The sequence below is a fragment of the Schistocerca piceifrons genome, chromosome 8, assembly GCF_021461385.2.
Source record: "Schistocerca piceifrons isolate TAMUIC-IGC-003096 chromosome 8, iqSchPice1.1, whole genome shotgun sequence".
NCBI lineage: Eukaryota > Metazoa > Arthropoda > Insecta > Orthoptera > Acrididae > Schistocerca > Schistocerca piceifrons.
Genome location: NC_060145.1, coordinates 177,403,910 through 177,980,625, shown reverse-complemented (window position 1 = coordinate 177,980,625; position 576,716 = coordinate 177,403,910). Strand labels below are relative to the sequence as shown.

At 40.1% G+C, this 576,716-nt stretch overlaps 3 protein-coding genes and 1 long non-coding RNA gene across 8 annotated transcripts; 2 read left to right on the top strand and 2 right to left on the bottom strand.

The window, feature by feature from the left end:
• Positions 1-102,311: 102,311 nt before the first annotated feature.
• Positions 102,312-265,997, bottom strand: LOC124712020 (LIM domain kinase 1). Its single transcript, XM_047242311.1, has 14 exons — positions 265,951-265,997; positions 255,822-255,939; positions 235,655-235,769; positions 201,257-201,387; positions 197,842-198,048; positions 192,322-192,414; positions 171,471-171,603; positions 148,762-148,976; positions 141,867-142,101; positions 140,374-140,631; positions 131,085-131,330; positions 123,752-123,906; positions 112,006-112,112; positions 102,312-102,601 (listed from the first exon to the last, which is right to left on the bottom strand). The coding sequence occupies exons 1-14, from the start codon at positions 265,970-265,972 to the stop codon at positions 102,447-102,449; spliced, it is 2,190 nt and encodes a 729-aa protein (XP_047098267.1). The 5' UTR covers positions 265,973-265,997; the 3' UTR covers positions 102,312-102,446.
• Positions 192,594-337,026, top strand: LOC124712021. 3 transcript variants are annotated; one of them, XR_007005559.1, is made up of 3 exons: positions 192,594-192,687; positions 325,065-325,172; positions 336,704-337,026. It is a non-coding gene; the product is annotated as an uncharacterized LOC124712021 (long non-coding RNA). The 3 variants fall into 3 exon arrangements; XR_007005558.1 differs by lacking the exons at positions 325,065-325,172; positions 336,704-337,026 and adding exons at positions 215,313-215,414; positions 288,686-289,039 and having other exon boundaries at positions 192,603-192,687; XR_007005560.1 differs by lacking the exons at positions 325,065-325,172; positions 336,704-337,026 and adding exons at positions 215,313-215,418; positions 288,686-289,039 and having other exon boundaries at positions 192,603-192,687.
• Positions 337,027-366,279: 29,253 nt separating this feature from the next.
• Positions 366,280-389,857, bottom strand: LOC124711874 (protein Red). Its single transcript, XM_047242113.1, has 2 exons — positions 388,305-389,857; positions 366,280-366,543 (listed from the first exon to the last, which is right to left on the bottom strand). The coding sequence occupies exons 1-2, from the start codon at positions 389,657-389,659 to the stop codon at positions 366,345-366,347; spliced, it is 1,554 nt and encodes a 517-aa protein (XP_047098069.1). The 5' UTR covers positions 389,660-389,857; the 3' UTR covers positions 366,280-366,344.
• Positions 389,858-405,207: 15,350 nt separating this feature from the next.
• Positions 405,208-575,477, top strand: LOC124711116 (splicing factor, suppressor of white-apricot homolog). 3 transcript variants are annotated; one of them, XM_047240981.1, is made up of 15 exons: positions 405,208-405,564; positions 414,216-414,385; positions 431,965-432,158; positions 448,286-448,502; positions 449,989-450,068; positions 451,350-451,564; positions 464,846-464,970; positions 473,431-473,753; positions 486,604-487,021; positions 516,164-516,832; positions 525,421-525,579; positions 541,561-541,767; positions 550,808-550,934; positions 569,130-569,225; positions 574,768-575,477. In XM_047240981.1, the coding sequence occupies exons 1-15, from the start codon at positions 405,377-405,379 to the stop codon at positions 574,862-574,864; spliced, it is 3,285 nt and encodes a 1,094-aa protein (XP_047096937.1). In that variant the 5' UTR covers positions 405,208-405,376; the 3' UTR covers positions 574,865-575,477. The 3 variants fall into 3 exon arrangements, with proteins under 3 accessions (XP_047096937.1, XP_047096936.1, XP_047096939.1); XM_047240980.1 differs by having other exon boundaries at positions 405,210-405,564; positions 449,986-450,068; XM_047240983.1 differs by having other exon boundaries at positions 405,215-405,564; positions 449,986-450,068; positions 550,811-550,934.
• Positions 575,478-576,716: the final 1,239 nt, after the last annotated feature.

The window sequence follows — 576,716 nt, the reverse complement described above, 5'->3', positions numbered from 1 at the left end:
TGTGTAATGTCCTGAGGTTAGTTAGGTTTAAGTAGTTCTAAGTTCTAGCGGACTGATGACATCAGAAGTTAAGTCCCATAGCGCTCAGAGCCATTTGAACCAGTATTGACAAAAGAAGTTTTCCATCAGAACATCAGGGTGTGAAAAACAGCGCATAACTGTAGTTCTGGCAACCACAGCAGAAGAACGCAGACGTTCCTCTTTGTTAATCTTCCAATGGAAGACAAGCCCCAAACCCCTAAAAAATGAAAAACTTTTCCTTGATGATGTCATTGTTCGAAACCAAGAGAAGGAACGGATGACCGAAACTTTAATTCTTGAGTGGCTTCGAAACGCATGAGAACTCCGCCGTGGTGGGTTTTCCAAAATACCATCGATTCCTTGTCTTGGTGCATTTCGTGGCCATCTCAAAGATGACGTACGCTCAGGAACAATACGAAAAATAGTTTCACGAGCCAAACTGTAAACTGACTCCAACAGGAAACATTAAGAGTGCTGCAGCCCACATTATTACACACTTGGAAACCCAGTTGCCTGGAAAAGCATCGAAGCGCCAGTGATCGTAAAACCACACAATAAATGCTATATTTCAAATACGTTGGTCGACAGTGAAGATGAGCTGCTCTGGAAAGACACTGAGGATGATGGAGAAAGAGGAAATGAATTTGTTTCTGATGTAGACTCAGTGAGGGATGCAGAAAAACCTCAAGGAGAGAGCACTAAAGATATCTATACAGTAACAAAGCGGTTTTAGGAATCTTCTCGAAAGTCACTATTACCGGAGATATACGCATCAATAGTTTCCCATACCTAACTCGTGTTACGTTATTACAGTAGTAAAAAGACTTTTATGAGACTTGTGACAACATTACTATGATTTACTATTATTAATACTTCACAATCAACTGATCACTCTCACACTTGACTAATCTTCACACTTGCGCTTGCTTCAACCAGGACTTTTTACTTATTCATTCTTCAGCCTCAGTATTTCTGCTTCTGAATGTAAACTAGCCTCCTATTCGGCGAATAGCCCGTAGTTATAATGCTACGTATCGAAGGTTCTCTCTACAAGAAAACAGTAGAATACTCGCGACTTCTCTCGAACAAATGCCAGACAGACTAACGTGTCGAGATCGTTAGAATGGCCGCGATTTTTCTCGTAGGTATGTGTTAGCTATCTACGTGTCAGACAGAAACGTGTAAAATACGATGACGTGGACGCACGTACTACATAGGAAAGCACAACTACTCGATAACTCGATTCAGTCGAGTCGATCGACGAAAGAAACGAACGAATAGCTTGCTCGCTGACTGACGGTGGCGGCGCGGGTGGCAATGCGGGCGGCCACACAAGAGGGAGGCGTGCTCCCCCATATGTATCCGCCACTGTGTAGACTTCTCCAAGGATATCAGTAATTATGACATTAGTGAATAATGATGAGTAATACCAGTAATTTACGGTGTCATGTAGGTAATCAAGGTAGGTTTTCTTTTTTAATAATGACTGTGCACTTAACAGTGGGTCATATATCTATTGTTGTGTAAAATAAATTTAGCATGCCAGTGATGTGACAACAAATTCTTCTTTTACGATTTTAATTTCTGTAACTAGGGTGCGCATTACATTCGATGGCGCTTTACAATCATAGGGAGAAGGGCAGTGAGAAATGGACAGAAAAGGGAAGAATATGAGAGATGGTTCAAATGGCTCTGAGCACTATGGGACTTAACTGCTGAGGTCATCAGTCCCCTAGAACTTAGAACTACTTAAACCTAACTAACCTAAGGACATCACACACATCCATGCCCGAGGCAGGATTCGAACCTGCGACCGTAGCGGTCTCGCGGTTCCAAACTGTAGCGCCTAGAACCGCTCGGCCACTTCGGCCAGCGAGTATGAGAGAGACAGAGAGAGAGGAGACGGGGAGATGGACAGAGAAGGGAAGAAGGAGGAGGTGGACAAAGAGAGGGGAGGAAGGCACCGAGAGAAGGGGGAGAAGTAGATGAACAGCGAGAGGGGTAGGAGGAAATCGCCAGAAAAAGGAGAGAGAGAGAGAGAGTGGAAAGAAGTGGAGCTGGTCAGAGAGAGGGGGTGGAGGAGATGAACAGAGGTAGGGAGAAAGAGAAGATGGACAGAGAGAGGCAGGAGAACATAGACTTACAAGGAACCCCTCGAGTGCAATGTCGCAATTTCAGCCATTAGTAAGGCTCATTTCAAAGTGTTACGTTAACAGTCATGACAGGAAAAACATTAGCTGCCAATGACTCGGCATGTGCTTCAGGAGGGACAGAATGAGTGCCCAGGAGATCAAACTTCCATGAGATGTATGTATTACGCTTCACAAAATGGTCATCGACGACATTCAAGAAATGTTCAAACAAACCATTAACTTCCAACGTGAACACCAAATGAAAAATGATGCGCCACAGTGATCACAAAGGTTTGCACCATCAGCCGGCTGCTGTGGCCGAGCGGTTCTAGGCGCTTTAGTCCGAAACCGTGCGCCTCCTACGGTCGCAGGTTTCAATCCTGCCTCGGGCATGGATGTGTGCGATGTCCTTAGCTTAGTTAGGTTTAAGTGGTTCTAAGTCTAGGGGACTCAGATGTTAAGTCCCATAGTGCTTAGAGCCATTTGAACCATTTTTAGTCCACACCATCAAGGACAATCTCAGGTAGCACCTGATGAAGGCAACGAGTTACGTGGCCGAAAAATTGTGCCACAGCGACACGAACATCCGGCAGTAGACCCGATTATTCCACATGTCAAGATCTCGCCGGGAAAGCCTGAAGAGTCACAACGCAATAATATGTTTTAAAGACTCGGAAAAAAACAACTAGAGGCTGAATTTGTTCAGTGGTTCCAGTTGGTGTGAATTGCGATGCCACACACTTCTCATGAGGGATATTTCGCACTGAAGGAGTATGATTTTTATACACAGACCAGGAATCAAGGAAAAGCAAGTTATTTTAACCAGCTGTTGTCCAATAGCAGTGCTCATACCATAGTTGTAGTTCTCTTACGCCAATTTTCTCACTCTTGCCTGCTGTGACGTAAATATCCCCTATTGTCCTTGCAAGATCACGCACACGAGAAAGAATCATAGGGGGCAGAGCACCTCCAACTTTTCGTAGCACAGTAAATAACTTACCAGCCAATTTACCATCCAGACAGACAGCATAATTATGTACGAATGCGTTAAGGCACTGATGTTAGTTGATCTTGACACATTTCTCTTGGTACCTCTGATATCCAGGTCTCATTTTTCAAATGCCGATTGGTTTGAGTTGGAAACAAAGTTCTAATTGAACAATGGGTTCAAATGGCTCTGAGAACTATGGGACTTAACATCTGAGGTCTTCAGTCCCCTAGAACTCAGAACTACTTAAACCTAACTAACCTAGGGACATCACACACATCCATGTCCGAGGCAGAATTCGAACCTGCGACCGTAGCGGTCACGCGGTTCCCGACTGAAGAGCCTAGAACCGCTCGGCCACAATGGCTGGCTGAACAACGGGACAAGTTTGTTTATCTCATCTGCAAATTTGCGGGCCGATTCCCCAGTTTTCTGTGCATCTAAAGTTGAAGCTTTGTTTGAAAATTCATTACGTTATGTCTCCCAATTCTGCAGCAATGTTTGAAGTTATGCAACTATCCATTGCTTCCCCTGAAATGACTGCAATCCATATCACGCGCAATTTGATGTGCATGACGTAGCAGGTCACTATCATGCACAACCTGTAAATTGAATTGAGCATCCTTGAGACGCGCAAACAGCAGTTTTTGTAACAAGTGTGCCTCGTCCTCCCTAGGATATCTGTAGTTTTTCTTATGCACAACACGGTCATATTGCTTTGGACTTATTCCAGATTTGTTCATAATTGTTCTTTTACTATGCTGCAGATGACATTCCGTGTACATATTTATATTTAGTACCTGTTCCTTGGACAACGATTGTCCTTTACGGCGTTTACTGTCGACAGGATTTGTGGATCCCAGTCCGAGCAGGATGATGAACGACATTGTTCGACAACTGTTTCAACATCACTTTCACTTGTTAAGCGCTTATCGTCATCGTTGTACTTCTCATGTACTTCGTCTGCACAGTCGAAAGTATATGGAACCACACATTTAACTAATTAATCTTGCAGAAAGGCTAATATTACATCTGCCACTTCTTACTCACTCTGCGAAATTCCTTGTATTCTTTCTGACGAAATGTCCACTTCAGCGACTGTTGTTGTAGATAGAATGCAATGTATGCCATTGCTCTGCTTTGTATCAATACCACTAGCACTTGTGAAGAAAACGGTTCCTGGAGATTTATTATGACCGTGATTTGTATTCAGAAAATGTTTAAAGAAAAACCGCAAGAAGTAAATTAATGTTGCATAAACCCCCAGAACCCGTTTTACTTGTGGAAACTTCAAAAGCAAGCCTATGTAAGAGAAGTTTCCAATCCTACTAAAATTCTGGTAATAAAATTCTTTGGTAGTGGAAAACAGTAAAACACTCTGAAGCTAATTTGATAAATAAGGACACAGTTTACTGTAATGTTGCTTACAAGTAACAGTTAAACTCAGACAAATTTGCATCTAAACATGAATGACAGGAAATTTTACAGTCCAACAAATAAATGCCGGCCGAAGTGGCCGTGCGGTTAAAGGCGCTGCAGTCTGAAACCGCGAGACCACTACGGTCGCAGGTTCGAATCCTGCCTCGGGCATGGATGTTTGTGATGTCCTTAGGTTAGTTAGGTTTAACTAGTTCTAAGTTCTAGGGGACTAATGACCTCAGCAGTTGAGTCCCATAGTGCTCAGAGCCATTTGAACCATTTGAACAAATAAATTCTCCTGAATAAACTACTGCATATATACATCGAAGCACAACCCTCCAAAAGACACATCGTATAACACATGCAACGACTAGTACAAATACACTGAAAAGCAAAACAAATAAATGATGGCAGTAACTTCTGTTAGTGGGGGGGGGGGACAACAATTACAGAAGGTAAACAATCTTTACAATACACTACATTTATTTACGGAAAGAAATACTAAGAGATAGTCTGTTTCAAATCAAAAATAAATTACATTCCAGAATGAGATTTTCACTCTGCAGCGGAGTGTGCGCTGATATGAAACTTCCTGGCAGATTAAAACTGTGTGCCCGACCGAGACTCGAACTCGGGACCTTTGCCTTTCGCGGGCAAGTGCTCTACCATCTGAGCTACCGAAGCACGACTCAAGCCCGGTACTCACAGCTTTACTTCTGCCAGTACCTCGTCTCCTACCTTCCAAACTTTACAGAAGCTCTCCTGCGAACCTTGCAGAACTAGCACTCCTGAAAGAAAGGATATTGCGGAGACATGGCTTAGCCACAGCCTGGGGGATGTTTCCAGAATGAGATTTTCACTCTGCAGCGGAGTGTGCGTTGATATGAAACTTCCTGGCAGATTAAAACTGTGTGCCCGACCGAGACTCGAACTCGGGACCTTTGCCTTTCGCGGGCAAGTGCTCTACCATCTGAGCTACCGAAGCACGACTCAAGCCCGGTACTCACAGCTTTACTTCTGCCAGTACCTCGTCTCCTACCTTCCAAACTTTACAGAAGCTCTCCTGCGAACCTTGCAGAACTAGCACTCCTGAAAGAAAGGATATTGCGGAGACATGGCTTAGCCACAGCCTGGGGGATGTTTCCAGAATGAGATTTTCACTCTGCAGCGGAGTGTGCGTTTATATGAAACTTCCTGGCAGATTAAAACTGTGTGCCCGACCGAGACTCGAACTCGGGACCTTTGCCTTTCGCGGGCAAGTGCTCTACCATCTGAGCTACCGAAGCACGACTCAAGCCCGGTACTCACAGCTTTACTGTTCTGCAAGGTTCGCAGGAGAGCTTCTGTAAAGTCTGGAAGGTAGGAGACGAGGTACTGGCAGAAGCAAAGCTGTGAGTACCGGGCTTGAGTCGTGCTTCGGTAGCTCAGATGGTAGAGCACTTGCCCGCGAGAGGCAAAGGTCCCGAGTTCGAGTCTCGGACGGGCACACAGTTTTAATCTGCCAGGAAGTTTCATAAATTACATTGTTTACAACTGTGAGTTTCTCAAAGAGAGAAATGGTTTTGAGTCTTATGTGTTCTGGGTCGGCGTTATGTGGCGACTTCGGTAGAAGCAGTTTGAAGATGCTGATATGAGTCCAATAAGTTCATCCAGTTTTGTCCTTGGCATTAATATATCCTATTTCCTTACATCCTGTTTCAGCTGGCGGTGATAATAAGTTGCGTAGCATTCATTTGTCGTAGGCCGGAACAAAGTAACTGTTTATGCAGCACTTGAAGTTCGTACTAGTTCAACAGCAACTTTCACACACGATGTATGGCACAGTCCATACATCATGTTCAAATACACATTAAATTTGCTGTAATTTGCCAATTACGAAGTAAGACAGTCCATCTGGTGTTAATATTAATGGTTACGATAACATTGTTCCCGCGAAAAGTCACGTAGCAACACAGTTCACAGTTTCCACATTGGCGGGTAGTGCTTTATTATGCGTCATACATCGTAGTCAAGAAAATGAGCAAAATTAAACTCACAGTTTATGTAATGCAGTTCAGTCCTAAACCGACGACAATACTGTCTGTTCACGAGTGCATTGTCACTGCCACAAGCATCATTCTGCAAAAACCAACAGCGTTCGAGTAATACAACGTCCGTTTAGAATGTCCATCACAAAGTCAAATTTCAAACTGTGTCTAACAAGCGATAGTCCGGTATTAATATCGCGTTAAACGCACACCATTACTACACACAATACTCGCTTTCATACCACCACGATTACGCGCCATCCGCGGCTGTCCGCCACACTCTGTTCGACCCGACAACTATCGATACCTCTCTCGCTCCACGGCTCTTACAACACTTCTGCCTGTTGCATTCCGTTTCACACAAAACATTTAATAAAACTATTTGAAAGATGATCAGAAAAAATGTAAGTCTTTACACAAGGAACTCATGTAGAAAACAGCAAAATAAACACAGTCACATTTCATGTTCTACACTATATAAGTAAATGAAAAATATTTACGTCATCAGAAATATATCTATGAAGTACAATGTAGTAAAAGAAAGAAAAATATTATATCTCGTTATTAGTCACACACTGTAGCTCTGTTGTGAGTTATTCGTCTACTAAGCAGTTCAGCGACGCTCTGTAGCCTCTTGCTGCGCTCTTCATTGGATACCTCAGTTCCGTCCCCTGTTGCATTAGCAGCCAATATTGTGGTGGTAGTAGTAGTAGTAGTAGTAGTAGTAGTGCATGGTACACAATACATGGGGCGTCGATTGCCGTAAACATCATTGCCTTTTGGAAAAAAATTGTTCAAATGGCTCTAAGCACTATGCGACTTAACTTCTATAAAGTCATCAGTCGCCTAGAACTTGGAACTAATTAAACCTAACTAACCTAAGGACATCACACACATCCATGACCGAGGCAGGATTCGAACCTGCGACCGTAGCGGTCGCTCGGTTCCAGACTGTAACGCGTAGAACCGCACGGCCACTCCGGCAGGCGGCCTTTCGCAACCTCGCGCTCAAAGGGTTCATTCTTAGAGCTGTGATGTACATACAGGGCAGAGAAAAATATTGGTTTGGAGTGTCAGGAAGAAATGGACAGAGGGGGAAGAACAGATGTGCAGAGGGAGTAGGAGCAAATGGACAGAGAAAGGAAAGAGGGGGAGATGGAAAGAAATAGGATAAGGAAGAAATAGAGAGTGACAGGAGGAGGAGAAAATGGAGAGAGAGAGGGAAGAGGAGGATATGTAAAGAGAGAGGGGACAGGAAGAGATGCATAGAGTAAGGAAGAAGGAGGAGATGGAGAGTGAGAAGAGAAAGGAGGAAATGGATAGCGGGAGAAGGGAGGAAGAGATGGACGGAGACAGGGGAAGGGGGAGAGGGACAGAGAGAGGGGAGAGGAACAGGTGTGAGAGGGTCGAGGAGCAAATGGACAGAGGGAGAGGAAATGATGAAATGAACTAACAAAAGATTACAATAAATACACATCTGGGCAATGCTCGGAACCCAGCCAGTAAACTACTTTTTTTTTCCCTGACTGAAATGAGTGACAGTGAAATGAGTAGGAGAAAAGTAGGGAAACACTGCGAGAAATGCATTCTTGAACATAAATGCAGATCCCAGCCAATGTCCTCAATACCTTTTAAGTGTTATTCATGGCCAGAACACAGTTCTATTACGTGTAAGTCCACTGAACCAGGACAAAGTGAGTTCGAATGTGGGCAAATTGTTGGTGCTCGTATGATGGGTATTTCTGAAACGGAGATAGAGATGGACAGAGAGAAGAGAAAGGAGGAAATTGATAGCGGGAGGGGGGAGGAGGAGATGGAAGGAGACAAGGGAAGGGGGAGTGTTTCCGTGTTTCATGAGGCACAGTATCGACCATTTCAACAGCATGCAGGGAATGTGGAAAAACTTCATCCTCTAGGTCACAGAGTGGACGATACTGTGTTCTGAGTGATTGTGACAGACGGTCTTTCAAGATGATTTTGACGGAAAATAAGAGGACGACAACTGCAAAAGTCACAACAGAACTGAACGTTTCGCTCGCAAAACGTGTCAGCACCAAAACAACACGCTGACAGCTTCATAAGCAGGGAACTGCAGCGCGAGCTGAAATCCCAGGACCATTTCAAATTCCCATAACAGGACAACATGGTGCCGAAGCCATAAAACCTCGACTATGGATCAATGGAAGAAAGTCATTTGGCCGGATGAGTATTGTTTCACACTGTTTCCTTACTTCTGGCCGAGTTTGCGTCCCAAGAGTGAAACCCTGCGGGAGTTCGGTGATGATTTAGGCCATAATTCCATGGGCCCTATGGTAACTCTGCAAGGTCGCATTACTACCGAGGATTATGTGACCATTTCGGCTGATCAGGTCCATCCCTTGGTACAATGTTTGTTCCCCATGGTGACGCTGTGTTACGAGACAGTGACCCTGTTGACACAGCTCTCATCGTCCAGGAGTGATTTTGTGAGTACGAGGATTAACTGTTGCTTCTCCCCTGGTCATCGCAGTCACCAAATCTCAATGTTATTGAGCCTCTGTGATCTACTTAGGAGAGAAGGGTGAGTAATCGCTATTCACCTCCACCTTCGTTCCCTGAGTTGTCATTATTTCGCGAGGAGAATGGCATAAAATTCCCTTGACAACCGTACAGGAACTGTTTTACACGTTCCCAGATAACTGGAAGCTGTTTTGAGTACTAACGGCTTTCGTGTTAGGCATGGTAATGCATTGAGGTTTGGGTGTTTCCATATTTTCGTCTACGCACTACATCTACTAATTTTGGTGCAAGAGGTGTGGAAGGGGGGGGGGGGGAGGCGGATGGAGGTGTAGGGTCAAGCAAACATATTGACTTATTGTTAGAGGAAGGACAAGAAAACACGTTCACTTTTCGTTTAATTTGAATGAGATATTGACCATTCAGCACATCTGTTAAGCAAATGCCAGGATGGTTCTTTAATTAAGACTCTGGCCAACCACCTGTCCTATCGCCTTAGACTACCTGTCCTATCTTCTTAAGACATGTTAAGTATGCTGTGCGTTATATTTTAGCCTACTGATTGGCACCACATTACTTTGATAAGTCCTATCTAGTGTGAAATGATGCTTGGATGAATAATGATAAATAAATAAAATAAAAATGTATATAGATAGTGCGTAACGTTCTTTATAATTTCTGAAATATTTAACTGAGTGCCTGAGCTGGGAGTGCATGCAAAACTGGAGTTACCACATAGCGTGTTGTAACTGCAAGTAGTGTGCTTACTCTGTGTTACTGTTAGCAAAACTTTATACCAACTGATTGGGCAAAGCAGCTCCCAGTACCAATAAAGAAATATAGTCACTGCAAAATACATTCAGGTCCTTGGGTACTGAATCTTCTGGCCCTGTTCAAAACTAATAACTTTGGTCCGTGTGCACATAACAAATAAATTAAATTGCCTTACTTCTAAAGCAGCAACAGTGGATCATGTTACATTCTGTTCCCTCATGAAGAAGATAAAATGTTCCAGCTACAGACTCAGCGGTGTGCAATGCTGCCCGCATTGAAACTGTTACATACTTTAACACTTTTCTGATTCTGGCACATCAATACTTTTCGGATTCTGATCGAAAAAAGGTTTGTTTCAGAAAAATATTCATTGGATTAAAGTAAACACGACATGGAAGAGGATGAGATACACTGATAAGGGGATATGCTCAGACTGAATGTTTCAGTTTGAAAATTGTATTCAAAATGAAGTTTCACCTTCACAAAATCTGATACGAAACATTTTACATTAACTTCAAAATGAGTGAACTTCTCAATTGTTCTATAATTTTCACGTACTGTCTTAATTAAAAAAACCTTGGACTGTTACATCAGGAAAACGTCTGACATCGGTTGACAAAACAGACTCCAAAAATTAAATTCTTTACATCAGGATTGCAAAACACACAAAATACTACAAATCGGATGTACCGAATCAACCTATACATTACATCTGATGGAAAATACTTGGTTCCTACATTCAAGAGTCAGTATTGTAGAATTCAGCCAAATCCACATATCGTGTTGTTGCATACTTAAAACTAAATATACAACATTTCATTACCTTACAAATTTATTCCAGTTGCTTTCCCTTAGAGTTACAGTGTAAATTCATTACTCCTCTATAACTGCCATGGACAATCGTCAATCTTTGTTAACAATTAGTATAACTTCAATTCTTAATAACCTTATGGCCTCACACATTAATAATACACACTTTATACTTTTATAGAAATAACTATGACGTAACATTTACTGGCTATGTGTGAGCTTAAACAACGTCATTCATCACTTCATTTAATAAAAACTGTATTATGCTACGTCCATAGACCAACAACTAAATTCTTACAGCTAGCCATTAGCTTTAAGTTTACATCCTACCTGTAACAGAGCGCAACGGCAGCTACGACTGTAATCTGTGTGGTGTCATCGCCAGACACCACACTTGCTAGGTGGTAGCTTTAAATCGGCCGCGGTCCATTAGTACATGTCGGACCCGCGTGTCGCCGCTGTCAGTGATCGCAGACCGAGCGCCACCACACGGCAGGTCTCGAGAGACTTAATAGCACTCGCCCCAGTTGTACGGACGACTTTGCTAGCGACTACACTGACGAAGCCACGCTCCTTTGCAGAGCAGATGGTTAGAATAGCCTTCAGCTAAGTCAATGGCTACGACCTAGCAAGGCGCCATAGCAATTGATAGTTATCGTATGAAGCATGTCTCATCAAGAACGATGTATACAAATGATGGATTAAAGTTAAGTATTCCAGAAGCTACGTACTTTTCTTTATAGCATTCATTACGTATCCTGTTTCAGAGCTCACGCCAATCTGCGTGAGCTTAACGCGTGCCTTTCGGCTACTTTCGAGTGGCGTGGCTGTCTTGCTACGCCACTACAGTCTGCAAGCTCCTACTTACAATCGATTCTGCCACTCAGGCAACATCTTTTTTTCAGTGGTATCAAAGATACAATCTCTTCTACATACGACAACCGTTTCAAGTTATTTTTCGTTAATTTTATCTCAAAACCGGGCTCCATGTACAAGCGGACCCTTCACAAGTGTGGGAAGGAGTTAGGTAGCCAGTGTTACCGTATTTTGCTCTACAAAGAGAGACAATTCATTAACATCAGAAGTTGTGAATATGAACCCAGCATCATACGTCCTGCTTCTTGAAAACAGTTCTGTTCCTTTAATTTTCAAAAACTACATCACCTAGCTGGAAAGACATAATTCTACTTTTCTCTGAGAATGGGACCACTTACAAACAGACCACAATAATCATCGACCATTCATAAAACTCTTACCGTCGTTATTATTATTTATTTATTGAGGTTTTCCTTTATACAAAGGTTTTCCCCAACACAACATATACATGGAAATTATTAAATTGGTTACATAAGATCTTAACTTATCTCCTCTGGATGTCTCCTAGCTGTTTCGATCTTGTGTATATCCTTCTTCTGCGCCATGTCTTTTCATTGTTAACTGTACATTTCGGAGCCAGGTGGTCATAGGGCGCCTCCTTCTCTTCTTTCCCTCCGGTTCCCATCCCAGGTTCATTTTCGGTATTCTGGATTCCTCCATTCTTTTTGCATGCCTGTACCATTGTAATTTCTATTCAGCAAGTCATCTATTCCTTCTTGCTGATCTTCTCCAGAAGCCCATTTTTACTGCTTGCAGCTATTTTATGTGTTTCAGATTAGTAACCCATCTCTCCACTCAATACATAATTATGCTCTCTAGTATCGATTTATGTATGATTCTTTTGGTTCGGTTTATTACATTTCTGCCCCATGAGATTCAGTTGAACATACCGATGACCTTCTTTCCACTGCTAATTCCTTTATTAACTTCTACCTCTGATTTTCCTAGATCTCTGAAATGGAGTCAAAGTAACAGGAAGTATTCTTTCCTTCTATGTATAAGTCATCTGGATCATTAATGAGGTAATCTGCTTTCTGATAATTAATCTTCAATACCAAGTTTCTGTATTCCATTGCTATCTCATTATATTTATATAATTTGCATTATCTCCATCTCGCACTATATCTACTTGATCATCAGCAGATAGTAAGAAATGTAAATAAACTCCGTGATTAATTTCCAGCCCCATCTCATTGCATTTATGGGACCATGTCTTAGGACTAATATTTATATAGATTTTAAATAATATTAATGACATGGGGCAGCCTTGTAACAGACCCTTGCTTGTTCTAAATTTCTGTGAAAGTGTATTACCAATATTCACTTGACATAGGTTACCTTTATATATTTCTTGTATTATTTTGATTAAAGGACCCTTATGTTCGCTGCATGTAATGCTCTTCAAAGTACTTTTCTCGGATTGGTAACACGTGCTTCTTCTAAATCTATGAAAATCAATTCTATGCTTTTTGATTTTTCCCAATGTTTCTCTAAGATCTGTCATAATGTAAAAATACAGTCTACGCATGATCTGCCAGCTGTGAAGCCATAATGTTCTTCTTGGGTTTTAAAATTTATTTCCAGCTTGCTTTTAATTCTTTTTCTAAAACTAATCATTAATATACTTATACCATAAATTCCTTGTTAGTTCCAGCAGCTTCAGCGATCCCCATTCTTCAATGTAGCATTAGTATATTCTAGCTTTATTTCTTTGGGTACTGAATCTCCACGTAACATTTTATTGAATAATCATGTTATTAGTGTCACAATTTCGTCACCACTATACTTCAAGAACTCGAGACTGATACTGCCTGGTCCAAATTGTTTACCATTCTTCCCTGTTCTTAATACCCTACTCACCTCACTTTCTAAAATTTGGATCTCCTTCCCTTACCGTTCCTTTCCTATCACTGCTCCTCCCTCCAGATATTCTTCTCTATATTTATTTAATAATTTCTGGAAAGAGTCTTCCCATTCCTTTGATTTTATCAGGAAGTTCAAATTTTAGGGGTGTAACCTCCCCACCGTAATTTTAAAAGAAAAAAAACACGACAATATTATTTGGAAATCCTAATGGACATTGCTCTGAGCGTAACCTGCCCACAATGAAATGTACTGACAATGGCAACAAAAATGTGAAATTCGCAATCTGACTCAAATATAAGTTTTTCATAAAAAAATTAAAGTCCGTTCAGTGACAAGAAAGTACAATTAAACCGAAATATCGGTCTTTGGCCCTGTGCAAAACAATCAGAATTAAAGTCTTACCTCAGAATAAATGGAGGTCACATTTCTGCTCTTTTTTGTGCGCACGGCTTGGAGGAACTGCATTGCAAATAATAATATTTCTTTTTTTGGTGATTTTACTGAAATTTTTTTTTTTAAAAAATGGAGTGAAATGGGAAGTGCAACGAAATCTTTAGTTCAATAAAAAATTAAATTTTTGAAAAAATGCTTTTGAAATAAAAATTATTATTGGGGGACTTGTTGGAGAATAATTACAATAAATAAAAATTTTTCATTATTAATGATTATATTAATTAACAGTATACCTTATTCACCATCTTGACCAGTGTTGCCGACCGCTCTCCATGACGACTATTGGCGTACTGCACGCGACGACTACTCACAGAGTACTGCTCTCAACTAGACAGAGCTACAGACTCGCAACGACTACTGACCGACTCGCAACGACTGACTCACAGACTGAGAACCGCTCGCAACACTCGCGCGGTCAAGCGCAAACTCTCTGGTCACAGATGCTACAATGCCTCGCCATCGCTGCTATGTTACATACGTGTTTCATAACCCTCCACTGGGGGGGCAAAAATTTGGCAGCGATGGTGAGTCATTTGGACTTGCCAATCGCGGCAAAATTTTTAATTAACTAATAAACTTCTACAATTTACAGAATAATTAGATGTAGTACATAAAGTAAATGTTGTGCACACGCACTAAGTACAAGATATATCAGACAAAGACAAAATGTGAGTACAAAACATAGTAACAAATCAGAAAAATGTATATACAAATTATTTGACAGATAACAAAGTGCACAGGCACTGAAAAAATTCTTTAGCATATTCAGAACAAATGAACAGACTGGCAAAAAATATTATGTTGAAAAGTGACATGAGTGCACATGCACTGCAGTTGAGAACGTATCAGTAAATGATGAAATGTATATACAATTAATAACAAATGACATAAGTGTATATGCATTGAACATACAGAATGAGTACAAATCATATTGAAAAATGAGAAAAGTGTACAGGCACTGAAGTTCAGTAGAAAACATATTAACACCTAACCTAAGTGCACATGCACTGTAGATCAGAACATATCATAAAAATAAAAATGTATATACAATATAAAAGACAAGAGTGTACATATACTGTACTTCAGAACAAATCGAAAAAAATGTCTTTAGCATTTTCGCAATAAATAAACATAATGGCAAAAAAAATCATGTCCAAAGTGCACACGCACTGGAGAAATGTCTTTAGCATTTTCACAACAAATAAACATAATGGCAAAAAAATCATGTCGACCAGTGCCACAAGTGTACTCGCACTGGAATTCAACAAATCGAAAAATGTATAACCTACGAACATAAATGATGTTACCAAAAAAAAAAAAAAATTTTTTTTTTTTTTTATGTGACAAGAATCAGGATAGGAAAGGGAAGGATTGCATCATGGCTGTAGCACTTTAGATTGCACACAGCTGTTCTGAAAGTCCATATCTTTCCACAGTAGTACAACACCAAGTGACACAACTTGAAGTTCTTTTCCCATCAGAATTTATCAGCGTAGCCAACACACTGAACTGTCGTAGTAATGTTCCATATTTTCATTTTGGCAGTACATTAGGTACACCAAACAGTGGGACCATAATAACGTCTTCATTGCTCACGGTAGTGGACAGCATGTCGTGTCAACACCACGCTCTTACAAGGCACACCAACGTAGAATTAGTGCAAAACCAAATAGTGCTCCATGATCACTAGGATAAACAGGACAAATGGACATTGCAATAATTCAGGGTAGTCAGCTTATGAGGTGAAGGACATCAAGTCACATAATATTGACAATTAGAGACTTAATTAGTTTGTGGCATTCATAGCCCAGTTATTGAACATTTCTGTACAAAGTATGTAGTATTACAGAAAAATGTTCATTAATTGTTTTACATAGAATCAGTAGCCTTCTTTTCCTGGTTACAAAGCATTATTAAATAATCGCATTCTTTTCAGTTACAGAGTGTAATTAAGAATCATTAACCTTCTCCTAATTACAGTTAATTAATCATTTGTCATTCCAATAATAATCATTAGCCTTTTCCTAATTACAGTTAATTAATCATTTGTCGTTAATTAATAATTTGTCTAATTACAGTTAATTAATCATTTGCCGTTAATTAATCATTTGTCATTCCAATAGTAAGAATTATTAGTCTTCTCCTAATTACAAAGCATTATTAAACAGTACCATAGTTAATTAATCATGTGTCATTCCAATCTATTAAGAATCACTAGCTGGCATCATGGGTAATCGTATTACAATAAACAGTGGCGGTCCTTGGCCAGTTACAAAGTATATTTAGTATGACAGAATAATGTTCATCAGAAGTCTTAGTTGAAAAGGAGAGTCAATTATTGGCCTAGCATTAACATAATACATTGAGTGATACAAATTATTGGCACTCATTGGCCATTAACCAAAACATGAAAACTCAACATGGGAAAAAAAGGGCTAATTAATGGCATAATTAATAACATTCTTCAAGTGACATTAATTATTGGCACTCAGTGGCCAGCAAGTATTGAATAGAATCATCATTCAGTATTATTCAGATTATTACGAAGTCATTATTAAAAACAGTTAATTACAGTCATAGCATTAATAATCGTGGGCATTGTAAGTAGTCTCATTACAATAAACAGTGTTTCTCCTTCAATAGTATTCAGATCATTATGAAGTCATTATTAAAATCAGTTAATTACAGTCAAAGTATTAATAATCACAGGCATTATAAGTAGTCTCATTACGATAAACAGTGTTTCTCCTTCAGTAGTATTCAGATCATTACAAAGTCATTATTAAAATCAGTTAATTACAGTCATAGCATTAATAATCACAGGCATTATAAGTAGTCTCATTACAATAAACAGTGGCAGTTATTAACTAGTGACAAAGCATTATTTTAAATATATACTCTTTTTTTTTTGTCTCATTAAGAAGTCATTACTCAAGTGACATACTATTCAGAGCTAATCAGTATTATTCAGAATTATCATAAACTAGTGACATTATGTGGGACTGGTAATACATTTTTTTTTTTTTTTGTTAGCAATGCATTGCGTTGGGATCGATAATTGATTGCTGAGGCATAACACTATTTGCTTTTGACCTATTGCTGCAAATGAGGATAGGTAACGTCATTTGTCATGAGTCAGCTGTAGCAAGGTTATGCAACAAGGCAGTATATGTGATCACATTTATAAATGATAAACACAAATGGGTAAAAAATAAAAATGCAAGTACTAGAACAGGTATAATAACTAACAGGTTTAGTAAGTATCATGAAAAGCTTCTCCTGGAAAAAAAAATACAAAAACGGATTATTGACCTGAAAGAAGAAACGCATTAGTATGCTGAAAAGTAGTGAACCTCGAATTAACAGGTAGTGAAATGTGTATAAAAATGTGTTCCATAGCTGTCCTTTCCAAAACTTTCTGTCATCCTACTATGCAATGTAACACCTGCTGTCAAAACAAACTGCAACAAATACTTAAATAACTACGTAGCATAAATACATAACTTCAACATTATCCTCATCTGTAAAGAAAAAACTTCATTATCAATACCATCATAACTTCATTATCATCATCACCTGTAAAGAAAAACTTCATTATTCATAATAGCATATTCTTCATCATTATTCACCAGTATTCATTATCATCTGCAAAAAATCACTTCATTACTCATTATACAACTATTCGTTATCTCTAGCATATTTCATCACTAAAACTAAGATGTGTAGTTCAGTCTGACAGCCTGCATCAATCACCTTGTATTCTGAAAGAAAAAATTAGTTAAGACTGCTATTCTACGATGAGTATAGTATAGTCTTGTTAATGCCTGTTAATCCTGATCCATTTACTCTTCCTCATAAAGTTATTGCATCTCCTTTCGTTTATTCCGTAGGTGAAATTCCCATTTCTGTTGAATTTATTTCTTACATGCATCATTTCTTTCTGAAATTCATGAACAAAGATTAATGTCTTGCATTCAAATCATATACCCACTAAATAATAACTGGTTTATGGTAACATACTTAAGCATACAGCATAACATGACAGAAAACGTAATATGTCAAAGACATTGACAGTGTTCAGATGCAAAAATGTACACAGAATAATACGATGCAGCAGCAAAAATGTAAAACCGTCACGATCTTGAGATGTCATAAAGCAAAAAATGTCAAAGTCACTGGTGTGTTATATCTTAACTATTTCACAGTGCATATAAACAAAACTGGAATACAATCATACATAAAAAGACAAAATGTGACGTTCGTTGTGTTCAGCTTGTATAGAGTGTAGTTAATAGAGGCGAGAATTAAAGCCTTTAATGGAAAAAAAATGTAATGAAATTAACATGTCATTAGCTAACATTGCATAATTAGTCATAAAATACGTAAGTTCGTCTGGAAAAGTATGCACGGTCTGATGTGTAACGACAAGAAAAGCGACCTGCTAACCTTACCTTGTCGGGCACTTGCCAAAAAAAAAAAATACGATAATAATCAGTAATTAGTCAGGTGAAATAATTGCGTTAGTAAATGGCATCATAGTGTGTTGAATCATACAGTGGTTTCACTCAATAAACGGTTTAATGTTTGAGATATGGTGATTGCCTTTCGATTTTCTAGTTCTCAAAGTTTCGACATGTACAACATTGGGGTGAGGAATGCTGCGAATCCGATATGGACCTGCGTATAGAAGTTCAAATTTACTGCACTTACCTTTTAATTTGCTGGATAAATAGTGTGTACGTATTAGTATCTTCTGTCCAACGTGAAAGTCGCGGCGTGTACAAACCTGTTTTTGCTGTCTTCTCCGGCGCTCTGCGGCACGTTTGATGTTGTTCAGCGCAATGTTAGTTATTTCGTGGTGTCGTAATCGACGAGATGTAGGAAATGTTATTAATTCTTTAATTTTGTTAGGTGGTTCAGCATTTTTCAGTATAACAGACGGAGATAGCATAGTGGATTCATTTGGAATGGAATTAATTACATCTTGGAATGAGAGTATGTATGTATCCCAATCAATATGTCTTTTGTGGCAGTATATTCGGCACAGCTTACCAATTTCTTTCATTAATCTTTCACAGGGGTTCGAAGAAGCGTGGTACTTGGATATATAGATCGGAGAAATGTTTCTGGCTCGTAACATGCGTGTCCATACGCTACTACGAAATTGTGATCCATTGTCAGAAATTACTTTCATCACATGCCCTACATGAGATAGAAAATGTTTTACAAATGCTTTCGAAACAGTTTTAGCAGTAGCTTTGCGTAACGGAGTGAAAGTAACAAATTTTGAAGTGAGTTCAACAGCGACAAAAATGTAGCAAAAACCTCTGTTAGTTCTCGGAATCGGACCAAAAATATCTACAGCGGCCATATGTCTTAATTTAACGGGTATAATGGGATATAAAGGAGGAATATGTGAAGTGGTGTCTGATTTAGCTTTCTGGCAAATTTTACAAGACGCTAAAACTCGTCGTATACGTTTCTCCATGTTGGTAAAATAACAGTTCTGTCTCAGTATAAGAAAACATTTTCTTGCTCCGTAATGTGCGTAACTTAAATGAGTGTACCAAATTAATTTGTTAACCAGTTCGTCAGGAATGCATAATAACCAATTGTTGCTGTCAGGATGAGCGCGGCGAAACAGAATGTCATTGCGCACTGTGTAATGGTTTCTAATCGTAACATTATTCTTATCTTGCCAAAGGTGTTTAATTTCTTTCCACACATTGTCTTTATTTTGTTCTTGTGCTATGTCCTGTAATGACGATGAAATAAAATTTTCAAATGCAACTTGCTGAATGTACATGACACTGAAATTTGTTTTGCAGAAGTTGGTTGCTACGTCTTGCTGATTGTTGCCGAGAGAACGCGATAGTGCATCTGCTATAACATTTTGCGTGCCGGGAATGTGGACTATCGTAAAATTAAATTCTTGTAAATAAAGTTTCCATCTACTTAATCTGTCGTGAGTGAATTTAGCCGAAAGTAAAAATTGTATAGCTCTATGGTCTGTGTAAACGGTGGTATGTCTGCCATAAAGAAAGTGCCTAAATCTCGTAAAAGCCCATACAACACATAATGTTTCAAGTTCTGTAACAGAATAATTTCGTTCAGCAGGTGACAAAATGCGGCTTGCAAATGCGATGTTTTTAATTACTGTAGAACCATCTTCTTCGATTTCCTGGAAAATGTGTACGCCTAAAGCGGTGTTGGAACTGTCGGTAGCAATGGAAAAATTTCTAGTAAGATCTGGGTGCGATAAAAGTGGAGCATTCAACAGAGCATTTTTCAAATATCATTCTCGTGAGCAAAATTCTGCGTGTCAAAAGTAATGTTTGCGTTACTGTAATATGCAATCTGTGCTGTATCTGGTTAAAATCTATCGTACGTGTTATTATTTACGGGAGAATGTTGTGGCATATCCACTATATGAACTGTTCTGTTATTTCTTACTGACGTGTTACGCTATGGATGACACCTATTGTCTGTTTCATTCATGATTATTCGTTGTTGCTGATGTTTTTGCTGCTCATAAGATCGACTGTTATTAAATGTACGCTGAAAATTGTGCTCATCATTTTTACGTCTGTCATGACAGTAATTTCTATACGGCGCATTGCGATACGAGTTGAAATAGTGTGTTGTCTGTACGTAGTTGTTTCTTTGCTGCCATGCGTCACTATTTGTTGGAGCTGGGACTATACGTGCACGCGGCGAAACATTAAAGTTTGGTTGACCTTGTAGACTGCATTGTTGGTTAGGTATGCTAAGCGGTTAACTTTCATGCTATTGTAGTGAAAAACATCTATTGTTACAAAACTGTGGTTCCGATTGCTCAAAATTTTATACATACTGATGATTACGATTTTTATCTGTTATTAAAATTACGCTGGTTTTGGAGTGCCTAAAGAATGTTGTCACTTTCAGTAAAAATTTGTCACATCGGGTTTTCTTTAGTTATTTTTCTTAATTCTAGGTAGAGCAATAGTTAAAGAGCAGTTTTGATAGATATATAGGATAGTAGAAGAGAAGGCAGCAGTGCAGAAAACTAAAAATGAAACAGCACTACTACAGCTCGGGGCCCTATGCTCGCTACGGCACATATTCATTAAAGCGTAATGAATCCCCTGAGGTCATTTACGCACTGCAAATAAATTTTGGCTTTTGCGTTACAGGCAATTGCGGTATAAATTTAAAAGCAAATAGTTGTATCCAAGTTAATTCTAGTTTCTTCATTATAGGCAATGCTGTTGTAAATACAAAAATAAATTGTCGCATCTGGTTCAAAGCTAGCTTCTGCATTACAGGCAATAGCGGTGAATGTACAAAGGTAAATTGTCGTATACAGTGCAAAGCGTGAACCTGTACGCTGTCATTATTAAATTCCTTAGATTTTCTTACAAATGCAAATTGCTTGAAATCTACGTTCTCGTCACTCGGTTTGATAACACGTTCGGGTTTGTGAGTGAATCTGTTCGTCTGTGTCATTTCGGATTTCAAGTTGCATAGCTTTTCAGATTTTAAGTCGCGTGGCTTTTCGGATCTTAAGTCGCGTAGTTGCTGTAAATTGTTCACATTACACACGCTGCGTGAGTCAGACAAATGTTCGCAAAGTGGCGGATTCTGTGACGTGTTGATGACTGAAATAGTTTTCAACTCTGTTACTGTAATACTTTCGTCAATTTGGTTGATCTGTCGTGCAAATTTCTCGTCAGCCTCCGTATTCGGAGTGAGTGAAACTTCCACTGACTCCAAATCAACTTCGTCGCGAATCTGTACTACGTTTTTAGGGCATTCTTCAGTGACTGCATTAATTTCGTGTATCAATGTTGCGTTTGCCGAACATTGTTCGGTGACTGCAATAATCTCGTCTTTATGTGATTCTGTTGTGTCTACACCTGTGCTACTTAATTCTTGTGCAACAGTGCCAACTTCTTCATTACTGTTATTAGCACAAGTCTTAGTATCCACATGTAATTGTACTTTATTGTCCTGACATTGCACGGTAACAGCTGTAATCTGTTCACTAACTTGTTTCTTCTGTTCATTAACGTTGTCGTGTTTTTCGTTCCGCTGTTTCCATTCTATAAATTCTTTGTGCTGCTCATCTAATTTTTCACACATTTGGTCAATTCGTTGCAACACTAGTGCCAAAAATCGATCAAGGCCAAAATTAGCGTTTATACTCTCTGTGCTGTTTAGTGGTGGATCTGGAATTCTCTCGCTTTCTGTAACCATTTGGTTATTCTGAGATTTACAAAAAGGTTTGCCAGACGAATGTACACTGTCGGTCATTATTTCTGAATTAAATGGATCCGTCGTACTTTCAGAACACTGTCCATTTTCATTAGACAAATTTGTCTGTACGTTACTTGAGTTTTCCAAATCGGCTGTGTTAAGCTCGGCAGCGCTCATTACTATAGACCGCTCCGCGTCATCAATTGTCGTCAAGTTAACACACGAGACAATTGAGTTCGTTTGTTCATCATTAAGGTAAAAGTCATCATTAGTGGTTGGGATGCACTGATTGTTAGTGAACGCAGGATTGTCATCGTTACACTGCGTATCACAATTACTATCGGTCAGGTTGTTTAAGTCGGTAATTTCATTCACAATACTTCGCGATACACTATTCACAGTCTTTCGCGGCATTTTTGCAATAGTCACAATTATTCACAAAACAAATAAGCACAATGCAAAAACAACACACAAATACAACAGAGCAAACGAATTGTCGTTGATCTGTGGAAAGAAAGTCACAAGTTAATAAAAGCGTAGCGCCAAATCCTAATTATATCTAAGCAAATAAGAGCAGATATCTGACTGTTGTTCAAAAGACTCTCAACGAAATTCGATCCTGGACTGGGTGTCGCCTAGTATAACCTCCCCACAATGAAATTTAAAAAAAGACAATACTTAATAGAAATGGGAGCCGAGTGTAACCTCCCCACAAAAAAAATTGAAAGAAAGAAATATGACAATATTTAATTATGAATGCTAATGGACATTGCACTAATTGTAACCTCGCCCACAATGAGAGGTATTGAAAATGGCAACAAAAATGTGAAATTCGCAATCTGACTCAAATATAAATTCTTCACAAAATTTAAAGTCCATTCAGTGATAAGAAAATTCAATTGAACCGAAATATCGGTCTTTGGCCCTGTGCAAAACAATCAGAATTAAAGTCTTACCTTAGAATAAATGCATGTCACATTTCTGCTCTTATCTTTCTGCACGGCTTGGAGGGACTGCATTGCAAATGATAATATTCCTTTTTTTTTGTAATTTTACTGAAAATTTTCTTTAAAAGAAGTGGAATGAAATGGGAAGTGCAATTAAATCTTTAGTTCAATAAAAAATAAAATTTTGAAAAATGCTTTTCAAATCAAAATTATTATTGGGGGATTTGTTGGAGATTAATTACAATAAATAAATTTTACATTATCTAATGATTATATTAATTAACAGTATACCTCATTCAGCATCTTGACCAGAGTTGCCGACCGCCTACATCACACAATCGACTGGGCTGCTACTACTGACCGACCGCTCTGCATGACGACTATTAGCGTACTGCACTGCACGACTACTACTAGAGTACTGCTCTCAACTAGACAGAGCTACAGACTCGCAACGACTGACTGACCGACTCGCAACGACTGACTGACAGACTGAGAACCGCTCGCAACACTCGCGCGGTCAAGCGCATACTCTCTGGTCACAGATGCTACAATGCCTCGCCATCGCTGCTATGTTACATACGTGTTTCAGGGGGGAAATAGGTCAGTTGGACTACCTCCACTAACCTAACCCCCTCCCCTCTCCCCTCCCCACTCCATTCCTCCACACAACCAGAAAATAGCGGGAAGTTCAAATTTTTCTGGGAAAAACGTCCTTGGGTTACCTCCACTAACCTAAGAAAATGGCGGGGAAAAAAAGGTCACTTGGGCTATCTCCACTAACCTAAGTCATCCAACCACCACTCTTCCCTGGAATTGTAGAGAAAACGACTCAACCAGTGCTGGGCTGCTGAATAGGATGGACGTAAGTCTTTGTTTTGCATGCAGTGTTTATTTAAACAATTTGAGTTGTCGTAGGCAGTAGATCCATCCAGTGTGTTCACCATGAGGTCTAGAGTCCAACAAACCTTGTATGCAGTACTGCCACCAGAGGGCGCTGTCGTCCCATGGCGGTCTGCGGAAAAAATGGTGGGAAAAGGACTCAGTCTGTGTCTAGCTGCTGGGGCGAGGGAAGAGTGTACTTTATTTATATTCAGTGGAAAGTTGCAAGAGTTTATAAGGGAAGGATTTCATGTAGTTTATTTGTAATGCTGACACAAAACACTCACCCTGACGTGCTTGGTATCAAAATAAATAGCCTACAGACCTGTAAACTACTCATATATTACTCAAACAATGCAGTACACTGAACTACAGACTCGAAAACAAATCGTACATTATCAAAATAATGCGTGTAGAGCGCTCTGCACACACATTCTCTAATTGTAAACTGTCTAAATAACGCATTTCACAGCAAACAGACTTGCAAACTGCTCGTAAGTTACTGAAATAATACAGTACACTGATGAACAGACACGACACTACACGTCAAATTGACATGCATGTATTACGCTATGCAAACACGCTCACGAAGATTAAACAGCCTAAAGAATGGTGTGCACAAACACTCATTGCACGTAAAAACGCTTTCGAAATATCGTTAAGAAATTCGACTGCAACGTATCAGCAAACGGTTCCCTACAGAGTTCCAAGACGAAATGATGACTGGATGCATTCTTCCTAGCGATCCTAATGGGACAGCCTGTCCCACATGCGAGACCCATCTGGCAGCGCACGTATTTACCTCAGGTCCAGCGCCGAGCGAGATGTTTGCATAGTGGCTCACCCTCGCAGACGCACCTAAAAGGTTGTCAGTGTTATACTGAAATCACATGTGTATGTAAATAAGAGGCAAGTCTCCCTCTCCAAAAATCGTTAAGTAATGCAGAAATAGTTAACAGTCGCTTTTGTTGTTGTAGGATCTTTTGTGATGTCTCAGCTTGTCTGCATGGAAATTCTTATCCTAAGAGGACCTGTTCACGAAAATAGCCCAGGATAACACCGAATGCATTCTTCATGATGCTCCTAACGAGGCACCCCATCCATCATGTGTTACCCTTCCTGGAAATCGTGACATCATGCTTTCAACAAACATCTCCGAAGCAGTAAGCGTCCTCAAAGCCATACAGACGCCCCTATCTCCCAGCACAAAGGACGTCTTGCGAATGAATGGAGCATTCTGACTGGCTCTTACTGAATTTACCCGTCAAATTACTGATGCTACTGATATGGGAGCACTGTCCGCCTTTTCTTTCTGTAGACGATACTTTCAGTGGCAAAACTCTTTTGTACAGATCGCTGTATTGCGCTGACAGTTACACCTTGCAAAAATGGTCTACACATCATGAAATACGGGAAGACACTTCCTCAATTACACTGTTCTGCCACTGACGACGGAAGCCACAAAACTTCAGCATGAAACTGAGCTCCAAACCCAGCTATATATCACCACATATCTTCTCGATGTAATAAACACACAATTCGTATCCTACACCAAATAAAACCAATACTTCTGCATCCTGCATGTAGCTAGCGACCACCAGACACTTGTACATATATCACAAAGACAGATAAGAATAGAACATTTGCAGCACTAGGTATTCCCCAAGAGGTTGGTAGGTCATTCACTGTAGTCGACTGTCACAAGTCATCTGCCCCGCACACACGTGACCAGAGCACCCTCAGCGGACCAAGGTCACTCTCTGAACTGTTGTGCAAAGGCTAGGCCGGTTCCCCTCAGCACAGAGGGGTTACTGTTTCTGGTTCCGACCTGCTTTCTTGCTTTCTACACCCATCTGCAGGCTCTGCACAAGATTTCTCCAGATGCGTGCATGTTGATGAGGTTAGCACCCCTTATCGGTGTACAGTAGTAGATTTGAAAGTGTTGTGATGTAATAACAGATGGTTAAGAAGAACAAGAAACGGGTAGTTTTTATGCTAGATGGAGCTCCAAACAGATGGAGTTCGAAGCATTTTACGTAAATCAACTACGCTATTAATTCTAAAGTATTGTTCTTGTGTCTGGGGTCAGTACCAGGAGATACTGTACGAGGAGTACATAAACCCAAGCACTCGTAAGGCTACAAGGTTCTGCACTTAAAACAAGCTATAATGTTAGACTGCAACGACCTATTAGTCATATGAATATAGCTTTCTCTGACTTCTACTCAGTTCCTATTTAAATTGGAATGATCACATGGGCAAAGTTGCAGGGATGGCAGCGCCGAGTCTGAGACACAGTTGTAAGATACATAGGGACTATCTAAATTTTACTGTAGCAGATAGATTCGATAACGGTGACTCATTCGAGATATGAGAGTGCCATAAATATGAATCACTAGTCGCTGCAGTCATTAAAAGACTTCTCCATAGGATCCAACGCAGGTATGTGGTTGAATGCAAAGACTTGATTCCAAATCGCAGACAGCATTTCTACCAGACCTCAATCAGCACACCAATTTCTGTTTGTGATCCTTCTCAATCAACCATAGCCTATAACCCAGTGGACATATCGCAGAACCTCTGACATAGCATTAAGACAGAATGCATTAGAAATACTGGAGAAATATCTAGCGGTGGCATGAGGGAATTTCAAATACCAGCTTCATACTGCGTTTCTTACCCGAATCACTTCCTAAATTCAGTGATTTTATTAGGAGCTTAAACCTATTGGCGACGTGTAGCCGCACTGGTGGTTTGATTATATACACTAAAGCGATCACTGTCTATATTCAGTGTCGTGGTATTTGTCTGGAAAAACCACTTCATTCGGAGGTAATGCAATACCAGGATTTTTAACGCCGGTATAGCTTTTTACATGGATACCTAGGTGCGCTGGTAGAGCCAAGAGCGATTGTGACAGTAACATGGTCGTGGCGATCGTGTTCTTAACATCTGGAAGCTTATAAGACGAATACACTTCTCTTTCTAAGACACGGTCGTACAATTCGCAGGAAAAACGTATGAGACATGTCCACCCATCGCTGATTTTCGCTCAGTATTGTTTCGTATCGCCAGCAATCAGTTATTGCCAAAGAATTATACTTGCTAGTAGGCGATGCGTGATATGTCTGCCTTGAGCAACAGGCTTATAAAGTATGTGTGTGCGTGTGTGTGTTCCGACATGTGCAAAGAAAATGACCATGTCCAGTCGTAAGGAAGGTATGGATTTGACGTGGAATACTGCGATAGCAAAGGGAATGGAAGATTTTTTTTTTACTTCGGAAAGTACATCAAGTCATAAGAAAGGATCTCTGTTTCCAGAGCCACCGCCGTCAGCGGAGGTATTGCCAATACTTCGCTCATTGTCGAATGTCGTCCAATTGAGTACAGTGATAAAATATACATGTAGCCGGTTATATAGGACGATTCTGCCTGATGTGTGAGGAGTACGTGGCGGTGGTGGCCTGTGGCGGGAATGATTCATGTTTCCAGCTAACGGCAGGAGCCGTCCAAATGGAGACTGGCTGGGATACGGGAATATAACTGACTTAACCATGTCGCCCTCTAGATCATTGAATAGTGAACTAATACTCACTATGTGTGAACAGCCTTCGTGAATGGTTATGTTTTCCGTGGAAATTTGAGAAGATTCAATATGGAGGCGTGTTTGTGCTGGACCATTGTTCCCTCCCATGTAATTGTCTCATTGACTGCTTATGCACATTTCCCACCTTTATTTGATTGAGGGAACATCGATTGTGGTGTGCGCATCTAGCAGGTGAAAGACAGGTGGAAGACACGTCGGCTTGTTCTCTAGACATGAGAAACACCTTAGTTGACTTTGTAATTTTTTAAGGATGATTTGGAATCTGTTATATCACCGACATCGGTATTCGCGAGCGGAAATATCATTTTACTCTTTATTTTTTTCAAGTTTTCACGTAGTATATCCACAGACAGGAGAAGTTTCTAGTTACTCAGTGGTTTACAGCACGCTGCAGCTCGCTAAATTATTGGGTTTCTAGGGAAATAATTTCCAGTTTATATCTTAGGAATTACACTGTGCAAGCGATCGGTTGCGTACTGCTATGTGCTTGAAATCGAGAAGTATCGCAAAAATGGCATGATATTCTGGCAAACCATGTGAAAATAGATATGTTCTTGTAATCCCAGAGCCTGCAGATGGGTGTAGAAAGCAAGCAAGCAGGTCGGGATCAGAAACAGTAACGCCTTTGTGCCAAGGGGAACTGGTCTTGCGTTTGTGTAACACTTTAGAGAGTGACCTGAGTCACTAAGGGTGCTCTGGTCACGTGTCAGTCCAGTATGTGTATGGGGGCAAATGACTTGTGACCGTGGACTACAGTGGATGACCTACTGACCTTGTGGGAAATACCTAGTACTGCAAGAACTATATACACTCTATGTGCTATTCCTATCTGTCTTCGTAGTATATGTACAAGTGTCTGGTGGTCGCTAGCTACATGCAGAATTCAGAAGTATTGGTTTTGTTTGGTGTAGGATATGAATGGTGTGTTTACTGCATTGAGACGATATGTGGTGATATATAGCTGGGTTGGAGATCGGTTTCACACTGAAATGTTCAGGCTTCCGTTGCCAGTGGCAGAACAGTGTAACTGAGGAAGCTGCTTCCTGTATTTCATGATTTATAGCCCACTTTTGCAAGGTTTAACTGTCAGTGCAATATGGCGATCTGCACAAAACAGTTTCGCCACTGAAAGTATTGTCTACAGAAAGGCGGACACTGCTCCCACACCAGTAGCATCAGTAATTTGGCGGGTAAACTCAGTAACAGCCAGTCAGAATGCTCCATTCATTCACAAGATATCCTTTGAGCTGTGAGATAGGGGCGTCTGCATAGTTGTGAGGACGTTTACCGTTTCGGGGATGTTTGTAGAAAGCATGATATCATGATTTCCATGAAGGGTAACACTTGATGGATGGGGTGCCTCAATAGAACCATCATGGAGAATGCATTCGGTGTTGTCCTGGGCTATTTTCCCGAACAGGTCCTGTTAGAACAAGAATTTCCATGCAGACAAGCTGAGACATCACAAAAGCTCCTACAACAACAAAAACGACGGTTAACTATTTCTGCAACACTTCACGATTTTGGAGAGGGATACTTGGCTCTTATTAATGCGATGTCAGTATAACACTGACAACCATCATTCTACCCTGGAACTCTGTAGGGAACAGTATGCTGATACGTCGCAGTCGAATCTCTTGATGACATTCTGAAAGCGTTTTTACATGCAATGAGTGTTTGTGCACAGCATTATTTCGGTTGTTTATGCTTTGTGAGCGTGTTTGCATAGTGTAACACATGCATTATTTCGCCAATTTTACACATAGTGAACATGACTGTGCATCGGTGAACTGTATTATTTCGGTAATTTACGAGCAGTTTGCAGGTCTATGGGCTGTGCAATGCGTTTTTTAGACAGTTTATAATTAGTGAGCATGTTTGCTGAGCATTATACACGCATTATTATTACAATTTACGAGTTCAAAATGTTTCAAATGGCTCTGAGCACTATGGGACTTAACATCTATGGTCATCAGTCCCCTAGAACTTAGAACTACTTAAACCTAACTAAGCTAAGGACAGCACACAACACCCAGCCATCACGAGGCAGAGAAAATCCCTGACCCCGCCGGGAATCGAACCCAGGAACAATTTACGAGTTGTTTATGTGTTTGTACATCAGTGTACTGCATTGTTTCGGTAATATATGATTAGCTTGCAGGTCTGTAGGCTATTTAGTGTGACGCAAAGTATGTCAGGGAGAGTGTTTCGTGTCAGCGTAACAAATAAACTGCATGAAATCGTTCCCTAAATAAACTCTTCTAACTTGCCACTGAAAATATATAAAGTACACTCCATCCCCCCCCTCCCGCCCGCAGCTGGACACAGACTGAGTCCTTTTCCCGCCATTTTTCGCCAGACCGCTGTGGGATGACAGCACCCTCTGGTGGCAGTACTGTGTATTAGGTCAGTTGGACTCCAGACATCATGGTGAACACACTGGATGGAGCTACTGACAACTCAAATTTAAATAAACACTGCATACAAAATAAAGACTTACACCCATCCTAACAAGCAGCCCAGTATAGGCTGAGTCGTTTTCCTGCCAATTCCAGGGAAGAGGTGGTGGTTGGATGACTTAGGTTAGTGGAAGTGCCCCAAGTGCCCTTTTCCCCCATTTTCTTAGGTTATTGGTGGTAGCCCAGTTGACCTATTTTCGCATCAAAATTTGAACTTCCTGCCATGACGTCATTGCAACATTGCCACATCTATTGCCGCCATCTATGGTCCACCGTCCTGAATAAATTTGGCAACAGTGCATAATGCAGTGACACACAGGCTGCCCTACTACTTATTTGTATGTGGTACAATGATATATTTGTGTAGTTACATTCAGCGGCATATGGAAACTGTCTGCAAAATATATTGTGAACAGAATTAGTACCAAAGAATTAATGAATATAAATGTCATGCACAATGTGGTAGTTTTTCACACACCTTATTGTTTATTATGTCATATCTCCTGAACTATGCTTGGCACCATGATGTAATACTACAGGTGTGTTTAACGGTATATGTGGATACAGTCTGCCAAATTTATTGTGAATAGAGTTCATAGCAAAGAAGTAATAAATTTAAACACCATGCACTTTGCGGCAGTTTTTCATGTACTCTCAGTGTTTTTGACATCGTATGTCCTGAACCATTAGTTGTACCATAATATAATTTTATCGGTGCCTTTAAAGGCGTATGTTGACATTGTCTGCAAAATTTATTGCGAATACACTTATTAGCCCAGAAATAAAATTTAAACATTCTGCATGATACAGCACTTTTTCACACATCTCATTATGACGTTATATCTCCTGAAATATGATAGCTAGGTTCCTCTTATCCTCACAATGATTGTTACTCATCTATAAGGGTCATGTGTACCAAGTTTGGTCAAAATCGATCTAGTGGTTTAGCAAAAAATGTGGAACGCACACACACACACACACACACACACACACACACACACACATAAACATATATACATACACATGTGTAAGCATATGTGACCATTTTTATAAAAAACTAAAACTGAACTCTGTCTGAACAAGCCTTGGACGAGCCAATGGTACCGACTGAGCCCATGTCATACTCAGCCCACAGCCATTACTGGTTGCAGATATGGAAGGGTATGTGGTCAGTACAAGGCTCTCCCAGCCATCGTCAGTTTGCAAGACTGGAGCCACTACTCCTCAGTCAAGTAGCTGATCAATTGGCCCCACAACGGCTGAGTGCACCCCACCTGCCAACGCCACTCAGCAGATCAGGCAGTCACCCATCCAAGTGTTAACCATGCCCTACAGCACTTAACTTTAGTGATCTCATGGGAACAAATGTTACCGTGGTGGCAAGTCCATTTGCCCATTTCTGTAATATGTATGGTTTATTATCACCATTTCAGAAACATTGTGCATCACGTATTAATGGAAACAGAGAATAATAATTTCTTTAATGAAAAAGAAGGTACTTTTGGTCCTCAAAAATAAGTTTATGGACTATACAGATCCATTGTGGAGCCAATTACAAGTTATAGGAGTGCATATTGGGAACTCACAGAGCGTTAGATATAGTCAGAACATAAACAGAACTCTATCTACACCCCTGGTGGTCATTCGTTACACAAACAAACACAAATTTTTCGACATAATTGTTGATGAACACCTGTCAGGGAAAGAACATATAGACCGTATTTATAAGAAAATCAGTACAAATGTGTATCTACTGAAAAGGATCTCAGCATTCCTGGGCCATGATAGCTTGAGATAAACATACTTCACATTAACATATTGATGTCTTCAGAATGGTATTCAGATATGGGTTGGGTCATCAGCTGTCTATACAGAAAGACTCTTTAGACTACAAAAAAAGGAGTAAGAGTGGAAGCCAAGGTAAACAGGAGAGAGCTTTGTAGAGAAATCTTCAGAAAATATAAAATACTAACCATCTACTCTATGTACATCCTGCAGGTAATAATGTTTGTGAAACAAAATCCAGAATATAATGTACATAGGTACAATACACTGGGAATGGAAAATTTTCAAAAAATTGCAAGTAAAAAAAAGGCTGCAAGCAGAACAGACCTCCGTCTGACCTCAAGACAGATAATTTAAACACTTTAAAGAAAAAAGTTAAGTATCTATTAATAGAGAAAAACTGTTATTCGGTAGAAGATTTCAGTGCGTAATATCCCTTTGTGAAACAAAGTATATAGCATGAGTTTGTTTTTGCAACACGAAAATGACAAGTCCTGATCTTCATACACTATATCAGTCCATGCATTTATATTCCAACTTGTAAGGTAACTCTCTAAAACAGTGTACATAGCATAAGTTTGTTTTTACAACAAGAAATAATAATTTCTAACCTTCACTGTCTACCTCAATGTGTGTACTTACGTATGTTAACAAAATCTTTGGACATGTGAACTAAAATCTATGACAATGTCCGAAAACGGATTGTTATATGCACAGCAAACAAACAAATAAACGAATAAACAGAAATAAAAAGATTCTTAGAGCTTTAGAAACGGACCCCTTGAGATGGAACATGTAGGATTTTCCCAACTTCATCGAGTAAGAAATGAGGAAATAAGAGAAAGGATACAAAATCATTATAGTATTATGGAAGAGAAATTTGTTAACATCGAGTATAGATTTAAGTGTCAGGAAGTCGTTTCTGAAAGTATTTGTATGGAGTGTAGCCATGTATGGAAGTGAAACATGGACGATAAATCGTTTGGACAAGAAGAGAATAGAAGCTTTTGAAATGTGGTGCTACAGGAGAACGCTGAAGATTAGATGGGTAGATCACATAACTAATGAGGAGGTATTGAATAGGATTGGGGAGAAGAGAAATTTGTGGCACAACTTGACTAGAAGAAGGGATCGGTAGGTAGGACATGTTCTGCAGCATCAAGGGATCACCAATTTAGTATTGGAGGGCAGCATGGAGGGTAAAAATCATATAGGGAGACCAAGAGATGAATACACTAAGCAGATTCAGAAGGATGTAGGTTGCAGTAGTTACTGGGGGATGAAGAAGCTCGCACAGGATAGAGTGTCATGGAGAGCTGCGTCAAACCAGTCTGAGAACTGAAGACCACAACAAACAAAAAAATAGTATTATGGATAGAACAGAAGAAAGACTGGCTTGGGCATGTCAAAAGGATGGAAGAAGACAGATGGCTTAAGAGAGCACTTTCATGGCAACATCCTGAAAAGAGACGGTGAAGAGCACCATGAAAAGGGTGGCTAACGGCTGTCCAAGAAGCGATGGAGAGAAGAGGAATATGAGAGGATGAGGAAGAATACCGACAGAGATGGAGGATGCGGCACAGTGAGAAGAAGAAAAAGGTATGTCTTTTATTTTTTAGACTTCAAAAAATTTGCTTGAACGTAGGTTTCCTTTCTTCATTTCGCAAATAATTTGTTTCGTGATTTACATAACATTAATTTTTCCTCCTCTCTCTTGACGAACATGAAAGGAGAAGTACATGCGCAAGCCTCGCCTGTGTCATTGTTGCGCTGAGGCAAGTTTAAAGTCGTCATAACGTGTTGAATGACCTCGAAGAGTATGCTGACGATAGTGTAACTGTTATAATCAGAATGGTCGATCAAATAACTTCCCAAAAAAGTTCTTTCACCCTACCACGTTCAGGCATGGGTTAACTTCCAATAGAGGCCGCATTACATGATGTTACACCTGTCGTAATGGTTCGCAGTATTTTAAACCATTCAAGAAGGCTGAAAAGCTTAAACTCTGCTCGGTTTAGGAGGACTAAAGAAATATCTATATAAGATTGGTTGGTCGCTTTGGGTCCTCTTGGTTGAAACTTCTATCAGTCTCACTCAGAAATGTATCAAGTATTTCAAACACACCTTTCTTAAATCATTTTTCATGAAACAAATCTTCAGGATCAGATGATGTTTCTATGTGTTTCAACCTCGCTGGTATTTTTCTTGGCCATGAGACATTTGGGTCTTTCAGATTTAGGTTCTTTGAATCCTTGTCTTTCTGTAAACACATATTAAACCCTTCTGCACTCCAAAGATTCGCTAGAGCTGCTTTTAGAAAGTCTACACAACGTTTCATTCCAGCTGCTTTAAAATTTAGATAATGCCCAGATCTGGACAGATCTCTGCGTAGTCCAAACACTTTAATAGCAACTGTCATATAAAAAAATCTCAAACCACTTTTTACAGTCCAATAGAACTAACTATTTTTATCTCTGATTGAGCTCTTTGCACTGTATTCAGGATCAGGTCATAGTTTTCTCTTAAATGTTTCAAAGATTTTACACTTAACAGCTTTTCAGAGCGGACACACTGATATCAGCCATTGTACTTCCGGATTTTGATTCATCTTGTCGACACCAGATGGTAGCACAACATCTTTGTACATATTTTTTGATTTTCTTCGAGTCTGGAATTATATTTCAGATGTCTTTCACAGTTACCAAGACAAGGCGCAAGTCGTAGGGTAATGACAATACTGGTACTATTTTGATATGATATTGATGTGTAAATTAATTAAATTGTACCTCATGATTGATTTATGACCTTAACCTATTGTTTTGCTAAGTGTATTGTCACACCCTGAGGGTTGATCTATGAACCCCTGGACATAACTTATAGTTCTTAGAAATTCTCCACACCACTGCGTTTCCTAACACCACTTTTTAATATATCCAACCCCTCTCCCCTACGTGCTTCCCTTTCCCCACACTGATAGTCTTTCTATAGAAATCGAATAGACATCAAATTAATTATGTAAATTACTTAATTGATCGATTAATGCCCCCCACCCCCTGATGACGTCATAGGATTTACCAGCTGGCATGTGTCCCTATCCCCCACCATTCTGCAAAACCCCTGCTCTGTGCTCCTCTCCCCTGCCCCTTCATCCCACCCAGAATAGCGGGAAATTCAAATTCTAGCATGAAAATAGGGAAACTTGGCTTCCTCCACTAACTCCCCACACCTGTGACGTCACCTACCCCAAACCCACCGCCTTCACCACTGGAAGAGCATGAAAAGACGCTCAGTCAGAGTTGAACTGCTGGACGGCTAGGCTCGCATGAGAGTAGGCTAATACATCGACCATCACATTGCATTAACAATTTCAGGCATTAGAATACCGTTTAAACAATTTCTGAGGATATTGTTTATGTAAACAATTTGCACGGGCCGAGGCAATGCGGAATTTTATTTATTTAAACTATTCGCAGCGATGAATTTCAAACAGTTTATTTATTTCTAAAATCACAATACAACTCGTAATTGATGATGTCACACAAGTCGTTTTATCCTGCAGGCAAAAAATTCACAGTGTCACTCGAAGCTAGTAGTAGGCAGATTGAAAATCAAACTCTTCACCTACAACTCGAAATAATAAATAAATATCTCTATAACGCTATATAGAGGGCTTGCCACTTTTCGAGTTTTAGCTGCTTGTTTGAAGGTAGGCTTATTGTTAGAGAGCAAACGAGTCTGAGTCCTGCAGCTGGTGTGATATTCATCACTTTTCTGAAACTCTGAGTGGATTAGTTTATATTTGCTGCTAAAGTCAGGGACGTTAAGACATTTATTTTTTTATTTTCTTCGCTTTCTGAAGTACAATGGTGCCTAACCACAGGTGGGAAAATCAGAACAATTACACATCTAAAGATCATGACATATACACAGATCCACAACAGAGTGCGTAAAAAATACAGATATCTAAAAGATTCTACTAGAATTAGAAGCACTGTCCTACAGACGAGAAGAATGGCTGGAATTTTCGATGAATTTTCGATGTCCTACAGCTGCTGGTATGGAGGTACTCCAAAGCCACAGTGACAGATTGGGGACAGCATCCTACCTGTCTGAACCAGAGGCGGCTCGTCTGACTGGGCTTGTTTCTGAACACTCGAACAAAGAAGACATCACATGACTCTCTGATGTCACAGAAATTTCTGTAGCTACCTTGTTCTGCCCCTGTCTTGTTCGAACCAGTCTGTGGAGACTCCTATGCCCCTACAAAGGATGACATGTGACTGTCTGACATCATGCAACTTCCTGTGAATGGAGAATTCTGATTGGTTCTTACTGCATTTCCCCTCCAAATTGCTGCTACTGGTTTGGGAGCACTGTCCACCACTTTCTACGGACAGACAAATTACAATAATTTCAGCGGAAAACTATTTTATACAGATCGAGAAATATACAGTAGTCATATTCCACTGACAGTTAAACCCTGCACCGCGTGACCGCTAAGGTCGCAGGTTCGAGTCCTGCCTCAGGCATGGATGTTTGTGACGTCCTTAGGTTAGTTAGGTTTAAGTAGTTCTAAGTTCTAGGGGACTGATGACCTCAGATGTTAAGTCCCATAGTGCTCAGAGCCATTAAACCCTGCAAAAGTGGTCTACAGTTCAGAAAATATGGACACTATCGCCAAAGACACTTCATTAAAAATTGTTTAAACAGTATTCCAGTTTCTTAAATTGTTTAATGCAATGTGTTGACGATATATTAGCCTCCCCTCATGTGAGCCTAGAAGTCCAACACTGACTGAGCATTTTTCCCCACCACTCCCAGTGGCGAGAGGAGTGAAAGGAAGTTGCATGATAGGTGATGTCGCAAGAGTGGGACAGGGAATTAGGTTAGTGGAGGTAGCCAAATTGCTCTATTTTCCCACTAAAATTTGAATTTCCCGCCGTTTTATCTTGGGGTGAGGGAGGGGGATCAGTATGGAAGGGGTGGGGAGAGGCAGTGAAGGGATTTCCCATAGGTGTGATGGGGAATGGAACACATGCTGGCTGGAGAAAATCTATGACATCATCAATGTGTGGGGGTAATAAATTGATCAATTAATTCATATATATAATTAATTTGATGTCTAATTGTTATCAAAGGTGCATTTGTATCTTCAATGGGGAGGAATTGGGTATTTTATAGAAGGCTGCAGGAGGAGAAGGGTGAGAGGGATTGTGCAGACATTTCTCAGAAGGACAGATTATTCCCAGGTGGTCATAAATCAACTCTAAAGAAGTCATAAACCACTTAACAGAACAATGGGTCAAGGCCATAAATCAATCAACTATACAATTTAATTAATTTGCATATCAATTTGATATAAAAATGGTGCGAATACTGATGAATTTAGTGGATGTAACTGTCCTTTGTCTGGTCTTGAAGAGGAATTTGCTTCACACCATTGTTCCATCCAGACACAAACAATGTATGAATAGAAACTCAGTTCATAGCTATAATTTTAGAAGAATGTATACGTTGGTAGGGTTTGTAGTCTGAACTCTGGAGGATGATATAAGCCCAGAAATAATTCTTTTACTTTGAGTGTCTCAGGGTTGAGACAATGTACTTTAAAATAGGGTGAGTAGAGATAATGAGGTGAATAGGAATCAAACTTCCAAAAAAAAGTACTTTTTTATATCAGAAGACAAACAAGAATAAGATTCAAAGAGTTGCTTGTCTAGGTTGTTAGTGAACCATTCTAACAAGCAAATTATTTATTTCAGTGTTGGGGACACTGTTAGTTGAGGTTTTGTTCACTCTATGACCAGCATCAGATGTGGTATTAAATTACCCAAATTTGAACTTTTTCTCTAAATATCAGACTAAATTCTGTTTTATCAGTCTAAGTTGGCAACATGGTAACCAAATATGCATTTCCATTTCATTAACTGAAAATTCAGTTTGAAAGTACACTTTAATCAGACTTATCTTTTGGCTAATTAAAAATGCAGGGTTGCATTTTCATAATTTGTGGGGTGAATAGAAACAGTAATTGTCAGTGTTTTTTCAGAGGGAAACCAAAAATTTGATGGAAATGAAGAAACATTTGTCACTATTATCAACCTAGGAGACTATGCTGTGATTAAAGTATATGAAGAACATAAGCAGTAATTTAGATTGTATGTCTGTAAAATTCGTTATTTAGAAGGCGAATGTTGTGTTAATGTTTTATTGAAAAAATATGGTCGTTTTAACACATTTATTTCAACATAAGAGTAGTCACGTTTTAGTCAAGAAGTTGTTTGAAGGCTCTTCGTTACTTCTGGGGGTAAACTTGCAGAAACATGATGTCAGTGACTTAATGTGTCAACAAACCAACCAAGTTCATCACTTTAACGTTACAATAAAATAATCAGAGATGTAACAATTTTTTTGGACAATGGCATGAAAAACAGCAATTCATGTAATGTTTTTAGTTTTTATATCGAACATAACTTTTTCGGACTAGATAAATTTTGTTTCTGATTCTCCTGGATACAAAACAAATTTTGGTATATCCTATGCAGCCAAAAGACCAATAAATAGAAAAAAGTAATGAAATTAACACTGTTCTTTCTATTCACACTTCTTGTGGGGTTTCGTTTTTTTTATGTTACAAAAGCGGAAGCCAGATCCCAAATCAAATTATAAGTTTAAAGCTATGCACAAGACCTTTAATCCCATAGAAGTTTAATTTTCCTTTTTCTTTTTGAAATTATCAATTTTTCTTTTAAAATTGAAATTAATTCTATTTACTCGTTTTTATGGTACACAAAGAGCAAGCTGCCCTTGGCCAGCCACATATGTCATTGAATTTGCGATAGTTCTGTAAAATGGAGAATTTTCTATTTGGTATTCAGTGTCTGATGTGAGCCATTATTTCCAGTATTTCGTTGATGAGACACAGACCATTTCGATTTACAAGTTCTTCCATTCCTTCACGGAAAAAGGACAGAATTTAGATGGAGACATAACGTTTAATACTAACTAGCAGACAGTGGTAGCTTTAAGTACACAACAGTTTGGTTCCATTATAACCAAAAACAGCTGTCCACCAAAATACTAATCCCATATTGGCTATGATAAAACTTAATTTTTATCCCTGGCTCTGCCTGTAGACGAAGTGCAACTCGAAGTGCATTTAGGAGGGGCAGGCAGAAATCATGTCTCACCCCTTCCCCTTGTGGTCTATGGAGTGGGGAGCGAAATACCGAGTGTTTCCTCCCCCCCGAATTCCTCCCACTTACTCACCCCCACCCATGGTTGCCACTCTGTTGGGATTGTCCTCCAGGTTTGGGAACGATTTAGATATGTTCACCACATTTCATACACAGCAAAACATGACCTAAACATAGAGCTGCTGTGTCTAGTTGCCCCATGCATGTCATAGTTTTGAGGACATTGTGGAGGTGGGGTTATACGGCAATCAATGATAAACCCATGCCATCTTCTTCTCCCAAGGAATTCGATTGATTGGAAAGAAATAGACTTTAAAATATAAGTGAATATTCATTAAATGAGGACTGGTATGTAGATAGTTTCGTTCGTTTTATATTAAAAAGCCATTCAGACATATGCTTAGACAGTCTCCTACACATATATTTTCCATACTTTATTCAGAACAATGAGACGCTGCCAACAATCGACAATCGCATGCACTGAACGCCGCCCTGCCCACCAAACAGTTTTCGACAGGTAAATCAATTGCACACATATCCATTCCACTCCACATGTCTGTGCTGCAAACATATCTCATAACTTCAGTGCCCCTATTTATGTAAGTTTGTATCATTTATATTTGTTAAGATTTTTTAATTCATCTTGGTTTTATTTTTATTGACCAAATTATCGTCAGGTGTTCAAAAATGGCTCTGAGCACTATGGGACTTAACATCTGTGGTCATCAGTCCCCTAGAACTTAGAACTACTCAAACCTAACTAACGTAAGGGCATCACACACATCCATGCCCGAGGCAGGATTCGAACCTGCGACCGTAGCGATTGCGCGGTTCCAGACTGTAGCGCCTAGAACTGCTCGGCCACACCGGCCGGCTATCGTCAGGTGTGTTCAGAAAAATAATCAAATTGGACGAAGATGTCTGGGGTTCTCCAAGTTTTTGTCCAGGAACAACGATTTAAGTGATGCAGGCCTACCTAAAGCTCACTGAATGTAAAGTACCCAGAAACAAAATTTTTCACTGCAAATGCTCCTAATTAAATTGGGAGGTTATATAAATGGCTCAGAGGTAAAGTGCTGGAATATAGATTTAAAAACTTTGTGTTCAGTTCCTGGTAATCCTATGATCTTTCTTCTTCCATTTCTTGCCATATCCATTAGTGTAAAAAATGTTGAGCTGCACAGTTATTCAGAGTGCACATTGAAGTATAGATATCTTTATAGCTGGCAGGCTACATCAGTTCAAGGGGTAGAGGTAGGCAACAGCATGCACAGTGGTAGGGCAGGTGAGCTCTTGTTCAAAAATCGCTGATGTCAACACTTTTCGAAGTTGGCATTCCAGGAATTGCGCTGATGTCAGCGCTTTTCAGTATGAGTGATCCAGGAGCTGGCTATGTCAGCACATCCTGGTGTCATCATTTCTGGTGCTGCACACAATTGTGCTTGTTACATAAAGGTCACTGACCTCCCCCGTGTCCTCAACCCCCATTTGCACTCAGCCACTTGCAAAATATTGATGTCTTCTTGCTCCCAGTTAGTTGCCTAGGAGCCGCATTGCTCTCAGATAATTTATTCTCCATTCTAGGTCTGTGCTCTCTGGTGAGAGGACCATAATTAATCTGGCCAGTTGTTTCTAAAATTGACAGGTTAGGCCAAAAATGCAAATTCAGCAGTCCAAAGATTGAAGACTTTGTGCATATATACGTTTCACCAATGTTATACCAATGTTGCATGCATATCACATGTCACCTCATGACATTTTATGCGGATGTCAATCTCTCTGAAGTGTAAACATGTAGAAAAAATTGCATGCAATACAAATATAACTACACATTGTAAGTAATTAGCTGCCTGACATTAAATATAGGTCTTCATGTTACAAAACTTGCAATTTGTTATAGTAAATTATTAATTTGCGAATTTATGTAGGTGGCTCAGAAGAAAAGAGCTGGACTACACATCTAAAAATTTCGGTATCAATCCCAGGTCAGCCCTATGATTTTTGTGTGTCATTAATTACTCCTTTCATTTATGGCAATACCTGCTAATGTGAAAAATGTCGAATTGCACAGTTATTCAGAATGTATGTTGAAGTGTAGGTAACCAGAGGAGTATATGACTTCAAAGGTCATAGGAAGGCAACAGCACACCACAGTAGTAGGGCAGGGTAAGTTCTGGTTCAAAAATCACTGATGTCAGCACTTTTTGGAGTTGGCATTCCAGGAATTGCGCTGATGTCTGCACTTTACGGTGTCAATGTTCCAGGAAATGCCAATCTCAGAACATTCTGGTGTCAGCATTTCTGGTGCTGCTGAGCAGCTGTGCTTATTACATTCAAGGTCACTGACCTCCCCTGCGTCCTCACTCTCCCATTTGCACTCAGGCAATTGTGAAATATCGATGACTGCTTGCTCCCAGATAATCGCCTCAGGACTGTATTGCTTCCAAGCAGTTTGTTCTCCATTCTAGATCTGTGCTCTCTAGTGAGAGGATCATAATTAATCTAGCAAATTGTTTGTAAAATTGGCAGGTTATGCCAAAAATGCAGATGTAGAAGTCCAAAAATTGAACACTTTATGCAGTTGTACAGTGCACCAATATCATAGTAATGCTGTATGCATGTTGCATGTCACCTCACAACATTTTATGTGTGTGTGTATCTGCCTGAAGTGTAGATGTGTCCCTTCTTGTAGAAAAAAATGTCTGTGATGTAGATGGAACTGCACAGTGTAAGTAATAAGCTACCTGGCATTAAGTCTAAGTCTCTGAGTTTCAACACTTGTGGTACATAATAATAAATTCAAGCTCTTTCTTTTGAGCAATTACATGAGCCTAATAATCTGTAGTGATCAGTTCTTTTGCAGACAATAACAATGATGTAACTAAATAACTAATGGTTTATTACAAATACAAATTTTTTATGAGGAGTATTTTTTCTGTACTTTAAAAGATTACTTATCTAGACGTATACACATATAATCACAATTTTCAGTATTATGTTTTTTTATTCTTTTTAAAGATGTTTTATATAAATTTATACAACAGTGAAATAGAATCTATTTTGTAACAATAATGTTTTGTACATTTAAGATAACTTTTTACATTTTTGTTAAACTAATACTATTAGGTATGGAGATACAATTTATTTACACTACAATTAATAAAGAATATATTCCAAGTTTCCCACAAAATCATTATACAATTCAGTTCTTTTCTCTATATACAGTTTACACTCTACATACAATATTAACAATTCATGGGTAACAGGTTGGACTAGAAGCAGCAAGTGAAGAAAAACCACACACACACACACACACACACACACACACACACACACACACAATGTGCAACAACATATCTCCACACATAGCGTGCAATCATTCAAACATTCACACGTATGACAAACAGCTCATCCAACTCTCCGAATACACTTGCACACAAAACTGCTGCATATCCACATGCTCAATGACTCAAGTATGAGAAAGGGTACGTCCTGATGTCATCTGCACAGATGAACTCTTCATTTTTCAGCATAGATGAACTGTTTGTTGTCATGGTGCAACAGGCTGACTTTCAGCTGCAGTGTGGTATGTACCACATGTCATCACAATTGAAAGACTACTCAGTGTACCACATTTGCAGCACTGGCCATGTCCTTAAATGGGCACTTCCTGTAGTCTTCACTCAAGAGAGCCTTTGAAGCTACACAGTGCCCACCCTCAGCCTGTCATTGGGTAGCACAGGCATCTGTATGGTATGCATACATTTTAGATATGAGCCCTACAAACTCCACAATCCATGAACCATTCATCTTGCCTTTCATCAAACCAATGACCGATGACTGGGTGTTGTGTGCTGTCCTTAGGTTAGTTAGGCTTAAGTAGTTCTAAGTTCTAGGGGACTGATGACCATAGATGTTAAGTCCCATAGTGCTCAGAGCCATTTGATTTGAACCAATGACCTACTTTTTCTGAGGTGTTATGCAATAAGGAGTATCAGGTACATATCCAGATATGTCAAATGTGTCAGGATTGTACCTAATTACTTCAAATGGGTAACGTCCTTTCACCCAGTAGATGAAACTGTCTGTATCTATATAAAGTCACTTTGGATTAGCGAAGTTTGGCTCAGCAACTTCTAGTACAATCGGTACATATGGAGTTTGGAGAGGTCGAGAATACACGTACTGATATAGACAGATTTTATGAACTTCACTGAAATCTTAGTCATCTCTACAGTGACTAGTCCTTCAGTGAAGACGATGGCCCACTTAAAATTTGGCCTAACAATGTTAAATCTTGTAGAATTATGTATTTATAAAAATCCTTTTCAAAACCAGATGTCACGAGAAGTCTCTTTTCGGAATTTACATCAATGTACTCCTTCAACCACGGATGCTGCTTGAAGGAGATGCCACAGGTAATTCCAATAAATTTCATCCCCAAACTGAGACACTACTAGATTCATACAGTACATAATGTGCCTCTTCTTATTCCCAAGCATTGTTGCCAGCTTGTAGATTGAACCATTGCACAAGTCTGCGTACTCTGGACACAGTAGCAAGTCGCTGTGTGCATTACGCAAATGAGTAAGATAGGCCAGGTCTGTCTCCAAGACATATCATTTACCAGATTTCGTGGTAACATGTTGGATCTTTCCCTCCAATCTGATGATCTCCTTCATGGACAGCCATCAGAAAGCTCCAAATGTCAGAGAGTCTTGGGTAGCATGCCCATAGACGCAGTTTATATCCTAGTAAAAGATTTAACTCAAATTATCAGATGGTCTGTACTCTTCATCGCTCATTCACAGGTTATTCGTCTTGAGGTATTTGTGTACACGCTGGCAAAGCCCCCTAGGAATCCCAAATTGTAAAAAGACCAACACGTCAACATCAGTCAACAGTTTCAAGTCGACATATGTCCTTTTTAACATTGTGTCCAACAAAAGCCCTGGTGTAGCACAATAGAAGGCAGGATTCAGCATTCATGTGTCCATGCGTACACTCCAGGATTTCTGAGACATGTTTGCGAGCAAGATTATGTCAGTGTTCACGTACACTGTGAGTTTACTGGTAAATTCCTTTATATTGGGCAATGCAGTTTCGTTGAGTCTCGCCTTCAAATCGAGGTATTTGTAAGGGAAGACCTCCTTCATTGTCACAACCTGAACCTTTCCATCACTGGGATATGCAGCTCTGGTGATGTCCATATCCTCCAGACACACTGTCTTGGTAGTTTTTGAAGAGGCGTGTGCATAAAATGTAACGAATACAGGAAGTAGAGCATTAATCTTGGCGTGATTCGCTTGGAAAATGAAATGTAGTTTTCTACACTGCCATTTATGACGCTGTCCTTGTTATCTTTCAAGCCAAAATCACCCAAGTGCTCAACAAGAAAGTGAGCATCATACCTCGACAAATTATGGAAGATGGCAGATATGTGTCATGGCAATGATATTTCAAGTCGCATGTATTGTGAGGTGCACTGCAGAATTTTTCCATTAGATGACTGGTTTCTGCTTTTCTGTTCAATGGCAGCCCACATATAAGATAGTCAACTACCTGCTCAAACAAGGCATCATTCTCCTGCGATTTGCTCATGGAAATGTTTTCGCTATAAACAGCATCAAAATGCCACGCAAGTTTCTCGAGCCCACAGAGCAACCATCTTGCATCATTATCCATTATATATGGTACTAATTGACTGAGATTAGAACTATACAACCAAACAAGTTGATATGCTGTGGAATACGGTACATGTCATTCTGTGGAGGTGGTATGAGAGACAGTACGATCACCTTCATAGTGTGCCACAGGAGCTAGTAAACACTCAAAGTCAGTGAATATGATGATAAAGCAGCGATCCTGGTGGTGGGCACTTTTAAGCTTTAAGATCTTTTTGTTCTCAGTAGGCGTTTCCACATTTACTAGTTCCTGGCTCAAGCAATCTATCGGATGACTTTCCAGATACTTGCAGTTAGTGAAATAGTTTAAGCATCTATCGAATAAATATTGTGGACATTTTTTGTACTCAGCTGGATGGAAAGTGGGTGCAATATGCCTATCATTCAGACATAGTAGTGTTTCGCATCCTTGGCAAACAGCAACAAATCTACATGTCTGGGATGCTTACCTGCTACTCTGGAAAAGTAAACAGGTCAAAACACTTTCTTTTTTTGCACAGTGTGCTCTTCAACATCATCTGGCTTGCCTTTATGTACATCCATGCTGTAAACATGAACTGAATAAGCTGGATTCTGCCTCTCAAATTTTTCATACGTACTGGAGTTTGATGTGGAGTGAAATGCCACTGAAGTTATTAATGCCTGCAGAGAGTAGATATCAGATATCTGGTATGTCTTGGTATGCACTTCATTTTTTTGGTGGTTTCTGTCACAAGCCGTAAGAGATCATGAAAAGCAACATTCATCCCCTTCAGCTGTATTTTGGACATTAATACACGCACTTTAGCAACAATATCTTTTGGAAGACGGATGAAACTGGACCACCTCCCTCCCCTCCTCTTCACTGGGTCAAAAATATGCAAGTGCACATCAAGGTGGAGTACAAAGCTGAGTGCCTTATTAGATCCTCTTTCCTGCATTTTGGAAAAATTATCCAGTATGAGACTCCTCTTAAAAGCTGTGAACCACTCTGCCATTGACGCTCCACATGATGTCACGCCATTACCCCCTCCCCCAAAGATTGACAACGCTCTTCTCCTCAGGACCTTCCTTAGGGAGTAGCATCAGCTAAAATACAGAACTGCCTTGCACCTAATGGTGGGATTCTGTGGGTCGTTGACGATTTTCGTGACCAGCCTTTCCAAAACGGCCTGAGAGCCATTGAGGAAAGTAGCAGGATCTTCGTAACCTGCATTAGTGTTTTCAGTGCAAGCTAGCAAGAACCTATCGCTAAAAGTGCTGGCAACCTGAGACTATTTCAATGGGGCTGCATGATTTACTTGGTGATCCATAACAGAACAGGCTGTGTGGCTGCTGTTGCTAGGTACAGATTATTGTCGATGCTGGTATCATCCATGGTGCAATGGACTGGGCTGGGTGGAAAGCACCATTAGTGACGAACCACACTGCAGTGACGAGTGCATCATAGTTGATGGAACTGTGCGAAATGTCTCATCACTGATGACGGACTGGGCAGAGGTGATGAACATGTCATGTAAGTAGGCTGTTTAGGTTTTCTTATTGGTAACGCCACGTAGCGCTCTGTATGAAAATCACTGCTGTGCTGTGTGCAATCTGTGGCTAGTTTGCATTGTTGTCTGCCATTGTAGTGTTGGGCAGCTGGATGTGAACAGCGCGTAGCGTTGTGCAGTTGGAGTTGAGCCGCCAGCTGTGGTGGATGTGGGGAGAGAAATGGCGGAGTTTTGAAATTTGTAAGACTGGATGTCATGAACTGCTATGTATGTTATGATTTTTCAACACTGTTAAGGTAAATACATCATTTGTTCTCTATCAAAATCTTTCATTTGCTAACTATGCCTATCAGTAGTTAGTGCCTTCAGTAGTTTGAATCTTTTATTTAGCTGGCAGTAGTGGCGCTCGCTGTACTGCAGTAGTTCGAGTAATGAAGATTTTTGTGAGGTAAGTGATTTGTGAAAGGTATAGGTTAATGTTAGTCAGGGCCATTCTTTTGTAGGGATTATTGAAAGTCAGATTGCGTTGCGCTAAAAATATTGTGTGACAGTTTAAGCACAGTCTCGTATAATTGTTCTAAGGGGACGTTTCAGTCATACTCGGTTTGGTTGTTATGTTGTTGTTACAGGCATAAGTCTGCCTCCAGAATGATCCAGCATATCTGTAGCAGGCGAAAAAACGACATTGATAAGTATCCTGTATGTGTAAAACACGCAATAGAGATTTGCATCCATCAACAACAGTTTCTAATACTTACATTGAAGTTCATCAGCATTGCTGTAGCCAGCCTATAGGTGATCTTAATCACACATCATTATCATTTGGCATATTATTCCTGAATTCTGAGTTTTTTTTTAAATTCAGCATCCATAACGTTTGTTATACTGTCGTAAAGTTAATCTAAAAAACGGAAAGACAAGAACATGGATTATCTGCAAAAGAAGAAGAAGTAACACTACTTACATATCCAATTCTCCACAAGACATTTGGAATGAGAAGATTAATGTTTGGAGTGGAATAATTTCATCTAACACGCTGCTATTCTATCTACAAGGAGTATTCACTTGACACACAAAAAAAGACAGGATCTTACAAGCATTTTCTGCAAACACAAAACCATTATTTATACAAATACACATACACACTTATAGATATAAATATGTATACTTACATTTGCCTTCCTGTGAATCATTCATCATGAAAAACATGGTTACATCATCAAGAGCACTTATAGTATGCCTGCAGCCTGCACACACACACACACACACACACACACACACACACACACACACACAAAATCACCATTAGGCCACATAGATAGATATGCATGTAATATGAGGGAAGTTTTTGATGACTAAAATTCAATATACACATCTACAGTTCCAGTTTTCACTGCCTCATATTACTTTGAACAATATATCACTACTAATGGTGCTAATTCTTCAAACATCTACAGACTGAGTGTGTATCTGAATCCATAATCAGTCTCATAGTAAGAAGGGTAATTCTCACATACATGTCATACAATAAGTCACACACGTTTTTATCCCAGTCAATCTGCAAGGCATCATATGAAAAAAACTAAGAATTTAGGAACATTTTGCATTCGTTAGTTTACAGTAATAAGATGCACTCGAATCCTTTTTTTTTTTTTAATTCCCCTTCCTGTCTGGTTTCAGAGCCAGAATCATAAATAAATACAGGTGTTTCTAGTTGAACTGATGTCTTCATCACCCATGCTTGTCCAAATCCCATTAGTAGAACTGGATATTAATAAAGTTCCCCTGAACAGAAAGTTAATGGGAGCTGAATATCAGCATTCAATACATGTAAAAGTTTCAGACGTTCATCTGATACACTTCCCACACCAATTTATCGAACACAGTTTTATCCTCATCTTGTGTCACTCCTTGAATAAACGAGTTATTATCTGTAGCACTTCTAATCAGAATCAGCTCCTGTTTGGCATTCATAATGACACACTTATTATCTTCAAAGAACCCTGATAATATTTTGAGCCTACACAGCACTAAAGTGGCTACCATCCTGCATTTTGTAAAACATTCAGATCCGAACCCAATGCGAAGATGTCTGTTTTGTGGATTGCTGTGATTCCAACGTTTCTTGTGCAGTCAACATCAATGTCATTAAGTTCATATCTTATTTCTTGAAACGAAAAACAAATGCGTTATGTGTAAGTTGTGATGATGCTGGAGAGTTTACATCCTTCTTGGTTACTATACAAGTTTTGTTCCCATACACAGGAAGCTCTTGGTTAGGAGTGTTAGATCATCTTTATGTTGAGTGGGAATCTTATCTCGTCATTATTATTAAACATAAATGAAGTAAAACGTTTGTGAGAGAAATATTGCTGAGGAATGATCTCATCATCATATGGAACTGTTGTTTTTATATCAAGTGACGCAGTCCTATCGATTTTAGGAAGATGTACTTCTCATGTGTTATAAAGTTCAACTTCTTCTACATAATGGTGTTACTACTGCGAAAATCGACTAGATTCCGATCTTGGTTCACAGTGTTCAACTCAAGATGGTCTAATGTCTGAACAGTCAGTGGGAGGTAGTTGTATCAAAGGATACGTAATCCCAATAGCAGCTTATCGAGATTAATACTGTCAACTCTGTTGATGCATTGCCTAACACCTACGTCATACTAATGCATGGTTTGAGGTTTGTGTGTCCCGTTTATATGTCACATCATGAACATTCATACAACTGTTGTGTTTTGATGAGAAGCTGAGCCACTTAACTAAGGTCTTGCTACTTCAACATCTTATAACACACTCTACAAGAAATATGTCAAGTTCAGAGCTCTCTGTAAATCCTCTCTGTAAAAACTTTCCAGGCGTTTCATCATCTTCACTATCCATTAGGACATACGTTTTCGAATTTATGTGTTTCTTTGGAAACTGTAAATATCTCTGTTGACCAGTTCGGTAAGTAAGACTTCTCATACGTAGTTTTGTGTTTTGAAATATGCACCAAATTATCTACATTGATTTTCTGCTTGCATTAATCTTACTATGTTTGTGTACTGTATTTAAAAGCTCATTAACACACATATCAACTATTCTCATTTTATTACGCTGTCTACAGTCAAGTTACAGTGCTCAATTACTTGTGAGAGAATGTCTAGCAAGTCGTATGATATCATCAACATACGGTTTTTATCATCCTTTCCAAATGTTCCACAATACTCACTTCCACGCGAGAGAAGGTCGAGTAGTGGTGAATACCTATTGTAAAATTAGCCTCCTTGGTCAGTTTGCAGCTTGCCAGGACACCAGCCCTGCAGCCAGGCGACTAACGCGAGTTTTGGTGTTCTCGTAAAGATAAGTCATTTTAGATTATAAAAACATATAGTTTAGTACTGATTACGTGGTAAATAGGTGTATTAGTGTGCCTTTTAAGCGTACCATTAAAGGTTTCAATTTTATTTACGTAATATAGCAGAAACCCGAAAAGATAGTACAGTCGTATTTTCTGTTCACATTTTGCCGCAGCAAATCTATATAATTTCGTTTAGTTGTTCTTTGCTCTCTCCAGCAATTTAACTGTAGCGTACCTCTTCATTATTTAACTCATATCTCCGGAAAGTAGCGTAAAGTTTAAGTTGTTGTTTCGGAAACTCTGCACTGTTGCTTTTGTTTACATACAGTTGCGTATAGGCCAAATTTGTGTAACCATATTTTCGTGTTTATCTGTTATTTAACTGACTTATTCTTAATAAACTATTACGTTTATCATGAGTGAAAAGAGCTTGACTTGCCGTAAAATTGTTAGGTCGGGGTTTTGGTGTGACAGGTGCTGTAGTTTTTTCCGTGTGGGTGACTGTAGTAGCGTGAGAATAGGGGAAATAAATGAGATTCATCAGTGTTTTGTAAGATATGTAGTAGAGATAGGAAGATACTAGAACAGGAGGGGAAAATTGCCACCCTTCAGGATGAGTTAGACAAGGCCAGGGGAGTTCTTGACAGGTTAAGGAGGGAGAAGGGTAAACAGAGGTAGGAAGCCCATGGAAGAGGTGTTGGCCAACTTCTGCAGGATGAACTAGTATCAGAATACCAGGTAACCAATTTTTTTAAACCTAGTGCTGGTCTGGAGCAGGTGACAGAGGATTTAGGATCACTTTGCAAAGATTTCACTAAGGAAGACACCGTGGTTATAGTGGGTGGGGCAGGTAAAAGTACTGACAGAGATCCTGGGTACAGTATAGAGTGTGACCTGGCAAAGATTGCATCAGCATTGAAGCATACTAGTGTTGAGTTTGTATCTGTCCTTGGGCGCCATGACTGACCTCATTTAAACTCTCCTGTCAAGAGAGTTAATTTTAAGTTGGAATGGCTGCTTATATTGGGTGCAGGGTCACACATTGGTGTGGTTCCTGTTGATTCTCTCAATAGGTGGGATTATACTAGCCATGGGCTTCACCTCAACAGGAAAGGGTAGCGTAAACCGGCTGGGAAAATAGCAGGAAAGTTAAAGGGGGGAGGCACTGTCATGAGTGATAAAATACCAGTGGTTATAGGATTCAGAAAAGACCCTTTTTTAGGGTAGGTAGGGCAGAAAGAAACCAAATTTTAAGAGAGGTTAGAACTGAAACAAACCTTCAGTTTGAGAAAGAAAAACATAATTCTGGCTTATTACACGGCATAAATAGCTATTGGCTAAGAATTTTCAACAGTCACCATATATTTCAGCTCTAATCAACTTTAACTCAGTCAATGTGAAATGTCAGGTATCTTTATTGCATCAAAATATTCGAGGACTGAGAAATAAAATTAATTCATTAATTATCTGCATAGCTGAATTAGAGTCCTCAAACCCAGCTGACATAATCTGCCTCTCTGAACATCATATGACCACTGGTATAGAACTTTTAAGTGTTACACGGTTTAGGTTAGCATCTCACCTTTGTAGAGCAGAAATGGAGAAAGGAGGAGTTGCCACATTCATCAGGAGCTATCATAAATTTAAGAACAGAGACATTCATAAATTTTGCCTAGAACAGCATATGGAAGCATGTACAACAGAAGTAGAATTTCACAAAAAATCCTTCATAATATTAAGTGTATATCGAGCACCTGCAGGTAACTTAATCTACTCATAAACCGCCTTGACACTGTACTGGCCCATTTAACAAACAAAAACAAAGAAATAGTGGTTGCTGGTGATTTCAATGTAGATTTCCTTAAAGACTCTCCCAATAAGAACCTATTTGAGTTAGTAACACTATCATTCAACTTAGTTCTCACTGCAAAGTTCCCCACTAGGGTAGCCAATTGCTCAAAAACAGCCATTGATTATATCTTCTATGAAGTCCAATGAACAAAATTATGTTACAAAACCAATAGTGAATGGCCTCTCAGACCATGACATGCAGTTCCTTCTGTTAAATGTTAATACTGAACAGGATATACAATCTGTTATATCTGAGCTCAAGGGGTAATCAATAAGCCAAAAATTGATTATTTTAGGACACTTCTCAGAGACATTCACCTGACTGATGTTTACAGTGCTCATGGCATGAATGAAAAGTATAACACATTTGCTAAGAAAGTGCTTACCTTATTTGAAAGAGCAAAGTCTACAAAGAAGCCATGGATTACTCAAGGAATAGAGGTATCTTGTAAAACAAAAAGAAAACTATATCTGTCAATCCGAAACAGTTCTGATGTTGATGCTACAGCACATTACAAGAAAAACTGCAAAATATTAAAGACTGTAATATGGACATCAAAGGAAATGAATTACAAGGAAAAAATAGTCATATCAGATAACAAAATAAAGACAATATGGGATATAGTGAAGGAGGAGACTGGTAGAACCAAACATGAAGAGGGACAAATAGTATTATGAGTAAATGATACATTGGTGACAGATGTGTGTAATGTTGCAGAACTTTTTAACAAACATTTTATAACTGTTACTGAAAAGATGGGGTTGTCAGGATCTTTAGATGCTGCTATGGAATACCTCAGACCAGACATTTCAAGTAACTTCCATAATATGAATTTGACCCTAACTACCCCAGCAGAAAAACATCTAGTGGGTATGATGAAATATCAAGAAAGTTAATTAAAAAATGCGATTCTGAGTTAAGTAACATATTAAGCTATCTGTGTAACCAGTCGTTTATCAGTGGAATATTTCCTGAACAGTTGAAATATGCTGAAGTTACGCCACTGTTTAAGAAGGGAGATAAAGAAACAGCATCAAATTTCCGTATAATTTCACTTTTGCCAGCTTTCTCATAAATTTTAGAAAAAGTAATGTGCAATCGGCTTTATAACCATCTTATCTCAAATAACATACTGTCAAAGTTGCATTTTGGATTTCTAAAGGGTTCTGATATTGAGAAGGATATCTACACTTACAGCGAAAATGCGCTTAATTCATTAGACAAAAAATTGTAGGAAACTGGTATATTTTGTGATCTGTCAAGGGCATTTGACTGTGTAAATCACAATATCCTTTTAAGTAAATTAGAATATTATAGTGTAACAGGAAATGCTGCAAAATGGTTCAAAGGGTGTTATTAGGAAAGAGACATGTATTAAGCTATCAGGCATCATCCAACTGGGAACTAATTACATGTGGGGTCCCACAAGGTTCCATTTTAGGGCTCTTACTTCTTCTTGTGTATCTCAATGACCTTTCATCACTAACATTGCCAGATGCTAAGTTCGTCTTGTTTGCCGATGATACAAACATGGCAATAAATAGCAAATCAAGTGTAGTCCTAGAACGGTCAGCTAATAAAATATTTGTGGACATTAATCACTGGTTCCTAGCCAATTCTTTGTCACTAAATTTTGAAAAAACACACTAAGTGCAGTTCAGAACTTGCAAGCGGTGTCCGACGAGTATATGTCTAACATACAATGACAAGCAGATAGAAGTGGACAGTGTTAAATTCTTGGGATTACAGCTTGATAATAAATTCAACTGGGAGGAGCCCACCACAGAACTGCTGAAGTGTCTTAACAAATCTCTATTTGCAATGCAAATTGTGTCAGACATAGGGGATATAAAAATGAAAAAGTTGGCATACTATGCCTACTTTCATTCCATAATGTCATATGTGATTATTTTTTGGGGTAATTCAGCAAGTGAAGCTAAAGTTTCTGGGCACAAAAACGTGCAGTACGAGTTATATGTGGTGTGAACTCAAGAACATCCTGCAGAAGGCTGTTTAGGGAACTAGGGATACAGCTTCCCAATATATTTATTCCTTAATGAAAATTATCATTAAAAATATATCACTTTTTCTAACCAACAGCTCAATTCATGGAATCAATACTAGAAATAAGAATAATCTTCACAAAAATTTAAAATCACTTACTCTTGTACAAAAAGGTGTGCATTATTCAGGAACACACATTTTCAATAACTTGCCAGCAGCCATAAAACGCTTAACAACCAATGAAATTCAGTTTCAGAGAAGCCTAAAGGATTTATTGGTGGGCAACTCCTTCTACTCCATTGGTGAATTTCTCAGCAGAACCAACTGATTTGTGTGTGTGTGTGTGTGTGTGTGTGTGTGTATAAGTACAATATAACTTCTGCACCATTTCAGTGCAGTAATGAGTTCATTGTAAATACATATTATAGTATTTCTATTACATGATTATTACCTTACAAATAAAAGACTTTTTTATTTTAAATTCAGTGCATTAGTGATTGTAAAATGATTCTTTCGTATCGTGTTTATTAAAAAAATGACGATCATTCCACTTGGAACCTGTGGAAGGTACATTAGCTTATTTGTTTCAGTTGTAAATATTGGTCATGTATTATTGTTTTTCTGACATGTTCTACATCCTGGAGTACCTCCTCACTATGGATCAATTGGAATGAAAGTAAATCTATTCTAATCTAACCTAAACCAGTTTGTACCTGTTTGAAGCAATTGTTCAAACTCCTGTATAACTTCCTTCCCAGTTTTTGCTTTCACAGGCAGGACACACGCAAATTTGGATACATATTCATGACGATTAAAATATATTTGATACCTTTATTTGTATATGAATATTGTTTTATATCGGTGAGATTGGCCTGCATAAATCATCCAAACCTCGTAGTGTGAACATCTATGTGGGAATGTTTTGCACACAGGTTTGTGGAGTTCATGAACAACTGTCTCCCTAATTTCTCACTAATGTGTCTCTCTCGAAGCTCTGAAATGATTGATACAATTTTGTATGTAAGCTGTATTCCCTGAGGCAGCTGAAGCTGTGAGTAGTCATAGATATTATGTAATTTCGCCAAGATCATCACAGCATATGTACTCCAGAGGTCATGTGCAGTCCTGTGCTGATTGTCAACGCCTTCAACCGCACTATGCGCTGCAGTTAACACTGTCTAATAATATTCTTGTATTTCCTACTGTTTGAGTCTTACAGTCGTTCGTCTGGGATGTTGTTTTGCCTATTAAATTAGTCAAATGTAGTATTTCAGCATATGTTTCTATGTTTTTCGGCAAATATTTGCTTGGATCCGAAATTTTTAAGAATATCAGATTCATTAAAGCTGACGTTCTTTCAAATTCCTTATTCCCAACCTGTACTATAATCAGTAATAGTGCATCCTCCATCTTCTTCTTCCCTTCCTCTGCCTCCATTCATAGTGTGTAAGAACCATCCCAGGGTTTAAGTCACTGGTTTAAATGTTTCTAGGAGAGAAAAATCTCGTTGCAGCTGTCCTGATTTGAACAGTCAGTAGTTTATGGCAAATAGCCTTCTGCACCTCAATAATTTTACTTTTTTCGACGTGCTGTCGTATACTAAGCTGGTTCTGAGGCAGTGAACAAGTGTACAGCTTACATATAATCTGAGACTAACTACTAGTGGTGATGAGACAAGGCGTTCATACCTATTGCCCTGATAAAACTAAACATATCCGTTAGTGTTGCACTGACTTCTTCAGTTTTTCCACTGGCATATACACTGAAGAGCCAAAGAAACTAGTACACCTGCCCAACATCGTGTAGGGCCCCCGAGAGCATGCAGAAGTGCCACAATACGACATGGCGTGGACTCGACCAATGTCTGATGTAGTGCTGGAGGGAAGTGACACCATGAATCCTGCAGGGCCATCCATAAATCAGTAAGAGTACGAGGGGTTGGAGATCTATTCTGAACAGCACGTTGCAAGGCATCCCAGATATGCCAAACAATAGTCATGTTTAGGGAGTTTGGTGGCCAGCGGAAGCGTTTAAACTTAGAATATTGTTCCTGGAGCCACTCTGCAGCAATTCTGGACATGTGGGGTGTTGCATTGATCTGCTGGAATTGCCCAAGTCCGTCGGAATGCACAGTGTACATGAATGGATGCAGGTGATCGGACAGGCTGCTTACATACGTGTCACCTGTCAGAGTGGTATCTAGACTGTGATGTCATAAAATAAACGTGATGTTGTTATTCAATGGGAAAGTTGGAATTTGAGATGTCGTTTACTTATCACAATTGGCGTAAGAATCATGGATTGACCTTTGTCACAATATATTGCATTATGAAATGTGAATAGTCTTTACTTGCACTTTCGCGTGGCGTGAGACAGTCACAGCTAGCGTGCTACTGATTAAGAAATTCTATTATCGTCTTTCTAATTACTTCATGATCGTAGATACGATCACACACGGCTGTGATGTTATTGTTATGACAAAACAGTTTCCTAAGGGATCAGTAAGTTCTTAAGGGCGCAATAAGAACTGTAACATCACAGCTTAACAATTAATACATGAGTGTGTGTTTATTTTCACTAAACTAGAATGGACAATGTTCGAGCCTCTGTTGACTCATTGTGGTTCAATTACAATTTAATAACATAGCACTGCACTTGGTGATGCTTTCGCTTTCTTTGTTAGTTCTCTACGGCGTTCACCATGCAGTACATATGTCATTTCCATTGTAGTGCCAGGAATTCGAATGGTTTCCCTGGTTTTTATTTACAATATGAAACAGAAAAGGTGAAAAATTATTAGTATAACTTACAACCTATTGGATACATTGGTTAATGATCGGGACTGGTCTGGAGTTCGGAGTCTTCCTATAGTGCTCATTCATTTTCTTTGTCCATCAAGAGACAGGATTATAATTCATTTGAGCAGTGTTCAGGAGTGCCGGTATTAATTAATGGCTTTAAGGTCTGAGTAATCTGACAATCTAATTCTCATTCATCTTAACTTCAAGAAAATTGCTTAATTTACGTATGAAAATGTAGTCACACAAGTGCGCAAGTGTCTTTCCTCTAGTATGTACAAGTTTGGATTGTTCGTCACCCACACATCAGCCACTCACAGCGGCTGCACAGTGTTGCGTCAGCTCCAATACTCAGTATCCGAAGCTGCCAGCACACTCCCTTGTCAACTGCATCCCATGAAGCTCACAGGTAAGCGACGATGTATATTTTAGCTGTCGCTGCACAAACAACACTGAACTTTGTGTTGAACATATTTTCTTAGCCTTGACTTATTTTTACATTTGCAATATAACACTGCCACTAACACACAATGAACAGTTATTCTTATTATGCACGTCGCACTGTAGTGTGCACCTTCACACAGCATTCGAACTTACTACCTTCGTCAATAGCGTTCATTTACAAATCAGTCAAATTTGCAGGTTTCCTCCATTGGCACAGAAAGACTTATATTCTACTACTTACGAAAGATCACTTACAAGCTAATATTTACAATTAATGGTCACTCCTTTGGTTACGTCCAGTGAACAACTATTTTATGAATGGACTCCTATTCTTTAGTGCACCCAAGATCATTTTCTACTGCCACGTAGCATATCTACTACTTAACGAGTACGCATTTAACGCTGAACCTTTTCTTTTGTGCTTTCCTTTGTGCTTGCTAAAATTTTTATATTTGAGGGCAGACTGGATAACAATAGGTCTCCCTCTTCGCTTCATGTACTCAGCAATCGTTCTCTGTAAAAAAAAAAAATAAATAAATAAATAAAATAAACTAAAATAAAAAATAAAGTAAAATGAAAAATAAAAAAAATTAAGGTATCGTGTCTATCATTTTTCGCATGAATGGAATTATCCACATTTCACTGGGTTTACGCAACCTGTCCATAACAAACATTACCAAAGCTAGCGAAGTTCATCGCACTACGTGTCTCATTTCTCATAAGCACTCCTGCGTGCCTTTTACAGGTCGACCCTTGGTCTGGTTTAATGAATCAGGTTCAAAAGGAACGGGCACAGGGAAAATGGACTTTATAAGAGGAGTGTCTTAGGAGAGAGTTTTACAATAAAATCTGCATGTACATACAATTATCATTATAAACATAGACACATATATACATTTTAACCTCTTTCATTGCAGCATGCTTTGATACGTCTTACTCTCGTTATAGTCAATATTAAATTTAAACATCACTGCATTGCTTGTTCTTTAGATTAGCCTTCAACTAGGGTATTGAATGGTCGCTAGATTACACTACAAAGCATCTGAACATCTTTACTTGGACTTATGATACAGGGGGCTTGCTGTGTGTTTAATTAGTACCTTGATTCTATTGAAATCAATTCATCAGCTAACATTCCTCATATACTCTTTAGATTGGGCTCAGATCACAGGGAAACAGATTACGTTCATGACAATTAATGGTCTCGGGCTGTACTTACGCTACATTATTCACGCTTCATGGTTTGTCTCTCTCTGTACTGTATTTCAGCTAACTTAGTTTACTACAGCTTGTTGTCTCCTTGCGTGAACACATGTGGGTTACCACTTGTTTTCTCATTTAACAGCACGCTTTAACTGAACTTTAAGCTAACATATTTCCTCCACTCCTGTCCACTGTCTGGACGTTTTGAACATGTCTTTTTTAGGCAGGTAATTTTGGTGTTTACAACAGAACTTCAAGTACTTACATTACTAAATATAAATCTATAAATGTTCTTCTACCTTGAGAGTAGTGCTTATTTACGCACTCTTCTCCATTTCTCACCTTTACATATTTATATAGCTCCGGGCAATCACGTAGCAAGTACTTTTTTGTACACTAACTTAAAGTTAAATTGAAATTCTTTCTGCAACTTTAATTTCGTGCTTCAGCTTGTTGCAGAAATGTCAGTTCATGTCCATCACTATAAACAATTTTTCCGTACTTAATATTTAATACTTAAAGTTTCCATGTAGTCCGGGAGCCGTTCAACACAATCCTTATCATTAACAGTTCACGCAATGAAATTTCCAGTACGCAAGAATTCATTTCGACGACAGTACTTAACAGTTACCATTATAGAATTTCTTTAAGTCTTGGTGGTGAAATAAGCCTTTTACTCTCCCCGTAGCCGGGTCAGTTAATAAATACCTCCCTATGTGTGGTTTCCTTAAAATAAGGTAAGGACCTTGATACAAATGTTGCCACTTGCGATTTTTCTTACTTATTAAGGATGGCTTGAAATGAATCTTAAGTAACACCTTTTCACCTACATGGTAATTTACAACTTTGTTTACTTTTTTATCATACCCTTTCTTCCTTAATTGAGTACTGGTGGTAATGGAACTTAAAGTTTCTCGAGTTTTGACATCTAGATCTATCAAGGCTAGGTATCTTGGGAAGAGGGTCAACCCACTCATTCTGTAATTTCCTTCGAGATACCAACTCGGGTGGAGTAAAACCTGTGGAAGTGTGTGGCAAGAAACCAAAACAGATTCTATCTGCAGCTGAAGCTGCTTCTGTAAACTAACTCTCTGTTTCAATGAACCAATCGCTCCCGATATGGAGCAACCCTGAATCGGCAATGATAAAACTTTTGAAACAGAAGACATCTGTTTGAAGACACATGATGACATGACACTGATGTTTGCTCCTGTATCAACAATGGCTGTGACAGGAATGTTAGAAACAGAAATCTTAATCGAAGCCTGAACCTGTTCATCATAAATGTCATTAATGTCTTGAGCTTCTTCGTCAGGTGCAAGGTCATCTCATAAGTCGATCTCATGGACATACCGAATCGCATTAATATATTAAGAACCAGAGGGTTCGTTAGTGCCCCCACTCAAACCTGCAGCGACTTCTAGGAGGCTGAAAGGGGCTGCCTCTAATTTTCCGCAAGATGTTTAGTCTGTTTGTCATTCATGGCCTTAAGAGTTTGTTCCGTTTCATATCGGTGCTGGTTATGTGGTACAAATGCAGGTGTAAAGGGGTCAAATTCACTGGGTACATTCACTTGCGAATAGAATAGTTGAGACGGCTGCTGTCGCCCCATCTTTTGGTTGCCGGCAAAACCATTTCTTTGTGACGGAAAGTTCGCATTTGGTGCCGTTTGAAAATTGTTCCGCGGCCCTCTATCCTGTGAAAAGTTGTTCTGATGTTGTGCTGGGTGGCATCCGCCTTGCCCATGCTACTTGCTATTTTTCCACCTATAACTTTGATTGTACACTGGCCCATTTGAAACATTACCACTCGTTTGTGGAGAATTTCCATACTGCTCAGGCGCAGAATTAAATGGCCGGTTTCCATACTGATGTTGAACGTGGTGGTTATAAATTGGGTTGTGTCTCTGCTGATTACTGTAATTGGTTTTCTGCTTCCGTTGAAAGCTATTGCTATTTGTGTTTTCATAACGTCTGGCAGGTTGGTACCAGCGATCGCGGTAACGCGCTCTCTCCTTCAGCGCATTGTTGTCCGCGTGCGATGCGTTCTGCTGGCTGCCAGGGAAGAATTTGCCGCTGCCAACCTTGGAGCCCACATCCTCGCTAATTAAATCTAAGAAATCCAGCACAGAAAGGAATGCATCCGTGTATTCTTCGGACACATTTACAAGTTTCTCTCTGATAGACACTGGGAGTTTGCTTTTGAGAATCATAATTACTTTCTTGAAAGTAATTGGAGAAACACAGAACTTAATTTTTGCTAGATACTTCTCAAGGTATCGCCGGAGACTTCCATGCTTCTCACTGAAAATTTCCGCATAATACACTTCCTTCCTTAATCTCTGCTGTACTCCATTACTCCAAAATGTTGCCAAGAACATTTTCTCAAACTCTTTATAATTCCTACATGTGTCTACCATTTCCATTCCCCATAATGCTGCATCATCGGAAATAAATCCAGTGACGAACTGAATACGCTGTCTGTCTGTCCAGCTCCTGGGAAATACAGGTTGGCGCACGAAATTGTTTCTTTCACAATTTACGACGCACATTAGATATCCCACTGGGATCTCTACAGAAGTACCAGCAGAGCTTGGAAAAACAAATGAGTTACGAAATAACGAGTAATTCACGATACTGCCGCTAGGAGACTAGTAAGCAGCAATGGCTACAATGGAAGCCGGACGACACAGCAACGATCGGCAATTGTGTTACTTTTTCATGAAACGAAAAGCCTTGTTGTGACTCACAGGCGTTTTCGACAACAGTTTAACACACGATGGGTCTCTTGCAAGAAGACCATCCACAAGTTGTACGATAAATTTGTACAGGAAGGAACAGTATTGGAAGCGAAGCCTAAGCTAAGCCTGTTTGTTCGCCGGAGAATATTGAAGCAGTACGAGATGCTGTACAGAGAAGTCCTGGGAAATCGTGTAGAAAGGCAGCAGTGCAACTGGGAATACCCAGACGCTCCGTTCAACGCATTCTTAAAAGTGACCTCCATATGTACCCATACACGATGACTTGTGCACAGAAGCTCACTGAAGACCACAAGCAGCAGAGGATAGGGAAGAAACTCTGAACAACGTTTGGTTTTCAGACGAGGCGCATTTTCATTTAGACGGTTGGGCCACTGAAAACCCACAAGTGCTTCATGAACGGCAATATTATGCTCCGAGGGTTACAGCGTGGGCAGCAATTTCCAGTCACAGACTTATTGGACACTTTTTCTTTGAAGAAACTGTGTACAGCGAACGTTAGTTGAGCATGCTTCGCAATAGCTTCATTACACAGCTTCTTGCTACTGCCTTGCCCTTCAACACGCAGTGATTCATGCAAGATGGAGCAAGGCCACGTACTGCAAACACTCTGTTGGAGTTTTTACATGAGCATTTCGACATGCGGATCATTTGACCACTCAGGTTTCCAGGTCGCTTCAATGACGGACAAAATTGGCCCCTCAATAGTCCAGACCTCCATCCATGTGGCTTTTTTCTTTGGGGGTACCTAAAGGGAAAAATTTTCCCGAAACGTCCACGTGATTTAATGGAGCTCAGAAGACTTATTCTTCAAGCTTGCAGTGAAATTACGGAAGACGTGTGCCGTAGGGTAATCACTAACTTCAGTGTTCGTTTGAAGGAAGTTAGGAAACGAAATGGTGGACATATTGAGCATGTGCTGAGTTAGAACAAATCTCCATGGATGGCTCTTCATTGTAGTATATGTTCCCTTCAGATTGTATTGACAATAAAGATTATATTCAAAAACAAAATGGTGACACATTTCGTGCGCCACCCTATATATCGGAAAAATTCTTCAGGAACACCATCGGATTTATTTCTCGTTTCTGTGGATGAAAAACAGGAAAAGTGCTATGCTTAATCTCACTTTCCTCTTGCATTAAACTCACAATTGTGGGCGGATCATTTATTTTCCCCACTCGGGGCTCAACAGGACTGTTGTTTTGCATGTAATCAGGCGGTGAACCGTAAGGAGTTGACTGACATTCGTCACCGTCTCTAAGAGTTGTTCCCTATAGTTTGCGTATACGTGTGCGGATTTTCTAGCCAGTTTCTTAGCATTCTGACTTCGTCCACTACTTGCTGCTTCAACTCAAGAAGATCCCGTGTAAGTGTCCTCCGAATCTGTCCCAATTCAGATACCACTATGTCTCCAGACTTACCAGGAGCAGCTAAGTTTTAATATGTTACATCCTTGACAGTCTCCCTAAGCTCGTTCCTGACCTTCTTTTCGATAAAAATATCTTTACCCTTCATCCATTCACCGTAGTGTTCCGACAATGCCTCCGCATGTGCTTTCACGGCGTTCTTAACCTGTTCTTCAATATTGATTGATTCTATCTACCTCGACAGATCCTCTACTACACTTTCAATGTCAGTTACCGCATTTCTAACTGAGTTTATTTCTTTGGTGTTTAATGTTCCACATACTTCAGCTATTTCACCTTTCACCAGTTTCTGCATTTTCTGAATTTGATCGTTGATCTTAGTTTGCGCCTCACCCAACCGGGTATTTAATTCAGCTGTAATTTCTTTATGCAGATCTGTTTTGGTTGTGCCTAGCTGTGTTTTTACTGATTCGCTTACAGGATCTAATCGGGTGTTAACAGTCTCAATTTGTGTTTTTATAGTCTTATTTACTGCGTCAAACTGTTGTTTCAGCATTTCCATTAACTCACCGAAGTCATTTGTAGCTGCAGCGGGAAGAGTTTGGACTTTAGGGTCACTTTCCCCTTACAGACATAGTTCAGTTTCCACACGGGAACCTACCGCTCGCTATCGTAAAGGGTATGGAATACTGTTAACGTCTTCACTCCCTCTCCCGTGGTCCCCTGTCTCTGTTTACTATCCGCCACGAAGAATTTTACTTTGAAAGATAAAATAAACCAGGTTTTCAATAGCGGGAAGGAGATAGAAAGGATATGAATCGACTTGGAAAAGCAACGTCGCTACTGAAGCACTACGCTGCGTATGCAAAATTCTGACTTACCTTTTGAGGCTTGATTACCGCTATGTTGCCTCAGCAAATTCGCGTCTCTTTTTCTTTTCCTTCCTCTCGGTAATTAAACTACGTTATCGATCAGCATATTTTCTGTCTTTCTCTCAGAGGGATGATGTGTACATGAAACGACAGAACATTTATTAACACAAGCATATAGAAAATTTCCCAAGTATTTGAACTAATTTTTGGTCAATTCCCTGTTCAGACGCCAAGTGCGATGTAATAAAGTTAAAGTGATGTTGTTATTCAATAGAAAAGTTGGAATTTGAGATTTCGTTTACAGTTTTATCAATCACAATTGATGCAAGAATCATGGATTGACCATTGTCATAAGATATTGCATTATGAAATGTGAGTACTCTTTACTTGCACTTTCGCGTGGCTTGAAGCAGTCACAGCTAGCGTGCTATTGATTAAGAAATTGCATTATCGTCTTTCTAACTACTTCATGATCGTAGATACGATCATACCCGGTTGTGCAGTTATTGTTATGACAAAACGATTTCCTAAAGGACCAGAAAGTTCTTAAGGACGCAAAAACAACTGTAACATCACACGAAAAGGGAATTCAATATTAAAGCTGATGCAAGAAGACAATAAAAGTTTTTTTTTTTTCAATGTAACACGCGCATTTGACTGCTGATCTTGGTGTCTGTAATGTTAGCAAAATGCACAATCAAAATGAAAATAATACTGAGAAGATGATAGGAATGAGCACTGCTAAATGATTCAGTATTTATTATAACTAAATCATATATCGTACCTTATGGTTAGTACAACAATGACGGTAGATTTTTATGTCCGTTTCAAGTCCATTGAGCGCTCTTTTATACACGATACGTTAAAACAGTTCTTTTTACGCTTCACTCAAACTTAGACGGAACACGTTTTTATACATTTAGTAACAATTAGATGAGACCGCCACAAATCTGCGTCCGTCTTACTTAAGAATTACAATACAAGGGTTTAGCGCTCAAGGCTGCATTTGTTCTCCAGCGAACAAAATAGTGAAGAATCGCATATCGATCCGTATTCTTCTCAGTTTATATTGCCGCTCAAAGACGACGAATTACATTATGTAGGAAATTCCAGCGTCGCTATGCGACGACGTGTTATAAATTAATCATTCTGTGGATGTTGGAGAAAACAATTCCTTTACTCCCACATACATTTAACAATAACTGAACACTACACACATGAATGAATTGTGTAGACATGAACAGCACGGAATAACTAACAAAAGCTAAGTCAAAGAATAACTATATCACTGCTCATAAATTAACACTTCACGGAATGTTTATGAAGCACTGTACACTTGTAGGGATCGATTGTCAGAAATAGGTCACTACAATTCTTTATAAACAAGTATTCGCCTTCTGGCTGAAAGTGTTAACTATTTGCTGTTTTAATGAAGCCAAAAATAGTGAATATTACAAGACTTATCAGGGGTTTCATATCACCCCAACTGCAGACGTCCTACACTATTACAGAGCCTCCATCAGCTTCAACAGTCCACTGATAACATGCAGGGTTCACGGATTCATGAAGTTGTCTCCATAGCCGTACACATACAACTGCTCGAAACAACTTGAAAAGAGACTCATCTGACCGGGCAACATATTTGCAGTCATCAACAGTCCACTGTTAGTGTCGACGGGTCCAGGCTTTGTGTCGTGCAGTCATCAAGGGTACACGATTGGGACTTGGGCTCCAAAAGCCCATATCGATGATGTTTCGCTGAATGGTTCGCACGCTGACACTTGTCGATCGCCGAGCACTGAAATCTGCAGCAATTTGCGGAAGGGTTGCACTTCTGTCACGTTGAACGATTCTCTTCAGTCATCATTGATCCCGTTCTTGCAGGATCTTTTTCCGGCTGTAGCGATGTCGGAGATTTGATATTTTACCGGATTCCTGATATTCACAGTACACTCGCGAAATGGTTGTATGGGAAAATCTCCACTTCATCAGTACCTCAGAGATGCTGTGTCCCATCGCCCTCGCGCCGACCACAACACCACATTCAAACTCACTTAAATCTCGATAACGTGCCATTGCATCAGCAGTAACCAATCCAGTAACTGTGCCAGACACTTGTCTTATATAGGCGTTGCCTACTGCAGCGCCGTATTCTACCTGTTTATATATCTGTGTATTTGAATAAGCGTGCCTATAGCAGTTTCTTTGGCGCTTCAGTGTAGTTCAAGTAGTTGGATTCTGTTATTCAACATCTCGCCTTTTTCAGCCATAGCTATGACTTTCCAGTTCCAGTAATTGCCTTGATTTTCTTATCAGTATAGGGACATGTGTTCGACATTTTCACACCCTCAGGATGAGTGTATGACATATATACAAATTTGCCCATAGTCAACACTGTATTGAACAGTTACATGTTGGTACATTGCCTTTTAAGAAGAAACTCTAAGCTTTGTCTGTTTTGACCATCATTCAATTACCTCCTTTTATCTACAACCAGAAAACCATACTGAATCTGATTCCAGCAATTCCTGCATATGTTAACAAATTCATGTAGTGTCATTCAGTCCCTACATGCCCTTGGCAAATATGTTTCAAATTCTTATTGTCCTGTTTGAAAATGGTAATGAGGTTCCCATTATCACTCACCAACTGCTTTGGAATCTTGGAAAGTATGGCTCAAATAAAATGCATTGGCTTTCATGTGATAGCCAAAACACAGATACTTGCATATCTGATCCTAATATTTCACAACATCGTCAAATATGAATAAACTGTTCAACATCTCAGGTAGCGAAATGTAGCTTGCTTTGCTGAATGTTTGTACATTACTTCATCAGTGCCATGAAAAAATCTCTTGCATTAACTGGTATTTGTGCTGAAATAGAGTTTTTGAAAACATATATACATGGTCGAAGCGGGTCGGCTCAGTGACGCAACAAGATTAGTCTTTCTGCAATCTGATGGTCCAATTATCAAAACACGTATATTATCACAAAGTAGCAAACCATTCTTCTTCTTCAGGTTTCTGTTATCATTGCATGACCAGTCGGTTACTATAAGATTAGTCAGTCACAGTGACAGCTGTGCATTTACATTAGCATACAGAGGCTTTATAGAAAAAAATGGAAAATGTGCATTACTCTTCTTTGTTTTATTTATTTATAAAATCCCACATTTAGCAAGGAACGTGCAGATACTTGAGTAAGATCATAGTTCTGTGCCTACATCTGGTTCATATGTTTCTATTTGTATTGTTGCACAGCATGAATTGTAAAATTGAGCAATGGCTTTTTCTGACACATGAAGAGTATTGCGAGCCATCTCCTACAGATTGCTCCACATTCTCTCATAGAATTAATAGAAATATGGTTGCCAGCCTTTTCAACAATCTACAGTGTGCTGGATTGCATAACTGAAATATATTAGATTTTTAAAAGTGTATTCCTTTAGATCTCTCGTTAAATAGTTTAACTGTTTGCAGAAAGTCCCCTATTGTGATCATATGATCGTCAAGAGTGAGTGTTTCCATGGAATAAAGCAGAAATCTGCAGTGCAATGATACATCGACTCATCCAGAGATTATATTACTACAGTCTCACTAATCTGAGACTTTTTGAATACTGGCACAGGCTAGAACTCAAGATCCGATTCAATTGGATGCTGACGCATTTACAGGCAGTGTTGTTTAAACTGTATCTGACGCTGAATAGCATTATTTGCACGACAGGCAGCCGCTGCTGCCACCGCACTGAGTTCACCACATCTCTAAGAAAATAGAAGAAAATAATTATCACTTAAGTTTATGTTTTTTCCAACTACATTCCTATTTATGATCAGCAGCGCTAATACTTACATGGCAGGTGTCTTGTAGAGAGGTGTTTAGCTGTACAGGGTGTTTTCATAAGAGCATGCAAAAATTTAATATAGAGGATGCTCCACTGAACAATTTGAGGGAGGGAACCTGGGGTCGGAGAAGCCAGATTAAGGAGATCATAGGAATAAAATCACATCACTGTATACGTTTTTATTTACATTAGTTACAGTTAACTGCAAATACCAGTGGATGTACCATTTGTACTGCATCTTACAGAATGTGCTGAAATTGACAGCCATCAACCTCAGTGCAAGCATGACATTGGCGAACAAGATTCTGATGTACCCTGATACATATCCCTGGTGTGTTTCGAATCACACCACGGGACCATTCTATGAACTAATTCCATCTCCGTGTCTACTGGGGTCTCATACATAAGTGACTTTAGGTATCCCTGTAGGAAATAATCAAGGGGATTTAGGTCAGATGACCTCGCAGGCCATTGGAATAGGACCTCCCCTTCCAATTCAGTGTCCAGGAAATACCGTATGGTATTGCTCCATCGTATTGTACTGTACATCTCTGAATAGCACTGTGTAACGAATGAATGGGTCTGTCATTGATTCACGGCACGTTGTGTCATTGAGCAATGTAAATACAATACAACAGATCCACTTTATGGACAAGTAAAGTAAACAAAACCTGCATCATGACTTTATGGTAATCAGGCTCATCCATCTTGTTTCCTCGCAGGAAATAAAGAAGTTACATGTAAATAAACAGCACAGTACATGTATAAACTTGTACGCATGTTAGCTATAAATAAGTTGGAAAACAGTAGAGCTAGATGAACTGGTAGACTACTTTACTTCCATATCTCCTTAAGCTGGCTTCTTTGACCCTAGGTTCCCCATCTCAAATTGTTCAATGGAACATTCTCTGCCTTCTCTTACATTTTTACACACTCTTACAGAAACACCCTATGATTTCCGTTTGAGAGCTCCCACATGACTATGTGAATTGTTCACCAAGAGCCATTAATAAAAACAATTTTTGGTAGCTGTGTATGCAACTTTTAAAAAACTAATTTATATCATTGTGGGTTTTTTGTATAAGAGAATAACTGCTCTGAGCTCTATAGTCAGTTCATCACTGCTACTCATAAAAAATGAACAAGATTATAATCCTTGACATGAAACTGAAAAAATGCAGTGTGACTTCTTGTTTACGAGCTTGGGTGAGGGTAGTAAAGTTGTGCCTACTGATGCATCTGTTCGTTCTTTGAATAGAGCCATTAACTCACTCTTAATAGAAAATAGTGACTGCACAACTTTATGTATTCAAAGAAACCTGTGTAGCCCAGGCATTCTAGATATTCTGGACAATAGTTCGATGAAAATGAACATATTACTGCTTATTACATGTCTTGCTGAAATCAAAAAATGTGTGTTAAGTGCTTTTAGACATTTATAGGAAATTTACAGAAAGTTTACACCACTACTGACTATCATACTTTTCCCTGCGCAACTTATATCTTTGTAATATTTTGCGCAGATTTAACAGGCTACCTTAAGAGTTTAAAAGTGGTGCATTTCTTTCTAAGCATGAGCACTGCTATAAATGTTATGATATGAATCCACAATGCCAGACTCAAGGTCCTCTCGTTGTTAACCTGGACTGAGCGGTTGCAAAAAAGGAGAATAAATAAATAAATGACTTATTCACAGTGCATTACTTCTTTCTTAGATATAATAATACGTGTAGCCATCGCAGCTTAGTATGTTCATTGCTGTTTAGGAACCAAACACATAACTCAGTAAGTCATGGCTGCATCATTTTCTTTACTCTATATTCGCACTTGAATACTGAAGATGCCGATGGAGTGGAGAAATAAGAACAGTTTTGTAAAAAATATTTTGTTTTTTTACATGCTCGGTTGGTTCATAGGTTCATAGTGTTCCTCCACAGTTTTAGTAAACACAATACACACACATAACAGAGACTTTAGTGATTAATAATATATTCTCTTTCACTATTTACTACAGTCTGCCAATGCTGAGGCCAACTTTTCTATTCTGTGACTGTAGAAATCAAATCATGTTCAGATTGCATTTTCATCCAGAGAGTAAGTTCCTTGAAGGCTGTTTGATAGGGAACAGAAAAGGTGAACGTCTAAGGGCGCAAAATCACATGAATAAGCCCAACTCCTGTATAGAGTTTTTTGTCAGTATAGCAGAATGTGGGCAGGCATTATCATGGAGTAGCATCACTTCACTCAGCCTTCCTGGTCGTTGTTCATGGACTGTGTCTGCGAGACCTCTCAGTTGTTGACAATAAATGTCAGCAGTGCTGGTTACACCTCATAGAAGCATTTCATAGCACACCACATCGTCGCTGTTCCAGCAGACATACAACATTATCTCTTTATTGTGTGTGCAGGTCTGTATACGTGGAGTTGCTGCTTTTTGTTTGGACTTCACCATTCCTTTTTTTCCTTATGTCGGCATCAACACACCATTTCTCACCAACAGTAATAATACAGGATAGGAACAGCCAGCGAGCCAACTGATGATGAGCAAGTAGAAATGCACATATGGACTTACTGACTTGACTTAGTTCCTGCTGTTCCCTCTGAAACACAGTGCCATGACGAAATACCTCCACCTGGTACAATTTCTAGCGAGTCTCTTCACTTCACTCCAGGTTTTTCCATCCTCTGCTGCTGCTTCTCTCTCAATCGTCCTTTTCCAGGTCTGTTTAGGACGACCACGTTTTCTGACTCCTTGAGGGTTCCAGTCCAACGCGATCCTTTCAACAGCTCCATCTTGTTTCCTTTATGTATGCCCAATCCAGTTCCACTTTCTTTCCTTGATTTGTATATTGATTAGTTGTTGATTCGTCTCCCTCCATAGATCTTCATTTGTCATTATATCTGGACATCTCACATTTAAAATACGCTGGAGACAATGGCTGATAAAAACTTGGAGCTGGTTTTTGATGTGGTTAGTCACCTTCCAAGTTTCAAAACCATACAACAGACAGCCTTCACACTGCTATTGAAAAGCTGGAGTTTGGTCTTCTTTGAGATGTTCTCATTTCTAGAAACAGGGTACCATGGTACAAACGCACCATTTGCTTTGTGGATGCAACTACGGACATCCTGCTCAGCACCTCCTGTAGTCGTGACTATACTACCGAGATAGAGGAAATTTGGACCTGTTCTACGTCCTCTCCATTAATGGCCGACCTATTCGTGATGGTCGAATTTATCCGCACTTCTTTGGTTTTGCGAACCTTTATCTTGAGGCCTGCAACTTTTGCCTCTCTCTGTAACCTGGCCAGTTTCTCTTCGATGTCTCGATATCGTTGTGCCATTAAGCAGATGTCGTCTGCGAAATGTAGTTCCTTGAGCCTATTCCGCATCCCCCATTGCACCACCTCTCTTCTGTCCCCCCACCACTCTCATCATCACGTGGTCCAACACCAAAAGAAACAGTGTTGGTGAAAGATACACCCATGTCATACTCCCAAGTTAACTTGGTAATGCCCTATTAGTTCTCCATTATGTAGTACTTGGCATTCGCCGTCTTCATACATTTCCTTGATGATGTTGATAATCTTCATTGGAATGCCATATTTTTGCAAGTGTATCCCACATGACTCTTTGACTGACAGAGTCGAAAGCCTTTTCAAAGTCCATGAAGGTAAGGTAGATGGTGTGTTGCCACTCCACACATTGTTCCAGAAGAATTCTGAGAGTATTGATAAGATTCACGCAGCTTTGATGTTTTCTAAAGCCCGCCTGCTCTCTTCCCCCGCCAATTGTTGCAGTTCATAACATCTCCTTTTTTGGGTATTTTCACTATAACACCTCGTTTCCAATCTGTTGCCAGTTTTTCCTCTCTCCATATCTTCTCTAAGAGGATGCACAATAACTCGACAGTGGTGTCCAAGTCTGTTTTCAGCACTTAAGATATTATATTATCTGGTCCTGGTGCCTACCCATTCTTGATCTGTTTAAGCACTATCCGAATTTCTGCTTTCGTGGGTGCATTTACACCAATGCTGGGACTACGATCATTGTATTCCATTTGTTCTTTTCTTCTACCTTACCACCAAGGTCTCTATTTAGAACTTTGTTAAAGTGTTCCTTACCTATGTGATTGTTCTTCATTTGTGGTTAGTATCTCCCCTTTCTTATTCCTTACTGTTTGGTTCCTCTGGAAGCTTTTCTTTGAGAGTATCTTAGTGATATCATATAGTACTTTCACTTCCCCCCTCCACACTGCCTGTTCTGCTCTATCAGCCTATTCATCTATCCATCTCCTGTGACCTCTTCTCACACTACTTTTCACTTCCTTATCTGCTGCTCTATAATCAGCTTGTGGCTGCACTTTTTGTTGCCTGGTCCTGCTCTGGTTTACTCTCCCCTTGGCCTCCTTTCTATGGGTGATCTTCCTCCAGGTATGTTCAGGCATCCAGTCGCTCCGCAGAAGATTTTTAAATCCAGATTGTCTCTCATTCACTTGCACAAAAGTATTCTTAACTCCTGTCCACATTTCCTCCATTTCCTTATCCTCAGTTATCTCCAGTTCCAGCACCTGGAAACTATTCCAGAGTTCTAGCTGGAACCCCTCAGCTATCTGTGGATCTTTCAGTTTACCTATGTCGAATCTTCTATTCCTTGGCTCAAATTTCTTTCTGGAAGCCACAATCTTCATTCGGTTGGTTGGTTGGTTGGTTTTTGGGGGAAGAGACCAAACAGCGAGGTCATCGGTCTCATCGGATTAGGGAAGGAAGTCGGCCGTGCCCTTTCAGAGGAACCATCCCGGCCTTTGCCTGGAGCGATTTAGGGAAATCACGGTAAACCTAAATCAGGATGGCCGGATGCGGGATTGAACCGTCATCCTCCCAAATGCGAGTCCAGTGTGCTAATCTTCATTCGGAAACTGGCAGTGAAAAGATGGTGGTCACTACTTTTGTCTGCTCCTTTTCTATTCCACACATCTTCCAGGCACCTCCTAAACTTCCTAGATACTGTGATGTGGTCAATTTGATTTTCTGTAATATGATCTGGGGATACCAATGTCATCTTATGGCATCTCCAATGAGGAACAAGGTCCCTCCTATTGCAAGGTCATGGCTTGCACAGAAGTCACTAAATCTTCCCCATTATCATTCATTTAACCCAAGCCATGTACCCCAATCATCTGTTCCAACCCATCATTGTTCTCTCCCACCTTGGCATGTATGTCTTCCATAACAATGAGGATATCTTTCTTGCTCACTTCCTTTAGTCTCTCGTAACAGGTAATAGCACTCCTGCTTCTTTCCAATCTCTGTTGTCTCTGTGGGTGCATAGCATTGGATGAGCATCACATTTTGGACCTTCGTCTTAAACCTGGCAGTCATAATCCTACTGGACACAGGTCTCCATTCTATAAAACTCTTCTTTGCTGGCTTGGTCAACAATAGCCCAACTCCATCCTAATGTTCCTCTTCCTCTTCACATCCTGAGTGTAAAAATGTAATTCCATCCAATGTCTGCATTTCACCAAACTCTCACCACCTCACTTCATTCAATCCCAGGATATCAAGCTTATAGTTATTCATTTCCCTAGTCACTTGTTTCAGCTTGCTATTCTCCTTCAATGTTCTTATATTCCAAAAGCCAATTTTCGTTTTCCTTTTCATGCCAAAGGTCGTCACCAGTTCATCCATCTGGTTTTGTATTCTCACCTCGGTTTCCCTCCCGAGGAGGGAACATATGGTCACGCACATATTTTTGTGATTTTGGCTTAGAGCATGCAGTGCCCATACACCCGATTTTTGAACCTTCTGCTGCTGGTTGTAATTAGTCTAAGCCTGTCTTCATGATCCCTATGGGAGCAATACATAGGAAACTACAGATTCCTCACCTGGAGATTGTTCTTGAATATTTGTAAGCAAGCTTTCATGGGATAATTTGTGTTTGCTCGTTTAGTTTTTTCAGAACCTCCGTGAAGCTCCCCCATGTGTACGACAAACCTGACCATTTGTGCTGCTCTGCTTTATATGCATCCAATATCCCCCGAGCCCTATTTAGTATGGGTCTCGAACATTGGAGCAGTGTACTAGGATGGGCCACACAAGTACTTCCATTTGGCGTTTTCCAGATGTAAACCCGGCCCAGTGTTGGAAATAACAAAAACGTTGACTCATCGGATGATATGGCGTGTTTTCACTGATCAGCCGTCCAGGATCTATGCTCCTGACACCATGTTTTACACTTGTGTTGGTTGTCGTCACTATTGGTTTCGGTATGACAGCTCGTCCACGAATAATCGCTTTATGGAGTTCTCGGTGGGCGGTGTTAATAGATACGGTATCTCGAAGATGGCTGTTGAGCTCTGCTGTCACTTTAGCCGTCGTAGTTTTGTGTTGTTTTGACACAGTCAGCGTTAGCGTACGACGATCTCTTGTCATTTAGTTTTGATTTGCGCCGATTATTAAGTTTACACGATATCTTACCATGTTCTGTGCAGCCTATCATGACTGTTGAAACAGTTGCCCTTGAAACTTTCAATAAGTTGGCTGTCTTGGTTACTGATGCTCCAGCTAGTCGGTCCCCCACAATCTGTCCTCTTTGAAACTGTCAGGTCTTTCATTTCACATTGACCTCGACTTCTGAATACAAATACGTGTGTGCACTGACGCCTAATCCGTACGGGACGTGCACAGTCCAATGTGACACGTGCATTACCTGAGTTGTTGACCGTCAGACACAACCATTCCATTACAACGATTGTTCACATTATTTTGCCTACCCCCTGTATGTCTCATTGTGTGCTGTCATTTGCAAAAAAACCTGGTTTCGATATCTTGAAGTGTTTATGAGATACGACGATTTTTATGACCACGATTCATGAATCCCAAGCACGTGAATTGCCACGTCGTACGGGACAGTCCTTCAGATATGAAACCAAATAACTCGAGAACGAAATGAGGTATCATTCTGCTCTACATTTTAAATACAGTTTCGATATCTTACCTACATTTTATTCCCTGCAATGTAAGAGGTGAAATTAACCATGAGCAAAGTTTACACAATGCGTTTTTACCTCTGCAGACTCTCTAACGTTTCATTCAATGCTTAACTTGATGCAGCACAGTAAATATGACGGATAGCGAAAAGAAATTCAGTTTTTTATCGAGTGAAGATATCAGATTGTATGATGTGCAAATATCACATTTTTGTACCAAATATTTTTTCAAAAAATCGGATGATAATTATTTCCTTTAGGCAGGAATGCCGTCTCTCAGCATAGGTACCAGCATTTCGCGAGCGGTACAGCCACAGCAAAAGTCGCGTCCGCATGGAATGCAGACAGCCCCTCTGTAGCAGCGAAAGGGTTAATATACAACACGAACATCAAGAGTCCCAGCACAATTGCCTGGGGCACACATGCACAACTACATTCGTCGATGTAGTGTCCTCGCTACCAAGTAGAACTTCTATCTGGTCACAAATTTCACTTTATTCTCCATGCGATCCTACTTGCCATAATAACTGTGGTTATGGTACTGAGCAGGGGTGTAACTGGTCTAGAGCAACTGGGGAAATGCCATTGGGGCCCCTGAAGATAAGGTTCCCTGGCTCTCAAAAGAAATGGAAAAATTAAAGTGGAAAACAAGCAGAAACAAATGAAAATTTAGTAAAATCGATCAGTCGCATGAAGCCTTCCACGTTAAAATAATCGAAGTTGGTTTTTGAAAATCCTCCAGAGGTACTGACATGAAAATCATTTACTTCAGGTCAAAGATCAGTTTGCAATAGAACTCGAACATAAATTAATTATATCTGTAGAATGAATGGGGCTATACGCATTTGTCAGTCATATTTATGCGTGTAATACTTTGCAAAATATAGACCTTTGAAAACGAATTAATCATTTATATTAGCTGTGCACTGTTTTTCTGTTTCAGCCTAGGCTATTATGGAATTTAAGACTTCAAGATGTATTTGTGATATGCATGCTGGGAAGATCTACACGACACATAGAACAGTATCTATACTGAAACTTCGTGGCAGATTAAAACTGTGTGCCCGACCGAGACTCGACCTCGGGACCTTTGCCTTTCGCGGGCAAGTGCTCTACCATCTGAGCTACCGAAGCACGACTCACGCCTGGTACTCACAGCTTTACTTCTGCCAGTATCTCGTCTCCTACCTTCCAAACTTTACAGAAGCTCTTCTGCGAACCTTGGGGAACTAGCACTCCTGAAAGAAAGAATACTGCGGAGACATGGCTTAGCCACAGCCTGGGGGATGTTTCCAGAATGAGATTTTCACTCTGCAGCGGAGTGTGCGCTGATATGAAACTTCCTGGCAGATTAAAACTGTGTGCCCGACCGAGACTCGAACTCGGCACCTTTGCCTTTCGCAGGCAAGTGCTCTACCAACTGAGCTACCGAAGCACGACTCACGCCCGGTACTCACAGCTTTACTTCTGCCAGTATCTCGTCTCCTACCTTCCAAACTTTACAGAAGCTCTTCTGCGAACCTTGCAGAACTAGCACTCCACAAGCTCTGTTCAGTAGATGTGCTGCTTATTTCTTAAATCTTTGTGGAGCTCATGCATTCTCGTGTGTTCTTTCTAACATCACCTGTTCTGGAACTGTGGAGAAGTTATATTCATTCTTCTCATCTTCTACATGTAGATGGGAAATACTTGTAGAGGGAGGGGGGAACTCCATATTGATTGTCTTATACTCTCTGAAGAGCACTATTGAAGTCGTGAAAGAAAGCATCAAAATAATAAGCGCTTTGGAAGACATGTAAGATCCATATAAGGCAAACCTTGATACTACGAGGGCATGCAGAAAAGTAATGCCTTTAGATCTATGTAAAAGCTCTTAAGCTTTTTTAAATAAACAGTTAGTATTAGCATTCTACATCTTTATTCTTCAAGTTTACATATTTATTTCTCTACACATCACCCTTGCGATGAATGCATTTCTCCCAGTGACCAGTTTGTCGATACTATCATATCGAGTTTGTTGCTGGACCCTCTTCTTGCATCACCTCACTACTATACTCTAAAGTGTTTTTTTTTTTTTTTTTTTTTTTAAAAAAAAAAGTTCTGGAAATAGTTGAAAATTGGATGGAGCCAAGTCGGAACTGCATGGAGGATGATTGATGACAGCATACCCGAGGTGTCGGTTTATTGCAGATCTCACTCATGTGATCTGGTGCTGTCAAGCTGAAGGAGTGTGCTCGGACGAACTCTTTGAATTCGTAAGCACGAATTCAACTACAGCGCACTGTTTCTCATGCAGCGACAATTATATTACACACCACCATGTTACATGCTACAATTCGCAGTCCTCTAGTGGCAGAGGACTAGAGATATAAATATGTAGACATATAGCATAAAGATGTAAATATTAATAACATTTGTTTCACTTAAAAAACTTTATGAGTTTTCATATAAAAATTTTGGAGGCATTACTTCTCAGCACGTCCTAGATGATCCGCAGTAAGCTTGCTCAATCCAGTTCCCATAAGCGAGTTTACCTTCCTGACCTACACCAGCTCTTAGCGCACAGTACTTGCAGAAGTAAATTTAGTCCAACAGTATCTACAGTCTCCAAAAATGATTTAGGATTAACGACTTGTCAAATTAAAAATCCTGAATGAGTTTTTAGTGGTGGAATTAACTATAACTATAGGCACGGCTGTTACTTTTGGCATTAAAAAAGTAATGATACGGACATTAACACTTAACGAGGAAGGATGAGGGTAAATAAGCAATGCAGGTGAACCAGCTAATGATGATGGATGATGATGTCGTTAGACGGACAACCAAAGGAATCCTTCAGTTTATAATTAAATGGGACTTCCATTAATCATTACTCTGTACATCACTCATAATCCAACACTTCTTGACCATTAGTGTCTCAGTCACATCAGGCAAGAGAAGTTTTTATAAACTGGAACTAATAAAAAAAATTGTTTCACTCTATGATGAATCAAGAAAGAGTAGCCACTTTACCCATTTTATCATCTGAAAGAAATAAGTAGATTTGAACGTTATTGAGAATTTCAGTAAAATCAAGGCAAGAAAACATGTACTGTAATAATATTACTAATAACCAATTTCTTGTACTAAGATTACAACACTAACTCATTGTACAAGCTTTGTTTCCCGGCATACACAATCTTATCATGTTCATTATTTCTTTGCACTCTACCCAATGGTTACTGTGCCAAATGCTGATTTACATTCTAAGTTTCCCACCTACATCTTCAAGTATGAGGGTATGCTAAAAAGCAATGCCTCCAAATTTATGTGAAAACTCTTAAAGCTTTTTAAACAAAACAAATTCTTTAATTTTCTACATCTTTATTCTTCACGTCTACATATCTGCAGTTCTCCAACACCAGAGGGCTCCAAATTATAGCAGGTAACATGGTGGTGTGTAATGTAACTGTGTCGGTGTATAAGAAACAGCATGCTGTAACCAAAAAAGCACAAATTCTAAGAGTTCATCCACACATGGAGCATTATTATCTCCTGCTGCATGATAATGCCAGACTACGCAAGAGCATGTGACATCTGCAACAATCCAGTGTCTCAGGTTCACTGTCATCGGTTATCCTCCACAGAGTCCCCACTTTGACCCACCTGATTTTCATGTATTTCAAAAATTTAAGTAGCATGTTCGAGAACTTCACTTTGATAGTGATGAAGTGGGGCAAGAAGAGGCTCCATCAACAAAGTCGAACATTCTGCACTGATGGCACCAAAAAATGGTCCCTCATTAGGAGAGATTTGTTCATTGCAGGTTGAGAAATTAATACATATACGTGAAGAAAAAAGATGTAGGATGTTAAAAGTTTTTTTTTATTATTTAAAAAGGTTTAAGAGTTTTCACACAAATTTGGAGGCATTACTTGTCAACATGTTGTCATATGGATATTACAATTACTAGAGTGTAGAACACACACTTAATATATATTTGACTTTTTTTGTCAGTCAGCAGCTCTTTCTAATTCTTTTTTAATGTACACTAAAAATACATCAGTTTCGAAGCAGACCGGGGCCCTCATTTAGTTTCACCACCCCAGTCTTCCTATTGCCTTAGTCTGTCACAATGGAGAAGTAGTGCTTGCAGACTAATTTTGGTCAAATCTATGACAGAGCAACATTCATTTACAGTGAAATCATGGCCAAGAGTCTCCATAATGAATTCAATTTCATTACAATAACTGTATCACGTCCTTTGGAGATATATCCAAAAAACCAAGTACGGCAGTCATGATAAACACTCACTATCATGTTGCAAAGAAGATTTCACCCATTTAATCATGAAGCTAAAAGCTCACTCTGTTGCTATGACAAATTTAAATCACAAATAAGGTCACTTCCGAGTTTAGGTCATTGTATTCATGTTCACTCACTGTCACTTTCTCGTGGTGCACTTGTATTGGCAACTCTTCACTGCAACATACAGGTCTTATTTCAGATGTTATAATAGGATATTGTACAGCTTTCCTTGTTTTCACCATGATTCAATCTAATTCTATCAGACAAAAGTAAGTCTCTTGTGGGATTCGTTGATTCTGTCTAAATCATGGGAACAGCAAAGGCCATGTGAAGTAATCCTTTTAACTTGCATTTCTTTACAAGAGGATTAAGCTTCCCCCTTTTTAATTTCAGAGTTAACTGCCGACATATAAATGAAAATGTTTGGTCCTATTTACACAAGTGTGTGGCATTTCTTCTTCTGGATTAACACAAAACAAAAGCGACAAATTTTCACAAACTTTGAAAAGCAAGCAATCACTTGCAACAAGTGTTACAACTCTAAATGCCAAGATGTAAGAGGCAAAAAAGACAATGTGTTTCCATGTATTGAAAGATGACTCAGTGACAGTGCTGCCAAATCAACATTTCCTGGAATTAGATTTCTAAACCGAGGGACATCTGTCACAGTTCATTGTCAAGTATTTCAATAATTTTTGAACAATTAATCATGAAGAATATTTTATTAAAATCACAGAAGAATAACTGTTGTCCAGCATTTTCAAGTATTTTGATACATAAAGGGTGTGTCACCAAAAAACTTAGGCCAATAGTCAAAAACTGGTTTTGTTTTTGAATTCTATGTAATACGCATGTTGTTCATCAGTGTTACCTACCTTCAAACTCTGAACTACTGATGCTACTATTGTGTCTACTGTCTGAAGACTGGTCAGATCCAGCTCTCCATAGTACTCTATACTGTGCAAGCCTTTTCCACCTCCAAACAACCACTACAACGTACACCCTTCTGAATCTACTTACTGTATTCATCTCTTGGTCTCCCCCTACGATATTTACCACCCTCCACACTTCCCTCCAATACTAAATAGGTGATCCCTTGATGTCACGGAATGCACCCTATCAACTGATCCTTTCTTTTAGCCAAGTTGTGGCACAAATTTCTTTTTTCCCAAATTCTATTCAGTGCCTCTTCGTTAGTTACGCAATCTACCCATCTAATCCTAAACATTATTCTGTAGCATTACATTTCAAAAGCCCCAATTCTCTTCTTGTCTAAACTGTCTATCATCCAAGTTTCACTTCCATGCAAGGCTACACTCCATACAAAAACTTGCTAATACTTAAGACTACATTCAATGTTTAGTCTACATTTTATTTCCACACTACTTCGGCCATAAATTATTTTGTGCCTGAATAGCAAGACTCCATCTGCTACTTTTACTGTTTTGTTTCCTATACTAATTCCCTCAGCATCATCTGATTTAATTCAGTTACATTCCATTATCTTTAATTTTTCTTTTGATGATGATCATATTTCATCCTCCTTTCAAGACATTGTACATTCCAAATTCTTTACTGCCTCTTACAGAACTACAATGTCATCAGCAAACCTCAAAGTTTTTATTTCTACTCCTCAAACTTTAAATTCCAACTCAAAATTTGTCTTTGCTTTCCTTTACTGCTTCCTCAATTTACAGATGGAATAACACTGGAGATAGGTTACAATCCTCTCTCACTCCATTCACAATCACTGACTCCCTTTCATGCCCCTCGACTCTTACAGCTGCTGTCTGGTTTCTGTACAAGTTGTAAATAGCCTTCCAATCCCTGTGTTTTACCCTTCCTACCTTCAGTATTTCAAAGAGAGTATTCTAGTCAACACTGCCAAAAGCTTTCTCCCAAGTCTACAAATGCAGGTTTGTCTTTCTTTAGCATCATCTAAGGTAAGTTGTGCACTCAATACTGCCTCATGTATTCCTACATTTATTCAGAATCCATACTGATCTCCCCTGAGGTCAGCTTCTATCAGTTTTTCCGTTCTTCTGAAGAGAGTGTGTGTATTTTGCAGGTATGGTTTACTGAAATGATAGTTCAGTAATATTCACTGCTGTCAGAACCTGCTTTTTTTAAAACTGCAATTAGTACATTCTTCCTTCAGTCTGAGGATATTTTACCTGCCCTGTACATCTTTCACATCAGATATAATGGTTTTGTCACAGCTGGCTCTCCTAAGGGTATCAGTAGTTCTGACATCGCCTACTCCAGAAGTCTTGTTTTGACAGTATATCTCCCACCTTATCTTCACCTAAATGGTTTTTCCTTTCTACAATATGCCTTCAAGTTCATCTTCCTTGCATAGATCCCCCGTATCATCCTTCCACCTATTAACTTTCCCTTCCTTTTTTAGTCTGAGCTTTTCAAATTCATTTGCTCCTCCTTTCCCCAAAGGCCTTTTAATATTCCCGTAGATTAGATTAGATTTACTTTCATTCCAATTGATCCGTAGTGAGGTGGTCCTCCAGGATGTAGAACATGTCAGAAAAACAACAATACATGACAAAGATTTACAACTCAAACAAATAAGCTAATGTACCTTCCACAGGTTCCAAGTGGAATGATCGTCTTTTTTTAATGAACGTTATATGAAAGAATTATTTTACAATTTATTAGGTAATAAATGTGTAATACAACTACTAAATACTTATTTACAATGAACACATTACTGCACTGAACTGGGCACTGAACCGGTGCAGAAGTTAGATTGTACTTACACACACACACACACACACACACACACACACACACACACACATCCATCCGCGCGTAGATAGACACAAGCAGACACGTGTAAAGGTAAAGAGTTTGGGCAGAGATGTCAGTCAAGGCGGAAGTACAGAGGCAAAGATGTCGTTGAGTGACAAGTGATGTACGATGGGCGGCAACTTGTAAATAGCGGAGGTTGAGGCCAGATGGGCAACGGGAAGAGAGGATATATTGAAGGGCAAGTTCCCATCTCCGGAGTTCTGATAGGTTGGTGTCAGTGGGTGTAACACTGTGCCAAGATGCGCTGGCCGTGCACCAAGGCATGTTTAGCCACAGGGTGATCCTCATTACCAACAAACACTGTCTGCCTGTGTCCGTTCATGCGAATGGACAGTTTTGTTGCTGGTCTTTCCCACATAGAAGGCTTCACAGTGTAGGCAGGTCAGTTGGTAAATCATGTGGGTGCTTTCACACGTGGCTCTGCTCTGATTGTGTACACCTTCTGGGTTACAGGACTGGAGTAGGTGGTGGTGGGACGGTGCCTGGGACGCGTCTTACACCGGGGGTGGTTGCATGGGTAGGAGCCAGAGGGTAGGGAAGGTGGTTTGGGGATTTCATAGGGATGAACCAAGAGGTTACGAAGGTTAGGTGGATGGCGGAAAGACACTCTTGGTGGAGTGGGGAGGATTTCATGAAGGATGGATCTCATTTCAGGGCAGGATTTGAGGAAGTCGTATCCCTGCTGTAGAGCCACATTCAGAGTCTGATCCAGTCCCAGAAAGTCCCTGAGGGACTGCGTCAGCTTTCAGACAACACTACATACAAAGTTTGCCAAGGTAATCCCATTCCTGATGTCCAGGCAGAGCTTCAAGGAATCCTCAGAACCTTAGGCCCCCTACAAAACCTTTCACCTAACTCCATCAACCTCCTGACCTCACCGACACCCGGCACCCCTACCTTCTACCTACTTCCTAAAATTCACAAACCCAAACATCCCAGCCGCCCCATTGTAGCTGGTTACGAAGCCCCCACAGAACGTATCTCTGCCTACATAGATTAACACCTTCAACCCATTACATGCAGTCTCCCATCCTTCATCAAAGACACCAACCACTTTCTCGAATGCCTGGAATCCTTACCCAATCTGTTACCCCCAGAAATCATCCTTGTAACCATTCATGCCACTTCCTTATACACAAATATCCCGCATGTCCAGGGCCTCACTGCAATGGAGCACTTCCTTTCACGCCGATCACCTGCTACCCTACCTAAAACCTCTTTCCTCATTGCCTCAGCCAGCTTCATCCTAACCCACAACTTCTTCACTTTTGAAGGCCAGACATACCAACAATCAAAGAGAACAGCCATGGGTACCAGGATGGCCCCCTCGTATGCCAAACTATTTATGGGTCGCTTAGAGGAAGCCTTCTTGGTTATCCAGGCCTGCCAACCCAAAGTTTGGTACAGATTTATTGATGACATCTTCATGATCTGTACTCACAGTGAAGAAGAACTCCAGAATTTCCTCTCCAACCTCAACTCCTTTGGTTCCATCAGATTCACCTGGTCCTACTCCAAATCCCATGCCACTTTCCTCAACGTTGACCTCCATCTGTCCATGGCCAGCTTCACACATCCGTCCACATCAAACCCACTAACAAGCAACAGAACCTCCATTTTGACAACTGCCACCCATTCCATATCAAACGCTCGGTTCCCCACAGCTTACGTCTTCGTGGTAAACGAATCTGCTCCAGTCCTGAATCCCTGAACCATTACACCAATAACCTGAAAACAGCTTTCGCATCTTGCAACTACCTTCCTGACTTGGTACAGAAGCAAATAGCTAGAGCCACTTCCTCATCCCCTCAAACCCAGAACCTCCCACAGAAGAACACCAAAAGTGCCCCACTTGTGACAGGATACTTTCCGGGACTGGATCAGACTCTGAATGTGGCTCTACAGCAGGGATACGACTTCCTCAAATCCTGCCCTGAAATGAGATCCATCCTTCATGAAATCCTCCCCACTCCACCAAGAGTGCCTTTCCGCCGTCCACCTAACCTTCGTAACCTCTTGGGTCATCCCTATAAAATCCCCAAACCACCTTCACTACCCTCTGGCTCCTACCCTTGTAACCGCCCCCAGTGTAAGACCTGTCCCAGGCACCGTCCCACCACCACCTACTCCAGTCCTGTAACCTGGAAGGTGTACACGATCAAAGGCAGAGCCACATGTGAAACCACCCACATGATATACCAACTGACATGCCTACACTGTGAAGTCTTCTATGTGGGAATGACCAGCAACAAACTGTCCATTCTCATGAACGGACACAGGCAGACAGTGTTTGTTGGTAATGAGGATCACCCTGTGGCTAAACATGCCTTGGTGCACGGCCAGCACATCTTGGCACAGTGTTACACTGTCCGGGTTATCTGGATACTTCCCACTGACACCAACCTATCAGAACTCCGGAGATGGGAACTTGCCCTTCAATATATTCTCTCTTCCCGTTACCCACCAGGCCTCAACCTCCGCTAATTTCAAGTTGCCGCTGCTCGTACCTCACTTGTCATTCAACAACATCTTTGCCTCTGTGCTTACGCCTTGACTGACATCTCTGCCCAACCTCTTTGCATTTACACATGTCTGCCTGTGTCTGTATATGCGCGGATGTGTGTGTGTGTGTGTGTGTGTGTGTGTGTGTGTGTGTGTGTGTGTGTGTGTGTGTGTGTGTGTTTTTTTTCGTCTTTCCGTCTCCTTCCCTCTTTCCCCATGAAGCAACCTTGGGTTGCAAAAGCTTGAAATTTGTGTGTGTGTTTTTATTGTCTCTATCAACATACCAACGCTTTTGTTTGGTAAGTTACAGCATTTTTGTTTTTTACACACACACACACACACACACACACACAAAATCAGTTGGTTCTACTGAGAAATTCATCAATGGAGTAGGAGGAGTTTGCCACCAATAAATCCTTTAGGCTTCTTGTAAACTGCATTTCATTGGTTGTTAAGCTTTTTATAACTGCTGGCGAGTTCTTGAAAATGTGTGTTCCTGAATAATGCACAGCTTTTTGTACAAAACTAAGTGACTTTTGTTTGAAAAAGTGATATATTTTTAATGACAAACTTCATTAAGGAATATATATATTGGGAAGCAGTAGTTAGTATCCCTAGTTCCCTGAACAGGCTTTTGCAGGATGTTCTTGAGTTCACACCACGTAAGCACAGTGTGCCAGCTTTTTCATTTTTATATCCCCTACGTCTGACACAATTCGCATTGCAAATAGAGATTTGTTAAGACGCTTCAGCAGTTCTGAGGTGTGCTCCTCCCAGTTGAACTTATTATTAAGCTGTAATCCCAAGAATTTAACACTGTCTACTTCTTCTATCTGCTTGTCATCGTATGTTAGGCATATACTCGTTGGACACCCCTTGCAAGTTCTGAACTGCATGTAGTGTGTTTTTTCAAAGTTTAGTGACAAAGAATTGGCTAGGAACCAGTGATTAATGTCCACAACTATTTTATTAGCTGACCTTTCTAAGACTACACTTGATTTGCTATTTATTGCAATGTTTGTATCATCGGCAAACAAAATGAACTTGGCTTCTGGTAATGTTACTGATGAAAGGTCATTGATATACACAAGACAACACCTATCTTTCCCATGGTCATATACGCTTCTAAAACTGTACATTTGCACTCTAGCCATTCCTGGTTGACCATTTTGCACCTTTCAATCTAATTTTTTTGCACTTCGTTTCAATCTAACTTTTTAGATGTTTGTATTCTTTTGCCTGTTCCATTTGCTACATGGTTATATTTTCTCCCTTCATCAATTAAATTCAGTATCTCCTGTGATATCCAAGGATTTCTAGTAGGTCTTCCCTTTTCACCTATTTGATCCTATGCTGCCTTTATTTCTCAAAGCTATCCATTTGCCTTCTACTGTGTTCCTTTTCTCTGTTCTAGTGAATTGTTGCCTAATGCTCCCTCTGAAATTCTGAACAAGCTCTCATTCTTTCAACTTATTCAGGTCCAGTTTCCTTCATTTCCTGCCTTTTTACCATTTCTTCAGACTTAATCTACAGTTCATAACCAACGAATTGCAGTCCAAATCTGCCACTGGAACTGCCTTACATTTTAAAATCTGTCAATCTGAAACCTTTTGGTGTCTCCAGGTCTCTTCCACAAATACAGTCTTCTTACAGGATTCTTAAACCAAATGTTAGCAATGATTAATTTATGCTCTGCGCAAAATTCTACCAGGCCACATCCTCTTTCATTCATTTCCCCAGTCCATGTTCACCTATTTTTCCTTCTCTTCATTTTCCTACTATCTAATTCCAGTCTACTATCATAAATTTTGTCTCCATTAACTATCTGAATAAATTGTTTTATCTCCGCATATATTTCTTCAATCTCTTCATCATATGGGAGCTAGTTGGCATACAAACTTGTACAGGGTAGCTAAAGAAGAATGCGTGGATTTCAAACTAGTACGATTGGCTCTATTTTGATCACATACAGAATGTAATCGCATCAATATATTTGGTAATGTATCCAATCTATGAAATGTCATGTTTTTCTCGTTTTCAAGATAACGTCAGGTAAATAGAGGCCTTCTTCATGAATACACTTTAAAACTCTTTCTTCAAAGTTCGCCATCAGTTTCATCAACATTTCATGAAAAACAGCAGCAATTTCTTGACACATTGCAACTTTCAGATCATTGAGTTTGCGAGGTTTGTTGCAGTACCCTTTAATTTTTGGCAAGCCCAAAAGAAGTCGCAAAGACAAATCTGTTGAGTGAGCTGCACAGTGGACATCACCGAAACGTGAGATCACATGCTGGGGAAACATTTCTCAAGCAACTGCCACTGAAGCATTAGCCATGTGAGCTGTGGCTCCATCTTGTTGGAAGCACATCTCTGCGATGTTTATCCCTACAATGTTCAGTTGTGGCTGCACAAAATTGCGTAGCACTGCAACATAACGTGCAGCATTCACTCCTACACTAATACCGCCTCCTTAAAAAAAAGTTAATGATTCCATACCACACTCACTTTTGCACTGTGCAGTGGTTTTTTATGAACTTCTTGTGGGTTGCCTGCTGCCCAATAACGACAGTTTTGTTTGTTTATATAATCATGTGAGTGAACGTGTGCTTCATCGCCCATCATCAACACATCAGCAGCAGCAGCAGCAGCAAGAACATCAAACATTCTCTCACAAAACTGTCTCCGTTTACCATAATCTGGATTGTGAATCTTCTGTGTGGTCATAATTTTGTAAGAATGAAAACGCAATTCACCCTTCAGGAAGTGCTGCAGTGAGCGATGAGACAAGCCCAGAGTTGGATCACGCAACCTAGTGGAGAGGCGAGGACTTTAAAGAACAAATGCTCTTATTGTATCAACATTTTCCTGCATTCACACCATGCGAGAACGACCAGGCAATGTCTGCCTCATGACTGATCCAGTTGTACGAAGAGAGAGAACCCAATGCAATACTGTGTTGCAGTCAGGCATCAAACCATTTCACGGAACTTTGAAGAGTGTACAGAAAAGCCATTGGACTGTGATCACAGGGTCATTATGTTTGAAGAAATTTCCAACAGCAAAACTGCAATGATGATGGTCCACTGTGCCACTGCAAGAAACTGGCATCCCACTCCCGCCACTGATATTATGCAAGTCAAATCCATGTGTTCTGTACTACTATTGTAGATGTGGGCTACAATAATGTGTTCACTATGTTGTTGATAGTAGCTTACCCAAATACCTATTTTCTTATTCATTATTAAACCTGTTCCTGCCTTACCCCTATTTGATTTTGTATTTATAACCCTATATTCACCTGACCACAAGTCCTTTTCCTCCTGCCACCAAACTTCACTAATTCCCACTAGATCTAACTTTAACCTACCACTTCCCTGTTTAAATTTTCTAACCTACCTGCCTGATTAGGTGACTAACCATTCCACACCCAATCTGTAGCATGCCAATTTTGTTTCTCCTGATGACATCATCCTCCCAAACAGTACCTGCCTGGAGATCTGAATGGGGGCTATTTTACCTATGGAATATTTTACCCAAGAGCTGCATGTCCTTAGAAAAAATTATGGCTGTAGTTTCCTCTTGCTTTCAGCCATTCACAGTACCAGCACAACTAGGTCGTTTTAGCTGATGTTACAAGGCCTGATCACTCAGTCAACTTGACTGTTACTCCTACACAACTACTGAAAAGATATCCACAAAATATCTTTGTATCACCGATACATGGCTGCAGGACAAGATCAATAGTGCAGGTACATACTGGCATCTAGTTATGTGGGTATCCAGAGAAATTTAGAATGATATGATACAGATTTCTGCATTTATCACAGTCCTCAGATTCAACAGTTATTTGTATGCCAGGAAAAGAGCGCACTCAACTTGATGTCACAAAATGTATTACCCTGATTGATATGAGGGAGGAGCTGAACAAATCCTCCATATTAATAGAAGATGATCAGAAAAGTTTAACATCTAACCCACAATCCTTCACACTCATCCCAAAATGGTATTCTGCCACTCACCCAGTCTATGGAACATTTTGTTCCATCCTAAGGTCACACGTACGCCTAACCCAATGCTATATGGATCTTATCACTATGAAAGGTCTGTCATCTACACCCTCAGAGCACACCATATTCCAGTCTCGTCACAGGCACAGGCATATCCTACTGCGTCCCATCAAAACCAGATCCACCTGTGAAAGCAGTCATATCATGCAGCAGCCCTACTGCAATTTTTCCACAGCCTTTTATGTGGGCATGACTAACAACCAGGTATTCCACCAGAATAAATGATCAATCCAAATTATGAACAAAAGCCAGTGACAGCAAACAATGTCAAGTACAACACATTCAACTTCAATGCCTGCTTCACAACCTGTGTCGTATGGATGCTCCTCACTCGACACAAGCTTCTCGGAACTGTGTGGATGACAACTGTCTTTACAACACATCCTCTGATCCCACATTCCTCCTGTCCCACATCCACCTCAACTCCTCTCTCTCTCTCTCTCTCTCTCTCTCTCTCTCTCTCTCTCTCTCTCTCTCACCCCCCCCCCCCCACCTCCTTCCAAATACCACCCCCTCCGCTGCCTATTACAGAGAGCTCACTGACACCAGATTCCAATCCTGTTCACTTGCTGCCTATCCTTTAATAAGCCTCCGATTCATGAGAGAAATTGTGCAGTATAATTACTAGAAGAAGGGATCGGTTGGTAGGACATGTTTTGAGGCATCAAGGGATCTTAAATTTAGCATTGGAGGGCAACGTGGAGGGTAAAAATCGTAGAGGGAGACCAAGAGATGAATACACTAAGCAGATTCAGAAGGATGTAGGTTGCAGTAGGTACTGGGAGATGAAGAAGCTTGCACAGGATAGAGTAGCATGGAGAGCTGCATCAAACCAGTCTCAGGACTGAAGACCACAACAACAACAACAACAACAATTACTTTATTGTCCCCTTTGCACTGATGTACTGGACTGCCACTTTTCCAGGTAAACACCTAATTCACTTACTTTAGAATACTAAATTGGCCATTTGACTATTTCATTCCCAAGTTAGCTACAGATTTTGCACTTAGCCTTGCACTACTAACAGGGTGAAAAGATATCTTTCAATAGCCTCAGAACTGATGAACTGTCTCACGACAAAAGGACTGATGGCCACAAAGTTGAGTACTAAGAAACTAATCGCCACCACACATCATATACGCATGGGGAATTCTAACTAGAGCATTATGAGTACCAATTTTAGACACTAGTCACATGACTCTGCAGGATCTCCAGACACTTGAGTTATCCCTTCATACTTGATAAGGATATCAACCACAATCACATCTGAAACGCCACAATGTGAAATAAGCAAGCCACTGTAAAAACGTATTGGTATATGGGTCATTCCACGTCAAATCAACAAATGAAACCATCGTTTTCAACCTTACCCTCTTGGATTTAAATGAAATTAAGTATGCCTATAGTACTCATAAATAGTACCACAAATTAATTTTTTCACATTTTTCTGATAAAAAGTTACCGAATAATGGACTTTCAAAAACTGAAAAAAATGACAATTTTTTGACTCGCGGAACAGTGTTGTTTTCCTTATAACTCGTGTTCTAATTAAGCTAGAACAATAAAATTTACCTCATTGGAAAGCTCTTTTAAAGAGCTTTTATATAATACCAAACATCATTAGTTTTATATATATATATATATATATATATATATATATATATATATATATATATATATATATATATATATATATATAACACACACACACACACACACACACACACATTGTTTATAAAAACAACATTCTTGATTTTATCGAATTTTGAAAAATTGCATTTTTAAAATTCTAAGAAAAATATATGTGTGAAAGATACACTTTACATCTACATATTCTGAAAGTTTCAACTTGGGATGAGCATGAATCACTATCAAAAGTAATTTTATGTTTACCACGATTCTCCAAAATCACAGTCAGATGGGTGAATTTCTATTATTTTGCTACATATGGAAATATTACAGTGTTAGATTTTGTTACATGGTCTACAAATTGTACTTTTGAAACGAATAACTGCTTATTAAACTTTAGTGCTAACTGTTTATATATACCGGGAAAAAAAAAAAAAAAAAAAGGAAGCTATCTCTCATTTTAAAGATTATATATAAAATGATTCTTTGGTGTTACTACCTGCAATCTATTCAGTATTTTATCTCTGGTTAATATTGTCAGCAATTTTCACCCATTGTTGAAAGTGACTGACACATTCTTTTGTTGAGAGGCAGCTGTAATGAAATTATGTGATTAACTCTGAAATGTGTTTCGAATCTAGCTTAAAGGTACTTTTGTACAAACCTCACAAGAGCCTGCAAGTTTGTATGCCTACAACCAGTTAATGTTTGCATACTATTAACATAATGAAATATTTTTTTTACAGGAAGTGAAAGAATAGAGAAGTAATATTGTGTAGCATTGAATAAAGAAATTGGGAAATTCAACTTAAAAAACTTTTTTAAATTAGTTTGTTCACTTGAGAAATATAAAATGCCTCAAATTTCAGCTTTGTGCTGTAATCCATTTAATGAAAAGGGCCACAATAACCACAAGAAAAACTTACAGCCTGTTTCACAATGGATGATAGCAAGAAAACCTTTCTTAACTTTAAATCAAAAAGTGTGTGACAACTGCCGTAGCAAAACGTCTAGCACAGACAATGATGATGATCTACTGCATTCTGTGGTGAAACAAGAAAGTGAAAATGTTTTATGTGATAGTGACGTACAAGACATTGCAGCAAGTGAGGCCTTAGAAAGGTTGAATGCTTCTTTGCAGTCCGTTGGTGAATTGCCAATTAAGAAGAAACATCTGTGTGAAGTAAAATATCCTAAGGAAAAACTAATTAAATTAACTTCAACAATTCAAACAAAGGTATTATTGCTTCCTTCCAAAAAAGAAGAAGAGGCACATGATCATGCAGCATCTGAGATGATCAGTCAGCTAAAAGATAAATTTCTTACATGTACATCTCAAAGATGGAAATTCTTAGCATTTTACCTAAAAGCTGGAGTGTTAAGAAACTTCAAGACAAATTTAACGTAACAAATTACATGGCTCGATGAGTAAAAGATTTGGTGAAGGTCAAGGGAATTTTGTCTTCACCAAACCCAAAACCTGGCAAGACTCTTTATCAAATAACTGCTGATTTTGTTAGAAACTTTTATTGTTCTGATGAGATAAGCAGGGACATGCCTGGGAAAAAAGATTTTGTGCTTGTGAGAGATAACTGCAAGTACAAAAACAGCTTGTTTTAAGTAATTTGAAAGTAATTTACGCGAACTTTAAAGACAACCATCCAGAGCTCCACATTTGATTTTTGAAGTTTGCAGACCTACATCCAAAAAATTGTGTTTTAGCTGAAAGTAGTGGTACGCATAGAGTGTGTGTGTGTGTGTGTGTGTGTGTGTGTGTGTGTGTGTGTGTGTGTGTGTGTGTGTACTACCCATCAAAACTTCAAACTCATGCTGACTGGATGTAACATTCCTCAGCTGACAAAGGATGAAGATAATTCAATAACAACTTACAAAGACTGCATGGCAAGAGTTGTATGTAATCCGTCATTACCTGCTTGTCATTTTGGTGAACGTAAATTCTGCCCTGGCTCAGAAACATTTAAGACATATTTGTTGAATACTAATGATTTTGATAATATAACTTATCAGCAATGGGTTTCTGTTGATCACACATCTCTAGAAACAATCATAAAACCATCTGAGAACTTTATTGTTTTTTGTTTGATAAATTAAAATTGCTTACACAGCATTCATTTGTTGCTAGTCAACAATCAATCTTCCAAAAAGAGACTGAGAAATGAACTTAAAGAAGGCGAGGTCTTAGCGATCTGTGACTTCTGAGAATTACTCCTTTGTCATCCAGGACGAAATTCAAGGCTATCACTGGACAAACACGCAAGCAACAATTCATCCCATTGTTGCTTGTTACAAGGATGGGAACAAACTCGAGCACACAAGTCTTGTAATCATATCAGAATGCCTAACACACGACACTGCTGCTGTGCATTCGTTCCAATCGTACTTGATGGACTTCCTAACTGTTAAATTCGGTAGAAAACCAATAAAAATATATTATTTCTCTGATGGAGCAGCAGCTCATTATAAAAATAGGAAGAACTTTATCAACCTGTGCCATCATGAAGCTGATTTCCAACCTGAAGCTGAATGGCATTTTTCAGCCATCTCGCATGGGAAGAGAGCAAGTCTGCAATGGCAATACAGTGATCAAATAAAGACACCAAAACAACTTTATATGTTTATCAAGGATAACATAGAAGGAATGAACTTAAAGTATGCTACTAAAGAAGATCACAAAAACGAAGAAATGAAACTTATGGAGAGATTTGAGAAATACTGGAAAATTGAAGGACACAAAAACTTCACACTTTTATTCCTTTTAGCAAGGACAAAATAATAGCAAAAGTGTATTCAAACTCTGATGACAGTAAAATTGAACTGGTGACAGTTTCTGACAGTGATACAATGCCGTTCAAAGACATAAAAGGGTACGTTGCTTGTGATTATAATGGACACTGGTGGTTAACCTGTGTACTTGAAAAAAAAAATCAGGAGAAGGATGAAATCACAGTTAGTTTCTTACATCCACATGGACCGTCACCATCTTTTACATTTCCGAGTCATCCAGACATTCTTTCCATAAGCAGTAGGGAAGTAGTGGCAATCGTGAACCCTCAAACTGCTACAAGGCGAACATATAAGTTATTCAGTGCAGAAATGTTGATGTGCAACAGACTGATTAGTTCGAAGTATGAAGAAGTGCACTAATAGGACACTTATTTGTAAATAATAGTAATTACTAACTGAATTTAGGTCTGATCTGAGGTATTCATCTTTCTGTGTTTATTTATTTATTTTAAGTTTTCTTTTTGTATTTATTAATTACAAAAGCATAAAACATATTCTTTTGTCAATAAGTTATTTTTAATTTCCACATTTTACAACAACATACAGCTGCTAAGAAGTAGGCCTAATATCTAAAGTAAAGTAGTTTTTACAAACTTTTAAAGCACCACCCTTAACGTAAAATTGCTTTTGATAGTGATCCCACGCTCATCCCAAGTTGAAACTTTCAGAATATGTAGATGTAAAGTGACTATTTCACATATATTTTTTTGATAATTTTAAAAATACAGTTTTTCAAAATTCGATAAATTCAACAATGTTGTTTTTTTTAACAATTTGTGTATATATATTAAATTAATGATGTTTGGTATCATATAAAAGCTCTTTAAAAGAGCTTTCCAGTGAAGTAAATTTTATTGTTCTAGTTTAATTAGAACACGAGTTGCAAAGAAAACCAAATTGTTCCGCGAGTCAAAAATTTGTCATCTTATCAATTTTTGAAGGTCCATTACTCTGTAACTTTTTGTCACAAAAATGTGAAAAAATTAATTTGTGTCATGATTTATGAGTAATATATGCATACTTAATTTCAAAAAAATCTGAGAGGGTCAGGTTGTAGTGCTTGTTGGTTTGACATGGAATTGCCCATATATTCAATTCACCAGCCTATGATACATCTTAATGAGGAAAGCTAACAATACCGATATACAATCCCCGACTAAACACACACATATAACAGACTTTAATATTATAATATAACCAATACCTCTGGTGACTACTTAACATGTTTCAGGGATGACTTAATCTCACTGCTTCAGACCTGCAGAAATTGTACAAGGTTTAAAACAACAATAACTGACTGGACACTCTTACCACTTTTTTGTAACTTTTTCCCTTACGCTTTTTCAGTCACTTTATCTACTGTTTCCATGGGGGAACACTGAGTTGTCAACATTGCAGACCCATCTTCTGTGGTTCCAAGAATAGCTTACTAACTCTGTGCATTATTGGTTTAACACTACACCTGTGGACTGGTCACAATGCAGGTGTAGGAAACAAGATTTTTCACTCTAAAAAAGAGAGACAATACCTTCAGTTCATGCCATAAATTCTATATATCTGACAGATATTAACTGTCAACAACACAACAGGCTACTGACACTTGTCAGCTAAAGTAATATCTTTTTCCTTCTCTCTAATCTTTACATTCACTGTACTATTGCAGTATCTACCAAGAAGTGAATGGAAAACAAATTCGAATACCAGCATAGTAAGGTGTGGAAAAGGGAAAGCATATTGGGCTCTGTTCGTACTGAGCACACACTGGGATATGTTAACATTAGAAATGAATGGTAATTCACTGAACAGTCATCAGCAAAAAAATTAATAATAATAATATCTGTACACATCTCACATTTACTTTGATTTCCCATGCAATGAAAGTGGCAAGTTCACACTGACTCCCCTCACTACATGAGAATTAATGAGAATTAATTTAAAAGCAGAGAAAATTATATGAAACCAAAATTTATTTCATATTATTATTCACAATTTTTAAACAAAGGTACTTAGATAGTATATATATGATGGTCAAATATTATGGAATGTATTTCAAATTCCTCCTTCAACTGACAAAAGCATATGATTGTAGTACTGTCTTCCAGCAAAGGAATATACAGAAAAATTAATTATAAAATATTAAATTGCACATTGTAAATTGCACTAAAACCTTGGCACAGCTGAATATATTAACATGTAGAACTATAGACTACATTGCCAATAAGCTGTTGTTGATGCCTATTTCACAACAGACAAGACTATAAATTCAATACATCATTTTATCTTAAAAATAACCTGTTTATTACCTGATTTAGAACATACTTCAGTAACTCCTCAAAATGATCAGAATTATAAAATATCTTTACCTTTGGTAATTTTTAATTAATATGAAAGAAAGAAATTAAAAAAAAATATTAACAAACTTTCTTCACAGCTTTCAGTTTGAGCATTTATAACACTCAGATTGTCAAAATATAATATAGTTTCTAGCCTGAATTTTTCTAAGTTTAAAGTAAGAGCTATGCTTTTTAAGGATTATGTGATACGCTAATGACGCCAAGAATCACTTTTACTTTTCAGTACATGTTCTCTTTTAAACAATATAAAATAAAGTACTGAAGCATGTACAAACATCAAAACTTACACATCATCCTTCCATTTAATGAGACTGAACTGAGATTCTACATGTGCACAGAATGAAAACAAAAATAATAATCAGATCAATATATGACAGTACTGAACACTACAGCAACATGCATATGACATGGCAGCTCAAAGACATGGCCTTTGTAATACAGAACAGACAATATATCATCAATCTCACTTATTTTAACAAAATAGTAGTACTCATTTTCAAGCACAATGCTTCTTACATTAAGGAACTGTAGTGAGTCACATTTCGTGATATTATCTAGGTCTTGGTTTATCAGTTTTACAGTTATACCATAACACGATTTTGGCTCTTGACTTTATGGTAATACTCATACTTTACAGACAGAAAGGATTATTTTGCATAAAATTTGCTTTGAATGGCTGTTTATTTACAACAACATCCAAGGAAGCAACATATTGCCTTCTATTTCTTTGATAACTGCATACTCCAAAACTGCAAGCAGGATATAACGGAGGGGACAGAGGGATGGTTGAATTTTCATCTACTCATTTATAAGTAAAATCTGAATTTTATAGTTTTTTAGGCAGTCAAAGACCTTTGTATAAAAGAAATGATTCCCTCTCCACCTTTAACATACATTTTGCATATCTCGTTTTCACGTATGACAAAACTAACATTTTCAGTGACGCAAATATATTTGGGATTGCTACTGCTATAATTATTATCTTCTTCAGAAAATGTGTGCATAATTTCAGTATCAGAACTACAATGCTTATTTATGTGTAAGGAACTCTTCAAATAATGTCACTCTGATTACTGTACTACTTAAAATGTCAGCTACCTTTCAGACACGAAAGTTTTTATTCAAATTTGCAGGCATGACACTTAATGAGCATCATCACTGCATGTACACACTACAATAACACAATAGCTTATTTTCTCTCTTACAATACAGAGCACTGTGGGTTATGGTACTGGCAAGAAAGGCATACATACACCGCACCACATATTACACTTTTCTAAAAATTCACAGCTATTACTTTTGCCTCTTTGTTAAGTACAGTATTTCAATCTTATCTAACTAGCACGAAAAAGAAATTAATTCCTTTTGTTTGCAAATATTTTACATTTATAAGCAGGTGACAATGTTAAAATTACAAGACAAAAGTCAGCAACATCCCAAAGACTATAGAGTAATGAAGTTGTCACCTTACAAGATAAGCAAATTTGGAACACTGCCAAGTCACAATGATCAATGACTGGGCCAATGGTGATGGAATCATTTCTTAACAAGTTAAAGGTATCTCACAATATAACCGTTATTAAGTGTTTCATTTTCTAGAATTTTGCAAACACGTGTACCATGCTTGCTGAAATATATTTACAATCTCACTAGACATAACAAAACACTATTTTCAAACAACATAATTTTCTCCTTTAGGAAAATTTGTTTTGTCTAGTATTACAGATAATATTGATGAGAGTATGTTAAAATTGTCATCACCAAACAACAAAATGCATCATAACTGCAATACCTTACATAGCACAACACACACACACACACACACACACACACACACACACACACACGTCACATTATGTACAAATATATACAGTGAATATTCACAAAAAAAACATCACAATATGTTCCACCTATCATTTTCTGAAAATAATAATGGCAAATTACCTGCTGGTACTAGAAAACACTGAGTATTCACAAAATTCTAGACCTGTAACTGGTTATAGGTCTTCACAGTCCCTAAATGAAAATCACGAAACAGGTCATGGCTACTGTCCACTGTAATGAATTGAAACTCACTGTAATGAATTGAAACTGTTACCGAAGTAAGCATATTATATAGAAAACAAACATAGGAACTTATGTTACTTTCAAGGAAGTTGCACCAACTGTTATTAACAACACAGCATCAGAGTTTGATGTTCACACATTGAGATTCCTTACAGATGCAAAAGAGACATTTTCATTCCTCTGGAAAAAAAATACTGTGCTTGGCAGTGTATGTGATACAATTTATCATTACAGCCTACTTCCCTATTTCAAGTTTGTTGAATTTTTTTACCACCTATTCGCTGCTAAATGACCCAACAATTACGTTATAACAATATTTGGCTGTATTCATATATACCATCTAAAATATGAAAGTCACAATAGTTTTAAGCCTCATAAAATAGTTTTAGGCAACAGCAGACGAAGGAGAAAAGATAAATGTTATTCTAGACTTTCTGTTTGTAGATAGTATTCAACAGAGCTCATTACAAGTTTTCTGTTTCTATCAAAGACGGGCCAGCTGTTAAACACGTTTAATGGCAGAGCGGCAAAAGGTTAATGTTCTCACACTACTAACTCTCAATAAAAGAAGCATTTCCAATAGCTTTACCAAGGCAGATATCCATACGGGAGTTCTGTCACAGAGAAACAGAACATATAGCATTCTAACAATTTCCACACACTGGTACTTTTCATGTTTATTGATCCCTATGATCAATTTCTTTTATTCAGTTTATACAAGATTCTAAACATATACCAAATAATATACCACACTAATATTTAAGTGAAATTAATTTACGTAAGTTTTTGTAAATTTATTATGTATTATTCCAATTTTATATTCTTGACTTATCTTACCCTCAGTGAACAGAATGCCATCAGTGAGGAACTCAAAACATTTTATTGGCTGGCATGGAGTAGGTCACTAAGAGTGGGAGGAGGATTGTGTGTTCTAGGAGCACAAGAAGTTTTAAATAAGTTGAGTCAGTTATCTGAAGTCATTGTCAGAACAGACATGGTAGCTACTGTAGTGAAACGAGATATACACAGTGTCATCATATTTTGCACTTCTCAGAAGTGGAAATTTCCAGAGAACAAGTCAGAGATCCAGGTAAATAGTTACCTACAGCTAAGCCCATAATTCTCAATCAATGTAGCACAGTGCGTGCAATTATTGTCATGTGTAGCCAAGAGACAAATAGCACTTGCTATCTAACGTATGATTCGAATATTCAATATACGTTAATGTTAGATTTTATGTTACTTTCCAAACTAACATTAAAACAAGTGATAGAAGTAGCATTCAAAATACAGGACTTAGTGAATACTCTGATCTGATCAAAATTTATGGCATTAGTTATGGTGCCCCATAAACTGCCTCATGACATTTCCAGCACCACAAATCATTAAATTATCAAACGAGCCTAGTTTCAAATGACCAATGAAACTTACTGCCACCTCGTCCCATGTCACGTCATTTATTGATATCTGAATCTGATAATAGCGAGACCTAAGTGGAATGCAAATAACTTAAATCGTAAAAGTAATCACTAGCTTTATAGCTGAGGTGTTGAATGGTGTGGTATTACATATCACGCGGGAAAAGTAAAGTGCAATCCTACATCTACCTTGCTGACAAAAGTTTCTGATCCTATGTATATCTCTCAAAAAACCAATGAAGATAAAATGAGGGAGATTTGAGCTTACAAGGAGGCAATTGTTCTCATGAACCACACACGACTGAAACAGGAAAATGGAAAGCGACAGTGGTACAAAAAATACCCTCTGCCACACACTAGAAGCGTGGCTTGCTGAGTATAGACGTAGATACAGACATATACAACACAACAATTTTGGGGAAGGGGTTGATTGCTATTCACCATAAAGATGACATGTTAAGTTGCAGACAGGCACAACAAAAAGCTCTCGGCAGTAAGTCGTTTTGTTCTGTCTGTTTACAACTCAAAGTTCCATCTTTACAGTGAGTAGCAATCTCTCCTTTTCCTAATATTGTTGACATTCCAAAATGAAACTTCCACTGGTGGATATAATAATTTGATATTTACGAGAGCACAACGTTTGTACAGTTTCATTACGTATTTAGTACGCAGCGAGTATACCGAGGGACGCTGCAAGTCTTCAAGGTGGGGCAGCAATGCTGGAGATGAAGACCTGTGTGGGTGTTTATGCACACTCCATGCATCATTGTACCAGTTTTGAGTAGCGCACCAAATTTGGAGTACACGTTCCCAGAGTAACAACAATGGGAATGGTTTGTGGAGAAATGGCACAAGATCAAATTTGATTCAAGCTGGCCTCTTGTCAGATCTGGAGAAAATATGATAAGTGACATTCCTGTCTTAAGAAACACTCATACAGAAAAATTTACTATATTTTTATAAAACAGTCTATGGAGATCACTTGGAAATCTAAAGTATGAAAGTAGACACACTCAACAAAAGAATATTGAAATGCTCAACAAGAGTGAAAATTTTCCTAAACTTTTGGACACTCTTCTCCTCCTGAGCTAACTAATACTGATAAATAACACACACACACACACACACACACACACACACACACACACACACACACGTTACATTACATTATTCTGGCCAACCGCATTTTACCAACACAGCCTGGTCGAGTCACAGCTCGGGTACAATCAAGTCGGCTGGGTAATAGCCAAAGTGAATGAATGATTGAATGAATGAATGAATGAATGAATGAAGTGTGAGTGTCGGTTCTGTATTTATTAGCTCTGAGAAAGGTTGCTGTCAAACAGTTTAGCAACATTTGTGATTTTTGTATGTATCTAATGACTACTCAACACTTCAACTGTAAGGCGAACTTCAATATTTTAAAATCTAGTTCTCTTGTGATGCTACATATTCACTTTCTGGTTCAAATATGTAATTTTAAAAAATAGAATTGCCTACAGAACACGTTAAAGGAAATTTTTTTGTTAATTTCATGGATGATCTCAGAAGTAGGAAATAAAATTCAGATTATGGACAACAGAAAGATACAACAGTTCTACATGAAATCGTTCATGTGTACAAGGTACAATTTACATACAATTACATCACATTTTGAAATAAGTAATTTTCTGGTGTTTTAAGAAATAATGAGAGTCTTCAATACTCCCTTCAATTCTTCACTCACAGATTGGCTATCAGAAGCTTTGTTGGGATAGCATTTAACAGACACATCTTGTGCCACAGTGGCATGTAAATACTTATATAGCAATAGAAACAGGAAGAGGAAAACAATACACAGTTCCTATCAGAAATCAGTCTGAATACAGGAAACAGACTAATGAATGCCATTTTTTGATCATATAGCACAGATGAAAAAAAGCAATCTAGAAAACAGGTGCACTTTCAGGATGTTGGAAATAAACAGGACGGGCACAGAAAGTTCGAAATGCTTTTGTAAACAGAATATTATGTAACTGGAAAATGGACGCTATTGTACCACAATACATTTACGTCTATTATATTACAAAGGTTGTAATTAATTTGACACTGAGGAGAATTTGAATGAAAATTGAGGAACATACTGGGTAAGACCAGTTTGGGTTAATAAAGGGCAAAGGAACAAGAGATGCCACATGTTGTCTGAGGATAATTGGAGAAAGAATGAGAGGGACATATTTGTTTTATCGACCAGGAGAAGGCGTCTGACGGAGTGAATTGTAGCATACTCCTGAGAACTTTAAAAGATGTTGGTGCAGACTGAAAAGATAGGTTAACAAAGGAGATGTGCTCAATGCAAGAAGTGAGAGTAAGGAGGGAGGAGACAGAATATTGATCACTGGGGGAGAGGGAGGGAAAGGGGGGAGAGGGGGAGGGGGATGGAGAGTGCTGACAGGTAAGGCCATATAGGACTGTGCTCCATAAGCATCTTAACACAACGTGTAAAGTAATAATTTGCAATGCATCAGTTTCCTACAACTACAGAAAGCTACTGCTCTATTGGAGACAATACACTACTCACATGCACAATACTCAAGCTAGTAAACCAGCTGTAGCCCTGAATGAAGCTTGCAATTTGTTTCAAGATATTTGAGAACCCTTTTCACATACTGCTGTTTACTGTAAGATAGGTACAAAGAAAGGGGAAAAAGGAGGGGAAGAAAACCTATTGTTACTCAGACAGCACAAATTTTTAAAATTCCATTACTGTTTTTATTAGCTCATAACAAAAAACCTCAAGAAACTGCAACCTTCTGTAAATAATGTCATGAAAATTGTCTTCCTGTCAATGAACACAGATGGTTTGAATGAACTCCCTGTGATTGTATGAGGTCTCATTTTCATATGATATTGTTTCTGAATAAAGAGGACCCAAAAGCCACCCAAAAAACGCATGGTTTGGAGAACTGTCAAAGAATCTGCTGCTATCTGGCAGACCCAATATGTGATTCGATTCTGGACAGTTGCTATTTAAATTTTATATACTACTTAATTTTTTAATCACTACAGACCATCAATAATACTCTCGTGTAAATGTAAATGAAGTATAAATGCCGTAAGATCTTCAAGGAGTTTCCTTAGAAATTTACGTGTCTAATTATATAGAAGCATTTAGTATAATAGTACTTCAAGTATAAATGATAATTAAATCTTGATGTTGGATCATTACCTATTTCTTTTCAAAATGATCTGTTCTACCACACTTTCTTTTTTGTAATCACATACATATCCTTTTTTTATCCAGGATTAATTTATCTACACATCAGTTTCCTTTAATATACAAGTGTTATTGTACAAAGAAATAACCATCATCCCCTCCTCTGAATTACAGTTTCCAATTGAAGTATATAGCTGCTAGAGAAATACTGAAGTGTATGTAGGCATTTACTAAACTAGCAAAACCAAAATGACATTTCAAAGCAACAGTCTTCATCTGATAGTTGAAATCACCATCTTGCACCTTATACAGAAATTCAGAAGGACCACAATGGTTGCCTAACACAGGAGATTGAGCTATTATACAATGAAAGACAACATGAAATTATTTTTTGGACAAGAGCAGCAGACAGCTGGCTTCATGAAGTAGTGTAAAAAAAATGTGTAAGTAGGAGACAAAATTCAAAATAATCCCCATACACGTAATGATTAACCTGGCATTTTTAAAAAAACACCCACACACATCTGCAGGACACAAACATTTAGACACCATATAAGTTCTGAAAATAAAACTAATGTTGGCTAAGAATGAAGTGCAAAGAACTCAATGAAAATAAGTTAACTTGGGGCATGTCACATGACCTCCTTATAGAGCACAAAATAAAATTTGCATTGGTGCCTCAATGGCACAAGAAATTAAAGGATCAGTAAAAAGCTTTAAACAGCACAAGGAGTTATGTAATCTAATGCAGAAGACTAGTAAGAACAACAAACATATCAGAACAGTATAAACTACAAAAATATCTGCTGTACAATTACATTATAAAGAAAGAATTCTTCAGACTGACAAAAATGACCCAACTTTGGCTAACAGTTCATATGAGAGGCTGTTGTTGCATGTATTAATTCATCCATTATTTTATTAACTTTATCACAGAACCGAAACGATGAAATGCTTTAAAATGTACTCTAGCACAGACAAACATGCTAGCTATTATAGTTATAATCAGATCACTTAAACATTCAAATGTTCCAGAAACAGGGATCATTTTTTAAACATCCTAAAAGTAGCCATGACCTGTTATGGATCAACACACAACATGTTATGTTGGGAGAAGGATATTACCCATGCTGGTAATAGTAGTAATAACAGTAGTAGAAAAGCCATAAAATTTTGTCTTCTAAAAAAAAAATTTTGGAATGATATATATAAAAATGCCATTCTACAATGAATTATGCCTACATAGAAAATTATTCCTCTCAACATTTTATATTGTTGTCAAAACCAGCTACAAAAAGACATAGCAAATGTCATTCTAAAACTGCTTGCAGGTAAAAATAGCAAATCAGTCTTATTGCTTTTCAGAATATTTCAAAAGGCAAGGAAATTATGGAAGTACCATCCAAAAAGAGGAATCTCTTACTTGTAAGGATAATACAAGTATGATTTAACAAGTACAGCCAAATGCCAGGCTGCAATTCTGAAACAGTTAACTAACAGTTTATAGATTCTATATGAGATGCAACAAGAATCTACGTCATAAGAATTTAATATTATACTTTAAAGCTTTCATGACTTTGCTGAGAAACAGCAGCCACTTTACGGCAGGGAAAAAATGCACCACTTAAACACAGAGTTAGAATACTGTATCGGATTCAGGCAATAGAGAACTGCCCCTCACAATGCTGTACTCTCAACAGGTGAAGGTGAGCGCACTGGTGTTGGAAGCGGTATCTGGCAACGGCCCTCCTCTATAGGTTGAAGTGGAGGCTGATTTGCTGATGGGGTCAGTGCTTCCGGTGTTGTTGACTCAGATGAGCTAGGACTCCGACCTAATAAAAATTTAATTGGCAAAACTGTAGTGCTTACAGGTATGCTTGTTGTCATAAAATATAATTTACAAATTACATTAAAGGTATAATGGCACAGTACAAATACACAAGGCAACTCATCTTTGCAAATCACAGAATCAGGGTTGATTTTTCAGTGGAGTTGGAAATGAAATGAGCGCATGGAATTGTTGGCCAGGAGGCGTATCCAAGGAAGTTCGACCGCCAAGTGCAAGTCTAATTTCAGTCAATGCCACATTGGGCAATTTGCATGCTGGTGGTGATGAAATTATGATGAGGACAACACAACACCCAGTCCAAGAGCAGAGAAAATCTCAAACCCAGCTGGGAATCAAACCCGGGCCCGCTTGCACGTGAAGCAAGCACCCGCTTACGCACACAGGTGTTCAGTGGGATTTAACACGAATATAAAGTAAGATGAATTATTGTGCTGGGAGATCACCTTTGAAACTCGAGTTATTATAATAACAAGAAACTTAAGAATCACACAGTCCAATGCAATTTTTGTGAAAAGTCACCTCTGGCATCTTGCACTAGATATATGTAGTTTTTACGAGATAAAATGGCGTATTGGGTACCTTCGTGATCAACTTTTCCATCACAACTACAACTTTACTGGCACATACATATTCATGAAAATACTGTATACAAACTTTAAAGACATGTGAAAAAGCAGTCAATACAACGTGTACCGAATGGTGCCAACTTTTACTGATCGGTACTTGGGTGCTGGCATCAAGCTTATAGTATATTATTATAGCTACCACCTCTATTGGTGCCTCACAACATGCTAATTTACATAGGTTACCAATTAATAATAATATTGGTATGGATGCAGCTCCACAGTGTCAGTATTGGCTCTCGAGGAAAAAAATTTGGCAACCACTTGTCCAGATATTCAAAGCCTGTGCTTCAGCTTCTTTCAAAGCTTATCACTGCCTCCTTCAAACTTGCAGGACTTTGTTTACATTTTCATAGTGGCATAATTCTGTATTAATGATTATGAATTTTCTGGGGAAACTAACTATTCACAATTAACAACAGAAGACTTTAAAATGTTATGTCCAAATCCTTTTGACATGCAATTATGTTTTCATCTTTTACCACCCATTGATTCTGTCGTGCTGTGGAACAAATGCTGAATCTCATGTACCCTTATGTCACTGACATGATCAGTTATCTTGCATGCTGCCAACTTTATTGTACAAAAACTTTGTCAAAACACTTTAGTGACACTGCATAGTGAAGCAGAGAGTACATCAACAGAAAGAGAGCAAGATACTTCAAACTCCTTAATTTCTTCTCCTCAGAATAGAAGTAGTACACTAACTGAGACAATCTGAGAATTATAATGAAGAGTAATGGCTTCAGAAGTCTTTAAATGGCATGGGGACATAAGGAGTTCAATACACCATACTAAGTCCAGCCATTCCGTATCAATCTCATGGTCCTGCCACTATGGTTATTCACCATTTCTCACGTCCCACAGACCTCTCTCCATGGAAGCCATGTAATGCAACTAATTTAACATAAAACTAACTTATTCGGCTCATCCTCCGGGATTGTCTTAGATGCAAAATTTACCTAGGCACACTACCAACAACAACATAATTTAATCCATATTGAAAAAGTTAAACACTGAAAGGACAAGTCTCCTCCAACACCACTCCCACTGGACAAGTCTCCTACAACAGCACCTCCCCCCCCCCCCCCCCCGCCCACCACCACTTCTATCACAAACAAATATTTTATATCATACTAAGTCTCCTACACTGAAATGACAACAACAAAACTTATTTTTGCTACTTCCTCTCAACATTAGTCTTCAGAATATTTTAGTTAGGAACTACTTATACATTATTCAAATTTTCTTGTGACATTTTTGATCCTAATCCATCTTAATCTCTTACTGCTTCCTGTCCTATGCACCTGTAACTTTATTTTTTTTCCCCCAGTTTTATTTCCCCTATGGTCTATTCTACTTGTGGAGAATACTTAGATGCAGAGATGATATGCACACTCTGCTGAAGTAGAAATTTAGACAAGGAGGATATCCTGTACAAAGGGGAAATGTTGAGAATTGGTTTAATAAATGTCAAAAGACTTTGACAGATGAACAATAACCGGCAAAAAGGGAAATATACTGAGCATATTACATACGTAGTTAAAGGTAGATGTCCAATAATTCTTATGTCAATGCAAATACTTAAAAATTCAATATGAATGTGAAGAAGAAAACGTGTGAGGTAATAGCCGATATCAAGTACGTTCAATTGCTGATTCTGTCATGAGGCTTTTATAAGTACTTTAGGTGTGGTTATGTCATTAGAATGAATACTGAACATGCTCCAGTCAAGGAACCATCTCAGGATTTGCCTTAACCAATTAAGGTGAAGTATAGGAAGCTGGTATCCTGGGGGTCATACAGGAATATGAAGAAAGGTAGGAAATATAGTTTGGTTCCACATGGGGACAAGAAACAAACTGCATAGTGTCCGAGTAGTCAACATCAAATATTCAGCACAAATTGATAAATTTCCAAAGCATTGAATACCGTATTACACTTTAGACCAGTATGTGTTGGGCAAAGTTGTGAGGGTTGGAAAAGACCCACTGCAGCGCAATAGTCATGGTAGACAGTTGCTGTGAAAACAAAGAAAGCTGTATCATAGATTTAAAGAAAGTCAAAGTCTAGCTGACCAGCAACAGCTGCCTAAAGCCAAAATGAACATTAGATGAACTATGTGAGAGGCGTTCAATGAATTTTAAAGTAAAATTTTATCAATCAATCAGACAAAACACCCTAAGCAGTTTTGGTTCTATGTCGCAAGTAAGTGGCTCAAAATAATCTCTTTAGTCATTCAGTAACCATATTGGAACTCACTCAGAAAAAAGGGGGAGAGCAGCAAAATGTTGATTTTGATCTTTCAAAATTGTTTTATCACAGAAGATCACAATATGTATCTTCCTTTCAATGATCACATTATGTCAAACAGGAAGACATTGAGATAAGTGATTACTGAACAGAAACACAGTTAAAAATCACTTAAATGTGGATGGCATCTGAACTGGATGAGATACTTTTAAGAGTCTACATTGATTATCTGAAATAACTTGCTAATCTACTAGCAGCAGTTTACTGTAATTCATGGGAACAACAAAGAGTACCAAACAATCACGAATTAGTTCTGGCAATTCCGATTTTCAAGGAGGATTATGAAACAGAACCACAATTATAGAACTACACTGCAGTGACAAAAGTCGTCGGATACCTCCTAACAACATGTCAGACCACTTTTTGCCTGGTGCAGTGCAGCAACTCGACATGGCATGGACTCAACAAGTCGTCAGAAGTCCGCTACAGCAATACTAAACCATGCTGCCTCTATTGCAAAAGTGTTGCTGGTGCAGGACTTTATGCACAAACCGACCACTTGATTATGTCAGACGATCTCATTAGCCAAGTCATTCACTCAAATTGTCCAGAATGTTCTTCAAACCAATCACGAACAATTGTGGCCCTGTAACACTGTACACTGTCATCCATAATAATTCTGTCATTGTTTGGGAACAACAAATAGTCTCCGAGAAGCCAAACATAAGCATTTCCAGTCAATGATCGATGCAGTAGGACCAGAGGACCCAGTCCATTCCCTGTAAACATGGCCCACACCATTACGCAGCCACCACCAGCTTGTGCAGTGTCTTGTTGACAACTTGGGTCCATGGCTTCGTGGGGTCTGTGGCATACACTAATCCTACCATCAGCTCTCTCTCTCTCTCTCTCTCTCTCTCTCTCTCTCTCTCTCTCTCTCTCTCTCTCTCTCTCCCCCCCCCCCCCTTTTTTTTGTGTCATCGGTCTTCTGGCTGGCTGGTTTACGGCGGCTCGCCACGAATTCCTCTCCTGTGTCTATCTCTTCAATGTAGAACTTGCAACCTACGTCCTCAATTATTTGGTGGATGTGTTTCAATCTCTGTCTTCCTCTACAATTTTTGTCCTCTACAGCTCCCTCTAGTACCATGGATGTCATTTCCTGATGTCTTAACAGATGCCTTATCATCCAGTCCCTTCTCCTGGTCAATGTTTTCCACATATTCCTTTCAGATTCTGCGCAGAACGTCCTCATTCCTTACCTTATCAGTCCACCTAATTTTCAACATTCATCTGTAGCACCACATCTAATGCTTTGATTCTCTTCTGTTCTGGTTTTCCCCCAGTCCATGTTTCTCCACCATAAAGTGCTGTGTTCCAGACATACAGACTCAGAAATTTCTTGCTCAAATTAAGGCCTATGTTTGATACATGCAGACTTCTCTTGGCCAGGAATGTCCTTTTTCCCAGTGCTAGTCTTGCTTTTGATGTCCTCCTTGCTCCGCCCCTCATTGGTTATTTTGCTGCCTAGGTAGTAGAATTCCTTAACTTCATCTACTTTGTGACCATCAATCCTGATGTTAATTTTCTAACTGTTCTCATTTCTCATTCAGCAGATCATTTAAATCTTCTTCATTTTCACTCAGGATAGCAATGTCATCAGAAAATCTTATCATTGATATTCTTTAACCTTGCATTTTAATTCCACTCTTGAACCTTTCTTTTATTTCCATCATTGCTTCTTCGATGTACAGATTGAACAGTATGAGGCATCAGCTCTTACCAACTGAAATCAGGACTCCACTGACCTGGCCATCGTTTTCCAGTCGTCTATGGTCCAACCAATATGGTCAAAAGCCCAGGAGAGGCACTGCAGATGGTGTCATGCTGTTAACGAAGGCGCTCGGTCAGTCATCTGCTGCCATTGCTCGTAAGCACCAAATTTCATTGCAGTGTAGTAACGGATCTGTTCATGATACATCCCTCATTAATTTCTGCCGTTATTTCACAATGTCACTTGTCTGTCAGCACTGACAACTCTATGCAAACACTGCTGCTCTCAGTTGTTAACTGCCTAACGATTTTCAAAATAAAATGTCCCATTCATCTAGCTCCAGCTATCATTCTGCATACAAAGTCTGTGAATTCCCATTGTTAGGGCATAATCACATCGGAAACCTGTTCACATGAGTACAAATGAAAGCTCTGCCGATTCACTGCCCTTTTATACCTTGCGTACACAAGACCAAATCATCTGTATATACGCATATCGCTGTCCCACGACTTGTCACCTCACTGCATGTCATGAGCGTCAATCTATTGTAGAAATATGGAACTTACTTTATTCTTTCTCACGTTTGGAGACTAAGGATCTCCTCTACAAATATCAACAGTGTTTGTGAAACTCTGAGCAATGTAGTCAAAGTGTCCAGGTTGGTGTCATGCTCCTTGATTTACAAAAGGCATTCAGTACAGTTCTGCACCACTGTATTGTGAACAAAATATGACCTTATGAAGTATACGATAATATTTGTGACTGGATTCAGGTCGTCTTTGCAGACCGAACTGACTGACTGTAACAGGGTGAAACCAACACAAGTAAAAGCAAATTTTGGGAGCAGCTCAAGAGTGTTTATTTTTATTCTGTTATTTTACATGTCTAGTTCTGTATGACCAAATTGAGGAGCAAATCTAAATGGCCATGGAATGTGTCAGTACGTGAAATTGCAACAAGAAAGTAGTAACAGATAAAATAAAATGTTTCTGAATCCTAAAAAGACAATCTATAATGTTATATAAACACAAACAACAATGTGACATAGGAAGCAGCTTAATCAAGGAACTCCAATAGAATAGAAGGAGTGACTCATGATGAAACTCTTCATTTTACATTTGAAATGCATGGATTACCGCTAAGATTTTTGAATTCTTGTGCTAGCTTATTGAAAATGGATGCAGCAGAATATTGTATGTCTTTCTGTATGAGAGCCAGGGAGGTACAACCCTAATAAAGACTGGATTTCTACCTCTTATTAACTGAGTGAAAGCTGCTAATTTAGGTGTGTGTACATGTATGGGCCAATGTCAAAAGACCCAGATTAATGAACAGGAGTCAACAAGAGGCCCGAATTCACAGCACTTATTGCCCAAACCACCCGTTTCTGAGCCAAAAATATATTTTGGGAATGGGAATTTACCCCAAAATATAGTATCATACATCATAAGCAAACGAAAATAAGCAAAGTACAATTCTTTTCTTGTCAAACTACCACTTACTTCAGATAGCATTCTAATAGCAAATATGGCAGCATAAAGTCTTTGAACAAGGTTCTGAATGTAGGCTTTCCATGATAGTTTACTATCTATCTGAACAAACAGAAATTTTAACTGTTCAGTTTCACTAATCATATGCCCATTCAGCAACACCAAAATGTCAGGTTTTGTTGAATTGTATGTTAGAAACTGTAAAAACTGAGATTTACTGTGATTTAGTGTGAGTTTATTTTCAACAAGACATGAACTTTTATCTTGAACTGAACTATTTTAAACAGTGCCAACATCGCACACAACACCCTTTACTACCAAGCTAGCGTCATCAGCAAACAGAAATATTTTAGAATAACCTGTAATACTATGAGGCTCATCATTTATATAAATAAAGAACAGGAGTGGCCCCTGCAACGACCCCTGAAGCACCCCCATTTAACCATGCACCACTCGGACCCCCACCCCATAGCCACTCTCAACACTGTGGAGAATGACCTTTTGCTGTCTGTCCTTAAAGTAAGAGGTGAACCAATTGTGAGCTACTCCCCATATTCCATAATGGTCCAACTTCTGAGCAATATTCTGTGTTTAACAAAATGAAACATCCTAATTACATAAAAAAAGGATGCCTAGTGTTTGAAATATTTTGTTTAATCCACCGAATACCTCACTGAGAAAACAGAATATACGCAGCCATTTCTGAAAGGTTGTTCAGAGACGATGCTGCAGTCTATATAGAGGCTGCAAAGCCTGAAGACTTTTGCAAAACGTAAGATGATTGGGGCAAGGACTGACAGTTGACCATGAACATAAATACTGCACCAAAAAAGATGAAGATATTCAATACTGTTCAATTACTCGAGTTGTGATAACTCACAGGAAACAGCAACAACTATAAAATACCTTGAAGTAACCATCCAGATCAATCTAACTTTTTCTTTAGAAGAATTTTAGGGAAATTTAATTCATTCATGAAAGAAGTGGCTTACATAACACTTTTAAGACCAATAATTCAGCATTGTTCCTAAGGTTGGGACATTTACCAGGTCGGATTAACACAGAGTTATCCGTAAGTAGCGCTGGGGTTACAGAAGATGGTGTGGAAACTACAAGACATACAGAAAATAAACACTACCAGTGGACAGAGATTCGTTCCAAGTTTTAGCGCTTTATGGGCACCATTTGTGACATGGTAAATGTCAATATGTGCAGGCAATTCACTGAAGTCACTGCTGCTGTGGCAGGAAGGTCCAACACCAGCAGTGCACTTTGAAAATTTGTTCACAGATGGTCCATCTACAGGCACTAACTAATCTGATGTAACAATACAGAGCGGATAATTTTTCAAAACGTTCCAATACGCCTGCCCCCTAGTGGCGCACTCTGCAACAAAGGCACGACATGTATTACGAATCAATACGTTATGATATGTTCTATCCATGGATCTGCTTCCATTTTTCTGTAAGTTATAGTTTTTGCACAGTCATCTTCTGAAGCCTGGGAGATACTTATGAATAGCCCCATAAAGAAGAGAAGATCAGGGCCACATTTTGTCATGGGATTGTTTAGCAAATACGAGAGCATTACAGAGATTCTCTTTTACAGAGATTCTCAACAAACTTCAGCAAGAAACACTCTTGAGAGAGGTGATTTAAATCGCCACAATAAGAAGAGTCAAGCAACGTATTACTTCCTGCTTAATGTGCAATGCAAAATGGCCACAATGAGAAAATCAGTAATTAGAGGTCATATAGAGATTTATTATGTGTTGTTCTTCCATGCCCCATTCTAGAATGGAATTTCTGATTTATTCACTAGACCAGCAGCGGAGTGTGCTGATTTTTTGAAGGTATCATGTAAGTACGCCCACTAACCTATGATCACACGAGAAGAAACAAAAAATTGAGTTTGACAGGACAGAGAACTAACTGCAATACTTTACTGACATACAAATTATGATGTAGACTGTTTCAAATCGGTACGTAAAAACATAACTGTATTTCATATTACATCCTCAGAAGTTGCCTTTAAAATTTGAAACATGTATGAAAACTAAATATTACAAATATTACAGTGCAGCAAGAAAAAGACAGTTTGATATTAACAAAGAAATGTATGTTGGTGAGAGACAGTCTGAAAAAGTTTGTAAGACTGTTGCTGGATAGGTTGCACTGAAAAATAATTGTTAAGAAAAGAATTTTATACTCTGTGCCATTTCAGAGATAATTGGCATTGAAGATAGCCAATGAGGACATTGTGTGTGCAAATTCAAGTGTTCTTTGTCTGGCTTTCTAAAACAAAACAAGAGAGAGATACAAAATTTGGACAGATAAAGGTTGAGCAGTCTCGTGTGCAATCATCTACACCAAGATAACAACTGACTCAAACTGTACCTGGTGGGTCTCTTGAATTGGTGCACATAATTGTCCGATAGCTTAACTTTAATGCTAATTAACTCAGAAATGGCACAACATACTGAACTTTTTTCTGAACAGTTATTTCTCAACACAACCTATCCTGCAACACCCTTACAAGTTTTCAGGTTGTTTATAGCTACTTTGCATAAATAATAATAATAGACTACTACTATACACAAACACATGTGCACTATAACCTCTTCCAATACAATATGTCATTAAAATAATATTTGTGTTTACCACCATGGTACTCCATATCAGTAGTATTTTTCTCTGTATTAAGATGCACATTCAATTAAGAATCAACTCATTATGTTATATGCACAATACTTAGGCTTTCATAAATTTGCCTGATTAGTCAGCTACCTTTAATGAATGAACTATTAATAGTTATTTCAGCATCCACAGTTATTAGCTCTTGCCAGAAATAATAATTCATTTGTAACTTGAGAAAATTAATCACTATTCTCTGACGAGAAGAAGAGGCATTGAGGCCAGACAGGCACGTAGGAAGACCAAATGTTGGCTTAACTAAGTTTATGGACAATGCTGCAAAAATTTTGGTGAACTCAGATTATTTAGTTAGTTTTTTGCCTGTTCTGCAATCACAACTGCAACCTCTCACTATGGTGTGGAATGAGTCAGTTCATATCGTCTCACACTCACATTCCAATAACATTCAGCAAAAGCTATTTCAAGGATGCCGATCACTGTTTACAACAAGAAATACTTTGTTTACTTCAGTCTAGCAGAGAAAAATAATGTTAAATGTTACTGTAATTGGCAAAACATTACAATACAACTTAGCACATAAATCATGAAACACTTACCCGTATAATTAAATATATCGAACTCAAGATCCTTTGGCAGTGGTTTATCTACTGAAAGGTGCATTGCTAGTCCTTCCAACCAAACCTCCATAACCTCAAATGGAGGCCTGTATAAAAAAAAGAAAAGTCAGTCTCATAATACATTCAAAACTCCAACTAATACTATCAGAGTATGAAGACATTAAGAAGCAATATTTCCATAGATGTTTCTACAACTATTTCCATCAAAGGAAGTTTTTTCCTTCAAGAAACATTACTGTGGGTAAATTTAGATACACGACTGCCACTTCACTTACAAGTCAGACAGGTAGAGTAGTGTTTTATTACAAAATATGTGTTGAATATACTTTGGATTTGCCAAAATTAAATATATCAAACACCTTGTTCAATATGAGATGAATTCTTAATTTCAGTCATGTTTTACAAAAACAGCAATGGGGAACGTATTTTTCCTTTTCATTAACAAGTTGTCTGATCACATTGGAAAAGTTTTCATCAAGTATGGGATTTAAATAATTTTGGAACTACCGAGAAAATATGTGAATTCCTTGCAGCTGCAAAACATTTGTATTCAATATGGAGAGCACTAAAGAAAATTTTGTGGCACTAATGTTTTAGCCTAGAGAATCATGAAAACATGTCTACAGCACCAATAGAAATTTATAACCACAATAATTGTAACAGGAAAGAAGGGGGAATTTAATAAAATAAAATATGGATTCCAACTTTGTAGCAATACAGTAATTCTGACGATTCGCTACTTGTAATTGAGAACTATGTTATTTGTCAGATATGATCAAATGCTTTTGTCATCACATGACAAATTGTGGTGCTCTGTAGCTCATACTACGACTATTAATTTGAGGGCCCCTCAGCTTTCAACACAGTTGCCAGTTAATACAAACTAAAACTGGAAATACTGCCCACAGAAGAGAATAAAACGTAAGTAGATAGTGTCATATGTTACCATCGCAATGAAGTTTCTTGCAAAACAACAAAATCCTTATGATGAAGCTGTGACTTTAAAATTTAAATTGGGACTGTAAAAATACTGTATAGGTAGTAGGCCAAATTTACTATTACATGTTCCATATATTTCATTGTCTTGGTTTGGGAAGAATAGCCACTATAGCTAACACTAAATACACACATCAAAAAAAGTTTTGCATCACCTCATTTCTGAGAGTTCCAGAACCTGTACAGAAAACTGGAATAGAGATCAACATAAACATCATTTCTGCCCTTTTTACTGCTCATGAACACCATACATTGCGTGCTGTACCACCATACAGCGAGACCTTCAAAGGTGGTGGTTCAGATTGCTGCACACATTGGTACCTCTGATGTCTAGTAGCACGTCCTCTTGCATTGATGCATGCCTGTATTCGCTGTGGCAGTGCATCCACAAGTTCATCAAGGCACTGTTGTTCCAGATTGTTCCACTTCTCAATGGTGATTCGGCATACATCTCTCAGAGAGACTGGTGGGTCATACCATCCATAAACAGCCCTTTTCAATCTATCACAGGCACATTCTATGGAGTTCATGTCTGGAGAACATGCTGGCCACTCTAGTCAAGCGATGTCGTTATCTTGGGAAGTCCTTCACAAGATGTGCATGATGGGGGCACGAATTATTGCCCACGCAGACAAATTTCTTGCCAATATGCTGCTGATATGGTTGCACCATCAGTCGGAGTATGGCATTCACATATCGTACAGCCATTACGGCCCCTCCCATAACCACCAGCGGCATACATCGGCCCCACGTAATGCCACCCCAAAAAAGCAGGAAACCTCCATCTTGCTGCACTTGCTGGACAGTGTGTCTAAGGAGGTCAGCCTGACTGTGTTGCCTCCAAACACATCTCTGACGATTGTCTGGTTGAAGGCATGTGCGACACTCATCAGTGAAGAGAATGTGATGTCAATCCTCAGCAGTCCATCTGGCACGTTGTTGGGTCTATCTGTACCACGTTGCATGGTCTCATGGTGCAAAGATGGACCTCGCCATGGCCGTTGGGAGTGAAGCTGCGCATCATGCAGCCTATTGCGCACAGCTTAAGTCTTAACATCCTGTGGCTGCACGAAAAGCATTATTCAACATAATGGCACTGCTGTCAGGATTCCTTCGAGCCATAATATGTCGGTAGTGGTCATCCACTGCAATAGCAGCCCTTGGGCGGCCTGAGCAAGGCATGTCATCGACAGTTCCTGTCTCTCTGTATCTCCTCCATGTCCGAACAACATCGCTTTGGTTCACTCCGAGATGCCTGGATGCTTCCCTTGTTGAGAGCCCTTCCTGGTGCCCAGTAACAATGCTGACAAGATCGAACCGCGGTACTGACCGTCTAAGCATGGTTGAACAACAGATAACACAAGTCGTGTACCTCCTTCCTGATGGAATGACTGGAACTGATCGACTGTCTGACCTCCTCTGTCTAAGACACTGCTCATGCATGGTTGTTTATATCTTTGGGCAGGTTTAGTGACATCTCTGAACAGTCAAAGGGACTGTGACTGTGATACAATATCAATAGTCAACTTCTATCTTAAGGAGTTCTGGGAATCGGGGCGATGTGAAACTTTTTTTGAATTGTGTAGTTTTATACACTGACCACAGCCTCTCAGCCTAGCTGTTTTAACAAAGGAATTGCATCTTGCATCCAGTACAGTAAATGTAGATACTGCAGAATCAGCACTAACACAAAAAGCATTTTTGTCAATATTAACTGTTAGTGGGCACTGAGCCCTACCACAGTCTCAACGACAATTTTTTGACGTTCCATTTCATGACACCAATGTAGTCTCATGGCCTTGGGAGAAAGATCACTTCTAAACCTCGGATGAAATTGCTCAAGACACTAATTCTCATTCACTGATAGAATTCAAGTACCTCAAGCAGAGGATGATTTCAAAGAGCCTCTGATCACTTCCAACTGTTGCTATAATAAGTGTCTCTTGGGACTGTGATAACCATCAGAATACAATCATTCTCACGACTTTCACAATGAAACCTTTAGAGGCTGTTAAAGCTAATTCTTAACACATCTACAATTCCCACACACAGACTGCTACTCACTGTAAAGATGACATGCTGAGTTGTAGACAAGCAGAACAAAAAGACCACTACGCAATCACATTTCGGCCAAAACAACCCAAACTGCTGTCCACCAGGATGAACAGCCACCACCAAACAGGACCACCTGCTAGCACAACATGAAGCTGAACATAACAGGCTTTATTTCAGTGGCTGCATCAGACTTCCTCCTACTTCACATGCCCACATCCCCTCACTGTCATTGTGTGTTGCCCTCTGCCAATACACCTGCCCATAATTTCCCCTTTCCTGCTACTCACTCTCCCCCCCACCCCACCCCCACCCCCACCCCCACCCCAACTGCACCTGGAAGCCTTCTCTGGCTGCCACTTAGTCCCAGAATGCTCTACTAGACAGCGCTATTCTATCCATCCTCACCCATACCCAGCTGTGTCTCCCCACCCCTCCCCGTCCCCTTTCACTGGCCTCCACTCCAGACTGCTGCTTTCTTTCAGTGCAACACTTACAATCCAGCATCAGATAGTGGTCATGTATGCGTGAGGTGTGCTTGCTTGCTTGCTCGTTCGTGTGTGTGTGTGTGTGTGTGTGTGTGTGTGTGTGTGTGTTTTTTTTTCTTTTCTGAAGATAACTTTGGCTTGAAGCTAAATGTGCTACTGTCTTTGCATCATGCCCGCCCGCAACTCAACATGTCACCTTTACAGTGTATTTATCCTTTTCATAATACTGTGGATATTCCAACATCTAAAACTTCTTTATTCATAGATAACATGCTAAAATCTGTCCTTTTAAGCGTCTTTTCAAACAATTTTTTAAATGTGTTTCACATACAAATTAAGTATTCAGCAGAAACACATCATAATTTAACCCAAACCTCACTGAGCATAGTTTGCTCCTAATTTAATGGACATGCTTTGCATGATCAGAGTGCTACTTTGGATTAATTTTGCCTTTTACTTCATACCAAAGATGATTATGTACATACTGTATACTTAATTATGATGATATATAACAATGTTTCATGTCATGAACAAGCCTCATTAAAATTCTCCCTTTGCTTCTGATTATGCATGTTCTTAGTAAGCTGAATGAAGATTTGTATATGAACATTAGGTGTTTTATGTCTCCAGTGCTTTTAGTGTTTGACAACGTATGAGTCAATGTTTAATTGCATAATGGGTAGCTTAAATGCTGTATACTGATTTGGCTTCACATCATACGTAATATGCTTTTTCTTTCCGGTTTCATATTCTTTATCATTCTTTATAATCATTACCATCCTAGGTTTGTTTGCAGGACCAGAGAAGTGTAGGAAGACAATCCAATCAACTGGACAAGTTTGGCCACAGAACAGGAGAAAAAAAACATTTAAGGAAACCGACAGGAGAGTAACTACAGTGAAGGAAACATTAACAGGAACATAACTACAAGAATCTTTCATATACTTTTAACACCACTGATGTGTGTCAAACTGCCATGACACTTATTAATGACACCTAAGCCCTGCAAACTACTTTTAGTGTCTCCCATTCCAGACTGTGAATGGAAAATCTGTTATTAAGTTCTCTGTTATGTCTCTCTCTACACTATAATGCCTAAGTGTTTACCACCCAACCACATTCCTGATTACAGATGAAATGGTTCTTTTTTAATGTTCCTGTCTTGTCTCTCAACTGCTCACTGCCCAAGCCCTAACTTGCTTACCACTTCTCCAGTGCCTTCATTCCCTGTCTGAGTCCATCTCTCCTCTTATGAGGCTCTTCAACAGTCCTTAAGCCATCATCTACTTCCTACACACTACTGTAAAACCACCCAACTGGCTGTCTTGGAATTTTTCATAATAACCTTCTCAGATTGGTCCACACATTCCCATCCTCTCTGCAAAACTTTAAGTTTACCATTCCTACGCCACACCCCCATCCCCCATAAACCTTGTTGTTGATGGGGAGGTTTGCGTGCTTCAGTGATACACATAGCTGTACCGTAGGTGCAGCTACAACAGAGGGATATCTGTTGAGAGGCCAGACAAACATGTGGTTCCTGAAGAGGAGCAAGCAGCCTTTTCAGTAGATGCAGAGCAACAGTCTGTATGATTGACTGATCTGGCATTGTAACATTAACCAAAACGACCTTGCCGTGCTGGTACTGTGAACGGGTGAAAGCAAGGGGAAACTACAGCCATAATTCTTCCCAAGGGCGTGCAACTCTACTGTATGGTTAAATGATGATAGCACCATCTTGGGTGAAGGTAAAATAGTCCCCCACTCGGATCTCTGGGTGGGGTCTACTCAGAACGACGACGTTTTCAGGGGAAACAAAACTGGTGCTCTATAGATCTGTGCATGGAATGTCAGATCCCTTAATCGGGCAGACAGATTTTAGAAAATTTAAGAAAGGAAATGGATGGGTTGAAGTTAGAAATAGTGGGAATTAGTGAAGTTTGGTGGCAGGAGGAACAGGACTTCTAGCCAGATGAATGCAGGGTTTTAAACACAGGATCAAACAGGGGTAACGCAGGAGTGAGTTGAATAACGAGGGAAAAAAATAGGAATGCAGATAAACTACTATGAACAGCATAGTAAACACATTATTGTAGCCGAGATAGACAGAAAGTCCACAGCAGTACAAGTTTATATGCCAATAGCTCCGCAGATGAGGAGAAGACTGAAGAAATGTATGATGAGATAAAAGGAATTATTCAGATGGTGAATGGAGCCGAAAATTTAACAGTCATGAGGGAATGGAAATTGATAGTAGGAAAAGAAAGAGAAGGACTGGGGGAAAGGAATGACAGAGGAAGCCACCTAGTAGAATTTTGCACAGAGCATAATTTAATCATAGGTAACACCAGCAAGGGTCTATACAAGGGCAACGTACTTGAGGGCAATATTATGAAAGTGGAAGAGGACATAGATGAAGACGAAATGGGAGATACGATACTGCATGAAGAATTTGTCAGAGCACTGAAAGACCTAAGTTGAAACAAGGCTCCGGGAGTAGACTAAATTCCATTAGAACTACTGATAGCCTTGGGAGAGGCAGCCACGACAAAACTCTTACCATCTGATGAGCAAGATGTATGAGACACGCGAAATACTCGCCGACTTCAAGGAGAACATAATAATTCAAATTCCAAAGAAAGCACATGTTGACAGGTGTGAAAATTACTGAACTATCAGTTTAATAAGTCATGGTAGCAAAATACTAACACGAATTCTTTACAGACAAATGGAAATTTAGACTGGCTATGGCAAGGAAAGCGTTTCTGGAGAAGAGAAATTTGATAACATCGAGTATAGATGCAGTGTGTTAGGAAGTCTTTTCTATAAGTATTTTTATGGAGTGTAGCCATGTACGAAAGTGAAACATCGAACGATAAATAGTTTAGACAGAAAGAGAATAGAAGCTTTCAAACTGTGGTGCTACAGAAGAATGCTGAAGATTAGATGGATAGATCACATAACTAATGAGGAGGTACTGAACAGAATTGGGCAGAAGAGGAATTTGTGACACAACTTGACTAGAAGGAGGGGTCAGTTGGCAAGACATTCTGAGTCATCAAGGTGTCATCAATTTAGTATTCAACGGAAGTGTGGCAGGTAACAATCATAGATGGAGACCACGAGAAGGATACACTAAGCAGATTCATAAGGATGTAGGTTGCAATAGTTTTTTGGAGATGAAGCTTGCAGAGGGCAGAGTACCATGGAGAGCTGCGTCAAAGCAGACTCTGGACTGAAAACAACAACAACACGCCATGCCATGCCGTATCTCCCCCCCCCCCCCCCTTTCTTTGCAGTGGTTGTAAAATTCACAACCTCCAGTATGTGTGTTATCCCAGCTACCTGTCATCATGTGAGAGCTCTTAGAACTTGCTAAGCTGCTACAAATAGCGAACTGCAACATCTGCACATCTTCTTACTCAGCTTCAGAAATGGGAGTGCTACTTAATTTTTCTTTTGCTGTTCACTACCAGACATAAATTTTCCTAAGAACTTATGATTATTTAAAAGGAATTATTGTTTCTTGAATCTCATTGTATGCAGCCGAAAACTTTAAGTTAATTGTTGCAATCCACATCAAAATCAGACCAACAGTTTGGGCCCTTATCAATTTTCAAACTAGTGAAGCAGTAACAATCAGAGACTCACATGGGAGCCATGTTTCCCATGCTTCAAAAGGGATGCAAGGAGGAACACACTGGTGAGCAAAGATGATGGCAGACTGAGTGGCATAAGTCACTGATTTGATCCTTAGAGGTTCCATGTGGAAATGCCACTGTGGCTCCTTGAATTTTCCAGAAGGCTGGCATACGTCCATACATTTTAAAGAGAAGTAAAACACCATTAAGTGAAGGGTTGGGAGAAGTGGATTCATCAGTTTACTGAAGTGGGAAGGATATTAAACTGTACATCAAAAACTGCAATACAAGCTAGATAAGCAGACACAATAAAATTTTTGTAATTACTTATTAAAGTGGTAATAAGCATTTGTTACATTTTGTAATTTGAAGACCATTCAGATTGAACCTAAGAAAACTAATGAAAATGAAGTCACAGACAGTAGAAATTTTATTTGCAGCTGTAACAGTCTCTTGTTGTAGGTAAACTGTGACAGTGTTCGACAGACTAGGTGGTGTCAAGTAACTTGTGATACAGTTTGACTGCCTTTGTCAAGCAAAATGTCAAATTACGAACGCAGTGACCTGGTACTGTGAACACTTGTTTGACCTTTACAATGGCATAACTTCAGGCTTGAAACAGGATTAGACAATTATTAATACAGTTTAGAGTCAAGTCCCTGAGTCTTTTCTCATTTCCGTGATGATAATCTGGGCTATGCTCAATAGCCTGCCATGTGATTTTCTCAATGCTGTAAAGATATTCAGTGACAGCTGTCTGGTAGCAATGCATGTGTAAAAGGTGGGTGCTAAAGTACAACTATTTTAACAGCCACCTGTAGAAGCAAGTACCTAACTTTCACTTGTCCATTTAATTTTCCATGGGTTATGTGAATTCTTAGCGAAAACATTGGGAAGAAGATTACTTTTCATTAAATGAATTTGGGAAAGTTTCTGGGATCGTGGTGTGGGGCACAAGTTATCTCAAGCAATACGTCAAAATTTTTGTATACTACTTTAATTGGAGGGACACAGCCTCAATATGTAGTCTGATTTTTCTAGTCTAGTAAGGTACTTATTTATGGGCTAACCAGCTTCTTCCATTGTGTATAATTTATGCTGAAAATAAACAGATGTGCTACCAGGAGCAGCACTGTGTCCGATGAACTTGGCACTGTGACTGGCACGTGAGAATTATAGGTTGCTTTGTCACTGAGCTCTTAGACACTTCTAGCTAGCCAGGTGAGTGCAAGCCATATTCTTGGGCATGCCTGAAGCTATGATAGCCACCCCTACAGCAAGACCCTGTTTTGGAGAGAGACTGAAATTTTAATTTCCCACAGCTTGTAGAAACTGAAAGGTAATATTACAAGCTGCTCCAACATCTACAAACACTTGCTACTGGCAGACGTGGTTATAAGCTTATCTGTGAACCCCTGTGAATAGACACAACTGTGACCACCTGCGGAAAAATGCATTTCGTTTTCTTGTCAACTCTGTGATGGCCTTGGTTGCAGATTTCTACACCTGCATTATTATGTGGGGATTTGTAGGACTCCTCTTGATAGGTCAGTGGTGCACTACACAAAGGAAGCATCTACTCGGGTAGTAGAGTACTTGTAGGGTGCACATGAAGCTTTTTTAGGGCAGACGGTAGTTTGAGGTGCTCTGATGAACACTCGTCAACTGAATCCTCCACCGGAAAAGACATCTGGTGTGTCATGTATTAGGAATCTCTTACCGACGCACCTAACTTGTACACCTGGCAAGAGAGTGAGCTATGCCTCTGCCCAGTTTAGATATTTGTATGAATGTGAACACAATTACTCCCACGGAAATGATGAAAACGTAATAGTTTGTCAGCTAAGATGCAACAAATGAACGCAACAGTTTCACCATCGCACACTTTCTCTGTGCTCTGTCAAAACATACATTTTTAACACCTGAAGTTGCATTCTGTTTTTGAAGTCTTGACTCTTGAATTCCTTTGTTGTAATGGAGTTCACAACCGTTTGTTGTTTCCATTTCTGTGAGATGTCTATGTAGTATCTTATCTGCTCTCACTATTCATGCTTGCTTGTGACAGTAACGTATTCTTACCACGTGACTGATATTGCATAACCATTGTGTAGCATGCCAAGACTACAGAACGTGAATAAATATTTCAATAATCGGACAAACAGTTCATAATACTGTGGGGGGGGGGGGAATTATATATATATATATATATATATATATATATATATATATATATATATATATATATATATATATATATATATAATAGAGGGAAACATTCCACGTGGGAAAAATATATCTAAAAAGAAAGATGATGAAACTTACCAAACAAAAGCGCTGGCAGGTCGATAGACACACAAACAAACAAACACAAACATACACACAAAATTCTAGCTTTCGCAACCAATGGTTGCCTCGTCAGGAAAGAGGGAAGGAGAAGGAAAGACAAAAGGATATGGGTTTTAAGGGAGAGGGTAAGGAGTCATTCCAATCCCGGGAGCGGAAAGACTTACCTTAGGGGGAAAAAAGGACAGGTATACACTCGCGCACACACACACATATCCATCCACACATACACAGACACAAGCAGACATTTGTAAAGGCAAAGAGTTTGGGCAGAGGTGTCAGTCGGGGCGGATGTACAGAGGCAAAGATGAAGTTGAAAGACAGGTGGGGTATGAGCGGCGGCAAATTGAAATTAGAAATTAGCGGAGATTGAGGCCTGGCGGATAGCGAGAAGAAAGGATATGCGAGAAGAAAGGATATGCTGAAGGGCAAGTTCCCATCTCCGGAGTTCTGACAGGTTGGTGTTAGTGGGAAGTATCCAGATAACCCGGACGGTGTAACACTGTGCCAAGATGTGCTGGCCGTGCACCAAGGCATGTTTAGCCACAGGGTGATCCTCATTACCAACAAACACTGTCTGCCTGTGTCCATTCATGCGAATGGACAGTTTGTTGCTGGTCATTCCCACATAGAACGCTTCACAGTGTAGGCAGGTCAGTTGGTAAATCACGTGGGTGCTTTCACACGTGGCTCTGCCTTTGATCGTGTACACCTTCCGGGTTACAGGACTGGAATAGGTGGTGGTGGGAGGGTGCATGGGACAGGTTTTACACCGGGGGCGGTTACAGGGGTAGGAGCCAGAGGGTAGGGAAGGTGGTTTGGGGATTTCATAGAGATGAACTAAGAGGTTGCGAAGGTTAGGTGGACGGCGGAAAGACACTCTTGGTGGAGTGGGGAGGATTTCATGAAGGATGGATCTCATTTCAGGGCAGGATTTGAGGAAGTCGTATCCCTGCTGGAGAGCCACATTCAGAATCTGATCCAGTCCCGGAAAGTATCCTGTCACAAGTGGGGCACTTTTGGGGTTCTTCTGTGGAAGGTTCCGGGTTTGAGGAGATGAGGATGTGGCTCTGGTTATTTGCTTCTGTACCAGGTCGGGAGGGTAGTTACGGGACGCAAAAGCTCCTTTTATATATATAAATGGCAAAAGGGAGTTTTGCTTTATAGTCCAACACTGTGACCACGTAACGATGACACCGCTGTGCTTTGATGTACCTCTGTGTTGCACTTCTCGTCCTTGGACCATTCACTGTTGCTATTTTGCTTTTTTTTCCACAGTTCAGTACACCTTCTTCCCGTTTTCATGCTTGATCTGTGTTCAGCTGTTGAGAAGCTATCCACTGGGCCATCTTAATGTTAAGTCTGGTAACACCCTTACAAACTTTTCAGGCAGTTCCTGACCATATAAATGATTTTTTCTGTTAAGGAGCAACACCTTTTACACATCTTGGCATTATTTTTCTTTTCCCAGCAGATTTGATGATAACAAAATCTAGAGATTACTGATTTAGGCTTCCTGTGGGCATTCACAGCTGTGCCATCCGTACCTGGAAATAACTTTTTGCAAGTTAGGAGAAGACTTTCTGGTTGCTGGAAATAAGGTAACAGGTTTTGCTTTCCAGTCATGCTATAGTGCAGAGTGGGACATATAAAATGCCAGTCAACTACAAGTATAAACAAACTAGAACTGATGTTCACTAATTTGAGACATAAATTAAAATATGTATATTATCTCAAACTATATCTAATGAAATAGTTCATCTGAGTACAATTCAAAAATAGTTCAAATGGTTCTGAGCACTATGCGACTTAACTTCTGAGGTCATCAGTCGCCTACAACTTAGAACTAATTAAACCTAACTAACCTAAGGACATCACACACATCCATGCCCGAGGCAGGATTCGAACCTGCGACCGTAGCGATCACGCGGTTCCAGACAGAAGCGCCTTTAACCGCACGGCCACACCGGCCGGCTGAGTACAATTCACTGTGAAATAGTATTTATTACGAAATTTCGCGTTTCTGCATTCTGAAGCAGAATTTTAATCTACATTTGCATTTATTGCAGTGACTTCATCCCCCCCCTCTTTTCTTCTCTCTCTCTCTCTCTCTCTCTCTCTCTCTCTCTCTCTCTCTCTAATATTTTATATTTATAACAAGCACATTGCCACTCTAATACCCAACATCATAAGAATGACAGGTACCTTTTATCTGGGTTGAGATCACAGCAAAGGAAGGCTACCCGATAGAAAGGCTCAGGGCAACTGCAGCAGAACTTCTCACGGAACACCTTTTGATTCAGGCCAAAGTCTGATGAGCGTGGCAAGTAGTCTGGATCAGCATGAACTCTACCAATTATCTGGAATAAAAACAAACAGGCTACTGAGTTCATAGAATGACACTCATTTAACACCTGAACAGAGCTTACACACTGAATGTGATTCTTATAATTTAACACTGAAGTCTACACAGGAAAATAGTTATATAGAGTACAACGCGTTGAACATAATTCCTTGGTGACACACTAGACTGGTCCTATTTGAGATGGAATGTCCTTGCCTTCCACCGACCGAAGAAGTTTTTGACCCAGCCAATCCTCTCTTCAGATTAACATGGACTACAGATCACAGTATGACTTCATCTTCCCACATTCTTAAAGGCAAAAGTAACAGCCAGGAGAGTGGGGGGGGGGGGGGGGGGGGGGGGGAAAGAGAGATCAATTCTAGACTAACATTTGAAAGATGAACTAATGCCGACACAAACATTACAGAAATACCTAATCCTAACGTAAACATTACTAAACAAAGGCACTCTGCATGCTACAGCTTTGGAATTTACTCCAAAAAATGCCTGATGTCTCACAAGTTATTAGCAAGGAAACATTTTTACATCTTAAAATCTCAATAACAATGCAATTTATCTTCATATGTATGTTTTATTATTTGAGGCACCTAAGCATATATAAAGCAATGTATTAAGAAAAGGAATTTGCCTTGGCCAGATGAAAATAATACCTTTACTTTTCACGGAGCATGACATGAACATAAAAGAAAGCTTCTTCACTAAAACGTAGTCATGAGGACAGCCATGACCAGCATGTGCTAATAGGAGAGATGATCACAAATTTTCATGCTACCATTTCATATTTTAGTAATCAATGAAGGAAGAAAAAGTAAGTGAAAATGAAGTTACCATTCTGAAACATGTTAAACCATCCAAGTATGGTATAGCAACATGAGCATAATTTTCCAATCACAATTAGATATTTCCTTAAGGCACTCATTTCTTGTAGCCTCTCCACAAATGTGCTTGGCACTTTCATTTATGACAACATGACAATACTAAAAGCTCTTTTATGAATTTTAAAAGTTGGTGCAGCATGTGAAAAAGACGTGAAAAAATTACAATGCCTTTATAGTTAAAACTCAGTAGGATTAAAAAATGATCCTGTAATACTATACCAAGACAGTTATAAAAGCAAAACTTACAGCTTGTCACCACTGAGATGTACAGAAGGGCTGTCCACTTTCAATTCTCTGGACGATGCTTTAATTAAAGTGAAACAAAAGTCTTAAAATTAATGGCAAAAAATACACTGCCCATAATGTCTGCAGACAATATAGTAACCTGCACAGATTACTTCATAAATAAGAACAGGATGCTCTAGATCATCTCTTGAATCCTGTTGTGCACAAATGATGAATATGAATGTATGATAGGCTCTGAAGATGACAAGGTGTCAAGACAGACTTCAGGACTTATGTGAAAAGATCTTTCTTGGTAGTGTCATTTCAAAAGACCAAGCAACAGAGAAATTCCCTAGCAAGGAATGCTAGGTGAAGAGAAAAACCTATTTAGAAATAACCACATGAACGTCGACAAAAATCTTGTTGCTGGAACATTTATCTGGGGGCACACTATTATATGACAGTGAATGATGGACAGCAGTTTAAGTTAGGAAAATACAAACCAGTGGCAATGGCAGCATAGCGGTGGAGAAAAGTTACAACAACAATGTGGGCTACATAAACGGCGTGAAGCTGTAATGAATTAGTAAAGACTCATCTCTACCTAGAAAAAAGGACAAAAGAAATTTTCAAATTCTTTCACTTCCTTAACATAACAACATTCAGAAAAACCCAATGGAGGGGAATAGTGTTATGGTGGGAGGGATGAAGGAAGGAAGGAAAATTAGGGTTTAATAACCCATCACTATGGAGATCACCTGAGACAGGGCACAGACTCAGACTGATTCAAGTATGAGGAAGGAAACCTGCTGTGCCCTTTCAAAGGAACTATCCTATGGCTAGTGTGATTTAGTGAAATTATGGAAGACCTACATCTGGATGATTGGATGCGGATTTGAACCATCATCTTCCCAAATCCCAGTCCAGTGAGCTAATCACTGTATCACCTCACTTGGTGGTTAGACTGAGGGAATTAGATTAGGACTCGAGACACAGAAAGTAGTAGATGAGTTTTGCTACTTGGGCAGTAAAATAACTGAAGCTGGATAAAGCAGAGAGGATATAAAATGTAGACTGGCAACACCAAGGAAAGCATTTCTGAAAAAGAGGAATTTGTTGACATACAATGCAAATTTTAATGTTAGGAAGTATTTTTTGAAGCAGGGCTTCACAGCAAAGGCGCTCCAGGAGCAGACAGCAAGTGCAGGTCTGTGAGAGGCGAGTACTGTAGCCCCCTCTATCACCACAAAAAATAGGACAGGGAGCCACACTGACACAAATGTAAACGATAAAGTTGATCATGAATGAAATGCTTAGAAAAATCTAGATGCTTTTACATTCCTTGTCAATTTACACATTAATTACTTCAAGCAGCTGATCAGCACAAATTGAGTATGGAAAGCTTTTTTTTATTTTCCAATTCAGTTAACTGCAAATCCTAATTTCTTTCTCCTACATGACTGACGCCCATCTCTAGACATGGAAACTAATAAATTCCATGACAAACCTATATTTTCTACACTTCCTTCAAAGCTGTCAAGAATGCTACATCCAGACATGTGCTTGCAGCTTCTACAATTTCATAGTGTGTTACAGAACAGGCAACACACACTTTACGAGGATTATCCAAACTGGCTCTGAATATCGTCTATCATAACCGGTGGGGAATGCACAATTGTCATGTTTGATAACATCACAACGTGGAACTATTCTACCTGAAGTGGACAAATACCACATATTCTAGCGTACCTACGAAGCATATTTTTATTAAATCACCACCTGAGAAAGGGCAAACAGATTATGCTAAAAGCTGTGCAGTTTTGCAACTCATCAAAACAGCACACTTAACTTGATTTTCCTTCCGGTTCTTCTTCTTCTTCTTCTTCTTTTTATTTTTCTTCCTCATCATCATCATTTTGTGTTTCTGTATACTCCAACACGGTAACACATGTACAGCCCTTGTAAATTGAACATCCTGAAAGTATTTGATGCAGGAGACATGGTCTTTACCAAGGGTTTTTGAGGACGGTGGTATCATTCTAAAAAAGATGTCAGCAAAGTTGACATCACATTCTGTAGAACCATGTCGAGCCGCGACGTGCCGACACCCATCACACTCTTGGTCATGAATGAATAGACAAGATGTGACCATCATTTGCAGATTAAGGCCACTAGTTCTACTTAAGTAATATATCTACTCCGTTGTAAACCCTATCACAGAGGTTTGAATGTATGTCACATCATGATCTCATTTGTATTTTTCTTTGGGCAGAGGGCGTGGCTGGGGGCCTCCTGATATGCCATGCTGGCAGGGGGCTCGCTCTCTTAATGTTCAGCTGTGTGGCAATGAAGTTTGCCAAGAAGCAGAGCTGGGAGTCGGGCCGCAATTTTGCTCAGTGTTGACTTAATGGTCTCATATGCTAAAACTTTTGCAAAGCAATCTTTTTGCATAAAATGTTAAGATTTCTCACACTGCTGAGTGAAGTGTGAAGACACTGTCAGTGTTACAGAATACTGCTATTATCTGGCACCACTGTTGAAACTGACTATCCCCTATTTCACAGCTAGCACTTCTCCCGTGTTGTCAAGACCACATAATGCTTGCGCATTTCCTTCACTTTCCACTACGCTGCAGCTGCTCTGCTTGCTCACGAGTAGGTGCAAATGCTCATTCTCAACTTCAATGAGTTGTTATACTCTGTTCTGAAGGTATTTGTAAGGAGTGTAGCCTTGTACTGAAGTGAAACAGAGGTGATAACCAGTTCAGATAAGAAGGGAATAGAAGCTTTTCAAACATGATGTTATAGAAGAATGCTGAAGGTTAGAAGGGTAAATTGAGTAACTAAGGAGGAGATATTGAATCGAAATGGTGAGAAAAGAAATTTATCGTACAGTTTAACAAAAAGAAGGGATTAATGGACTGGACACATTTTGAGGCATCAAGGAAGAGTAAAATTGATAATGCAGAGAAGTATGAGGGTAAAAACTATAGACCTAGACACAGATATAGTAAGCAGGTCAAATGAATGTAGGCTGTAGCAGTTATGCGGGGATAAAGAACCTTGTACCAGATCGACCAGTATGCAGAGCTGCATTAAACCAGTCTCCAGACTAAATGGTGACAGACACCAGTGGTTTGTAAAATGTTCTGTTTTCACGATGCACCAATTCAGTAAAAATTCTCTATTTGTCTCCACCTTAGCAGTCTCGAATAAAAGGTAATGACTGCTGGGATTGGTGTTTTCAAGCTTATATAGACACAGTAACAGCACTTGGAATCTTTCAGAAAGGAGGGAAAGTGACAAGTGAAACACTGTCTGCTCCAACAGTCAGTACTTTTTACTCATGTTAATGATTATGGGAAAGAGAGCTCTCAAAATCTCCAGGTTTTGTACAAAATAACATGACTTGACAACCAAGCATATTGTATTCACAAATGTCACTAAAAGAAGACTCCAAGGATTTTAATAGTTTGTGTCATACCAGCAGTGATGAATAACTCAACTTGCACAAATCTGGTAGTGCAGTTATTTGAAAAACTATGATATGCAACCTATTGTTATCAGAACCATTCTTAGAAAAATTTGCTAGTTTCTGACAAGGAATATACCCGACCTTTTACTGTCTTGTAATCCATTCAATCAGTTTGTGCCAGCCCATGAAAATCAGCAATTATCAAAATGTAAGTTTGACAAAACTCATTGGAAAGGGGAAGTCCTCAGTAATTCAAGAAGATTACAAGTAGTTAGAAGCTTCTCTTTCAGTTCTTCAAATGTTCTTTCACAACTTTATATTTTGTTTTGTTGATTTCTATCCAGTTTCTAATACTGGAGTCTTGTTCTAGACTGTAGTATATCAGTTGAAATGTCTGGATCAACACTGAAGTACCACACATTTAAGCTATTCTCACTAGCTATATGTAGAAGATGCACACACTAGTGGTGGAGTGTTATTTGGTGTAGCATAAGAAAGGAACTTAAGTAAAACTGTTTAAAGAACTATGGCCTCATGCAGTACTTCTGGTCATTTGTAGCATGTACGAAGTGTGTGAGAAACGTAATGAGACTGACAACACTGAACAATCTGCCAACACTGTGTTGTTCTAGTTGTGTAGACCAGGGTGTTCATCCCTTCAAGATGCTCAGTACAAGTTTCAGTTCCATACAGTCACACATGATTTGAGAGACCGCAATCAGTGAAGTTGTGTTTTTTGTTGTGTGTTACAAAAATAGAACAGTGCAATTTAGAGCAATGTTATGCCATCAAGTTTTGAGTTAAACTTTGAGAATCTGTGAGTGTGACCTTTGAAAAGTTGAAACAGGCCAATGAGAAACGTTCCTTATCAAGAGAACAAGTTCTTTTCTGGTGCAAATTACTTTTGGAAGGCCGAGAACAGGTTGAATATGAACCTCACTCAGGGAGATCAATTTCAAGAACCAACAAAAGTTTCGAATGTGTGCATGCTCTTGAGAGTTCAAACCAATGTTTAACAATACAGATGATGGAGAACCTGTTAAACATGTCTGACCGAAGATCTGCACATACGAAAAGTTTGTGCCAAAGATGGTGCTGAAAAACCTCACAACTGAGCAGGACAATTGAAGGAATGTGTGCTCTGATCATCTTGAGAGTATTTCCAAATTACCACAAATGGTTGAGTCATGTGATCACTGGTGACGAATCCTGTATTTCTGAGTATGATCCTGAGAGAGCAGCAAATTGAGGACTGGCCACTTTGACATCTCCTCAACCGAAAAAAGCTCGAATGAGCAAATCAAAGATCAAAACAATGCTGATTTGATTTTTTGACAGTAGGGGTATGGTGCATAAAGAATCTGTTCTTCCAGAACAAACAGCCAACCAAGTGTTATATGAAGATGTCTTTAAAAGGGTCAGGAAATGTGTGGATTAAGTGAGACCAAACACTGTAGACTAGTTGGTGCAACATCATTACAATGCCCCACGTCATATCGCCACTTTCATCATGGAATTTTGTTCCACAGCCCCCCCCCCCCCTTTCACCTGATCTGTGTTCCTGTGACCTTTTCTTTTACCTAAATTGAAAAATGTGATAAAAGAATGTCATTTTGGGACTCTGGAGAACATGCAAAAGAACATGACTGACACGCTGAAGGCCCTACCATCTGAAGCCTTTCAGCACACTGGGAACAACGTCCCAGCCTTAGGGAACTACTCTGAAGGGAACAATATTGTTGTTTGAAAAAATAAAAACTTTGGTAGATAAAAAAAATCAGTCTCATTACTTTTCTCACACACCTTGTAGTCTCAGGTGAAAGCAGTTGGAATGCTTGTGGAATAAAATACCATTGCTGACTTAATTTCAACCAACAATATGGAAGCACACGGGGAATACATGGGTCATGGGACCTTGTTTATGTACAAGTCTCGCTTCAATAAGGTTAAGGTAATAGATTCACATGTCTATGAATCTATCAGAGCTTGTGTGAAACTGAGGCATTTATGATGCCAGTCTACATTTTCTCAATAAAATACTGCAATACTGAATTACTGCCCTACAGTGGTGACAAGTCAGCACAGGAAAATTCATATTGTGGTCCAACAGAGTTTGCTCTTGAGAAGGTGAGATTTACTGGAAATGAAATAGCTAGATGCGAAAAGCAGCAAGAAATGCAATAGGTACAGTATGATGGTGACTGGACAACTACTGTACTAGTTCCATGGTTCTGAGTGCTTCAATCATTCTACAGTGCACCGAAATTTTTACATCAACATTATAAACGTGATTACACTGTCAACACTAATCCTAACTTGTTTTTTACAAAGTGTACTTTATTTTTTGACTACATGCAGCCATACATATGTAAATTCAAACAATTAGAATACTGATGGGGTCCCTATATTAAGCTATCCTATCTAAGGGGTACATCAACAAAGTCACAATACAGAATAAGTTATGTGTAAAGAGACGTAATAACTGCAGTCATTGATTTGTTAGCAAGTAACAACTTATATTCTGGATAATTTTAAAACAGTGGCTTTGCTGTAGTCTGGGATATGTATGCTAGATTATGGTAAACTGTTTCATTACCTCACATAGCACAATCCCAAAGGAAAATATATCAACTTTTTCATCATATTTGTTGCCCTTCATCATTTCTGGTGCCATCCAGTAAGGGTTTCCTACAACTGTGTAACGTTTTTTCCTTTCACAGCGTCTGCTTCCTGGACCAGTTCCTCGTTTTCCATAACGCCTTCGATCTGCAGCACTCACACCCACAGGATTCTGGGAGATTATACGTGCTAGCCCAAAATCAGCCACAACAACCGTCTTGTCCTAAAACAAAATGCAACAACTACCATTTCACAATTTCAAAAATTCCCACTGAGTTACAATCTACAAAATTACATGCAGAACTGCAAACGTGCTAGTACACAAAAAATTTACACTTTCCTGGGGTAATTCCACTTTTCCACCTATTATTTAAAAATTTAGAAATAATCATCATTCCTTTCTCACACATTTTCAAACTTCAATGTTCTTATACAATAATATGTGAAAATTGCATGTTATGTACAATTACAGCAGTTCCATGGAACAAATTTTGAACTTCTACACACTGTCGAAGTATTTATACTTAAACACTGCTTTATACAGGGCTAAAATTTTATTATGTGCTCTATTACATTTACCACTGATCTTGAGTCTCTGAAATGGCTGCAGTATAAAACATTCTAGGGAATATGCTATTCTATCAAGAAAGTCATGGAGGGCAATGTTAAAAAGTTAAAAAAGAACAATTGCTTATTTATCAGTATGCAGGTAGATAGTTTCTTGTTCCATGGATCTTTTGTATGATTTATTGCAATGATGTGGAATGAGTCATTTTACATTCACATTACCCATTCGTATGTAAATATGGCTACATGCTAATCTACAATTTTTAAGTACTATTTCGATTCTTAAAATCACCTTTGACACATTACAAAATTAAAAATTTTGCTGTGGAATAGAAGTTGTCAAGGAGAAACTTTTTCAGTTTATTCTCAAATTTTACTTTTCTGTGCTCCAGGGATTTTACATCATGGGGTAAGTGATCAAACGTATTGGTTGTAGCATTGTGGAACCTTTTTTGTGATAAATACAACAACATTAATGTGGAGTAACTTATGTCATTTTGTGTCCTCTTGTACTGTAGTAATGTACATCATTGTTCCTTTTGAACTGCAGTAAATTAATTACAATGATCTTCGTGAGGGAATAAACCATAACAGATGTCTACACCATTAATGTAGGTGAGCACCATATATTATTTCTACAGCACATTTTTAAGCATTGAACATTAATTTTCTGAAAACTGCACTACCCTAGAATATTATTGCAGTATTGAATAAAAATACGCAAAATATGTTAGCTTACTCATTTGTCTCTCCCAAGATTTACAAGGATTTGCAGTGAAAATTTGAGTTAAGTGAAATGCTTTAGGAGTTTCATAATGTATTTTTCGAGTTTAAATTTTATCAATATTGACACCTACAAATTTTCCATTTTCTACTCTAGTTATTATTTCCTCACCATGTGTTACATTTATTATTGGTGCAATACCTCTAGATGTGCGGAAATAAACCTCTTGAAACAGAGACCATTCACAGAAAACCATAAAGTAATACTTTTAAGAACATTATTAACCATTTCTTCTGTTGTTGTATGTATGTTTGGACTGATTACATACTAGTGTCATCAGCAAAAAGAACTATTTCTCTTGTCAAATGTGCATTCTCGATAGGGTGCAGCCATCAACAAGTACACAAGATGTATCCCATTCCACTGATATCCCCTAGCCATCTGTCTGGTGCATTGCACATGACAAGGGACTGCATGTGTTTCATTACCAATGCATCCTGGCATTGCAACCTGCAGACAACAACAAGCACATGGGACCTGCACAATGCTTTCAGCAGGAATCCATTGCAGACCAAAGCTTCACAGTGTTCTCTTCGCCAATAAAGCTGCGTTCTCCGTCGAGGGTGTGATGAATGTTCAAAACCTGCATACATGAGCACATGTGAAACCACATGCTACATATACGCTTGCCTCAGAAAACAAATTTACCCTTAACGTGTGGGCTGGTATCACTGGAGATCCCTTCAAGACATGCTGAAGGATGTTCCCATGGCTATTCGTCACCACATTCAATGTCAGCATTATGGAGCTTCCGCATGTTTCAGCAGACAAATGATTTCCCAGCCACTGGACTGGTCGCAGTCAGCCAGTCACATGGCCACCACAATCACCCAATCTGTCTCCAATTGATTGTTTCCTGTTAGGGTTATCTGAAGGGCCTTGTGTATGAAACATCTCTTACATCGTCAGAGGGCCTAGCGTGTATCATTGTTGCACTAGCAGGATGCCTTCGAGAAACCCAGGTATGTTTGACAAGGCACTTTGTTCAACGCAGAACATGATGTCAGGCTTCTCTCGATGCATCTAGACAAAAACTCTCCCACTTGTAGTGGGTGCCCATTTATAGAATGCGACTAAATAACTGCAATGCCAGTTAGTAGCACCAGAAGCCATTTGCGACCCCCAGTTCCTATGGGATTAATGATTCTTCTCGAACGCCCAACATGCCATGGCAGTTTGTAACCTCTTTTTGAATCACTCTATATTATCCATTGGTTTACCATACGATCAGTTCCATAAATCCTCAGTTTATCCAAGAGAATATGTGATTAACAGTCAAATGCCTCAGATAGGTCACAGAAAATATCACCTAGAACTACACTGAAGTGCCAAAGAAACTGGTATAGGCACACACATTCAAATACAGAGATATGTAAACGAGCAGAATCTGGCACTGAGGTCGGCATGCCTATATACAAGACAACAAGCGTCTGGCACAGTTATTAGATCGTTTAATCCTTCTACAATGGCAGGTTATCAAGATTTAAGTGTGTTTGAATCTAGTGTTACAGTGGGTGCACGAGCGATGGGACACATCATCTCTGAGGTAGCGATGAAGTGGGGATTTTCCCGTACGACCATTTCACGAGTGTACTGTGAATATCAGGAATCCGGTAAAACATCAAATATCTGATATCGCTGCAGCCGGAAAAAGATCCTGCAAGAACGGGACCAATGGTGGCCGAAGAGAACACTCAACATGCAACCATTCTGCAAATTCCTGCAGATTTCAATGCTGGGCCATCAGCAAGTGTCAGCATGCAAACCATTCAATGAAACATAATTGATATGGGCTTTTGGAGCCAAAGGCCCTCTCGTGTACCCTTGATGACTGCACGACACAAAGCTTTACGCCTTGCCTGTGCCAATCTACACAGACAATGGACTGTTGATGACTGCAAACATGTTGCCTGGTCGAATGAGTCTTGTTTCAAATTGTATCGAGCGGATGGATGTGTATGGGTGTGGAGTCAACCTCATGAATCCATGGATCCTGCATGTCAGCAGGGGACTGTTCAAGCTGGTGGAAGCTCTGTAATGGTGTGGGGCGTGTGCAGTTGGAATGATATGGGACCCCTGAAAGGTGTAGATATAACTCGGACAGGTGACACATTAAGCATCCTGTCTGATTACCTATATTCATTCATGTACATTGTGCATTTCGACAGTCTTGGGCGATTTCAGCAGGCAATGCAACACCCCACATGTCCAAAACTGCTACAGAGTGGCTCCAGGAACACTCTACTAAGTTTAAACACTTCCTTCCACAACTGCATCCACTTCTTGTGGAGTGCAGAAATGACAGACTGCAAGGGAATAGGACACTGTGCCACATCCTGCCCTTAGCAGCCCAATCGGCCCGTTCATTGCCCCACATTCAGACATGACCTAGCACCCACCAGAATGGCAGCTGCTTACCCCGTCATTGGAGCTAGTACAGTTGGTCATATATCAGCTGGATCAACTCCTCAGCTGGGTACAGATCCTGATTCTGCAGCATTTGTAAGGCACTAAGGGAATCTGAGCAGATGAGAAACTGAGTGCTCCGAATATGATTCATCTTCTCCAGTGCTTTCAGGATTGCATGGAGCTCCGCTGTGAAAATGGTATATTCATCAGGCAGGTGAATCCTGATGACATGATCAGGGAAAACTGCGGAACAGCCAAGGAAATTCCCTTGTTTGGAACCATCAGTGTAAACGACGTTAAAACTGTGATGCACATCTAAAATGTTAAAAAAAAAGAGATTGGAATGTAAAATCTGGCATATTATCTTTCTTAAAATCAGTCAAATCTAAAATAAGTCTGGGTCTCTGGAGGAGCCAAGGTGGAAATCTGCTCCAACCTCAACGTAAAACATTAAGACCAGCCATATCAATCTCAGAAAGGTAATCCTGTGTGCGAATCCCATAGCGCCTCGTTGCTCATTGCCAGTTATGAAAAAGCCATGCCAGAGGAAGCTGAGCAACGGTACGGTATGCAGGTGTGGACATAGTTTTATATGCCTGGCATATGAAGTGGCAGTTCACCAGCCTCTGCACGGAGGCTCTGTATGGGGCTAGTTCTGAATGTCCCAGCAGCCAACCTAATCCCTTAATGGTGCACAACATCCAACATCTTTAAATAAGGTGGTCTTGCAGACAAATACACCATGCACCCATAATCGAGCCGAGATAGCACAAATGCCCTGTAAAATAGGAGCAGACAAGTCCTGTCTGCTCCCCACGTACTGTGGCTAAGACATTTTAAAATACTTAAAGCCTTAAGTGACCATTGTTTCAGGTCTTTAAGATGAGTTAACAACGAAAGCTTCGAGTAAAAAATGAGCCCCAGAAATCTCACCGCATTTTTAAAAGTAAGGACAGTGTCCCCCATCCTCAATTCAGGAAAGGTTAAAAATCGAACGAGAATAGTGAAAAAGAACACACACGGACGTCTTGGTGGAAAACAAAGTCACTGTTCTGCGCCCATTCATCCAAACGTCTAAGAGCAAGTTGCAACTGACGCGTTGTTGTTGCGAGACTTTTAGAAGAGCAAAACAGAGAAATCATCCACAAACATGGAACACTGGACAGGACTTTTCACTATGGACGTAATGTTATTAATAGCTATGGCAAAGACAGTCACACTTAAAACGCTACCTTGAGGGACACCATTCTCCTGCTCAAAGTGATCAGACAGGACGTCACCACCTTGGTATCTAAAATATCGTGGCGCAAGGAAAGACAGAATAAAAATGGGAAGACAACCACGAAAAACCCATTCATGAAGTTGCTTCAGGTAGAGACGCCTCTAAGTACTATCGTAGGCCTTCTCGCTGTCAAAAAATACACCTAGAAGATGGCGACGGCCTAGGAAAGCTTGTTGTATAGCCACCTCCAGGAGGGCAAGGTTATCAAAGGAGGAACAAAACCACCTGAACCCACACAGAAAACGACTAAGATGTTGCCAGGATTCTACGATCCAGACAAGGTGGCAGCTGACCATCCACTCCAAGGTCTTTCCCATGCAATTAGTGAGGGCAAATTACAGTAACTACTTGGTCATGTGCGGTCTTTCCCAGGTTTTTAAAGAGTAATTAAAACTGCCTCCCGCCACGAGTCAGGAAAGCGACCTGAAGCCCAAATATCATTAAAAAGTGTGAGGAGGGAATCTTTGTTGCGCCTTGTGAGGTGCCATAGCATACTGTAAAGGATCCTGTCATGACCAGGGGATGTGCCACAAGCCGCAGACAATGCAGAATCCAGATCCCATATGGAGAATGGGCATTTTTAAACTGCATTAGAGGTGGACTGGAAGTCAAAACTATACCTCTCAGCAACCGCTCTATGGCACTGGAAACCCGGATCCTGACTGGCTGTTGCAGTAACTGTGGCAAAATACACCGCCATAGTCTGGGCAATGTCTCACAGATCTGTGTGGAGAGTGCAGTTATTCATTACAGCAGTCATGGGGCACCTCCCTCCTCTCCCAGAAATTCTCCTGATTGTCTCCCACGCAATGAAACTTTTGGTGGAACGATTAATGGTATTCAAGAACTGTTGCCACAACCTCCTCTTGCTCTCTCGAATAATTCGGTGACGTTTACCCTCACCACCCGAAAGTCTGCAACATTCTCAGCAGTTGGCTGACAGAACCTACACAGAGCCGCATGACTGGTCCTGATTGCAGAGTGGCATTTGGCACTCCACCAAGGGACAGGATGCCTCTTTTGGTGGCTTGTGGACTGTGGAATGGATGCTGCAGTTGCAAGGAGGGTAATATGATCCACCCATGCCTTGACATTTGCACAGTGTTCGAACTGGGCCAACTGGTTCTAGAGTCTCCATTCGGCTCTACTGAGCACCCATCACGGCAGTTTTCTTTCGGGGCCCACGCCATCTGGCAGGAGAATCCGGATCGGGAAGTGATCACTTCTGTGGAAGTCATCGACCACTTCCCTTTGAGCACTGTGGGCAAGAGCTGGAGAGCAAAGCGAGAGATCAATGGCAGAGAATGACCCAGTCGCTGTGGAGAAGCCTCTCAATTGCTCTACCCCTGGGACAAGTAATTGCAGAGCCCCAAAGCACATTGTGGGCATTAAAATCACCACAGATGATGAACGGCTGAGGGCACTGTGTAACAAAGTCGGTGAGGCCTCTTTATCAAGTGCATCATGTGTGGACAAGTAAAGGGAACATATAGTGAATGGATGATGCACGTGCACGGACACAGCATGGTTTCTGAAGTTGTCTTAAGTGAGAGGGGTGAGGAATGGTAGTCTGTCCTGACGAAAATGCTTACGCTTCCTCTAGCTCTCTCTCCACCCAGGTCGTCTGTTTTGTGAAGTGTATAGCCTCATAGCCCAGGGGAGTGTGACGGGTGGAAGTAAGTCTCCTGGAGAGACAGACACAGCAGTCTACCCTGAGAGAGTAGACGAAGTTCCTCCACATGCATTCTGCTGCCCTGCAAGTTCCATTGAAATCTGGGAGCCATCTATGGCGGGGGTAGCACCTTCATCCTGTCTTTCCGACAGGGTGGAGGGACTGCAGCAAGTGGAGGGGCAGTTGTGGGACGAGATCATTCCCCCACACATATGTCATACTCCATCAGCTCTGGGGATGAGTCACATGAAGCATCATGTAAAATGAAATCAACACAGTCAGACGGTTTACCACATGATTTGAGCTGCTGTTGCTGCTTTATAGGAGCTTTTTGCGGTTTGGTGGGCTTTGGTGGAGCCGACGTGGGAGTGGTAATGGCTGTACTGGGCTTCTGAACAGCATCAGCTGTTGGAGGTGCCAGGGGCTGGTCCAAGTCGGCCACTGTACCTTTCTTCTGTCATTGGAGTAGAGGCTACATGCTCTGAAACACTTGCTGCCTTGCAAGTGCACTGACATCTGCAGGTGTTAGTGCCAACACTTGCCACCTCCGTCAGCATCTGCTTTTGGAGTAGGCTTCTGAACCATTGACGCAAAAGATGTAGCAAATGTGGGAGGTTGAACCGACTTGTAGATCTTTTTTGCCTCACCATAGGGGATACATTTGGTTGTTTTTATTTCCTGGATTTTCCCTTCCTCTAAAAAGATTCAGCAGTCCCTACTCCAAACAGGTTGGTTTCCAGAGTAATTGATACAATTGATTTGGTTGGAGACGAGCAACCAGCTCCTTCATGAACGGCCTTGTCGCAGTTGCCTCAAGTCGCTTCACCTGTACAACCTAATGTGGTATGCCCAAAACGCTGGCATTTGAAACAGCACATTGGAGTCGGGAAATAAGGCCTCACACTAAGGTGAAGGAAGCCAGCCTTAACGTGCTCAGGAAGTTTCATGCTACTGAAGGTCAGAATAAAGTAGTCGGATTTGGTAAGATTGCCATCAACCCCCTTCATGATATGTTGCACGTTGACTATACCTTCCGGAGCCCACTCACGTTGCAGTTCCTCCTTGGGAATTTCGACTAGATCCTGGCATGTCACAACACCTTTGCAAAAATTCAAGGTGCTGTGCAGTTGAGTGTCTATGGCATTTTCCCAAGGGCATTTAGCAGTTTGGAGGTTAGCTGCCTGTTGGGAATTGGAAGTTTCCACCATTGCACAAGCACTTCACCGATTTTAAGGAGCCACAGATTCCCTCCAAATCCTTTTGTATGTAGAAGGATGAAACCCTTTCAAAACTACCCTTCTTCCATTTCACTATGAGAAACACATTCTGAGGACCAGAATGCAAGACTGGACTTGTCATAGAGGTGCCGGAGTCAGGGGGACTGACTACACGAGCCCTCTTGATAGACTGGGTGTTACAACCTTCCAGTGGTCCACCCTCTCTGCTGGAAGGAGGAAAAGAGGATTTCGGAGCATCCATTTCGGTCCCACGAGCAGCTAGGGAAGTAAGGGTCCACTCAGACAGAGCCCCGCATGCCTGAGTAAGCCTTATACAACTGAGGTACGGCAAGTTCCCCAGAGGTTGCCAGCTAATAACTGTTCTACCTCAACAGCCATGCATCTCATCAGCGAACAACACACCTTCAGATTGAGGTTTTTTTTGTACAGGTTTATTCCATCCTCGCGATCCGGGCAGTTAAGCCAAGATCCCTATTTCCTGAGACACACGATGTTCCACCCCGACGCCGCTCGGTGGCACTAAAGCATGCCCAGTGCTTATGGTGACGGGGGACTGGCAGCGCTTACCAGTTCCCAGCTCAGGAACCCTGGGGTCGCCAAGCCCATACCCAGGCAATGAATGCCGAGCCCCTGGAGGCTCTAGTGATCCAGTTTTTACAAGACTGTTCAATGTCCTTTCTGATTAGCGTATATCGAAAGTTAATTTTGAATAATGGTATGAATTTATCAAAGAATAGATTGAATTTTATGTCAGTATTGGGTTCGTTACAGATTTAATCCCAGGGCTTCTCTTGCAAGTATTCTTAGACATGTTTATCCTGGAATCATTAATTAATTGGTTTCCACTGAGGAGTATCTGTACCATAAGGCACTATCTGATTTACCTAACTAGGCAGCATTATCAGAAAGACCATGTGTTACTGGGTATACAGTTGATTTTCTTGTTCTGATCATCAAAGAAAACATTATCAATTAGGGTCCTACTGCCTTTATCCACTTCTATTGGAAAGTTAATTGAAAACTAACTGTATGATCCAAATAAGGTTTCCAGATCATTTTTCCTATAATTTATACTATAACTTATATTGCAGTAATGTGTGTAGAATAACAAAAACTCTCTCTCTCTCTCTCTCTCTCTCTCTCTCTCTCTCTCTCTCTCTCTTTCTCTCTCTCTCTCTCTCTCACACACACACACACACACACACACACACACACACACACACACACACACACACACAGTTCCCAGGCATGGTTATATGAAATAACAGCATTGTAATTTATTTCCTCACTAAATGTATGATGTATGTAACTAACCTCTCTAACAAGGCAGTTGTGAGAGTTTAAATCACGGTGGATGATGTTCATGGAATGCAAGTACGCCATGCCAGCAGCAATGTCCTTTGCAAATGATGCTCTCTGTTCCCATGGTAATGGTTCAGATATGTCATGCAATAGCTCTCGTAGCGTGCCCCCCGAGATGAATTCAGTGACCAGGTGCAAACGCTTGTCTTTGTACAACACTCCAATGAAGCGCAGCACATTATGATGATGCAGACTACGAAGTACCGCCACCTGAAGCAAAAATATAACAATATCAATGCTAACCCATAGATGTGTTTCTTACCCTTACATAAAAATGAAAGATGTAATATGAAAGCCTCTCACGGAAGAGTGTAACATTAAGAAACGGGAGGGGGAAATGCCATGGTAATTTCCTTTCGTCCATGTCATAAGACTGAAGGCTCTTTGGGTACACACATATGGAGTACTGAGATGAAGCTGCAGCCATCTTAAAATGCCACTAAAGGAAAGAGAAGAAACAATGAAGTTAAATATATCCTTCAGAATTATGTATTTGACAGCAGGTATAAACTACAATTTGTAAATTTTAGTTGTAAGAAAGATTAGTGACATAATGAAGCAGTTGTTGATCTCTTCACAATCTGCAACATAAAATAAAGTTAAATTGCTTCAATTTATTAAGCTATGGCAGGTTGACAAAATTATAACTGCCAGATAACTTGTAGTAGCACCAATTTCTTTGGTTAGAACAGAGGAAAGTGTTGAAAAAACAGAAGTAGTCAAATATCGTAACGGTCTGTGTTTAAGAAGAGGTAACATGAAATAAACGTAATCATATATTTCAAAATAATGTCATTCAGATGTGCACACAAGCACAAGAAAATTTTTATCAACTTTTGCATACAAGGCTAATTCTGCCAATTAACTTATTACTGAAACTGCTGATATGGACCACGAATCAACTACCTTTTCAAAACTGGATTTTAAAACAGCATTTGCTAGTACATTTAAATCTGAAACTGAACAATTATGGTGAACATTTCATATGGAATTGTTATCTTCAAATACTACCACCATCAATATTGTTTATAGTAAAATTGTGTACATTTGTAATTCAGAATGAGTCAATAATTGTCTCTGCTCCATTTGTTTTGCAAACTCTAACAATATAAAACCCACGATTGATTCGCAACAATATGAAAAGGATGATTACTTACTATTCACCACATTGAGGTGCCGAGTGGCACACAAGTGCAGTAAGAAGAAGACTGCAACATATTATTAGCTATCAGACTAGCCTGAATGCCACTCACTGACTCCTTGAGGTGATGAGTAGTAATCTATCCTTTTCATATTGTTATTATACCATTGGTTACTCTTTTGTTTTGAAATTATCAGGGGCATTTTGCAAGAAAAATACTAAACTAGTATCCCTCTGTACACATTATTGCCATGCAGAGCTAAACTTATCCAAAGTATTTCTTACAAATGAATATTCAGTTTACCTCTTTGAGAAAATTCTTCTGTGCATCTTCATCCACTCTGTATAATTCTTTCAGTACCATGACTTCATTTGTTGCGCGGTGGGTAACTTTGTACACTTGGCCAAAGAATCCTTTCCCCAATAATTCACCCTTCACTAAGTCAGAGGCACGGAAAATGCGCTGACTTTTGGGTTCCACACGAAATGATCGAGTTCGTGACAGATCACAGCTTTCACGGCCAGATGGTGGTGAACTGCTGAAAATGTAAAAACAGTATACAATGAAAAATATGTAAGCCATTTTGAGATACAGAGCTTAAATCATAAGACTTATTCTATTTTAGGAACTGGAAACCTGATTAGAAAATGTAAAGCTACTGTATGATTTATAAAAAGAAATGACAATACTGTCCACTCAGTAGTCCATGTTGTTTTTCTGATCAATCACAAGGTTGAACTGATTCAGTTCACTCTTGCAGCTTGCCATTTACCACCTTTCCTACCTATAGCATCCAACACAATCTACAAGGGTAATCCAAAAAGTAAGGTCTCCTATTTTTTATATGTACATAGTCCTGTTTATTTCTACAATGGTTTACATCAGTTTACAGCTTGAACATTCAGCTATTTTTCGACATAATCACCATTTCTGTCGATGTATTTTTGTAAACGCTGTGGCAGTTTTTGCATGCCCATGCCATACCAGCTCGCCGCCAAGCTGTTCAGAAAGTTATGAACCTCTCCTTTCACCTCGTCGTCAGAGTTGAATCGCTGGGATCACAATTAACGCTGACAGATACTGTGAGACACTCAAAAAAACTCAAACGGCAATTCAGAACCGGAGAAGAGGAATATTGAGCAAGGTCGTACACATTCTCCATGACAACGCTCGCCCACACAACGCTCGGCAAACCGTTGCTCTCCTGCAACAGTTTCAGTGGAAGTCAGAGAGAAGTCCCTGAAGACAGTGCAGGAACAGAACCTGAGACTATTCTTGGGGTTCTCGCAGGTTGCCGTCAGGGTAATCAAAGACACCAGAAGCGACAATGGTGGCAAGATGGAGACTGAATATGTTGCAGATAAATATGCAACACAGTAAAAGGGCCACTGCTGCCCTGAGTCGTCTTCTGGGAAGACGAGAAGTGGATGTGGCCGATTCAAGAACCCTATTTATATAAAGCGAGTGTATCGGGCCTTGGCGACACTGGAGGTAAGCTGGCTTATGCTAGAAATATAAGAAACTCCAAAATGTGCATTTATGTAAAAAATGGAATCCCCTTCATGTCGATGGCGGACTTTTGTTCTAGGGACTTAATGACCATCAGGATGCAACAACGTGACGAAGGTATCACGAGGGAGTTTGTAATGGCTTCAGCATACCTTCCTTATGAAGACAGTGCTCCTCCTCAGGAGGTGAGGAGACTGATGGAAAACTGTGCACAGCAGTGTGACGAACTGTTGGTTGGATGTGATGCTAATGCCCACAACTTGATGTGGGGCAGTGACAACACTGACAGTAGAAGTGAGAAACTCCTAGAATTTCTTCTAGCTAATAACTTAGAGATCCTCAATAGGGGCAAGGAACCTACTTAGAAATGTAAGAGGGGGAAGAGGTAATTGACATAACCTATGGTTCCACTTTGATGGTTAGTTATGTCAAACAATGGCATGAGGCTTCAGAGCCATCCTCATTAGGCCACATGTATATTAAGTTCGAGGTTGAAATGGGCCTTAGATAGACCATATCCTATAGGAATCCCAGGAAAACTGACTGGGAGGCATATAGGGGGACCTCCACTCAAGCCTATCGGAAGTCAGTACTTCGATAAGGAAACCAGTAGAGTTTGAGGAGGTAGCAGAGGTACTGCCATGGTGACCTCATACCATGACAACTGCTCTATCACCAAGAAGTGCACGAATAGAAATTTATCTTGGTGGAACAACAACCTGGAATCACAGAGGAAACAGATACAAAGACTGTTTAACCTTGCAAGAAGGAAAGGACAATGGGCAGAATATCGGGAGGCCCTTGTCGAATACAATCTTATAATTAAGCAAGAAAAGCAGGCGCCCTGGAAGGTATTCTGTGAAAAGGTAGAGGGTACCGCTGTTCAGGCCAGACTTCACAAAATCCTCACTAGGGTACCAACTAATTCTGGAGGAACTTTAAGGAAAGAGGATGGGAATATACAAGGACAGCACATGAAACACTGGAACTACTCCTTAAGACATTTTCCTCAATGTACTCAGAGACAACATAGGCCAGGATGAGATCCCTGTGCGATATCTGTTTTCAGGCATTTGAAGGGAGAACTGGAAATCTGCCAGAGAATGTGTTGGCCACAATAAAATCCAATGGGCGGGAACATTCCAACTGTTCAAGTCACCTGGTCCAGACGGAACTTTCCCAGTGCTCCTGCAACCAGCAGGAGCAAACTTAATAAGATTCCTATGCAGGTTACTTAGGGTTAACCTAGCAGCAGGGATCATTCTTAATGTCTGGAGGGCAGTGAAGGTCGTCTTCATTCCAAAGCCAGGGAGAATTGATCGTACCAAGACCACAGATGTGAGACCAGCCAGTCTGTCCTCCTTTGTTCTTAAAACATTAGAAAAACTGATCAATGTGCATGTTAGGGAGAGGAGGTTAACTAGGGTCCCTCTACACATAAACCAAAATGCATACCAACCAGGAAAATCATGTGAAACTGCATTCCACCAACTTGTTGGGAAGGTGGAGAAAGCACACTTTCAGGAAATAGCCCTCTGCATCTTCTTGGACCTTCAAAATCCATGGTTAAGGCAGCAAAGGTGCATGGCTTTGAGACCACCATTTGCAGGTGGATTAGAGCCATAGAGCCATGGGTTAGTGGTAGAAACGTAAGAGCCACCATGATGCAAGAAAAAACAGTAATCAACACCTCCAGAGGCTGTCCACAAGAATGGGTCCTGTCCCCTCTACTCTGGAACCTTGTGGTGAATGAACTCATTGTTGAATAAAACTCTAGACAGTAGACAGTACACGGATATGCAGATGATCTTATCATAGTAATACTTGACAAATTTTCAACAAAAGTCAGAGCTATAGCACAAGGAGAATTGAACATTATGCAAAATTTGTGCAGGAAACAGGATCTAAGGGTCAGTTCTAAGAAGACTGTTGCAGTAACAGTTACAAGGAAGCAGATCCAACACACATATTGCAATCCCAAGCTTCTCGGTGAAACTCTATCAGTGAAGGGGATAGTGAAATATCTAGGGGTAACCCTGGATGAGAAACTATCATGGACCTCTCAGATAAGGAGCACCCGTTCCATGGAGAAAGGAGAACTGTTTTTATTGGTTAAAAGGAAAGATTGAAGCTTTGGCAAAGATTTCACTTTCTTGCATTGAAAGGGGCTTAGAGAGGATTGCAGGTACATTAAAATCCGTTAAGTAGTTGCAAAATGGGACACTGTTGGTGGAACTCTCAAGTTCCCAACAAGTGACAAACTGCAGAAAGCCAAAGCCATGGGGAATGAGCTATTGAGACTGCTCCGTACCACATTAAACAACAATAAGGGTGTTGTGACATTCAGGAACCTGGTGGACAGAACTGAAAGTTGAGTGGGCCCAAGAAGGCATTGTAGATGTGCAAAATGTTATGCAATGGGTGGAAGGCAGTTTGATTAAATCTGACATGCTCAACTTCACTTTTAATATCACAGAACTCCCAGAACATATAAAGGCAAGTTTTCTTCGCTTTATCATGTGGTATCAAGCAAGGTGGTGCAATGGTTAGCACACTGGACTCTCATACAGGACGACGATGGTTTAAACCCACATCAGGCGATCCTGATTTAAGATTTCCGTGATTTTCCTAAATCGCTTCAGGCAAATGCCAGGATGGTTCCTTTGAAAGGGCATGGCCGACTTCCTCGACTTCCTTCCCTGTCCTTCCCTAATCCAATGGGAGTGATGACCTCGCTGTTCCGTCCCTTCCCCCAAATCAACAAACCTTACCATGTGGACCTATGTCCCCAACCCAATGTGCTGTTTTAAATGCCAGTGCTTTGGCCACACCACTCTTGCATGTAAGGGAGAAGCCACCTGTGGCAATTGTGGTAAGGCTGCCCATGAAGGAGTCATATGTTCATCTCCTACAAAATGTGTGAATTGCTCTAAGGCTCACCCTCTCTAGAGAATGTACTGCTGTGTCTTCCTTGAATGGTTGATAATCCCCAAGAGTATGTACTGGATCTACACCACGGTAGTAAGACCTATGATCACTTATTAGACTATAATATGCTGGAAAAATGAAAAACAGCGGGTAGCTGCTAAGGAGCTTGCTAAGGTGCGAAGATTGGCCTGCTTAGCCATTACAGGCGGAATTAGCAGCACACCCACTGCTGGGATAAATAAATGTCGTGTGACAAGGGCCTCCAGTCGGGTAGACCGTTCGCCGGGTGCAAGTCTTTCGATTTGATGCCACTTGGGCGACTTGCGTGTCGATGGGGATGAAATGATGATGATTAGGACAACACAACAACCAGTCCCTGAGGGGAGAAAATCTCCAACCCGGCAGGGAATCGAACCCGGGCCCTTAGGATTGAAATTCTGTCACGCTGGCCACTCAGCTACCGAGGGCGGACACTGCTGGGATGGGAACCATGCTGGACATGTCCCCATTACACCTGTGGGTAAAGATGGTGGCAGCAGCTGAAGCAGACAGGTTAAAGACTGGCAAAACCTGGAACTCACTGGGGTATTCCTGATCTCACACTAAAATACTGAGTTAGACATAGGTATGGTTGGGGAAATGCCAGCCAACTATATAACAACTTCCAGCTGCTACAACAAGTCTTTCAATGTAGTAATTACAAGTAGAGAGTTCTGGGAGAACAAATTTTGACATCGTACTGGGGACGTAGTTTGGGTCACTGATGGTTGGAAAACAGACCAAGGTGCTGGGGTCGGGGTATACAGAGTGCAGTCAAGACTGGAGAGTGAAATCTCTCTAGAGGAGATGGCCATTGTGTTTCAAGCAGAAATATCTGCTACCAGGGTGTGCGTGGAGGAGAATTTGCGGAAGTCTTACAGAGGTCGCAGAATTTTCATTTATTCAGACAACCAAGCAGACCTGAAAGCACTGGTGGCCTCTGCAACAAGATCAAAGATCATAACAGAATGCCACAAAGTCCTTGAGGAGCTAGGGGAAAGCAATAGGGTAAACCTATTGTGGGTCCCCGGTCACACAGGGATTAGTGGTAATGAGCAAGCTGATACGTTGGCCAGGATAGGGGCGATGACCCCATTTATTGGACCGTAACCTGACCTGACAATCACCAAGGCGATAATCAAAATAAAACTACGAGACTGGAAAAGGAGACAGCATGTAGAATATTGTGCTAAGGTCCAAAAGCAAAAACATGGCAAGGTATTGATGCCAAAGCCATGTTTTAAGAGAAGTCTCTCAATCCTGGGCTTGAACAGGAGAGAAATGAAACTCATGGTTGGACTATTGACAGGCCGCGGGAATTTCAAAGAACACCTACATACAATGGGGATAATAGGAGAAGACCCCATGTAGGATGTGATGTGTGGTGTTGCCGAGCTACATTTTCATACTTAACCTAGATTACAATGTGACAGTGCAACAATATCAAATAGTCAGTATATGTCATCACTATATAATACGGGGATCTCAGCTATTAGGAACCAGTTTGCAGGTATGCGTCCTCTTCAATTAGAGACACGGCCATGCCTGTGTCCACCTGAGAATCCACTGTTGCTCTTCTACTATCTAGTTGTAACATGAGACACTGTATCACATCTGCTTCTGCTGCCAAGGTCACTGGCAAGTTAGTTTGCAGTGAGCTAGCGGCCAATGCTGCTGCCACATGCCAGCCTTGACAGGCACTCGCTAGATGCCCCAGTTTGCAGCGTGCAAAGCAGACGATGTCACAAAAAGGGCAGTGACACTGTTGATGCCACAAGCTGCAATCTACTTTTGTGCTGTTTTGTACGGTTTATTACGAGAAGACAGTAAGAGTTCGCACTGACGTTTTGGGTTTGTTACTTGACTTGCCTTGCCAGGTTGCAATGGGGAACAAAACAATGTAAACAGACCTCCCAACTTTCATTTGACTCATCAAAGCAAGTAAATAACAGAGGGCGAGATGAGGATAGTGCAGCTGCCGAATGTTGCTAATTTTTGCAGCAGTTTTTAACAACAATTACTCTTATAGCTCCTGGGTTCCCAATGCTGTTCGTGCTGCTGCAGTTCCCCCCCTCCAAGCTGTTGCTGCAGCTCCTGTTGATATTGCTGTTGCAACTGCTGCTGCCACAACTTTAGAAACTCTGGATCCATGTTGCACTGGAACAGTGAGAAACTTTGAATCCCCACTTTTCTATCCTACTCTGCACAGGTAGAATACAGTTTATCATCACTCGCACTGGAGTAACAAGGAGAACAATGGAACAAAAGGGGGTCCCGAGGTTGACGACAATGGAGTTCACAAAGTGGATGGCTAACCAAATGCCACTCCAGAGTGCAGCAAAGTCATCATAAGCAAATACCAACAGCCGAGGGAGCAATCTTAATCAACAAAATACAGTCGAGGTCGATAGTCTACTGATCAATAGTGCATATTTAATGCTGAAGCAACAAGACTACTGACCAGTGCCAGTCCATAGCATTTACAGGTCGTATCACACCAGGGGGTGGCTCCAAGTGACAGGCTTGCAGCTGTGCACAATGTTTCAATAATGTAACAAAGTAGTGCATTTTATAAACATCCTGCATATTTTATGCTTTTTGTGCTTTAAGTGTTATTTTTCAGATTCAGGTACTACTCCTTCCTCATGAAAAATGACGGCCTGAACATTTATCCTCTATCTAAAATGCAAATTCAAAGTGTAAAAGTACTTCTTTTGCTTACCCTTCAAGCAGTCTTGACATTGATGAGGATCGTTCCTTGCTACTGCTACTACCACTCCCCCGGCTACGCCGCAGTGCACGAGATCTGGATCCACTCATGTAACCCTCATCTTTACGTCTGTAAAGGCGTCCATCTGGAGGCCGCGAAGAAGGTGGTGAGGCAGCTACACTTGGACGGCGTCGGCAAGAAGCATCTGGGTCATGTTCTATTGTCAGCTGTATGGACAGTAATGTTAACTTTCAATTAAATGCCTAGTTTTCAAGTAAATAACACACCTCAAAATATAATGCAATTATTGCTTCATCGAATGCTTCTTGATTTTTCCTGTGTAAGTTATATCTCTACCAAAGCCAAAAGCTCCTTTACCATCTGAGTACCAGATCAGTTCTATTAACTGTGCTGCAGAAACAGGAAAATCCTAGCAATATGCAGGTAAATGCTGCTGTGTCGTTTGTTGACATATTTTGACAAATTAGCCACTATTTTACAACTTCTTTCTGCTACTTTTTATTCTGTTGAAATCTTAATAAAATTCAGTAAATATGAAGTTGGTTCAAATATACACAAGATTGTGCTTTGAGCACGTGTTGTTGAAAAGAGTAGGCATGTGTTGTTGAAAGAGTAGGCAGCGACAGATGAGGATGTCAACAGTGTGGATGGCAGGCAGAAGTATTTATAGTCCCCTACAGTATTATTCATGAATGGCAGCTTCATTTATGATACAGCAACACTTCATCAAATTTCTTACTCATGAAGATATGAATATGGCACAAATTTTGCAGAGTGTGAAAGCACAGTTTAACACTTTCAAGACATTGTATGTACGCTTCGAAGAAAGCCATAAATCGGTTGAAAATTAGAGGCAAGAAGCCTATGCAGAAACGTTTACAGATGAGAAACTCAGTGCATTTTATCATCTCATAAAAGGCACCCAACATTTGATGGTATCCAAAAGTGATGGGGGCTATTACAACACATCCACTGCAATGTGCACTCCTGGCAAGTCCCCCAATTTTTCCCTTAAGAATATAAACTGAAATGTTGGTAAGTTAGTGAAAGCCACTCAACAATATTTGTAGATCAACGGAGTGCATTCTTGAATTGCATTTTCACTTGTGATGAAACATGCGTACAGCACTACATGGCCAGGTCAGAAAATGCCAGTAAGGAGTGGAAAAGCAAAGGTGAAAATACTCCAGTTAAAGCCAATACTTTTCTGTCACCTGGCAAGATGATTGTGACCTTTGTTACTATTGGGGTATTTGACATGTCTATTACCGACAAGTCTCATACCAATCTAGCATACTGTAGTGAACTTTTGAGTAAGGTTACACTAGCTTACCACACCACACAAATCAACCAATCAACACATCATCATACTGCTGCTGTTAGCAGAAAGTGGGCGAAATTAGACAGATACGCTACAACCAGCCTGCTAACAGCCCAAATCCATCACCTTGCAATTTTCAGCTCCTAACAGAGCTGTGGAAGACTTTGTGCACAACTGGCTGTTGAAAGAGTCTTACAGTTTTCACAGGTGAGGGCAACATGATGCTGTCATGGGATGTGTGGATTTTAAGAGCAGGAGAGTGCATACAAAAGTGATGTACACCTTCTATGTTTTAACAGAAAAGGAAAAAAATTAAAAGTGAAAGTCTTTATGATTTATCAACTCTCATATTTTGGGAATACTGAAATAATCCACAATACCGTTTCTAGTGACCTGAAAATTTAAATTATGGGACAAAATTACAGGTAGTATACTTTCAACACATTTTTTGTTATTTCTACACACCTAAGTGTGTTTTATCAGTTCTTCCACTGAATCACTTTTTTTTAATTTTTGTGATGAATTTTGAATTTCACACACAACGTTAACATCACATACCTCACCTTGACACCATGACATTTTTCAGTATCAAGTTGTCCTCAGCTTATTTCCCACAACATCAGATATTTGTCAGTGAAGTCAACTACAGCCTTGTCCAAATTGATGTAAATTTAACTTGTTCTTTCATGATACTGCCAACATCTTTCTGATCTTCTTGTATAGATACAATTTCTGCATTCTGCAATCTAGTGGTATGTAAATCCTTAGGCACTGAACATAATTATTTGTTCACACTTAACACTAGCACCAGTTTCTTCCTGAACCAACTGCACAAAGAAACAGGATGGAACAAAAATCAATCGAAGGAAACAGTATGGTCTTTGTTCAGCCGATAACTGTTTGACAGCAGCATCATGCCAACTGTGAAGAAGAGTTGTTGAGAGCCTGCTTTCCAGCATAAATCTTAAAATTTACTACACAGTGCACAATTTCAAGTCACATTTCTATTGTTTATTCTACATAGTGACCCAGAATTAACAAATTTCATACTTTTAAAGTTTTTCAGATGGTCATTTCATAAACTAGAGTCAGGCCAACAGTATGTCATGCACTTAATGGTAAGTGTGAAAATATCTTTTCGAAAATTCACAATATGAGGCCTTTTTTATGCTAACTGTGAACATGCACTTTAACTAACACTGCAGGAAGCTAATATAGTTGCCCCAAGATTACTAAAAACATGGGGGAAGTAATACTTGAAGCCAAATGCTTCAAATTGTATTTTCTACAGGTTTGGTTTGGTGCAGAGAGCGTTAAAATTCTGGAACAATCTGTCTGTCAACTGACTTCTCATTCTCAGGGATAGAATGACTAAACAGATCAGTAAACACAATTCTTCCCATATTACTGTGTCCTGTGTGTGATGTACATTCCATGTCATATGCACTGTCTTACAGTTTTCTGATGTGTCTAATCTCATTGCAGAAAATTTATTTCCTCTAGGAAATGGAATTATTCGACAAACACAGTGGCGAGTTCCAACTGATGTGCTGGGCCCCCAACTCACCAGATCTGAACCCAATCAAATACATCTGGCATGTGATTGAATATAGTGTCAGAGCTCATAACCTCACTCCCCAGAAGTTATGGAAATTAGGTGTCTTGTGTGTGCAGATCTAGTGCCAACTAACTCCAGTGACCAATCAAGGCCTCATTGCTTCCATGCCATGATGTATCACCACTGTTATCCATGCCAAAGGTGGACATAGCGGCTATTAGGTAGGTGGTCATAATGTTCTGGCTGATCAGTGTGTGTATGTATGTATGTATGTATGTACCACATCTCCTCCTAAACCAATGGACAAATTTCAATGAAATTCTGTACTCACATCCTTTACTGTTAGGTAACCACCTACCAATCACAGTTCAAGAGATGTGATGTCATAAACAATGAGATGCATGAAAACTGCTACATTGTGCATTAAGTTTTAATACATATGTCCTTTACTACCAACAAACTTCTACAGTCGAGTCAACTTAAGGAAATCCCTGACACCTGCCAGCACTTTTGACAGTTTTCGACTGTGAAGTATGAACGGCTGTAAGCAAAAACATAGCTATCACACCACCTTTTACTGAAAGTGGAATCATCAATTACTTTACTACAAAACATAAATTCACCAAAATTTTGCAATACCACAAGGCTGCGCGTTAGAGAGGTTTTGGGTAACGTACTTGAGGCTATCATCTTAATAGGAAAGGGTGAGAATTAAATTGTGTACAACCCAGTGATACCCCTTACTACAACAGATATCCCCTCTCACTTCACGAGACTAAAGTTTCCAGTGAGGCTTGCATTTGCCATTACAGTTAACACTTAGGCGCTGATGCCCGTAAAAATACGGGCGTGCGCGGCCTGCCCGAAAGTCCGGCGCCCGTAATTTTACGGGCGCGGTTTCTCGTTCTTCCCCTTCCTTCCTTTGTGTGTTCTTACGGCTCCCGCTTGTCTGGGAGGCACTGCATGGACTGTAGTTCGAGTATTGGTCACTAGATGGTGCGGGCATGCTGTGGAAGGGTGTGTTTCCCTTTTCATTTGTAGTGTTTTGTGAGTGGCGTTTTTTTCCCGCGCGGTCTCAGTAGCGTCGACATGGCGAAGCGTGGCTTGATGGACGAAGAAATTGCTCGCGAGTTACATCATGATTTAGAAGAAAGTGACGTTGATTTGTCAGAGGAAGATATTGTAGATGACTCTGATGATGATGTGGACTATGTTCAAGAAGAAGTTTCTGGCAGTTCAGGTAAAGAATTCTGACAACAAAACATGTATAATTTTTGTTCAGATTTTCACTGAATAAGCTCTCAGTACATAATTATGATTTTATTTGCAAATACTACTCTTCTGATAGATTCAGAAGAGGAGAGCAGGTGTTCAAGCACTTCAGCAGCAAGTAATCCCGTCGATATTGTGTCTGAAGAACGAGCGAGACTGACGGCGAGGGGGAAGCCGAGACCTGCGCGCCGCACCGATTCTGGGGAAGGTTGGACGACTACTGATCGTGCACCAGATATTGATCTATTCTCAGGACAATCCGGAATATGTAATGTTGTCAGTTTAGACCAGAACAGTGCACCTCTAGAATGTTTCTCATATTTCCTGACACACAGTATGATGATACATATAAAGGAACAAACTAATCTGTATGCTCAACAATGCATCAGGAAATTACAAAGCACAAATTCCCTTTCACCCACCTGCTCATTATAAAAGTGGAAAGGAGTTACACTTATGGAAATAAGGAAGTTTCTGGCAATTGTTGTCCATATGTGTGTAAATGTGAGGCCACGTATACGAGAACACTGGTCGAAGAATCCTGTTGTGTCGTGTAATTTCTGTCCAAACATCTTGAGCCGTTACAGATTTCTTTCTATTTTGAGAAACTTCCACATTAGTGATAATTCCTTAGCTAAGAGGAAAGGAGAAACGGGCTATGACCCACTGCACAAGGTGAGACCCCTCCTAGATAATGTGTGTGCTAATTTCCAGTGTGCATATACACCATCTCAAAAAATTACAATAGATGAAGGCATGTGTAAATTTCGAGGTCGTGTGTATTTCAAACAGTACATGCCACAAAAACCAAATAAATATGGTATCAAACTGTACATGTTATCTGAATCTGACACAGGTTACATCTGGAATTTCTCTGTTTACGCGGGTGAAAGTTCTGACACAGTGACTCTGGTAAAGACATTGCTTGCAAATCTGTCAGGAAAAGGCTACACTTTGTTTATGGACAGAGTCTACAGAAGTCCAATACTTGCTTCAGAACTGGAAGCTGCAAAAACTGCTCTTGTGGGAACAACAAGAAAATCTCGGCAGGGATTGCCTTGTGCTATAAAAGATCCGAACCTTCAGCGAGGTGAACTTATTTTCAGGCGTAAAGGAAATATGTTAGCACTGTGTTGGAAGGACAAAAGAAATGTGCATATGATAAGTACAAGGCACACTGCTGAGATGGTCACTTTCACTGATCAGAGAGGAAGAGAGAAGTCAAAGCCAGCCTGTGTAGTGGACTACAATAAAAACAAGTTTGGTGTTGACTTATCAGATCAGCGATTGTCATATGGCGCATTTGAACATCGAACTGTGAAGTGGTGGAGAGAATTGGCATTCCATGTTATACTAATGTTGATTGTAAATTCCTGCATATTATATAATAAGGTTACTGGAAAACACCTCACAACATCTCACTTCATGACAGTTATCTGTGCAGATCTCGCACAAAGCAAAGATCTTGAACCCCGACCTGGTCCATCTGGACTCTCAAGACTATCAACTGGAAATCATTTCCCGGAAAAGATTGAGACAGAAGTAGGTAAGAAACAGAAACAAAAACAGTGTGTAGTCTGTTCTCTGAGAGGAAAAAACTGACTGGAAAAGTGTGGCGAAAAGACACAAGCTACCAGTGTAGTGAATGTAAAGTAGCATTGTGCAAAATGCCGTGCTTCAAAATTTACCACACAAAGAGCAAAATCGCATCCTAAAATAGTTACAGGAAGTTACTGTAGATAAGACATACTGTATCCATCATAATCACCATTTTTGTGTAAAATAAAACAAATTCCTTCTAGAAAATACAGTGAATAAACCTTTGAACAATTTTTCCTTGTTTCAAAAACAATGTTATAATAATAACGCTTGTCAAAAGTATGTATTAATTCAAGAGAAAGGTATTATATATGGTTTTAAACAAGAAAGTCTAGGTCTTTCAATAAGAGTAATTTTATTGATATAACTGAAACCTTTCATGAGTTGTTGTAGTTTAAAATACGTTAAAATCAGCCAGGCTTTATGGTAGACACCCGCGCACAATGGCTCAGGACCCAAAGTGTTAACAAGTCACAGGGACAATCTATTAAATACTGCAGAGTGGGTTTCACATCTCCACGTTTTTCTCACAGACAACTTCTTAACGCTTGCTCAAAGGTGGAGTCACCCAAGAATTTATTCGTCATAGTTCCTGGCCATGTAACTAGTAATGCTGATTATATACAAGTTCAGAGTGAAATAAACATTACAGAGAATTTGTATTTTGCGTACTATGTCTCTTAATATGCAATTATATATATGTGCATTATCCACTTTTCTTTGTACAACTGTTTCATAATTTCAAAAAAGGGTCTTCACAAATACATGGAAATGTAATTTTTTTTTATATTACACTACAAACATGGTTCATTTTCTGTTTTTGTTTCTAATAGAAAATCGCAAATTCAGTACCTGTGCAACGCTGTGTTAGTAAGTCATTTATACAAAGAACTGGGCTGTCTTCGAGTAGTCTTTTCCATTGGTTTCAATATTGGTGGAGCAAATGATTTTGCAAGTGTGAAGCATAGATTGTACCTGTTTCTGAACAGTGCAGCAAACTCTGGACTTTTACACTGACATACATGGAATATGTGTTGAGCAAATTTTTTTTTATCTTTTGGACGTGGGACATTCAGCAGCACTGTCATCACCACCCTTATGAAGGGCCAGCATGTAATTCACTTGGGAGAGGGGGGCCGAAGGCTGCCCCAAGAGGCAGAGTAGCTTATAATGGCTGGAAGCCAACCATTAATTATAAAAGAATCATCATTAAGATGCACTAAACTGTAACACAGAAAACAGGGCATTAAAAATGACAATCTGCCTGGACAAGCTATCCATTCAGAGCACATTAACCTCCCTACCCAGCCATTTAGGGATGAGACTGACAATTCACCAAATTTCAAAACCCATGTTACATTGGTGTCTGCATCAGCGAGAATGGTGGGCAGATCTCCAGCCAAATCTATAATTTTCCAACAAATTGCCTATAAAACTTCAGGAGGCATACCCTGCAAGTTCCTCCCATATCTTTCTGCTTAGACATTTCAAAATATTCCATGATTTGATGCTCTCTGTTCACAGGTCTGGGAACCAGGGTAAGTTGGTTGGTTGGTTTAAAAAAGGGGCGGGGGGAGCACATGACCATGGCTCATGGCTGGCCGACCACGAGAAAAAAAGGAAAAAGAGGAAAATCCAGCAAATCTGTGAAACATTAAAACATCCACAACTAAAAGCATTAGAGTGGAGAACACGGAGGAACAAAGGACATGCACTAAAACTTAGATCAAATGATAAAACCCACCATCACGTGTAAAACATAAAACTAAATTAGCCGATGAGGCATCAGTTAAAATTAATGGCAACAAGTCTGGTAACTGAAGAGTCTGTTGCAGGGCAGCCAAAGAAGGACAGCTAACCAAGATATGGGCCACTGTCAGACAGGCGCCACACCAACACTGAGGTGGGTCATCACAGCATAGGAGTAGGCCATGTGTCACCCAAGCATGGCCAATGCGGAGCCGGCAAGAGAACCACGCAGTCCGTGCGAGAGGCCTGCATGGAGGACTGCCACACATTCATAGTCTCCTTAATGGCACATAGTTTGTTGTGCATGCTGAGGTTGTGCCATATCATCTCCCAAAGCCACAAAACCTTGCGGCATAGTACTGAACACAGGTCAGTTGCAGAGAAGCTGATCTCCGGAGTGTTTTCCGCTTAGCCTGTTGGGCCAGCCTGTCTGCAAGTTTGTTGCCTTGGATTCTGACGTGACCTGGGGTCCAGACAAACACCACTGAATGACCAGGCCGTTCGAGGGCATAGATGGACTCCTGGACCCCACTCGTATAATGTGGCAAGGATAAGATGTCGCCAGGTCATGTCATAAGCTTTTCGTAAATCAAAAAGATGGCAACAAGGTGTTGGTGTCTGGAAAAGGCTGTTCGGATGGCAGACTCAAGGGCACAAAATTATCAGTGGTAGAGTGACCCTGGCAGAAGCCAGTAGGCCACGTGACTCCAGGACCCGACCTAACCCAACTTCCGACATATCACAGTTCCAGCAGCTTACTAAGAACATTGGTGAGGCTGATGGGCCAACAGCTATCAATATCAAGCAGGTTTTTACCAGGTTTGAGCACTGGAATGATGGTGCTCTCCCGTCATTGCGATGGAAAGATGCCATTGCACCAGATCTGGTTGTAGATAATGAGGAGATATCACTTGTAGCCAGATGAGAGATGTTTAATCATCTGACAGTGGATCTGATCTGGCCCAGGAGCTGTGTCAGGGCAATGTGCAAGGCCACTGAGGAGCTCCCACTCTGTAATGGGGCATTATGGGATTCACTGTGGCATGTAGCGAACGATAGGATTTTCCCTTCCAGCTGCCGTTTGAGAGTGCAAAAGGCTGTGACGTAATTCTCCGACGCAGAGGCTCAACCAGTGCTCACCAAAGTGCTCGGCAATCACATTTGCGTCAGTAGATAACATGCCATTTATGTTAACACCAGAAACACCTGTTGGGGTCTGGTACCCGAAAACACATTTTATCTTTGTTCAGACTTGGGAAGGTAACGTATGACACCCAATGGTCAAGACGTATCTCTCCCAACACTCCTGTTTCCGTCGTTTGGTAAGTTGGCGAACGCGGACACGGAGCCATTTAAAGACTATGAGGTGCTCCAGGGAAAAGTGCCGCTTATGCCGCTGTTGGGCTCGCCGATACTCCTTAATTGCTTTAGCAACTTCCAGCAACCACCAAGGGACTGCCTTTCGCCGGGGCACCCTAAAGAGTGAGAGATCATATTTTCTGCCACAGAAACGACTCTTGTAGTCACCTGCTCAACCATCACATCGATGTTACCATGTGGGGGAGATTCAACGGTAACAGCAGAGGTGAAAGTTTCTCAGTCCTCCTTGTTTAAAGCCCATCTGGGCAGGTGTCCATGGGCCTGATGCCGGGGCAGTGACAGGAAGATGGGGAAGTGGTCACTACCACACAGGTCATCATGTGCTCTCCAGTGAATAGATGGGAGAAGTCCTGGGCTGCAAACTGATAAATCAATGGCCGAGTAACTACCATGAGCCACACCGAAATGTGTGGCGGCCCCAGTATTTTAAGAGGCAGAGGTCAAACTGCGACAATAAATTTTCGACATCTCTGCCTCGGCCAGTAAGCACGATGCCACCCCACAAGGGGTTATGGGCATTAAAATCTCCCAGAAGTAGGAAAGGTATAGAGAGCTGGTCAATCAGTGCAGTTAATACATTCAGGGATACTGCACCATCTGGAGGAAGATATACATTGCAGACAGTTATTTCCTGTGTCGTTCTTATTCTGACAGCCACAGCTTCAAGGGGGGTTTGAAGGGGCTGAGTTTAGGACATAAACACAAACTCCACCTGACACACTATTATAGTCACTACAGTTCCTGTAGTATCCCTTATAGCCGCGGAGGGCAGGGGTCCGCATTGCCGGGAACCGGGTTTCCTGGAGGGCAATTCAGAAAGCACATGTAAAGCTTAACAGTTGCCGTAGCTCAGCCAGGAAGTGGAAAAAACTGCCGCAATTCCACTGAAGGATGACTTCATCATGACACTGGGAACGCATGGAACATTCAATGAGGCAGTTTACGCCTCAGGGTCACCTGCTGCCACCGACTTTTTGCCTCAACAGTCTATAGCCATTGTGTCTGAGGGTCCAGCGAGGTCTAGATCCTCGGCAGACGCTAGAATCTCCACCTCATCCACAGACACAGAGCTTGTAGGTAGCAGTGGTGTGGGTGCCACTGCAATTCACTTGGTCTTGGGGACATTCTTTTTGGATTTCTCTCGCTGCTCCTTGGGTTTCCCTGGCTGGGAGGACTTCACTGATTCAGTCTCCACGACTGAGGATGAGCGTGAAGCCCTACAACGTGCTGCTTTTGGGCTCTTCAGCCACTGGTGGTTGTCATCTTTCCCACTAGCAGGAATCTGGGAAGGGAGTAAGTAACCCAAGGGACCTCTTCCTAGCGAGAGGAGCCAAAGAAGACTTACGCTTCTCCGGCTCAGAAGTGGGGACTGATATCCCCGATGGTTGGGGGGAGGGGGGGGGGGGGGGGTGTTGCTCCAAAGTAGATGGTGCGGGAGCAACAGGGAGGGAAGTGCCCCCACCATCAAGTGGGCAGGTGTAGTCTTCTGGTTCTGAGAGGTGACAGGAATGCAAGGAACTGATTGGCGAGACAACTGTTCTCGTAGCAGCGGTGCAAGAGGTGGTCATAGCCGCAGGATGTAGGCACTCAAATTTCCTCTTAGCCTCAGTGTAGGTCAGTCGGTCCAGGGTTTTATATTCCACGATTTTCCGCTCTTTCTGTAAAATCCTGCAGTCTGGCAAGCAATGTAAATGATGCTGTCCACAGATGACATGGATGGGAGGTGAGGCACATGGAGTATTGGGATGTGATAGACGTCCACAATCTCGACATGTGACGCTGGAAGTACAGCGGGAAGACATATAGCCAAACTTCCAGCACTTAAAGCACCGCAATGGGGGAGGGATATATGGCTTGACGTCACAATGGTAGACCATCACCTTGACCTTCTCGAGCAAAGTGTCACCCTCAAAGGCCAAGATGAAGGCACCGGTGGCAACCTGATTATCCCCCTGACCCCGATGGACGCGCCAGACGAAATGAACATCTCGCTGGTCTAAATTGACATGCAGCTCGTCGTCAGACTGCAAAGGAAGGTCCCTGTGGAATATAATACCCTGGACCATATTTACGCTCTTATGGGGCATGATGGTAACATAAATCCTCCAACTTGTCACAAGCGAGTAATGCCTGTGAATGGACAGTGCATGCTGTTTTTATCAAGACTGACCCAGAGCGCATTTTGGACAAGCCCTCCACCTCCCCAAGCTTGTCCTCCAAATGATCCACAAAAATCTGAGGCTTCATGGACATGGAAGATTCCCCATCTAGTCTTGTACATACAAGGTACCAGGGCGAATAAGCTTCACTGCCATCCTTAGCCTGGCATGCCTCCCATGGTGTGGCCAGGGAGGGGAACGATTTGGGGTCGTATTTCTTAGCACTGTAGCTAGGCTTCGCCTGCTTAGAGACTGCTGGCGGCAGACCACCAGCAAATGATGACGTACTACGCTTCATGGTGCGTCATCCGCCCTGATGCCACCCACTCCGACCAGGGCACCACCCAGCCTCAGCAAGGGCCACCTGGCAGGATGGCCATTGCCGGGAGTCCCGATGCCCCAGGGAGACGGGCATCTACTCCATGGCATACGTGGGGAGTTAACGGCACATGCATTCCCTGTGTTGTCTGGGGGCTACAACCAACAGGGTACATGGGGGCCCCACCATAATGGACTGGTTACCGTACTGGATAGGAGGTGCTAAGAAGTCCATGGTCATCGTCAGCGCAGAAAGTGACACTGCATAGTGCATGGTGGAAAACGCACCCAGGAAGGTGTCCTTGCCCAAGAGATGGAGATTGAGCGGGACCGCAATGCAACAATGAGAAAGTTGGCTAAAGATCTCAATGCACAATGGACACGATGCACCATGTAAGGCACCCTTCCCCAATTGGCTCGCTCTTCGGGAAAATTTAAAAAGATGGAGGCCAAACCCGACAGGCAACCAACACAAAGGCCGAAACATGTGAGACTCCTTTTAGTCACCTCTGTGACAGGCAGGAATACCTTTCAGGCCTATTTTAATCCCCAGACCCGCAGGGGGTGAACCAGGGTAACTTTATGTCAAATTTTAAAGCCAGAAAGTGCAGTTTGTCCAGAAAATTTAAAATATTGTTCCCCATCATCAGCTCTGATTGGTTAAAGCTTTGACGAGCATGGTTAAAATTAACAAGTAATCCACTCTGGTGAGAGCCTAAAACCAGTTTTATTGGCCTAAATTTCCAGCCTCCTAATGGTCAACTGTACCTGCTACATCAGTGTAAAATCCAAGTAATAGGAGAAGATTGTGAAGTCACAAAAAAAAAACTTGACAGTGCTCCTGCATAGGGGGAGGGGGGGGGGGGGGGATTCCACTGATAGTAAGTGAAAATGGCATCACACAAAGTATAGTGCACTAGGGACCTCATTCTCTTGAACACAGCAGTCAGACCTCAAAAGCACCAGTCCCCATGTAAGGATTGGATAAGAAGCAGCTGACATCCACAGTCCCCATTCATGAAGATGGCGAACAATCTTTTTACCTCCAAGTGGTGTTTTACACCTCTTCAAGTTCAAAAAACACACTGACCAAAAGTTATAGTGTAAGGAGAACTCCTGTATCACCATCTCAAATAGAAGTAATATGTCAAGGGTGGAACAGTACCATCTGAAACCACACTGGAAGCAGCTATGGCGAACTCGTGATTTGAGGAGCCAGAGGAGGAGGTGGTGGTGGTGGTGGTTGACAATATGCTCTTCAGTTTTACCCATGGAACTGGTAACAGCTACACTCCAGTAACTGTTAGGTTTGGCATGATCCTTGCCTGGTTTCGTAATGAAATTGATACTTCCTCCTTCCAAGTGGCGGGGTACTTCCATCAAATCAAATTTGACAAACAAAAGATAAAATCTTGTCTTTGGCTGTAGAAACAGATAACGGAGCATGGCATAATGAATCTGACCTGGTCCTGAACCACAGTCTCTGGCTGTGGACAGAGCTGATGCCCACATGGTGCACAGATGATTATAGATCACTTCATTACATGGAGCCTCCAAAGTCTTATGGACCATCTGGAACTAAGGAATTTGTCTGGATGATGCAGTGTCAGTAAAGGAGTGTTCAGCTAAGACCAGAATCATGTCTTTAAACATGCCAGCAAGACCATTTCCCAACAAGGCCATAAGGGGAGGTGTACCGCCTTTGCCTGTAATATGCCTCGTTGTTTCCAAAATTTCCTGGAGTCCAATTCGTTTACCACTTGCCTTGCTTGGATTCTCACAAACCTGAAGGTACGAAGATTTCCCATAGTCTGACATGTTTGAATTTCCACAAAGCAGCACATCCAGCTGACTGCCAAGCAACATTCATCATTCCACCAGGGACAGGGCTTAGTATGAAGTGGCTGCTAGAATGGGCAATGGAATCAGCAGCAGCTCAGTGGATCACACGGGTGATGGGTCCACCACCTCCTGGGCATATTCCTGTTGTTCAATTACACCCTGTTGACTGTATCTAAAAGCATCCATCTATTACTGCCCAAGTCAGCCGATGGATTCACACCAGAGTGTGGTCACTGTGTCTGCAAGAGCTGTAGAGCAAAAGCAAAGGTCAATCAAGGAAGATGATGTAGTAGTTTTAGAAAAGTGTGTCATCTGACCAGAGTTCAAAAGGCACACACACTTTAAATGGATGAGGCACTCAATAATACGACACATGGGAAATACGGTAACTAAGGCCCACAGCACACTGTGTGCATTAATGTCACCCACATGAGGAATGGGTGGGAGAGTGTACAGAAGAGATCTGTCAGCGCATCTGCACCCAACAGTTTGTGAGGTAGAAGATACAAAGAACACACAGTGATATTTATGTGGGAACTTCCACGGCAACTGCTTGTGTGGCCATGGAAAGAGGGGCAGGAGAAGAGTTGAATATGTCATCTATGAAAACAGCCACGCCACCCTTAGCTCCATCTCCAACAGGACTGTTATTCCTGTAGGAGTGGTAGTCCTTTAATGCAAGTGTGTCAGTAACTTTACATGAATTTTTTGTAAGCAGATGCAGAATGGTTTTCCCGTGCCAGGACCTGCAATTCTTCCAAATGTGATCAGTATCCATTTACATTCCACTGCAATGTAGACTTTCCTGTGAGAGCCATTGATTAGCAAAATTGACCGCCTCCTCCTCCTCCCCCTATCCCCTGATGCAGTGACTTGACTCACCTGAGACGTCAGGGTGAACATTAGACAATATCCAGCTCCCCAGTTCCTCCATGTGGATATCAATATCCTTGACAACACACCAGAAAGGGAGAGTGTTCATCAATCAGGTAGCTAAGCAACCACTGTCTTCAATTTCAAATGACTTTTTGTGTAACTTTTCCTTACTTATGGGAGGTGATGGTTGCACGGGGGTAGAGGGACTGGCACTCTGATGATGTGCAGCAGTGTGTGACTGAGATTTCAAGTCCACTGTTGACAATCTCCAAAAGGTATCATGATCAAGTTAAGCTTTTCCCCCACAGGTACACTGAAACGTGCACGTACTCTTACTTGAATCTGTTGTCTGTGTTTGTGTGGAGGCATCACTCCTAGCTCCTTAAGGGCCAATGCAAAAGAGATGGCGAACACTGGAGGTTGCACAACTCTGAAAGCTTTTTTAGTTTCACTTTTCAGTATGTGTGTCTTAACTTTCAGCTCCATGTCAGTAATCCACACTTCCTGTTCAACAATCAGTGTTCCCTGGAGCAATTTATACATTTCAGAGGTAGTGTACAAGAATCACAAAATTTATGCACTGGGCCTCCAGAATTTCCACTTGTAACCCTCCTGTTACATGCCATTGCAGTATGACAATCTTTGGCTTTTAAAACATTACATTGGGCTGGAACAAACAGAGGAACCTTAAGCCAGATATAGCCTGCAAGAATACATCCAGGTAATTCCAGAATGTTGAATATTAAAATAAATGATGTTTTTCCTCATGTGCCACTGACCCTCATATAGTTCTGCACTTCCGTGACACCCATTCTCCATGTAATTCCTCAGGTATATCTCCATTACAACAGAGCAGGTAACCACACCTTTCCAAAGTTAATGGCATTATGCAATTTAGCCAGAACAGGCTGGCCACCTAAGATCTTGCATCCCGGAAGCTTAAGTTTCAACTGGAAGTGTTTCATTACAAAATTTGTTAAACACTGTTTGCGGACTCAGGAATACCCTCCAACCCAATGTGGAAATAGGAAAGGGAGATCTTTGCAAGTGTTCCCTCTGCTCTCTTGTTTATGATGAAAGTGTTACGACAGATTAGTATGCAGTTACAGTAATTCTGCGAGTTCTTTTCAAGTGAACAGACCACCCAAGCTCTCTCTATTGGATGGGTGTAGGTACTGCCTGACAGTACACCAGTCCCATCAGGAATAGATTTGAGTTAAGCTGCTCCATAGAGATCCCACGAGCCACTACAGAAACAAATGTAGACCCTGAGAAAGCCTTATACGATTGGATGGCAATAGGCACCCCAGAAGTTTCCCACGAGAGACTGTTTTACCTTACCAGCCATTCTCTCCATCAGCAAGCAGTGTATCTTTCTTTCTTTTGAGGTGTTTACCTCCCTCATGATGCAGGCAGTGACGCCAAGGCCCACATTCTCCAAAAATTACTACATTCCACTGCCACACCTAATGATGGTCCCTGAAGTATGCCCAGAGTGTATGGGGGAAAAGATCTGGTGGTGCTGCATGTCTCCAGCTCAGGAAACCTGGGCTCACCATGCCCGTAACCATCCACTGCTGGCAGAGTTCCCTGGTGATAGGAAACAACCCTGCCTTGCCAAAGTTGTGGGACACACTCTGTCAGGCCCCTCTGCTGAGGCCTGTCCGGATGGAGTGGCCCTGTCAGTAGCTATGCTACCATCAGCATAGTCCTCACCATCACTGAGGCACGCAAACCCTTCCACCCAGCATCCAGTGCCGAAGGCACCTACAACAAGGCAGTACACCCCCCACCCCCACCCACCAACACCCATACCGAGATGGTCAACAGACGGGCGCCAGAACAAAATGCCACAGCCCACCTCCACTTGATCTACAGGAAGCACCATTCTGTTCCAGTTCCTCAAGCTGCATGCTATCATACTGTGGTGTCACTACGTACCCGAACTGAAAACATGTACTGCAAACAAATACAAAACTAATTATGTAACTTTTTTCTCACCATTCTAATTCAAACTTTATGACTACGGATACGCAAGTTTTCTTTGTAAACAGACTGCAGCTGTTCTGGAAACTTTATCAAACATTAATAGGTTTAGAAAATGAAAAGATGTCACTAATGTTACGTGGCCTATGTAAAGTACTGACTGAATACCTTTTGACATCTTATTAAAATCTTTAATATAAACAAATCCACGTGAGACATACTTTCTTCTTCTTTACGTAGGAGATAACAATTTGCCTGTAAGAAAAATACTATCCATTAGTAGAAATTAGTACATATATTCCACTCTTCTTCTTTACGTAGGAGATAACAATTTGCCTGTAAGAAATATACTATCCACTAGTAGAAATTAGTACATATATTCCACAGGACTTTATCCTCGGTCCCTTTTCTTTAAATCCACCATATTGAACCTCAGAGACTTACTCGTTATGCTGATGACAACTTTGCTTGGCTCACAACACATCTTAGTTCTACACAATTAATGCCGGAATCACATGACTCAGCGTTGAACTTTTGCTGACTTTTTTTAATCCACATGAAATGTAGCAGCTTGTGCTAGGTTTGAATAAGGATAAATAAATCATATCCAATTAGGAAACAACTAGTGGCCCATCAGTTAATACATCCACAGAGCTTTATCAAGAATGGGGTTGACTGCCATCAAAACTTTTGAATCTGCTTACACTGAGGTGACCAAATTCATGGAATAGCGGCATGCACATAAACGGATGGCGGAAGTATCGCGCACACAAGGTATAAAAGGGGGCAGTGCACTGGCAGAGCCATCATTTATACTTATGTGATTCACGTGAAAAGGTTTCCGATGGGATTATGGCTACCTTACTGGTACTAACCGACTTTGAATGTGGAATGGTAGTTGGAGCTAGATGCATGGGACATACCATTTCGGAAATCGTTAGGGAAATCAATATACCAAGATCCAAAGTGCCAAGAGTGTGCTGAGAATATCAAATTCAGGCATTACCTCACACCATGGACAACACAGTGGCCGATAGCCTTCATTTAACCACCGAGGTCAGTGACATTAGCACCGGGTTGTGCACACTAACAGCCAAGCAATGCTGCAGTAAATAACAACAGAAATCACTGTGTGGTGAAATTTGGCATTAATTAACTATGGTAGCAGAAGTGTGATGTGAATGCCTTCACTAACAGCATGACATCACATGCAGCACCTCTCCTAGTCTCGTGACCATATCTGTTGGAACACAAGGCCTGGAAAAACGTTGCCTTGTCAGATGAGTCGCCAATTCCAGTTGGTAAGAGCTGACGCTAGGGTTTGAGTGTGGTGTGGACCCAATTAAGCCATGGACCTGAGTTGTCAACAAGGCACTGGGCAAACTGGCGGTGGCTCCATAATGGTGTGTAGATTGGGTCCTCTGGTCCAAATGAACAGATCATTGACTGGAAAAGTTTGTTGGCTTGCTGAGTACATGCCACGTCAAGTTGCTGCAATGCATGAGGCAAAAGGATGTCTAACACAATACCTCAGTGTAGAACAAGCACTGATGCCACTATGAAACATGTGGCAACCAGATAGAACCATTTCCCCTATTAAGTGATGCTTTGTTGTGGAAGAAATATTACATTTCATTGTTACATTTTAAAAATATGTATCTTCAGTTTCAGAACTGTTCTAATCACAAGCTTTTTAACATTGTTTTACTTTTTCACTTCTTTCTGAAATTTTGTTGTAGTTTCTTGGTTATGCTTAAATTTTGTACACTACAGCATTAAGGCTTTCAGCAGACTACGGACTACACAAACAAAAATTATTGTTATTCGTTTTATGATAACTATTATTATTTTGTTAGTTTATTCAATCTTTTCAAACCACTGTGATCAGAAACCCATTACAACATTTGCCAACTTTTTGCCTTCTTTGGAGCTTCTCTCATGGATATCATTGACTAGACTTGGTCCTCTCCTGTAAATTTCTGAAGTCAACTGCTGCAATAAATTACTTGATAAATTATAACTCTTTCCAATTCTTCCTTTTTTACCAGTCTCTGGACAAAGAACTGCAGGTTACTGTGAACATGAAGTGTCATTACTAGATGGCCTTTAGCTAAATTTTTAAGGATAGATAACAATTTTCAACCATTCAAACTAAATGGTAATTTCTCTTTCTCCTTCTGTTCATCACTGCTAACCCTTTCGTGTATCTTGCCTCTCAGTGTGTTACCTTATACATCTTTATTTAAAGATATCCATACACAAGAGGACCCTCTCGAAAGAATGATATACGCTTAAATCATATCAGATAAAGGAAATCTCATACAACAATAAAGAAGATAAATTCTATCTAATAAAAACAATGAATTAATCAATGGCAAATCCAGGATGGAATGTCACAACATTATGAGAAGGAAAGTTGCTACTCACCATATAGCGGAGATGATGAGCCGCAGATAGGCACAACAGAAAGACTCTTACAATTATAGCTTTCGGCCGCTAATGGCTTCGTCAACAACTCACACACGCACGCACGCAATGACCGCAATCTCAGGCAACTGAAACCATACTGTGAGCAGCTGCACCAGTGTAGGATGAGATTGGTGACTGGGTGGGGGTAAGGAGAAAGCTGGAGTGGGGAGGGGGAGGGGGAGGGATAGTATGGTGGGGTTGGCAGACAGTGAAGTGCTGCAGGTTAGACTGAGCGTAGGGGTTATGTGGGGAGAGGGTGGTGGAGTAGTGGAAAAGGAGAAAAATAAAAAGACTGGGTGTGATGGTGGAATGACGGCTGTGTAGTGCTGGAATGGGAACAGGGAAGGGGCTGGATGGGTGAGGGCAGTGACTAACAAAGATTGAGGCCAGGAGGGTTATGGAAATGTACGATATATTGCAGAGAAAGTTCCCACCTGCGCAAGTCAGAAAAGCTGGTATTGATGGGAAGGATCCATGTGGCACAGGCTGTGAAGCAGTAATTGAAATGAAAGGTATCATGTTTGGCAGCGTGTTCAGCAACAGGGTGGTCAATTTGTTTCTTGGCCACAGTTTGTCGGTGGCCATTCATGTGGACAGACTGCTTGTTTGTTATCATGCCTACATTAATGCACCACAGTGGTTGCAAATTAGCTTGTAGACCACATAACAGGTTTCACAGGTATCCCTGCTTTTGATGGAACAGGTGATGTTAGTGACCAGACCGGAGTAGGTGGTGGTGGGACGATGTATGGGACAGGTCTTGCATCTAAGTCTATTACAGGAGTATGAGCCATGAGGTAAGGGATTGGGAGCAAGGCTTGTGTATGAATGGACGAGTATGCTGTATAGGTTCAGGGGACGGTGGAAAACCACTGTGGGAGGGGTGAGAAGGGTGGAAAGCATAGGGGGCAGGACATTTCTAATTGCAGAGCACGACGAGAGGTAATCTAAACCCTGGCGGAGAATGTAATCCAGTTGCTCCAGTCCTGGGTGGTACTGAGTTACGAGATGAATGTTCCTCTGTGGTTAGATGGTGGGACTTTGTGAAGTGGTGGGAGACTGGAAAGATACGGCACAGGAGATTTGTTTTAGTAAACTGTTGGGAGGATAATTACGGTCAGTGAAGGCTTCAGCGAGATCCTCGTATTTCGAGGAGGAATGCTCGTCACTGGAGATTCGATGACCGCAGGTGGCTAGTCTGTACGGAAGGGACTAATTGGTATGGAACTGGTGACAGCTGTCAAAGTGGAGGTATTGGTGGTGGTTAGTACGTTTGATATGAACAGAGGTATTGATGTAGCCATCTCTGAGATGGAGGTCAACATCTGGGAAGTTGGCTTGTTGGGTTGAGTAGGACCAGGTAAAGCAAATGGAGGAGAAGTTGAGGTTTCTGGAGGAATGTGGAAAGTGTGTCTTCACCTTTGATCCAGATAGCAAAGATGTCATTAATGAATCTGAACCAGGTGAGGGGTTTGGGATTTTGGGTTGGAAGGATTCCTCTAGATGGCCCATGAATAGGTTGGTATAGGATGGTGCCATGTGAGTGCCCATAGCTCTACCCCGGATTTGTGTGTATGTAATGCCTTCAAAGGAGAAGTGATTGTGGGTGAGGATATAGTTGGTCATGGCGACTAGGAATGAGGTGGTTGGTTTGAAATCCGTTGGGCGTTGAAACAGGTAATGTTAAGGCCATGGGCATTAGGGATGTTAGTGTACAGGGAGGTGCCATCAATAGTGACGAGCAAGGCACAATGTGGTAAAGGTACAGGAACTGTTGAGTCGGTGGAGGAAGTGGTTGGTATCTTTTATATAGGAGGGTAGGCTCTGGGTAAGAGGTTCAAGGTGTTGGTTTACGAGAGCAGAGATTTTCTCAGTGGGGGCACAGTAACCGGCCACAATGGTGTGTACTAGGTGATTAGTTTTATGGGCTTTAAGAAGCATGTAGAAGGTAGGAGTGCAGGTAGTGATAGGGGTGAGCAGAGATATGGACTCCAGGGAGAGGTTCTGGAATAGACCTAAGGATTTGAGTAGTGACTGGATATTCTGCTGGATTACTGGAAAGGGCTATCTGGAGGAATCCTTCCTAAAAACCCAGAATCCCAAACACCTCATCTGGTTCAGATTCATTGATGACATTTTGCTATATGGATCAAAAATGAGAAGTGAGGGCACCCTATCCACATTCCTCCAGAAACTAAACAACTTCTCCCCCATTTGCGTCACCTAGTCCTACTCAACCCAACAAGCCACCTTCCTAGATGTTGAACTCCACCTCAAAGATTGCTACATCATTACCTCCATGCACATCGAACCTACAAACCATCAGCAATACCTCCACTTTGACAGCTGCCACCCATTCCATACCAAGAAGTCCGTTCCACACTGCCACACACCCGCAGTCATGCACTCTGCGGTGATGAGTGGTCCCTCTCTAAACATACCGAGGGTCTCACTGAAGCCTTCACCAACTGTAATTATCCTCCCAACCTAGTACAAAAACAATTCTCCCATGCATTATCTTTCCAGTCTCCCACCACCTCCCAAAGTTCCACTGTCCGGCCACAGAGGAGCATTCCCTTCAAAACTTAGTACCACCCACGACTGGAGCAACTGAATTACATTCTCCACCAGGTTTTCGATTACCTCTCATCGTGCCCTGAAATGAGAAATGCCCACTATTCTTCCCACCCCTCCCACAGTGTTTTCCACCGTCCATTGACCCTATACAACATACTCTTCCATTCTTACACAACCCCCACTCCCAATCACTTACCTCATGGCTCATACCTCTGTAACAGCCCTAGATGCAAGACCTGTCCCATACATCCTCCCACCACCACCTACTCCGTTCCGGTCATTAACATCACCTGTACCATCAAAAGCAGGACTACTTGAGAAACCAGTTATGTGGTCTACAAGCTAAGTTACAACCACTGTGGTGCATTGTGTGTAGGTATGATAACCAACAAGCTGTCTGTCTGCATGAATGGCCACCGACAAACTGTGGCCAAGAAACAAATTGACCACCCTGTTGCTGAACATGCTGTCAAACATGATATCCTTCATTTCAATGACTGCTTCACAGCCTGTGCCATATGGATCCTTCCCACCAACACCAGCTTTTCTCAACTGCACAGTTGGGAACTTTCCTTGTTCCCATTTCAGCATTACACAGCCGTCATTCCACCACCACACCCAGTCGTTTTATTTCTCTTCTTTTGCACTACTTTCCCACCCCCTCCCCACCTCTCCCCTGCCCTCAGTCTAACCTGCAACACTTCGCTGTCTGCCACCCCTACCATACTACCCCTCCCACTCACTGCTCCCACCTCCTAGTTACCCCACCCAGTCACCACTCCCATCATGCACTGGTGCAGCTGCTCGCAGTGTGGTTTCAGTTGCCTGAGACTGCAGTCGTGTGTTTGAGTTGTAGTTCGCGTGTACGTGCGTGTTGTTGACGAAGCCCTTAATGGCCAAAAGCTATAATTGTGAGAGTCTTTTTGTCATGCCTATCTGCGACTCAGCATCTCCGCTATATAGTGAGTAGCAACTTTCCTTCTCGTAATATAAAAACAATGAATTCTCTGAAACTAAATGTTTCAGAATGGTATAATATGAATGGATTTTCCGGCCACTGTTTAGTAGAACAATTTCATACTTACTAACCAGAAGGCTGTCAATGACCTATAAATGTTTACTGTATCTTACATGTACTGCAGAAGATTAGCAGTCCATTCATGATTGTGAACGTAATGTTAACATATCTTGTTGCAGCTTGAAAATGAATAGAAATGTCAATATCTCACAGTAAGAAAAGTATTAACACGTAGCTGTAAAAACAGAATAATTTATGTCACACTAAATGCTTCTCCCCATTCACATTAAGCAACCAATTTTTTTTTTATTTTTTTATTTATTTTTTAGATGAATGGTAAGAATCGACCCCCCCCCCAACCCCACACACACACACACACACACACACACACACACACACACACACACACACACAGAGAGAGAGAGAGAGAGAGAGAGAGAGAGAGAGAGAGAGAGAGAGAGAGAGAGAGAGAGATTAAAATAATTGGCACAGTTTAATCTTCACCACTTCATAGTATGTTGAATTATTTTTTAAAAAAATAATGATAATGAAATCAGCAAATATTCTTCATATTACCTGGAGCACAGTGTCTGAATAACGAATCAGGTTTTCTATATTTTCAATTGGCTGGTCCTTCACTGGAGTTCCATTTACTTCCAATATTCTATCTCCAATGTGAAGGGACATCAAATCACTGCTCATGTCCAGCCTGCAATAATGATTTTGATTGTTTATTATGAAAGATTTGGGGAAACAGTGCTGAAGTAGTTACAGTTCTATTTCACACATGAAACAGGATAGCTTACAGGTAACGCACTCTGTTCAGTACGTCATGAGGAATGACATTTCAAATGTGACATTTAATAAAACATGATAAATCATTGCAGCTTGCATTCATCAAGGTTTGAGGACGTCACAGCACAAATTTTCCACTTGTTAATGTATGTTGACGTTAGTAAGGAACTAAATTTGTTATCTATTATAGACTAATCTTAGAGCTGAACACTCCTTAAAAGAAAGGAGCACCTCAGTTCAGGTATCATTCTCAGTAAACCAGTTCTACCCTGCCATTAAGGTTAATGTTAATGTGAACTTTACTGATGAAGTATTCAATTCATTCAGAAATAAACCTCAGGCTTTGTTCAACCCACCAAACAGTTTCCTGTAAAGTTGCCAGTGCTGCAGATTATAGAGGAAGAGAACAGTATGGTGTTTGGAACAGCAGAAAAAGAGGTTTCTAAAACGAACTGACGAACAAATTTTCTCAAAGGCAGGAGTCAAAGTCCTTCAACAGCACACAGTTGTATGTGCTCTTTAACATCTACAACCATTCTAACAGTCAAAAAATTTCAAAGCATACCTTGTGATGTGGCCCACATATGGATAATACAACACACAATTCAATCATTTTGGATATATGAACAAATGACATACATCAGGTATTAGACTATCCCCTCTATCACCTTTACTTACTTCACACAGCTGCCACCAACACTATTTGAATATAAACATTTGCACCAACCTAATAAGTCTGCTTATCTAATTCTGGGAACAACCAACCGGGCACCTCGCTTGACAATATATCATGGATCCTTTAGCCAGAAAAATTTACAAACAACAGAAATACGATTCACAAACTTCCCTACATAGCTAAAAAAGTGGAAAGATGACCTGCATTTGGAAAAGCAATCACTTAGTATCCAAAAAAACAAATATATAAAGGACATTATTGTAAAAAAAAAGGAACTACGAATGATCACACAAGACATTGCTCATACTCTCCTCTTATCAATACTTCTCAAAGTGCTAGTAAATACCCTTACGAGTTAGTCTGCACAATCTGAGAAAATCTATGATGCAGAAAAGGCCAGATTTTTGAAAGAATGTTGATGAATTATGTGACGGATGTGAAACTCTGATGCTCTCCTATATGGAACCTACTCACACCCAAAATAACACCAGAACAGAGTATACCTCTTTTTGTCATATTCCTGTAATTGTATAGGTTACTGTCTTCACTTCAGGTGAATGTGCAATTATAATAATTCTGCAATATTGAAGCAAGGTTTGTCTATGAAAACTACATCCCTCCATTCACTTACAGTATGGCCCCAATGTTGTCAAGTCATAAGAAACATGTCCATCTTTGCACTACTGCGAGTGGGACACACACTGCTAGCCATTCGGTCTGTATACCACTGTTGTCTTGCACACAGTGTATGATTTGATCTTGTATTTCAGGCCAGAAACTAGTCCTGCTCGAAGTGCTCTCTCTTGTCAACTTTGTGTTAGTCTATGATGAACATTTGTTATGTCTAATAATCACCATTATAGCCTAAAAATGACACACTGTAGCACATTCTATGCTGAAAATATGGAGTATCTCTGAGCTGCATAAAGGTGTCACATTTCTACTCAGCAAGACAGTGTCTCTAGCATGTGTGCGTCATATTATGTAGTAAACCTTGTCCACAGACTACATTTCCCTTACAATTAAAATGGAAATGTGCCTATCCACAGCAAAAAGCATGCCTTCCCTACAAAGCATTGTTTCCACGAAACCCCAGGGGAGTTCACCAAATATTTCAAGGGGTTCACCAAATTTTTTTTTTTTTCATAATGGTGGATTTTGAGGATCGGATATTATTGTTTCCTTATTTTTGTTGCATTATCACAACATAAATTAATATTTACTGCAAATGCCTGATTTACAGTTATGTAACGAAGTTAGAAATGCACTTAAATTCACTAGAACAAAAATTTAGTCTGCCAGCTTTTTGAGTATTCTAACAATACTAACAACTGTACCATGACCCCATTAAGGAATGATTATATGGCAGTCAGGCCTTCGATTTTCAACAATAGCCTACTACTTCTTTCCTTGCGGCACATGCAATAAGTTGTCAGTTATGTATCAGAATCTTTTCTGTTTACATCAAAGTGGATAACTGGTTGTAAAGAGAAACAGGGTTCAACAAAATTACAAGTTAGTGTTGTATCAATAGGTCATTAGCTTCTAGTGATGTATGTCAATCTGAAAAAGTGAAGCATGTATAAAGAAAAGAAAGTATAACAACAATTACATCAGGTTTGTATTTTCATATATAGGCGACGGACCATCCAAGATCGAAGTGTGTTGTTTGTAGTGAGACTCTTGCTAACAGTAGTCTAACACCTTCCCTACCTAAATACCATTTAGGAACTAAACACATCACCCACATCAACAAATGTGCCTGTGGTGTCGATAGTTCCCATGCCACAGCGTAGGTGCACGCTCGTACAGTGGATGAACTACACCGACTACAGTGCCCTCTCGTCGATGCTGCTTTCAACCCCAACTTGGCTTCTACTTCATAGAGAGGATAGCCATTACACACTTTGCCTTTGTTAATTCAATGATAGTTTGTCCAACTACTAGTAACTGTTAGCTTTGATACACGGACAACGGCTTCACAACTACGTGCTCATCTTTACCAGAAGTTACGTATATGTCACTGACTAATGTTCTCTATTAAATGTGCTTTTACTTTACATGCAGTACTTAAGTGCTTTAACTCTCCTGCTCCTACTCGCTTCCTTCATTCGGCCTATTTTGCAGATCACAGGAGCAGACAACCTTGCTGCCTTCCAGGCGTGATACATAAGTGCCATTCTTTTTTTACATGAAAAGCTAATGAGTGGAAAAACCATTTAACTACTTTTGTATCAGCTGCAAAAAGTGACAATCAGAATGCTCTTCAAACGTCTTATCGCTTTAGCAACAGGATGCCTAAAACTGCAAAACCTCATTCAATAGCTGAAGATCTAGTGCAATTATGTATACATTATTTAGTGCAGTGCATGCTTGGAGAATCTTGCACAAAAAAGTCAATATAGTACCACTGTGAAACAATATAGTCAACCACCGAATTAAAGTTGTGCCAAATTATATCAAAAATTTGGAAAAAGTTTGGAAAGAGTATGTGCCAGCCCTTTAGTGATTCAATTTGACAAATCAACTGATGTTGCCAATTCAGCCATTTTGTTGCTTTTCATTTGTTATATGAAAGGGGAGCCTGTAAAACGACGAGTTACAACTGCATACCATTAAGAGAGAGAACTAGGAGGAGGAGATATATTTCAGTTAACTAATTAATACTTTGCGAGAATTCAGTTGACTGGACTCACTGTGTAGCCATTTGCTCAGATAGTGTGAATCTATGACAGGATGGGTTTGTTGCCAAAGAGATATCAGTAGTGCTGAATGCTTCTTGGGCACACTTCTGCATTCACAGACAGGCTCTTGCTCCTAAACACATGCCTGATGGATTGGAATCCATGCTGGTGGATGCAGTGAAAATAATTTAGGCTTGCCCTATAAATTCCGGCATCTCTGCAGAGTTTTGAGAGGAAATGGGAAGCATTTACAAGCTTTTATTGTCTCACACTGAAGTTAGGTGGCTATCTCATGGCAAAACTATTTCCACACTACTTGAGCTTAAAGAAGTAGTCAACGTTTTTCTCACCAGCTGTGCCTTTCACAAAGCAAATTGCATGGAAGACGAAGTCTGGCTTCAGGTTTGAGATTATTTGGTAGAAATTTTCTCAAAAATTAACAGCTTAATCTTGTCTCGCCATGGGTCTAATATAAATGATTGTATTGTGCAAAATCATATCAGATCACTCATTGAAAAACTTAATTTTTGGGAAATGTGTTGCAATAGGAATCTAACAGGGTGCTTTGACACCCATCACAACTTCCTAGTGGAAAATCAATGTCAAGAACACGGTTGCAGAGTATTTGCAGAGATTTGGAAAAAATCTTACAGAATATTTCCCTGCTATACCCAATAATAACAACTGAGTCCAAATCACTTTGAAGAGTCAACAATTTTAGAATCCACATTAAGCATAAATGAAAAAGAGCAGCTTCTTCAAATTTTCATTAATTTTCAATTACAAAAAAGTTATAAATCATTGTCATTAATTGAAGAATGGAAAATCAATGATGGAATGTAACAATATCGTGAAAAGGAAAGTTGCCACTCACCATATAGGAGAGATGCTGAGTCGCAGATAGGCACAACAAAAAGACTATCACAAATGTATCTTTCTGCCAATAAGGCCTTCGTCAAAATTAGAACCCCCCCCCTCCCCCCCGCCACACACACACACACACACACACACACACACACACACACACACACACACACACAAAAGTGCAACCCGCACATGCACGAATGCAGTCTCAGCCAACTGCGGCCACGTTGCGAGCGGCAGCACCAGTGGCAACTTGGTGGGGGTAGGAGGAGGCTGGGGCGGGGAAGGTGAGGGATAGCAGGGCAGGGGTGGCGGACAGTGACATGCTGTGGACAGCACGAGGTGGAAAGACGATAGGGCAGCTATGTACAGTCGGGAGGTCAGATGGAGGACAATGGAGAGGTATGAAGGGGGGGAGGGGGGGTAGGAGCAATAAAGGAAAAGGAGAGAAGTAAAAAGAATGGGTGCGATGGAGGACTGAGGGCTGTATAATGCTGGAATGGGAGAGGACAATGACTAAAAAAGGTTGAGGCCAAGAGCATTATTAAGTTCCCACCTGCGCAGTTCAGAAAATCTGGTGCTGGTGGGAAGGATCCACATGGTACAGACTGTGAAGCAGTGATTGAAAGTGAAGGATGTCATGTTTGGCTCAGCAACAGTGGGGTCCACTTGCTTCTTGGCCAAGACAGTTTGTTGGTTGTATTGCCTACATAGAATGCAGCACAGTGGTTGCAGCTTAGCTTGTACATCACATGACTGGTTTCACAGGTAGCCCTGCCTTTGATGGGTTTGGTGATGTTTGTGACGAGATTGAAGTAGGTTGTGGTGGAAGGATGTAAAGGACAGGTCTTGCATGTACGTGTATTACAGTGGTATGAGCCATGAGGTAAGGGGTTGGGAGCAGGTGTTGTGTAGCGATCAACAATAATTGCGTAGGTTCAGTAGATGGTGGAATACCACTGTGGGAGGGGTGGGAAGGATAGGGGCAGAACATTTCCCATTTCATTTCAGGACACAAAAAGAGGTAGTTGAAACCCTGGTGGAGAATGTAATTCAGTTGCTCCAGTCCTGGGTGATACTAAGTTATGAGGGAAATGCTCCTTTGTGGCCAGACGGCGGGTCTTTCTGGAGTGGTGGTCAGTCACTCCTCAAATCCTTAGGCCCATCACAGAACCCCTCCCTGGAGTCCATCTCGCTGCTCACCTCTACCACTCCCTGCACTCTTCACCTTCTACATGCTTCCGAAAGTCCATAAACCAAACCGCCCAGGACGCCCCACTGTGGCCCCCACTGAAAGAGTCTCTGCTTTCATAAGCAACACCTTCAACCTATTACCCGGAATCTAACCTCCTATATTAAAGATACCAACTATTTCCTCCATCACTCTCCACAGTTCCTGTCCTTTTACCAAATGGTGCCCTCCTCATCACTATTGATGCCACCTCCCTTTACACTAATACCCACTACCTATGAAACCAGTCATGTGACCTACACGCTAAGCTGCAACCACTGTGCTGCATTCTACGTGGGCATGACACAACCAACAAGCTGTCTGTCCGCATGAATGGCCAGCGACAAACTGTGGCCAAGAAACAAATTGACCACACTGTTGCTGAATACACTGCGAAACATGATATCTTTACTGCTTCATGGCCTGAGCCATATGGTCCTTCCCATTAACACCACCTTTTCGGAATTGCCCAGGTGGGAACTTTTCGTGCAATATACCCCCCGTTCCCGTAACCCTCCTGGTCTCAACCTTCGTCAGTCACTGCCCTCACCCATCCAGCCCCTTCCCTATTCCCATTCTAGCACTACGCAGCCCTCATTCCTCCATCACACCCCATCTTTTTACTTTTATTCTTTTCTGCTATTGCCGCCCCCACCCCTCACCACCTATCTGCTACCCTCCTCCTAACCTCCTGACTGGGCATGGCTGCCCTACCCTCTTTCCACCTCATCCCTGCTGACTCCCCAACAGCATGTCACTATCTGCCACCCTTACCCTGCTGTCCCTCCCACTCCCCACTCCAGCCTCCTCCTCCCCCACCCAGCTGCCACTCCAATCATGCACTGATGCTGCTGCTCGCAGTGTGATCTCAGATGCCTGAGACTGCACTCGTGTGTGCGAGTTGCATTTGTGTGTGTATACGTGTGTGTTTTGTCGAATTTTGATGAAGGCCTTATTGGCCAAAAGCTATATTTGCGACAGTCTTTTCGTTGTGGTATCTGCGACTCAGCATCTCTGCTACATGGTTTGTCATTAATTGGTTTTTGGTTAACTTTAAGAGAGTTCCCAATGTTAGTGAATACAGCCATAATGGCTTTATTACCCTTTTTATCCACCCATTTGTGCAAAAAGTCATTTTCTTCCTATGCCTGTTTAAAAGGTAAATACAGATACAGGCTTTGTACTGAAAGTAATTTCATACTTTATTTATCTTCAGTGATTCGTGACTTCAAAACTCTGTGCCATAGAAAGCAGGTGCAACCTTCTCACTGAATTCCAAGGAAGAGATGAGTAATTACAACAGAAACATGTATTTATTATTGCAACTAGGCCTACACATTGTGTAACTTTTAAGCAGTAACGGTCAATTATCACCTGTTGAGGAATCTTTATGACTAATCACGGCACTATTCTCATTTCTGCTACTTTTGATCACTAGTGTATCTGACAAAGTTCTGACAGCTTCTCTGTGTGGTGTCTTATAGGCATTAGTAGTGTAGAAGATTAAGACTAATGCAAGTGTAGTCTGGTGACTTACTACATCATCACTGTTATTATTTTATTACATTATCACACACATTACAGGCCTTTTATCAGACCACGAGAAACACTCTTGACTACTTGTTCTTCCTGTTCTTCCAGTACTCCTTCAACCGTTCACTAAAACGCCTTCTTCCTTTCACTTCGGCCTTTGGGCTTTAGGTGCTGTTTTCTCTGACATCACTTCCCACTTGTGCACCTTGTGTCTATAGACGTCTAGGTCCATGACGTCCGCTGAAGCTATCTGAGCTCTTTCCAGATCAATTCTGACTTGTGTCATCCAGGGTGTAGTGGTCTTGAGTGTCTGTATGTACTGAGGATTCTGTTGGTGAGTCTGGTCTGTGGGAGTCTGTTTGTGTGTCCATAAAATTTTAGTCGCCTCTTTCTAATGTCCGCTGCAATGTTGGAGAACTTCTCTGAGGTGCCCCTCGAGTGAAGCCTGTATCCATTGTCCATGAGTTTTGGCCCAATAATTTTTCTAATGATTTTTCTTTCCTGTGTGAGAATGTTCTCAAGGTCGACCTTTGTGTGTAACATCAGTCTCTCACTGGTGTATTCTCACTGGTGTATAGCACCTCAGGTTTGATTACAATGTTGTAGTGACAAGTTTTGGTGCAGATGGGCAGACATTTCTGGTTGTAAATACCCTGTGTTTTGTATAAGGCTCTCTTCATTTTCAATAACCTAGTGTTCTGGGCAATTTTCACCTTTCCTGTCGGTTCGAACTCTTCACCTAGGTACTTAAGGTGTGTGACCCTGCTGATCATGCCATACTTTGTATTCAAATTTGGAATGTTTAATTTCATGCAGAAGAACTCCATTTTCTGAAAGGAAATCTGTAGCTCTACCTTTTTCTGCACACACTGAGTGCTTCTACCTGTCTGATTGCTGTAGTTTCGTTATCCGTGAGTAGTGCCAGATGGTCTGCGAAGGCTAGACAGCCGACCTCCAGCTTGTCCATGGGTCTTCCAAGTCGCACAGGCTTCCAATGGCCTTGTATTTGCAACTCTTTCTCCCATTCCTTGATGACTTTATCCAGCACTAAGTTGAAGAGGACCGGTAAGAGTCTGTCACCTTGGCGAATGCCTGTCTTGATCTCAAAGGGTTTGGAGATTTCCCCCTTGAACTTCACCTTAGATGTCGTGTCTGTCAGTGTCTGTCTGATCCGTCGCAGTGTCTTGCTGTCCAAACCCTGTTCATGTAGAATGTTTAACAATGACTGGTGGTTGATGGAGTCCTATGCCTTCTTGAAGTCAATGAAGGTGCATGTGACTTGACTATTCCTGAGGGCTTTGATTTTCAGAGTAGTCTTCAGAGCGAAGATTTGTTCTGTGCAGGAGTGATCAGGGAAGAAGCCTGCTTGGTACTTGCCGATCTTATGTTCCAGTTGGTTCCATGTTCTTTGGAGTAGGCAAGCTGAAGTACCTTGTATGTGACTTGTATTAGTGAGGTGCTCCTGTAATTGTTCACATCTGTAGGCTCACCCTTTTTGGGCAGAGGATGGATCAGTGTGCATTTCCAGTCGTCTGGCAACCTTTGTGATGTCCATATGTCTCTGATGATCTGTGCGAGTTCTCTGAGAGTTTGGTCCGAGGCTTTTCAGTAGTTCGGCCACTATACCATCTTCACCAGATGTCCTGTTGTTTTTGAGGCTGAGGATGTGCCTGTGGACTTCCTCTTGTGTCGGGGGTAGTGAGCCTGTGTGTCTGTCTGTAGGTTCTTCATCTGGGAATCTCTCTCTGAGTTCTGGGCAGAAGAGAAGTACTGTGTCAGTACCTTACAATTCTCTTTATCCGTCAGTGACAATTTTCTGCCACTATTTCTAAAGCAGAGGTTCGGTGGCGTGTATCCTCAGATGTGCCCTGCGAACATCCTGTAGAAGTCCCTTGTGTTGTAGTTGCGGAAGTTGTCCTCTACAAAGTCTAGCTGTTCCTTCAGGTATTTCCTCTTTGATTGTCTAATAATTTTTACTGTTGTCTTTCATGTTTCGTTGAACACCTGTAAATTTTCTGGGGACTTGTTACTGTTGTATTTCTGGTATGGCAATTTCCTGGTGACGAGTGCATTCTCACAATCAGTGTCCCACCAAGGGTGCTTTGTATTCTTCTTCAGAGGAATGAGGGCTTGTGCTGAGGCCTTACTGTGTAGTGTTTTTCCTTAAGTTTAATCAACACAATACATACACAACAGACTTTAGTCACCAATAATATATTCTCCTTCACTATTTAAAACAGCTTGCCAATGCTGTGGTAACTTCTCAATTCCACAACTGTAGAAATTATGTGGTTCTGAGGTGAAGAACTCATTGAGCCATGTTCAGAATGCATTTTCAGCCAGAAAGGAAGGTCCTTGAAGGTTGTTCAACACAGTGAAAATGGTGAAAACCTGAGATTGCAAGATCAGGTGAATAAAGTGGGTGCAGAATGACTTCCTAACCCAACTCCTTTATAGTGTTTTTTGTCAGTCTAGCAGAATATGGGAAGGGATTACTGTTGAGTAGCATCACTTTACGCAGTCTTCCTGGTCGCTGTTCTTGCATTGCATCCACAAGGCATCTCAGTTGCTGACAATAAATGTCAGGGGAGGTGCTTCTTTGTTTGAGCTCAACTATGCCTTTCTTTTCCTGATGTTAGCATAAAAACACCATTTCTCATCATCAGTAATAATACAGGATAGAAATGTCGGTGTTGTTCACGAGACAACTGATGACGAGCAAGCAGGTGCACATATGTCCACCTGCTAATATTTGTGATTTTGGCTCAGAGCATGCAGTACCCATACACCCGATATTTGAATCTTCCCCAATGCATACAAATGTCGCATGGTGGTGGAATGATCAGAGTTGATAACACTTGCCAATTTGCCGGTTTTCGAGTAAACTGACTTGGATCATTGTTGATTAACGCATTTAAATGATCTCTTTCAAAGCCAGAATGTCAAAACAATCCTCCCTAAAATAAGAAAACAATTTTCTTGCCAGGCTTTGTGCAATGGAATTATCCTCATACACGGCGTAAATGTTTCTGACCATCTTTGCTGCTGTCACCTATCTATGGAACTCAAACAGAAGAATGTGTCAGAAATGTTATGATTTCTCCAATTTGCACACCATTTTCCACAGCTCCACTCACCCTCTCCAAATGATAAAATGACAATATGCAAGCTTAAGGCAACAGTGAACTACAAATAAAAAATGACAATTAAAAAAAAAAAAAAAAAAAAAAAAAAAAAAAAAAAAAACACACAGTAATATGAATTCTACATGCAGAACAAACACAGTAACTTATGCATCAATCTATCATCATCATCATCATCATCATCATCATCATCATCAATACTATTATGACACAGTAATTGTTTCAAAAGGAAGTAGAACAGTAAAAATACATATTTATGTAACAACCTTCCTTACCAAGCTCAGCTAACTGAATGAGCTGTTAAATGAGAGAAACCATTTGCTTTTAATATGTAATAAGCAAAATAGCTAATAAATTATTTGTTTTATAATTATTCAAAGCACTATATGTGAAAGACAAAGCATTAGCACCTGTTCTCCATCGACTATCAAATTTTCTGTCCTTTCTTTTCAAATCAGTGTAATGCTTCACAAATGATGACTTATTAGTATACTGTTGGTCATTTTAAGTCTGGCTCCTAGCTTCACTGTGCTGCTTGTGCACTCTTATTCTTAATTAATCACGTAAACCCCCTCAGACCATTATTAAATCCTTGTCCTGCCTGTGCCCAATCATAGTCTTCCTCATTAGATGTGGTCTGATCTCAAAATGGATTCCTTTAAACTGATAGTTCACTCTTGGGATCAAATAGGGAATTAACTTTACAGACTAAATGTTCGCCAGCCGAATAATTCCTTCGGATTCTGAAGGATAAAATAGTAATGATATGAAAAAGACTAAGTTAATTATTGAAAAAGAAGGTAAGTATTACCTTTTAGGAGCACATGTAGCTCCTTCTCTGACAGACAAGGATTTTCATTCATTGTGTACCATGTGATTACTTTTTTCAAATAAAAACACTGATTCAACCTTATGTAAAACTTGAGAAAGTCAGTGTTTCTACTTGATAACATTTTATAGAGCAGTTACATGGTGACAATAATAATTATGATAGGACTACATTGTTATCAGGAGAAACGAAACTGGTGTTCTACGGATCGGAGCACGGAATGTCAAATCCCTTAATAGGGCAGGTAGGTTAGAAAATTAAAAGAGGGAAATGGATAGGTTAAAGTTAGATATAGTGGGGATTAGGGAAGTTCGGTGGTAGGAGGAACAGGACTTCTGGTCAGGTGAACACACAGTTATAAATACAAAATCAAATAAGGATAATGCAGGAGTAGTTTTAATAATAATAATAATAATAATAATAATAATAATAATAATAAAATAGGAAGCGGACAAGCTACTATGAACAGCATAGTGAACGCATTACTGTAGCCAAGATAGATATGAAGCCCACATCTACCACAGTGGTAGAAGTTTATATGCCAACTGGGGAGGCAGATGATGATAAGATTGAAGAGATGTATGATGTGATCAAAGAAATTACTCAGATAAGGGAGATAAAAATTTAATAGTCATGGGGGATGGAATTCAATAGCAGGAAAAGGAAGAGAAGGAAAAGTATTAAGTGAATATGGACTGAAGGTAAGGAATGAAAGAGGAAGCTGCATGGTAGAATTTTGCACAGAGTACAACTTTATCATAGCTAACACTTGATTTAAGGATCATGAAAGAAGTTTGTATACATGGAAGAGGCCTGGAGAAACTGGAAGGTTTAAGACTGATTTATATAATGGCAAGAAAGAGATTGAGGAACCAGGTTTTAAATTATAAGACATTTCCAGGGGCAGATGTGGACACTCACCACAATTTATTGGTTATGAACTGTAGATTAAAACTGAAGGAACTGCAAAAAGGAAGGAATTTATGGAGATGAGACCTGGATAGACTGAAAGAACTGGAGGTTGTGGAGAGAGCATTTGGGAACAACTGACAAGAACAGGGGAAAGAAATACAATAGAAGAAGAATGGGTAGCTTTGAGAGATGAAATAGTGAAGACAATCAAGTAGGTAAAAAGATGAGAACTAGTAGATATCCTTTGGTAACAAAAGAGATATGGAATTTAACTGATGAAAGGATAAAATATAAAAATGCAGTAAATGAAGAAGGTAAAAAGGAACACAAACGTCTCAAAAATGAGATAGCCAGGAAGTGCAAAATGGCTAAGCAGGGACAACTAGAGGACAAATTTAACAATGTAGAAGCATATATCCCTAGGGATAAGGTACATACTGTCTACGGGAAAATTAAACAGACCTTTGGAGAACAGGGAATCCAAATATCAGGAGCTCGGATAGAAAACCAGTCATAAGCCAAGAAGGGAAAGCAGAAAGGTGGAAGGAGTACATAGAGGGTCTGTAGATAGGCAATGTACTTGAGAGCAATATTGTGGAAATGGAAGAATACTTAGATGAAGATGAAATGGGAGATGTGATACTGCGTGAAGAATTTGGCAGAGCACTGAAAGACCTTAAGTCAAAACAAGACCCCAGGAGTAGGCAAGAGTATGCCATGACAAAACTCTTCCATCGGCACCAGCTGGATGCACAATGCCGGTGCTGCAGTTCAGCAGGTGGACTAGGTTGAGGTAGGGGTTATGTTGGGTGGAGTAGGAAAGGGGGGGGGGGGGGGGCAGAGGAGGCAGAAAGAGGGGTTGGGGTTGGTAGTTAGCAGCACACACAAAGTGATGAGGATGTTAACTAGGAGGGGTGACAGGAAGGAGGAAAGGTAAACAGTTAGGTGGGGTGTGTAGGGACAATGTGTTACCAGCCATTGAAGCCAGAACTATTACCAGAGCGAATCTGTATTGCAAGGATAGCTCCCATCTGTATAGTTTGCAGAAGGTGATGATGGGATAAGGATATAGATGTCCCGAGTTTTGAAGCAATCATGAAAATTGAGCAATGCTATGCTCAGCTGCATGTTGTGTCACTAGTTGGTCAATTTTATTCTTGGCCACAGTTTGACAGTTATCATTCATCCTGGTAGACAACTGATTGGTAGTCATACCAATATACAAAGCTGTGCACAGTGTTAGCAGCAGAGATGGTTTACGAATGGCTACTTTCACTTATGGCCCTGCCTCTGATGGGTTAGGGTAAGCCTGCGACAAGACGAGCATGAAGTGTTGAGTGGGTGGATTAGGCAGGTTTTGCAACTCACTTTTCCACATGGATATGATACCTGTGGCAAGATGTTTGGAATGGAAGAATATGAAAACTTATGTTGAGGAGATGGTACAGTAACAACAGTCCGAGTATTTTTGTAAACGTTGTATAATTAAAGAAATTAATTAGAAACAGACAGTAAGTAAAGAAAATAATGACATTCCTGCAGTAACAAGATGAACCATATAACGAAATTCCAGGTACTGTAGGAGGAGGAGAAGTATGTCAAAGATTATAGCATTTCAACTTCAACATACACTATATGGTCAAAACCATGGAGAAATAAAGGGATCTAGAACAAAAATTACAGTGTCTTCGAGAGAAGAAAGTTCTCCAATACTAGAATATTTCTGTAATTTTTCTGCTTCTAAAAAAAAAGGGGGAGAAAGAAAGAAACGCTGTAGACCTATAGACCTAACAGCCTTCTCCCCTTTCTACAATGTATATAATTTTCACTACAATTACAGCCAACTTCAATGAAATATCATTGAATTTCAAACATGCCAAGGAACAAGCTGGTTTTAAAAGTGGATACAGCAAAATCATGTAGTTATTAGAAAAGCTTTTGACAGAGTTTCAATAAATTTTATACTAGCAGACTACAGGAAACACAGCACTGATACAGTGTAGAATATATACATCAGTGTTACAGCTTCTATAACATTTCATCAGGACTGTAGGAAATTCAGAATCTAAAGAGTTTGGCAAGGATTTCTTTCCTTCCAATACTATTCTCAGCACTCCTTCAGGAATTCATACATTCCTAAACTTGGTATCTAAAATATTACCTGGTAGTAGAACATGTATGAACCACCATCTTTTTGCTGCTTTCATTGTACCACATGCCTTTATTGCAAGTGAACTTTGACAATAAACATTAAAACTTAATATACCTACTTTTGAAGTAGGTCTGAAAAATTATTACAGAACTAAAATAACACACACAAAATAAAATAGTAGAAATTAATGAGTAGGTAACAGAATCAGTTTAATGAGATTCTGTACTAAGGGTAGTTGGAACTGACTGCCTGGAGAAAAAAAAAATAATTAAAAAAAAATACAGACAAAATGGCCTGGCATACTTCATAAACTAAAACAATGTTCCATAACAAGTTTTCCAAGGTGTCTGATACAAAATTTGCAATAATTGTGGGCTACTAGTTTTGACTTATGATAGTGAGTCAATCGATTCATGGACTTTGAATTCAACTATTTAAAACAGCGGGTTGCTCAGCAAACAATAGAGACATGTACTGGCATTACTAGCAGAGGAAAAAAATGTATTGCTGAACACAATGGAATGTAAACAGGGAGGGAAAGGAAATGGAGGTGTGCACGAAATGTACCCAGATGAACGATAGTATATACACAAGATTTTGGCTTGATTCAACAAGATAAGAAAAAACCAAGTTAAAGACCTAAAGAAGATGGATAAATGCATTTGAAAACATACAGGAGCAATATGGATGAGAGACACTAAAGACAACCATAGGCATCTTTGCTTAGCAAATACAAAGCATGATCACAAAACTGTTACATTACTTGATGCGAACTCTGAATTTCTTCTGATTGTGGTTTCATGTTTCTTTATACTGCTTATCACTAATGTCATAACTATCATTCTCTTAGTTCAATCTCTTGCACTCTACAATAAATCAATGTCTGTCATTCCACAAGCTACTTAGACAAGTTAGAACAATGGCTACAAACATGATTTTATAAAAATGAAATGTGGTGCATAACTGGCTACAAGTTAATTTTATTTCAGCCTCTTATTTTTGGTCTAACCAAAAAGCAAAATAAAATCACCTGCAAAAAAAATTAATGATCTCAAAGCATTGCAAATTATCTTCTTATAGAACATATCAGTTACTCATGGAACTATTGATTATAAATTACCACAATGATGTAATCTTGAATGTTCCCCCAGATGTGGTGAAATAGATTGCAGGCTAAATTGCCTTTAAGTGCCAAAACATTGATAAGTTGTTAGGGTTTTTGCAGTAGCAAGTAGTAGGAGAGCCTAATGCAGACTGAATATTTTTTATACCTTGAGGTGGTATTTTCCCTCAGACATGAACAAAGTCGAACTAAGTGTTAGAGCCTGAAGAAGAATTTGCTGCTTTTCATGGAAATGGAGTGTCCAAACAAAAAATTGTCTTACAGTCTCTGTGCTCTATTTTCAAACAAATGTTTCCCCGAGGTAAGGACAAGAACATTTGTAAGGATTAGGTATCTGAATCAAGAAGCAAAACTGGAAGCAATGAAGAAAAGTGCCACAAGGAATAAGCAGCAATGAGTTGTATCTACATCTGGTCAAAGGGAACAGAAATCTGGAACAGGATACATTAACATCTGCTTCTTCATCAAATGAGTGCGTTATTTTTCATCTTAAACATCATTTATTTAGTCCTAAAGTGTGATAGATCTGTCATGTCACTTGATTTGAAATGTCCACCTGTGTACTGAACCAAACCGGATGTATAATGAAAGAGTAACACACCATAGCATCTGTGGTGCAGCGTATTTGTCATATAATTACACTCCTGTGCTACGCTCCACTATTCTGAGCAGCCTCACAGTAACACCACGGGGCTCCACCTAATAGCAAGTGTTTCTGCCCAGAATGGCCCCCTAGGTTCTCCTTAAATGAGGGTTTCACCAGAGTGCATGGAAGGAGTGACCCAGAATCATAGTTCAAGCATGTTTAGGTGATATAAGCATATTCAATTACAAAACTACTGTCAATACCTGTGCTACAAATTTAAATACAGTAAATGTATAATTATTACACTTTCCACAAACAGGTTATTTTTTAAAAATCAAGTTTTTTTTGCCCTTAAAGCAAATTGTAGTGAAAGTTGTGTACTGTGATTGAAGTAGTTAATCACAGAATACAGCTTATAAAAGGTGATAGTTTCATCAGCTTTGAAAATGTACCTGGCACATAAAACCTTTATCAATCATGGCAATGTATTGTTCTTCCAATAGTTTATACTTTCTATGACCGGAGCCTCACTTTCTCATTTAAACTTTGAAATAATTGATTATGATGTTTTTAAAACAATTCAATGCACTGAAATTTTCAATACCAATCTTAAAGAGTTATTTTATGAGTCCTCTCTTGCAGTATGATTCAGCTTATAGGAATGTTTCCACTCCTCAGTCCTTGAAGCTAATTTAGAAGAATATTTCCCACATCAGTGAATGCAGAAATATGAATGTTCTTCCTTTTTGGATCCACATGCACCATTATATACCCTGAGCATTTAAGAACATTTCCTAATTTTGTAACAGGTGGCACTAAACCATATTTCTTCGCCATGTCAGAGGGATTTTTGTTAAGAGTGTCATCGACATTGCAGATGAGCAGCAAGCTTTCTTTATTTTTAGGCCATAACTCTACAAAAGTAAAATTCACAATTTCAACACTTCGTTAACCAAACAACTACATATTTTACACTTTGGAGACTCAGTGACTGTGACATCAGATCACATGACCTAAGCCAATGGAAATATATTTCAGATTCTTTCAACGCGTCTGCCAGTACCGTTACAAGGAAAGTAGAGTTATTGAGTACAGTTGAAAGCCGATTAGTTAATTTGGGGTTTTACTGAAACTAACTACATAACTTACAGAGTGTGTTGCATTTCATAGAAGAGAAATGACCTACTGATAACAGGAGGATCCTTCGTTTATATCCAAACTGTGAACAGGTCTTATGGATGAAACTTCCTGGCAGATTAAAACTGTGTGCCAGACCGAGACTCGAACTCGGGACCTTTGCCTTTCGCGGGCAAGTGCTCTACCAACTGAGCTACCCAAGCACGACTCACACCCCGTCCTCGCAGCTTTACTTCTGCCAGTACCTCGTCTCCTACCTTCCAACCTTTACAGAAGCTCTCCTGCGAACCTTATGGATGCTTAGAGTTCATGTATTTTGAAGCAGTCTGAGATGAGGTGGTGAGATGTGAACATGAGGGAGCTATAAACACATATGGCCATACCTGTTGATAGATGGATGCTGTCTCTTGTTGAGATGATTTATCTGTGGCTGTATTGAACATCCATCATTTATGCCTTAAGATGAAGCCTTGTGACTTTGAAATTGATTGGAATTGAAGTGAATAGGAAAAAATGCAGCTATTGAACGCAAAAATATGAAAGTAATAACGTATCCTTATTTACCACTGAGGAGAGTTTGTAAGTCGGACAACTGACTTTATTTCAGCAAAACTACTCCCTGCAACAATGGGAAATTTTTTCCTTTATCATGAGACTCATGAAAGAGTATATATAACCTACTTTTTCCTACACCACATTAAATTTGTGGTTGAGATCTGTTTTGTTCTCCTCAAATGAACTAGTGTAATAAAGAATGATTGAAGTAGCTGGAGTACGTGCGAGAGTTGTACTGAAAACGCACTGTAGTAACACAATAACGATACACAGTAGTGTACAAGGAAGACCATAATGAGTAGTAATGAGAATTGCTGAATGAGCTGACAGTATTACAGAACTAAAATTTTTGTCGAGTTCATTTAGGGAAATTCAGTGTCATATTTAAAAATAAATTTCCAACATATCTTGAATGGATGGTTTATGGCTAGATTGTATTAGCAGTTTGAGACATATAGCATTTGGAAGAGGTATTTATCCAACAGTGAATCAGAAACACCCGATATACACCCTTCCTTTGTAAAACCTACAGAAGGAAGGAAGGAAGATTAGAATTTATACACTTTTGACAGTGAGGTCACAAGGAGCAGAAAAATTTGCTCAGTTGGATAGTTAAGGAGGAGAAAAACATTACTTTTACTGGATGAACCTTTGCAGTATTGAATATGCAGTTAATATGAAGCACTTTTTCCAACTCGAGCCATAACTGTCCTAATTTCTGAATTGTTTTGATTATGTTTGGTTTTGAAGTGTTAAATATTGTATCTAGTTCATCTCCTAACTACTGCATCCACTAATTTTAGCTACACTAATTACCTACCTCTAACTTACTCACAACAGCAAATTCCACCTATGTTGTGCAGCTTCATTTAATTAATATTAATAGTGGATGCACAAAAGGAACATTTTATTTTGAAAACTGAATGTGTAAAGAGTCAAAACGAAACTCAAGAAAATAAGAACAGTATACTAAACATTCACAGAACACTACAGGCAACGGGCATGTAATGCTTATCAGTCTCAAACAGTAAGAAAAAGATTCACGCGTTAGACTGCACTTAACCCTTGAGGTTTAAAGAAGTTCCTAAAGTAAAGTAAAAGGAAAGAAGTAGGGTTTTCTAATAATGAAAGACAAATTTAAAATCGAATGTGATGTTTAACTAATCCTGTTTTTCAATGCAAATTATCATTTTACTGATTTTTATCTAACTTTGAAGCTCATACATTATCTGTGGTAAATCTGAGTTGAATTCAAATAGGACACAGTTTTTAACCATTAGAACAGTCTTACTTTACAAACTGCATTTTGTGCATCAGACATTCACATGTTTGCAAGTCTGGCTTATAACATGGAACTTTAAAGACATAAAATTGAATTTACATAATAAAATTATTTAACTGGTTGGATAAAAAATCTAACCAAGTGGCGGCAGAACACACACAAGACACTGTTGTGACTGGCAAACTTTCGGAGCTCCGATAGCTTGCTAATCACAACAGTCTTTTATATGTGTGTTCTGCCACTGCTTCATGAGTAGATTTTTTTATCTACCCAATTGAGTACTACTATCAATAACTGATTGTTGCCATTATTAATTTACATAACAAGGAACACAAATCAGCACCTAAAGTTTCTCCACTGACTTATCTGCAGTATGCATACAGTGTGATTCTGGAAACTTAATACTTTGACAACATAACTGTGTCTACTACCTCATAAAATCTGACTACAAGAAATTGATCAAACTTAGAGAAAAGATGTTTGACACTAACTTCACTCAAACTTCTGAACACAAATTACCGATTATAATTATTGTCACAAGAATTATTTAGTTCAACTTCTATTTCCTTCAACAACTTTAACATTGAGAGACATGGGCTTCAATGGGCTTCTACCTTGATATTTTATTGATAATTTCTTCACTAGTGAAAAGAAGACCTGGATTTTTCAGTTAACAAGTGGAACTCATTAGTTTTTTTATCTCATTACTAACAAATTTCAGCAAAATAACAAACTCATCTTATGTTCTTGCTGACAACATGGAAAGTTACAATGAAATTTAAAGAAAAAGAGAAATTTCTGTTAAATACTGTTAAAACAATTTTTGTCTTTTGCAGTTTTCATCTTATAAAAATCATAGAAATATCCTATTCTGTTCTTGCTATCAATCTGAGCTACACAACTTCAACGGTTACTGTAATTCCCCAGGGGTCATTCACACATCAGTTTTACAAATACTGTGCATAAGACAAGAAAGGAAACTCTTAAGTATATAACTTTCATAACATGCAGTCTGTAGTTTACAAATTTCATTAAATGTACATCATAAGGTGTCATTAGAAGCAGGACACATTATTTTACAACATGTGTTTGGTTTTCCCACCAATATATGTGCTTATGGATAATATCAATAATTTAAAGAATTAAATAAGATAAACATCTTAGTAAAGGACAAATCATCAGACCCCCAAACACATGCAAAGGCATGCACAAAAGGGTAAAATACATTATTGTGCAAACACTAAGAAGTAAATACTTGCTCAATATGCCACCAAAGTGCAACGATATCAGAATAATGAACATGCAAATTTTCTGGTGCAATGAACAATTGAACTCTTGTGCAGCCATTTGTTCTCAGAGAAGGATATGAGAAAAACTGTTCACAGTAAACTATATTCTTTAGTCAGAATATTTGTATCATCATTTGCTGAGCATGACCCTCCAAAGCAGACAAAGGACCTGTTCTAAAATGGCAGCCTATCTAATCTTTAAAAATTATCATTAAATCACTTAAAAAGTTTTCTTTATTATTAAACATGCAATATGTCCAGTCCATTTAGTCATTTGTTCATAATCCTTTTCATGCTGTTACTGATTCAGCATTTTATTTCATTTTTTAACAAAATCTTTAAAGTCTATTATTGCTGTTGGTAATTTGTCTATTTTTAAGGTTTTTCCTGTGATAAAGCTGCTGCTATATGACACACATACCACAAGCAATGGCTTAAAGATATTATGCTCCCAATTATTCCTTGTATCATGAGATACTTAACTTCAATATAGAATTAACTAACTGTACCTTCAAGAGCAGTATTACTATGCAATTTGTGACAACTAAATTCCCAATGCAAAGACATGACACTATTGGCATTCAACTAGATCAAAGCAGGAACATGCATCACACATTTGTATATGAACAACAGTACCTATAACGTGATAGATGGCAGCATAATCTAAAGGCTGCCTCAAGAAGTGATACAGCCAACTTGCCAACTTTGCCATGAACTATACTCAGTATCCTGCAAAACACAAGTTCACACTGCTGTACACTGAATGACCACAAGATAGTCCTTATCTGAGAACATGAGTCATACTGTTCTGACCTCTGGTCATCACCTTTCACTCATACCTTCAAAAAACAAACAAATCCTTATCTCAGACAACACCTTTATCAAAGCAGGCGCTACTGTTGTTGCTGTCAGTCTTCAACAGCAGACCTTGAGAATGCCTTCTTCCATTTGTAGACACACAGTTACTACGATAAATATTAATGTAAGAGAAGCCATAGTAAGGTAATGTTCTAAGAGTGACTCAGTTCTATATTTACTACCTTATATTTTGAAACATATTTAAACTAATATAAAGGGGATATTTATGAAACTGAACACTAAAACATGGGTAAATTCTTACCATAGTATTTACACTAATAATACAAATATTATACATCTGATCTGAATAGCACAAAAAGCTATTTCAACATACTTTTAATAAGAACAGCAGACAACAACCAATGTTGTAAAATTCACTAAAATAACAATAATAATAATAATAACAACAACAATGATAAAATAATACAGACTCATATTCATATAATGTTGCAGCATGTCTGATTTTTTACTGAAAAATTTTGCTATAAAATCATTATTGCTAAAGTTATTCCGGAGTTAAAAAAAAGGGGGGGGGGGGGAGGGACATAAGGTATTAACAATTATGAACCCATCTCCGTTCTGTCTGTCATATCAAAGATTCTAAAAAAAAGTAATGTATTGTTGCGTAATTTCATTCCTTGATAAGTACTGTCTGCTCACAAATATCAGTTTAGTTTTTGCAAAAAGAGGTTTCTTAAATAAAGCTTTATTTTCTTTTACTGAAAAAGTTCTGCATGCTTTTAATGATAAATATTGTGTCCGATCATTTCGTACAACTGACTAAAGCATTTGACTTCATCACTTTTGGCTGCTTGAAAAACTGGAGCACTTGCAATATGTGGTTTCAGTCATACCTCACTAATAGCAGGCGGGTGGTTGATTCTCCAACAAACAATGTACAAAGTTATATACAACGAAATTATCATCAGTTTTGGTGCCCCTCAACGTTCAGTTCTTGGGCCCTTACTTTTCCTCTTATTTATCAATGACCTGTCTTACCTGTATTGTTTGTAGATGACACAAATCTCCTCCAAAATCCATCTCTTCAGATCGTAAAGGAAGTAATATCAGGATCTATCAACAGGCTAATTTTCTGGATGCACAAGCCAAAATAATATTTAAAAAAATCAAAACTGCTCATATGCTTTTCAGTGCCTCCAAAAATCGTCCTACCTACGTGAAGCCCATACTAATTGATGATGAAACAACAGAGCAAGTTAATGAGATCAAATGTCTTCGGTCTTTGATACACAATAACTTACAATGCAATAATCACAGAGAAATGCTAGTAAAGAAATAGTGCTCACTCAATCCTAAAAACAGTTTATTTTGCTTTACTTTACTCAGGGTTTTCTCCATACGGGATCCTATTTGTGAGAGCTGGTTGGTAAAATTTTTGTGATAGAAAGAAAGCTCTCAAGGATGAAGCATATGTCTCCACGTACCTCCACTAACCCAATTTTCAGGGAACTGAAAATACTGCCTGTTCCCTGCATTTACGTCTTAGAAACTGTGACTTTTGTTAATAAGAATATGCATTTGCTGGAAATCAATAAGTCTATTCTGATCATAATACTCATTCTAGTTTAGACATTCACCTGAATAGTAAAAGATCCACCAAAAGTTTACTCAATGCAAGAAATAAAGGAAGTGTGCTTTTACAATTAATTACCCCTAACAGTTTTGGAAAGTAGAAATGCATTTAGGAATAAAGGAAAAAAAATGTCATTCTTGCACACACTTTTCTGTTGTTGACTGCTTAGAACCCAAATTTTTCAAACATTTCTTGTACTTTTAGTTTTCAGTGTGACTGTACTACAGTATGTCTGAATGTAAGTATAATGGAACGGTACATAACTGGTCCGAGTTATGCTATTATGATTGTGTGTTTCAAATTTTTAACTGCAAATCTCGTCTTATGCACAGTGCAGTGTTCAGTTATTAGTGTGTTATCGCACATAAGCCAAGAAATTTAACAATACTGTACAACTCACAGTTTCAAATTTGTATCTCACATTGTTGTACAGGGTCTGTCCCAAAAGTTCATGGTAAGATTTTTGATAGGTGACAACACTGTGTGGCCAGCTAGAGCTTCTGGGGAGAAGTTGGTGGGGATCGAAGCTTCAAAACGAGAGAAGTGTCAGTCACCTGTGGGCAGTTGTTGAGGTCGGGTCATGCTACACTCATAAATATCTACTGCACTCTTGTCGAGCAAAAAATGGACCAGATTTTGGAGCACCTTTATGCAATCAAGTCCTGTGTGAAACTGGGGAAAAAATGGGGCAGAGATGCTTGAAATGCTTCGGAAAGCCTACAGTGATGAGGCACTGAAACAAAACCAAACTTTCATGTGGCACAAAAGGTTCCGGGAAGGCTGGGTGTCCATAAACAATGACCACTCGGTATGCCAGGCAACATCACTAGAAGGGTGACCCTGTCCAAAACTTGCAAGTTGTGGACAAGGACCAACTATTAATGGTTCAGATGATTGCAGAGGAGTGTGGAATACCCAAATCAATCTTTCACCACGTCTTAACTAGAATCTTCAAACAAGGAAACTCTACATGAAAACGGAACCAAAATCCTGATGAGTGAGAGGTGCAGCATTTATTGAAGTGCCAGGAATTGCTCAAGTCCTATGAAACAGACTCCTAATATTTGGATAGTGTAACCACAGGGGATGAGATGTGGATTTTTCAGTACAATCCTGAAACAAAGCATTATAGTATCAAGAGGCACACCAAGGAGTCTCCTTACCTGAAAAATACAAGGATGAGCAAATCACAAAACAAGGCAATGCTCACTGTGTTTTTTGACAGAAAATGTGAGATTCACTGTGAAATCATGCCGCAAGGACAAACAGTCAACAAGGAGTTTTACTGTGAAGCGCTCTAACTATTGCACAACAAGGATCGAAGTGGCTGAAAAGAAATTCTTGACAACTGGATCTACACCATGACAACACATCCAGTCACAGCATGCTCACTGCCTCCGAGCTACTGGCCAAAATGTGTGTGGCAGCACTGCTCCAGCCTCCGTAAAGCCCCGATCTGGCATCAGCAGACTTCTTTTTATTCCCAAAGGTCAAAAGAATCCTGGAGATCGTAAAAGCAGCTTCAACAATTGCACTGAAGGAGGTTCTCATTGACAACTTTCAGGACGACTTCAAAGAATGGGTGAAGCACTGGCAACAGTGCATCACAGTACGGGGAGAATACTCTGGAAAGACTGAACCAATACTGAATAAATGATTTTTAAAAATTCATTCCAGGAACTTTTGGGACAGACTCTGTATATCTCGGACATGTAGGATAAATAAATAAATAATAATAATTTGGTGTAAAACTTCTGCCAGAGCAGGATACACAAGATGAACTATTTACATTTATTCAAAAGAAAAATACACAAGCCACAATGTACCTTCTCCTGGTCTTGCAAGCAACACGGCAACCAAATCCCATATTGACACTAGAACTTTGACCCATTGAGAACACAGTGCTGTCTGCAGTATTCCTCCAACTGCACCATTTATTTATAACTGAAGATCTTTACAGCAATGTCATGTCAGTACTGTTTAACTTTGCTACCTGTGTTCCAGTACAACAAATCTTTCAAGGTGGCACAGTTTGCTCACGGATAATGGTAGACACTTGTATTTGAAAACGACATTCAATAGTACTGAGGCCTCAAATGGCAATAAACTTCCCATTTTCAACAAAAATAATTAGTACTTTAAAAAAAAAAAAAAAAATCAGCTTTATTGATATTTACAGCAAATCATTTTGTCATGAGCATGCAATGAACATTATTGCATCTAATATTTCACAAAAAGAAATCAATTCAATGCCAATATTCTACTTTCAAACTAGGAGACAGTAGCACCATGGTAAAGTTCAATTAACCGAAGTGCTAAAAATGATTTCATTAAGAGCTGCAAGTTTCACCTCTGTTTAATCAGTACAGAAATGTAACACCACAGCTCATTACGGTGTAGGTAAGATATAACAACAAAGGAGTTGTACATTGTGAGTGCTGTACACAGTATGGCGGTTTGCAGAGTGCCGATGCAGATGAAGATGCTATACATAAATTACCGTAACAAAGAGAGATAATGCAAATAAAAGGTGCATGGCCAGCATTAGGAATCTGAGTCTCATGTAGATGGCAGCATGTTGTGAACAATACCCCACAGCTTCAGAGGAAAACGTACTATCGATGACTAGGTCAACAGCAATGGGGCACACGCTATGAATGGCTAAGGAAAGTCTGCTGTCATTTTTCTAAGAAACCATCTCAGTATTTGCCTTACATTGTTTAAGAAAACCATCAAAAATTAAAGTCTGCGTGGGCAGACAGGGTTTTAACCTGCCATCCTCCAAACTGACGTTTCTACCACCTTAACTACTATCCCACATCAATTTGTCTACTTGGTTGGAGTCTGAATGTTACACACATCAGACACCGACAGCAACAGCTGATTACCAAACCAGTTACCTAAATATTATGCCGACAAATGGCATTAATAATTTAAATGGAATCACGACTATCTTCTATCAACAGCACCACAAAATTTCAGTGAACTTACTTTTGAATTCAGACATCTGACAAAATATAAATGTAAAAATGTACAAAATCAAATTAAAGTGTTCAAAACCAACTAAGAATTACATTACATTCTGGTAAAGAAAGAAACTTTGTTTCAAAAATTGTTCTAAAAAATTTGATCACATTAAAGGACCTTTCAACATTTAAGAGCAACAGCTTTTTGTCCCTTATTACTGTATTTGATCCTTACTGCATAGCTTCAATAAAAATAAACACTTAGCCACAGTTTCCCTGCAAAGCTATGACTCAATCGCAAATCAAAGTGTCACATGTCACCACATATTGCAACTGTATAATTTCCCATGGGAAACATGGTCGTAACAGCAAGTAATAGCCACTATACAAACAACCTACAGGAATGCAGCCAGGTGCAAATCCACTGATTTTCTCACAAGTTATTTTAACATTTTTTTCATTGAAAGAAATTCAATTTTTACAACCTCTAAACATATTTACAACATTGAATTCTGCTCCAAATATAAATGGCATCAAGGCACTTCACGAAACAGCATATTAAGAAACAATGATTACCACGAATCTTAGCATGCACAAGCTGGACTAAACTTTTAATGTTAGCTTATAATTCATTCATTTTTATTTGCAATCACAAAAGAGATGGAAATATTGAAATGTGTGGTACATATTTACATACATGAACACTACTAAACAAAGACAAAGTTAAAAGATTCTTACTCTGAGATCCGTAATCCACGGCATCCATATGGTTCAGAGTGAACAACTGGAATACCACGACCTCCTTCAGCACTAAGTTTAATACTTCGCTGTCCATCATTCAAAGGTGGTATCTCTACCAGGCGTATCGAATGCGGTTTTCGTGTATTTGACATACCACCAACAGTCTTTGTAAGAGGTTGCATCTGGCGTTTGTAGCACTGACCACTGAAAATAGAAATATAAAAATGGAAACCACAATTCAAGCAAAAACGAAAAGTTAATGATGTGTCCTGACAAATTTATACTATACACCACACGCTCTCACCCCATAATTAGCTTAATTTGTTTTTGATATGGTTTATTGTTTTTTATTAGGCAATGATGGCTCTGAGCACTATGGGACTTAACATCTGAGGTCATCAGTCCCCTAGAACTTAGAACTACTTAAACCTAACTAACCTAAGGACATCACACACAGCCATGCCCGAGGCAGGATTCGAACCTGCGACCGTAGCGGTCGCGCAGCTCCAGACAGTAGCGCCTAGAACCGCTCAGCCACTACGGCCGGCAATTAGGCAATGATGAAAGCATATTAATGACTTACCTAACACAGATTTTACCATTATTTTATGAAATAGGTCACTTATTAATTATGCAGGACAGTCACAGAGGTAAACAGAACATCCTATATGGTTTGAAAAAACCGTGGTAAATCAAAATGGCTTGTTTAGAAATGTTGTTGTTGTTGTGGTCTTCAGTCCTGAGACTGGTTTGATGCAGCTCTCCATGCTAATCTATCCTGTGCAAGCTTCTTCATCTCCCAGTACCTACTGCAACCTACATCCTTCTGAATCTGCTTAGTGTATTCATCTCTTGGTCTCCCTCTACGATTTTTACCCTCCACGCTGCCCTCCAATACTAAATTGGTGATCCCTTGATGCTTCAGGACATGTCCTACCAACCGATCCCTTCTTCTAGTCAAGTTGTGCCACAAACTTCTCTTCTCCCCAATCCTATTCAATACCTCCTCATTAGTTACGTGATCAACCCACCTAATCTTCAACATTCTTCTGTAGCACCACATTTTGAAAGCTTCTATTCTCTTCTTGTCCAAACTATTTATTCTCCATGTTTCACTTCCATACATGGCTACACTCCATACAAACACTTTCAAAAATGACTTCCTGACACTTAAATCTATACTCGATGTTAACAAATTTCTCTTCTTCAGAAACACTTTCCTTGCCATTGCCAGTCTACATTTTATATCCTCTCTACTTCGACCATCATCAGTTATTTTGCTCCCCAAATAGCAAAACTCCTTTACTACTTTAAGTGTCTCATTTCCTAATCTAATTCCCTCAGCATCACCCGACTTAATTAGACTACATTCCATTATCCTCGTTTTGCTTTTGTTGATGTTCATCTTATACCCTCCTTTCAAGACACTGTCCATTCCGTTCAACTGCTGTTCCAAGCCCTTTGCTGTCTCTGACAGAATTACAATGTCATCGGCGAACCTCAAAGTTTTTATTTCTTCTCCCTGGATTTTAATACCTACTCCAAATTTTTCTTTTGTTTCCTTTACTGCTTGCTCAATATACAGATTGAATAACATCGGGGATAGGCTACAACCCTGTCTCACTCCCTTCCCAACCACTGCTTCCCTATCATGCCCCTCGACTCTTATAACTGCCACTTGGTTTCTGTACAAATTGTAAATAGCCTTTCGATCCCTGTATTTTACCCCTGCCACCTTTAGAATTTGAAAGGGAGTATTCCAGTCAACATTGTCAAAAGTTTTCTCTAAGTCTGCAAATGCTAGAAACGTAGGTTTGCCTTTCCTTAATCTTTCTTCTAAGATAAGTCGTAAGGTCAGTATTGCCTCACGTCTTCCAACATTTCTACGGAATCCAAACTGATCTTCCCCGAGGTCGGTTTCTACCAGTTTTTTCATTCGTCTGTAAAGAATTCACGTTAGTATTTTGCAGCCGTGACTTATTAAACTGATAGTTCGGTAATTTTCACATCTGTCAATACCTGCTTTCTTTGGGATTGGAATTATTATATTCTTCTTAAAGTCTGAGGGTATTTCGCCGGTCTCTTACATCTTGCTCACCAGATGGTGGAGTTTTGTCAGGACTGGCTCTCCCAAGGCCGTCAGTAGTTCTAATGGAATGTTGTTTACTCCCGGGGCCTTGTTTCGACTCAGGTCTTTCAGCGCTCTGTCAAACTCTTCACGCAGTAACGTATCTCCCATTTCATCTTCATCTACATCCTCTTCCATTTCCATAATATTGTCCTCAAGTACTTCGCCCTTGTATAGACCCTCTATATACTCCTTCCATCTTTCTGCTTTCCCCTCTTTGCTTAGAACTGGGTTTCCATCTGAGCTCTTTATATTCATACAAGTGGCTCTCTTTTCTCCAAAGGTCTCTTTAATTTTCCTGTAGGCGGTATCTATCTTACCCCTAGTGAGATAAGCCTCTACATCCTTACATTTGTCCTCGAGCCATCCCTGCTTAGCCATTTTGCACTTCCTGTCGATCTCATTTTTGAGACGTTTGTATTCCTTTTTGCCTGCTTCAAGGATTTCTAATAGCCCTCGTCTTTTTACCTACTTGATCCTCTGCTGCCTTCACTACTTCATCCCTGAGAGCTACCCATTCGTCTTCTACTGTATTTCTTTCCCCCATTCCTGTCAATTGTTCCCTTATGCTATCCCTGAAACTCTGTTCAACCTCTGGTTTAGTCAGTTTATCCAGGTCCCATCTCCTTAAATTCCCACCTTTTTGCAATTTCTTCAGTTTTAATCTACAGTTCATAACCAATAGATTGCGGTCGGAGTCCACATCTGCCCCTGGAAATGTCCTACAATTTAAAACCTGGTTCCTAAATCTCTGTCTTACCATTATATAATCTATCTGATACCTTTTAGTATCTCCAGGATTATTCCACGTATACAACCTTCTTTTTAGAAATAGAGAACATATATTTAACAAGCTTTAAGAAAATCTATAAACAAAACCAAAATAACAATGAATTTAAAATAAAGTTCTCCTACTCTTCTGGTGGCACATCTGAGGAAAACAGGTGCCTAGGTTTTAGTGGGAATGTTAGCCCAAGAGCAAACTGACTAGCAAAATGAGCTTTCATGACTACACTAATTAATCCATAAATAGTATACTTTTGTCAAACTGATACGGTGTGTGTGTGTGTGTGTGTGTGTGTGTGTGTGTGTGTGTGTGTGTGTGTGTGTGTGTGTGTGAGTGTGTGAGAGAGAGAGAGAGAGACAGAGAGACAGAGAGAGAGAGACAGAGACAGAGACAGAGACAGAGAGAGAGAGAGAGAGAGACAGAAAGGGGGGGGGGGAGGATGTCGCAAGTGTCCATTGTATTAGCTATAATAAAGTCTAGCTCACAGAACGACTCACCAATAGAGCTTGGAGCGCTCCACAAGTGCATATGACTCTCCATCGCCAATGAAACTTCCACATGATGTACAGCAAAAGCATTCTGGGTGAAATTTGTGATCACCAGCAACCATTACAGGTCCAGTAATCACCTAAAACATACAATAAAATAGAAAACACAATTATTGCCACAAATATAACTAGGCCTATATCTGAGTGGCAGCATATTCTTATTAGATACAGGGATGATCAGCAAGAAAAAGCAATTAACTTTTTTTCCAATGGCTTTTTGGCCACTAAAGTAAATAAGTTGCATACAATGAAGACAAAAGAGATTTAAAAAATGCGAAAGAAGAAATGAAAGACAGAAGGATGCAGCAATATAGAATGAAAAAGGGACAACAAACTAACAAAGGGAAGAGAGGGAAGTAGATGTTAACAGAAAAATTCAGTCTCCGCAATTAGTTGTCTTGAATTACACCAAGTTTAATAATACCTGTTCTCAACATGAATATCTTTCTAGTACTACCATTTATCACTCGAGTTTTAACATAGCCCTGAGGAACTGTAGGCAGTGTTATTGTTTTGTATGGTGATTATCTGCGAAAACTTGGAATATACAGTCACTCCACAAGAAAGATATACGTTACTTCGAAACATATATGCCATTTTATGTGTAAAAAATATTATTAGATTGCAATCCACTGTAAATTTCAAGGTAGAATCTTGCCATATAACCTCACTGTCACAAACAATAATACAATATCTTACACTTGCTGCATATGCACAAACCTTACGAGATAATGTACAATAGTTGTAATCTGGTGATCCCATCATGCTGCTGAAAAGCATCTTGTTGAAACAAATTTTGCTACTATGCATAACTGAAGCAGCAAATTCTGTTATTTCTAAAATTCATAAGGCAATTACAGATTTCACCCTTATCCATATACAACTGATCCATTTTAGTAAAGGTAACAGTTATGATATAACTGAGGCATGCACACGTCATCCATTCCATATTGCAGAAACTTCAAGAAAAATGAGGGCACAATATAAAGTGCACACACAATGTAGTTGCTACAAAATGACCCATATTTTAGGGTGGCAACAAAAAGACAGACAAGTTACACTGCAAACAAAACATTTCACTTCAACATTTACTCTAATTATTTACTTTGCTACAAATTCCGATTAACTACTTTAAATATTCAAGCCAGACGTGGCACTGATTTGATGAGAATATCTGCAGCTTGCTTATTCCCTCATACATTCTCAATAGCTAGCTGGCCCTCTTGAATTTTCCCACAGATGTAGTGCATGCTTGTTAAATTCAGGATTTTTGCCCAGTGTAATTACACTTGCATTATTAACAAGACGACAGGAACACTTTCCAGTAATGAAATTTCTTCATGGAGCTTAGATAGCCATCTCCCTCCTCTTGCCCTTCCCTGGCAGCCATATGTTGCTGGCAGTAATATGCACTGTTGCACTTACTAGCCCAGCTAACCACTTCCCCATACAATATTGCAGTCACTTCATTAATCAAGCGTAAAGTTGCTGGATCACAGGCATAATCAGCATCAATACATATATCCAGTATTCTGCTTGCATGGCTAACCCTACGACACTAAATCTTTTATATACTTTAGAATCCTTTTTACCAAAGACCAGTGATTTTCTTGAGGATTCTCTAAAAAATCTTACACACAGCTCACTACAAATGCTACATCAGACCATGTATCAATACCTAAATGTATAAGACAGCTAACTGCTTCTTAATATGGAGCATTAGTTGATTTATTACTGACCAACTCATCTGGTAGCAGATATTGCTCAAAACTTCAATCACCAACTTTCTCTTCCGAATGTGAAAATATTTTGTCGACAGCCACCTATGTACAGAGAAATGACCATCATAATAAAATAAGAGAAATCAGAGCTCGAACGGTAAGACTTAGGTGTTCCTTTTTCCCATGCACCATTCAAGTTTGGAATGGTAGAGAAGTAGTGTGATAATGGTTCGATGAACCCTGTACCAGGCACTTAAGTGTGAATTGCAGAGTAACCATGTAGATGCAGATGTAGTTATTATTATTCAAGAAGTATCACATTGCCCCAACAGTAATCTTAAATTCCTCTTCAATTTCCCTTAGGGAAACGTCAATGTCCATCTCCTTACTTGCAGATATAGATCCATCAACAATTTACATAACTACCGCCAACTTCTTGTTGTAATAATCTCCATAGAACAGGCATGAATCAGCCTTACTTTCCCCAAGCCCGTGATTTGTTAGGACGTCTCTGAACTGTTGGTTCCAGCACCTTTGAGATCGTTTTAGCCCACAAACTTTTCTGAATCCTGTAAACCCAATCAGCCATATCACTAAATCCCTCGAGGTGCTCCACGTTTATTTTATTTCATTTACATGTCAAATTTTGTGGGACTAAATTGAGGAGCGAATCTCCAAGGTCATGGAATGTGTCACTACATGAAATTACAACATAAAAGTAATAACATATAAAAATAAAAGGTTTATGAACCCAAAAAAAGTCAATCAACGAGTTTAAGTAAAACCAATCAACAATACAACAAGAATCAGCTTACTTTTTCAAGGAACTCCTCGACAGAATAGAAGGAGTGACCCATGAGGAAACTATTCAGTTTCAATTTGAAAGCACATTACTGCTAACATTTTTGAATTCGAGTGGTAGCTTACTGAAAATGGATGCAGCAGTATACTGCAGACCTTTCTGCACAAGAGTTAAGAAATTCTGATCCCAGTGCAGGTTTGATTTCTGTCAATTATTAACAGAGTGAAAGCTGCCTATTCTTGGGAATAAGCTAATATTGCTAACAAGAAATGTCAGTAAGGAATATATGTATTGAGAGGCCAATGTCAAAATACCCAGACTCGTGAACAGGGGCCGACAAGAGGTTCATGGAATTGCACCACTTACTGCCCGAACCACCCATTTCCGAGCCAAAAATATCCTTTTAGAATGGGAAGATTTACCCCAGAATATAATACCATACGACATAAGCGAATGAAAATAAGCAAAGTAGACTCACTCCAGATACCGTTCAAATAACAAAAATGGCAGCATTAAGTCTTTGAAGAAGATCCTGAACATGGGCTTCCCACAACAGTTTACCATCTATCTGAACACCTAGAAATTTGAACTGTTCCATTTCACTAATCTTATGCCCATTCTGTGAAATTAAAATGTCAGGTTTTGTTGAATTGCGTTAAAAACTGTAAAAACTGAGTCTTACTGTGATTTAGCATTAGTTTATTTTCTACAAGCCATGAACATATGTCAGGGACTGCACTATTTGAAACTGAGCCAACATTGCATACAACATGCTTTAGGGGAGAGTGGGGCACATTGAACCATAAAAAATATTTCTCCGTGTTACTCATCCAATAATTTTATTACAGAGTTGTGATTTACAGATGTTACAGTTTAATCATTCAAGTATCAAATGGCCTTATATGATTACATTGTCATTAATTGTTTTTTAGCTGCACGCCTTTGAAGAAAATTTGGTAAATGGTTCATTGTGCCCCACATGTGGGGTACAGTGAACCACTTTAAACATGTTCACTGAAAAAACCTATTTAGCATACAAAGTAAGTGTAAATGTACTTTAAACATAATGTTTACATATATTCCATGTGTGAATCATATAATTAAATCTGTAGGCACACAATAATGTAACTTATTTTGGAATTACCAAACATCAATGAACTCGAAGCTGATTCCAAATTTGAAATATGATTTTTGTCACACCATCATTAGCAGGTATGTTGCTAGCTGGAACGAAAGCTTCATCCTTTACCTGAGGAAAATAAAACTTCCCTCCCAGTTTTTCCCTTTTTCTCAAAAATGATACCTGATATTCTGCTGCATCATCCTTCAGTTTTAAAATCTTCCCCACATAGTAAACCGGTGTTTTGGTCAAAACGAAATCATCTGTTTCTGGTAATTTGTCCAAGTCTTCAAAGTTGTACTCAGACACACCAGACACATCCACATTGGCATCGCTCTCTTCATAATGCACCTCACTAATGTCGTCATCTGATTCCTGCTCATAAAGCTTCTGGTTGACCTTTCCATTGGGATGTTTCGTGGTTTGCAACAAATCTTTCTCCAGTGTATCAGTTGCAATTAAACTTCATCCTTCATAAGAGAACGAAGCCAATGAACCATGGCTCATTGTGCCCCGGGAGCACTTGGTTCAATGTGCCCCAACAGTACATGTTTCAAACGAAGCTCATGTGAGGTTATGTATTAACATTGTTAATATTTGAAGATCTCTATCATTAAAATACAGTACTGATATTGTTATAACGACTTACTTTCTCTAAAATTTGGTGACAAAGGATTGAATAAAATTCAGTCTATCTATGTCTCAAAAAATTACTTCACTACAGCGAAACTAACATATCGCCAATATAAGACTGATGGTGGAAACTAGATCCTGCAGGAAACAAATGGCAGTCAATAGAGCAGTACTGACAACATATGCACAGAGGAAAAAATAATTTACCACTTTATACTGAAATTATGCTACCTGATTCATTGTGCCCCGTGGTTCAGAGTGCCCCACTCTCCCCTACTACCAAGCTAGTGTCATCAGCCAACAGAAATATTATAGAGTTACCCGTAATACTAGAGGGTATATCATTTATATAAATAAGGAACAGGAGTTGCCCCAACATTGATCCCTGAGGCACCCCCCCCCCCCCCCCCCCACATGACCATACCCCACTCAGACCCCACATCACAGCCATTCTCAACATTGTGAATAAAGACCTTTTGTTGCCTGTTGCTAAAGTAAGAGATGAATCAATAGTGAGCTACTCCCTGTATTCTATAATGGTCCAGCTTCTGGAGCAATATTTTGTGATCAACACAATCAAACACCTTAGTAAAATCAAAAAATATGCCCAGCATTTGAAACCTTTCATTTAACCTATCCAGTACCTCACAGAGAAAAGAGAATATAGCATTCTCAGTTGTTAAATGACTTATAAAGCCGAACTGTACATTAGGTAGCAAATTGTGTGATATAAAGTGATCAGTTATCCTTACATAAACAGCCTTTTCAATAACTTTATCAAACACTGAGGGCATAGAAATAGGTCTAAAATTGTCTACATTATCCCTTTCTCTCTTTTTATAAAGCATTTTAGTGCTGAGTACTTAAATCGTTCAGGGAAGTGACCAAGACTTAAGAAAAAAATTACAAATATGGCCAAGAACAGGGCTAAAATGTGCAGCACAGTATTTTAATATTCTGCTACATACTCCCATCATGCCTTCAGTGATTTAGTTATTGACTCAATTTCGCCCTTGTAAGTATCACAGAGGAGTATTTCGGAAATCAGTCTTGGAAAGACATTTTCAAAGAGAGTTATATGATTCCCTGTAGAAACTAAGTTTTTATTTAATTCACCAGCAACAATCAGAAAGTGACTGTTAAATACTATACATACATCCGACTTATCAGTAACAAAAATATTTTTACTGAAAACTGACTTTAAATCATCAGCCTTGTGATGCTGACTAGACACTTCCTTCATAACTGACCATATGGTTTTAATGTTATCCTGTGAATTAGCTTTCTATTTGCATACCACATACTCTTTGCCTTTCTAACAACATTTTTAAGCACCTTACAATACTGTTTGTAATGAGCTACTGTAGCTTGATTGTGACAACTTCTAACATTTTGATATAATACATGCTTTGTTCTACATGATAACCTTATCCCACTAGTCAGCCACCCAGGCAGCCTATTACTGCTAGTACCCCGTTCAGAATGTTCTAAAGGAAAGCAACTCTCAAAGAGCATGAGAAACGTGTTAAGAAAAGCATTATATTTATCATCTATGTTATCGGCACTATAAACATCCTGCCACTCTTGTTCCTTGACAAAGTTTGAAAAACTCTCTACTGCTGTTGGATTAACTTTCCTATGTAGTTTGTAATTACATGTGACATTTGTTTGAGTACAAATGCCTTTTAGTGTTAAAATTTGTGCATCATGGTCTGAAAGGCCATTCACACTTTTACTAACGGAATGCCCATCTAGTAATGAAGAACAAATAAAAATATTGTCGATGGCTGTGCTAATGTTCCCCTGACCCTAGTTGGAAAAAATGCAGTCTGCATCAGATCATTTGAGTTTAGGAGTTTTTCCAGCATCCTTTATCTTGCACCATCATACACAAAATTTATATTAAAGTCACCAGATTTCTGGTACTTCCTACAAAGTGAATCAAGAATCCACTCTAGCTTGAGCAGAAACACCCTGAAGTCAGAGTTAGGGGATGTATGAACAGCAACAATTAGAAGTTTAGTTTCACTAAATTCAACTGCCCCTGCACAGCATTCAAATGTATGTTCAGTGCAGTGCCATGATAGGTCTATGGACTCAAATGGAATACTATTTTTTATGTACATAGCCATCCCCCCCCCCCCCCCCCCACACACACACACACACACACACACACACACACAAGGAACTCCTTGAAAAGCAGCCAGCCAATCTGAGTCCTGGTAAAAGAAACCTCTGAACTGTCAAATTATTTATATATCTCTTCTTTTAACAAGCCTTTCAGAGAAGCAGATTTTACATCGAACTGTGCTGCAACACTCAGAATTGCTCTAATTGTATTGTATCAACAGGAATAAATGTTTTATTATAGTCAATACCTACTTGTTGACAAATCCACAAACAATTAGCCTTGCTTTACAGTGATCAATTTTACTATCAGCTTTGTACTAAATTCTATAAACCCAACAGTTTGTAACAAGCTTACGATCTGGTGGCATAGGTTCCAGAGTCCATACAGCACTTTCCTCTAATGCTGTCACTTCTTCCTCCGTTTCTCTTCTCCAGTGTTCATGGTCTACAGAATGTTCACGCTCTGTATAACTCTTAGGTTAATTTATTTCAGCCAGCATCATTTCAATAAGACGCTCTGGTTGTTGCCTATTGCCTAATCCTTATCCACTGGAACTTGCTTCTGCAGGTTCTTTAAACACACTTGCAGCCTCTTCGAAGTTGACATTTGAACTGAATAATTGTTCACAGCCTATTTCATGTTGGATTAATACCATAGTCATTCCAGTTTTCTCAGGTTCAAAAACAACATTATTAATCTGAATAATCATTTTTCTGAGTCAGTCTACAATCTAAATTCATCAGTGCCAACAGAATAACAAAAAAAGATTCCTCACTTTCCTTTTGAGTCCCACAGATTTCGCTTTTCCTTTGGAATATGAACAAAACACTTTGCCCTGAAAATATGTAGTTTATTTAGCTAAGCATCTTTCCAGTGAATGGCTCACAAGGTGTTCTGCCATTCACATGATTTGTACCAGTGTTTATCACTTCTGCCCACAAAAGCTTAAGCACACCAGGGCTAGCAGCATGGTTGAAGCTAGTTCCTCAACAGTTACTTTGCTATGCTCAGCACATCTGTTCTGGAATCTAAGGATTTGTGATGAGTCGTATTCCCTTTAATTTCATCAAATCTTTAACTTCGACTTTATTACATTTTTGTCCACCTTCACACTGAAATGCTTTTGGTAGATGACCACAAAAATTCTTCACAATGCCCACCATTTCTGCAATATTTTCTATAGATGCAGGCTTCTGCTTGAGAAAATATACTGTATTTACCTGACTGTAAGATGAGGTTTTTTTCCCAGATTTGTCATTCGAAAAATACAGGCTCGTCTTCTATTCGCAGATTACGAAGTTGCTACTGAGGTCAAAATTTTTACATTGCTTACTAGTTTAATATAGGATTGTCTTGCATTTACAGGTGAAGATTTGGCTGTTGAGGTCAAATTTATTTTGAACAATCCCAAAGGGTAGGGCATAGCAAACAATGCTGAAGTTCAAATAGGCTCAAGATTTCCCAATACGCCGAAGTGCACGATACAGTATCGACCTTCCTCGACCAATCACGTAACATTTGACTTGCGGCACTAGCACAAGGGACATATGAGAAACTATGCACTTGTGACTACAAAAATCTAATGCTCTGCTTAAAAATTGACAGTTTTGTGAAACACCAGAGGAAGTAACATTAAATTCTATCAATTTACAAACTTTAACAGGTTTGTAATAAAAGTTCTCATACATATGGATATTGTATACACACATTAATGCTGCTTTTCAGGTAAAGGCAACATTCAAAGGCCAAATACATCTCCTTCAAAAGCCATTACTTGATTCAGAACACAAGTAAATATTTTATTTGTTTATGAGCAACTGTACTGATTTTCCACCTGGGTTGCAAATGAGGAACTCTGTCACTGTTCACGTGTTAGAATACCACAGAAAAAAGTTACAAGCTTTTCATCACCTTTGGAGAAAGCTGATGACATTCAGACAAACTGAGAAAATTAATGCACAATTAAATGACTTGTTTCTTATTATTTTCTTTGGCAATGATCCTGGCAAATAATTTGTCTCATTTCACCCTCCAATAAGCACAACAGATATTAGCACATCCATTATATGTTTTAGGGTCTCTTAATCTTCGGATCTTGCTCATCACAACTGTCTTAGACTTTCTTAACTGCCAGGCAGTGTGGTAAGTAGTCGCACTACTAATAATGATTCATATACATCTACATCATACTCCACAGGCCACCAAATAGTGTGTGGAGGGAGGGGGTACTTCTGGTACCACTAACTGATCCCCCACACCCTGTCCCACTAGTGAATGGCATGTGTGAAGAAAGATTGTTAGTAAGCCTCTGTATTGGCTCTAATTTCTCGAATTTTCTCTTGACATCCTTAGAAGCGATGTATGTGGGAGGAAGTAATGCATTGTTTGACTCTTCGAGTTGCCATTTCCCATTTAGCGGAGATGCTGCGTTGCAGATAAGCATGACAAAAAGACTGTCACAAATAAAGTTTTCGGCCAGCAAGGCCTTCGTCAAAAACAGACCACACACACACACACACACACACACACACACACACACACACACACACAAATAAACACACACGACTGCAATCTCAGACAAATGTAGCCACAGTTGACAGACTGCAGTCTGTGTTTATGAGTTGAGAGAGAGAGAGAGAGAGAGAGAGAGAGAGAGAGAGAGAGAGAGAGAGAGTGTGTTCTCTGCTATATGGTGGGTGGCAACTTTTGTTTTCATAATATTGTTACAATAGTACCCTCTCTGAGATGCAGAATGCCTCTTGTAATGACTTCCAATGGAGTTTGTCCAGTGTCTTGGTACAGCTCTCACCCCAACTAAATGATCTGATGACTAAACACACTCATCTTTGTTGGGTCTTCTCTCTATCTTCTATCAGTCCTACCTGGTAACGATCCCTTAGCAATTAACAACACTCCAGAATTGGTCAAACAAGTGCCCCTGCAGGTCATTCTGCAAAGTGTCACCTATTCTGACATTACTATTTTATTACAGACAACAGCATCATCTGCAAACAGTCTTAAAGAGCACCAGATGCCTTCTACTAGATCATTCATATAAATTGTGAACAATAAAAGCACTACCACACTTCCTTGGAATACTCCAGAAATTACCTTTACACAAGTTGATTTTGTTTTGTTGAGAGCGACGTGCTGAATTCTGTCTGTAAGGGAGTCTTGAACCCAGTCAAAAATCTGGTCCGATGCTTGATGAGTTTTTTTTAACTAAACAGCAGTGCTGGACAGTGTCAAAAGCCTTCCTGAAGTCATGGAACATGGCATCAACCTGACTGCCATTGTCTACAGTGCTATGGATCTCTCTGTCTGCTGAATACATCTGGATTTTTACAGAGAAGATTACTCGTTCTCCAAAAATGTCGTAATTATTGAGCATGAAACATGCTCCAGAATGCTACAACATATTTACATCAACAATATAGATCTGTAATTGTGTGCATCTGTCCTGGTGTCCTTCTTGAAAGCAGGAATGACCTTTGTTTTTTTCCTTAGTTATCAGGTACCCTTTGTTGCTCCAGCGACCTACAATAAACTGATACTAGAAAGTGACAGAGTTCCTTCACATAATCTTATCAGAATCTTACAGGTATATCATCTGGTCCTGATGCCTTTCCACTACTAAGAGACCGTAGCTGCTTTCTATTCCGTATTTGGTTGTCTCAATATCTGCCATTTCAATGATTATACAATGACAAAGTAGGGACTGTGTTCCCATCTTCCATGGTGAAACAATTTCAGAAGACCAAATTCAGTATTTTAGCGTTCTCTCTTATCTTTAGTTTTGGTCCCAGTATGGTCATTGAGTGAAGAAATAATAAATGTCGAACAGCTTACTGATTTTACGTAAGACCAAAAATCCTCTTAGGGTTTTTACTCACAGCGGTTGACAAAATTTTACTTTCAAAATCACTGAACACTTGTCTCATTGCTCTCCTTATGTTCATTTTCACTTCATTCAGATTTTGTTTGTCAGCTAGGTTTTGACTCCTCTTGAATCTGAGATGAAGATCTCTTTGTTTACGAAACAGTTTTCTAGCATGGCTATTAAGCTGCTGTGAGTCTTTCCCATCCCTTACGACCCTGCTCACAACATACTTGTATAAGGGATACTGAAGACTGCTATCGAATTTTTTCCATTTGTGCTCGACATCTTCGTCCTCATCACTAAATATTTGGCACTAACTACTTGGTTATTCTGCTATTTGTACCCTGACACTGTTCCTAAGAAAAAATATCTTCCTCCCTTTCTTAATATTCCTTATAAATCCCACAGTCATGGTTGCTACCACAGCCATAAGATCACCAATTTGTTAAGTTCAGGTCTGTTTGTTGCTAGGTGGTCTAAGATCTTACCTTCATGAGTTGGTTCATTAACTATCTGCTGAAAGGATTTTTTGGGGGAGACATTCAGAATAATGTCACATAAATCCCTGTCTCTGGTGACAGTTTTGACAGCAAGATTCTCCCAACCTATACATGGCCAGTTCAACTCACCCCCCACCCCCGTTACAACACCATGATCAGGAAAATGATCAACAATATTCTATAAGTTCTCTACGAGGCATTCTATCACTGCAGCTCCTGATCAACATGGTCTATAAACCATCAGACTACCAGTTTCGACCAACCTTTGATGCTTAACTTCACCCAGATTAATTCACATTTGAGATTCATGACAACCTCCTAGATATTTTTGAGTTCTTTCTTGTAGTAAATATGCTGCCACAATTGGTGACAAACCTATCCATATGGTAAATACAGGGTTATTACAAATGATTGAAGCGATTTCATAGCTCTACAATAACTTTATTATTTGAGATATTTTCACAATGCTTTGCACACACATACAAAAACTCAAAAAGTTTTTTTAGGCATTCACAAATGTTCGATATGTGCCCCTTTAGTGATTCGGCAGACATCAAGCCAATAATCAAGTTCCTCCCACACTCGGCGCAGCATGTCCCCATCAATCAGTTCGAAAGCATCGTTGATGCGAGCTCGCAGTTCTGGCACGTTTCTTGGTAGAGGAGGTTTAAACACTGAATCTTTCACATAACCCCACAGAAAGAAATCGCATGGAGTTAAGTCGGGAGAGCATGGAGGCCATGACATGAATTGCTGATCATGATCTGCACCACGACCGATCCATCGGTTTTCCAATCTCCTGTTTAAGAAATGCCGAACATCATAACGGAAGTGCGGTGGAGCACCATCCTGTTGAAAGATGAAGTCGGCGCTGTCGGTCTCCAGTTGTGGCATGAGCCAATTTTGCAGCATGTCCAGATACATGTGTCCTGTAACGTTTTTTTCGCAGAAGAAAAAGGGGCCGTAAACTTTAAACCGTGAGATTGCATAAAACACGTTAACTTTTGGTGAATTGCGAATTTGCTGCACGAATGCGTGAGGATTCTCTACCGCCCAGATTCGCACATTGTGTCTGGTCACTTCACCATTAAGAAAAAATGTTGCTTCATCACTGAAAACAAGATTCACACTGAACGCATCCTCTTCCATGAGCTGTCGCAACCGCGCCGAAAATTCAAAGCATTTGACTTTGTCATCGGGTGTCAGGGCTTGTAGCAATTGTGAACTGTAAGGCTTCTGCTTTAACCTTTTCCGTAAGATTTTCCAAACCGTCGGCTGTGGTACGTTTAGCTCCCTGCTTGCTTTATTCGTTGACTTCTGCGGGCTACGCGTGAAACTTGCCCGCATGCGTTCAACCGTTTCTTCGCTCACTGCAGGCCGACCCGTTGATTTCCCCTTACAGAGGCATCCAGAAGCTTTAAACTGCGCATACTATCGCCGAATGGAGTTAGCAGTTGGTGGATCTTTGTTGAACTTCGTCCTGAAGTGTCGTTGCACTGTTATGACTGACTGATGTGAGTGCATTTCAAGCATGACATACGTTTTCTCGGCTCCTGTCGCCATTTTGTCTCACTGCGCTCTCGAGCGCTCTGGCGGCAGAAACCTGAAGTGCGGCTTCAGCCGAACAAAACTTTATGAGTTTTTCTACATATCTGTAGTGTGTCGTGACCATATGTCAATGAATGGAGCTACAATGAATTTATGAAATCGCTTCAATCATTTGTAATAGCCCTGTACTCCGCTTCACATTCGAAGAACTTAGTTTTCAAAATGTGCGCATGTGTCACCAAGCCATTGCATGAACTTGTGTGAAAACTGAAGAATTCTGACTGAACAGAATGTGCAGCTTGCTTTGTTTTCTGTTCAAACATGGCATGTAGCTTGCCCCACAAATCACTTGCATACTCGCCTGCCAGTCATGGAAATCCAGTGCATCCCCATAAAATAGACCAGACTTACAGATCCAAAAATTCCAGTAACAAACGTGCTGTAATTTTTCACATATACACACAATACTAACCACAAGTATTGCACAACAAATGCTAACGCATTTCTGGTATTACGAAATGCAAAATTACAGTAGTTAATTTCTTTCTTGAACTACAGACAGGACCCAGAACCTACTGCAGACACTTCAAGAAATAGATGGCATAAAACAAAGCAAATGCACAACAACACACATTTTAGGACAGCAACAAAAGACAGATAAGCTACTGCAGAGAGTAACATAAATATTTCACTTTACCATATTCAACACTTCAACAAAATGGTGGGTGCTTATTCATAACCACAGTGCCTTTCTCTCTCTAACATTATTAAATTTTAAATAACTATGGGTCACCAAATAAAGCAAAGGTTGCCATGGCTAGAAACAGGTCACAAACAATATTTGTCAACATCTTCTAGAAGAAAAGTCTTTGCAATAATTGCAAAGGACCTCAATGGTTACATATGGTAATCAAAAAGTTGCTCTAGGGATAGTTGAGCAACAGCATAGTACTCAAGGCTTGTGATAGAATGTATCACACCATGAAGAGTTACTGTCTTATATAAAGTGACATTTCCCCTGGCTCAGGACAAAGGTTTCATATGGTATTGGTCCTTAACGCCACTTTAGTCAGCATTATTCATGTGTGGAACACCAAATCCAGGCTCTCTTCAGGTGCAGTCATTGAGCAGATCTGCACACTGTACAATCATAACAGAGCTAGGATTGCAGGAAACCACTATAAAATTGGAACAGGGGCGTTTGTAATGCAGCAAATTATTACTAGTTGTCATCTTGCACTGAAAGCATGTCATGGAGCTAGGAGGGAGCACATTTTGGTTCTCTCACTGGTACAGCTGAGGCTGCCAATTGGGCCAAGTAAACTGTGTACTAGCTTAATGCTGCATGCAATACATTACACATGATGATGATGATGTCCCATACTCACATATACACTATAAATTTGAAGAAGTACTATTAAATATTAATTGATTTCTTTCATACCTACATACCAAATTTTGTGGATAGCTAACCATATTGTTAAAATTTCAAACAAATAATTTCAGTACTTTTAGAGACATAAATTTTTCCCTAAAACACACAATAACTGTGCTGGCATTGTGAAACTGAATTAGGGGCTGTAATTATTAATCTATAGTATCAATTGAAACTACAACCAAGAGAACAGATTCACATAATCTAATTTTCTGGAATTTCTTCTTTACCACAGATTTCTGAAGCAATTCGAAGTACTTACGAAAATTATTATTTCATCGTGTTTCGGTTGTGCGAGTGTTTTGGAGAGACAGAGTGAATGGATCGCATATGTTAAGTGAGTATGTTCTATTTTATTGAAACTATGGATATGTACGCGTGAGAGAGTTGCTGCGCAATAGGGGAATTTCCGAGCAAGCTTGTTTTTGAAAAGGCAACCAGAAGGAGCACTGAGTATTAAATTTATTAGTAAATTATTTTGTGGAAAAGAATCTTACTTTGTTTTCATTAAATTTTACTTAGTTACAGAATTACAAGACGTCTAATCCAAATTACTTGTGGTAATTGATTGGCTGACATTAGAAATACCGTGGGTACATAAGTGCTCCAGATTATTTGATTAGCTGCTTAACATACTAGCCAACAGGAATTCAGCATTTCCCATGCTTTTGAGCAGGGCTTTGTGCCTATCTCTAGTCGAGACGTCTTCTGGTAAACACCTATGTTAATCCGTGCTGAACAAATTTGTACCAAAATGAAGAAATTTGCACGTTTGATCAGTTCTCATGTTGTCGATGAAAAATGACTATAGAGTATTGAGACTTTGTGAAAGTTTGAGCTTTGTGAGTGGTTTATTTTAGGAGACATTTGCGTGTGAACATTTCATGTTGTACATGAACTCCACAGGGCAAGTTTCGCGCATGTTACAAGACGTTATGGCAAGCACTTCTTTACAAGAAGCCTATTGAACAACTGAATGTGTTAACCTGCAAGCAGTCGTGGGTCAGTGACTGTTTAGGACATTCAAATTAACAGGTTGGACTAAGTATCTTCTGGATGCCTTTGAGTGTGAACTTTTGACAATCAGTCAGTAACACTGCATAATTGATGTCGGGATATTAAATATGGACTTGATGGCCATTTTCTGTGTTTTAAAGACAGTAAACAACTTAAAGAAAATTTTAGACATTTTTTCAAACAAGTCATGTATGAATACCTAATACTCGATAGTTTCAGCTATAGCCCATGACCTGAAGTTGTGGCCTTTCCACGGCAGGGACTTCATCGAATTTTTGTCAACGCTGCTGTCAAAAGCTAAACCAGTATCTACCATCGCAGAATGCAGGGGCAGACAATCTGAAACCTATCCAGGTGGTGGACAGATTGTTTAAAGGATAGTGAGAGAGCAACTGACCCCACCGCAAGTTCTGTCCATCCCCATGTCTTATGCCTGCTCCTCCACCTCCAAATTTGTCTGTGATGTTAATAAATTTCACTTTTTCAGAAAAGCTTTTCCTGCTGCTGCCAATCTGTATTTTATATCCTCTCCACTTCAGCCATCCATCATAGCTATTTTGCTGTTCAAATAGCAAACCTCAATTACCACTTCTTAGTATCTCATTTTCAAACCAAATTCCCTGGGCACCACCTCAGTTAATTCCATGGTGGTTGGCTCTATAGCATAATTATCTACAGTATTGAGACACACAAGCTACCTCACCTCGAGAAAGGCCACAGCTCAAGGGGAGAGGGGCATCTTTCAGCTTACGAATTTTAAAATACTGAACTCTTGACATATGAGCCTTTCAGACCATTCACATTAAAGCAACCAGGTAACATTTTCGTAACATGTGAAATGCAGGAAACTCACTGAAAGTTAAAAATTTTAAATGGTGGCTGAAGAGTTGTCTGGATTGTAATATCCACACAACATGGTGGTTGATGAACTCCAAGGTCTTTCCCACACTGCTAGTGAGAGTAATACTATGTCAGCTACTTCAGGATGTACAATCCTCCCCAAGTTTGAGGAAAAGAATTTCAAAATCTTCCTCTTTCACTCTCAAAATTGAACTTATTTAGGAGGATTCCATTAGTATTTCCACTGATGTGCTGCAACATGCTTAAATAGATTTTATAATGACCTCATGATGTACAAAATGTCACATCCAATAACAACTGCAGCTCCTGCAATTGAGAAAGGACAGGTGTAAACTTCAACACTGGCAGAACAGTAGTCAAAACTGGCCCTCTGAGCAATCATTCAATGTTGATGGAAAGTTCAATTCTGGCAAACAGTAAAAGTTAATTGGGCAAAAAGCTTCATCATAGTTTGAGCAATGTCTGTTGGTCTGGCGAATAACATTCCTCATTACAGAAGTAATGAAATGATCCTGATATCTCAAATACAACAATTTATGGAGTTCAAGACTGTTTCAAAAACAACCACTACATCTTTCTCATAAAACAATGACATTCTGCCATAGGAAGCAAAAAGTCTGCAAGATTCTTAACTGATGGTACACATTTGAACAACTGCAGTGTAATGTGCCTCTCCTCAATTGTCAAGTACCTCTCTTCACTCTGCCGAGTAACAACAGTCTTGTAAGTTGTCCTGAAGACTGGCATTCTGACTGCCGTGTATGAGAATCAAGCCTTGAGACTCTACTAGGCCTGCTACAGGAATAACATGTACACCATATCATCTTCAAGAAAATAACAGAAATTTATTTCATTGTAGAATGCGGAACACAGAACTCACAAGGATGAACGGTAAATATCTGGCTCACGAGACCAAGAATGGGAGAACGGATCAACTGTGCTTGAGTGAGCTCTTTGTTTGCTTGCATTTACTAGGTGCGTTCTACATAGGAACCCATAAAACACTAAATGTAAAAGACACAGAATAAACCACACACAAAAAGAACCAAAACAAGGAATAAAAGCTCAACGCATCGTGAGAACAAAACACAGTGCCCCCAGTGGAATGCGCAGAATTACAAAGCACACGCGCAAAAACTGACAACTGCACTCAGGCTGACACTCGCACACTACCACAACACACACCAGATGATAGCTGCAGTTGCAACAACAGCCTTTTGGCAGGGGCAGAGCACCATCTAGAAAGCACACTAGGAGTGCACATGACAGCCAGATCTCATGGTGTAGTGTGGTCAAAAGCTGCTGGCAAAGGCGGTGCAGTTGTCCGGGTCGCTTCTGGAGCACAGGTGCACACTGGACAAGACGGCAGAGGGGGCAGTGGTTATGAAGATAATGTTGATAGTGTGGTCTCCCCTGTTGACAAACTGGTGTGGACCAGTGTCGGGCAACTGGAAAGCCATTCTGATGCCATCACTATGTAGCATCACACATGAGCATGAGCTGAGGTCCTTGTGTGCAAACATTGGAATGCTACTGTGTCTCTATGGCTGTGGGGTGCTTATCTTCTCCATGTGCTCTCTGGGCTACCCAAAGAGCATGATGGGTTGATCTCATTGCAGGATGGGTTCTACAAAATTGCAGGATAGTCTCAGTGTTTCCTCCTACTAGCTCTGCTGAGGAACCACCCAGGTCTGGTCTGTAGGTGTTGTGAAGCCAGAGGACGACTACTGGCAGAGCCTAAGTCCATCTGGCTGTAGTGCACATCAGGCCACATTTAGGGGGTGGTGCTATCTTCAACATTCCTTTGCTGACCGGGTGGTAGTTGCTCATCCAATGGTGCTCAAATTGCTAAGAGCTGCCAGTTCTGTGAACAACTGACTCAAATTGTCTGCCTGTATCGGTTGTGAAATGAAGAGGATAACCAAACCGAGATATCTGATGCGTTACAAGACCTGTGCCAAGGTTTCAGCTGAGATATTGCCAACTGGAATTGCTTCAGGCCAACAAGGGAATCTGCTGACAATAATGAGGTGGTAACACTGACCGTTCGAGGGTGGCAGTGGCTCGAAGACATCAACATGGACAGTGTAAAGCGCACCGTGATGTCTGGGAAATTACTTACTGGCAAATGAATGTGCCTGCTAACCTTGCTGCACTGGCACTGTAGACAGCACTTAATTCACTCTCTGCAATCCTCCTCCTCCCGTCGCCGTATGAAGTTAGCTAGAACTACACCGAGTGTAGACCTCTTACCTGGGTGACTCAGGTTGTGCACGGATTCAAACGCTTCCCAACAGAAGTTCAATGGCAGGTACAGATGTGACTTGGCTGTGCACACATCGCAATACAGTTTTTCACCAGTGCCAGAAATGTTCATAAGTTGTGGTTGTAATGATGACCCCATGTCTCAGCAAGTCTTGAAGCTCTTGATCCAACCTCTATGCTTCTGTGAGTGCCGTGTAGTCCATTTTTGAGATGGTTCCGATGCAAGAGAGGCAGTCCATCATGATGTTGTCCATACCCGAGATGTGTTGGATGTCCGTGGTAAATTGGGCTGCTACAGCAGCTGACTTTGTTGTCTCAGCAAACAGCTCAGGTTATTTTGCCGGAAGGCAAATGTCTGTGGTTTGTGGTCAGTAAATATTGTGAAGGCAGAAGCTTGGACATGAGAGTGGAATTAACTGATGGCTCTGTACATCACCAATAATTCTCTGTGATACATGCTCATTTCTTCTGTGAGGTGGTCAGCTTTTTAGAAAGAAAGCTAGCGGCTGCCAGATCTTGTTAAGATATTGTTGAAGCAAACCGCCTATTGCCATCTAACTTGCATATACTGCTACAGCCAACAGTGCATTCGGCTCAGGGTGTGCCAAAAATGCCGTATTCGCTATCGCTTGTTTAGACTTCTCAAAAGTCACGTTCATATAATCAGTCCAGGTAATAACTAAGTTGCCTTTAGCCTTTGGGCTCACCAGAGCAGCTGTCAGCAGCTCTTTAACTTCATCTGCATGCAGCAGGTACCACTGATAAAAGTTTAACAAGCCTAATAGTGCCTAAATAGTGTCTCAATTCTTTGTATGTGGCTGGCCCTGGCAGCTGGCAGATAGCGTCAACCTTGTCCAGCAATGGTAGCAAGCCTGAGAGGGGTAATGCAGTTGTCTAGAAAGGGGATCTGCAGCTGTCCGAAGACCCACGTTGCTACGTTCAGCACAATTCCATGTTCACTGTGTCATTGGAAAAGCTGAATGAGACGCTGGCAGTGTTCTTTTGGTGAAGTGGAGAATTTTAAGCTGTTGTCCAGGCACGCAAAACAAAATGACAGACCACGCAGCACTGAATCGCCCAACCTTCGTCCCGTCTGTGCAGCATTCTGGAGGCCGAAAGTCATGAACTTGCCCTCAAAAAAGCCGAATGGCTCAATAATGGCTGGCTCAAGATGTCCGAGTGTGCCACTGGAAACTGTGTGTAGGCCCTGGTGCAATCTAATTCACTGTATACAGCACCGCTCAATACATAGTTGTAGTCATGGAGCAGAGGTACCAAGTATCTGTCTGGAATCGTGTGGGTGTTCAAAGCCCTGTAGTCTCCACAAGGTCGCTACATACCACACTTCTTAGAAATGCGGTGCATGGGTGGAGACCAGGGGCTATCAGACAAATGCACAATGCCGTATTTGATCATACACTCCTGGAAATTGAAATAAGAACACCGTGAATTCATTGTCCCAGGAAGGGGAAACTTTATTGACACATTCCTGGGGTCAGACACATCACATGATCACACTGACAGAACCACAGGCACATAGACACAGGCAACAGAGCATGCACAATGTCGGCACTAGTACAGTGTATATCCACCTTTCGCAGCAATGCAGGCTGCTATTCTCCCATGGAGACGATCGTAGAGATGCTGGATGTAGTCCTGTGGAACGGCTTGCCATGCCATTTCCACCTGGCGCCTCAGTTGGACCAGCGTTCGTGCTGGACGTGCAGACCGCGTGAGACGACGCTTCATCCAGTCCCAAACATGCTCAATGGGGGACAGATCCGGAGATCTTGCTGACCAGGGTAGTTGACTTACACCTTCTAGAGCACGTTGGGTGGCACGGGATACATGCGGACGTGCATTGTCCTGTTGGAACAGCAAGTTCCCTTGCCGGTCTAGGAATGGTAGAACGATGGGTTCGATGACGGTTTGGATGTACCGTGCACTATTCAGTGTCCCCTCGACGATCACCAGTGGTGTACGGCCAGTGTAGGAGATCGCTCCCCACACCATGATGCCGGGTGTTGGCCCTGTGTGCCTCGGTCGTATGCAGTCCTGATTGTGGCGCTCACCTGCACGGCGCCAAACACGCATACGACCATCATTGGCACCAAGGCAGAAGCGACTCTCATCGCTGAAGACAACACGTCTCCATTCGTCCCTCCATTCACGCCTGTCGCGACACCACTGGAGGCGGGCTGCACGATGTTGGGGCGTGAGCGGAAGACGGCCTAACGGTGTGCGGGACCGTAGCCCAGCTTCATGGAGACGGTTGCGAATGGTCCTCGCCGATACCCCAGGAGCAACAGTGTCCCTAATTTGCTGGGAAGTGGCGGTGCGGTCCCCTACGGCACTGCGTAGGATCCTACGGTCTTGGCGTGCATCCGTGCGTCGCTGCGGTCCGGTCCCAGGTCGACGGGCACGTGCACCTTCCGCCGACCACTGGCGACAACATCGATGTACTGTGGAGACCTCACGCCCCACGTGTTGAGCAATTCGGCGGTACGTCCACCCGGCCTCCCGCATGCCCACTATACGCCCTCGCTCAAAGTCCGTCAACTGCACATACGGTTCACGTCCACGCTGTCGCGGCATGCTACCAGTGTTAAAGACTGCGATGGAGCTCCGTATGCCACGGCAAACTGGCTGACACTGACGGCGGTGGTGCACAAATGCTGCGCAGCTAGCGCCATTCGACGGCCAACACCGCGGTTCCTGGTGTGTCCGCTGTGCCGTGCGTGTGATCATCGCTTGTACAGCCCTCTCGCAGTGTCCGGAGCAAGTATGGTGGGTCTGACACACCGGTGTCAATGTGTTCTTTTTTCCATTTCCAGGAGTGTATTATTGAACTCAGCTTTCACTATCTTCAACTGATGCACCACTAGTCTTCAATGTCGACAGGAGATTGGTGGTCCCACCATTGTCTTGATGTGATGAACAGTATTGTGTCGGTTGTCTTTCAGTATGCCTGGTAGCTTCGTCAACACCAGAAAGTCTTCTCAGTAACACAACATGTTCGTCAACCACTGTTGTTATTGGCCGGGCAAATTGGATGGGTTTCTTACTGGAAGCCTGCAGCCATCAGCCCACTCATCTGGTCTACAATGCAGGCATTGGATACGTCTCACAAAAGATTATATTACACCAAGAAATCCACACCTATAAACAGTTCACCCACATCTGCCACAGGGAAATTCCATAGGAAGATGTGGCAGAGACCAAAATCCAGTCTATTCTGTGCAGACCATACGTGGAAATAGGCAAGTTATTTGTGGCCACCAGGCAAAATGTTGTATGCGATCAGCACTGATGTAGCAACTTGCATGGGTGGATGCATAAATCAGAGCCAGTGTCTATCAGACATTTACAGCCAGTGCATCGGTCACTGATGAATAGCTGCTGTGTCATTGGACAGGAATCTAAAAGAGCACCTACAGTCGATTGCCTCTGGCATTTAGATATATGCACGGCTTGGTGCAGCAACACATACATTCGCCAAAAAGCCACTGGTATCAGATGTCCTTCTGCACCTCAGGTGTCAGTGCAGGTGAACTAAATGTGGCTTTGCTGCAAGAGCACATTCTATCCCTCTGCCAGCTGCAATAGCCGACGCTGCAACATGATACCAGCTGCATTAACTCTTACGTCAGCTGATAGACTCACCCCACTAATGCCTCGTACTTGGCACGTGCTACAATGGTGGTTGTATTCACGCACTGCACAGTTGATACCATAATGTCCACAGGCGATATGGCATCCAGTACTTTGTTGGCCAATTCTACCATGACATCTAGTGACATCTGTGACTGCATCACAATAATTGCCTTGATAGAGGGAGGCAAGTGACCACCAGATCGTACACAACAGCTGATCGTATGCGGTACCAGCGTAGATTTTTCTTCTAAGATGCTGCAGGTACTGTGATGCTCTTCAGTCGCAGATATCCTCTGGGGTCCATACCAGTCTAACACACTCCACTTGATATCCGGAAACACTGTGGACCAGTTCCGACTTCAACATGTTGTATGCATTCCTTTAAGGTGGTGGAACAGTGATGTCCCAAACTTCTGCCATGTACTGGTTCACCACCAATGCAAATTTAGAAGCATCTACACTCACATCAGAATAGAAAAAAATTGCCTCTACCTGGGCAAACCACACGGCGGGGTTGTTCAGCCAGAACAGCGGTAGCCACAAGGCTAGTCTGGACACAATCATGTTCACAGTCTCAAGACTTTCATCCATTGTGTTGTTTACTTGTGTTATAAACATGCAGGCACCATATCATGTTGGGGTCACTGGTTTGGCAGCTGTGTATTAACATCAGGCCTTGAGACTCCACTATGCCTGCTATAGGAATAACACACAGAATGCTAAACACAGAGCTCATGAGGATGACAGCTGTATATCAGGCTCATGATATCAGAAACACAAGAATACATCTACTGCGTCTGAGCATTCTACATAGGAACCCGTATAAGACTGAGGGTAAAAACGCAGAATAAACAAACTACAAAAAGCTCTGCAAATCGCAAGAACAAAGTACAGCGCCCCTAGCGGAATTGGCCAGATTGTGGCTGTGGTCGCTATAGCACGAATCCATCAGCAATGTATTGGACTGTCCTGGTGACATGATTCATCAATTCCTGAACACTATCCACTTTGAAACACAGTCAGCTGACAGCACAGTCTCTCACTTTACCTTGCTGAGCACCCATATTGGTAACTTTCTTTAAGACGTTGGTGATCACTGGAGTGGAAATAATCAACTGTTTCCCACAGAGCAGTGTGTGAGTAGGATGGAGGACATAGAAGTCATTGGCAGAGAGAGGCTATGTAGCAATGCTGAAAAGTTTGCTCTGACCCACCAGAAGAAGAACTAAATTCTCTGTTACAAAGGATTCAACAACTCGACCCAGGAATAGTAGAGAGCAGGATGTTGCCACGAAGAGGCGAGGAGTGGTGTACCTCGTCTACAAAGATAGTTACTAATACCATATTTTTCTTTTTGGTGAAGTATTTTCTCTGTATGCTACTATCCCTTGGAATGGAGGCACTAGATAATTTAAAATATGTTTTTAGTAAATACAAGCCCAAAGATCTGCCCTACAGTACCATTTTCCTTTTCTTTAGATGTAGCCACAACCCATACATGCTCCAATATGAAATGAGAGTGATCTTATAAGTGAGGTTTGAATTTTCTTTACACCTATCATTCTGCAAAAGAAGTTACATTGGGACAAAGCTGTTGGAGGAGATTGCTGGTTGTGTCTGGCAGATTTCAATCTCATATCGTCTTTACTATCATCTTCAAAGCAATATTGAAATTACTGCATCGAACAACATGTAAAATAAGAGAAATGCAACCACTTACCTATAGCAGTCTGGTGTGTAGAGTACAAGCACACTGAACAGCAAACACTATTCACACTAGCTTTCAAGCTCTTGCTCTCTTTCTACTGTGAAGTACACACATTTGCACACACAACTACACAGACACCCAAATGTATATTCCTGTGACCACAATGAGTTGCAAGTTTAATGGTTTCTGAGCTACAATTTTTTTTTTTTCCTTCTCTGCCCGATATAGGATATTCTACTTGTGACATATCTCCTGAATTTTCTTTATCTCAATAAATACTTGACATTCATGGAACCAAGCAGCATGGTTGCCTTTCTAGTTTCCTCAAATTAGAGGAACTGACACCTTTTCAAAACTCCAATCCTACCTGTTAACAATCAAGACCACATTCTTAAACACCTTAAAGGTCAATCCAAATGAAGTGGTCCAATAAAAACTAAGTTGGTTGTTTAACCATTTTTAAATGTTTTAATTTTTTGTGTGATTACCCTATAATTCAGAAGTTCAAAACAGTTTTTTTTTTTTTTTTAATTTTACCTTTCACCTTTACTGAATGGCAGCCATTTTTGTTTGTAAGTGCGCCACAATGTTTCAGTTTAGAGACGTTAGCAAAAATATGAATATCTCTGCACTGGGTTAAGTTACAACATTGCAATTGACATGACTGTTTTTTCTAAGTGTCCTCTACAACAATATCTATTACATAAAATACCCTAAATTCAAAAATAACCAGTCAAAATTACCTCCAAAGTTTGGTATCCAAATTTCCAAAAATCCACTTTTTAGGCCCAAAAATAACAAACAAGGAGTGATTTATGAGAGTACTTTTTTCCTATAGTTAGATCTCTGAGCACTATGGCACTTAACATCTGAGGTCATCAGTCCCCTAGAACTTGGAACTGCTTAAACCTAACTAACCTAAGGACATCACACACATCCATGCCCGAGGCAGGATTCGAACCTGCGACTGTAGCAGTCGCGCGGTTCCAGACTATAGCGCCTAGAACCGCTTGGCCATCCCGGCCGGTCAATACTGATATCTGACTGTGAACAAAGATACAAATTTTTGAAAATGAGGATATAATTCACATTACTCTACAACTAATCTTATGGATGTTGCCTATTCATGTGTGATATTGGCAGGATATAATCAATTATTATTGAAGTACGGTACTGAATTATATACAAGGAGTGGAAAAACTGACATTAACATTTATATTATTTTGACATACTTAAAATAAATATTTTCAATCATCATCCTTAGAGATGTGACTGTTCCTAAACCTGGTGGTGAATGTTAAGGACACTTATTTCTTCAAATAGCTTCTGTGATATAAAATAAGACCTCCCAGTTACTGTGGTACGTTCAAGCACAAAGCTTCCTTAAAACATTTTTCACTGGTATCCAAACTTTGTCACTAGTAGATTTCTTGAATGATGTTCTTGGCCAGCAGGGTGGTAAAAATGCACAAAAACATCATTTTTTCCAAACTTATTCTTTCAACCTCTGCAAGCCACCACTGTCCATCATACACACATACCACTATGTCATTCAACATTAAAGACAGAGATGTAATTTTACTGACACAATGATCCTCATAAATTTCAGTTTCTGGTGTTACAAAGCATCAAACTAAGTGTTCTACAATGCCAAGGAATTTGTGGAAATGCCTTGTTCCTTTTATTGCTATACAGTCTTCAAATCTGGTTGTTGTTTTCATATGCAGAACCACTTCTTTCTTGATCATAAAATAGGTATGCCTTTAATATTATCCTTGCAAAATACATACATGTCATGTACTGTGAGAATTTGGTCTGTGGTTGGTCTTTGTAGGCCGGCTTTACTTACTTCACATTTTGTTGTACCTCCTACTCCATCACATGCATTTTTACCGTGGCAAGATACAAAAAAGTGCTATTCAGCCTCCAACCCAAGTCTACTTTGCGGTTGCACAAATTTCAAAAATTCTTTTTGTTTTATACTGACTACCACTTCCATCTGAAAATTATATCATCTTCTCAACCTTGGGAAAATTTTCTTTTATGTAATTTATTACATACTTTTGAAACACATGTACCGCCAAAGTGTTGTGCTCCAAGTAGTCGCATGGAGTGCAAATTGAAGAACTGCAAACTTCGTCTCTCTCATTTTTAAAGTAGAGAATAAATGGATGCACTGTTGCCTGGTCATTGGCCCAGTGGTACCCTTGTATTGCATCCTGAATCACAAATGTAAAATTTTCTGCAAAATCAGCCAGCACTATGCATTCAGTTTCATGAAGTTATGCTTTTTTGTCCTTCAAAAACTTACTTTGGATTTTAGAAACGTAGTGGTGACTTGAGTTTTTGTAAGTTATCAACTGAAGATTCCAAGTACTCTTCCAAGGTTTTACCACTGTTGTTATTTCTGCCCTGTCAGTTGTGAACCACTGTTGTGAAGGTAATACTGTCTGTAATTTCCTCATCATATTCATGAAACAATTCAATAACGGTCTCCTTACCAGGGCATTTATTGCACAAACTCATCATGCAGTCATAACTGTTAGTGTCACAGACTACTAAATCTAGTAAATCTTTGTAGTTAAGATCACCGAGTTTTGCACCCACAATCATCAGTTTGACATCTTGATGATATAGACAAACACATACAAAGTGTGTCCCTGAGGATCCAGGAAAAATTCACCATACAGAGCAGAAGTCACAACCTTCCAACTCTGCATTCAAGATGAGAATTTTTGAAAGCTACATAAAGTTCATTTAAATTTGACAGCACTAGTCATTCCTGCTTTGTTACTTCAACTCCAGCGATAACAACTCTTTTGCTATCTTTGCATCCTGGGCACATTCTACTGTTTTCAATCATCTTCAAAAAACTGCTGGATCTTTTTAATTGTTTCTTCACTTATACCGACTCCTTTCTTCTTTCCTAAAACTAGAAGAAAGCCTTGCTCTTTCACTAATTTTCGGGTTACTTTTAATCACATGATGAGAAACATTGAATTCATGAACTATTTTTCCTCTTGACCACGAGTCAGGGAGCAAACTTAAAATTTTAACTTTTTCCTCTTTAGATGTCACTGAACATTTAATTTTTAATTTCTCGATTAAGCTCAAATATTCAGTGTCAGATGATGCAGATGGTAGATTTTCTTCTTCTTTAGAAATAATGTTGGTATCTGTATTATTAAAGCATGATTCCAAGTCTTTTAATTTTAGAATGAGATTTTCACTCTGCAGCGGAGTGTGCGCTGATATGAAACTTCCTGGCAGATTAAAACTGTGTGCTGGACCAAGACTCGAGCTCGGGACCTTTGCCACTCGCAGGCAAGTGCGCTACCAACTGAGCTACCCAAGCACAACTCACACCCCCGTCCTCACAGCTTTACTTTTGCCAGTACCTCGTCTCCGAGTTCGAGTCTCGGTCTGGCACACAGTTTTAATCTGCCAGAAAGTTTCATATCAGCGCACACTCCGCTGCAGAGTGAAAATCTCATTCTGGAAACATCCCCCAGGCTGTGGCTAAGCCATGTCTCCACAATATCCTTTCTTTCAGGAGTGCTAGTTCTGCAAGGTTCGCACAAGAGCTTCTGTAAAGTTTGGAAGGTAGGAGATGAGGTACTGGCAGAAGTAAAGCTTTGAGGATGGGGCATGAGTTGTGCTTGGGTAGCTCAGTTGGTAGAGCACTTGCCCGCGAAAGGCAAATGTCCCAAGTTCGAGTCTCAGTCCGGCACACAGTTTTAATCTGCCAGGAAGTTTCTTTTAATTTTGTCGGAAATTTGTTGTACCTTATTTTCAATAGCTGATTTTCTTTTTCTGCTACTTAATTTTATTATTTTCAAAGCAAGAGATACATCTAACTTAGAACAAGCAAAATCCAATATGTTAACAGCTTCCTCACTAGGAATATAAATATCATTAACAAAGTTACATGATTCTGGTTCTGGATTGAGTAACAATTTAGGCACAGGGAATTTCCAGGAATCACATTACGTATCACTTTGGAAGCTGTTTCACTCTCACATAACAAGGACAAATGATCAAGTTTTATTTCCCTCAAACCTTTAGTAATAGGCTTTTTAGGAACTTTAAGTGAATCACAGCACTTTCTTCCAAAAATGTGGTTGTACTTCAGAATATATTTCTTCTGATGATACTCACACTGATGTTACAGAAGAACTTGCTCGGAATGTAAACAAAGTTGTCTAACTTCATCAAAATCATTGACATTTTTCAAGTTTTTTGAAACCAAACTGTAAATTGTTTTGTGACACTTCACTTGCTATCTGTCCAACAGAGCACTGTTCGCCCATGTTATTGCATCCAGTTAATCTCTCAAAATTAATAACAAATTACACACAGAACAAAGCACATAACACATTCTACACTCTCTAAGTATGTACTTCCACACAGAGGTCAAGAACGGAGTGCCTGCAACAATGCCTACGGACTGGCTACAACAATGCCACACCCAGCAATACTGTACTCATTTATTGACAATAAACCTAAACTTAAATGGGCACTCTTACTATCATAGAACAAAAGCTAACAATAAACCTAAACTTAAATGGGCACTTTTATTACCATAGAACAATAGCTAAAGCTCCTATTGTTTAATATTGCATTATTAAAAATAAATAAACTAAATTAATATTGGGTGATAGTGTTAACTAAATATATGTCAATTAAATTTTATTACAATGAAGCAATAAACCATTTAAATAGGCAACAGGCATAAGATCAGTTGTAGACTAATGTCAATTATTTCCTCATTTTCAAAAATTTGTATCTTTGTTCACAGTCAGATATCAATGTTGAAATTTTCCAGTACGTTGTTATCATATAGGTGTACAAACTGTGCAAAAATCATATTTTTATATTCAGTCCCACCTAAGATAACTAATCCCAAACTTAACAAAAAATGAAAATTTTCAAATTTCAAAAATTCATAAAAAATTAAGGAAACATTTGTAATAGTTCTTGTTCCATATGAGGCTAGTAGTGTATGATATCTAACTAAAGCAAAAAAAAAAAAAAAAATAGACTAATAAATCACTCCTTGTTTGTTATTTTCGGGCCTAAAAAGTGGATTTTTGAAAATTTGGATACCAAACTTTGGAGGCAATTTTGACTGGTTATTTTTGAATTTAGGGTATTTTGTGTAATAGACAATATTGTAGAGGACACTTCTCTAAAAAACAATCATGTCAATTGCAATGTTGTAACTTAAACCAGTGCAGAAACATTCAAATTTTCGCTAATGTCTCCAGACTGAAAAATCATTGTGTGCCTACAAATAAAAATGACCACCATTCAGTAAAGGTGCAAGATAAATTATTTTAAAAAACTGTTTTGAACTTCTCAAATATAGGGCAATCACAAAAAAAATATTTAATATATTAAAAATGGTCAAGCAACCATCACTGGACCACTTCATATGGATTGCCCTTAAGTATCCTATTAATCTTTTGTACATATAGGATCTACATGAGTGTTCAGCTAATTTATAAACAATTACATGAATAATTTATTATGAAAAGGATAGATTACCACTCACCATAGAGCAATGTTGAGTCACAGACAGGCACAACAGAAAGACTATCAAACATGTAAGCTTTCGGCCAGAAGGCCTTCTTCCAGAATAGGAAACATACTCCCACGCATACGACCACTATCTCTTTGTGTGTGTGTGTGTGTGTGTGTGTGTGTGTGTGTGTGTGAGAGCTGCATTTGTGTGAATGTATTTCGGAAGAGGACTTTCTGGCCATAATCTTACAAATTTGGTAGTATTTTTATTGCTCCTGTCTGCGACTTAACATCGCTATACGGTGAGTAGCAATCTATCCTTTTCATAACATAGCCGTGCCCGCCTCAATAGCTGAATGGTCAGCACGGAAGACTGCCAGGCAAAAGGGGCCCGGGTTCAATTCCTGGCTAGGTTGGAGATTTTCTCCACTCAGGGTCTGGTTGTTGTGTTGTCTTCATCATCATATCATCCCATCAACACGTCAGTCGCCGAAGTGGCGTCACATAAAAAGACTTGCACCAAGTGGCTGGTCTACCTGACAAGAGGACCTAGCAGCACGACATTTCATAATATAGCCATTATTCCTTCCTGAATTTTTCATTGTTACATTAAAGAATTTATACTCCTAAAAAAATGGAAACTCCAGTTTGGGGTTCAAGTTCGAGCTGCAGGAGATGCCGGTCACGTGTGAATGACAGAGAGAGAGAGAGAGAGAGAGAGAGAGAGAGAGAGAGAGAGAGAGAGTGTGTTTGTGTGTGTGTGTGTGTGTGTCCTTCTGAAGCAGGCTTTGGCCAAAAGCTAATGTGTGTGTTTTCATTGTGCCTGTCTACAACTTAACATGTCATCCCTACGATGAGTAGCAATCTATGTTCTCCTTGTATCATCAAATTATTGATGTCTTTGAATCAAATTGGTTACTTTAATTTCCTTCACTACTATAAGCCTGAATTCAGAGTTAACCCTAAAGCTAAGTCAAATACAACACCAACAAATAAAGTGATTTGTCTTATGGTGGTGGTGGTGGTGGTGGTGGTGGCGGCAGCACCACCCTTACATTTTCTTCTAACTGAGCTGATAAATTGTCTAATACCCCGCTTGTTCAATTGCAGACCAGGAAAAGTCCAAGGTCTGATAAGGAAATGAAATGGGACTACTCATCCAATGACAAAGGAGAGCTGTACTAATATGTTAATTACAGAAATAATATCTAAAGGGCAAGTTTTTTTTTCCCTTGTATGTCACCATCATTATTGATGCCAGTATTATCACTGAGTTACTTCACACCTGACTGAACCCTTACCTATCTAGGGCCAAAGCTTTCTTAGAACTTTTGGGCAGATCTGTCAGCAGTACTTTACTTTTGAATTCACAGAATGTTTCCAACATCATTCTCCCTATGTTGCTTTTGGTTTCACTTAGGTTTTGTTTGTAGACAAGGCATTATCATTCTGTTTTTGTAGAAACAATGGAAAATACAGGATGGAGTAACATCAATATTATGAAAGGGATAGTTACCCACCATATAGACGAGACATTGAATCACAGACAGTCGAGACACTTCGTCACAGTCACAAAACACACACACACACACACACACACACACACACACACACACCACACACACACACACACACACTAAAAGCACAACTCATAACACGACCACCCAAGTGGCCACAGAGTGTGTTCATGTGTGTGTGTGTGTGTGTGTGTGGGGGGGGCACATTTATTTTCTACTTTAGAAGCAATCTGTCCTTTTAATAATACTGTTGTTAATTTCGAGAAACTTTTGACATGGCTACTGAACCATGGTGGGTTTGTCACATTACCTACCACATTCCTTGCCGTGTCTAAAGAGAACTGTACAAAACTATTGTGAATTTAATCCATTGATACCTCTTTATAACGTTCCTCCATATAACGTTTTCCTCTATGCTACGTCAGGGTTCCCCCAGTCCCGACTAAAAGCCCATACAAACGATGTTAAATTTTCCTCTTTACTGTGTTTCCTCTATATTACAATTTCCTCCATGTAATGCTCATATTTTTGGAACCCTGGTCAATTATTTACCTCTTTATAACGTTTAAGTGACTGGATGTAGACGCATCGTTTTCCATTCTGTGGATTCACATTTCGCACCGGTTCGGAAAGGCCGCGCTTAGCATGTTTCATATGTCAGCGGCAGAACCCAGTCACATGACATGTGATGCCCATTCTGCTTGCGATCTTTTTGATGCCACTTCAGTCAATGCTTTGTATTCTTAGTGTGTTGTGTGAGCTGAGCAGCAAACAGTTCGTATGTCTAGTGAGAGTGTGTTTTCGATATAACGTTGTTTTAAGCTGTCATCAGTGGACATGAGTGAAAAGCGGAAGAACATTTCTCTGGAAGAGAAGGTTTCTGTTATTAAAAAAGTGGAGGCATCTCCTGGTGTGAGTCGCGTTTAGCTAGTGAAGCAATTTGAACTGGCCCCCTCAACACTATTATGAAAAACAGATAGTCGATAATGGAAGGGTTTGAGAATTGTGGAAATGCGAAACCATCGACTTATGACAAAATGGAGGAAATTTTATTAACTTTGTTACAGCAAGCACTTGCTGCAAACATTCCTATAAATGGAACTATTTTGAAGGAGAAGGTGCTTCAAATATCACTGCAGTTAGGAATGGAAAATTTTAAGGCGTCCAATTGATGGAGTGATAAATTTCGACAGTGTCATGGTTTTGTATACAAAGTGGAATGTGGAGAAAGCAAAAGTGTGGACGAACCAACTGTAGCTCAGTGGATGCAGACTCTCCCTAATCTTGATACATGGCTACAAATTGCGTGACATTTATAACGCTGACGAAACTGGTATGTTTTTCAATTTAATGCTGGATAAGACATTTACTTTTTGTGGGGAAAATTGCCATGGCGGTAAGAAGAGCAAGGAACGTATTACCGTTTTGTTGTGTACAAATGCCGATGGCAGTGAAAAACAAACTTTTGGTTATCAGGAAGCCAAAAAATCCAAGGTGCTTCAAAAACATTTCCACGTTTCCGTGCAAATATACAAACAATGCCAAGGCATGGATGATGAGTGATATATTTTAACGTTTTCTCAGAGAATTTGATGCCAAAATGGGGAGTGCTGCAAGAAAAGTGCTGCTGTTTGTGGATAGATGTACGGCACATCCACCAGACAAACCCTTTCTGAGAAATGTGAAAGTGATTTTCCTGCCACCCAACTGCACCAGCCATCTGCAACCTTTGGACATGGGACTAATACACGCCCTTAAGGTTAAATATAGGACACCCCTTGAAAAAAAAATACCTTGAATTTGATGGACCAAAGAAAACCGGGAAGCCAGCAGAGGATCACAACTGAAGCTGAATATTTTACGGGCAATGAATTTAATTATGTTCTCGCGGAGGGAAGTCAGTGCTGAAACTCTTAAAAACTGTTTCACAAAAGCAGGATTCTGTGAGAATGAGAGCTCCTGTGGAAGATGTTGCAAGTGATTTGCAAGAATTTCAGGAATTAATAGGCAGTGATTCTGTCACTTTTGAGGACTTTGTGGCTGTGAATGACAATGTGGCAACCACAGGAGTACAAAGTACTGAGGAGCTGACTGCAGAGAGAAGCTTGGAGAATAATAGCAGTCGTGAAAGTGACAGTGACAAAGAAGATGACCCTGTGCCCTCATATACTAACACAGCTGAAGCCTTTGAAACATTCAGGACATACATGATGGCCCATAGACGTGAGGACAGAACAGTAGTTCAACTTGCTCATTTGGAGCAAGAAATGATTGCCATAGAGTCTAGGAGAAATAGAAAACAAACATGCTTGCTTGAATATTTTAAAAACTCATAGGTATGTGATTTTCAGATTGCATAGGTTCCTAGAGTTTTGTGCAAATTTAAGTTCTATTTCATAATTTAATTATTAAAGTAATTTTTTGCAACTAATTCTTTTTTAATCTGTACCATTTACTGTGTTTTTATGTTATATGTTCAGTATATCATAAACAAAATTTGGCTCATATTCTATAACTGGGTCAACTGAAGAACGGGATACCACCTGTCAGCTTTGGACAATGATGTCATATCTTAAGAATCTGTTATAACTTTTTACAGTACAAACTGATCCATTTACTTTCACCCATCCACCCACTGGGCCCCATGTTTTTATTACAAAAAAACTAATAATTTGATACATTGATCATTTGCAATGAATATCATATTACAGTGTTGTGAAAATTTAAAATGTCATCTATGGCACCATTTGTCAAAGCTGATTAGTGGTATCCCAATCTTCAGTAATGCCCTATAGTTATTATTTGGAAGCCTTCCTCTTTATAGTGTTTTCCTCTATACAGTGTTCAGAATTTGTGGTCCCTTGAAAAACGTTATATAGAGGTTTCACTGTAATGTTGTTAAGTGCTCAGTTAGCTCAGCTGCAATGAACAACAAGACTATTACAAACGTTTTACCATCTATGTACAAGATAAAATTAAAATCTGATGATGCAAGTTTGCCTACTTATACATATATTCAATTCGTGGTTGCAATCTTCCAAATAGGCAGAATACATATAAGACCATTCAAGTCTGTGTGTGTTATTGCCAATTTGATACATTGATCATTTGCAATGAATATCATATTACAGTGTTGTGAAAATTTAAAATGTCATCCATGGCACCATTTGTCAAAGCTGATTAGTGGTATCCCAATCTTCAGTAATGCCCTATAGTTATTATTTGGAAGCCTTCCTCTTTATAGCGTTTTCCTCTATACAGTGTTCAGAATTTGTGGTCCCTTGAAAAACGTTATATAGAGGTTTCACTGTAATGTTGTTAAGTGCTCAGTTAGCTCAGCTGCAATGAACAACAAGATTATTACAAACGTTTTGCCATCTATGTACAAGATAAAATTAAAATCTGATGATGCAAGTTTGCCTACTTATACATATATTCAATTCGTGGTTGCAATCTTCCAAATAGGCAGAATACATATAAGACCATTCAAGTCTGTGTGTGTTATTGCCAACAACACGTATTTACTGTGTAAAGCTGCACAGGAGCTCTGCTGTTTTTGACTTCCAGTGGAGCATATTACGTATACAGCATAAATGCCAAGACTGAGAAACAGATGTACACTAATACACCACATCAGTAGTTTTTCTCTGTAATGAGAGTAGTCTTTTTGTCCAACCCCATCTGCCCATGGCATTATATATTTAGAAGCCCATTCAGTTGTGTGTTTACCTACTTCACAGTATAATTAGTCCAAGAGTGGTTATGGTGCTACCCACAAAACCTATATTTGTACATTTAGATCGGATCCAATTTTGACATGGACACAACTAAAAATACACCTTCATTAAATCTAACTTAAAATTTGATGTTTAAATCTGCAGTTTCTTTTGATAGAGGATATACTGAAAAGTACAGTGTGCCTGGCATTTTATTTATCTAAAGTCTCTAGTGAAAAAACAGGCACAATTGGTACAATGAGTGAATTTCATAGTTAAAATATAGCTAACTGCACTCCTTATATCACTCACTCACCTGTCCACAATCCTGACATGACTCCACATATTTTGCATAGTAGTCATCCTTGCAAAATAGCAGCCCATCTTTCTCAAAATACCAACTGGAGAGTGCTGCATCACATGCTGAACAGCTGTTGATAAAACGAAAAACAATTCAGCAATACATATTGGATATGAATCACAGAATTGTATTATGTTGAAGCCAGGTGATACTAGAGTGAGATATGTTAATTCTCTTCCCCCCCCCCCAAGCGGAGAGGGGAGACTTTTAAATATTATGCAAAGTATTATATGACCTGAGATGGTTATGCAAAAGCCAAGTATAGATACACTGCATCAATGCAGTTGCCTATATGTTACAGTAGTCAGAAAATTCTCAAACACTGTGACAACAGCTAATATTGTCATTTCTATACTTTCATATACACAACAGACTTCAGTTATTCACATCCTTACTATTCCATTCTCTTACATCATTCACATACCTTCCATTACGTCACCTTGCTACATATCCTACCAACTTGCATTTTATACAGTCAGAATGATATCTACTGCTACAATTTGTCCACTGATTCATTGTGTCTTTCCCTGTATCTTCTAGGAATAGGAATTCCCAAGATATTGAGCAACTCTCATACTTGAAAGGCGAAAATGTCGAAAATGCATGTCCCACTTCTATAAATAAACACTAATAATGTGTATATCTTTGTTTCCTTTTTAGCAATTTGATTCTACAGTACTTTAATCTTACCATTGTTTTCAGGTCTACTTTCACACTTCCTCTATTAAATGCTTCCATCAGGTGCAGTGTATCTGCACTAAATGTAAACCATGTAATGTACCAAAGCAGATGGTGATTCAGCTGTGTTCCATCATCATCCACATCATCCTCATCCAATCTTTGTACTACCTGTTTACATACCAGAAAACATTTCAGGTACCTAAGAATAACTTCATTAACATGGAAACTAATCCACACATCCTCTTTGAATTTTTATTTTTCTTGTATCCTGCTGAAGTGTAACAGAATCTGTAGCATTGATGTTTATATTCTTCAGTATGCTTCCACAGATGGAATCAACAGGTTTTTTCTCAATGGATATTGAGATTTATTTGGCTGAAATTGAGGAAAGATCTTTTCCACAATCTATGAATCAGAGACGAAGTAGAAATTCATATCTATTGCTCCATTCTATAATTCTGTACACAGCTTGTAACTGGATCACAGTTCTCCAAACAATTATAAAGGCAGATTTTTCCTTTGTCTGATTGAAATCTATTGCTACGCTCACTTTTGTGAAGCTGATAATTTAAGTAAATATCTTACACACTGTAAAGAGGAGCCTAACACATTTTCTTGTGAAGTAGAGTAACTGAAAAATGTCTCCAGGTTGTTAGTCCCCCCGCCCCCCTCTCGTTCAGAAATTCTGTAAACAATTTTGAATGTCTTGGCTTTATTACCCACTCCAGTTTTAACCATTTTTATTGTATATCATTATCTACTAGAGCCTTTCCTTGCTTTGCTCTTAGAATGGCTTAGGACAACTCATCTGGAGTGGTTCCTGGCTGTCATCACTGCCATTTTTAACAATCTGTGATCCTACTCCATCTCTCTGACTAAATGAACACATAAGGAAATCTTTGAACACTCGTACAATTTTCTTGCAGTTAGCATGCCACCTGTAATTTGGTGTTCATTCAACATTCATGACTGTTTCTTCATAGCCTTTCTGTTTTGACTAGTTTGTCTTACTTTTACCAACTATTGATTGTATGTTCTCAAGTGCTCTCAAAGACATTTACAAACAGTTTTGTTTCATGTAGAACAATGAATTAGGTTTCCATTACTGCTGCTTGACACTTTCATGTTCTCTTTAATAGCTGCCATGTTTTATTTTAATTTTACTTCCTTTCCTTGTAATAACCACAACAATTTCCTTCTGTTTGTGTAAGAATTTTTTTTTTTTTTTTTACATAATTGCCCCTTTTGTCATTGTCGGCACATACCCCACAAACCAAGACACTCAAAATTTTGTATAATTCATCTGGTTAAATCTCCTCATTCTGGATAATTCCTGTCATCAAAATTTCTTACTTTCTGCCTGGAGAGTGCTTTGGTTGATGCATCTCTATTTACTCTTCAACTAGAGAGCCTATGAACATTCTATTTCTTAAATTTGTTTAGGACTATAAAATCAAGCAAAATCTAAGAGCAATCTGTAGCAAATCGGAGTTTGTGATTTATCTACAGTAGCAAATTTTTAACCCTGTATATTATCTGCATTTATCGTAAATTAACTGTTTTTGAATTTACTAACAACTGTAATCAACATCAAAACATTTTATGAAACTAGTAGTTTCTACCACAGGTTCTTGTGTTGCCTTGATAGAAATCTCATTGTGTGTATCTGCTTCAATTCTCATACGGAATAAGCAACTTTTAGCTCAACAGATTAAAAGATAATCAACAGGCTTAATTTAAAGTTATTTGTTCACTGCCTTGTAATACACTGAAGCGCACAAAAACTGGTATAGGCATGCATATTCCAGAGATATATAAACAGGCAGAAGACGATACTGCAGTCGGCAACACCTATATAAGACAACAAATGTCTGGTGCAGTTGTTAAATCGATTACTGCTGCTACAATGGCAGGTTATCAAGATTTAAGTGAGTTTGAATGTGGTGTTATAGTCGGTGCACAAGCGATGGGACACACCACCTCCGTGGTAGCAATGAAGTGGGGATTTTCCCGTACGACCATTTCAACACGAGTGTCAGGAATACGGTAAAATATCAAATCTTCACCATCACTGTGGCCGGAAAATGATCCTGCAAGAACGGGACCGACGACAACTGAAAAGAATTGTTCAATGTGACAGAAGTGCAACTCTTTCACAAACTGCTGCAGATTTCAATGCTGGGCCATCAACAAGTGTCAGCATGTGAACCATTCAACGTAACATCATCGATATGGACTATCGGAGCCGAAGGTCCACTCGCATATCCTTGATGACTGCATGACAATGCTATATGCCTCACCTGAGCCTGTCAACACTGACATTGGACTGTTGATGACTGGAAACTTGTTGCCTGGTTGGATGAGTCTCGCTACAAATTGTACTGAGCAGGTGGATGTGTACAGGTATGGAGACAACCTCATGAGCCCATGGACGCTGCATGTCAGCAGGGGACTCTTCAAGCTGGTGAAGGCTCTGTAATGGTAGGGGGCGTGTGCAGTTGGAGTGATATGGGACCCCTGATATGTCTAGACACGACTGTGATGGGTGACAAGTACATAAGCATCCTGTCTGATCACCTGCAGCCATTCATGTCCACTGTGTATTGTCTAACTTCAGCAATTCCAGCAGGACAATGCGACAACCCACACTTCCAGAATTGCTAGACTGGCTCCAAGAACACTTTTCCGAATTTAAACACTTCTGTTGGCCACCGAACTCCCCAGAAATGAACATTATTGCCTTGCAATGTGCTGTTCAGAAGAGATCCACCCCCCATACTCCTACGAATTTATAGGCAGCCCTGCAGGATTCATGGTATCAATTCCCTTCAGCACTACTTCAGACATTAGTCGAGTCCATGCCACGTCGTGTTGCGACACTTCTGCGTGCTCGCGGGGGCCATACACGATATTAGGCAGGTGTACTATTTTCTTTGGCTCTTCAGTGTACATTAGATCTAACGGCAACAAACAGACCTGATCTCTTTGAGGTTATCCACATCGAAACTGGTATCAGTGACCACGACAAAGTTGTGGCAACAGGAATTATCAAAGAACAAAGGACAACGGAAACAAGTAAAAAGATATATATGTCCAGTAAACTAGATAAAAAAAATCATTAGTGTCATATCCCAATAAGGAACTTTAAACGTTCAGCACAGGGTAGGAGCATGTAGAAGAACTCTGGCTTAAATTTAAAAGAATAATTGACCATGCACTGATTAGACATATACCCAGTCCAACATTTCATAATGGGAGGGGACCTCCATGGTATACAGTCACTCCAAAGAAGCTCCTAAAGAAACAGAGATTACTGCATCATAGGTGTAAAACAAAGCATAGGGCTATAGACAGGGAGATGCTGAATGATACACATTTAGCTGTGATGCCTTCAATGGCTGCTTTATCAATTGATCTTTCACAGAACCCAAAGAAATGCTACTTATATGTGAAAGCTGTTAGTGGGACCAAAGTTAGTGTCCAGTCCCTAGTGAATGGGACAGGATCTGAAATTGAAGGTAGCAGAGCAAAAGCTGATATGATTCACTCCATGTTCATATATTCCTTTCCAAAGGAAAACCCAGGGGAACTGCCCTAATTTAATCCTCATACCACTAAAAAGATGAATGAAATAAGTAAAGTGTTAGAGGTGTTGAGAAACAGCTGAAATCCTTAAAATTGAACAAAGCTCCAGGGACCGATGGAATCCCTGTTATGTTTCACACTGAATTTGCAGCCGAGTTACCCCCTCATGAAACTATAATCTATCATAGATGCCTTAAACATAAAACCATGGCTAGTTTTTGGAAAAAGGCACAGGTCACACCCACCTACAAGAAGGGTAGTAGAAGTGATCCACAAAACTACTGTCCAATATCCTTGACATGAATTTGTTGAACACTCTTGGAAGATATTCTGAGCTCAAACATAATGAGGTTTTGGAACAGAATGACCCCCTCAGTGCCAACCAGCATGGATTTTGAAAACATAAATTATGTGAAAGCCAACTTGGAATTTTCTCATGACATACTGAAAGCTTTGGATCAAGGGAATCGGGTAGATGCTGTATTTCTTGATTTCCAAAAAGCATTTGATGCAATATCATGCCAAGGGTACAATCATGTGGGTTATCGAGAGAAATTTATACCTGGATTGAGGACTTTTAAGTAGGGAGGACACAGCATGTTAACTTGGATGGAACGTCATCATCACATGTGCACTATGTGATCAAAAGTATCCGGATACCTGGTTGAAAATGAATTACAAGTTCATGTCATTCTCCATCGGAAATGCTGGAATTCAGTACGATGTTAGCCCACCCTTAGCCTTGGTGACAGCTTCCACTCTTGCAAGCATATGTTCAATCAGGTGCTGGAAGGTTTCTTGGGGAATGGCAGCCCATTCTTCACAGAGTGCTGCACTGAGAAGAGGTAGCGATGTCAATCAGTGAGGCCTGGCACGAAGTCGGTGTTCCAAAACATTTTCAAAGGTGTTCTATAGGATACAGATCAGGACTCTCTGCAGGCCAGTCCATTACAGGGATGTTATTGTCTTGTAACCACTCTGCTACAAGCCATGCTTTATGAACAGGTGCTCAGTTGTGTTGAAAGATGCAATCGCCATCCCCGAATTGCTCTTCAGCGGTGGGAAGCAAGAAGGTGATTAAAACATCAATGTAGGCCTGTGCTGTGATAGTACCACACAAAACAACAATGGGTGCAAGAACCCTCCATGAAATAAACAACCACACCACAGCACCACCACCTCCAAATTTTACTATTGGCACTAAACAGGCTGGCAGATGACGTTCACCGGGCATTCGCCATACCCACACCCTGCCATCTGATCACCACATTGTTTATCATGATTTGTCATTCCACACAACGTTTCTCCACTGTTCAATCATCCAATTTTTATGCTCCTTACACCAAGTGAGGCATCATTTGGTATTTACCGGTGTGATGTGTGGCTTATGAGCAGCCGCTCGACCATGAAATCCAAGTTTTCTCACATCTCACCCAACTGCCATATTACTAGTAGTGGATCCTTATGCAGATTGGAATTCCTGTTTGATGGTCTGGATAGGTGTCTGCATATTACACATTACGACCCTCTTCAACTGTCAGCGGTCTATCAGTCAACAGACAAGGTCGGCCTGTACACGCTTCTGTGCTGTACATGTCCCTTCATGTTTCCACTTCACTACCGCATCGCAAACAGTGGACATAGGGATGTTTAGAAGTACGGAAATCTCGCATACAGACGTATGACACACGTGACACCTAATTACCTGACTACGTTCGAAGTCTGGGAGTTCCACGGAGTGCTCCATTCTGCTCTCTCACAATGTATAATGATTACTGAGGTTGCTGATATGGAGTACCTGGCAGCACAATGCACATAATATGAGATGCATGTGTTTTTGGGTGTGTCCAGATACTTTTGACCACATAATGTAGAAAAAACTTGGGTGTGCCACGGGGAAGTCTATTGCTGTTCATGTTGTATATTAAAGACCTAGCAGACAATATTAACAGTAAAATCAGGCTCTTTGCAGATTATGCAGTTATCTATATTGAAGTACTATCTGAAAGAAGCTGCATAAGTATACAGTAAGATCTTGATAAGTGGTGCTGAGATTGGCAACTTGCTTTAAATGTTCAGAAATGGAAATTTTTCTACTTTACCAAAAAAAAGGAGGGGGGAGGGGAAAAAAAGGATGGGGGGAAAAAAAGGAGAGGGGGGGAAAAAAAGAGAGGGGGGGGAAAAAAGATAGAGGGGGGGGAAAAAAGGAGAGGGGGGGAAAAAAAGGAGAGAGGGGGGAAAAAAAGGAGAGAGGGGGAAAAAAAGGAGAGAGGGGGGAAAAAAGGAGAGAGGGGGGAAAAAAAGGAGAGAGGGGGGAAAAAAAGGAGAGAGGGGGGAAAAAAAGGAGAGAGGGGGGAAAAAAAGGAGAGAGGGGGGAAAAAAAGGAGAGAGGGGGGAAAAAAAGGAGAGAGGGGGGAAAAAAAGGAGAGAGGGGGGAAAAAAAGGAGAGAGGGGGGAAAAAAAGGAGAGAGGGGGGAAAAAAGGAGAGAGGGGGGAAAAAAAGGAGAGAGGGGGGAAAAAAAGGAGAGAGGGGGGAAAAAAAGGAGAGAGGGGGGAAAAAAAGGAGAGAGGGGGGAAAAAAAGGAGAGAGGGGGGAAAAAAAGGAGAGAGGGGGAAAAAAAGGAGAGGGGGGAAAAAAAGGAGAGGGGGGAAAAAAAGGAGAGGGGGGAAAAAAAGGGGAGGGGGGAAAAAGGGGAGGGGGGAAAAAGGGGAGGGGGGAAAAGGGGAGGGGGAAAAAAGGAGGGGGAAAAAAGGAGGGGGAAAAAAGGAGGGGGAAAAAAGGAGGGGGAAAAAAGGAGGGGGAAAAAGGAGGGGGAAAAAAGGAGGGGGGGAAAAAGGAGGGGGAAAAAAGGAGGGGGAAAAAGGAGGGGGAAAAGGAGGGGGGAAAAGGAGGGGGAAAAAGGAGGGGGAAAAAGGAGGGGGAAAAAGGAGGGGGAAAAAGGAGGGGGAAAAAGGAGGGGGGAAAAAGGAGGGGGGAAAAAGGAGGGGGGGAAAGGAGGGGGGAAAAAGGAGGGGGAAAAAGGAGGGGGAAAAAAGGAGGGGGGAAAAAGGAGGGGGGGAAAGGAGGGGGGGAAAGGAGGGGGGGAAAGGAGGGGGAAAAAGGAGGGGGAAAAAAGGAGGGGGAAAAAGGAGGGGGAAAAAGGAGGGGGGAAAAAGGAGGGGGGAAAAAGGAGGGGGGGGAAAAGGAGGGGGGGAAAAGGAGGGGGGGAAAGGAGGGGGGGAAAAGGAGGGGGGAAAGGAGGGGGGGAAGGAGGGGGGAAAGGAGGGGGGAAAAGGAGGGGGGGAAAGGAGGGGGGGAAAGGAGGGGGGAAAAGGAGGGGGGAAAAGGAGGGGGGAAAAGGAGGGGGGAAAAGGAGGGGGGAAAAGGAGGGGGGAAAAGGAGGGGGGAAAAGGAGGGGGGAAAGGAGGGGGGGAAAAGGAGGGGGGGAAAAGGAGGGGGGAAAGGAGGGGGGGAAAAGGAGGGGGGAAAAGGAGGGGGGAAAAGGAGGGGGGAAAAGGAGGGGGGAAAAGGAGGGGGGAAAAGGAGGGGGGAAAAGGAGGGGGGAAAAGGAGGGGGGAAAAGGAGGGGGGAAAAGGAGGGGGGAAAGGAGGGGGGGAAAGGAGGGGGGGAAAGGAGGGGGGGAAAGGAGGGGGGGAAAGGAGGGGGGGAAAGGAGGGGGGAAAAGGAGGGGGGGAAAGGAGGGGGGAAAAGGAGGGGGGAAAAGGAGGGGGGGAAAGGAGGGGGGGAAAAGGAGGGGGGGGAAAGGAGGGGGGGAAAGGAGGGGGGGGAAAAGGAGGGGGGGAAAAAGAAGGGGGGGAAAAAGAAGGGGGGGAAAAGGAGGGGGAAAAAAGGATCCCATGACTATAATATCAGGAAGCCACTGTTGGAGCCAGCCAACTCATACAACACCTGGGTTTGACATATTGCAGGGATATAAAATGGATTGATCACCTAGGTTCAGTCGTGGGTAAGACAGGTGGTACACTTCAATTTATTGGTAGAATACTGGGGAAGCGCAATCAATCTACAAAGGAGATTGCTTACAAAACACTCTTGTGACCACTTCTACAATATTGCTCAAGTGTGTGGGAGCCATGCCAGATAGGACTAACAGGGGATACCGAACGTAATTAGAAGAGGGCAGCATGAAGGGTCACAGGTTTGTTTAATGCATCTGAGAGTGTCACTGAGATATTGAAGGAACTGAACTGGATGACGCTTGAAGAGAGATCGTAACTATACCCGACAAAGTCTATTAAAAAAGTTTCAAGAGCCGGCTTTAAATGATTATTCCAGGAATATACTACAAACCCCTATGTATCACTCACAAAGGGGTCGTGAGCATAAGATCAGAGTAATTACTGCATGCACAGGGGCATTCAAACAATCATTCTTCCTGCACTCCATATATGAATGGAACAGGAAGAAACCCTAATAACTGGTACCATGGGACGTACCCTCTGCCATTCACCTCACAGTGGTTTGCAGAGTATAATGTAGGTGTGGGTAAGTTCATAGTGGTCTCAGTCTAGTCCCGAGTACTTCTTAATAACAGAATTTCTTAATAACAGTATCTCAACACAAGAAGTTCACATGCACATCAGGTGCCAGCTGTTACCTTATATCAATACTGTCATTCAGTCCTTGTGTGGATGGATGGATGAATTTAAAATTATTTGGCACTAAACAGAATGATCATTTGTGCCCTTTCTCAAGATCATGGTACTGGTGTACTAGTGGTTCCTCTTGTTAAAACAAAAAGTGAAGGCCATATAACTACAGCCATAAGTCATAAAGAAATTTCACATACAATCTCCACTATACATGGTGACTCAAAAACACTTTTACATACAAACAACGCACATCGGGCATACAACAAGGATCAGTAATCAAGAGGAACTGGGGGTTGCAAAGGCCATCCGGGACACTAATGGCAATGCAGTTATTTAGTCACGTGCTACAAATGTACGCCCAGTACAAGAGACGCTCAAAGTATTGTCCCACGGCCAACATCAACGCCGTATTGAATGAAGCACCCTCTCAAACATATCTGGTGTATTTCGAAGACATTCTACTGCAACAACAATCCTGCCCACTAGATCCTCTGGCAATGTAGCAACTGTTTCTTACACAAGGACCTTCAGATATCCCCCACAGGAAAAAATCGAGTGAGAACAGATGGGGTAATCATGGTGGCCATGTGAATGGCCCACCATGACAAATCCAGTGTTCGGGCAAAGTTACCTGTAGATGTGCCCCCATTTGTCTGCTGAAACACATGGGGGCTCCGAAATCAAATGCAGTGATGAATAGGCATGGGAACGTTATTCAGCATGTCTGGCAAAACCTCTCGCAGGAATACAAAATACGTGTGACCACCAAGTCCATCTGGGAGAATGTATAGCCCAATTAAACAGTCTCCAACAATGCCAGCCTACACGTTAAGGGCAAATTTGTGTTATGAGGCATGTGTATGTGTAGCATGTGGGTTGACATCTGCCCAAATATGCAGTTGTGAAAGTTCATCACATCCTCAAATGAGAATGCAGCCCCATCGGTGAAGAGGACACTTGCTGTGATGCTTTGATCTGCAGCAGGTTCCTGCAGAAACAGCAGTGCAAACCATACGCACTTGCTGTAGTCCCTGCCAGACGCAATGCATGGACATGCTCGACATAAGATTGGGGGATATCAGTGGGCATGGGATACATCTCGTGTACTTGTTCACAGCATATGTTGCATCCCCTTCAAGAACTCTTTCTTCCACTACAACTGTCCGAGTTGTTTGTTGGTGGCCAGCATTTAGCTTATGTACATGGAATGAGCCAGATTCGCACAATCTGCATTGCAGGATGGCAAATAATGTGCGGCATGGCATCTTCCTATCAGGATTTTTCACATAACACAATCGCATGGCATCCGTCTATTGCAGTTGGCTGCACCATAAATCAAATGCATCTCAGCCATTTAGCGTAACAAGTAGCTAGGCATCTTACTCCCAGTGGTTAAATGGTACGAACTGTGACGGTCCCGATGTGCTCTGGCCACGTTTGTACAGCAATGCCCTCTCGTGACTGCAGCACCCTCTCATAGTGTTTGCGAGCCCCGACTCCTATGCGATTAGTTATCTTTGTTGCATGCCTGATATGTAAACTACTTCTGAATCACCCTGCACTCAACAAACAGTGGATGGCATTAAGATGGCTGATTGATTGCAGGAATAAGATGAGCCAACCACTGAAATAGGCATTACAATTTTCCTCCAATTAAATTAGGCAGGATCCTTATGCCAAATCAAAAGTCGACAATTTCCTCAATATTGTTTTTTCATCACTTAAAATCAAGGAAAAGTCCCTTGGTAGACTAAATGCTTCTCTAAGTATACAAAACAACATCAAAATATGTGGCCCATAATATATCGAATCCAGTGGATGGTAATAAACTCAAAGTACTGAAACAAAGATACAGAAAGGAAGAAGTCTGTGGGGTAAAAGCTTTCATACATTGAAACCAGGTGAAGAATGCTGTACACATGAATGAAACGACAAAGCTCTTAAATTAATAACTGACAAGAAAATAGACTCATCTGTCTATGTATCAAAATCAATATTCACTTGATAAAACTTTAAAGTTATGAGGCACAATTGCTGACCAATACATACCTTTAGGAGGTAAAACATCACTAATACCAGTAAGTACATATAAAAATACACGGCACTGTCCTAGTTTTTGCAAATAATAGTTCCTTACTCATGGAAGGGGGGTGGATAGGTTGGGTCACTCAGATCCCGAGATGTGAGGGATCCACCTGTTATGCGGGGACACAAGATGTCCTCATACGCAAAATAGATAGGTCCCTCTCATCTTTTGGCCACCTGAGTGAGCTGTTCTTCCTTTATAACCTTCGCCAACCTGTCCCTCTATCCTCTATAGTGATTTAACTATTAGTTCCTAAAGCTAGAATAATACTTTAACATAACATTTCATCTAAGGACAATGACTGTTGTGTGTGCGCAATGTCATGTTGCCAGAACCAGAATTTTACCACCTTGGTGAAAAATGCTACCACTTTTCCAGATACAGATTGCCTACTGTTGTCTGCTTAACATTTACAAGAAGGAGACAATTCAAAGGAAATAGTTCTCTGTATTCTGTAAAAGAAATTGAGGCCTATTTACATTAAGCAATCTTAATCCATTTTTCAAGTTTACCCAAATACATAGATCTCTTAGGAGGTGTGTGTGAGTGTGTGTGTGTGTGTGTGTGTGTGTGTGTGTGTGTGTGTGTGTGTGTGTGCGCGCTTCTGTATGATACCATTTAGTCCACAGCATTTACATTTCCCCAACAGTATTTTACGGGTGTCTCAATCAATGGTTTACCCAAGGTTACAAAAAAACCAAAAGTATAATATCTGCTTACTTTTATAAAAATTTTGTTTGTGGAATTATTCCACAAAGAATCTTTTTGTAAAAGAGCTGGTCTTATTCTGGTGTAGCCTACATTTGATTGAATTCAGAGAAAACTTAACAGACAGTAATGTGCTGAAAGAAAGGCTTAAATACCTTATAAATCGTAATTTAATATGTTGATATCGAACCAAATAGTACCATTTTTCAATATAATCCCTCCCATGTTTAATCTATGTTCTCCAGGAGCTACTAGTGCAAGAATTTCAATTCAAAAAATTGTTTATTTTCTGTTTACTTGCTTCCACAGTCCTGTAGTAGTAAGATAGTGTGTGTTCCATATACATTGTTGTTGCAATTATTTATTCACCACCAAAGATTTTGTGGCTATTTTGCCTTTTAGTAACGGCTGTAACTACATACACTTTTTAAACAAGTTTTGCCACTTGCTACCTAATTATGACATAGGTCCAAGGATATTCTTTCCTGTAGTTTGTTATTACTTGGGAATGGCACAACAGGATTGTTGTTAAAAATTAATATTAACAACAGTCCAAACATAACAAATCATTTTTTAAAGTTTATTTTCACAGAGATTCTTAGCCACTGAACGCATATTTTCATAAAAAAAGTTAAATTTTTCATTTCAGTCACTTTTTGTGTGGCTTTAACAAAACAAGCACTGTCACACAAGAAAACTGTCACTTCACTGTATTGTTAAATAGCACCCTAAGAAACTAACTGAGCATGTCGGTGCAATTGTAAAGGCACTAAACTCTCAATCCAAAAGGAGCAGGCTTTAAATGGTTATTGAAAACCATCCAGATTTAGGTTTTTCAGTTACTGTAAAACTGGTGAAGATAAATGTTGTAATGTTTCCTTTGAAATTGACACAGAAAATTTCATTATCCATCCATCTTGAAACTGAGTTTGTAATTTCTCTCTAAACAATCTGTCATCAGTAAAATGGCACCAACCTTCCCTCCTTTCCTTAGACAATAGGCCTACATATTGTTCCAAGTGTGCTGCAGGCCTAGGATTTTTCTCCTGGGTACTAAATGACATCATTGATCCAAATTATGCACTAAAAATTGATAATAGTGCAAACAGAAATTACAAAATAATTTACAGTTTGAATAAAATTACTTGATAGTTGAAACTTCACACATTGTAGCTGGTTTCCTCCAACCAGAGCACTCAACTTTACACCTGAACTGTTTGCTGTTGCCTAACTGTCACAACAATTAGTTCACTTCCAATTCCTTGTCCGCCTTTTGTTTTAACGTGGCTGGATACTCCTTGAGTGTGGCCCTTTTATTTCGTACTTTAGATCTCTCTCTCTCTCTCTCTCTCTCTCTCTCTCTCTCTCACACACACACACACACACACACACACACACACACACACACACACACAGAGACAGACAGAAAAATGCAAAAGAAATATGCAAGAACCATACACAGCACTAATCAAATACTACTGGATCCTTCCACACAACATGCAATTCAGCATCACTTATGCAGGTATTACAATCATACAGATCTGGTTACATGAGACAAGCTTCGAATGACATCATATGAAGCCAAATCTCTGCAGCCTGTCAATTAATTGTTGCAACTGGTCAAATAAACAACCCCTTGGGCATCCTTTGCCACCCCCTGATGATACTAAATTTATTTTATGCTTAATTGTTTAATGTACACTGCTACAATGCACCTATACCAGTAATTAGTCTGAGTAAATTACGTAAAATCTAAGTTTGCTATTGTATTCTGCACTCACAAGGAAGCTCCCCATCACACACCCCCTCAGCTTTAGTGGTAAGAGGGCCCAGTGGATAGTCCGCCAAAAATGAACACAGATGAAGGATGAAAGCACGAAGAAGATATACTGAACTATGAAGGTAAAAAAAAAAGGAAAAAAAAGGGGGGGGCACAAAATAGAAACAAGTCAAGGTCCAAGGACAAGAAGTTCAATATAGAGCAGCTCGAAATAGCAATGGCATCGTGATCAAGTGGTCACGATGTTGGACTGCCACGTGGGTGAATAGTGTTCAAACTTCACATGTGCCAATTTTCTTTTTCTCTGCTGTTCGTTGTGTTCAAATTTGAGTCTGTGTTGTGGTGTAATGTCAATTTGCAAGAGGGGGTGGAAGGACAGTTGACTCTGAGCAACTGCTCTATTAGCAGCCAAGAGGAATTGGCTTTCTAATGGGAACCACAAACATAGCATTAGTGACAGTACGTGTTTTGCATGATAGGAATCTCTTACCAACTCAGTTAATTTGTATGTCTGGGTAAGTGAGTGAGATGTTCCTTGCCTGATTTAGGTGTCTGAATGAATGTGATGTGACCACTCCCAAGAAAATGATAAAAACATAATAGTTTGTCACATAAGCTGCAAGAAATAAATTCAAGACTTTCAAAGTCACGTAGTTTCTCTGTGCTGTGTTAAAACATATGTTTTTGATGTTGCATTCCGTTTTGGAAGTTTTGACTCTCTAATTCCTTTCTTGTAACATAGTTCACACCCATTTATTTCTTATTTTCATTTCTTTAAGACATCTATGTGGCATCTCACCTGCTCTAACTGTTCACCGCATTTACTTGCGACAGTAGTGTATTCTTACCACATGACTCACATTCTATAACCAATGTATAGTTTGACAACTGCCAAGACTACAGAAAGAAAATGAAAATAAATGGCATGAGCGAGCTTTGAACAAGACTCATCCACTTGACACTGCAACACCATGACCACTTAATCACGACGACGCGGTTCTTAGCCCTCGATCTATATTGCACTTAGTCAAAATATCCACGGGTGTGCTGCCGGTCTATAGTGTCCAACGGGCACAATATTTCGGCAGTCATACATGTCGCCATCATCAGGTGAACTGACGGACTGAGCTCCTGTGAACGTGCCGGAACAGAGATCTGTACGCTATGGCTGTTCAGAGGGAACTGGGTTCAGTCGCGGCGGCAGCCGATTTAAATACCCTCCGCCCGCGGCGGGCTCCCTCCGCCGTCCGCACCCTGCTCCGCGGTCGTGCGGTGGAACAGATTGCGACGGCGTCTGAGATGACGTCGGTGTGATGGCTCTGTCCGCCGTGGTCGTCACAACTATACATTTGCTCAATTTACTTTTGATTAACCCAATCGCTGGTTCCCAAGCCTTGCTAAGATTATAGCCACAGTCACGGTTTATGAGGTGCCGTGCCGGCACGTTCACAGGAGCTCAGTCCGTCAGTTCACCTGATGATGGCGACATGTATGATCGCCGAAATATTGTGCCCGTTGGACACTATAGACCGGCAGCACACCCGTGGATATTTTGACTATCAAATACGCCGGGAGAAACTCAAGAATTATAGCTTTTTTTTCATAGTTCAATACAATTTCTCCCTGCTTTCATGCTTGATCTGTGTTCAGTTTTTCACGGACTACACACTGAGCCATCCTACCAGTAAATCTGAGGGGGGTGTGATGAGGCGTTTCCCTTGCCACTAACAAGTTTGTGAACATATTAGGAATATTTTGTTTTCAATAATTACTAAATGATTGGCCTAAACTTGCTACACAATGAATAAAAAGTGTATTTTGCAGCTTACAAATTTATTTTCACCAAATCGGCTAGCTCTTTAGGGTAAACATATTATTCTGAAGTTCTAAACAAACAGGAATACTCTTTAGTCATTTCTGTTCACTGTAATTAACTAAAATATAATGTTGTTGTTGTTGTTGTTGTTGTTGTTGTCTTCAGTCCAGAGACTGGTTTGATGCAGGTCTCCATGCTACTCTATCCTGTGCAAGGTTCTTCATCTCCCAGTACCTACTGCAACCTACATCCTTCTGAATCTGTTTAGTGTATTGATCTCTTGGTCTCCCTCTACGATTTTTACCCTCCAACACTAAACTGGTGATCCCATGATGCCTCAGAATATGCCCTACCAACCGATCCCTTCTTCTAGTCAAGTTGTGCCACAAACTCCTCCTCTCCCCAATCCTATTCAATACCTCCTCATTAGTTATGTGATCTACCCATCTAATCTTCAGCATTCTTCTCTAACACCACATTTCGAAAGCTTCTATTCTCTTCTTGTCTAAACTATTTATCGTCCATGTTTCACTTCCATACATGGCTACACTCCATACAAATACTTTCAGAAACGACTTCCTGGCACTTAAATCTATACTTGATGTTAACAAATTTGCCAGTCTACATTTTATATCCTCTCTACTTCGACCATCATCAGTTATTTTGCTCCCAAAAAAGCAAAACTCGTTTACTACTTTGTCTCATTTCCTAATATAATTCCTGCAGCATCACCCGATTTAATTCGACTACATTCCATTATCCTCATTTTGCTTTTGTTGATGTTCATCTTATATCCTCCTTTCAAGACACTGTCCATTCCGTTCTGCTGTTCTTCCAGGTCCTTTGCTGTCTCTGACAGAATTACAATGTCATCGGCGAACCTCAAAGTTTTTATTTCTTCTCCGTGGATTCTAATTCCAACTCCAAATTTTTCTTTTGTTTCCTTTACTGCCTGCTCAATGTACAGATTGAATAACATCAAGGATAGGCTACAACCCCGTCTCACTCCCTTCCCAACCACTGCTTCCCTTACATGCCCCTCAACTGTTATAACTGCCATCTGGTTTCTGTACAAATTGTAAATAGCCTTTTGCTCCCTGTATTTTACCCCTGCCACCTTTAGAATTTGAAAGAGAGTATTCCAGTCAACATTGTCAAAAGCTTTCTCTAAGTCTACAAATGCTAGAAACGTAGGTTTGCTTTTCCTTAAGCTTTCTTCTAAGATAAGTCGTAAGGTCAGTATTGCCTCACGTGTTCCAATATTTCTACGGAATCCAAACTGATCTTCCCCGAGGTCGGCTTCCATCAGTTTTTCCATTCGTCTGTAAAGAATTCGTGTTAGTATTTTGCAGCCGTGACTTATTAAACTGATAGTTCAATAATTTTCACATCTGTCAACATCTGCTTTCTTTGGGATTGGAATTATTATACTCTTCTTGAAGTCTGAGGGTATATCGCCTGTCTCATACATCTTTCTCACCAGACAGTAGAGTTTTACTAGGCCTGCATCTCCCAAGGCTGTCAGTAGTTCTAATGGAATGTTGTCTTCTCCCGGGGCCTTCTCTCGACTTAGGTCTTTCAGTGCACTGTCAAACTCTTCACGCAGTATCGTATCTCCTATTTCATCTTCATCTATATTCTCTTCCATTTCTATAATATTGTCCTCAAGAACATCACCCTTGTATAGACCCTCTATATACTTCATCCACCTTTCTGCTTTCCCTTCTTTGCTTAGAACTGGGATTCCATCTGAGCTCTTGATATTCATGCAAGTGGTTCTCTTTGCTCCAAAGGTCTCTAATTTTCCTGTAGGCAGTATCTATCTTAACCCTAGTGAGATAAGCCTCTACATCCTTACATTTGTCCTCTAGCCATCCCTGCTTAGCCACTTTGCACTTCCTGTTGATCTAATTTTTGATACTTTTATATCCCTTTTTGCCTGCTTCGTTTACAGCATTTTTATATTTTCTCCTTTCATCAATTAAATTCAGTATCTCTTCTGTTACCAAAGGATATCTACTAGTCTTCATCTTTTTACCTACTTGATTGCCTTCACTATTTCATCTCTCAAAGCTACCCATTCTTCTACTATTGTATTTCTTTCCCCCATTCTTGTCAATCGTTCCCTAATGCTCTCCCTGATGCTCTCTACAACTTTTGGTTCTTTCAGTTTATCCAGGTCCCATCTTAAATTCCCACCTTTTCGCAGTTTCTTCAGTTTTAATCTACAGTTCATAACCAATAGATTGCGGTCAGAGTCCACATTTACCCCTGGAAATGTCTTACAATTTAAAACCTGGTTCCTAAATCTCTGGCTTACCATTATATAATCTATCTGATACCTCCTAGTATCTCCAGGCTTCTTCCATGTATACAACTTTCTTTCGTGATTCTTGAACCAAGTGTTAGCTATGATTAAGTTATGCTCTGTGCAAAAATCCAACACGCGGCTTCTTCTTTCATTCCTTCCCCCCAATCCATATTAACCTACTATGTTTCCTTCTCTCCCTTTTCCTACTATCAAATTCCAGTCACCCATGACTATTAATTTTCGTCTCATTCACTATCTGAATAATTTCTATTATCTCGTCATACATTTCATCAATCTCTTTGTCATCTGCAGAGCTAGTTGGCATATAAACTTGTACTACTGTGGTAGGCATGGGCTTTGTGTCTATCTTGGCCACAATAATGCGTTCACTATGCTGTTTGTAGTAGCTTACCCGCGTTCCTATTTTCCTATTCATTATTAAATCTACTCCTGCATTACCCCTATATGATTTTGCATTTATAACCCTATATTCACCTGACCAGAAGTCATGTTCCTCCTGCCACCGGACTTCACTAATTCCCACTATATCTAACTTTAACCTATCCATTTCCGTTTTTAAATTTTCTAATGTACCTGCCCAATTAAGGGATCTGACATTCCACGCTCCAATCCGTAGAACGCCAGTTTTCTTTCTCGTCATAACATCGTGTTCTTGAGTAGTCCCCGCCTGGAGATCCAAATGGGGGACTATTTTACCTCCATAATATTTTATCCAAGAGGACGCCATCACCATTTAACCATACAGTAAAGCTGCATGCCCTCGGGAAAAATAATGGCTCTAATTTCACCTTGCTTTCAGCTGTTCGCATCACCAGCACAGCAAGGCTGTTTTGATTAGTGTTACAAGGCCAGGTCAGTCAATCATCCAGATTGTTGCCCCTGCAACTACTGAAAAGGTTGCTGCCCCTCTTCAGGAACCACATGTTTGTCTGGGCTCTCAACAGATACCCCTCCGTTGTGGTTGCACCTACGGTACGGCTATAGGAATCGCTGAGGCACGCAAGCCTCCCCACAAATGATAAGGTCCATGGTTCATGGGATGGCTAAAATATAATATGTATTGTTATTTTCTGAAAACTTCTAAATTACCTCAGAATACTTAGTGAAATTATGTCCACGTCCACACAAAGCTGCAAAGAATTATTTTCATTACTTTTCTATGTATGAGAATTAATTTTTTCACACACTATTAACTTTGGAAGTTCTGATTGTCAATTGTTATTGTAAATCATTGAAATACCACAGGTTTTTATAAGCATGAAGGGCAGTTTGTTACCAACCACCAACAGCACAGCATGTAGAGCTTTGTTTACATATTTTTCACCACCGAACATCTTGTGTGCGAATAAAGCAATTTCGGGAAATAATCTGTACCTCGAATTTATTGGAAACAACATTTCATCTCCAACTAATGAACAATTCTGAATTTTTTTCAGTTCAAACTATTTGCTTGGATAGCAGCATCTTGGTGGAGGCCCATTTTTCAAGTTCTTGCTATTCACGTTGTTATTGTGGCCACAAAACTTTTAAACTTTGTCAATCCACAAATCCATATTATACACACCCCACATCATGCTGGCTTCTTTACTATTCACCAGAATTGTGACACACATGCACTTTTACTGGGACGCTAGAGTCAGAATTACAACAGTGTTTTGCAGTGTAATGGCATATCATACTGGTTAGCCTATAAACCCGACATCAAGAAGGTTGATGGTTTGGATTTTGTCAACTGCATTGACATTTTTTTATTATATATAATCAAAAGACCAATTATTAGTTTTATTCAATTAATTGGTTTTAATGTAATTTTATATTCCTAATACTTTGCCACACCATTTTCGTCATTGTATTGATTTTTTTATTTGATCTTATTTTTATTCCCATCCCCTCCCTCTCCCATTTAAAGTCTACTTGTGTCGCCTATTATCTGCAACCAAGTGCTAACAAGAGCTGCTCACTGGTTGGTGCCATGGCATTCCATGTAGCCTGTGTGTGGGTAGTTTCAGGTAACCGATGACAGCAAGAAACTATAGTTCCCTTTTACCGCTAAAACTGAAATTTTGCTGCAGAAGATGGCTACGCAAAGAAACATATTATAAAAATTTTCTTTCTTGAGTTTGCTTGTAGAAGTTAGCCTTAAATGCCATGAACAAAGCGATCCTGATTTTACTTCTGCCGCAGATTGTTGATCGCCATTTTCTCAGAGACATTGTGCACATGAGGTTGGGGTTAGGTTAGGATACAAGTTTAAATTCAGGGCTACAAAACACATCATCTGCCGCAGTTCAGTCATTGCTCGCTTTAAATCAGCCATCGAGAGAACATCTCCCAGTTCTGTCATACCTCATGGCGGCTACTTCCAACATTGCCCTGCATTACATACTAACAGCATATGTTAAGTGACCCGCCATGTGTCACCTACGACCGAGCACTAGCAAGCAGTGGATGTGGCAACATTGTAGCAGTAAGTGACAGACATCAATTATCAAGTAATTTCAATCAGACTATAGTTAATATATGTGACACATTTTTACATACCGAAAGCATTCAACATGCCACTCTTGGTTTAATGCCTGAATAACTTCATCTTCATCAAGAACATTTAGGCACCCGGCACAAATGGAATTTTCTGTATTTGCTGGGTCACCAGCATCATCTGAAACAAATAAAATTATGATTTATCTCTTCTACTGAAGCAATATGCTTTCATGTCTACTTAAATAAAGAAGTACCTGAAACCTAAACTGTAGAAATACCTGATCCAGTAATGTCAGCAACACATGGAATAGTATTCGGAGGCTCACTCTAAGAAATTATACCACAAAAGGTTTGTCAGTTAGTAATGTCAGTAAGCTCACACAAACTAATTTATTGCTCAGAGTGGAACAACACATCAAATTTCTTCCAAAGGCCCATCTGTGTCAATACATTTTTTCAACAAACTTTCCAAGGATTGCAGGCGTCCTGAAGGCCTGGGTTAGAAAATCCTTTACGGCATACTTGACAGCCACTTTCATTTTGTCTGTGGTCTTGAAACAGTGTCCTTTGAAGGTATCATGCACTGGGGAAAAAAGTCTGCTGGAATGACGTTGGGGTTTTACAAGGGATGGGGACGAGTTACCACATCATTTTGCACAGATAAATTCTGACTACGAAAGCAGTGTGGCTGGGCACTCTTGATGGAGCTCTCAAGAACAAGCAATGTGTGGTCTGACATACACAGCACTTTCCATCAACCTTTTCAGTACATCCACAAAAAAGGCACCATTGATAGCCTATCTGACAAGTGTAAACTCATATTGGATGATGTCACTACCTTCATAAAGGACTGTGAGGTGTGCTTTCCATTTGGACCTACCCTCATCTGTGCCTTTTTTGGGTGTGGTGTCTATGATGTGGCCACTCTGAGCACAATCTCCATCTCAGGATTGTATATGAAAACCCACAACTTGCTTCCTGCTGTAACACAGTCCAACAAAAGTAGCATAATTTCTACACAATTCTGCAAGTTCTTCACAAATAACCATTCTGTTGGAATTGCATTCATCCATCAAAATTGTTGGGACGTGTTTTGCACAGATTTTCTTCATCAGCCACTGTTCAGTCACAATTTCACTGCCAACTGTTCTAGCTATATCCAGAATAGGGGCTATGAGATAAACACCTGTTCTACAGTCTGCATTCAATAGTTCATGCATACGAGACCCTCTTCACATTTTGTCACTGAGAAGCGTCTAGAGCAAGTTCGTTATCGTCATCCTAGCCTTTCAGAAACGCCTTGTGCCACTGAAACACGTGCCATTTTAACGGAAACGCCTGCTCCATCACTGGAAATATTTTGGCAGCAGATTTCCTGAGTATTCACAGAATTTGAACAGGTACTATTGTTGCTATGAGTGCTGCACTGTGGATGTAACTGTCCCATCACTATGAATAATAGTAGTATCGGAGCAGAACCAGTGACGTTACTTTCTCGACAAATCTCGTAGTTCACTATCTCAACTAATGACATCTCAACTAATGACAATCACATTAAAAATGAGTACAGATACTAATCTGAACTGCTAATGCATTATATAATACTGAGATTGACATTCTGTGATACACAAAATATCTGTGGAAATAACAATATGAAAAGCACAAACTGATTATATAGCATTCCAGCTACAATGACATGCATACTGGAAGATCAACATTGTTAAAATGTTTCACACACTGTTCAGAAATTTCACACAAAATAATTTGTTGCAACAGAAGTACATAGCCCCTCACAACTAGGGCTCCTGGAACGGCATAATAGACAGCACACTAGAACACGAATAATAGAGAATTGTGAATTGTGACACACATGCACTTAACACATGCTCACAGAACATGCCCTAAACAAGAGACACCAAATACGGGTTCTCATTCACATGCTTTGCAATGTAAGCAGGTAACATTGTCGGGACTTTGTATACATTTTATGACCTCAGGTCAAATGAAGCTCTATGATGTTGTTGTTGTGGTCTTCAGTCCTGAGACTGGTTTGATGCAGCTCTCCATGCTACTCTATCCTGTGCACGCTTCTTCATCTCCCAGTACCTACTGCAACCTACATCCTTCTGAATCTGCTAAGTGTATTCATCTCTTGGTCTCCCCCTACGATTTTTTCCGTCCACGCTGCCCTCCAATACTAAATTGGTGATCCCTTGATGCCTCAGAATATGTCTATGTCTTGGTCAAGTTGTGCCACAAACTCCTCTTCTCCCCAATCCTACTCAGTACCTCCTCATTAGTTATGTGATCTACCCATCTAATCTTCAGCATTCTTCTGTAGCACCACTTTTCAAAAGCTTCTATTCTCTTCTTGTCCAAACTATTTACCGTCCATGTTTCACTTCCATACATAGCTACACTCCATACAAATACTTTCAGAAATGACTTCCTGACACTTAAATCTATATTCGATGTTAACAAATTTCTCTTCTTCAGAAACGCTTTCCTTGCCATTGCCAGTCTACATTTTATATCCTCTCTACTTCGACCATCATCAGTTATTTTGCTCCCCAAATAGCAAAACTCCTTTACTAATTTAAGTGTCTCATTTCCTAATCTAATTCCCTCAGCATCACCCGACTTAATTCGACTACATTCCATTATCCTCGTTTTGCTTTTGTTGATGTTCATCTTATATCCTCCCTTCAAGACACCATCCATTCCGTTCAACTGCTCTTCCAAGTCCTTTGCTGTCTCCGACAGAATTACAATGTCATCGGCGAACCTCAAAGTTTTTATTTCTTCGCATTGGATTTTAATACCTACTCCGAATTTATCTTTTGTTTCCTTTACTGATTGCTCAATATACAGATTGAATAACATCGGGGAGAGGCTACAACCCTGTCTTACTCCCTTCCCAACCACTGCTTCCCTTTCATGTCCCTCGACTCTTATAACTGCCATCTGGTTTCATACAAATTGTAAATAGCCTCTCGCTCCCTGTATTTTACCCCTGCCACCTTCAGAATTTGAAAGAGAGTATTCCAGTCAACATTGTCAAAAGCTTTCTCTAAGTCTACAAATGCTAGAAACGTAGGTTTGCCTTTCCTTAATCTTTCTTCTAAGATAAGTCGTAAGGTCAGTATTGCCTCACGTGTTCCAGTATTTCTACGGAATCCAAACTGATCTTCCCCGAGGTCGGCTTCTACTAGTTTTTCCATTCGTCTGTAAAGAATTCGTGTTAGTATTTTGAAGCTGTGGCTTATTAAACTGATTGTTCGGTAATTCTCACATCTGTCAACACCTGCTTTCTTTGAGATTGGAATTATTATATTCTTCTTGAAGTGAGAGGGTATTTCGCCTGTTTCATACATCTTGCTCACCAGATGGTGTCTTTAATTTTCCTGTAGGCGGTATCTATCTTACCCCTAGTGAGATAAGCCTCTACATCCTTACATTTGTCCTCGAGCTATACCTGCTTAGCCATTTTGCACTTCCTGTCGATCTCATTTTTGAGACGTTTGTATTCCTTTTTGCCTGCTTCATTTACTGCATTTTTATATTTTCTCCTTTCATCAATTAAATTCAATATTTCTTCTGTTACCCAAGGATTTCTACTAGCCCTCTTCTTTTTACCTACTTGATCCTCTGCTGCCTTCACTACTTCATCCCTCAAAGCTACCCATTCTTCTTCTACTGTATTTCTTTCCCCCATTCCTGTCAATTGTTCCCTGATGCTCTCCCTGAAACTCTGTACAACCTCTGGTTCTTTCAGTTTATCCAGGTCCCATCTCCTTAAATTCCCACCTTTTTGCAGTTTCTTCAGTTTTAATCTACAGGTCATAACCAACAGATTGTGATCAGAGTCCACATCTGCCCCTGGAAATGTCTTACAATTTAAAACCTGGTTCCTAAATCTCTGTCTTACTATTATATAATCTATCTGATACCTTTTAGTATCTCCTGGGTTCTTCCATGTATACAACCTTCTATCATTATTCTTAAACCAAGTGTTAGCTATGATTAAGTTGTGCTCTGTGCAAAACTCTACCAGGCGGCTTCCTCTTTCATTTCTTAGCCCTAATCCATATTCACCTACTACGTTTTCTTCTCTCCCTTTTCCTACACTCGAATTCCAGTCACCCATGACTATTAAATTTTCGTCTCCCTTCACTATCTGAATAATTTCTTTTATTTCATCATACATTTCTTCAATTTCTTCGTCATCTGCAGAGCTAGTTGGTATATAAACTTGTACTACTGTAGTAGGTGTGGGCTTCGTATCTATCTTGGCCACAATAATGCGTTCACTATGCTGTTTGTAGTAGCTTACCCGCGTTCCTATTTTCCTATTCATTATTAAACCTACTCCTGCATTACCCCTATTTGACTGTGTTTATAACCCTGTAGCCACCTGACCAGAAGTCTTGTTCCTCCTGCCACCGAACTTCACTAATTCCCACTATATCTTACTTTAACCTATCCATTTCCCTTTTCAAATTTTCTAACCTACCTGCCCGATTAAGGGATCTGACATTCCACGCTCCGATCCGTAGAACGTCAGTTTTCTTTCTCCTGATAACTACATCCTCTTGAGTAGTCCCCGCCCGGAGATCCGAATGGGGGACTATTTTACCTCCGGAATATTTTACCCAAGAGGACGCCATCATCATTTAATCATACAGTAAAGCTGCATGCCCTCGGGAAAAATTACGGCCGTAGTTTCCCCTTGCTTTCAGCCGTTCGCAGTACCAGCACAGCAAGGCCGTTTTGGTTATTGTTACAAGGCCAGATCAGTCAATCATCCAGACTGTTGCCCTTGCAACCACTGAAAAGGCTGCTGCCCCTCTTCAGGAACCACACGTTTGTCTGGCCTCTCAACAGATACCCCTCTGTTGTGGTTGTACCTACAGTACGGCTATCTGTATCGCTGAGGCACGCAAGCCTCCCCACCAACGGCAAGGTCCATGGTTCATGGGGGGGGGTCTATGATCTTATCTGTTCTTAATGTTACAAGGATATTACTTGAACAAATAACTGAATTTGGGAACAAACAAAATGAGAAAAGAACCACTTACCGGCAGGCAAAACAGCACAGAGAAGCTGCAAAACTCACAGCTACCTCTCTCTCGAATTTAAGTATACGCTCTCACATAACCACAAAAACCACATACACTTCCCTCCAGTACTAAATTGGTGATCCCTTGATGCCTCAGAATGTGTCCTACCAACTAATTCCTTCTGCAAGTCAAGTTGTGCCACAAATTCCTCTTCTCCCCAATTCTATTCAGTGCCTCCTCATTAGTTATGTGATCTACCCATCTAATTCTTAATATTCTTCTGTAGCATCACATTTCAAAAGCTTCTATTCTCTTCTTGTCTACACTGTTTATCGTCCATGTTTCACTTCCATACATGGCTACAATCCATAGAAATACTTTCAGAAAAAAATTTACACTTAAATCTATACTAGATGTTAACAAATTTCTCTTCTTCAGAAATACTTTCCTTCCCATAGCCAGTCTACATTTTATATACCCTCTCTAATTCAACCATAATCAGTAATTTTTCTTCCCAAATAACAAAACTCATCTACTACCTTACTTGTCTCATTTCCTAATCTAATTCCCTCAGCACCACATGATTTAATTCGACTACATTCCATTATCTTCACTTTGCTTTTGTTGATGTTCATCTTCTATCCTCCTTTCAAGACATTGTCCATTCTGTTCAGCTGCTCTTCCAGGTGATTTGCTGTCTGACAGCATTACAATGTCATCGGCAAACCTCAAAGTTTTTATATCTTCTCCATGGATTTTAATCACACTCCAAATTTTTCTTTTATTTCCTTTACTACTTGCTCAGTACATAGATTGAACAACATCGGGGATAGGCTACAACCTTGTCTCACTCCCTTCCCCACTATTACTTCCCTTTTGTGCCCCTTCACTCTTTTCAACTGCCATATTGTTTCTGTACAAATTGTAAACAGCCTTTTGCTCTATGTATTTTACACCTGCCACCTTCAGAATTCGAAAGAGTATTCCAGTCAACAGTGTCAAATACTTTTTCTAAGCCTACAAATGCTAGAAACGTAGGTTTGCCTTTCCTTAAACTATCATCTAAGGTAAGTCGTAGGGTCAGTATGGCCTTGTGTGTTCCAACATTTTTACGGTATCCCAACTGATCCTCCCAGAGGTCAGCTTCTATCTGTCTTTCCACTCGTTTGTAAAGAATTTGTGTTACTATTTTTGCCATCATGACTTATTAAAATGATAGTTTGGTAATTTTCACACCTATCAACACCTGTTGTCTTTGGGATTGGAATTATTACAATCTTCTTGAAGTGCAAAGGTATTTTTCCTGTCTCAACATCTTGCTCACCAGAGGGAAGAGTTTTGTCATCGCTTGCTCTCCTAAGACTACCAATAGTTCTAATGGAATGTTGTCCACACCCGGGGCCTTGTACCGACTTACGTCTTTCAGTGCTCTGTCAAATTCTTCATGCACTATCACATCTCCCATTTCGTCTTCCGTTTCCATAATATTGCCCTCAAATATATGAAACTAGTATGTTGTTGTTGTTGTGGTCTTCAGTCCTGAGACTGGTTTGATGCAGCTATCCATGCTACTCTATCCTGTGCAAGCTTTTTCATCTCCCAGTACCTACTGCAACCTACATCCTTCTGAATCTGCTTAGTGTATTCATCTCTTGGTCTCCCTCTACGATTTTTACCCTCCACGCTGCCCTCCAATACTAAATTGGTGATCCCTTGATGCCTCAGAACATGTCCTACCAACCGATCCCTTCTTCTGGTCAAGTTGTGCCACAAACTTCTCTTCTCCCCAATCCTATTCAATACTTCCTCATTAGTTATGTGATCTACCCATCTAATCTTCAGCATTCTTCTGTAGCACCACATTTCGAAAGCTTCTATTCTCTTCTTGTCCAAACTATTTATCGTCCATGTTTCACTCCCATACATGGCTACACTCCATACGAATACTTTCAGAAATGACTTCCTGACACTTAAATCAATACTGGATGTTAACAAATTTCTCTTCTTCAGAAACTTCTTCAGGATCTATACTAGTTTCATCACATTCATTCTGAAGATGAAACTAGTATAGATCCTCTATATACTCCTCCTGCCTTTCTCCTTTCCCTTCTTTGTTTAGGACTGGTTTTCCATCTGAGATCGATATTCATACAGGTGGCTCTCTTTTCTCCAAAGGTCTCTCTAATTTTCCTGTAGGCAGTAACTATCTTACCCCAACTGATACATGCCTCCACATCCTTACATTTGTCCTCTAGCCATCCCTGCTTAGCCATATTGCACTTCCTGTCAATCTCATTTTTTAGTCGTTTGTCTTCCTTTTCGCCTGCTTTATTTACTGCAACGTTCCACAGATTCTAAACTACATTTCTCACTCACCTAGGTTTTATGGCGATGCTATGATTCCATTGGCTATATATTTCATATCCCATCCCCTCCACATGTCTCCTCAAAAATTACCAAACACGACTAGGGTGTATCAGTAATAAAACACCACATTTGCATTCAGGACAGGTCACACGTGTTAATGGCCACACAATAATCAACTTCAAGATGAAAATGTTCTTACACACTAGATGTACTGTTCATTCCAAAAGATCCAAAGAGAGGAGATCACACAGGATGGAGAACATGTTGGAAAACAATACCTACACAAAACATAAATATGCTAATGCGTCTTCCACAGATCACAATTGAAATGGTCCTCATGGACACGAATAGCTGAGTCAAAAAATCTTAAACATACTTTCATTTACAATGGAGTAGCAAACTTGCAACTCATCATGTATATGTCCCATTACATTCTGGTGCATAAAATAATTCTTTGGCTGTCAAAACACGCACCATCAAATAGAAACATTTTACAACACTCATTTTCAATGATTGCATTATTGTACTGAATTTGTACGAAAGTCAGATTCTATGTAATAGGCCTACCCATAGTATCCGATATTAACATATGCACATCTACGACTTCCAGTAACACATTTATCAATGGAGCAGGAATTTACCACCAATAGGACCTTTAGGCTCCTCTTAAATTTAACTTTATCAGTAGTTTAACTCTTTATGGCTGCTGGCAAGTTACGGAAACAAGTGTTCCTGCATAATGGACACCTTTCTGAACCAATGTTTACTGACTTTAAATCTATGAAGATTATTCTTGTTTCTAGTGTTGATTCTGTGAACTGAACTGTTGGTTTTAAAAAGATTTTCATGACACATTCCATTACGGAATAATTATACTGGAAAGCAATAGTACCACTGGTTCCCTAAATAGGCCTCTGCAGAATGTTCAAGTTCACACAACAAACAAGTCTTACAACATAAGGTACCCCAAGAAATACATAATCCCACATGACATTGTGGAATAAAAGCAAGCACTGTATGCTGGTTTTTTTTTTTTTTTATTTATATACCACCTATGTCCCATAACATACACAATGTAACAAGATTTTTTTAGGAACTTCAGTACATCTTTGGTATTCTCTTCTGGGTGAATATACTATCAGGCTGTCGTCCCAAGATTTTAACATTTTCAACTTCTTCTATCTGCTTATCAATAGGGCATATATTGGCAGGAAACCTCTTAAAATTTCTAAACTTCTTCATAGTGTGTGTTAAAAAAGGTCAGTGACAAAGAACTGGCAATACACCACTTATTAACGTCCACAAAAATTCCACTAACTGATCTTCATTTGGTATTTATTGCAACGTTTGTGTTCTTTGCAAACAAAACAAACTTGGCATCTGATAATGTTAAAGTTTAGATATAATTGTTATGCACAAGAAAAAGTACAGGCCCTCAGATGCAACACCACATCTCGTTAGCCCAGCTGGATGATGCCCGATGGCTTAACACACCTCTTCCCTATTGACACCTGTCATTTCCCGTAAGAAATATATGATCTGAATGGTTTTACAGCATTTACTGTCACAATGTACTATTTTAATTTGCTCTAAATTATACAGTGTTGTGATTTATGCATTCAAATGCCTGTGACATAACAAAAAATACGTCAGTAGCCAGTAATTTGATGAACTACGTATATTCTCACTGTATTTGAAGATAGCCTTTTCAACATGCGAACCCTTTAGAAATCTGAACTGTAGCTCTGGCACTTTATTTGCAGTCGGATGATTACAAAGACAATTGTGTAGTTAGTTTTTCTAAAATTTTTGAGACTGCTGACAAAAATGAAACTTGACGGTATTTCTTTTTCTCTTTTCATAAACAATGGCTTAATTCAACTATTCGGGAAATTTTCACAGATAAACGACTGGCTACACATATGTTACTAAACACAAAAACACACACTTTGATTTACTAGTCGAAATTTTGTCATAATCACCGATATTTTTAGACTTTAAAGGTTTTATGATGGGCATTATTCCTATATTACTAAGTCTCTTTACAGGTCATTACATGTAATGTGTCAGATACATTCAGACTGAAAAGTATGCAATACACGCCCTGATCTCTGTCTAGGCCTACTATTTTGTATCCACTATCTCCTAGAATACAATTTCTCACGTAACTAAATCAAAATTTAACTATTCAAACATCTTATACGCATGTGATATACGATTTCAGTCCTGGAATACATAGGCTTGAAACTCAAAATGCAGCTAAACAAGTCTGTGTTTTGTTACACAACACGTAACAACAAATCTGACTGTGCCAATACACCCATATCTGCGGACTATCTCAATGTTTACTTAAAACACAATGTGACCAAAATTTCTTTCAATTAAAAGTGTGAAAGCAACATACACTAAACAGTTCTAACAAACGCAGTTACGATTTGTCAACACAGATGACAGGGGCAACAACTGAGGGGCCTTGAATTTGGTATGGAACTACCACAACTTCTACTTGGCTTAATCATTAATCCGCATCGTGCAGAGATAAATCAATTTGTTATTTAGCTGAAGCTGTTAACTGTTTTCTGAGTAATATGGCATCCTAAGCACTGACGCCCACTCGTGAATACGCAAACAGCCATTATTTCCATAGCGAAAGAAATTAAATGTGGAAACTAAAATTAATTAGGTTTCGCTCGTACATTTTCACTAACTAGTCAACATATTAAGAATGTTAACAAAAGCATTTGGTCTGTTTGCGTACGAACCATTATTTGCACCGTCCTCCATTCTCCTCCATACTCAGAAAACAACCATACTGCTCAGTTTGACCACATTTGACAGGCGTGCCACCTGTTCCATTGTAGATACATTATCGCTGATAAATGTCAAAATAGTTCATTTGCGCAATTTGTTACATGCAGTGGGTGAAATAGTGCGGTCAGAGAGGACAAAGTTTTCAGGTGCCTACTTGTGCAACAGAACAAAATACATTGGTCATCTGACAATTTCAATTTTTCGCATACACTGAAAGCCGCTTTGTGTACACATTTAACCTCATTTAACCCATGTGATAAGCATGTATTTTGTTTTTTAACAAACTACATCAAAATTCATATCTGAACTGTGTTGTGGACTGTTGTAGTGAACTGAAATGCAAACAGATACTATTTTATAACTTTTCTTTTATTATTATTGCATCAACCGGTTTCGGTCACTGTCCCTTGTCCCAGTAGACCACTAGTTCGCTAGAGTGAAGAGACCTATTCTTACCTCCATGGAAGAGAACCTAGCTATATGGAAATTAGCACAGGTGGTCGACATGGGTCATGATGTACTTAGTTAGAACTAGTGTATTCACTCGACAGATCATTTTACAAGCTTGTTCAACAGTTAGTAGGTCCTTAACTAAAGAGTACCATATCCATTAGAAACATCTCGTTAGCTACTCTTACTACTAATTATGGTACCTCAGCAACTAGATTCAGCAGTTAAAACGTTATGTTAGCTATGTTGCAGGTTGTTGTTGTTGTGGTCTTCAGTCCTGAGACTGGTTTGATGCAGTTCTCCATGCTACTCTATCCTGTGCAAGCTTTTTCATCTCCCAGTACCTACTGCAACCTACATCCTTCTGAATCTGCTTAGTGTATTCATCTCTTGGTCTCCCTCTACGATTTTTACCCTCCACGCTGCCCTCCAATACTAAATTGGTGATCCCTTGATGCCTCAGAACATGTCCTACCAACCGATCCCTTCTTCTGGTCAAGTTGTGCCACAAACTTCTCTTCTCCCCAATCCTATTCAATACTTCCTCATTAGTTATGTGATCTACCCATCTAATCTTCAGCATTCTTCTGTAGCACCACATTTCGAAAGCTTCTATTCTCTTCTTGTCCAAACTATTTATCGTCCATGTTTCACTTCCATACATGGCTACACTCCATACGAATACTTTCAGAAATGACTTCCTGACACTTAAATCAATACTGGATGTTAACAAATTTCTCTTCTTCAGAAACGCTTTCCTTGCCATTGCCAGCCTACATTTTATATCCTCTCTACTTCGACCATTATCAGTTATTTTGCTCCCCAAATAGCAAAACTCCTTTACTACTTTAAGTGCCTCATTTCCTAATCTAATTCCCTCAGCATCACCCGACTTAATTAGGCTACATTCCATTATCCTTGTTTTGCTTTTGTTGATGTTCATCTTATATCCTCCTTTCAAGACACTGTCCATTCCATTCAACTGCTCTTCCAAGTCCTTTGCTGTCTCGGACAGAATTACAATGTCATCGGCGAACCTCAAAGTTTTTATTTCTTCTCCATGAATTTTAATACCTACTCCGAATTTTTCTTTTGTTTCCTTTACTGCTTGCTCAATATACAGATTGAACAACATCGGGGAGAGGCTACAACCCTGTCTTACTCCCTTCCCAACCACTGCTTCCCTTTCATGTCCCTCGACTCTTATAACTGCCATCTGGTTTCTGTACAAATTGTACATAGCCTTTCGCTCCCTGTATTTTACCCCTGCCACCTTTAGAATTTGAAAGAGAGTATTCCAGTCAACATTGTCAAAAGCTTTCTCTAAGTCTACAAATGCTAGAAACGTAGGTTTGCCTTTCCTTAATCTTTCTTCTAAGATAAGTCGTAAGGTCAGTATTGCCTCACGTGTTCCAGTGTTTCTACGGAATCCAAACTGATCTTCCCCGAGGTTGGCTTCTACTAGTTTTTCCATTCGTCTGTAAAGGATTCGTGTTAGTATTTTGCAGCTGTGACTTATTAAGCTGATAGTTCGGTAATTTTCACATCTGTCAACACCTGCTTTCTTTGGGATTGGAATTATTATATTCTTCTTGAAGTCTGAGGGTATTTCGCCTGTCTCATACATCTTCCTCACCAGATGGTAGAGTTTTGTCAGGACTGGCCCTCCCACGGCCGTCAGTAGTTCCAATGGAATATTGTCTACTCCGGGGGCTTTGTTTCGACTCAGGTCTTTCAGTGCTCTGTCAAACTCTTCACGCAGTATCGTATCTCCCATTTCATCTTCATCTACATCCTTTTCCATTTCCATAATATTGTCCTCAAGTACATCGCCCTTGTATAGACCCTCTATATACTCCTTCCACCTTTCTGCTTTCCCTTCTTTGCTTAGAACTGGGTTTCCATCTGAGCTCTTGATATTCATACAAGTCGTTCTCTTATCTCCAAAGGTCTCTTTAATTTTCCTGTAGGCGGTATCTATCTTACCCCTAGTGAGATAGGCCTCTACATCCTTACATTTGTCCTCTAGCCATCCCTGCTTAGCCATTTTGCACTTCCTGTCGATCTCATTTTTGAGACGTTTGTATTCCTTTTTGCCTGTTTCACTTACTGCATTTTTATATTTTCTCCTTTCATCAATTAAATTCAATATTTCTTCTGTTACCCAAGGATTTCTACTAGCCCTCGTCTTTTTACCTACTTGATCCTCTGCTGCCTTCACTACTTCATCCCTCAAAGCTACCCATTCTTCTTCTACTAGCTTTTTATTAAGCTGTATGACAAGTAATAATGGACAATAATAACTGATAATAATACGACTCAGTATTTACAGATCAAAATGATTTTTTTTATAAAATATCGTTCTAATCAAAATATTTTGCCCCTAAAAGCAAACAAACAACAGCTATATAATAAAAATGGAGAGGCAGCAACTTTTCTCAAAATAGCAGCTGTCTTGCTAATTCATTTTCAGCTATGTAATAAAACAGAGGAGGCAGCAGCTTTTTTCAAAATAGCTGCTTTCTTACTAATTGCTTTTATTAATCTTCCATCGTCGCGGCATTCAAACTGATACACGTAAAGAGTTGCTGTAAATTATTTATGAACAATTGACAACCTTGGCACCACTCGCTAATAGCTTCCTTTCTCCTGCGTCTTTTGATTGTTGTGTACTTCAGTATTCGTTGTTGAGAGCTGTTAAGTCGCTGACTTTTATATATTGCACCTGTTCGCGTTTCGTTTCAACATTTCATTTCTATGGTTGTCAACTTAACTTAGTTAGTAGTACAAAGTTAATTTAAAAAGTAAACTGCACTTATTTTCTTTTTGGACCGTTTAATCGTCTGTTAGGGCTGCTTGACTATCGAGTATCAAACTAGTACACTGCGCCTGAATCCGTTATTTTACAGGAATTTGGTGATTTAATATAGGACTTACCTGATCATGGCAAGCTAAGTAAGCTGTAGAACCTCCTCCACTCAAATCATGTTGAAGAAATCCAAAAGATGTTGTTCGAAGAGGATAACAATGAAATTCAGGAAGATTTTGAAAATGAAGGGAATACAGATTGTAATGACGTACCGTAGTCGAAGTTCAGCTAGAAGATTCAGAAACAGAGGAAGATGATGACGGAGAAAAACGACCATTACTGTATTGGAAGGAACAAAGAGACAAAGTGGAATTAGGTTCCACTGACACAGAGAGTACATTTCAGGCCCCACAATATTATTTGAAAATTGCCTGGGCCTGTAGGTGCAGCGAAAGCAGCAAGAGTGCATTTGGAATGCTGCAACTACTTTACAGATGACGACATTTTGTCTGTTATGGTTTTGTATACAAATCAGCATATTGAGAGTGTGATGGATAGAAGTGACACTCCAATGCAGTGCAAGATGTGTGGTTTCCGCGCGTAATTTTGTAACACTGTCAAAGTGCTTCGACCTAAGCCGCCAGAGGCGCTGTATTTTATGACACTTGGGAGCTCTTAGAATAGTTGTTAATTTGTTGTGGAGTTTGTTTTAACTTCTGAGTTTCTAGTTGTGGAGTCTGTACTACTTTCATGTAAAACGCCTCAACCTAGTATTCATCTTTAACTAACGCCCTGTGTAGTTGCATAAAGTGCTACATTGGCGGTAGTGGTACCGGTACGCTTGCAATAATTTGTTCGGACGGTCACAGACTTCGACTTTGGTGACCCCAACATGCCGGAATTATGGCGGACGCAATCTTATTCGCAATCGTAGTGATCCAGCTGGAACAGAAATACGCAGCGGAAATCAAAGATGTGATCACCACTCCTACGACGGAAGTTAAAAACGGTACTGATATGATGGCTGTTCACTTAATAGGAAGAATGCATCAGACAAGTTCCGACCCAAGAACACATTGGCGACAGAAGACCCTAACAATATTTGCAACACCTGTGAAGTGACATGGATATGGGAACCGTGCCTGATAGTCTTTTGTGCACGCAGTGGATTAATTGCTTGCCACCCCATGTGAAAGCAATTATTGTTTCACAAACCGGCATGCCATTAGACACTTTAGCAGACTTAGCGAAATATTTGATGCTATAATGCCTCCACCAGTGAGGACATTGGTGGCTGCATGCAACAGTTTGTCGTTGCACTTGGTAATGGGCCGGTTACATGTTGCCAGAGTGGATTTGCTGACCAAAAAGGTGGAAGAATTATTTGTGTGGCATGGCCGCAGTAGCGACAGGGGTCATTATCACAAGCAATCAAGAAACTGCTCGTCTACCATTTCCTCAACATCAGGTAGTGACAAGCCCACCATTTTCTGGTATCACAGGAGATTTTGGGACTGGGAAAGGAAGTGTACAATACCCTGCTCACATCCTAATGCAATTGGATGTAGGCCAGGCATCATCTCAGCCTTCGTCAGTGACTGTATGTCCTTGCAGGAATATCTCACAGATTCTCGTTCTGACTTAAACATGTGTTCTGATGCACTGGATTAACAGCTGCAGGTTTTTGGCGAGATGCGGCAGTGCACATGGCTAATCTCATACAACACGCTAGCAACAAGTACATCGACTTATTGCAGGGGCTCTCCCAGAATTTACAAGACCTCCAGGAGCACTGAAGGAGATCCCCTTTATACAATGCATCACGTACAGATTACAGAAGGTCGACAAGTCTCCTGCTGACCTTGACGATTGGCACTACATTGATTTGCCATAGAGAAATTGGAATTTGACTAATTTGAGAAGGCATGATATGACCATAAATTAATCTGTGGTCGTCACCACTACACTTGATAACCAAAAGGAATGGAACATGGTGCCATTGTAGTGATGATCAGGCTCTAAATGCTCGAACTGACCCGAATCATTACCCCATACCATTACTTCGGACCTACAATTATGCATTGTGTGGTACAACTGTATTCAGTGTTTTAGACTGTGCAAAGTATATATGGAGATTCCCATGTCAGAAGAAGATATACAAAAGACAGCCATTGTCACTCCTTTTGGTCTTTTGGAGAGTCAGCCCATGACGTTTGCCCTATGAAATGCAGTGCAAATGTAGGAAAGGGTCATTGATTCCGCACTACAAGGGCTAAGCTTTTTCTTCGCTTATCTTAGTGACATTCTAGTCTTCCCTTCCTCTGTGGAGCTACATCAGAAGCAACTTACTGAAGTGTTCAGAGGATTGGAATGGCATGGCATCATTCTAAACACTACCAATTACATCTTTGGCCAACCACAAGTTGATTTTTGGGGCCAAAGGATCACGTTGTCAGGCTAACTATCCTTGACAGAGAAAGCTGAAGCCACCCTGCAGATGACCCAGCCATAAACCTGCAAGGAACTGTGTTGTTTCATCGGTGTCCTCAATTTTTACCACTGACATTTACCTCAAACAGCCAAGCTGGAAGTGCCATTAACAGCAGCACTCACCAGCCTGAAGAGCAAGGGGATAATTCACCAGTTTCATGGACAGATGAAATGATTTTGGCTTTCTAAGCATCCATGTGGAGTATAGATGATGTGGCATTACTTGCACACCCGGAACTGAACATACCATTAGGATTAATGCAAACAACATAAGGGTATTTAATAGTATGCTAAAAAGGGTGCAGTGGGGCATAGAACAAACTGATGATGTAGATAGTTTTCTCGCTGATTATAAATATTGCTATGATGTAGTGTTCCTGTTAAAAAGAATTAAAGTCAGTGAAAAGACAAACATGGGTAACACAAGGTATTACAAAATCAGCAACCACCTTTAGAAACATAAGCAAACATGCTAAAATAAATACAACAATAAAACCATACTATAGGAAATATAGAAGGGTCTATAGGAAAGTTTTACAGGCAGCAAAGAGGCTAAGCAGTGATTCATACATTAATAAGGGAAGCAATAAATCAAAATAGATTTGGAAGGTTATAAACAATAGTGTAGGAAAATGTAAAACCAAGACCAATAATTTCAAAATTAGAAGTGGAGGTAAAGTGATAGAAGATGCTCAGCAGGTAGCCAATATATTCAATGAACATTATGTGAAGCTAGCAACAAACCTAATTAAAAGTCTGTGCAGTTCAAACAACAAAAACATAAAAGTACCTACTTGTGAAAAGACAATGTTTCTGTACCCAGAAACAGAATGTGAAGTTACAAATGCTATTAATAAACTAAAAAATGAAATGCCTTGTGGTATTGATGGAACTCCAGACAAGGTAATCAAACATAGTTCTACCAGTATAGATACTCACCTAATTGACATTATTAATACTTCTTTCAGGACAGGAGTGTTCCCATCAAAGCTAAAACTCTCCATAATAAAACCACTTCACAAAAAGGATAGTACAGCTGACATAAATAATTATAGGCCAGTGTTATTATTGTCAGGTTTCTCTAAAGTAATTGAAAGAGTAATGTATGAAAGGCTAGCTGACTTCCTGAATAAAAATAAAATATTGACTAATGCTCAAAATGGGTTTAGAAAGAACAGATCCACAGAAATGGCAGTCTTCCAATTCATGAAAATTGTTCTAAATGTGTTGGACAAGAACAAATTGAGCTGTGGGATATTCTTAGATTAATCTAAAGCATTTGATCTAATCATCCAGACTTATTGCTTATGAAACTAGAATTTTATGGGGTCCGGGGACTTGCCTTGAAATGGTTCAAGTCTTATCTCTCTGATAGACAACACAAAGTAAAAATATGTCATGAAGGCCAAGAGTATCTTTCAGATTAAAAAAAAAAAACTAGCTATGGAGTGCCCCAGGGTTCTCTGTTGTTCCCTGGTGTACATAAATGATCTGCCCCACCATCTGACAGTTGCAGAAACAGTGATGTTCGCTGATGACACTAGCATTTTTATAAAAGGATAATCGGCATCAGAGTGTTTCTAGGACAATAAACAAGACAGGAAAATGGCTTAGCGATAATGCTTTGGTCATAAATAAGGATAAAACAGTATTGACGAATTTCAGTAATATTAAAAGTGAAGCTAGAAGAAGAGTAAAAGCTGAGTTAGGGAACTATGTAATTGCACAAGCTCCATACACAAAATTCCTAAGTATGTGGGTGGATGAGCACTTGAGATGGGATGAACATCTACAAGTTTTGAGTAAAAAATTACGGTAAGTAAATGTTGCTATGTGCTAAGATTGCTTCAGGTTTGCAGAGTGTCATGCAGGGAAATATTTCAAGAATTTAAAATAATGACCTTCCTAGCTTATACATCTATGCTTTCTGAAAACTCACCAGGAATTTTCAACATTAAATAGTCAGGTTCACAACCATGAAACAAGGAACAAGGATGATTTTCACAGAGACACCCACAAAGGAGCACTCTACCAAAAAAGTGTAAACTACCAGCGCAAAATACTTTTTAGTTGGTTGGTTGTTTTTGGGGAAGGAGACCAGACAGCAAGGTCATCGGTCTCATCGGATTATGGAAGGATGGGGAAGGAAGTCGGCCGTGCCCTTTCAGAGGAACCATCCCGGCATTTGCCTGGAGTGATTTAGGGAAATCACGGAAAACCTAAATCAGGATGGCCGGATGCGGGATTGAACCGTCGTTCTCCCGAATGCGAGTCCAGTGTTACTTTTTAGTGCATTGCCTTCTACAATAAAGAAAATTAAAGAATTTCATAAATTCAAGGTAGATCTTAATCAATTTTTACTAACACAAAGGTTTTATAACATTGAAGAATATCTGAATATGGAAAAGTAATATTCTGATCTCAAAATTGGTAATAACTACATCTATGGAGTAAAAGAATTTAAATATTTAGGTGAATGGATTGCAGAAAATTGTAATGAAAAGAAATCTGTCAGATCAAGAGTCCAGAAAATGGAGATGGTGTTTCAGTTAACAAAAAACATTTACAACAAAAAGAGTCTCTCGTGGAACTGCAAAATACGACGCTACACAACAGTAATTAAGCCCGAAGCTCTCTATGCATCTGAGACACTAAATCTTCAACACAGAACACTAAAAGAGGAATTAGAAGTGAAAGAACATATAATAATGAGGAAATTCCTAGCACCAAGAACTAAAGGTGGTGTGCATTATCCAAAACCCATTGCAGAAATATATAAAAAATATCTCCAAAATAACAGACACAATGTGCATGAGAAGAATCCAATTCATGGGGCATTTAAAAAGAATGGACTCAAACAGGTTAATGCACAAAATCCATGCATTTTTAAAGAATACACCTACAAGACTGAACTGGTACAAACAGAGGAAAAAGACCTGAGAGAGTTAGGGTCTCCAAATCTACATGACAGAAATGAAATCAGAAGAATCACAAACACATGGGGTTTTGAGGAAGAAGCGATTAAAAAACTAACCGACATACATGGTCTGTGCAACAAAAACGAGCCTATTCATTGCATATGAAGGAATACTGGGCAAAAAGGAAGGCCAACAAATGTTGATTATGTGTGGTCCTAAGTGATCCATCGTCAAAGAAGAAGTAGAAGAAGAACATAACATTTACCATCCAGGAGTTTGTGTGACAAAATGACTAATCTCTAATTGTTTTGTATGGCCAAGAGTCAAGACTGGGCAGAGACACATATTAAACGCCAATGCAGCATAGTCAGTAGACATGTTCACATGACAGTGGGCAACTTTACAGGTACAACTGCTCGATTTGCACACATTCATACTGATGTGATCAGCCCCATACCTCTATGAAACAGTCAACATTATTTATTAACAATGATGGGTCGTTTCACTTGCTAGCTGGAAGCCACACCAGTAGACTACAACTTGGGAGAGACCTTAGCTTCCACCTTTGTTCCTACTTGGGTGTCACTTTTTGGTTGCCCTTTTCATGCCACGATGGATCACACACACCAGTTTGAGTCCAACCTGTTCACATAGCTGTCTAAATTTTTGGGCACTGTGGAGCGTAGAAAGATGAGCCATCATCCTGCCAGCAGTGGGATGATAGAATACTGGCACTGATTACTCAAAGTAGCCTTGATGTTGGGTTGGGTTGTTTGGGGAAGGAGACCAGACAGCAAGGTCATCAGTCTCATCGGATTAGGGAAGGACGGGGAAGGAAGTCGGCCATACCCTTTGAAAGGAACCATCCCAGCATTTGCCTGGAGCAATTTAGGGAAATCACGGAAAACCTAAATCATGATGGCCAGATGCGGGATTGAACCGTCGGCCTCCAGAATGCGAGAGCCTTGATGTTCCATGATGCAAGTTGGATCATAGCCCTATCAATGGTTTTGCTCAGTCTGAGAAACACTAAGAGCTGGGTTTGGACGCTTCAGCTGCCAAACTTATGTTCAGTGCAATGTTATGCCTGTCAGGGGAATTTGTGGATCCAGAGCCCTTGCAGCTATCCAACTTGAGAGATCCTGATTTTTAATTATATGTCAGCTGAGAGAACACATCTCCTGCATCCAGCCCCAGCAAGCATCCAGACATGGAACCAGTCCTATTTACACCAAGGCCTTCAGAAGTGCACATACACAATGCTATGTTCTGACAAAGTCAAATCCCCATTACAACCACCTTTCTCAGGATCGCATAAAGTAGCTTGACGAGGAGGCCACACGCTCAGCATTATAGTTAATTGTAGAATCACAACTGTCTCACTGGGTCACATGAAACCAACACACCTCTTTCAAGAAGAAATTCCAATGAGGTCAACACAGCACAATCCCGACCCAGTTCCAACTGCTTTGTCACCACTGGTTCCACCAACCGTTGATGCAAAGAAGCCCTCAGGATGCACAACACAATTGGATCGATGAGTCCATGTCCCTACAAGGTTTTTGGACACTGCTTCACTGTCCCGGCAGGGGCTGAAGTGACACTACAGCACAACACTGTTTGTGTGGTTTGCATGCACAGTTTTGTAATGCTGTCAAAGTGCTTCTGCCCCAGCTGCTAGAGGTGCTGTATTTTATGATGCTTATGCACTTGCTGTCAGATTAGCTTTCCATTCTGTTTTTAATTAGTTGCTGAATTACTTTGAACTATTGAATGTCATAGTTGTCAGGTCTGTTCTACTTTCATGTAGAACACCTCCATCTAGTATTTGTCATTAATTAACTCCCTGTGCAACTGAATAAAGTGTTTATTGCTTCTCACATGAAGAGTCTCTTTCGATACATCAGCGGCTAATAGTACACATCCAGTAATTTGTTTGGACAGCTGCAGACACAAGGCCAGTCCGACAAGAGTGTCAAAGCTTCAATTTAAGTGTTAGAGAGACATACAACCAGTAGATGTTTTTGAATTGAAAGCCTTTTTTGGTTTCGTATTTTTAACTGGTGTTAACAAAAGTAAAAGGAAAGCTTAAAGGATCTGTGGGGAACTGAAAACTTTCACCTTGTAATGAACATAAAACATTTCAAATTCATTATGCATTTCCTTAGACTTGACAGTCATGTGACTCATGATGATAAGAGACATTTCGACAAAATAACAGCCTCAGTCCAAGTGAAGTGATCCAATAAAAATTAAGTTGGTTGCTTGACCATTTTCAAGTATTTGGTTTTTTTATATATGATTACCCTATAATTGAGAATTACCTTGCACCTTTACTGAATGGCGACCATTTTTATTTTTAAGTGCACATCGGTTTTTGAGTTTGGAGATGTTAGTGTTAACTTGAATATCTCTGTGCTGGATGATTAAGTTACAACATTGCAATTGACATGATTGTTTTTAGAAGAGCCTCATCTAAAACATTGTTTATTACCCTAAATTCAAAAATAACCAGTCAAAATGACCTCCAAAGTTTGGTACTGAAAATTTTGAAAATCCACTTTTTAGACCAAAAAATAACAACCATGAAGTGATTTATCAGAGTGTATTTTTTTCTCTGGTTAGATATCATAAACTATCAGTCTTATATAGAGCAAGAGCCCTGACAAATGGTTGCTTGATTTTTTAAATAGATTTTTGACATTTAAAAATCTTTATTTTTTGTAAATTTTTGGGCCAGTTATCTCTGGTGGGATTGAATATAAAAATTTGATTATTGCACATTTTGCACACCAATATGATAGAAAAGTACTGTAAAAAATTTCAAAATTGATGTTTGACTGTGAACAAAGATGTGGATTTTTGAAACAGGAAATAATTCACATTACACAACAAATGATCTTATGGCTGTTGCATACTTCATGTGTGTTATTGGCTAGATGAGATCAATTATTATTGAAGTTAAGGAACCAAATTATATGTAAAAACTCAAAAAATTACTGAACTAAACATTTATATTATCTTAACAAATTTAAAATAAATGTTTTCAGTTAACATACTTTAAGAGGTTCTGTGCTTCCTAATCTTAGTTGTGATTGTTAAGAGCACTTATTTCTTCAGACCACTTTTGTGATATAGAGTAAGACCTCCCAGTTGCTGAGGTAAGTTCAAGCACTGAAAGCTTCCTTAATACATTTTTCATTGGTATCCAAACTTCGTCACTAGTACATTTCTCGAATGGTGTTCTTGAGCCAGCAGGGTGGTAAAAATGCACAAAAACATCATTGTTTTCCAAACTTATTCTTTCAACAGCGACCATGGTCCATCATACACAAATGCCATTATGTCATTCAGTGTTAAGACAGAGATGTAATTTCACTGGCACAATGATCCTTGTAAATTTCGGTTTTTGACGTTACACAGCATCGCACTAAGTTTTCTGAAAAGCCAAGGAATTTGTGGAATTACCATGTTCCTTTTATTGCTATACAGCTTTCAAATCTGGTTTGAAGTGTTGTTTTGATATGAAGAACTACTTGTTCTTTCTTGGTGGAAAAAAAACCCCAGGTTGATGCCTTTATTGGTATCCTTGCAAAAGGCATACATGTCCTCTGCTGTAAGAATTCACTGTCTGTGGCCGCTTGTCTCTCACTCATCTAATACTTTCCCCGCTTTGAGGAAGTGTGTGGGGGGAGTTTGTAGCCTTACTCCACTTTGTACTTGTGTGTGTGTTTATTTCAGTGATTTTTTTTTATTGTCTGTGTGATGTGATGATTGTTCTGTGTGAGTCTGGTACTTGCCAGGGGTTGGCGTGATGATTGGTATTTTTGGGGGAGGGAGGAGAATTAGGAATTGGGTATATGGATGTTCTCTTCATCTTAGTCGTCGAAGATCGTCATTGGGCATTTGTGCTTGTCATGGGACATGTCATACCGACCTAAGGAGTGGATGAGGTTATTTCCAGATCTGGAAGAGCTCTCGTAGAAAGATCTTGCCAGACCTTGGAATCTTTCTTTGAGGAGTGGGATTTCAGCAGTGGTGTGCAGATCATCGGTGGGGAAACATATGTGTAGGTGCAGAGCCGTTCTGAGGATGTGGTTCCGCAGCCTCTGGAGTTTGTTCAGTGCTGCTTTGCCATGTATCCCCAGACAGGGCATGCATACTCCATTACTGGCCGTATGAGGGGCTGATAAATGTTCACTCCTACAGAGCAGGGAAGGGAGCTGGATGTGTTGAGGACAGGGTATAGGATGGACATTCTGGCACAGACCTTCCTGTGGACCTCGTCTGTGTGGGGTTTCCACATAAGACGAGAGTCCAGGGTTACACCAAGGTACTTGGCGGTTCTGCCCCAGGGGAGTTGGGTTCTGTTTAGGTGAAGGTGGAAGGGGGGGGGGGCGTTCCGAGCCTACGTGTGATCATCATAGCTTGCATCTTTTCAGAGTTGACGGTGATGCACCAGCGACAAGCCCAAGTTTCTGTGTCATCTAAAACCCTTTCTAGCCTACAGATGACCAGGTCCTTGTTCGCATTTCGAGTGTAGAAGGCTGTGTCATCTGCGTACTGTGCGGTGTGCACCAAGGGGGCCGTTGGTGTATCCTCAGTGTACAGACTGTACAACACGAGTCCCAGGACCGATCCCTGTGGCACCCCAGCACGAATACATCTTTTGGTGGAGGTGGAGGTTTCTACTTTGACAGAGAAAGTTCTGTCCATGAGATAGCTTTTGACCTGCTTGACTATGCTCCTGGGGAACCATTGTGTGTACAACTTGTAGAGTAGCCCTCTATGCCATACTGAGTCGAAGGCTTTGGCTACGTCTAGTAGCACTATCCCGCAGCAGCCTCTGTGGTTGAAGCCCTCTATGGCTGCTTCAACCACTCTCATGATTTGTTGTGGGGCAGAGTGGTTCTGCCGGAATCCGAATTGGAAATCCGGTAGAAGTTGCTCTCTGGTAATGTGGTCCTGTATGGGTATTAGCACGAGGCACTCGTAGATCTTGCTGAGAGTTGGCAAGAGGCTAATCAGCCTGGAGTGCTGTGGGAATAGAGGGTCTTTTCCTGGTTTGTGTATCACACTCGCCATGCAGTGGCAGCATCCTAGCATGTCTTTTTGTGAATTGTTTGGTTGCTTGCCATAGTGTGCGATCGTCTACTTTGAGAGCTGTGAGGTGGTTTTGCCATTGCTGGTTTCTGTGCTCACTGAGCGCTACCTTCAGCTCTCTCTGCAGACAATTGAGCAGCCTCCTGGTGGCTTGATTTCTGGTGATCTTCCACTCTTTTGCCACTCTGTTCTTGTGACGGATTTGGGCCAGTAAGTGTTCTGGGAGTTGTACTTGCAAGGGCGGGCCATCCCTTTGTGGGGGAGTGGCATCTTCCGCTGCCTGCAAAGTGGTTCCTGTTGGGTCTTGTAGCACTTGTTCTACTGTTTCGGCAGTAGGTGGCTGAGTGTGAGCGATATCGGAGGCAACAGTTTCTCGGTATCACTCCCAGTCTGTGCGCTTGTGAGATGACTGGTACCGTGGGAGTGCTACCCATTTTCCCACATTGACCTCTAGAATCACTGGGTTGTGGTCGGAGGACATTTTGTTGATTGTCCTTGCGGCCACAAACCACGTGATCCTCCTAGTGAAGGCTATGTCTAACACGTCGAGCCTACCTCCATTTTTTGGAAAATGTGTGGGCTCAACTGGACCCCATGGTTCGAAGTGGTGGTTGCATGCTAGTCTTTGCAATTTGGCTCCTGCTCTGGAGGTTACTTTAAAGTTCCAATCGGGGTGTTTGGCATTGAAGTCACCTCCTACTATGAATTTGCCTTCAATTTGCCCTAGAGCAGCTATATCTCCCTCGTCTATCTTGTCTTGTGGGGGTCAGCAGATTGCAACAATTGTTAGGGGTCCGGTGGCAGTGGTTACTTCCACAGCCACTGCTTTGATTTTATTGGTAGCTGGTAAGAATACCTGGTGGTGCGGGATCCCTCTTTTTATGTATATGGCCACCCCTCCACCTTGGGTTGGCCTGTCTTTATGGCAGCTAACGTAGTTGGGGCTGTCACTTTTATTCCTGGTTTTAGGTGGGTTTTCACCAGCAGGCATATGTCGATGGAGAACTCCTTCATCTGTTCTCTGAACTTGACCCCTTAATTAACAATGTCGTCTGCATTCAAGACACACATTGTCAGGCCTTGGATATTTGATCGTCTAACCGTGATGGGGTGTTGAAACTACTGAGGAAGTCATAGCGGAGGCGACTGCTGCCTGAAGGGCAATGAGGATCTGAGTGTTCTGCTTGTGGTCCTCCCTGAATTCCTTCATCAATTCCATGATGAGGTTCATGGTCTGCACCATAATGCCTAACATCTGATCCAAGGGGGCGAACTGAGTGTGGAGTTCTGTAGAGCTTCCTCTGTCTGGGTGGACCTAGTCATTGTTGTTGTGTGTTTCCCGGTGTTGTTCTTGTGACTGTGTTTGGTGTTGTGATGATAGGGCTACATTTTCATGGTTTATCGAGGGAGAAACCACTTCCGCATATGTTTTCCTTGGTTTTACCCAAGCTCTGTCTGTGTGTGTTGACGTGTTTTGTTTCTTTGTGTGAATGGCTGGGGTGGTTCTGTCTGGTTTTTGTTTGTGGGGGGTGCTTTTGCACCCTTTGCCTGCTGTGAGTGTCTTTTGTGGACCTCACAACCTTGGTAACCCACTGTGTGGTTTTTGCCACACAGTGCGCACCTTATTTGTGGGTCTGAAGGTTTTAGTGTGCATGACCTCGTGTCATGGGCCTCAGCACACTTTCTGCACTTTTATCGCCATGGTGCAGTGTGCGGCGATGTAATTTAAGCCCTGACACCTGAAGCACTGCACCGTCTTGTTTTTGCGGTGGAGTGGTTCGGTGGTGACAGGCACAGCCAGGACTATCTTAATCTCCCTTTTGTTCCGTGGGATGTCTGGCAGTGTGACCTGGAAAAGTGGCCACTTGCTCTCCACTTTGCCCATCTGCTGCACGGCCTTGACGACGTACCACTGGGCAGTCAAGTCTGTTTTGACTGCCTGGGGGGACAGTCATCTTGGGAGGTCTCTGATGACGATATACTTTGTTTCGTGTTTTTGTTGTGGGGAACATTTAGTGGGGTATGTTTTTTTTGTTAGTGAAAAGTGTTTTGACTGTATTGTAGTCTTCTAGTGAGTGTAGTGATATTTTTATTTTGTCACCACCGGCAGGTTTCACCTTGAAACTGCCTCCCCCAATTTCTGTTTTTAGCAAGTCAAAGAGTTCCTCGTAATTCTGGGGAAACTCTGCGACAATCGGAGGGAGTTAGTGGGTGACTTGTTTCTGTGTTTGTGTTTGTGTTTCTGTTGTATTGTTTTGTGTTGTGTTGTGTCTGGCTCTTCAGCCACCACCTGAAATCTGTTCGGGGTGGATTCCACTCCCCTGCCACCCAGAAGCCTCAACTGGCAGAAAGTTTTCTTCACCAACACGAAACCATCCAAATCCTGCCCAGTTACGTGGTTCCCTTCCAGGGCGATGGTTTCCTGGTTCCCTCCCAGGGCAACTACAGGTGCTGTGGGGGCCACAGGCTCCTCAGATGGCGAGGGAGTGGTTGTGGTAGTGGTGGTGGAGTGTTGATTCTAAGTCTTTTCTAATTTTGTCAGAAATTCATTGGATCTTTCTTTCAACAGTAGCTTTTCTTTTTCTGCTACAAAATTTTCTTATTTTTGAAGCAAGATATACCTTTAAATTAGAACAAGTAATATCCAGTTCACTAATAGCTTCCTCATTAGGAATATAAATGTCATTTACAAGGTGATGTTATTCTGGTAGAATTTTTTTTCCCCTGTCATGATACTCACAAACTGAGATACAGAAGAATTTGCTCACTATGTGAACAGGGTTTGTCTATCTTCATCAAGGTTATTAACATTTTTTTTAAGTTTTTGGAAACTGAACCATAAACTTTTTTGTGACACACTTCACCTACTACCTCTCCAATAGAACACTGTTCATCTATTTTATTGTAATCCAATTAGTCTCCTAGATTTATTATTGTTAAATTTTAATATTACTATAGTTAATTAAAATCACACTTACAACAAAATCACATAAAATATTCTACAATCTCAATGAAGTATGTTAATCCACTCTAACAGAGGTTTCTGAACAGACTGACTACAAGAATGCCACATCCAGCAAATGTAGTGGGGGTACACAGTTCATGCACAGACTTGTCACTGACTGCTGAGCTCCTGTGCAGACTTGCTACTCTGCCCACTGACCTCCTGTACACACTTGTCTTGAGGACTAAACTCATGCACAAAACTGAAGCCTTCTCAACAGTAGAGAAATTTCACATGTTTATTATTTTACTTTTATCATTTTGAACTTGTGATAATGTGCTACTTAATTGAGAATAAACCTAGATGTAAAAGGGGAATTTTTTAACATATAAATTAAGCAAAATCTCCAATTGTTTAATATTTTGTTATTAAAATAAATTATTTGCACAGAGCATAACTTAATCATAGCTAACACTTGGTTCAGGAATCATGAAAGAAGGTTGTATACATGGAAGAATTCTGGAGATACTAGAAGGTATCAGTTAGATTATATAATCGTAAGACAGAGATTTAGGAACCAGGTTTTAAATTGTAAGACATTTCCAGGGGCAGATGTGGACTCTGGCCACAATCTATTGGTTATGAACTGTAGATTAAAACTGAAGAAACTGCAAAAAGGTGGGAATTTAAGGAGATGGAACCTGGGTAAATTGACTAAACCAGAGGTTGTACAGAGTTTCAGGGAGAGCATAAGGGAACAATTGTCAGGAATGGGGGAAAGAAATACAGTAGAAGCAGAATGGGTAGCAGCAGAGGATCAAGTAGGTAAAAACACGAGGGTTAGTAGAAATCCTTGGGTAACAGAAGATATATTGAATTTAATTGATGAAAAGAGAAAATATAAAAATGCATTAAATGAAGCAGGCAAAAAGGAATACAAACGTCTCAAAAATGAGATCGACAGGAAGTGCAAAATGGCTAAGCAGGGATGGCTAGAGGACAAATGTGAGGATGTAGAGGCTTATCTCACTAGTGGCAAGATAGATACTGCCTACAGGAAAATTAAAGATACCTTTGGAGAGAAGAGAGCCACTTGTATGAATATCAAGAGCTCAGATGGAAACCCAGCTCTAAGCAAATAAGGGAAAGCAGAAAGGTGGATGGAGTATATAGAGGGTCTATACAAGAGCGATGTACTTGAGGACAATATTATGGAAATGGAAGAGGATGAAAATGAAATGGGAGATATGATGCTGCGTGAAGAGTTTGACAGAGCACTGGAAGACCTGAGTCGAAACAAGGCCCCGGGTGTAGACAACATTCCATTAGAACTACTGACGGCCTTGGGAGAGCCAGTACTGACAAAACTCTACCATCTGGTGAGCAAGATGGATGAGAAAGGTGAAATACCCTCAGACTTCAAGAAGAATATAGTAATTCCAATCCCAAAGAAAGCAGGTGTTGACAGATGTGGAAAGTACCTAACTATCAGTTTAATAAATCACAGCTGCAAAATACTAACGTGAATTCTTTACAGACGAATGGAAAAACTGGTAGAAGCCGACCTCGGGGAAGATCAGTTTGGATTCCGTAGAAATATTGGAACACGTGAGGCAATACTGACCTTACGACTTATCTTAGAAGAAAGATTAAGGAAAGGCAAACCTACATTTCTAGCATTTGTAGACCTAGAGAAAGCTTTTGATAATGTTGACTGGAATACTCTCTTTCAAATTCTAAAGGTGCCGGGAGTAAAATACAGGCAGCAAAAGGCTATTTACAATTTGTACAGAAACCAGATGGCAGTTATAACAGTTGAGGGGCATGAAAGGGAAGCAGTGGTTGGGAAGGGAGTAAGACAGGGTTGTAGCCTCTCCCCAATGTTATTCAATCTGTGTATTGAGCAAGCAGTAAAGGAAACAAAAGAAAAATTTGGAGTAGGTTTTAAAATCCATGGAGAAGAAATAAAAACTTTGAGGTTCGCCGATGACATTGTAATTCTGTCAGAGACAGCAAAGGACTTGGAAGAGCAGTTGAACGGAATGGACTGTGTCTTGAAAGGCAGATGTAAGATGAACATCAACAAAAGCAAAACAAGGATAATGGAATGTAGTCAAATTAAGTTGGGCGATTCTGAGGGAATTAAATTAGGAAATGAGACACTAAAAGTAGTAAAGGAGTTTTGCTAGTTGGGGAGCAAAGTAACTGATGATGGTCGAAGTAGAGAGGATATAAAATGTAGACTGGCAATGGGAAGGAAAGCGTTTCTGAAGAAGAGAAATTTGTTAACATTGAGTATAGATTTAAGTGTCAGGAAGTCGTTTCTGAAAGTATCTGTATGGAGTGTAGCCATGTATGGAAGTGAAACATGGACGATAAATAGTTTGGACAAGAAGAGAATAGAAGCTTTTGAAAAGTGGTGCTACAGAAGAATGCTGAAGATTAGATGGGTAGATCACATAACTAATGAGGAGGTACTGAATAGAATTGGGGAGAAGAGGAGTTTGTGGTACAACTTGACAAGAAGAAAGGACCGGTTGGTAGGACATGTTCTGAGGCATCAGGGGATCACATAACTAATGAGGAGGTACTGAATAGAATTGGGGAGAAGAGGAGTTTGTGGTACAACTTGACAAGAAGAAAGGACCGGTTGGTAGGACATGTTCTGAGGCATCAGGGGATCACAAATTTAGCATTGGAGGGCAGCGTGGAGGGTAAAAATCGTAAAGGGAGACCAAGAGATGAATACACTAAGCAGATTCAGAAGGATGTAGGCTGTAGTAAGTACTGGGAGATGAAGAAGCTTGCACAGGATAGAGTAGCATGGAGAGCTGCATCAAACCAGTCTCAGGACTGAAGACCACAACAACAACAACAACCAAATATTGGGTGATAGTGTTAATTAAATGAAGGTTACAACTAAATTTTATTACAATGAAACAATAAACCATTTAAACAGGGAACAACTATAAGATCAGTTGTAGTATAATGTTAATTATTTCCTCATTTTTAAAAATTCATGTCTTTGTTCATAGTCAGATATCAATGTTCAAGTTTTTGCAGTGCTTTGCTATCATATAGATGTACAAAAGTGCAAAAATCAAATTTTTATATTCGTTCCCACCAGAGATAACTATCCCCATACTTCACAAAAAACAAAGATTTTCAAATTTCAAAAATTTATAAAAAAATAAGGAAACATTTGTCAGTTTTCGTGCTCTATATGAGGCTACTAGATTATGATATCTAACTAAAATAAAAAAAATACACTCTGGTAAATAACTCCTTGGTTGTTAATTTTGGGTCTAAAAAGTGGATTTATAACTTAACCCAGTGCAGAGATATTCAAGTTAACACTAATGACTCCAAATAGAAAAACTGTTGTGCACTTACAACTAAAAATGGCCACCATTGTGTGATGGTGCAAGATAACTTTTTTAAAAAACAATGAACTTCTCAATTACAGGGTAATCACACACAGAACTGCCAAAAATCCAACACCCTCAGACAAATGTTAAAGTAGATGGGAAACTGAAAGGATACTGTTCACAAAACCAAACAAATATTGAATTAAGATGTGTGGTCTTATCGATTCCGAAGTATGTTACCTGAATAATTTGGAAATATAAACTGGCTTGGAACCACATAAACAATAAGCCTTCTGATGTTTTATTCTGACTGTGTGAACATACTTATCAGTCAGGTCGAAATGTGACAGCAGACAAATGGTGTACTGATATTAGCTTTGTAGAAAAAGTAGGAAGGAAAAATCTTTTCTTTTTTGGGGGGAAGGGGGGGGGGGGGGGCAGTGGAGAAAAACAAGCGTGAGATTCCTTTGGAGTTTGCTACCAGTAATGGAAGAGCTGTCCACAGTTCACTTTTTGGCTTCAAGGAAGGCCTTACCCTAGTTTTGTATGATCCTACAAGGTGTACAACTTTGCTTCCACCATTTTTTCCCCAAAATTTGAGGCTTCAGTGAAACAAATTGGTTTCACATGTATCATTCAAAGTATTTTCCATCGTTGGCCACTACTTTCTCCCATCTTTTGGACAGTGTACGAATCCCGCGTCAAAAAAATTGTTCATCTTTTGATGCGATCCATAAATCGATCCAATTTGTGACTTCTTCATGAGATCGGAAGTGTTGGTCACCCAGGCCATGTGCCATTGACCTAAACAGGTGGTAGTCAGGGGGAACAACATTTCCAAGTGCGTTTTGACCTCTTTTACAATATGGAGTTGAGCATTGTCATGTTGCAAAATTACTTTATTGTGCCTCTCGCTCTATTGTGGCCATTTGTCTTTTAATGCTCTGCTCAAACACATTAATTGCATTTGATAACGAGCACTTGTGATTGTTTCACTTGGTTTTAACACCTCGTAGTTCACGACACCGAGCTGGTCCCACCAAATGCAGAGCATGATCTTGGAGCCGTGAATATTCAGTTTGGCCGTCGGCATGGAAGCATGGTTGGGATATCCCCATGATTTTTTGCGTTTAGGGTTATTGTAACGAAGCCATTTTTTGTCCCTGGTCACAATGCGGTGCAGAAATCCCTTCCATTTTTGCCTCTGAAGCAACTGTTCACAAACACACAAATGCCATTCAACGTCTCCCGGTTTCAGCTCACACAGGACCCAAGTTCCTTCTTTCTGAATAATGCCCATAGCCTTGAGATGTTTTGAAATGGCTTGCTGTGTCACTCCCACTAATCGTACCAATTCTTCTTGAGTTTGACGTGAGTCTTCATTCAGCAGTGTCTCCAATTCTACATCTTCAAAAACATTCTCTCTTCCACTACTATGCCAGTCTACGATGTTAAAATCACTGTTCTTGAAGCATTGAAACCACTCACGACATGTTCTTTCACTAATACCATACATACTTGAGAACATTCAATGAGGCTCAGTTGCTATTTTCTTCATATTGAAACAAAACAGTAACACCTCCCGGAAATGATGAGAATTAGGCTCGTAAACTGACATTTTCAATCAAGAACAATTTTATGATGCTGACACAAATTGACTAATGTTTGAGTGGGGTTATGTTGACCGAGGTCCAAGCTAACTGCCTAACGTCTGCGACCTGTTTCTTTCGACCGCTACTTACTGTTGTTGCCACCTATTGGCAAATGGTGGAAACAAAGTTATACACCTTGTAAAAACGGGAAGCCTGTGATCCTGGCATCAAGCTTGTATGAAGACAATTCAGTAGATGCTGACACTGGAAATAAACAGAAGCGATTCATCAAAACATTTTACAATAGCACCAAAGGTGGAGTCGACACTAGTAATAGGTTGACCACTGCATAGTGTTGCAAGAAATGTGTGCTATTGGCCGATAGTTACAATTATAGCAAGTTAAAAATTTCTATAAAAATATTAATTCTTCTAGACATTCCTGTTCATGTAACTGCTCCCACCCTTTGCTTTAAAAATGTACCAATGTTACTTCTGTGGCATTTGTGCACCCTCTGTTGACATACTCCACTACTTCTCACTTGTCCCATTGCAGTGCATTGCCCCACATCAGTTTTCCTCAACACTCAACCACGTCTATACCTTGCTGCAGCCATAGCCAGTGTTATTACATGTAGCTTCTTGCTGTTTTCACTGGGGTTGCAGCACTGGTTAGCCATCATTTGTTTACATTACCAGAAGTTAGTGTGCCCATAGTTTGTTGAGTTTCTTACGCTATGTCCTTTTTTAGGTCTAAAAATGCAACTTGTTGCAGTGTTCAATTACGTGGCCTACAATCACTTATTTTTGGTAGTCATTTTCTGGATCACTTAAATTACATTTTAACTGGTAATGCTAATAACAAGTGCCATCCAAACATTGGGAGAGCAAACTGTTTCAGTGGCCTAAAGTTAAGTTAGTTATGTATTTCACTCCCTCTTTTTTCTGTTTTAGGTCCCTCACATTTTTGGTATAATTAATTTGCTCTTAATCCAAATTTTGTATTTTTGTAGGTTTTATCACCTGAAGATATGATTACAATATTGCGAAGCCAGTCATGTATAATCTGGTAATAAAGGATTATCAACAGCTAATGCAATTTCCAGATTTTTTTTAGAAGATTTTAACAAAAAAAATTGACAGAAATTTTTAACATGTGTCAACTAAGCCCACAGTGTAAAGTCATACATTTTCTGCTGTTATGAATATGAGTGGGATCAGCACACAAGTAATTTATTGTGGAAACAACAGGAATTTTATTAGAAGAAAAAGATACCTGAAACAACAGTCTCATGCATTAGTTATAGCTCACTTGGACTGAAGAATCTTGGACACCACAGAAATTCATAGGTATCTTCAACGGAGACTACAACTGTTGTGTCGGTAGCTGGGCCGACACCGTGAAGTTGAGATGGCTGAAAAGGCACTCTAGACTAACGCAGACGGGCGTGATGTACTGGAACAGGATACGTAATTAATGTTAGGAAGAAAAGTACGGAGCATGTTTAATACTTAACTTTACTCATTCCTTGTGGTACATCGATCTTGACGATACACAGAAGACTTTAAGTACAATCACTGTATGGCTAATGGCGCCTTGCTAGTTCGTAGCCATTAACTTAGCTGATGGCTATTCTGTCTCTCGGCTAATGAGAGCGAAAGGCTTCGTACAACTGGGCGGTAGCTAGGTTCTCGTACAACTGGGGCGAGTGCTCTCTCGTATCACGAGACCTGCCTTGGTGGTGGCGCTAGGTCTGCGATTACACAGTGGCGACACGCGGGTCCGACATGTACTAAATGGACCGCGGCCGATTTAAGCTACCACCTAGCAAGTGTGGTGTCTGGCGGTGACACCACATTCCTCCCCCGCAAATCGGCGAACGGTCGTGTGATAAGGCTTCCGCCCGCCGTGGGGAGGACCACATGTTGACGTATGCGATGAGGTGGGGAGCCTAACAACAGGCGAGGCTGTGCCACCCGCACCCGGCCATTCGGTCCGAGGGGAGCTAGGAAACGCCTGAAAAACTAGTCCAGGGTGCACGTCAACATGCGGTGTATGCGCCCGTAAAGAGACAGGAGGGACCGAAGGATCAACCTCCATTGCGTCGGGGTAGCTGACGCGCGATGACGTCATGTGGTCCGGAGCGGGCGGGAGTTCCATGGCGGAGGACAGCTGGTCACGGGAAGCGATCGGCGGCGCGTGACCCTGGGAGGCGCTTGGCGGCTGCAACGAAGCGTCGAATGCGGGCGGCGCCGGCGGGAGAACAAGCGGCGGCGGCGGCGGCGGCTGTTGCTGCTGCGGCGGCGGCGGCGCGTCGCCATGGGGCAAAACGGAAGGCATCGTCGGGAACACCTGGGGATGAGGCGAGCCAGTAGATGGGTCCCCAGGGCGCTGACCGGACGGCACCGTCGCTGAAAGCAGACGGGGAGCGGCAGAACCCGAGCGACGACAGAGGCGCAGCTGATTGAGATGCCGACGCACCTCACCAGAGGCCCCCAAAACCAAATACATCGCGCGGCCGAGGCAGCTAAGAATGCGCCCTGCGAGCCAACGCCGTGAACCTCGATAGTTGCGATAAAATACAACGTCGCCTGGAGCAAAAGCAGGAGTCTGCCGCTGCACAGGAACCTGATGCGGCGGATGCAGCAAAGACATCAAGGTGCGATGAGGACGACCGTGGAGCAACTCAGCCGGCGAGCGACCATCTCGGGGCTGAGAGCGATACGAAGACAAAAAGAGCAACAATGCGTCCTCCCGAGAATGCGACTCTTTCAATTTCAACATCTGTGACTTGAAAGTCCGGACCAATCGTTCAGCGGCACCGTTGGACTGAGGCGAAAACGGCGCGGATGTCAGATGTTGAATACCATTGGCCTGGCAGAATGACTGAAATTCTGCGGACATGAATTGTGGGCCATTGTCGGAAACAATAGTCTGCGGAAGACCTTCAATGCAAAAGATAGCAGACAACGCTTGGATGGTGGCGGAGGACGTCGTGGAAGACATCCGGACAACAAAAGGAAAATTACTGAAGGCGTCGACCAGAACCAACCATCGAGCATTCCAGAATGGACCAGCAAAATCAATGTGCAAGCGTTGCCAAGGGGAAGTGGCTTTTGGCCATGCAAAGACTTTCCGCGGCGGTGCGGATTGTTGTTCGGCACACGCCGGGCACGAAGAACACATATTCGTAATCGCAGCATCGATTCCGAACCAAGTACAGTGCTGACGAGCAAGTTGTTTCGTTCGCACTATACCCCAATGTCCTTGGTGAAGAAGCCGTAAGACAGAGGACTGTAACGAACGTGGGACCACGACTCGGGACTGATCATTATCAGAACGCAACAACAAAACACCACGTCGAACAAAAAGTCTCTCCTTGTGAGCAAAAAATCGGCGAACCAACGGATCCTCGATCCGAGACTTTGACAAAGGCCATTGCGTAGCAACAAAACGTAAAACAGTAGCAAGGACAGGGTCAGCAGCTGTGGCTGTAGCGACACGACGAAAATCAATCGGAAACGATTCGACCACTTCATCGGTTTCCGAATCAATGAACATGCAAGCAAGTTCAGAAGAATCGAATGCTTTATCCTCAGCAACAGGCAAACGGGACAACGCATCGGCGTTTCCGTGCTTAGCAGTGGACCGATACAAGATATCGTAGCGGTACTGCGAGAGGAAAATAGACCAGCGAATGAATTTCTGCGCTGTACGTGGAGGTACAGGCTTGGTCGGATGAAAAAGCGATGTCAAAGGTTTGTGGTCTGTGATGATGGTAAAGTGACGACCATACAAGAAATCATGGAACTTAGTAACACCAAACACGAGAGCCAAAGCTTCTTTCTCTATCTGTGAATAATTTCTTTGCGCAGACGAGAGCAATTTGGACGCAAAGGCAATAGGGCGATCATGGGAGCCAACTTTGTGCGCAAGCACAGCACCGATCCCGAAATCCGATGCATCTACCATCAACAAAAGGGGTTTCTGGGGATCGAATGGCGTAAGGCAAGTATTAGAAAGCAACGCCGATTTCAACTGGCGAAAGGCACGTTCGCATTCCGTCGTCCAGACGAACGGAACACCTTTACGGCGTAAGCGATGAAGCGGAGCTGAAATGGAAGAGGCATTGCGCACAAATTTATTGTAATAATTAATTTTACCCAACACACTCTGTAGCTGTTTCACATTTTGAGGGGAAGGCAATTCTTGTATGGCACGGAGGTGCTCTGGACTCGGATGTATGCCTTGGGCATTAATGACATGTCCCAGGTATGGTAAGTCACGAGCAAAAAACACACATTTGTCCTTCCTCAAGCGAAGACCATTTTGCCGCAAGACCTGAAATAAAGTTTGTAAGTTCGCAAGATGATCTTCTTCTGTCTGTCCTGAGATCACTATATCGTCCAGATAGTTTGCTGCAGTAGGGACCGACGCACAAATAGTTTGTAAATATTGCTGAAACAAGGCAGGGGCGGATGCACACCCGAATGGCAGTCTTTTGAAGCGGTACAATCCAAGATGCGTGTTAACCACCAATACGCGCTGGGATGCGTCGTCCACCGGTATTTGCAAGTACGCATCGGCTAGGTCCAACTTTGAAAAATATTTTCCCGGGCACAGTTTAGCAAAAAGATCTTCCGGGCGGGGCAAAGGAAAAGTAGCAGTCACTAGCTGTGGATTCACTGTGGCCTTGAAGTCCACGCAAAGTCTCAATTTTCCGGAAGGTTTTGGCAAAATTACTAAGGGTGAGGCCCAGAGAGAAGCTTGCACACGTTCAATTACACCCTGTGATTCGAGATCGTGTAACGTTCTTGCGACCTCATCACGCAATGCGTGTGGAACATTGCGCGCCCTGAAAAATTTCGGTTGCGCGTTTACCTTCAGTTCTAAATGTGCTTCATAGTTTTTAGCGCAACCTAAGCCCGGTGCAAAAATGTCTGCAAATTCGTCACACAGCCGAGAAACACTGTCTGCAGGCACAGTCTGATTCACTGATAGGACCTGATTTACAATAGACATGTTAAACAACTGAAATAAATCTAGACCAAACAAGTTCACTGCAGAAGAAGAACGAAGAACGTAAAATGACACAAGTTTTGTTTGTCCCTTGTATGTTGCAAGAAGGCTGCACTGTCCTAACACAGGAATTTTCTGTCCGGAATATGTAGTTAGCTTAACATTTGCGGCACGCAACGGAGGTGCGCCCAGTTGTTTGTACGTGTCGTGATTGAGCAATGAAACTGCAGCTCCGGTATCGAGCTGGAATGGTATCACTTTGCCTTCAAAGTCTAAGTCCACAAAAAGTTTATTGTTCTGCTGACGACAAGAGCGACTGTTTTGTGCAATTGGAACAGACACTGGTACAGAATCACTTGCTAATTGACGTGATTTCCGGCGACGTCGACGCACAGTTTGTGTGGGACGATCACAGTCACTGTTAGAGAAAGTGTCACTGGACGAAGTGGAATTAACGACATGAATGTCCATAGGCGAAGGTCCACGAGCCTGAGTGTCCTTGGGTTGATTCCGGCGCGAAGCAAAGGGCCTGGAATGATTGTGATTGTCTGATCTGAGCTTTTTCTGGCAAACACTTTGAACATGTCCTTTCTTATTGCAGAAAAAGCAAATAGCTTGGCGTGACGGGCAATGTGCACGCGAATGTCTAGTAGCACACCGCGGGCACGATTTCACTACATTTGTGGGCTGGTGCGGCACACGTGGCTTAGCGCGCGGCTGCAGCTGTGCGGACGTGTGCGAGGCCCGGTTACCGGGCCGCGCAGCGCGTCCAGCGGGCCGGTTAATGTTACACACGGCTGGCGAAGTTTCAAAAGATTCCTGAGCACAGTCAAGTGTGTCCTGTCTATCCAATATGTCTATCACTTGTTGAAGGGAGGGATTAACTAGTTTCAAAATTTGCTCCCGTATGCGAACATCAGAAACGTTCTGTGCAATTGCATCACGCACCATTGTATCTGAATAAGAAAGACCACAGTCACATTCAAAGGCACAGTCCCTAGTAAGTCCTTGCAATGTTGCTACCCACTCCCTATTAGTTTGACCGGCCGTACGTTTTGTACGAAAGAACGTATACCGTTTTGCAACCACATTAACTGTTTCTTTGAAATAGGCATCTAATGCAGACAAAATTTCCTCGTAGGACAGAGTTGCTACGTCTCGTCGGGGAAACAATTTCACTATCACACGGTACGTGGACACATCGACACAAGAAAGCAAAAACGGCCGCCGCGTGCTCGAAAGGGAGGTGCAACAGCGTTCAGTGGCAGCGGTAGCGAAGAAGCGGCGGCGGCCGCATCGGTTTGAATGGTACGTTGACCCTGGACGAGCTGTCCAAGGGCATCCCATCCTCGTCGCCAATGTTGTGTCGGTAGCTGGGCCGACACCGTGAAGTTGAGATGGCTGAAAAGGCACTCTAGACTAACGCAGACGGGCGTGATGTACTGGAACAGGATACGTAATTAATGTTAGGAAGAAAAGTACGGAGCATGTTTAATACTTAACTTTACTCATTCCTTGTGGTACATCGATCTTGACGATACACAGAAGACTTTAAGTACAATCACTGTATGGCTAATGGCGCCTTGCTAGTTCGTAGCCATTAACTTAGCTGATGGCTATTCTGTCTCTCGGCTAATGAGAGCGAAAGGCTTCGTACAACTGGGCGGTAGCTAGGTTCTCGTACAACTGGGGCGAGTGCTCTCTCGTATCACGAGACCTGCCTTGGTGGTGGCGCTAGGTCTGCGATTACACAGTGGCGACACGCGGGTCCGACATGTACTAAATGGACCGCGGCCGATTTAAACTACCACCTAGCAAGTGTGGTGTCTTGCGGTGACACCACAACAACATTATAGGCTAACGTGAGGAAGAAATAGAAGATGAAATCAAAATGGAGAAGAAGGAATGTGGAACAAGAGGAAAAGATGTAATACGTGCACAGTAAAGAAGCGATTGACAAAATTATGTTGCAAAATGTGTCAAAAGCTAATCTGTTTGATGCACATTGAAACTTTTAGCTCTGACTGCAGTAAAATTCCTGATGTATTACCGTAGCCCAAAAGTGACAATGAGACAGATTAGTGTGTAATATTGTCATTGTTGTTGTACTCTAATGTCATCTTTCCATTTCTGTAAAGATATTTGTCATTTATAATAAGTTTCACTAGTGAAATTTATTAAAGAAGCAAGTGAAAATGCAGTGTTGTTATCATTTGTTACCACAGTTCAACACTGACAACAAGAAATCTGAATGATTACCTTTCTTTTGTTGTTGTGCTCTTTGTCTTTCTTTAAAGATATTCCATTTACAGAGTTAGTTAGTTAGTTGGTTGGTTACGTGTTCCGTGGATCTTTTACTTGATAGATTGTAGTGATGTGGAGCAAGCCATTTTATATTTACATTGCAAATTGATGTGTACATATGGTTACAGTCTAAACATTTCTAAGGCTTTTTTTTTAATGTGATTTAATAAAAAACCATGTGAATAAGCAGTGTGATCAATGTGATACATTATGCCCCATCTCACTGTGAAAAGCACCGTGACTGACAAAAGGATAACGAGTGCAGTATTATGTGTCATGTAATGCTACATGCAACTGATAACTATTCTTAATGATTATCGTTGGTGCAGTCATTGACTTATGTTTCCTTGTGGTTTTAAATCTTTTATTCTTTTGTTGAATGTACTATGTAATGAGTCATATGAGATATGGTTTAGTGTTTATGTTGCAATAAAGCTAATTATCTAACCCCACAGCAGTTGGTGACCCTGACTTGATTTCTGATGGTCACGTATGTGAAATTCAATGGTCATTAACACTTTGTATCATGTCGCACTGCGCTAAGTATGAACATCTGTGTCAACTGCGTCATACGCCTTCTTCCATGTTCTAGTTCAGCAAAACTTAACAATGTCAGACCCACAACCGACTGTAGACATGTCCACTAATGCAGTAATTAATCACATGACAGTACAGCTGCCAATGTTTTGGCAACATAATCCTGTGCTGTGGTTTGTGCAACTAGAAAGTAAGTTTGTGCTAGTACAAGTAACTGTAGATGACATGTAATACAATTATGTAGTGGCTGTACTCAATGCAGATACGGTCACAGAAGCGCAAAACATTCTGGTGTCACAACCAAGCACTGATCATTACTTAACCATCAAGGATGCCCTGATTACCTGGCTCTCACAGTCCGACGTGAAGAGAATGGAGAAACTATTCTGCAGTGAAGAGCTGGCAACCACATCCCATTGGAGCTACTTTACCAACATTATACATTAGTGAGCAATGTAGTCAGTGACAAGATTCTGTGGAATATTTGGTTGTCGCGTGTCCCACCCAATGTGCAGAAGATATTGACAGTGTGTGCCAGTGATCTAGATGCACTCATGCAAAAATGATGGATCACATAGTGGAAATGTGTCCATCCACATGCATTGCAACAGTTTGCTCACAGCATCAGGCAGATAACACCCTCACTGTGCAACAAGCACAGGTTGCTGAGCTCACTGCACAAGTTGCTGCATTAAGGACCCCGACTACCAGTCGCTGATCTCATTGACACCACTCACCAGGAAAGTGCAGCCATTCAAATTTCTCAGCAAGAGTTTGCTGGTATCACCAATGGTATGGTTCTGAGGCACGAAAGTGTAGCCTACTGCGCAGATAGGGAAACTCAGTGATAATGGCCACTGACTCTCTAGAAAACAGGCATTGACTATTTGTAACAGAACAAGGCACAAAATTACAGTTTTTGGTAGACACAGGTGCTCACGTGTCAATCTACCCATCAGCCTGTCTGCTGCGTCACAACTGTGATGACTGCCACCTTTTTGCCACCAATGGTTCTACAGTTGAAACATATAATCATGTCTCATTAGTGTTGAACTTAGACCCATGGCACAAATTTCATTGGCAGTTCATCGTAGTGGACGTGATGCACTCCGTATGTGGAGCAGACTTTTTATTGTTTTCTGGACGCCTGCCTGACCTCCATCACCGAAGCCTTCTTGACAGTACTACCAACATAGCAAGCCAATGTAGAGTATGTCATGTAGAAGACACAGTATTACAGATGATTACCAGTGATTCTCCATTCATAGAGCTCCTCAGACAGTTCACAGATATCACATGCAAGATTCCCCACACTAGCACCTGTGCAGCACTCAACAGTAGATTATATTTTGACTACATCTGGACCACCATTTCATGCTCAACTGTGCTGCTTGACACCCCAGAAAATGAAGATAGTTAAGCAGGAATTCTCATCAATGCTTGCACAAGGAATCTGCCACCCATTGAGCAGTAGTTGGTCATCTCCACTACACATGGTCCCAAAAAAGAATAATGGATGGCATCTATGTGGCTATTAAAGACAGCTAAATGCCAGAACTATTCCTGATTGATAAGCAGTACTGCGTATTGAAGGTTTTACATTCAGTGTCCACGGTAAGCACATCTTTTCTATGTTGGACTTAATTCATGGATTTTACCAGATACCTGTGGCACAGGAAGACATTGCTAAGACCACAGTAAGCACACTGTTTGGATTATTTGATGAATGCCTTTTGGACTTTGTATAGCTGCCCAAACATTTCAGTGGTTCATGAGTGAAGTCACACATGATTTAGGCTTTTGTTACATGTATATCGATGACATCCTGGTCATGTCAAACTCAGATCTAGAACACTTGTCATGCTTATGACAGACCTTCACTTGTCTATGTGCACATCAACCTGCCGAAGTGTGTTCATAGCAGCTGAAGTACACTTCCTAGGCTGTATTATCAACATGTAATGCATATGGCCACTGCAAGAGAAAGTTCAAGCTATACTTAATTTTCCACAGCCTATGACAATTAAAGAATTATTTGGATTTCTTGGTGTAACCAATTTTACTGTCGGTTTATTTGCAATCATTCCCTCATAGTTGCATGACTGAATAAATTCATGCAACTACAGTTGAATAGTGAGGCCGAATTGGCATTTACCAAGCTGAAGACTGCCATTGCAGAAGCTACACTGTTAGTGCACACAGTTCAGCAGGAGGCACCTCTCACCCTGAATGTTGAAACATCTGGCACTGCAATTGGTGCTGCACTGCTACAGCAAATAGATGAACACTGTCAGCCTTTAATCATTTTTGGTAAAAAGTTATCGCCATCACAACAGAATTGATCAACCTGTGAACCTGCCCATGCTACTATCAAGGAATTTCGTCACATCTTGGAGGGACAACAGTTCACTCTCATCGTAGATCACAAGCTACTAACAGATGCATTCCATTAGCACACTGAGAAACCATCACCTAATCAGCTGCGACACCTCAACTATATCAGACAGTTCACTACCAATATTGGTCACATTGATAGAGAACTGAACTTACCAGCTGGTGGTCTCTCTCGGATAGAAGTAGTCACTGATGCAGTTGACTTTGAAGCTTTCACCTCAGTGCAACAATCAGTTGTAAGCTACAAGATTTGTTGGCACACCGATCAGGACTACAACTCCGCCATATTATGCTGCCACCATCAACTGCACTGCTGCTTTGTGATATAGCTACTAACAAACAGTGACCACTTGTAACTACCGACTTTTGCCAACAGGCAATCGCCTCTTTACACAACATGTTGCACCCTGGAGTATGAGCCACTGCCAACATGGTGAAGTGAGCTTTTATCTAGCTACATGGAGACAAAGATTGCAACCGATATGTGGGACAATGTGTGGCTTGTAAGTGAAATAAAAGATAATTTGAGTCATATCTGTTCAAAGTACTTACCATCCTACTGCGTACAAAGCGGATTAAAACTACAGCTTACCACCCGGCAGCAAATAATGTAGTTGAACGCGTGCACCACCAACTGAAAGTGTCACTTCGATGTCACGACTTACTGTGATGGACAGAGATGTTGCCCATCATCATCCTGGGTCTCCATGTGTTGCATAAAGAAGACCTGAAAGCAATAACTGCTGAACTTGTTTATTGCAGCCAATACGACTACCTGGCAAGTTCTCTGACAGTGTGCCAGATGACTACACTGACCCATCAGATTTTGTACAAAAGCTGTGTACACAAATCCGGCAAATATGCCCCATTGCTCTAAGCTGTTAGCTGACCCAATGTCCTTTTGTTTTTGAAGAGCTAAGGGAGTGCCATCATGTCTTCATACAGCATGGTGCAGTATGCAAGCAACTTCATCCACCCTGTGATGGACCATACCATGTCTTCTGAAGGGATGACAAGATATTCAAAGTTGTGATGGGTACCCCAATCGCCATCACTGTTGACTGGCTTAAACCTGCTTCCCATTCACACTAAGTTGGTATGGGCTCATCTACACACACGACAGACTTGACAAATGCGCCAGCTGCTCCACCGCCCATTACAGATCTGCCACAATGGGTGTTGGAGGCAACCTCTAATGTACCATTAGCAGCCTGTGCATGACCCATTGTTATTTGGTCCAGACAACATGTCCGACTCAAAAGAAAATATCGCTGATACAAGGGGCGGAGAGGTGAAATGCAATGTTATGTGCTGTGTAATGCTGAGCGCGAATGATAACTATTTTGATTGATTATCTTTAGTGCTGTCATGGACTCGTGTTTCTTCTTTGTTTTTATGTACATTTTATTCTGTTGTCGAATGTGCTAATTTAACAGAGTCATATGAGTAACAGTTTAGTTTCTGTGTTCCAATGAAGCTAATTATCTAGCACACCAACAGTTATATTTAAATGTCATAAGTGTGAATAGCATTAAGCAGACCAGTATGGTGATATTGTACTGTTGATACAATATACATATTAAGTTTCTATCATGTCCTCATCTCATGTCTATATTGACTTATTCCACATCCCTGAAGATTCTCCTTGATAGGCTCTATAGAACACATTGCATGAAGAAATAAGATATCAAAAGGTTCCCAAGGATTTATAGATTGTTCATCATTCTTTATTGGCCCATTTTGATCAGTTAGATACTTAATTAGTACTGGTATTTCAGATACAAGTCAATTGTTAGAAAGAAAGAGAGGGAGAGGGACAACACATCATACAAATTTCAGGTTACAACTATTGCTACTCCACCCCCCCCCCCCACCCCCACCCCTGCAATAGAGAGCTGTAAATGCAACAGTTACATTTCAAATATAGCAAAACACTTGATTACCAAACATTATAACAACAGACCAATGTCAAGTCAGAAATTCATGTTTCCTACAACACCCAAGGAATTATCAATGATCATCTAGTAAATATTCATTGTTGGTGAATTACCAGATATTATCATAAAACATGTGTGGTATTTACTGCAGAACTAGTAACAGGTATTTACAGTTCAGCATTCATCAGTGGTATAGTCCCCATAAAAACTTAAAATTACAAAAGTGACACCACTACACAAGACAAAAGTCAAATTTGAAACTATGAACAACTGGCCTATGACAGTTTCATTGGGCTTTTATAAAATTATTGAGAAACAGTTATTTAGGACACTAACAGCCTTCCTGAATAAATAAATGGTAATAAATGTTTCACAACATAAGATATCAAAAGGTTCCCAAGGATTTATAGATTGTTCATCATTCTTTATTAGCCCATTTTGATCAGTTAGATACTTAATTAGTAGTGATATTTCAGATACATTCCTAAGTGAAATATTGACTGCAGCAAATAGCAAACAACACATTTCTAGCATATTCCTTGACCTTAGAATTTATTTTCATGTAACTGATTATGATATTCTGTTGAAAATGATAAATAATTATGGAATTTGAGACCTACCACTGAGATGGATCTTACCCCCATGATCAGCAACGAATCACTCAAACAAAATACAAAGGTATAGAAACACACAAATCAGATATGGAGTCCCTCAAAGTCAGTTCTGTGACCATTCTGTTGATTCTTTGTGTTAATGACCTAACAGAAAAAAAATAATGGATGAGACCACATAATTTTTTTGCAGATGACACAAATATCCTAATAAGAATCTTGTAATTAAGATAATAGGAAACAGTTGGATCTGTAATATAAAATTTAGCACAGTGGTTCAGAACTAACAGGTTCACAATAAATTCTGAAAAAAAGACAATCAGTTTCCACACCACACAGAAACTCCACCTGAAAAAAAAGTTTCTCATCAATAATGTATGTAAAGTGACGGAATGGCAACCACTTACCTATAGCAGACTGGTGCGTGGCACACAGAAACATGTAATAGAAAAGAGTTAACACTAGCTTTAGAGCTCTTATTCTTTTACTGATAAGAGTACACTTATTTACACATACAACCTTACAGGCACTCAAACGTACAAGCCTGCAGTAGTAGCAGTACTGATAACTGAATACCAGTTATTGAAAGCACCTGTCTGGGTGGATGGAGGTGAGGAAGGAGTAGGGAAGGACTGCTGAGGCACGGTGGGATATAGCAGGGTAGAGTGAGGCAGGTCTTTCAACAGATGACTCAGTATCTACACAAAAAGATGAAAGGAGCTCAGAGGGTAGGGTGTGTAGGGGCTAGAGAGATGCACATGGTATCCCACCCAATGGACTTACCATTAAAATGGGCATCTTGGGCTGTCACACATCCTATCTTCATCTTTTACAATTCTGTCAGTCCCTCACCCTTAGACGCCCAGTTCTTCATAATAGCACAATCCATGCTCAAAGTATACTTGACAACCTCTTCTCCTTTTGTAAAATCTGTTTACTCTGTGACTGCAACTTTCGTAATTCCATTACTGTGATTGACATTCAACAGCTGGAACAGCATTCCCAGTGCCATCTGAAGAAGCTGTCCCAGCTCCTCCTGTCCTATGCTATCACAGGATTGCCTATAGCCAACAAAGAGCCTATCACTCTGATCCAACCCCATACCTCCCCTTCCGTCAACTCCTCAGAGCTGTCTGACCATACTTTACTGACTTGTTCCAGCTTCCATATCTCAAAGACTTCCTCCACCTTCCATGAAATTCACTACTCCTGAACACCTTCTCGGTAAAAATGTTGTCAACATTTCTGCCAAAACTCTGAACCCTACAGAAGTCCCAGTACTTTCTAAAGGCCTCAACTTTAATCCAATTCCTAAGTTCAGGCACACTGGATTTGTAAAGACCTTCTTCCCTTCACCTAATCTATGCAGTGGAAACATTTCTTCACCATGCATCCCACTGACAAGAGCAACCAAAACCCCACATTTAATCTTGTTTAAAACAGTTCCAACATCCCTCCAACTATGATCCTCCTCCCCTTCCACCCAATCATCCTCTGGTTATCTTTAAGGAATTCCTCTCTTCTAACCTGGCCTCAACTTTCTTTCCTAAATCCCTCCCCAATGAGTCCAAAATCACTCCTATGGAACACACAGCTGTCTGCAACCTGAAAGCCAATTGAGACCTTATTAGCCTTCCTACAAACAAAGGCTCCACTACAGTGGTCATGAATCTCAGTGACTCCATGGCTGAGGGTCTCCACCAACTTTCCAATGCGTATAAGTCTCATGACCATGATCCCATCCCAGAAGTCCAACGAAGCCTCCAGCAGTTCCTTAAGGCTGTAGGTAAATCCCAAAACATGACACCAAAATCTTCCTTACACCAGCAACCCCCCCTTCCCTCCCCCCCCTCAACACACACACACACACACACACACACACACACACACACTTACTTTTTACCTACTCCACAAACTCAACCCCACAGGTTTCCCTAGTGGTAATCCCATTGTGGCTATGTACAATGCTCCCACGAAATGAACTTCTGCCTTTGTTTACCATCACCTCCAAAGTACTTTCTGTAACCTCCCAACCTACTTTCAAGACATCACTCACTTCCTACACTGCCTCTCCACAGTTCCTGTCCTGTTGCCATCAGACTCCTTGTTGGTAACTGCGGATCTGACATCCTTATACACCAACATGTCTCATGCCCATGGCACCCTTTCCCAAGATCATCCTGATAGCAAACACACCATCTCTTTTCTAATCTCCTAATCCTCCTAGCCAACCTCATCCTGAGCCACAACTATTTCTCTTTGAAGACCAAATCTATAAGCAAATCCATGGCACTGCCATGTGTACTTGCATGGCACCATCCTATGCCAATTTATTCATGGCCCATCCTTCCAAACCGGTCAACACCTAAAACCCTTTGTCTGGCTCATATTCATTGATGATGTTTTCATGATCTGGTCTCATGGCAGAGACAACCTTTGCTTCCTCCTCCATAACATTAACACCTACTCACAAATCCACTTCACCTGGGTCTTCTCAACTTAACAAGCCACCTTCCTAGATTCTGATCTCCATCTATCAGATGGCTCCATTAGTATATCTGTCCACATCAAGTGCACCAGCCACCAACAATACTTTCACTTTGACAGCCATCACTCACTCCATGTCAAAACTTCTCTTCCCTACAGCCTCTTCACCCATGGACACCACATATGTAGTGGAAAGCTGGCATTGTCAAGATATACTGATAACGTTAGCAGAGCCATTATTAACAGACAATACCTTATCCAGCTCATCCATAAACAGATCTCCCATGCCATTTCTTCCTCTGACACCAGTAACCTTGTACTAACCATTGTACAGCACTCCTCTGATCACCCAGTATCACCCCGGCTTTGGAAAGCTCAATCACATCCTTCAACAGGGCCTTAACTACCTCTTATCATGCCCTAAGATGAGGGCTATCTTACCCAAAATCCTACCCACAACACCCGGAATAGTGTTTCCGGTGTTGGACACCACAGAGGTTGAATGTCCACCTGAGGAAATGGACTTAAATAACCATTAGAGAGCATTGTGGCCACTCTGCACTGTGCCCGCATGGTGAGAGCGCTACTGTCTTGCCACATGAGTGTAGCAGCCATTATCGTTCCATGTGGCCAGTATATAGGCAGCTGCTCAGTGCACAGCTGGTCAGTTCAGTGCTCGAAATTGATACCTTGGAATCAGTCTTTGCTGTATTAGGACTATTTGATAACTAACTAGCTAAGTAAATTCATATATACTGTAAAAGCCATGCATCAATGGTCACAGTACCAAGACAGTATCCAATCACTACTGGCTGATGTAGGGAATTATCTGCTGTGGAACTGCATATGTACAAAAAAGCATTCAGCCTACAGAAATACAAAATAATGAAATAAGGTAAATGTGGATACCCTCAAACTAAGAGACATATACTGCCCCTCACTCACCTGCATAGCCAAGCGTGTTAAGGTGCCTGCTTTGGGCACACAGGGAGAAACACCCACTCTAGGTCCAATCTGCTTTGTGGTTTAATTAGGAGGACTGGTGTGCCAGCTAGCTTGGATATGCAGTTCTAAGGCAGTTTTCCACGTCCAGTTAGGCGAGTACTAGGCTAGTTCCCATGTCCCACCTCAGATACATGATGCACAAACTCTTTGAAAAATGATATCCCATTTGACTAAGTGATATTCACTAGACAAAGACAGAGGAGGGCATGGGTTCCTTCCCAGAGTGGAAGCAGGGGATGGGAAGAGTCTGACAGCACTATCAAAATGTCTTTGGGAGTGGCAACCCCACTGTAATAATAGCCTATATATAGGTACGCTTGGTTCTCCCCAGAACTGGGATACTACTATGCTAGTCCCAGTTCAGCATTTACTGGATAAAGTGCACCAGAAGAGAGAGAGAATATACTGCCCGTGCCTTGTTCATTAATACAAAAGTGATACCAGTAGAACATTTATACAGATTTTACTTAAATGGACCAACCATCTACAGCCACCAGATTCACAAACACAATGTTTCTAAGACCAAATATTAATAAAGCAATAAATTATTAATAAAGACTCATATTAAATAAAATTTAAATGAATTTAGCATTATAATTAAGACCACATTAAATCCATTTGCTACAACCAGCAGTTTCATATAGAATGTTTACAAAATAAAACATTAACAACAGCAACAAATTATAAATAACAGACTCAATTAAATAAAATTTAAGTGAATTTACACCATAATTAAAACAACAACAGCATCCAAAAATGAGCTGGTGCAAGGCAACTTCAGAAATATATTGAATAAAAAAGGTCAAATGTTTATCATAAATACTATAAAAGTTAACAACATTAGCTTTCCTTATAAAGAACCATGGGTGTTTGCCATTTGAAAGGTACCATAAACATGAACCTTACCTTGGTACATGAACCTCAGTCCACATCTGCACATACCACGTACATCATGGAAACCAATGTGAAACAGTAGAGTATTAGAAATGGAAGATAACCATGTCTCATTCTATCAAAAACATAAGCTACTCATGGTACATATGACTAGCAGAATAGCATCACTAATCATAACATATAAAAATATATAACAAACTGATTGACCCTCTGATAACATACAATTGGTACCAAAATCTGTATCCTATATGGCAAATATAATATGCCGTAAGCTGTCACCTCACATCACCAGTTGTTATCATAGGCTAGTAATGCACTATCCATGGACTGTTGTTAGATAATGCCAGTTTTATCAAACACCAGATTGCATTACGTGTTAACTATATAATGTCGCAATCGGGAGGACGACGGTTCAATCCCGCGTCCGGCCATCCTGATTTAGGTTTTCCGTGATTTCCCTAAATCATTCCAGGCAAATGCCGGGATGGTTCCTCTGAAAGGGCACGGCCGACTTCCTTCCCTAATCTGATGAGACCGATGACCACGCTGTCTGGTCTCCTTCCCCAAAACAACCAAGCAACCAACCAACTATATAATGCTGCTTGGCACAATTAGCTATATACACATCATGGACATAGTATAACTCCATATGTCTGACATGCAATGAACACTAGCATGCTACACCCAATATCAATTAGTCACAGGTTCCAGCACTTCAGATCTTCTCAGCTCAGCAGACCTACAATAACAGCCATACATGCAGGTGACCTCAAAGAAACATGCCTGCTCTCAACTTGCAGCCGAACTTCTACTGTTGGCTGACCAGCACTGTCAACACTTACGAGTCCACTCACAGTCCTGTCTTTCAAATCTCTATGCCTGCAGATAATCACTTCCTTCCCTAGTCAGTGGCAAAACACAGGAAGTAGTGCCAACCTAGGAAACCTAGGCAAAATAGTGCCACATTTGACAAATACTCCCCCCTTAATTAGGAAATCTGCTGGGAAGAACTAGTTCATTCCTGAAAACCCAGCTTAATCTGAGAAAAATGAGCCCTTATTTCATTGCCTGTAAGTAGATCGCTTAACAAAGCAGTAATGGGAGTGAGAAATTTAATTAAATGTGGGCAACAACTTCTTGGTCACTGTTTCAGAGGCCATACTAACCCCCTGGAAACTTCTAATAAAGACCTTCTCATCAACTCAGTAAGTATTTGGCTGACACTGCACATTTAGCTTATCTCAATTGTGTAACCACCTGCTGAGCATTTCTGTTTTCAGGCAAGAGGTAATCAGTTGATCAGGAATTACACAGTAGAGTTGATACATGGTAGCCCATGAGCAAACTAGCAGATGTTGAGCAGTGACCACTTTGGTGTGTCATCACCAAACGAAATACATAAACATAACAAAGCAAACAAAACTATACCAGTTTCCTACCCTCAAGCTAGGTACAGACCTACAAAAACTGCCTACTCTGAAAGGCTCTCTCTACTTGGGTGCAAAATATCCTGTCTTTCTACTCTGGACCAGTTTACAAATGGCACACACACATTACAATTGGATGCTATTTTATGACTTTCCCTATCCACTCCTGAGTATATAAACTACTGCCAGATGTTCTCATGCTTCTTACACACTCTTAGATGCTCTCCCCCTCTCCTTACAGCTGATTCACGGACATATTAGAACAGCAATGGAACCAATTCCTTGGGAACCACTATCTTAAATTCATTACCCACATGTGACTTAAACACACTACTTTATCTCTTAAAACATAGGGTTTTATTGTTTCATGTTTCTGAAGCCTCTGCTTAATTTCATAAATTCATTCATACTGATCTTGGAGTTCTCTAACATCACGAAATAAATTAGGAATGTGAATCAGAATCAAAGTCATAATCAGACCCAAACCACAGTCCTCCACAAGCTGACTATCTCCTTTGTTGTTCTCACTCCAATCAAACTCACTGCTCACACCATCTGCGGCCACATTCTCTGAGACCCTTATGATATGTACCTTGAATTTAAATGTTAGAATTCTTGCTGCCCACCAGAAAAAATTACCAGTTTTTCATGGTCTGGCTAGCACTCAGATGAGCACTTGATTGTTGGTCCATTTCAATTTCCTACATAGTACCTAAACTTCTCTGTACCATATGAAATTGCATAGGCTCCCAATTCATAAGTGGAGTATCTTTTTTTCTAGTTCATTTAATCCACTCAAGGCACAGGCAACTGCCTTCTTACCCCCCCCCCCCCCCTGCCCCTCCTTGTCCTGCAATGAAACTCTCCTATTCCTAGAGCTGATGCATCAGTCTGAAGAATGAATTCCACGTTGAAGTCTGGTGGATCTAACACTGCTGTTGACTTAAATGCTTGCTTCAACACCAAAAACGATGCTTCCTGTGAAGGCTCACATAAAACATGACACTCTTTTCTACATAATTCATTAAGCACAGATGTCTCCTGTGCAAAATCGCTACACTAATGACCTTCCTAAGAAATTGGCTATCCCTGCAAACCTGGCAACTTGTTTGGCATTCTATGGGAGTGGATATTCATTAATGGCTTCCACCCTCTCCAGGTCAATCTGCATCACTTTACATGAAACCATATGCCCTAGAAACTTAATAGAGGAACTGAAAAAATAGACTTCTATAGGTTAACCATTAGGTCTGCCTTTCTTAAACACTCAAAACCCTCTCACAGATGCTGTATATGTTCCTGAATTGACTTACTATACACCACTAAATCTTCAAGATAATGGTAAACACATCTAAATTTTATGTCACAAAGCACAGCATCCATTATCTGTGAATGGACAGTGGCACATGTAGCCAGTCCAAATGGGGCACACTTAAACTGAAATATGTTCCACTCCATTTCAGATGCAGACGTCAGCTTTGAACCTTCCTCCAAGGATATCTGATTATTTGCCTGATCAAGATTTAAGGTAGTAAAATCTGCACTCCTTTAAACCATCCAAAAGACAAATGCAAATCTGGCAGGAGCACTGATCTCATACTATCATTTTACTTAATTCATGGCAGTCCACTGCAGGGCCCTGCTCACCATTAGATTTAGGAATGAAGAACATTAGAGTAGCATAAGGAGACAGGTGGTAAACTCACTCCTTGTTCTAGCATCTTTGCCACATTTTCTGTTAATATCATCATCCTCATTGGTGATAAACTAAAAGGTGGTTTCTTAACTGGAGATAATTCAGTACAATATTCAGTACTCTAAACTTTTATACAATACTCTAATGAACAGTTGGATGGATATAGGATGAATGTTACTACAGAATATCAATAAACAAGGCTCAAGGTCAGAGAGAGGGGAGAGTAGGAGATGGACAGGGGGTGGGAGGAACTTGACATAGAAAGCAGAAAGAAGGAGAAGGACAGAGAGAGTGGGCAGGAGAAAATTGTGAGAAAGGGAGAGGAGAATATAGGCAGAGAAAGGGGGGGGGGCAGGAGATGATGGGCATAGAGAGAGGGGAGGAGGAGATGGAGAGATAGGAGGGAGGAGAAGAAGATTAACAGAGAAAGGGGAGGAGGTGATGGATAAAGAGAGGGAGCAAGTGGAGATGGAGAGAGAGGAGTGAGAAGGAAATGGACAAAGAGAGAGGATGACGAAGTGATGGACAGAATAGGGGGAAGGAGGAGGAGGAGATGGACGAAGTGAGGGAGAGGAGGAGATAGACCAAGACAGGAGGAGCTGGAGATTAGGACATACATCCAATTCGTATACATGTTAGAAACATGTGCTTTCTCTTTTTTTTTTCCTTTTGCAACTAACCAGACTGAGCCAGAGCAGTGTGTTGCTGGGAACACCTAGTCAACAATAAAAATCTTTACCCATCATGACAAACGTGGTCAGAAGATAAAATCTGTCATTCATATAAGAAATGTAGGTTATTTGCCACACACACACAAGGTACTGTTCTGAAGAGTAAAATTCTTTACTTTTCATCCTCAGTGTTAATTTGAAACTTGCTTACTGCCACTGTGTAGGCAGTTTCAGGTAATTTGCTGAAGCAGACAAGACCAAGATATTTGTATTTGCTATGGGTCTTTGCCAGTCTGGTATATGACACATTAATTGTATGCCCATGTCTTGTTTATAGTCACAGATTGTACTCCTAAGGTCATCCTCACTTAAATTTCCTTTAAGAAAGAAGAAGAAAGTATATTATATACAGGCTAGATACTGTAATTATACTTTTGTTTCTAGTAATCTCTACATGAGTCACATGAGATAATTCTTGTTATGTACCTGACAACTTTGTTCTGCCTTTTAAAACTAATTTTGAGCCTACAGAAGTACCTTGTAGTAGTATTCCATAGCTGAAGTGGGAATGGGAGAATGTAAAATATGCTTTAATAGTCTGCCACATAATTTCTCCCTGTGGGTCTTTTGGTCTATATGAAATTGTAATAGTTTTGATGGTTTTGTTACCATGATTGGAGCATTCAAACTAAATACAATGTCTTCAGTTTTATTGTCATTTTTCTACAGTAGAGGTGCCTCAAACAGAGTGGTACATCTCTCCATAGCTACCACCATTTTCAAGATTAGTATCATGTCACAAGTGTTGTGTCATCTGCATATGGCACTGCATCATATAGCACAACTGTGGGTAAGCCACTTGCATAAATAATAAAAGGGAAAGGCCCAAGAACAGATCCCAGAGGCACACCCTTTACAACTGGAAGACATTCTGATTTATCTGCTCACACATGTAATATTCTATTTTTCTGAGCAAGTGGTCAGTGATAGAAAACTTTCTCATTTATCTGAGTGTAGCTTCCTCTAAGTTTGGCTTTTGTAAAATATTCTCTACAGACAAAATCGAATAAGATATCACAAGTAAAGTCCTAGAAGAGTTAAATAAGAAGAATTATGCTGATATATCTTGTGACCTGTTTGCTTGTGTGGAACTTCAACTTCATAACAGAAGCCAAACTGACAGTCTGTCTCACAGGAATGAATCTGACCTTAGAACGGGGAATAGAGCACATGGGCCCCCATGAAGATCAGTACTGCATCCATTCTAGTTCTTAACCTACATCAGTGAATTACTGCAACATGATGACTCTCATGTGGCCACCAGTGATCACAACATAAAGCTTTGCTATGGTTTCCAGTGACCTTGTATCAGTCAGATAGGTCAAAGACTGTAAGATTTCAAAATGACACAAGTATACTAATCAAGAGTCCTACCACAGACTTACCAGACATAGCTCAGACAATAGCTGAACAAGTCTACAAATGGTTCACTGTAGACAATTCCAATCTTAATATCACAAAGGGCCATAAAATGTAAATTCAAACAAGTAACTATGACCAGACTGCACCAATGGCTGAAGCAACAAGAAACATAAAAGATACAAAAACATCTAATTCTAATCAGTGTACTGTAATAATTGGGGGTGCCAATGACATGTATAAAAATTATTTAATTAAAGCCACAGATAACTTGAAAGAAACCCTCAGTTGCAACAAGAAAGCATCAGTAGTTGTCATTGGAATTCCACACAGACATAACCTGATAAAAAGATCTTGTGTGAATGTAGAAATTGCTAAGGCAAACAGACAGTGCAAAAAAATATGTAAAGAGCATTCCTCAACACACATTTCTTCACTGTTGATTTGTTGCAGAGAGAAGACTTTACTAAATGTGGTTTGCATTTGCATGCAAGTGGAAAGTCACTCCTTGGACAAAAAATTGTACAATTGCTAGACAAAAAAGAATAAAGAGACCATTGCTATAGTGGGTATTCCAACATCAGCAGCAGTAACCAGTCCAGTAACAGCGCAAACAGCAGAAGCCCAACCAACACTACAAACAGCTTCATCTACAACACCACCATCAGTGTCAGCAATGAGTAATCCAGGAACTACCACAACAATCTTAGCAACAACAGGAGAAGCCCAACCAACACCGCAGCCAATTTCGGTAACCACTTCATCAGAACCAACAGCAGCAGCAATAATTTCTGGGCTACCAATTAGAAGAAGTGTGAGGCAGCCGAATCACCTCAGGGATTTTTTAGTGTCAAAGAGCCTCAAGAAAGCAGCATTAAGATAATTAATAATTTATTTATCTTTGTGTCTCATAATCAGTTTTCAGTCTTATATCAAAATGTACAAGTTTTATGCAATAAGTTGGATGAACTTGAAGTCTTGTTAAGTGACGGTTTTAACCAAATATCTGTTGTAAGTGTCAGTGAACACTGGTTACAAAACTCTCAAATATGTACAGCAGCCCTTCCCAAATTTAAAATCATACATAGTTTTTGCAGAGAAAACTACAGATGTGGAGGTGTTTGTATTTATGTTAGAGGCAATCTTAATTCTAAAGAAGTAAAGTTAATCAATGTAAAGTGTATAGAAAAAGAATTTTAATACTGTGTCTGTGAACTGACAGACCGTGGTTTGGTAATTGTCTGTATATGTAGGTCACCTTCTGGTAACATTCCAGAATCTTGAGGATCTAATGAATGAATTGAGGTGTAGGTCAAAATCAACAGTTGTACTGGGTGATTTCAACATCAATTCTAGAAGAAATAATAATGCACACAAGGATCAATTGCTAAATCTCTTCACCTCATATAATTTAGAAGACATAGTAACTGATATCACTAGGTATGGAGATGGGTGTGAGACAACAATTGATCAGGTGTTTATTAACAAAAAGACCTGTAGTTATGAGATTAAAGTAACAGATACTGGTTTCTCTGACCACATGGCAATCAAGCTCTTACTAAAAAATATGGATAGGAAAAAACATGGCAGTGGAAACTATAAAGAAACAAGATACATTAATGAAAGTAGCCTTTGGAATTTTCATAGCATGTTGCATAGTGTTGAATGGGATAGAGATCCAAACAAAGCTGTAGACTCTAAATATGAGTCATTTTGCTCTAATTATAAATACTGTTTTGATGTCACTTTTCCCCTTAGATAAGTAAAACTCTCTCAAATCTAATTCATGGTTAACTGCGAGGATTTAGAAATCTGCAGGTACTCTTAGAAATCTGGGTTGGCATTCAATGCATAATGCAGCATTAAAGCCATATCTTAGATGCTACAGAAAAGTCTACAGAAAAGTTATTCATGTGGCAAAAAAATTGAACAATGATTTAATTATCAGAAAAGGCAGCAATAAAACCAAATCAGTTTGGAAGGCCATAAATCATAACATTGGTAAATCCAAAGTGACATGTAATAATCTTAGCATAAAAAAAGGGAGGAAAAGTTGTTGAAGACCCTCTGCATGTTGCCAAGATGTTCAATGACTACTACATTAACAGTGCTCAAAATCTTATCAAGAACCTGGGGAACTCAAAAGGTAGTACGTCAAAAATTCCCACAAATGAAAAGACAATATTTTTGTACCCAGTTACACATTCAGAAGTAAGAAAAGCAATTAATAAGCTGAAAAATAAAATGTCCTGTGGATGTGATGGTATTCCTGATAAGGTCATAAAATGTAGTGCAAACAAATTATAACTGAACTAGTTGATATTATTTATACATAATTTAAAACTGGTGAATTCCCTCCTGCACTTAAAAAATCAATAATAAAGCCACTTTATAAAAAAGACTGTCCATATACCATACAAAATTATACACCATTGTCACAACTGTCAGGTTTTTCTGAAGTAGTTGAGAGTAGTATGTAAGAGAGACTGTTGAGTTTCCTAAACAAATGCAAAGTTCTAACCAATGCACAGAATGCGTTCAGGAAAAACAGGTCTACAGAAATAGCTGTATATCACTTCTTGGAACAGGTTTTAACTGCAATGGATAATGAGGACTTCAACTGTGGAATATTTTTAGATCTACGCAAGGCATTTGACCTCATGAGCCAAGATATTTTGCTAGAGGAACTGTATTACTATTGAGGACGTGGAAAAGCATATAGCTGGTTTCAATCGTTTCTGTGCAACAGATATCAAAGTGTTGAAGTAATACATAATGGCACAAAAGATTACTCAACATATCTGAACGTCAATTGTGGTGTACCCCAGGGTTCCATTCTAGGCCTCTGCTCTTCTTAATTTTTATTAATGATTTTCCTAACAATCTAACAAGAGCAGAATCAGTACTTTTTGCAGATGATACGAGCCTTTTTATCAAGGGAGTTAGTGAAGCTGACCTACAAGAAAAAATACCTTCAACAGTGAATGAGGCAGCTGAATGGTTCAAGGAGAATTACTTAGTTATAAATGACAAGAAAAAAAAACACTTGGATGGATTTTAGGCACATACGGAACAAAGTAAAAAATAATACAAGACTAGAGATTGGGAAACATCTGTTGTGCTGTAGCCACCAGAAAGATCGCGGGAGGCGCACATTGGCACGGCGTGTCACAGACGGTAGTTGCTGCAAGTAGAGTCCCGTCCACCAGAGGGCACGTGAGAATTCGGACGCGACCTCTGCCGGCATAACAACAACAACAACAACAACTCCGGCAGCACGGGCCGGGCCCAGTCAGTTCACATCGGGTAGGTCTAGCAGACAGTTCCCGGTCTACACTAGGTGAAGTGCGACGGAACCGTGAATCGTGTTACCACACAATTGGCGACGAGTAGGGTCGTTCTTTCACGTGTTGCGTCGTCGTTCCGGTTTCGCAGCTTCTCCACGGCATGGAGGATTTGGTGCGGGTTTTGGTTGCACAGCAGACGGAGCTCATGGCCACCATGAAACAAGTGCTTCCGGCGTTGCTCTCCACGCCGTCTGCTCCGGCGCAGTTCCCTCCTCCCTTTCCCCCGTATGACGAGACGGCGGAGGATTGGGACGCATTTCCAGGCGTTTCATGTTGCCGATGCGGAGGTATGTCATGCTCTCTTCTTGTCTTGGATCTTTCCCTCACTGTATCACGTTTTGCGGCAGCTAGCGCCATTGCAGGAACCCTTGTCCTTGTCTTTTGATGCATTGTGTTCCTTGCTGTCTTCATATTATCGCCGCTGCACGCATGTTGTGGCGGCTAGGGTCGAGTTCTATCAATGCAAGAAACAGCCCCATCAGTCTTACCGGGCGTGGGCAGCTACCCTGCACGGTCTTAGTCGCAAGTGTCATTTTGTCATGGAGCAGTCGCGAGAGTCGTATGCCCACATTATGGTACGCGACGTCATTGTTCGTTCGGCCCCTGATAGGGAGGTCTGGCAACGGGCCCTGCAGTTAGAAGACCCTTCCCTCGAGGACGTCCTGTCCATTGCTCAATCGTATGAAGTCTCTCACGCAGCAGGTCAACAGCTGGAAGCATGGTGCAACGTCGCGGAGGTTCAGGGCGGCGCGGCCGCGTCCACTGTGTCCAGGGTCGACGACGTGCGAGCGGTACAGTCCGGCCGTTACGGCCGCTCCCGCACGGCGCGTAAACAAAATTCCGGCCGCCGGCCCCTGTTGCCGTCCTGTGCGTCGTGCTATACACATAATTATCGGTCAGAGTGCCCCCAGCGTTGGGCCGTTTGTCGCAAATGTAATAAAAAAGGTCACATGGCTAAAGTTTGCCACTCAGCCTCAAAAGAATCGAAGGAAGCAGATACAGCGGACATGGACGTTGACATTCAGGAAGTTTCATCGGGCCAGGGTCCCGACGCATCGGCACGCAAACTCTTTATCAGGTGTCGGTTCGGTCGCGCCGGTTACAACTGCAAGTAGATACAGGCGCGGCAGTTTCATTGTTGAATGCACACACTTATTCCGACCTTGGATCGCCCCCGTTGGCGCCAGTTTACCGGCGTCTACGTGGTTATGGTAAACAGTTAATTCCCCTGTTGGGTCAATTCACTACCGACGTGACTTACAAATCAGTCACTCGGCCTATTACTTTTATTGTTGTCAGTGATGCGAGCTCCGCTAACCTTTTTGGCCTGGATGCCTTTCAAGCTTTCGGTTTTTCTATCGCTGACACCATACAGTTGGTCTCCGAAGACGTTCCCTATCAATCATTGGAATCTTTGATCTCAGACTTTCCAGATATTTTTGAGGAGGGCCTGGGACATGTTTCAGATTTTGAAGCTCATTTAACGTTGAAGGCGTCGGCTCGCCCGCATTTTTTACGCGCGAGGCAGATCCCCTTGGCTCTCCGCCCTCAAGTAAAGGAAGAGCTAGACCGGCTGACAGCCCTAGGGGTCATTCTTCCCATTTCTTCCACTGAGTGGGCTTCGCCCCTCGTTATTGTAAAGAAGCCCTCGGGAAAATTACGTCTTTCTGGCGATTTCAAGGCCACCATTAATTCACAATTGGTGGTGGACACCTATCCTTTGCCTCGTACTGATGAATTGTTCTCCGCTGTGGCGGGAGGCCAATATTTTTCGAAAATCGATCTGTCGGAGGCTTATCATCAGATACCACTTGATGAGGACTCCAAATGGCTGGCGGTCGTCAACACTCCTTTTGGCCTTTACCAATACCAGCGGTTGGCCTTTGGAATATCCAGTGCCCCGGCGATATTCCAGCGTTATCTTGAGCATGTCACGTCGACAATCCCTCATTGTATTAATTGCCTGGATGACATAATTGTCACAGGCTGCAGCACGAAGGAACACTTGCACAACCTTCGCACCCTCTTTCTCAAATTCAGGTCTGTGGGCTTGCGTTGCAACCTGCATAAGTCAAACTTCTTCCAACCGTCCATTGAGTATGTGGGCTACACAATCTCTCGGCACGGCATCCAGCCACTAGGAAGTTTGGTCCAAGGTATCGTCAACCTTCCTCCGCCTGCTTCACTGAAAGAGTTACAAGCTTTTTTAGGCAAGATAGCCTATTACCACCGGTTAATTCCCAGGGCTTCCACTATAGCCCACCCCCTGTACTGCCTTCTGCACAAGGGTGTTCCTTTTGATTGGTCACCTGCATGCGAGCGAGCGTTCACCTTGTTGAAGGGCCTCCTCACGTCAGCCCCTTGTTTGGCTACTTTTGATCCCCATAAGCCATTGGTCCTGGCTACAGACGCTTCGCAGTATGGGGTGGGGGCGGTCCTGGCCCATCGCCACGCAGATGGTTCCAAGCAACCACTGGCGTTTGTGTCTAAAACGCTTAGTCCCGTGCAGGCCCATTACTCCCAGGTGGAAAAGGAGGCTTTGGCCATTGTTTACGCTGTTACCAAGTTTTACCCTTTCTTGTATGGCACGAAGTTTCAGTTAATCACTGACCATAAGCCGTTAATATCGTTATTTGGCCCCGACTCTCAGATTCCGGATAGGGCGGCCCACAGACTACAGCGCTGGGCCTTGTTCCTCTCTAAGTACCATTATGACATTCATTTTCGCCCTACAGGACAGCATGCCAACGCCGATGCTCTTTCCCGTCTTCCGGTGGTCCCGGATCCTACGTTCGATCGATTGGAGATTATGTGTTTTCATTTGGATGTGGCGTCCCGCCACGCGGTTGATGGCTTCCCGATCACTAGTTCTCGAGTCGCCAGCGAAACGGCGGCTGACCCGGTTCTCCGGCAAGTAGTTCGCCTCATTCAGCAGGGGTGGTCTTCCCGCCCTCCGGGCCGGGCCTCGGACCCTCTTCGCAATTATTTTCTTCTACGAGACCGCCTCTCGGTCTTGGAAGGAGTTCTCCTTCTGGCTACCGATGATACAGCTCCTTGCGTGGTTGTTCCTGCAGGTTTACGAATGGAGGTCCTCACGTTATTACATGCAGGGGTGTTTCCCGTACTAAGACCTTGGCTCGCAGACATGTGTACTGGCCCGGTATTGACAGAGATATTGAGCACTTGGTGGCCGCCTTTTCCCAGTGTGCGAGCCAACAAGCATCTCCCAGGGCAACGTTCTCTTCATGGCCGCCGGCAACCCAAGCATGGGAACGTGTTCACATCGATTTTGCGGGCCTGTTTCTCAATGGCTTTTGGCTCATTGTCATTGATGCTTATTCCCGATTCCCATATGTGGTTCACTGCTCCTCAACCACTGCAGAAGTTGCAATCCAGGCACTAGCAAAAATCTTTTCTGTGGAAGGTCTGCCAATCACCCTGGTCTCGGACAATGGACCGCAGTTTATTTCGCAGACCTTCCAGGATTTTTGTAGGCGCTTCGGTATTCGGCACGTTTGCTCTCCCCCCTTCCATCCACAATCAAATGGGGAAGCCAAGCGCATGGTGTGCACATTTAAGACGCAGATGAAAAAGTATGTGCACGAGTTTCCTGCGGAGGAAGCATTGATGTTTTTCTTGACGGCATACCGGACCACACCAATGAGAGAACACAGCCCCGCAGAGCTCCTCCATGGGTGCCAACCTCGGACTCTGCTGCACCTCCTCCAGCCTGGTCCTCACCAGTCTTCACAAAATGGAGTGCCTGGCTTTCCACTGGGTACGTCAGTCTGGGCCCGTGGGTTTGATCGCAATCCACGTTGGATACCGGCGGTGGTCCTGTGCCGACATGACCGCCGGCTCTATACCTTGCAGGTGGGGGACCGGGTGGTACGTTGTCACCAAATTCAGCTACGTCCACGTTCGGGAACCCACCCTCCGACCTCTCGGACACCGGCTTCCCCATTGCCGGCACCTGTGTTGGTTTCACAGGGGACGTTACCTCCTCTCCCCGCTGTGACTCTGCTGCACTGCGATGGTTCTCAGCCTTGGCAGCCTCCAGTAGCTCCAGCATCGGCATCACCATCGTTCGAGATGCCACAGCGAGAGCCGGCCCCCATAGCAGGCCCGGTTTCTCAGGAGGCTGGTTCACCTGGGGTCGTCCCTTCCCCTTCGTCCCCGCCACTGGGTCTTGACCCTCCCGAGGTGGAACAGGATCCAGCGTTCGAAAGCTTGTCGCCAGGTTCTGTCCCGGGCTCCGGTTGTGGGACGACGGGTGCCTCTTCGTGAGGGTCACTTCCAGCCGTATTCGAAGGTTGCGGCTCGAGGGTTGACAGATCCCCTCGACTCCGGTCATCCAATGGATGTGGAGGTCATCGCTCCGGCCCGACGCTCCACCTTCCAATGCAGTGGATCACAGTGGCTGCACCCCCCGCAGGAGGAGGAGTGCTGTAGCCACGAGAAAGATTGCGGGAGGCGCACATTGGCACGGCGCATCACGGACGGTAGTTGCTGCAAGTAGAGTTCTGTCCACCAGAGGGCACGCGAGAATTCGGATGCGACCTCTGCCGGCATAACAACAACAACAACAACAACAACAACAACTACAACAGCTCTGGCAGCATGGGCCGGGCCCAGTCAGTTCACATCGGGCAGGTCTAGCAGACAGTTCCCGGTCTACACTAGGTGAAGTGCGACGGAAACGTGAATTGTGTTACTACATGTTGGAACAAACTTCTTTTACAAAATTTTTAGGTGTATGGCTGGACAATAACTTAAGATGGGAAAAACATGTTGAACTATTGAATAAAAAACTTAGTAAATACTGTTACATATTAAGAAAACTTAAAGAAAACTGCAATTTTGAAACAGTACTATGTTCCTACTACTCTTACATACATAGTAATATAAGATATGGTATTATATTTTAGGGGAATACAGGTTTCACAAAAAGTTGTTTTAAGCTCCAAAAGAGAGGTATTCATATTCTGAAGGGTGTTGCCTACTGAGATCCACGCAGAGGACTCCTTAAGGAGTTGAAAATTTTGACCCTTCCTAGTTTATTCATCTATGAATCAGTATGTTTTCTGAAGTCAAATCAAGAATTCTTTTCTCTAAACAGTGAAGTACATGACTATCAAACCAGAAACAGGCATGATTTCCATAGAAACATATATTCAAAAGCCCTGTACCAAAATAGTGTGATGTATCTACCCAAGATAGTATTCAATGTCTTACCAAAAGAAATAAAAAGCACACAAAACTTATATATATTTAAAAAAGAATTAAAGAGGCTACTATTATGTCAAAGTTTTTATAATGTTGATGAATTTCTTTGCTATCTAAACAGATAGTGCTCATCTTTTGATTTTTCTGCATAAACCTTCATTTTTTTCAACTTGCATGTAAAAAGAAGACAAAGTATGTAAAGTGTAACTAAGAAAATGTTAAAGTGTAATTGATAAAATGTTATTTCCCTTAATGGATTTTTTGTATAAAACTTGTAATTTTTTTCATATTGCATGTAAAAGGAAGATAAAATACATAAAGTGTAATTAAGCAAATGTTAATGTGTAATTAAGAAAATGTTATTTCCCTTAATAGTTAAAAATATAAATCATGCTCTCTCTCTCTCTCTCTCTCTCTCTCTCTCTCTCTCTCTTTCTCTTTGACAATTCCTATATCATGTATATGATAAAATGGATGATAATAAATTGTATTGAACTGAATTAATGCTCATACAATAGAACTCTTCTTGGCCCAGCTTGATAACAACATAAAATGTACACAATGCATAGATAAACTAACCAAGGTCAATTCCATAATATGTTATGATCTAACAAATGCTTCTCATTCTTTTGATCTACTAAATATGGTGATGGATTGTTTTGTGTATTTTCATGCCATGCCGAATTATTTTCTGCATCTACATCCATAGTTGACAAACCACTCCTTGGCTGAATCTGTGGTGTAGGCCATATCAGAGGAAATTTTGTGGTAGCTCACCTGACAAAATAGCATTCTGGAGCAATTTTTCATTAAAGGCCCAGAATACAGTATGTAGGGTTTATTATTCAACTGTATAAAATTTTGATATATAATTTATGATTTAATGAACTGATGAGATTAAAGAGTTGAAACAATTTATATCATTAAGGTAATCAACACAATTTATTAACATTGCTATGTCCAGTTTTAACAAGTAGCACTTAAGATACTATTATAAAAATGTGTAGATCTGTAAGGTGGGATATAGTGCAGATGACATACAACACGCCACGCCACAGAATAATATTATGTTATTGCTCAAATGCACACAACAAGAAAGCACATGTGATTGATCCGAGGCCATGGAGCATATTAACTATACACAGTAAACACCAAAGATAATCCATTGTGGAGCAAGATTGATTGTCAGCAGGGTTACTCAATGTGGTGTCCCTCAGTGGTCCCCTCCACCCTTAGTACAAAGCACTGGAAAAAGGTGACCACAGTGAGCTGATGAGGGTTTAATAAGGTGGCATCCATGTGATGGTGTGGTGGTGGGCAATGTTTCATGGGCATTGAGCAGGACAACATCTGAGCTATACATGTTGGAGAAGCAGTGATCTGGATCTACGAGGGTGGTTTGAAAAGTTATTGGAATCACAATGAGAGGTCAGTGCTAGCACAACATGTTGTTCAAGTGATGTTCATTGGACTGTTGTCTGTAAACATGTGACATGTCGTTGCTCTTGGAAGAGATCTGTGGCGGTGACATGGCTCTGTTGTTGCTCCCGCATAATGATTTGTGAAGACAGCAAAAATCGAGATTTGAGCAGTGATTAAGTACTTCGTAAAGAAAGGTATGAAAGCAAAGTACATTCATGCCGATTTCCAGAATACACTGGGGGACTCCGCTCCTTCATATTCAACTGTTGCCAAATGCACAAATTAATTTAAATTTGGTCGGGAGAGCTTAGATGATGGACCACATAGTACTTGGCCAAGATGTGTCACTACTCCAGAAATCATTGCAAAAGAGCACAAAATGGTCATGGAAGATCACCGATGGAAAGTGCGTGAAATTGCTCATGCTTTCCAGATGTCATCTGAAAGGGTATATAACATTTTAATTAAAGAATTAGACATGAAAAAATTATCTGCAGGATGGGTGCCACAACTCTTGACGCTGGATCAAAAACGCTTGAGAATGGACATATCGGAACAATGTTTGACCCGTTTTAGGAGAAACGACCAAGATTTTTTGTGACCACAGATGAAATTTGGGTGCACTACAATACCCCAGAGACAAAACAACAGTCAACGTAGTGGAAACATGATTCTCCACCACCAAAGAAAGCAAGGACAATTCCTTTGGTGGGAAAGGTTGTGGCATCAGTGTTCTGGGATGCGAAGGGGATTCTGTTCGTAGATTATCTCCCCACTGTGCAAACAATTACTGGAGAATACTATGCTAAGCCCCTGGACAAACTGCAACAAAAGATACGTGAAAAAGGCCCAGGTTTAGCAAGAAAGAAAGTCATCTTCCATCAAGACATTTCGTGCCCACATACATGTGCTGTCGCCATGGCAAAATTACATGAACTAAGATATGAATTGTTGCCACACCCACCTTATTCACCTGATATGACTTTGTCACACTTCCATCTCTTCCAAAAACTGAAAATTTTTCTTGGTGGATGAAGATTCACTTCAAATGAAGAATTAATAGCCAGAGTTAACAACTATTTTGCAGGCCTGGAGGAATCTCATTTTTGAGATTAGATCGATGCACTGGAACATCATTGGACCAAGTGAATTAATCTACAAGGAGACTACACTGAAAAATAAAAAAGTTTCAGTGATGTAAGTACTTTTTTTTCTGTTCCATTCCGAGAACTTTTCAAACCACCCTCATAGTTGCACAGCATCAACATGATAATACTGCAGGTATGCACGTGGGCACCAAGTCTGGCTGAAATTCAGGGATGTTCTTATGGGGTCAGCTTGTGGAGCATTGTCCTCGTAGTCCTTGAATGCAGTGAAAGAGGGTGTGATGTTCTGGGGACTGTAACTGTTAGGCAACCATCAGATGACAGCTGTGATGCAATGGCTGATGCATCCATACTGTTGAGTAGTTCATAGGAACGTTTGAAATGCACGCTAATGAAACTGTTCCAGCATTGTATTTGGGATGTTGACCTTCAACAAGCAGATTTGTTGAGCAATTTGACACAAAGGATGTTGGGTCAGATGTTTTTGATGTCAAGTTTTACTATGAAGTCATAAGAGCCATGGTGTATCTGGTTGAGTCACAGTGTTGGGTGGTGGAGGTTAATGTTTTGTCTGTGGATGGATTGTCTTAAGGCATCCACTTGGGTTTTAGTCGGCTTATAGATACTGTGCAGGCCCTTCCATTCAGTAGTATTTCTGACGTCTGTGTGCCATGTTTTAGAACCGTGTGGAGCACTGTATAAAGAAGCTGCAAAGTGTGCCAAATCATATTATTGTGAAGCATGACATTTGCAGTCTGTGAGTGCCTTATGGTGAAAACTTTAGGGATGCTGTGAGGTTGTGGAGGTGGTATCTTGAGCCATGTAGCTTGTTCTTTGATCCTAGTGATGAGGGCAGGGAGCATGGTGGTTTTGCTGGTGGCACTTGTGGCACAAACTCAATGGGAAATGCGAAATTCAGAGGGAGGCATGTGGGTCATTTTTGTGGGTGGTGCATATGCCTAATAGCAGCCATGGTAAAGTTTCTGTCCAGCAATCACCATGGCACATACGTGTAGCTTTTAATGTGTGATGCCATTGTTTCACAAGGTTATTGCTCTGAGTGTGATAAACAGTAGCTTGATAACAATGAGTGCCACAGAGGTTACGTTAGTCGGTGGTCGTGTACACCAGACACCCATACTGGGAAATCCAAGTGTCAATGAAGGCTCTGGCTGTTAATTCTACTGACATGTCTCAGAGAGGGATGGCTTCTACACACTGCGTTACACAGTAGATAATTTGAAGGACATATTGGTAGCTGTCAGATTAAGGGAAAAGTCCAACCAGGTCAAGGTGCATGTGTTGGAACCACCCTTCTGGTATTGTAAAGTGTCCAATGGGTGGATGTGCATGGCATCCCACTTTGATTTTTTGATGAGGTATGCACATGTGTCCACTAGTTTCAATCTTTCATGATGTTCAGCCATACAAATTGATCTTTAATGAGATATGCCATCAGTCAAATGCCAGAATGCAATGAGTTGTGCAGCTGATTGAACATGATCTTTCAAAATGGTTGAGGATGAAGGGACAGATTTGGCTCCGTGACACGTCACACAGGATCTGTCTTGTTGTGCCCTGTATCAGACAATATTTGAGTTTACAATTAGTCATCATATCTTTGAGGAGGTCTTGGAGCTGTTTGGCCAGGTAGTTGAAATGTCTGCGACACAAGTTTTTCAGCAGGTTACAAATTGAGTCCATTAGTGGTAGGTGATATGTACAGATGAGTGTCTTCTACACTGCCAGAAAAAAAAGAAAAGAAAGAAAAAAAACCATTTTAGAGGTTTCCAATTCATTTAAGATTTATTGTTGCAACAGTGCATTTGGAGTACATGAAATGGTTACATTTACAGATCACTAGCACAAGTAATTCTGAGATACCAGGTATCAGCCCATGCTGAGATACCCTTAGTAGTACAGGACGTAGCCTCCATGGGTGGTAAAGCAGGTGCTGCCTCTGGCATCCAATCAATCATACAGATGGCAAATACTGTCTTGGGATATGTTATGCCATGGTTCACATAGTTCTGTAAGAGTTGTGGGCTGATGAGTCACTTATCGTCCTTAGAGACAAATCCAGAGATTGTGCTGACCAGAGAATTTGCTGCACAAGTTGAAAAGCACATTGAGTCTTACACGCAGTGTGTGGGCGACCATTATCCTGTCGAAACAACACATCACCTTCCTGTTGGAAGAACAGGTCTAACAACATTCTGCATATACAAAGCACTGATTAGCAACCCCTTACAGAAACACCAAAGGCGAATGAGAATTGTAGCTTATCACACTCCAGACCATAAGGTCTGGGTTGAGGCCAGTGTCTCTTGGATGAATGCACTCTACGAGACAGCCCTCACCAGATGTATGATGTATGTACAAACATTCATCACTTGCATGCAGGCAGAAACTGCTTTCACCACTGAAGACGATGGCATGCCATTCTTTCTTTCAGGTGATCTTCTGAAGGCACCAATCAAGTCATGCAAGTCGACGCTGTGGTGTGAGTGGAAGACAGGGTAGAGATGTGGATGCCCATAGTCCCACTGCTAATAATCGGTTCACAACAGTTTGTATTGACACATCTGGGCTCATAAGCTCTCTTATCTGTGCTGTGGTAGCTGTACAATCTGCCACTGCTGCCCTTACAATACAACAATTCTGATGAGCGTCTGTGCTGTGTGGACATCCAGAACCTCATCTGTGAGTGTCAGAATGTTCACGTGACTGTTGATACCAGCATCAATGCATAACTGAGACAGCATGTCCAACTTCTGGCAGTTTTTGAAAAGGGCCATCCCACCACTCAATAGGTCACAGTGTGACTCCTTTCAAGATTGCTCAGTTGGCTGTAGAAAGCACGACTGGGTATACATGCTACGATTGCCCATTTGCTACACATGTTTGCATCACACTGTGCCTTCTGGCTATAGGCATTCCCTATTAAAGAATAGGCACGTATGGTACTCTGGTAGCTATGGCACTATGCTATTTGTTGGCAGATGGTGTTGAATCCATTACCAGTACATCTACTATCTGCCAGGTGGCAGATGCCATTATTAGATCAAAATCAATGTTGCCTTTCCGGATGTACTAATCCTCTTCCCCCCCCCCCCCCCCCCCCACCCAACAGTGTATGTCATTCTTGAACTGATGGAGAAGTTCACTGTCATAAGTGAACCATTTGCTTTGAGAACAAGTCAATTTTCACCAAAATAAACCAAGGGTTGTTGTAAACCTGCCACTTGCTGTCAGAGGACCACACCTATTGCAAAATCACTCACAACCAACGTTATGGCTAACTGTGCATGAGGACATGGGTGTGACTGTATTGTTGCCTGAGTGAGACAGTCTTTGAGCTGGTAGAAGGCTTTCTGCATGTTGGTATTAACATCATCTTCTGTTTACTGTTAGTGTTTTATTCTTTGAGGACCTCTGCGAGTGAGGCCTGATAAGGGGCGGCCTGTGGGAGGTGGTGCCAGTAGAAGTTGATAATCCCTAGAAATTGAGGTATTTTCTGACAGTCTTTTGGAGGTGGTAGCTGTTGGTTGAGTTCCATTCATTGTGGTATAGTGCGAATCCCATGGCATAGACAAAATGACCAAGAAAAGTAATCTCAGTTGTCGGAGTTGTTTTTTTCTTTATTAATTATTGCTCCTTTTGCAGTAAGAAAATTGAAAATTTCTGTGAGGTGAGGGTTGTGCATGTCATTATCCTAGGAAAAAATGAGGATGTCATCAAGATAAGAATAGCAGAAGTTGTAGCTTAAATAGGATACCTCCCAAAACTATCCCCATGTTTGGGCTGCATTTCTGAGGCCATATGGCATAAAGATGTACTCCAATAGGCTGAAAGATGTGATGATTGTTGTCTTTTTTGTCTTTTGCAGATCTTCCTCATTCATTAGTATTTGATGATAAGCTTATTTGCAGTCAAGGATGCTGAAGACAGATGCACCTGCAAGGTAGTGAGTAAAGTTCTGGATATTTGGTATCAGGTAACTGTCAGTTGTGGTATGTGCATTAAGAGTTCTGTAGTCACCACATAAATGTCATGTACCATATTTATTTGGCACTAGTTTAATAGATGAAGCTCATGAAATATCTGAAGGTCTAACTATCATGGCTTTTAAAATTTTGTTGACTGCTGGATTGGCCACATGTATTTGCCTGGCTGCCTGTGTAAGACCAGGAATCTTGTGTACCATTCCATTTGTGATGGCACACTGGGAGAACAACACTCGAGGGGAATTCATAGGTAGTTGAATGTACGGGGTAAGAGCTATCTTTTCGCTACATGAAGGCTGTGTAGCTGATGATGCTTCATCTGAGGTTGCTGAGTTCTTCAGACGTTTTTTGGATTGCCAGTCATATTTTTTAATTCTACTGTTGTAGGCACAGAGACTGCAGGTGGGTTTGCTAGTAAGGAAACTGGTTTTGTTGAGTTAGCGAGTGAGTTGATAAGTCAAGTAGAGGGCAATAATGGTGATCCATTGAGGTGCACTGCAGCTTGTCAGTTGGAGAAGATGTAATAAGGATGGCATTGCTGATCATACCAACGACTTCACGACTTGTGTCACATTGAATCAGTGTGCCGTGGGACAAATCCAGTACAAGCTGGGAGTGGCAGAGAAAACTGGTACTGAGTAATGGTTCACTGATGTCTGTGATTAGAAAGTCCCATGTGACCATCATTCCAAACCCCAGGTCCAATGTGTGAGTTGTGGAACTGAAAACAGTGATTACCAAGTTGCTCAGTGCATGGAATTGTATAACTGTGTTGTCACATGCTGTGGCAGGGAAGGTAAGTGTGTCACAATAGTGTCAGAGCCAGAATCAACCAAATAATATTGTCACATAGAGGAAGGTGTAAGTAGATGAATGACAAACACTAACTTCATTTAAAGAAGGTTTATTCAGCACTTCCACATACAAGAGTGCAGAGCAAACTGCCTCCGGCCAGAACACATACAGTATATACACAGCTACAGAACATTCAATTACAATGATTCTTACCATTTTTGGATACTTCTAGATTATACTCAAACCGAGTATAGAAATTAAAATTTTTCAGTTCACGTGAGTTTTGAACTTACAACCCTCCATGCGACAATCAAGTATGATAACCACTACACTACGGCAGCTGTGCTACTCAGTTTCTTCTGCGACATTGCTCCCTCCTTAAGAGAACAGCGTCACAGTGTTATATCCTCCTAGTCCAGGAACGAGTCATTGGTCCTGCATACTCTGACTCCCAATGATTGATGTTCGCCCTGGCGGTGATCTTCTTAGAACTTCCCTTGCCACTACATTCTTTGTTACCTTTCCACTTGTTGCCTGTCGCTGGAACTTCAAATTTACCCTGGGTTGCAGGATCCTTATAGGGCTTCATTCGAAGGACGTGGACCGTATCTCTGATCTTTCGTCGTCTTCTGTCGGGGTTGAAATCTTCAACTTCATAAGTAACATCAGACAATTGTCTTACAACCTTATAAGGTCCAAAGTAGCACCTGAGGAGCTTCTCAGAGAGACCAACCTTCCGAACAGGAGTGAACATCCAGACGAGGTCACCAGGCTGGAAGACAACAGGGCGGTGGCTTGCGTGATACCTTCGGCGATCATTTTCTTGAGTCTGCAGCATGTGGAATTAAGCTAACAGCTGAGCTTCCTCAGCTCTGGTTAACACCTGGCCGATGTAGTCATTGTCCACATCATCAGGATGTAATGGAAACACAGTGTCCATCATCGTCGTTGCCTCGCCCACGCACTAGGAAAAATGGCGTAAATCCTGTGGTGTTTTGTTTGGCAGTGTTGTAGGCAAACGTCATGAAAGGTAGCACCTCATCCCAATTGCTCTGCTCAACATTGACGAACATTGATAGCATGTTGGCCAAGGTCTTATTTAGGTGTTCAGTAAGCCTGGTAGATTGCGCATAGTAGGCAGTCGTCATATGATGAGTAATGTTGCACCAATGGTTTATCTCTGTCACAAGATTCTATTGAAAAACTTTCCCTCAATCCATAATTAACGATCTTGGGGCAACATGTTTTAATACAATGTCTTCTACGATGAATCTGGCTACCTTGAATGCTTCAGCTGTTTTCACGGCTTTTGTAATGGCATAGCACATCAGATAATCAGTGCAAACAATAATCTATCTATTGCCACTAGCAGGTGTTGGAAATCATCCGAGGAGGTCAATCCCAACATGCTGAAAAGGCATTTCAGCTGGTGGAATTGGTAGAGTCTGAGGAACTGCCTTTCTCCTCTGGCACTCTCGACAGTTCGACACGTAGTGACGGACACTCCTAAATAAACCTGGCCAGAAATATCTCTTGCAGATCCTATCGTATGTCTTAATCAATCCAAAATGTCTGGCCTCAGGTGTGTCATGGAATTTCTGTAGAATATCTAAGCACATGTGTTTAGGAATCACTGGTAGCCACCTCTTTCCAAACAGATCAAAGTTTTTCTTGCAAAGTAATCCATTAACTACCTCAAATTGTCCTTTCACATCCGCTGACTGATTTAAGGAAAGCATAATTTGAGATAGCTTGGTGTCCTTCTGCTCAGCAGAGAGATCCTGGAGTGCAGTGAGACACTCTTCATTGAAGTCTTGATGGTATTGTACAGGGTTTCTTGAGAGACAGTCAGCATCTTGGTGTTTTCTTCCACATTTGTACACTATGGTAATGTCATACTCTTGAAGACGTAGTGCCCACCTGGTGAGTCGTCCTGTTGGATCCTTAAGACCTGTCAACCAACAAAGTGAATGGTGGCCTGTAACAACTGTGAATGGCCTTCCATAGAAATACTGTCGAAATTTGCATGTGGCCCAGATCACAGCAAGATGTTCTCTTTCTGTAGTTGGGTAGTTTCTATCGGTTTTTGTAAGTGTCCTAGAAGCATAGGCTATAACCTTCTCTTTTCCATCCGAAATTTGCCCCAGAACAGCACTGATCCCATACCCGCTGGCAACTGTGTGTAGTTCTGTAGGTGCTCTCTCATCACACAGAGCAAGTATAGAGTCAATCGACAGAGCTTTTCGCAGCACTTTGCAAAAAATTTGTTGAGCACCATCCCAGGTAAATTTAGCATCAGCTTTTAACAACTCTTGAAATGGCCTGGCTTTGATAAAACACCGGTAATAAGAACACGGTCCGAGGAAGCTTCTCACATCTCTAACACTTTTAGGAATAGGAAATTCCGTTATAGCTCTCATCTTTTCTGAGTCTGGGCGCACACTTTCGTTTGACACAAGGTGTCCAAGTATTTTGATTTCTTTTGGTCCAAAGAGACACTTTCTTGGATTAAGTTCCAGTCTGCGTTGTTGAAGACACTTAAGAACAGCTGTCAGTCTTTTTATGTGTTCATCAAATGTCTCTGAGAACACTATAATGTCATCTAAATAACAAAGACACATTGCCTACTTCAGGTGACATGGAAGATTATCCATCATCTGTTCAAAAGCTGCTGGTACATTACACAAACCCAACGGCATTACCTTAAACTCATGCAGGCCCTCATGGGTGATGAATGCAGTTTTCTCATGATCAGTCTCATCTATTTCAATTTGCCAGTATCCCGAGTACATGTCCATGGTTGCAAAAAACTTAGCCCCCTTCAGACAATCTAGTGTATTGTCAATTTGTGGAAAGGGGTAAACGTCCTTTTTAGTTATCTTATTAAGCTTTCTATAATCAACACAACAGTGCCAACTGCCATCCTTCTTCCTGATGAAAACCACTGGTGATGACCATGGGCTCTGGGAAGGCTGAATGATGTCATTCTTCATTATTTTCTCTACCTCATCGTGAATTATTTGATGTTCTGTTGCTGACACAGGGTATGCTCTCTGGTTTATTGGTTGATGGTCTCCAGTGCTAATCTGGTGCTTCACCATCAATTTGTCTAATTTGCTCTTCACCTGTGGATTGAAGCATTCAGAGAACTCTTGAAGAATGGCAAGTAGCTTCTGCTGTTGTTCCTTAGTGAGATCTGGTGAGAGTTGAGCTAGGAGACCTTGTCTCATAGTGGCAGCGCTAATTTCACCCACAGACTCACCATGGGAGGTTTCTATTACACTCAGGCGCTCTGCAATTAATGGCTCAGCATTTGCTATGCTCATGCGTCTTGGAAGGATGTGCGATTCTCGGCAACAGTTAACTATCCACAATTCACCAAATCTGTTCTTAAATGAGACGACAGAGGCTGGGATGACCAAGTTATTCTTCAGTGGTATGCTTCTCTTACATTCCACTACAAGATCCATGGGTTGATGCATGGCATGACACATGACAGCTACCTTTCTAGCGCTGACTGCAGGAATGATCACTTCATCCAGTACACATAGTGTCCACACACTTGGATGTGCATCTTCCTGTCCACAGTATCTCATCTCGTCTAGCATAATCTTCGAGCTACCACAATCTATAATTGCTTGAGAAGCTTTCAGAAAGTCCCATCTGAGAATGATGTCATGACTACACTCTAGTAAGATGATGAATTCTAAGGGCTGTTTATGGTCACCTATACCCACACGAATAACACATCTTCCTGTACGTTTTACATATTTACCATTAGCCACCTTCAGCAGAGATGTTTTGTTGTTGATGAATACAGTTTTCTGCAACTGGCAATGGTACTTCTCTGAAATGACTGAATATTATGCTCCAGAGTCCAAAAGAGCTTGGGCTGGTCGGCCATCCATGAGGATATCAACGTAGCTTCCTATCATTTTTGTAGTGATCAATGGTGGAGGATTTTTCTCTTTGGAGGCCTCACCTCCAAGGAAGGTCGCACCCTTTAGTTTTCCAGGTTGTGGTGGCTAGGTGATCGGCTGGAGCTTTAAACAGCAATGGAGACCTTGATCGGCATGTTGTGGAGCATCCTCTCCAGCGGCTAGCTTGTGGCGGTGGAGACCTATGTCGTCCTGCACCCACATCTTCTTGTTCATCTTCATTGTCGCAGAGTTGGCGTCAGCTGAGATCAGTCTGCTGTCTTCTGGCATGGGCGTTGTCAAATATCCGCTGGCTTTCTCGACAATAGCGCACCACTTGTCCTGGTCATCCACAGTGGAAACATACTGGTTGGTTATCTTGGGTCCTCCAGACATCAGTCTTCCTTGGTGCCCAAACAGGTTCCTCATGCGGCATTGTAGGAACATAACTTTGCCTGGATCTCGACTTTTTTACCTGTTTAAAGGGAAATGAAGGACGAGAGATTGGGTTAAATGTCTATCCCTTATGTCCTCTTGAAGCATCTCAGGTTTTTGCTCGCCATGCAATCCAGTTGCCTTCTGAACTTCCTCTCTCACTGTCTGATAAAGAAACTTGTGAAATCAGCTTCTTTCTCCTTCTTTCTCCATCACAGACATCGATACAATGTTTGGAAGCCTTTCAAACTTCTTGCGTGTAATTCTTTTTTGATGCATTGTCTTGATATACTGGCACCATTTTATGAAGTTATCTGCTGTCAAAACCTCCTTCAGGAGTAGGGCTTGATAAATGTCCTCAGCAACACCCTTCATGAGATGTGCAAACTTATCTTCCTCCTTCATTCGAGGATTCACTATTTTACACAACTCCAAGACATCTTGAATGTGGGATGCTGTCATTTCTCCTGGACACTGTGCCCTGCACTTTAATTTATCTTCAGCTTTGCACTTCTGTTGTTGTGTGTCACCGAAATACTTGCACAGTTCCGCCCGGAATACTTCCCAGCTTGTGAACTTCTCCTCGTTGTTCTCATACCATTGCTTGGCAGTGCCCTCCAAGCGGAAAAATACGTTAGCCAAACACATAGTGTCATCCAATTTGCTAAATTTGGCTATACGCTCCTATACCTTCAGCCATGTGTTTGGACCTTGGCCATCATCACCAGAGAACCCGGAAGGATGTCTCATGTGTGGCACACAGTTGTTGTCATCGTGACGTCCTGTTCTTCTTCTGTCTCCGATGGATTGCGATCTGCTGAATATGGTTTCTCGCCACATAAATGGCGGCTCTGTCATGGCCTGATGGGAGCCACTGTGTCATCAATAATGTGCAGTATCACAAGTTCCAATACCCAGCACCTCCACCAGAATAATGTAATGTAGAGGAAGGTGTGAGAGATGAATGACGAACACTAACTTCACTTAACAAAGGTTTATTCAGCAGTTCCACATACAAGAGCACAGAGCAAACTGCCTCTGGCCAGAACACATACGGTATATATACAGCTACAGAACATTCCAGTACAATGATTCTTGCTATTTGTGGATACTTCTAGAACGTACTCAAACCGAATATAGAAATTAAAATTTTTAGTTAAGGTGAGTTTTGAACACACAACCCTCCATGTAACAATCAAGTATCATAACCACTACACTACAGTGTCTGCACTACACAGTTTCTCCTGCAACAGTATTACGGTCTGAGATGGTCCAATGGTCCAGGATATAGAGCTTACCATAGTTCCACATCATGGGCCGCACATGTTTTTTGTGTGTTCACAAGATGAACAGCAGTTGCACACAGTGTCATAAACTGTACAAGGTACCAGCAGACACTGGGTGGCGACTTCGTGGGTGTGTTGACTTAGCTGCATGAAGGTCATTGTCCCAGTCAGAGGCTGCAACATAACAGTCAGTGACCATTGGGTACCATCAAGCCAATTCAGTTGTCACAGGAAGCAGAGCATGCTGGGACTGGTGCTGCTGGCCATATAGGGTGCATTGTTGTCAACTAAATTTATACATTGCCGGTATTGAATTACGAAAAAAAATTCTCTCTGCTAATTTAAGTCTGTAGTCCAATGGTTCCCACTTGGTGATCGTGGCAAGCTTGCACTTGAGCTGGGAGCTGGGCTACCACAGTGTGTGATCGGGCATCAGTTTAAAGATAATTAATGTTCAAACTGACAGCATAGTTGTAATGGTGTTCTGTTTGTTAATTATTCATTATAGATTACTTGTTGCACTTGCTCTTCCATTGTCCTAGAGAGATGTTACAGAAGTGCTGATTTGTTCATCCAAGTGGCCGAGTAGCATGACGAACTTTGCAGCGTCACTGGTGACATCATGGGTGGTGAGGATGTTGTCCACTATGGCAAACCATACAGAGAGCCAATCCAAACAAAAACAGTAACAGCTTGGGGTGCATACTAAATCAATTAGAAGTGACATATGTGAGAGGTGGTGTTGGTTGCTGCAGAAGAACTGGTAGTGGTGACGTAGGTGAATCTTTTATTTCGGCACATAGTGCCTGGTAGTATGGGCAGACTGTGCATCTGCATAGCTGGCTGCTTCAGCACCTTATCAAAAATTAGTTCACATGGTGTGCAAGAGACATAATTGACAGCAGATGGTCACAGGTACCGTCAGTCAGATGCTAGTGGTTCAGTGTGGGCCACTTGTGAAGCAGGAATGGCAATGAAGTCCCATGATAAATCAGCAGTACGGTGTCACAGAGTGATGTACTTCAGGCAAGTGAGAGACTGTTTGTTTACTCTTAGGACAGTGTATCTTTGACATGTTGTATTGTACATTCTGTGACTATATAATAAAGTGTTGTTAGAATGCTAATCGCTGCTCTACTGTGATCCACGACATAAGAATTTGGTGTCAAAACCCAGGAGACAGTTTCTACGATTGCCGTTGTGAAACATGAATTCTGGACACACGTCACGCGGCAATACTATGAGGGGGCTTACTGCAGCGATTTGTCACACCATGCAACAAGCTCTTCAACGACAACCGCCTGCATACACAGTTAAGTTCAATTGAATTATCACCCAACATGTTTTGTAGTGCCATTTGTAAAGGCAACTGATTACATTATTAGTGCTGTCATCTAGCGACAATCAATTGAACTACTTCGACTAGCGATCCAAAGATAACGCCTTACTAGGACCAGCTGATCACTAGTCGACACTGCTTTAAACTTTGGAGTAATTGGACGGAATGGACATGCCAGACCACAAACCAGAAGCACAGTTACACTCTGTAAAGAGAAAATGTATGAGAGAAAGAGCAAACATTATGTGACTCGTAGCGGAAGTTGCAAGGTTGTCAGACACATCGGAAATTGCAGATTATAAATATTACAATGACAGATTGGGAAGCGTTCTGAACTGCTTCGTTAAATTACATGAGGATATTCACGAGTTGTTAGATGATGACGAGTATGAAGAAGATGTTCTTAAATGTGAAGATTATACAGATGCCGCGAAACTCACAATTTCTCGATTGTCTCACGAAATGCAGAAACAGCTTGCCAAATTGGTAGCAGACATAAATATTCCCGACAATCCACTGTTACAATCTGTAACAATGAGTGTTCCCACAGCTTCAGTAAAACTTACACCAATCATGCTTGAGCCATTTTCAGGCGATCTCGAGACATGGGCACGATTCTGGGAGCAGTTTGAGCAGTCGGTTGACAATGATCCGACGGTAACTACAATTAATAAACACATCTTTCTTTGTGGCTATCTCTCGGAAGAATCAAAGCATTTAGTGGATGGTATAGTGGTGATGGCCGAGACGTACGCAGAAACGAATAGGATTCTCCAAGCACATTATGGCAACAAGGATCGAATAATTCAAGCCCACTTAGATTATCTTGAAGCCATAAAACCAATTCAGCTGTCCACTCCAGAGGAACTTAATTCAACATTCATTGAATGCCAGTGACGTATTCAAGCTCTCCGGGCACTTGAGGAAGACGTGAACGGATTGGGCCGAGTCCTCATGCCGAAAATTTTACACGTTTTCCAGATGACATATGCTGCCGCTGGATAATTCACGCCAAGAATACGGGAATATCCGAAGGGGACATTTTGCAACTGATGGAGCTTCTGAACAAGGAAGTCGACGGGGCGCTTACCATGCAGAAGATACATGGTGAATTTTCCAGCACTTCTAGTAACCTTCCCACAGCGTCCATACTTCACGTACACGTGAAATCTAAAAGATCGACTCCAAAGGATACCAGCGTAAAGGAACCATTCTGCGTATTTTGCGAATCTTGCGGTCATTGGGCGCAAGTCTGTAAGAAGATCGTACGCGTTAATGATCGAATAGATAAATTGAAACTAGCAAACAGATGCTTTCTTTGTCTTCAATGTGGGCACAAAGTGTCAAATTGCAAAAATAAAGAAAAGGCTCAGTGTGTTAACTGTAAAAGACTGCATCATAAGTCCATTTGTGAGGAACGAAAGGGTATTAGGAGTCCTGCGGGTCAGACATAAGAATTTGGTGCCGAAACCCGGGATGAACTTATGCCCTGGGACTTAGGGGCACAATGGCGCACTTGGATATCTAGCTTACCTTCTTTGTCACATATATGTGTCCCTAGATGGATAGCTACAGCTCATGGAAGAGACTCTCAGCTGCACGTATTCTGTGACACCTCGGAAAAGGCATATGGAGCAGCTTTGTACATTCGTACTGTCTTAGATGATGATGTCGTAACCCATTTAGTCTGTAGCAAGAACAGACTTGCTCCTATTAAGAAGGTGACATTGCCTCGACTCGAACTTTTAGTGGCAGTAGTTGGGACCAGACTATTGTGTTACTTTTGCTGCACAACAGACTTTAACATTGCCCATGCGATATTGTGGATGGATTCTACAATAACACTAAGTTGGGTTCGCTGTGATCCTAACAGATGGAAGACCTTCATTTGTAATCATGTAACTGAGATACAAACACACATGACTCCCACGCAATGGAAACACTGCTCAGGACCAGACAATCCTGCTGACCACCTCTCACGTGAACTGCTCGGCTACCAAATGAATTCTCTGGATATTTGGTGGCATGGGCCACCTTGGCTTACACGCCCTCCTGAATGCTGGCCGAATGATACTCCAACGATGGTACAACTTCCTCCCGAAGAAAAGAGGAAGAAAACCCAGAGCCAAGTCTTGTCGATATCTATGCCAACCAGCCTTCTGGATTTATTTAAATTCAGCTCATACTGGAAGCTCATTCATATCACAGCATGGACTCTCCGCTTCCTACACAACATTCGTCAGAAGAATAAATCTTCAGGAGAACTTACAGCCACCAAATTATCAGCTGCCAAAATGTATTGGATTCAAGTGGGCCAGAGAGATTCCCTCCCCAGCGAATTAAATGCGCTTCAGAATAACTTTCCACTGCCAAAAGAGTCAAAAATCGCATGATACAATCCTTTCTTAGAAGATGGACTGATACGTCTAGTAGGTCGACTGCAGTGCACTAGCCTAAATAGGGGACAAAAACATCCTGTACTCCTTGATGGTTCCCACCACTTCACACAATTGGTTATTTGAGACACATATCTGCCTCCATCACTTTGGCATTCGTTCTGTACTATCCGAACTGTGAACCGAATTTTGGATCCTTAGAGCTCGTCAGGCCATCAAAAGAATCCTACACTCATGCCTCACATGCAAGATCTTGAAGAATCCACGAGGGCAACAGATCGAAGCACCGCTGCCACCTGAACGAGTTTCGCCTGCCAAACCATTTGCTGTAACCGGAATAGACTTTGCTGGTCCACTATTCATCAAAGTGGTGAAGGAAACGCACAAGTCATATATCACTCTTTTCACATGTGCTACCACACCAGCTGCACACCTCAAACTCTGTACAGACTTGTCAATGGACAAGTTTCTTACGGCACTTCAGCGATTCGCCGGAAGACGCGGACTACCCCATACGATATATACAGATAACGCGAAAACATTCCATGCCACGAATATGGAACTAGCCCAACTTTGGAAGGTATTAACCACCACAAAAACTTATCAGTTCCTTGCCCACCATGGTATTACTTGGAAATTCATTGTCTCCCGGGTGGCTTGGTGGGGAGGATGGTGGGAAGGAATGGTGGGCACTATAAAACGTTGCCTACGGAAGGTATTGGGACTCGCAAAGCTCACTGAGGAACAACTGAACACCACCTTGATCAGTAATGAAGTCACAGTGAACTCCAGGTCCATCACACCAGGAGATGATTGTGATACACTCACACCTTCCCATTTTTTGACAGGAGAAAAACCTACGACTATTCCGACGGGACCAGAGCCTTCAGCGAACACGAATTTAACAAAGGAATTCCGTCTGAGACAGCAACTCTGTGACAGTTTTTGGAACCGTTGGGTAAAAGAATACCTATTGGAGCTCCGGAACGACCATGAAGTTAAATGCCCATCAGGACGAGTCATCCCTTTTCGCCCTGGCGACGTCGTGCTGATCCGAGAGGACCTTCATCCGCGATATATGTGGAAGAAGGCCAGGATAGAAAAGGTACTACCAGGAAGAGACGACAGGGTAAGGACGATAACACTCTGGACACCAGAAGGTCACATCATTAGTCGTCCTGTGCAGATGGCCATACCTTTGGAGGTCGACCAGGGTGGGGAAGATGTCACAGAGTGATGTACTTTGGGCAAGTGAGAGACTGTTTGTTTACTCTTAGAACAGTGTATCTTTGACATGTTGCAGTGTATGTTCTGTGACTATGTAATAAAGTGTGTATTATCTTTAATTTGCAGTTGTTGGGGGTCACCAATGTAGAGCCACACCATGGGATATGGTGTAGATGACATACAACACAACACAGTACAGAATAATTGCTCAAATGGTATACAGCAAGAAAGGATTTTTACTCAGTCTGAAACCACAGAGAGTACTATCTATTATAGTCAACACCAAAGATAGTCTGTTGTGGAGCAAGATTCATTGTCAGTGAAATTACATGATGTGGTGTCACCACAAATGCTTATTGCCAATAGTGTACTACAATATAGTATACAAAAGTATTACTATTAAACAATGGAAAATCCAGGATGGAATGTAACAATACCAGAGAAAGAAAGTTGCCACTCACCATATGGTGGAGATGCTGAGTCGCCATAGGCACAACAAAAAGTTTTACACAATTATAGCTTCCGGCCATTAAGGCCTTTGTCAGCAGTTGTGTGAATCTTTTTGTTGTGCCTATCGTGACTCAGTATCTCCACTATATGGTGAGTGGTAACTTTCCTTCTCTGGTATTGTTAAATTATTACTATTGATAGTGGTATTCTGAGATCTTTGAGTGAGTGTAAACATCTATTAATTAACAAATGTTTCAACTTTCCCTTAAAAAGATTTGCATGTCGGTACTGTATGTTATTTGATGATGTGTTATAGAATTGTCTTGCAACTGCAAGTGGACTGTGATCTGTAGCTCTTGAGTTATCCTGTTTCCTATGATAATCACATTTGGTTCATTAATTGTAATTATGAATTTCTGTATCATTAAGCTTAGTTCTTCATTCTGTTTCACAAACATAATTGTTGTAGATTAGATTCAGTTTTTGTTCCATAGACCCAAAAATGAGATGATTCCTGTGTGTGTGGAACATCTCAGAAAGTATACTATAAAAAACATAGAACAACTGAATACAAGACTCTTTCCCTGACCATTTGTCAGGAGCTGCTAATATTTGCTACTGTCAGAATGAAACATTGTTATGCACTTTTAATAAATTTATCATACACAAAATACCTAATCTTGACTGTTGTGACCAAGTGCTGTCAAAACTGAAATTCAATAGACATTATTATTTCAGCTGGTCTAACAGTTCCTATTAAGATATTCGTCTATAGAGTATAAAGAGTTGCCTGTCAAAAAGTCTTTCAAACTCAGTTTAAACTGTGCTTTATCAGAAACCAAATGTTTAATGGTTGCTGGCAATTTATAGAAAATGAGTGTTCCTGAATAACGGACACCCTTTTTACCATGGTAAGTGATTTTAACTCTTTATGTGCAGTGTTGTTATCCCTAGTACTGAGATTATGTATTGAACTGTTAGGTGGAAATAGAGCCATATTATTTCCAACAAATTTCATTAAGGAATAAATATGCTGAGAAGCTGTGGTTAGAATACCCAGTTCCTTGAACACATTTCTGCTTGATATTCTTGAGTTTACATCACAAATGAGTCTTATTGCACACTTTTGCACTCTAAAAACATTTGCTCGGTTTGACGAGTTACCCCAGAATATGATCTGATATGCCAATATAGATTGAAAGTAAGGAAAGTAAGCAATTTTTTTATATCTCCTACATCTGTATAGCAGATACAGACTTGTTTGGGTGCTTCAGCAATTCCTCCCAACTGAATTTATCATCAAGTTGCAATCCCAGAAATTTAACACTGTCAACCTCTTTTATCTGCATGTCTTCATATATTATACGCATGCTGGAAGGAAATCTCTTACAGGTTCTGAAGTGCATGTAATGAGTCTTTTCAAAGTTTAATGACAGTGAATTAGCTTTAAAACCATTTATTAATGCCAGTAAAAATTTGATTAACAGCCATTTGTAAATCTGTACTTGCTATTTATTGCAATGTTTGTGTCATCTGCAAACAAAGCAAACTTTGCATCTGCCAATGTAACAGACGAAAGTCATTGAAGTAAACAACATACACTAATGGACCAAAGATGGAACTTTGAGGCATACCAGAAGTAAATAATTCCCAGTCAGATGAAGATTGGTGGCTTACTCCACAGGTATTGCACAGCAACACCTTTTGTTTGCTGTCAGTTAAGTAAGACTCAAACCATTTTGCACCACTGCAAGTAACACCATAATATTCTAATTTACATTAAGAGAATGCTGTGATTCACACAGTCAAAGGCTTTTGACAGTTCACAGAAAATGCCAGTAGGACACTCAATGAGTGCGTAGCCACTAAATTATACCTGATGAAATGGTTTCTACAGGACTAACATTCACTTATATTAGCAATTATGCTAACTGTTTCTTCTGTACCATGAGTATTCATATGGACTGTGGGTGCCCCACCCCAAATTTCAGTCCCGTATTGCAAAGGCAAATTGATTATTCCATATTAAATTAGTTGCACGAAAGGAGGAGTTACTATATTTGTGAGATGTTTTAATAAGTAAATGTCACAGCTAACTATAAGCAAACATGTTTTTTATGCAGATTCAAGATAACAGAAGAAATGAAACAATGAAACAAATTTTACTTGTATTTAATTCAGGTGCAGTATGTTCCCAAACAATCATTCTTGAAGTAATCTTATTGGATAATTGGTACCTGCATACTAATAAAGCTACTTCTAATATTTTCATAATTTAGTTATTTTAAGATACCACTTTCAATATTGCCAAAGAGCTAAGCTAAACCATTGAGCCTGTCTGCTAAAATGGAGGTTCAAAACCTGTTTTTCATCAACTTTGGTGCTGACAATGACTTTTTCCCAGTGTTGTTTGTGACCACAAGTGACAGATTCATTTTGAGAAAAAAATTGATATTAGGAAAACAATTTTTGACTGCTGACTGCACGATTTCTGAGTGTGCTCTAATGATGAAATCTTCTTGGGTGATCAGCTTAGTGGTGGTGGTGTCAAGTCACAACATTTCAATAAGTTTTGTATTCATCACCTTCGGGCAAAGTACTGGGATGCTCTATTCTGTGTATCTATATAGCTGCTGGACCATTGACTTCTGTGGGTAGGCCTTCAGAAGAGGGTGCTGTGTTGAGCAACAAAGCACAGCCGGTGGTGGGGAATGCAGTATGGTCCTGGTGCTTGCATCAAGTTCTGCTTTCTGTCTGTGGATGTTTCTACTTTCAGAACAGATCTTTCATGTTATATTTTTGTAATTGCTGTGCTGAGTCAAAAACTGCCATCTCAGTTTACGAGGGCTATTCAGAAAGGAGGGAATGTCTTGGCATTAAAAAAAACTAAGTACAAGAAATACAGTTTATTATATACATCTGAAAGAGCGACTGACTGACTACTTTTCCACATAGTCACCAAACGCATTGAGGCACTTATGATAGTGGTGGACAAGCTTTGAAAGACCTTTGTCGTAAAATTCTGCCACCTGAGACTTCAGCCAGTGAGACACACCCGCCTGGAGTTCAGCGTCATCATCAAAGTGCTGCGTTGCAAGCCAGTTCTTCATCTTGGCAAACAAGTGGAAGTTGCTTGGTGCAAGATTGGGGCTGTAGGGTGGATGAGGGAAAATTTCCCATTTGAATGAATTAAGGAGTCCTTTAGTGTGGTTTGCCATGTGAGGTCGCACATTGCCATGCAAAAACAAAATTTTGGACATCAGCTTTCCTCAGCATTTGTTTTGAACTGCTCTTCTAAGGCTGTGCAAAGCTTGACTGAAACGGGCAGAATTTATGGTTGCTCCACATTCAAGAAAATCAATAAGAAACACACTTGTCTATCCCAAAACACTGTCGCCATCAATCTTCCTTGCTGAAAAGGTTTGCAAACATTTTCCTGGTTTTTGGGGGGGACCTTGTGTGCCCCCCACTCCTTCGACTGTAATTTTTTCTCGCAATTTCATCAACTTTAGCAACAAGATCGTCAGTCACAATGCTTGGGCATCCACTCTTCTCTTCATCATGAATGTTGGTTTGAACACTTTTAAACCGAATACACCATTTCCAGATGGAACATTAATTCATTATGCTGTTTCCGTACACTTCGCCAACAAAACCACACCTTACAACTGGCGAGATTTTCGAAAGCAGCACACATTTAAAATTCGAATATCCAAAAAACCAGATGCACACAGATGTTCCCGCTGTCATGAATGGATGTCTTCTGAGCTACCAAGCACATACATACCAAAATATATGCGATCGGTGCACACCTAGTGGGTCAGACGGTAACGTTCCCTACTTTTTGAATAGCCCTCGTGTTAGGTTGTTGTGCAGACATATTTCTACTGCATCTTTGAAGTTGGGTTCCAGAACCTGCTGGTGTTTCATAGCTTCTTTATTTATTCAAAGTTGTAGGTGCGTTCCTGATTGATACTATGTTCTTCCATCGTGGACTTGTTTGTCTGCCCTCAATTGAACATTTCTTAAGAGTCCCTTAGAGCACTCTGAGATGCATTGCTGTGTCTGTGTTATGTACCCTATCCCTCATTTACACTCAATACTGTAAATTCCCAGTATCTGCAGTCCTAGATGGTCTTTGGCTGATTCCAAGTGTGTCCTTAATTTTCTGTGTTGCAGGCAAAACGGTCTTAATTTGATGTTCCTCCATTTATACTTGTGATCTTGGCTGTCAACTTTTTCAATGTGATATGGAAATTTAAGGAAAGGTTTGGATCGGCCAAAGACTGACTAGGACTTAAGATGCTGGACTTTACAGTACTAAGTGTGAATGTCAGATGCAATACATTGGACAGACACAGCAAATGCACCTCACAGTGGCATATGGAACACACAAAACATGTTTGTCTAGGACAGACAGACAAGTCTGTGATGGCAGAGCCCAGTATCAAAGAGGAACACATCTTCCATTCTGAACAAACAAAGAAGCTATGAAGTGCCAATGGGTTCTGGAACTTGACTGTCAAAGAGGTGGTAGAATCGCACCTGCACAACAATTTAATATACTGGAATAGCAGATTTCAACTTGGCACAGTGTAGTATCCCACAAATACGAATATACGACAGGAACACTCTGTTCTGAAGGTGGAAGCGTCCATTGACAGACACTGGGACTTGATGCCTACACCAAGGCCGTTGTACATTCCCCCACAACTGGCATGGTACTCTTATTTGAAGGTGCATGATTGGCCTACCCCCCAGAAAAGGTCAGCAGCTATATACACACATAGAAAACAGCATCCTGACATTTCACCTGAAGATGATGGATACAAAACTCATTGAAACATTGTGACAGATATGTCACCACTTAGCTGATCACACAAGAAGATTTTATCATTTTTTGACTTCTTTTCAGATGGAATCATTTATATGGCCATCTCACCTCACAAATTAATTTTTATTTTGCTTTATCATTTTTTTTTTTTTTTTTTTTTTAAAAAAAGCCTGTGGAAACAACCTGGAACTGAACCATTTAATTCCCTACTTAAACATCTAAATTATTATTATTATTATTATTATTGATCCCCCTCCATGAACCATCGACCTTGCCGTTGGTGGGAAGGCTTGCGTGCCTCAGCGATACAGATAGCCGTACTGTAAGTGCAACCACAACGGAGGGGTATCTGTTGAGAGGCCAGACAAACGTGTGGTTCCTGAAGAGGGGCAGCAGCCTTTTCAGTAGTTGCAGGGGCAACAGGCTGGATGATTGGCTGATATGGCCTTGTAACAATAACCAAAACGGCCTTGCTGTGGTGTTACTGCGAACGGCTGAAAGCAAGGGGAAACTACAACCGTAATTTTTCCCGAGGGCATGCAGCTTTACTGTATGGTTAATGATGATGGCGTCCTCCTGGGTAAAATATTCCGGAGGTAAAACAGTTCGCCATTCGGATCTCCGGGCGGGGACTACTCAAGAGGACGTCATTATCAGGAGAAAGAAAAGTGGCGTTCTACGGATCAGAGCATGGAATGTCAGATCCCTTAATCAGGCAGGGAGGTTAGAAAATTTAAAAAGGGAAATGGATAGGTTAAAGTTAGATATTGTGGGAATTAGTGAAGTTTGGTGGCAGGAGGAACAAAACTTTTGGCCAGGTGAATATAGGGTTATAAATACAAAATCAAATAGGGGTAAGGCAGGAGTAGGTTTAATAATGAATGAAAAATAGGAGTGCGGGTAAGCTACTACAAACAGCATAGTGTATGCATTATTGTGGCCAAGATAGACACGAAGCCCACACCTACTACAGTAGCACAAGTTTATATGCCAACTAGCTCTGCAGATGATGAAGAAATTGAAGAAATGTATGATGAGATAAAAGAAATTATTCAGATAGTGAAGGGAGACAAAAATTTAATGGTCATGGGTGACTGGAATTGGATAGTAGGAAAAGGAGGAGAAGGAAATGTAGTAGGTGAATATGGATTGGGGGTAAGAAATGAAAGAGGAAACCGCCTGGTAGAATTTTGCACAGAGGACAGGTTTCAGATAGATTATATAATGGTAAGACAGAGATTTAGGAACCAGGTTTTAAATTGTAAATTGTAAATTTCCAGGGGCAAGGTGTGGACTCTGACCACAATCTATTGGTTATGAACTGTAGATTAAAACTGAAGAAACTGCAAAAAGGTGGGAATTTAAGGAGATGGAACCTGGATAAACTGACTAAACCAGAGGTTGTACAGAGTTTCAGGGAGAGCATAAGGGAACAATTGACAGGAATGGGGGAATCAAATACAGTAGAAGAAGAATGGGTAGCATTGAGGGATGAAGTAGTGAAGGCAGCAGAGGATCAAGTAGGTAAAAAGACGAGGGTTAGTAGAAATCCTTGGGTGACAGAAGAAAAACTGAATTTAACTGATGAAAGGAGAAAATATAAAAATGCAGTAAATGAAGCAGGCAAAAAGGAACACAAATGTCTCAAAAATGAGATCGACAGGAAGTGCAAAATGGCTAAGCAGGCATGGGTAAAGGACAAATGTAAGGATGTAGAGGCTTATCTCACTAGGGGTAACATAGATACTGCCTACAGGAAAATTAAAGATACCTTTGGAGAGAAGAGAGCCACTTGTATGAATATCAAGAGCTCAGATGGAAACCCAGTTCTAAGCAAAGAAGGGAAAGCAGAAAGGTGGAAGGAGTATATAGTGGGCCTATACAAGGGCAAGGTACTTGAGGGCAATATTAAGGAAATGGAAGAGGATGTAGATGAAGATGAAATGGGAGATATGATACTGCGCAAAGAGTTTGACAGAGCACTGAAAGACCTAAGTCAAAACAAGGCCCCGGGAGTAGACAACATTCCATTAGAACAACTGGCAGCCTTGGGAGAGCCAGTCCTGACAAAACTCTACCATCTGGTGAGCAAAATGTATGAGACAGGCGAAATACCCTCAGACTTCAAGAAGAATATAATAATTCCAATCCCAAAGAAAGCAGGTGTTGACAGAAGTGAAAATTATCGAACTATCAGTTTAATAAGTCACATCTGCAAAATACTAATGCGAATTCTTTACAGACGAATGGAAAAACTGGTAGAAGCCGATCTTGGGGAAGATCAGTTTGGATTCCATAGAAATATTCGAACACGTGAGGCAATACTGACCCTACGACTTATCTTAGAAGCTAGATTAAGAAAAGGCAAACCTACATTTCTAGCATTTGTAGACTTAGAGAAAGCTTTTGACAATGTTGACTGGAATACTCTGTTTCAAATTCTGAAGGTGGCAGGGGTACAATACAGGCAGCAAAAGGCTATTGACAATTTGTACAGAAACCAGATGGCAGTTATAAGAGTCGAGGGACATGAAAGGGAAGTAGTGGTTGGGAAGGGAGTGAGACAGGGCTGTAGCCTCTCCCTGATGTTATTAAATCTGTATATTGAGCAAGCAATAAAGGAAACAAAAGAAAAATTCAGAGTAGGTATTAAAATCCATGGAGAAGAAATAAAAACTTTAAGGTTCACCGATGACATTGTAATTCTGTCAGAGAGAGCAAAGGACTTGGAAGAGCAGTTGACTGGAATGGACAGTGTCTTGAAAGTGTCAGGAAGTCGTTTCTGAGAGTATTTGTATGGAGTGTAGCCATGTATGGAAGTGAAACATGGACGATAAATAGTTCAGACAAGAAGAGAATAAAATGTTTCAAAATGTGGTGCTGCAGAAGAATGCTGAAGATTAGGTGGGTAGATCACATAATTAATGGGGAGGTATTGAATAGAATTGGGGAGAAGAGGAGTTTGTGACACAACTTGACTAGAAGAAGGGATTGGTTGGTAGGACATGTTCTGAGGCATCAAGGGATCACCAATTTTGTATTGGAGGGCAGCGTGGAGGGTAAAAATCGTAGAGGGAGACCAAGAGACGAATACACTAAGCAGATTCAGAAGGATGTAGGCTGCAGTACGTATTGGGAGATGAAGAAGCTTGCACAGGATAGAGTAGCATGGAGAGCTGCATCAAACCAGTCTCAGGACTGAAGACCACAACAACAACATTATTTATCAGTCTTCTGACTAGTTTGATGTAGCCCGCCACAGATTACTCTCTTCTTGTGCTAATCCCTTCCTCTCAGAATAGCACTTGCATACTATGTTCTCACTTATTTGTTGAATTTATTCCATTCTCAGTCTTCCTTTAAGGCTTTTACCATCTACAACTCCTCACAATACCATGGAAGTTATTCCCTCATCCTTAACACATGTTTATTCCCTCACGTCTTAACACGTGTCATATCATACTCTCTCTTCTTATGGTTGGTGTTTCCCATATTTTTCTTTCTTCGCCAATTGTGTGGAGAACCTCCTCATTTCTTATCTTTCCAGTCCACCTAATTTTAGACACCCTTCTATACATAGGACCCCAAACACGTTAATTCTCTACTTTTCTAGTTTCCCACAGTCCGTGATTCATGACCCTACAATTATTTGCTCCAAACATACATTCTCAAAAATTTCTTCCTCTAATGAAGACCTATTTTGTATACTAGCAGATGTCTTTAGGCCACTGATGTTCTCTTCATCTCTGTTAGTACACTTGTTATGTCTTCCTTGCTTCCTCTGTGCATTATCTTGCTTTCAAGGCAGCACAATTTCTTCACTTTTTCTTCTTCTTGACCACCGGTTTTGATGTTAAGTTTATCACTAATCTCATTTATGCTATTCCTTATTACAATGTGAGAGAGGGTACTTCCCATTGTACCAGTTACTAGAGCTGCTCCTCATTCCATTTATGTATGGAGCTTGAGAAGAATGACAATTTAAATAACTATTTGCTGATCTTAACTAATTTAATCTTGTCCTCACAATCCCTACAGGAGAGGTGGTCATAGTATATTCCTAGAGTCATAATGTAAAACCATTTCTTAAAACTTTGTCAGTAGGCTTTCTTGGGGTAGTTTGTGTCTATCGTCAAGTTTCTGCCACTTCAATTTCTTTGTCGTCTCTGTGACATTCTCACATAGGTCAAACAAAACTGTGACCATTCATGCTATGCTTATCTGTATACATTCAAAATTCTCTGTTATTCCTACTTGGTATGGGTCCTGCACACTTGAACAATGTTCTCTTTTGTGGATTGCATTTCCCTAGTATTCTACCAAGAAACAGAAGTCTGCCACCTGCTTTATCTCTGACTCAGCCTTTGCAATCACTCCATTTCATAAACAAATGAAGTGTTACACCCACTAACTACTTGAGTGCCTCCATTGCTGCAAAGTAGTTACAAGTATTACACCCAAGTATTTGTACAAATTAACTGATAGCATCTATAACTCACTGACACTGTAGTCACAGAATACTAGTTTTTTTTTCTTTTTTTTGTGAACAGTCTTACATATCTGAACATTTAAAGCAAATTACCAATCTTTGCACTAATCTGAAATCTTATTAAGATCTGTCTGAATATTTGTTGCATATTTTTCAGACAGTACTTCATTATAAGTAACTGTATCATGTGTGAAAAGTCTGAGATTATTATTAATATTGCCTGCAATGACATTAATATACAACATCAACAGCTAGAATCCCAACACACTTCGTTGGGGCACTCCCAAAGTTACTTCTTCATCTGTACATGACTCTCTGTTCCAAGTAGAATGCTGCATCATTCCTACCAAAAAATACTCAATCCAGTCACAAATTTTGCTTGATACTCTGTACCAGCATACTTTTGATAATAAGCATATATGTTGTACTAAGTCAAATGCTTTTCCAAAGTCAAGACACACTCCATTTATCTGAATGCTTTGATCCATGGGTTTCAGGATGTCATGCGAGAAAAGTTCAAGTTGCATTTCACATAAACACTGTTCCTAAAATCCACAGTGGGTTGGCATAGATGATGCCATTCTATTCAAGATACTTCATTATGTTTGAGCTCAGAGCATGCTCTAAGACCTTATAACAAATGGATGTCAAGAATGTTGGAAAGAAACTTTGTGGATCACTTCTGCCACCCTTATTGTAGACAAGTGGACCTGTACTTTTTCCAACTACTGGGCACAGTTTTTGTTTGAGGGATGGAAGATGCCACAAATGCATTATAGAATCTGATAGAGATTCCATCATCAGAATGTGTAGCTTTGTTCAATTTTAGCAGTTTCAGTCATTTCTTGGCATCACTGACACTAATATCCATATCATTCATCTTTGCAATGGTGCAAGATTCAAACTGGACCCTGGGTTTTCATTTCTAAAGGGACATTTGAAAACTGAGTTCAGTGCTCCTGCTTCTTCTTTCCTACCCTCAATTTCAGCAGTAATATTCTGCTATGATAGTTGTTGAAGGCTTTACATGTTGGGCTCTTGACAGCCTACCGCTTTTCTTTCAGCATCTCCCTAGGTCGAATCCTATGTTTTGTTTGTCTATTATGCAGTGGCGTCTGTTTATTTACAAGTTTCTTTACAGTGATTGTATAGCATGGAGTGTTCCTCCCATCAAGAGCTGCTATACTACATACATATCTGTCAAGTGCATAGTCAATTATTCTTCTAAACCTGAGCCACAGTTCTTCCACAAGCCCCTCTGCAGAGTTAAATTTTTCAAGTTCCTTATGGAAGTAAAACACTCTTCCCTCTTTATCCAGTTTACAGAACATATAGATCCTTCTACTTTTTTACAGTTGCCCTTTGTACTTTAGTAGTCATTGTTGCTTCAACTGATTTATAACAACCGATGCCAGTTTCTATGTGGATACCATCAAATAGGACAGGTATGTCTGTTGCGATTAGATCCAATATACAGGGTGGAGAAAAACTGTGTCACGAAATTTTAATCCTGGATAGCCGATGCCAGTAGGAACCAAAATTACTAAAGTTGTGTAGGTCAACAATGCACCATTTTTAAACTACAGTAAACTTGGTGCCGCACACTCCGATTTGCTGTGGGATTGCCTTGTTCCATTTGTCGGTTGACGGGCAGTGCTATGGTTATCAGTTCATGCATACAAACGTCCCTCACCCCATCACTGCCCCAACATGTTACGCACACGTGTCAAATAGGTCTTGCTGTTTGTCTCAACCTCACATCAGAGGTATTCACATGTAAGCTTCGCTTCAGAGCACACACACTTCACCTGCAATTTAGTCACACAGTAAGTATGGCGGCACAGTATTCATTTGAAGAACAACGAGATATGGTTCTTTTTATGGACTAGCCAACGGTAATGTGCACAAAGCTTGATGGTTGTATGAGGAACGGTACCCAGCATGCCACCACCCACACCCACAAACGTTTACAGCAATTCACCAGCGACTTGGCGAAACAGGCTTGTTAGCAGGATATCATGGTGGTGCTGGAAGATCTTGAACACAACGGGATGCTATGTTTGACGACACTGTTCTCAAGCACTTCACACATTGTCCAGAACATCCGGCTACAGGGCAATCCCGTGGCCAAGTGGAGCGCGTGGCGTCAAGTTTCCGCGGTTTAAAAATTGTGCAATGTCAACCTATACAACATTAATAATTTTGGTTCCTACAGGCATTAGCTATTCAGGGTTACAATTTCGTGACACAATTTTTCTCTACTCTGTATTTCCATCATGGGTGGGCTTTCAAACAGTATGTTCTATGTAGTTCTCAGAGAATGAGGTTAGCAGTAAACCAGTCTTTCGTGTCTCAATAAGATTTGAGTTGCGGCAATTATCTCTTCATTGGTAAGTGTATCCAACCTGTTGAGAAGCCAAACATCAAAAGCAACTAGTTTGTATGCCCCAAATCTATGCTACAGGGAACTCATGGTTTGTAATTGTTCTGATGCAGTCGGTTTGACTTCTAGTACTATAACACAATCACACAATAACAAACATACACTTACGTTCCACTTACACTGAATTTCATTTTCATACTCAGTGCAGTCAGATAATCCAGAAGACTCCACCTCATATTCTTTGAAGATAACCTTCTTAGCTTATATGAAGTTTGTTAGTAAGGTTATCAATGGTGATAAAGCAGGACTGTTAATATCCAATCTAAGTTTTTGCAGAGTTTCACTATTTTCATTTAGCTGTCATAAGATATTAAATACTGTTAGGGCCCCATTTCCATGTATGACATTGTGTTGTGCTAACATAGAGCAATAATATGTGTTTTTTCTTACATTTCTTTGCCCTCAGGATGCTCAAAAAGTGCATTCCCTTTTGCCTTGCAAAAGAGCTCTTGTAGCATCAGCTTGGCGTGACCAGTGTGTTGTTGTTAGTTTTGTTAGCACAAGAATGGATTTGTCAGTATCTGCTGTTTTCATGCAATCAGTTGTCAGTCGAAGCTCTACAAATGTACGTAAAGATCTTCCAGGAAGTAAAAAAACCTTACAGCACTCAAGCACCACTCAGCTGCTGCCTGTATTACAAGACTAAGTGAATGCCCAGCGAATGGTACCCATACTGCTAAGTAATTTTCTGCCAGTACCAATGCTTAAAGGCAATTATGTTTCCCTCTCGTTGAGGAAGAGTTATAAGACTGTCTATCTCATTCATTGTCAAAAACTTGCCGTGAACATTACAAACTTTTAAATAAGAAAATGTTTCTCAAAATACCTGGTAAACTTAAGTAGGCTGATCAATGTGACCTTTGTCTGCAGCTGAATTTAATGACACTTTCATGTCATAATAATAATCAAGTCCAAATCTGAAAGCAGGATTGTCAATGAAGAAAAAACACTTGTTACTGAAAGCATGTTTATTATGGACGCCAAAGTACAGACAGAATGCAACTGCTTCTTGGATGAAGAATTGTGCTGTTTGTACAGACATCCAGTTTTCCCGAATAAGCAAATTTTACAAACATAATAAATTTCTAGAGCCTTCTAGAAAGATAAATAGCAAGTAAGAAATATTTTCTGGTGATTGGATTTGAACTGGCAACCCACAGCATGCCAGCCAATGCCTATACTCCACACTGCATGCGGCACAGACCATCTAACTGCTCCCTCCTTTGGAGAAACAGTGACCCACTGTTTCGGAAGTTCTCACTGGAGCCACCTACAGCTTACTAGGTCTAGATCGTGCAAGGGGTCCCCTGTAAGGCAGTGCTGGAGGATCCTTGGATCTGGATCGTGTATTTCATACCATCAGAATTGGAGGTAGCACCGCTGCCACCCCCCTCCCCCCCTCCCCTCCCCAATTTAAGAGTCATTATGATGGACAGGACCTTTAATTTCCTTGGCTGAGAAGCCCCCACTGCTGATATGCATCTCACTGCATTGTAGTAGGGCTTCATAGGGTGGACATAGATGATGTGTCTTTGCTTTTGTCTTCTTGATGAAGGGTCATAATCCTCGACTTCCTACGTGACGTCTGAAAAGCGATGAAGGATATGGTAAAGCCCAAAGTAGAATTTTTAGATCTTTCCAGTAGTCACACTTTCCACACAGGTATAAAAATCCATACCATGTTTGCCAGGCTATATACCACTGGTTGGTGCTTGGTAATAGCACTCTTGGGCCTTCTCCTGGGCGTCCAGAGGTTGTATGTCAGTCAGTTTCTTTGGTTCTGAGATAAGTTGTCTCATTCAGTCATCCTGAGTATTGTCCAGTAGAAACAGTAGCAGTGTAACCACGGTTTTTTGGCACCATGACCACAGAGCAGAAAGAACTGTTTGAATCATGCAGCATCCTGCTTCTGACCCACCCCTTGCTCCGTTGACTTCAATAACTGTAGTATTAAAGAAATTAGCAAAATTCTCATTTTGCGTCCATCTGCAAAATTATATACAAATTAGTAAAAGAAAATGATTGTAGAATGGTTAAAGTTGATTGTTCCTACTGAACTTTGTGCCTCTTGTTGATGTTGAAATTCCTGTTTGACTGTTCATCTATATGGTTGATTCAGCTTGCTGCAAGACATTTTGGTTGTTGCTTGGAAATATGTACATTAAAATAATACAATAAAGCATGTTATTTTCTTCATGTCAACTCTTTAATGTACATCAAATCCTTCACTGCACAGTAGACAGAGTAATTGTTCACAATTTAATAAATCCATTGCATTAAGTTTTGGGATGGCAGCAGGATGACTTCAATTTCTTGCCATGATATTTTGACTGACAGCCTTTCAGTCATCTTCAGGAGTTTTGCATTGGAGATTGCTAATTCGTGTGACGTCTCACGGCAAGACATTTGTAAAATTGGTGTAATATATGTGAAAAAAAACCTTTATCTGTGTTGTTATATTTCATTTCTGTATGAACAGTTTTCGATTATGCGGATACTGTACAAAAGGAAATAATTATTTTTCATTTTTACGTTTGTGTAATATGATGTATGACCATTTTGCAGATATATATAACAATTGCTTGTAAATAGTGGAGGTTTAGACATTACTCTCTCTGTCTTCTTGGAGCCATGAACGTTGTAAGAGTCTGTGACGCTCTCTCAAACACTTAGTTAGCTTTCTTTTGTTCTTTTATCAAAAGACGCCATTGGATATTGATGTATAAAAAAGGTGTGTACTTTATGTTGATTTTGAATATAGAAATTGTTACAAATGCTTGTAATAATTTGTAGCTAGCTTCCCCAGTATTTCATTCCACATCTTTAGCTGTTTTCAGTGAATTTAGAATTTTCTGTGGCGCAGTGCTGTGTCACAGTCGTGGAAGCCACTGCCGCGGCAAATTCAAACTATAATTGAATGAAAGGAGTTTTCCCACAACTAAGCAGGCAGGTAATGGTATGTTAAAATTATTTCTTTCAGCTTCCCAGAGACCCAAGAGGAGAATTGTAGACTATATTATGTTATTTTCAGATGGACATGGGCCACTGCTAGTACAATATCAGTGACGTAAATAATTTACATAAATCAGTGTGTTAAAACTTTGCTTGTGTGATATCAAAGACTGCTGTGTTGAAATCTGGTCTGGCTAGTAATATTAAAATCAATTTTCATTTTTAGTTTCATTCTCTCGTGTTAGCCACAGTAATAAATAGTGTTCAAATGTTTAAAAATCCACTGCAGTTTTTATGTTTGTCAAACACTGCATACTGTAACTTTTGTGCATATAATAAGAGTAATTTTCAGTGCATTTCAGAGACAAAAGTAGAGAAAGACATGTTAAATTTCGTAATCAGTTACAGTAATGATACAGTGTTCCATTTCTAACAGGCCAGATCAGAATTATGAGAACATAGTCATGCAAACTAAAGATCGTATATTCACAGTAGGAAATATTTTAGTGTTGTGCGTATCCCCACATAATAGATCAGAGGGCACAAAGTTAAAATTTCCAACTACAGAAACCAGTAGCGAGAACTGCATTTTATCTTTTGTGTTCGCAACAATAATCAACATATAGTTTACTTAAAGTGCTATGCGACATAAACTGTAAATAAAATCAAAGTGCACGGGGACACGCAACATTCACATAGCTAATTTTATATCAAAGGTTGGTGCAAGTAGGTGCTACGTGAGCGACTACTCTCAAATTTTGTGTCCTCTTCAAATATTTCTTCTTTTATGGCACCTGCCTAATGGCGATGCTACATGCATGCTCTCAATCTGAATGTGGAGTTGCAGAGTTAAAATTCAGATTTCAGATTAATAAAATAAACTGTCATTAGATGTGTAATTAATTATAAAATGTTTTCTCCCTGAAGATAGCAAAGAAACCACAACGTCTCGCCCCTTATCCAATTGAAAGCTGCCATCACAATTAATAACATCCTTTGCCAAAATATATTTTCACCAATTGTTCAATAACTGGATCCCATAAGGATCTCATTGAGGCCAAGATTTCTGTGGCAGAATAATCCATGGAATGTACTCTGGAGATAAAATGCTATGGCTGACTTACTGGGCAGTGAAAGATGCATTATGGGCATTTTCTGACTAATGTAACTTCGCCACACTGGCTAGGTAATTGTAGATGTCAGCACTCTGCAATCCCAGATCGCCCTTTTCTGAACTGAGAGGAACACAAGTCTTTTTAGATGGGTGAAACGCTACTTTGACAGAATGTTTTCTTAACATTCTGGCCGATTTCTATGAACTATTGCTGGTATATGGGAGGAATGCCCTGGCCCTGAGTTGCTCCTTCTCCTCTTTTGATCTTGTGGGTGATCACGTTTCTTCCTCCTTAACGCTGTGGTGATCTGGTGTGGAGTACGTCCATTATCTCTGAACACAGATTGTAGGTGTTCCAGCTCCTTTGCAAGGTTGTATCCCTCAGATACATCTGCCTGGTGCACTGACTTTCGGACACCCACGGTTTGTGATGGGTGGTGGCAGCTGGATGCCTGCAGATAGTGGTCTTTATGTTGGGCTTATGGTAAGTGGAATATCCCAATGATCCATCCACTTTTTGACTGACCAAGACATCCAGAAATGACAGAGAGCCATCCTTCTCCACTTCCATCATAAATTTGATATTCTTGTGGATCACAAACTATGGGCATTCTTTGAAAGTTGGTACATGGGGCACATGTTGTGTCTGATGGAGATAATGGGTATTCCCCACACCAGATCAGCACAGCTTTGGGGAGAAACAAATTCGACCACCCACTAGATCGGGAGGAGGAGGAGCGGTTTAAGTCCAGGGCATTCTTCACAAGTGCTGGCAATACTTCATAGAAATTAGGCAACAGTTTAAGGAAATATCCTTTCAAATTAATCTTCCACCCACCTACAAAAACTTTTGCTCTTCTGGGTTCAGCAAAGAGATATCAGGTATTGTGTAGGGCCAGAATCTACAACAGAATACTTGGCCGTATGGCAAAGTCTACATTCGTCAGACAATGTGCGAAAGGTGCACTGAACATGATTGCCACACTCGCCTTTTGCAGCCCAATAAATCAGCCAAAGATGAGCATTGTATCTCCATAGGATATTCCATGGATTATTCTGCCATGGAAATCTTAGCCTTGACACGATCCTTCTTGGTTTCAGTTATTAAGGAATTGGTGGAAATATGTTCAGCAGAAGATCTTATTAACTGTGATGGTGGATTTCAACTGGATAAGGTTTGGGACCCAATTATTTCTTTTCTATCTTGAGAAAGAAAGGATTTTATGGTTAATGACATGTCTAATGACAGTTAACTTTATTAATTTGACATCTGGATTTTAACCCCATGGGCCCACATTCTGACAAGAGGGTGTGCATGCAGTATAACTGTTATCTATCCTCCTTCGCGCCACAGATGGAGCAATATTTGAAGAGGGCATGAAACTCGACAAGTCGCTCATTTAGTGGTGCCTTTGCGCATGCATCTCTGCACTTATTTTTGGTGTAAAGTTAGTGATGTGAACTATCAATCTCTAATGCAAAACACTCACCTGACAACGGCTGAATGATTGTCAGCCAAAATATCATGGCAAGAAGTCGGTGCACCTGACTTCAATTGCGGAACTTCATGGAATACTCTTTATGTTGGGAAAATTTCAAGAATCACAATTAAAAAAGTCATTTACAAAATGAATTTTCAGTCCAGCATCTCTTGCCCACTTCCATCGTTCTACTGGGTAACAGACAGACTCCAACTCCTTGTTGATTATTACAAAACGAGTTTCCAGTCCAGCATCTCTTGCCCACTTCCATCTTTCTACTCGATAACAGACAGACTCCAACTCCTTGTTGATTATTTCAGCATTATACAATTTTCACATAAAAAGATATGCATATACTATCAATATAATCAATGCTTCTTAATCAAAGAGATGCAGACAATTAATATTGTATAAACTAAAGCATTTTTATCAGTTTTATCTTTCTGATTGGTTTGGAAAACAGTAAGTCTGATTATAATAGTGGATCACAAGATTCATAACATTAAATTATTGTGTATTGCAGTAAAAAACAGATGTGTTGGGCACTTCCATTACGACAGCCAACCCAGAACTTTCTAGGCATGCACATTAGAACAAAATTCTGATACCAAACTAACAGAACTGCCCAAAGTTGTTTTTTGACAAAGATAAAAGAGATAAATCACTTTTCAAACTGAAATGTGTTTGACATGTGCAGACTGCCTGGTGATTAAGATTTATTTTAAACAAAATTACATAAAATAAACAAACATTTGCAAATGACATAAGAAAATGATTAGTCAAATTACTAAATAATACTAGATACAAGTACATTTTGTGTTGAAATTTTGTCACAAAAACTGTTTAGTTTGCTAAATTCTTTGTATCTTACAAACACTGTCCCACTCCATAATTATATTATCTTTCAGTATTTACAACAGCAAATAAGAACATGAACATTATGGTCTTTTTCATTTAGTAAAAAGAAAATAGTACAAACACCAAACCTTTCTTCACTTTACGTAGTCTTTTTCATGTTCTTGGTACATCATCATCATCTCATTATTTGTAATGTATTAGTCCTTTTCCCATCTTGGCTTAATACAATGTTCTTTACATCATTGTAACATCAGCTACAAAAACTGCCACTGGTTGGCGTTTTAGTGCTGTTACTAGTTATACACAGGTAAATGGATTTCGGGTTTAAATACCTTGGATTGACTTAATTTCTGGCAGAAGTAGTCAAATATGAACTTTTTCTCAGAGTAAGACTTGTTTTAACTTTTTGATGTTGTCAATTGGTTAGCAACATCCTGCTTATTCCTTCATATTCAGCCCTTCTATTTCTATCATTTATGTTGTACAAAGTTACCCTTTTATTGTAATAATTATTTAATTTTATTTTGAGCCATTTTTCTTTCAGTTACAAGAACCACAGTAATCACATATAGAGCTTTTCATGCACTAATTTTGCTATGATGTAGAATGAGTTCCCTTAACTCAAACTTCAACCTTCTCATCAACATTTCCTCATTATCAACAGCATAATTTCATAACTAAACTAAAATCAATTTCAGTACACATATTTCACTCACCTATTTCTTTAGAAAATGTTACTATTATAATCAACATCTTTCCCATCTACGTATTCCGAAAATCAGTTTCCTTGCTTACATAACATCTGTTACATAATATCATTAGGAGAATAATTTTAAAATGGTTATCATAAATCCAATTTCATCTTAAAAACTTTAGTTCATAAGCAGATTTTATTTGTTCTATCACAGTCAAGTGCTGACTGCAACTCTACCATCGACTAAGTCCAACAATCTTAAAAATGACAAAAAGTTTCCTGTAACAATACACTTCAGATATCTTTTAATTAACCAGGTTGGTCGATTGATTTAGGAGAGGGGATCAAACAGCAAGGATTTGGGAGAGGGGATCAAACAGCAAGCTCATCAGTCCCATTGGATGAGGTAAGGATGGGAAAGGAAGTTGCTCATGCCCATGCCTTTGCCTCAAGCAATTTAGGGAAATTATGGAAAACCTAAATCAGGATGGCCGGACACAGGTGTGAACCGTCATACTCCTGAATATGAGACCAGAGTGCTAACCACTTCACCACCTCGCTCAGTTTTAATTAACCAAGACAAAATATATTTAGTAAATGGATTCATTTATGTGGCAAACTTGAGATCAATCATAAAATTTTAGTTTTGCATCCCAAAAGAAGATCATTCAACTCTAAGTGGCCACATGATTTTACAGTGGATTATTTACAAAAGCCATATACGCTTATTGGCAAAGCGAACATGAGATAAGCATAATTTGGACACTGCAACAAGAGAAGTGTGTCTCAAAATATGTGGATGGAAAGAAAGACATAAAACCGCTACTGTTGGCATAATTTAAGCTAAACTACTGCTCATCAACATACAAAGAAAGAAAGAAAGGATAGCAACAGTAATGAGGAAATAGAGTAAAGATATCAAAGGGGAGGTCTCAAGAATTAAGCTGAGTAGCACTGATGACAACTGTCCACCATTATAAAATCACAATGTAATGGTTCAAATGGCTCTGAGAACTATGGGACTTAACTTCTGAGGTCATCAGTCCCCTAGATCTTAGAACTACTTAAACGTAACTAACCTAAGGACATCACACACATCCATGCCTGAGGCAGGATTCGAACCTGCGACCGTAGGAGTCGCGCGGTTCCAGACTGTAGCTCCTAGAACCGCTCAGCCGCTCTGGCCGGCACACAATGTAAACTGACAGAATCGACAGTTGTGGTTGTGCCCTTAACAGCAGTGTAAGAAACCGTATCACTGAAAATTAGTCTGAAACTTAACTCTTTATGCCAGAGATGATGTAGAAACGAGTGTATGTGTATTCACACGTATTAAAAAACCACGAATAATCTACCTGCGTCATATGTAAGTGATAAATAGTCAGAAACTGATTCTAAGACTGTAATGAAAATTGGGATTCACCTGATGTAAATCTTCTGGAACCCCTCTGGGTCACTATCAGGTGCCATCACCACATGCACAAATCAGCAGCTCATTATTTACGTGAATTACATGACCTGTGCGTAGACATTTAATGGCACATACCACCACAAACCTGTCAACAAACTGTTGGATCCCTGATATGCAGAATCAGTGATGTATTCCATTCCAGAGATGGACAAACAAGCTCTTAAGCGGGTGGTCATAATGTTTTGTCTCACCAGTGTATGTAACTGCTATTAATTTCATTATTTTGTTTTGAGATGTATCAACTATGTTTGACAATAAAAATGATTTCTCCCAGAGGAAAGTACACTCATTTGTACATGATGTACTTAGGGAGCACAGAGCTGTGAGCTGCTGTAGCACTGTTTCTTCCTTTATTCTGTTTTCGATTCTCTTTATCTTAAAATCTATCAATGATATCTCTTTCTACCTGTATTGCCTCTCTTCCATTTGAAAGAAATTATGTAGTTATTTTGAGTTAGATGATCTTCTCTTTGAAAGAAACACTAATATTATATGACTGATATCAAATTGCCACTTAACAAAATGCATTTATTAAATATTTTTTGTCCTATTTAGTTAAAATTATACTTGATAGGTAAGCTTATGTGTGTTGTCACTGGAAACTTTTTAGGTCATTTTGAAGGTGGGTCAGACTTCTTATATTGTCGACTCACAGTCAGCATTTGTTTCAAGTATAACAACAACTATTAATTACAGTGCTAATGATATTATGTAACAAATTCTATTTAAGCAAGGAAACTGATCTTCGAAACACATGCATGAGAAAGATGGCGATAATAGTAGTAACATTTTCTGAAGGAATAAATGAGTGAAATATATATATTGAAACAAGTTGTAGTTTAAACTATGAATACACTGTGTACAGAATGACCTAGAACATGAAGTTGATGGGTTTAAGAAGATGCTGAGATGATATACTGAAATTCAGTATTTGTGAGGTCTGAAGAGATGCTATGAGGTATGGGTGATGCTGTTGAGGTTGGGAAAGTGTTGATTATGTTGATGAAAAGACTGAAGCCAGGATTAGAGAATTTTATTATATGTTATAGTGTCATGGAAGCCAAGGTTAGGGAATTTTATTGTATATTACAGTCTCATGTTTGACTATGGCAAAGTATATATATAGGGTGGTCAGAAACAGTCTGAAAGCTTTTCATGGTGTTGCAGGGTAGGTTGCGCTGAGCAATAATTGTTAAGGGAAAAAGTTTGATATGTTGCATCATCTCTGAGTTAATTAACACTGTAGTTAACCACTCAGGCCACTGCACATGCAAATTCAAGTGGCCCACCAGATACAATTGGTGTCAGTTTTTCTCACAATGTAGATGACAGCACACAAGACTGCTCTGCCTGTGGCTCAGGTTCGATTCTATCATCCCCTGACCAATTTTTGTATAACTCTTATGTTCAGTTTTAGGAAACCAAATGCGGTGACACTGTTTCTGGTGAGTTGCTTGAATGTGCACGTGCAACAGCCTGATTGTCTGCTAATTATCTTGCAACATTCGAATTTTATTGAACAATTATTTCTCATCAGAAACACCCTTACAAGCTTTTCAGACTGTTTCTCCGCACCCTGTATATAAAGCTGAATGTATGATTCATGTGGTTCTGATAATTGGAAGAAAATACGAGAACAATATTAAGTAATAAATATAATATACACGGGTAACTTGGGACAGTAAAATAATGGAAGTAGTAGAAGGATTTGATTGGTTGGTTGGTTTGGGGAAGGAGACCAGACAGCGTGGTCATCGGTCTCATCGGATTAGGGAAGGATTGGGAAGGAAGTCGGCCGTGCCCTTTCAGAGGAACCATCCCGGCATTAGCCTGGAGTGATTTAGGGAAATCACGGAAAACCTAAATCAGGATGGCCGGACGCAAGGATTTGATATAAAGGAATATTTGTGGTAGTAAAATACTGCTGAACAAGTCTGACAATGAGAAAAATTTATTAATAATGTTTTTTTGTCCAAGAATTAGATGGCATTCTGAGATCTCATATTTCAATATATTTCTTTGTACAAGTTTAAATAATGGTATTATTATTTCATTTTAATAATATTTTACAGATTGTATAAACATTTGTATTATGTACAATTTCAGCTTTGATCTATTCTTTCTGGCATTATGTCTTACACAGAGAAAAAGTTCATATTTGTCTACTTCTCCCAGAAATTAAGTCAATCAAGGTACTTAAACCTGAAACCCATTAAACTCTGCATATCTCGTAACATCACCAGAAATTAATTAGTGAAATTCTTTGTAGCTAACATTACATCAATGTACAGGGCATTCTACCAAGCCGAGATGTGAAATGTACATATATTTTTAAGGTCATGAAAGCAAGCATCAAATAGCCTCAGTCACAGGTACAGCAGATAGCAGATTCTGGTATACTTGTAGAATACAAGGAAATGCAATAAGTCTACAAGGAGATTACTTACAAAACACTCATGGGACCTGTACCAATTAGAATTAATACGGGAAACTGAATGTATACAAAGAAGGGTAGGATAAACAGTCATAGGTTTATCTGATCCATGGGGGAGAGTCTCAGATACACTGAAAGAACTGAATTGGTACACACCCACAATACAAGAAGGAAGAATGAAATACAGAGCATACCCCATCAACTGGCAATGCTGGAGAAAGGACCAAAATACTCTGGTATCAGACTACTAAGAAGTCTGCCTAAAACCCTGCAAGATAGTGTACTTGCCAATGACTTTCCAAAGAAACTTAAAGACTATCTCATTGAAAAAGAGTTTTACAGTGTTGCAGAATACTTATGCCATTAAATATGTATATATTGTTATTTATTATCAATGATGTAAAAATGTAAGCTAAAAGGATAGAAAAATAAGTGATAATGAATGTTACTACTTTGACGTGTCCTATATTACACGTTCATTTACTGTACACAAGGTAATTTTACAGAATCAAATATAATTCAATTCAATTCCACTCTAACACAGATTAGTCTTCATATTTTCGTGCTGCAATGACTGATCCATTAAATTTAGTGTGTGCAACCACATAAACTCTACCTCTTTTCTAGGAAAGGAATCATGGTTCCTGTGTTCATAATAACTTTTACAGTCATGGACATAGTCTGTTTATAAATGTATTAACACTAAAAGAATTTAGAAATAAAGATAAATTATACACAACAACATTAATAACCCTTGATGGAACACAAACCTTTATCAATTAACAGTTGCTTTAATTTTGTCTTAAAAATGTTTCTATTTAACATTATTTGGGAATCTGTTATAGAAATGTCTTCCAGCAGAAAATGGACTATGATCTGTTTCTCTTTTATTACTAAATTTTATGTGGCAATAATTATGGATTTCACTACAGATTATACTACACTCCATATTTTCTTTTACAAACAGTAATTCTTGAGAACATACAACGAATACACTGTTAGTATGTTATACTTAATGAAGTATTCGCTACGGGACTGGCATTAAATAATATTTAGCTATTATCATAACTGTTGTTTTCTGCAATCTGAGAGCCCTATCCATGTATACCATTGGTGCCCCATCCTAAATCTCAATACTAAATTGTAAGTGAACGTGCATAATTCCAAAATATATTTGCCTTAAGATAAACGGTGGTATGCTAGACAGGCATTTTAGCAGGTAAGTGTTACAGGAGGATAAAACCTGTAGCTGATGTGCTCCTTTCATGTAAGATGTTTATCTAGTACAACACCCAAGAATTTATTTATCAATTGTTTAAAACTGATAACTCTGGCTCAATATTCACTTTTCTTGAATTATAATTCAGCAGAAACTCCATCAGAATTGTCTTATACTTATTTATTGCCAATTTGTTTTTGGTGAGATACTCTGTGATGAGGCTAATGTTCTCTGTATTATTTTGCACTCCTAACTGTTTTGTAGGGCCACAGCTAATGAAAGAGGGCTCATCGGAATAATTTACTAGGTTTGAATATTGTGGATTTATTATTTCATTGATGTACATAATAAACAAAAACAGTCTGATAATGCTTCCCTAAGGAATTCCACAGTTAAGAATTTTATAAAATGATTTTACTGTTTGTGTATGTCGCCCACTTTGGTACAATACAGCTTAACAGATTTTCTCCTGTCAACAAGGTAGGATCTTAACAAATCAAGTGTCACTCCTATGACTCCATAAGTTTCTAATTTATAAACAAGAGAATGATTTATGGAGTCAAAAGCCTTGGATAGGTCTAACTTTGTTTCCATCGTCAAGTTTTCATTACCACTTGAAAAAACGTACTACAGCTGTTATTGTAGACCTACCCTTCCTGAAACCATGCCGAAAGCTCTTCAATAGACTGTACTACAAAAAAAGAAGGATTCAAACTGATTAAGAAGTAGTCTTTCCAACAACTTACTATGTACTGATGTCAGCAAAATAGGCCTATAATTTTGTATATCGGTAGTTATTCCGTTATTCGCCTTTTACGCACCGGTATTATTTCAGTGACTTTTAACACATCAGGAAATGACCCCTGATAGAAAAAGCTATTTATTAAATGTTTTAGTGGCTTTATTAATTCATAACTGCATTCTTTCAGAAATTTGGCTGAGATGCCATCTCAACCACTGGACGTATTTGCTTTTAAGTTGGTTTTCAGGATTTCCAATTCTTTAACACACCTCAGGATGAATGAATTACTGACATTTCCAGGATTTAGCACTGGTGGTGGTCAGTCAAATTCTCATCTCACATACTCCCTTTTGGTTGCTCAGCAAGTTTTCATTGCCTCTTATTATTATGTTATTGCACACTACACTGTTGCTCTCCCCCCCCCCCCCCCCTCCCCAATTTCCTTATTTACTAATACTACATGCTGTTTGGCTAATATTACTGGAGTGCCTCATTTTTTGTGCATACATATGTGCTTTTAATGTCTTAAGTGCGTCCCTGTAGGTTTTTCTACAGTTTTCCTTAGTACTTTGGCCATTGGACACACTTGGTTAAGATGGTGGGTTAATGTCGTATAAAATTTGTGCCACTTTTCATTAAACTCTTCTGTTTCATATAGGGCTACCTAGTGACAGTTTGTGTGCATCAGGGGCTTTCTTCTATAGGTAAATAGGTCCCCATGAGATACTATTTTTTTGTCTGGATGAAGCTCTAGGACTAATGAACTATGATCTGAAATGTGGTTCTCAATTGTTCTAACTACAAGGTCTTCCTTGATTAAGTTTGTAATAACGTGTTCTGTTTGAGAGTCACATGTTATTCTTGATAGTGTTGAATTAACATGGGTGTAATTATAGGACTGTAACATATCAATATATCTAAGGTGATTTATACTATTAGTTAATTAGTCAATGTTCACTCCTTTACTATTATAACCTGTTTTTCATGAGGTGAGAGATTACCAAAAAGTGCCTCTAAATGTTAGGGGATCTGTACAAACTAGCTATTATTAAACTGCTATTTCTGAGCTTTATTCTTATTGCAGCTATTTCAAAAACCATTTCCCATGCAAATTTACCAGATTATAACATGAGGGTTTTTCTCACATTTGTCATTTTAAAAATATGGAATTGTCTTACATTTGCAGATTAAATTATTGCTGCTGAGGTCAATGGTATTAGAGTGTTTAACGGATTAATATGGAGCTGGTCTTACATTTACAAATAAAGCTTTGGCTATGGAGGTTTTCCACAAATTTATTTTGAAGAGTTCCAAAGGGTAGGGTTTAGCAAACAATGTTTTTATTCGAACAGGTTCGAAATATCGTGTTACACTGAAGCACTCAACACAGTATCTACTTTGCTCGCACTCAACACAGTATCTACTTTGCTCGAACAATCACATGACATTTGACTTGTGGCACTAGTGCAAGGAATGGTTGAGGAACTGTGAATTATCCAATACAACCACCCAACGCTCTGCTTAAAAACTGACAATTTTGTGAAACACAAGAGGAAATTGCATTAAACTGTATCAGTTCTATCAGCTTACACACTTTTGTTTTATTTGAACAGATTTGCAATAAAAGTTCTCATACATATATGGATACCATATACATAAATTATGCTGCTTTTTATGTAAAAGTAACATTTAGAGGCAAAAATTTTGTCCTTGAAAGATCATTATTTGATTCTGAACCCAAGTGAGTATTTGATCTGGTTATGAGAAATTGTACAGTTATATGAAGTGGATTGCAAATGATAAATTCGGCCGCTGTTCATGTATTAGAATGCCAGGGGAAAATTTCACCAGCTTTTAATCAGCATTAGAGCAAGATGGTGACATTCAGATGAAATGAGAAAGCAAATTAATCCAGAATTAAATGTCTAACAAACAAAATAAACCTCATTACACCAACTGCAATTGTTATCACCAGAATAAATTACAGCAGAAAGACCTGTTGAGGAGATAGTGCCAATAGATGTCACTAGAATGCAGGGCAATTGAAAGTTCGAGAATTGGAGTGAATCATGATTGTGATCTTTTATTTATGTATTAACTGCTATTGTTGCATATAACCTGGACCCTAGAATATATTGCCGCCAAAGTCTCACTAAGGCTCCAGCATGCCAATACAGAAAGCTTGGAGGGAGAATAGTGACACCAGCTTTGCTGAGAACTATGAGTGCAGGAAGGGAGGGAGTAATGAGCTGACAGCAAATTTCGTTGTGTGGCTAACCACGGGAAACTATATCGTATACTATATTTTTATGAACATCTATCATGTTTAAACTGCAGTTTGCCTTAATCAATTTGTACTCTAAATCAAATGTATAAGATTTGACAAATACTCAAAAATTGCATACAATTCTGCAAGAGATGTTAAAAGTCTTGCTTCGGCCAGGGCATACTTATGTATTTCATGCAGCAACGTTGTCGACACTCACTGGGAGATATGGTAGGAAAGATAAGGGGTATGTCAGCTACTGATTCTACACAGCCAATGAAAGAGCAGTGGGCAGATGATACGTGTCAGTACAAAAGCAAAATCTGCTGTGCGTTCAGAAAAAAAAGACAGCTGTGTTCTCTGGTCCCCCCATAACCGCATCAGAAATAACAACATATTTGGAAGAAATGGGCAGACATTTGTCACAGCTGTCCTGTTAGGATAATGATGATAACGATTAAAAATTGTTATACCACAGATGATAGTAAACAAAGAAGGCACTGGAGATAAGAAACCATTTTTTGTTTAATTTATTTCTTCTTGTATTATGAAAACACAGACTATGTATAAATGACCTAAGTTTAGAATAGATGCATTGTTAACTTTTTAGGAAGATATCTTACATCAATAAAAGTCTGTATTTTTGGTTAGTGAGAATATACTGAAATTTTGTTTTCTCAAGGACTCTCTTAGAAAAAGGGGGGGGGGGTCATCTCATATTCAGTGTTGTTTTATACTCTGGTAAATACGGTATTTATCCAATTGATTTTTTCCTCACTGCACATTATTTATGATATAAATACCAACACCACCACCTTTATGTTACAATAGACATTTACAGTTTTTATAATTACTTAAATTAATGCTACAAATTTCTTCAGTTTTGCACCCAACTTCATTCATAAGATAAATAAGAGACTACTACCACTTAGAAATTCATCAATTCGTTCAATTTTGTTGGTGATATTTTGGACATTTTGTGATATTATTTTGAGTTTACTGTCATTTACGATGTCATTGTCAAGTACCTCACCTTCACAAATGTGTAACAAAGGCAGTTTTACTCTAAAACAGTTTCTGTACGACTACTTTCACTTATGGCCAAACTATTCATATATACGTAATCAGAATAGGCTTCTCAGTTCGATCCTTTCTTTTATTATTTAATTTAATTTACAAGGTACTTTAAAACCACTGGGAAAGAGAGAAAGTTAAGAGAGAGAATTTCAATGTTCATTTCTCTTTCGAACAGTTGAAGTTAAAACATATCCTTTCAAGCAGCATTACTGATCTATGAGAGTAAAAATGTACAAGTTGCTAGGCTACTAAAGGTGCAATGGAATAGAACAATGAATTGAAAAAAATAGTAACTAATCAAACATCAAACATACACTTTAGAAAACAGAAACATATAATTTGACCAACTTTATTGATTTCATACACATAATTTATTATGTATTATGCACTTTACATCTTAGAATTACACTAGGAGTAAAATATACAAACTAACTAGAAGTAAAATAAACAAAGCACTCAGGAAATGAATTTTGCTAATTTATTGGAAAAACTTTAAGAAAAGCTCTGTAAAATTAAATTTTCTGGTCAGTTTCAATGTGTATTTGCACAAATTGTAAACTTTAATTACATGCCCCTAACACTTAATCATCAAGGAAACATTTAATAAATTATTATATTCTTCTTATGAATATTTGTTTGTTTATTTAGCATCTAGTAATATTCCTCTTAAGAACTTTCTTGTTATATATGCATAAATGAGAAGACAGTTATTTACTTCAGGATCAATTTGCAGGGGTATATTAGAGATTTGGGTTGTACCCTGAGATGACTGTAAGTGACATTACTTAAGACACTAAAAATAAAAAAAGACCCTGAACTATACATATATTATTTAGAGATAAAAAGTCTAGTTTTATATAAAAAATACCCAATTTGCGAAATTATGTATTCATTTCTAGCAAAATTATATTGTGTTCTGTAAGTTCCTTTTACAAAGGAACAATACATTGTAAACAACACTAGGTATCTTAAAAGAAAAAGTTGTTAAGAGGCTACAAATGCATTCTCTCTCTCTCTCTCTCTCTCTCTCTCTCTCTCTCTCTCTCTCACACACACACACACACACACACACACACACACACACACACACACACACACACACACACAGAGTTAAATGAAAGAGAGACGATCAACTAGTAAGGAAAATAACAGCAATAAACAATTTTTATGCACAAAGGTACTGTAAGAGATACAGTTTATTGAATGACTGTTAGTCATAAGCAAATACAAAAGGCAGAAAAAATTAATATTTTGGCTTTTTAAAGTCTGGCTCTGGACCCACTGGTCCTGGTATTCTTCTTTTCTGTATAATGTTTTGGATCTTCTGCCATTCACGATCCAATTCTGCTTTCTCATTTTTCTCTTTGTGGTATTTTCGTGTCCGCCGCCCATCTGCCATCTTCACTCCATACTGGAAGGCTGCCTTGGGCAATGCCTCTTTGCTGTATCAGAAACAATAAGAATGTACTATTTTCTTAATACAATACAAACAAAAAGAAAAGGTTATTCCAGAAAATCACTATTCAGTGTACAGGATGGTTACACTCAAACTTTTGCTACATGAGAGGGCTCCACAAAAAACAAGTGACCATAGGACAATGGAACTTTGTGGAAACATTTGTAAGGATCTATAGAAGATAAATGACAAATAAACCAACGAGAAAAAAAATTCTACACTAGAAGGTGACATTTGTTAACTGTGTACAATGTTTACGTTCCTGGTTACAAAAGTCACTGAATATGATGACCATCTGCATCCACGACAGCCTGGAACCACACTAGAGATTGCTATACTGCTGCCCAAAACATCTCAGGTGGGATGTTGGCTACTGCCCTCGCTATGCTCATCTTTAACCTCCAATATCTATTAGTGTCCTGATGATAAAGCCTGTCCTACAGGTAACCTAACAGCCAGATGTCACATGGGTCCAAATCTGGTGATCTTGGTTGCCATGCAGTTTGGAACAATCAGCCAAATGATTTGGTTTTCTCCAAATGTGTTATATAGTAACAGAGTCGCATCATGAGCACTGTGAGGTGGTGCTCCATTGTGCATCAAAACTGCTCAGTCTGAAGCACCTCTCTCCCATAGGGCAGGGATCACATGTTGGCAAAGCACATCACAATAACGTGCTGTACATGCAGCATGTCCTCAGTCCTTGGGGTCCGAGGTCCTCCTACATCACCATTCCAGTACCGGCATCTAATGGCAAGTCACAACACAAACACTACTAGCAATGCACTTCCTGCAATGCACAGACTGAACATAAGTCCTATAAGATTGGGTACCCATTCAGTAAAAAGTTTTCTGTCTACACTAGTTCAGGTAGCACAAGTTTCACTGTTGGGTTGGTGCATAAGTTCATAGCATTGTTCCCTAAATTAAACAAACATGACAGATACACATAACAGAGACTTTATGTCATGAATAATATATTCTCCTTCACTATTTACAACAGTCTGCCAACGCTGTAGTAACTTTTCAATTCCGTGACTGTAAAAATCATGTGGTCTTGAGACAAAGAACTCGTTGAGTCAAGTTTGGACTGCATTTTCATCTGGAAAGTAGTTTATTGAAGTTGTCTGATAGAGAGAGAGAGAGAGAGAGAGAGAGAGAGAGAGAGAGAGAGAGAGAGAGAGAGAGAGAGAAAAGGTGAAAATCTGAGGGCAGTGCGGAATGACTTCCCAACCCTAACTCCTGTATATTGTTTTTTGTCAGTCTAGCAGAACGCAGGATGCGTTATTGTGAAGTAGCGTTACTTCATACATTATTCCTGATTGCTGTTCTTGGACTGTGTCTGCAAGACGTCTCAGTTGTTGACAATAGATGTCAGCTGTGATGATTACACCTCACGGAAGCAATTCGTAGTACACCACACCATCGCTGTTCCACTAGATGCATAATGTCATCTTCTGTGGATGCATGCAGGTCTTTGTAGGGGGAGTTGCTGCTTTGTTTGGGCTCAACCATTCCTTTCTTCTCTTTATGTTATCATAAAGACAAGATTTCTTGTCACCAGTAAGGATACAAGATAGGAATGATTGGTGTTGTTCATGAGCCAACTGTTAGCAAGTAAGCAGAGATGCACATATGGTTATCCTCTGATTTTTTATTTTTCTATTTTTATTTTGAGTTAGACCATGTGGTAGCCACAACTGATTCCTCAATCTTCACCACTGATGCAAATGTCACGCAATCGTGGAATGATCGCAGTTCATTACATTTGCCAGTTCTCGAGTACACTGACATGGATCATTGTGGATTAATACATTAAAACTATCTTCATTAAACCCCAAAGGCCTTCTTGAATGTGGAGAGTCACTAAAGCCAAAACGATCCTCCTTAAAATAAGAAAACCATTTTACTGCTATGCGCTATCCAATGGCATTATTCACACACACGGAGCAAATGTTTCTAGCTGCCTCCACTCCTGTCACCCACATATTGAACTCAAACAAGAGACTATGTCAGAAATGTTCCAATTTCTTCACTTGGCACTTCACTTCATTTTCTAGAGTCCACAGCTCCAGTCACTATCTCCAAATGACAATATGTAAACTCAAATAGCAACAGTGAAGTACAAATAAAGAATGACAATTGATAAATAAACCCACAGCAACTGGAATACCAACATGCAAAACAAAAATGCTACAAACTTATGCACCAAGCTAATATAGCCACCCTGTATAATGGTGCTCTATTTCAACACTTTGTATTACAGCAATAAAATCTTAGGGATGGGGCATTATGAAGCTTTAGCACAGATGTATAAAGGGAGTAGCCACTGCCCTGCAGAGGAAATCATCTTGACAACTGAGAGTTGTGATTTAAGAAGACCAGAAATGAACTTAGATCATGACAGGAAAACTGAACCCATCACCCCTGAGAAACATACTATAACAATACCACACTTTTCCTCACACAATAACTATTAACAAAAACTTAGTGCAATACAGACAGAATTGTAGGATATGGAAAAATAGGATATACAAATAGTTCATGTGAGGGTGGAGAGGGGGGGGGGGGAGGACAAAATAGCTTCATTCTGCAAATAAACTGAAAGAAAGATGGTGAAAAAAATCATGAATTAAATATCACAGAATTCTTGGAATCTACTAAAGCTTTCATGGGAAGCAAAAAAAGGAATTGTTTAAGTTATTCATTTACAAGTTTATGTATTGTAATGGAGTGACAATAATTGTCCAGGAAAATGTCTTGAAGATAGATATAGGTGAAGACAGGAGAGTGGTGTAGGACAGGTGTCACAGAGTAAATAATGAAATGCAATTTGACAGATAAAAAATCTACTCACCACACAATGACAGGGCAACACACACAAAAAAATATTTTACTTATGCAAGCTTTCGGAGCCAGTGGCTTCTTCTTCTAGCTGAAGGGGAAGGAAGAGGGGTGAAGTGAAATAAAGTGGAAAGGTTTAGCAGAAATCACCCAGAACCCTGGGTCAGGGGACACTTATCTGATGGGATGAGAAGGGGAAAAAAAGTCTTTATAATCATGGCCTAACTCACAATTGGTGAGGGAAAGATGACTGAGGTGAGCCTTTATCAGGAAATGCTTAGATAGCTACAAGGTATAAATTTTTATGGCCATTCATCATTGCAATTAATTTCTTTCAGTAATGAAGGTTTTTGTGTATTAAAATATTTAAATGTAACGCAGTATTCCTAGGGGAAGAAAGAGGAACTGCTTGCAAAGCATGTGGGGGACTAGTCATACAGATTCCAGGACAGAACTGTTACAGAAATGGGAACAGATGCATTAATTGTCACCATCTTCAAAAGAGCACAAACATCTGATCGTAGTAACAATCATCGAAAAGTTCTACCCAACCACTTTACACCCCAAGTTGAAAAATGTTTATCTGATACACAGTGTGGTTTCAGACCTAACCGATGGATCATTTAGATGATCTTCCAACCTGCACCAATGCAAGAGAAGTGCAGGGAACAAAATCATTCACTGTATATCACCTTTTTACATATTGCCAGAGCCTACTATGTGAGGTAGTGCAGTGGTTAGTACATAGGACTCACATTCAGGAGGAAGGCAGTTCAATTTCTCATTTAGGTTTTCTGTGATTTATCTAAAATCATTCAAGGAAAACACGTGGTTGGTCCTATCACTACTTGTGCTCTGCCTCTAATGACCTCACAGTTGACAAGTCATAAACACACAATTCTCCTTCCATACATGTGAAAGCCTTTAATTCAGTACAGTGAGACACACTGATGTGGATCCTTGGATTAACTCGCTGCCCACAAAAATATGTTGAGGTTTTTCAACTGCAGTGCAACAACATGAAAGGGACTTCTCAGTAATTGACAGATGTAAAACAGGAGTGTCTATTCACCCCCACCTTAATCTCAATATATGTTTGTGCAACCATTCATACAGTCAAAGCAGAACTACTATTGTGTGTAGAAATAAGCACACAGGACTGGAACATTACTTAACCAACAACCATGACAAGGCTATTTTCAACTAGTGTGATCAAACTCCAACATACAGATAATGACATCATTTTGGCCAACTCATGAGATGAGCTACATGTCATTCTCAACACCTTTAATGAAGCTTAAAAGACAGCACCAGACAAGATCTTAACATATAAAGACCCAAAACCTATAACAACCTATTTTTATTGCCCAAGCAACACCTCCTGCCATCACAATTAGAGGTATGTTTCTACACAGCGTACAGCATTTGCTTTACCTCAGCTGTCACATAGTCAACATGCGAAAACATGAATGTTAAATTTCAACAATACCTCAAATGCACCAGCACAGCTACAAATGGATATCTGATGATTGCAACCTCAGCACTGGAACTAAGTTGTAAGAGCACCAGTCTATTGTAATCTTTATCCTAACTTACAGCTCTGAAATGTGGATCACATACAAGAGGCTTGTAATTCTCTTGGAGCAATATCATTTGCACTATATGAATTGAACATTGAAATACAATGGAAAGATGAACAAAATAACAATAGTGTCCTAAATGAAACAAGTGCTACTAGCACCAAGGTGACATAATGAAAACATTAAGTTCAACACTTATGGATAGGATAGATTGCTAACCACTGTCAAAATGAAACACTGAACTGCAGACGGGCACAATGAAAAGGCTGTTACATACTGAACTTTTGGCCAAAGCCTTCTTCAGAAAAGAAAGGAAAACATATGCACACATTCCCATGTGAAGGCACACCTCGAGTGCACATGATCACTAACTCTCGCCACTCTGGCCAGAATACAAGTGTTGCGTTGAACAAAGGCAGGAATCTGGAATGGGACAGGGAAGTGGGAGAAATAGCGTGGCGCAGGCACTGACAGAGGTGACTGCTGTCTAGCGGGGCATGCAGGGACTAGAAGGAAGCAGGACAAAGCTGCCACATGCAGTGTTGGGAGGCTGTGGGGAAACAGGAGGGAGCAGCTGAGAAGGAGAGGAGCAAAGAGGGGAAGAGATTGGTGGGTGTGCTGGCAGACAACAGCCAACTACGATGGTGAGGGAATGTGGATTGGTAGGTGGTGACACGAGGATGTGGAAACTGTTGGGTGGAGGGTGTGGAGACAGTAGATCATTGTAGGTTACGAGCAGGATGATTTTGGGAGCAGAGAATATGTTGTAAAGACAACTACCATCTGCACAGTTCAAAAATGCTGCTGGTGGAGGGAAGGATCTGGATGGCCCAGGTTGTGAAGCAGCCATTGAAATCAAACATATTATGTTCAGCTACATGTTGTGCCAATGGTGACTCACTTTGGTCTTGGCCAAGGTTTGGTGGTGGCTATTTATAAGTGTGGACAACTGGCTGGTAGTAATATACCAATGTAAAAGCTTTGCAGTGATAGCAGCTTAGCTGGTGTATCAAATGGGCACTTTCACAGGTGGCTCAGTCTCTGATGAGGTAGGATAAGCCCGTGACAGGACTGGAATAGAAAGTGCTGGGTGGGTGGACTGGGCATGTCTCGCACCTGGGTCTTCCAGAGGGATATGATTCTTGTGGGATGGGCTGGTATTGGGAGTGGCACAGGGATGGACTAGGATATTGTGGTGGTTGGGTGGACAACAGAACACCACTTAAGAAGGGGTGGGAAGGATCTTAGATACGATATCTCTCATTTCAGGGTGTGATAGTAGATAACAAAAGCCCTGACAAAGTATAAGGTCCAGTTGTTCCTGCCTGCGGTGGTACTGGGTGATGAAGGAGATGCTCCTTTGTAATCAGTTCTTGGGACTGATGAGAAGATTGGAGGGGCGTGGCAATACTGAAAGTAAATCAGATTGTGGACCAGGAGATGGTGCCTGCCTGTGAAGGCCTTTATGGGACCTTCAGTATATTGGTCAAGGAAATTCTTGTCACAGCAGATACACTGCCCCAGGTGGCCAGGCCGTATGGGACAGATTTTTTGGTGTGAGAAGGACAGCACCATCCAAATGCAGTTACTATTGTGATTTTAATGTTGATAGAGGTGTTGTCGGAGGTATCAGAGATGAGGAAGTCAACATCAAGGAAGGTGGCACATTGGGTTGAAGAGGATCAGGTGAAATGGATGGGAGAGGTGGTGTTGAGGTTGTGAAAAAATAAGGATACAGTGTCTTGGCCCTGAATCCAGATCATGAAGATATCATCAATGATGTACCGCGAAATTGTTTTTATACCTTCTCTTCAAAGGAAAATTAGTTATATGTTAGGATACAATTAGGAACGTGTATGAGGAAGGAGGTAGTGGATTTGGAGACCGAAGGATGTTGGGGGAGGTAGTGATCAATAGTGGCAAGATCATAGGCATGAGGGATATTGCTGTATGTGGAAGTGGCAACAACAGTGACAAATAGTGATCCATGAGGAAAGGAAAGATTTCTATCTTTGATGTGGGAGGCTAGATTTTGGGTAATTGGTTGGTGGTGTTGGTCAATGAGGGGTGAAATTCTTTCAATGAGGGCACAACAACCAGATACAATGGGGTGACCACGATTGTTGGGTTTGTGGATTTTTGGGAGCATGCAGATAGTGGATATGTGGGGTGTCATAGAGGTAAGGAGGACAACAGATTCAGGTGAGAAGTTTTGGGAAAGACCTAATCCTTTAAGCATGGATTGGAAGTTATGTTGAACTCCTGGGATGGAAGCACTCTGGCAGAGCTTATAGGTGGAGAAGTGAGACAACTGGCAGAAACCTTCGGCCAGGTAGTCACTGTTATTCATAACAGCATTGGTGGAACCTTTGTCTGTATGTAGAATGATTAACCGAGGATCTATTTTGAGGCTGGTAGGGTTGTCATTTGTTCTGCTGAAAGGCTGGTGTTCTTAGGAAGGGACTTTGGTCGGTTGGTTGGTTGCTTGGTTGATTTGGGGGAGAGGACCAACCATCGAGGTAATCAGTCTCATCGGATTAGGGAAGGGTGGGAAAGGAAGTCGGCCATGCCCTTTCAAATGAACCATCCTGGCATTTGCCTGAAGCAATTTAGGAAAATCATGGAAAACCTAAATCAGAATGGCTGGATGCGAGTTTAAACCATTGTCCTCTTGAATGTATGTCCATTGTAAAAGGACTGTGGGGAGGGTGGTCAGTTGGAAGGGGGGTTAGGATCGCGGTTTGATGGCAGTATAAACTGGGAGAGTCAGGGTTCAATGTTGGGATTATGTTGGCTTTGGTTGGAGGGATTGGTGGCAAAACAGTGTTTTGAATGCAGGGATCAGGAGGAGGAGAGTAGGTCTTTGACAAGTCCAACATTTCTAAAATTGGGTTTACGGCTGAGAGATGAGGCCTTTGGATAGGACTGAAACTTTTGTGGGCCGAGGATTTTGGTGGAAAGGTTAACAACAGGGTTCCAGAATTGTCTTGGTCTTGGATTTAAAGGAGTGTTGGTAGGGAGATGTGGCAAGTTGAAAAGATCAGCTAGACTGGGTCTGGGTGCAATGATATCTTGACAAGTTGGAACACTGGATTGGATAATGGAGCAGGTTTATTAACTTATGGAAGTCATGTGTCGAATGCTCTTCCAGTTGCCAGAGAGCACGGGATTCAGTTTCATCAGGAAGAGCATTCCAGACACTGCCTCCATAAGTTATCCAATCTGCTGACATTCTACAGCTGCCTTGGGGCACCACTATTCAACCCCTATCCTACCCACAGTGTTCCTCCTCGCCACACCTCACAGCACACAGCTACTGCATAGTTTACTTTTTCAGCTAGCATTGTCTCCCAAATCTCACTACCAACACTCTATTAAATCCAGAGCCTAGACAATCCCGGAACACTGTTGTTAACATTTACATCAAATTACTCACTCCCACAAAAGTTTCAGTCCTACCCAACGGCCCCACTTTCAGCCCTACACCCAAATTTCAAAATGCTGAACATATCGAAGACTTACTCTCCTTCTCCCAATCCCTGCGATGGAAACACTTCTTTGCCAACAATCCTGCCAACCAAGTCCCAATACTGAACCCTGGATCTCTCAGTTCATACCACAATCCAACCATGATTCTCCCTCCCTTTCACCCACCCACCTAACCAACCCATTCCTTTCCTGCAACCTGGGCTCACTATGCTTCTCCATGTCATTTCCTAAGAACATCAAAATTTCAGCAGAAGTAAGGACAGCCATACACAGCCTCAAAACAGATTGTCACCTAATCACCCTACCTACAGCCAAAGGTTCCACCAGGTTTCACCTGGTGAAAGGCCTCTGCCAATTGTCTCACACCTCCACCAATGAACTCTGCCAAGTGATTCCATCCAATAAGTGCAACATAACTTCCAATACCTGCTCACAGCATTAGGTCCTTCCCAGAACTTTTTCCCTGAGTTCATTTCCCTCCTCACCCCTACGGCACCCCACACACACTCACCTTCTACACGCTTCCCCAAAATCACCAATCCCAACAATCCTGAACACCAGATTGTTATTGTACCCTCACTGAAAGAATTTCAGTTCTCACTGACCAACACCTCCAACCAATTGCCCAAAACCCAGCCTTCTACATCAAAGATACCAACCCCTTCCTTCACCAACTTTCCATCATTCCTACCTCCTGGATCCCTACTCATCACAGTTCACACCACTTCCCTATACCCCAACATCCCTCATGCATATGATCTTGCCACTATTGATCACTAACTCTCCCAACACCCTTCACTCTCCAAACCCACTAACTCACATACTTTACAAACTTTATCCTAACATACAACTACTACTCCTTTGCATGGACAGTACACAAACAAATCTGCAGCACTGCAACGGGCACCCAATGGCACACCCTATGTCAACCTGTTCATGAGTCACCTACAGGAAACCTTCCTAGCCTGCCAAAACCCCAAACTCCTCCCTGTTGAGGTTCATTGAAGATATCTTCATGATATGAACTCAGAGCCGAGACATCTTATTCTGTGTGCTAACGCACTCACCAGTCGTTTTCCCCTCTCTGCCTCTCTTCTTTTTTACACTGTGTTCTCCCCCCCCCCCCCCAGCCAGCCTCCTCAAGGTGGTGCTGGCAGTCTTGTTCAAGTCCCTGCATGTTCTACTAGGCACTGATCTTCTCTCCCCCTACCAATACCCCACTGTCCCTCCACCTTTCCTGCCCCAGTCCAGATTGCTGATATTGTTCAACTCAACAGTTGCAGTCTGGCCAGAGTGGCTGGAGATAGTGGTCATGTGTCATGTGTGCATGACACACATGCGTGTGTGTGCGTGGGGGGAGGGGGGGCGTTTTCCTTTCTTTCTGAAAGAAGGCTTTGGCCAAAATCTCAGTGTGTAGCAGATTTTCTGTTGCGCCTGTCTGAAACTTAAAGCGTCACCTATACAGTGAATAACGATCTATCCTTTCCATAATTGTTGATATTCCAACCTGGACTTCCCACTTTTTCAAACATCAACTTCGACAAACTGGTCAAGTGGTCCATAAGTAACACGTCATCTCCCTAAGCAAGTCCTGTACGTTCATCTCGTGGATGGACAATACACTCAGAGAGGAGAATGTAAAAGGTATGAGGATTCTCTGAAATAAAACAGCCATAAATCTTAATTAATATGGTAAACTGGGAGGCTATTGTGTTGATCTGACAAGCACAGCATTGATTTGGTTGTGAAGGACCATGATACTTCAAACAGGCATTTAGAATACATGAAGTGTATGAGTAAGTAATAGGCAAGTAAGAAACATTAGACCCTGGAATAAGCTATGGATGTTGCAAGTGTCTGCCAACATAGCGGTAGAGTTTATGGCTCCAGAATTTGTCCATACAGTCACCAGAGAACTCTCAATAAATGAGCTCCTGAGGGCCCAAAATAAGATATCATACTTGTTAGTCAGCAGTAGCCTATGATGATACGATAAAACAGGGGGGTCTGAAATAAATGATTAACTTTTGTAGTTGGGGATTCACAGTGGTGTACATTAAGATGTCTTTTACTGAAGGTGAAATCAATGGTAACAGAGCATACTTTTTTGTTCCAATTTTTTGTGTATGTGGCCTCAGCCTCGTTCAATGCAGATGCAGTCTGTAAGCTAAACACTGAGACTATGGGTGTAATAACAACATAAAAACATGGCACACATATTTTTTAAATTTCTGGCATGAGCTGAAGCACACAATTTTCACAGTACTCCTCTTGTAGATGACCAACCAGCTGCAATTGCAATAGCAGCTTTACTGATTACATAGATTTTAATCAAAGGGAGCCACAATATCTTTCAAAAAATGAAATAAATGACTACTTCTATGGCTGCAAATATTGTGACTGGAATAGTGTGTGCCAGTTTGCTAGTAAGTTACTTTGATTTTGTGTATTGGGGTTATGCATTTACGATAGGTATTATTAACACTATGTGTTTCTAATGGTCAGAAATTTAATAGTGTTTTTCTTTTTTCCTCTCACTCTCTCTCTCTCTCTCTCTCTCTCTCTCTCTCTCTCTCTCTCTCTCTCTTTTTTTTTTTTTTTTTTTTGCAATGGATATGATGGAAGTTCACACATCATTCATTGTCAGCTGCAATGAGGGATGACACGCTGTGCACAATCAAGTTTTTGGCGCTTTCTGGCTTGATTGCAGAACTCGTTCAATGCCATGTCTGTCATCAACATATGAATTTGACCAAAGTCCCTGCGTCTCACACTAGGGACCTTTATATGTGGCATTGTCACATGTGGTGATCCATACATAGGGACACCTCGCTCTAGACTTCTAGGTTGGCCATGTGAAATACTTTTTGGTTACTTACTATTTTTGTCGTCAGTCTTCCATTGATATCTGTGCACATGACACTGAAATAAGTGACCGCTGTGTTAGACTAGTTTCCATTTACTAGAAAAGCATGTTCTGAATTAATTAAGTATAGAGAGAAGATGACAGAGATGGCGGCGGTGGTGGTGGTAGTGGACATCAAGACTCTCAGTTTGATGAAAGGAAGTTTGTGAGGGCTGGTTCTTGCGTAGGTTTGTGGATGGGGAGGGGGCGGGGGCTGTGTCAGAGGATCAGTTTTCAGATGTTTTTCCGGTGGCTGGGTTTTCAGATGCTTTTACGTGGCTGACCATAGAACTAAATGGGTATTAGTGGGTTTAACTGAAGATTACACTGAACAAGGTATAACTGTACTTTCAAATGTTTTATCATCATATAAGGATTTTGGTGAAAGGGGGGTATGATCATTTAGTTGTAAACACAGTATTCACTTTAAAGATTATAGTAATAGGGCATATCAATACAATAGAAGGATATTGTGGGGCTATTAAATCCACTATAGGAAGGGGGAGAATGCACTCTTCCACATTGTAGTCTCATTGGATGAGTACTGCTGGTGGAAGTGTGTCCTAAATAATTAGCATGTATTTTGTCATTTTCTGAGCAGATTAGGGAAAAGTGGATAGCCTGAGAGTTGTCAGTCGAATAGCTTATTTGTTGTTGGTGTAGTTTGTGTGGGGTGGAGTAAGTGTTGGGAGGGGGACATTGGGGAGTTAATCACAGTTGTTTTCTAAGGCTAGGTCTTTCTTTGTTTGCAAGGCATTAATGTTGTTAACTTTGTTAGCTGTATTTTGATTTGGGTATTGTATTGGCTGGGCTGGATTGATGTCTTCAGGGGGGGGGGGGGGGGGGGGGGGGGGAGGGTGTTATGGATAGTTTGGAGGATGTGTGTGTGTTGGCTCTGAGCACTATGGGACTTAACATCTGAGGTCATCAGTCCCTGATTATATATATATATGTGTGTGTGTGTGTGTGTGTGTGTGTGTGTGTCACACACACATATATATATATATATATATATATATATATATATATATATATATATATATATATATATATATATGTGTGTGTGTGGTGCACGTGTGCCCGTTGGTTGGGGGTGGCTAACCTAATTTTGTGTGTCAGTACCTCTGGCTGGTAAGTATATTTTTTTCTTGTTTTATTTGCTTTTACTTGCATTGTGTAGAGTATGTTTGTTTAGGTTTATAGTTGCTTGTATATTTTGATTGGTGGCGTGAAATGTTCAGGTCTGCATTTTTGATTGTGGGTCTTTCAGTATTGAGGGAATCTTTCAAGCTATGTAGATAAAGTGCAAATTGTGATACCTGTTATTTGAGCTGTGTGCAGATTTTTTTTTTAATTGTAGGCTTTGTTTGAGCTACACAGGTCCATTGAAATGTACACTTCGTACGGTTTTTATATTCATAGCACTGTGTTGAATGTTGATCATTTTTTGTGCTTGATTTTGTGGATAATATTTGTTTTGGGGACAGTGCCATTATTGGCAATGTCATGTATTTAGCTCGACCCCACACTAAACCTTCCACTGCTACTTTCCACATTTGTCCAATTAATTTAATTTTATTGCTGGAGTTAAATATTTTGCATCATTTTTATCATTGTTTGCAGATGTACGAGGGTTATTCCAAAAGTAAGGTCCGATTGATTGCCAAATTGAAACCACAGTGAACATCAGAAATGTTTTACTTGTAACAATTAGCTACACCTTTCAGCTACTTCTCTACGTAGTCGCCGTTCTGACTTAGACTTTTGTCATAGCGTTGTACCAACTTTTCAATAGCCTCATCATAGAAGGCAGCCGCCAGTGCTTTCCGCCAATTCTCCACGCTGGCCTACACCTCGTTGTCTGTGTCAAAATGTTGTCTTCAAAGACAGCGGTTCATGTGACCAGAGATGAAACTCAGGGGGAGACAATTGCGGACTGTATTGTGGGTAATCTAACATTTCCATTTGAAAACGATGCAGGAGCATCTTCATTGCCCCTGCAGAATGCGGCTGAGAATTGTCGTGAAGACGAAACAGCACGACAGTTATGTAATGTTGGCTGCATAGCTTCAGGCGAAATTTCTCACCAGGCCCTCGTACTTGGCGGCAGACACTATTTTCTAGACATCTTTACGCACTCACTGCGAGCTCAGAAATGAGAAGAGCGACGTGATGCTAACTGGGGTTATACTAGAGACACTACCCAACACATCTGTGCAAAGCTTTATCGGATTTTCATAGTCGTTTCCATTTCGCGACCGATCGGACCTTACTTTTGGAATAACCCTCGTATTTAGTGATGCCATTTTGTATGTGCTGGAAACAGAGGATGTCCGCCATCCTGATGATGCCATGGGTCAAAGCAGATGGATGGAATGAGAACTTCCAGTACTGCCCAAATTTGCACCAATTTCATACTTCTAGAGTCTGTTTTTAGCTCTGCAAAGCAATCTCATTCCTAGCTTACAGTGTTAACATTTAAAAACTTAAAGAAACTTTTGCAATAACATCGATTAGATATGCAAGTTAAATTTCTTTTCTTTAAAATGGATCCTTGGGACAAAACAGGTATGTAGAGATCTGATATTGAGGACGATAATGAGAAACATGGGGGTTTGCATTCTGATTACGGAGCATTATATCTGCCGTCATTAGCATTTCAACATCTGGGAAGAGACAAATCATTTACCTGCCAAAATATTTTATTCTGTAAAATTACAAGTAGACAGAATGGCTACCAAGCACTCATCTTCTATCATCACTGGACTGAAGAAGGCACAATACTTGCCAATGTACTATTTTGACTTACTCTCTCTGACACCAACACCTTCACCTTTGTCTTGCCTAGTCCTCATGATAAGGTCGCCACTCCTAGCCTGGGATCTGAGTGACCTGCCCCTGCTTCCCAAACCTATCCTTCTTTCTTTCCTGATGAAAGAACTGACAGTAAAGTTACAAGATAGGTAATAACTTTTTATTTTTTTGAAAGTGTCTATTGTCACTACTGAAATTTTAGTTGGTTGGTTAATTCAGAGAATGAGACCAAACAGCGAGGTCATCAGTTCCTGAAATTTTGGCTTCTGACAGGAAGTACTGGTCACCCATTCTGTCTCCTTGAATTATTACAGTTTTCTCAAGTGAAAACTCCTTTCAAGAGAAATAACTTACTTGTCAGACATGAGATAAGTATCCATAATCAAAATATATGTATCAGTTTCACAAAAATTATGATAATTTTAAAAGGTGACTCACTAACAATTGGTTACTCAGAATTGAGGGAACCAACTCGATCAGATCCCAATGTCCAATCTTTATATGCATGCTGTGCACCTCTAACTAGCCATAAGGATCTCTTCATAAGGAATACATATGGATGGGATGCTCACCAAACTGGACAACAGGCAGCATGATAAATCAATCTATCCTCTGAAGTACATATACCACAGATGACACAAAGACAGACTGACAGTAGCAGGGGTTGGGCTGGCCGACATAGTTTGCAGCACCAGAATTTGTTGGTGGTAAGTGACTCCCCCCCCCCCCCCCCCCCTCTCTCTCTCTCTCTCTCTCTCTCTCTCTCTCTCTCTCTCTCTCTCTCTCTCTCTCTCTCTCTCTCTCTCCCCCCCCCCCCCTCTCCCTCCCTCCTCGAGTTGTGATGTTTTATGTATTTATGGTGCATTGAAAGTGTTTTAATTTATGCAGGGACGTTTGATTTGTGGATTTTTGAGGTTGTGGTTTTGGTTTTATTTTTCATACTTGTAGGTGTTGGTTTTTTGGTGTCAATAGTTGTGGTTGACCTGTATAGGTCACCGGAAATGACCGATTCCCATTTTCGTAGTTGTAGGTGTTGGTGTTTTGGTATCATCATCTGTGGTTGACTTATCTTGTCAAGGGAAATGTCCGATTCCAATTCTCATAGTTGTAGTTGTAGGTGTTGGTGTTTCGGTATTGTCACCTGTAACTGACCTATATAGTCAAGGGAAATGTCCGTTTCCTGCATATTTTTGTTGGTGTAGTGGAATGTTGTAATTTTTTTTTCCTCTTTTCTTTTTGTTCGTCGTTTTGTGTTTTAGGTTCGTGGTGTGTTTTTTTCTATTATATTTAGCTTGTTCTCTCCCTAAAACCCCCAGTTTCCCGCAGTTGTCCCATTAGTTTGATTGTACTTTTGGAGGGAGATGATATTGTCTTATTTATATGTATTTTTGTGCATTTCCGCCATACTGATGACGTCATGGGCCAAGGCAGATGGGTGGAATGACACTTCTGTAATCCCCAGCTTAGTTTAGTTTAGTTATGTCATGTTCCATAGATCATTTTCACGATTATTTTATTAATGTGATGTGAAACAAGTCAGATTATCACACACACACACACACACAAATAGTGCTAATATTAATATTACTGAAATTTTTAGTTCTACACATGCAACTACATTTAGAGGTACATTATTATTATTATTATTATTATTATTTTACCAGTTCTGAAACAAACTCGTCCATGGAATAGAAGGAGTTGTCCAAAAGTAATGATTTTAAGTTAGGTTTAAAACTTGATCTGCTACCTGCCAGACACTTTATGTTGTTGGGCAAATGATCAAAGATTTTCGTTGCTGAATACTGTAATCATTTTTGAGCAACTGACAGTTTCAATAACGGTTAGGAAAGGTCATTTTTCCCTCTAGTGTTGTATGTATGAACATCACTGTTCTTCGCGAATTGAGATGGATTACTTATAACGAATTTCATTTCCAAATATATGTACTCTGATGGTGAAGTTAAAATACCTACCTCCTTGAATGGGTGCCTACATGATGTCCTTGGGCGAACACCACTAATTATTCTCACTGTTCTCTTTTGTGCAATCAATACTTTATGTCTAAGTAGTGAGTTACCCCAGGAAACTATTCCATAATACATTACTGAGTGGAAATATGCAGAGTACGTTAGGAGGCTGTTCTGTTTATTACCAAGACTAGCGATTATACGAAGAGCAAAAGAAGCTGAACTTAACTGTTTGAGAAGCTCAGTAATATGCTTCTTCCAGTTGTAATCAATGTAATCACCCAAAAATTTGGAGAAATCTACCCTGTTAACTGAGCCCTGTTCATATTCTACATCAATTGTCTGTATGACTATTTGGTGTACAGAACTGGATATGGTGAGTTTTTTCAAAATCAAGGGAGAGTCCATTTTCTGAGAACCACTTAATAATCTTTGAAAGACATCCTTAACATCATCTTCAGCTGCTTTTTCTGGAATGGGATTTATATAACACTCATGTCATCTGCAAAAAGTACTAGTTCAGCTTGCTGAACATTAAGAGAGAGGTCATTCACATGAATAAGGAACAGCAGAGGACCAAAATTGAATCCTGTGTGACTCCCTTTGTGATAACTCCGTATTCGCTAGAATTTACCACCCTCCCAACATTATATGTATTATTCAGTACAACTTTTTTCTTTCTGTTCATTAAGTATGATTCAAACCAGATGTGTGTATAGCCTTGAATTCCATAAAACTTGAGTTTTTCAATTCCATAAAACATGAGTTTTTCTAGGAGTGAGAGATGATCCACACAGTCAAATGCCTTGGAAAGATCACAAAAATACCAATTGGTGATAATTTGTTATTTAGGGCATGTACTATTTGATGGGTAAATGTGTAGATAGCATTCTCAGTCGAATAACCCTTCCGGAATCCAAACTGTGACATGCTGAGTAAATTATTTTCACTTAAATGTGAGACTACTCTTGAATACCTAACTTTTTCGAATATTTTAAAAAATGAAGTCAGCAATGAGACTGGTCTATAATTATTTAAGTCACTCTTGTCCCCTTTCTTATGAAGAGGTTTCACAATTGCATATTTCAATCTGTCTGGAAAAATTCCCTGTGCCAGCGAAGCATTACATATATCACTAAGGACTCCACTTATTAAATTAGAACACTTCAAAATTCTGTTAGAGACTCCATCAACACCACATGAGCTCTTGTTTTTCACTATATTTATAATTCCCTTAATTTCAATGGGGGATGTTGGTGCTATTTTTAAAGGCCTAAGTCCTGGGGAATGACATTTCTAACATATTTCTTTGTTTTTCCAACTGAACCCTTTAACCCTATTTTTGCTGCTACATTCAGAAAGCGATTGTTAATAATACTTGCAACTTGTGAATTATCACTCACAACATCATCATTTAGCTTTATCGCTATGATATGCTGTACACTGTCAGGCTGTCCCATCTCCAGTTTGACAATATTCCGTATAGTTTTAATTTTATTATTCGCATTATTAATTTCTGTCAGAACACATAAGCTTCTCGACTTCTTAATGAATTTCCTTATAATATTACAGTATCTTTTGTAGCAAGCAAGTAATGTTGGATCCTGACTTATTTTGACCTGTCCATATATTTCCCTCTTCCTCTTATACAATATCTTAATTTCCTTAGTAATTGATGGCTTACTTGACTGTAAAATCGCTTTTTTGGATAACATTTCAGGTGGAGTAAACTGAATTTGGCATTAGCATCATTTTCTGTGTATACTTCATCCCATTCTACCTCTTCTAGGCTGCTCTTAAAATTCTGTACCCTGTTCGCATCAATAAACCTCCCTGCCTTGTATGAACCAGCCTGAAGCCTGTAAGGTGCTATGTGTTATTTCCACTAACTGTGCACCATGATCAGATGGCCCATTAACAATTGGGTATACATTAATTGTTTCAGCCAGAGGGAAATACGAAAGCACCCGATCCTGCCCGTCTGCTTTGACCCACGACGTCACAAATATGGCGGAAACGACCATAAACCACGATTCCAATATGCCGCATATAAAGTCGTTACGCACACATTATGAGGACGAAAATACATCGTAAAACACACACACACACACACACACACACACACACACACACACACACGTTCCACAAAAAGCCTAATGACACTAATGGGACAAGTGCTGGAAACAGGGTTTTTTTTGGTGGGGACAAACTAAATACAAATGTGCGGATGGATGTGTGTGTGTGTGTGTGTGTGTGTGTGTGTGTGTGTGTGTGTGTGTGTGTGTGTGTGTGTGTGTGTGTGTGTGTGTGTGTGTGTGTGCGCGCGCGCGCGCGCGCGCGAGTGTATACCTGTCCTTTTTTCTCCCCTGAGGTAAGTCTTTCCGCTCCCGGGATTGGAATGACTCCTTACCCTCTCCCTTAAAACCCACATCCTTTCGTCTTTCCCTCTCCTTCCCTCTTTCCTGATGAGGCAACAGTTTGTTGCGAAAGCTTGAATTTCATGTGTATGTTTGAGTTTGTTTGTGTGTCTATCGACCTGCCAGCACTTTCGTTCGGCAAGTCACATCATCTGTGTTTTTAGATATATAAATATAAACAAATTTAGATGCCCATCCCCATAAAAAACACGCAAAACAACGAAAAACACCGACATCACAAAACTCCCCAAATATCACTAAACACAATATCATCTGGAATCGGACACTTCTCTTGACTTATATAGCTCAACAGCAGCCCCCGATCTCATAAATTGGGATCGAACACTTCCCTTGACCTACATAGCTTAACAGCAGCTTCCGATCCCATAATTTAGGACCTAACACTTCCCTTGACCTATATGGCTCAAAAGGGTCGACAGAAGCGTCTGATCCCACGCGTTGGCTTTGACCCGTGACGTAAGGGTGTTGTCGCGTGTGACGTCATGACGGCACGGAGTTTGGTTTGCGAGTGTGGCATGTTTGTAGATGTCGTCGTGTTGTGGTTTGTTGTGCTCTCTGGTGGTATGTTCAGGGTCTTCGTTTGTGTGGTGTAATGGGCTCAGTTTGCTTTTGCTCATTATCCAGAGTTGTTCGAGTGTCGGCTGTGTTTGTAGTGGAATTCGTTTCAGTGAGTTAACGATTTTTTGTGAAGGTTAATTTAGTGTTGTTCGCTGTACATCGTGTGGTAATCTTAGTAAAATTAATAGGTTGTTGTTTTTGTTCAGGACTGGATATGACGGATAAAATTAACAGTGCGCAGGTCAAGGGAAGTGTTCGATCCCAATGTGTGGCTGTGTATGTTGATATTGGTATCGGGAGATGTTTTTGAGCTATATGGGCCAAGGGAAGTGTTTGATCCTAATTTATGGGATCGGGAGCTGCTGTTGAGCTATATAGGTCAAGGGAAGTGTCCGATTCCAGATGATATTGTGTTTAGTGGTATTTGGGGAGTTTTGTGATGATGGTTTTTTTTCGTCGTTTTGCGTGGTTTTGTATGGGGGTGGGCGTCTAAATTTGTTTATATTTAGTTTGTCCCCACCCAAAAACACCCCATTTCCCATGCTTGTCCCGTTAGTGTCATTATGCTTTTTGTGGAAAGAGTGTGTGTTTCTTTTTCGATCTCATAATGTGTATGTACCGACTTTATATGCGCCATATTGGAATCGTGGTTTATGGTCGTTTCCGCCATATTTGTGACGTCATGGGTCAAAGCAAATGGGCGGGATTGGACGCTTCCGTATTTCCGCTCAAAAACATCTCCCAATACCAACAATCACAGCCACACATTGGGATCGAACACTTCCCTTGACCTGTTATCCTTACGACATCTCCACATACAGCTGTCCCTGGTCCGAGACGCCGGAACTTTAAGTAAGCCTCATTTCTTCATGACATACTGAACACTTCACGACTTCATCCAAAAATCCGAATAGTTGAAGAAATTTTATTAGAGACAACACACTGTCCCCCATCATAGCCGACAACCGAAAACTGTTGACCCTGTCAGTCATATCCATACCTACCAAAGACGTAAAAAAAGCAATTTACCAAAATTCACACACGACGCCACACTCGCAAACTAAACCAAAAACATCACCTAACACACCACCAGAGGGCACCACCGATTGCATGAAAACGACACCTACAAACGCGCCACTCTCACAAATTAAATTCTGCGCCATCGTGACGTCACACACCACAACAGCATTACGTCACGGGTCAAAGCCGACGGGTGGGATCAGACGCTTCTGTCTATGAAAATGTGATCTACTATCCTGCTACACACGAGTTGGAAAATTTACAACAGATACTAGATTGAAACAACCAAACAAAGATTCTAGCTCATTTTTCCTATCCGTATCTTTTAAGAAATTTACATTAAAATCACCACAAACCACTAACTGCTTCTTTTTGTGTGGCAGGTGGCTCAGTAATTCCTCTAGCTTTTTCTTGAATAGCTGAAGGTACCTTGAGGGTATCTGTAGATTGTTACAATTACTACAGAAGTATATTGCAGTAGCAACTCACATGCACATGCATCAAGGATCTGATCTACACAAAAACTATTTGTTTCAATATTTTTGACTTCGTGTCCAGTTTTTATATAAGTAGCAACTCCTCCTTTTTCTATGTAGACTTTACATGAATAAGATGCTAATCTGTAAACCCTTAAATTTAACTTCTCCAACCCTGCAGTTACATGGTGTTCAGAGAGACACACAACTTCTATACCTTCAGAATTTACCCCATTTTCTAGGCATACAAGAAGCTCATCTATCTTATTTTTCAATCCTTTGATGTTCTGGTGAAACACATAAATTTTATTTCTATGGATACTGCTACAGACATTATGGCAATGTTCTGTTTCAATCTCTTTCAATACTCTCTGTCCGTAACCTGACTTTTTTAACCTAAAAAATGTGTCCCTCTTACTCCAGTAATCACAGGTATTTTGTCTTGTGTGCCCCCCTCACATTTTCTGCAAGAAGATCAACTAATCTATCCTTCCCGCTTCTATTCAGATGCAAGCCATAACTAGTGTAACCCCACCTCCCTATTGGATCAACAGGCACAGCACAGATATGAGATATAGTTTCTGCCAACAGTAATCCCCCCAGCACTCTGTTAACACGGTTGACAGCCGTATTAAGCCAGGGCTGGTCATGGCAATGCAAAACATCCACAAACCCCACAGGAGTGTGAGCTTTTGCTGCTCCTATTACACCCAGGTTACAGCTAATAATGTAGTTCGAATTGCTAGCCAGGCTGTTTCCTGTACCTCCTAATATAAGAACAAGGTCCTAACCATTAAAATCTTTGCACAAGGCCCCTAGGTTTTCTGTAACCTGGCTAAGCTTAGCAGTAGGTTTCACACTGCTTGTGACATGGTACTCGACTCCTAGCCTATCCTGTAGCAATTGGCCTACACCTCTCCCACGACTGCTACCTAACAGTGGGACTCTTTTCTTTCTGCTTGACTTTACTCCCAACCTAGCATTACATTTGTTACTAAGAGTCTGCTGCACCCTACTTTGCTCAAAAACTGTTTGAGGCTCTTCTGCTTCAGGTAGCAGATCAAACTGATTGCTCACTGGCATCTGTAAAGTGATTTATGAAGTTTTCTCCTTCTGACTACAACTTGTTACCTGTTCCCAGCTATCATTGTCTCTTTCCATCTTCAACCTGTCTAATTCGAAGTACGCCATTTCTAGTTCAGCCCGAAGGGCACAAATCAGCTCAGTACATGAGGAAGACTGATGATGATAAGGTATATCTATCTAAACTTCACTCAGTGAGTATCGGAACTAATTCACCGTTAAGATTTAACAGTACGCCTAAAAATGAGATAATAAATTTCAATTAAATTATGAATGTCACTCTAAACATCATTTCCAAGTAAGCTAAAACAAATATCGCATAAGCCACGACTAAAGAATAAAAGCTAAAGGTTATACTTAGCTCGAAAGAAACACACTAAACATATAGAAGACTGCACACAATGTAACAAAATGTGACACTTCAATCATAGGGAAATGTCATAATTTCTGGATTTGTCAAAACAATTTTTAATTCCTGAATCAGTCACATTTATATTTTTATATTACAACAACACAATATAAAAATAGAAATTTGATTGCACCAGGAAATAACAATTGCTTAATACTTCATACCTGTTCATATAATCAGAATATTCTTCTTGTGTATCAAAATCCCATCGTCCAATTGGACCCTTTTTATTGCCGAGATCCATTTTAGTATAATCAACTTCATCATCTGAATCATCAATAGCATCCTGCATCTCTTCAAGTCCGGGGTAGCATTCTGCATAGCCCTCCGGCTCAGCTGCCAAACGAGTAAGCAATTGCTGGGCACGACTAGGTTCTTGTCGTCTTGCTTGAGGGGCAGGAGCTGTAGCTGCTTGTGGTGGAGGCGGTTCAGGCTCTCGGTGTTCTTCAACTGTTGGGCGATCATCTAGCACATCATCACCATCTCCTTCACCGGGCTTCTCAAAGTATGGGCCAGATCGGACTGTCCTTCCATCTTGGCGACGCCCAGTTGGAATATAGTCTCCAATTTCTCCATATATACTGTCGTCCTGTGGCTGTGCTAGTTTCTTTCCAGCAGCTGCAGCGCCTTTCTTCTTTCCTTTCCTTCCATGTCGACCACCAGCACGCAGATATGACAATATTTGAGCCAACTTATTGATGACAATGTCATTTGTGGTAAGTGTGGCAGTTGATTCAAGAGCAGGAACGTCCTGTCGACTACGTATCAAAGTAGTTGGGATATCACTTTCAGCTAATTCGTCTTCCAAGTCTACAACATATGCCATGCGCCCAGGTACAAATAGCTCATTGCGTTCAGCTGGTCTCATCTTAAAAACAGCTCTGTATATATTCCGACCAAGCCTCGTCTTGAACTGCATCTCTTCTTCCTCGTCTTTGCGTTCTTTTTTTGTTTTTACAAGCTTCTCCATTTCTTCCTCTTGTTCTTGTTCTTTCGCTTGGATCTCAGAACGAACCTTTTGAAGAAGAGCATAATCCAAGCCTTTCACAAGATGGGTATGTTCCATATCACCTCCCAAGAATTTGGATTCCTGAATCATCTGCCTTCGTCGTTCTGCAGCATCCATTCCAGATTTAAGATCAGGAGCAACAGCTCTATACCCACTAGCTGTTGAGAGTGGGTCTTCTGCCTGATAATCTGGATTGGCACCATCACGCCTTTCGCCCGCCCTGTCTCTGTACTTTTTCGCCAGTTCGGCCATTTTATCATCTTCTTGCTTTTTGAGCTTTGCGTAAAAGCTTTTCTTTTTACGCCGTCTCTCCGCTCTATCTTCACCTTCAGCATCTGGAGTTGGTGGTACAGCATCCCTTGATGGAGCAGTAGGCAGTGACGATGGAACAGACGACCTTGGTGTCATGAGAAGTTTCCTAAAATCTTCATTCGTTAGCCTTTGGGATCTATCAGGTGGAATCTGCGCCTCCTCCTCAGTTTTTATCGAGCCGTACTCGTTTTCTGGCATCTTGATTTTTTGCAATTTATCACACGAAATTGACTTTCACTATTAATCTGCGGAACACGAAGGTGCCTTTCAATCTCTAAACGATAAAAAGCACACGTTAAAAAAATTAAGTTTCTAAAGGTATGTTAATGAAACATATTTCTTACGAACAAGTACACCCAGAATCATCTGACGTAAATTACGACTAACAACACAGCAGCGATGCTTAAGTACGCAAAGATATATCAAGCAATTTCCTCGGTCATATCTATGGTCGAAAAACAATTTAGAATCTTTAATCTCCTTGGAAATAGTATGACATCGCTGATCTCAAACATTCGGGTTGGTTGTACGATCTCTGGTTAGCAGCCGGTTAAGCTCTATTCTAGGAATAGCGAGAGAAACGCGTTGTGCGAATCCGGAATAACTCTTCACTAGAGAATAAACTCAGGATTACCTAACCGACGATTTCTAGCCGTTTAGGGTCAGTTGTACAATCTCCGGTTAAAGCCTGGGATAGCTAACTGAGAAATAAGCTATCCATGAAGAAACTTAGAGTTTGTACGACATCATTTTATTCGCCGGTTAGTTATTTGCTGAATAGAGTTCACGTTCAATTAAGCTGACAACAACTTAAGAGCACACTCGATATTTTCGCGTACATTATTTCATATTTAAATAATCGGTGCCTGCAAAAATAGCATTTCTATTGTGAACGATAATCGTCCCAGATCGCAAAATTATTCGTTTGAGGATACTTTGAGACTGGTAGATACTGTACACGAGTTCAAGAGTATAGAAGAAAACACGAAAACTTCTGCGATCACATTTAATGAATACATTAATGCAAAACATTTAAGGTTGCAGTGTACTTGCATGTATAACGGTGTAACGATCTATCATAAAATTAGTGGTGTCCTTTTCTTTACAAATGTGCTAGTCATGTTGTATATTACCCACGAACTTAATCGCAGTTGTGCGGTCTCAATTTTTTTCTACCTCATTTCCGCATAAACAACTCTATGAGTTTTCTCTGTTAACTAACCTCATTCAAGCATCAACTCAAAAATCGCTTATTTTATGATTCACACAATTCTGGTCTGAAGGCGTCTTTTCACAGTCCATGCGGCTCCCTCTGCCGGTGGTTCGAGTACATCCTCGGGCATGAGTGTGCGTGTCGTCCTTAGCATATGTAACTTTAAGTTTGACTAAGTAGTGTGGAATTTTAGGGACCGATGACCTCAGTAGTTTGGTCCCATAAGACCTTACAACAACTTTCAAAATTTCCAATTTGCTGTAATATGACAGTCAGGCGACGACCTGTGTGAAAGCCGCCATTTGAAATGCATTGTGGACTATTTTCGACGTGACAATTTGGCCAATGTGAATTGGCCTTCAACAAACAGCGTCATAAGGGCCAGTTTAAGGCACAACTAACACAAGCCACCACTTGGGCACATGGCTGAGAGGGGCACCAGAGGCGCCACAGCCATTATATTACTGTTGAATACTTATCACAATTAGTAGTGGTGGCTTGTCCCATCAAGGTGAAGTGAGCATGAGGAGGGTCTCTGAGTAAGATTTGTATACTTGTGAATCAAAATTGGCTGTGCAAACAGATGAAAGTTTACAAGGGTAAAGGGAGGGGGTGGAGGGTCACCAGATGATAAGTAATTTGTGTGGAAAAATGTTCTCAAACTGCCCCTTAACATCATCCCAAACTCACGTGACGTCAAACTGTCAATTATTGACTGTCTGAGAGCGCATATTGGTGTATTGACAATACTAGAAATATTAATGAACAGTATTACTTTCAAAATATTTTCGATATTGTGACTGCATATTGAACATGTGATATCATTTTCTGATGGTTTGACAACATTCTCCATTCAATTGTTGACAGAGCTTCATGAACCAGCCACCCAGTACATAGTTTACGTTTTTAATTCATCTGTTGCAGTTTGGGATAAATTAACTATATTGCAACATTTAATTGCATACTTGCATGTACACTACAATCTGAGAATTTGGTAATGAGAAAATCAACTTCAGAACAATTATCAAAAGACGAATAATAAAGCAGTGTCAGCGATAAAACTGCTAAGTGTAAACACTTTACATTGCGTGACCACTACATTCACTCCACCCCCCCCCCCCACAAGCGCTATCAATGTTAGAGATGGTATCTGATGTGGCGTCCTGGTCAATGACCACAAATCTTGCTAATCTTGCCGTTGTGAAGCCATTAGTGGTAGCACTCCATGTCTATGAACAAATGCCTTACCCCATCTCTGTTGATGTCAGCCCACACAAAAGTTTTTCCATCAAGTCTGCTGTAGTGTAGACCCAGGATAAGAGAGGCCGTGCAGAGATGCGATTGCGTGTTTTCGAAAACCATCGGTCACAAAGGTTCATGGCTTCGACGTCGAGACGTCACATTGCAGCACCACATTTGTTGGTGACATTTGGATATGATGAAGTTGCAGACTGGATGGTCGTGCCAATAAAACTCGAAGCTCGTCGTTTGATGTTGCACCCAGGCTAGTGCCCTGCAGTCGACTGCACTTGAATTCACTTCAGTACAAGAGAGAGCTCCTGCTGGTATATTAACTTCTCCTTTGATGTGAACAATATGGATTATATGGTTTTTCGTCCATGATGAGAATAAAGTGTCAACCTTTGAGCATGTGCCTGAATATCGTAATTGAAGTACACTTCGTACAGCCCACAATGGTATGTAGACCAGCTCTTTTGTGATGGAGACAACTTTTTGCTGGAGAAACCAAAGGGTTGCCAACGTTGATCTATTTGTTGTTGCAGTGTGGTACCTCATGCTGTCGCTTGTGAGCCACTCATTAAGGCAAGTGGCGCTTTTGGGGCAGTGTCTGCTAGGAGAGCAGCCTCAGCGATAGCAGTCTTCACGTTGTTAGAGCTGTCCCAGATTCGTTTCTCCACAGCAGTCTATCACATGTCCTAGGTGAGTCACACAGAAGGTAATTCAGTAGAACAGCCAACAATGCATGATTATGCATGGAACAACAGTAGAAGTTGGTGGTACAAAGAAAGCATCATAATTTGTGAACAATCACAGGTTGTGTGTAGTTGTCTAAGGCATCTACTATCTCTTCTGGCGGCTGAATTCTGTAGTAATTGATCGTGAAGTCCAAGAAGTGGACTCCTGAAGCTCCAAAGACACGTTTCGAGGGAGTATTACTCATAGTCCATGCGAACAAAGGCATATAAATATCTGACACAGATGTTCGTTGTCGGTTTATATGTAGCAAAAATCTAGACCTCTGTCACCTGGTCCATAAAATGGTGAAATGACTGTGCAGCACTGCATAACCTGAATGGCATTCTTGTACATTCGAAGAGGCCAAATGGAGTGATGAGAGTGGTTTCAGCTACAGGTACTTGGTAGTATACAATAGTGATGGGGCGGATGTTTGATAACTGATGCAGAAGCGGAACATGTCAGAAACCGAGATTAGCGGAAGTGGAAGCGTATATATTAAGGAAAAAGTAACAGTTATGCATTAAACACTATTTTTATTATCAGTGGCAGATTATATTTAACGAAAAGTAATTTTGCCACTTTTCACCCCGCAATCTACTTCGATGTTCTTCATATATGAGGCCAGCTTCACTGAATAATTGATCACTGGCTAAACTAATGGGAGGAGCTGACAAATACTGGCGAGCCAGGGGGATCAGATAGTGGTACTTGTGTCCATTTGATTTACACCAAATTAGCGGATCATCCTTTAGAGGAAGTCCTTTTTCCTTTTTGTACTCCAAGGGTTTGATTGTAGCATCAAAAGCAGACTGTCGTTTTCGTTAGTCATAGTTGGATCTTGCTAATCTTCGTTCATATTTAACATGAATTCTAACGTTTGTAACGATGTTTCTAAGTGAGATTATGTGATTAAGCCACAACTTGCTGAAAGCTGATTTTCAATTTCAAATCGATATCTTTTATAGCTAGTAGGTATACAGTCATCCTGAGATGAGTTTGGATCTCTCGCTTTAAGTAGTTGCTCTGATACGAAACCATTGTAAAATTTTGACTTTTATAACGGATCTAAATACTTTGCAATTGTGTTCTTATAGTTGTTGGTCAGTTTTCGAAATCTTGTGCTTGAATTCAGTTCATCACATAATTTTCTTGTAAAATTTTAGAATTGTTCTGAAGTATCAGTTTTTCCTTCTTTTTGCTGTAAAGTGGTCACAAGAACCTGAGTTAGTGGTATGGCTGATGAAATGCTTGCTTGAGAACTGCTTACATTTCTAGAAATTTCTACGAGTGATTTCATTACTTTACACATTTTTGAACATTTATCCAGTCTTTAGCGGAGCTCATTGTGACTGTATGTGAACATAAGTACAAAATAAGTGAATCTTTGAGCTTTCAAGATAGATCCATAATATAGAACGTCTTATGCCAAGTGGAAATAAAAAAATTAATTAATAGATAGGATCTTCAGAAAAACAGAACACACAATACTTACATTAAAGATATACCATAAAATTAAAATTAATTTATAGGTATTTAACAATACTTACCGTGTTGACCAATCTTGAATGACAGATAAAGCAGTTTGATTAAGGTGTTTCCCTTGAATTTTTGCCAGGACAGTTTGTAAAGCCAAGGAATGATTGAAGTGGGTGGCAATTTTTTCAGTTTAGCAGTAAGTTGTGGGAGCCACTCCAGTGATCCCATATTAACTCGATTACAATGTTGTATCTGATGTATTTCACGTTTCACATAATCAAAGTCAGACAACTGCAATGCATTAATCATTTAGATCTACAATCATGAACAATATAATGCACTGTTCGGTGATTTATGCCCCATTCTTGAAGAATCGTTTCAAATTTTGTCGATACCACGACACCTATATGATGCTCAATCATAGATTCATACTTTAAATTATAGACATCCTGTGACGTTCCTTTGAAATACCATGATAAATCAAACTAAGTAATGAAGTTCCAGAACATAGAACAGACCATATATCAGTTGTGAAAGATATTTTTTCAAACTCTTCAAGTACATTTTTTATTTTTCTTGCCAGTTTATTGTACAAATTTCCACAAATATGAAGTAAAAAATTACGACCTTTGAACCTGTACTTTGAAAGAGCAACATTCATTAGTCTCCAAAAGTCCTGTAATAATCTAACTGTATTATTAGCACTGATTGAATTATTACACAAATATTAACTAACCTCTTCTTTTTTTGCCTGCACAGAAAGTTTCATGGTTTCATCTAACTTCTCAAACTCTGTAAATTTCACGACATATAATGATTTAAGATGACCCTTGAATGCAGGGTCATGGATCCTTGCCGGCCGTGGTGGCCGAGCGGTTCAAGGCTCTTCAGTCCGCAACTGCGCGACTGCTACGGTCGCAGGTTCGAATCCTGCCTTGGGCATGGATGTGTGTGAAGTCCTTAGGTTAGTTAGGTTTAAGTAATTCTAAGTTCTAGGGGACTGATGACCACAGCAGTTAAGTCTCATAGTGCTCAGAGCCATTTGAACAATTTTTTTCATGCATCTTTTTGCAAATATACATTTCCACAGATTTTGCATTTGGCACTCAAATCATTAATCTCAACGAAATAGTTCCAAACAAGACTTGTTTTTGGTATTATTACTGCACTGTTAACTAACGTTACACCACAAAACAGTTGACTAAAAAACAATGTACAAAATAGGAATAATATACATCAACACAAAGTAGACTGACGAGCAAGAAAACGCTATACTTTCGCGACAATGGGCAGAGATCATTGTGTAATAATTCAATAAAAGCAACAATCGCTATGGGTATGTGTCAGCATGCTACATGTCCACCTCTCCCCCCCCTCCCCCCCCCCCCCAGTGAATTCCCATCTGCGCAGCAGCCGGAGCGTTGGGCCAATAAGAACGTGCATCGACAATCTCACCACTTGGGATATTCCGATAAACTTCCGATACAAAAATGCGGAATAGGATGTGGTAGTGGATGTGGAAAAACGTGCAAAGCTTCCACAATTGCAGAAGTGGATGCAGAGGTATGTCACATCACTAGTATGCTAGCGCCAAGTCTGTAGACGTTGAACCTTACCTGAAGTCTGCATTATGTGGATCTGGATATTGATCAGAGATTGTCATGTCTTTGAGCTGTCAGTAGTCAGTCCACGGACACCACTCATTGGTCTTTTTGGAAACATTGTGTAGTGTTGAGGTCCAGCTGCTGCTTGATGGTCGATAAGCGTGAAAGAGAATTCTTGTTTGCCTACTTTCAGCTTCTCTGGTATCAAATGGTCCGGTCGAGTGTGGATTGTCAGTCCTGGTGTCATTAGGATATAATGTACTGCTGAATGGCATACTGATGATAGTGTAGGTAGTTGCCTTGTTATCTCTAGGAACTGTTTAAGAAGTTCTGCATAAAGAGAGTTACTTGTGATCATCTGAACAGTGTTATTCTCCAGACAACTTACATGTCTCTGACTGGCTAGACTGGTGGCGGTATTGAGGAGACGAGAATGATGGAAGTCAGCTCCGAGTCTCACATTTGCTATGATAGACTGCCATTCAAACTTTTGGCGTAGACCTAGGTCCAGCGAGAATGTCATGTGACCACATGTCTGTATCATACATCCATTGGCGGCAAAGAGGTAACAGTCATCATTACTACAGCAAGGCAGATGGAAGGATGGGTATACAGACATGTCCACACCAGTATTTACCAAGAAATGAAGTCTTTTATAGAGGTCAGCTACCGTTCAGAAAGACATTCGCTGTCATTATTGACTTCTTCCTACACTTCCCGTTTCACATGGAGGACAAGATTTCTAACTCGAGACCTAAACCACCTGTGGTACCAGCACATTTCCGAGAAGGCAACTGTCTGCATTTACTCGGTAAGTGATGTTATGAGGTTGACGACTGGGATGTCGTGTTTGTAGGGCAGCAACCCACACAGTAAGCTCTGCGATCTAAGCCTCTATTAATGAAATAACAGAATCTGATTGTGAGCCAACTGTTGCTACTGCAGGAGACGAGTAGATCTGTGCTATGCAGTTTGTGCTAATGTGTCTAGGTGTGTGGGTATACTGTGGGAATTTTCTGTGCATCTGTGCATGTGACAACGAGATGTTTCTCAGGATGTCCTCGATAACGGCATTTCATATCCAGTGGAGCAACTCCGTGGCAATGCGGTCTCCCAACTCCTTTGTTCACAGCAACTTTTCAAGACACTTCGCTTCAGATTGCATCAGGTGAGTGATGAGGGCATTGTTAAGAGCTGTGTATCATTATTGGTGGTAAGCTCAAAATATCTTTGATCTCAATAGCCATAACTTTGTTTAGTGGGCGACAATGTAGCTATACTTCGTTCCGTTAGCCATGGTTTAACTGTGACGTGGTTAATCGAAGTATTTGAGGGCTCATCAACAGATGGTATTGAATCCAAAATTGCCGCCACTCAACATGCAGATAGTGTGCGGTGCGGCTTGCGTGGTAGACTGGTGCTTGACGTTCCAAACGAATTGATGATGTAGTATGCGGACAGCTCGCGGTACAATTAGTTTGGACCTTATGACCGGAAAGGAACAGTATGGATATCACATCAGTTGACGTTGGTTGTCGCCTGGGATTACGTCAGTTGGCGCTTGAGGTCATGTTGTGCCCACCAAAAATGTTGCAGTTCGGGATAAATTAATTTTATTGGAACGTATAGCCCTTTCAGACCTCCACCCAAACTTGAAATAAAAATTTTGAAATAAATGCATTTTTGTAACTAAAAAAAATATTGAATCGTGGACCAATTGCTTAGAAAATTTTATTTTTTAATTTTGATACAAATTTTGAACCCACACGATTGTGTGGGTCGGGATTATCTTACACATTTATGTCATTTCTTGCAGTGATATTCACGAAAGCAATTACTGTCTTTTCACAAACACAAATAAATATTACACTTTAGACATGTTGTTCTCCTCCTCTTTTTCCATTTTTTTTGCCTGCAGCAACGAGCTGAAGGCAAATCATCAACAGTTGGCCATTGATGATATCCGTCTAGCCGCTTCTCATCACATGGTGTGTTTGCTGGTTTGTACATTTTATTTGGTGGCTCTTCATCGAATTCACTTTCATGTTCATGTCCTGTAGAAGAAGAAATTTGCGCTTCCCTAATCAGTTGTCGGAATCCAAGAAGATCTAAAGTGAATTTTAAAATATCGTGCGAAGTATTGAACGACGATCGGCTGCAAGCCCGAAATTTGTTTGGACTGAAGATCTAAAGTGTTTTTCTTTTGTACTTTATTGGCTTCGCATTCAACTTTGTACTGTAACCAGGAATTGACGCAAGCCAAATCAAGTAAATGAATCAAAACTTATAATGTCCGCTTTTTTGTCTTCAAGAAAGACCTGTAGGTCTCCATCATTTGATCGCAGAGGTCAACTCCTCCCATACACAGGTTTTACTTCACTACAACTGCAGGACATGGCACTAAGATGTATTATTTTCTGGTTTACTCCATCTCTCAACATTGCTTACAGGTTCACATCCTGTACAAGTAGAGGCAAGGGTCACAGCTTTTGAGTCTTTCCACTGGACAATGACTATTTTATCATCGTCCCTGCAGAATTCTTCCATATCTCCTCTCTTCAGTCTTTTTTCTTCTGTCAGGTGAACTGGTTTCACTATGTTTTTCATTATGGTTCCTGTTCCTTCCAGCCCTAGGTGAAGCAACTGTTGCAATAATGGCAAAGCTGTAAAATATCTGTCAAAATATAGTCTTGCACCTTGAGGTAATGTTTGAGCAAGGCGAAGTATTACAGATGGCTCAAGACCATGGCCAACATCTGGCAGAGGAGTTTACTTACCTTGATAAAATTCAAAATCAGGTACTAAACCTTTCGTTTTTAATTCCCAAAAGGCGCGGTTTGTTTGGAACATACTGAGACAATGTGCAGCATCCAGTAAATGGTACCATTTGCTCATCAGTGGAATAATCATTTTCAGAGGGGCGTGGAAGTCTCAAAGAAACACTGCATACAACATTAATTGCAGGTTGTACTTTCCACAATCTATTAGTTTCTGATTCACATGGAATGTTGTTAGTGTCCACAACATGCAGCTGTTCTGAGAGTGAAGAAGTTGTCTCTAGGCATACAAATTGCAATAGTTGGCATAAGCAATGACTTCTGTCAGTACATATGTGTACGAGGATATCTAATGCATCCCATAAGTAATTGCATGCCATATAGCTTTTTTATCTCTTGAGGATTTGTATGAAGCGACTTCCCTTTCTTCGAAAAGTAGTAACTGTTAGTGCAGTAAGATGCTAACTGACAAAAATCTTCTGGGTAGTACTCGCTGAAAAAGCTCACTGGAGTTTTAATTTCCTGTCCTATCTCACTCTCTGAGCGCGCAAAAATTTTGGAGGTGAATGGTTTTTTTCTCCAAGTGGACAAACGACGATGTGTTTCCACCGGTTTTTTTTTAGAATTCTTTCTACCATGTTGACTTTGAAAATTGTCCTGAACCTCTGGAGCAACTGGTAGTATTGTTGCAGAAGCATTGTCACTATTTTAATCCTCGTCAGATGATTCAGATCTTTCTCCAAGTCTAGGTTTGATTGTTGGAAGAGTCCAAGCTGTATCTAACAATTCGTCATCACTACTGAAGACTTCCACTTCAGAGTCATATAATATGGCTAGAATTTGCTCGCCAGTAAGCCCTAAAACGAAACAAACAAACTAACTGTGAAAATAATGCGTGAATATAATAGTAAAATGACTTATCTATTCCTTAATCTTTTCCGAATCGTAACCACAAACATCGACCGAAAACGACCATATGTCGGTAAAATAGTCCCAACACGCACAATTGTGCGTATGGATGTTACAGTCATTGTAGCTATGAAAGTATTCAATTAATTGTGGCGGACATATTTTTATTTACTTCTGTACACCTTTCGGAATCTCAAACACATTTTTCCAAATGTCAAATAAATAAATAATTCACAGTAAACATTTACCTCGGCAGACATGCTTCCGACACAAATTACCAAAGATTAAGACACAATATCTCGCGTCTGTAGCGAAATACCGATATAAATCGAGTTGTATACGAAATAGCGATTGCTGCACACTCGTGTGACTTGGGACTCAACTGCATAGCGGAATAATATGATGGTGTAACGCAAATGAACCGCACCCTCACAATTGTGCGTATAGGGTCTGAAAAAGGGTTATTGCATACATGCGAATACACTACAGTCCGAGAATCCAGTAACGATAAAATCAATGACAATATAATCACCAAAAGGCAAAGAATAAATAATTTTTAGCAACATTACTGCTAAGTGTAAACACTTTACATCTTGTGCAGTCCTGCACATCGATGAATAACCAATACATTCCTTTGCGCATATCATATCTCAGATTCACTTTTCCAAGTAATCCTTTATCACAAAACAATTTTAATAGCCCCATGCAAGGGTAGTCATTGCATGTATCATTTAAGGGTGGTCAATGGAGAATTTGATATGATAATGATTAGTATTTAGTTTGAAAATATTTTATTAGTTGGTGAATTACACAGAAGTTTGGAAAAACGCTTCCACTTCGAAAAATAACATCATACATCAGCAATGACTAGTACGATAGCCATGAAATGTGTATCAGTTTCACCAAATGATCACAAAACATAGAAGAATGTTTTACGTTGCGTTTCTGGACATATTCTTGCAAGGTAGATATAAATGCTTTACAAGTTTCCATTAAATTTTACTAATAATGTTTGATGATATTGTAGAACTGAATGCTATTTTGTCAAAAACTGACATATTGAGACTGTGGCCGTGTATAAAATATAGGTCGATACTTTTAAAGAAGAAGACAGCAGCCAGCCACTATTGATATTGCTGTACCTACATCTACAACTACATCGACATGGCTACTCTGCAAATCAAACTTAAATGTCTGGTAGAGGGTTCATCAAACCACTTTCACAATAAATCACTATTACTCCACTCTCTAACAGGCTGCAGAAAAGACAAACACCTACATCTTTCCTTGAGAGCTCTGATTCCCCTTATTTTACTATGATGATCGTTTCTCCCTATGTAGGTCTATGTCAATAAAATATTTTCGCATTCACAGGAGAAAGTTGGCAATTGAAATTTCGCGAGAAGATCTCGCCAGAACGAGAAACGCCTGTGTTTTAATCATGTCGACCCCAAATCCTGTATCATGTACCATGAAAATCTTTCCCCAATTTCTCGATAATGCAAGACGTGCTGCCCTTCTTTCAACTTTTTCGATGTACTCCTAAATCCACATGTTAAGGATCCCAAACCATGTGGCAGTACTCCAAAAGAGGATGGACAACCATAGTGTAGGCAGTCTATTTATTAGATCTGCTGCATCTTCTAAGTGTTCTGTCAATAAATTGCAGTCTTTGGTTAGCTTTCCACACAGCATTTTCTATGTGTTCTTTCCAATTTAAGTTGTTTGTAATTCTAATTCCTAAGTATTTAGTTGAATTTGCAGCTTTCAGATTTGATGTATTTATCCTGTAACCGAAGTTTGACGGATTCCTTTTAGCACTCATGTGGATGACTTCATACATTTCTTTATTTAGGTCCAGTTGCCAATTTTTGCACATACAGATATCTCTTCTAAATCGTTTTGCAATTTGTTTTGATCTTCTGTTGAGTTTACTAGATGATAAGTGAGAGCATCATCTGTAAACAACCTAAGACGGCTGCTCAGGTAGTCTCCTAAATCGTTTATATAGATAAGTAACAGTAGAGGGCCTAGAACACTACCTTGTCAAACGCCAGAAAACACTTCTGTTTTACTTCGTGGCTTTCTGTCAGTTAGTACAATCTGTGGCCCCTCTAAAGGAAATCAAGACTCCAGTTGTGTAACTGAGATGACATTCCATAAGCACGCAATTTGATTACAAGCCCCTTGTAAGGTACAGTGTCAAAAGATTTCTGGAAATCTAGAAATATGGAATCGATTTGAAATTCCTTGTCGATAGCACTCAACATTTAAGGTGAGTAAAGAGCTTGTTATTTACTTAAATAACGCCATAACTGTTTTTGAACAGGCAGGTTCATCTTTGACCAACTCACACTGGCTGTCATGACATGACACAGTGACATAAGGGTGTATTCACACTGCCTGCCACGTCAAGTCAATTCAGGTCAAGTGATCTCAACTGGCGTGAGTGTTTTTTCAAGGGATTAGAGGTTTTTGGAAGATAATTCTCAATTGTTTACATGCTTGAAGTGCACATACGCATTACTGCGGCTTATATACGTGGATGCTGTAGCCCACTCTTGTATGAAAATGACATTTATGAGACTCAAATTGTTTGCAGCTTGTAGGAAGAACTTGTTTATTAGAGGAGGAAAACATAAATTTAGTTCCCAGCCCAGCACAAAGTTTTTGCAACAGTCATATTTCCCTCAATGCCCTCTCCTTAAAAATTTATAGATTTTCATTATTTGGCCTCCAATAATCCGTGGATCTTATTTGTACTGGGGTTAGGTAATAAAACCATATAAATATTGACCACAGATGCTTAAAAAATTGTATCACACACAATCCAAAGTGAAATACTTACCAATAAATAACCCTGCCACAAACACTTATTCAAACAGGCAACTCTAATACATAAGATGATATGTACTTCACAAAAAATCCAGTTTGCAGTGTCTGAAGATTTTAGTCCATTTCTGTATAAAAAATTACAAGTGCCAGACGACATACAAATATGATTCTTCAGTTTCTTCCGACGCATTTGTTGACTGAATAGTTCACTGGTGTATTGGTGGTTCATAGTGACCAATAGGCACAACATTTTTCGGCTATGAGACATGTCGCCATCGTCAGGTGTGCTGACGAGCTGAGCTCCTGAGGCAGCACAGCTGACTTATACACCCTCCTCCCATGAGCCATTCCTTCCACGAGCTGCTGTAGTGCGTCAGAGGTCGTGAAGGCGCTGGCAGCAGTGTGTCACTAGAGCTTATTGGTCAGAAATTTGAAGAGAAGACCACCGACCTTTTCAGGCATGTCCTGACCTCCATGTATTTTCTCTATAATGTAGAATATTATGATCAGACGGGAGGAGTCGCATTGGGCAGCCCATTCTCGCCTGTGCTCGCTAATTTGTATATGGATTACTTTGAGGAGGAAGACCTGTTGTCATCCAAATCGAAATCCAAGTTATGTGGACGACTCGCTCGTCATCTGGTCCCATGAAAGGGATAAATTCCTCGACTTCCTTACGCATTTGAACTCCATACATCCCAACAGCTGATTAACTGTGTAGACCAAAGCAAAAGGAAGATTGCCATTCGTGGACGTCACGGATTAGAGACGAGCTGGTGGAACCCTGGGCCATCGTGTGTACTGGAGGAAACGCACACCGACCTGTATTTGAACACAGGCAGGTTCCACAAGCCTTCACAGAGGAATGGGGTACTAAAAACTCTAGCACACAGGGCGCGACCATCTCAGATGCAGAGAGTCTGTCTCAGGAGCTGGATCACCTCAGAACAGTGTTCCCAAAAAACTGGTATCCAGAATGGCAGATTAGCTGTGCCTTTCACCCCACCACGACAGTACCACCTGTGGAGTCGGAATAAGCCACAGAAAAAGGGGCTGCCTCTACCTTTATACTGTACACTGATGCACTGTAGGGGAAAAATGGACATATATTGAAGAAGCTCCGAGTCTTTTGCCTGCACAATAAAATACAAAGCATCAAAGATGATCTCAGTTTGTGGAGGGCAGCATATACCAGTTCCCTTGTCAATGTGGAAAGACATATATTTGGCAGACAGTGCATACTGTTGATGATGATTGCAGAAAACACCAGAGGCACAATCGACTAACTTATCCCAAAAGTCAGTGACCACAGAGCACTGTTTGTCGAAGAATCATGTGATGCGGGGTGAATGTACCAGGATCTTGCCATGGATTTCCAAATACCGGAACAATGTTGTTAGAGGGGTCATACCGTAGAAATTCGTACCATGGACGATCTCATCAACAGAGACTATGGCTGTAACCTTAGCAAGGCTTAGGAACCAGCACTGTGTTTAATGAAGAAGGCTCTCAGCAAACACAAAGTACTGGTGACCAGGGCGGACAGAGCACCTTTGCCAATGCTACCACAGACACTGACCCTAATGTCCCCTAGGTGCTCTTGTGGAGGGAATGGCTCGCAGGGGAAAGGGATATAAGTTGGCCACACTCCCTCAGGAGTTTAGTTCGTCATCGCTTCTGACTGTAGCGACATGTCTTATGGCCGAAATATTGTACCTATTGGACACTATGAATAGGCAGCACACTCATGGACTGTTTAGTCAACACGCAAATAAATTCCACTTAATAATCGATCTGAGTGTATATATACTACCTTTTTACCTTCAAGTTCCAGCCATATTGCAGTCTGTTTTATTGTAAAATAAAATACAGCACAAATGAGAGAAATTTTAAGATGCTTAGTACTCAGACCTCATACTTTCTTCAATTCAATTTTTTTCCGTAATGCTTCTTTCGTAACGGAGTCTGAGAGCCTCCTAACGCTCAAGTTGTACAGTTCAGATGGTTTCATTGCTTTAATTTATCATCGTCATTCATAAAAAACTACAGATTTTGACAAAAGAAATAACGAAACGAAACAATTTTAACATATAAAAAACAACGAATAACAATAACTTACGACAACTGAAATCAAGAACGAAAGGCATGACGAAACCAAGTATGATGGATGAGAGCATTACAAGAGCCGCATTGCCGTGTAGTGTGTATGGGTAGGAAAGACAGGCGTCAGAAATTTGCTAGGGAGTCATGTAATAAACTACGGACGATGACGTCAGCCGTCAAAACTTTCTTGACGGTGGTTTGCCGTGACATGACGTGGCGGCCAGCATCGATGCCGCCACTTGAAATGCACTGTTTTATGTTTCGACGGAACGTGACGTGACAGCTAGTGTCAATTGGCCTCGCACGCCTGCTCACAAGATTCATGTCTGTTGAAGTTTTTATAAGTTTTGGCTCTTTATTCCCCTTTGTGGTGAAAGAGCCTTTGGATGGTGATAATCTATGGTAAAAGACGACATTGAAAACGATCTATTTTAACGTAGCTACCCTTCATAACGCTCGAACACAATATAAACAAATATTTAGGACTGAATGGTTGTAGTAATATTTTACTTACAGCGAAAATCGCGCTTAATTTTATTGGGCCAATAACATATGTAAATTTTTGTGAACAGCCGTCTGGATATGAATCTGCAGGTTCGAAACCAGTTACGGCGCTATTTACGTAAATAAATAGCTTTGTCAATAGTGGCTGCTTGCTGTCTTGTTCTTTGAAAGACTCATCCTGCATTACAGAACTTCCAAGATTCGAATGACCCGCGTTTCGCTAATCTCTCGTCGATAGCGCTTGCTCCCTCGTTTTAAGTTTATTTTCTTTATGTTATTGCGTATCGATATTAATAATTGGTCGTACGAAGCAGGCTGATCAGAAAATATTTAATGAAATCCTTCGATATCGTAATTTTAATTTCGATCGCTAAAATTACAGGCTACAAAGCGCCCATTTTCTAACCAGTTTCTGCTATTCTCAAAGCAAGGAGAGTACATCGCACTGGTTAAAAATCTCTGACTACATTGGTTGCATTGGGGATTGCAGTATTTTGGACTTGAATCTGTAAAGATGGCTGCTAAAAGGGGAGGTTGGAGTATTAGTGAATCCGGTATTCTTCGGAAAAAAGAAGAGGATGAAGAACTTCTTGTGTTCGGATATTCGTGTAAATTGTTTCGTGATGATGAAAAGGCACTTTTTATTGATCAAGGGAAACATTTGATACCATGGATGGGAGATGAATCGCTGAAAATCGACAGGTAGGAACACTAATAAAATATTGTAAATAGAACAGTTTCTGATTAGGAAATTATAGACTTGTTTGCTGGCGTGTTTGTTACAATTACCTTTGATATTAGTGTCATCAGTAAAAGGACTTAATGTTGTCTGCACAGTGAGTAGCTAGTCACCGATGTGTTTTATGCAGAAGAAACAAATTGAGTGAACGTTACCTCCTTTTTTAATTAGATCCTGACTTTTACTTTTTATTGACTATCTGGCCAGGATAAGTTTTGTTTTCGCTCCGGTCGATAATGGTAAACGTGAACAACAAATTTAGGGAAATGGTTTATGAATGTCAAGCATTTTTCGTGTCATTGGAACTAGTTTCCCCATTACGAGTACCCGATATCTTACTCAAGTGCAAAAGGTTGTTGTTATTTGTTTTCACGTGGTTTGAAACCTATTAATGATAGTGGTTTCAAAAGAAATAAGGTAGATGAGTACTCGTAAGATTAGAAGAAACAGTTGTGGTTTGTTGTCATCGAAGAAGTTTCATTGTGTACCAACACCAATGAACGTATATCGATAATTAGACTTTAATCGTCCTTTTTGGGCGAATAGAAACGTCCTATTCCACCCGTCTGTTTTGACCCGTAAGGGTTTTGTGGCGTGTGACATTACGGCACACTGTTATGAGTTGGTTGTGTTTGTAGATTTCGTCTTGTTGTGTTTGATGGTGCCCCCTGGTGCTGCGTGTGTATGTGCTTAGTATAATGTGTTGTATTGGGTTTAGTTGAGGCTTGATGTTTCATGCGTGAAGTCGTTGACGACAGTGTCTGGAAGTCTTTTTCAACGAGTTACAATTTTTTTTTGCTTATGTGTTTGGTGTTATTTGTTTGTTATTGGCATGTTATTGTTTTGTTGTTTTTAATGTGATAAAACGTTTAATATAAATATATATAATCTGTGTGTGTGTGTGTGTGTGTGTGTGTGTGTGTGTGTGTGTGTGTGGTGAGGGGGTTGGGGTCGGGGTGGCCGATCTAGTTTGCAGTGCCGGAATTTGCTGGACGTAAGTAATTGGTCGTCCACCCCCCCCCCCTCCCCTCCTCCCTCCCTACCCCCCCTCCACGGAGTTGTGATGTTTTGTATATTTATGTCGTATTGAATGTGTTTTGATTTATGTAGGTATGTTGTTTGGTTTCTGGATTTTTGATGTTGTGCTTGTGGTTTTTGTTTTATTTTTCGTAGTTATTGGTGTTTATTTTTTGATATCAGTTGTGGTTGACCTAGGCCTATATAGGTCACCGGAAATGACAGATTCCCATTTTCGTAGTTGTAGGTTTTGGTGTTATGGTATCCTCATCTGTGGTTGACCTATAGATGTGAAGGGTAGTGTCAGATTCCAATTTTCGTAGTTTTAGTTGTAGGTGCTGCTGTTTTGGTATTGTCACCTGTGGCTGACCTATATAGGTCAAGGGAATAGTTCTAGTCCTGCAGATTTTTGTTGGTGTAGTGGAATGTTGTAATTCTTTTTGTGATCGTGTTTTTAAGCTAGCTTGTCCTCACCCTAAAACCCCCAATTTCCTGCAGTTGCCCTGTTGCTTTAATTGTATTTTTGGAGGGAGATGTTATTTATATGTATTGTCGTGTTTGTTGCTTTGTGTATATATTGGTGTGGAGTTTTTATTCAGGGATTAAACAAAAAAAATTACCTGTTGAGTTCATTAATTTCCTGTTCTGAGAATGCCTTTGTCAGATCATATTTTTGGCTATTTTACAGGTCCGTCTTGATCACACAAATTTTTTACATTTCACAATGACTGGTTTCGGCTACTGCCATCTTCAGATCATAAAGTATTTTGATGTACTATCAACGTCAAACTAAACATTTAGGTACATAGTAAGTGCACTAAACATTTAGGTACATAGTAAGTGCACTTACTATGTACATAGATGTTTAGTTTGACATTGATACTACATCAGAATATTTTATGATCTGAAGATGGCACCAGCCGAAACCGGTCATAGTGAAATGTAAAAAAAATTATATGGTCAAGACAGACCTGTAAAATAAAGATCTAAAATTAGATATAGATTCTAGATCACAGAGTAGTAATCCCTCTGTCACTGTCTTCTCAAATGATGTGTGTAGCTTGCATATCTTTTTAAGGTTTATTTCCCCAGAATCCAGTCTTCTGGCATTCCAGAGAATTAGACTGTGCATTCTTTCAGGGAGTAAAATTTCTTACGTAATGGTATCTTACATTTGACTGTTTTTAGGCTGCAATTTCTAGCTTTTAATTCTTCCTTCACTTTGCTTGACATTCCCTTGTTTTCGTGGTTTGACATTTCATCACAGAGACCCATATCTTTGACTATGAATGAAGTACAATTTGTCATTTCGTCCTGGTGGTGTTCACTATGTATGTCATTAAAAGCGATATAGGGCATACAGTAGACAGACTACCAAATGCTTAATTTTTGTTTTTAGTCAGTCAACTTGTGCCGAAACAGTGATTATGTGCAGGGGTGCTGTAACATGTTGCTTGATAGACTGTTTTGATGTTTTCATCAGTATAGTCACTCTCTAAAGTCAAAATAAATGCCAGAAATTTCATGAGACTGGCCATAAGTGTTTCACAAGGGTAAAAGCTATGTACTGAACCCCCTTGCATTTTTAGTGATTTATGTATGATATATGAACATAATATACATTAGAATATTTGTTGGCGACATGTCCGTTGTCTGATATGTGTTTCTAAATTTACCTTATGGTTTTAGTTTAAATGTGTTTCTGAATTTGCCTTGTGGTTTTAGTTTTCATGGTGCAAAGTGCATTAATTGTGGTAAAGTAAGTTTAAATACAGCATGAGGGTAAACATTAGGCTACGCTGCTGTTCAGTCTGTTGCCGCAGCCTTTATGTGGCATTCACATTCATTCGCTTTCCCAACTCTCAACCAAATTATCGCTTTTCAGCGTAACGTAGACCTCTTGTTATGCTACAGATCTATCATCATGACCAAAATTCAGGAGGACCTAATATCACATAGTAGCCAAAAGCTGCTGCAAGTAACACCAACTTCAGTAAACAAAAATTTCATTGTGAACATATATCACAGTTGATGTTACAATGAAAGGGAACTTCTGTAAGAAGCATCAAATAGCTCCCAATTGTCTTATAAAAATTAATGTAATTCATCTACAGGTTGTGGGTGATAGCCCAAAAATTCCTGAAATTTATATGAATTATTGCCAAGCGATCATCTCCCTAATTTAAAATTTCTAGTTACCTAAGTTACACTTGTTTGATATATAGACAGCACATTCACGGTCGGTGTCAATTTGTTTCATTGTTTACAAGCTCAGTTTTTGTGATTCCACCAGTGACTAAAATGAAAGTTGTTTGTTGTGTATGGAGGATTTAATGGACACTGTGGTTACATACTACAAATTTTTTGAGTTCTAAAGATTCAGTCTTAAGCCCCCTTTTCTCGACTTAGCCTACACATTACTTTTACTGCTCATGCCTTTGTTTACATCGAGTCAGGTGTTCTCAGAGATTCTCTGTCTAGTTTTCATTGCAGTGTGTGTAGTGAGAGTTACATACAATATTAATTTCAGTAAGTAAAGTAGGTATTAACAGTAATGTCAGTCATATTAAAATAGTTTCTTATTGCATAATGTTCCTGCCAAATGGAAGTAATGGAAAGACATAGCAGCAGTATCCGAATAATCTGGGGAATGACAAAACGATAATCCAAAACATAAACCCTTTACAAAGTTATACAGATATAGTTATTCCCTATTTTTTACATGGCTAAACTCATCTCCATGATACTCATCAACAACAATATTCACAAAGGAGCGAAATAACACACCAGTGTGATTGTGCATCTGCTATCATTAACTTCAGTGCAAAAAGTCCAAGAACTAATTTTAATGTACTTACTTGTCAAAACATGCATTCACGCAAAAAATCGGAAAAACAGGAAACCATAATACACCCCTCAGTAAACAAACTAAAAAGAAAAAAACAAAAAAAACAACAAAGAATGCAACCATAAAGAATGTGCTACATCTAATTCCCCCCCCCCCCCAAAAAAAAAAAAAATCTCTACCTTATCTCCCCTGCTCCCTAAAAAAAGAAACTATACCCTCCTACCACCCACCAAACACACTGAAATAAAGTTACAAACATTCCTATTCAGATAAAGAGAAAACAGATGGAACAAAAATACTAAAAAACATAAAACTTCCTGGCAGATTAAAACTGTGTGCCCAATCGAGACTCGAACTCGGGACCTTTGCCTTCGCGGGCAACTGCTCTACCATCTGAGCTACCGAAGCACGACTCACGCCCGGTACTCACAGCTTTACTTCTGCCAGTATCACGTCTCCCCCAGGCTGTGGCTAAGCCATATCTCCGCTATATCCTTTCTTTCAGGAGTGCTAGTTCTGCAAGGTTCGCAGAAGAGCTTCTGTAAAGTTTGGAAGGTAGGAGACGTGATACTGGCAGAAGTAAAGCTGTGAGTACCGGGCGTGAGTCGTGCTTCGGTAGCTCAGATGGTAGAGCACTTGCCCGCGAAAGGCAAAGGTCCCGAGTTCGAGTCTCGGTCGGGCACACAGTTTTAATCTGCCAGGAAGTTTCATATCAGCGCACCCTCCGCTGCAGAGTGAAAATCTCATTCATAAAACTTCTTGCTTTGTGTCTGTCTTCCATCCCTCCTAAAACCTCTCCCCACTCCCAACAGAAAAACAAAGAAACTACACTACCACATCATATCCAGATCCCAAACTAAAACAGCAAACCGACACCAGCTACTTCCCCCCTCCCCCTTCCCCCCTTCCAATTCAACAACCAATGTTTGGACTGAACTTTTTCTCTGTGAGTGTTAGGAAACATCAAAACACACAATATCTATTAGGCAAACAGTACTCAACTAAGTGAGCATACAAGGATCCTCAAATGGATATGACACCCAATGTTCCTAATACAATAGTAGAAGTACATGTCCCAGTCTCTTACTTTCTGAATTGTAGTCTATGATTTACAGTTAATTGATTATATTGTCTTTTCTCCAAATCGCTATATGAAGCAAAATAATCTGGAATATTAGTGAACCACTCCTGAATGAACTCATTAGTTAGATCTAACCCAGCCAATACTCTCTTCGTACTTTCCCCAGTTACCCTGAAAACAGCCTCAGAACTCCCACCTCCTGAAACAATAATTCACAGCACTTAGGTACCCACAAATTTCTTGCACTTCCCATACTTATTTCGCAAATGCTCACTCTTTTACTTACACAGCCAGCCCATGTCTACCTATGTGCCCTCTGTACTTGATAAATACTGAAAACATTTTGTGACAAGCTAAAACCAATTTGTAACTGAACATTCACCGACACTGGTCTCATGGCCACAAAACCACACAAGTGAGCGATAACAACAGTAATGCATCAGGTAAATGGTACTTCATTTTGCTAGTCTAGATATGTCAAACGTGTGTCCACATCGGACAGACCACCACAGGAAATGATCCTGATAGCATCAAGTAAAATCAACGCTTGTCCGGGAAGTTGTTGAAGAATAATGACTATAGAATGATACAAGATCATTTATATAAAATTTTCATTTGGTGGGATGAATGACAGCTGGACCGAAATGTAGAAATATGTAAGTTAATGGGGGTGAGTACAGAAAACAAACCCATGAAGTTCAGATATGGCATTAATAGTGTCTGCTTGACACAGTCACATTGTTTAAATATCTGGGCATAACATAGCAGAGTAATAAGAAATGGAACAAGCATGCGAGGATTGCAGTAGGGAAGGCAAATGGGCAAATTTGGTTTATTGGACGAATTTTAGGAAAGTGTGTTTCATCTGCAAAGAAGGCTACATATAGGACACTACTGTGAGCTGTTCTTGAGTACTGCTAGATTGTTTCGGATCTGCACCAGGTTGGATTAAAGGAAGACATCGAATCAGTTTGGAGACAGGCTGCTATGTTTGTTACCGATGGGTTTGAACAACATGCAAGTATTGAGGAGGTGCTTTGGGGACTCAAATGGACCCCCCTCCCGTAGGGAAGACAACATTCTTTTCGAGGAACACTATTGAGAAAATTTAGAGAACTGGTATTTGAAGCTGACTGCGGAACAATTCTACTGTCGCTAACGTGTAATCCGCATAAGGACAATGAAGGTAAGATAAAAGAAATTGGGGCTAACATATAGGTATATAGACAATAGCTTCTCTCCCGCTCCATCTGCAAATGGAACAGGTAAGAAAAGGAGAAATTTTGACAATTGTCAGGAGCTTTCCACAATTGTGAAACTTGACATAATGAGGAAAAACACTGTTTTCGTACGACATCATACGTGACAGGTCAAATCCAATTTTTAGTACTGAATGCTCCAGTTGACCCATCTCTGAGGAGCATATTAGGAATATCACGTCATAGTTTGGAAAGCCTGGAGCAAAATTTTGACTTTAGGTACTGTACCCACCTTCTTCGTTAATATTGTCTGTGGGTCAGGGTGATGTAGGTTGGATTTAGGTGTACAGTGGCCGTATTCTTAGAGTGAAACAATTTCCTTGAGTTTTTTGCAGAGCAAAATTTTAGCTCCAATAATGGTAACAGATTCGTATTGTGTCACAATGAGTGAAAAGCTGATACGAAGGATTACAGTGAAACCCCTACTTTACGATTTTCTGCAGTCCAGACTTAAAAAACATAAAATTAAGGAAAATGCAGAATCGAGGGAAAAAACCCAAAATATGAACAAAAACACATGCAATTGGCATATAGGATTAAGAATTGCAGTCCTCTCCAATAAAATCTGTGTAAACGAAGTAAATTAAGTGTACAATACAATATTTATACAATAATTTGTGGTAATGGATTTCATCAGTTCTTAAAAAAAAATCATAGATGTGCAACAAAGTAAAAAAACTCGTCAAAAAATTGAAATTGGTATGTGGGTACAAGGTAATTGAGCATGTTTTCTGACATGCCACAACTACAGATTAAACATTCAAAACACGTGTTTTTGTGAGATCATCCTTTGTGCTAACTCAGAAAAAAGGCAAAAGTTGATGAACATGATGAATTAAACCAAGAACACCACAGCAGCGAAGTGTCTAAACAGTAACTGTAAATGCGGACATCTGCTTAATTACATGCTTTGCCACCATTTTTATTATTGTTTAACGCTTTTCTTATGAGCTGTACTTCATATGCTCACCACTTGATTAGGGAAACAGAGACGTGAAAAAATAAGTTTACTTCCTGAGTTGATATTACAAGCTTATTAGAAGTGGGCTCAGTGAATTTCTGTACACTGTGTAAAATGAAATTTTGAAAGCGAGCTCAGATGCTACAGTTTCACTTCATGCCCTGTATCACTGTTGCCAATCTTTACGATCTGCAGTGTGTGATGCTAAGTATATACACGAGTAGTTTATGTTGGTGTTGCAACTGTATCATGTCAGATTTCAAAATGAAAGTCTTTAAAACATGCAATCGCCAAACCCTTGTTCTATTTCTGTGTAGCACATCATCTGCATGTAAAGTATATTTTCAGCACTTCAAAATGCTTTCACCCCTACCTGCATCCCTGTCACTGAAGGGCCACGCCCTCTCTCCACACAGCCAGTAGGTGAGCTCATTTCACATGTGTTAGTGTGGTGTGCTGGTTGCACTGGCTATTGGGTGACTTAATAAGTCACCAGCCAATAAGAGTTCACTAGCCAGAAATGGGTGACGTCTCCTTGGTTATGACCGACCATATTCTTCAAGACTTTGTGTTTGAATTTGACAATTGATATTGTTGATGAATACAGTACATGCAAAACGATGAGATAGAAAGTGGTGCAAGGATAGGTGGCGGGTGGGGCCCTTCGTCACGTATTTGCTCAGTCTGGAACACTTTGCGTCGACTGTCTTGTTTTTCCATTACCGCTGCAACCTAGCAGTTGTATCAAAATTGTGCAGTTAAGCTAAATGTTGCAAATTATGTTGCCAACACTTTGGATTATGTCGGCATTTCCTCTCTCTCATCTCCTCTCTGTACGACAGCCTAAAACATTCCATTAATTCCGCTGTCACCCATGGTGCGAACCATCTGTCTTTCGAGCCAATTACAACTTGTTCAGTCACATCAAATGTCAATAGGAAGAAAATGGACAAAATCAAGCAAGACTTCAAATAAGAACTTATAATGGAGGTAAACCCTGGTAGGAAGAAATGTAAAATCGGGGAATTTTTGGCATTGATCTTAAGGGTTTCTCACAGGGGCTACGAATTTATGTCTAGATTCGCAAAAAACGTTAAATTGAAGTTCCACTGTATATCCCACCAATTTTGTGTGGTTATAGACAACTCTTTAACATTCCTGGTTCTGCACTTTTACTTTAAGAAAGAGAAACTATGCTTCATGTTCTTTGTTGTCATCATGTGTAGTAATTAGAATATTGACATTTATTCTGTTCTACAATGAGTTACGCAGATTTTGTTTCTCCTCCATACAAATGATTTTTCATGTAATATGTAAAGGAAAGCAGTGCTTTACAAAGCATCGTGCTATTGGTAGCCCTTAACTTCCTCCGTTCTTTGTATTCACATGTCTCCTAATAAATAATTAGCGGATGTGTTGGATGAAATTGTGATGATTTACAATACCAGGTATGATGGTCGTGGGGCTCTCATGGATCTGAAGCTGTATGAACCTCCACCAGGTGGCTATGATGCAGCTTTAGGCATGTCAGAAGCAGAGCGTCGTGTGGAACAGCTCTGTGATGAAGAACGCTACAGGGCACTGCAGCATAATGAGGAAGAGGAGGCACTCTACCAAGGTAGAAAGAACATTCTCTCTCTCTCTCTCTCTCTCTCTCTCTCTCTCTCTCTCTCTCACTCTCTCTCGCACACACACACACACACACACACACACACACACAGCCAGAAATATTTGTGGGTAACTGGTAATGATTAGATTGTTGAAATGAATACAGCAGCTTAACGTGTTTGTGAGCATTGACTGAAATAAACTTCAAAGACAAGTAGAATACAAGGGTAGTCAAAGACAAGTAGAATACAAGGGTAGTCTGAAAAGTACAGTGGCCTGACAGTGAAATTCAAGATTTATGTCCCAAAAACCTTTTATTTTTAAACATAGCCATCTTTAACATCAGTGCGCTTCATTCAGCAGTGCTACGGTGACATAATTGTATCTCTGTAATGTTCCACTGGAACTATTGCAAAATGTTAGTCTACAATTGCAGTCTCCTCTGGGTGAAAAATGCAAGGAAGATTTCATTTTGGTAAGAGGTGAGAGTCTGAGGGAGCCAAATCTGGGAAAATGGGGCAGATGTTCCAACATTGCTAAACACTTCTGTTGGCGTTTGCGTTGTTTTTTTGAAAGGTGGTGTTCTTTTTTCCCTTACAAACCAGAGCTCTCTCACTATTTTTTTTTCTCCTCATACAGATACATTGGAACAGTTGTTGTCAAACAGTCCCCCGCAGGCCGCAAGCGATTCGAATAAAGTTTTCATGCAGCATGTGGTTCTCAGCTGTGTTTTATAAGAATATGGTTGTAGTAACCAACAGCAGAGTCCAAAAACTTCAGCTAATATTAAGAGCTTCTTAAGTATGTGTTTTTCTTACTCAGCAGCAAACAAAACTACTTCCAGAGGCAGTGATGTTTTGAGATGTGCTTAATTGACATGGTGAATTCGGCCATGAGCTAAGTAAAGTTGATGCTATGTCAGAGGAAGAGAGGTTAGAGGTATGTAGCGCGACCGCTGCGGGGTTAATAGAAGTGAGAGGGGGAATATTTTATTGTTTGTCTTCCAATGCTGACAATTCATGAATGTGTGCAACTAACACTGATCAGCTACTGTAGTATGAATGTCAAACGGAAATATCCTGCATCTGTGAATGCACAGGATAGAGATGGTCACCTTCAAATGTGGTACGTTTGTAGCAAGTAATATGAAATCGAAGTTAGACTGCTGCAACGTAGTAAAGGAAAGATTTCATTCAAATCATTTAGGAAACACTTGTGCTTGTGTCTGATATTGCAGTTATTAATTAATATAATGTACTAATTTATGTAGGTTACCACTTAATAGTAAGACTGGCAGGGAAAGTTTTGGTAAAGCAGCAAGGACAGGAAAAGAGGATCTTGCATAATTTTTCCTCCTGACCAGCACTGCTGCCTGCCGAATAGTAGTCAGACTATATTTAATATATAGCCATTGTTGTCAATGAGATTAACAAAGTAACCTTGTTCATTATTTTTTTAGTAATAACTGTTTTGCTTTTGAGTCATGTGATCTGGTGAAAGATAAGTTATTTATACACTGCTCAAAACAATCAGGTGAGATGTTATACACAATAGACTTACGGTAATGTATTTTATTCAGATATCGGTTACAGTTGTAATTTGTGTGTGACACAGTACGATATTTTGCTGTCTCAACTCTTTACTTGAGGTTTAGGTGGTGTTTACGTGGAGCAAGGCACCATGGGGCTACCATAATAGTGAAACAGTCATTCTCGCTGCCCTCTAATATGGTGTGTGATCACCTCAGATGGCCAGTACAGTTGCACATCTGCATGGCATGCACAGTATGAGGTTATCAATCAGCTCTTGAGGGATATTTGGCCATTCTTCCATGAGTGCAATATCCAGCTCTGCTACCATTGTGGGAGGTGTTGGTCTAGTTGAAATGCATCTGCCAAGTGCATCCTAGACATGCTCAATCGGGCTTAAGTCCGGAGAACAAGCTGGCCACTGCATTTGTTTAGTTCCCTCAGCTTCAGGCATGTTGTCCACCAGTGCAACTCTGTGGGGACAAGTGTTATCATCCACCAGAAGGAACCCACCTGTGGCGCCAGCAAAGGGCTCAACAAAAGGTTGAAGGATCTCGTCTCTTTTTATTTATTTATTTATTTATTTACCTTACAGCTCGAAACATGTATTTAACATGCACGGGCAATGTTATAATAATTACATTCAGATTATTGATACACAATATAAATAGATTACATGCTACTAAGTAAAATATCATTGAAGTATATTTAATATAGCATTCCTGAGGTCAAATCATGTCAGCACCATACTGTATGGGCACTTCAATACAAGCCATTTTTTAAACTCGTTTTTAAAAATTCTACCAGAAAGCTGTTTCAGGTTGTTTGGCAGAGAATTATAAAATATTGCTCCCTTAATGAATGGGGTATTTGTTGTTAGATTCAATCGTCTGCTCACCATATGAAAGTCTGATTTTTGTCTTGTATTGTAATCATGGATTTCCATATTCCTGTTTCACTTTTTTGTCTTTTTTCACTAATAATATTGATTGAAACATCAAGTAGTCATAATATTAAACTTAATAAACAGGTTTTTACATGAAGTTCTGGGTCTTACTTTTGCCATAGTTCTTATTACTCTTTTCTGCAATACAAATACCCTTTTTATATTGTATTGGCTACACCCACCCCACAATACAATTCCATAAGATAGCTGGGGATACACCAACCCAAAATACGCTATTTTTATTGCTTCGATATCTAAATATTGAACTAATCTCCTTAGTAAATACAGACTAGATGTTATTTTACCACAGACATGATCTATTTGCTGATTCCATGAAAGTCTGTCATCTATATATATCCCCAGAAATTTACATTCTGAACAGGTATTTTCCTGAATGTCCTCATTTAGAACAGTATTTTTATTTGAACTACTTGTCTTAAAATAAATTAAATTAGTTTTGTTAATATTGACCCTCAGGTTTTCTTTTTCAAAATGTGTTTGGGCTTTTTCAACAAAATTCTGTACCACTGAATTTAGGTCATCATTACTACGTGCCCAGCAAACCCCAGAGGTGTCATCAGCATACATAGTAATATGATGACTGGTGTCTAATACTTTTGGGAAATCATTCACGTAGCAAATAAACAAGAAGGGGCCCAAGATAGAGCCTTGTGGCACACCAAAATTTATGTTCCTTATCTTTGATCTTCTTTTTGCAATTACCTCTCCATTATCATACACAACTTCTGTGCATTGTTGTCTATCTTTAAGGTAAGATTCTATTAAAAGCAACAGTTTCCCACTGACACCATTATAAGCAAGTTCACTTAAAAGAGCGCCATGATGGACTCTGTCAAACGCTTTGGAAAGATCTAAAAACACTCCTGCCGTTTCGTATCCCTCATTTATTTTCTCCATCAGACAGTGTACAAACTGTACTGCTGCAGATATGGTGCTCCGACCCCTTCTTAAGCCGTGTTGGAAATCTCCTATTAAGTTATTCATATTATAGTGCTCAATTAGGATTTCTAGCATTATTTTTTCAATTAATTTACTAAACACTGACGTTAAGGCAACTGGTCTGTAGTTCCGTGGTTGTTTTCTTTCCCCTTTTTTATATAAAGGTTTAACTAAAGCAAGTTTCAGTTTCTTCGGAAACACACCTTCTTCAAGTACACAATTTATTAGATGGACTAACGGTCTGGCTAACTCACCCATGCATTTTTTCAGTAGAAAAGGAGAGAATTCATCCCATCCAGCTGATCTTTTATTTTTTAGGTTGTCAATTAGCTCTGTTACGTCCTTGATGGTTACTGTAGGTAGCATACAAGAGTCCCTTTCCTTTTCCTTATCATATTTAAACGGCCTCTCCTGTTTCATACAAGTATCATTTTCAATAGCATCTATAAAGTAATCATTAAATATATTGCTAACTATATAAGGATCAGAAAAATTATCATTATGTATACTTAACTCTATATTATTAATTTTAGTTTTTGAATCAGTGTTCCTCATATCATTAACTACTGCCCAGCACGACTTTGAGACACAGTCAGAATTTCGGATCTGTTTACTAATATGTTCTACTTTCCTTCTCCTTACTTCCTTGCGATACTCATATTTATATTTTTTATAATCCTCTTTATATGAATCAAGACTGGTTTCTCTGTGTAGCTTATACATATACTCCATTCCTTCTTTGAGTCTTTTCGTTTTTTCATCAAGTTTTACACGTTTGACTACTGGAGGTTTATTTTTATTTACATTCATCTTCTTTGCCGGGATAGTAATATCAATATGTCTAGTTAAAATTTTTAAAAATACTTCCCATTTGCTGTCAACTCCCCTTTCTCTATAAACTGATTCCCAATATTCTTGACCCAAAGTATTCTTTAGCAAGGTGATGTTGTATTCAGAAAATAATCTTCTATTCTCAAATTTTTTGTTTTGTTGAAGTTTATTAAGACAACTAATCACTAATAATTGTCCTAGATGATCAGATATGTGCCCGTTTACAGTCTGTGCCGAAACAACATTTTCATAATTGGTCATCACATGATCTATGGAACTGCTGCTTGACTCAGTTATTCTAGTGGGCACATGACCAAGTAGATCTTTAATATCATAGGATCTTATGCAGTCTTGTAAACCTTTGCATTCCTGGCTGTTGTTTAGTGTGTTTATATTAAAGTCTCCTAACATTACAATATTTACTGTATTGCCACCCTTGCTTAGCTTCCCCAATACACTATCCAGTGCTTCCAGGAAAACCTCGAGATTACCAGAAGGGGCTCGATATATACCTAGCACAATAAGTGGGACGGATACAATCATTAGCTTAATTATCACTGCTTCAAAGTCTTTCTCGATACAATAATCCTAAACCCATGATACTTTTTCTACAGAACTTATTAGGTTACATTTCCTTACGTAAGTAGCAACACCCCCTCCTTTATGTTCTGTTCTACAAAAAAAACGATGTAAGATTATACTCCTGTAACTTATAATACTGAATATTATGGTTAGATTTTTGATGCTCTGTAACCACGATTACATGTGGAGCTAGATCTGTAACTAAGGCCTCAAATACATCGATTTTGTTACCCAAGCCCTCAACATTATAATGTAAAAATGATACATTAGTACAATCATGAGAGGATATATCATTCTCAAGGTTAACATTATCACACAAATTGATAGTTTCTAAATTGGGAACACTGAGGGACTTTTTTATCCTAAAAAATCAACAGTCTTGACACTGCAGTGAGGAATTATTTCGGTTTGCTTGCTCTGCAGGCATATATAATTATCACTTCCGTCTTTCGTGTGTATGACATCTGAGGTACAAGGTATCACATTTGAATTATCGCATTTTGTTTCCTCAATAGCTCTGTTGATGTCAGTTGCTAGAGTATTCTTGCCCAGACGATTAAGATGTAGTCCATGTACAGAGAAGCTGCTTCTTTGATAACTTTTAAGGTCCATACCTCTTAGCAGTCAAAACACCATTCTGAATGGCAAAGAAGTCCATATGTCCGCCAGTACTGACTCCTGCCCACACCATTCATCCACCACCATGATTTGTTGATGTTTCCTTCACATACGCAGGAATGTTCTAAGTTACACGTTCCCTCAAGATGAGGGAATGACGATTGTCCGGCTGAACACCAAATCTTGACTCGTGTGAACAGCACCTGGAGCCATTCGTTATTACTCCAATCCTGATGTTCCTCTGCCCAGTTTCTGCGGGCTAAACAGTGTTGTGGTTTTAATGACACACACACACACACACACACACACACACACACACACACACACACACACACCATAGGCCTCCATGTGTAGAGGCCACATTCTCGAAGACGAATTTGGACTGTTTGTGTTGTGCGCCCTGTTGCTGCTTGGAGGGTGCATTGCAGCTGAGTTGCATTCAGGCTTCTGTCTCGACGGGCTGTTTACTGGAGATAATGGTCATCTCTTGCTGATGTTACCCTTGGACAACCTTGGCCTCACCTTCTTTAAACAGTTCTTGTTGTCTGAAATCGCATCGAGGTCCTGGAAATTACAGTTTGGGACACTTCAATAGTTGCAGCCACCTTCCCCTTAAGTCACATTGTTGTTGCATTGTATTACCTGATTGCTACACAATCTGAACTCAACTGCTTGTGTAATTTGTTTGGTAGAGTAAACACAAGTCAACACCAACCCCTCTGCAGCAACTTTCTGGTATCACTGCTATCTTGGTGACCATAATGTTGTTGTCTCCACTCTGTAGAACTGACAGAAAGACGTCGAACCATTTTAGTTCATTCTGCTGATGACAATACTTCAGAACCTAGATATCTCAACTGATCCCCTAATTGTTTTGACCAGCGTATTATTCTTGTTAACTCTCTTGTATGGAGAATAATAATTTTTTACGACATCTATGTTCAAACAGCACCTTTTGGCCTCCAAATGTAGTTCCTTGTAATTTCTTTCAGTTTGATAGTTTCATATGATGATCACTAGGCTCACATGACATCCAGTGGCCAAAGTTTTCACCCCAATAAGCATTAGTTACTTCCCAAAAACACACATAGCACAACAGATAAAATGGACCTCTAAGAACTTCTAAATCATTTTATTCAGAAAGCTATCATTTACCATTCTAACTCATTGTGGCAGTTTTGAATTAATTAAGGTATATTATTTAAAAGTGTGTCTGTTCCATTATTTTGGCCTAATCCAAAAGTCTAATTGAAAATGGTTTGCTGCAGTCACTTGGTATGCATTCATGTACTATAGCATGAACATGCCTAGAAAATATGCCCAGTAATCAGAAAAAAAACCATGGGATCCTGTTGCAATAGTACTGGCCACAGTACCTGCTTTGGCAGAAAAAATTTGTCACTATGTAAGCCTTCAGAAATGTGCCTGTAGTTCCAACATTTTTTCTTTTTTGCTTAAAAAATCTCTTGTGATACCTTATATTATGTAAAGTCAAAATTTATAAGTGGTAATCAATAACTATGGTCTGCCAAAAATTGAATTTTTCTTTGAGTGCTCTCATAACACAACTGCCCCCCCCCCTTTCCCCTCTCACTCCCTCGCCCCTTCTTATGCAGCCCAAGGTGTTGCCTTACAATGTCAACATTGGTTTTCAAGCAAAAAAGTTTGACAAGCAACGTGTTAGAAGGTTTCCAGACTGAGATTTTCACTCTGCAGTGGAGTGTGCGTTGATATGAAACTTCCTGGCAGATTAAAACTGTGTGCTGGACCAAGACTTGAAGTCGGGAACCTCGCCTTTCGCGGGCAAATGCTCTACCATCTGAGCTACCCAAGCACAACTCGCACCCTGTCCTCACAACTTTACTTCCGCCAGTACCTTGTCTCCTACTTTCCGAACTTGGGTAGCTCAGATGGTAGAGCACTTGCCCGCGAAAGGCAAAGGTCCCAAGTTCAAGTCTCGGTCCGGCACACAGTTTTAATCTGCCAGGAAGTTTCATTGTTAGAAGGTTAGTATTTTATTATCCAGATATTGTTATATCTGTGGGAAGATGACTGTTGTTTGAACAAGGCAAGGTGTGTGAATTATCAGAGAATGAGATGCTCTAGTGTCATACAGTGATAAGGTCTTAGTAAAAGATGATTTGATGTCAACCAAAATTCATTTGATGTTCATGATTGTGCGTATGGAGGATGTTCGTGATTGTGCATATGGAGATACTCTCTCTCCACTGTCCACTGTTAAAGAATTGTATTGCTGAATTTAAATGAGGGCACAAAACTATCCGAGAGAATCCATGTGGAGGGCATCTGAAAAGTACAAAACACCAGAAATCATCGAAAAAGTGCACACTATGCTCTGGAAAGAACAGCTGACAAAGGTGTGCGGAACTGTCAAGATTGTAGGGATTTCAAAATAATAAGTTGGCTGCTTTTTTTTTTAATGAAGAATTGTACATGAGAAAGATTCGTGTGCTAATCCTGCTCACAGCAGATGAGAAACAAATTCACAGGATAACTTCCAAACAGTCTTGAGAATTTCACACATCTTCTGTATGCTGATCTTTCAAGATCACATCATACACTACTTCAGTGATTTATGGTGCTGACGTTTATGAACCTCAGATGAATATCAGTTGGCTTCAAACCTTCTTTTACAAAAATCTTGTTTCTGCAAAGTACTTAAGCATCTCAGTTTCTGAAAAATCCCATACTGTTGCCTCCTTATTGCCTTCTAAGGCTACATTCCTGGGCCAGCTACCATATAAAACACGAAAAGGGCCAGTACACAAGTGACCACTTAATTCAACTGAGGTCTGCTAAAAGGACAGCTTTTGCCTTCTGCCAACACCTTACTACTGTCTTCTTTGAATTAAGGCAGGCTCATTGACATTTCGTGGTGTTACCCCATCCTTGCACCAATGTACAAGAGAGTTTTTAGAGCCCCTCCCTGATTTTGATCCTATGTTATATAATTTCTTGTTCAAATTGGGACATTTTATAGTTCCCCCCATGTACAGAACTGAATCCCACTGGTGTCCACATTGAGGGTGATCCCTTGTCAGAGAGTGATTAATGGGTTTACTGAGGCTGTGGGAGTATGTTCTCACTGTCCTTCCTTGTGAATGAGTTTTGTATTCACTACACTTGTTCAGCTAAGAATTTTACTGATTGATTACTAGCTGCAAGGTTCCACAGGACAACAAAATCCTGCTCTCTCCCATGGTGTCTAGTTTTACACCATGAGGATGTGTTGTGCAGAAGAGCCTCCGCTGGTATACTGTTCCTCCACATCCAGAACTTTACGTTCATAATCAAATGTTCAATGTGGTAAGTCATACTGTTTTTCGGGGGTTTTCATTTGATGCTCAGTTGACATGTCTACCACATGTTCACTAGCTTAAAAAGAAGCGCCAGTTGGAACTCAACACATTCCACTGTCTGTCACACACTGTTGCGTGTGACTGAGTGTCTGTACAGAGCATTAGTCCCATACTGACTGGATTGTGGGTGCCGGCTTGTGGATCAATGGCCCCTTCAACTTCACAGTTATTTAACCTGGTTCAACACTGCAGAATCCAGATCGCAAATGGGGTCTTTCAGATGAGCCATATGGACAGCCTCCTGGTAGAGGCTAAGATTCCACCTATACTGATCAAATGTCATAAATGACTGCTAAGTTATGCGACATACATCTGCAGCTACCATGAACATTCAAATCACCATGTCCTTTTCCATGACTGGGGGATCTGCCTTCCACAAGGAAAACACAAGCCCTCCACCAAACATTGTCAGGATACCTCAGTGAACATTCCCCCTCCCCCAACACCTCACCCCCTCCCATCCCTAATGCTAATGATGCATACCTTATCCAAAGATCCTGTTGCACCTTTTCATTTGCCCAAAGAAAATAATTAATCCTTTGGCATTTTAGCATTTATTTCTCTTAGTTCTTCGAAAATTTCCACGTTCAACAGTAATTTATAATGAAAACTCAAGTGTTGACAATCGCGTGGCTATACCTGTATATATGCTGTGGACAATGAGCAATGCTCGCTGCTGTCCTGGTGTAATTTTTACTTTGTCAGCAAAGTGCCAGGACAAGTTCCTATCAAAGTAGTCCCCTTGGCTGTCTGTACACGGTTGCCAACATTTCTGGAGATTGTGGAAGCAAGCAGGGAAATTTTCAACTGCGATGCTTGTAAGCTTATTTGTCACAGGCTATTGGATGCCTGAGATACCTTCATGAAGCTTTCCTTTCAGTCTCCTTTTCAGTTGAGGAAACAAGAAAAAATCGCAAGGTGCGAAGTTGAGTGAATGTGACAGATGTGGGATGGCAATAACAGAATGTCTGTCCAGATACTCGTTAAGTGATAAAGCAGTATGGGGTCTTCCATTGTAATGTAGTAAGAAGGAGTCCTGAGAATGCCACAAATCAGGGTGGTTACGTTGAATTGCTTGTCACAAACTTTTCAGGACTTCGAAGTAAAGAGTTTGCTTCACTGCTTGACCTGGAAAAACATACTCATGATGAATAAATCCTTTACTATCAAAGAATGTGATCAACATTGTCTTTGTTTTTGAAGGACTTTTTTCGAGGTTGGAGATTGAGGACTGTGCCATTCAGCACTTTGACAATTCATGTGAGGGTCATACTGGTAGCACCAGCTTTCATAATATTAGACAGAAATCTGTGATCACATCTGACTCTATCCAGTAGTTCAGCAGAAATTCTTCATCTGTTCAATACATAATGTGTAACGGACAAGTTTTGCATTAAGTTTCGGTTTCCCTAAATCTTGGCATAAAATCTTATGAGACACATCACAATTCAAATTAAGTGCTTCTGATATTGCATGCACAGTTACTTGACAGTCTTCTTGCAGTAACTGCCTTACACATGCTATGTTTGCCTCAGTATGTGCTGTAGATGGGCGACCAGCTCTGGGATCATCTTGCACTGAATCTCTGAAAACATGACTGCTTGAAAGTGCCTCGCCTGCCTATATTAGCTTAATCATAGTCCATGTTTCACTAAGGGTTTTCCCAAGCTTAACGCAGACCTTAGTGTTCACACTTTGCTCACAATCGGCATCTGATGTGTCACCATAACTAATGTGCAAAGAACCCAAACAGTGTGGTTGCTAAGCTCAGCCTTGCCACCTAGTGAGTTTGCATGGAAACATGATCAAGTTCATTTCAAGGATGAACACATTTCAGGTAACATAAAAACATCATTGTTTCTTTTTAATATTGCAAACTCAGAAATAAGAAAACCTGTCCTGGAACTTTATGACAAAGGGAGTATTTTTACAGTAAAGTAAGTAGCCATTATCCAAGCCCTCCATTAGATTTGCACTCACCAAAATTTCCTAATCTGTTATGACTTGTTAAGCAGCCTGTTGGGCAGTACTGTCATTGGAACTCATTGGTTTTGACATAGATAATTTTCTTTTTTTGCCTCCACAATACTGGGAGTGCCATTGTAATCTTCTGGACTTGAGTCTTATAGGGATTCCAGGAAACAATTTTACAGACTGCTCACAAAGGTAACTCCTTAGATGGAAACCCCAAAGGTGAGGATGCCAGGCTCCAACTTGTGGTTGACACTACACCTTCAGATTCTGGAGGCTTAGAAGTAGCAGCTTACTGTAGCCACTATGAAGAAGCTACACACCACAAAGAGGTCTAAGAGCACATGCCAATCTTCCCTCTGCCCTTCTGGAAGGGAATCTGCTATCCTTTGCAAACTACTTGTCGGCCATTCCTTGCTGTTTCATGGTCATGTCCTCAACTGAGGTGATCCACACCTTTGTCGTCATGATGTCTCTCTGTTGGTGACCCGTGTCCTGTTGGAGTTCCCCAGTTTCGAAAATTGAAGCTTGACAGCTTTTGTTATTGCATGCAATCACATGGTGGTGGGGTGTATTTCAGCATTTGTCTTCTTTACCTCATCAGGGATTTCACAATGGCTCTTGTTCATTGCACCAGCTAATGAAGTTTTTTCTTATTCGAGAGACATAAAGAAGTTGTCTGTCATCATGTTTCTTCCTTGATTCAGAAATGGCTCCATGAGCTGCAGAAGGACGTTACTTCTCTCTGTGGGTGTCCTTTTTTCCAAGGTATGAGTAAGTATTACATGTGCACTTGGTCACTATTTCAGCAGAAATCTAGAATTTGAGACCGTATGCGTCTAGCTTGTTTGGCATGAATTGATGAAGTCTGTTACTCTTTTCAGTGAACTTTGCCCAAATTTCAGATACAGGATTGAATTTGTTGGCTAGCAGCTATTCAGCTCCATCTGATTTTTCATAGAAACAGAGAAATCTGAGAAGTTCCTGAAGTCTGTCCCTTGGCATAATGTCCTTGATGAAAGTAGGCCCCCAGGAATGCATCCAGAGGTCATCCACAGACGTAACTTTTGTACATAAGATACCCAAAGCATACACGATAGCTAGAAATTTTTCCAGTTCCAAAGTGACATGGTACAGTCATTGTTTTTTAGTGCTTTTCAAGCATTTGATTTTGTGTATTCCTTCATGAGATGTAACATTGCTTCGTTAAAATTAGATGGAAAGAACTGATGACAGAGTTGTGTTCTAGTTGACAAGCATAGCTAGTGAGATCTTCTTTCTTGTTTAGAACATTCACAGCTGGCCTCCTTCCAGAATGTGAAAAATTGGCAATCTGCCACTCTCTTCCATCCCTACCGACCATCTCTGTAGATCACACACCTGGGCCTGCTGTGATGGGTGAGGTGAGGATTGGAATAGCTGAAGATCCTTTACGAATTCCTCCTCATTCACAATGTCATCATCTTCCCTTGTCTGAGTTACAAGATCCTGATCTTCATCAGTATAGTCCATTTCCAATTCAATGTCGGAATCCTGTAAGAGATGTAATAGTTCTACATAAGAAAGTCATGTGGACGATGTGTGTTTGCAAACATTTTTCATGGTCAAAGAGTATTACCTGAAAGATAAGTTGTAAATTACAGTAGATTGTGCACATGCTAAGATGCAACAGTGAGCAGCAGTAACTGTGCGTGGCTACTGAATGTTGCTGTTTCATTTGGTACATTATCTGCTTATACTCAGAAGACCAATTGCAATGGTGCCAAATAGACCCCCTTCTGCTTTTCTAGGTATGTCGAATGTAATGTCAAAGAAAATGTAAATATTTTGTAAATTCTAAGTCATCACCATAAAGAAGAGAAAAAATAGGAAAGTTCATATGATTCCGTGAATGAATTAAAAAACTTTGGAGCTGACACTGAAGGAAAAAAGTATGACAGGGTCATTTTGACTCCTTCTACCATTCTAGTGTTAAGGTTGAAAAGGACCAATGACCTCATGTTTAGTCCCTTCCAAGTTTGCCAAAAATTCAATTTTTTGTTTGTTCACGCTGTGTTTTGTTTGGACAGCTGCTTACAGCCAACTACTAAATGGAATGATTTGCAGTTTCACACGGAGTGTGTTGAAAGTAGTACCATCCCCTAAGGGGGGGGGGGGGGGAATTCTGCATTTTGTGCTGCAATGTATGGGTGACGCCAGAAACTTTTCAGACAATCCCTGTATTCCTTTTAGTCCATTACTGCTGTCTTTATGAATGACTGCAGTGGTGCAAAACTCACTCCATGTGCTTCTGTGGCATCTAATTGATACATAACAAGGCATGACTGTGTTTTTCCTGTAATTCATGTATTAATGTACATCCATAGTATTCCTGTGGTTATTTGCTTTACATTTCACGTTTTTCACCACATATCAAGATGGGAAATCTGTTTGAATTTCCTGCAAAATTGTTTTTACTGTGCGTTATTTTCCTCCCCTATATAATAGTTCCTACGGCTTGGGAGAATTTTTGTGCCGCAAATTGCATAATGTCACTTATGCGTGCAGTAGCTTCTGAGGGAATATTAGTTTTTCTAGGGATATCATCTTGCACCTGTTCATCTTCTTTTGTTCCCTCCCCATCATCTACTGTGTTGTGGATTTCGATTAGATCTATTGCCAGAGTAAAAGTGGAGTGAGCCGACAAAGTCATCAGTTTGAATGTAGTCACCTGGACTACATTAAATGTTTTACATTTGAATTAATTCCAGCAACTGCTGCTGAATTTTCTTGATCTTCAATGAGTACAGAAGCATCTTTTTCATCACCTTCAAACCACGCTTTTCTGAAGCACTTCATGACAGTTTTGGGATTTATTTCCCTTACTGCTAAGTCAATCCAGTTTACTGCATCCAGGATGGAATCAGCTGTCCACCATGATGAATGGCCACTACCAAACTGTTGCTGAGAACAAGGTCACCATTCCGTGGCACAACATGCAGTTGAGTACAACATGCTCTGTTTCAATGGCTGCTTTACAACATGGACCATCTGGATCCTTCCCACCACTAACTTCACTTAAGTATGCAGTTGGAAGTTATCCTTACAATATCCTCCGCTCTTGTAATTGTCCTGGCCAAAATCTTCAGTAAGCCACTGTCCCTACAACTTCCATCCAACAGTTTCCAGTTCCTCCATCGTGTCACCCCCTCCTATTTCCCATCTTCACTTCACCTTCAGTGTGTGCCATTCTCACCAACTCCAACATGCCTATCCTGTGTACCTACCATCCTTCCCTCTCTGCATTCCTAGCTGGCAAACCAGCTGCCTCCCTCCGAGTTGCTAGCCACATGCCAGCAATTCCTGTCACTGCATCCTGCTTCTCTCTCACCTTACCCACCCCACTTAATACAACTCCTACCACAACCTAGTCCACCTGCCAAAATGCAACACTGGCACTGTTCATCCAGTTGGCACCATGTAGGATCATAGGGATGTCTATGTGCGCATGTGCATGTGCATGTGTATTTGCATGTGTGTTTTACTCTAGCTATAGAAAAGATTACCCTGAAAACTAGCAAATTTTCTGTGTTTTTGTGAGTGCCTATAGACGACTCAACACTTCTGATTTTTGGTGAGTGGCCTCCTTTAATCAAAAAGGAGAACTTGACAATTTCCTTTTTTCATTTTGGCACTCTTCAATAAGACCACTCACCATCCACAACTTTTTACTGCTTTGCCATGTGACCAGAAGCTTACTGTCATCTTCTTTTTCTTTTCCCTCGGAACAAAGGCGTTTGCCACATTTCCAATCACCAGTGGCTTCTCCATATTACCTAACATGTTTTCAGACAGCTATGTAGAGGGCCTTTCCATATACACATTTCTGATGATGAGTAAGTATATTCTCATACACTTAACGAACCATTCCCACACTGTCTCGTTAATTTTTTCATTTCCTATTTTCTTCGTCCTTTTTTTTTTACTTGCAAGTTCCATGGTATCCATTCATCCTATATCACATCCTCGTTTTTAAAAATTTCATAAATTTTTGTTTTACCTCGTTTGAAATAAAACATTATTTTACACACAGGGTTTCTTTTTCATTTGCCTTGAATACATTGATCTTTTCGTTAAGTGTTAGTGACACATACTTTTTGTTTGACATAATAGTGTACTTAAAGTACTAAAAGTCAACTGAAACTGACAGGAAATAATACAGCTAATGTATTTATTTGGATTGCTTCATCTTGCCCAGTAAAACCACTGTTTTATGGAATAACACGAACCTCTTTCACGTAACAACATTGTCTGAGGTGTACAGTCTTTGTGTTAAAAGTAGCATCTTTGTATAGATGTGAATAACTAAGGTATGCCATTAGGTTGAACTAGACTAAATTCAGTTTTCGTTCCATAATCCCAAAAATGAGATCATTTTCGTGGCTGTGGACCAAGTCAGAAAATCTAAAATAAAAAACATAAAACATGAATATAATACTTACTACCCTGATTCTTTTTCAGGAGATTGTCAAAATATGTGAATACATTACAATGGAGTGGAACTGCTAATATTTACAGAATTAATATCCTGTCAGAATGAAACATAGTTACACACTTTTAATAAATTTATCATACAAAAAATATCTAATTTTGACTGTTGTGAGCAAGTGCAGTAAAAACTGAAATCCAGCAGACAACATTATTTAAGCTAGTCTAACAGTCCCCGTTAAGATAGTTATCTATAGAGTAGAAGAAGTTGCCTATCAAAAAGTCTTTCAAATTCTTGTTTAAAGTGTGCTTTATCTGAAACCAAGTTTTTATGGTTGCTGACTATCTATTGAAAATGTGTGTTCTTGAATAGTGGGTCCCTTTTGGACCAGAATAAGCAATTTTAGGTCTTTATGTAGATTATTCTTATTCGTAGTGTTGATACTATGTATTGAGCTATTGTTTGGCAATAGACATATTACTTGCAACAAATTTCATTAAGGAATAAATGCACTGAGAAGCAGTGGTTAAAATACAAAGGTCCTTGAACACATTTCTACATGATGATCTTGAATTTACACCACAAATGAGTCTTATTACAAGTTTTTGCACTGTAAAAACTTTTGCTTGGTTTGACGAATTATCAAAGAACACTATTTTGTATGGCGTAATGGAATGAAAGTAAGCATAGTATGCAAGCTGTTTTTATATTTATATCTCCTATATCTGACAACATTCTCAGTGCAAATATGGACTTGTTTAGGCACTTCAGCAATTCTGTTGTATGCCCTTCTCAACTGAATTTATTATAGAGTTGCATCCCAGAAATTTAACAGTCAACCTCTTCAATCTGTATATCTTCATATGTTTTACATATGCTTGAAGGAAAACTCTTACAGGTTCTTAGCTGCATGTAATTGTTCTTTTCAAAGTTTGATAACAGTGAATTAGCTTTAAACCATTTATTAATGTCGGTGAAAATTTGATTAACAGCTGTTTCTAAATCTGTGCTTGACTTATTATTTATTGCAATGTATGTGTCATCTGCAAACAAAACAAACTTTGTATCTGGCAATGTAATAGATGAGAGGTCATTTATACAAAAAAGCAATGGATTCAAGATGCAACATTGAGGAACACTACATGTAATTAATTCCCGATTAGATGAAGACTAATTGGTTATGCTACAAGTATTTCCCGACAGCCTTTGTTTCCAATAAACTAGATAATACTTGAACCATTTTGCAGCATTGGCGGTGACGACATAATATTCTGATTTGCTTAAGAGAATGCTGTGATTAACAAAATCAAAGGCTATTGACAGGTTTGTTATCTAATGAATTGAGGTCTTTCTCACTGTGCATGTAAGTAGCCTTCTCTATATTGGAACCATTGAGGAATCCAAACTGTGATTTATTTGCAATCAGATGCTTAAGGTGACACTTGAACACAACCTTTTTAAATATTTTTGAAAAAGTAGTACTGCATAAGCCTTTTTCCGCATTATGTGATGAATTACTAAGTCGATCTTAAAATTTACATTCCATGTTTGCTTTAGGCGTGTTCCACTTTACACAAAAAATTAGCATGTAAAAGTGTAATGAATGTGTCGGAACTGAAGTCTCTTTACGATTAGGCCAGATTTCCGAATTATACACATTCTGTTTTGGTCCAATTTTGCTGTATTTTGTGAAAACACTGACATGTCAGGTGCAAGTGAGTATACACTTGTCTTCACTTGTACAGTGAACCGCTTCCCGTACCCTCCAACACACTCCTTCGTATTCTTTTTCTCTCAGGTGTCATAGATAGCAGAATGATGACTATCACTATCCTGTGTAAATTTCCGTAAATGTGTAGGGTGGCAGAGAGATACCATCTGTATGTAGATCAACAAATGCAATAAGTCTTTGCTTCAAAGTGGTCATGATAGGCAGGGTTCTTTAAGTGTCAGATCTTCAAGTGTCTGTCAAAAAATTAATAGCAGATTTATGAATTTTTTTCCCATTATGCAATGAAATGTTGCCATAAATGAAGGAATGTTCTACGTAGTTATGATGATGATTGTTTAATTATGTAAGATGTCAATTTTAAATTTCAAATGATGGGTGAGGAATAGGGGTGTACCATTGATGCTGTGATCCTAGACATATAACTTAAAATGACTTGAAGTTCATACCGGACACATGAATTTGTCTACACATTTGCATACCCTTATTACAGAATATTTAAATGGCTTTTGTGAACATTATTAATATCCAATCTGCAAAGAACAATTTTTGAAGCAAGTTCTGTCTTTTTGTAGAAGAGGAGCTGAAGCGTTTACATCAAGCCCTGGGCAGTCAGGCTTCATATGGTCAAGTTGCTTTCAATTATGATAATGAAGGAGATGGATCTGCTCAGCAGGATGAAGCTACTTCAAAACAAGAGACAGCTGCAGAAGAAGATGAAGTGTTCATTGTTCCTCCAGGGTTAGATATTCCTGTTGGTATGGTTGTGGTAAGTTCAATGATAGTTCGCTCACTCATGCGACAGTGGTAAAATGTTAAAGTTACTTATGCACTAAACTTAATTGTGATGTATTTTCTTTTGCATCTACATCTGTATTTTATAAAGCACTATGAAGTCCATTCCATTCATATGTCGAGCATGGGAAGAATGGCTGCTTAAATGCCTCTTTGTGTGCTGTAACTTGTCGAATAGTTTTTTGTGATTCCTGTGGGAATGATACAGAGGAGGTTGTAGTACAGGGTGATTCAAAAAGGATACCACAACTTTAAAAATGTGTATTTAATGAAAGAAACATAATATAACCTTCTGTTATACATCATTACAAAGAGTATTTAAAAAGGTTTTTTTTTTCACTCAAAAACAAGTTCAGAGATGTTCAATATGGCCCCCTCCAGACACTCGAGCAATATCAACCCGATACTCCAACTCGTTCCACACTCTCTGTAGCATATCAGGCGTAACAGTTTGGATAGCTGCTGTTATTTCTCGTTTCAAATCATCAATGGTGGCTGGGAGAGGTGGCCGAAACACCATATCCTTAACATACCCCCATAAGAAAAAATCGCAGGGGGTAAGATCAGGGCTTCTTGGAGGCCAGTGATGAAGTGCTCTGTCCGGGCTGCCTGGCGGCCGATCCATCGCCTCGGGTAGTTGACGTTCAGGTAGTTACGGACAGATAAGTGCCAATGTGGTGGCGCTCCATCCTGCTGAAATATGAATTGTTGTGCTTCTTGTTCGAGCTGAGGGAACAGCCAATTCTCTAACATCTCCAGATACTGTAGTCCAGTTACAGTAGCACCTTCGAAGAAAAAGGGACCAAAAACTTTTATTGGCTGAAATGGCACAGAAAACGTTCACCTTAGGCGAGTCACGTTCATACTGAGTTGTTTCCCGCGGATTCTCAGTGCCCCATATACAGACATTGTGACGGTTGACTTTCTCGTTAGTGTGGAAAGTTGCTTCATCACTAAACACAATCTTTGAAACGAAAGATTCATCTGTTTCCATTTGAGCAAGGATAAAATCACAGAAATCGATTCTTTTAATCTTATCAGCTGCAGACAGTGCTTGAACCAATTTCAGACGATAAGGTTTCATAACTAACCTTTTTCGTAGGATTCTCCATACAGTTGATTGTGGAATTTGCAGCTCTCTGCTAGCTCTGCGAGTCGATTTTCCTGGGCTGCGAACAAATGCTTGCTGGATGCATGCTACATTTTCATCACTCGTTCTCGGCCGTCCAGAACTTTTCCCTTTGCACAAACACCCATTCTCTGTAAACTGTTTATACCAACGTTTAATACACCACCTATCAGGAGGTTTAACACCATACTTCGTTCGAAATGCACGCTGAACAACTGTCGTCGATTCACTTCTGCCGTACTCAATAACACAAAAAGCTTTCTGCTGAGCGGTTGCCATCTTAGCATCAACTGACGCTGACGCCTAGTCAGCAGCGCCCCAAGCGAACAAATGTACAACTAAATGAAACTTTATAGCTCCCTTAATTCGCCAACAGATAGTGCTTAGCTCTGCCTTTTGTCGTTCCAGAGTTTTAAATTCCTAGAGTTGTGGTATTCTTTTTTGAATCACCCTGTATATTCAGAGACGTATCACTTAAAGTTGGTTGTTGTAAGTAGGCGTTCTCGGGATAGTTTGCATCTATCTTCCAGTGTTTACCACCACTTCAGTTTTTCTAGCATCTCTATGATGCTCTTCCAAGGGGCTAACAAACTTCTGTCCATTCATGCTGCTGTTCTTTGTGTACATTTAATACCCCATGGTAGTCCTATTTAGTATGGGTCCCACTCAATTGAGGAATATTACAGGATGGATTGCACAAGTGTTTTGTAGACTATTTGCATTTTCCTGGCATCCATCTAAAAAACCTGCTTTACCTATGATTGAGTCTGTTCCATTACATATCCATATGCAATGCATCAAAGGACACCTGCAGCAAACAAATATAAGGGCTATTATTCATAATATAAAGGAGGGATTCACAGATCACAAGCTGTGCGTGGCCCATCATTGGTATGATGGCTGCCCGCCCCCCTCTGTTTCTTCTTGTAGAACTTGTAAATTGACAAAAATTGAGCCTAATGTCAAATCAAGTGGACTGTTGTGTTTCAAATTAAATTGTGTAAATAATGCTTCTGTAAAAACACATTTTTGTAATAATATTTGCTAAATAAAATGAATATTCCCTAGTGAAAGATTTGTGACACGTGATGATAGCAAGTTTGTACACCACTGGTATAAAGTATCTTATTTGTGGAAATCAGTCACCAAGTTTAAATTTCAGTAACTTTTTGTTTAAGGATACAGGGTACTTTTCCAGCTCAATACTATGTAAAAATCAACACTTGTTTCTTTCAGGCACTGTTTATAATGTGTATGTTATACAGATTTTTTGTTGATATCAGGTAATGCAGCGCACTTTCTAAACAAATTAGAAGTATTTTGAATATTTTTGAACCTGCTTAGGGTTATTAAAAAAATTACAACGAGATTGATACAATTTTTTTCCCCCAAAATGCTTCCTCAAATTGAGGTACCATTTAATCCAATGTTATACATTTGAAGGAGACCAGATTTTTACCAGATATTCATGACATGATGGCTGAGGTACTAGACCGATTTAATTCCACCTATTATGTATATTACAAGGATAAAAAAATATCACATCTTACATTTTAATTTTTATAATTTTTTTTCCTAATGAAAATGTTATTTTTCCTATAATTTAGTTGATTCTGCTCTAAAGCTTATGTCTACTACATAAGTATGGACTATTGCAAGTTACAGAAAAAAATTAGAACAACGTTTTATAAACTTTAGGAAATATTTTTGCTTGAATTCTGAAAAATACAAGTTGTGGTAAATTGCGAATGAAGATAAGAGTCCCATTTAATCTGTGCCACACAACTTTCCTGAAGCATAGTCTTCATCCTGCAGCATTTCTTCATCTTCAAGCCTCCTCTTGGCATTCCTTTTAGCACTTCTTGCTTCTTTGGTAACTTAAAGAGTGAATCATTCAGCTTCATGTACCCATTGTCTGTCACATGCAAGCAATTGATCTTCCGTATTAGAGGCACATTTTATGCCTAAATTTCTCAGGGCTTCCAACCTTCCTATTGCTCCATCATTGAAATATATCACTGAATCTAGTACACCAACTTTTAATGTATTTAGTCCTACAAAAAATTCTTGGACAATCTTTCCCATATGCAATGGTTGAAACTTTAATTTGTATTCTGATTGCCTCCATGAAGACATTTACTAAGCAAAACAGGGTCACTCATGTCTCTAAAAATTGGTTTTATTTCATTCCTAAGAGGCTCACGAAGAGAGTGCTTATGATGGTATATTTGACCACTTTATTTTTCTCTTGGGTAACCACACCAAGAATCTTCTCTTTTAGGGCATAATCTGTGAACAGGGTGGTCATCTGTTGACAACTTATGAAAGTAGGTGGCCCGTACAGCTTTTCTCATTGCTGTAACATCATTCAGAGGTGCAGTTCGTCTACTAGCCAGTCCATAGTAACTCTGAAGGAGGTCTATTTCAGTCACTGTCAATCTGCCTCGGCCAGACAGAGATATTCCATCAGATAGCAACTTTCCTTTCATTTCTCTTTGTAGCTTCCTCAGTCTAGCACCCATCCTATTTTGCACATGCCCACAACTCCTCTTTTGCACACGTCCACAACACTCCAGTTTTGTTACCAAGGTATCACCATAAACATTGAACTCGTTAATTTTATTGAAAGCTTTAGAGTCCCATCACCTAGGTACTTCATATATTTAGCATTATAAATGGGCACCGCTCTCTGAAATATTTTTAGAGCTCCATCACACTCCATACCTCCACTGTAACCATCATAATTCTTAGAACACTGATGTTCAATATGTCCTTCAGTGTTACCATGGCAGGTGTGGCAGTACTTAGATAAGTATTCAACATCAACAACTTTTCCTTTCTCCAGAGAAGTAGCACTTACAACACCATTCAAGGAATGATGTCCTCGACATTGCCATGTCCGATCAAGTGCAACAGCAATGTCCCTGGTTCCACTAATATTTACAGTTTCTTCTACTGCATATTTCATAGATGCTTTAGACACAACCGTCAAGGCACCTAAAAGTATTTTTATGTACTTGCTGAACCTACTGGGAGGAGGAGAAAGGGCCATCAAACTGCAAAACGTTTGAGCAGCCTTTTTTTCTTTTCCTATTGTATGCATTGCATACACAGTTTCAAAATTCACATCATATGAATTATGTACAATGTTCGAAGTCATTTTTGAGGTAGATTTATTGCAGGATCTACACAGAAAAACTAATTTTGATGCTAAACCCTTCCTGCTACTTTGTTGTTCTGTTATTTCCATACAACCTACACCATCACATTGTCTACATTTCACCCCTTCCTTTATCAAAGAAAAGATGCTGACAACAACAACAATAAATCTACTACAAACAGCGTCATTGTTAAGACAAAAATTTGAATCGCCAGCAGGCGTGCCATGTGAGAGTTTCATCTCTGAAGAACTGATTTATAGGTTACTTTAAGCAGTGTGGCTTGTTTCGTTTGTGAACTGGTTACCACGGAATTTCCTTTCATTGAATTTTTTGATGCGTGGCGTAGTTCGTATTTATTGCACACTAAAGGGTATGGAGTTCCACACATATATGTAGCACTTGGGCAACAAACATTCAGTAACTCGTGAACAAACTGCTTCAGCGAAAGAAAAGTAAGTACTAGCAAAGATAATCACTTACAGACACAAGAAACTCGCACTGTTACCAACATATACAATGTATCATACATATAATCACTGGAAACAGAAAGTTTACAGTTATTTTTGAAATAATACTGGTTTCTGCAACAGAATTAAAAGGGGGGGGGGGGGCGGCATACATGACCATAACTTTGAACTTTGGTGTGAAATTCTTTGTGTGGATGGATATGTGTGTGTGTGCGAGTGTATACCCGTCCTTTTTCCCCCCTAAGGTAAGTCTTTCCGCTCCCGGGATTGGAATGACTCCTTACCCTCTCCCTTAAAACCCAAATCCTTTCGTCTTTCCCTCTCCTTCCCTCTTTCCTGACGAGGCAACCGATGGTTGCGAAAGCTAGAATTTTGTGTGTATGTTTGTGCTTATATGTGTGTCTATCGACGTGCCAGCACTTTCGTTTGGTAAGTCACATCATCTTTGGTTTTAGATATATTTTTCCCACGTGGAATGTTCCCCCCCCCCCCCCTCCCCCCCCCTCTCTCTCTCTCTCTCTCTCTCTCTCTCTCTCTCTCTCTCTCTCTCTCTCTCTCTATATATATATATATATATATATATATATATATATATATATATATATATATATATATATATACAAAGATGAGGTGACTTACCGAACAAAAACGCTGGCAGGTCGATAGACACACAAACAAACACAAACATACACACAAAATTCAAGCTTTCGCAACAAATTGTTGCCTCATCAGGAAAGAGGGAAGGAGAGGGGAGGACGAAAGGAAGTGGGTTTTAAAGGAGAGGGTAAGGAGTCATTCCAATCCCGGGAGCGGAAAGACTTACCTTAGGGGGAAAAAAGGACAGGTATACACTCGCACACACGCACATATCCATCCACACATACAGACACAAGCAGACATATTTAAAGACAAAGAGTTTGGGCAGAGATGTCAGTCGAGGCAGAAGTGTAGAGGCAAAGAAGTTGTTGAAAGACAGGTGAGGTATGAGTGGCGGCAACTTGAAATTAGCGGAGATTGAGGCCTGGCGGATGACGAGAAGAGAGGATATACTGAAGGGCAAGTTCCCATCTCCGGAGTTCGGATAGGTTGGTGTTGGTGGGAAGTATCCAGATAACCCGGACGGTGTAACACTGTGCCAAGATGTGCTGGCCGTGCACCAAGGCATGTTTGGCCACAGGGTGATCCTCATTACCAACAAACACTGTCTGCCTGTGTCCATTCATGCGAATGGACAGTTTGTTGCTGGTCATTCCCACATAGAATGCGTCACAGTGTAGACAGGTCAGTTGGTAAATCACGTGGGTGCTTTCACACGTGGCTCTGCCTTTGATCGTGTACACCTTCCGGGTTACAGGACTGGAGTAGGTAGTGGTGGGAGGGTGCATGGGACAGGTTTTGCATCGGGGGCGGTTACAAGGATAGGAGCCAGAGGGTAGGGAAGGTGGTTTGGGGATTTCATAGGGATGAACTAACAGGTTACGAAGGTTAGGTGGACGGCGGAAAGACACTCTTGGCGGAGTGGGGAGGATTTCATGAAGGATGGATCTCATTTCAGGGCAGGATTTGAGGAAGTCGTATCCCTGCTGGAGAGCCACATTCAGAGTCTGGTCCAGTCCCGGAAAGTATCCTGTCACAAGTGGGGCACTTTTGTGGTTCTTCTGTGGGGGATTCTGGGTTTGAGGGGACGAGGAAGTGGCTCTGGTTATTTGCTTCTGTACCAGGTCGGGAGGGTAGTTGCGGGATGCGAAAGCTGTTTTCAGGTTGTTGGTGTAATGATTCAGGGATTCCGGACTGGAGCAGATTCGTTTGCCACGAAGACCCAGGCTGTAGGGAAGGGACCGTTTGATGTGGAATGGGTGGCAGCTGTCATAATGGAGGTACTGTTGCTTGTTGGTGGGTTTGATGTGGACAGACGTGTGAAGTTGGCCATTGGACAGGTGGAGGTCAACGTCAAGGAAAGTGGCATGGGATTTGGAGTAGGACCAGGTGAAACTGATGGAACCAAAGGAGTTGAGGTTGGAGAGGAAATTCTGGAGTTCTTCTTCACTGTGAGTCCAGATCATGAAGATGTCATCAATAAATCTGTACCAAACTTTGGGTTGGCAGACTTGGGTAACCAAGAAGGCTTCCTCTAAGCGACCCATGAATAGGTTGACGTACGAGGGGGCCATCCTGGTACCCATGGCTGTTCCCTTTAATTGTTGGTATGTCTGGCCTTCAAAAGTGAAGAAGTTGTGGGTCAGGATGAAGCTGGCTAAGGTGATGAGGAAAGAGGTTTTAGGTAGGGTGGCAGGTGATCGGCGTGAAAGGAAATGCTCCATCGCAGCGAGGCCCTGGACGTGCGGAATATTTGTGTATAAGGACGTGGCATCAATGGTTACAAGGATGGTTTCCGGGGGTAACAGATTGGGTAAGGATTCCAGGCGTTCAAGGAAGTGGTTGGTGTCCTTGATGAAGGATGGGAGACTGCATGTAATGGGTTGAAGGTGTTGATCTACGTAGGCAGAGATACGTTCTGTGGGGGCTTGGTAACCAGCTACAATGGGGCGGCCGGGATGATTGGGTTTGTGGATTTTAGGAAGTAGGTAGAAGGTAGGGGTGCGGGGTGTCGGTGGGGTCAGGAGGTTGATGGAGTCCGGTGAAAGGTTTTGCACAAAATATATATATATATATATATATATATATATATATATATATAATGGAAGGAAACATTCCACGTGGGAAAAATTATATATAAAAACAAAGATGAGGTGACTTACCGATTCACCTGGTCCTACTCCAAATCGCATGCCATCTACGACCTGTCGGTAAGTCACCTCATCTTTGTTTTTATATATAATCTCTTATAAGCAAAGATGATGTGACTTACCATACGAAAGCGCTGGCAGGTTGATAGAAACACAGACAGACACATACATACACACAAAATTCTAGCTTTCGCAACCAATGGTTGCTTCATCAGGAAAGAGGGAAGGAGAGGGAAAGACGAAAGGATGTGGGTTTTAAGGGAGAGGGTAAGGAGTCATTCCAATCCCGGGAGCGGAAAGACTTACCTTAGGGGGAAAAAAGGACAGGTATACACTCGCGCGCGTGCACACACACACACACACACACACACACACACACACACATCCATCCGCACATATACAGACACAAGCAGACATTTGGAAAGGCAAAGAGTTTGGGCAGAGATGTCAGTCGAGGCGGAAGTACAGAGACAAAGATGTTGTTGAAAGACAGGTGAGGTATGAGCGGCGGCAAATTGAAATTAGTGGAGATTGAGGCCTGGCGGATAACGAGAAGAGAGGATATACTGAAGGGCAAGTTCCCATCTCCGGAGTTCTGACAGGTTGGTGTTAGTGGGAAGTATCCAGATAACCCGGACGGTGTAACACTGTGCCAAGATGTGCTGCCCGTGCACCAAGGCATGTTTAGCCTCAGGGTGATACTCATTACCAACAAGCAACAGTACCTCCATTATGACAGCTGCCACCCATTCCACATCAAATGGTCCCTTCCCTACAGCCTAGGTCTTCGTGGCAAACGAATCTGCTCCAGTCCGGAATCCCTGAACCATTACACCAACAACCTGAAAACAGCTTTCGCATCCCGCAACTACCTTCCCGACCTGGTACAGAAGCAAATAACCAGAGCCACTTCCTCATCTCCTCAAACCCAGAACCTCCCACAGAAGAACCCAAAAGTGCCCCACTTGTGACAGGATACTTTCCAGGACTGGATCAGCCTCTGAATGTGGCTCTCCAGCACGGATACGACCGCCTCAAATCCTGCCCTGAAATGAGATCCATCCTTCATGAAATCCTCCCCACTCCACCAAGAGTGTCTTTCCGCCGTCCACCTAACCTTCGTAACCTCTTGGTTCATCCCTATGAAATCCCCAAACCAACTTCCCTGCCCTCTGGCTCCTACCCTAGTAACCGCCCCCGGTGTAAAACCTGTCCCATGTACCCTCCCACCACCACCTACTACAGTCCTGTAACCCGGAAGGTGTACATGATCAAAGGCATAGCCACGTGTGAAAGCACCCACGTGATTTACCAACTGACCTGCCTACGCTGTGAAGCTTTCTATGTGGGAATGACCAGCAACAAACTGTCCATTCGCATGAATGGACACAGGCAGACAGTGTTTGTTGGTAATGAGGATCACCCTGTGGCTAAACATGCCTTGGTGCACGGCCAGCACATCTTGGCACAGTGTTACACCGTCCAGGTTATCTGGATACTTCCCACTAACACCAACCTGTCAGAACTCCGGAGATGGGAACTTGCCCTTCAGTATATCCTCTCTTGTCGTTATCCGCCATGCCTCAATCTCCGCTAATTTCAATTTGCCGCCGCTCATACCTCACCTGTCTTTCAACATCATCTTTGCCTCTGTACTTCCGCCTTGACTGACAACCCTGCCCAAACTCTTTGCCTTTACAAATGTCTGCTTGTGTGTGTGTGTGTGTGTGTGTGTGTGTGTGTGTGTGTGTGTGCGTGTTCGCGTGTGAGTGTATCCCTTCCTTTTTTACCCCTAAGGTAAGTCTTTCCGCTCCCGGGATTGGAATGATTCCTTTCCCTCTCCCTTAAAACCCACTTCTTTTCGTCTTTACCTCTCCTTCCCTCTGCCCTGATGAGGCAACAGTTTGTTGCGAAAGCTTGAATTTTGTGTGTATGTATGTGTCTGTTTGTGTTTGTTTTTGTTTCTGTTTGTGTTTCTATCGACCTGCCAGCCCTTTCGTATGGTAAGTCACATCATCTTTGTTTTTAAATATATCTTTCCCGCGTGGAATGTTTCCCTCTTTTTTTTATATATATATATATATATAAAAAAAACAAAGATGAGGTGACTTACCGAACGAAAGCACTGGCAGGTCGATAGACACACAAACATACACTCAAAATTCAAGCTTTCGCAACAAACTGTTGCCTCATCAGGAAAGAGGGAAGGAGAGGGGAAGACGAAAGGAAGTGGGTTTTAAGGGAGAGGGTAAGGAGTCATTCCAATCCCGGGAGCGGAAAGACTTACCTTAGGGGGAAAAAAGGACAGGTATACACACGCACATATCCATCCACACATACAGACACAAGCAGACATATTTAAAGACAAAGAGTTTGGGCAGAGATGTCAGTCGAGGCAGAAGTGTAGAGGCAAAGACGTTGTTGAAAGACAGGTGAGGTATGAGTGGCGGCAACTTGAAATTAGCGGAGATTGAGGCCTGGCGGATGACGAGAAGAGAGGATATACTGAAGGGCAAGTTCCCATCTCCGGAGTTCGGATAGGTTGGTGTTGGTGGGAAGTATCCAGATAACCCGGGCGGTGTAACCCTGTGCCAAGATGTGCTGGCTGTGCACCAAGGCATGTTTAGCCACAGGGTGATCCTCATAACCAACAAACACTGTCTGCCTGTGTCCATTCATGCGAATGGACAGTTTGTTGCTGGTCATTCCCACATAGAATGCATCACAGTGTAGGCAGGTCAGTTGGTAAATCACGTGGGTGCTTTCACACGTGGCTCTGCCTTTGATCGTGTACACCTTCCGGGTTAAAGGACTGGAGTAGGTGGTGGTGGGAGGGTGCATGGGACAGGTTTTGCATCAGGGGCGGTTACAAGGATAGGAGCCAGAGGGTAGGGAAGGTGGTTTGGGGATTTCATAGGGATGAACTAACAGGTTACGAAGGTTAGGTGGACAGCGGAAAGACACTCTTGGCGGAATGGGGAGGATTTCATGAAGGATGGATCTCATTTCAGGGCAGGATTTGAGGAAGTCGTATCCCTGCTGGAGAGCCACATTCAGAGTCTGGTCCAGTCCGGGAAAGTATCCTGTCACAATTGGGGCACTTTTGTGGTTCTTCTGTGAGGGATTCTGGGTTTGAGGGGATGAGGAAGTGGCTCTGGTTATTTGCTTCTGTACCAGGTTGGGAGGGTAGTTGCGGGATGCGAAAGCTGTTTTCAGGTTGTTGGTGTAATGATTCAGGGATTCCGGACTGGAGCAGATTCGTTTGCCACGAAGACCTAGGCTGTAGGGAAGGGACCGCTTGATGTGGAATGGGTGGCAGCTGTCATAATGGAGGTACTGTTGCTTGTTGGTGGGTTTGATGTGGACGGACGTGTGAAGTTGGCCATTGGACAGGTGGAGGTCAACGTCAAGGAAAGTGGCATGGGATTTGGAGTAGGACCAGGTGAATCTGATGGAACCAAAGGAGTTGAGGTTGGAGAGGAAATTCTGGAGTTCTTCTTCACTGTGAGTCCAGATCATGAAGATGTCATCAATAAATCTGTACCAAACTTTGGGTTGGCAGACTTGGGTAACCAAGAAGGCTTCCTCTAAGCGACCCATGAATAGGTTGACGTACGAGGGGGCCATCCTGGTACCCATGGCTGTTCCCTTTAATTGTTGGTATGTCTGGCCTTCAAAAGTAAAGAAGTTGTGGGTCAGGATGAAGCTGGCTAAGGTAATGAGGAAAGAGGTTTTAGGTAGGGTGGCAGGTGATCGGCGTGAAAGGAAGTGCTCCATCGCAGCGAGGCCCTGGACGTGCGGAATATTTGTGTGTAAGGAAGTGGCATCAATGGTTACAAGGCTGGTTTCCGGAGGTAATAGATTGGGTAAGGATTCCAGGCGTTCGAGAAAGTGGTTGGTGTCTTTGATGAAGGATGGGAGACTGCATGTAATGGGTTGAAGGTGTTGATCTACATAGGCAGAGATACGTTCTGTGGGGGCCTGGTAACCAGCTACAATGGGGCGGCCGGGATGATTGGGTTTGTGGATTTTAGGAAGTAGGTAGAAGGTAGGGGTGCGGGGTGTCGGTGGGGTCAGGAGGTTGATGGAGTCAGGTGAAAGGTTTTGCAGGGGGCCTAAGGTTCTAAGGATTCCTTGAAGCTCCGCCTGGACATCGGGAATGGGGTTACCTTGGCAAACTTTGTAGGTGGTGTTGTCTGAAAGCTGACGCAGTCCCTCAGCCACATACTCCCGACGAACAAGTACCACGGTCGTGGAACCCTTGTCCGCCGGAAGAATGACGATGGATCGGTCAGCCTTCAGATCACGGATAGCGTGGGCTTCAGCAGTGGTCATGTTGGGAGTAGGATTAAGGTTTTTTAAGAAGGATTGAGAGGCAAGGCTGGAAGTCAGAAATTCCTGGAAGGTTTGGAGAGGGTGATTTTTGAGGAAGAGGAGGTGGGTCCCGCCGTGACGGAGGACGGAACTGTTCCAGGCAGGGTTCAATTTGGATAGTGTCTTGGGGAGTTGGATCATTAAGAGTAGGATTACGATCATTTTTCTTCGTGGCAAACTGATATTTCCAGCAGAGAGTACGGGTGTAGGACAGTAAATCTTTGAAGAGGGCTGTTTGGTTGAATCTGGGAGTGGGGCTGAAGGTGAGGCCTTTGGATAGGACAGAGGTTTCGGATTGGGAGAGAGGTTTGGAGGAAAGGTTAACTACTGAATTAGGGTGTTGTGGTTCCAGATTGTGTTGATCGGAATTTTGAGGTTTTGGAGGGAGTGGAGCTGGAAGTGGGAGATTGAGTAGATGGGAGAGACTGGGTTTGTGTGCAATGAGAGGAGGTTGAGGTTTGCTGGAAAGGTTGTGAAGGATGAGTGAGTTGCCTTTCCGGAGGTGGGAAACCAGGAGATTGGATAGTTTTTTGAGGTGGAGGGTGGCATGCTGTTCTAATTTACGGTTGGCCTGTAGGAGGATGCTCTGAACAGCCGGTGTGGATGTGGTAGAGGAAAGATTAAGGACTTTTATTAAGGATAGGAGTTGACGGGTGTGTTCATTGGCTGAGTTGATGTGTAGGTGAAGGATTAGGTGGGTGAGGGCAATGGATTGTTCAGTTTGGAACTGGTATAGGGACTGATGGAAGGAAGGGTTGCAGCCAGAGATGGGAACTTTAAGTGTGAGGCCTTTGGGGGTGATGCCAAATATCAGACAAGCCTGAGAAAATAGAATATGGGAGCCTAATCTGGCTAGGGCGAAGGCATGTTTGCGGAGGGAATGTAAATAAAACTTAAAGGGGTCGTTGTGGGGGTGTTGTGAGGGTGACATGGTATTAGAAGGTGGAAAGTGTAACATGAGGTGAAATGAAAATGAAAATAAAAATATATGGGGAGAGATAAAGGTGAACCGAAAAGTAACTGGAGATCTGGAATGAAAAAAGGCGAAAAGGTGTTGGTTACAGCTGGGCTATGTTGGACTTGGGTTGATAGACAACGATGTGCATAAAGGTTAGGTGGTTGTGTTGCCGCCAAAACACGTTAAAGGACGGAGAAATTCGGGAAAATTTCGAAAAAACTGCGTGTAGTATATTAAAAGGAGTGGTATTGTGGTGGCAGATTATGAAAATGAGGCTAACAATTGTCTGACGAAGAAATAATGACGTTAAAACCTATGGGAAGCGGCTAAAAATTATAAGTGATGTGGGAAAAACGGAAATGGAAATAAAGCAAAAGTTATTAGAACTGGCCGAAATGGTCGTTTAAAAGGTGAAAGGAGCTGTTTGTGAACTAGAAACGGTGGATATTATAGCGGCAGTAGTGCTGAAAGCGGCAAAAAAAATTTTTTTTGGTTATGATTTCAAAGTGGGTTACGTATTATTTAGTATATATAGGCGGGATAAAATAGTATAGCAGATTACGGTAAAAGGGAGAAGGTGAATACAAAGTGAAACTACTGGCAAAAACAGAAAGAGGAAAATAAGACGACAGAAAAGATTTCGAAATGCAACAGTGACAATAACAAACGTAATTGTTGGATTCAAATTAATGATATCAATATAATAGAGGGAAACATTCCACGTGGGAAAAATTATATATAAAAACAAAGATGAGGTGACTTACCGAACGAAAGCGCTGGCAGGTCGATAGACACACAAACAAACACAAACATACACACAAAATTCAAGCTTTCGCAACAGACGGTTGCTTCATCAGGAAAGAGGGAAGGAGAGGGAAAGACGAAAGGATGTGGGTTTTAAGGGAGAGGGTAAGGAGTCATTCCGATCCCGGGAGCGGAAAGACTTACCTTAGGGGGAAAAAAGGACAGGTATACACTCGCACACACGCACATATCCATCCACACATACAGACACAAGCAGACATATTTAAAGACAAAGAGTTTGGGCAGAGATGTCAGTCGAGGCAGAAGTGTAGAGGCAAAGAAGTTGTTGAAAGACAGGTGAGGTATGAGTGGCGGCAACTTGAAATTAGCGGAGATTGAGGCCTGGTGGATGACGATAAGAGAGGATATACTGAAGGGCAAGTTCCCATCTCTGGAGTTCGGATAGGTTGGTGTTGGTGGGAAGTATCCAGATAACCCGGATGGTGTAACACTGTGCCAAGATGTGCTGGCTGTGCACCAAGGCATGTTTAGCCACAGGGTGATCCTCATTACCAACAAACACTGTCTGCCTGTGTCCATTCATGCGAATGGACAGTTTGTTGCTGGTCATTCCCTCATAGAATGCATCACAGTGTAGGCAGGTCAGTTGGTAAATCACGTGGGTGCTTTCACACGTGGCTCTGCCTTTGATCGTGTACACCTTCCGGGTTACAGGACTGGAGTAGGTGGTGGTGGGAGGGTGCATGGGACAGGTTTTGCATCGGGGGCGGTTACAAGGATAGGAGCCAGAGGGTAGGGAAGGTGGTTTGGGGATTTCATAGGGATGAACTAACAGGTTACGAAGGTTAGGTGGACGGCGGAAAGACACTCTTGGTGGAGTGGGGAGGATTTCATGAAGGATGGATCTCATTTCAGGGCAGGATTTGAGGAAGTCGTATCCCTGCTGGAGAGCCACATTCAGAGTCTGGTCCAGTCCGGGAAAGTATCCTGTCACAAGTGGGGCACTTAAATATATGTGTCATTTTTCATTCGAAACCATATAATGTATATATCAATGTAATCAGGAAAGACTATAGAATTTAATAAAATCATAAAAAAATTAGATTTTTCTAACATTTGTAAGTAGCCTGTATCCTTAAGAGATGTTAATTGGCGAAAGACGAATGTCTGGTGAAAGGTAAAATAAGTTGAGTTTGCCTTATATAATTTGTTTGAGACTTAATGTAGAAACAAATGTTATAGAGCCATTGCTGCAGTGGAAACTTCTTGTGATCAGTTAGCGTGAATATGAAAGGTACACTTTTCAGAAGGTATGTGTAGGTCCTTATCTGTTCTTCTTGATTAAATTTTCACTGTTTTCTTAAACCACATGGTTCTGTTGCAAGTTTGATTCAGCCATAACTAGTCAGTTTGTGTGTAGTTGAAGTAATATTATTATTCTTAGAAGCTGCTTTATATAACCGTAGCAAGTGGAAGGAATAAGCTTCCTTTTCTTTTTGTAGTTTGCCTTTATCTGTATTCTGTTGGCATCAGAAAAGTGTTTTTTTATCTCTGTACAACTGCCAGGACTGTTGTGGTTTCTTATCTCAGTGGTTGATAATTGGGACTTGCTACTCCTACGCTTGCTTAAGTCCTGGATGGCGTATATGTAAGAGCAGGAAAGAGAATCACTCATTATATAAATATACTGTTTTACGTGAACAGGCACATAAATGTAAATGTGCTGGTGAAAATATGATAATCACCTGTCTATCCACTGCTGAACACTTTTATCAGTGCAGTTTTTGTATTTTCTTGCCTTTCTTTGCTGGCAGAAGTTGTTACAAACCATTCGGTGTGCCTAACATTTAGCAATTCTTGTTAAAGGTGCCTGCATATAATTTTAAGAGGTCTGAAGACAGTGATGATGCTGACAACTGGAAACTGTTCTTTGTTGTTAATTAGCAATTTTGTATCAGAAATCACCAGATACAGCCATTTCCAACTTATAACCCTCTTTGAGAAGTTCCTCACATTCATCATCCATAAATAACAATAAAACAGAACAACACAAACACTTAAACGACATTAGTGAGTGAGCATATATGTCATGTCAATAATGACCTAATAGTGTACATTCATCTTGACTATTGAAGAAGAGAAGGAAATGACAGAGAAAACAATCATCAGCTTGAATAAGTGCTGTGTGCCTGTCCTGGTGATAGATCACCTTTCCATATATTATTGTTCAATGTTATTTTGATTACTTTTAGAGTTCATTCATCAACCTTTATGACCCTTGAATGAACTTTAGGCCTTATTTCATGATGTTTCACCATATCTAATGTCCTATGGGGGTAAGAATAAACAAGAATATTTTATGTACTTATTGTTTTGCGTGTGCTACGTAACTTAGCAATAGTGATGTCAGTCACTTTTGTTTATGTTGTTTCATAAGCATTTGCTATTATTTGGTGTACATACAATAGCATGTTGAAATTTTTCCTTCATTTTGCTCCAGCCTGAGACAGTGAAACAGAATGCCATCATTGAAAAGACTGCACATTTCATCAGCCGTCAGGGTGCTCAGATGGAAATACTCCTGAAGATGAAACAAGCCAACAACCAGCAGTTCAGTTTTCTGTCATTTGATGATCCACTTCATGCCTACTATCGTCATCTGTTGATGGCCATCAAAACAGGGCGGTATCGGCCAAAAGCACCAAAAACAGAGGAAGGTAGGTGCAATAATTGATGCCTTTTTCAACAGCCATCGAGTTGTTGAATTATGAAATCATTGGGTATGAGGCAAATGTGCATTTTTAACCATTCCACCTACTCGGGTGTATTGTTAACACTCAAATCCTCAGTACACGTGCCTTAATTGGTTTGGTCAGCTTATCATTGGAAGTAAATATTCAGACTGTTGCTGCAATTAAAATACTTTCACCATTATCAGTTGCTACAGTAATTTAGTTAATTTCATGTTACATCACTTATTTGCACGATTTCCATCAAAATCATATGAAATTTGGCAGTTTACAGGCTACAGATACAGTGTGTGCATGTGCGCATGCGCGTGTACTTTCTGGACATGTAGAGATTATGAAATAGGACAATGCTTTGAGCTAGATGTAATTCACATAATATTCTTTGAAGCTGCATGTTAGTGGTGATACATTCTTACACTTAGAAGTAAACTAAACAGTTTTGTCTACAGTATTTTATATTCTACTAGTTTTAATTAAATATTTGTATATAGTGAAGGAGGATCCGTCCGGAAGAAATTATTAGAGATTATATGTAGATTTATAAACACCACATGCTATGCTGACAGCTTTCTTTTGTTTAGTATGCACTTTCATCCAAAACGATGAATTACACTAAAATTACATCATAAAATATTTATGATTGAAAATATGGAAAATATTTGAAGTTTTTGATTTTTTGTTTCTAAAACCAGAATTAACTGAAGAGTAGAAACAGCTGAGTTTTGGTTCTTGAGGAGCTCAATATGTTTTCTTATTTCAAATTTTTATTTAACAACTTATTCTTTTTATTATGATCACAGTTCATTGTTTACAAGGCTTCTCTCAGAACAACTAACTGTCGTCTCCTTGAATCTGACATCTTAATTGCCATATTTTTGGCTCCTCTTGTTGCAATTAGTCCCATTTCTGCATCAGATAAGGGCATTAAAGAATATCTTTCTTTTGTTGGCTGACTATTTTTTCTTCTTTTTATCCATGTGTTTTTCCAACTCGTAGTAATTTCTCGCATCAGATCAGAATATCCATTTAATTTTTATTAAAAAATGCAACATTTTAAAAAGTTTAGAAAAAACGCAAGTCTATCAGGAGAAAAAATGGGATACAAATTGTGTTGACAAAATTTAATGGACGTAGAAATTTACGTTTGTGCCAACACACTCTGATGATCGCAAATGGTTCTCTACTATTATTCTGCTGCACTGTCACTCTACTTTCAAATTTTATGTATTTTATCAAGAAATGCATTTTTGTATGAACACCCAAGTGATGTTTCTTTGTCATACATTCGTAGTTAGGTGTATCTGTTATTGCTGTGATTTCCTGTTATCATTTTAGTCTCTGCTGATTACATATTTATGAGGCTTTTGCAATTTGGGAACGTCACATTTTAATATACTTCTAAGTTATTCTGATTTCGAGTTGAGTAATGTTGTAACTGTTCTTTCTACAGCAGAAACGGATGGAACGAGTGGTGAAGAACACTACCTTCATCCAAGCCTGGCTTCCACAACTGGTCCATCACGCCTAGAATTGGTAGGTGGTGATGTCATGGACAAACATCTACAACTTTTCCTGTGTGGTGTGCCCTCGTGTGAAATTCAATTTCCGAATTCCAGATACCAGTGTCTATTCATTCTGCTCTTTAAGTGTGATGAACTTGTGATAGTGTGTTGTGGAATAAATACAAAACAAATATATCTCATGAGACAAACGTGTTTTTATCTGTGAAAATAATCCAAAACCTGTTTTTTATTTCCAGGACTGGTTAACAGTTCGAATTGGAATGGAAGTTCTCTAACTATTGCTTCGATATAGACATTTTTTTGAGAAAACAAAACAAAAGAGACTTGAAACAGCACCCAGTAAGTTTTTAGCCCTCTACTTCATGTTAAGAAAAAGTCCAGCTGCTGCCGCCTGGGACCGCCAGCTTCCGTGAAAACTGTGTGACATGTTAGCTATGTTAGTCCTAGGTTGGTAGCAGCTGTACTAGATCTCCTAGATCCCTCCTCTACCAGACCCGTGGATTGCCAAAAATCTCTGCAACATCAGAAGACATCAGATTTTGAAGACGGCGCCAGCAGTGGATGGGAATGCCCTGTCTTAATTACAAGCCAGCGAGACACAGTTGCGTCCTTTCTCTTAAGGCTTTGTGCCCCCTTTATTTAAATTTAGTACTGTGTGAATAATCAGTCACTATACTGTTTGGCTTGTGATCATTGTGCCAGGGAGAATTCAGTCTCTTTCTTTGCTAGGCAGACTATTATTATTTCAGTGTTTTTTCAATTAATCATTAATAAAAATGTCTGCAAAGTAGACTTACATAAAACACAGGAAGAAATGCAGTTCATCGTCTGTGGGCTGCTGCTTTCAGTCACCCATTGTCTAGTAAAAAAACATTGTTAACAGGTGCAAATACAATTTTAAATGTTGCGTGTTACAATTCTGATGAGTTCTTCAACAAAGAAAGAGATGTTTTCAATCTGGTCTAAATTTTTTATACAATTTTTGGATGTGGTTATTCACATTATGGTAGATGTTCCAGTTAACTGTATATTGCTGCTTTAAGGAAACACATTGAACACTGTATTGGGAGAATGAGTGCACCAGGGGATGTGTACACACACACACACACACACACACACACACACACACACACACACACACACACCTGGAAACCAGCAGCTGTTTATTTCCATGCTAACTTTCCAGCCATCATGTGGCTTGAATTTTTAAGGCTGAAGATTCATGTTGCCCTTCTGGGGCTATTTTTTGTGTCAGGAACATGCGATTTTTATCATCACCGATGTGTCGTAGGCTCCATCCATCCCGAGCATCGCATACAAACCTTCGGCAGACTGCGCCTACTCTCTTCTGGTGAACAAGATTCGTACAAAACAAGTTGAACTGGGTATTGCACCTGCTGTACCTCCAGTTGAGCCTTCACAGGAATCTACTCTGGTGACTGGATACCATCCGGGTACGAACAGTCAACAGCAGCAGATGCAGCAGCAGTACCAGCAGCATTACAGGTCAGTACTCGTCTCTGAGAAGTCTGACTTATCATTACTGTTAGCAACAGAGTAATCATTGAGAGTGGCATTGGCGCAATACAAGTGCAGAACAAGTGAAATTTGAAAATTACTGTATGTGCTGGAAAAATTTTGGTCATTAAACTTATCCTGTAAATAATTTTACTTTAAAATGTGTGAACAGAATATTGTTTCACTCAAGTGAAACTCAAAATATGAAGTATTTGTTCACTGCAGTGCACCCGCACTTCATTTTTTTTTTTCCCAGTATGTATATTGACAGTAAGGAAATGAGACAGAATTGTATACTGTATTTTTCAAAGAGGATATTATGTTTGACTTATGGGAAATTTTAAATTTTTTTGACAACACTTGTTAAAAAAGTATTATTAGTAGTGAACAGCAGAATATGGAAAGGTTGTGATGAAACATTAAACCTTTTCTCGGATATCTTGTCCAACATAAAAGCAGCACACAAATGAAAAATCTTTGAAGTAGAATTGCTTCATTTATCTTGCATTACATTGTACATGTGTGGGCTAGACTCTTCAGAATTGGCAGTGGCACATTCCTGTTATCTGTTAAATGAATTTGTGTGCTAACTGAAAGTGTGCTTTACAGTGTCATTAGCCTTACCGTAAGATATGATGTATTTGACAGTAATGTATCCGCTATTTGGATCTATGTGTTTAAACACATAATTAGATAATCACATTTTTTATTACTTCACAAATATAAAGTTTTTAAATGTCCAAAAAACAACTACCTCAAATGAGACAGATTTAATAGTTTTTGAGAAAATAGAAATTCTGTATATAGAGAAAAGGGATAGGTATATTCTACATGCCATTTTATTTCTCATAGACACAATCATATATTATGTTTACTGTATCGTTGTAGTTTATGCCAATTATATTCAGAATCTGTGGCAGGAAAAGTAGTAGTAATTTACAGTAAATTTGTCAGTTCTGCTTACGAATTATGTAAAATAAAAGTAAAAAAAAGAAACTGTGATTCATAGCCATCTGTGATTGGTGGCATGTGGCAGATAAAATGTCTATGACATGCATTGTCATATTAACCCAGGAAATGAACTGGTGCCTCACTTTCCCAAATTCTTGCACTAGGTATGTCCATCTTATATGAACATCAAAGATCAGATCATAAAAAAAAATATACAAGGAAATAGATTTTTAAAACTTTCCGTATATTCTGCTATGATTTGCTTGCATTTATACTTGAAATAAACAAGAGTGAGGCACCTAACTTTCTAATTTCATATAACTTTTGACTCATTAAAGATATTTGTAATCTGTTTTCACTGAGACAAATCAAATTGTAAACAAGAACTCGTGAATCAAGTTACTCATTTGATTGGCAGATAGTCTTCTCATTCAGTATTTAAGTTTTTAATGTACAATGCAGTAAACAGATTTAAAAGTCTGAGAGATCAGTTATTGAACATTGTTATGGTGATTCTTTTGGTTTCAGCACATATACGTCAAATCTTGATACATTAAATCAGTGTTTTGTGGAGACTTAAAATGACTTCATTACTCAGAAGTAATGTCAAACAAATTATCTAACATTTGCTGAAAATGTGGCACAGATCCAAAATTAGGTTTTTATTGATAATTAGAATGCAGAATGCATAATATTTGTATCAAAAAGCAGTTTGTGTGAGAAAAATATAAAATTGTAGAGAGAGAGAGAGAGAGAGAGAGAGAGAGAGAGAGAATGGTTGAATGGTTGACTAGGACTTACCTCCAGGTGGCAAAATTCCTGTCAGCAGACACATTTGGAAGTGAAAAAAAAACTATCCCCATCTTTAACTACTAGTGCAATCAGCAGGGAGGAAAGGCATACATTGGGGAAAGTAGTGGGGGGGGGGGGGGGGTGTCAACCTGTTGAAACAAGATGAGTTTTCCATTATAACCTTTCTCAACCTATACCCGACAGTGCTGGAATTTCACCTCCTGAAGGTTGGCACTAGCCTGCCATTTCAACTCTGTAATTTTATAATCTATAATATTAATACAATTATACTAATTTTGTGCTGGTATGAATTTGATGTTCACTTCTTTTTGGAACCTTCTGCATTATGAATTGTGCTCTCTTTACCACTGTGTGTGTGTGTGTGTGTGTGTGTGTGTGGGTACATGGCCATTTAGAGATTATGAAATAGCACAAACATGAAGTTTAAGCTGTCTGAAGAACAGATGTTTTATTCACTGTAATACCATAGCTAATTATGATAATTAGGATGGAAATATAAAATAATGATTAGGGATAGGCTGCAACTCACCCTCAAATTAATTGTGTTTGGGCCATAGGCACAAAAAATATAAAAAGAATAGAATTTCTGAGTGTGTGCTTGTTTATGGGAGAGACTGCCTTGTTTCTTTACTGGGAAATAATACACTGGTGTCACTAATGACTGGGAGTTTGTAAGATTTATTTTTGTCTACCCTTCTCCCCAGTATACACTATGCTGATTGTTTGTTACAGTTTCAACTTTCACATGATCAACACTAAATACATTCTTTAGAAGATTTAAGGATTAACAATTCAGGAACTGTGACGAAACTAAACTTCCAATCATACCCATTCTCCCACAGCATTGTGACAGAGCCGTTGCAAAATTTGAAGCTAATAAGGGGCAGCCTATGGCAAGTTGAAGCTCCGAGTTTGTCTGTGAGGTATGCTTGGGAAGTTAAAATCGGAGCATAATGATCATGAAAGATTTAGAATCTGGATTCAAGTATTCATCTCTCACACTATTTTAACTTTCCACACATAATCAACAGTTTTTGGACTTTCATAACCTTCTGTATGAAACACAAATGAAGACTAATTAGAAAACATAATCAACAGTTTCTATGCTTTAACATCCTGGATGAAATGTAATTGAAGGAGTTCATAAGTTTAGATGGAAAAATGTGTGGTACCCTAATAGTGTTCTCTCACCTCCTGCTATGAATCAACAGTTGCCTGTCTTTCCATTGCAAACTTGGCCTTCATAGCGCACGCGCGTGTGCGCGCCCACACACACACACACACACACACACACACACACACACACACACACACACAGTTCTTTCCTCCAGAGATTCCTGTTTGAGTTCAGAGCATTTCACTAATACTCATGTGTTGATTGAACTTACCGGTAACAAATCTAGGAGCACACCTCTGAATTGCTTCATGATCTTCCTGTAATCTGACTTGGTGGGGTCTTGTACTCAAAAATGGGTCATACAACTGTTATTTATGCTGTCTCCTTTATAGTTGAGCTACAGTTTCTTGAAATTCTCCCAATGAATGAAAGTCAACCATTCGTATTCCTTAATGTTTTTTATATTTATTTTACCATAAGATTTTGTTATCAGCTACATAATAGCAATGCTGTAAATGTCAAATACCACCATCTGAATGGTGTTACATGTGTGCAGCTTTTATGAAACAGAGGTATTGAAACTGATTTATATGTACAGCATTTTCACATCAGCTGACAATTTGTAAGGTAATTTAAAAAATGTAACAGGCATGTGTAGCTGCTGAAAGCACATTATCGATGATGGAAAATATTTTTTGTTATAACCAAAGTTTTTCTACACATCAAAACTTTTATGAAATGTTGTCACTACAAGGACATTTTATACATAAAATAACATTGAGTTCTCTAATTTGTGAGTTGATTGTGTTGCTTTGAAGCCAATGCCACACCCTTCTGAGTTGGAAAGGATTTATTACTCCAATCTATCTAGTGGGAATTGCTTCACAGTTCCTTCTAGCCTGCAAACATATTTCTTGCCTTGTTGTGTCTGCTGTAACTGCTGCTGGTCTTGCGGAGTAATGTTGGTTTATTTGTCTGTTGTATATATAATTATACAATTATGCTGACCCAAAAGTGATTTACTTGAGATGTACATGTTTCAAGGTAAGTTACAATGATTAACATGTGTGAATTAAAGCTTTAATGTGAGTAGAAACTGAGTGCCATTTGGAAAGTAATGAAGCAAATGTACTGAGTTTAATACTATATATATTTTCTTTGTGTCGCTCAGAAGTGTTACTCAACATCGGAGATACTTACAGGTGTTTTTCTGGTGTATTATGTTTGTAATATGTACAAAAAATGGACTATTCAATCAGGCTGATGTAACTGATCCCCCCCCGGTCTCTCTCTCTCTCTCTCTCTCTCTCTCTCTCTCTCTCTCTCTCTCTCTGTGTGTGTGTGTGTGTGTGTGTGTGTGTGTGTGTGTGTGTGTGTCCATCCATCCTTCCTTCCTTCCATCCATCCCTATGTGAATGAAGTGATTGTAAGCTGGACATTTTTCTGATGAGACAGTGAAACTTAATTCTGTACCATAATTAGACATCTTTTCTCCATCTTCTGAAGCCACCTCACTCATTTTAATTAGCACTATTTCATTACTGGATAATAAATTCTTTTACCGAGCAAGGTGGCACACTGAACTCGCATTCAGGACGACGACGATTCAAACCTGTCTCCGGCTGTCCTAATTTACATTTTTCGTGATTTCCCTAAATCACTCCAGGCAAATGCTGGAATGGTTCCTTTGAAAGGGCACGGCCAATTTCCTTCCCCTTCCTTCCCTAATCCGGTCGTGGGCTCTGTCTTTATGATCTTGTTGTCGATCCTCCTCCATAAATTCTTTTTATGTCTTAAACTTTATTGTGTATTTTAATTTCAACGCTTTGTGCTCCAAGTCTTCCCAACATTAGTGTAACTTGTCTATTGTTGAACTTTGATTTTCTCTAGACTAAGATGCTTGCTCAAGTCATTCCAATATCTGCCTTGTGTTTTCTGTACAGTGAAAAGTAGTACTTTCTCTCATCTTTTATTGTGGCTCCACTCTTTGATAATTGATAGAGCTTGTACTGTCATTCCTGGGTATCCACTCTCATTGTTTACTTCTTGATTTCTGTTAGTTCAGATCTTTGGATTTTGGTTTTTATTTACTAGTAATAAAATTTGAAAAGGAAATGAAAATATTTTGATGATGACCCATTGTAATTTTTCAAACCAGTGCTTTCCACCATCCATCCTTACAACCTCTTACTGCATGTACAAATTTCTTGCTACTTCAGATGTCATAAATGCTCCATTTCTTTCATCTATACTTGATATTTCAACAATATCTAGTGAAATTAAATGTTCTTTTTTGTGGAAGTTAATGTTGTTGTCTTCAGTCCGAAGACTGTTTTCATACAGCTGTCCACACTAATATGTCCTGTGCAAGTCTCTTCATCGCTCCTGCAGGTTACTTGTGCTGGAATCTGCTTACTGTAATCAATTTTTACATCCCACACTTCCCTTCATTATGAAACTTGGTACCTCACAATGTGTCCTATCAACCAATCTCTTCTTTGAACCAAGCTCTGCCATAAATTTCTTTTTGCTACAATTTCATTCAATATTTTCTTATTAGCTATTTGATCTACCCATCTAATTTTCAACTTTCTTCTATAGCACTGCATTTCAAAAACTTCTATTCCCTGTCTGAACTGTTCATGTTGTCATTTCGCTTCTCTACAAGACTGCTCATCAGAAAAATCCCATCAGAAAGCCTTATCACTTATGTTTATGTTTCTTCCTAGAAATGCTTTGTTTGCTATTGTTGATGTGCATGTTTATCCTCTCTACATTGGTCATCATCAGTTATTTTGCTGTCCAAATAATACTTCTTGTGTCTCATTTCCTAATCTGATTCTCTCATCATTGCCTAATATAATTAGACTAATTGCATCACCCTTTATGTACTTTCATTGATGTTAATCATATAACCTGTTTCCAGGACACGATCCATTCCATTCAACTGTTCTTCAAAGTTCTTTACCATCATTACACAATTACAGTGTCATCAGCAGACATTAAAGTTTTTAATTGTTCTATTTAAACTCCATTCCCTTTCAAATCTCTCCTTCGTTTTCTGTACTGCTTGTTCAAAGTATAGATCGAATGACATCAGAGATAGGCTACAACGCTGTCTCACTCCCTTTCTCAACTATTGTGTCCCTTTCATGTCTTTTGACTCTTATAACTGCATTCGGGTTTCTTTAAGAGTTGTAAATAACCTCCCACTCCCTGTATTTTACCAGTGCTGAGCCCAGAATTTCAAAGAGTGTATTCCAATTGTCAAAGTCTTTATGTACAAATGCTATGAATGGGAGTTCGTTTTTATTCAATGTGTCTTATAACATTAAGATCGGCATTGGCTTGGATGTCCCTACATTTCTCTGGATCCCAAAATGAAGTCTGTTTCTACCAGCATTTCCATTCTTCTGTAAATAATTTGTACAAGTATTTTAACCGTGCCATTTAAACTGGTTGTTCATTAGTACTCTCGCCAGTTAGCATCCCTCTCATTTGAAAATGGAGTTACTAAGTTTGAATTTTTTATTCCTTAATTATAATGTACATACTGTATGAACCACAATAAGTACAAAAATAGCCAAAGAATATTTATACATGCTGATATAATGGCCATCCTCAAAATAGGACGCTGGGATCTAACAGTATCGTATAGCATACTAAACTGTATTGAAGTCTTAACTATTTATTTCTTGTGAAATGGTACAGAACACTTCACACACAGTGTTACACGGCATTTAACACAATATTTTTTTGGTTTCCCATTGCATTTAGCTCTTACACATCTTCTTTCGTGCCTCTTTTGTCAGTCATATGACGAACTCCATCAAACCTGTCTGGTATCACTCTCAACTGACTTGATGGGTAGTCCATTGGATGTCCAATATTCGGTCTTCCAGTGTCCAATTTCAGGTATGCAACTGTAACAGCACGTCTGAAATCCAGTGCATTTTTCCCATGTACTAGTCTGTAGAAGAGCCAGACATTTACGAGGGCCATTTCCAGCATACGTGTAAATAGGACCCAGTACCATTTTCTCCCTCTAATTACCGTCGCATATTTTCCAACTAACCAGTCATGGTGGTCAACACCTCCCATGTACGCGTTATACGACTTCAAAACGGCAGGTTGTTGCACTTGTGTCTTCTTACTTGCTTGTCTACTGTACAACGTAGCTGCTCCCAAAGGTTCAACTTTGTCAAAATTTGTACCAATTGTAACACATCTGTTGTTGTGCCATCGAACAAATAAGACTTCACCATTCCTGTCGAACTGGTGGTCATAGTTTCCTCGAACTGTCTTTTTCAGTTCTTTGCTGCTCAGTAGTGCACAGTCACCAACTCGATTCTCTCTGACAGTCCCAGTTGCTCGAAAACCCAAATTTCTCAGATGAATCAGAAGATCTCTGCTAGTGAAGAAATTGTCAAAGTATACACGATGATTCTCGGGTTTTTCGATGCAGTCCAGCATGTTCAAGACCGCTTGGTTCCAGTAACGTCATGTGGACCTCCTCCTTCGTTGGTCATACAGTCTACTTCAGGAGGACATACGGTGATATCAATATGGTCCTGATCATCTGACACCGCAGTATAGAATGCGTCACTGTTTATTATTTCTTCTATTTCATCATTAGTGAGGTATCTATCTTGTCTGAAGGCCATTATAATCTATATAAAATGAAATGAAATAAAATAAAGTGAAATGAAAGAATAATACATTAGCACAAACTACAGAAAAGGGAATGTGTAAATACCTCTGTCCATCTGGAACTGTTTTATTTACTAATGGGTAACATAAAAGAGGGGTCGTTACTTACCTCAGCAACAAAATCTGGTAAAATTACCATGTTCTAAAACTAAAATACATCGGCAGTAGCAAAGTTTAATATTTGAAAATGCAGCAATGCAAATAACTGAAATGATAACACCAAGTCCCAGTGTCCTATTTCGAGTACACCATATTTTATAACAATGGAAAACAATGAATATAACTCCAATTGAGCTAACATTGCAAGTAGTTTAAAAGACACATTGTTGACTACAAATAATCACAAAAAGATCTTTGCCACATATTTCAAATATTACTAAATTGTCGATAAAGTAAATACATGTAATAACGAAAAGTGTGCCTTAGTATTCAATAATCAATTAATGGTAGGATTTATTGCTTTTAATTTCCTGTAAGCATACATTTGTTATAAAAAGCACCAACAGATGACGTAGAACAGTAATAGTTGCAAATTAATAATTTATTGTTTATTTATACATAAATACGTGCTCTGTCTTCAAAATAGGACACTGGTACTTAATGGGTTAAGATATTTAACATATTTTAAAATGTTCATATTCTTCATTGTGTGATAACTGTGACAATAAAATCTTCCATTATTGTGCAATGTGGCTCAGTGTAACCACTCAGTCACCTTGCTCAATAATACAAGATTATATGGGTATTAGACTCACATTTGACAAGAGGGAGTTTCAAATCCCTGTCCAGTCATCCTGAGTTGTGTTTACCTTTGAAAGGGACAAGACTTACATCTTCACCACCATCTTGGCTCTATCAGAGCTTGCGCCATATTGTTAATGACCTTGTAGTAAATGGGACATTAACTGCCTTCTTCCTTTCTTATAATCAGGTACTTACTGAACTGTTTTCTTGATAATATGGCTGAAAATAATAATAGTGGTAAATGAAGTAATATGTCTATAAAATATGCAAAAATACTTTGAAGCAAAAACATTTGACATGACATACAACAGTATTAAAGTCTTCTATTAGACAGAGTTTGAAAAGGATAAATTACTACTCACCATATAGCGGAGATGCTGAGTCACATGTAGGCACAACAAAAAGACTGTCAAACAAGTAAGCTTTCGGCCAAATGGCTCTCATCGGAAATATACAACACACACACACACACACACACACACACACACACACACACACACACACACACAAATGCAAACGCAACCCTGCCGCCAAGGCCTTGGCAGCCAGTGACTGTGATCATGTGAGTGTGAGTTGCATTTGTGTGAATGTGTGTGTGTGTGTGTGTGTGTGTGTGTGTGTGTGTGTGTGTGTGTGTCCATCCAATTCTGAAGATGTCCTTTTTGGCTGTAAGCTTACTTGTTTGAAAGCCTTTTTGTTCTGTTGGGCCTGTCTGCATCTCAGCATCTCTATTGTGTGGTAATCTATCCATTTCATAATACTATCATTATTCCATTCCATTGTTTAATAGTCCTACATGGGGCTGGCTGGACAAACAGTGCTAGCGCTGCATTTCAGTAAGTGGTCTAGGTTGTTTTGGGGTTGTATCAGGTGGGATGTGTAGAGGGAGAGAGGCAGGAGACAGAGGGAAGGATTGGGGGTGGTTGGGTGGCTAACAGCTCCGAGGAAGGCAGCTGGTTTGGTGGCTAGGAATGTGGGAGGGAGGGATGGCAGGTACATAGACTAAGCGTGTGATACACAGTTGTCGGAGCCAGTGTTCTTGGCCACCATCGAATTGTTGCCAAGAACGAAGTTGACCACCTGGTGACACAACATGCAGGTGAGCACAATATGCTCAGTTTAAAAGATGGACTAACAATTGGGGCCATTGGATACTTCCCTCCACCATCAGCATCTTTGACCTACACAGATGGGAGATTCCCCTTGCAGCACATTGTTTGTTCTCGTAAATGTCCTGGCCTCAGCATCAGGTAACCCACTGTCCGTACATGCTCCACCTAAGATTTCTCCTTGTTCTCTCCTGTCACCTTCTCCCAATTCAAGTCCCCACATCACATTTGCGTGTGCTGCTCCCCATTGGCTCAGACAACCGTGTGTCACATGCCTATCCCCTGTATCTACCATCCCTTCAATCTACAGCTGGCTGCCTCCCTTTAAGCCACTGGCCACCCCCTCCCAATCCTCTCCTTGCCTCCTGCCTCTCTCTCCCTCTATCCATTCCACCTGATGGAACTCTCACCACAAACTAGTCCACCAGCTGAAATACAAGCACTGGCACTATTGGTTATATGAAAATAAATTTGAAATGAGAAGATCATACTCATTTTTGCTCACTGCTTCACAAATCTATTTACTGTGCTGTATGAGGATACCTTTGCTATGTTTGTTAACTGCTCATGAATTCCATGTAGAAAGCGGGTCTTCTACCCCCTCCCCCTGCTGCAGAGCAGTAGCAGTATGAGAGAGAGAGAGAGAGAGAGAGAGAGAGAGAGAGAGAGATACGTGCACAGCTTAGACAGTCCATTCCAGTATTGTGGTTTTGTAATTTAACCCTTCCAATTGGCAGTTTCAAGCTTGTGCATAGCCCACTGTTAGCAGTTTATGCAGTGAGTTGGTGCAGTAATACTGCATTACATTTAAATTGCTCTACAACAGGAATTACTCGTTGAAAAGTAGTGAAATTTTCTGCAATTATTTGCAATAGACTTTTATTATGTTAAAAACATAATGATAATTTAAAATGAACTTTCAGTGTGCTATATTTAGAAGCAATCATAGAAACAGTCCAACTCGCAGTATTTTTCAGTCATATTCCAGCAGTTCTGTTGTGAAACACAGCTTGAAATTTGTGTATGCGTCTTTGCCTTTTTAGTGGCTTGATAAAAAAATAAATATCTTGTGCACCAAAATTTCAGTAGCCTTCAAAATAGCTTCACATACCACTTTATACATTTTTTCCTTGCCCAAGGACAGTTTGTAGTTCCTGATTTCTTCCAACTTGCTCTCTTTCTGACAAGGTGTATAAGCACAGATATCCCTACACTTAGTTTATGAAGTAGTATTGGCTGTTACCAATAGAGAGCAGCAGCATTACTATTTTATCTACAAGACTGTAGCTGGCAAGTATGTGGTTGATGTGCTGGCAGTGCAGTCACTTAAGGATTGTGAGGACATACTGGAGTCCCTGGCTTGAGGGGTCAAAGTCTGTAAATTACAAGAAACTGTGGTTCTTTCACTTTACTTCTACTGTTCAGTCATGTGATATTTCAGGGAATACATTTCTTACCATCTATTCATGTTTCATTTTGTTATATATAATAATTCCTGCAAAACAAGTCAGTGGTGTTCCATGTCTGTTGTATGTGTTCTCTGTATTTACTCTATGTTTTGAACTTGCTTCATGATCTACAGATTCTTATCTGCATCTGACAATAGCTACAGCTATGCTCTGCATACCATCTTAATAGTGTGTAGTGGAAGGTACTTGGTGTACCTCCGACACTTTCCCTTTTCCTCTTTCAGTTGTGAATGAAAAAAAAAAATTGTAGGGAAGCCCCATGTGTGCTCATATCTTTTCAATTTCGCCTTCATGGTATTTCCACAAGATATATAAAGGAGGAGGCTTTGTATTAGTTGACACTGTTTGGAAAGTACAGTTACAGAAATTTGACAGTAAGTATGGAGGATGTGTAAGGACTTCCCAGCAAAACTTCTGATGTGTGTGGACATGCCCACATGTTGCCAAGGATGCTTCAAGTGAGCTGCAGATGTTTTGCTGGAAAGCCCTTACACATCCTCCATACAGTCATTCATTATGCTATTTCCATATTTTTGAAGTCCTGAAGAAAAACATTTGTTGCCGTCAGTTTGCTTCAGATGAAGAGGTGCATGCTTGGGTACAATCAGAGTTCTGTAAAAAACCACAAATATTGCTCCTTGAAGGATTTGGCCATCTTGTCTCACAGTGGAATAAATATATTAAAATTTATGTTGATTACTTTTGAAATAATAAACAGTTTACCTACCTCTTTTCATCCGCCCCTCTTTCATTTGACTGCCACTTATATTTCAACATTTTCTTCATCAGTTCCCAGTTTGATACCCTTATGGTCATTGAGAGTGTGGCCAGATGGCTTTGTCTGTTCACTGATTTAATGTGAGACCAAAATTTTTGCTTCACACACAGCTCTCCTTAACCTTATTTTGGCTTCATTCAGTTTCTGATTGTCTAAACATTTTTTGTTGCATTTAAATCTTTGCTTTTACATTAGCTTTCTAATGTGGCAGTCAAACCATTGCAGTTCTTTCCCATCCTTCACAGTTCAGCTTGGAACATATGTTTCAAAGGTATATTCTATTCTCAAACTTCATCGATTTAGATGCACCGTTTTCTTTCTATGAGATGATTGTTTCATGTTGACTGCCCAGGTAATTTGAAATTTGTTTCACATCCTATGTTAACCGAGTGTGGTGGCATACATAACTTTTTTAAAAATTAGTGTCCTTTAATAGCTTTCTGATTGTTTACTTCTAATGATTTTACTGTCGTGGTACCATTGGTCAGTGAATTCTGTTACTCAGATGTGACTGAAGATAAATATTTAACCTAACTGGCCAAGTGGAAAATTTTAGACATATGGTATGAAAAGTGAATCAATTTCTTATAGAAATATATGTAGTAGCACTATTACTAACAGTTATTAAACATTGATAATGAGTTGCAATTTCTAATGTAAGTGTGATCACTCACTTGTAGTTTTATAGGTTAAAACACTTGTTTCATTTTGCTGATCATTTTTAGAAGTGTACTTCAGAGACTGCTTCTGTGATAGCAATGAGAAAAATTGGTAAAGATTAGTGAATAATGGTATTTTCATGCTATGTGTTTATCTCTGTCTTCATCATTTAGCTCCTTTGCATATCCCGCAGTTTCTTCTGAATTTAAATACTTGTATTCATACAAATGGGTAACACAGTTAAGGTTACTTTGAAGTTATATTTGTTATTGCCTTGTAATGCTGTTTGATTTTTTCAGAGTCTGTACATTTGATAGTCATTTGGGCCTGTGCCAGGTCCTTTTAGTCATGAACTTACACAGTTGAAGCTTTGACCTGATGACAGTTTGTTGTAAGTACAATAAAAATTTTGCAGATTTATTTATTCTTCAGTGATGAAGGTTTGTATGTGAATAAAATTTTTATGTACAAAGTCCCTGTCCCATGTGATACCAGTTGGTTTCTTGATTTTGTCTATTGCTTCAATAATAAACCGTGACTGTGATATACCAAGAATATTTTTGAACGCAAATACCACTGACAGTCACTAAAAAAATATTTGTATCCTATAACATTTCATGACATTGCTTAGAGTAAATTTTTTGTCATTATAGATAACACTGTTGGGTATATTTACCAATTAGCCTATTTATTAATAAAATGGTTTTAAAGCTCCAGTACAGTTTGTCTCTAGAGCACTTTTGTGTGGCCAGAGTGCATAAGGTAGATGTTATTTTGACATGTAAGTGACCGTCGTATACAGAACTTCATTATGTACTAACCCAAATTCAGTGATTCATTCTCTGCTCATTGTTTTATTTAGAGAACACCAGCTTGTCATTTGGATATCTCTCACCTGTCTTGTTTGGATGTCCACAGTTCAGTTCATCATCATGCAGCCATTCCACCAGAACCTAGTCAGGAGATGGTGCTGATTATTGACAAAATGGCTTCGTATGTGGCCAAGAACGGAAGAGCATTTGAAGACATTGTTCGCAGTAAATGTAAGTAATGCTTTTATTAAGTACTCTTAGAAAACATCATAGATTTTTTCCCGTGATATTTACAAAATATTACTCATGAAATAAAATAAAGCCAGGATTGATAGTTTAAGATGTGGCTGCCTGAAAATAACACATATGCTCAAAATTTCTTGTTCTTATTCCATATGAGGCTGGGTGCAATCTTACTGTAAAACTTACGGAGCTCTTGAGTACTGCTTGTGTGAGAGTGGCCTATATCTCATTTTCCATTGGGATGCTAAAAACAATTCAGAAGAGCTCACTGTGTTCCACAGTTTCAAAATATCAGAGCTGATGCTTTTGGGAAAACTGCAACCACTTTGTCAATTTTCATTAATTTATCTGTATTAATGTCCAATTTTCATTCTTTGACTTACTCCAGTGGAAGACATGGAAGTCTCATCTCCTAGATTTCTAGGATTCTCTTACCTTGCTGCTGAATTGGTCTTGTCTCACTGCCACAAAAGAGAGCAGATTTTGGAGACGGTGATTTTTTTTTTTTTAATATATATATTATATTCTACATCTGCTTACTGGTATAGTTTAACACATGTGTTTAAAACCAGTTTCGGTACTCCATCATATTTGATGTATTTCTGTTTTGGCCTTCTTCAGCATGTTCTTCATACAGCCGTTGTTTTTGACATTTTGGTCGATATTTTGTGGTTGTAAATACTGGCTTAATGTACGGTGAAAAAAAGTTATTTTCTGATGTGACTGTAGTGCCCTAATTCTCACATTGCGATATATCCAAATGCGTCAAAGTTCCACTTCAGAAATGGCCATAACAGTCCAAAACTGGTAATACTGTGTTATTATGATTGAATAAAATTATTAAACATATACATTGAACAATAGCAACAATCTGTGGAGGAGTGGGAAAGGGGGAGGGACAGCAGGGTACGGAAGGGGGAAGAGGAAGCAGTGCATGCAGGGACTATAGGTGGAAGAAAAGGCTACCCAGTGCAGTGTTTGGAGACTCTGGTGGAGGGACGGAAAGGAAATAAGGTAGGGGAAAGGATAGGAGTAGAGAAGAGGAAAACGTTGGTGAGTGCATTGGCAGAAACAGTGCATAATGGGGATGGGGACGTGGATTGGGAGGAGGTGAAAGGACAGAGGGGCAGAAACAGTTAGGTGGGGGTTGTGGGAATAGTAGGTTGTTGCAGATTGAGGCTGGGTTGATTTCGGGAGTGGAGGGCGTGTATTTCGGGAGTGGAGGGCTCGTTGTAAGGATAATTCACATCTGCGTGGTTCAGAAAAGCTGGTGGGGAGACGAGGATCCAGACAGCCCGGGTTGTGAAGCAGCCATTGAAATCAAACATGTTATGTTCAGCTGCATGTTGTGCAATAGGGAGGTCCACTTTGCTCTTGGCCACTGTTTGGTGATGTTCATTCATCCTGGTGGATAGCTAGTTGATAATCGTACTGCTATAAAATACTGAGCATGGTTGCAGCAGCGCTGGTACATGACATGGATGCTTTCACAGGTGGCCCAGCCTTTGATGGGGTAGGGTAAGCCTGTAACAGGACTAGCATAGGAAGTGCTGGGTGGTTGGAATGGGCAGGTCTTGCACCTGGGTCTAACCCTGTGACAAAGGGTTGGGACTGAGAGCGCTGTAGGGATGGATGGGGATGTTGTGCAAGTTGAGTGGGTAACAGAACACTACTTTAGGAGGGGTGAGAAGGATCTTGGACAGGATATCCCTCTCATCAGGACACTTTAGGAGGGGTGGGAAGGATTTTGGGATAGGATGCCCATCATATCAGAGCATGATGATAGATAATCAAAGGCCTGAGAAAGAATGTGGTTCAATTGTTACAGTGTGGGGTGGATTTTAGTGCTGGGGGTGCTCCTTTGTAGCTGGTTCTTGGGGGTGGTGGGAGAACTTCCAGTGTGTGGGGATATGACACAGGAAACCTTGCTTGTGGACTAGGTCTGAGGACAAATGCGTGTCTTTGAAGGCCTTTGTGAGACATTCAGCTTACTGGGCAAAGCAGCTGCTGTCACTGCAGACGTGCTGTGCCCTGGTGGCTAGGTTAGGCTTGCTTGTGTGATTTCATGTGTATTTGTCTTTTGTGATGAAGACTTTGGCTAAAAGCTTAATTTGTAACTGTTTTTTCATCGTGCCCGTGTGCAACACATTGGCAAGTAGCAGTCTATCCTTTCCATAGTTGCTGATAGTCCAACCTGAACTTCTCAATTTTTGATTTTGTTTAATGACTTTTCTTCCATCTCTCAACCCTGTGATGTTCTCGTTTGCACTACTCTCTAAAGCATTACTTTACAAAGTGTCCGTTTTTTTGTCTCTACTTTCCTGTGTTTTTTCATCACTTTCCAAAGCACAGTGCTCTGACATCTGAGTCACACTGTATCACTGGTCTTGTCCTCACACAACACACGGCTATGTGACTGTGCAGATTGTTGGTGCAGAGTCTCATCCCCTAAATTCTTCCCTCTGATAATTTTAATTATTCGTAGTGATCACATTTTCTCACTCATCCTTGCATATTTTCGTGTTTATTTTCCCCCATCTACTTGTGGTACACAATATTGTGAATCTCGACCTCCTTTTTTTCCCATGGTTTTTGAATGGTTTTATGTACTTGACTACGAAGTCTTTCGCGACTGAGTCTTGCATAAAAAGTTCTCGGTTTACTTACCGCGTCAAATTTGGATAAAATCCTGTGCTTTCGATGACTACCTCTGTCATCTTCTTCAGGGGTAAAACTGACTGTCGAGGATTGGTGAGGCTTCCGCTTTTATAAGCAGTGGATGGCTTCTCATTGGCTGGAAGACGTCATAGTGAAAACTGCGTGTATGGAGGTGGCGGCCTCTATGTCCATAGATTTTGTTTGCGCACTTTATCCAGCGTTGCTTGCAGCACCATCCATCGCAACAGGCGGAGAACTGCGAGGAATGTAAGAAGTCTCCTTCTGCACTCTTTCTTTATCAACTGCGCTCTTTCATGCATTGCTGAGTGCATATCCAGAGTCTCTGTTGAAATTATTTTCACAGAATCTAATTTCAACTGCTTCCCTGAGATGACAGAGTCCCAATAGTTTGAAGAGTGAGCAAATATTCGTGTTTCATCGAATAGAATCTTATGTTTATTTAACAAACTGTGCTCACCTGTATTTCAGGTGACACTGATGTTCCACACAGCGAGTGGCAACAGTTTTTACAGACTGGCCCACATAATTTTTGCCACACTCACAAGGAATGCTGTAAATTCCCGGTACTCTCAGGCCGAGATTATCTTTTACGGGTCGCAACATTTCCTTAATCTTCCTGGGTAGCCACAAGACTGGTCTGATTCCCTGCCGGCTCAGGACTCTACCGATCTTGCTGGTCGTTGCACCACAGAATGGTAGCCACGCGATGTGTTGATCCTCTTGATCTGTTCGAACAGCATCCTCCCTAGATTTCTTCGCTAGAGTAGATCTGATATCACAATCAGAATATCCATTTTTTTTGTGAATACTGTCGTCAGGTGGTTAATCTTGGAGCCGAGATAATCCTTGTCCAAAATAGTCCTTGCTCTGTGTACCAAGGTATTCAGCGTAGCTCTCTTCTGAACTGGGTGGTGAAAACTATGTGTGTTTAGATATAAATCTGTATGCGTCGGTTTTCTGTACACAGAATGCCCGAGACATCCATCTGATTTTTGCTCCACCAGCACAGCTAAGAAGGGTAACTTCCCATCCTTCTCCACCTCCACTGTAAATCTTATGTTCTGGGGTATACCATTCAAATGATCAACAAACTGCTGCAGTGCCCCATTGCCATGTGACCAGATTAAAAATGTATCGACAACATACCTGAAGAAGCAGGATGGACATAAGGGAGCACTGTTCAATGCTCGTTCTTCGAAATCCTTCATGCAAAAGTTAGCTATGGCTGGTGACAGTGGCGAACCCATGGCTGTTTCGTCAGTCATTTCATATTTCCACCATACAAAAAATAGGTGGTCATCAAAGAGTGTCGAAATAACTTCAGTATTTCAGGAGCGAAATGAGCAGCCAACAGTTTTAAGGTATCTTCCACCGGCACCTTTGTAAACAAAGAGACCACATCTAGGCTGATCATGATGTGATTCAGACCTATCCTCATCTGCTTTATGATTTCAACAAACATTTTTGAGTTATTAATGTGATGGCTACAGTGGCTGACTATAGGTGCTAATAATTTGGTTAAGTATTCTGCCAACCGATATGTAGGAGATGAGCAGTATTCTTCATCATTGGTATTGCAGGTTCCATCAGTTTTTAGTTTTTCCATGTGTTAGCTATTGTTGATTGATTTACCTTACACCATTCCTTTGACACTTCATAAATCGCGTCTGACATAGTCAATTGTTTCCAAAATGTTTTGAAGATTGTTGCCCTCCTCTGTAAGTTTTTGTAGCAGATGTCCTCCATAAATTATCTTCACGGCAGCAATGACACCCTGATCCATTGGCTGAAATGAGGCTGTCACATTTGGGGGAGGGGGCCTAAATATTTTACAAATATTATCTAGTCACGTGAATTCAGAACAAGTTTATTCGGATGCGATGATCTTGCACTTGTGACACAAAGCAAATATGGAACTCTGTTTGAAATTTTGTGTGGTCCTCCAAATCCTCTTTCTGGTGAAAATAATGGACAGATAAATTGTGCATTTCTTTTCCTTTGAAATAGTGTGGTTTTTTAGCGATATCTGTTACACCAAGCTTAACTTTATGTTCCTGTGCCATTAGCACAACACAACAAATGTCCTTTGACTTGATTTGTCACCAGGCTTACTGTGCTTTGTCTCGAAAGCTAAAATCTTTGTTGGTACACTCTTCCAAAACACCCCAGCTTTGTCTGTGTTGCATATTTGCTCCAGCTCTAAATAGTCTAGTGCAATAAAATCCTGGAAATTATTACAAAATTCAGCAGCAGTCTTATTATTTGCTCTTAACTTTTCTCCTTGTACAGCAATCACCCGTATACCATGAAGCCGTTTAAATCTCCTTAGGCAGCTGGAAAATGCAAAGATGCATTAAATTCTCCTTCAACCCCAAAGTTTTGAAGAAAAACTGGGCCTGTTTGATGCATATGGGACCAGATACTGTTCTCTTCTGTTGAAACCATTCCAACATGGCTTCATCCAGTTCTGCATATGTAGACATTTTCATAGCCTTCCACTTTGAGGAACCTTTAGGTGAGTCAGAACTGGTAGCAAATTGAATTTTTTTGTCTTTGTTTTTCCGAATATCACACGTCGTACTTTCACCCACATTCTAAATCGGTGCCAGATTCCGCGTATCAGTAATGCTTTCTGCAAGTTTGTGTATTATTTGCAGTTTCTGCCATATCATCAGCAAAAGATGCCTTTGCTTTTCAGACATTGCTCGGCACTAACAGAAACCAAATAACTACAGTATCCTCTGCTACAGCACAGTCTAGTGCTTATGAAATCGGGAGAAATAGGCTGCAGGTAATTCAGAGTTCACTGTAACTATATCCTCACACACACCTACTTCTTCTTTGAAGGGAAGGTGTACAAACAAATCCACAGCACAGCCATAGGCACCCGTATGGCATCCTCGTATGTCAACCTGTTCATGAACCATGTAGAGAGAACCTTCCTAGCCTCTGAAAACCCCAAATCTCTTATCTGGTTGAGGTTCGTTGATGATATCTTCACGATCTGGATTCACTGCTAGGACATCCTATCCTCAATCCGTTTTAAACTCAACACCTTCTCTCCCATCCACTTCAATTGGTCTTTTTACTCAGTGTGCTGTCTCCCAGGACGTTGACATCGTGCTCTCTGATGCCTCCATCCACACCTCTGTCAACAGTAAACACGCGAATCACCAACGATACCTGCATTTAGACTGTTGCTATCCCTTTCACACCAAAAACTCCGTCACATATAACCTAGCCACCTGGGGATGGCGTAACTGCTTTGGCAGCAGCTTCCTTGCCCAATATCTTGAAGGTTTCACAGAGGCCTTCACAGACAGACATTATTTGACAGACCTGGTCTGCAGACACATTTCCCATGCCTTGTCCCCACACTCCCCAAATCCTCCCACCACCCCCAGGAACCAGCTACAAAGGAGCACCCCCCTCGTCACATTTTACCACCACAGACTGTAACAGCTGAACCACATCCTTTGACAGGGTTTTGATTATCTATCATAGTGTCCTGATAAGAGGGACTTCATACCCAAGATCATTCCCACCCTCCTAAAGCAATGGTCTGTCGCCCACCTAACCTCCACAACATCCTAGTCCATCCCTGTGCCACTTTCAATCCTAGACCTTTGTGAAAGGGATCATATCCCTGTGGAGGACCCAGGTGTCAGGCAACCCACCCACCTAGCACTTAGTATTCCAGTCCTGTTGCAGGCTCATCCTCCCTCCTTCAGAGACCGGAAAGGGATCATATCCCTGTGGAGGACCCAGGTGTCAGGCAACCCACCCACCCATCACTTAGTATTCCAGTCCTGTTGCAGGCTCATCCTCCCCCCTTCCGAGACCGGGCCACCTGTGGAAGCAGCCATGTCATGTACCAGCACTACTGCAATCATTGCTCAGCTTTTTATATTGGTGTTACTACACAGGCCTGCTATCACCCAGGATGAACAGCCACTGCCAAACTGTGGCCAAGAGCAATGTGGACCACCCTATTGTATAACATGCATCTGAACATAAAATGCTTCATATCAGTGGCTGCTTCACAACTTGGGCCAACTGGATACTCTCCCACGACCACCAGCTTTTCTGAATTGTGCGGATGGCAGTTATCCTTGCAACAAATTCTCTTGTCAGACTTAGTCCACAATAATCTACTGTCCCCACACCTTCCACTCAATTGTTCCCACCCCTACTGTCATATCATCCCCCCAACTCATGTCCCCACCTCACCAACCTTTGCCCTTCTCTGCCCCTATCTTTTCTGTCCCTTTCCCATCCCCTCCCACCCCTCCCTCCCCCCTCCACTCCCTTGCCTCCCTGCATCTCCCATCGCCTCCCTCCCTCTCCCCGATGCCTCTCCTCCCACCTCTCATGCCTTACAACGTTTATAGGATAGTTATTTAATTAGTCTCCTTTTTCATTTTAGATAATCTGGTGATGCATAACCATGGCAAAACATATTATTTTTAAATAAAAATAACTATTCAATGCTGACTGTTTCATTTTCAATATATAAGAGAGAATGGAGATTTGTCAGTAATTGTTAAGTGTTTGTGCCTCCTTTTTTTAAACAAAGGAACAACTTTAACAATCTTGAAAACATCTGTGAAACAGCCTGTAAGTAGATAACTGAAAATACATCACAAAGTGGAATCTCTAGAGCAATATTTTGTCTTAAAAATCAGACTGCCATCAGTACTAGATAAATATTAGTTAATTTTTCCCTTGATAATTTTCAGCACTTCTTCTAGAGTTACTGGTGTTAGAAACAGTGGTGTGCATGATTTTATAAGCTCAATGGGAAACGACAGTGCAGGTGAAGTAATTTGTGATGGAAGATAGGAAGCAATACGGAAAAATGCTTGTTAAAAGTGTCATTTATCTCCTGGACCGTCTTTAATATTTCTGGTTCCAAGGGTCCATCTAACATCATTCCAAATTGCCTCACTTATGTTGTTAGAGTTTTTACATAATTATTATTTTTGATTTTTAAAAAATACATGAAAAGTGTGATCATTCCTTACTTTTCCTACTGTGTATAGTTTTCTTTTTGTAACACGAGGTGATAACTCCCACCGTAACCCACCCTCTATTAACTTCTTTATTTGTGCTACACCATTGCTTCATAGTTTGGGTTATCTGACTTCATCGTATACTTAAAATTAAGTCCCCAAATCTCCTGTTCTTCTTTGGATACAATGATTTCATAGATGATAAGTAAAAAAATGAAGAATTGTTACAATGTTCCCCTCAGTCTTACAGCCTCTCTTGTATTGATAAAGAACATTAAATTTAGCAAAAGCCCATTTCATCTGTTAATTATTACTGCTGAGAAAATTTTTATATGATTTGATTATGATCTTGGGTGCCTCCAGGTGATTAGAAACTTTGAATGAAGTCCTTGATTCCACAGAAGAAATTTGTAAATACTGTCTGATTTTGTTCTTTTTAACTCATTTGTAGCTTATTTTTTATATGATTGAAGCACACAACAATGATACATTTTATGTCAGCCATCTGAGTAACTTTGTATTGTTGCATGTAAAATTTAATACTTGTTTTTAGATGTAGTCCCAGAAGTTATCTTTCAACCAAGTTAAATCTGTGTAATTCAGTGTAATTCAACCTTTAATAATATTATTTATTGTTACAATTCTCACTGCAGAGTTTTAATTTACCGGCTCTAATGTTTCTCGGGTTTATGTTAAAATATAGTTGAGAAATGTTTCCTGTATACATTTGCTGTAAGCCATTAACATTTCTGTACAGGTGATAAACGTTTCGCTTTCCTGGATGACACTCATCATCTTCATGCTCTTTACAAAACGAAAGTAGCTCATCATTTGAACTTGTTGCAACCTGCAAAGAAAAAGCGGAAAAAGGCTGCTCAAGAAAGCAGAGCCACGGCAGAACTTGTAGTATCTACTGTTGAATTGCAACCAGTGTCAAAGCCAGAAGCAGAGACACAGGACACTGACATGGCAGTTCAACCGGAGGCCAATGGAATTGAGGATGACCAGCCACCTCCACCAGGGGAAGGTGATGTTCTAATTGGACCCCGTCAGGAGCATAGCCCTGAGCCAGAGATAAAGGTATTTGGTAGATCTCCTTTTTACTGCAGACATTAATTTCTATACTGTCAGTATAGTTCATGTGACAGGATGGCTTCACCAGTAATTTCCAAGTATTAGTTGTTGCTGCCCAACAGTATCTTCAGCAATCTGCCAATTAACTGCTTCTGTTTTGTTATCACATGCAATTTCGCAATTTATATGAAGAACAGTAACTTGGCCATGGAAAGCATCCTTGGTGCATTCCGATGTAATTGTTATTTCATTGAACAGTGTATAAAAGGTTGGTGACTTTCGACTTGATGTGGGTTTCCGGTAAAAATATTGTAATGGAAAGATAATGTGATGAAAAACTCGGTAGGTCTTTCGGAAATGCTGCTGCGTATTTCAAAAATTCTCTTATGAATAGATTTCTTTCCTCTTCTGGTTGCCATATTCTTATTTAAATATTAGTTTTCTGATATTTCGTTTAAGACTTTTTGTTCTTAGTTAGATTACTTTCTCTACAGTAACATCTAGTGTTAAATTTTGAGCTGCTCAGAACTGTAAATGGTCACATTGATAGCAAACTCATTGTATTAATGGTAGCAGCTAGAAAATCTGAATTGTTAAAAAGTACTGGAAGGCCAGGGTGGAATACAAGTAACGTAAGAAGTAAAAGTAACTAATAACCATATAGTTGATGCTTCGAGTGATCTATCGGGCATTTAAATAGGACTAAAACATAGCGCTCTCTCTCTCTCTCTCTCTCTCTCTCTCTCTCTCTCTCTCTCTCTCTCACACACACACACACACACACACACACAAAAATAACATTGTCTGGATCTGCATCTCAACTGACCCGTCAGTCAGGCTGCAGTGCTGGAACAGTTAAATCTGACTGACCATTGTTCCAGTGACATGAAACAATATCCAAATAAGGCCAAATATGATGACATCTTCTGGTTGCTGCCAGCGCCTGCAACCCCTAACAAGACAAGATTTTTTTGTTTCTTTATCAGATTGTCACTTCTGCGCAGTGTGCTGAAACATGTCGCTTCAAGGTCTCTCCACAAGCACCGTAAAATTGACAGTATGACTCACAAACAAATGAAAACATTCAATTATTGGCAAAATTGTTTAGTTGGATAGATAAAAAAATCTACTCACCAACAAGCGGCACAACACATACATAAAAGACGGTTATAATTGGCAAGCTTTCAGAGCCAGTGGCTCCTCCTTCAGGCAGAAGGGTAGAAGGGGAGGCAAGAAGGGTGAAGGAAAAGGACCGGAGAGGTTGTAATCTTACCCTCCTACACATCACTATTAAAATTCTGTTTCTCTTCTTGTTGTTGGCTGTAGTTATTGCATCTAGGGGTACATTCATGCGGCTGAAATTTTGATTTTGTAGGTTTTTGTTGAACTGAATAACTAATTGAATTCTTTCTGTTTTTATGAATATCTTTTTGTTTTATCCCATTCTTCTATTCCACACTGTCTTCACAATCTCCATTTTCATAAAACCATCAAATACATTGTTGTAGACAAAATTAAAAAATGTGCGCTTCGATCAGAGGTGTGCCAATTACTCCTTACATTCTGTGGTACTCACAATATTCCAAAGAGTTTACAAAGCAACAGAGTTTACATACTTTCTTGACAAAAGAAGAATCTTTACTAAGCCACATCATTATTTTATAGATGAATCCAGAAATAAATTTAATAATTAGCATTAGATTGTGCGATTAATAATATGAATTTTAACCATACCAGATTTTTTGTAATTTCAAACATTTTTAAAATAAGAGTAATTTTAACTGTACCTACAGAGTACTAACAAATTAAATTCTTTTTATACAATTTTAGTCTGAAGTATAATACATTGTATGCAAAATCAAATGGAAATTCTTTCAGTGAAACAGCCGAGAATGTTTACCTATACCAGATTTGGGATTAAGCCTGGTATCAGCTACTTCCATAAAAAAAGGTTATATTCCGTTACAAGGTCCAGGAAAAGGGGTAGATTTCCAGAAAGTCACTCAGAACTGCAGGTCAGGGGAGACTTACTGTATGGGATGAGAAGGAAAGACTGGCTGCTGGGGACTGCATTTGATGAGATTTGAAAACCTGAGAGCTTAAAGGTGGAAGACAGGGTAATAGGCAGACAGAGATTACTGCTTGCACATCATGCATGGGTTAATAAGAGTGAATAGCTAAGTGTGTTGTACATAACAGTGGTGGGGGGTGGGTGGGGGGGGGGGGGTGAAAAATAGCCAGGAAAAACAGTGAATGATTTAGAAAACTAAAAAGATAATTTTGTGGTAGTCATGAATGGATGAGTGGCATAGGCAGAGGGAGTATACTGGCAACTTGCATTATCCTGTTGCAGAGCATGCTCTACAACATGACATTCGTGACCTCAATGGCTGTTTCATCACACGTACTTTCTGGATTCTTCCCCCAGACATCAGTTTCTCAGAACTCCGTGAATGGGAACTAGCACTACAACACGTCCTTGGTTCTCACCACCCACCTGGCCTTAATGTATGTTAATTTCTTCTGTCTCAGCACTTCTTCTCTGTAACTACTCTTTGCTTCATCCCGTTTTAGTTTTCTACATCTTTCATTAGTCTTTCCTGGCTATTTTTCACCCCCCCTCCCACCTCTGTTACGTACGGTGCACTTAGCTTTTCTTTCTCATTAACTCATGCATGATGTTTAAGCAGTAATCACTGTCTACATATTACCCTCTCGTCCACCTTCAAGCTCTCAGATTTTCAAATCTTATCTGTTGTAGTCCCCAACAATCAGTCTTTCCTTCTCATCTTGTACGGTAAATCTCCACTGACCCCTGTTCTGGGTGACTTTCTGAAATCTACCTATATTCCTGGACGTCACCAGTCATTTTCCTTCACCCCTCTTCCTTCCCCTTCAACCTGTCTGCCTGAAGAAGGAGCCACTGGCTCACTTGAAATGGTGTTAAAAAGTATGGACTTCTGTTGGTCGAAAAAGCTCATGTCGTCGTGGCTTTTCAAATATATGGTTAGGTGAACCCTGTGTCAGAGCTGTAGAAGCAGTGGATTAATGCTGTACAGATGATACTATGAATAGCAGCAGTTGTCAGCCAACAGGAAGATGATTCCGATTACTTGTTGCCCATGCAGGTTCTTCAAATGGTTTTGTGCCTGAAAGACTTTTAGTTTTTCAGTCGAGAAAAACCTGCAACAATCATGAGGGTTTGGACCACCCATGATTTCTGCAGTAGTTTAAAAATTTGTTACTCTAGTTTAGTGTTCAAACAGTATTTGTAATGTATACTGCACCTTACCATTCTGTGATATTAGACAAAACTCCAATAGCTAGTGACCGCAAAGAAACTATGGTGCAGTAGTTGCAGGTGAGAGACATCACAGCAGACATAAGTGTGACAAAGCTGCTGTTATATCCACTTGCAAAACAAAATAAGCCTGTGATGCATACTTATGTCGTAGGTGAAATTTCAAGGGAACAGTTCGTACAGTATTGGGCTACTGCCTTATCAATGCCATTTTAACCCAATTGAATACCTTTAGTGTGATGACAGGGCTTACATTCAAATTAATAGCAAGTCTTTTATAATAAGTGAAGTGGAAAGGCTGCTATGTGAAGGTCTTGCTGTAGATACATGGAGGAAGAAAGTAGACCATGTTGGTAAGCTTGTTAGATAAGCACTTACTATAGACAGAATTATAAACAAGAATGAACAATTAATGATTTCTCATGATCATGATAATAACAGTGATGGCAACGGTTTTGATGCCAATTTCGATGATAGAGGAGGAGAACTGGATGGAATTGTGCCATTGACATCGTAAATTGGCGAGTGTAAATATTTACAGAATTAATTCTTTATCTCTGAATCCAAGTAGGCTGTGCATCTGTTTCTTTATTTTGTTCTGCATTTGTGGATGGCGTGTTCTTTGGTTTGCTTAGTTTTACATTATTATATGATGTGCATATTTTAGGGTAACAATTTGGAGTGATTTCTCATAGATGCTGTCATTAACTGCTGGTGGTGTTTGTGCCCCAGTTTCATATACCATACTATCAAACGCTTTTTATCTGTTACCATTCTCTCCATTGTTAGAAAAATGTTCTTTGTTGGACTTGCGTATACATTATCGTGCATCAGCTTATATACACGTTGATCGTAGCTTACATTCACAAAACATTTGAGGGGGTGTGATGGATGCTACTGCAACCTCGCAATGATGGATGCTGCTGCAACCTCGCAATCACAGTATAGCCAACTACTCTTAAGCTGTCAAGTGATGTTTCAGCAGCCCTGGTGTATACGTTTGATTTGAAGAGTGCCGAAGTTAGGCATTTTCATATATTACAATGTGTTACTGTAGTCTTGTATAGTAGTACCTACGCATTCAAGCAGATGAATAGCCATTCAAATGCTAAGTACAGCTCATCAGTGGATCTTGTTAACTGGAAAGTTAGTTTGCCAATAGTGCGCACCCTCCGATTATTTTCGGTACTGCTGTAGGAGGCAGTGAACAAGTCTGAGGCCAGCCAGAGGAGGTTGACGAGGCAGTCATTTGACAAAACAAGAGGTGGTCAGTGGATTTGGAGTTAACGATTGTTTTGCTGTGAATGGATATTCTGATAGTGTCACAGTTGGCTGTGAGGAAGCAGATCATATGCTCATTCGATGAAAAAGAGCACGTGGACTTTAACATGGTGTGTTGTGGTACTCTTTGGTTGCTACATTTAGAATCATTTTCTCTGAGAATGCTGTTTTATTGCTAACAGGTAAATAAATTATGTTGTCGTAGTAGTGTGTTGTGGTGGCTTAGTAGGTTAGTGCCAGGCTATGAATCCAAGTATCTGGTTGTTCAATTCAGTGTCAGCCTGAGGATTTTTTTTCTGCTACATATCACCTCTTCCATTTCTGGTATGATTTAGGGATGAAGACAGCTCTCTCTCTCTCTCTCTCTCTCTCTCTCTCTCTCTCTCTCTCTCTCTCTCTCTCTCTCTCTATGACAAGTCAAAGTTCAGGCATGTAGTAATTGCTATGGGAAGTGGAAACCAAACACCTCTTCTGTTTGTCATGTTCTGTGGAAATAAAAATTATTTATAAGTCGCTTTGAGTTTAATGTTGGTTAAATGTTTTCTATTTACGTGACAAGCAGAGCTAATAATTTTCTTCTTGTTACATAGGTAAACATGTATTTCATTGTTCTTGATTTATTTTTCCTGCTTTCCACATCAAGACAAACAATATTTCCATTTCTTTATTTCCAGTGGTGACCTTAAAAAATTTTCGTACCCTGCAAACAAGTTCATTCTTTCATAATACAAAACCCACTTATATCCTTCTAAATCCGAGGCAAGTTTTATACATTACCCACTATTATAAATTTTAGTGTTTTATTTCCATGTATTCAAAAGATTGCAGTATATTTTAGACAATGTTCTTCTCCTCCACACACAACTTTAATTTTTTTTTTTTGTTTTGTACCTAAATTTAAAAAACTTGTATTGGAAACAGTCAGCACGATCCACGTATTTGTATTTCCTGTTCTTCCAGCCCTGACGAAGACTCCCGACTGAAATGGCTGAAACTTCTACGTCTCAAGAATCTGCTCCATGACCAACACAGTCAGCCAACAGTTATACAGAAATATATGCCTTGAATACACTATCATATGTGTGTATTTGCCTTTAAGCATTTGTTCTATTTTTGAATATAATAGAGGGCAACATTCCACGTGGGAAAAATATATCTAAAAACAAAGCTGATGTGACTTACCAAACGAAAGTGCTGGCAGGTCGATAGACACACAAACATACACACAAAATTCAAGCTTTCGCAACAGACGGTTGCTTCATCAGGAAAGAGGGAAGGAGAGGGAAAGACGAAAGGATGTGGGTTTTAAGGGAGAGGGTAAGGAGTCATTCCGATCCCGGGAGCGGAAAGACTTACCTTAGGGGGGAAAAAAGGACAGGTATACACTCGCGCGCTCGCGCACACACACACACACACACACACACACACACACACACACACACACACACACACATTTGTAAAGGCAAAGAGTTTGGGCAGAGATGTCAGTCGAGGCGGAAGTACAGAGGCAAAGATGTTGTTGAAAGACAGGTGAGGTATGAGCGGCGGCAAATTGAAAGTAGCGGAGATTGAGGCATGGCGGATAACGAGAAGAGAAGATATACTGAAGGGCAAGTTCCCATCTCTGGAGTTCTGAAAGGTTGGTATTAGTGGGAAGTATCCAGATAATCTGGACGGTGTAACACTGTGCCAAGATGTGCTGGCCGTGCACCAAGGCATGTTTAGCCACAGGGTGATCCTCATTACCAACAAACATTGTCTGCCTGTGTCCATTCATGCAAATGGACAGTTTTTTGCTGGTCATTCCCACATAGAAAGCTTCACAGTGTAGGCAGGTCAGTTGGTAAATCACGTGGGTGCTCTCACACGTGGCATTGCCTTTGATCGTGTACACCTTCCGGGTTACAGGACTGGAGTAGGTGGTGGTGGGAGGGTGCATGGGACAGTTTTTACGCCGGGGGCGGTTACAAGGGTAGGAGCCAGAGGGTAGGGAAGGTGGTTTGGGGATTTCATAGGGATGAACCAAGAGGTTACGAAGGTTAGGTGGACGGCGGAAAGACACTCTTGGTGGAGTGGGGAGGATTTCATGAAGGATGGATCTCATTTCAGGGCAGGATTTGAGGAAGTCGTATCCCTGCTGGAGAGAGTCTGATCCAGTCCCGGAAAGTATCCTGTCACAAGTGGGGCACTTTTGGGGTTCTTCTGTGGGAGGTTCTGGGTTTGAGGAGATGAGGAAGTGGCTCTGGTTATTTGCTTCTGTATCAGGTTGGGAGGGTAGTTGCAGGATGCGAAAGCTGTTTTCAGGTTGTTGGTGGAATGGTTCAGGGATTCCGGACTGGAGCAGATTCGTTTGCCACAAAGACCTAGGCTGCAGGGAAGGGACCGTTTGATGTGGAATGGGTGGCAGCTGTCATAATGGAGGTACTGTTGCTTGTTGGTGGGTTTGATGTGGACGGACGTGTGAAGCTGACCATTGGACAGGTGGAGGTCAACGTCAAGGAATGTGGTATGGGATTTGGAGTAGGACCAGGTGAACTTCACTTGTATAGACCCTCTATATACTCCTTCCACCTTTCTGCTTTCCCTTCTTTGCTTAGAACTGGGTTTCCATCTGAGCTCTTGATATCCATACAAGTCGTTCTCTTATCTCCAAAGGTCCCTTTAATTTTCCTGTAGGCAGTATCTATCTTACCCCTAGTGGGATAAGCCTCTACATCCTTACATTTGTCCTCCAGCCATCCCTGCGTAGCCATTTTGCACTTCCTGTCGATCTCATTTTTGAGACGTTTGTATTCTCTCCCTGGAACTCTGTACTACCTCTGGTTCTTTCAGTTTATCCAGGTCCCATCTCCTTAAATTCCCACCTTCTTGCAGTTTCTTCAGTTTTAATCTACAGGTCATAACCAATAGATTGTGGTCAGAGTCCACATCTGCCCCTGGAAATTTACAATTTAAAACCTGGTTCCTCAATCTCTGTCTTACATTATATAGTCTATCTGAAACCTGTCAGTATCTCCAGGCTTCTTCCACGTATACAACCTTCTTTTATGATTCTTGAACCAAGTGTTAGCTATGATTAAGTTGTGCTCTGTGCAAAATTCTATCAGGCGGCTTCCTCTTTCATTTCTTACCCCCAATCCATATTCACCTACTACGTTTCCTTCTCTCCCTTTTCCTACTACCGAATTCCAGTCACCCATGACTATTAAATTTTCGTCTCCCTTCACTATCTGAATAATTTCCTTTATTTCATCATACATTTCTTCAATTTCTTCGTCATCTGCAGAGCTAGTTGGCATATAAACTTGTACTACTGTAGTAGGTGTGGGCTTCGTGTCTATCTTGGCCACAATAATGCGTTCACTATGCTGTTTGTAGTAGTTTATCCGCACTCGTATTTTTTTATTCATTATTAAACAGACTCCTGCATTACCTCTATTTGATTTTGTGTTTATAACCCTGTATTCACCTGACCAAAAGTCTTGTTCCTCCTGCCACCGAACTTCACTAATTCCTACTATATCTAACTTTAACCTATCCATTTCCGTTTTTAAATTTTCTAACCTACCCGCTCGATTAAGGGAACTGACATTCCACACTCCGATCCGTAGAACGCCAGTTTTCTTTCTCCTGATAACGACGTCCTCCTGAGTAGTCCCCGCCTGGAGATCCGAATGGGGGACTATTTTACCTCCGGAATATTTTACCCAAGAGCACGCCATCATAATTTAACCTTACAGTAAAGCTACATGCCTTCGGGAAAAATTACGGCTGTAGTTTCCCCTTGCTTTCAGCCGTTCGCAGTACCAGCACAGCAAGGCTGTTTTGATTAGTGTTAAAAGGCCAGATCAGTCAATCGTCCAGACTGTTGCCCCTGCAACTACTGAAAAGGCTGCTGCCCCTCTTCAGGAACCACATCTTTGTCTGGCCTCTCAACAGATACCCCTCCGTTGTGGTTGCACCTACGGTACGGCTATCTGTATTGCTGAGGCACGCAAGCCTCGCCACCAATGGCTAGGTCCATGGTTCTTGGGGGGGGGGCTATTGAAAGTTAACATCTTCAAATCCAGTATTACATGTCCATCAGTAATACAAGTAGTAGAAGCCAGATGAATATGGAGTGGTAGCAAGTTTTGTCAGGGATCTTTCTTATTTATACTGCAAATTGCATTCAGCTGAAGATGGAATGAAACCAGTCAATTTAAAAAAACTGTTTTATCTCTAATATATGATGCTTTTTGATAGTACAGCAGTTAAAAATCTGCTTAGGGTTCCCTACCTCTTTAAAAATCTGCCTATGTGAGAAAAGATTGTTTATAACCCCATGCGTATTTGATATGGAATACCAAAGATGAAAGTGCTTTCGCTATCTACACTTGCCAAATTAGTTTGCAGAATTATTTCTGTGTATTTAGGATTTAAATATGATGGATACACATTCCTTGCTGACAGGTTTATGTTTTATAACACACTTGATAACAAGTCAAACAGTGGAAAATCCAGGATGGGATGTAACAATATTATTAAAAGATAGCTGCTACTCACCTTATAGCAGAGATGCTGAGACGCAGATAAGCACAACAAAAAGACTGTCACTGGTAACAGTGGATGGGAATGACGTTGTGTAGACCATTAATGTAAGAGTAGCATCCAATGTGACAGTATTTTTGTTAAGAAAATAGTTTTCAGTGGAAGTGGTTGTTGTTGTTGTTGTGGTCTTCAGTCCTGAGACTGGTTTGATGCAGCTGTCCATGCTACTCTATCCTGTGCAAGCTTTTTCATCTCCCAGTACCTACTGCAACCTACATCCTTCTGAATCTGCTTAGTGTATTCATCTCTTGGTCTCCCTCTACGATTTTTACCCTCCACGCTGCCCTCCAATACTAAATTGGTGATCCCTTGATGCCTCAGAACATGTCCTACCAACCGATCCCTTCTTCTGGTCAAGTTGTGCCAGAAACGTCTCTTCTCCCCAATCCTATTCAATACTTCCTCATTAGTTATGTGATCTACCCATCTAATCTTCAGCATTCTTCTGTAGCACCACATTTCGAAAGCTTCTATTCTCTTCTTGTCCAAACTATTTATCGTCCATGTTTCACTTCCATACATGGCTACACTCCATACGAATACTTTCAGAAATGACTTCCTGACACTTAAATCAATACTGGATGTTAACAAATTTCTCTTCTTCAGAAACGCTTTCCTTGCCATTGCCAGCCTACATTTTATATCCTCTCTACTTCGACCATCATCAGTTATTTTGCTCCCCAAACAGCAAAACTCCTTTACTACTTTAAGTGCCTCATTTCCTAATCTAATTCCCTCAGCATCACCCGACTTAATTAGGCTACATTCCATTATCCTTGTTTTGCTTTTGTTGATGTTCATCTTATATCCTCCTTTCAAGACACTGTCCATTCCATTCAACTGCTCTTCCAAGTCCTTTGCTGTCTCTGACAGAATTACAATGTCATCGGCGAACCTCAAAGTTTTTATTTCTTCTCCATGAATTTTAATACCTTCTCCGAATTTTTCTTTTGTTTCCTTTACTGCTTGCTCAATATACAGATTGAACAACATCGGGGAGAGGCTACAACCCTGTCTTACTCCCTTCCCAACCACTGCTTCCCTTTCATGTCCTTCGACTCTTATAACTGCCATCTGGTTTCTGTACAAATTGTAAATAGCCTTTCGCTCCCTGTATTTTACCCCTGCCACCTTTAGAATTTGAAAGAGAGTATTCCAGTCAACATTGTCAAAAGCTTTCTCTAAGTCTACAAATGCTAGAAACGTAGGTTTGCCTTTCCTTAATCTTTCTTCTAAGATAAGTCGTAAGGTCAGTATTGCCTCACGTGTTCCAGTGTTTCTACGGAATCCAAACTGATCTTCCCCGAGGTTGGCTTCTACTAGTTTTTCCATTCGTCTGTAAAGAATTCGTGTTAGTATTTTGCAGCTGTGACTTATTAAGCTGATAGTTCGGTAATTTTCACATCTGTCAACACCTGCTTTCTTTGGGATTGGAATTATTATATTCTTCTTGAAGTCTGAGGGTATTTCGCCTGTCTCATACATCTTGCTCACCAGATGGTAGAGTTTTGTCAGGACTGGCTCTCCCACGGCCGTCAGTAGTTCCAATGGAATATTGTCTACTCCGGGGGCTTTGTTTCGACTCAGGTCTTTCAGTGCTCTGTCAAACTCTTCACGCAGTATCATATCTCCCATTTCATCTTCATCTACATCCTCTTCCATTTCCATAATATTGTCCTCAAGTACATCGCCCTTGTATAGACCCTCTATATACTCCTTCCACCTTTCTGCTTTCCCTTCTTTGCTTAGAACTGGGTTTCCATCTGAGCTCTTGATATTCATACAAGTCGTTCTCTTATCTCCAAAGGTCTCTTTAATTTTCCTGTAGGCGGTTTCTATCTTACCCCTAGTGAGATAGGCCTCTACATCCTTACATTTGTCCTCTAGCCATCCCTGCTTAGCCATTTTGCACTTCCTGTCGATCTCATTTTTGAGACGTTTATATTCCTTTTTGCCTGTTTCACTTACTGCATTTTTATATTTTCTCCTTTCATCAATTAAATTCAATATTTCTTCTGTTACCCAAGGATTTCTACTAGCCCTCGTCTTTTTACCTACTTGATCCTCTGCTGCCTTCACTACTTCATCCCTCAAAGCTACCCATTCTTCTTCTACTGTATTTATTTCCTCCATTCCTGTCAATTGCTCCCTTATGCTCTCCCTGAATCTCTGTACAACCTCTGGTTCTTTCAGTTTATCCAGGTCCCATCTCCTTAAATTCCCACCTTTTTGCAGTTTCTTCAGTTTTAATCTACAGGTCATAACCAATAGATTGTGGTCAGAGTCCACATCTGCCCCTGGAAATGTCTTACAATTTAAAACCTGGTTCCTAAATCTCTGTCTTACCATTATATAATCTATCTGATACCTTTTAGTATCTCCAGGGTTCTTCCATGTATACAACCTTCTTTCATGATTCTTAAACCAAGTGTTAGTTATGATTATGTTGTGCTCTGTGCAAAATTCTACCAGGCGGCTTCCTCTTTCATTTCTGTCCCCCAATCCATATTCACCTACTATGTTTCCTTCTCTCCCTTTTCCTACACTCGAATTCCAGTCACCCATGACTATTAAATTTTCGTCTCCCTTCACAATCTGAATAATTTCCTTTATTTCATCATACATTTCTTCAATTTCTTCGTCATCTGCAGAGCTAGTTGGCATATAAACTTGTACTACTGTAGTAGGTGTGGGCTTCGTATCTATCTTGGCCACAATAATGCGTTCACTATGCTGTTTGTAGTAGCTTACCCGCATTCCTATTTTCCTATTCATTATTAAACCTACTCCTGCATTACCCCTATTTGATTTTGTGTTTATAACCCTTTAGTCACCTGACCAGAAGTCTTGTTCCTCCTGCCACCGAACTTCACTAATTCCCACAATATCTAACTTCAACCTATCCATTTCCCTTTTTAAATTTTCTAACCTACCTGCCCGATTAAGGAATCTGACATTCCACGCTCCGATCCGTAGAACGCCAGTTTTCTTTCTCCTGATAACGACATCCTCTTGAGTAGTCCCCGCCCGGAGATCCGAATGGGGGACTATTTCACCTCCGGAATATTTTACCCAAGAGGACGCCATCATCATGTAATCATACAGTAAAGCTGCATGCCCTCGGGAAAAATTACGGCTGTAGTTTCCCCTTGCTTTCAGCCGTTTGCAGTACCGGCACGGCAAGGCCGTTTCGGTTATTGTTACAAGGCCAGATCAGTCAATCATCCAGACTGTTGCCCTTGCAACTACTGAAAAGGCTGCTGCCCCTCTTCAGGAACCACACGTTTGTCTGGCCTCTCAACAGATACCCCTCCGTTGTGGTTGCACCTACGGTACGGCTATCTGTATCGCTGAGGCACGCAAGCCTCCCCACCAACGGCAAGGTCCATGGTTCATGGGGGGGTGGAAGTGGTTATCATGAGATTTTTATCACACTGTTTTGACCATAATTGTACTTGTATAAGATTTGTATCTGAAATTATTTTGTACATGTGTGTGTGTGTGTGAGAAAGGATCATAACTCACCAAATAGAACAGGCATTGATCAGAAAACTGGCATGTAGAAAAGATCAGTTGATGGTTGGGTTTTAGGCCCTGAAAAAGCTTTCAAATATACAATATGGTGTGTCTGATTTTGTTTGAGATAAGTTATTTTCATACTGTATTCATTGTTTGCCGTTCCAGGTTGAAGCTCATCCAGAATCAATGATAGAAAATGGAGAACAACATCCAGCTGATGAAAAACAGTTGTATTTACAATCCCCAGTTGCAAGCGAAGAGAATGAAAGCCAGCAGCAAAATGATGATAGAGAGAGGCAAAGGGAGGAAGAAGAAGAAGAGGAGGAGCAGGAGCAGCAGCAGCAACAGCAACAAGAAGAAAAAGAACAAAAGGATGACGATGAGGAGGAGGGAGAGGAGGAGGAGGAACAAGAAGAGGAGGAGGAGGAAGAAATTGTGAAGGAAGTTGAAGAAGAAAGAAACAATGATTCAGAGATGGATAATGAAAATACAGAAAGTCAGAAACACAGTGAAAGGAGTAGTCGTGAAGCCAGTCCTACAACTGACAGTGAAAAGGAGGGACAACCAAGAATCAACAAGCCAGGTGAGAAGATACTTTTCACAAAGTTAGATGCAACTACCAGCTTAACTACTATTGTGTTTGTACAGGTGAATGCAGTAACTGTGAAGATCAGTAAGATCACAAACAAGTTCTTTTTGTAACTCTTTCATTGAAGAATTTCTTTTATTATCCTAGATTTTGAGCATCGTAATTTCAGCAGTATGCCTCTTGTTTCCTGCCATGTTTCTTCACCAGCCAGTAACGGTCTCCACAGCACATTTGTTGAAGCTATTACTGGTAATCACAAGCATAAATTACTGATCACCATTCACATGTTGTAATATTTCTGAAATGGAATGGTACTCACATAAAATTATTAATGAAAGAAGGAAAGAAACAAAGAAACTGTCTCTCCTGGAACTTACTTATTCTTTATCATGTATCCTCTTTGTACAGAGAGAAAATTGAAATATGAGAACAATAATTCTTTGCTTTCATTGTTGCTTAGCAGATTACTCTGGTAACATAAGACTGATATTGTTAGTTCACACAGAGAAATAACAAAATAAAAAAAAGTTTTGCATTTTGCTTTATTTTGAGTGCACAGATTATCAAAGTTCCATACATGCATTAATATCCTACACTAAGTAAGTTTGACTTTGGAATCTGTTTTCACCATATTTTTCAAATAATTATGCCTCCTGTTATGACAGCTAATTACATATGGGGGAGCTTGACAGAAAAGCGTGTAATTTAATGAGGTGATGAATACAAAAACTAAACTCTCTTCAGTTCTGTAGAGAGGAAGACGATTGAATGCCCAAAGAATAAAAAGTATACCTTTGTCTTGCTGTAGGTCACAGAGCACAACACCTTTAAATTATATTGTAATATAATAAACTTGCTACATTCGAGGTGTAAAAATGAAACAGGTTTGCCACATTGCCCCAAACATAGGTTAAAATTAGACAGGATCATTTCAACCTACTTTCAAATTTAATTTTCATAAATTGACATTATGAACATTACCATAACAGAGTGAGTCAACTGGTTAGTTGAACTGACAGATTAAGTGAAAATATTATGAAAAGGAAAGTTGCTACTGACCATATAGCGGAGATGCTGAGTCACAGATAGGTACAGCAAAAAGACTGTTACAAATAAAGCTTTCGGCCAGTAAGGCCTTCGTCAAAATTAGACACCACACACACACACACACACACACACACACACACACACACACACACACGTTTGTGTGATCGATTTTTAATGAAGGCCTTACTGGCCGAAAGCTTTATTTGTGGCAGTCTTTTTTTTTTGTCTCAGCATTTCCGCTTTATAGTGAGTAGCAACTTTCTTTCTCATAATATTGTTACATTCCATCCTGGATTTTCCACTGTTAGATTAAGTGAAAATTTACACACACATTTTACAGACTTGACACGCAAGTTTTGAAACAAAACTTCGCACATATGCAAATAAATTACATTAATACCTATAACAAAAGAAAATTGATATCAGATAAAAGTATTTAAGCTGAAAGATATCACTATTGCTAGGGACTGCAAGATGTAGCACCTATTTTTTGCAAATTTTGCATCTGTTTTTGTCAAAATTTGCATATATAATTTTTGTTTGTAAATGATTAGATGCTCAAATTTAAAATGTTGTCTTGCTACATTAGTGGAGAGAAGCAAAGCCATAGTTCTTTGATTGGGACGCTGTTTGATTGGGACGCTGTTTGATTGGGACGCTGTTTGATTGGGACGCTGTTTGATTGGGACGCTGTTTGATTGGGACGCTGTTTGATTGGGACGCTGTTTGATTGGGACGCTGTTTGATTGGGACGCTGTTTGATTGGGACGCTGTTTGATTGGGACGCTGTTTGATTGGGACGCTGTTTGATTGGGACGCTGTTTGATTGGGACGCTGTTTGATTGGGACGCTGTTTGATTGGGACGCTGTTTGATTGGGACGCTGTTTGATTGGGACGCTGTTTGATTGGGACGCTGTTTGATTGGGACGCTGTTTGATTGGGACGCTGTTTGATTGGGACGCTGTTTGATTGGGACGCTGTTTGGTTTTGCAAGAATGTCCAACAGCTTTTTTCCCTGAAATGAACATTGTTTTCTTCGTTTGACTGTACTTAAGTTTTTAAACAAATGATCTATGGAAAGGAGTACCGTTTTTCTGCCATTGACCTGGATGCATTTCTTATATAGGATGTTTCTAGACATTATTTGCCTTTTCCCACCCAATTTGAAATTTACAAAATCTACAGAATAATGAGTTCGACCTTCGTGGGCCTTTCATAGCTGTGTGATCCATGCTTGGCAATGTCACGGGTAGAACTGAAAAGGCTTTTAGCAGAGATGTAGAACCAAAAATAACTCTATTTTAACATTTGGGAAATAATTTCAACGCAGTTGAAAAACGTGATAGGTTTTCTTTTCCAGTCGCTAAGGTGCAGAGCACAGACGCTATACTTGTATAGTGGCAGATGACCGTGATTGTGAACAAACAAGAATTTTGACTGCCAGAGTGGCGTGGAGAAAGAAGCACTGCCACCCTCTTGGAGGGCAGTACCTTAGATCCGTTCTCTGTAAAAGCAGAACTGACACAAGGATCGCTGATCTCTTCTGGTGTTGTAAGGGTCATATTAGAAATTCGTGATGGGCCAGGGTTATACTCTGGCTGCTGAAACATGTCACTTCAAGGTCACTCCCCAAGCAACATGGAGTTGGTAATATAACTAACAAACAAGTGAGGAATGCGAGGTGCCGCATCTTCTGAACCAATAACAGCACTGAACAAAAGCTGGTTCTGGTGGTCGCTGCCAGTTGCCAGCTTCCGTGGAAACGTCGTATGTTAGTGCGCGAACGCCTGCTGTTGTGTTGTGTTACTGCCTCAACTACAGTGTTTGTTTGTTAAAAAATGTCGCCAAAATGATGTCGTTCACCAAGGACAATCTGTTGCACCACAGAGTGCCATTAAATAGTCTGACCTTGGAATTGATATGGAGGACGCATGAGTTTTATGAACAAGAAAAAGAACTTGTTTCTGTTCATGGACACGTCGATTCCTGCCAATAAAGTTTTAGAGCGTACCTTGAAAACTTTAGGAATCAGTGTAAGAACAGTTGTAAGGAAAGGCGTGCTACTTCATGACTTACAAGACAGTGAAGTAAACAGTTTGGAAGAAAGCCCCTGTGGGAGAAACAGTGTGGTTTTAAGTACTTCGGGAAAGGAAAAAGAGCAGCCTCATCCTGTTACAGATATTGATTCTTTACAATCCGATGCAATTCGTCGGCACATATAAGGATACTATAAAAGGAAAGAATACCCCACAATAGTGAAGTTGCTAATTTCTTTAAAAGAAAGTGAACTTTCCTCGGAGGGAGGGATCACTTAAGAGGATATTAAAAAGTATGGGCTTCCATTTTAAAAAGTTAGATGGACGAAAAAAGCTCATGTCGTTGCAGCTCGTACCATTTTCTTATACAAAATTGTGGGAAAGGACATACACTCAGTCAGATGGTTAGACGAAACCTGGGCCAATGCTGGAGAATCAGTTGAGAAATGCAGGACAGATGATACTCCAAATAGCAGCAGTCATCAGCCAACAGGAATGGGATCCCGATTGTGGTCCATGCAGGATCTTCAAATGGCTTTGTACCTGAAGGACTTCTAGTATTCTGATAAAAAAAACTGGTGACTATCATGAAGGTATGGACCACCCACGGTTTCTACAATGGTTTAAAAATTTGTTGCTCCAGTTCAGTGTTTCGACAGTGTTTATGATGGACAATGCGCCATACCATTCCGCGATTTTAGATAAAACACCCACCACTAGTGACTGTAAAGAAACTATGGTGCAGTGGTTGCAGGCGAGAGACCTTACTGCAGACATGAGCATGACAAAGCTGCTATTGTACCTGCTTGCAAAAGAAAGTAAGCCTGTGAACCTAAATACATTGTAGATGAAATTACAAGCGAACAGGGTCACTTGGTAATTAGGCTACTGTTTTATCACTGCCATTTTAATCCAATTGTGTTGGTTTGGAGTAAAGTCAATGCGTATATTAGAAGTAACAACAAGACTTCTACTATAACAGAAGTGGAAAGACTGCTGCGTGAAGGTCTTGCTGCTGTAGATGCTACCTCATGGAGGAAACAAGTAGACCATGTTGCTAAACTCATAAGAGAAGCACAGACTATAGATGGCATTATAAATGAAAACAAACAATTAATGATTTATGATGACGATGACGATGACGATGACGATGAAGACAGTCAACGGTTTTGGTGCCGATTCCGATGATAGTGAAGGAGAACTGGATGGAATTGCGCTATTGGCATCGTAAATTGGTGAGTGTAAATGTGTACAGAATTAATTCTTTCTCCCTGTAATCGGGTAGGCTATGCATGTTTTGCTTTATTTCTTTCTATGAGTGTGGATAGTGTGTTCTTTGGTATGCTTAGGTTTACTTTATTATACAACGTTTTACGTGCGGCCATTACGGTAACTATTTGGAACGACTTTCCATAGATTTGTCATTAACTTTGGGTGTTTTTATTTCCTGGTTTCATATATTATCAAACGCTTAGTCTCCGTCGTCATTCTCTCCATTGTTAGAAAAATGTATTTTGTTGCACTTACGTATAAACGTTGATTGTAGCTTACATTTACGAAACATACTTCGGAGTTGTGGGTGTGTGTGTGGTGGCAGCTATTGCAATCCTCGCATTCGCAGTATAGCCAACCACACGAGAGGTGTCAAGTGACATGTTTCACCAGCCTGGGTAGTCACTTCACTCATTCAAGGAAAAAAAAAAACCCACCAGCAACATACAACATAAATCATTCAGGAACAGCTACTACGCAATTACTTGTTGATATTGGCAGAGTATTGTTAATGATGTAGTTCAGGCCCAACCTCTTATGGTATTTGATGCATCCACAGGTCAAAACATCCGCCACCTAGTTTGCCACATTAAAATTAGATGATTTCGGCTTTTTGCATTTTGAGGCAGAATTTGCGTGTGTTTTGCATTTATTGCAAAATGTGCATTTTACCAGCCCCTATTACTTTTTTCAGTGCATTAAATCATCAGTTTCAGTAGTTTTGTTAAGGATAATTTTGTTTGAGTTAAAATATTTTTGCATAAACTGGTATAAAGCTATTTTTAGTGTAGAATAGAGTTTGTTAGTAGTGAGTTTAAAAAAAAAAAAAAAAAAAAAAAAAAAAAAAAAAAAAAAAAAAAAAAAAAAAAAAAGGCTATGACAATATAAGGGGAGGTCAGAAACAGTCTTGTAAGGATATTGCAGGGTAGGTTGTGTAGAGAAATAAAAGTTAAGGGAAAAATTCGATATGCTTCACCATTTATGAGTCAATTAGCATTGGAGTTAGCCAGTCACTGATGTGCACGTAAATTCAAGTGGCCTGCCAGATACAATTAGTGTTGGCTGTTCTCGTGGCATAGATGGTGGTTCAAGAGACCAATCAGCCTTTGGCTCAGTTTCAGTCCTTACTATCATCCCATGTCTAGTTTTTGTATGGTGTTCTTGTTTGGTTTGAGGAAACCAAATGAAGGATATGTTTGGTGACACCATCTCTGGCAGGCCAGTTGAATTTGCATGCACTTGTACTTATTGGGTGACTACAATGACAGTTAACTTAGAAACTGTGAAACATATCAAATTGTTTTTGTAATAGTTATTTCTCAGCACAACCTACACTGCAACACCCTTATAAGCTTTTCATATTGTTTCTGATCGTCCTGTACATGTTACATGAATGATTATATAGAAAGATATGTACATATTTTCATATTTGCCCTAGAGTGCTTGCTGGTTTGAAAGGACAGTTAGTTACTACTGTTTTCAGTATCATGATTACAAGTTTTGCTTCATATGAACATCGGTCTTTGGTTTTCACAACATTGTTACAATCTGTAAAATTTGGTTTTGATGATGCCAGGTTGATTATGGCTCTAGTAGCTTTTTATTCAGGGACAAGTTATTTTCCGATCTGATACTAGTCTGGTAGCTGTGGGGAAAGTACCCTTAAAACCAACAGCAGATAGGCTTCTGGCATCATAATACCTGGATACATGGCTTACATAAGACATGTTGGACATCAGTATTATGAAAAGGAAAGTTGCTACTCACCATACAGCGGAGGTGCTGAGTCGCAGGTAGGCTCAACAAAAAGACTGTCACAAATAAGCTTTCGGCCAGCAAGGCCTTCGTAAAAAATAGACGACAGAGGTGTGTGTGTGTGTGTGTGTGTGTGTGTGTGTGTGTGTGTCTGTCCGTCCGTCCATTTTTGATGAAGGCCTTGCTGGCTGAAAGCTTATTTGTGACACTTTTTTTGTTGTGCTTATCTGCGACTCAGCACCTCTGCTATATGGTGAGTAGCAACTTTCCTTTCCATAATATTGTTTCATTCCATCCTGGATTTTCCATTGTTTGAAATGTTGGACATCGGGTAGCCAGGATATTTTGACACAGCGAGATGGAGTGGCATCAGGCATTGTCGGCATGAAACATGACTAGCCTAAAGGTGCATTTCATACTGCTGATATTAGTATTCGATGGATATGTTTTGACAAAGCATTTCACAGTAAGCTGGCAGAGTATTTTTTAATTGTTAATGTTATATGGAGGTTTGCTGCCTGGAAAATATCAGTTCAAAACATTTCCAGCCGCTTCCTTTTGCATCACTGGGTATGTGTCACTTGCTCACCTCTTGCAGTCATTTTCTGTCTAATTTATACAGTGGCTGGGTAAACATAGCATCTGTAGAAACAGTCAACACACAGCACTTTTGCTCACATTGTTAGACTTTTAACTGCCTTTGTGACACTGTGGAAACGCGTGTACAAGTTACATGGCAGGTGATTCAAAAAGCCATTTAAGAGTGTTTACAAGTGCATGGCCAAGTGTGTACTTCCAGAGAATCTTCAATCCACAAAGCTCTCATGGCAAAGTAAGTCATCCAAATAAGGTAAGTTTCATTCACTTTAAACTGACAATAAAATTAACATATGCATGCCTATGTGACGTGAAATGTCATGAACACTTGTAAAGTAAACATCGCAGTCACCAACACACATTTGTTGATAGAAATGTTCCATACCTAATGCAAGCATAATGAGCTACACATTCACCTAACAAAATTTGAACATAGCAAATAAAAATGAACAGAAATCATCAATGAAACAAAACTAAACTTATAGCCAGGCCTGTTGGCATGTATAGCATTCTTTGTGACTTGGAAGACCCAAGCTAATTATTTTGGTACATGTTTGCAAGTTGGACTTGGACAATCATGCCTTTTTTTTAGTGGTAATGCTATTGGCCCTTCACAGACAAACTCTGTACTGAGTTTTTTTATCAAAAAGTTCAGAGAATAAATACCAGACGCAATCACATCCAATTGGGACAAGATAACTTACCATTGACAAATAGACCATAATTGCAGTTCATTAGCATTGCACACACCTAATGATTACAAATTATGGAAGTACCTTACCTCCCCGCCTCCTAAGTCTACACCACAAGTTACCACAGAAAAAAGTCACACGGAGTGAGATCTGGTGATTGGGGAGGTCATTTCATGAAACAGCTGTCCCCTTCTGTCCAACTAATTAACGTGAGGTTCCTAATTACAATTCTTATGCTAATATGAGAAAGCAAAACATGTTACTTACTAACACACAGAAAAACAGTAAACACCAAATCACATACATTCATGTGAGGAAATTATATACATCTGTATGATGTGACTCATGTCCTATGCATTTGTTTATATATACATGGTGTACATAGTGTCCAGGAACACTTTCAATTATTTATTGGACAAGAACAAAACATTGTACAAATATCATACATATGTCATTTTGAAGAGAAACCCTGAAAGTTTTTTTTTTTTCATGTATACCACGACAGCTTAGTTTCGTAATTTGCCGATAGTCAGTGCTAGTCACAAACATGGCAAGTTCAGGTGCGGAGTGAGCTTTCTGTGTTGGAGTTAGACAAAAACAAGTGTGCTACAACTGTTGAACGGATGTTTAGAACCAAGTATGGTAAGAAGCCACCAACAAGGGAGGCCATTTACCACGGGCACAACAAATTGATGGGTTGCTTGTGCCCGACAAAGAGAAGTGGCCGTCCAAGTGTGAGTGAAGTGAATGTGGAGCACATACGAGAGAGATTCATAAGGAGTCCAAAGAAATCGGAGCATTGTGCATCCCGTGAACTCGAAATGGCTCCAATGACAATGTGGGCAGTCCTTTGACAGAAGCTGTCTATGAAACCATTCAAATTGGAGTTACTGGGTACCTGAACATGGAGCGGCCACATTGATGGTTCGCCCATGCTACAGAAGGGAACAGCTGTTCCATGAAATGGCCTCCCCAATCACCAGATCTCACTCCGTGTGACTTTTTTCTGTGGGGACATATTGAAGATCTGGTGTATGTACTGCCTCTACCACAAGACGTAGCAGAGCTCCGGGAGAGAATACGGGAAGCAACTGCCGCAGTCGATGATGCCATGCTGGGACGGGTATGGCAAGAATTCAATTACCATATTGACATCTGCCAGGTCACTCATGGTTTGCATATCGAATGTTTGTAAAATATATATTTCAGAGTTTCTCTTCAAAATGCAATATGTATGACATCTGTACAATGTTTAGTTCTCGTGCAATGAATAATTGAAAGTGTTCTTGGACTTATTGTACACCCTGTAGAATGGTTTGCTGTCAAATGGTTCAGTAATTCTCCAGCATAATACCTGGCTTACCTCTCTGGAGACAGTAGGTCGAGGGTGGAGTAGGATGCCCAATTAAAAGGTTCATGACCTATGACATCAAATTTACACTCTTTAATAGTGGATTACCCCAGGGCATACCTAGCCAGCAGATCAGCTCAGTCTTGGTCATCAGTGTGACAGTCCAGCTACTTTCTCTTCAGTGGTGCTTATCATGTCCTTGAAAGAGCAAGGGCTTAAGGTGGTGTGACATGTGGAGCTTGGATTTGGATCCCACCATCTGCATGTGTACCTGCAGACAGAACAGGCCATGGCCTTCATCTGAAGCTAGCAAATTTATCTTAAAGGTACGGCCCCCTACTCGTGAAACAAAAATTCCAGCAGAGAAGCTGATCATAGTGTTCTTCTCTGCAAGGAAGTCAGTGCCAGTTATGCAATCAGTCACAAGGCTATCGACAATGAGGAAATTGTGAAACGTTACCTGTGCATCCAGCTGCACTTCAAGGTGGCTTGCAGCCCAGCAGCATTACCACTTGTAACTAGAGCACTGAGGATTCTGCATGCTTGAACAGGCAATGTCGGCACCTCTTTGCATTTGGAAATTTGTCTTGAACAAGGTGGTTAAAGTTAGTCAGAGTATCAATTCTGTCACTCTGTTGTAAAGGGATAGACGTACCAGTGTCTCACAGTTTCAAGTTATTCTAGAGCTCTGAAATTTCGTGGTGCATTGGTTGCAACCCCCCCCCCTCCCCTGCCCTTGCCCCCCACCTCCACCCCCCCACGCGGATCATCTTGGCCATAGTTACATTCCTCTACTCATTGTTCCAAAACTTTGGAAACACACACTTTCATGTCTTGCAGATGTCCTTGGAGCATCTTCCAGAATTTAGTATTATTTTCTTTACATTTTCAAGGGGGATCATAGCTTCTTCAGTGTCAGATTCACACCCTCACTCACTAGCGGTGTGAATCGGACACTAAAAGAAGTTACAATTTTTGTTAAAATGTCCTCTACGGATGGGGGACACAACGATGGGTTCAAATGTGAAATCCATTTGACCATGGCATAATAGCCCAGGACATTTTATTAAGTGTTACATTTCTGGCTGTGAATGTTAACATTTTACAATTACTTTGTTGTGGAGTCTGCTGAACAATTTGTTATTTATTATTTTTTTGTTTTATTTGTGATCCAGTTTGAAATTTCTACACATATTGAGGAAATTTGCTCCTCAAGCTTTCCTCCAATATGTCTCTCTATCTTGCCTGAAATATCAGCCATTTGGTGAGATAAAGTTTCAAGAGTTAGGCTGATTTTTCCCTGCTCTCTAGCTAAGTGATTCTGCTCAGCTGTGACTTGATCAGCTTCTTTGATTTGTGATTCTATCACACTAACCTTTCCAGTGACAGAATCTACGAAATTAATCATTTTTGCAATGCAGGTTTTTTCATTGCTTATACGAGTCTGTTCTTGGCTCATACAAGTAATGAAGCCTACAATCATCTCTTTAATTTTGCTAACCCGTCAGTCATTTCATGCTTTGTAATCTGTACACTTGCGCTTTTTGGTGTAATTTGAGGTTTGGAAGTTGATGAACAGACATCATATCTGACCTGGACACATTATGACTACATGAATCCGTTGCATACTTGTCAGTTAACAAAATTAATTGAAATTAACCAGTTTCTACTATTTAATGTACAAAAATGAGAAACCTGGTCCTAAGCACTAGTTGGGTGCAACAGTGGCTGATCAGTTTACAAAAACAGTTTTGTAGGACTATGGACAGTAATGTAATTTATACACTACATGCTCTAAATAGCCTTGCTAACTCAAAGGAGGTTGCAAATTTCTACAGGTTATAAAATTCTGCACACTAAACATCAATGCAACGAGAAGATGATTCTGCTGTCACAACTCAATGGAGAATTTGCTTCTGTGAAGTTTAAGATAAAGTTGAGAATTATTTCATCTTGCGTACTGAATCCAGGCAAGTTGACTTTTGGATTGTGGTTTTTCTGGTGAAATTTTTGTGCTGGTCTTCATCCAACTCTGCCTAGTTCATGTAACAAAATGGATTGTAGTCAGATTTAAATTGATAGTTGAGACTTCAAGTGTTGGAGTTGGTTTCCTCCGATTTCCTCCAATCAGAACACTCAGTGTCACATCTACAATGTTTGCTGTGGCCAAACTACCACAACAATTGGTCAGTTCAATTCCAGTTCTTTGTCCAGCATTCTTCCTTGATGTGTTTGGATTTGTATTTCATTTCATTCGTATTTCGTCACACATGATAACCACACAAACTTCGCACGCCCCCCCCCCCCCCCTCCCCCAACGCGCACACACACACACACACACACACACACACACACACACACACACACTCTCTCTGCTAATGAAATACACACATTTCATTACACAGCACTAACCACCCAAGATGTGGTTCAGCATCACAAATACTGTTGTTATAATCACAGAGATTGGCTTTCATTAGAAAGCCTTGTACGATGTTACGTGCAACTGAATGTTAGAAGAAGAATTGATCGTTGCAACTTGACCCCCAAAATCATAGTAACAGCCACCTCGTGCAGCGTAGTGGCATAGCACGGTGGTTAGCCTTTAAACCTTACTTGTAAAAGGACATAGGTTCAAATCTCTTCAAACAAAGCAAATTTATTTTATTTCTAAATCTAGTCAAAAGACTTTGATTATTATTTTTATTCAGTTAATTGGTTTAACGGTATTTTTTAATTCTAGTACTTTGCTGAGTCATTTTCATAATCATATTGGCTTTTTTATTTGCTCATATTTTTCTCCAATCATGCTGTTTTCATTTGGGATCTGCCTGTTTTTCCTATAATCCGCAACAAAGGGCCAACCAGGACTCCTCATTTGTTAGTAACAGTGAGTGTCACCAGTTTGAGGATAGTTTCAAGTAATCAATGATAAAGAGAAATTAAAGTTTGCTTTTAGCAATGAAACTGACATTTTGTGTTTTGAGTTTGCTTGCAGAGGTTAGCTTCATTCTCCATGATCAAAGCAATTGTGATTTTAGTTCTGTTGCAGATTGTTGACTTCCATTGTCTCATATACATTGTACATCATGAGGCTGTGGTTAGGTTAGGACATGAGTTTAAGTTCAGGACTACAAAATACGTCGTCTGTGGTAGTTCAGCCATGGGCAACTTAAAATCAGCTGTCGACAGAGCATCTCACATTTCTCTCATACCTCCCAGTGGCTGCTTCAAACATTGCTGTTGTTGTTGTTGTTGTTGTTGTGGTCTTCAGTCCTGAGACTGGTTTGATGCAGCTCTCCATGCTACTCTATCCTGTGCAAGCTTCTTCATCTCCCAGTACCTACTGCAACCTACATCCTTCTGAATCTGCTTAGTGTATTCATCTCTTGGTCTCCGTCTATGATTTTTACCCTCCACACTGCCCTCCAATACTAAATTGGTGATCCCTTGATGCCTCAGAACATGTCCTACCAACTGATCCCTTCTTCTGGTCAAGTTGTGCCAGAAACTTCTCTTCTCCCCAATCCTATTCAATACTTCCTCATTAGTTGTGTGATCTACCCATCTAATCTTCAGCATTCTTCTGTAGCACCACATTTTGAAAGCTTCTATTCTCTTCTTGTCCAAACTATTTATCGTCCATGTTTCACTTCCATACATGGCTACACTCCATACAAATACTCTCAGAAACGACTTCTTGACACTTAAATCTATACTCGATTTTAACAAATTTCTCTTCTTCAGAAACGCTTTCCTTGCCATTGCCAGTCTACATTTTATATCCTCTCTACTTCGACCATCATCAGTTATTTTGCTCCCCAAATAGCAAAACTCCTTTACTACTTTAAGTGTCTCAATTCCTAATCTAATTCTCTCAGCATCACCCTACTTAATTCGACTACATTCCATTATCCTCATTTTGCTTTTGTTGATGTTCATCTTATATCCTCCTGTCTCACTTCCTTCCCAACCACTGCTTCCCTTTCATGTCCCTCGACTGTTATAACTGCCATCTGGTTTCTGTACAAATTGTAAATAGCCTTTCGCTCCCTGTATTTACCCCTGCCACCTTTAGAATTTGAAAGAGAGTATTCCAGTCAACATTGTCAAAAGCTTTCTCCAAGTCTACAAATGCTAGAAACGTAGGTTTGCCTTTCCTTAATCTTTCTTCTAAGATAAGTCGTAAGGTCAGTATTGCCTCACGTGTTCCAGCGTTTCTTCGGAATCCAAACTGATCTTCCCCGAGGTTGGCTTCTACTAGTTTTTCCATTCGTCTGTAAAGAATTCGTGTTAGTATTTTGAAGCTGTGGCTTATTAAACTGATTGTTCGGTAATTCTCACATCTGTCAACACCTGCTTTCTTTGGGATTGGAATTATTATATTCTTCTTGAAGTCTGAGGGTATTTCGCCTGTTTCATACATCTTGCTTACCAGATGGTAGAGTTTTGTCAGGACTGGCTCTCCCAAGGCCGTCAGTAGTTCCAATGGAATGTTGTCTACTCCGGGGGCCTTGTTTAGACTCAGGTCTTTCAGTGCTCTGTCAAACTCTTCACGCAGTATCGTATCTCCCATTTCATCTTCATCTACATCCTCTTCCATTTCCATAATATTGTCCTCAAGTACATCGCCCTTGTACAGATCCTCTATATACTCCTTCCACCTTTCTGCTTTCCCTTCTTTACTTAGAACTACGATTCCATCTGAGCTCTTGATATTCATACAAGTCATTCTCTTTTCTCCAAAGGTCTCTTTAATTTTCCTGTAGGCCCCTGTGGGATAAGCCTCTACATCCTTACATTTGTCCTCTAGCCATCCCTGTTTAGCCATTTTGCACTTCCTGTTGATGTCATTTTTGAGACGTTTGTATTCCATTTTGCCTGCTTCATTTACTGCATTTTTATATTTTCTCCTTTCATCAATTAAATTCAGTATTTCTTCTGTTACCCAAGGATTTCTACTAGCCCTCGTCTTTTTACCTACTTGATCCTCTGCTGCCTTCACTACTTCATCCCTCAAAGCTACCCATTCTTCTTCTACTGTATTTCTTTCCCCCATTCCTGTCAATTATTCCCTTATGCTCTCCCTGAAACTCTGTACAACCTCTGGTTCTTTCAGTTTATCCAGGTCCCATCTCCTTAAATTCCCACCTTTTTGCAGTTTCTTCAGTTTTAATCTACAGGCCATAACCAATAGATTGTGGTCAGAGTCCACATCTGCCCCTGGAAATTTACAATTTACAATTTAAAACCTGGTTCCTCAATCTCTGTCGTACCATTATATAGCCTATCTGAAACCTGTCAGTATCTCCAGGCTTCTTCCACGTATACAGCCTTCTTTTATGATTCTTGAACCAAGTGTTAGCTATGATTAAGTTGTGCTCTGTGCAAAATTCTATCAGGCGGCTTCCTCTTTCATTTCTTACCCCAAATCCATATTCACCTACTACGTTTCCTTCTCTCCCTTTTCCTACTACCGAATTCCAGTCACCCATGACTATTAAATTTTCATCTCTCTTCACTATCTGAATAATTTCTTTTATTTCATCATACATTTCTTCAATTTCTTCATCATCTGCAGAGCTAGTTGGCATATAAACTTGTACTACTGTAATAGGTGTGGGCTTCGTGTCTATCTTGGCCACAATAATGCATTCACTATGCTGTTTGCAGTAGCTTACCCGCATTCCTTTTTTCCTATTCATTATTAAACCTACTCCTGCATTACCCCTATTTGATTTTGTGTTTATAGCCCTGTAGTCACCTGACCAGAAGTCTTGTTCCTCCTGCCACTGAACTTCACTAATTCCCACTATATCTAACTTTAACCTATACATTTCCCTTTTTAAATTTTCTAACCTACCTGCCCGATTAAGGGATCTGACATTCCACACTCCGATCCGTAGAACACCAGTTTTCTTTCTCCTGATAACGACATCCTCTTGAGTAGTCCCCTCCCAGAGATCCGAATGGGGGACTATTTTACCTCCGGAATATTTTACCCAAGAGGATGCAATCATCATTTAATCATACAGTAAAGCTGCATGCCCTCGGGAAAAATTACGGCTGTAGTTTCCCCTTGCTTTCAGCCGTTCGCAGTACCAGCACAGCAAGGCCGTTTTGGTTATTGTTACAAGGCCAGATCAGTCAATCATCCAGACTGTTGCCCTTGCAACTACTGAAAAGGCTGCTGCCCCTCTTCAGGAACCACACGTTTGTCTGGCCTCTCAACAGATACCCCTCCGTTGTGGTTGCACCTACAGTACGGCCATCTGTATCGCTGAGGCACGCAAGCCTCCCCACCAACGGCAAGGTCCATGGTTCATTGCTGTACGCTGCGCATTAACAACAACCGTCTGTGTTTGTGTGCCGTCTATAATGGAGCAATCTCTGGCAACTGATGTGGCAACACTGTAACGACAAATGACATGAGTTGACTGTCAAGTAATTTTAATCGGACTACAGTTACTTGTCCAACAATAAAATATGTTTACTGCAAGCAACTAAAATTACAGTAACAGCCAACTGTTGATTGTAGGTCTGTTGGAGGTAATTTTTCCAATTGTCCTTGCCACTTCTAACATAAAAAAAATTTAATTAAGGAAAGAAAGAAAACATGTCTTCTGAATATTTACTTATTCCTTACCCTGTATCCTCTTTGCATGTAGAGAAATTTGAAACTCGAGGACAATCATTCTTTGCTTCTGTTGCTTTGTAGCAGATTACTCCGGGAATCTAACGGAAGAAAAATTTTGTGTGCCTTATGCTTTATTTTTAGCGTGTAAATTACTGGAGTCCTGGATATGCGCTCATATGCAATACTACATAAGTGGTATTGTTCAGGTAATTGTGCCTCTTGCAGTGGTGCTTAATTACATAGGGCAGAGCTTGACAGAAAAGCAGGCAATTCATAGAATGATTAATGCAAAAAGTAAACTCTGGCGTTGTTTTAATCTCATTAGAGAGGAAGACAATCAAACACCCAAAGAGTGAAAAGATATTGTCTTGGCATCAATTGCAGATTATAAAATTTTTGAATTATATCAAAATAAAATGAACTTGCTAAGCTGGAGGCATAAAAATGAAACTGAGGTAACACACGGCCCAGTACGTTTTCAGTTAACTCAGAACTGAGCAAGAGATGTAATACTATAGTAGCCAAAATAATATCAAATCAAAGGCATTTAGTATTTTGTCAAATTATCATTATCTCTAGGATCCCTGTTTATGAATAACCAGATGTTTTAGGTATTTGAGCAAGAATTATACACATCCAGTTTTTGGTTGCTCTTGTAAGCAAACCATGCAGTGCCATTGTAGTAGTTGTAGTGTAAATATTGTTGAATATTGCCTGTACTGTTCTATTTGAATGTAACAAAATCTCAGTAAGACACACTACAAGGGTCCGTGGGTGAAATGCTGGGAAACGTCTTAAGCGAAAATGATTGTTGACGCCATAGCTGCTGCTTCTGTAAGAGGTGACATGAAGATGCGTTTACCCAAATGGATTCCAAACCCTATAAAAAGAAATAAATTCACTCTTATAATAGATATTTAATTAATTCATGCAGTAACATACAAATTGTGTTTTGGCTATGCAGAAATTAATTGTATTTAAAAAGGACAGTAAAGTGCTTGTTGCTTCAGTCTGCACTGGTATTTAACTACAGAGTTTTCTATGTCATTGCCTACAGTTAGTCATAAGGCATTTCAAAGTTTCATGCAAACACATACCTACAAATCAGATTGTGTCCAGGACATAAATATTTTGAGAGACCCGGCTCTGATTCACATTCCACCTCTGATTCAACTTCACCATTATAATCTCGTAATTTTAGATCTGTGATGTAATGTCATCAACAACCGAAACAGTCCTGGAAGTGGACGGTGCCAAGTTTGTCTCAGACTTCCTGCCTTGTCGTCATCAAGCTCAGTAACACCAACCTTTAATCCTCCACATGTTTATAATAAAATCTTTATCGAGTCACTCGAGCACTCTGCAAAAACATTTCCCTGGAGTTTCAAAAAGACTGATAAACTCTCCTCAAAAACTCCAGCTTTCTCGGATTAGTTTTCAGCAACTTGAGGCTCCACAGCTGAAACATGATAGTTGCACTAGGAGGAAGAAACAAAAGTCCATTGTTTTACAGCAAAGCACCACATGGGTGGCCAGCACAGTTGTCTGGAGGAAGCACAATCTTGGGATTTTCTTTGCTTATTTTGTGCTTACAGTCATATGCTATACAACAAATTTTACTCCTATCATTTAGGCTTATCGCTGATTTGTATACTCACATTACAGTTTCCATACATTGTTGAAGGTTTCTGAATAGCTAAGCATATTAAGAGTGCCCCTTCTGGCAAGGGGAACCTCGCTGGCTCTGGATCAGATTCGCCTTGTGGATTAACAATGCAGGCCAGCATGACGGCGAGCCTGGGAGTATTTTTTTTTTTTTGACGGTTTTCCACAGCCACCTAGGTAAAGACTGGGCTGGTCTCCCCATCCCACCTCAGATACATGATGTGCATGCTGTGGAACATCTGACATTTGATAAATCACTAGATGCAGACAAAATGGGTACATGGATTTCTTCACAGAAGTCTTCGTGGGGTGGTTGCTGGCTGCAGCATTACAATGTCTTAGTGGGTGGTGACCCCATTGTAATAATAGCCCGTATAAATGTAGATTTGGTTCTTTGTGAATGTTGGAGACATACCATGCCAGTCCCTGATACAGGGCACCGAACAGGAAGAAAGGAAGTTCATTGCAGCTTCACCAGTGACAAGCAACTACAGTTTTTCCATCCCATCAATAATGCCCCGAGTACATTACTTGGTCTTTGCTATGCTTCCCACCTTCGTTTTGTCAGTGTAAGACTTGTCAGGCTTGAGTTAGAAACCATTCCAAATCCATCTGTGTAAAATATGTCACACTTTTCATACCATACCATAAGTGTGCCAAGATAACATTTTTCCAGTCAGTAACGTCTTTTTTCAGGGATCTGGCCTCACCACTGATGTTTCTGATAAACAATTTCCCTTAAGCTGTTGACCCAATCTACAGACACATTCAAATTTTCTGTTCTGGTCTTGCTCAAAGTTTCTAGAGCCTTGCTTGAATTGCTGGTGCACTGAGAGGAATTGACACAATCTTATCTTGATGTGCCCACTGAAATAAAACATTTTGCAGTTAAGTGTGTCTCCCAATTTTTGCTCTATGATGCATTTTTGCTGCTTTTCTTAAGGTGCCTCACAGTGTCGAAGATTCCATTCCAAGAAAGGACACACATTATTTTTGCGACATCATCTTATTTTCTTGATACATTCATATGATTTACAAGTTCTCCATAACTGAAATTATTTTCTCCTTACTATATACAGACATCTTGCAAACTCTAAAAACACACTTTGTCACGACTGGGCTGTTGGTAGGAAACCTCAATTAACTATATGTGAGGAATATGATCGGCAGTTGGAAGTCAGATAGGAAGTCCAGTTGTTAGCAGCAGCTCACCTTTTCTCTTTTGCTACTTTGTAAATCATTTCTCACCTGCTTACAAGATCTTGTGAGCCGTCCTGAGCTTCACAGGAGAGCACGGCCAATAGAGGGGCAGCACATCGTATGTGCTCCAGTTTTTCAATCACAGATTTTCTCAGCTTAAATGTGTGTGACGTTTATACTCTATAGAATATTTCACAATTCCTGTTATGGCCTTCTTAGGAGCTGTAAGGGGACTTGGTAGATAGTTTTCATAACACATGTGTTCAGAAATGTGCCATCTGGATGTAAAATAAATTTGAAACTTGGACCAATTCCAACTCCTCTGCTTCACAGTATGCACACTGTGGAGACACTGAATTCTGATGTGTGTGCTCTACAGGAGCACTTAGCCCATGGCATGAATAGTGTTTAGAACACTCATCATCATGTTCTCTTTTGCGTCACAATGGACGTCATCTTCAAAGTCAAGAGTGCGGCACGTCAGTATAGCACTAGTCAGCACTCCTAGTTGTGAGCATACCAGTTTCTCCCAGCAGTTGTTTTAGTTGGACAAAAATGGTACACAATGTCATGATTACAACAGGGACCTACCATACACTGCCATACACTAACCAAAATCAACTTCTGCAAAGCCTAAAGAGCCCTAATCTGCCATACGCTAACCAAAATTAACTTCTGCAAAGCCTAAAAGGGGCCTTATCTTAGCTAGTAGTCAAAAACTGCACATTTCCTCAAAATGCTATCAATTATGTTGGAAATGCAAGTAGACGTAGGGCCACCTTATTATTCTTACCACTCACTCAGTTCATGGTTGGTTAACAGCACAAGTGTCTGATTACTCTATGACTTTATTAATTCTGCGGAGCAGTTACGTCAAGGTCAGCTAACTCAGCTACAAACTGAGTTGGATGGTGAAAAACTGTCATCTTGAACATACAAATCAGCACGCGTTAGCTTCCTGTAAACAGTGCCCAACCTCCTACTGTCATTCATCCTCCTAACTAACACATCAAGGAAGGAGAGGCAGACATCCTTTCCCACCTCCATACTGAAGTGAATAATAAGGTGGACTGAATTAACATATTCTAGAAAGCAGTGCAAATTCTTGCTGCCATTAGCCCAAATAATGAAAGTATTATCTACATATCTAACAAAGTATGTAGCCTTCAATGCCACAGACTCAAGGGTGCATTCCTCAAAATCTTCTGTAAAAAGATTGGCAACAGTGAGTGACAAAGGGCATCCCATGACAGCTTCATCAGTCTGCTATTAGAAATGCTCTCATTGAATAGAAAATAAGTGGAAGTCAACACGTGTCTAAACAGCTCAGTTAAGGGGAAGTTTACTATTTTTGGCCCGAAAAAGTCATGTTCTTTGGGAATTTTTTTTCTTGTGATGTATTATAGATATAAATGTCAAATTTGGTCAAAATGTTTATTGATATTTCATCTACAAACTGGAAATTTTTTGACCGGAAATGTCGAAAGGCAAAGGCGGAAGGGCTGTTGGAATGAAACAAAATTTTGATGTAGACCTCCATGCGGGGTATGTCACAGGTCAGCCGGCTCGTCTGAAATCAAAATTGAGTTGATGCCAGGAAAGTATATAAGATTCTTGAGGAGTTGTACCTTGCTTAAGTTATTTGGGCCTTAGGAACCAAAATGGCGGCTATTTGAAAAAAAAAGGGTTTTTTTCATCTATTTTTCAACTTCATCGGCCAAGTAAAAATATTTATAGTTGATGGATCGGAATAAAAGTGGTACAAATTCTAGACAATTTAGTTAGCTTCGTTGGAAACAAAGAATCATGCCAATCGGTTCAGTACTTTTGAAGTTACCATACTACATTTTGAGAAAAACGCGTTTGAAGTTTTGACTTCATATAAATGCAATATTCTGCAACTTACGTTCAATCTGCTATTCCAGGTCCATAAACTAGTCCTTTCTCTTCCTCATAGAGGGCGTTCTCCTCGATCTGGGCCATCTGGTGCTTCTCCAGAGCCGCTCGTACAGCCGGTGACAAGCGATTTTCGGCAGCTTGAATCTGGTGGTGACGCGAATGCTTGGCGAATTGCACCAAATATAGTCCCAGGCTGATGTTCATCTTTGTCATGGTCTTCAGCATTGCTGAATACCCTTCGTTGAAGCTGCTCAGTGCCAGGAAAGTCGCAATTTTCTCACCAGAATGCAAATTCTTGGGGGCTAACTTCGAAACAAGCACATTCAAACTTTCATTTGAATTTTGTGTTTCCTCCCAAGCACCAGTACAATAACTCGTCCTCCGAAAGAAAAGAAAAACTGGTGTGTGAAAAAGGCCGATTTCAGTCAGGTGAATTTTTTTTTTGTTCAATTGCGAATAACAAACATTTCTGTTCCGTATTTGGAAAAATCATTTCAGGTGTGGATTCCAAACACTTTTATGGATCCAAAAATGCAATTAAAAAAAAAACGATTTTTTGAACCAAAAGATAGTAAACCTCCCCTTAATTCAAAAACAATCCTAACAGCTATACATAATGAATCAGACAGAGGAATGTGAGTGAAGAAAGGGACTACATCAGAACTTCTTAAAATACACTGTTCACATGCAGTTCCTCTAACTAATGTGTGAAATCGCCCTATTACCGGTCATCTGATGAGTTACGGTAATGCAGAGATTCAAGTGTGTACTTCCAGTTACTTGGACAGTGTTACTTAGTAAGCTGTTAGGATTAAAACAGCAATTGACCTTATAAATCCAGATGGTGATTTTTGCTTAAGTTCTACCTGGAGTCCTGGCTCTCACCCTGTTCTGTAATGTTCACTAACACTTGGGATCAAGAATGAGATTTTCACTCTGCAGCGGAGTGTGCGCGATATGAAACTTCCTGGCAGATTAAAACTGTGTGCTGGACCGGGACTCGAACTCGGGATCTTTGCCTTTTGCAGGCAAGTGCTCTACCAACTGAGCTACCCAAGCATGACCCATGACCAGTCCTCACAGCTTCAATTCTGCCAGTACCTGGCTTCCTACCTTCCAAACTTCACAGAAGCTCTTTTGTGAACCTTGCAGAACTAGGACTCCTGGAAAAAAGGATATTGCGGAGACATGGCTTAGCCACAGCCTGGGGGGATGTTTCCAGAATGAGCTTTTCACTCTGCCATGAAGTTTCATATCAGCGCACACTCCGCTGCAAAGTGAAAATCTTATTCTGGAAACATCACCCCCAGGCTGTGGCTAAGCCATGTCTCCGCAATATCCTTTCTTCCAGGAGTGCTAGTTCTGCAAGGTTCACAGAAGAGCTTCTGTGAATTTTGGAAGGTAGGAGATCAGGCTGTGAGGACGAGTCGTGAGTCTTGCTTGGGTAGCTCAGTTGGTAGAGCACTTGCCTGTGATAGGCAAAGATCCCGAGTTCGAGTCTCAGTCCGGCACACAGTTTTAATCTGCCAGGAAGTTTCAACACTTGGGATGTTTAAATCACTATCTACAATGCACCAGCTGCTAGTTGTAATAAAAACTGCTTTTTCCTTCAGATCCCAGCAATTTATCAGCTGTTGGGTTGTGCTTTAGTAATGGTATTTATTCAGATTTAGTATTATAACTTCTGAATGTTCAAAGTAAAATTTATTGATGAAAAAATCACATTCTATGAAGCCAGCTGTTGCACTCTGTTCCCACTTTGCTGTGGTTTGTAAAAACTGTACAGAATACATTCTGCCCTTGGCAACAGGTCGGAACCTCACCCAGTTTCACTCCGGCCTGCCCCGCTACTCCTCCCATCATTCAATCACAGCAGACTTGTCACAGAGTAAAACTTCACACATTAGTATTACTACTCGACATCATTGGCCAACAGCACTGGAAGAAGCAGAGTCCACATACACATGGATGACACGAAAAATAAAGGTTTCTTGTTTGCTACTGAAATATTACTGAAAGAAAATAGTAGTTACTGCTCGATATTCTCAGAAAGTTCACTTACTTCGGATGACTGCACAGCAATGACTTCTGGGTGAGATGATGCTAGGAAGCTCCCATCTGCTCTGATATCATTCCACACTATTTTACAAAGGCATAAGAAGATAAAAAAATAATAGGTTCAAATACCTTGTATGTGTTCTTCACAAAGAACACACACTCATGTCTTCTCCACCAAGAAATGCTCTTTTTGCAATGTACTTCATGCTTCTGATCCCTGTGTGGTTCAAAGTAGTACAGTAATGATGGTTACTTTCTTTGTCCAAAATTAAAAAAATGCATTATTATTTAGTAATAAACACAACGGTATAGTAGCTTATATAACAACATAAAGGGTTTCTGTTTGAACTTGCCCTTCTGGTATTCAGCAATGACGGGCTTTTTGTCTGATCTTAGTAAGGCTTGCCCCTCTGTGCCTTCATTTTTTGCATAAAAAGCTCTGAGGCATCCACCATTGTACCTTTCAACAGTGCTGCACTACATTTGAGGAAAAATATTATGTCAGAAATGTAGCAGAACTGTTAAGGTCAAACAGCAGAGGAACAGAATCAGTGCTACTTTCTCCCCAATTGTTAATTAATTTTCCCAGTATCAGTAATGTCTGATGGTCGTTTTCAGTTGTATGCTGACGCTAGTTTACGGTATTTGTTCTCTCTGTGCATAGGATGTCTCTTGGTTTTGGTTGGTGTAGCCTCTCCAACCGAGGGTTTTAAGTTTCCATCCACAGCAGTCGCTCATTTCAATTGCAATGTGGGTATGATGGTATGTTCACCTGTTGAAATGTTGATGGTGGAGGACATTACATGACAGGATTCTCAAATTCATTTGAACGTTCAGTGCATCAGGAGCAGTTAAAGTTTCACACACCACATGCGTATGTACCATTGTATATCTGGGGTTAGTTCGCTGCCGACAAAAACTTCTGTCGATATTGGCAAAAAGGTAATGTCTTGCAACATCTTGGCTATCCAACTATAGTGTCGTTCTTTTCAAGTCTATTTCTTCGTATTGTTTTCAAGGCACTGTTTTCAATGTACCTACTACAGCATTAATTTACTATACTTGTGGCCTAGACACTTTCACCTTGCGACATCTTGTTGTCACATATTTGTTTCTCAGTGGACTTATCATATAATATGATATTTGTGTTCTTGTGAAGAAAGTAATGTAATAAATTACATTCTCCTGATACATGCAATAGGAGCTTCTTATTCTCCCAAAAATGACACACTCTCTCTCTCTCTCTCTCTCTCTCTCTCCCTCTCCCTCTCCCTCCCCATCTCTACTCCAGCTCAGTGGCATCATAATCATCATAACAATTTTACCTTCACTATTTTTTAAGATTCTTTGCTTCTCTGAGGTGCAGTAAGGCTGTTCGTTGTTTGACATTCACAACCTTTAGTTTTATGAGTATATAGAAAAGCAAAAATCCACCGATAGGCAGTGTTGATTAAAGCACATGTGGTCATTGGAAGGACAAAATCTTCTCTCCTAGAAATTTTAGGTTATGTTAAAGATGTCAGTGGTACAAAAATCAGTATCCAGTCACTTGTGATGGAATCAGGAACCAAAGTTGACAATAACAAAACAAAAGTCAAAATGTTAAATTATGTCTTCCATTCTTCCTTCACAAAGCAAAATCAAGGAATATTGGCATCATTTAACAGCCATACTGCAGCTAAGATGAGTGGCATCATGATCAGTTGTAGGGCATTGAAAAGTAACTTAAATTGCTAAAATCCCATAAGACCTAGAATTCCATGGAGTTCTTGTCAAGTTCTATACAAAAATTGCAAGCGAATTAGCTTCAATCTTGACTTTCAGTTTCTGTAGATCCCTTGAGCACAGAGATGTCCAGTGTGACATGAAGAAGAAGAAGAAGAAGAAGAAGAAGAAGAAGTGAGCCACAGAACTACTATTCTATCTCATTTGCAACTGTTTGTAGTAGAATCCTAGAGAAGATTCTGAGATCAAAGATTATGACTTGTATTGTATGTTAACCAGGGGACTAGAAACGACAGAGGGGCTCCGTCCCCACCGCAGCTGCAGTGGACCACAACCCCACGATGACTACCGCAGTCCACTTCACCCATACGCCGCCCCACACCGAACCACTCTTTCAGGGTTATTATGCGCAGTTCGGCCCCTGGTAGTATGTGGTCTGCCAGGTTTTTCTATTAATAGCAAGATATTGTGATGTTGAAGCAAATTTACTGTCAACTGTGGTTTCTCTTGCAGTTTCTCTTTAACTATTTCAAATCTTTACCTGTTTATCAGGATGACGTTGTCTCAAATGATCCTCCAGCATGGATGCTTTAACAGTGTCATTAACTTAACAGTTTGTTGCATGAAGGCACGTAGGTAATCATTTGTGTGACAGTGATGGAACGAAATGAAACTTTACAAATAACAGTGCACTGTCTACATTTCTTTTTAAATTTGACCATGTTTAGAATCAGTTATCTGTGGACAAAATTTCATCTATTTAGGTAAATATGAGATGACATACCAATCAAAATCAATCTTCTCCACCTCAAGTCATGATCAGCACTTCTCTACCCAGTTGAAGAAACTGCAAAGGATAGGTTGATAAAAATAATTTACTTAGTTCTTTGCGGCACTTCCAAATGAAATGACATTGATTCACTTTAACGTTTATGGTACCTAACTATAGTCTCTTTACCAGGAGATGGCTTCTTAGCTCTGGATCAGAGGAAGTTGGTAAACTTCAGCCTGATAATGTTTTTTGTATGACTGCTGCAAATTTTAGCGATTTAACACAGAACCTTGTGTATGTAGTTATTGTGAAGTGATTATTGTGCCGTCTTGTGTTGCAAAATAACACAGCTCTTGATGGTTCACAAAGTGGTTCCTGACCCGTCATGAGCAGCACCAGATACTCTTTCAATTCCTTGGAGAAGGGCAAGGGATAATACTTAAGAATGGAGCTATGAAAATAATAATTTCACTGAACGTTGCAAGCAGGAGAACGAAAATAAGAGATGCTCCACCCTCCGTCTTAAGTTATGAGATGAACACTGACACACAGGGGAGTAGGCCTCACCTTTTTGAGAAGAATTCAGAATTTTGGTTGCTACCAGCCTAAATGAGATCCCCTCATTTACATCTAATGAACCCTCAATATTTTCTTATTCTGATAAGGGCCCCATGCAGATGGGAATAAATTCCTGGGGCTCGATATAGACTACTTTGGGATCACTGCTCTTTATTGATATACATACTCGACAAACCACTGTGAAATGCAAAACATGTGGTACTTATCATGGTACCACATGTTGGGTTTTCTTTCCATTCCAGTTGCATATGGACACAGAAAGAATGGCGCTCCATGTGAACTTTTATTGGCCTAATCTTGTCTTCACAGACCTTACAGGAATGAAGGATTTCTCTACATTATTCATATAACAATGGTCTTGGAAACTTTATGAAGTGAGTTTCATAGGAATAGGGGGGGGGGGGGGGCATCCATTTTCCAGTGTCAACCAATTCAAGTTTTTTTTCAACATTTCCATGAGAATCTCCATTGTGTCAAACAAAAGTGCTCCCATTTATGTTGCCCTTCTTTGTATGCGATAAGTACACCATGTTAGTCCTGTTTGGTATGGGTCCTACAGACTAGGGCTGTATTCTAAAATGAGACAAACAAGTAATGTTTAGGCAGTCTCCTTTATTGACTCGTTGCGTTTTCCCGGTATCATGCATATGAACCAAAAGTTCTTCATGTACCTTAGCTAGGACTGAGCCCTTGTGGTCACTCTGTTTTATATCTATGCAAATTAATTTGACTACCCATCATAGTGGATAGAGGGAACACAGCTGTATATGATTTATTGGTGGCCAACTCCTTCTACTCCAGTGGTGATTTTGTGTGTGTGTGTGTGTGTGTGTGTGTGTGTGTGTGTGTGTGTGTGTGTGTCGCCCTGGATGGGGTTTACATTCACAAATCAGCCCCTCAGATGGCGCTGCAGTCGGTATCTAGGTTATTTATCTATACTGCAACTAAACGGCTGGATCGACTTGAATGAATTTTTGTTATGCATTCAAACGGGGTCCTGGAAAATTTACATTTTTAAATCAGCACGGTAGGTGGCGTTGCATTTTTGTGTGCAATATTGAGCGTATTATATTCAGATATAAGTTATGTGCATAGGATTTCGTTTATTTATCGACATTTTAATTTGAGTGTATTATATTAGGTGTGTTTAGTTATTTTGACATTTTAATTTTTTTGTGCGGTGTCTTTGGATATTTCAGGTGTCTCATTTCAGTGATTATTAAGTGTATTATATTCACATATAAGTTATGCCACATATAAGTTATGGCCCACAAGCATTCACTTGAAGCTCTCGATAGAATGATGAAAGATCAAAATAATAACACCAGGCTTTTCGGTCGTTCCTTACTGCTCCTCTCCGGTGATTTTAGACAGACATTGCTGGTCATTTCACGTGCTACTTATGCGGATGAAATTAACGCATGTATAAAACAATCTTATCTATGGCGAAATGTCAGTACATTACGTCTTAACACAAATATACATGTTCAACTGCAAAACGATCCTTGAGCACTATCATTCTCCAAGCAGTTGCTCAACATTGGAACAATACCATTGCATGGAGACGCACAATGCATCAGATTGCCAGACAATTTTGGCAACATGGTAAATACAAAAGATGCTTTGATTGAAAGCATATTTCCAGATTTACAAGCTAATTATATTAATCATGCGTGGCTTTGTGAATGAGCTATTTTACCCGCATAAAATATCGATTTTTGACGCTGTTAACTTCAAAATACAACAGTCATTGCCCGGCAAAGAGATATTGTTCAAATTAGTCGACACTGTTACCGATCCTGATGAAGCAGCCAATTATCCCATTGAATTTTTGAATTCCCTGGATTTACCAGGAATGCCACCACATAACTTGCGATTAAAAATTGGCTCACCTATCATTTTGCTTCGGAATTTAAATGCAACTAAGCCATGCAACAGTACAAGATGAGTCATAAAAAATTATGGGCAATGTTCTTGAAGCTACAATTTTGAACGGCAATTCAAGCAGAGTGAAAATCTCATTCTGGTCAAGGTGAAGTTGTTCTCCTGCCACGAATCCCAATGATCCCTTCAGACTCACCCATTCCATTCAGACGTCTGCAATTTCCAATTTGCGTGGCATTTGCCATGATTATTAATATGTCACAAGGCCAAACAATGTCGATTTGTGGGTTGGATCTAGAAAATCCGGTCTTCTCACTTTTCCAATTATACGTGGCGTGTTCTCGCGTTGGAAAACTGTCAAGTTTATTCATTTATACTCCTCAGGAATTGACTAAAAATATTGATTATCAACTCGCATTAAGATAAAATTAAATAAACATTATTGATTATAATGAATTGATGTCATTTCAAAATAAAGAATAATGAAATTACTATATTATATGTCGTTCATTTCATACTTTGTTTAATATCCTAATCGCTTGCAATATCATGCAGGACAACGTCTGTCGGGACCGCTAGTGTGTGACACTAGTACTGAAGTACAGTCTAACTTCTGCACACATTCCAGTGCAGTAGTGTGTTCATTGTAAATAAGTAATGTAGTAGTTTTATTATATGTGTATTACTTTATAAAAAAACTTCTTTTTTTTTTTAATTTTAAATTCAGTGCATTAATGTGATTGTAGTAAATGAGTGTTGTAAAATGATCCTTTCATATAGTGTTCATAAAAAAAAGACTGTCATTCCACTTGGGACCTGTGGAAGGTATATTAGCTTATTTGGTTTAGTTGTAAATGTTTGTCATGTGTTGTTTTTCTGACATGTTCTACATCCTGGAGGACCTCCTCACTACGGATCAATTGGAATGAAAGTAAATCTAATCTAATCTAATTAGTAATTATAAATAAAATAGTCTCTGGCTGTATAGTTCATTTTATAACTTTTTTAATTACTTGATCAGTTTCAGGACAGCTGATTCATCCTCAGCTGCACATGTGCACACAGAAAAAATTTCCAAAAATTACATTCCATCAGTACACGTACACCATAACTGCAAAAGTTGTCAAGCCTACTAGTCATCAGATCAGGTTAAAGTTCATTTGCTTCAGAGAGACCATACACAAAGTTACAATCTCTTAGCCAAGATCAAATATTAAGTTAGTAATATTTTCCATCTTTGGAATGTTAAAGTCATTATACATTATTGCAGCTGGAGACCATTTTATTTATGGTACCTGCCATTTATTACACCCTGGTATTTGTGTGAGTTGACTGATTTCACTTGTGATTCATTGATGTTGTACTCCTAGGATACTACTCTTCTGTGTTTTGTGAAACATGCAATTTTACATTCCAGAAATTTGAAATTAGTTGCCTGTCTTTGTGCCACTTCGAAAACATACTAAGATAGGCATTTCCTCTCTGTTTACCGAGTAACGAGACAACTCTTTGTGTGGTGTAGCATCTTTGCTAGTGTTACTGTCCTCATTCTGTGAGCTCATGCACTAGATTTGTGTGCCATAATGGCAGTGAGAGTGTATCTGTGATATATTTTGTTTAGCTATAAAGGCAGTTTAAATCTGCTTTGGACTATATTCACAGTTTTTTACATTCTTGCTGCAGCCTCGAACAAAGGTATGTGAGAATTGTGCCTTATTGCCGAGAGTACTTTTATTTTTGAGCCACACCAAAGACACTAAAGACACTTCTGTTAGTTTATATACCTCTTGATATATTGTGCTTCTTGCCAAAATATGTTGCTCTTGTTGTATTTTATAGTTTCACAGTATTACAGTGTAGCTAATGTTCCTAACTTATAAAGTTTTAAGTAGGGTTTTATTCTGTTTAAAACAAATGCCAAAAGAAGTACTGGGAGATATTGTACCTGACATTTTATTTCACTTTCCAGCTCCTGTCTGCTTCTCTATTAAAAAACCAAGAGAGATGGAAGGTTTATTGGAAATGAGAAGTGCTTTGCCTATAGAGGAAAGTTCAGATGAAGAAGAGTCCGAAGAGTCCAAAAAATCAGAAGCAAACAAAAAACAGGAATCTGTGAGAAAACCGGAACCCGTGAAGCGGGTGGAACCAACAAAGAGAGCAGAATCAAGTAGGAGGCAGGAACAGAGCAGAAGACCTACAGAAGTTTCAGACCGGAAAAGAACTCATGACTTTTCTGATAGAGAAAGAGAACGTGAAAGAGATAGAGAAAGAGAGAGAGAAAGAGAACGAGAAAGGGAGAGGGAGAGGGAAAGAGAACGAGAAAGGGAGAGGGAGAGAGAGCGTGAGCGAGAAAGAGAACGCAAGAGAGCTGCTGCTTCTGAACGCCGTCGAATGGATGCAGATCGAAAACGCCATATGTCCGATGCCAGGAAAGGGGAAATTGAGCACAAGAAGTCAGTACCAGATCGGAGGAAGCCTCAAGTGGAAGCAGAACAGCGACAGAGTGTCCAGCACACAGAGCAGAAGAAGAAAGAAAGAGAGAAAGAGAAAGAAGAGACTCGAAAGGAGACAGAGGTCATTGATTTGACGGGCGAGCTGGCAGAGGAGAAGAAGCCAGCAGTTGATAAGGACAAGTGGGGTATGTTATTTATTTTTAAATTTTATTGCAAAAACTGGTATTTCATTTTAAAGTTAAAAGAAGCAAAAAGATGTTGCTAGATAAATATTTTATACAACATTTCAGGCATTTTGTGAAATAAAATTGTGCAGTAACAGATATTTCCCTGCTTTCATGCTTTAATTTTACTAAATTCTTAGAGAAATGTATGCAGAAAATAGTCTTAAAATCAGTTGATAACATACGTTTGTCACATTAAAGAAAATTTAAGTTACAGAATAACTAATTTTAACAGCTGTTCTACCTTTCTTGTAATAGTTAATGGCAGGGAGTATCATCACAAGCAGTTTTATTGTACAGTTAAAAGAAACTGGAAGCTGCCACAAATAGCATAATAAAATATGGCAATGAATAATTTTGTATAAAAAGGGACTGATGTGTTTCGCAGATGTGGATAACCTTTAGTAGTTGAGCTGAGAGGAGATTATTGTTTAGATTTCTGCATCTAGAGAAAAAGGCTGAGAGATAAATGTACTGAAATAATGTAGTATGAAATGTTGGATTCAGCTCTTATATTAACGGGGTTATCAAAAGGAGTCACCAACTGACAACAGAGGCTAAGTATTCAGTGGCAAAAAGTGGATATGTATGTATTGTGACATGAGATCAAAGGGATAATTTAATTGCAATTATGTAACAGATGATGGAGATGAAAGAAGACTAATGGAGTGAAAATAAATGAAAAATAAGAAAAAGTTGTTAGGCAGAAAATTTATACCTAATATGGAAGCAGAAAAAAAAAATTTTGTTTGGCAGAAAATTTGTGCCTAAGATGGAAGAAAAATAAAGGCAGCAAGAATTTATCATATTGGGGGGGGGGGGGGGGGTGGAGTTGTCAGATAGAGGATGAAGAAAGTTGAAAGCATCATTTGGGAGTATAGAGAAAGATGAGTACAAAGAGATTCTCATGGTGAAAGATTAAAGTTTGAAGTATTCGTTCTTGGTTTATTGTTAGCCATTTAGGAGGCTACTGAATTGCTTGATGTCAGAGTTGTGTTCCTCATTCTAGAACGATTTTGTTGTTATTTGAATAGGCAGAGACATGAAAATTTCTTACAAAGAATAACACAAATTCTACGATTTTTAACACTATAATGCAAAATCAGTGTTTTTTTTTGTGAAATGTCACAGAATTTATCATTTTTTCTGTTACGTGTAAAAATGTTGTGAATCTGAAGGCAGCTGTTCTCTAATATTGATCACTGATAATTAATTAATATTGATGTAGAATCATGATTTTTTCGTGTATATCCTTTAAATGACTTCACTTCTTGCATAGAAATGTGATGCATTCAGGGTGAAGTCGGGTGAAAATAAGCTACTTCCAATAAACCCTATTCTGGTAACAGTTTCATTCGTTAATGTCCTGTTCCCTGACACTTCAGCACAAAAAGTTATGCAGGTTAGATGTTTAATGCAGTGTATCAGTTAAATTGCACAGTTTTGCAAGTTGCATGTATGGGTATGGAAATAATCAAATACGACATTGTAACATTGTAAACATGAGAATGAACATGGTGCCTGCTCAGTTTGCTTGCATCACAGCACAGAAGACATAACACCGTACCAACATCACTTATATCACATGTGATATATGACAGAATTAGTCATGCTGTATGAGAGTGTAATTGCTTCTTATGGAAACACTATCGCTGGTTTCACCAATTCACAAATTATCACCTTCAATCGACCTAAACCTCAAACTGTGCTAAAGATTTGGCTGTCACCACAAATTTAATTTCATTTCCAAAATAGTAAAAGTAATATTTAATAACTATTGAAATAAACATTTACAGTATTCTCTTGGAGTGACAGGAACAACTCTGACACATCACATTTCCTGTGCCAATACAAGCAAATTGAACATGTCATGCTGACTGATTTGACTGTGAAGCTGAAGTCTTGTATTTGGTGGCTTAAATACTATGAAAATGTGTAGTTCATTTGGAGAACTGTAATAACAATCTCTCAGAAGCATGTCGATTTTTGGTATACTTTATTGTGCGAAGGTATTGGGAAGTGTGAGGTTGGCAGATAAAACTGTTACCTATATTCCACCTTGAAACAGCTTTGGTTTGTGGGTGACTCTTCAGTATGTCTTTTTTTCTTCCCAATACTTCCTCATTCTCTTGCTCCTGGCTATCTCTGTTTCCATGATCCTAATTTTCTTCCACTGCGTTCCTGTACCTGTACCTTCCTGCATTGCTGCATATGGATTTTTTTACTTATTCTGGTTGTATTCCAAATCCTCACCCCCCACCCCCACCCCCACCCTCCTGACCATGACTACTTTTATCAACTTGTTTTCTGTTAGTCCTGTTGTGTTCCATATCTGCTTGGTCAGTGTACTGCCCTCCATATGATTGCTTGTAATTGGTTAAACACTGTCATACAGCTCCTGCCGTGACCTATGTAGTCAGACTTCACCCCCTTTTTTTTTCTCCTTGGTTGCCTCTCAAGATCTTCCATTCCTCCTCCTCCTCACTGAATACAGGCTGTCTTGCCCAAAATGACCGTGTCCATTGCGTACAATGTGGTATTTCTGATTGGGGGTGTATAATGTCTCATTTTTCTACTTGTGGGCAGGTTCTATTTCCATATGTTGTCTTTACAACAGAAAGTAGTTTCTGCAGCATTTGGGACCTGCAGCATTTCTCCCATGTAACAGAAGCTATTCATTTGCCATCACTTGACCTTCAGCATTCTGGTTAGTCTCCACATTCAAGATATTGGTGTTAGGTACACTATCCAGAGGCTGGTTTTCACAGCACCTACAGCAAGATTTTACATGCCACTTTTTCATCTTCTTCGTTCACATGTAGTAATGTTATATCATTGACAAAGGCTAAGTAGTCTACTGTGATGTTACGTTTTATTTTGTACCAAATTTGTACACCTTCAGTAGCCATGGTTTTTAATTGTATTAATTTACAAGAAAAACACCTTTCATTTTATTCATGCTCCAATGTTTTACAGCTCTATTTGTCTCTGTTACTGGTATGTCTGTGTTTTTTCTGTGTCAAAAGAGAAAAGGGCCACTGAGTTGGGATTTTTGTACCTCTTATGAGTTGCATTAACTGTGAGGTGTTCCTTATAGTTCTTTCATCTTCTATTTTATAGTTTTCAAATAGTGATTTTTAACATGTGTCCTGCAAGTTTGTTAGTGGGAGCTATCTTGAGACTTCCAGTGGGTCTTATTGGGATGTTAGATTTATCAATTTTGGCTCAACTGCTCTTCCACCCTATTTGCCAACAATCAAAAAAGTATCTTACACCTAATGTTCAGTAGTGAGGTCCCTCGGGCAGTTATCCAGGACCTTTTGTCACCATTCTCATGTACTGGAATATTGTTGGCTTTTTTCCACTGTTTCCTCACATAATGTCCTTCTCCATCATGCCCTTTCACAAATGGCTCTCTTGCTTCATAGTCCTTTGTCCTGCTGTTCACGTCCTTAAAGAAGGCTCATGTCTAGTTTTTCTTGAATGCGTAATTCGTTTCTTCCACATTTTCATTCTGTGTCTTTCTCCTTTCATTTTGTATATTTTAGTGATTGTGCTTCTCATTGTTTCGTAGATTTTTAAATTCATTCTCTTTCTTAGTTTCCTGGCAAACCCTCCATATTTTTCTTCTAGACAGCTTCTTCACTTTCATTCATTCTCCCACCACTTGTGTTTTCTTCTCTTGTAATGTAAAAGTCTCTTGCTTAACCCTGTGATGTGGTCTTCTGTTTCGTATAATATACCATTTGGACTTCATTATGTCCTCATCCTTCAGTCTTGTTTCTTGCAATGCCAGGATGCTGAAATGTCACCTTTAATGGTGTGGCTTAACCAAAATCAAAAATGTGGAAGGACTTGGCCAGGATTTTAAGTACACATCATTCACCATTTGAAAAACTTTATTACCACATATATAAAGAGAAACAATTTCTGGGATAAGCAACAATTACATTAAATGGCCATTAAAAAGGGAACAACAGAATGACATTTTCACTCTGCAGTGGAGTGTGCGCTGATATGAAACTTCCTGGCAGATTAAAACTGTGTGCCGGACCAAGACTCGAACTCGGGACCTTTGCCTTTCGCAGGCAAGTGCTCTACCAACTGCCAGGAAGTTTCAAGGGAACAACAGTTTGGATACCACAACCGTTATAAAATGAAACAGGGCCTTTTATCAAATTATAACTTTTTATAGACAACCCCTTAAACTGCAAACCTTTAAAGTCATGACCGAATGTTGTTATAATTTAAACCACAGACTCTACATATTTTAACAAAGCACACAGCTGGGAGAACAGTCATGAGCACAAGTAACTTAAATACAGGATGCCATTACTTATGAAAAGAATGTTACAAATTTGCAGCATTTAAACAACCATGGAACTAAGATGGAACATCCTGAAATTTAGACTTAAAAATAAAAGAAAACGCACAAAATATTAGGAATAGGTGCGGCCTCTATAGCTCAAGCGAGAAACAAATTCTGGCACCATAGCCAACATTTGAATTCAGTGACTGAAGAAACAAATTCAATATTTGGCAATGTGGCCTTTTCTTTTCCCCCGTTAAAAAATAAATAACCGTTAATTATGAAGGAACTATGCTCTGTGCAAGACCGGTCACAGCTAACAACGCATGGCCAGAGCTTTCAGCACAGGTAAATCCCATAAGTACAAAGTTTAAGCCTTGCAAAGCAGATTACATGCTTTCCTCTTACAAGAGTGAGTGGTAGCACCATACACAATAAATAGAACCCAATGGGATGTTAACCTGACAAAATAAGGAATAACTAAAAACAATTTGTTTGCATATAGGCACTGCGCTTATGAAATACAGTCAACTGTGGTCAAACCAAGTGTGAGGTCCCCAAATCCAGTGCTGTTACAGCCCCAGGCATTAAAGGGGTGGAGGGAGGGCTGTTACAGTAAGTAAACCACGAAACTAAAAGAATGATCAATTGAGACCAGGAGTAGCTTCCCGTAGTAATTAACAAAAAAACTTGGCCAAGTTTAAAAACACATTACACTGTCAGAACAAGGGGTTCCAAATGCATAGAATAACTGTGTACTTAGGTCCTCAGAATGAGAGAAACAGCAGTTACATAACAGACTTACTAGATTACAATAAAGTTAGTTAGCAAATGGTGACCTTCACTGGTCACTTACGTCTTTAGAATGAGGAAAACAGCAGTTACATGAAACAGTTAACAGATTAAAATTTCGTAACTTGCCAAGCAGCAACATTCTAGGTGAAGGTGGTGAGGCCAGTGAGGGATATAGAAGCACAGCTGTAAAAGCAGTACAGTCAGAGAGTCCTGTGTAAAGCATCATACCGTACTGTCCATGATGCTGGTACAGACTAAATGTACATGTCCACCACTAAACGCTCAACACTGCCACAGTTGCAGCACTCAGGGAGAAGGGCAAGTTTGAGTAACCTTATAGTATTCATGCACTATGGATATTGCAAAGAATGGTAGAATGGAAAATAATTCCAGAAGTACTGCCGAGCATGGACTAAGAAACCTAAACAGCAAGGAATTTGCAACTCAGCTTGCCTGCTCTTCAATTTACAATCGCACCAGGGATGAGACAGGTGAGGCAGTGAGGCTCTTACACAGTCGGAACAATCATGCTCACTTGTAAAAGTTCGATCTACCGTTTCAGACAAAGAGTGGATTTCTTGGAGCCAAAGTTAACACTAAGAGAACAAGCAACAAGTAACAAGAGGGCTTAATATTGCAGCCATGTATCACCTATCATGCACAACTAGATTATTACACAGAAAATTAATCAATTCCGGAAGACTACAGTAAGAAAGCCGTTGTGCACGCACAAACATTTCCAATGTCCTAAGTCAGTCTGCCTCACCACAAATTTGAGCCATGTGACCCCCCCTCCCCCTTGACACCGAGATAGGAGGATGTTGCCGATCAAGCAACACTTGTCTCAGCTCATTAGTCCCTGAGAAGTGCCTTGCTTCCACGATTGTGACATCACCACAACACCCCTAAATAAACAGTGCAGCCATGCTTAAACCTCCCTCGTGCCAATTTTTGTATTTTTCTGTCTGCCTTATCGAAATTTGTGTCTGTGTCATGGTGTAACGTCCATTTGCAACAGCGAAGTGTAAGGTTGGGACCTATAATGACAGTTGATCCTGCTGAACTACTCTGTTAGCAGCTGAAAGGAAGTGGCTTTCAAATAGGGACCGCAAACGTTTGATGACACGATGACAAGTCAACCAAATCTTCTATCAGAAAACATGTCTGGTGTGTCATACATGGAATTAGTGACAGTTTGTGTGTCTCTCTCATTGATGCACCTAATTTGTATGACTGGCAGGTGAGTGAGATATGTCTTCTTGCCGGAAATAGGTGTTTGTATGAATGTGGATGTGATCACTTCCAAGGAAATGATGAAAACATAATAGTTCGTCACATAAGTTGCAACAAATGAACTCAACAGTTTCACAGTCACATAGTTTCTTCGAGCTCTGTCAAAACGTAGTTTTTAACATTTTTAAGTTGCGTTCCATTTTGGCAGTCTTGACTATTAGATTCCTTCATTGTAACATAGTTCACATCCGTTTCTTTGTTGTTTTCATTTCTGTGAGATATTTGTGTGGTATCTCGCCTGCTCTCACTATTCATCATATTTACTTGTGACGGTAATGTGTTCTTACCATATGACTCATACTCTATAACCAATGCATAGTGTGATAACTGCCATGACTACAGAAGGGGAACAGACATTTCAGTGACCTGCCGGACAGTTCATAATGTTGTGGGAAGAAAAAGGGGGGGGGGGGGCATGAGTGGGTGTTGACGGGGTTAGCCTGCTTGGCAGTTCAACACCATGACCACTTACCCACGATGCCGTTAGTGTATCAGGCTGCTCTTTATTGCACTTCTTGTTCTTAGACTGTTCACTGTTTCTGTTTTGCTTGTGTGCTTTTGGGCTGTGCACTGGGCCATCTTGCCCAATTTAAAGGCCCAGTTTGGTATTATTTTCTATGCCCAGTTGATTATGAATGCTGAGGTATTGGGGAGCTCTGACTCTACCTTCACATTTGATGTCCCCCCCAGAATCCGAAAGCTTGCTTCCGCTAACTAAGGTTGCCAGGGGCTAAGTATTTCCCGACGGAGGCTTAGGTCCCATGTGCTCCTTGGTTACTTTCAAATTTGAAATATTAATTAAGCTACCACAGTAGCGGACAACTGAGGTAGTGAACCCCAGAGGATGGATACAGAGCTGCTCGTAATGAGAACTGAAACCCTTTGGAGCTACTGTTCTGGAGTACAGATGCTGCAGTTTAGGTCCTGTCACAGCCATGACATTGTAGGTACTGTGTCTGGATGAAATTCAAGTTTGCACTGGAGAAAGTTCTGCCACTTTCCCAGCCATGTAGATTCTCACTTTCACCTGCTTTTGAAGCTGGTGATTTTCTTCACCTGACTTCCTTGGGGAGAGGAGGTGAGGGGGGCGGGGGGGGGGGGCCTTAGTCAGTACCGTTGCCTAGAGCCAGACAAATCCAGTTTTTTATCTTTTTTTTCTCTCTCTCTCTCTTTTTTAAATGGGGTGTTACTCCTTCCCCGCATCCTTTTTCAGCTAGGCTTGGGACCATCTATGGAAGATTTTGAAAGTGGCTTTACTATTGTGGGAACATGAATTTTTTGTCAGGAAACTAGGAACCTTTTGAAAAACATGAAGAGGCAAATATTCATTTCATGCAGTAGCAAAGGAAATATTGAAACCCACTGGGTTGCACCTCAATACTATATTGGACAACTCTTATCTCCACAGATTGGTGCAAGTATGTGTTTCAAAGCTGGTAATAATGGTATGGAAAAGAATCTGTTATGCTTAGCTGACGTGGCAGGTCTTGGCAGTATGGGTATTCTGAAATCCCTTTGAAATTTGTTGTAAGGCAACTATCTGTGACAGCAGGAAATGTGGTCATTTGTCAAATTCTACTGTTGTACTGAAGGCAGTTTTTCTTCCATATTCAAATATATACTCACAGTTTTCACACAACAGTGATGGATCAGCACCAACAACAGTGATGGATCAGCACCAACAACAGTGATGGATCAGCACCATAATGTCTCAGGGGACCGCTTTAAAATTACAGCACCACTTCCTTATGAAAATCTTTCAACAATATATGGTTGCACTACTATTTTTTATTTAATTGATTATAATTAATAGATTTAATGTAAATGTTTCTTTTTTTCAGTTCTGTAAGTAAATGTGATGTTTGCATTCAATAAATACGAAGTAATTGATAAGTGTATTTTCATGTTCAACGTAACACTGAAGCTACTGAAATATGACAAAAATAAGGAACATATGGTACTTCAAAAGTAAGCCACCAGAGAATAACACTGAAATTGGCAACAAGTATCAGTGAAATTGGCTACAAAAGAAATGATCTTTTGCTGTACCCACTGACAGGGAAAAAACTTTGTATGTCATGTGTTAAATATGCCATTATGACGTAGTTTTTGTATAACCAGATATGATGTGGACATTGTGATGGTATTTCAGCTGAAGAACGTCTGAAAGACCGTTTAGCAGCTGCTGCACGTGAGAAGATAGCAGCAGCAGCGAGAGAGAAGCAGATTCAGTTGGAGAGAAAGAGAAGAGCTGCAGCATTCCTTAATATGATACGTAAAGATCATCCCCTGCCTACAACACCAGTTATAGGTATGTTAATTGATTATTAAAACTCTGTTTTGTTTCACATGAACAGATATAAGACAATACATTATTGATTTTGACACATTCATTGTTGCAAGATATCCATATACAAATATATTTCCTAAATGTAGATTTATACTTCGCATGTCACATTATGGTTTGTGGCAGAAGTGACATTGTGAGTACCACTTTCATTTTCTTTCCTTCTCTTTCGTGTGCAAGTGATGTGCAGGAAGGACAACTGTAAAGCCTTTGTATGTGTTTTAATTATCTGAATTTACCACCATAGTCATTTTGTGAGGTGTGTTTGAAGAGGTAGTATGTTGCTTGACTTTTCTTTTATAGAAACTCAACAGTAATCTCTTCTGTGAAAGAAAACATTGTCTGTAGTAGGCTGTACAATTATCATTTATTTTTTGTGCATTGTCCAGTTTTGATACTGTCATTTCCAATAACCTTATTTTTCAAATACTTTTTACTAAACCTAATGGCTTCTTTGGGTTTAAACATTTTATCCATTCCCATTGGTTCAGGCTTTGAAGCTCAGCCACCCTGGCTTGATAAGATCACTGCAGCTGTTCATGGCATTTATAGAATTCAACACATGCAGTGACCACATGTGTTCAGTTCTGACAATACACTTATTGTCAAAAGAAAGTTACTCTTGTTCTTGCAGAGGAGCTAACTGACATTGTAAGTGATACATATGAGGAGGCATCTACAATAAGAAAAGAGTCTTACAAACCTCTGTGTCGACTACCCAGAACGCTGCAAAATGTTTGCACAGCCATTTCTCATAAGCAGCCCAGTCTTTGGTGGATTCATTGTGGCGGGGTAGGGAGTGAACAACCGGCAGTTGAGCCTGGGTGAAATAGCCAACTGTTACAACAGGGCTGTATGTGCCTGCTGTTCTTGCAGAAATGACTGGAGTAAAGCCTCCATGAAAGAACTGAATTGCAGAAAAACCACAGAGTCAAAAACGTAAAAATTCGACCCTCAACGATGCTGTTTATGGTCTAACGAGGAATAGGAACAAGAGAAAATACATACAATTTATTGGGCCATGGAGGGACATCAACAAGAGTACAGTGAAAGTAATTTAGCATAGATGTTGGGTCACTGAGAGCAAAAAAAAAAAAAAAAAAAAACCACTCAAGCAAATAAGCTTTCGGCCAAAAGGCCCTTCATCAGCATTAGGTAATGCACATGCACACACATGGAAATGCAACACACGACCACAGTCTCTGGCTGCCGAGGCCAGACTGCAAGCAGCAGTGCATGTCGGAAGAAGCAGCCTGTGTGGTAGGGATAAGGAGGTAGCTGGGGCAGGAGGGGGAGGGAGGCAGGCTAGGGGTGGGGGACGGTACAGTGCTGCTTGTGGGACCATTCAGGGGCAAGGTGGGGAGAGAGTAGGATAGCTAGGTTCCATTTGTTGGTTAGACAGGGGTGGGGGGGGGGGGGGTGCGGCAACTGGAAAGGAGAGAACTAAAAGGACTGTGAGTGCATTGATGGAATAGAGGGCTGTGTAATGCTGGAGTGGGAACAGGAAAGGGGTATGTGGCTGCAGGACAGTGACTATAATGACTTCTCTCTCTTTCTGGTGCCCCCATCCGGCTCTATATCTAACCTCCTGATTGCAACTAGCTGCTCTGCTGTCTCTCCGTCTCCTCCCTGTATGCTTCCATAAACAGCACTTTACCTTCCCTTACCGCTACCCTGCTTTTGCTCCCCCTCCCTGATCCAGTTTCCTCCTTATCCCCATCTCTGCCCCTCAGATAGTTTCTCCTTTCATGTGCTATTGCTCACAGTCTGCCCTTGTCAGCCAGACACTGTGGTTTTGTGTGTGTGTGTGTGTGTGAATGAAGGCCTATTTGGCCAAAAGTGTACTTGTTTGAGTGTTTTTGTTTTGCCTATCTTTGACTTATTGTTTGAGGAAAGAAATTTATACATCTCGGACACATTTGACAACTGACGGCCTGGTGGCTGTGCATGCCTGTATAAAAATGCTGCCCTTGTCAGGTGTCACTGGTGTAGAGCTGCGCGCACACACCAGAGCTGGTGATGATGCTCAGTAACCACGACTGGCGGCCACATCGAGTAGCTGCGAGCATGTCATTTGAATGTCGGCATGCACTATGCTTGCCACAGTGGGCCAATATAGCATCCATTGTGAACTGTAATTGTAGTAAATGGTGGGTTACTACACATGCTCCTGTACACATTTCAGTTCACATAAATCTTTTACACACTCGTATCTAACCTCAAAATCATCTTCAAATAATTAGACAAGTATCTGTTAATTACCATTATTCATCTCAACAAATACACAAAAATCCCTCTATATTCCTTAACTTCTCCATACATTATTGATCTCGTTACATGTGTCATCCTTATATTTAATATTGTTATGTAAACATGTCCCAACTCATCTACTTACACATTTTCCTGTGCATTACAACCATATGTTGTTATGTTATTCCAATTCTCTAAAGTTTTTCCATTATTCATGAAACAATTCTGCAATATTACATGTGATTCTTTACTGATGCTAATTAACGTCACTCAGTATTTTACTAGATGTTTCGTTTCAGATCTGGTACTTGTCACTTTTCTTTCTAACACTAATATTTCTATAGTCTTTTTGACATTGAACCGTACAAACTCTTAGGTATTTCAATTACTACATCAATGTGAACTTTTTACTATTGTGATGCATGTGCTGTAGGTTTTACTAAACTGTTCCTGATTGAAATATTTGTACAACCACTACTTGCTCTACTTAGTAACTACCACAACTTTCTTCCTCAATGTATAGGAAAGGGAGAGGAGTGAAACTTCAAACAAAAAGTAAAGCTCTAATCAGCTGGAATTGTACCATTCGCCAGCTGATATCTCAGCAGAATAATCGTTGGTTCGCTGCAGCTACTAAGAATCTACCCCTTGGCCTGTTTTATCCTCATCTTCAAGTCGATAATATCTTTTCGTGTTTCCAACATGTCCTTCATACTTACTCCTCCCAAGTTGTGTCATTCCCAGGTGGGTATTCAAATAATACCATAAAATACTGACTCTTGGCTAAGCAAGATCTCATATGGTGCAAATCCTTTGGAATCATGTGGTTGATGGTTCCCGACATGTTCAAATTCCTCCAAATATTCCTTTTGTGGCAGTACGTTTTACATAATCAATTCAGTTCTTGCATCATCTGTTCTGCAGCGATTGGAGGCTGGCTTATATGTAGAGATGGCAATTAGTTTTGTTTGATGTTTTTCCAGTGCCATGTCATCTTTATATTTCCGCCCTGTGTTAGTCTGGGTGCACCTGTTATTACTGTCGACTAACGTAGCAGCATTACCTTACCTCATTGTACTAATTCTTCTATTAGTCTCTTTGGTTTGGTTCTCTAGTTGTGTTCCACCTTGTAAATGGTTGATATTGTCCATAACTCTCGTTGTCTTCATGCCTCTGCGCTGCTACTTCTGGCCTTAAATTTGTCGCAAAGTTGCGGATTGTTAGGCGTTGCAAACTTGACATTGTGTTGTGGTCACAGTGAGAAACAGATACAAGCAAATGTGTCATTTGGAGTAACGCTTTTAAATCTCATGTCTTCACATTCAACATAGTAACAAGAAGATGTGATGTACTCACTAATGCAAAGTGGATGTAATCACAAGTTTTTCTCGGTAACCAAGCAAACAAACAAATCAAAGCAAAATGCACTGACAGAATTAAGGTCATGGAACTTTGCACTGCAGCCAGGAGAACATTTCACAGTGGTCCTGGTGGCCAGTGTGTGAACCCTGTTTGACATCTGCTAATTGATCAGCTGATCATTTGACGTTTGGCATGATTGTCGCTTGTTGTTGCTGCACAGGGGAAAGCGGATCACCATCCTCGATTGATACCCAGAGTGCTGTCCATGTATCATGCTGGGAAATGCACCCACCCTCCAGAACATGTTTAGCATTGAGCCAGAGCCGGCTGCTTGGTGATGAGCAAAAATTTGGTCTGGTTGTTGGAAGATGTGGATTTGAAGCTTGTAGTATGATGAACGCTGGCTTCCCTCTGTCCGTGGAGACAGTGTTCGTCTTGCCATTTATGAGGATTTCAAATTTTTTCTCACCTCTTTTAATGATGTGATGTGGATGAGTATAAGGTGGTGTCAGTGGCCATTTGATGCTGCCATCTCTTCACAACATTACATGTGTACAGTATTGTAACTCTCGGTGTATGGAGGGTTGCACTTTATCATGGTGTAATGGTTGTTGCAGCCGTATCTGTATCTTCCTTTCCATGAGGTGGGCAATGAATTCTGGTATATTAGTTTCGACCATTGAAAATGCACATGAATTGGTGAACTCGCTGGGAAACCGTAGGACTTCCCCATATATTAGCTCTGCTGATGAGGCGTCCAGCTCCGGTTTGCACATGTTGCGTAGGTCGAGCAAAATCAGTTGTAAGGCAGATGTTCATTGAGAGTCATAGCACATTAATGCAGCTTTAAGTGAATAGTTTCAAAATTTTGCCAGTCTGTTACTGGCAGGGCTGTAACTTGTTGTTCTGTGGTGCACTGCGCTACAAAAATTACTCAGTTGGACAAGAGAATCAAAATGAGAGATCCAGTGAGACACAAACCCAATAGCCAGTGTATTAGCAGAAATATTAACCTCCAGATTGGCTTCTCGTCAGCCTGTGAAACGACCCATTACTGTCCACTACATCTTATGGATGTAGTGGACTTACAACATCATTATGAGGATGTGCGAATCATGCTGTTGTGCCTAGAAAATTACCTATCAGCGCATGAACGAGGCGAGATACCTTGCTGCGCTGGAATTATATGCATGCACAAGCCTATGTTTGACTGTCCAGGTCACATAAAATGGCTAACTATGAGTGTAATAGTTACCATCATGCTGGCATAAGTTATGTAACCTTTCGAAGACTTGCTTGCGTAGTGCTGAAGAAATGAACAGATGAGTTTTCCTGTTTGAAACCTCACAGTACAACTTGGTGCTTGTTGCTGAAATGTCAGCAGGCTTATGTTGAAGACTAGATGTGGTATCTGGTAAAAAATCTGGTACCTGTTAAAGAATCTTGAAGTTCCCTGTCAGAATCTTAGTGGTTGGGCTAGCTGCACAAGTCAACTGTCTTTGTGATACTGCTACCTGGGACAGGCAGTCTGTCACTGTATTGCCGTTCCTCATATGTGCCTTAAAACAGTGGTGAATTGCGCTATGAATTTCAGGTGATTTTACTGTCTCGGGGAACATTTTTACTTCCCCCCCCCCCCCCCCCCCCCCCCTCCCCCAATGGCATAGGTTGCGGGTTTATGGTCTGTTTAAATGACAAAACCTCTCGCTTTCAACTGTGTCTGAAGATATTTATCGGTCCACAAACTGCCTGCAACCTGCTGTCATAGGCTCTCCATTGTTGCTGAGCCAGAGTGTGTTTTTGTGAAAAGAATGTGAGAGGCTGCCATGCCTCATCTGCATGCTTTTGCAGTGCAGCACTGATTCTCATTTGGATAGCGTCTACTATGAGCGCGAGAGGTGTTTCTAAAGCCAGAAGTGGAAGAAGGGTTGCATCTGCGGCACTTTTCTTAGCTGCTTCAAATATGTTATCCATTCACTCTGTCCACTGCTCCAACATTTTGACTTTAACCTTAGAACCAGCTAAAGCTGTGGGCTCTTCAATCCTGCCGCATGAGGTGGGTTATGTTGATAAAAGTTAAAGAACTGTGAAGATTCCTTGGAGTTCTTGATAGTTTGTGGCCACGAAATAAATTCTACTTTTTGTGATAATAGCATTGATCTGGCTGGTGATATGAAGTGGCCTAAAAAGGTAATCTCTGCCTGGCCATAACACACTTTGAGGTGTTCAGCACTACTCCGTACTTGTCAAGTCACTTAAGTATCACAATCAGGTGTTGTTTCGTGTTATCCTGGGGTTGCTGAATAAAATCTCAATCTCTCTCTCTCTCTCTCTCTCTCTCTCTCTCTCTCTCTCTCTCACACACACACACACACACACACACACACACACACACACACACACACACACACAAAGGGGGCTAGCACACCTCACGCACACAACTGCGAACTCCAGCATCTCAGGCAAGATCAAGATATGCAAAGCAATATTGTGAACCTTTTAAAACTGAATCTATAAATCTTTGCCATGTCTGGGCAGCATTTCTCAGTCGGAATGTCATATACAGTGTTTTGAATAGGCCGAACTGCATAATAATAGCCGTTTTCAAAATATATCTTTCAGCTACAGTGATCTTTGTGTATGCATTTGTGCAGTCTAGTACACAAAACACGTTTCCCCCACATACTACATAATTACAGGGCTATTACAAATGATTGAAGCGATTTCGTAAATTCACTGTAGCTCCATTCATTGACATATGGTCACAACACACTACAGATATGTAGAAAAACTCATAAAGTTTTGTTCGGCTGAAGCCGCACTTCAGGTTTCTGCCGCCAGAGCGCTCAAGAGCGCAGTGAGACAAAATGGCGACAGGAGCCGAGAAAGCGTATGTCGTGCTTGAAATGCACTCACATCAGTCAGTCATAACAGTGCAACGACACTTCAGGACGAAGATCAACAAAGATCCACCAACTGCTAACTCCATTCGGCGATGGTATGCGCAGTTTAAAGCTTCTGGATGCCTCTGTAATGGGAAATCAACGAGTCGGCCTGCAGTGAGCGAAGAAACGGTTGAACGCGTGCGGGCAAGTTCCACGCATAGCCCGTGGAAGTCGACGAATAAAGCAAGCAGGGAGCTAAACGTACCACAGCCGACGGTTTGGAAAATCTTACAGAAAAGGCTAAAGCAGAAGCCTTACTGTTTACAATTGCTACAAGCCCTGACACCCGATGACAAAGTCAAACGCAACATTTTTTCTTAATGGTGAAGTGAACAGACACAATGTGCAAATCTGGGCGGTAGAGAATCCTCACGCATTCGTGCAGCAAATTCGCAATTCACCAAAAGTTAACGTTTTTTGTGCAATCTCACGGTTTAAAGTTTACGGCCCCTTTTTCTTCTGCGAAAAAAACGTTACAGGACACGTGTATCTGGACATGCTGGAAAATTGGCTCGTGCCACAACTGGAGGCCGACAGTGCCGACTTCATCTTTCAACAGGATGGTGCTCCTCCGCACTTCCATCACGACGTCCGGCATTTCTTAAACAGGAGATTGGAAAACCGATGGATCGGTCGTGGTGGAGATCATGATCAGCAATTCATGTCATGGCCTCCACTCTCTTCCAACTTAACCCCATGCGACTTCTTTCTGTGGGGTTATGTGAAAGATTCAGTGTTTAAACCTCCTCTACCAAGAAACGTGCCACAACTGCGAGCTTGCATCAACGATGCTTTCGAACTGATTGATGGGGACATCCTGCGCCGAGTGTGGGAGGAACTTGATTATCGGCTTGATGTCTGCCGAATCACTAAAGGGACACATATCGAACATTTGTGAATGCCTAAAAAAACTTTTTGAGTTTTTGTATGTGTGTGCAAAGCATTGTGAAAATATCTCAAATAATAAAGTTATTGTAGAGCTGTGAAATCGCTTCAATCACTTGTAATAACCCTGTATAATTCCTCAGTAGAGGAATAGAGTAGCAATCCATGTCCTAGCAGCCAAGGTGTAGTAATCACCACATGGCCATCATGCACCGTTCTTCTTTGGTACTAAATGTGGGAGCGACAACAAAGTTCTGCTAGATGGGTGAATAATGTATTCCTTCAGCATGATATTAAATTCCGTGTAGGCAATGGCATATCGATTAGGGGTGAGACATCTGGGTCTGCATGAAGTTGGTGAGCCTGGGGTAGTGTTGGTGTAATGTTTGGTGTTGTAAAATACCTTTTGTGGGGCGCCAGGAGGCCTCATTATACCAGGAAATTGTTTTAGAAATTTGGTGTACCCATCGCCCTTCGACAGGATCAGTTTGGCATCTTGTACTGTCCATTATGACGGAATCTGCCAGCAGATAGTCCAGTGATGTTGTCTATTAGGAGCATTGGTGACTTCCAGCAGCAAATAGTAATGCACTAAAAAATTCGCTCTGATCATAGGTTCAGTTACATCCAATACGGTGAAGTATCATATCAAGGCACGTCGTAGTCCCAGGTCGAACTCGAAGTGCTGCATTCCGCATGTGATGGTGGTTGAATTATTATCTGCAGAAAGACAAAACAAAGTGGCTGGCCAGTATTTATATAACTGGGTTCATGACAGAATACTTAGGTCGGAACCTTTGCACTCTGTCTTCTGGTCTTTGATCAAGAGGCACAATGATGACAACTGACTATCCAGCGTGATTATTCTTCCTGTCATTTACCACTGAGGAAGGTACACAGCGAGGTACACTTGTGTGCTTGGTCTCTGAACGTCTTATTATACCAGCACAGATATGTCAGAGCTGAATTGTGGATTTTGGGGAGTTTGCCGAGGAAGGACTTCTCGATCTTGTGTGAAACCATTGTCTAGCTTTTAATTCAGAGAAAAGTTCGCCCATCTGCTTACTCAGCATGTCTACCTTGTTCATAATTCACTTATGTTACCATAAGTACTGTTACAGACTGTCATAGTGCCAGGGCAGGAGTCTGGCACAATAGCGTCCTGTTCCGGTCCACCATTTCCACTAGCACATCGAGCGATATGTCCGTTCGTGATATCTTCACATGTGCTGGCAGACAGCTGCTGCACAATGTGCACAGTAATGTATCAGACACTGTGCACATGTCAACCTTGCTTCGTAAATGATGGAGGGACTAGAATATTTCTCTGTTGCCGACATCCTCCTGCATGAGAACCTGCTGCACTTGTTCTTCCTGTGAAGTGGACATCCTTTGAATTAACTTGACTTTTAGCTTTGTGTATGGGTCCACATCCGGAGGTGAAGTTATAATGTCTAGAACTATGGCTGACTGACTAAGCAGCAACACGAATTTAGTGGAATCAGTGGTCGCTCTTGTGCAGAGGAAACTTGCTTCCATCTGCACACACATAGTGCCGGGTTGTGTGACCAAAATCTGGGTAGCCACACTGCAATTCTTGTATTGCTGATGTGTCCATCATTTTGCTAATTTCTGATTCTCAAAGGTTTTTCATAATACATCTGTGTTACTTGATTATTTTCTCTCTGTGATCATGTCGGGGTCACCACAGTCGCAAATCTGTGGGGTGCTAGGCTTGATATTATGTTCTGGTCACAGCAAGAATCAGATACGAATGAGTGTGTGGTGTGTGGAGTATTACTTTGCCCTAATAAATTGCATGCCTTCAAATTCAGTGTAATGACAAGAAAATGCCATGTGCTCAGTTAGTAAGTGTATGCAGTCGCAATTTTTTCTCAGTAGCCAAGCGAACTAAATAAACTAAGCAAGGCAAAAAGCACAAACAAAATTAAGATCACAGAACTCTGCACTACAGCGAAGAGAAGGCATTCACAGGGCTCCTGGTGCCCAGTGCTTGAACTTTGGTGACGTCTGCCAGAAGATCAGCTGATCAGCTGACATGGTTGTCACTGGTCACTAAAAATTAGTAGACATTTCAGTCTGTTTAGTTTCTAGTCCTTCAGTAGTGATGTTACAGCCTTGTTGCATTTTTCACAGTCTTAATCTGTTGGTCATGACATGTTTCAACTTTTTGAATCTTCTCTTCTGGTACCCTTTTAGCTTCCTTAACATGTTTCTTGGCTTTTTCTGTTATCTCCACACACTACCCATATCTTCTCAGAGTTGGAACAGGTTCTTACGCAGTTTTGTGTCCCTTTCTTCATGTTTTCTTCATTTTCTTGGGATCATTTTTCTGTGTTGTCTTTGTTTTCTCGTGATGTTTTTAAGATCGCCTCCTAAGTTGATTGTAACTTTTCCTTGTCTATATGTGGTCTCTCCGTCATTGGTTTTACTAGTGTTTCCAGGTAGCCAGTCAAATGGCCTAAAGGGCTGTCTACTGATAGCTCACAACTACTGATTTGCAAATCGTTATTATCTTCTACATTTTTCAAGATATTGCATCCTAATACTCTCGCTTCGGTTCAGAAGACATTTTGCTTATTCTAAATCTACTGGCAAGTACTTTTAAAGAACCCCTTGGTAGCCCAAAAACTTACAAATAACAAGTAATTAAGTAAGCCCTCACTGTTATACTACAGGTAACCTGAGTTAACAAAATAGCTCTCACGACTGAATACTATAATCCTTACACCTCTACCAAAACCGAACACAACATTAACATTCACAATTTTACACAAAATATTTAAATAAGATGCACATCATAAATCAACAATCAGATGAACTTGTAGTTCACAATAAAAAGCATATCAGAATGGTTTGCTATTGTGACTTCTTAATTGTGTAAACACGCTGTATGTTTCGGCTGGCCACATCACAGGGCAGTCTGCTAATAACTCCTCTCTTGGTTGGTTGGTGCATTTATGTTGTTGCAGTTTGGTGACTCGCCACATGATGGAAGCGTTGTTACTTGAAGTTGCCTGTCGTGCTACCAGGTGTCATTGCTGCAGTGTAGTTAAAGTTCCACCATTCGATGTCAAAGTTGCCACATGATGTTACCGATTTTGCCATTTAAAATTACTGCACTTAGAGTCCATAGTGGTTTGTTTGTGATATCCAGATTCTGTGCCTGGCTTTGCTGCTGTGGCATATAGTATCTCTTTGCTATGCCCTGCTCTTTGGCTTGGCATTTCTGAATTCTGTGTGGTCACTCTACAATTGCATTATTTGTCCAGACTAATGAGCACATTCAAGATTATAGGTCACATGAAATCAACCAATTTTAGCCATTAAAAAAAGCAATTTAATGCACAAAGCCACCAGAAAATACTTCTAAGACAAGTTCGCGATGAATATTTGACGTGTTTATATATGGCAGTGCTCACATTTGCCTTTCTTAGCATCTGAATTTCAGTTATTCACCTGGATCTTAAATATGCACTTCAAGACACAGTTCATTAACACCACTTCTACCGTTTGATACTGTGAAAACATGGTATAAAAGAAATCATTGCAACTGCACAATCGAAGTTACATCATTCGTTCCTGACATTTTTGGATTTAAAAATTAAATTTTATTACATTCTCCAGGTTTTAGCATTCATTATTGTGTAATTCAAAGTAACAGGCCCTAAGCACTGCAGCCAAGATGAAACTCCTCTCATTTCAGTTTTGATTGTTACCACTGAATAATCTAGCAGCCGAGTGTGTGATTTTTGTGGCTAGTATCTAATGGATGGAACTGATCAGTTTTATCTGCTACCAGAATTGTTTCATTGGGATCTTAAGTTTCTCAGTAATATCAAACAGTGGAAAATCCAGGATGGAAAATGACAGTATTATGAAAAGGATAGTTGCTGCTACTCATATAGCAGAGATGCTGAGTCGCAGATAGGCACAACAAAAAGACTGTCAGAAAGTAAGCTTTCAGCCTACAAGACCTTCATTGGAAATGGACAAAACACACACGCACGCGTTTACGCGAATGCAACTCTCTTGCGGTGCCTGGCTGCCAAGGCCTTGGCAGCCTGTGTGTGTGTGTGTGTGTGTGTGTGTGTGTGTTTTGTGACCTTGTCGGCTGAAAGCTTACTTTGTGTCAAGTCTTTTTGTTGTGCCTATCTACGGCTTGCCATCTTCCCTATATGAGGAGTAGCAATTATCCTTTTCATAGTACAGCTCCAGTGATATTGTACTCGAGGAATATAGGTTTTCTCCGTAATTAAGGACATTGTAAGTTTACAAAATGTGGAGTAATATATCAAACACAATGAGAGATGATCACTACCTTCATCTTGTGCCTGTTCTCATGTCTAATCTTTATGTTGGTCATGAAATGTGTTGGATGTTATTGTAGTAATGTGCACATGTGGTCCTTACTGCAATCTGTTGGCTAGAATGGTAGATGCAAATGCATATAATTGGCATGAGATATTTTTTTATTTATCTCGGTTCAAACAAATATGACTTGTCACTAGTGAATATAGTTTAAGAATTTACTGGGTGTCAAGCTGTGGAATGGGACCCACTCAGCTGATACGATGATTGTTATACTCCTTTAGCTATGCCATCACAACTACTCTACTATTGCCTGACACCATAATCATGCACTCAGTGCTATCAGTGCTTGCCGATCAATCTTTTACCCACTCCTGAACTCACTGCAGCTCCTTTCCAGTGAGTAGGTAGGTGTAAGACTAAAATAAGCAACTTAACTTCCTGCTGTAGATGATGATAGGAATTCTTCACTTTTAGCCAGAAACGTTCATGGCTACACTGCTGAAAAAGCAAGTTGTATTTTAAATCAGTGATGAAATTCCCTTCTGTCTACCGAAAGTGGATTTGTGCCCTCACAGTGGTATTTCAGGGACAGATAGACTGTTAAATTTAGTTTGTATAACTCCTTTTGTTTGTTTGAGGTATGAGCAAAAAAAGCATCTATTCTGCATCTAAAAGCCTTTTTCCATCTTTCCACATAGTTTCTTGAAGATAAGTGACATTTTCTGTCTACTCAAGTTATTGGTGTGAAGATCCGATTTGGCAATCAATGAAGATGTTATACCTTTATAGCCTTAATGAATTTCATTTTATCTCCCTGCAGCTTTGTGCTGACCTCTTTTGATTTGTCAAATATATCTGAAGATAGACAATGTGAAGATTTTGCAGTTGAATTGCAAAGCGATTTTGTAAGCACGTCAGCTCAGGCTGTAGGAGGTCATTTGAATTCTTCCTCATTTTCTTGACCAAGTTGCACAAATGATGGTTGTTCAAAGATATAAATTTTATCTAGTTCACAACTTTAATGACATAGCACAAATACTAATGCAATCTTTCACCTGATATTTTAGCAACAAGGTGGTGCATATGGAATACAACTATGTCATGTATAGCAGATTTTAAATTAGCTTTAAAATCCACAAGATTGGTCAGCATCATTTTGGCTTAGCTGATGTACATCTGTTTTCACATTCATGGTAGTAAGGCCCCATGCCAGTTTTAGAGTAATGCAGGTTCTTGAATCCTAGTTTTTTGTCCTGTTGGTTTGACATTGGGCTCTCAATTTTGACAGTATTGTCAAGTAACTTTACTCCCTAGGTATACACATGATAAAAGTTGCTAATCATGTGCCTAAGTGACAAGTGCCTTAACATATTCCTTCTCTCATTACTCCACATAACTTCAGTAAGTCTCAAAAAGTGATGAGAACGATCTCGTGAAATCTTTTGTGATTCAGTCTGGTTGCCACAAGGTATTACATACTGCCTCCTTTCATACAAAAATAACGTGAATCAACCATTACTAAAGTTTGTACCTATTTTCCAAACTTTGGTTTATGATTGTGCACCCTGCACTCATCTGCGACTCATTCTGCAGATGCCCTGCGACTTACTGCCATGTGTGAAGTCACCAGACGCCAGACTGCTCCTATACCAAGTCATGGAATCCTTGCACCATATGTGGGCTCCTGTTCAGCAGAGATAAGAAGGGCAAGAATCAATAGATAGGAACTGTATTGATACTTGTACTCTTACATTGTTCAGCTCGTAACTGGCATATGAAGAGGCAGATTCAGGGAAACTATTTTCCTATTCATTGAATATTTTAATAATGAATTAAGGATGGATCTGCCTTTTTGCAAGTACACAAATTATGGTTTTGTCACCCAAACATGTTTCACCACAGTTCTTACATCCTCACTGGATTTATTATTATTATTATTTTTCTTTGATTCTACACTGTGAGCATCCTGTGGCTGCCAACCAGTATCAGCCACAGATCTAAATTAATACACCATGTCGTCATTGTAGTATTTTGCTATTCATTAGCAGTGACAAGTTTGTTTTTGTGTACCAGACATGTTTTGTGTAGTTAAGATGAATGATTTTTCCTGCTTGTTTGTAAATACCGCACACTGTGATGTCGCTGTGGTTCATACACACATTTCACTGCGCAAATTTGTGTGTCTGATCAGACCTGTAGCTGATTTTGGTTGGAAGCCACAGGACTCGCAGTGTAAAATAAAAGGAAAATAATAATTAATAAAAAACACTGAGGATGCCACAACTGTGCTGAAACATGTTTGGGTGATAAAACAAAACACTAATTTGTGTCCTTGCAAAAAGTCGGGCCCATCCTTAATTCCTTATTATTTTTCTGCAAGCACAGGAACTGAGCTCAAAACTGCAAAATGGTAACACTGAGTATGTGCTTACATATTTCTGGAAGTCACAAATCATTGGTAAAGAGTTCAGTATTGATCCCTCCATGACAAAGAGCACATGTAGCGGTTGGAGGGACTATAGAGTATTAAAGGCTGAATTTTCCAGGAATTTAAAGTTGTGTGATGGTTTCAGACAAGAAATTATAATGAATGGAAACAAAAATCAAAACCAAAATTGAATATTAAAATGTCCCCCATTTCTTGACCTCTGAGACACCTGTTCTAATTGAGCTAAATCAGCTAGCTAGATGTGATGTTAGACTAATGACAATTTTTAAAAAATGGAAACAGTCTGGAAGAAAATCAGTAATACACACATTAATAATACATTCACGTTACTACAACTATTCTGTAATATCTTCATTAGTTGATTAACGTAAGCTTTTATATTAGGTAATTTTGCTCTTGATGTAATTAAACAGACAAATTGCTGTACAGCAGAAAGTGGTTTATCAAATCAATAAAACGTTTTATGTATTTTTTTCACATAATCTCCACCAATTTCTATGCACTTGTCCCATCTTCTCCTGAGTCGTCTTTTCCCGTCAGTGAAGAATTCACTGCCTTGACATCGAAGCCAGTTCTGTCCTTTTTTCTTTAGCTCTTTGTTGCAGTTGAATTCATTGCCATGCAAAGCTTCTTTCATCAGATCATAAAGATAAAGATTGGAAGGCATAAAGTCAGGAGTCTGAAGATGGTGAGGTACAAGCTCCCAAACCACTTTGTAATAGCTCCCAGTGTTAGATGTTCCATATGAGATTGAGTGCTGTGTTGAAGGAGCAATCAGCCTTTCCTCTGCCATCCCATTTCCTTTTCAGCATGGGCTTGACTGTTGGGAATCAAGCCTGAGTGGTATAGGTTGTTGATAGTGTGTTGTTCTTCCAAGAAAATCGGACCACAGGCACTCCAAAATACTGTTAACATGGATCTAACTAGTTGACGGGGGCATGTTTCGAATTTCGTATGGACAGATTATTTCTCTGTGCATTCCTGCTTGCATTCTGGCTCAAAGTGAAGTATCAAAGTTCCATCGCAGGCTAAAATCTGCCCAAAAATGCATGATCTTTGCTATTGAAACAATATTTGAGCTAGGTGCAGGTATGAAACCTCTGTGCTTTGTACTTGGGAACTCCTCATGCACAGGTCTTTTGGTAGTAGCATTTGTTTTGAATGATGAAATGAGTTGTACAAACACTTACTTTGTTTATCTGTAAGTTGTTGGTCTTCTTGGATAAGTGAATGAGTAAAAAGTTCACAATGCTTGAGGTTGATGCTGCTATCAGACACCTGGAGGGGTGCTCATCGGTTATGCTTTTGCAGGCAGATTTAAACTTTTTCAACAACACACAAAAATGCTCACAGTTCATACAGTTACAGCTGTATTGTTTTTTAATCCAAGAGAATATTTCTTATGGCGGCGCTTGCACAGTTCCCAAAAGTAAAAATCAGAACACAGAACACTGTTTTTCAAAACTACTTTCTTTGAGCAGACTCTCCATTGTAACTAAGACTTTAGAACAAATGACTAACACTCTTTACAAGGTTGCCAACCAACACTCATGGAAATTTCAGTTCCCTGCTTTAGGTGTTGCCTGCACCATGTGTGTTTAATTATTGAATGACACTTGTAATTGGTGGGTTCCCATTATGGTACTTTGAATCATTGTCAGCTTAAAGTAAGTAATCAGTGTGACTTATGAGTGTAAACCTTTTTACAATCTGCTTCAGGTCCAACGCTACCAGATGGTGGCCCTGTGCAGAGAGTGAGTGCAGATGAGGATGAAATTTCATCCTTACCATCTCCTGCATCAAGTGATCTTCTGTCACCACCCACTACACCAGTTCCTAGTCGAGATGTAGATAGCTGTGGAACCAGTACAGGCAATAGTACTCCTGCGCCAGCCCAGCAGTCATCTCTACTAGCTCGCTTGCAGGGTGAGTATGTTAATGAAACCAAAGAGAAAATATTAGCGTTCTTCTGAAATCTGTGTTTACATACATGATAGAAGAAATTGGATGTAGCTGCCATTTTTAAAGGTTCTAGGAAACGATTCTTCCAGCACATTTTGTTGTTTTTTGCATTTTCTCTATATGACAACTGGTTTCATACTCTGGATGTACATCTTCAGGTCATATAAAACAAATATTTCATGTGCTACGAATTCTGACCCCCCCCCCCATGAACCATGGACCTTGCCGTTGGTGGGGAGGCTTGCGTGCCTCAGCGATACAGATAGCCGTACCGTAGGTGCAACCACAACGGAGGGGTATCTGTTGAGAGGCCAGACAAACGTGTGGTTCCTGAAGAGGGGCAGCAGCCTTTTCAGTAGTTGCAAGGGCAACAGTCTGGATGATTGACTGATCTGGCCTTGTAACAATAACCAAAACAGCCTTGCTGTGCTGGTACTGCGAACGGCTGAAAGCAAGGGGAAACTACAGCCGTAATTTTTCCCGAGGGCATGCAGCTTTACTGTATGATTACATGATGATGGCGTCCTCTTGGGTAAAATATTCCGGAGGTAAAATAGTCCCCCATTCGGATCTCCGGGCGGGGACTACTCAAGAGGATGTCGTTATCAGTAGAAAGAAAACTGGCGTTCTACGGATCGGAGCGTGGAATGTCAGATCCCTTAATCGGGCAGGTAGGTTAGAAAATTTAAAAAGGGAAATGGATAGGTTGAAGTTAGATATAGTGGGAATTAGTGAAGTTCGGTGGCAGGAGGAACAAGACTTCTGGTCAGGTGACTACAGGGTTATAAACACAAAATCAAATAGGGGTAATGCAGGAGTAGGTTTAATAATGAATAGGAAAATAGGAATGCGGGTAAGCTACTACAAACAGCATAGTGAACGCATTATTGTGGCCAAGATAGATACGAAGCCCACACCTACTACAGTAGTACAAGTTTATATGCCAACTAGCTCTGCAGATGACGAAGAAATTGAAGAAATGTATGATGAAATAAAAGAAATTATTCAGGTAGTGAAGGGAGACGAAAATTTAATAGTCATGGGTGACTGGAATTCGAGTGTAGGAAAAGGGAGAGAAGGAAACATAGTAGGTGAATATGGATTGGGGGACAGAAATGAAAGAGGAAGCCGCCTGGTAGAATTTTGCACAGAGCACAACATAATCATAACTAACACTTGGTTTAAGAATCATGAAAGAAGGTTGTATACATGGAAGAACCCTGGAGATACTAAAAGGTTTCAGATAGATTATATAATGGTAAGACAGAGATTTAGGAACCAGGTTTTAAATTGTAAGACATTTCCAGGGGCAGATGTGGACTCTGATCACAATCTATTGGTTATGACCTGTAGATTAAAACTGAAGAAACTGCGAAAAGGTGGGAATTTAAGGAGATGGGACCTGGATAAACTAAAAGAACCAGAGGTTGTACAGAGATTCAGGGAGAGCATAAGGGAGCAATTGACAGGAATGGGGGAAATAAATACAGTAGAAGAAGAATGGGTAGCTTTGAGGGATGAAGTAGTGAAGGCAGCAGAGGATCAAGTAGGTAAAAAGAAGAGGGCTAGTAGAAATCCTTGGGTAACAGAAGAAATATTGAATTTAATTGATGAAAGGAGAAAATATAAAAATGCAGTAAGTGAAACAGGCAAAAAGGAATACAAACGTCTCAAAAATGATATCGACAGGAAGTGCAAAATGGCTAAGCAGGGATGGCTAGAGGACAAATGTAAGGATGTAGAGGCCTATCTCACTAGGGGTAAGATAGATACCGCCTACAGGAAAATTAAAGAGACCTTTGGAGATAAGAGAACGACTTGTATGAATATCAAGAGCTCAGATGGAAACCCAGTTCTAAGCAAAGAAGGGAAAGCAGAAAGGTGGAAGGAGTATATAGAGGGTCTATACAAGGGCGATGTACTTGAGGACAATATTATGGAAATGGAAAAGGATGTAGATGAAGATGAAATGGGAGATACGATACTGCGTGAAGAGTTTGACAGAGCACTGAAAGACCTGAGTCGAAACAAGGCCCCCGGAGTAGACAATATTCCATTGGAACTACTGACGGCCGTGGGAGAGCCAGTCCTGACAAAACTCTACCATCTGGTGAGCAAGATGTATGAAACAGGCGAAATACCCTCAGACTTCAAGAAGAATATAATAATTCCAATCCCAAAGAAAGCAGGTGTTGACAGATGTGAAAATTACCGAACTATCAGCTTAATAAGTCACAGCTGCAAAATACTAACACGAATTCTTTACAGACGAATGGAAAAACTAGTAGAAGCCAACCTCGGGGAAGATCAGTTTGGATTCCGTAGAAATACTGGAACACGTGAGGCAATACTGACCTTACGACTTATCTTAGAAGAAAGATTAAGGAAAGGCAAACCTACATTTCTAGCATTTGTAGACTTAGAGAAAGCTTTTGACAATGTTGACTGGAATACTCTCTTTCAAATTCTAAAGGTGGCAGGGGTAAAATACAGGGAGCGAAAGGCTATTTACAATTTGTACAGAAACCAGATGGCAGTTATAAGAGTCGAGGGACATGAAAGGGAAGCAGTGGTTGGGAAGGGAGTAAGACAGGGTTGTAGCCTGTCCCCGATGTTATTCAATCTGTATATTAAGCAAGCAGTAAAGGAAACAAAAGAAAAGTTCGGAGTAGGTATTAAAATCCATGGAGAAGAAATAAAAACTTTGAGGTCCGCCTAGATGACATTGTAATTCTGTCAGAGACAGCAAAGGACTTGGAAGAGCAGTTGAACGGAATGGACAGTGTCTTGAAAGGAGGATATAAGATGAACATCAACAAAAGCAAAACAAGGATAATGGAATGTAGTCTAATTAAGTCGGGTGATGCTGAGGGAATTAGATTAGGAAATGAGGCACTTAAAGTAGTAAAGGAGTTTTGCTATTTGGGGAGCAAAATAACTGATGATGGTCGAAGTAGAGAGGATATAAAATGTAGGCTGGCAATGGCGAGGAAAGCGTTTCTGAAGAAGAGAAATTTGTTAACATCGAGTATAGATTTAAGTGTCAGGAAGTCATTTCTGAAAGTATTCGTATGGAGTGTAGCCATGTATGGAAGTGAAACATGGACGATAAATAGTTTGGACAAGAAGAGAATAGAAGCTTTCGAAATGTGGTGCTACAGAAGAATGCTGAAGATTAGATGGGTAGATCACATAACTAATGAGGAAGTATTGAATAGGATTGGGGAGAAGAGAAGTTTGTGGCACAACTTGACCAGAAGAAGGGATCGGTTGGTAGGACATGTTCTGAGGCATCAAGGGATCACCAATTTAGTATTGGAGGGCAGCGTGGAGGGTAAAAATCGTAGGGGGAGACCAAGAGATGAATACACTAAGCAGATTCAGAAGGATGTAGGTTGCAGTAAGTACTGGGAGATGAAAAAGCTTGCACAGGATAGAGTAGCATGGAGAGCTGCATCAAACCAGTCTCAGGACTGAAGACCACAACAACAACAACAACGAATTCTGAGGTACAAGTATGTGCAAAAACAAGTCGCGCCACAGTACAACCTTGGATGAAATGGCAGATGGGCATCTGATCCGTACCATGCATGATCACTAATACATCTCCTAAACACAGTCAAGAGACAAACCCAGACAGCACATGACAATCCTTGTATGATAGGATTGTATGTCTTTTAATTCTTTGTTTCCCCTTCGTATTCTGATTATGGTTTTATCCTGTCACATGGATTGTCATGTGCTGCCTGAGCTCGTGTCTTGACTGTGTTTTGGAGATATGTTAATGATTGTGCGTAGTTTGAATTGGATATCCATCTGTCGTTTCACCCAAGGTTTTACTGAGGAGTGACATGTTTTTACGCACACTTGTACCTTGGAATTTTGGGCATATGAAACATTTGTTTTATATGACTCGAAGATATACCTCCAGAGTATGAAACCGGTTGTCATACAGGGTAAACACGATAAACAGCTATTACACATGTGGACTTCCACTCTATGTTAATACAGACTTCTATAATCTCGGATTTAAATTGCTTGTTTGTCCCTCCCATTACGCACAATCTTTTTAGCTTTGGTTGCCCGATCTAAGGTTATTTGTAATAAAGAAATTCGTTGTGTTTTCGTGCTAGCAGAACAACACAAGAGGAACTTGGTTCTACAAAGGAGGTGTATAACGTATCAGCAACATGTATTAAATGTAGAAAACATACCTGAATTGAAGTTTTTGTTGGGATTTGGAGATCAAATATTAACCGTCACTCATTTTTTGTTTCCCAAATCTCTTCTTCATTGGTTTTTTAAAGTTTCTATAAACATTGCTTTGTGCAGTGGTTGCCAGGTTCCTTTCCCTTCCTTTTCTAAGGAAGAAAGTTTAAATTAAGTTTTGATTTGATACTAGGTTGGAGGAAGGTCAGACCCTTCATGTGGTAACTGCTGTCCAATTTACTTATGTTAAACAGAGCGAGGTGGCGCAATGGTTAGCACACTGGACTCGCGTTCAGGACGACGACGGTTCAATCCCGTCTCCGGCCATCCTGATTTAGGTTTTCCGTGATCTCCCTAAATCGGTTCAGGCAAATGCCGGGATGGTTCCTTTGAAAAGGCACGGCCGATTTCCTTCCCCATCCTTCCCTCACCCGAGCTTGCGCTCCGTCTCTAATGACCTCATTGTCGACGGGACGTTAAACACTAATCTCCTCCTCCTCCAATTTACATATGTTAAAATGTGTGTGTTTATTCATAACAGAATACATGTTAATAACCTATACTTCTGTCAAAACGTAGATAGAGTCATGTTTAGGGGCCAATGCCAGTGTCTTACATAACTTTCACTGTGTTTTATAAAGTTGTTTGTGCGTTGTAGTCATTTATTAAATTTAGTATGGTACTTTTCATCCAGCGTTTCTTATAGTTTCTAGTGAAATATTTCAACAGAAACTTCCATTCACTGTGTTTAATTTCATTGAGTGTTCAAGAGGATGCTTGAATTTTTCATTTTAGATAAGAAATTGTGTGAAGTTCTCATGGTATTGGTATTAGTTGTGGCTTTGTAGTATTAATAAAAGTAGTTACTCTCTTAGTAGAGAGCGAAACGAGAGATCAGTATTGTTCATTCTTTAAATCATACTACTGTAGCAGTTGAACTTGGGTAACGTGGATGTTCAGTTTTTTTTCTGTAATTGCTAACATTTTACCGTGAGTGAGAAGTATGGGCTTTGTCGTTGATTTGTGTGTAGTGGGTTATGGTGTGAGATTTGTTCAAAGTAATTTCCTTTTGGGGAGGGAGGGATGCAGTGGGGAAGCCAGTGGCCATTCTGGCGAGATCCTCTCCTGGAAATACAGAATTTGTAGCAGAAATAAATTGATAGAAGAGCAGGAGTGTAAGACCTGTGCCCTTCAGGTGCAGTTACAAAACACAAAGGAGGAACCAGATCAGATGAGGAGGGGGAATGGCGATGGGGAATGGGAACTGGCAGTTTGTAAGAAGGCAGCTAGGAGGAGGAGATTCAGGAAGTATTGGGGATTGAGCACCAGGCCACCAGTGTTGTGAAGCCCAGAGCAGGGCAGAAGTAAAGCTGTGAGTACCGGGTGTGAGTCGTGCTTCGGTAGCTCAGATGGTAGAGCACTTGCCCGCGAAAGGCAAAGGTCCCAAGTTCGAGTCTCGGTCGGGCACACAGTTTTAATCTGCCAGGAAGTTTCATATCAGCGCACACTCCGCTGCAGAGTGAAAATCTCATTCTGGAAACATCCCTCAGGCTGTGGCTAAGCCATGTCTCCGCTATATCCTTTCTTTCAGGAGTGCTAGTTCTGCTAGGTTCGCAGGAGAGCTTCTGTAAAGTTTGGAAGGTAGGAGACGAGATACTGGCAGAAGTAAAGCTGTGAGTACCGGGCGTGAGTTGTGCTTCGGTAGCTCAGATGGTAGAGCACTTGCCCGCGAAAGGCAAAGGTCCCGAGTTCGAGTCTCGGTCGGGCACACAGTTTTAATCTACCAAAAATTTGTTGTATGTGGAGACTTCAATATTAATTTTATATGTGATTGTTTCCTTAACACATTTCTCATGCTCTTTGAAAGCTGCCTTCCATTAGAACATAAACAGGATACTAGCAGTAAAAGGCATCGTGGGTGGCAGACTAGTGGGATAAGAATTTCATGTAGAACAAAGTGGGAATTACTTCAAAATGTTAGAAGTAGTCACAACCAAGCTAGAGTAGCCCATTACAAACATTACTGTAAGGTGCTGAAAAATGTTACTAGGAAGGCAAAGAGTGTGGGGTACCCAAATAGATTAGCAAATTCACAGGATAACATTAAAACCATATAGTCAGTTATGAAGGAAGTGTGTGGTCAGCAGCACAATGTCAACAATATAAAGTCAGTATGTAGTAAAAATGTTTGTGTTACTGATAAGCCAGATACATGTGTAGAATTTAACAATCACTTTCTGAATGTTGCTGGTGAATTAAATAAAAACTTAGTTTCTACAGGGAATCATATAACTCTCTTTGAAAATGTCTTTCCAAGACTGATTTCCGAAATACTCCTCTGCGATACTTACAAGGGCAAAATTGAGTCAATAACTAAATAACTGCGGGGTCAGGGATTTTCTCTGCCTCGTGATGGCTGGGTGTTGTGTGATGTCCTTAGGTTAGTTAGGTTTAAGTAGTTCTAAGTTCTAGGGGACTGATGACCTAAGATGTTAAGTCCCATAGTGCTGAGAGCCATTTGAACCAGCCAACTAAATAACTGAAGACATGATGGGAGTATGTAGCTGAATATTAAAATACTGTGCTGCACATTTTAACCCTGTACGTAGCCATATTTGTAATTTTTTTCTTAAGACTTCATCAGTTCCCTGAATGATTAAAGAACTCAGTATTAAATGTTCTTTATAAAAATGGAGAAAGGGATAATGTAGACAATTTTAGACCTATTTCTATGCCCTCAGTGTTTGATAAAGTTTTTGAAAAAGGCTGTGTGTGTAAGGATAATTGATCATTTTATATCACATAATTTGCTAGCTAATGTACAGTTCGGCTTTAAAAGTTGTTTAACAACTGAAAATGCTATATTCTCTTTTCTCTGTGAGCTACTGGATGGCTTAAACTAAAGGTTTCAAACATTAGGCATATTTTTGATTTAACTAAGGCTTTTGTGCGGATCACAAACTGTTGCTCCAAAAGTTGGACCATTATGGAATACAAGGATTAGCTCACAATTGGTTCACCTCATACTTTAACAACAGACAGCAAGAGGTCATTATTCACAGTGTTGAGAATGGCTGTGATGTGGGGTCTGAGTGTGGTACGGTCAAGTAGGGGGTGCTCCATGGATCAGTGCTGGGGCCATTCCTGTTCTTTATGTATATAAATGATATGCCCTCTAGTGTTACAGGTAACTCTATAATGTTTCTGTTTGCTGATGACACTAGCTTGGTAGTAAAGCATGTTGTGTGCAACATTGGCTCGGTTTCAAATAGTGCATTTCATGACATAAATTTATGGCTTGTAGAAAATAAACTAATGCTAAATCACACTAAGACTCAGTTTTTACAGTTACTAACACACAATTCAACAAAACCCGACATATTAATTTCACAGAGTGGGTATATGGTTAGTGAAACTGAAAAGTTCAAATTTTTAGGTGTTGAGATAGATAGTAAACTGTCATGGAAAGCCAAGTTCAGGATCTTCTTCAAAGACTTTATGCTGCCATTTTTATTATTCGAACGGTATCTGAAGTAAGTGATCGTTTGACATGAAAATTAGTCTACTTTGCTTATTTTCATTCGCTCGTGTCGTATGGTATTATATTTTTGGGATAACTCTTCCCATTCTAAAAGGATATTTTTGGCTCAGAAACGGGCGGTTTGGGAAATAAGAGGTGTAAGTTTGCAAACCTCTTATTGATCCCTGTTCACTAGTCTGGGTATTCTGACATTGGCCTCTCAATGTATATATATTCTTTATTGTCATTTCTTGTTAACAATATCAGCTCATTCCCAAAAATAAGCAGCTTTCACTCTGTTAATACTAGGCAGAAATCCAACCTGCATTTGGATGGACTTCCTTAACTCTTGGGCAGAAAGGTGTGCAGTATACTGCCCTGCAATCATTTTCAATAAGCTACCACAAGAATTCGAAAATCTTAGCAGTAGTCCATGGGCTTTCAGATTGAAACTGAAGAATTTCCTAATGGGTCACTCCTATTCTGCTGAGGAGTTCCTTGAAAAATTAAAATGATTCTTATGTTATGTTGTTGATTGCATTTACATAAAAGAAACTTTGTCATGATATGAAACTTGGATTAGATAGTGTATTACTACACAGAACCAATGCAGCATATACTGTACAAGCAAAGTAGAAAAAAATAGATCTCATCAGTGACCGATTGTTCAGAGTCAGTTGTTGATTTCTTTTATTTTCTTACTGATAATTTGTGTGTCATTTTGAGAATTGATGAATTACCTAAACGTTGTTGATCTTGGCATTATAACTAGATTTCTCATCAGACTGACTCACTTATTTGGCACTTTCTCTCTTGATAAGAAAGAAATTCGTTTTCCTGAGGATGGAAACTTTCTTTACAACATTCTTTCCCATCCAGCTGCTTACCTGGACTTGCTGTCTCTCTTAAAAAATCCTCCCCAATGTATTTATTTCCCCCCTTTTTATTGTCTTTCTTGCTGTTTGTCATCTTTATTGTTTTTTCATCTTTATCGTGTCCCCTGCCTGTCTCTTGGGATTTTTCCCATTTCTAGACAGAAACTATTGCAATACTTACTGATATATTTATCTTTCACCTGTTTTTCTTGAGAACTCTACCATAATTTATGTCTTGCTTTCTCTTTAAAACAAATCGGGCCTTCTCATCCTCCTAACCACCTGAAACCTACCACACTTTCCTCCATGATGAAAAAAGTGGCAGTTCTCAAAACTAGGAAGAGTGCTATTGTAGTTCATTATACTTTTTTTGTAGTTTTAGTATACATATTTTTTTCAGCAGCACAGGAAGAACTGAAGCGGCAGGCTCCAAGTCACAGTCCCAGCGCTGAACATACAAGGCCTTTGAGCGAAGGAGAAACTCAAGTTCGGCATAAACACAAGAGGAAAAAGGAGTCACATCACAGGTGATTTATTGATACTCTCTTAATTGCTTTATATGTTTTTGTATTAAGTTCTTACTATTTACTGAATGTGTGGCTAAGAGTTCAGCAGCACCTGTCATTGACTTGGATTTTGCGATACTGTTGTTCCATAATTATCTACAGACAGGCATTGCTGCTAATACATTGTTTTAATGACACTCAAGAATGTGGGGAGTTTGAGAGGGTACTTAAAATAACTACATCCACACCAACATTGACATTTATACTCAACCACTCACTGTTTGATGGAGGATACATAGTCTTCCAGTAAAATTATTCTACAGTCTCCCCTCTGATTCATTCATGATTTGTGTTTAGGAAAAATAAGTATCTAATGTTATGAGTCTGATTTGCATGTATTTTTTGGTGATGATCATTGTGTGTGATACACAGGAAGAATTAATACAGTCCTTTACTTGATTTTGAACATATGCTGTCAAGATTTTGGGAGTGAGTATGCTACATTGGTAAATTAATTTAATAGTTTCATGTGCAGTAATTTTAATTTGATGTACCATGTCTGAAGTACTAACCCACTCATGGACCAACAGATAAAATGGATATGTGGCCAACAAAGACTGTTGTTTATTGATTCACTTTATATACTGAAACATTGTCAAAGAGCAACAATTCAACTCAAATTTCATTTACTGCCGCTCATTGTTTTCATTAAACTTCCCATATCACAACTTTTATATAGTTTGAGACTTGGCTTCTGTTTACATTCTACAGGTTATAGTTCCTTCCTTGTCCACCTCCATCGTGTAGTGGTAGTGTTACCACCTACCACGCAGGGGGCCTGGATTTGATTCCTGGCAGGGGACTGGGTGTTATGTGTCCATCATCATTTTCATCATCATTGACTCGCAAGTTGCCGATGTGGCGTCAATTAAAGAGAACTTGTAATATGGCAGCCGAACTCCGTCGAATGGGACCTCCTGGCCAACAATGCCATATGATCATTTCATTTTCAGTTCCTTCAGTATGCCGTCCTTTTTAATGCTATTTACAAATTAATGTTCCATTAAAAAAAAAAAAAGTTTGCCCTTTTCCTTCAGCTCTAATCCCTGTCTTCTCATTTAAAGGCAATGAATTAATTATACTGACAGCTTTTCTTGTTACTTCTATTTTAATCATCAGCACATAGGTTATTGTTTACATAAATTTCTTATGATTCCTTTGCTATATTTTTGGGACCAGTTTGTTGACTATTACTTTGTTGTTTCATTTGTAGCATTATGTAGTGGACCATGTCTCGCCCCCCAGTAACAAATTGTTAAAAACTGTCAATTTGAGTGTTTACAAAAGGTCCAGAGAATGCTGAGAAATTCCTTTTCATGTTCAATTTTGATCTGTATTAAACAAATTAATAAATGTCGATCATCTTCCACAAAGCTTTGTTGTAGTTAGTTTTCCATGTGGTAAAAAAATTCTGCATTCTTTCCTGAAGTATGCCTGTAGTACCATCTGTTTCATACATTTTACTGAACTGTACTGATCTTTTTGTGCTTCCAAGTTTGTGATCTCCGTAGATGGTATAATTTTCATGAGAAATAACAGAACATCTAAGTTCAGTCATTCATTTTCTAATTGTTGAAATTACAAGAGTAGACTCTTTAAAACTCTCAACTAGTTTAAAGCAATTTCCATTCCAAAACAGAGAATTTTTCAGTGGTGTTATATTCACGTTTATTCATTTGAACAAACAAATACATCTACTTTAAAACCCATGTTGAAGAAAAAAATACTTTTCTCTCTAGGTCCAGTTTATACTTTCTGTATGTTCTTGTGTAACATGTAACAACATAGGAAAAAATTATTGATAATGGAGAGCTGCATCAAACCAGTCTCAGGACTGAAGACAACAACAACAGAGATGTTCAGGCCGAAGACTTTGATGCAGCTCTCCATGCTAGTCTATCCTGTGCAAGCCTGTTCATCTCTGCGTAACTACTGCAGCCTACCTCTATGTGAACCTGCTTACTGTATTTAGTTTCCTTCTACAATTTTACTCCCCCCCCCCCCCCCACCCCCCCCACCCCCCAAATACACTTTCTTTCTTTACCAGACTAACAGTTCCTTGATGCCACAGGATGTATCCTATCAGTTGAACCCTTATTTACTCAAGTTGTGGCATACATTTCTTTTTTCCCCCTATTAAATTTAGTACATCCTCATTTGTAATTCATCTACACATCCAATCTTCAGAATTCGTAAATAATTGAAGCTTAAAGGAGACCAATCACTGAAAAGTGGAAGTTTAGGCTTTTCGATAATCACACACAAAAAAGGAAACCTTGCTAGCTTTCGGAGTTTTTCTTTGATGAGCTACATGGTGCCAGCTAGACTGACAGTGCTAACGCTATTCCGTAGCAGAGTAGTAGCATGCTGTTCTGCCTTACGGCAGGTCTTGTCATGGGTTAAGCCTCTTCCACTCTTGTCTGTCCATAGCCAGTCTTTTTGTTTCTGGATATTTGTCTCCTTTTATATTTTCCAGCATTTGATGTCTTGTTTTCCTCTTCCCCTTTTTCCCTCCACCATTCCTTCTATTCCTTCCTTTAATAAACAGTCCCTCCTCAAACAATGTCCAATCCAGTTCTTTTTCTCTTTCTGATAACTTTCAGTATGTTTCTTTCTTTTCCAACTCTTCTTAATACTTCTTCATTCCTTACTCGGTCCACCTATTTCAATTTTTTCATTCTTCTCCATATCCACGTCTCTAGTGACTCCAGTCTTCGTTCATCTTCCTTCCTAAATGTCCAGGTCTTCGCACCATATAGTGCAACGCTCCAGATGTAACATTTGACAAGTCTTTTCCTCAGATCTTTGTTTAGTGGTCCACAAGGTAATTTCTGTTTCCTCTTGAATCCTTCTTTACCATTGCAATTCTTTTCCTAATTTCTATTGAGCATTACATATCATCCATTATTACACGTCCCCAGTAATTGAAGTCATTCACTTGTTCTATTTCCTCTCCCCCTATTTTCATACGGCATTTTCTCCCCTTTACCATGCTTTTCGTTTTCTTCTTGTTAATCTTCATTCCATATTCTTCTAATTTTGTGTTTAGATCATCTAACATTTGTTCCATCTCTCTTGCACTCTCTGCCATCACAACTGTCGTCTGCAAACCTTGTACACTCCACTCTCCGACCCCCTATACAAGCTCCTGCCCTTCCATCAAAACTTTGGCTAATAATTTCCTCCAGATATATGTTGAACAGTGTTGGTGATAAACAACAACCTTGTCTTACACCTCTTCCAGTTTCTATTCCACGGCAGATGGGCTGGTTGTAGTGGGAGTAGTGTTGGGTGGTGTGGGTAGAGGGAAAGAGAGGTGGTGAGAGGGACTGGGGGTGGGTGGCTAGCGGCTAGGAGGGAGGCTAGTTTGTCAGCTAGGAAGGGAAGTAGGCTATGTGGGGACGTGAGTTGGGAGGAGGTGACAGGACAGAGGAAGTGGAAACTGTTGGGTGGAGGGCGCAGAGACAATGGGTTACCTGAGATTGAGGCTAGAACAATTATGGGAGCGGAGGATGTGTTGTAAGTGTAACTCGTATCTGCATAGTTCAGAGAATATGGTTATGGAGGGAAGGATCCAGATGGCTTAGGTTTTGAAGCAACCATTGAAACTGAGCATGGTGTGCTCAGCTGTATGTTGTGCCAACAGGTGGTCAGCTTTGTTTTTGACAACAGTTTGATGAAGAGCATTCATCCTCGTGGACAGCTTGTTGGCAGTCATAGCAATACAAAAGGCTTTGCAGTATTGCAACAGAGTTGATATATGACATGGCACAGAGATCCCTGTGGCAGACCTAGGTGCAAGACCTGCCCAAACCACACACTTCAAACCACCCACTCCAGTTCTGTCGCAGGCTTATCTGACCCCTTCAGAGGCTAGGCCACCTGTGAAAGCAGCCATGTCGTATACCAACTCTAATGCGAACACTGTACAGTCTTTTATGTCGGTATGACTACCAACCAGCTGTCCACCAGGATGAATGGCCACTGCCAACAGTTTTCAGGAACAAAGTTGACCACTTGATGGCACAACATGCTGCTGAATACAACACGCTTAATTTCATGGCTGCTTCGCAACCCAAACCCCCGGGATCCTTTCCTCCACCACCATCTTCTCTGAACTTCGCAGATGGGAGTTGCCCTTACAACGTATCCTACTTTCCCATAACAGTCCTGGCCTCAGTCTCAGGTAACCCATTGTCCACACAGCCTCCAGCCAACAGTTTCTCATTACTCTACCCTGTCACCCCTCCCAGTTTACGTCCCCTCATTACCTTCAGCATGTGCCACTTCCCGTCAGGTGCTGCAGCTATATCTGCCCCCCTCTCGTCCATTCCTAGATGGCAAACGGATCTCCCTCCTAGCCAACAGCCACCCCCCCCCAGTCTCTCCCACTGCCCACACTATCCCCATCACAACCAGCCAACTTGCTGCAAATAGCATGTCTCCTTTAATTCTAGAGTATTTACCTTCTACAGGAACCTTCCTCCAACATTGAATCTTCTGTAGCACCACATATCAAAAGCTTATATTACCCTCTTGTCTGAATTGCCTGCTGTCCACATCTGACTTAAATTTGTATTAGATGTCAATGAATTTTTCTGTTTCAGAAAATCCATTCTTGCTGTAGCCAGTTTGCATTTTATATCTTCCATATTTTAGCTATCGACAGTTTTATGCTGCCCCAATAACAAAACCTCATCTACTACTTTGAATGTCTCACTTCCTAAACTAATTTCTTCAGCACCGCCTGATCGGTTTTGTCATGTTTCATTACCTTTGTTTTACTTTTGTTGATGTTCATCGTATAATCTTTTTTCAAGACAGCATCTCCCATTCAACTACTATTCCAAGACCATAGCCACTGGATAGAATTACGGTGTCATCTGCAAACTGAAAGGTTTTTATTTCTTCTCCTTGAGCTTTAATGCTCTTTCCAGATGTACCCTTGCTTTCCTTCAAAATTAGTGTGCAGATTGAATAACCTCAAGGATAGGCTACAATCCTGTCTCTATCACTTCTCAACTATGGCTTCCCTTTCATGTCCAACTTGTATAAATGCAGCGTGGATTCTCTACAAGTAGTAAATAACATTTTGCTCCCTGTATTTGATCCAAGCTACCATCAACATTTTAAAGAGTGTATTCCAGTCAACATTGTCAAAAACTTTTTCGAAATCTACAAAAGCGGTAACTGCAGGTGTGCCTTTCGTTAACTTATAAGTTGTAGGGTCATTATTCTCTCATGTGTTCCTCCATTTCTCTGGAACTCAAACTGATCTTCTTTGAGATTGACTTCTACCAGTTTTTCAGTCTTTCCTAAGTGATCCATGTCAATGTATTGCAAGCGTGACTTATTAATCTGATAGTTTGGCAAGGTTTATGGTGCCAGCACCTGCTTTCTTTGGAATGCCAATTATTACATTCATTCTGAAGTCTGAGGGTATTTTGCCTGTTTCATATCCCTTTCATTTGATGGGTCAGTTAGTAATATTTTCTTGACTTGTTTTCGCATCTATGGCTCACATTGACTCACGTCCATTCTTGTAAGACCAAGACAAGATGTTTCATTATTTTTCATTATAGTGCTTAAAAGAACGACAATATTAACATTTTCTTATCAAAGTAGGTGTAATAACTAAAACTGTTCTTCATATTTCTGTTCAAATTTGATAGTTCTTGTGTAGTAAATAATGACCAACACTATTGTGGGGGTTCACATTTTGTTTAGATCTTACCATTCTTATCATTCAACTGCACAATAGTACTGGTATTAATTCTGAGCTAAGAATTGTGAAAGTTAACTTTCACATTAAATTTTTTTTTTTTTTTGTAAGTGGGATATTATTGTTTTCACTTCAGTAACATCAAAATGTATTTTGTCTGAAAGTAAAATACTTAATATTTTGAACAAAATGTTAGACAACAGTGATTTGTCTGAAGATGACTTCACTAATGTTGATTTCTACTACAACTGCTGGTGAATGATACAAAAGAAACATCTTTGGAAGAAGGCAGTGATGATGAAACTTGTCTCAAATGCAGTAATGAATTGGAAACATTTCTTCCAATCAATCTCTTGGTGCATGTTCATAACAATGTATAATTCTAAAAAGAGTCTCATGAACAGAATCCTCAGCTTTATAAATTGAGGTGACGCAGTGACAGAGGTGGTTACGTGAGAGAAGGATTTTGTTGAGAAGAGTTTTCTTTTTGCAGATGGTACCAGTATAGAGGTGAAGTACATTAGTATATTCTGTTAATATTTCAAATATCACAGCACACATCACATGTTGGTAATATGACATTTTCCTTTCGGGTTCGAGTGATGTTGAAAAGCACTTTGCAGCACTGGTCTCAGTATTTCTCAGAAGACATCTTTACTTCTGCATCAGAATTCACTGATATGTATACAATAGCAAAAAAGTGGCAAATCGTTGCTTACAAATCATGTTGAGCTTAAGCATTTCTTTGATTTCAGTTTAATTTTTAGTATGATCCAAGAATAAGTACAGCCTGAACAGAGACACGACAGAATAGTTTAACTTCAATGGATAGATATTGGTTGGGTGGTAATGGCATCTATATGTTCTGGACTTCACCTAGAGTGCAAGGTGGAAGACTAGTGCAGAAAATATGTAAAAACAAAGATGTTGTGACTTACCAAATGAAAGCACTGGCAGGTCGATAGACACACAAACAAACACAAACATACACACAAAATTCTAGCTTTCGCAACCAACGGTTGCCTCGCCAGGAAAGAGGAAAGGAGAGGGAAAGACGAAAGGATGTGGGTTTTAAGGGAGAGGGTAAGGAGTCATTCCAATCCCGGGAGCGGAAAGACTTACCTTAGGGGTGGAAAAAGGACGGGTATACACTCGCGCTCACACACACACATATCCATCCACACATATACAGACATATTCAAAGACAAAGAGTTTGGGCAGAGATGTCAGTCGAGGCGGAAGTACAGAGGCAAAGATGTTGTTGAAAGACAGGTGAGGTATGAGCGACGGCAACTTGAAATTAGCGGAGGTTGAGGCCTGGCGGATAACGAGAAGAGAGGATATACTGAAGGCCAAGTTCCCATCTCCGGTGTTCTGACAGGTTGGTGTTAGTGGGAAGTATCCAGATAACCTGGACGGTGTAACACTGTGCCAAGATGTGCTGGCCGTGCACCAAGGCATGTTTAGCCACAGGGTGATCCTCATTACCAACAAACACTGTCTGCCTGTGTCCATTCATGCGAATGGACAATTTGTTGCTGGTCATTCCCACATAGAAAGCTTCACAGTGTAGGCAGGTCAGTTGGTAAATCACGTGGGTGCTTTCACACGTGGCTCTGCCTTTGATCGTGTACAGTTGGTAAATCACGTGGGTGCTTTCACACGTGGCTCTGCCTTTGATCGTGTACACCTTCCGGGGTACAGGACTGGAGTAGGTGGTGGTGGGAGGGTGCATTGGACAGTTTTTACACCGGGGGCGGTTACAAGGGTAGGAGCCAGAGGGTAGGGAAGGTGGTTTGTGGATTTCATAGGGATGAACTAAGAGGTTACGAAGGTTAGGTGGACAGCAGAAAGACACTCTTGGTGGAGTGGGGAGGATTTCATGAAGGATGGGTCTCATTTCAGGGCAGGATTTGAGGAAGTCGTATCCCTGCTGTAGAGCCACATTCAGCGTCTGATCCAGTCCCGGAAAGTATCCTGTCACAAGTGGGGCAGTTTTGTGGTTCTTCTGTGGGAGGTTCTGGGTTTGAGGGGATGAGGAAGTGGCTCTGGTTCTTCGCTTCTGTACCAGGTCGGGAGGGTAGTTGCGGGATGTGAAAGCTGTTTTCAGGTTGTTGGTGTAATGGTTCAGGGATTCCGGACTGGAGCAGATTCGTTTGCCACGAAGTCCTAGGCTGTAGGGAAGGGACCGTTTCATGTGGAATGGGTGGCAGCTGTCATAATGGAGGTACTGTTGCTTGTTGGTAATGAGGATCACCCTGTGGCTAAACATGCCTTGGTGCACGGCCAGCACATCTTGGCGCAGTGTTACACCATCCGGGTTATCTGGATACTTCCCACTAACACCAACCTGTCAGAACTCCGGAGATGGGAACTTGCCCTTCAGTATATCCTCTCTTCTCGTTATCCGCCAGGCCTCAACCTCCGCTAATTTCAAGTTGCCGCCGCTCATACCTCACCTGTCTTTCAACAACATCTTTGCCTCTGCACTTCCGCCTCGACTGACATCTCTGCCCAAACTCTTTGCCTTTACAAATGTCTGCTTGTGTCTGTGTATGTGCAGATGGATGTGTGTGTGTGCGAGTGTATACCTGTCCTTTTTTCCCCCTAAGGTAAGTCTTTCCGCTCCCGGGATTGGAATGACTCCTTACCCTTTCCCTTAAAACCCACATCCTTTCGTCTTTCCCTCTCCTTCCCTCTTTCCTGATGAAGCAACCGTTGGTTGCGAAAGCTTGAATTTTGTGTGTATGTTTGTGTTTGTTTTTGTGTCTATCGACCTGCCAGCACTTTCGTTTGTTAAGTCACATTATCTTTGTTTATATATAATGTCCCTCTCTTGCGCACAGATATAATAAGGCAGTGGGTGGGGAGGACATCTCTAATTGACAATTGGAGTGTTCCCATACTTTGTGTAGTACATAGAAATGGATTGTGAAGGTCATTCTCGGCCCCCTCAGCTTAGCTTTTTATTTATTTATTTACATTTTCTTTGCATGGAGCTATCGTATTGATGGCTTTTGCGAATGTCAGACTTAATACTATGGTTATATTTACATTTATAAAACACACTATGTTCTGTAGCTGTTGCTTCTTATGTCTGTTTTTTACATTTATCACATTACAAGTGATATGCTAATGCCTCATGTTACAATCACTATCTTAAAATTCGTTGAAAGAATATAAACATTTTTCTATTAGAAAAGATTTTAATTTTGTTTTAAAAACATTTCCCATGTACTTTCTTAGAGCGTTTGGTAGCTTGTTATACCAAATCAAACCACTAAAAAGAAAGATGATGAAACTTACCAAACAAAAGCGCTGGCAGGTCGATAGACACACAAACAAACACAAACATACACACAAAATTCTAGCTTTCGCAACCAATGGTTGCCTCGTCAGGAAAGAGGGAAGGAGAAGGAAAGACAAAAGGATATGGGTTTTGAGGGAGAGGGTAAGGAGTCATTCCAATCCCGGGAGCGGAAAGACTTACCTTAGGGGGAAAAAAGGACAGGTATACACTCGCACACACACACATATCCATCCACACATACACAGACACAAGCAGACATTTGTAAAGGCAAAGAGTTTGGGCAGAGATGTCAGTCGGGGCGGATGTACAGAGGCAAAGATGAAGTTGAAAGACAGGTGAGGTATGAGCGGCGGCAAATTGAAATTAGAAATTAGCGGAGATTGAGGCCTGGCGGATAGCGAGAAGAAAGGATATGCTGAAGGGCAAGTTCCCATCTCCGGAGTTCTGACAGGTTGGTGTTAGTGGGAAGTATCCAGATAACCCGGACAGTGTAACACTGTGCCAAGATGTGCTGGCCGTGCACCAAGGCATGTTTAGCCACAGGGTGATCCTCATTACCAACAAACACTGTCTGCCTGTGTCCATTCATGCGAATGGACAGTTTGTTGCTGGTCATTCCCACATAGAACGCTTCACAGTGTAGGCAGGTCAGTTGGTAAATCACGTGGGTGCTTTCACACGTGGCTCTGCCTTTGATCGTGTACACCTTCCGGGTTACAGGACTGGAATAGGTGGTGGTGGGAGGGTGCATGGGACAGGTTTTACACCGGGGGCGGTTACAGGGGTAGGAGCCAGAGGGTAGGGAAGGTGGTTTGGGGATTTCATAGGGATGAACTAAGAGGTTGCGAAGGTTAGGTGGACGGCGGAAAGACACTCTTGGTGGAGTGGGGAGGATTTCATGAAGGATGGATCTCATTTCAGGGCAGGATTTGAGGAAGTCGTATCCCTGCTGGAGAGCCACATTCAGAATCTGATCCGGGACTGGATCAGATTCTGAATGTGGCTCTCCAGCAGGGATACGACTTCCTCAAATCCTGCCCTGAAATGAGATCCATCCTTCATGAAATCCTCCCCACTCCACCAAGAGTGTCTTTCCGCCGTCCACCTAACCTTCGCAACCTCTTAGTTCATCCCTATGAAATCCCCAAACCACCTTCCCTACCCTCTGGCTCCTACCCCTGTAACCGCCCCCGGTGTAAAACCTGTCCCATGCACCCTCCCACCACCACCTATTCCAGTCCTGTAACCCGGAAGGTGTACACGATCAAAGGCAGAGCCACGTGTGAAAGCACCCACGTGATTTACCAACTGACCTGCCTACACTGTGAAGCGTTCTATGTGGGAATGACCAGCAACAAACTGTCCATTCGCATGAATGGACACAGGCAGACAGTGTTTGTTGGTAATGAGGATCACCCTGTGGCTAAACATGCCTTGGTGCACGGCCAGCACATCTTGGCACAGTGTTACACTGTCCGGGTTATCTGGATACTTCCCACTAACACCAACCTGTCAGAACTCCGGAGATGGGAACTTGCCCTTCAGCATATCCTTTCTTCTCGCTATCCGCCAGGCCTCAATCTCCGCTAATTTCTAATTTCAATTTGCCGCCGCTCATACCTCACCTGTCTTTCAACTTCATCTTTGCCTCTGTACATCCGCCCCGACTGACATCTCTGCCCAAACTCTTTGCCTTTACAAATGTCTGCTTGTGTCTGTGTATGTGTGGATGGATATGTGTGTGTGTGCGAGTGTATACCTGTCCTTTTTTCCCCCTAAGGTAAGTCTTTCCGCTCCCGGGATTGGAATGACTCCTTACCCTCTCCCTCAAAACCCATATCCTTTTGTCTTTCCTTCTCCTTCCCTCTTTCCTGACGAGGCAACCATTGGTTGCGAAAGCTAGAATTTTGTGTGTATGTTTGTGTTTGTTTGTGTGTCTATCGACCTGCCAGCGCTTTTGTTTGGTAAGTTTCATCATCTTTCTTTTTAGATATATTTTTCCCACGTGGAATATTTCCCTCTATTATATTCAAATCAAACCACTGATATATGTACTTCTATCAGTCATTTTTAACGTTGTTCTGTTACGGAAATGGTTACACTTTGTTCTAGTGTTGTGATCATGTACATCACTCCCGTTGATAGCTTCTGTTGGTGGACTTATAAAAAATACAACTATTTTGAAGATGTACAGAGAATATATTGCCAGATATTTGTGCTGCACAAACACTTCACGACATGAATCTCTATGTCCCATCCCATATATATGTCTGATTGTTCTTTTCTGTAGTAGTAGTAGTATTCTTTTTAAATATACATCAGCTGCACAGCCCCATAGTTCAATTCCATAATTGAGAAAGGGGTAAAGTGTTCCATAATATACTAATTTCAGTGCTTGGCTGGGAACTATCTTTGCAAGCTGGCTGAGGAGATACATGGCACTACTGACTTTTCCGCATACGGAATTAATGTGGTATATCCACCGCAAATTTTCATCAACATACACACCCTGGAATTTACAGTTACCATTTTCTGTTGCAGAGATATTACACACCATTCATATTGTTGTTATGAGAACTGCCTGTTTTAAATGTCAGTAGTTGATATTTGAAGACATTCACCTTGAGTCTCTGATCATTGAAGTATTTTATTACTTCTGTTACACCACTAGTAGCAAGAGATTCTAGCTCATTAGATTCACTTCCATAGAATAAGATTGATGTGTCATCTGCATAGCTTACAATATGGGAGTTAATGGGTTGTGCAATGTCGTTAATATGTATAAGGAAGAGAAAGGGTCCAAGGATTGAGCCATGTGTTACACCTTGTAATAGAGGTTCACTGGTGGACTGGGAGTTCATGATTTTATTATCTAGTTTGTATGTCAATTTAGTGCTTTGCGTGCAATTTAGCAGGTATGTGGTTAGAAGATTCTTGGCTTGATCCCCAATACAATAAGATTTTAGCTTTTTAAGAGGTACCCTATGGTTTACCGTATCAAATGCTCTTGTCAGGTCCAAAAATATACCTGCAATCTGCATCTTCTGGTCCAACAGACAGTAAACTTCATGGATGAACTGTGTAACTGCTGTGGTTCGACTTAGCTGTTTTCTGAAGCCATGCTGCAAATCTACAAGCAGCAGTTTATGTTTTGTGAAAAAGTCACTTGGCTGATAAAGGATAGTACTTTCGAATATCTTACTAAAAGTGGGAATTAATGATATTGGTCTATAGTTGGAGACATCTTCCTTACTTCCCTTTTTATACATTGGTTGCATTACACTCATTTTTAGAACCGTTGGATGCATGTATTCTCTAATGCTGTAATTAATCAGGTGAGTAAGGAGTTTAGAGATTTCTTTTAAGCACGCTTAAGTAATAGCTGCAGTGAGAGACTCGATGGAATACAGAGTAGTGGCAAATAAATAAATAAAATTCCACAGAAAGATATTAAAGACTTGATGAAATTTCAGTTGTAAAGGCATCTCCCATGAAGAAATGACTGAGACAGCCAAACTTGAGGATGAAATTGAGCTGGAAGAACCTAAAAGATCCTAGTACTACAATCCTTCTCCCCTGCTTCTTACAATGACAAACGACTGGATTGTTATGATCATTTTCCAGTTACTGATAACCTAACTTCTCTACAGATATGTAACTGACTTCATGTAGTGGCAGAAGCAAAACCTGTTGTGCGAAACACAATGTTTATTTATGTCCTTTGAAGTACAAATATTGTTTCAAACAGTTATCAAAAAACAAAGATGATGTGACTTACCAAACGAAAGCGCTGGCAGCTCGAAAGACACACAAACATACACACAAAATTCGAGCTTTCGCAACAAACTGTTGCCTCATCAGGAAAGAGGGAAGGAGAGGGAAAGACGAAAGGATGTGGGTTTTAAGGGAGAGGGTAAGGAGTCATTCCAATCCCGGGAGCGGAAAGACTTACCTTAGGGGGAAAACGGACGGGTATACTCGCGCACACACACACATATCCATCCACACATATACAGACACAAGCAGACATATAAGGTAAGTCTTTCCACTCCCGGGATTGGAATGACTCCTTACCCTCTCCCTTAAAACCCAAATCCTTTCGTCTTTCCCTCTCCTTCCCTCTTTCCTGATGAGGCAACAGTTTGTTGCGAAAGCTTGAATTTTGTGTGTATGTTTGTGTTTGTTTGTGTGTCTTTCGACCTGCCAGCGCTTTCGTTTGGTAAGTCACATCATCTTTGTTTTTTGATAAAATTTTTCCCACGTGGATTGTTTCCCTCTATTATATTAATATCATTAGTTTCAAACAGTTACATACACAAAGGTAATGGCGCTCTTAATCTGTTAACAATTTGTCAATGATTGTTTTTGAGTGACTTTAATTAATTATTTAAATTTATATTCTAGTTTATACGTGAATGAATAACAAAGTTTCGCACAAACAGGTAATATTATATTAGTATATTACATGTTAATCCTGATTTGTCAATAATTGTTAGCGTGTGACTTGCGTTAATTATATGTGTTTGTATTCTGTTATACACATTAATGAATAGTAAAGTATTTAATTATAATGGGACGAGATAAATACAAAATACTTGAGAAGCATACAGCATATGTTGTATACGTAGACCTTAACCCATACAATTTTGGTTTTTTCTTTTATTTTCTTTGTTTTGACCTTATTGTAGACTATAAATCAAATTGAACTAGAAGTTCATAACATTAAAACAAAAATATTCCAGTAATGAAAGGGTTATATCTTGTACGCCAGGTGGGACGGTTTTGTCGTGGCTGGCTCTTCCAAGGCTCTCAGTAATTCTGAGGGTATGACCTAGTTCTTTCAGTGCTTTATCAAATTTTTCTTGCTGTTCATATAGCCATTGTTAGCTTTATCTACTTCATCTTCTCTTTCTGTAATATTGTGTACAAGTTCATTTCCATTGTAGAGCTCCTTTATATATTCCTTTTACCTTTGAGCTGCTCTCTCTCTCTCTCTCTCTCTCTCTCTCTCTCTCTCTCTCTCTCTCTCCCCCCCCCCCCCTCCCTCCCTCCCTCCCTCCCTCTCCCCCTCCCTCCCCCTTCTGTATATAGTGCTTGCCATCTGAGTTTTCGATATTCCTACAGTTGATTCTCTCTTCTCCAAAGGCCTCTTCAGTCCTCCTGTTGGTGGTATCTACATTCTCTCCTAATTATAAATGCTTCTTCAGCCTTGCATTTGTTCTGTAGCTATTCTTGTTTAGGCATTTTGCCTCCTCTGCCTGCGTCAGTTTTTAGATATCTGTTTTCCCTTTTGCCTTCTTCATTTGCTGCATTTTTTCTCTCCTTTCATTAACTAAGTTCAGTATCTCCCGAGTTATCGATAAATTTCTGATAGGGCTTGCCCATTTACCAATGTAACCCTCTGTTGCTTTCTCTGTTTCATCTGTGAAAGCTTCTCATTTGTTTTCTGTTGTAATTTCTTTTGCTGATTTGAGCCTGTGTTGCCTGAAACTCCCTCTGAAATTCTCATTAACTCTGCTCATTCAGCTTATCCAGGTCCCACCTCCTTCATTTCCTACCTTTTAGCAGTTTTTTCAGTTTTAGTCTGCAATTCATAAGTAATAAACTATGGACAAGAGTTCACATCTGCGCTTGCAGATATTCTACAGTTTAAAATCTGATTTCAAAATCTGTGCCTTTCAATTATATAATCAATTGGATTCCTTCCAATATCCCTGGGTCTTCTGCATGTATACAACCTTCTTTCATGAGTCTTAGACCAAGTGTTAGCAATGGTTAAATTATGCTTTGTTCATTGTTTTACTTAAAGGCTTCCTTTCTATTTCGTTCCCTCGGTGCATATTCTCCTATTTTTCCTTCCTTTATCTTCTCTTACCTTCTGCTGAATTCTAGTCACTCATCACAAAGTTTCATCTCCTTTAACTGTTTGAATAATTTCCTTTATCTCGTCATACTTTCTTATGGCCTCTTAATCACCTGTAGAACTAGTTGTTACTATTTGGCTATAGTAATGTACTCACTTTGCAGTTCCTAATAGCTTACCTGTATTCCTACTTTCTCCTTCATTATTAGGCCTTCTTTTGTGTTACTCCTATCTGATTTTGTGTTGCTAACCCTGTACAGGTCTGACTAGAAGTCATTTGCTTCCTGCTACTGTGCTTCACTAATTTTCACTATATCTAACTTCAACCTAACCATTTTATTTTTTAAATTCTCTAACCTACTTACACAATTAAGTGATCGAACATTCCACGGTCCGGCCTGTAGAATGCCTGTCTTGTTTCGTCCTCCTGACGACAACTTTTGTAACCAAAAAAAACTCCACGAATTTAGCATGTGAGACATTCAACAAATTATTAATTACAGCACACTCACAAGGACCTGTGGCAAAGAATTTGAATATTTTCACTACACCGTTAAACACACACACACACACACACACACACACACACACACACACACACACACACACACACACACACACACACACACCTCTCTCCCCCCCTCCCCCGCCCGCCCCCACCCCCAAAGGATGTTGAACTTTTCGAAATACCTTAAAATTTTGACAAAATTATGAGAAGCTTCTCTTTGCTATACCTCTTGAGAAAAGAAGCAGGTCCTGCTGTGTGGGTGCTTGTATAATTTTCATTTGCTTTGTTAATGCAGCATGTTTTTATTTCCTGATATTCATTAAGAATTATCTTCATACCATGAGTAAGTTAGCTCAGAAATTACATTTGCTTGCAGTATTTTGAAAACTGCAAAGCTATAGGTACATGTGCTGTGAATGATGATGATACTTGTCAGGATTCAAATACCATTGACATTGGCAATGGATGGTGCAATCTTTTATTATTTTGATGATTTCTGACATGTCATGTTTCACTCTCCAACAAATTCACTCAATTTGTGTTTGTACAGGGTCAATCTGAAATCTGACAAAATTTTGTTGTTCAGGGATATTTCCTGAGTTTTTTTGATACATGTGGCTTTTACCACACCAGATACTGTTATTTTTACATGATTCTGTGGAATGAACACTTCTTTCCTCATCAATGAGCTATCCCAGAATATGATACCATGAGTATTAGTGAACAAAAATAGGAAAAGTCAATTTTCTGATGTTTTCATCTCTAAAATTTGAGTTTATCCACAGTGCAGAAGTTGCAGAGGCTAGACTTTTAAAATCTGTAACATATGACTTCATGTCAAATCAATAAGAGTACAAAGAAGACAGAATAGAAACTTGTGTTTTAAGATAAAATGGTATTGATTTTTAACAATATTATGAAAAGGATAGTTGCCACTCACCATGTAGCAGAGATACTGAGTCAGATAAGCACAACAAAAAGACTGTCAGTGAGCTTTCTGCCAACAAGGCCCTCATTGGAAGTACACACAGTCTTTTTGTTGTGACTGTCTGCGACTCAGCATCTTCCGTATATGGTGAGTAGCAACTATCCTCTTCATAATACTGCTACTTTCCTTCCTGGATTTTTCAATGATATTGATTTGTCAAATATGTAAAAAGGAATATGTGCTGTGTACCATCTGTCATAAATATTGATTTGATTTCTTATTCATTCAGAACTATTGAGAAGAGTTATAGACACAGTACTATATTGCAAAGAGTTCTGTGAGGATACTTGAGCGATAGGGGTAAAATAAAATTTATTTGTTAAGTTTTTATTGACTTTAATTGCTACACACGAACAATAACCCTTACTTTCATTTTTTTGAAGTTTTTAAAAGTGTAGTGTGGGAATTATTGTCATATTATTTACCAGAAATTTTCAGATATGCAGTTGGCTGGATTGGAATGTTTTGATATTATTTCTCATGGTTTCTCATTGCTGATGTCTTCACTAATCATCTCTTTTTTTGTAGACGTATACTATACACACAATTTAACTTGATGCTCTGCACGGAGAATACTGTGAATTACCCTAAGGAATTTTGTGTATTACACCATTCCCAGCACCCCTCCCCCACCCCCCCCCCCCCACCCCCCTGTGGAGTATCAATCTACAAAGTGGATATAGTACTAGTGTTTTATTTTAACCATATCTTAAAGACATGAAGTGCTTCCTAATATACAGAGTTCCAAGTACACACAGAACCCCTTTGGAGGGACAAACAGTTAGGGTAGAAGCATGCAAACAAAACAATATGTGCCTTGGAGGGAGTAGAAATGATATATAAAGCCAGGATAAACTGTCTCTGTAGTCTGTATATTAGAAGGACCCTGAAGGTGGAGCTTTGTTATTGATTTACCAGACAGTAGTGTATGTATTTGGTTGATATTCAAACAAAAAAGATTGGACCTATTTTGTCTGTTCTTTAGCAGCTCTGTCATAGTGTGTCATTAATCTGAAATGAACAGGTATTCCTCTGAGCTTATTGACAGCAAGTAGTACTAAAATTAACTTGATAATAAATGTTTGTGTGAATTCCACCTGCTTCACCAATAGAGTGCGTATTACGTTGTTTATTGCTATTTGCAAATGAATTTGCATGTAACTTTGTTGTGTGTCAAAAATTAATCCTGTGATTACTGCCTTTACAAAAAATAATGCAGTGTCCATTTGAAAGAAAATTTCATTTTGCCAATTTTCTCAGTTTGCTGCATCTTTTTACTCTGTTACTACATTGGAAGCAAATTGTGATGGGGAGGGGGGTTGCTGTTGGCTATGTTGTTTTAATATTTCCATAATACCCACAGTGCAAAAAGTTTCATTTTTCTAAAGTGCTTTTTGTTTGTCAAGGCTAAGTGGCCCTCTTAATGACTTAAAATTTATCGTACATAAATCCTGAATTACGTTTGTGTCTCCTTGCTTTGTATCCAGTTTTAAAAAATAATTAATGTGCCTACTTGTGATATAAATCTTTCAGATGGGTGAAATATGTTGCACATATGTGCAGCAAAATTTTATGAAACACCACATTTGTTATAAAGTGTGAGCTTTTGGCACTCTGGCACTCTTGCTACCTGATTGGTTTGCTTGAAAGTAGTGTGTGCTGATGCATAACTCTTTTTATTTAGCTGTAATATTTTCATTGTCTCTTCTGTTACTCAAAATTTCATACTTGCATTGTTGTAATTGCTGCTAATTGTACATTACAGTAGTCGACACAAGAAAGGATCCTCCCCCCATAAACATCGACACAAACATGAGGAACATGATAAGCCAAGAAAACTTAAAAGGAAAGAAAGAGAAAGGTAAGTGATGAATGGAAAATACAGTTTCTGCACAGTAGCTGCAAAAATAAAATATACTATTGCGCATTTTGTGAATTACTTTATAATTTGGGTGATTCTGTGAATGACATGAGAGATGTTATTTTCACTTGCGGGTAACAAACCTATCAGTTTTGCCGTATGAAATTTAACTCGCATTTGAAATCCTTTCCTGTGTATTTACAAAAATACGATCTTGAAAATGCACTGTATAATGACATTACTTCCTGCTCATTAACTTGGAAGCTGATGATGATAACATCAAAAGTACACAAGAGGGACAAAAAATTAACAGCTGTCAAACTGATATTCCTGCATTAGAGTTGCAAACATATCAGCATGCTTCCTCTGAAACTGTGCACTTCATTTTGGTCAGAATTTGACAATAGTTATTTTAAATTTACTTCTGTTGAGCAATGTGTATAATAGATGTCAGTTGGGAAATAAGGACAAAATGTGAAAAATTTTAGATTACCTTTTTGTAAACTTGAACTATTGCTACTTCATAGCCGAATGTGAGAGAAAAGTCCATAATCAAAATTTACTGACAAAATATTATAGCCAAACCCACTTTTGCATAAATGGTATAACATTTGAAAACCACTCAGAGCGTACTAGTTGGAAATAACTAAGATGGGCTGGTGCAGCACTGCTCCATAGGGAGCAGGCACTGCTGGGTACCCTCAGATTGCTCATGGGCAAGCACAGCTAGTGTAGGCTACACACCAGACAGTCCTCTGACACACATTCTGTGCATGTGCTAACAACATTGCTGATCCTGCATGCATGTATTCACCAGCCAGTGCGGAACTACCAGTAGCCTCCAACATTGCTGCTTGGCTGCCTCCATGTCAGACTTTTGCTCATCCTTCCCCACTTGTGCCTACAAGTGCCTGGCTGCGCACAGGCCAGCATGCAAGCAGGAACAATAAAGACTAAGGAATTCATAGGTATTTGCTTGACATTAGAAACATCCAGTATGAGCGATGTTTCTGATAATGGTAGCACTGAAAGTGAAGTTCTACTCATTGTTGAGAAACGCGAGAGAATTATTCAGCCATGAATATGTCTTTGACAGTTGTGTAATACGACTTGCTGACATGGCACTGCTCAGGTATTCATTTTGCCAATTTTCTATTAGAAACAAAAACATGCGTATTGTGTAATATTGAAAAAAATTCATTACTTTGTATTCATGAAAACATCATTGGTATTATGAAACAGTCATACAAAGAAATATGTGTAATGTAAAAATGTATAAGTACAGCCACTTCACGAGTTTACAACGTGATTTTGTAAATGTCCCTACAGCAATGTCTCTTCATAGATGGCTATTGTTTTTCCCATTCACGCATCTCAGTGTTCATGATGTCATATCTCCTGATCTGTATGTTATAAAATGATACAATTTTGTAGGCACATTCATCAGCATATGTGTTGTGAATAGAGTTAGTCGCAAAGAAGTAATAAATTTCAACATCACACACAATGCGGCAGTTTTTCAGGTATCTGAGAGTTTGTGACATCAAATCTTCTGAACATGTGTGGTAGCCTGTTATAATTGTGTAAGTGCATTTAGAGCAATATGTGGATACTGTCTGTGAAATTTATCTTTGCAAACAGAGTTAGTAGCTCTGAAGTAATAAATTGAAACGTCATGCATAATGCGACAGAATATGATGCTATTGAAACATCTGTGACTGAAAACAAGGAAAACTGTCAGTTTTGTGGCATTTTCATCTCCACTATCAGAACACAAATGTTGCAGGATTTAAAGGTTCAAGAAGATATATACTGTATTTACTCAATTATAAGACGACGTTTTTTCCCAAAAATCATCAGTCAAAAAATATAGTATCATTTTAGATTTGCAGGTTAAGGTGTTGCTGCTGAGGTCAAAATTGTTACATTATTTAATAGATTGATAAAGGGGTCATTTTACATTTACAAGTCAAGCTTTGGCTGTATTGAGGTCACATGCAGATATATTTGAAGAATGCAGAAGGGTAGGTTGGACAAATGATACTTGTGCTCGAACAGCCTCATGATTTCCCCAATACAGTAAAACACTCGATACAGTATTGACCTTGCCCAAACAATCTGTGTGACATTTGATTCATGCAGTGCCAGTGCAAGATATACATGAGAAACTATGAATCAGCCACTGTAACAATCTGTTGCTCTGCTTAAAATTTAACAGCCTTGTGAAACGCAAGAGGATATAGCATTAAATTCTATCATCTTGTGAACTCTTGCTAGATTTGAACAGTTTTGCTATAAAAGTTCTCATACCTGAATGGATATTGTATACAAACATTTATGACACTTTTCAAGTACTGGTAAAAGTAATATTGAAAGGGGAAAATTTTGTCCATCAGGAAACTTTCTTGATTCTGAATGCAAGTAAATATTTTACTTGTTTAAGAGGGACTTTAATGATTTACGAAATACGTTGCAAATGAGAAATTCGGCTGCTGTTCATGTATTAGAATACCGAGTAAAAGCATTATATCATTTTAGTCAGCTGTAGATCAGGATGGTGACATTCAGATGAAGCAAGAAACAAAATTAATGCAGAATCAAATGTCTAAACAACAAAATAAATTATTTAAACTGACTGTAATTGTTACAGTGTGAATAAATTACAGTGGCAAGACCCATCATGGAGATGGCACCGACAGATGTCACTAGATCGCGGGATGAGCGAAAGTTTGAGTATTCAAATTAATCTTCATTGAGCTCTTTTATTTATATATTAGTTTTTGTTGTTTCATATGACCTGCACTGTAAAAGATATTGTAGTCTGTGTTTCACAGTTGCTCAAGCATAGCATTATGGAATGGTTGGAGGGGGCAACAATAATGCCAGTTTGGCTGAGAACTAGGATGAGTGTGGGGAGGGGATGGTGAGCAGGCAGCAGATTTTGGCGTCCTGACAATCAAGGGAATCTGTACTGCCTATTTGGCTTTTTATGAACATCTACCACGTTTAAACCGCAGTTTGCCTGAATCCATTTGAATTGACTTCAAAATTGGACAGTGAAAATCTAGGTACGGGCCAGTGGCCTACCGTATTTACTCGAATCTAAGCCGCACCTGAAAAATGAGACTCGAAATTGAGGAAAAAAAATTTCCCCAAATCTAAGCCGCACCTGAAATTTGAGACTCGAAATTCAAGGGGAGAGAAAAGGTTTAGGCCGCACCTCCAAATCGAAAGAAAGTTGGTCCGTTGTAATATGAAACACAATTTAGGTCGAATGAATGACGATACAGCTACAGTAGTTTGGTTCGAGTCGTAAGCTTAGCAGTTAAGCTTTACCAGGTAGCCATTGCTATGCGTCAGGTGCTCCGTCTGTATTTATACGGGTACCCTTCATTTTTCACGTACTTCGTCTGGTTTGAATTGATTGCTTATTTTTCTTTGATCTGATAAGTGCCGTTCTCTTTGTTATAGGTGTTTACGTCACTCTAAGCTGAAAATGCATTACTGTACTGTGTCGTGCATTGTTTGTCGCATTCTGATAATGAATGTTTACGACCTGTCGCTGCTCGCAGCACGGCTTGCTTTTGTGCACGCTACCGCTGCTTACAATTAAAAAAAAAGAGGAGAGAGGAATCGTCTCATTAGCGAAACAATGGCAAGAGACTGCTATTTGTTGTTACTTGCACTAATGCTTTCTTTGATAATGATCAACAAGCACCAAATAACAGACTGCATATGATAGATGATGATCTGAATGAGAGTTCAGCGAAAATTTTTCTCTGTTTGAAAATCTTTGCAGACGCCTCTTTAGTACATTACATTCTGCACAGAAATTAGTCATCTTAGATTTAAAAATCTAGCCAATTGCCGTGCTTCATTTCTGACTGGATCATTATTAGGCATAAGAATAATACGAATATAAACATGACATGCTATGTATATTCTTCCGCGTTTGCTGTTGTCTCACTCTAGTTTTGTAGTTTATTAGGCAGACAGGATTTAAATGAGATAGCAGCAGCAAAGAATACATGGCAAAATGTTTATATTCATATTATTCTTATGGTGAAGAGAATACTGCATGTGATTCACAGTTCATAAATGTTCCTATTAGCAGCCATCTCTTCTCACAGGTAGGAAAAAGTTCAGAATGTAGAGTTGGCCATATTGACAAACATCCCAAACAGTCTTGCCAGTCGGATTTTTGTAGTACATTGAAATGCTGCTACTTTCGAAGATGAACAATACGGAATTTGTATTTACTTCGTTGGGTAATGTATGAAAATGCAGTGGTCGAAACTCGGGGCAAAGTAAAAAATCTCATCTTCCACTTTTTTATTATTTTTTTATTTACTGACCCAGAGATTTTGGCGCCAGTATTTATCTTTGTGCCTGCAAAGCATGCCTGTGTAGCGCTACGTATATTTGACAGCAGAAGTTAGTTGTGGCGGCACCTACCAACATTTTTCAGAACTACTGTTTAAATATGGTACTTAACTTCCTACAGCAGTGTTGTCGACACTGACTGTGAGGTATGGTGGGAAAGAAAGGGGGTGTATCAGCTGCTGGTTCTAGGCAGCAAGTGAGAGAGCGACTGGCAGATGATATGTTTGGAAGCAACGTTCTCACATCAATATAGAAGTGAAATCAAACATGTATTTGGGAAAAAAAGCTGTGTTCTTAGGTCCCGTAGTAACCACCACATAGAAAAATCACAATACATTTGGAAAGAACAGCCAAATATTTACAACAACAAACATACAAATTTAACAGCATTAGTGATACCCCAGATGACAGGATTATAAGCAAAAACAGGTTGTGAAGATAAAAATTAATGTAACAATTTTTTTGTTTATTTTATTTCTTCTTGCACTATGAAAATGCAGGTGATCAATAAATGGCATAAATTTATTATAGTTACAGTGCTAAGGTTTTAGACAGATACTTTGTCAATAAAACAATTTGTAACTTTGATTACTCAGAATATATTAAAAATAAGTTTTTCTTGAGAAACCTCTTAAAAGGGGGGGGGGGGGGGGGTTCATATTACATTCAGGGTTGTTTTATACTCGGGTAAATACATTAACTTGTGACTTCCAGTTCATGTTGTTATCAATGTAAACACTTCACAATTTAGTATTTAAAAGAGATCTACGGATGAATAAAGCTACTACTGCTACTACTATGTTTCCGTTATTGTATTAACTTCATGCCTTATTTCCAATAGTGTGGTCAGGCGCTGTTGCGTTCATTGTATTTTATCCAAATTCAATGCCAGTCCATTTGCAGGTTACCTATTATTTTCAAGAAAATTTTGTTTAAGTACTGAAGTTTCTTCATTAGACTTGACTATAGTAGGAAAATACGTGCACCTTCAGCAAAGAGAACTATTTTTGCTTCTTGGAAGTATGGTGGCAAATCATTGTATCATGTCCACAACCATAAAGAATTCTTAAGCCTTTCTTATTTTGTTGTGTTTGTTGTGGAGTCCTTTTAGTTTTGGACTGAACTACAAAAATAATTTGTGAGAAATCTGCTCTTTCAGGCCCCAGTTGGACCCTGGCAGTCGACACAGGGAAAAACGGAGAAAGCATCACAAGAGTATGAGACGACATTCAAGTGAAGGTAGTATTAGTTCATAACAGTGCCAGGCCATTCAAGGAAGGCTGGTGTGGGTAAAAGTCTTTTGGCAAAATAGGACTGTTATCAATTAACTAAGGAAAACAGTGGTAGTCAGCAGTGCAGTTGCAGCCATTTTGAGAGAATCAGTTTGCTCTCATTTGGTCCCATGCTTATCTTTTGGTGTGTGATATTCTTCCATAATAACACACATTTTAAGCATGAAGATGTTCGCTACTTGCACACAATATTGGCACAAGACAAGTTATGAGGCACTATTGACTTCTGTGTGCAGTTTGTTTATGTTTATGGAAGAAGTGCAAAAAGAACTTCAGGTTGATGGTTTACATATACCATCATTCATTTAAATGTACAAATGGAAATGGAGGGAAGATTTTGTATGTGTTGAAAAGCATCTTTGTATTTACGTGTGAACTCTATGACAGTTTTTGCACAAGACACAGTCTGCAAGTACTGTCTCCCTTGCCAGATATAGTTTGTCTGAATTTTGTTGTTTGCCATGTACTTCTGGAAATATGAAAGATTTGTAATTTTTATTCTCATGAAGTGTACAGCTGTCTTATATTGTTTATATTGGATATTAGTTGACAGAATAATAAATTTTTTCATGTTTTACAAACTAATTTTTTTTCCCGAATCTTGTTTCCCCATATCATGAAAATGTAGTTTTCACAAGTCAAAGTCTTAGTAAAAACTGCATTTATTAAATGCTGTCATGAAAGGTAATATGTTCCCTTACATTTTATGGAAAATATTGGAGGAATAATTGTTTTGAATTATTTCACATTTTAATGACCAAACTTTGCAAAATAATTAAAATTGTTTGTAAAAAAGTCATATTGAAATCCAGAGTAAAAAAAAAAAAAAACAAAAAACAAAAAACAAAAAAAAAAAAAAAAAGGTGGGTGATGTTTGAATGTGGTTAAGCATTTTAAGTGAGCAAGTTCAGGGTGGGGCAGGGAATTATGCTTAATTTTAAGTTGGTACTGTGAAGGAAGGTGGGGACGGGCTCCAGTGTCACAGTGGCAGTGGACATTTATGATGGTACTACTATAAGGGTGCCAGCTATTATGTTCAGCTGCAATAATTACAGATTTCCTCCAATAATTACAACTTTATGAATGACAGGGCAAAAAATTAAGATGTTGCGATTTTTTGTTGATTTATAATTGTAAGCGTATAAAGTGATCAAAAGAATGCACAAGAGAAAATCATTCCTTACAACTTGAATTCTCAACAATGTTTCTTTTCACATTTTTCATAAACTGTTGGTGTACTTGTTGTTATGTGCCCCTCATAGAATTTGATTACACCATATGCCATGTATGATATATATCACCTCACTCGTTATGATGTGTAACCAGGTATGAAGTGGTGTGTTTTGTGCAGTTGTTACCTTTACTAGTCACATGATGACTCTTCCTGGCGAGCTCCTGCACGGGTGTGTCTGTTCTGTTGTAATGACAAATTGGTGTCAAACTCTGTTTAGTGAATAATGTGTGTGTGTGTGTGTGTGTGTGTGTGTGTGTGTGTGTGTGTGTGTGTGTGGCACATTAACAAGTGTTTGTTGAGGAAATGTTTGGGAAGATTGAGAAATAAACAATGAAGTGATTATTTCTGGTGCAGCAAAATGTGTGCAGTGACAATACTGGGAGTAGTGGTGTTTCCAGAATGAGATTTTCACTCTGCAGTGGAGTGTGTGCTGATATGAAACTTCCTGACAGATTAAAACTGTTTGCCGGACCGAGACTCGAACTCGGGACCTTTGCCTTTTGCGGGCAAGTGCTCTACCAACTGAGCTACCCGAGGCCGACTCACGACCTGTCCTCACAGCTTCAATTCTGCCAGTGAAAA

Excerpts from the sequence above, each read along its gene's own strand:
- LOC124711116 (XM_047240980.1), top strand. The coding sequence starts at position 405,377 with ATGGCTGCTAAAAGGGGAGGTTGGAGTATTAGTGAATCCGGTATTCTT. Across the intron at positions 451,565-464,845 it reads CAGTACCAGCAGCATTACAG|TTCAGTTCATCATCATGCAG; the intron begins GTCAGTACTCGT and ends GGATGTCCACAG. Across the intron at positions 516,833-525,420 it reads AGTTGATAAGGACAAGTGGG|CTGAAGAACGTCTGAAAGAC; the intron begins GTATGTTATTTA and ends ATGGTATTTCAG.
- LOC124712020 (XM_047242311.1), bottom strand. The coding sequence starts at position 265,972 with ATGGAGGACGGTGCAAATAATG. Across the intron at positions 192,415-197,841 it reads CGTGGATTACGGATCTCAGA|GATACTGAGTATAGTTCATG; the intron begins GTAAGAATCTTT and ends TGTGTTTTGCAG. Across the intron at positions 171,604-192,321 it reads TGCCATCTATCACGTTATAG|GCTGGACATGAGCAGTGATT; the intron begins GTACTGTTGTTC and ends TCATTATTGCAG.
- LOC124711874 (XM_047242113.1), bottom strand. The coding sequence starts at position 389,659 with ATGCCAGAAAACGAGTACGGCTCGATAAAAACTGAGGAGGAGGCGCAG. Across the intron at positions 366,544-388,304 it reads TATTCTGATTATATGAACAG|CAAAGAGGCATTGCCCAAGG; the intron begins GTATGAAGTATT and ends TTTCTGATACAG.